At 36.6% G+C, this 425,653-nt stretch overlaps 1 protein-coding gene and 7 long non-coding RNA genes across 14 annotated transcripts; 1 reads left to right on the forward strand and 7 right to left on the reverse strand.

Annotated features, from left to right (window-relative positions):
- Positions 1-60,216: 60,216 nt before the first annotated feature.
- On the reverse strand, positions 60,217-62,265 carry LOC149918073 (uncharacterized). The gene is made up of 3 exons (XR_016466365.1): positions 62,213-62,265; positions 61,906-61,967; positions 60,217-60,487 (listed from the first exon to the last, which is right to left on the reverse strand). It is a non-coding gene; the product is annotated as an uncharacterized LOC149918073 (long non-coding RNA).
- Positions 62,266-67,476: 5,211 nt separating this feature from the next.
- Positions 67,477-74,686, forward strand: LOC116226158 (uncharacterized). Its single transcript, XR_004166257.2, has 3 exons — positions 67,477-67,606; positions 73,537-73,629; positions 74,465-74,686. It is a non-coding gene; the product is annotated as an uncharacterized LOC116226158 (long non-coding RNA).
- A 12,041-nt stretch (positions 74,687-86,727) lies between these two features.
- On the reverse strand, positions 86,728-194,791 carry LOC149918074 (uncharacterized). 3 transcript variants are annotated; one of them, XR_016466368.1, is made up of 7 exons: positions 194,739-194,763; positions 194,455-194,485; positions 114,224-114,465; positions 113,134-113,297; positions 111,425-111,477; positions 90,660-90,748; positions 86,728-87,392 (listed from the first exon to the last, which is right to left on the reverse strand). It is a non-coding gene; the product is annotated as an uncharacterized LOC149918074 (long non-coding RNA). The 3 variants fall into 3 exon arrangements; XR_016466366.1 differs by lacking the exon at positions 194,455-194,485 and having other exon boundaries at positions 194,739-194,791; XR_016466367.1 differs by lacking the exon at positions 194,739-194,763 and having other exon boundaries at positions 194,455-194,600.
- A 5,994-nt stretch (positions 194,792-200,785) lies between these two features.
- LOC149918075 (uncharacterized) lies at positions 200,786-220,288 on the reverse strand. Its single transcript, XR_016466369.1, has 3 exons — positions 218,986-220,288; positions 218,418-218,581; positions 200,786-202,088 (listed from the first exon to the last, which is right to left on the reverse strand). It is a non-coding gene; the product is annotated as an uncharacterized LOC149918075 (long non-coding RNA).
- A 9,206-nt stretch (positions 220,289-229,494) lies between these two features.
- LOC116226157 (uncharacterized) lies at positions 229,495-329,551 on the reverse strand. 2 transcript variants are annotated; one of them, XR_016465831.1, is made up of 16 exons: positions 328,846-329,551; positions 321,456-322,806; positions 320,812-320,872; positions 318,474-318,677; positions 316,919-317,052; positions 315,987-316,101; positions 313,576-313,681; positions 311,696-311,768; positions 305,987-306,069; positions 276,512-276,630; positions 255,580-255,657; positions 245,902-246,014; positions 238,266-238,397; positions 236,864-237,070; positions 236,336-236,392; positions 229,495-235,791 (listed from the first exon to the last, which is right to left on the reverse strand). It is a non-coding gene; the product is annotated as an uncharacterized LOC116226157 (long non-coding RNA). The 2 variants fall into 2 exon arrangements; XR_016465832.1 differs by lacking the exons at positions 238,266-238,397; positions 313,576-313,681.
- Positions 329,552-346,034: 16,483 nt separating this feature from the next.
- Positions 346,035-349,217, reverse strand: LOC149918076 (uncharacterized). Its single transcript, XR_016466370.1, has 4 exons — positions 349,062-349,217; positions 348,683-348,744; positions 348,367-348,485; positions 346,035-348,149 (listed from the first exon to the last, which is right to left on the reverse strand). It is a non-coding gene; the product is annotated as an uncharacterized LOC149918076 (long non-coding RNA).
- A 48,296-nt stretch (positions 349,218-397,513) lies between these two features.
- Positions 397,514-402,034, reverse strand: LOC149918077 (uncharacterized). The gene is made up of 3 exons (XR_016465842.1): positions 401,164-402,034; positions 400,542-400,611; positions 397,514-398,288 (listed from the first exon to the last, which is right to left on the reverse strand). It is a non-coding gene; the product is annotated as an uncharacterized LOC149918077 (long non-coding RNA).
- Positions 402,035-405,020: 2,986 nt separating this feature from the next.
- Positions 405,021-417,908, reverse strand: CBR4 (carbonyl reductase 4). Of its 4 annotated transcripts, XR_016465836.1 has the most exons (7): positions 415,301-415,606; positions 413,005-413,147; positions 412,361-412,481; positions 412,111-412,247; positions 411,497-411,631; positions 408,536-410,029; positions 405,022-408,313 (listed from the first exon to the last, which is right to left on the reverse strand). XR_016465836.1 is itself a non-coding variant. In XM_090138732.1 (6 exons), exons 2-6 carry the CDS (start codon positions 413,144-413,146, stop codon positions 409,851-409,853), a joined length of 714 nt encoding a protein of 237 aa, XP_089994858.1. In that variant the 5' UTR covers position 413,147; positions 417,821-417,908; the 3' UTR covers positions 405,021-409,850. The 4 variants fall into 4 exon arrangements, 3 of the variants coding, with proteins under 3 accessions (XP_089994858.1, XP_031444650.1, XP_031444649.1); XM_090138732.1 differs by lacking the exon at positions 415,301-415,606 and adding an exon at positions 417,821-417,908 and having other exon boundaries at positions 405,021-410,029; XM_031588790.2 differs by lacking the exon at positions 415,301-415,606 and adding an exon at positions 414,808-415,274 and having other exon boundaries at positions 405,021-410,029.
- Positions 417,909-425,653: the final 7,745 nt, after the last annotated feature.

Below are 425,653 nucleotides of genomic sequence, written 5' to 3' on the forward strand. Positions count from 1 at the left end.
GGAAAGCTTTCTGCTTAGAACGCAAAAGGAAATTATTCTTTTCAGAATAAGTGATATAAAATAGAAATTCCCAGGGCTGGTTAATTTTTCAATTACATTATTTTATGTGTGGTAGTTCTTATATTACAAATCCACTTACCTCCTATATTTTGAGTGGCCATTTAAGGCCTCTCTTACAAGGAACCCGAATTAAGAGTCTGCTGCACAAGATGTTCATTCAGTTATATATCCTCTTGTTTTCTACATACTCCACTGAAATCTGAAACATTCATAAGTTACTTACAATTTTGAGATATCTCCATCTGCAGGTAAAAACTTGCCATAATTTTAAGATTTCATGCATAGCTGGGCATATTCCCATCGAAAGAAAACCATCAAGGATTATTCACTTATTGTTTTTAGGAGCCAAATTTGCTGCTAAATTACAATCAAATCATTTTTGCAAAAGAAAAAAGAACCCTTCTTTTGGCATTTTTGAAATACTCAATTTTACAGCGATACTTTATATTCGTTTATGTATCCATGCAAACAATATCATAATTGTTTTTCTTCAAGGATGCTACTAAATTATTTCATTTTTTATTTGTCTTGTAGAGAACCACCAGTAATTAATCCTAAAAGAATTCCAGTAACACAATTGGGGAAAAAAAAGAAAAAAAGGGAGAGAGGGAGATCCAGCTTAAGTCTTGTTAGATGACTGTTTAAACTTTATAAATATCTAAAGGGAAGAGGAAGGCAGATGGGTGAGTCCAGGCACTTCTCATTAGTATGCAGTAATAGAACAAGGAGGAATGGCCTAAAACTTTAACATAGGAAGTTCTGTACTAACAAGCAGAACTTCTTTATGATAAGGGTGATGGAGCACTGGAACAGGTTGCCTAGAGAGGCTGTGCAGTCTCTTTCTACGGAGATATTCAAGACCCATCAGGATGTCTACCTATGAGATCTATCGAAGGGCACCTGCTTTAGCAGGGGGGTTGAACTCGATCTTTTGAGGTTCTTTTCCAACCCATGCAATTCTGTGTGACTAGACAAACAGTCTGAAATTATGAGATAAACTTATTTTCTGCAGGAATATTAGCAATTCTTTGCTGATTCACAGGAGTACTTTGTGGTGGGGCTGACCATTCATCCTAACTTCGTTCTCCAACTAGCCCTTCTAGGCCTTTCTGGGAAAGTTAGTGATACACTTGTATTCACCCCAGGCAACAGACTAAAAACACAGGATAACATTTGTCAGTGTTTAAACATCTGTTATTTTACTTGTGAAGAAGAACAGCCACAGGGAAAGACAGAATAACCTCAACACATTGAAACATTTCATTCTACCAGACTTCTTTCACTTAACTGCTTCTACTTGAAATATAATGTCTGGGCAAACCCCTGTTTTTCATTTATTTACTTACTAATAATTTGGAATTCTTGGCATTTTTCCAAGATCTTAACAGCATATCACATGTTAGCTCTTTAAGTTTATTTCTGATCTGCTCATCTGCTTGGTGATTAGGATTTGAGTATGAGTGAGGGAAGGGGGAAGAGGAGGAGGGAGAAATAACAAAAAAAATAAAAGGAAAGAACAAATGTAATGAAATCAATTCACATTTTTAATGCAATGGCTCAAATTTGGACAGCAGTGTGTCCTTTTACTACCACACTAAAGAGAACATAGAAGAATGTCTTTTAAAGGAATTGCTTTCACGTGCAAATAAAATCATTTCTGCAAAAACACACACTGGGTTTTCACACAGCAACCTGGATTCTTTTCCATGTGGTAACTGAGATATGAAAACCTTCTTAGTCTATTCTTAGATATAGGGTGCTTCCTTTTTAAAAAAGTAACATTGTAATGTTTGATAAAGCAAAATAAATATATTTTCAACAGCCATTTCATAGTGAGAATATGCAGAAAAGCATGAGAGAAAAGTAAAGCACAAACTAAAAGTAATACCATATATTACCCACTCTCACAAATTTTTGTTCATTAGAAAAGTAGAGCATTTACCTCTATTTTAAACTCATGTGCTCCCAGAAGTCAGTCCTAAAATACGGAAAATACTTGATTGATCTAAAGTTGTATGCGATAAAAGAATAGAGTTACGCAGACAAGACATTTTATACCTTCAAAGATCAACTGAAGCTCATGAGACTGCATTCAGTGACATTCTTCATCGCATCCGAGACAATCTTTTTTTTGCGAGCGATTAGGACAGAATAATACATACTAAGTTGGTGATTCCTTTTTCTGGTATATTCTTTGACATTTTTGATTGATTCTCTGTCATGGTTTGCACATCTGATTACTCAGTTCAGTCTGATTACTGAATTAAGAAAATTTCATAGATATTACTAGCAGTAACTTCCCATTTCCTCTCTAGGATAATTCCTTACATACAGCATAAATTTAGCATTTAGCACAGTGTAAGGCATTAGCCTTAATTTAAATAATTTAAGAAACCTACACTCCATCAACTTCCTCAAACATTTCAAGATCTGATCACAAAACTCTAAATGCATCATTGAATAAACACGTTCCAATGTTCTTATCCTAAGGCAAACAGCCAAAGCATATCTTTTTCATAAATCACTTGATTACAAAATATAACTTCTTCACTAAATTTTTTTCTGGATGGTAGAAAAAAAAAGTCTTGTTCTGACTAGCGAAGACAAATCAGTTAATGATTTTCTTTATAAATAAAGCTAATGCATTAATTTAAGAGTCCAGACAATACTAGGAACAGTTGATAGCTTGAACATATTTATAGCACCTAATCTTCCAGTAAAAAAAAATTGAAAGAAAAAAAGCATTTTGATTGATACCTTTTCATGGCCTACAAAAATATACATATATAAATATACACACACACACTATTTTAGCATTACTTATATTACTACAGAGAAAAAGGAAAAAAAAATTCCTTTTGCTGTATTTTATACGTATATGGATGCATATTCACATACTGGCGCATGTTGCTATGCTGTTCACATCTTTTCAGTCTACACTATTGCCTCTGTCAGAACAAGCCACAGGACTCTAACTATGAACGATAAGATCCAGTATAGTAAATTCCATTTTCTCATTCTCTTCAGAAAAAAATTATTATACACACTTTTTCTTCACTTACAGAGTTATTTCTTCTATTGAAAGTTGATGGCCTGCTCAACCTGACACAATGCATGAAAGGAGACAGTCCTCATGAGGATAATTTCTCAGCATAGCAATTGAAAACTACTAAAAAAAACCCAGAAAGCTAATTTTTTTTTTTTCATTTGTATATATCTATATATCTATTTATTTATAGATACATACACATGTTCACAAGTATCATTTAAAGTCAATTTTATTCAAATATTAGGTGCATACTATTCCAAGAGGCATTATGGGAGAAAGAGACATGAAGTTAAGAAACACAGGAGTAAGATGAAGTGTAAATATCTAATATATGAGCATTCTTTTACTAGAGATTATGAGCATCTTGCTATAGGGAAACTTTGTATTCTGAGCCCTCTCTAATATGTGTTTACCTTCTGTTCTTCCCCCACAAAATAGCTATAATACAATAAAATTTGGATACAGGAGGTTCATTTGCCTTTTTTTTTTTTTTTTTTTTCTGGAAAGCATCACCAGTGAGTTCCGTTTTGTTTGGGTAGATTTATCCTATGTTGTATTGAGCAGGATGTTATTTATTACTGTTATGTAACAAGTTGAGCTTTGGAAATTAGTTGGCACTGGGCATGATGTTTTAAGTGATGGTTCAAATAAAGCAGAATTAGCTTTTCTGCTAGGATATGACCATACATTACTTATAATAGGTCTGACAAACAGAGAAAACCTGCTCTCATGAGGAAAGGGGAAAACATTCCACCAGCCCAAGCAATTTAAATTCTAAACATTTATCAGAAGACATAAAGGTCAGATATGTACCAGTATCTCCAGACACACAGATATGTTATCTCCTTCTCTGAAGGAAAAGAATTATCAGAGAGAGATGGTAGATGAGAATGAGAAATTAGATGTTAGAAGCCATATCAGGTGAAATCCTACCCTTTGGAAGATATCCTCTCAAAATCATGTCCTAAAAAAATCTTCTCTGCAAAGACAAATGCTCAAAATAAGACCCAAAGCATCCTTTTATTTTTAAGATGTCATTTATGAGACCTATTCACACAAATATTTTGGGTTATCATTAAGTATGAGTAATAGCAAATACACAAGCAGTAGATGCTAGAAGTTAATCAGAAAACGTGACCCTAACTGGATGTTTGGATAAGCGGGATTTGACTGCTTTTCCTTTTAAAACACATCCAGAATGCTGTCTTACCTTGGAATAATGAAAAACAAACGATAGATGCACAGTTAATTTAATTTATTTAAGCCTCTCGCCAAAGCTTCGCATCTCCAATCTGTTTAGTTCATCCTGTAGGTTAGAGTCGATCTCCCTTCTAAACGAACCTTTTTGAAAGGTTCTAAATCTACTTATAAATGGGGAAAAAAATCAAGCAGGCAAGCAGAGCAATGTCTCTGTAACTTCTGAGCTGTGACAGAGTATTTTTTTACCTAGGGAAAAGAATGCCAATAAATTCATTTAAAAATGCCTGGAGTTCTTGGTGCAGTCACCAAAGATGATACGGTGACCTACTGTCACCACTGCTGAAAAGCACCACCCACCGCTTTACTGTGGTCACATCCACTCTTTTATCTCCAGAAGCATTCAGCAAGCTTTGATGAATGTCAATGGCTGCAATTTTTTCCTCATGGAGGAATTCAACAACACACCTTTTCTTCATATATACTTCCATGTCAAATGCCATTCTGTCAGACTGCCCTTCTGCTGTCATCTGCTGCACAGCAAAAAAAAATGTAACAGAATATTGGTGGGAAGCTCTACTACCATAGCACCAACAATCACCTCTGAGACTGTGAACCAACATAATATAATATGAGGCATTATTTCTGGTGCAGACCTCCTAGCTTGACTATGACTGATAACTGCACAGGAGAGAATGACATATCACATAACAACCTATATTTAATAGCAAAACCATTTGTGAAGAAGCAAAACAAAGAAAAATAACCCAGGGTTCTTGAGCTCCATCAGAATGTGCTAGATTTAGCCACGCAAGTAGGAAGAGAATGAAAATGACGTTAAGGCTAAAAAAAAAAATGTGGATAGAGAAGGAAACATAAATAGGAGATAAAACTATATCTTTTTTCTATCTCATGACTCATTTGCTTCAGGTCTAGATCAATTGTGTCTGAAAAAAACAGGAAGAGATGATAAAAAGATGCTGCATTTTAGCAATTAGCACAAAAGGAATGAATGGACAGATTTTCTGTTGCAACCACTTCATCAGAACTTTACAAGACGTCATCTTTAAAGTAATTTGAAATGAGATTATCCTGCACTGGTTCAAAGTTTGAAAATCCAAACAACTAATCCCATAATTTTTTCTCACTTTATTGGAACAAGGCCAGTAATTAATGCCTTACCTTGTAAAGGTAAAATCTAGTTCCAGGGTTCTGATGCTTAACTTAGATAATAACAACTGTATCCTAATCTTCTCATAACCCTCATGGATTCACTAACCAAAAAAACTATGAATTATTCTAAAATACATCTCCTTCCTGAGATGTTCCACCTCACAAATATTATCTAGTAAATCCAAATAATGCTCTCACTTCAGAGAAGCCAGTACTGCAATCCTTGCCCAGTGAAAAAATGGACTAGGAAGAAACATGAGGGGCAAGGATTTCTTGGATTCTTTGTACTACAAAGAACAGAGTACTGAACATCCTTAGTGAAAACAGAATCTTTGGGTCTGCATAATGTTCTTGTTCAGACAGACTTCACAAATCCTCTAATCAGTTGATGAAATTTTGACAAATCTTAACATTATTTCTGATCTTTGCCTTAAGATCTAAAAAGCTTTCTGAAGTTTTTAAATGGAAAAATGATCCAGATATTTTAATTTTATTTTGTTTCTGGGAAAAATAAAGAAAAGCATATTTGAAAAGAAATTATAGCATTCTGACAGATCCATCTGTCATTTGGAAAATTTAATTTTAAATGAGTAAAGTGACAAAACTGTAGAGAACTTAACATTTCCTGGTCAATATTTAAACCTAATTTGAATGATATATATTTTGAATTAAATATCATAGAGCTGTTTTCTCACATACAGATATTTTCAGGGGGCTAGTATATCAAAATGCAGAAAAATAAAGCAAGCATTAGAATACTTCTGAGTGTGATTACTTATGGCATATCTATAGCTATACTGTGATTTTTAAACTGATTAAGAGCTCTCAGTATTAGAGAAACAATGCTACTTTTCAGAGAGCTAGACTTCTGAGGATTTGATCATATTTCAGACAGAAAATGCTTTTTACAGTTAAATGCTCACTTTCCATTTCTCTTCTACATTAGAAAAAAAAAAGTTCAAAGAAAATATTTGAGCTACTCCTTCATAATCTCTGTTAGTACATAAGTTCCTTGAACCTGAGCTATTATGTCTGCGTCTTACCCAGTGGAGCTTTTAAGTTATTTGATCTGGAGCTATTTGGTTTTCTGCCTCATGGACCAAGCCCTCTGGACCCATCTGACCTTAAAAGAATTGCTGTTGACTCAGACATCCTTAATTCATCCATCAACTTTAGCAGAAGTTTGACTGCAGCTAAAGTTAAATCATCCTCTACCTAAGCAAGCTTGCTGGAATCCGCTCAGGCTAATTGAAGCATCCTTTTAATAAAGAAGCTCTTTCATTAAGCTATCCTTTATAAAGTTAAGAAAAAACAAAACCATTAAAATTCTTATGCCTTGTAACACAAATTTATACACACATTTTAAAAACCATGAGGCAATTATATCATACTTAACTTAATTATTAACACTTAGTACAATTCAGATTTGTCAATTCCAAGTAGCTATTACTGAGTTATTTCATGGGAAAATGGGAAAAATCTAACTGCAACGTGTATTAGAAGATGTATTCTTGCCACATTCATAGAAAACAAAAGCAACTAAATAGATATGCTCAATTATTTAAGTTCTATGGAACTGGAAGCAATTTGCCTGGGGACTGAGGATATATGTTCTTCTATCCATAGAAATACTGGCTACTATAAGGCAAACCACTAAGATATGTGGGACTGCAGAAGTTTATGCAAATTGAACTTGCAATCATTCCAAATGAGTTTGAATATGCAAGAAATTTATTTCAAATTAAAAGCTGTGATGAAACGCTTGTTTACAAATACTGTAAGGTGTATGGATATGAGCAAGGTTCTCATTCTATTTAAAAGATGTGGTCATAAATCTTGAAATAGGCTGTGAAGATTTTTACAGCAAACAGTGATCAGGTACTGCATAATGGTTACATCCAAACAGCACTCTCTTTTCTGCCAGACATATCTGGCCTCTCTGCCAATCACCTTTGAAATGTATGAACCACTGCTAATTTTTTTCAGATTAAAGGTGTCATCTTAAATGATACTTTAAAAAAAAATTGAAATTATCTCCATTATGTGGTTCAGTAAGGCAGTGAACTCCCATCTTACTGGGGTACTTAAGCACCACACACTCAAATTTCATCTGAATTTCACACAACATCCCTAAAAGAAAGATCAGAGGTCGTGATTACAGTATTGTACTAGGAAAAATTCTGGAGAAAAAGAAAAAGGAAGGAAGGAAAAAAAAGAATAGTAATCTTTCTAAATACCCATTTGAAACTGATTCCTTAGAAGCTTGTGTAGCTCTAAGAGTTAACGTGATCTTCACAGGTGACAACAGGTGGACATACGGAAAAAAACAGAATGCTGTTATCATTCAAGATGTTTACTGAAATAATACGATGAAATCTATCCTCCAAATATTGAAAATGATGTTGCAAAATTTGAGAGAGGAGTCACAAGCTGCAAGAATGAGTTAAAGGCTGGAAAATCTGCCTTACAGAAAGATTTAAAAAGTTCAATCTATTTAACTCATCAAAGTCAAGCTTAAGGGATCTGTAAGCACAGACATGGAAAGAGGATATCATACACCAGAGGGCTTTTCCACATAGCAGGCTAAGATACAGCATTATGATTTGGCTCGAAGTCAAAGCTCAACAAATGCAAATCAGAAAAGAAGGTAATACAAGCAGTATTAACCAGTGAAGAAATTTAATAGGTGGTTGTCTTGCTTCCCTCATATTTGAAATGTTTAAAAGAAACAGATTTCTCCTTTTGTTTCCTAAAATAAATGAATAAATAAATAAATAAATTATCTCGTATGTCTTGATGTTGAGATAGAAAAATATGAGACGTAGTCTTCTGAACGTGGCTCCAAATTTGCCTTGTTCCTTCTGGAATGCCTAGGGACACTGCTTGTATCCAGACCAGTCAGCAAAGGCAGAGAAAGCTTTGGCCCACCTGCCAAATTCCACTATAGTCATACCCATTAAATGTCCACGTGGGATCAACCAATTAGGCAATTCCCTTTCCAGCCAAGAGCACGTGTTCATGCATAACTTATCTTCTGAACGAGGTGAATCTCCAGAATAAGCCTCCAAAAAAATACCTGTTTTTCACTGTTGATTATGGCTATGCTCATAATCTCATTACGAAAAAAAAGGGAAAACATGCACATGAAGGCTAAAAATCCACATTAACTAATCAATTTAAGAAAGCTATATAGTTGAAATTGCCATGCACTTAACATATTCCCTTTCCAATGCTCCTCTAAATCCTAGGACTGATATTTCAGACCTTCTCAACAAGCACTGGGGAAGGTGACAAATCATCCTGGGAGAACATGATGCCCCTGGTAGGGCATTCTTCCTTCTAGGTAATGGGTTCACTTAGGTTTATCTGCATACGTTTTCCTTGTCAATTTTTTTCCGTCGTCACAATAACCTGCTAAACCTAGAAAGCTGCAGAAGATTTTTCACCAGCCCAGTGAACACAAAGGACTGCTGCCTGTTATGCAGTGATTACCAAGGGATGTCAGGCCATTCCCAGTGCCAGAAACAACCAGGATAGCAATGAATGGTCACTTTGTCCCCTTGATAACTGTTATCTCAGACAAAACCCAATTAAGACCAATGGGGCTAGACAGACCTGAGAAGTGGTACTGTCAGGTTGGGTCAATGATTTTCTCTACATTCTAGAAAGTGGCAAAAGAAATGTATTCTTTGGACTACATTTGGAAAGATTATAGTGACCGTCTTAGCTGCAGACATCAGCATTTCATCAGATTGCATGACCGATGCAGGAAAATACAGCATCTGCAATTTAGGAGTAGAGCACATCAAGCACTGTGTAGAAGAAACAGATCTTAAAACTGAGCTGAGCCTTTTAGGACTTCTGATAGTCCTGGCTTTTAATGACTTGGTGAAGACAAACAACAGTTATTACATTCTCTTGCGTAACCTTATTAACAGTCTTGGTTGTTAAGATTAGTTCAATACAGAAATACCTTGGTGGTTTTTTTTTTTTTTTTTTCCTTTTTCCTTTCCTTACATTCTTTTTTACTATAAAGGCACATATACCATCTAGCAATAACTACGTAATCTTCCATCTAATTTCCACTAATAACTACTTTGAGTTCATGCAGCAGAAGGCATAAACCTCTTATCCAGCAAATTGCTTGCAACTCAATGCTACAGCTTCAGTTTAAATTTATTCTTGATCAAAATCAGTACTCGGTATGTGTCCTGAACCCCAAGGATTCATAAGCTTCATACTTTTCATCACTGTTGGTATGCTGTAAATGCTATTATTCATAGAGAAAACTTAGCCTTTAAAGGGTCACAGCTATATTATTACTTTTTGAAGTTTAATCAGCACTTCAATGCAAAACCAGTATTCATACTCTGAATGGGAACTTCCCATGTTGATAGGGAATCTGAATGGAAAGTAGCTGCACAGGACTTCTGTCAAAAGAAAATCTTAATTTGCACTTAGACATACTTTTAGTATATCCCACATATTAACAAAAGAACCAAGGGGATGGTCTCATTAACTGTTCAGCTGTTGCAACTTCAATCATTCTGATCTGCTTATTCTTATAAACTGTATATTTAATTGCACATTTAATCTTACATTTCTAAAACTATAGGTACTAAAATATAGTTAAATTGAAGTTCCAGGTGAAGCGCAGGAAAGGATTTTCTTGACAATGTCTACTATACTGAAAATGCTACAGACACATTTTCAAATGTGCCTTATTACCATTACGCATTTCAGGCAATATTTAGATAGTTAACCTGATAGCAACTGAAGGCCATCAAAATCCCTTTGAATTTAACCCCATGAAAAAACAATATTCTAAATATTAAATGAATACTATGAGCATTAGAATTATTTCTAATGCTCCAGTTAAAGGTTTGTGAATTTCAAGGCAGTCTGGCACAAAAGTTTCAGTTCAAGTTCACAGTCTTCATAAGAAAAATACAAGAAAGAAGTTAACATAGGTAGAAACTCATAACCACAAGGGATAGGTAAGCCTCAGAGGAAAATCTTTCACCAGCACTATGGTTGGAAAGCAACTGTGTGGACAGGACAGACAGGACAACAGTTTGTGGGTAGTGATAAAAACATTACTTTCAAAACAAAGAAAGAAAGCATCATGTTTTGTAGCTGCTCAACTACCAGTGGCATTTGTGTTTTAATTAAAAAAAAATACACAAAACCTTCCATTTGCATATTTCAGAAAGTTGAGTTCTTCTCTTATTTCATTGTGTAGTTCAATGGTAAAGAATGGCTTCAACTTTTACCTTCCAGGACAGAACATGCAAGTAGCGTGTTCTAATCCCTCTGCTGGCAACCTACTTACATTTTTCAACACAGAGTTTATAAAGTGGTGTCCTCTGAGGATAGATTTTACTCTCAGCAAGTAGAAAAGATCTACGCACAAACATCATAGCAGTGGACCATACGTAGATAAGCATGAAAATATATTTTATAGTATTGAGTACTGATGACCATCACAGAGCTGCAATTCATCAAAACACCTCTACACGTGGAATTATCTTCAATCTCAATTATACAAATTATGGAGCAAAAGTTGAATGTACACACTGAGTCAGCTATTGCTTTGCTTTCTTTTGTACTGTTTTCTAGTACCTGATATTGGTTCTGAACATGCAGAGTCTGACAGTTTAGTTTTTATAAGTTTTTCTTACTTAATCTTGACATCAATGCGCTTGTGTACATTTTTGAGCATTCCTCAGGAAAACTCAGTAGTCAGGCTTTTTTTTCTGAAAAGCTTAGTTCAAAAAGTGAAAAAGAGATGTGGGCAGAACATTTTCCATTTCTTTATTTCCTTATCCGATTTATTTATTTATTTTTACAGAGTTGGGAATGTGTCCTTTTGTGAAACATATCTACTTAAAAAAAATTATCAGATATTGCTGAGAAATCAAGCAGTAACAATAACAAAGAATAATCAGTACTTCATAGGATCCAGCTTGCTCTCTTTAGGCCTTTTAAATCTGAAAATAAGAAGCAGAGCAAGTCACAAGTCAGCCTCCAATGAACCAAGTGCCCAAATCCTCCTTGATTCCAGAGGATTAAATTTGTCCTTTTTAAAGACAATAGAATGGCGGGTGCCTTGCAGAATTAAATACTCCCTAATGAGATACTTAACAATAAAACTTTACTCAATGAAGTAAACACACAGAAAATACCATAAGGAATGAACTTTCAAAAACTATAACAGAAAAGGATTAATTTCTTTCAGTAGTTTTCAGTGGGAATTTTTTTCTCTTTTTTGTCAGTGCCAGGTCCATTATTTAAGAATTGCTACATTGAAAGCATATTATTAAAACCTCCATTATGCACCAGAAATGGTTTGTGCTTTACTTCCAAGTTTGGGGATTATCATCATTTTTTTCTCTTAATTAAGCATTATATGTTAATTCTAGTTTCTTCCTTTAAAACCATTAGCATGTAAATTCAGGCGGTAACTCTATCTACAATATTCCATAGAAGATTAAGTTTTTAAATTCCAGAGGACTAATGATTTATTAAAAAATAAACAGGCTTCAAGAAATTACTCTTGCTCTAATATTTGCATTAATAAATGTACATCTAGAATAGAAATGATTCTAAAACTAATTTGAAAAAGATGGGCAAATAACATTTTAAATAATTAAATGTGTATATCGTATTTTAAATGTTTTTCTTTGTTTAAAATCTAAGACTTTGGTTTGGAAGCTAAATTCTTTCCCGTTTCAAATCATTCAAGAAAAGTATGGTTAAATATTTCTTGGTAGACATTTCTTCTCTTTTGTAATAAATCAAAATGTGAGACAATACAGTATTAGTTATCAAATATTGTGGCTATACTCTAAAGAAGAATGCCTAATTTGAGTCTCATAAATATGGTTCTCTAAAAATAGAATATTCAATTGTTTAAAAAAAAAAAAAAAAAAAAATCCAGGATTCAGTGTCCTTCTTTCCTTCTTCATATCAATATTGTTCTGTATGCAGTCATCACCTGCAAATCTAGTTTCCAAATCACAAAATGAGCTAAGGCCACAAGAAATAAATATAACACTCACGACATCACTAGAGAAAACCAAAAGCTGCTATGTTGATGCTGATAGTATGTTTGTTTTCAGTTCTATACCATATGCCTCTCACAGGGATGAGAGAGCCCTCCAGATGAACAGAAAGTTTGTTTCTACCTGTGGAGTCCAAGAGCAAGTGGAAAAGCTTCCAGAGCATGGCAGAAAAAGCTGTAGCAGTGTCACAGCAAAGAGCTGTAGTCATACCAAACGATGTTGCATTGTTGTTGAAAATCAAGGAGCAGACTGGGAAGAGTTCCACAAACTGGGGACTTCAATTCCAAACAACATCTTTGGAAAAACAGGACTGATTTGAAAGAGAAGTCAGCTTTAGCTTATGTAATACTCCTCTGGCAGCAGGTCAAAAGTCAGGGCCCCCCTTATGAATTTTGACAGCCTTTGCAAATCTGACTAATATTTGCTAACCTGGGGGAATCTCCACAACTTCTCACACTCCGGGACCAAATCGTGAACTAGTGGCAGCTGACAAGAGCAACAAGAGCAACAGAACTTTTTTTTTCCTATTGCGTTAAAAAAGTTTGTTACATTTCTCTGCTGCAGACAATCTTCTTCATGATATACTATCTTAAGTAGACCTACTGTAGTGAATTTAACATTAAAGTCATTTGTCCAGATTGCATAAAATTCTTTAATACTACAAAGACACAGTTGCATAAGCTATTTGTATCTTTGCGGGACTTAAAAGTAGTTTTCTCTATAGTCTTTGTAGTACTTAATAAATCTTCTTTAACTGCTTCTCTGGCAAGTTTCTTACTGTACTGTCCTATATGTTCTATAAACCATGAAAACAACAATTAAATATCCAAACACCATAGAAAGATGGCTGAGATTAAATTAAAGTGACTCAGTGCTGAAATCAAATTCTTCTAAAGATCTGGCCTCAGAGAGGTAAGATTTAGACCACAGCAAATGAAGGCCAAATTTCAGCTGTAAATTAACTCAGAATTTACCTACGTTAACATTTCAAAGTATTTAACTCCAGTAAAGTAGTGTTGACAGTTGTAAAGAAGCTGATACTAAAGCACTGTCTTATCCTATTAGATACTGTACTCTATTTCCATATAATACATATCCATTTTAACAAGAAATTGATTATTTTCAATGAAAAATGAGAATTTCTCCAGCCAATATTCCATCATTTTTCAGTGAAAAGAAAGTCAAAAATGCTACTAAGAAAAGAGCATTGTATAGAACATTGTATTGTTTGTCCAAGTATTCTGCAGGTCACATCTGCGTATATATACATTGAGCCAGCCAAAACCTACCACTTAATAATGGTGATTTGGAGCAGAAAACATCTGGTTCTGGCTAATGAGCTGATATTTTTCAGCCTCCTTCAATGTTAAAAACATTGAGCAAAGGTTATGAGGGAAAGCTGCCTGCTTTACTTCATAATGTGTTATTGGGTATTCTCTTTTATACTGCAATACCATCGATGTTCCAATTTGCAGGGTAGTTATTTACATTCTCATGTATAGCTCTCTTGAGCAGCACCTATTAATGTCTTGTTCTACCATTTTATTTTACTTATTTTAAATATATCACTAAAACTTCAAATTTACCAGTTATCAAAAACAGTTACAGAAGTGCAATATATGAAAATCCAGAAATTCACAATCATCAATAATCCTGAAGAGACACATTGGCTTCCATAAATATGCTAATTTATGTCATTATGATGTCTAATATGCACATTCTAAGACTACTAACAATGAGAAGGCTGCTCATAAAATGACAAGGAAAAAGCCTTGTGTTTGTCTGCCTTTTTCAAACAAAATTTTACAGGATGTATAAAATAATACTATGGTATTTTTATTTTTTAGCAGTGCAGTATTTCAATATCCGCTATATACAGTGAAAACAAGAAGCACAGAAAGTATTTAAATGAGGAGGCGATGAATAGTGTGCATTTTAGTGTCAAAGAATTTTGCCAAATCAGATGGAATTTAACTTGAGGAGTTAAGCAACAAGTGAGAAACAACACAATATTAGTTTTCAAAACTAAGTCTTAGATAAGAAAATACATCCTTATTTCTCAGCTTTCATTTCATTAATTCTAGAAAGACAGAATGAAACAGATCTGATGAAGAATAATAATTAACAGTTCCTAAAACTCTTGACATTGAAAAAAGAAACAGGAAAAAAGAAACAAACAAAAGAAACACTAAACTACTCCATCTGGAAAAAAAAAAAAAAAAAATTAAAGGTATCTCTTATTCATGAAAGGACAGACTTCTGCCCACAAATAACTGATCTTGATGAAACTGAAGCTTCCCACCATACAAATGGTAAGCACTCATCTCAGGATAAGTACTTGTTTCTGAATATAAAACACAGTTTTCAAAGATAACTGCTGAAGGTAACAAATCAACCTGGGGCACTGTCTGCCAGAAGCAGATGAACACTTGTTCATCTTGAAAGAAAATGTTCATTTTGTGGTTTTGTTTCCCCCTTGTTCTACTTCAACTGAACTGTACCAATAACAGAACTACAGCCTCAAGTGAGAAACCTGCTTAAAATAACTTCTGACAGCTTCAGCTGACCAACAATTTATCTTTGTTTTTAGAGGGACACTCATCACCAAAGTATCTAACAGTCTCCTCAAAGTAGCATTTCTCTTCCTGTGTCATTTCATTTAAAACTCTGGTGAGATTAGTGCTCAAAAGCATTTGTGGCATAAAAGATGGATTTCACATTTTCTTAGAAATGAGAAGCACAGAAGTCATCTCATATTTATCTACCTTGCTGAAAATTCTAGGGACAAAATTAAGATTTCAACTACCTGATCCTAATTACAATGTTGCAGCAGTAAATAGCTGTTGAAAAAATTTTATGCATGAAAACTGGACACTTCCAAGGATTAGCATCAATTATGGTTTATGCCAATTAGATCATCTAGAAGAAAATATACATAATCTTCATTGCATATATTGCCTGACCAATCTTAGCAGGCCAGAATTTCAATTTACAGCACATACAGCCTATTTGCTGAGAAAAAAAAGAATAGAAAAAGACAAAAGAAGATAAATGACCCAAACTAAATCCTTTTTTCCCCAGCTGTTAACTGCAGCTTGCCAGCAAATTAATTTTTGAGTACCAAACCTCTGGTTTCTCAGTCAGATTCAGGCAGAGCTACAGCTCTGTCATTGCTCTCTATAGCTGGGTCAAGTAGTTCATACCTCTCCATTCCAGGGTCACTGGAAAACATTAATTCTGTTTAAAATGTTCAGAAGCAAAAATTAACCTATCCATGCTCAAGATACTGTAAAAATCTGATTCCACGTATTCAGTTTTAAATGAATACATGAACTGGAAAGGTAATTAACTTATTACAAAGGGCTATTTTTATAGACCACATCATAATGTTGAAAGTGTAAAGGTTTTTTTCTGGTTTAAAGTTTGGGGCTTTTTTTTTTTTTTTTTTTTTTTTTTAAGATCAAAAGGAGATTGGAAAAAGTGATTTCTGTAAGAAGTAGTAGTCTTCTGAGGCAATGTCATTTACTTTTAGCCATGATGTGATTTCCTTTGGATATAAATGTGCTGATCCTCAATCAGGATGCAGAGCAGCCAGTTATAAAGGGGAACTTCAAAAAGCCATGAAAAAGAGAAACCTACGTAAAGGTTCACAGTAATTTCTGCATACACTTCTGAAAAGGAAATGGCTTTGTAACACAAGTTCTCAATTTGCAATTTAAGGTGCACTGTTCATCTAAGATGCCTTTCTTAAGGCTGCTTTTTGCTTTAAGACTCAGACAGACAAAAATTAGCCTTTAGATGTTTTCTCTTTTTAAAATTCTGTTTCTTCTTACATTTCAGAAGCCTGAAAGACTTTTAAAATAGGGCCTTCTTCATGTAGCTTTTTGGACAAGAAGAATAGCATCTAGCTCTATCATTTTCCACACTTTTAATACAAAATGTTAGAAAAGTAACTCACCTTAGTGGATAAGAAAGACTAATCCTTCAAGAATATTGATAAAGAAAATTGAAAAAAGAGTGAAGCCACAGAATAAATCATATATTACCTTACTTAATGCAATTTAAATAATTTAATATCTTTCCAATTATGAAAAAAATGACGTGCATGATTTTAATAAAGTTCTGAGAAAGCCTCCAGGAGGCATTGAAAGCTTAATATAAGCCGCATGCAAATGCAGCCCTGTGATTTTGTTAGAAGTACACGGCATATGTACAAACATATCGATTTTTAAATTGTTTTTTAATAACTGTAATTTTCATTTCAGCTATATTTTGAAACAAACAAAACAACTTGCAGAACTGAGTAAAATTTGAATAGGCAGTTCCCATAGCAATGTCACAAAACCACAAGGGAAAAAGCAAAAATGATAAAACTTAGGTGGGAAGGAGAAGTGCCTAAGAGTAAGGCCCTTTGGCAAAATACTGACAGATGTAACCAAGAAGTACCAGTAGAGGATGTATACAGTAGCTCATACTCTCACTTAATGCCAGAAGAATGGGCTTCATAACATGAATTAATATAAGAAAAGACAGTCATAGACCCTGGGAATGACAAGTTGTCAGAGCCCTCTCAGAGCGGGATCACATGTCTGTAAAAGCTATAACTCAATTCAAAGTGCTGGAAACCATCAAGAATCAACAATGTAATTTATATGCTAGCAGGATCTAAGACCACATCAGATAACACTGATAGAGAAAAGATGAGACAGTATTGATAGAAGCAGTAGCCCCAGGCAGCTATAACCCAGGAAACTAAACTGTCTTTGTAACACAAGAGAACAGACTGTGGAAAATGTAGCAGAGCATCAAGCCAAAGGGGGAAACAAATGTCCAACAGGAGATGGGGATGTAGCAGGTGTTACAAAAATAATATTTTCCAGCAGCACTCAGGTCACTGAGAACAATCCATGATGGGATGCAATCATCAGATAATGATCTCCTGGGAGATAATGTCATTAGTGCAGACCACAGGGATGACTGTAAGTAGAAAAAAATATTACACTTCAGGCTAATTCAGTGCAGAAGGGGATTTCCACATTGGCAGTCTTTTTTTGTGTCCCATTTCCCATCACTGTTACTATCCCGCTGCGTGCTGATCATGAGGTAACAATCCCATGTAGAATCACTTTCTTTTGCTGGGAAACTGCAGTTTTCACAGCAGTTACCATAAATATCTGTTTCGTCATTACCACCCTAACAGTGCTCATGCACGTTCCCACAAACTTGGCACCCACATTACGACACAACTAATCAAAAGACTGATCTAATATAGACTTTACCATCATAGTCTGGTGAAGATCAAGTAATTCAGGAATCATGTTAAAACCAACTTTGTGTTTTAAGAATAGAAATAAAGCGGGATTGACAAAATTCTACTGTGAGACAGACATGAGTCAAACATTCCATGGTTGCTTACATAAAGGTGGGGGACTATTTTTCAAGTTTCTCATGCTTTTGGTGGCATCGCACAGATTCTGTTTCCCAAACACTCTAGGGAATGAGAGTGCTTTACAATGCAGTAAGCAGCATTTAAACAAATCATCTGACACCAGGATTCTAACTGATATAGAAGTATGGGAAATAATTTTTCCATAACCACTCAAAATACTTCAGCACAATTCTCAGCAAAAGAGACTAAGTTCAAAAAGTGTTTTCAGGAATGAGCACCTCTCCTCCTTGATACTCTCCTCATTCTAGCTGCTGGATTTCTTTCCATGTATTTATATTATTTTGCACTTGAAAAAAACACCATGAAGAGTAAATGAAGATATCACACACGATTGCTTTGTTGATTTAAATATACAAAAACTGCTAACTAATAATCTGCTTCCAGTTTTGAGAAGAGAGAACAGACAAAGACAATTGTTATATCCCTGTTTAATCTACAGAGCAATTCTAGCTATACCATTACTGAAATTCATTAACAATGCTTTAAAACATCTAAAGATGATTGTTGTTTTCCCCTGCCGTATTGTAGTACTTGATATTTTGATTTGCACACACACACAAATGTCATTTTCTTAATTGTATAGGCAGGCTTGAAGATGACAAAGTATGGATGGATCTGATCATCTTTTTAGCTACGTGGTAACTATTCAAATTATGTTTTTATAGAGGAATGTGCAAATGACTAAAGATTAACAATTTAGAAGATGAATATTTTTATTACACTGAAATAATAACTACCAATGTTAACAGAAAAAAATAGAATACGTATAAGCCAAAATTTCACACCAAGAAATAACTGCTTAAAACTTCAGCAACGCACAAGATAGGAATTATTTCTAACTGTCTGAGTGTGCATTCTTTACATCTGAAACAACTTAAAGTCAGTATATCCACCGTGGCCTCTCATAATCTTTCCCACTCTGTTTTCCACATGCTTCCCATGGCAAGTGCTGCCAAGACTCTATTATTCCTTTATATTGACTTTTACTTCCCTGTTCACTTACGTGCAGATTTCAAGTTCCTTTGCTGCATAGTTCAGAAATACAGTAGTGGGGGAGGACAAAGGGAAAAAAAATGAAAAAAATTAAATCTGAATGAAATCATGAAGAAAACCCTTAAGATATAGTACTATGCAAAAACTAGTACATTCCTAAGATTCTCTTCTGTGAGCAGGAAATAGAATAGTCTATGTCATACTCATTTTTGAGTTAAACACAGAGATTAAACAGAGTCTGCTCACACTCCTTGCATTTAAACCTGGATAAGTACTAATAACTGATTTGTCTATTCTCCCACATGAAAAACAAACATTTATATCTGTTTTCCTTAACCTGCATTATTTGTTTATGACCATTTGGATTGAGCTAGAAAGCAACAAAGCAGATCCATAGAATGCAGTAATGAGAAACAATAGTGATATGCAACGTCAAAACAGAGAGCAAAAGCTGCCTGGGCTTACAGAAGAAGGTAACACTGAAATCTCTGTAAAAGTAGATTCCACCAACATTTCCCCCCCCATCCTCCATCCCCCCAGCAAAGTTGGCTGTTAGCAGCAAGGCAGAGGGGGGAGCACCTCAGTACTGTGGTTCAGGAAAGGGAATCTCCACGCAAATAATGGATTAATTCTGACAGTTTTCCATGAGATCCAGTACTGCCTGAACACCTGCATATGCTCTTTTCATCTGACTATGTCAAACAACTAATCTCAGACTTAGACCAAATAAAAGGTAATTCAAGCTGTTAAACTAAGTCCAGTTTAACATTACTCCAGTGGATCTGAAACACAGCATTCCTGCAGGAAAAATCTCATTCTGTTCTTGTTTATGGGCCTAAGAGAGAAAAGTTGAAAAGCCCCTACATTATTCTTTTTTTTTATTAAGGTTTCAAACAGTTTTTTTGTTTTTGTTTTTTAAACACAGAGAACACTCAGTAGTTATGAGTGCCCTCTGATCCAGTTAAATCAAAATCTCCTAAGCTCCAAGGAATTTCTGCAAAAGATCACTGCTTTAGAAAGAAGTCTGAAACGGAGAAGTATTTAGATGCGCTTCAACTCTAAAAATGAAGAAAACTCTCTCACCACATTCACATTTCTAACATCCTTTTACATATCAACCTAGATCTGTGATGACTGCAGATCTAGTGATAAGAACCAGACTGACAACTGAATAGCTTAATAAGGAAAGGCAATTTTGCATTGCCATCGAACCTTGCTTCTCTTATTTAAAAGATAAATTATAAATTTAGAATTACAATAATATTTTCAGGAGTGTGGACATTCAGTGGAAATGTTAATAAAAAATATAATGTTTGGTTTTGCATCTGTACAAAAGAGAAACGAAAATAGGGCATAAAATTGGACTAGCTTTTCTGACAGAAAAGAAAGAGTAGCAGCTGCAACAAATCAGTACTATGTAATGCTATCATCTATATACAGTTTTCTGGGACACTGAGGCAGAGAAAGAGAAGTGCTAATTTATTCTTTTTCTTTTTGTTCATCATATTCATTGCCATTTGTCAGTGTATGGCATGCATTTCCTTCTATTTATGTTTTGCACTTTGTTGCTAGTTACACTGTTGATTCAGGTCTGCAGTTTACAGCTCTCTAGCTTAGTTTGCTATTAGGTAAAAAATGCTCACATGTAAAATATGTTCCAAACAGTTTCAAGGTAGCAATATGCAGCAATGTAATAATTACTCCAGCGTTTGGTAAGACAACAGGTAGCAATCAACCATTTTTGCACTGCTGGAGTGTTGTACAAAGCATTGGGGATATCACTGTAATTTGGCATGTACTAGCATATTACACAAAACTGTGGTTCTAATGTGCATCTGCTTCCATTGAAAATAAACAAATGGGGAATGGGCATAGAAAGAGAGCATACATTTGACTTGCTAAAACGTATAAGGAAATTATTGAGCATAAAAAATCTGGTGAGGCTAAAGCAAAGGACAGTAGCTGCTTCAGTTAAATTGATGCATTCTGTGCTTCGGGATCAAAAACACAGCTGTTGAAAGGAGCAACTCTGAAAATAAAATTCTTTGGACTACACCAGATTTGAATTTGGTTTCTGCTGGCATTGAATACGCAAAAGACTGATAGTCTGCAAGAGTGTTTTTCAAAATGAAGTACCCCTCCCTCTTCTCCCCAGAGGTCAAGGCGATTCTATATCCATCCTTTAGCCTTTTCTATTATTTTCTTTCCAAATACCTTAAAGACCTGCAGATTTTCACATTTTTACAGATGCACATTTATGACTGTCCCAGCAGTCAGCTAGAGAAATCCTAGTTTGAAAGAAATTTGCATTCCATAGCGCTACGCTACACACCTTACACAATGACCTAGGAAGGAGAAGTGTACATTCACATGAATAGGAGGCCTCTATCACTAATTCAGATGTGTAAGACCTCACAGCCTTTAACTGAGTCCTGTGACTGCAAGGGTATCTTTATCTTTATAACCTACACCTGGAAAACTGCCAGGACAAACTTGGGGAAGAATAATGAATTATATTAAAAGCATTAAAAAAAAAAAAAAGAATCTCCCTTCTATTCCACCCTTCATCAGTCATTCATAACTACTGCAGCCATTCCGATGTCTCAGCTTTCCAGCTACACTTCACAGAAAAAAAATGATTCTGCAGAAAAAAAAAAAAAATCGAAGAGAGCAGTAGTTTGTAGTGTCTTCTATATAAAAAAAAAAAAAAAAAATTCTTTCTTTCCTGACATTTGAATTCATTCATAATACAAAACATAACTTACCCCTTTCTGAAAATTAATTTTTTTTGCTAAATAATTTCCTTCCCATTTTAAGCCTTGGGCTCTTTCCTGCATCAGACAAGCTATAAGATGCCTTCTTATCTCCATTTTACTACTCTGTTCCTTGTTAACATGCTAAAACAGAGAAACATTTGCCTCCAGCTTTCATTAAGCAGCCATTTTCTCACTTCCTGTAATTTCTCTTTGCATTTTTCACTTGTTTCCCCTTTTATTGATTTTTTTGCATTCTTATTTCTGTTTCACTCTATCTTCAAATCTTTCAATTTCTCTTCAAACTTATTCTTCTGTAGTGCTTATCTCGTCATTTCTTTCTATAGAATCCACTTCTATCTTCTTACCAATTCCTGCAAGCTTTCCTTCGCTTTCTTCTCTGCTCCTCTCAGCTTTTCACATCAATCACCTTCCCTCTTCTGTATTTCTGTCAATTTCTGTCTGGACCCTGTAGACTTCAGCACACAACTTCTTTGCATCCTCCATCCACAGTTAACCTTTTAGGCTCATACACACATGTTCCTTTGAAGCTGAATGACATAGTCACCATTTACATCTCCAAAACAACTTACCCTCACCACAGATTCTCCCTCCGGGGTTTATTTCCTTTGCAAAAGTACAAAAATGTCATCTAGGGAGGAAAATAAGAGATTTTTACTTTTTTCTCTGGAAAGGCAAAATCATCAACTCTGCTTTTCAGTTTCATTTGCTGGTTGGTGATGAACCAGGATCATACATGTTAGTTACAATAAGATAATTAAGAAAAAGAGGTACATTATCAGAGTATATATAATTGTCTGTTCACAAGGAAAGAGTAAAGTGAAGATGTTTTAGAGAATACTAGAACAAACAACGGAAACCATAGTGATTGCTTCTTCAAGAAAAGGTTTCATATCTTCCTGAGTTCACGCACACTCGCACTCCAGTATCCTGTAAACACATGCCCCACACATAATTAAGATCAGCACTTCCATATCCAGTTACAGACAGACTGCCATCCAGTGATCAAGGCTGTTGCCCAGAAGAGCAGTAATTGCATTCCTGGAGGCGACTGCTACTTTTCATTCTGGAATTGCCAGAAGCGCTATCATTTTTAGAAAGAATTCTATGAAAGGAAGACATTTGTTTGGCCAAAAAAGCTTCTTCTCTTTTATATAATCCATTCGTCTTTTTAATTTGAGGTAAATAGGCACTTGAGTATTTCTCTACACTGAGATTTCCAGGCTTGCAGTAAGTTGAGATACATGCCTGCAACCACCTTAATAGCGTCATTTATTTTGACAAAGTGTAATAGAAGTTATTTCCATGAAAGAGTGTGAACCAAATTAAAACTGGACAATCTAGTCTTAGCTGTGACAGGTTTCAGCATGCCATGGAGAATAAAAATAATTGGAAGTAGAAACAGGTCTATTTTTCCTTTCCAAACTTTGGAGATGTGCAATTGATCTCCTAGCTTAAAAAACATATATAGAAGAAAAGTAAGCTGTCAATTATGGTGTCATCTGTCTCTGTCAATTGTAAACATATTTGCCATGCATTGCTACAAACAGCTGTGCAATATCAATCACTTCATCCAGGATTCCTAGGCCAATTAAGGAATCTTGGGGGTGGATGAAGGGTTTTTCTTTTTTCTTACAGTAGAATGTAGTGAAATTATATCAGGGGTTCAAATATTTGTGTGTATGTTCTAGGAGAATAAAGAGAAGTAGCATATATCTATAGCATTTCTACAAGAAAAAAAAATAGTTGCTTCTGTGTCTTTACCTACAATTTAGTCTGTTCTTGACAGTAAGTTTTCAACAAATAGGTCTCAAACAGCAGGTCACCTGCACCACAGAAAAGTTGTGGCATATTAGAGAAAATATAGTTTCAGATGTTATATGAGAATAAAGGAATGTATCTGTTTCTACTCTAATTAAAATCATCTCCCCTGTCCCTGTGATTAAATATTTGAGTCAGTCTGCCTCCTACCCCACATTTTGAAAGGTGATGGGAATTCATATGCCTGAATATTAGAACTTAACTGAAAGGGTCTTATTTTTAGAAACTGCTCTAAATCTTTTCAGTGAACAGCAGTTTTGTAGCAACAAAAAAAGAAGAAATTTCTCAGGTTTCTATAGATCAACTGACGCAGCTGCTAGAATGTTTGAAGAAAGAATATGCTCAACATATACTTCTACTCTACAACTAGAATGACAGAAAGTGAATCTCCATCCAGGTGATTCTGAAGAAAAGGGAAGGATAATCTAGTAGCTGTCAATAAGTGACTACCTTCAAATGAATTGAAAAAGTTTTAGCCAAGATTCTTAAATGAAGTAATTTAATAAATCATTAATGTTATTCTCTTGAAAAACCTTGGAATATTAAAAAATATTTAGAAGACAGCCTTATCCTGTCAACATCATCTTAATATATTCACCTTACGAAATTCCTTATGAACGGAATCACCCTATGGCATTAGAAATAGATCATCCTGATGCACATCTAGTATAAAATAGTGGATTTGGTATATAGTAAAATATTAGAGGCTAAATTCAACATGAATTAATTAATCATGAGACTGAACGGAATTTAAGGTCTATAAAAGGAAGGAAAAGAGAAAGTGAAGACCAACTATTGACTACGTCTTTCAAGTCAAGAACTTGACGAATCATATAAAGCTAGCAAGAAGCAGAGTTGCAAAAGAAAGGATCAAAAAACATCAGTAAGCAAATTCAGAGAAGAAAAAAAAGAAACAATCATAATTCTGTAGCAACCAATCACCTCGTGAAATGGTTTTAATACAACAGTAGCCTGAAAAATACAGATTGAACATAATACTTCAGAAATGAGAGAGTATACAGAAGGCAGCGGAAGACTATTCAGAATTTTTCATAAATAAATATTTTGCACAAGTGAAAAATGGAAAAGTCTTTTTTCCTGTGTATAAGGAGAAAAAGACAAAAAATAATATAACATGGAGTTTTGAAAGACAATTGTGTTTAGCGAGTACAATTTCTACGTTCATACTTCCATAAGGCTGTGAAAATATTAATGAAGGTACCTAATTTGGTTTTTTCATAAGGTTACTTACTGCCACTTTGGCTAAACTTGCTGTACGAAAAGAAGTTGCAATCATCTAAGTATCTCTCATCTAACTAACTTTCTGCCAATATAAATGTCTTGATGGTACCAAAATCATTGTGTTCTCCATTTAGTGTCCGGAGGATTTAGTGTTTTAGTCTAATTAGGATTTTTTGGCTTCATATACTGTGAATCATTGTCACCTGTGATACAAAAAGGTGAGAACAGATGAAATACTCTTTTCTGGCCTTAAACTCAATGAAATTATGAAAGCTTTACAAAGTCCAGTTAACACTGATTTGCATCTATAGCCTATGTTCTGAGACAGTCTCCCCACCTTTATCTTAACTCTGCAGTATTAGTTTCACTGAGTTCAAATCATAAGAATTTGCCTTTGATAGGATCATAGAATAGCCTGAGTTGAAAAGGACCACAATGATCATCTAGTTTAAACCCCCCTGCTATGTGCAGGGTCACCAACGACCAGACCAGGCTGCCCAGAGCCACGTCCAGCCTGCCCTTGAATGCCTCCAGGGATGGGGCATCCACAACCTCCTTGGGCAACCTGTTCCTGTATGACACCACCCTTTGTGTAAAAAACTTTGTCTTAGTACCTAACCCAAACCTCCCCATCACAGTTTAAAACCATTCCTCCTTGTCCTATCACTATCCACCCTCATTAACAGCAGATATTCCAGCAGATATCCCGGCGGTTGAAACTCCCACCAGGACAAGAGCCCGCAAGCACAACACCTCCTGTAGCTGAAGCAAGAAAGCCTTGTCAACAGGCTCCTCCTGATCAGGTGGCCTGCAGCAGACCCAAACCACTAGATACAATGACCTTGTTTGAAATAGCTTCACAGAAAATTTGGAAAACATGATAAAAGTATTTGCATGAAAACAACTAAGATTCAATTATAAAAAGAAAAAAGAAAAACTAGCAAAAATCTTTATTCTTTTAGAGGACTAATCCTAGCAAAGTATCCTTCAACTTTATGCAGTAGCTTCAGGCCTTCTAGATAGCTATAGATATTTTTTTTTGTTCAGTTGTTCTTTATTCTTTTGTTTGTTTTGCTTTGGGTTTTTATTTACTTTTCTACAGCTCCCGCTATGAAAAAAAAAAAAACAGGAAGCTGGAAGTGGGCATTATCTGCTTTATTCAGAAACATACTCAAAGAAATGCAAAGTATTAGCTAGCATTTACAGAGACACATAGCAAAGCCTTTGGAGCTGAATGATTCTTAAATGCATGTCACATGAATATTCAGATATTTAAAATTAGGATATCTTCTACTTTTAGTAGATTGATCTGTTATTGGAGATCAAAGCACACATCACAAGAAAGGCCTATCAAAATATCAGACCTTTTATATTATTCTCGTACACAATATACTGCAGGTAGTCACGTTTGTTTTTATTCCTCTTGGCAGTTTGCTTTCTCACTATGGGGAGAAGTAAAATTTTAAGTCCTCTTACTTTTGTCACTTCACATGCTTTGATAAAGTGTTTCATCATCCAGGCTTCACAAATAACCCTTTGCAGTTCAAAAGGGGTTTCTGATAGCATACTGTCAAAATCCCAAATCCATACAGCAGTGAAAAGGTTTGAGGAATCACACATTTCATAATTACCTAACCAATTTTACAATATATCCAGGTCAGTGAGAAAATAGGAAAAAATGCTGTGTATTTTCTCACAGAATGAGAGAGTGGTCTGGGCTGGAAGAAAACTTAAAGGTCACCTAGTTCCAATCCCCCTGCCATGGGGATGGACACTTTCCACCTAGTTGCCCAGGGCCCCATTCAATCTTCAGTATCTCCAGAGATGGGGAATCTGCCCCAGCTCTGGGCAGCCTGTGCCAGTGCCTCACCACACTGAGTGAAAGATTTCCTCCTAATATCTAATCTAAATATTCCCCTTTATAGTTTAAAAACCACTACTTCTTGTGCTATCGCTATACACCCTGGTAAACAATCTTTTCACACCTTCCTTGGAGGCTGTTTACACATGGAAAGGCTTTAATAAGGTGTTCCTGGAAACCTCTAAGCTGAACAACCCTAAGGCATACATATACATTATATTTCAGGCATTATAGCAATGCAGGTGATTCACAAGTTTCTTTGGCTGTATTTTTAGAAGAAAAAAATAAATTTTATAAAGCTATGTTGGAGGAAAAAAAAATGCTATGTGCCCAGGTGAGGAGATTAACATAAGTCATAGAGAAAATAACTACTGACCATCACTGAAAGGAGACTAATGTAAGCACAGAGGATTGTTGTGTAAAGAGTCATAGGACTTTTAGGAAGAGAAGTTTCAAGAGAAGTTGAGTTCAGGCTACTTGACAAATTAGATCTACCAGTCTGAGTTGTTAATGTTCTGAAATGTTTAACAGGAAATTATTGCAAACCCTCTGTGCTAATATATATATATATATATATATATATTTTAACATGTGTGAGAACATCCTTCTTTTCCAAAACTACATATAGGGTCAGTCTTCTCAGGCAAATTCTCTGGGAAAAGCCAGTTCATTCAATATTCCCCCATCTGTTTAGCCTTCATACCATCCCATTTGACAAAAAGAAATATAAGACTTCCCTCACCATCATACTCCAGAAAAGAGAAGCTCAGAGCATTTTTTGCCATGCTTTACCATTCTTTGTTCTTCTGTAACTGAAAAGGATTATAAGCCTCTGTAGCACTGCCTTCTACTCAGCTGTATCGCTTGGCAGAGTGAAATGCAAACAGCCCTCCCTACAAGCTCTGCCTTATCTATGCTAAACCAGCACAGCTGAATGCTACTGTTGAAAGTGTAAGACGCAATATAGAAAGGCAGGTTACCCAGAGCAGTATTTGGGTTTTGAAGACAGGCTTGGCTAAATAAATGATCTAAAGGTCCCATAGGTAGTGAACAAGTTTATCTTGTGTTTCCCAAAGCAGTAAAGATCCTAATTAAGCTCAACACCAAAATACATAACATGCAAGCAAACTTCAGTTCAAGACACAAGATGCTCCCAAAACCCTAAAGTTAAGACAAGTATTATATGTATTCATCTTGTTCTGAGTCACTTGTGGCTTCTCAACAGGATCTTGTGCAAATGAATGGTGTTGTTGAAATTTTCTACTTCAATTAAGAAATCCTCTTTAATTCTTTTGCATGCTAAGAGGCATGTACTCCAAAAAGAACAAACTACAGAAGAGTTGTGATAGCAACTAATCTGTCAGTCAGGCAACAAGCTCATCAATGATAATAAGTAAGAACAAAAGAATGAAAAACGTGAGAAGCAAGGAGACGAGTAACTTCTTGAAGAGCAGTAAAATAACTCCTGAAAAGTTTCTAAATAGCTAGCAGACCGTAGAGAGTTCTTAGAAAACAGAGGAATAGGAAAGATGTTAATAAAATATGTATTATTCTATACATTGTATAGAATCTATACAATTCTATACATTGCTCTTAAAGGATAAATCTAATACACTTGTTTCTCATGAATGTTTTACACAATTCTATTTTCTGATAAAATTATAAAATTAATGTATTCTACAAATTAAAATCCTTAAAATTGGCTGAAATTACAATGACTTGAAATATTTTTACCTGTTATATTTTTAAAGTAGAAATCATTAAGATTACATCAGACACATTCCCTTTCCTTTAGTTCAACCTTCTACGTATAACCATAGCACAACATTAATGAAGAATGTATAGTTTTATCAGACAAGTTAATTAAAACTAAACTGAGATGATAGCTAACAAATGAAAAATACCTGTAAAAATATGATAGACCTTCTTCAGTATTTGAAGAATCTGCTGAAACTTGTTTCTCAAGTATGGAGGCAAAAATGATAAGGCAAAACAAAAACAAAACCGCAAATTTTCTGGATCTACATCAAGTCATGCTTGGGAAGTCATTTTTAAAGCACTCTTCTTTGACTACCTGCAGACAACAACGTTAGCATCTCCTGACTCCAAGCAATGGCGTTAGTACTTACGTTGCTGTCACGGAATTAACTAGATCAGTTTATGCCCGTGACAGGGGGCAGTAGGCCCCTGCCCTCCCCACCCCCCGCCTGGGCCCACAAAATGGGAAGGTAGGGGGAAAAGGAAAAAAACAGCGGCAACAATCTATGGAGGTAAACTTATTTTACTAACTATGATATCGGAATGCAAAATAATACAATATAATACAATCTAATTGAAATTGAGACTAATAAATCAAATAAGATATGAGAGAGAGTTCCCGAGACCGAGTCAAACCTGAAAAAGCTTGGAACAGCTAGGAAAGCACCCTCCAGCACCCACTGCCAGGCAGTAAGAGACCGCGCCCCCCGGAAGGGTCAGATCCCGTGACTTCCGCAATGTATAGGGATAGGTACGTAGAATTAGAGTATTAACACTTCCAGTACATGATGTTTTGATGTGGAATATTGAAAATCAAATAAGCAAAAACCAAAACCATGACAGTTGCTTTTAAGTGATCCATCTAAACTGAATAGCATTTAATAAAAACAGATTTGAGTTGCCAAAATGAAAAACATAATCACTTAAATGTAGTAGTAACATCTTACCTCATAAGAACTCATCAGTACTTAGCAAAATTATCCTTCTTATTGTATCAAAAAAATTTCTGTTATGGAAGGCGAAAAATGAGTGGAGACTATGTATGTGTCAAAAGTGCCTACAAAACATTTAACAACTGTAATGACAAAGAAAGAACTCTGTTAAGCTAAATATTATTCTCATAATTCATATTTCCATAGTTAATTTCCTGGAAAAATTCATATTCCAAATTATTCAGGACAAAATATTATTCCTGAAATCAGCAGAAAGTTTAGCTAGCCTTCTAGAGTGAGAAGATATCTCTCCCTTGAGACAGAGAATATCAGTGAGTGTTGAGTACAAAAGTGACCAAAAGCCAAAAAGTAATCCTTAGCATGGAAGAGTCTCTGAGAAGCATCAAGATTTCTGTGTTTTTTTTTTTTTTTTTTTTTTTTTTTTTTTTTTTTTTTTTTTTTTGGCTAATGCTAAGATCTCTAATCATCAGATCCCACGTTCAGGAGCAGCAGAGAGGCATCCTGCTCTACATCCAATGTCGCCAGGAACTCCCCTCCCAAGCAGGTTAACATCTGTTGGGCATTAAGGTGATGTTCCTCCTCTGTCAGGCTGAGAGGACAATCAAGTAGAGCAATACAGCAAAAATTCTAGTTGACATACAACAAGACATGATTTTCCCTATAAAATAGTCACATAGTAGGGCACAAGTTCAAGAACTTTTGTCTCTTGCAAAGGCATTTCATGGGAATTGAAAGTTTTCTCTCCTCATAATTTGTTATTTGCTTTGTTCAGTTATTCCTTTTAATCACTTGCTGGTGATTCTGGTCCTCGTTGGGTAATTTCTAACTCAGAACAGATGATTATGCAAAGAAATTTTAAGGATACATGGGAAATATTGGCATAGGCATTTGCAATAATTCAACCTTCTTGAAATTTAGGGTGGAGGCTGTTTGTTTGCATTAGGGCATTAGTGCTTTTTTGTTTTGTTTTTTCATAATTAAGCATAGTATATTGAAATTTAAACCCCTTTCCATTCTACTGTTACGACAAGGAATCATATAAAGTAGAAAATAAATGCAATTAAGAGATGTCTTTTACCACTGCAAAATGAAAGATGTTAAGCACTAAGTATTCTGAATGAATAAAACTGCACGCTTTGAAAGCTTCTACTCAACAAGTATATACAGAGAATTGATTCATTTCATGTTTTACATAGATAAAGTCTACAGTTTGAATAAAAAATGTTTACATATTATTGCTTGCTGGCTTTTTGTTCTTGCTAAAATTATTTTCAGTTGTAGTACATGGGAGGGAAAAAATCCAATTATGTTAGTACTTGTAACTACAAAACTTTACTACTCATTTATTTTTTTTAATACTAGAGGAAAAAAATGAGGTCAGTTTTGCAGAAGTTACAAATAGTTGCAGGCAATCTTCCTGTCTGTAATCCGTCTGATTTCAAGGGGTTTCTTCACAGTTTTAATTGTGTTAAAACAATTTCAATTCAGTGGAAATACTGCTACATATAAATTAATGTTAATTTGCAAATTGCATTTTCACTATCATTGAGAGGTATCTTTGTTACAACTTGGCAGTATTCATGTAAAGAAGAGCTTACCATGATTTTAGAGGAAATACATACTTCACATCCACAGCATTTGGCTTCTGGATATTTTAAAATGATACCCTCTTTGAATAGAGTCACAGGCAAGAATTAGGTCTTTTTGTAAAATAGTTTAATACCTGCTTTTAGTACAGGATTTGCTAATTCGTCCTTTGTTTTTGGGACAACTTAAACATATCTTTCTGGATTACCTACCATCCGATATCTGAAGGATTTAAATCCACAATGCAAAATCAACACAGTACAAAGTAACAAATGGTTGAATTAAGGCACCCAGGGGAAGAAAAATAAAAAAATGTACATTTACCAAGAAAGATGGGTAAAAGAAGCATGACTATCAAAAGTTCGGTTGTTTTTTTTCCCCCCTCATACTGTGTGATTGAATCCCTGTGGGAAGCAAGAGAATCTTGAGTTTTCTCTAATTCTGCTCCAAGTTTCCTAGCTTTATTATTAGAATTCCATCATGAATTTTCAGCAATCCAAGTATAGTGTCAGCAGTCTTATAATCCACATGCTTTCCTAAATCAAGTGGAATTAAGTACACATAAAACTTGAAGAATATTTTTAAGGGAAATTTTGTTTTACCACATGAGCGCTCAGAGGCTCCTAGTATTCAAGTAAAAATGCTGATTAAAACTCTTTTTGAGCTGTAGTTGTGGAAAAAATTTACAGTTTTATCTGCAAATACAATCTGAATTGAGTCAATTTTAGAGCACTGTGAAAACATTATCAAATTCTCAGAACACTCCTATCAGGTCATCAGCTATTCAGTTTACCTGATTTCACAGATGTGCTACTGAGAAGTTACAGAATTTGCTTGAAGTCACAGAGTAAGATTGAGAGAAAGAATTAGACGGATTCTCCTGCTTTCAAAGCTAAGGTTTTCTCATTCTCACCCATCAGAAAACTACTAATCAATGAAGGAAGGAAAATCACCTCAATTCAGGTCAGAATACAGGAACTGGCGTGGTACAGCAATTAGTGACTGCACAGCTGAAACCTTCAAAGAGGAATGGATATTTTTGATCACAGGAAGAAAATGGATCTTTCTGAATCTCACACTTCCAGATATCTTTATTTTGATGAATAGCAATCCTCATCAAAAGGAAGCTACTTGTAGCAATCATCGTCTGAAAAAATGATGATCCAAAACAATGCTTTTCTAGTACAGATAGAGATTTGATCACATGCATGAACCACTGGCCTTCTCAATCTTCCTAAAACCTACACATCATGAATTCCCATTTTATCTACCAGCTATCATAGTTTCTGCTTAATATGGCACGGTATGTAGCACATAAATAGAAATTTTTAAGAGGCACTACAGAACTGCATGGTATTGGCCCACCTGGGGATTCAAAGAAAGGCAAGCCTTCAGGAAGTACTGTTAGTGCCACTGCTTGGGCAAGACAGGAAGCCCATTTAAAACAGCAGTTAAGGGACTCTCTTTGGCACATCAGATGCACCCAAGAGCACTTTACAGAATTTGTCATTCTTTATTCTTCCCACCTTGTTTTAGTTCTCCCCTTCAACAGCTGAAGGGCAATTGTGTCTTAACTGAACCCTGCAGCTGTCAGACACAGCTTCACATCCAGTTCTGAGTTGCTGAACATTACTAGTTCATGAAACCCCAGATTAACAGTACACTTCTAGCATCAAAAAAAGCAAGACACAGGATGTCATTGCAACTGTAACTTCAGAACTCCATGGAAAACAATTACTGGCTAACCACGTTGAAACAAAGCCTTCTTTGCCTTGTTTGGCTTCTCTTTGTCCAGTGTGTTTCAGTGGATAGTCAACCGAATTTGTTGTGCATCTCACAGTCAAAATCTGAATTAAGTATTTTCACAGCTAAAAGGAGTTTGAAGAAAGATTAACAAAAGGTACTAGAAAAGGTCCTGTGAGAATTTAAACAGCCTATAAACAGTGAAATGCTATAAAGCTCTCTCCAGAAATATGAATCAAAAGTAATTAAGATTTTGAGTATACCATATCAACAGGGAACCAAGTGACATAACACTGTCTTCACTTGTCTGATCTTGGATTAGTGAGGGGGGAGATTTCAGGAAGGAATTTACATGGAAGAAATGATTAAAATGGTGAAAAAGGAAGAGTTACAATTCTTGACAAAATAGATTTGGGTAAGGTATAACATGCATACCAGCTACAGTAGAATAATGAAAACATTCAAATGAATGGTCACATACAGAGATGGAAAACACTGAAGTATACAAAGTAAAAGCTATACGTTTTTACACTAAAAAAAAAAAAAAGGGGGGGGGGCTAATTTTGGTTTTCTGAGCAATGAGTTTTTCAGAGCAAAGAAAGGAGTAGGATGGTTGGAATAGCTTTTAGCCAGAACTATTTGCAGTTTAACCTATCATATAGCATATGCAGGATATATTGATATATTAAAGTAATTCATATTTTACACAGAGCATTTGTATATTTATATTTTTTTAGTTATTTAATTTTAAAAATCATCAGGGTTATAATGCATTATAATCCATAAAGGATATCTAGGGAGTAGGAAGTAGTTATCTTTGAGGTTTTTAAAACCCAAATCATTCTACAATTCTATTATCTGTCAGCCAAAGGATTCTAAGGACTCTGAGATTCTAGATGTTAAAACACTGCTAACTAAGCAGCTCAGAGGCTAATTCTTTTTACTTGAGTAATAAGAAACATTGTGAACCACACAAAACATCTCTGACAGGAACAGTTTCTCTCTAGGAATTAGGAATTTTATTGACCATGTCATGCATAACCATGACATTGATGAAAGGATGCTCTTCATACTGATGAAACTAGTATATAGCACTGGAAAAATGTAATGGTAATTTTTGCCTTATGCAGCTATCACACATTACACATGTAATTTTTATTATGACCAATAAAATCTATTTCCAGAGCCATGCAGATGGGCTCTACTTAACAGTCAGTTTCCTAATGTAATAATCTTTGCTACTACTACATAAAACGTAGTGATATTTCTGTTGCAAAGAGCACAGTGTTATTGCATGTAGATCAGATTACCTGGGTCGGTTTAAATGTTATTACTGGGTCAATTAAATTGGCTTAAGGCAATACCGATTTAAAATAAATTTCTATATTGCTTTATTATACTGTAGAATATATATCAATTTCATTAAGACTAGAAAGCTCTGAATAAACCATATGTAGGGAATTAATTATAGGTTTATGGAGTTGACATGGACAAAAATATGCCTGAAAACAAAATAAGAGAACAATACGTATAAATGAAATCCAGAGGATTTCATGTTGTATAACACAATCAATGACTGATGTGGATTTCAGTGGCAATGTTACAGTACAGAAAGAACAATAAGGTTGCTCATCTTGCTTAATTGACAGATTATTGTGAAGTTTAAGGGAATTACTGCAACTTCTTTTTCCTTTCTTTTTTCTTATTTTTACTACATCGAGAAATATATCTTTCAATTATACATGAGAACAGCATTTGCAACTGAAAATACTGAGATCATAGAGCACAGTTACAGAAATTCATTCAATCAGAAAGTGTTGTTTCCTAGAAGAGGTAAATTTAAAGTTACATTTGGTGTTGAACACAATTCATAGATTAAAAATTTAGAAACTCAATAAGCTGGCAATGAATAAGTTGCTTTCTTCCAAGTGGTGCTATTAAACTGCTTTCTTTCTCTACACCACCTTTGGAAATACATTTCTAATTCATTGATTCCAAAGTAAGCAAGAAAAATAAAATATTTTGTAGATTGTATTTATGGACTATCCAGTTCTATACTAGTATACATAAGACCCTTAAAAAAAAAATACATATATACATACGTACACACACCCTCTAAGTAGCCAAAGTCCCTGCAACATTATTCAACAGATCATTTAGTTTTTCCTTCATTTTCCTTCATTAACTTCTCTGTACTACAGCAATAATGCTATGACGTCAAGTTACGCCCATACACTACCCAAAACAAAGTAACATTCATTGGTCTAAAAATATCGTACCTAATACGTATGGAATAAAGAACATATAGCTCATGAGTCTTAAATACACACTGATCACTATTTTTTAAAGATGTTTTACTTCATCACCTCTATTTCCCTAGAAATGACATATTTTACCACTGCCATACCAATCATGAAAACTTAAACCATATCCTAGATTATCATCAATTAAAAATTTACACCTAGAAGTAAAATGTTGTCATCTATCATTAACAATTTGCTAGTGACTTAGACACAAGAACAAAAGAATAATATGAACAGCTGTGTCTATACAGCTAACAAAAGTACAGTTATAAGAATAGCATGGTTAGGATGGTATTTTATAGGTTTATAGTTATTAAGATTGTCATGATGGAAAGAGACGATCAAAAATGAAATGCTCACCCATGCCCTAGGCTCACAGTAGAAAACTCCAAAAGGAGGGATCTCTAGAAAGAAACTCTTCCTCAGTGGCAGTCAGCCCTTAAATGGGGTCTAGGACTGCTGCAGCCAGGCTCCACCTGTGACTTCTGGTCACACAGCTGAATTGCCTTCACCTGTGCTCCCAGGGCTGACTCAGTGCTTGCCTCAAGTGATCAATTAGTGGTTCAGACTGGGGCTCATCAGTTCCTATACACGTCTTAAAGGGTTTTTTTCTTACCACAACAGAAACAGAAGCCTTCTAAGTTGTTCAGAAATTTTCTATTATATCTTCTATAAAATCTTTCTACCCTTCCCATTATATCACTGTATCTGTTACAGAATACAGTTGTGCTGATACTTGCTAAGTCAACCAAGGATCTTTTTGAAGTGTTACAAATTCTAGAGTTGCCAGAATTATATCTGTAGCTTATAGAACATAAGGACATTTCTCAAGACATCAAGCACAACTATAATTGATCTCTGAACTAAACCATTTGCAGATAAAAATGACATTAAAGTATTTATTTACACTGCTGTGTTTATATCTTGGCAATTAGGAAAGGACTGAATCACAGTTTAAGACACAACTGATTAACTGAAGATCACGTTTTTCATAACCCAAATCAGCCACTTCCAAAGCTTATATCTGGAAATATACTCTGATCAGACACTGCTACTACCTACTGATTACACAATAAATATTCAGGATTCATTTATTTCCTTTGGTCTTTTGAAATCTTCACTCTTTTTAACTGTGTGCATTTTGTTTATTTGCTCTCTCATACACCTCATATCATATGCTCTTTGTATTTTGGCAGTATTGAGTCATGGTGTTAGAATTGCTTGGACTTGCTGTTATTTTTTTTTTCCTGTTGTTGTTCATTGTTGTTCTACATCAGATATGTCTAAAAATAATGAAATGCTTAGGGACTTCATCTTCGGGTTTATTGTTCCCTTTTGTAACCTTCTTATAATGGTAAACAAGCATTACTAATTATTTAGTAATAATTTACAGAGTTGTCTAAACTTTTGTTCAGCAAAAAGCACTTGCTTGTCTGACTCCTAACAGGGACAGTATATATATTTGTGATACCTGGATAAGTACTTCAATTAATTTTTAAAACCTACTCACATTTAAAAGATGTATGCTAAAAGTAAGACTTCAGTCCTATTTTGATTCCACTACCTGTTTCATTGATACATATTGGTTAAGCCTTAAAGTACATACCTCACAACTAAAATTTTGAATGTTCTCTCAATCAGAAATATTATCAATAATATAGACCTCTCCGGTGTGCATTTATTAGGCATCAGAATACATTGTGACAAATCACTCTTAAACTTCAGTGGTTTAACCGAGAAAAATGTACCCTGACAAAGTTTCTGCTATTAAGTTATGTACTTGTATGTTTAGACTTAAAGATACAAGAATGCAAAATGCATCACGTGTATTAAGGGTCACATACAAAGTCAACAAATCACGTGTGGAACAATCATTAATAGCAGCTCCAGTCAATTGTAAATTTTAACCTGACCGTTTGGTTGGAGTATATTCACATAAAATAACATTCTTCTTCATTGATCAACCACTACAAAAAAATAAAAATAAAAATAAAAAATAAAAAATAAAAATTCAGATAAATATACCAATCAGTACTTATAAAACAGGGAATCATTTTGCCTACAACATGTTGACATAGTACCAATCTGGTCCATTTGAAACAAGGAAAAAAATCTTTAGAAGACTTCCCAGTAAACGGCTATTTGAAGGTATAATTTTAATTTTACTGCATAGCTCAATTGAGACATAGTAACTCTTTCACATCTATAAACCAAGATAAATCTATCTAGGATAACTGTGCATAAGCTGACCTTGTGCATTAGGGTGTGTTTCTGTTTTACAAGATGATCATACAGGAGTAGTAATGTGTTTCAAAGTTCTGTATAGATCTTTTGAATGGTCCACTAGCTACAGCTGGGTATCCAAAATCTAGCATAAGGCTTTATCTCATATTTTTATTCTCCTTAGGCAGTAGGTATTATTTCCTGTGGTAATATGCTGAGATTCTACCATTAGTGAAAGGATAGTAAATCCCCTAAAGGAAATCACTGTTAATCATTTTTGTGGTATGGGCCCTTGGAAGCACAAGTATAGGATGACTGCAGAAGCCCCAGGGGAATAAGCATAAATGAGAAATGGTCAATTATGGATTAATAAGGAAACGCAGCCTTGAAATCTGGATAGAAATGTTATTAGGGCATAATAAAGAGAACAAAGAACGTGAGGCCAACACATGTATAACAACCCATATATATTAAAGATGCAAGGATGTAACAAGAGGGGATAAAAGACACTCACAGCCCCTACAAAGAACAGAGAGAGGATTGCTCTAGCATTGTCATCCTCAGTTAAGGCCTCTGCACCTGATCAATACAGCAACCTGTCTGCAGGAGGTCTTCACTCCAAAGAGGAAAGAAAGAGGACTGCCCTTTGATTTGCCATTCATGACACTGCGGTTGCAGACTCAGCAGTCCTATTTAAATTATTATATTTAATATATTCTTGTAAAGTAAATTTCTACAGAGCAGCACGTGTGTTTTCTACCCCCTTTCCACATACTGAGATAACTGATGCTGCAGAATCAAGTGAGAGTAAGCTTGAACACAGTAAACCAGAAAATATCAAGATGATAAAAAATGAGAGCTTTTGAGCTCTCTTTGGTGTGCAATGATCCTGGATCTGTTATGTTTCTCTGCATGTTCTGCAAAACAAATTTTCTTTTGGGTGAAAAATAATTCAAAGTACATCCATACATGCCTGAACATTCTTACAAAAATCAAGATTGCAATTTACCAATTACTATCTACATCATTCTCTACAACTGTGCAAGAAGCCTGCTTAGAACAATTTGGCTAAAATAAATCAGTAAGGGTACTTACACTGATTTTAATGGAATCATGACAGTTAACATGACAACAAATCTTCTTGCTTTGTAACACTGTCCAATTTTTTTATATATATTTGTAACCTATGACTATGCAATTACATCACAAATAGCAGAAAGTACTAGAATGAGTGAAGCTGTATATTCTGGAATTTTACAGTCTTGTAACTTTTTAAATAAAACATTCTTTTTCTCTCTGTGTGCATGTGTTAAACTAATGTGCTGGTGTGATACAGCTCTGGGTACTAATATTGTTGATTCACAAAGCCAGGGGAGGAGGCAGGGGATTTTCACTGTGCCACCAAAGCAACGCCAGCTTTGTCTTGTTACACCCAATGCCCTTCACCTTCTTTGCTCATAAAACCATCACATAAATTAATTAGCAGTTTTATTTTTTTTTACTTTTCAACATTTTCTGTAACGCCAACTCGCCTAAGGAAGGTTTATCTTATTAACACCTGCATATTTTCTCCTAGTCCATTCCTCCTATATAAGGGAAATCTTTATTAAAGTTGTCAGAACAATACCATTATACTCCTACAAATTAAGTTGAAATTCTTTGTCTGGCAAATAATCTTTAAGATTTTCCAGGTGATAAGAAACATATGTAAAGCTACCATCAAAACTAAACCACTCCATTATTTCTTATAAACTCATCTTCTGCCTACTCAGTCACTCTGTCACAACATTTTGTTTATAAATTCACTGGAGTGGAAACTACAATTTACTTTATCTCTGTAACATAATCTTGATTAGCTTGAAGGTCTCCAGATAACTTATGTAACTAATAAATATTGTAGTAGAAATAAGATGTACCTGGGAGCACAGAAACAGGCCATGTAAAATCCTTCTTACTGATGTCAGTCAGTGGTGTATAGTTTCTCCGAAATGTAAAAATGTGGAGTGAAATCATGGCTCTGCTGAAGTTCATGCTTTTTATGTCTGTACTATTATAGTAATACAGTCTAAGTATCAAATTAACTTAAGAAAATGCCATATATTTTGTTTTTCTCTATTCTGCAAGGGATCTATTACTGTGTTTACAATAAGTTCACTATGACACACTGTTCCAGTTTTCATCCTCACTTTCATGAGAGCTATTTCCCTTTTTTTCAAGCTTATGAATCTGGTAGCTGTATGTCAGTCTTCTAAACTTGTTAGATGACTTCAGTTAGAGGAAATCTAAGGAAAAGCAGCTGCTGGGCCCACGACAGGGCAAACTCACCACGCAGGACAGTGCTGAAAAGCACTGAGGTCAAGGCACATTGAGGGCTGGCTGCTTCCCTAGGGATAAGGAACTGGGAGTCAAATAAGTAAAAAGTTTTTTTTATCCTTTTTCTACCAACTGCAGACCTGCCACGCTGAAGACAGGTTGCTTTAATTTGTCCTGTGAAAGACATCATTTGCATTTATCTACAGATAAAATTTAAAGGGATAAAGTGCTGAAACTGTTCTTCAAACTTAAAGGAAATAGAATTAAATACTATATTGGATATGCTGAGTTCTAAAGTGGCCTTTTAAAAACTTTTTCTTAAATAGAGCTCCATCTGCCTGAACCTACAAATCAGTACATACAAGACCCTTCTTGCATTCATAGCATTGCCATTCACATTTACAATTCTGAAATCAAAATGTAAATTTGCTTGCACAGCTGCACATCACAGAGAAAAAATCTGGGTACTGCTGAAATTGTTCAGTGGAGCTGGGATTTCATCCCCGCTTTTTCTCTATTCTTATGGGTTTATCAATGAATATCGAGGATGTACTCAGAAAGCCTGATCAACACCTCTCCAGTGAGCTGAATTGAAAACAAAACGGTAGCAGAAAAGTCAGCATTTCAAAGGAGCTTCTTGAAGGCAAGTAGTTTGCAGGGAAGCCTAACGGTGAAAGAGTCACTGTTCTTGTTCTTTTACCTACCTTAATACAATGGTTTTTGGGATTCATTTCTCTTTTATTCATGCTCCATGTGTTTGTCAGTCAAATTTTCTTAGTCATTAACCATTCATTTGCTATTCTGTAATTTATTATGTTATTCATTTTACAAGGCAGCTTGCAAGGTTTCTTGCTTGTCTGTTCAAGTCAAGCATAATGCTTTATGCTAACCTTCACAAGTCATACTGAACTTGTCAGGAATATTTATTATCTGAGCTTAGGAGGTTACCTACACATTTTACAGTTTTTGATATTGTTCATTACTTTTCCTTTTCTATTTTTTTTAACTGATTTTCCCTGTGTAGCAAATATGGGTTTTGTGATCCATACAGTTTACATTTCAGACTTGAACAGATCAAAATAAGATCAGTAAAAGCTGTTGATTTGCTTTCATTGATTTATCAGTTCTAATGAAATCACACTGAATGAAAAGTTTCCAAGAACATGTAATGATACAATCTTGGCTCAACACTTTATAGTTTTAATAAATTGGAAAGTGACACACAGTAAAATGTTTGACAACATTTAATTTTATCATCACGTTATTCAGAATGTTTCTTAAAGCAGATACTTATTCAGGTTATAGTTTGGAAATTATAAATAACACAACATTCATTAGCCTACGAATTTGAAAAGAAGTGTATTTTTTTCCTGTTTTAATAAAACTGAAATATACCAGCGAAGTTGGATTAAAACCAAAATGTGATATAATGTTTTTTAGAGAAATTAGGAGCTTCTAGGCAAAACAAAAAGAAAAACTGGATAGTTTTGTGAAGACATTCATTTAACTTTCAATAGGCATTTAGGAAAATTAGATCACTAACATCATTTTTATAAGTAGTATTAATACAGTACTTTCCAGCATTTCTAGATAACCTCAAGCCCAAAACACAAATGCCTGAAGGCATGATCATAAATTTTCAGTGCTGAAGTTGATTTTTTGTTCTGCTGTTTAATTGCAACTCAGATTGACCTCACACCTACAGTGCAGCCTATTTTCTGTAAAAACTCTCTATCTCAAGAAGAAGCTTAAAAATAAACATCCTAACTAGACAACACTGGTTTTACTTACATAACTTAATTCTCGTCATCCAATAGTGTAATTGTTTTCATTGGTCTTGTCCCTGACACAAACAGAAAGTTGACACTATTGAATAAAGTATAGGGAAACAGAATGAGTAGGATACATCAGATTCAGTAGCATTTTGGATCTCAGTAGATTTGGGGTCAAATGGAGAATACAAGAATTACTGAAAATAAAAGCTTTTCATTTCCTTCCCTCCACCTGCATGCTTGGGTGACTTACCGTTACTTGTAAAAGTCTTCTGATACATAAAGATTGGTGAAAAAGTACTCATTGTGAAATAATAAAATAAAAAAATAAATAAAATACATCTTTTTCCAAACAAGAAAGCCAGTTACCAATAGTCATGAATATAATCAAAATATTGTGATACACATAGAAAAGAAAAATTCTCGTTATATAATAAAGGCTTTGACAGAAATAGTGGAAATCCATAGATGCTGTTTTGTGGAAGAAACAGGCTAACACTAGTTTCCACTAAAAATTCGAACCATGGGAGATAAGAGGTTCACTGAAAATCATACTGGATAAATCTACTGAAAATTACAGAACCCTTCTTGGTAAGCATTAGAGCAAAGACGTTTCCACACAGTATTGACAGATACAAATTAATACTTGTGTCTATGATTGTGCTTTTTGAAAAAGAACTTCTAATCAATAAGTATACGTTTAATTACAGAATGGCTAAGGTTGGAAAGGGCCTGTACCTGGGAAGATAACGGAGCAGAACCTCCTGGAAGCTATGTTAAGGCACGTATGAGATAAAGAGGTGATTCGAGACAGCCAGCATGGCTTCACCATGGGCAGATCTTGCCTGACCAATCTGGTGGCCTTCTACGATGAAGTGACGGATTCTGTGGACTGGGAAAGGCAATGGATGTCATCTTCCTGGACTTCTACAAGACCTCTGACATGGTCCCTCACCACATCCTTCTCTCTAAATTGGAGAGGCATGGATTTGAAGAATGGACAGTTCAGTGGATTAAGAACTGGTTAGCTGGACACAGCGAAAGCACTGTGATTAACACTTCTGTGTCAGGGTGGAGTCTGGTCACAAGCAGTGTCCCTAAGGAGATGGTCTAGGGACAGGTGCTCTTCAACATCTTCATCAATGGCACAGATGATGGTGCACCCTCAGCAAGTCTGGATGACACCAAGCTGAGTGGTGTAGTCAATACACTGGAGGGAAGGGAGCCATCGAGAAGGACCTGGAAAGGCTGGAGAAGTGGGCCCATGAAAACCTAATGAGGTTCAGTAAGGCCAAGTGCTGAACTTGGGTCAGGGCAATGCCAGGTATTTATAAAAACTGGGGGAAGATCTCTGCAGGTCTGCTCACAAGGAGAAGAACTTGGGGGTCCTGATGGACGAGAAGCTGGACATGAGCCAGAAGTGTGCACTTGCAATCCAGAAGGCCAACTGAGTTCTGGGCTGCATTAAAAAGGGGTGGCCAGCAGGGAGAGGGAGGTGATTGTCCCCCTCTACTCGGCTCTTGTGAGCCCCATCTGGAGTACTGTGTCCAGGCCTGGAGTGCCCAGCACAGGAAGGTCGTGGAGCTCTTGGAATGGGTCCAGAGGAGGGCCACTAAGATGATCAGAGGGCTGGAGCACCTCTCCTATGGGGAAAAGTTGAGGGAACTGGGCTTGTTTAACTTAGAGAAGAGAAGGCTCCGGGGAGACCTTATTGTGGCCTTTCCGTACTTGAAGGGAGTGTATAAACAGGAGGGGGAACAGCTATTTATGAGGGTGCATAGTGATAGGACAAGGGGGAATGGTTTTAAGCTGTGATGGGGAGGTTTAGGTTAGATAGTAGGAGAAAGTTTTTCACTCAGAGGGTGGTGTCACACCGGAACAGGTTGCCCAAGGAGGTTGTGGATGCCCCATCTGCACTGAAATTAGATGATCATTATGGTCCTTTTCAACCCAGGCTATACTATGATTTTATGATTCTATGACCTCTGGAGGTGACAGAATCATATCATAGAATCCTAGAATGGCTTAGGTTGAAGGGGACCTTTAAGATCATTAAGCTTCAACCCCCTGCTATGAGCAAGGTTACCACATCCAATCTGGCCTTGAATGCCTCCAGGAATGGGGCATCCATGTCTCTGGGCAACCTGCACCAGTGCCTCACCACCTTCTGAGTAAAAAAAAGTCTATATATCATCTAACCTAAATTTATCTTCTTTTAGATTAAAGCCATTCCCCCTTATCATATCCCTTTCAGACTGAGTAAAAAGTTGGTCTCCCTCCTGCTTGTTAGCTCCCTTCAATCACCTGAAGGCTGCAATGAACTCTTTGTGGAGTCTTCTCTTCTCCAAGCTAAACAAGCCCAACTCCCTCAACCTTTCTTCATAGGAGAGGTACTCCAGCCTTTTGATCATCTTCATGGCCCTCCTCTGGACCCACTTTGACAGTTCTACATCCCTTCTATACTGGAGCCAGATTTGAACACAGTACTCCAGATGGGGCCTCACAAGAACCAAGGAGAGAGGGATAATCACCTCCCTCTCTCTGCTGGCCACCCCTCTTTTGATGCAGCCCAGTATAGTGTTAGCCTTCCAGGCTTCAAGAGCACACTGCTGGTTCATGTCCAGCTTTCACCAGAAATCCCAAGTCCTCCACAGGGCTGTTTTCAAGGAGTTCTTCTCCCAGTCTTTACTCATATCTGGAATTGTCTCAAGTCAAGTGCAACACCTTGCACTTGGTCTTGTGCAACCTCATTAGGCTCTCATGTGCCCACTTTCTGATCCTCTCCAGGTCCCTCTAGATGGTGTCCTTTCTGTTGTGTCAACTGCACAATTCAGCTTGGTGTCATCTACACCCACTGCCCTGCTAAAGAAACAGGAAAACCTAGAACAAATTGTCCAGGACAAATTAATAAATAAGGATACTTTTAGAAATTAGTATTAAAGAAATAGAAGCAAAACCAGCTTTTTTATATTAGCAAGTATGACATGGAGTTGTTATCAGAGGCACTCACAGTAACTTGGAGAAGAGATCAGGGATCCCTCTGGGTCATCACTTTTAACAAAGTCATTCAGACCAAGAAAATTTTGAATGCATTAGATTCCTATGCCTAAAGTGGCATTTCTATCTCCCCTCTTTAATGTGTTAAAACATACTTGAGCTAATTTCACTTTTGCTTGCTGAGCAGTTCTTAAACGATTTATGGATGCTGACTGCCACAGTTCTGAAATCTAAATGTACTGCCAAAAGAATAACTGATCCTGATCCCATTCTTCATTTCAATAGTTTATTTGTTACAGATACTACATAGAGCATCAGTAAAAGCTCCATTGCAGATATAGTAAAATCTCAGTCTTTTATGTATGGTATTCTGTCTGGGGATGACTTGAGAAAGGGTCTTCAGTATATAACAAAGAAATGATTACGATGATCAGATACCTCTCTCTCTTCAAAAAGTAACAAGGTGATACATAATTCACAAGGAAGTAAATAATAGCAATAATGAACACAAAGAATTAGAAAACGTGCAGGACAACCAGTAAGAACAGTATTTTTCTCTCAAAACTGTTGTAAGAAATCCTAGTCACTCTCAGAAGTATCTTGAAGGATACTCTAAGTCATCACAGAATGTTGGGAAGCTGATGGAAGCTTGCCTCAGGGAGCAAGTCTAACGTGAAGGGGTGCTAAGCAGGGGAGAGATGTTGCAGGTCTGAAAGGCTATGAATAAAAATATATTAGACCTCACACGGCATAGCAAAGAAATTAGCCCACTATATTTAAATGTATATCTGATTTTAAAATTACTGCTTTCTGAGCCTCATTGTTAAGGGTTCAGTGATTAAAGTTCTGGCTCAGTTAACTGAGCTTCTGTATTCGGAGCCAAGTACATTACCTGAGTGACAGCAGATGCAGCCTGCATAAATAAGAGAGGAGTTATCAATGCAAAGAGTGTAACAGCTACTAGTTCCGGTCTTTACTTTTAAATTAAATGTAATAGGCACTCTCCTCCAGAATCACCAAACCAGACTCAAAAATGCAACTTAAATGCACTCAAAAATACCATTGTTAAACTACTCATTATAAATCCGAATTTGGGAATCTAGACAAGAAGCACTACATTTTTTCCTGCATGGGACCACTTGAGATATTGTATACTGCACCTAGCAGTACAGGTATCCATATCATATCTAGTATGAAACAAAGGACTTCATCTATACTGAAGCTTCAGTACACCAACTGCAGTTTAAACTGCAGTTCTATTACAACATATGGAACAGCCACACACTATGCAAGACCTCTGCAGAGAGAATTTAAGTCCATTTATAAAAGCATTACTTTATAAAAATTATTCCACTATTAGTGGAAGGCTTGATTCAATTCTTCACTGTAGGTCCTAATGCACAACATTTGTAACTGTTCATATTTTTGGTGTATTCAATTACCAGTTTTATTATATCAGTGTCCAGAAAACCCCAGTCATTACTTTGAATAAGCAGTCACGTAACTGACTTCAGATAGTCTAGATAAGAAATTAAAAATAATGATGACTGGATTTAAATAAGTAATGTCTAGGCTGGACCTAATTTTGATTTCAATTTCATTGACTATATACTAATTTAACTACATAGACTTAATGAAGTTATTATGATTTACGCCACTGTCAGTAGCCTGTATTTTAAACACAGATCTCAATTCCATACTGCACTGCTACCTATTCTCTAAGTACAACAATGAAATTCATGTATATAATTTGTAATAAAAAATATATAGATAAAAATTTTTACCATCTGCTCAAGTATCATGTAGTTTGTCTATAAAAAGCAAACAATTGGGATTATAACTTTCCTTGTTAGCATGTTAATTTACTTATCATACGTAACAAGAAGAAAAAATAGTCAATCTTAAAACAAATCAGAAGAAAGCAAGCCATTTATGGCTACGCTTTAAGTAAGAACAATTTAAATCCTACTGCTTCAGAGAACCAAATAATTCAGTAATATTAAAAATAATGGTTTTACATGAGAAGACATTGGCTTGTTTCTTATATTCCTCATATAAACATTATGCTACAATGATTCCATTAAAGATGCATACATTTCCTCCGTAATGTCCAATTTTTAGACAGAACTACCATTTCTTGGATAATTCCAAGGAAAATAAATCAGCTACCTCTACTCTTAGGTCACTAATAATAATGAAATAGAAAACAATAAGAAGAAAAAACTGTATTTCACTTCTAAGAATGAATTACATTTTTAAATAAAATGTACTTTTCTGTTTTAAATGTGATTTCAACATTTTTTCTTGGATAATACTGCACCAAGATATGCTTTCCAGCATAACTTTTTTTTTCTTATTTTTGCATATACTAAATAGCTACAAAAGCAGAAGCAATAATATGGCAAAGTAACTAAAATATCTTAATTTCTGTTATTTACTACTGACTCGCTATTTAAACATCATAACTCAGGTTACCCACTTTTAATTTCTTTTCACTGCAAAGATCTTCAGACAGTGCTAAAGAGGCATATGATATCACGAAGAGAGGAATGGAAAAATAGGAACTCAGAACTCTGCTACAGCCAGTGCAGCAGCTCAGTCTCATTATTTTAATCTTTGTGCAACATTTACAGTTGTCAGGAAGAGGGTTGTTTCCATTTGCTCCATCTGGCAAGCTGTTTGTGAGTTTAATGGACACGCATTTCAAATCTTCTTATGCCTGAGGCCATGTTTGAATTCATGTGCCTCAATGGAATACCTAACAAGAGCAATTTAAAAAAAAATACATAATTTAATGAACTATGAAGCTCGATCTTCAGGGTTAATAGACTATTTACCTAATAAGAATGCTTAGAAAATATTTTTTCCAGGTTTTCTATGGCTATTAGGTTTCTGTTTTGATTTCTTTGTCCTCTTTTTTTTTTTTTTTTTTTTTTTCTCTATTAGCTATCTGTATATCATCAAGAATAATTTTTGTTTTACAGTAAAGGCTGTAGAAAAGTGTGGTCTAGACCAGATTATCATTCTCTCAGGATTTATGAATGGACATAACCATAGAATGGGGGTGTCCCACATAAAGCTAGAGGTGTATCTCCCATGAGCTCTGTATTGCACAGCCATTTGGGAACCTGCATCACCCCTAACACCCCAAAACTTGTTGAATAAAATGACAAGATTCCAGTCATATCCACCTGACATTATGTTTTCCTATATTTAGAAGCCTGATGGAAGAGGGATTTTATGTCTAAAACGTTTTTATAACCTCAAACAAGATATGTGGCACTTGTTGCAATGGAAATTATGTTAGCAGTGTACAGTGTAGCAAACTAAACGTATTTCATACCACCATATGCCTAAAAATGTGGAGAGATACATACATTATGATAAACGTATGTTTAAAAGGAAAGTAGTCTAAGTATAAAATGATTTAAATAAATTGTTTTAAAAGAAAAAAAAATAGAAAAAGACAAAAAAAGTATGTTGTAATGGCCTATTTTCATAGAGAATGTAATTTACAGAAGAAACAGTGATACTGAACAGTAATTATTTTTATCATTACTAACCTTCAATTGTAGATAGGCAATCTATACAACTGCAAATAAGACTTCTCTGTCAAATCAAGTTCCAGCTGTGAGTGAATCAGATATATTTCTACATATTAAAAATATTTAAGGACCTTAGTTTTGATTTTACACAGGCATATGCCAGCATACCAGTTTAAACTTCAGCACATTACTTGCAAATCAATTTCAGGGTGAAAACGGAGCTTCCTAAAACAAATGGTTTAACTGATTTGAATTATGCATTATTGTATTTCTATTGATCCTCTTTGTCATTGCTTGTGTTTTAGAATATTTCTCTGTGTATTAACATATCTAACATTAGTAAAATTACTATAGTTAGAAAACTGTGGTATCCTTCCAGTTACCTCTGGTAAAAATTATGGCGTTATATCACCTTCATTAAGTATACTGCTACATGTTGACCAGAGGATCAGCAATAAGGCAGCTTATGGGTAGCTTACTACACTTCTCTAGTGTGGTTTTGAAAATTTTTATGCCATCCCCTCGTATCTTCATGGAACAGCTGTATCCTTTGCACGCTGACAAAACCCTTCCTCCCCGGCTGAAGGAATGAGCCACACAAAGTATTAAAGAAACACCCAAGATTCAACAAACTTTTGAGTATATCAGTCACTGCGAAAAAGGGACGTCACATATTCGCAGGAAGCCAGAAACAGGCAAGAAGGAAAATAGTGACTTCCACCTGCACTCTTCCTCAGACCAAGGAGCAGTAATGTGCCTCAGCTTCTGCTTTCCATCATTGCTTGTTGATGCATCATTGCTTTACTTATGCAGGATAGCCAGCTGTAAAGCACATGACAATGTTCCCTTGCTCAGAAAAATGACAGCAGCTCCATGGAGGTTTTTTGTCATTATTTAACAGCACCACCTCTCCTGCTGTGGTCTGAAGTATGATCCACAGTGCTAGTAATAAGGGATATTTTATATCTTTAGTATCCTAATCAGACAAAAAAACACTTTCTTGGCATTGGAATGCAACTTCAAACGTATACCTCAGTCCTTGTTTAAATTTGCTTATAAACTACCCAAGTCTTTTATGGGGAACACACTAAAATTAAATATTGCACTAGTAGATCATATGGCATAATAAGATTTGGAGAGACGGCAGGATTCTACTTCACACTTCGATGACAAAATTCAAACCATGTTCAAAGCTTCTTCTAAAAACAATTAAAACTGGAATTTATTGCAAAACACAAAGAAGGTAAAAAAACTCTCAAGAGCTCTGGAAGACAAAATAGATACTGGTTTACTTATGGGAGTATGTTTCCTTATCCATGAAATAGCAAAATTTCAAGCATAAAAAACTCAGAACAAAATACTATCTACTGTATGCTAATGCAGAAAGTATGGTATCTCACTACATTTCATTGAAGAACCTTATATACATCTTTAGAAATCCATGCATAAAAGTCACTGCAAATGGCCTTAAAAAGTCCATTAGGTATCCACATATGCAATTTATTATACAAAATTAGATTATCCATATATGCAATTTTAATCTGGTGTACATGAAAAACAGAACTCATTTAGAATGGTTGCCCTGTTAGAACGCTGAAACATTTGCTTTTCTTAGAGCAAGCTCCAGCTTGTTGCTTGCAACCATTCATTCAGGAAGTCTACTCTTTAAATATGATGCCAATGAACTTTTGAACCAAGAAACTAGCTGCCACAGAGCAGAACGCTGATGAAGTTAGAAGGGACCTTTTAACTCTTAAAAGTGTTAGAGTCAAAAGCAGTAGGCTAAAACCAGGCCAAAGATGAAGCAGTCATATGCTATAGTAACCATTCTGCAGCGGTTTTGGTCCCTTGGACACATCCGAGTTCAGCCACCAGTCTAAAGATTCCTACAGAGCAAAGTCAGCACCAGTAAAACATATTGCTATCTTAAGCTGCATTCCCAGCAAATATCTTACACCTTAACCTACTGTGCCTGTCCTAGGGGTTTATCTCCTACTAGCCTGAAATCAAAGGACACGAAGAAATGCAAGAAGTGCGTCCTCATTTTATCTGTCTTGGACTTGCACAATCAAAAGCAGGGACTGGGTCAGACAGGCCTGAAGGCTGTCACCCCACTGGTTTTGAGTGTAAATAAGAGAAGGTGAGAATGAGGCAGGCACCGGACAGGTGTTCTTTCTCACAAACAATTATTAGATAACATATAACATCATCAATCCTCTCTATTTCTCCTCTGAGAATAATCAGGTGCATAAAACATTTCAAGTGATTGCAAATAATCTGTGCAGTCATATTCTTTTGATCTCTCCTTAGCTATCAGTTAGGTGTTCTCTGCTTACGGTGATGAAAGATCAATAAAGAATGCAAAGAACTAAGCTTTTTTGAAAGGTGCAAGGTTTTGTTTTTGCTTTTGCAGTCAGGATCTGAAATAGCTAAAGCCAGAAGCTCTTTAGAATTTCATCAAATGCAAATCATCAGCCTTGGTACACAGAAGGTTAATACTGTATTTCTTAGCCCCAGAGTGATGTATGAAAATTTACAATCACTGACTTCAGGAAACCCATCTAAGCTCTGCATGTACATTTTTCACTTCACCAGCTACTCTGGTGAAGCCAGTAGATCTAATTTCAGCAAGTCTGTGTTCCTGACAGCAGTCACATCAAATTACAGGATCTTCCAGACTTAGCTGGCACCTTCATCTCAGCCCTTTTATCAAATAATATGCCTGTTGCCTTCATCATGCAATCCTTAATTATCTGAAAAATCAGCAGACTGCCACTTGTGCCAGCAAAGGAAATGAGGAAAGAATAGCATTCTTTCCAAAGCACATGGCTGGACACCCTTCAGAGACGTTTGATTTGATTCCCAGCAACAATATTCCATTTATGTTCTTTTTAACAGCTATAGCTTAAGGCCCTCTTCCTAAAGAGTTATTTTATAAATGTACATATTTAAACCTGCACATTGATTTATTAGACAGAGACTGTTTGAATTTTAGTTCTGATATTTCCAATCGATGCTACTTGTTGGGTAAATACGATGTGTTCCTAGGATCAAGTGCATTGTATTGAAAGAAAGACTACAAAGATGGGTGAAGACGTTTACCAAAGGAGAATTCCAGCAATAAATCTAAGGAGGGACTCACAAAATGTCTTATTCTAGTCCCAGAGAAAGATGCTCTAATTTCCTGGAATCAGATATAAACCCCAAAGAGTATCAAGGTAAACATGGAAAACAAGGCAGTCCATCAACAGTGTACATAGGTCACTGAAAGTAATGCCTCCAATTTATTTCAAAGGAAACTACAACAAAGAACACAGGAATAACTGTTCAACAGGGACAGTTCTCAGCTACAGAACACCATTTTTCAGCAGTTACCACCATTATCTTATACATTTTTGTTAGTAAGGAACAAGAATCTGCATACTGAACTCATAAAAATCTGCGTATCTGGAACATAAATGTCTTGCACACTGCTGTTGCCACTGCTGAAACACACCACCCACTGCTTCACTGTGCTCACATCCACTCTTTGGTCTCCAGAAACGTTCAGTAAGTGTCAATGAATGACAACAGATGCCATTTTTTCCATGTGGAGGAATTCAGTGACACACCACTGCTTCATATGCACTTCCATGTCAGATGCCATTTTGTCAGACTGCCCCTCTGCTGCCATCTGTCACACAGCAGCAGGATGTGATAGAATATTGGTGGGAAGGTTGAACTTCTACTGCCATACCAACATCTGCCTTTAACGTCATGGACTTATGTAATAAAATAGGAGGCATTACTTTCAGAGCAGACCTCTTATGTTCTATTGATGCAGAAGAAATTCAAGAATCAACACAGATGTTGGAACAAATTCTATCAATTTCTGGTCTCTGTGTCATATCGTTACCTGTCATCTACATTTCTAATTTTACTCATCAGGAATCTACTCCTCATTTCTGTAGAATGATTATTTAGAACTGAATGCCAGTACCTAACATAATCTGCTCTGTGCTAAATTCTTGCAGGCTGCCTCATGCAAGGGATTTTATTCCTTGTACCCTGTCTCTCATTATCAATGCAAAACATTTTAAAATAAGTTTTCATTGAAACCATACTCTGATATTTGCCTATGCATTTACACGCACTTCAACAAAATCCAGCCAAAAGGAAAAATGCTTAGCTGCAAGAGAACCAAAGTTCACCAACTCGACAAATAAGGAAGGATAAATAGTAATAACAACAAAATACCACTGTGCGCAGACAAACTGACCACTCTGTATCAAATAGATAACAGATCTCTCCTTTTTTTTTTTTTTTTTTTAAGCTGGTATGTTAACTGTCTACATTCTAACCTCTTTTAGACAGGTATTTAATCTGTGTACCTGTTCATCCACTCAGAACTAACCCAACTTTTTATATGATTAATTATTTATATTCATTAAAAAGTAATGAAACACATGCCCGAGTATTCTTTACAAATTATTTTTGCTGGTGGCTCTTTTCAAAGATGTCCACTTGTACATTGAGGACAGCTGAAGAAAGAAAACCAGAAAACTACACTGGAAAAATAAAAAGAAATCAAGTATAAGAATTGTCTTTCTCACAGTCTGGTGACTTTCCAGGGTGAGGGAAGTAGAAAGCACTATTGGCAAGAAATGAATATTAATATATAAAATAAAAGATATGGTAGGTCAGGTCCCAGATCTGTGAAGCTCTGTGTGTGTGAACTTTAAAGAGCACTCAATTGTTACAACTGTATTCAACTGTACATTATGCATTTCTTTTTGTTTATTGCCTCATGCCACAAATATTCCCTAATTCCAAATCTCAGCCACACACAGGGAAATATATTTGTGCTGCAATCTAAATGGACTAATAAAAACAACATTCAACCATTTGGAACTGAAATATTCATGAGATACTCAGGGAACGATGAAACTCAATTGCTTCAGCTATCCTAAAGGAAAAAGAGTGAAGGAGTAACTAGAAACTGTTCTACTGTGCCTTCAAACTTTGTTCTTTATTTTTGCCTTTTGCTCCTCTTACTTTAAATCAAGCAGCTTCATTCTCATTTAGTGGATTCTACACCTGGCTACCCATCTGGCTCACATCCATTTATTTAAATTTTGGCCTGTACAGTGAAATTACTGTGAAATCAAAATAGGAAACTACTCTGCTTAGTTGGGTGAACTTTCTTTGCCACAGAATAGTCATACAGTCAGATGATGAATATACACGTGTGCATCTGCAGGAGTCTAAAAGATGTTGATGTTTCCTAAAATCCAGTGTTTGGAGTTAACCTCAGGCAAAACTGTGTATCTATTGCTTGTTATAATTAAAATATAATCACTGTGTTGAGAACTAGGCTCAAGCTACTTGTGAACTAACTGACCAAATCATTCCTTAAAGAAACATAACATCAATTTAAGAAAACCAGTATTTTCATTCAAATCACAAACAGTTTAACTAAGATATATCACCATTCACATATCTGAGCCAGTGCTATTCTTGCCAGGAAATATATGGTACTGGAAACACTGCCCATTAGGGCTGCTCTAGCTCTGTCCCTTAGACCTTCATGACTCCTGCAGCTGAAGAGGATGTTACCTATTTCTCTTCAGTATTTGTCAGCCTGGGAGAGCATGAAGTAATTTCACACAATCCTGAAACTGTTTATCATCCTTTATTTTTAGTTCTATCTAGCTATCTGTAACAGCAAATATAACTGTCACCTATCCTTCACAATGGATGTCCTTTTTCACGAGGGAGGATGGAGCACACAGGCAAGAGGACACTGGAGCTCCCTGTGTCTTCAGCTTCCCAGCCATATCCTGTTATCTCATACATTCCCTTTCAAAATTATACTGAAGATAGGAAGATAACTAAGATATACAAATATTTGTAAATAGAATTGTGAACAGAAAATAGAAAACACAGCAGAGATATGGCCCAGCAACTCCGTGATGCACAGAAGCAGAAGACATTTTACAGACTGCCAACTTTTCTAGTAAGCCCTTTGTTCCACCTGCTAGGGCTACACTTGATTTCTGCACTGAAGTATTCCCTTCTCCAGGCCGTTCTGGTGCCCCAGCCAGCACAGTTTACCCACAGCCTCTACAAACATGTCAGGACAAGGTCTGTTCTGGCTGCGCACAGACAACTCTCCTCCAACCCCCTCCTGCTCCCCAGAGATCTTGTCTGACCCCATCTAGTCTATATCCAGTTCTCTGATGACCTACCTAGGGCTTCTGCACCAGCCAACCTCCTGAAGGTGTTTTAAGTCAGGAATTATTAAAATCATTCAATGGCACATCTATAAATCCAAGATCTTCTTCAAACTAATAAAATTCTTGTCCACTACAGGATGCTGCAACAGTGAAAAAAAGATTCCCTGTGAATGACAGTATACTCAGCCTTTCTTTCGAAGTAAAGAATTGCCTAGGAGGATAAAAAAAAACTCCACATTTTTACTCTCAAAAACTAATCTTTTCCTATTGATTTTTTAAGTGACAAGTTTTCACAAAGTCTTTAATTTCAATGACCATTTTTCTGCCAGTGTAAAACATCTCCTGCCAATTCCTTACAGATTTTAAACCATAAATAGTCATCAGATAATGTGTCCTGACCATAGAAGTCACGTGGATGAAAGATACAAATATTAACAAAGGATTTGGAAACTGAAGAACAAAACACTAGCTTACCTAGATTTATGTGCTGATGAATTTTGTATTAAACACATTTGCAGCAGTATGCTTAAAAAAGGATCTGTGTTTTTTTGCATCAGCAAATCTTAGTAAGTTCATCTGGTTTAATCCAACTTGCTCACCCTCTCTTCACACAACCTTAATTAAGTGCTCCTATGTGCCCTAAATTATCAACACCAAAGGATTTTTTTGGTTCATAATCTGTTCAACACCAGTTGTTTTGCTGAATTTATATTTAATGTTTTCTAAACAGTTTAGAAGTCAATCTGGGTTTTCAAACACATTTGAAAGACACAAGAATGTATAGCCTCTTTCGAATGTTGTCTCCAAAATAAAGCTAAACAAAATTCTTATTCCCAGTTTCACAAATATTTGAGGAATATTATGAAAGAAAGCATGACTACCTTTTCACTGTGTGGATAGTCAAAATAGCTGCACAAAGGCTCTTCTCTACTGTCATAGATGACAAGAGTTTTCTTTTTCATAAGAAAAGCATTCGTTGGAAAACAAATAGAGCTGAAAAACAAAGAGGACTTCAGGTTAACATATTGCCAATAGAATTTAAAAAGAACAATTCAAATCTTGTGTTTTCATTTTCTGAAGATATTCTCGATAATCAGAAAGAAACATATTATTTAATATTTTTAATTAACCATTAATTTTATCTAATAAAATAACCTACAGTCCATATTTCATGGAAAATTCTTTTTAGTTCATTATTTTGGTTGGAGAACTGCTCAGACCCCAGAATTTCTAAAGGATCTTGAGTCACTTGCTGTCTCATAAGCCAGACAGGTTCAATGAATAAACCCCCTAATGCAAAGAAATTCATAAGAAATTAAGTTTGCATTACGGCTTTCTCCTTTGCTGCTTACTGCTGCTCAGAAGTTGCTAGATCCCAGTGGTTGTATCAAGACCTTATCTACTGAATTATGGGAGCTCTAAATTAGAATCTATATTAGAGATGGTGCTTTTGTCTATTACAGTATCTATCACTATTTTCCTAAAAAGTGAAAGTCATTTTTTCTTTGCAACACATCTGGAATTGCAAGATACTTGTGCTAAAGGACACTCTATTTCTGCCTCATATCAGTAAATCAACTCAATTAAACTGCAATTAATGCTTAGCTCAGTGTCACAAATTTTTCTAATAGCTGATACTACATAAATCAAGATGGTTGAGTGCTAGCTCTCCTAAAACACTACACTTGGTGCACACCACATATTCTATTCCAAGTCCAGGTTTGCTTCCTATCAGTGCAGAAAGTTACAAACATAGAGGATCAAGTCCCAGAAACGTCCTTTCAGGCTCTTCGTATTTGCTATCAAACATAGTGAAATATGCAAGCATAAATATGGTTACAGTACTGATTACAACTTACATTTGAGCGTTTACACTATTTGCAGTTTACTTGCATGATAAACACACTGAACAAACTGGAAAAATGATAAAGTTGCTTTTTTGAAATACAAATTATAAAGGCTTCTCAGGAGCTTTTATTAACAAAAAGGGTTGCTAAGCACTGGAATAGGCTCCCCAGGGAGGTGTTGAATCACCATCCCTGGATGTGTTTAAAAACCAGATGTGGTGCTCAGGGACATGATTTAGCAGAGGGTTGTTAGAGTTAGGGTAGGATGGTTAGGTTGTGGTTGGACTCCATGATCTTTAAGGTCTTTCCCAACCTGAGCAATTCTATGATTAAAATTTCCCTAAATTTGAGTCATTCAGATATTGTGTTTGACTTAATACATTTCTACAAGTAACCAAGCGTACTCTGGCAACACATAGCAAGTGTTTGGTGAGCAGACTTAAACTGACTTCTGAGTATTTGTCAATGCCAATTAGGAATGATGCGACCATGTCAATTGGCTCTTCTAAATTAATTTGTATATGAGGCAGATATGCATGTGGTGCGTCAGCGTGCTCAGAATTCACCAAAATACAGAATTGCCACAATTTACATTAAGAATTCATTTTTTCCCCTTCCTAACATTGTTCTACTTTGCCAAGTAAGCTGTTTTAACATATGAAGAATAGGCAAGATATATACTACATATTTAAGTGTACAGATTTAATTTTCTGATCACGGCAATTTGCGAGTACCATATCATAGATTTAACAATGGTTTTATTATTAAAAGCAAAAATCCATTGACCCAGAAAAAGCATTTCTGCAATTCTAAAGTCACTATACAGCGAGTAAAAATAACAAGCAACAAATACATAAGCAATTAACGGTATTAAAAATATTGACTGATTGGTAGGGAGTATCTAGTATCACTGTGTATTTAATCAATTCTGACTGCACAGTTTAAAAATGTGTACTGTTATGATCTTTACTCTATGGGAACAGTTCTGCTCTATTTGAGCACAGTACTTAACATAATGCTGAGTGTTTAGTACTGATGGCAAAACCTGTGTAATTTCTGTCATCTACCACTGGACAAGGTACAGTTATAGACAAACACAAACTACGTTTAGAATGATAAATCAACGATACACTTGTACAATAGCAGTGACAGACATCTAAAACTGGTGAGACCACTCAATTATTTCAGAAGTATTTTCTCAAAAAGTCTAAGGATGGTTACCAATGTCCACATTTATGTTTGAATTAAATATACATTAGGTAATTAGATATTTGAAATAGCTGCTAGAATCAGAAGCTGGCTCTGTATTCTCAGAAGGCCAAAGTAGCTGGCAATGGCTAATAAGTAAATATTTCTTATGTAAAAGGATATGTAGATATAATTACTGCTGCAACCTCATCAGAGCAGCCAAACCTAATTAAGTGCCAAGTTGTTACAACAGGTTTATGAGGTTTCCCTTAAAAAAAAAACAAAACTACTGAACTACAGTACTACAAAGATAATAAAACCACGGCACCTCATTAGCAACAGGAATGTGAATTTTATGTAGGTTTGTGAGTGACATTATGCCCAAGGCATAGTTCATTCACATTATTTAGAGTATGTTGAATATTGAAGTTAAAGCATAATTGAAATAGTTAACCTAATCTTTAAGGAATGTTTTTTCCTTCCTTCATCAACACATCCTTACAGAACTTAATAACACTTTTAACTGTTTTTCCCACCTCTAAATGAAGAACTGGAGGCTCTAATAAGGCTTAGCTTTTTCCATTTGTAATTATTTATATTTTAAAACTACTAATATTTCTTATTACTGAGTATCTTTATTATCAAGTTAGTCATTGAAATGCCAATATTCTGTTTATAGGGACAAGCAAGCTATGGAGGTAAGTGAAAAAACAGCAATGTGTTAGATATTCAGAAATAATAGTGGGTAGAAATAATGGTGCTGTCCCATTAACTTCCTGGATTTCAAACATTTCCTCATTCCACATAACAACAAGACAGCTCTTTCAAGGATTTGTAAAATAGTCACCAGAGTAAACAAAAAATCCTGCATTTTATCTTGCTTTAGTATGTCCTACATAAACTAAATATTTCAGAGATGATGTCAGACTCTCAGATATCAGCATCTATTAAAGAAAAAGTTGGATATTTAAGAACAAGAAATGTAAGGATGAGACAAGCATATTTTGTATTCTGTTGATCATCCTGCACGTACACACTAATGTTCTTCATAATTTCTTCTTTAATTCAGCAATGACTTTTTCTCATTTGAGAAACATCTCTCAAATGCTATCAATGCAGCATTATCACATCTCATTATTTCTAGAAGTGGCTGCCCATCTTAAGTTCAAACAAGGATTCTTTGTTCACTTATTCCACAGAGCTCTGTCATTTTTGATATATTTGTGTTGAATAGTATTGATTCTCTTTTAATCCAAAAATGTAATGGCATTTCAACTCAATTCCTGGCACATTACTTACCATGTAGAGCAACAGAGCTATGTTAATCCTTGCTATGGTAACAATGAAGAATTTTCTCAGATATTACTATTAGGAGACACTAAACTCTTCAAGTGTGGCATGCTAATCATGTTCTAATTCTTCATCTTTCTCTTTCGAACTTTCTTCCATTCCTCCCCCTGAATTTGCTGACAATCCCCTGCCACTGAATACGATTACAGTTCCTAGAACTGTTCAGGATATATTTTATCTTTCTCAGGGAGTCCTCATAACAATATGAAAATGTACATGGAATATCTTAAAGTGATTGGCAGCCAGTCACCTTTTCCTCAGCCAAGAGAGCTATTTAATGTCTTCTCTTAAAAATGCAAGAAAACGCAGAAGTGTAACACTGCTTTCAAGATCACAGTTCTGATCTTCCTTCCTACTATCTCTGCTATTTGCTCGAACACCCTTATAACGAAGGCATGAAAGCCCAGACTCACCCAAACAAATGATAAATGAAGTTTCAGTTTGTTTCTTTTTTGTTGTTGTTGTTATTTCATATTATTTTTCTGATTTTATGCCTTTACGTGCCATCAGTTAGAAAGGGAAGACATGACTGAATCACTGGCATAATATAGCTTTGAATAAAGGTATTCAGATTTGCACTTCCACACAGAAATAACTTCACTGCCTTGGCAGCATATCTTTTACCTTCAAAAGCAGATAGATTGTTAAGCTCTTGATTACTTTTCCTTAAAAAGAAAACATGAAAAAGAGTTTATTTAGCTTTTTAATATTGCACTTGTGTTGAAGGTACAGTTACTGCTGAACAGTATTGAAAACAATTTTTCATCTTGAAGTCTGAACTGAGGAATCAATGCATCCTACAACATCCGATTATCTGTTGAGATAAGGGCATGCATCACCGTATCCCTCTCTTACTGAAAAGGGCATCGGATGCTCTAGGCTGGACTGCTAAGCAGGGCAGTTGGAGACATGAGTCAAATACCACCCCACAGTCTAGCGTCACCCAACAGAGGGACTGAGTGAAAGATTTCAAAACAGGGGAGTGCAAAGGGAGGTAATATACAGTGTTTATGTTTGAGCTCAAAGACTTATATTGGCTTTCCTAAAACATTATTATTTCCAAAAAGAGAAGCGATCTGATTTTGGGAATCCTTCTGAAGAGGGTAGGCAATATTGTAAACTATGGAGTCTGTAAGCTACATAATTTCACAGAAACTGACATGTTAATTACCACTGAATTAAATAATATTAAAAACTAAGCCACAGAAAACTTCATGTGTAGGCTCTGGGATTGAAACTGACAAGATTCATTTATGTGCTGAATTACGTGGGTTTTTTTTTTTCCTACATGCAAGTTTCATTTTACTGTCGATGCCATTTGCTTCCTTTTTTGGGTCTTGCACACATTACTGTATGAAATTATGGGAGCTCTGAAGAATAATAACACCCACTGAGAAAGAACAGAACTTGTCTGTAAAACCAGAATCCTGCAATAAAAAAAAATTATTGGAGACTAAACGGCTTTTCAGGATTTTGTTTCAATAGAACATCGACCATTCTACAGCACAGTGATACAATCATGGCCCAATTAAAAAAAAATAAAAAAAAACATCATTCATCTTGTCACTCAATCTGGCCATACACTGAGATTGCATCAAAAGTAACGCCTCCTATTTATTTCCACAGAAACTACAATAGATATAAAGAGCACAAGGGCACTATTTGATAAATCAAATTGTCAGCTACAGAGCAATATTTTTTTCAATATAGTTACCACCATTGTAATTGCATGCATTTTCACCAGGGATGAACACAAGCCTGCACACTGCTCAGCGAAATTGGCCCCAGTGGAGGTAATCCAATGGTAATCCAATCACCACTGCTGAAACACACCACCCGCTGCCTCACTGTGCTCACATTCACTCTTTGGTCTCCAGAAGCATTCAGCAAGTGTTGATGAATATCTGTGGGTGCCATCTTTCCCACATGGAGAAATTTCATGACACACCTTTGCTTCATACACACTTCCATGTCAGGTGCCATTTTGTCAGACTGCCCCTCTGCTGCCATCTGTCACATGGCAACAAAACATAAAGGAACGTTGGTGGGAAGGTTCAAGCTCTACTGCCATACCAACAAGACCTGCCTCTGACATTGTGGGATAATATAATACTTTTGGAGCCGTCCTCATACATACATTTATCAAAAAGTGAAGAAATTAAGCTGACATTACTGTCCATAGGATTACAGATAGCCTGGTGAAACAGAAATCAGAAAGACAGTAATATACTGAAGTGACACTCATATTTCTGTGGCATTGCTTTTGATAAGGAAAAAGAAATTTTGAAGAATTTCCAGTAATTTTAAAAACTCTTTTGATTACAGATAATTATTTCTCTTATGTATGTATCATAAAAACAAAATGATAAATTTCTTGTAATTTTTTCAGAAGCACAGTCGACAACACTTCAGATATTTAACATTTGAAGTTCATTTACAGAAGGTGCTTCTAAATGATTTATTCACATAACGAACCACTGAAAACCTATACATTCAAAACAAACAAATAAAAACAAAAAAATAAAACAAGAACAGAAAAAAACCTATCAGAAACATATAGAAATAATATATTACACCTTGAACTAGAAGTATAATAATCATATTCTAGTGAGCAAGTCATATATATTTGGAGAAGAACACATGCAGGAATTGCTTTAAATATTAGTCTCCTAGAATCAAAATAAACATCGTTACAATTTTTAAGCAATATGAGCATTTGAATCCTGTGTTAAGTCTCTGAAGTCTGCTCGACTAAATTTCAGCAAAAAATGTGGCCCTTTCAAATATTTTCTTTAAAGCATGCATAGAAATACTACAATGTCAAAAAGATATACTGAATGTCACCATTCTTTATTACATACTCAGCAGATATTCACTGCTTCTGAAAATATACCTAACGTTTACTACACTACAGGAAGCAGGGAGCTTTGAAGCATTCTCCTTCTTCTAACATGCCACATTATTTTTTATCTTCATTTTTTAACATGCAGGAATTACTATAGATCTAACCCCTCATTTCAGAAATCCCATGGGATCTGCTTTTTAGGGAAAAGGAAAAAAAAAGCATTTTTTATACATTCAAGCAATGATTATGGATGTCAAATGCTAACAGCCAAATATAGTTTATAAAGTGCTAAACATGTGTGCTACTAATTACACAACCCAAAAGAGATTAATAATTTTGAGTGTAAGCAAGGGAGACCACGTATCATACTATAGATACAGTATTTTTGTAAACAACTGAAAAAATATTTACAAGCTCAGCAATAGCATTTATTGTTTTACTCCATAAATATACATTAGAAGATCAAGTTTCCATCTTTCTTCACTGTGAATCTTACATGTGTTGAGAAACTTCTCTGAGGAGGTAACCAATTAACAAAAACTAACTTAAATAAACTTATCCTTAAGGGTACTGTGATACCTACCCCTATCTGATTTACAGCATCTCTTCTCAGAGTCTTTGTTCATTTTTATCTCACCTGAATACCTGATATAAAGGAAGAGCAGGTGTTTGTAAGGGAGGAAATATCAATGTTATTCTTGTTATAAAGAAAATAAAATCAGATTAAATGTTACATCAGCAGTGAAAAAAATATTTGCTACATGTACTTTAACAAAAGTTCCACATCTTTTAAATAGATAGGAGGTTGCCAGCTGTTACAGTTGGTGTTACAGCTGGAAAGATTATTGTGGTGGAAATGGGAAAAGATACAACTGGGAAGGAATGCTCACCTGTATCCAAAGATCTAGGCTCACAGGAAAGACTCCACCAAGGCGAGATCTCCAGAAAGAGATCCTTCCTAGTGGCAGTCAGCCCTTAAGTGGGGTTTACAGCCTTCACCTGTGCTCCCAGGGCTGACTCAGTCCTGTCCTCAGGTGATCAATCAGTGGTTCAGGCCCTGACTCAACAGTTCCCATACAACAGTGTATTGAAATCATGCCCAAGAAAGTGTATAAATCCAACGCATAAAAAAAAAAAAAAGAACACACAAAAGAAAAAGCTGAAGTTTGCTTGTTTGGTAGTATCTTCCCACATAACAGTTCAGTAAGGAATTTTTAGTTATGAGAGGTTTGGGGGTGAGTGAAATGTAGGAGTTTTTGAGTGAATTATTTAAATTTGCAACATTTTTTTACTGTGAAGAAATTTAATTCAATTTTTGCGAGCATTCCTATACTCAGTCAAAACCAGTCTCTCAAACAGAACAACGAATTCTGTACTGTTGTTCACTGCCTCTCCAATTACCAAGCTTCAATCCACTTCTCAAAGGAGTAAGAAACATGAAAGACTTTTCTGTGAATGACTGATTAACATGGAAAAGATCATTTAATGAAGATTATATTGTATTCCTAACAAGATCAAAAGCATGCAACGAATTATTGTTATGATAATTACCTTTGGCAGATTTCGTCTTATTGTTAAAAAGCAATAATAAGGTACACCTTAAGAGGCAGAATAATTACACTTAACTGCTGTAATTAATAAGTTAATTCTCAAGCAAAAATTATTCATATGGTAGGAATTATGTAACTGCTGTCATTTAAATTCGTACTGTAATACCTTAATATATCTTGAATCAAGCATTGTTAATCTTTCTAAACCTTAACTTCCAAAACGTAAAAGAACAAAATCAGTTCAGGAAGAAGAGCATTTAATTTCTCCTTCAAAGCCTTGGGTTGTCTACAACTGAGTATGAAAATACGTGTATGCTATGCAGTAAAACTGAGGAAAGGAGAACAGAGGTTAATATTTGTACACTCAGCTTTTGTGACTTAAATTTGTAGGTGTCATTCTGCAATCTTCATTCACCATCAAAGGTGTTTTGCCATCAAACTGGAATGATTTTTTTTAATTTCACTACGTGATCAAAAGAGATTTCATAGTGAGATTTAGTCCTCCATTTTGTCCTTAAAGAATTTAAGCCAGAATTTGCAATTTGATAACTGATAGTGCAATTTGATAGTTGATAGTGTATTTCATTAATTGCCTTAAAGTCTGCTGGGTTTTTTGTTTGCTTGTTTTTAGAAATTTTGGTAATTTGGTAATTTGGTATAATTTGGTAATTTTCAATGATCTTCAGAAAGGCAAAAACTGTCAATAATGTTTTTAATAAGTTTTTCTGTTTTAGAGTTTAAATCAACTCCCAGGCTACCTGCTTCTTACCACCAGTTGTAGATGCTGTCTAAATGACACTATATAGCTCCTTATTACACAAGAAGACATTTAGGTTGATATAGTTCTAAAGATGATACACACAGCTTTTACAATGTTACAAACAAAATAAAACCTCGGTTTACTAGCATCCCTAATGTTTCATGATTTTAGGATTAATTGACTTTGGAAATGGTTTCCTCAAAAGTTGAATACAGGAACACTTGTACTTAGCCCTTCAGTAAGAGGAGTCTCATTCTTTCAATGAGACAAAAAGTATAATATCTACTGTTCTTAATACTTAAGCAAATGTTTTCCAAAAGATTCTGCATTAACATTTCAACAGAATATACGATTAAAAAAAAAAATACTTTTTTTGGCTATGGAAATCAATACTATAAGAATACAACAGTTCATCAATATGTGTAGCCTTTATTTCATGCTACACACTGAAATGATTCCACATTTAGAATTGCACACAGGCCATAGCTCTAGACTCCATTTAACTCCATTTAAGAACTCAGAATTTTCTTGTGAGGGCTATACTTCCTACAAACACTTGAAAATGTGCTGGAAGTTTAAATAACAGTTGGAGACAAACACAACATAAATGCTTGCAGTTTAATTTTTTTTTTTTTTAATTAATTGAATATAAAACTGTCTGCATACTTAGAAGACTAATTCAAATAAACTGATGTTCCAAAATTTATTTTCTATGTATTCCCTGCATTATGCTAAGGACAATTTGAAACTTTTAAAGCTAAAAAGATGTTGATTGATAACTGCACACTATAGTACATGTATATAATAGGGAATAGAAAGTAATTTGATAATAGTCTATGCATTTAACTGGCAAAAGTAACACAAGTACTGGCTGCTCTGTTACTTTTCAAGGAAAACAGAGCCAGATGCAGAGGAAAGTAAAGAGATGGATAATTCCTCAAATGCATTTTAAAGAGTTTAGATACTATCTTTTTGTTGACAAGGAAGTTGTTATCAATTGTGTTTTGCAGAATTATGTGAGTATCTGTTCCATACACCACCACAGAGCTTCAACAGCATTCCATGAAAACAAATCCTAGAGGAACTTTAGGACAAGATATTTTCACCTAGCATCCCCTGCAAGGAAGGTCTCTTCAAGCCAGCTGTCAGGTCAAGTCCATTGGAAGACACAACCTAAATATTCAGAGAATCTAATGGGCCATAGTGAGAGGGTGAATTCTGCCTGCTTTCTCAAAAACACAACAAGGGCATACAAAGATACGCTTACAAAATGTCATCTCCTTTGAAGAGATGCTCCTATAACCTTGACAAAGATGACCAGCAAGTGTATGATGGCATCAATATACTGAACAACGGGAAAAGAGTATACACCTGTGAGATTCATGAGAATTCAAAAATAGCAAGTGAGGCAGAGGCATAACTGAAAGCCAGTGGCCAAAGAAACCAATATTTGAGTTCTGTGATATAGCACTCAGACAGTGATGAATTTGTCTCATTCTTTCTACGTGCTAGCAAATGCTCTAGAAGATAGCTAGTCCAATGGAACAGGATTTGGGGCAGTTGTTAAAGATGTGCTCTTTTTTTTTCTTTTTTTTGCTGTGAGCAACCTGGACTAGTGGGAGGCGTCCCTGACTACACCAGGGGGGTTAGAACTAGATGATCTTAAAGTCCTTTCCAACCCAAACCTTCTATGATTCTATTTTAGCAATGAAATTAAATATTCCATTAAAAAATAAGTATCTTTATAAAATCAGAATGCCCGTGTAAAAACACCAAACTTAATCTGCTTACCTTTACAGAAGACAACAGTGGTACTTTGTGCATAAAGCAAACATATACAGTCACATTAGAAATAGAAAAGATTTTGGAAATATGTGGAATACATTTCTCCTTCCTAAGTTTAAAAGGCCTGCTTCTTTGAACAGTGTTACCTTCTACAATAAAGTAATCACGTTAATCAATGTATTTTCTTGTTAATTTAGGTGATGATATTAACAGATAAAAAGTTCAACCATACAAATTGTTCCCAACTTGGCTTTTTTGCAGGCAGTTACAAAAACCTATAGCTCATTATGCTTTACAGATTGATTTGAAACTGAAGCAGCAATTACTCCAATATTAACAGAAAAGAGTATTAATTATCTGCAAAGTCTAAACTCTGCTAAATGATTATTTTCACCATAATTATCAGGGTATACAGGCCAACAATTATCATCAAAAGCAATTAAGAGCATCCCAAGACACCATAGAATCAAGGCATCACAATAAAGCTTTCAAATTATTTCTACTGGGCTCTGACCTACCTACAGACCTATGAGAGTTGCAGGGAAGACAAAGGTAGGCTGCCATACATGGTCTTAAATCCATTTGTGTTTGAGAACATCGGAAAGCTCGTGATCTAAAACCAAAATACTCTGGGCTCATATAGTGAGATTGAATTTTATATTCAGAAATGTGGAGGAAAATAAAAAATGTTTTAACATTTCAGGAAAAAAAAAAACAACAGTTCTCTTACTTGAGAGAAACAGCATTGCTTGAATCTTTTGCAGTATTTACCACATAATTTAACACATGCAGCTTACTTAGGCATTAAACAAATTGAGGATTACTCTGCTCTTGTGAGGCCCCATCTGGAATACTGCGTCCAGGTCTGGAGCCCCCAGTACAAGAAAGACAGGGAGCTGTTGGAGAGGGTGCAGAGGAGGGCCACGAAGATGATCAGGGGACTGGAGCACCTCCCCTATGAGGACAGGCTGAAAGAGCTGGGCTTGTTCAGCCTGGAGAAAAGAAGGCTGCGGGGTGACCTCATTGCAGCCTTTCAGTACCTAAAGGGAGCCTACAAAGAGGAGGGGAATCAACTCTTTGAAAGGGTGAGTGACAGCAGGACAAGGGGAAATAGTTTTAAGTTGAGGGAAGGGAGATTTAGGTTGGACGTCAGGGGGAAGTTCTTTACAGAGAGAGTGGTGAGGTGCTGGAACAGGCTGCCCAGGGACGTTGTGGATGCCCCGTCCCTGGAGGTGTTCAAGGCCAGATTGGATGGGGCCCTGGGCAGTCTGGTCTAGCATTAAGTGGAATGGTTGGTGGCCCTGCGTGTGGCAGGGGGGTTGGAGATTCATGATCCTTGAGGTCCCTTCCAACCCTGGCCATTCTGTGATTCTGTGATTCTGTGATTTTGGAAACAGCTTTTAGATTTAGGTGCACCACTCAGGTGGGTAAAGACAATCTCAACCTATTTTATCTGATAGATAAATATTTTAAAAAATCAAAACCACAAGTCTTAGAAACACTTCTTTCTGTGGTATGCGCTCAGAAAGGAATCGTTTAAAAGTCAAGTAAATTATATAAATGTCAAAATTATACCAATCACTGTCATGCTTACTACAAGGATCCCTGTTGCTTTTACAGCACTGAATTTCTGTGCCAGCCTGCACAGCTATCCAACCAAGTGTCCCTGTGGTTCAGACACAAATCCCATCTTCACTTTACCCTACTTCAGAGCATGTAGTCTGACCCTGCTGCTGCAGATGCCACTGGTTAACCTCCCAGATGGGATAACCAAATATAGCTTTTTCCTTTCAGGCTGTGCAAGTGAAACAACACAGAATATCATTAAAAGAGAAGAAAAAAAAGAAAAAGAAGTTTCTTAAAATACTAGGGTTAATCTAAAAGTAATGTTTCCTTTTATATTACATTGGCCCCCAATGTCAGATGTTGGTGGTATGGCAGTAGAGCTTGAACCTTCTAATCAATATTCCATTACATGTCATTGCCATGCGACAGATGGCAGCAGAGGGGGCATTCTGTCACAATGGCATCTGACATGGACAGGTTTATGAAGCAAAGATGTGTCATCGTTCCTCCATGTGGATGAAATGGCATCCACTGACATTCATCAGTTCTTTCTGAACATTCCTGGAGACCAAAGAGTGGATGTTAGCATAGTGAGATGATAGGTCGTTTCAGCGACTCTACTGGTATGAATTTTGACAAGCACAGTATGCAGGCTCTTGTTCATCACTGGTGAATATGTGTTGCTAGCACGTTTAAAAATAGTATTTTGTAGCTGACAATTTGCTTTATCAACTAGTGCTATTGTGCCTTTTGTATCTGTTGTAGTTTCCATGGAAATAAATAGGAGGCATTAGTTTTGAAGCAATCTAACAAGTAACACAATATGTTCCAACGACAACAACAAAAAAACCTATGATCAATTATGTATAATAGTCTTACTATCCTCTTCATAACATTAGGACTTACCTTAAATTATCTCATCTAATGTTATGTATATACAGGTTTGCTGATTATTTGCATTACTGAGAATCAGCCATACAAAAAAATAAAATAAAATATACGTGTAGATAAATGTCAGAAGCCTGTCAAACATTTTTATAATCCATTCTCACCATAAAAGACTTTGAGACATGGCTTATATTCCTCTTTGCCTCAGCTAGAAGGACAATTTTGTCAGTATCTTGAAGTTCTCCCTCCTAAGCCTCATTATTAACCTTTAACAATCTACAATCCATTTATGTTATTTCTGCATCTGAATCCACCATTCAGAAATCTGGCTTTCCAATAAAAAAATCTCTACCCATACAGTAATAAGTGAATACTTCATTTAATTTCTACTGACACGAGCAGACATGGGGGTTCCATACAAATGTCTCAGCTCTCCTTCCAACTGTGAAAGAACTCAACTCAAAATAATCTATCATCAATAACCAGCCCTGCTGATATAATAATTTAAAAGAAAAAGGAAAAAAAAAAAAAAAAAAAAAAGGAGGGTTGGAAGGGTTTCTTCTTAAAAACCTTGAGAATCAATAAATAGATTCAGAGGTAAAATAAACCAGCTATTATACAATGAATGGAGTAGGTTATTAGAAATATGATAAAAGTTTAAAAATCATGAAGGGCTCTCTACAGGTGTTAATTTTGCTACTTGAATGAAATTAATAAGACTCTCCATAAAACAGCAGGAGATTCTTAGATTACGAGTAATCAGCAAGAAAATTTACTGTGGAATCATGAAGCATGAAATGTTTGTGTAATGTATGCAAAAGTGGTACTTTATTCTCTGCAATGAACAATTCTGAGTCCTTATAATAGAAAAATATTTAATAGATTGAAAACTCTTGAGGGATAGTTTTTTAAAAGTTGTTGGAGTGTGATTAATTTGATTCATGACAAACTAACAGTGAAAGAAGGACCATCTTATTTAAACATTCAATAGGAACTATTGCCAAAATAACCATTTAATATTATACAAAGTGTATAGAGACAATTGAAAATCCAACTTGATGTCCAGAGAAGTGTGTTTTAGGAGAGTAAGTTTCACAAATTGCCTAGCACATTAAACTGAGTAGCTAAACTACTTTTTCATTCTGATATTCCTGAAAAAACATATGGATAAGAGCCAAGTTTAACATTTGAATGTGAAAAATATCAAAAGACTTTAACCACTTTATGCAATTTATCCAATCTTTAAGGAATGCTTTCTTTCAAGCTACTTCACAAGCAGAATATGCTGTTTGCATAGTGTGTTGAGTTCAGTAGGTATCGATAGACTTACACAATTTCTTGCCTGCTGTACGTATAATATATTTACTTAAATGACTACTTATCATTGTGAAATTCATGTATGTTTTATGAACCGTTTCAGATGAAGAAGATCTAAGATTAGTTCCAGATAGGAAATCCTCTCTCCTTTGTGCTATTAAGTTCTCAGAAAATTATGCCCACCAAGAAACAGTGTATGGCCCAGATTTGGTCTTTTTACAAAAATTTGTTTTGCTACAATGCCCCTCGGAATCATGATTTTGTGCTCAGTACTTCACATTTATTATATATTGATTGCTGTAATTAATTGCTTTTGCTTTGTACTTTTGGGTTTAATTAAGTGGACTAAAAGTGTCAATACACAGCGACCGTTCAACCAGCTCACGAATGAAATTAAATAATACTTTATTGTGACTAGTTATTAATGTTCTGTAAATGAAACAAGCAAGGGGACTGCATGGGTGAAGGAACTGGTAATAACAACATAATATAGAGACTTTTATTCTTAGAGTAACTGCTCAGTGCAGATTAACAGTAGCTAAAACTATATATCTAAGGATGCTGAATTACTTATGTTGCGTGTGTTATGAGAAATAAGATGACTGCTAGCAGTTCAGTTTCTGGGGTCTACAGCACAAAAGCCATCATCAAGTAACATATTTTGCTATGGATATTTCCATATTACAGTGCACAAAGATATCATCTGTTTCTGTTCATGCACTGAGCAGAGGTGAGAAAAAATAAACAACCCCATAGCATGCTCACGTGGCATTTAAGTTGCATCTGTGTCATGTTCTGCAGGTCTATTGTGTGGGCAACAGCAATACAATAAGTATCCACTGACAGTTCAGTAAAGCGTTTTTGGTGGGTGACCTGTACTGTGATCACTGTAAATGTTCTTCCCATTACAGAGCTATGACTTTGTTAAGAAACTCATTGCTACAGAACATGCTGCACTCGTCAAGTTCAAACAAGGTAGACTTGTGTTTTCAGAGTTTGGCACTGCTTAAGAATGTTAGATTAAAGCATATGCAAAGAAAGAGGCTATCTTGGGTAAGCTAAATTGGTACATCTTCTTTGATAGTAACACAAAAAACCATAAAAACCTGGCTCAGAATATGAATTAAAACCCATTTTCCCCTACATATAAAATATGAGTTGCGCATTAACAGATGCTACCAATTCTAATATATTAGTTTTCAATCTTTCTAAACCTTTCTATACAGGTTCTTCTAGAGTCACCAGTGAAAAATATCATTTTGTTTCTAATATCTGGTTTATTAACTCACCGTCAACTGTGGATACTCACAAAAAGACGATCAGTTGTCAGTACTGCAGGTTTTCTGTGAAGCTACTGGCATCTTTTTGAGTATCAGTAAGACAGCAGATAATTCTTTCCCATTGTTTGTCCTTTCCTATATGCAAGGCAATTAGTCATTTACTAGCTTCCTTTCAAACTTTTGAACCTTTTCCCTTATCTAAAGACAGCATTCAACTATAAAGATCTCCAAGCCACTTAATTTTGAAAAAGCTGTCCGACATATATATATGTCTGGACATATTTATTTTTGCCAGGGATTAGTATTTTCACACTTATTTTCTTCAAATATCACACTTAATATCCTTTTAAAATTACTTCACCTTCATATCCTGCTTCCTCCACACATACATGCACTTGTACACGTACACATATAACATATATAAATTTATTCAGACTTATATGATGCAAATTTATGGTAAAACTTCAAGCATTTTCTCCCTTACTGGAGGCAAATGTCTCACTAATATTTTATTTAATTGTTTAGGCATATATGCTAATCTTGCGTTCTTGGCAAATGAAATTAGACCACCTTCAATTATAAATGACGGTTTTTGATTTACATTTATGAAAAGATAAATAACATTGAAAGATAATGCCAATGATTTGTAAACTATATATTTTGGAATCATATTTATGTATCTCCTATTCTTTGTACAAATGCAAGACATGAATCATACCCTTTAACTTATTTCCCTGGGTTTTCTGAAGCTAGATCAGATGGACCACTTTATCAGAATCCTTGAAATCATGTAAACAACAAACATGAGCATCTGAATTTTAAGTATTAAGTGCTTAAGTACCATGAAAACCTCAGCTCTGACAGATTTGCTCCAACTCTCTGCTAAAGGGTGGGCTTCATATTCTTTACCCTGAAAGCATTCCACACAAGAGATTAATGTAAAGTTTAGCTTTCATGGCTGAAGCACCTATCCCAAAATGCATTACTGTTGTTTAATTAATTCCTGAAAAAGACCACAGCAATTTCTATGCTACATTATTTATATATTAGTTAAAGAGAATATTCAGTAGCACATACTAAACGAGGGGAGATTTATACTGGATATCAGAAAATAAGTTCTTTACAGAAAGGGATTTAAAGCACTGGAACAGGTTGCCCTGGTAAATGCCCCATCCCTTGTGACAATCCTGGTCAGGCTGGACAGGGCTCTGAGCAAGCTAATCTAGCTGTAGGCATCCCTGATTATTGCAGGGGAGTTGGACTAGATGGCCTCTAAAGGTCCCTTCCAAATAAAACAGTCCTATGATTCTATGAAAATGTAAATAATTATATCCATTCTTGCAAAGCCATCTCTTTGAATCCCTTTAATGATATTTCAGTATCTGCGGAAGTTATACGGCTTACAAACATAAAGACAAAACTTGATGTGTCAGCTTTATCTTCTCACGGCCCATTGCTCTGGGACTGTTCTTTACCATTTGGCTTTTTTTTTTTTTTTTTGCCACATCTTACCAGAGGAAAAAAAAAAAAAAGAAAAAAAAAATTATCCAAATAATAAACCCAATTAATCCCAAACTGTAAAATATTCATGTTAAATGTATGGCTGGTTGTCTATACAGTTTGCACTGTCTATACAGTCACAGTTTTTCAAGTGTTTCTGTATTGGGCAATGCAAGTGCAAGGATTCCTATGTTTGATTTTAGCCATACTGGGAAATATGGAAAAGATACTCGCAACACTGTTGTACCCCAAGCTCTCTCCAGGAAAAAAAAAAAAAAAAAAGAGAGAGAGAAAAAAAAAAACCTGGGTAAAGTGACTAAAAGGCAGCCAAATAGAGTTCACAGTGCCCCTGAGAAATATCAAGACTTTAAAAGCAACAGCAGCTAGAAGAGTATGTAGACAAAATCAGAACTGCACATATAAGGTAAGAATCAGAAAACAGTTTTTATGTTGGCAGATCTAACATCAATTTATCCCTCTCCTGCCCCACTCTACCAGATACCCATGCTTTTGTGTGTATGATGTGATCAAATTAAAAACAGTACGAGCACTATAAAGAGAAGAAAATAGTCCTGAGGGCTGAGGATTTTACAGGCAGATTGAGATTCCAGTCTCTAAAATCCCCGGGGCCAGTTTGAAAATCTCAGCCTAAATGTTTAGCTGCGTTACTATCTGCTTTTCTTTCAAACTGCAAATCCCAGTTGTTCTCAGAATTTCCCAATGAATAACACACTTATCCATGAAACATAAGCTGTGGTTAGGATGAAACCTTTGCCCTGCAATCTCTCTACAGATATAATCTGTTTACCAATATACCATAGCCCTGGTACCACTCAACTTACATCGCACACAGGAACCTCTCTACTTCAGCATCTGGGAGGCTTCAGAAACCAGCTTTGCAAATCACCTTCAACAAAATATAATGGAAAAGGCGCTGTTGGCCTATTGCAAGTTTTTTTGTTGTTGTTGTTGTTTTTTTAATGTGATGTGAAAGAACGTGAGGTGATTTAAAATACAGAGCACCACGGAAAGGAAGCAGGCATTCTAGATAAAAGTACTTAAGATTAATTTAACATGCACAGGATTTCCCAATTAAAACTTTCACATTAGCACTGCATTTCAAACAGTTAATCTCCTAATGAGACATCCCAGCAATGAGAAGTGAATTGCAGGACTGAATACAGCCCTGAGGCCTGCATCTGGAAAAGGCTGTGCTCTGTAAAGGCTGGATTTATGCTGCTGGATCCAACGCTGGAAAGAAAGGGCTGCACTGCCACCTACTGTCAAGATGTCTTTTCCCACCAGGAGCTGCCACTAACCGTGAGAAATCCTTCGTGCTGTCACACAAAAAGGTTGAGCACTGTTGACCAAAGCACGCACAAAAGAATATGGTGTAATTTAATTATTAATGTATACAAATTTTAGATTATTTTTAACTCTGGTCGAGGTTTTTTTTTTTTTTTTTTTTTCCTCTCTCTCTTCATTATACAATAAAACCAAAAGAATACTGTGATGAACAGCGTGGGAGAGCCTATGCAGAAGTCTCTCCTTTTCTCTCTCGTACTCAGATTTCCAGTGTCACACTTTTGAATCCTGGCCGAGGAAGAGAAGACCTGCAGCCATTTCAGCTAATGATACACTTACTGACTCATCCAAGGAAGGTACGTTGTGGTTGACTTCTTCCCTTCCCCTGGGAGCCAAAGGCATTACCTCTGTGACGTGCCTGATCAGCGAGAAGCTGGATGCAAAGAAGCCTTGCATAGCAGCCCAGGGCACTGCTGTGCAGACATGAGCTTAATTGAGAACCAAGTTTTACTGCGTGTTCCTCTCAGGGTCTTTTTTTGACAGCTGAATTTGCAAATCAATTAACATGTTGAGAACAGCGAACTCCTTTCCTTAGTATGACATCTTCACTACCAATTGCTCACGAAATAAATTGTCAGAAGTAGCAGGGGAAAAAAAAAAAAAAAAAAAAAAGAATTAATATCTCAGAATGCAAAGAAAGAAACTTACCTAATGCTGAAAGGGAGAAGACAGAACATCAGGGTAAATGAATGTCAGCCATTCCATCTGTAAATTACAGCAAACTTGAACAATATTTTATCTAGGATTTAAGATATGACAGCAGGTAACTGCGTGTTTTCTCTGCTCTTCTCCTTAATTTTATATGCAAAGAGCATTATAGATACACAGGCAAGAGAATCTCCATCCTCATATCTATAGTTGTTTGATAACTTAAAGCCACAGACCAGTTGGAGCTGCTGCTGTGAAAATCACAGAGTTGCATGTCATCTGCAAGCACCCTGTGGGGAAAAGAATCTCCAATTCAGTGTGTGTGTCAAAAGATGTCTCAGAAGACTGAAGTTGGAAGTACAAGCTCAGAGAAACATATGCCCTTCCTATATTACCATCAAAATAAGTTGAAAGCAAACAAGAGAGCTTAAATGCACTGTCTAAAGAGTGGATTTCTTTCCTTTTATTTTTTTTTTTTTTCAGTCAGCAATGGATAAGACCTGCTACAACCACAGAAGAAGTGATATTCACTTGTTTAATAACTGGGAAAAAAAAGAAAAAAAAAACAGATATCCTTACACTATTGCTTCTCTGCCTTCAGGCCCTGCAGTACTCCATATTTCAAGTACAATACAAGACAGCTACTAAATTTGTGTGTCTCTATTCTGTGTCTTTTTAGAGACATAATCTGGTCATGGCACCAAAGTGTTCATATGTTTGGACCCTAGAAGAAAGTTGTTTCTTTTAAAAGGCATAAATATAGTACAACAATTCTTGAAAAAACATTCTCACAAGAAATGCCTCCCTTCACTTGTCATTTATCGCAATAATAGTTCTGAAAAATTAATGCTTTTAAAAATTCTATTCAATTTTGTTTCATTAATTTTATTTTTTTTAATCTGTGAATCAACTTACTTTCTGTAGGGCTTTTACTTAAAATATATTCAGAAGTTTTTCTCCATTAGAGAGCAGCAGCAACAGAGCTTATAAAAAACAGCTTTCTTTTTTTTTTAAATAGAAATGCAATATTTGCTTCCCAATGGAAATCCTTAAAACATCTTCCTTCCAGCAACAAGCCCAAGTGAGAAGTTTTATACGGTATCTTATGTAACACTGACAAAAGAAAATCGTACTTCACCAATTTCTCACATCCATTGTGTTTAAATTCATACTAATGGAGTTATTTCCATCAGGAATTGTAGATATTTGAGGCATCTCTACAAAAGCCCTTCAGGCAAGAAAGTGAGACTAACTAATTATACGTTTTCATCTCTTCTTCACAAAAAAATAATCTGACAAGACAAATACACACCAAAAGAAGGACAGAAACAAGTTTTAGCAAGACTAATCTTCCTTTCCACAATTTCTACAGCAGTGGCTGTGTTGTATTTGGTCCTCAGTTTGCCATACTGTACTTGCACAGTACTTGGCCAAAGACAATTGTGATGTGTTCCTGTATTAATGAAAGGTTTTCTCAGGAGTGAAGCAGAACTGTAAAGGCCTGTTTTACAACAACACAACTACATGAGCACTGGTAATCCAAAAGCATATTTCATTACTACTGTAAATAAGTAATATTGAAAGATCTATCTGTTTTTAGTTTCAATGCACTGTATGCTTACTCTTCTTAATATCTTTCGCTCCAAACTGACTCTCTCGATATCCTTTATATAAAAAAACATTCAACAGTATTTGAACCGAACTTCAATTTTACAATATTCAACTAAGCCTATGAAAGGAAAAATAAATTATCCCTTTTTCATTATCTCTTTTTTAAAGAAACAACAGTGAACGCTAGAATCAATGAACCACCCCCACGCCAGAAAAAAAAAAAAAAAAAAAAAAAAGAAAATCCCAAAGATTCTTTTGGCAGATGAACAGCTTTTAACTGAAATAATATATATATTCATTTTTATTGTTGCTGTGTCTGGAGGTTGCACTCTGTTTACTGAGCTAAACACTAAATTTTTAACACTGAAAAAATAAAGACCATAAGCCAAAATGTCAGGTGCTGCAAATGTGACTGGTACATCATATAATTAGCAAGTAAGAATAAGCAAAATGCTAGTGTGTTGCAACATAAAGCCAAGACTTACACTGTTTGCAGTGAACTAGAGAATTTGCTTGATGAGTGAGACTCATTAAAGTATAGCAGGTACAATGATATACAGGCCAACAGAGTAAACCTCTTGCTTTCATGCACAGTTGGAACCTTTCAGAGCTCCAGTGCCACTTTATGGCAGAGACTGAGTGAAGGACTACCCAGCTTCCTGGTGATGAATCATAGGGTATCCAAATGATAACATGGCAACTTCATGAGCAAAGTAAAGACAGCTGTCCAAGTAACAAAGTTCATTTTGGGTAGATAGCAGCTTTACATCCTTTTGGTGCAGATGTAGGTGAGTGCAGGACATCCGTTCCCAGGACTCCTACTTTCCTGGAAGGTCAGTCTGTTAACATGCTTATACCCATCCAAGTTTGTTTGTTTTGATGGCTACACCTCATCAAGAAGGTTACACTGAGTGTATTAGCAAAAACTGGGTCTCCAGGCTAAAAAGGTGTCTGCTTGCTTCAGCTCAGACGAAATAAAAATAGATTTTCCAAAGCAATGTCTTTAAGTAAAGGTAGCTAAGCCAAAATAATTACAGTTTAAGGAAATATGCTTCGAGGCTTTTTGCTGTTGTTTTTTTTTCCCCTCTTTTCTCCAGGCAGAATGAAATCAGGTACCAGTGAAAGGTACCAATTGATTTTACCAGTTAAATGATCTTTGTGTTTTCCAGTTGATAGTGCAAAGCAATTCCTTGTACTTCTTAGTACTGCTTTTTTTGAGCACTTCAATTGGCTTGAGCAGCCTAAAGAAGAAACTGAGGGGAGACCTCATGGCAGCCTAAAGCTCCTCAGGGGGGGAGCAGAGGGATAGCAGTGATCTCTGCTCATGGTTGACAACAACAGGACTTGAGAGAACAGCACCAAGCTGTATCAGGGAAGGGTCACGTTGGATGTTAGAGAAAGGCTCTTCACCAGAGCGCCCTGGAACAAGCTGTTTAGGGCAGTGGTCATGGTACCAAGCCTGCAGAAGTTCAAGAAGCATTTGGACAACACTCTCAGAAATGGGGCTTGAATTTTTGTTGGAATTGTACAGAGCCAGGGTTTGGCTCAATGATCCTTGTGGGACCTTTTCAACTCTGGATGTATTCTTTGGTTCTGTGACTATACCTGACAAGTATGGAGCCTACTCTAGGTGGAGAAAGTCCCTGCCCTGGAATTTTTCCAATCACAAAGAAAATAGAAAGAAGCTGAAACACATAGGGATGAAAACTCAAACTGAAACACAGTAGTTTAGAGAAATAGGATACTGTTGAGCCAAGTAAAACCTTAGAAGTGAGACAAAGTTATATGAGTATTACAAATCCACACACAAGGATTTTATATACTAATTATGCCTTCAGATTACTTGTGTTTGTTTTACAAAAGTAATCTATGGAGCATTACTGCTGAAACTAAGTGATCTTCAGTCATCAGTCAAATCCTCCAATTCAGTGAATGAATACAGACTAGAATTTAACAAAGTCTGATTGTTATATATAGTCAATAAACAGACTTGCTTTTATGACGTACAGCTATGTTCTTCTGTAACAGTTTATTTGCTTCTTCTTTGGATAAGCGTTGGTGCAAGTATGCTGGTTAGACACAGAACGGTCATATGTTTCTGCCTGAGGTAAATAATTTCAGATTTGATATTGAGTGAGCCAGTTCATTTCTGAATTGCTTTCTCCCACAGCTTTATGAAGCTGAACATGATCCATTAGTTAGACATTCTGCTAAGGCTTTGCAGTTCACAGTCTCCTTAGTCATTGCAGAGCTATAGCTGCTGAATGCTGCACTAAATGAAGGGAAGCCATGACTGCCACATGAATTACTAAAGATCTACCCAGTGAAGAGGAAGCTTAATAAGTTGCAAAGTGAAATATCTCTCAGATTTAAAAAATAAAAATACTACAGTATTTACGAAAAAGAAGGGAGTCATATGCTCTTAAAATATCTTTCTCACCTTATGAAACAAAGCTAAACATTTCAGAATCCATGCTATGCTGTTGAATAAGGTTTTCTTAATTCGCTCAGGAGACATGCATGTTGTTTTATTCTTTTATGATGGCCCATAAAATCCCCAAGGATGACTCAATTGCCATTTTCATTGCATCAACATAACTCTACGAACTTTGCATGGGTTACAAAGTATGAATACCTTTTGGAAAAACACAGACCTACAGAGTACCAAAGACTAGGATAAGCTCTTTATGTCTCATTCCTCAACCTTAAAACTGTTCTATTATCTTTGAAAGAATCAGATGAATATCAAGAAAGCTTGTCAGAATTTTCTTTAGATAGGTTGACCCCTTTCTTTAACAACAATCCATATGTATGAATAAAGCTTAAGTATGTTCAGCCACATTCTCAGATTACCAAAAGCAGATGCTTTGTGAGAGCTCCAAGTGTTGTGCTAAAGCTGTAATACACAGCATAAAGCAAAAATAACAATTATAAGACGGTGACAAGAAATCTATTGTTGTGAGACAAAAACACTGAAACATGAATCTGCCATTTTACACCTTACATGAAAAGCCTTATATTGAAAAAAATATATATCTATTTCAGCCTTTGCATTAAAATGCTCTTTGACTTAGTTACTGAGCTAAACAAAACCGAGAAAACTTCATGTTATTTCTGTAGCATCACTCTTTGGGGAAGCTTCTGCAGTGGGATAACAGAACATTAAAGATTCTTATGTCAGCCAGAAGAATTCAATGGGGCAGAAAAGGATAGATATATTATAGAACACATGGACAAGGCCCAACTCTAAAGATACACGTGGAAATGAGACTGGTTCTGCTGGCAGTAACACGTGGAACAGGTAGCAAGAGTAACATATAGCACTCTGCCAGGATGAGCCCTTCATCCCACATCATGGACCTCAACCAGGAACCCACACTAGCTCTTGTACCTCACTTCTTTAATTTAACATTAGAGTAAGCACAGTTAAGGATTAATTTATTTATTCATTTTATGAAGATCTAAATTGCAGCATTTTTCAAAAATGGGATAATAAAGGATGTTCAAATGCATGAACTGATAAATCACGGATATTACCATCACTGCCAAGGTACTTTTAAGCAAAACTCATTGCAATTCTAAACCAGAACTAGATCTCAGGAAAGAAAGTTCAGTGTTACTAAATGCCTCATCTAAATTTGGGGGCAGTGTTCCTCCTTTCTCTCCATGTACACACATAAGTATTTGCCTTGCAAAATCATGAAAACAAATACACCTTAAAATAAATTAGATTACATTTAAGAAGTGGTAGAAGAAAAACTGTCCCAAATCTGCACTCAGAAAGTTCAGTAAGAGTTTGGACTTCTAAATTCTATCTTTATTATTATCTTTGTTCCTAGTGTTTTGTCTTGATTTGTAATTAATTAATGTGATATTTCTATATCATATACAGGAGTGGACATTATAGCTCTGACTTCTACCTTAGCTTGTGACCTTCTTCACACAAGAGATTGTTCCATAGAGATACATTATTTACCATCAAAATAGTCTCTCTGCTAGTACAGCTTATAAAGGTCCTCATAGAGATATGGTATTTACTATCAGACCAGTTACTTCATTAGTACAGTTTAAAAAATAACTATTTATTATAAACATAGCTGCATCAGATGACAGAAATATGATCTCTGTATAACAGTGTGAAGGGAAGTAGCTTGTGCATAAATAGTTGCATTACATATCTGCATCAACAGCATGGCCTTTTCTGGTCTCACACAAGTCTAAAGAACATAGGAAGTGAGAGGAGATCAGAATCAATCTGTGCTTAGGATATGGTAAGAGCATGTAAGCTCTTAGTGGGAAGCAGCTGACAAAGTGAATTTGATGCCTTGTCTCACTGAATTATATAAATAGTGAATTGGTTTTGCATCCTGGTTCTTTGTCTTCTTTTGGATGGGACAAAATCTTTTCTTATAATACTGCATGCGCATAGCAATATGAAAAAGTAAAACCACAATTCTCTGCATCTAATATAATTAGTGCACATTTAATATCAGTGTTACTAAGTGGTGACAATCATTTATTGAAAACACATTAATTTCTGTCCCTTTCCACATGCTAATTAAATACTGTCCTTTCAGAATGTGTATTAATGCTTCTCAGTTTGAAAATTGGAGCCACCCTTGCCACCACATTAACCTCTGCAACTGTTTTCAGATGGTCATCTCCTGAGAGGGATGAAATAACTGATGCTTATGCTCAGTGCTTTTCTGTTGCCTCTTTTCTTTATTTCTTCACTTGCATGCATTTATGTAGCAGCATTAGAATTAAGATCACCAACTTTTTGCTGAAATTAAGACTGGCCTTAACTAGTTTCCTTTTTTTTCTTAATGATTTCCACATTAACTTTGCATCCTAAAACATGATAGTTTGAAAAAAAATCCAGAGCACTCTATTATTTTCATGTTCTTTTTGGCAATATCAAAGACTGAAGGGGTACACAGAAACTATTTCTTAATATAGCACAACGAATTTAACTTGTGCCACTAAACAAAAGCAAAAATATCATGATGTATTTGGGACTTATTTACATCACTCTGATCACAGTAGGAATAAAATGTTGTTCAAACTGCTATTCAATAGATTACTGAAATTTAAACAGCCTTAAGGTAATTTATTAGGTTTAAAGCCAATAGGACACAAAAATGAAGCTAAGTAGGAGAAGACAGGATTATAGTGTACTAGGTGTCTTAGTTACTGCTGGAACTGAATTATTCTCTTCAGTGTGTGGTATGATGCTATGTTTTGGTTCTAGGAGAAAAATAATGTAAATAACACAATGATTTTTACAGATGCCGTTAAGCAGTGTTGTACAGAGCCAAAGTCGTTCTCAGTGAAGGGCATTTCCATCAGTTCCTCAGCCTCCCTTTCTCTTTCACATTTACGTATTTCCCTAGACTAGTTAAAACAGCTCAAGAACATTGAATATCCTTGGGATGCTCAAACCAGTGTGCTCCTATTGCTATGTGTCATGAATGTGTTCCATATTATGCTTAAACACTTAGGTATACTGTCACAAGGCAGGATAGTTATGAGTGGTAGAGGACGTGGGATCATATAAGCAGGTGCCTAGAGTGTCGGGCACATCCAGTGGTTTGGAATTTCACCACTGAACAGCTGCAGAATCCAGAAGAACTAGTACATGATTTGGAAAAGGTCTGCTATTGCGCTGGCAGTTCTAGAGAGGCACAAATCACTGCAGTGTGCTGGGGCCTGACTTATGTCTACTGAACATGATTCAACACTATTCATCATCCTCAAGGGGAAGACAATACCTCTGGATCTGATGACAATGCAACGGACCTTCCAATTCCTGTGGCAGACCCTGCAGCAGCTCCAATTCCTGCAACAAGCCAGCCCTACAGTTGCTCTAACTCATTACACAGGTTGTCTGGCTGCACCAAGTATTGCAAGGAGAAAAAGAAAAGAATTCCTCCCATGGGAGGAGCCATATCCCAAGGTACTGTCCTTGCAATGACCCTGTGGTTGTTTTGACTTCTGCAATGGGTCCTGCAGCAGCTCCAGCCCTTGCGACAGATCCTGTGTCTGTCGCACAAAGCTTGCACAAAGCTCTGCAGCAGCTCCAGTCCCTGTGATGGGTCCTGTGGTTGCTCTGACATTTCTGAAAAACCCTGTAGTTACTCTAAACATTCTGAAAGGTGCCACGACCCTCACAATCAGCCCTGTGATAAGCCCACAGTTCAACCAGAGAACCGACCAATGCCAGAATCGGTTGCCCCTATACAGAAGATGCAAAAATGTCTACAAAAGTCAGAAAGAAAGAGAGAAGCCTATAAGCTTGGAGAAGAAGATGGATCAGATTTGCATAGATTGCAAATATATGCAATTCCTAACATTTAATGAGCTATAGGATTTGTGAAAATATTATGGCCATTGTCCAGAAGAGCACTTTGTCATTTGTCTGCTTCAGTGCTGGGACAGTGGGGCCAGTAGCCTGGACAGTAGCCTTAACAGGCAACTAAGCCAAACAGCTGGGATCTTTTTCTAGGGAAAGTGGCATTGACAGAGCAATTAGAAAAGGACACAATCACTCTATGGCAGGAACTCCTGTCAGCCATGAGGGAAAGATATCTTTTCAAGGAAGATCTGATATACAACTCAGGCAAAAGGACCACCACAGACAAAGGTATCCAGCACATGAGGGAAATCACTATGGTAGAGGTAGAGATGAACAATAATATCAATTCCCAAGACCCAGATGACATAATATGAGTTGTACAGAATGCATCATATGCCAGCATCCTGGCTGGGTGGACGACAAAAGACCAGTGGTCTTTTTGACTATCTTTCTTCAGCAACAAGAAGATAGTCTCCCTTCTGCCTTACAGGCCTGTATCTCTGCTGCTGACAGACCGTCCCAGGAGTTCCAGCAATTCAAAGACGATATACCTTGCTCCCCACCTACACAAATCAGTATCTTACCTATTAGAAGTAAGCATCTTTCTGCTTGAGAGAGAGGATATAGTGGGTACACACCATGTACCATCCTGTGGTTTTACCTGCATGACCATGGAGTGGGATAGAAAACTTGCCTCGACCCTACAGGCATGTGTAGATGAGTTATAAGGGAAAACAGTCACAAGAGAGGATCCTTCCAGGAAAATGATGCCTCCAGTTTCCAGAGAGCAGTTCTCCAGAGAAAATGGTCCAATCTTATCTCTAAGGTTGACAATGAGTCTTCTGGTTCTCACATACAAGTGATAAGTAATGAATACAATAACCAGAGCCAGAGAGACACTGCCTCCTGTCAGGTGGAAAAAAAGGGCAATCAAGTTTATCACACTGTATGAATTCAATGGCTTGGCACATCAGAACCACAGAAATATGAGGGTGTAGTGGACACTGGTGCATGATGTACTCCATTGTCATCACATTATAAAGGGGTATTTCTATTTCTGGAGTGACAAGGGGCATCCCAAGAGTTAACTGTACTGACGCCAAAGTGAGCCTAGCCAGAAATGCGTGGCAAGAGCACCCTACTGTGACTGGCCCCGAGGTTCCATGCATCCTGGTATAGATTACCTCAGAAAAGGGTACCTCAAGGACCCAAAGGGGTATTGGTGGGCTTTTAGTATAGCTGCCTTAGAAATAGAGGATGTTAAGCTACTGTCTACCTTGCCTGGTCTCTCAGAGACAACATTCTGTAGTGGGATTGCTAAGAGTAAAAGAACAGCAGGTGCCTATCACTACTACAAAAGTGGACCTGCAACAATATCACACCAACCTGGGATTCCCAATCCCCATTCATCAACTGATTTTCCAACTGGAGAACCAAAGAGTAATCAGCAAGACTTTCTCGCCCTTTAATAATCCCTTCTAGCCAGTACAAAATCCAATGGAGAGTGAAAGCTAACAGTGGACCATCATGGATTTAGGAGAATGATCAAAGATGATTAACGGGAATCAATCTGCACACAATATATGCACCATAATCAGATAACACAAAGTACTCCATATTAGCAAATGAATATTTGCATTCATCATGAGCTCTAAGTATGATTGTCCACTGCATCTCTGAAAAGGCTATAGAACATTTTTATGCATTACTAATTCATATAACGATAAAGGCCTTCTCTAGGTATATAAATCAAAATAGATACTTACAAATATACCTTTGATTAATATAAAAACTAAACTAGATAGCATTAGATAACATGTTTTTCTAACAGCCAAAGAAAAATATCAGCACTGTATTTGTGGAAAATTTTCTTTTACTGAGCAGTGTGTTTACATTTTCTCACTGCAATCCAATCCAATCCAATTGTATACAGTGATTGACATAAATAGATCAGATGAGCAATATTTATTAGGAAATAACAACATGATCTACATAAATATTTTAAATTAAGAAGACCAACTTTTTAGGAAACTATCTAGTTGGAAGAAACTAACAACAATATCCATCTGAATGGGGACATAATAGACTGAGGTGTTAGCTAGATTGAGAATCGGGAAATATAGGTTCTTAACTGGGTGCTGCCAGTGTGAATATATCCATTTATAGTAGGTAGATGGAAACTCATTTTGTTTGCTAGTGGAATTGTCCTCAGCTGAAACCTATGTGATCATACTACCAGAGAGCTGAGCTTACAAGCCAACTGAGAGCTGAAAGCAAATTCTTGCAACTTCAAGTCTCTGCTTCTGTGATTATTCAGCTTTCAGACTGGACTCCTCTCATCTCTCACCTCCTAAGTGAATTGGGCAATTCATTTCCTCTTTTTGTTTCCCCTCCCAATTTTCATATCTTACCCACTCTGAGTAAAAGCTCTGCAGCACAATGCAGACATGATCTCAGCTGGGACTTCCAGATTCTTCTGTAATATGAACAGTAGCAATAAATCATGAGAGGATAATGGAAGTGTCAACTGAGTCCTAAGTGTAGCAGCAGAGCTGTAATGTACTGTACTATGCTCGTAACACTATTCTTCAAGGAGGTCTTTGCAGATTGTGGCATATTCAGCTACAAATGTATTCATGATCATCTCCACATATTACCCAGACTATAAACGAATCACAGTAATGCTACCTTCACTTCTCTCCAACAAGAAGATAATACTTTTTGTATATGATGCCATTCTGCATAGTTTTCAACAAACTGGAAATGCTTTAATGAAGTATTAAGATTGTACCAGCAGCACAAGATTCATATTGAGGCAGCAGCGTATAAAAAGAGAAAGCTGGAATAAGCAAGGCAATTCAATCTATACCTGCTTAGCTTTTTAGTTATTCCTAAACTGTTCTAGATTCCATTAGATACTTTGTTTACTGCTTCTCCCATTCACCACAATCAGCACTTTCTAAGAGGTTTATGAGAAGCTGCAAGATGTAGGAAAAATCAGCAAGTATATGCATCACTAGCACACAGAAGAATCATATTGCAAATGACATGTAATGACATGTAAGGAAATGCTTGTTTTTTAAAATCTGAGATAGGCTGTTACTGATGATCACATGAATATAAGTGTAAAGAGCTTACACAAATCGTTAACATCTTCTATATCGCGCTGCTCTTCGTTAATGAATGCTTGTTCTGTCCATGCTATTCTTCTTTCTGTTTTGACAGGTTTGACTGATATGATGCCACATGACTTTGTTAATTTGTCTAAATATCAAATGTTTTCCTAATACCTCAATAAACTCTTCCATGTAGCTCTTTCACTGTTGTCCACTAATTTAGTAATGTTTGAACTAAACACATTTATCAGTCTTGGTGTCCTCTTTATAAATTAATGACAAGAGATATCTCACTACATATCAAGTTTTATGCATGAAAATCCTGAAATTTGGCCAATAATTTTTTATGTATGTCTTCACAAGGAAATTCAGCACATTCTCTTAGCTCCCACTACTCTACAAAAACACCTTTCTCTCCCCTTCTACTGATTACATCTATTAGCCCTCTTGGCAGAAGACCTTCCATTTTCTATTGCTAATAACTTTTGAATTCTGATCTGTGATTCTTCTAAGCCTGCTTCTTTGTCAGCTTTTGATCGTTCTAATTGCCTTATTATCATCTGCTTTCATACAGTGATAAAGACTTTTAATGTTTCATGTGCTACGAAAGAAGAAAAAAAAAACGTGAAGAAAATCACTCTCTGTTCCTGGAATACTACCATCTCCGCAGTCCATAATCATTAGGGTGAAGAATTCATTTTGGCCCTCTGTTATGTCAAAGTTCTATCCTTTCAGTGGCCCTGCTGTCTCTTTGCTATTTTGTTCGCTTCAGTGGCAAAATGAATTGATCATCGCTGTTCCTTTTGCCACCTACTATTTCATATCCTACTTTAACATCCCAGAATAATGATTTGTACTCACTTCTTTAATTTTTTTCTACGAACTGTATGTCACATATATTTTTCTTAATATAGCTTCTTATATCTATGCAAAGAATTGAATGATAACCAAAAAAAAAAAGCTTACCACCATTATATTTTACTATATTAACATTCCTTTTTTTCTTCACAAGAATACATTTCACAAAGCAGATTTAAAAACATGAATGAGCTGCTGCAGATTTGCCCACCATTTTGAGTTCTGTCTTTTGAGAAGTTAGCAGTGGCCACAAATAATGCAGTCTCCATCAGCCTCTCAGATATGCTGCCTTTGAATGCAGAAGTACTTACCAGAACCTTACACCAAAATCCTAATTTAAAAAAAAAAAAAATCAACAGCCTTTTCTGATCATCCTCCAATTATTGTATAGCTCATTTAATTAAAAACAAAATAAACAACAATGGAAAAGGAGATTTTTTTCCCCTTCTACATTCACAAACACCAAAACCACTCATCCCCAAACTTTTTCTTCAGAACTCCCCAGATCCACAGTGTAACTTGTGCTCATAACAAAAGGCAAAAAAAAAAAGATCAGCAAGAAAGATATATTTCTGCCCAGGTACTGTCCAAAATCCATCCATCCCCAAGAAATTATCCTAATTTATGAGAATAATCTGTTTATTGTCTAGTGAATGTTTGTTTATAAGAACTCCAACACTAGGATGAAGAACAAGATAACTGCGTGGCTCTATGGTCCTGCAAGCAGAAGCGTTCACTGCTTGGCAGGAAAGCTGGATACCAATGTTATGCAGAATCAAACACTATAACCCATGTAAGGTTGTAAAGCAGGTATATTTATTATGGAGCCGGGTGCAGGGGCGTAGCTCCTCCTCAGTCGCACACCAAGGAAAGTGGCAACTACACATTTATAGGCATAGCATATACATATTCATCATATTTCCAAGAAAATGGTTACATATGCATTGGATGTCTCCCCCTCTCCTGAGCATGCATACTAGAATGTGGGAAGGGCCTCTGGGCCAATCTGATGGTCACTGGATGAAGGCCATTGTGAAATCTTTAGGGGGTTGCATTGTGTCACAGCAGCAACTGTACCTCCTTATCTTCACAGGACCCCCCGATGAGTTGCAAACTATGGCTCTACTTATCTTTACTTGTCTTCAAAGACCTCACGTTGCTATGGTTTGTGTTACTCCCTAAAGTTTGCGCAAGCTATGAGGACTAGTTTAACAAAGTTATAGTTTCCTTGATTCAGCAATTACCTTTCATGCGTACAGTCTGGAGCATTCTTTAGAAAACCAGGATAGTTCTTGCTCACTGTCAGCTCTCGAGGTTTTACAAGTCTGAATAAGTGACATGACTCTTCCATATCCAAAGTCATTCTTCTGGGTATTAGTCTCTTTTTTCAGTCTCTCATTTTGGATCATTTTCTGCTTTAGAGAAGTAAACACGCAACTCGGATGAGACATGAATATTACATGCCATATACCTAGAAAACAAGGAGAAATAGAACATTTACAGTTCTTTCTGTTAAAGGTGGTATGTTTTCTATCCACTCTTTAGCTATTTATAATAACCATACAAAAAAATGTATATTTCCAATGCATGTAAGTAGTGCATATTTTCCTGTAAAATAAAACTGTACACACTTAAAGCTAAGACGACTTTTTTGTAGTTTTTTTTTTAATAATTTCTACCAATTGCTCAGTCTAAGTATACTCAACCTAAAAATTACAGTGCTCTTCTTGCTATTTGCTTCAGAATAAGAACAGAGAACTCCTTCACTGAAAAATTAACTGAGAAATAACAATTATGCCACCCAAAACTCCAACAGTACCCTCTGAAATATCATTTCCATACAACTTCATGTGAATGAATTGGGTAATCTCTCTTGATCCAATGTGAATGTTCTGTCCATTCTGAAAATCAGCCAGAAAACAGATGATTCATATAGCCTGAATACTCTTTCTTTGCATTTTTCTACCCCCAAAAAAATCTTACAGTTGTCAGTCTTGATTTTCAAAAGATACCTACAGCACACTTTCAAAGAGAAGCCTCAAACCTAAAATTTACAATCCTACAGGACATTTACCAAGAAGGCGAGACACAGAATTCCTTCCTTCTTTTTCATCTGCCAGCACGTCCCCTTCAGTGACAACTTCCCCATATTTGGGGGAGTAAACTCTGGGACAGATGGCTAGAAAGATGAGTTTTAAGGAGAGAATATGCACGCAGCACAGCCTTTTATGGCAGCCTCTCTACCTGACCTTATTCAGTGAACCACTGCCCTAAAATTAACCCAACACATGGAATTCCAAGCAAGTATTTTCCAAGGTGGTAAATTATCTAGTCAGAAGCACTAATTCTTGTGGACGTCCTGATAAAGAATACAAGTTTAGAAGACACAACTTTGAACAATGAAGAAGGAAAAAGGAAGAAGATCTTACTATGGCTAGAGTGATCTACCATCTAACTGATAGAAGCATGATGTTCTCCTGGTGCCAAACATTCTGGCCCACAGTCATAATCATGTCTAATTTTTTCTTGCTGAATTGTTCCCTAGCTGAGTGCTTGTCAACACAAAAGAAAATCATTCCTTTGTGACTGGAAGGTACCACGCTATATTTTTAAAAACTAGTAACCTCTGTAAAGAAAGCCTAGCTTCTACTGCATTCCCTGCAAGAAATGAGAGCCTCATTTCTCATGAATACGTGGAGGGCTTTATGATTAAACACAATACAAAGTCTGAATGACTTGAAAACTGTCCTGTGCTTTACTTTATCCCTTGAAAAAAGCAGACTTTAATCAAGAAGAAAAAGCCATATAGGTCCAACTCAGTAATGTTTTTGTCACTCTCTTTTTCATGTTTAATAAAAAATATATTTAGAAATAATATCTTTTTTAAAAATATCTATTTTATATGTGGCCCAGGACAACTCCTCTTCACTCAGTGTGGCCTAGGAAAGCCAAAAGGTTGGACATCATTGCACTAGACTTTGAATCTGTAGAACAATCTTTAACAAACTGGGACTGAATTGAACAGCTACCACGTACATTTACTTGAAATTAAATGACAACATATTACCATTCAAGCAAATTTATTAAAAGAGTTCTGTTCCAATTCCAGGTACAACATCATTATTATTGCATTATTCTATGCAATGGCATAAGGAATAAACATTCTTCAAACTCTAGGTTAAATTCAGAAAATAAATACAAGGATATATTTCTACTGAGACAGCTGTGGTTTTCTAAGAAAATTAAAATGTTCCTCTCTTACATCTTTAATAATAGATAGTCATGGGATCAGTTATGCAGCCAGTGAGAGTGGGGGAAGGAGTTTAAGGTAGAATAATTAATTCACAACTATGCCATATATTGTAAATTAACAAGCATCACCATATTTTAAGGAATATATTTTAAGTAATAGCCATTTGCATAGTACCACAAATGTATGCCATACATTACAAAAATCTAGAGACACATTCCTTTGTCTAGATTGATTACAAGCTACCAGTTATAAATATTCTAATCAGGCTTTTATACCTCTTCTGTAAGTGTTGCACTGGAGTGCTACATCAAGCTACATGACTAGCATTTATCTGTCTTCCCGTTCTCAGGTGGAAAATTGCATGTGTTTAAAAATAATTAATATTTTATTTTTTATCTATGATGTGCCTGCACTTTTACTTGCATATGCAGGCAGAAAAATATATATCCCATTTTACTGTGTTGAATCTAAAGTACTTGAAGAGGCTTTTGTATTAAAATCAGTGTATTTATATGCTGAACTGGTGAAGAGTAACAACTTGAAATGTCTTGAGAAATATGTTTTATACCTTAGCAGAAAATATTTTTCATTATTCACATTCCAGAATAACCACTGATGTACACTTAGAATGGATTTTATTTTTTTTTATGTGTTCACTATTAGTATAACTTTGCTTCAACTGGAAATTTCATCACGTAATGCAGTGGGAGCAGAGTTGGGCCACTGCTTAGCGCATCTGCAGACTCCAGACTCAGAAGGAACACAGTGTGAAAGCACACCAGAGAGCTCAAAAGTCCCTGACTGGCTGCAGAGGGACCTAATTAATCTGCCCCAGTTCACTTCCAATCTGATATAGTTCTTTGTTTGCCTCCATATGTATGAGTTGCAGAATTTCTTCCTGCTGTATCAACTGCGGTCACCAATATCATGCTTGCTATTTCTCATAGACAGTTCAGTTAACTTTACCACAGTAATTCTTACCACTTTTTTATGTAAAATAGACTTGGAATGCAGAAATTTTCAAATATTAGAGTATTACACTGGTAGTGTCAGTTTTAGTAGAGAAAAAACTTACATCACCTCTTTACACAATGTTACGCTAGAATGTTTGAGTGACCCAAATTCTGGATCCATATTGTATCATGCAAACTCGTATAATTTTGACTTCTGAAATGCTGCTGATTTTTCATTGAAAACCCCTACTTCTCCTTTCCATTCCTAGATATAACCATTCCGAATTTTTGAACTCCAGTTATTTATGAGTACGTAATTTAATCAGTTTTATTAGGAAAATGATGATACATCAGAATGCTTTTTATACCAGAGACATGATCTAAAGATTGCTTTATAAAAGATGCTACTAACTTCAGTAAAATCAGAACTGTATAACTGATTTAGCACTGAAAGACGAACATGGAAATTAACATCAAATTTTGAAAAATTTAGATGTCAGTTTAGTTATAAAAAACAGGTCCTTTCACTTACACAGTATTCTCCTGGCATTTGTTCATGAAACAGTCTTCCAAGGACAGATATCTTCTAACCTCAGGCACCAAGGAGACGTTATGTCATCACTGAGGAAAAAAATATATACTCAGTTATCATACCAGATTTCAATAAATGATAAATACAACATTTATTTTTCCTTAATATTTTATGTAGAAATATCCCTACTTTCTTTTCAAAAATAGAGAAGAAATGATTTATAGAAAAGTATCACAAACCCTGCAGCAGAAAGATGTGAAGATCTCCATTAACAAGAATGAGTTTTAAAAGAGAGGCCTGAATTATGCATCAACAAAGTTCAGAGTGAATTATTGTATTTGGTGCATACCTTCTCACCATTCCTGTCCCCAAAATCCATCAGTCACTTCAAAATACTCTCTCTTGAAGACAATTTCACTAAATTTTATATCTACTGCCTTTAAAATGACAAAGTTTTGAACCATATTCCTCCTTTACATATCATGTCCTGCTCAAGGAATTATCTTCACAGAGAACTTATTCTGAGCTTGGAAAGATAAAATAAGCAGATTTTCTTACACACGGATTTGTATGGTGTTGGTTTTTTTCCCACCTCTTACAATTTCACTGCCTCCTATCCTTATACTCATTCTTAAGTTCATTTCCTGATTCATCTCTTCCCTTACCACACAACTTCCCTTACCCTACATCTCATCTTATCTTCTAAGAATCTCTGTGAGTTTTCACTACCCAACAGATAGGAAAATGAAGTGACTGGAAAGATGTCAACATGCTGATCAGCCAGCTGTCAGCAACCAAACAAAATACATAACAGTTGAGTTACACTATTCCCTAAGAGCTCAGGAGGTGCAAACGCTTTAAGCTTTTACTCCTCTGTCCAGCTTTGGGTTTTCATAAAACTACTTGTAACTTCAAAGCTATTACCTTCCTTCAAATCCAGATGAAGCTGAACAGTTGGTTTAAAAGCTACTGAGAAGAGATTAGGAGAGAAGTAGGTAAACAATCAGCTTGCTTCACGCCTGCCCTCAAAAGAGAATAAAAATGAGAAGTGTTCAAAAAATTCACCAGCAAGTAAAGGCAGAAATTACACAGCTTCTGTCTAGCTGAGGAAACCAGAAGAACAGCACTGTTGTTTTTTTAAGACAACCTTTTATCAAAATGAGTTTGCCAAGAGTTATCTATTTCAAAGACCAGAAATCACCAAGTTCTGTGATTTTCCCAATGCTTAATTTTGCAAATATATATTAGCAGAAAACTAGTGCAACAAACTCCTCCATTTTAAAACATTATCTTTTCAAATGAGTTACCTTTGTAAGTTTTAAAACTTCAAATATTTAATATGGATCTCATCCTGTTAGGACATCTATTTCTGATCACAAAATAATCAAGAAATGAAAGGCTATATCTGAATGCATCCAAACACAGATTTCCTTAGCACAAGCTGTAGGGTCTTTTCAATTGGATGCATAAGGCAGTGCCCTGCAAGTCCATGCTGCTCACTTTAGCCAGTATTCATGAGCTGCCTGGAAAATACTATTAATTATCTTATTTTGACATTTTATTGTCAAAAGATGTTATAGAAAAAAAAAAAAAGCAAGCTGACAAAATCTGCAGTAGAGGGAAAAATTAAATATTTTACAGATAAACATAAAACAACTTAAAATAATCCATGCTTTTTGATCATCTTCTAATTGAGTTAAATTTTTGTTGTTGATGTTCATATTATAATCTTATTCAATTAAAGGACAAATCTCTGTAAATACTTCCATTATTCAACATGAGTACATCACACAGATATTTGGTTAAAAATATGCTTTAGTTTCAAAGTTTTATTTGATCTGGAGATAAATTAAGATAATATTCTAGAAAATAGATACAAAGAAATACATTTGATCATACTTCAAAGAAAATGTTTCATATGTAACTGCAGGTTTGTAATCATATTCACTAACCAACAAAATCAAGATAATGTGAGTAAAAATAAATCATAAAAACAGATTACTATCTGGTTTTGTTTTACATCTTTGATGATCAGCTTAGTGATCAAATAAGTAAGTACAATACTCAGCAAGCTTCAATTTTTTTTTTATTTTTTGCCAACGTGATCTACATACAAATAAAAGGAGTCATAGGAAAAAGAAACAACTATATATTAATAAGAGGGATTCAAATTCTTATTCAATAAACAGTTACTATTACATTTTAAACATTGTAGATTCTTAAAAGTATGTTTGGACTAGAATGATTTTATTTTAAAAGATAAAGGAGATTTTTCCACCTCAGTTCAATTCATTAGTGATCTTTTTTATTTTTTTTTATTTTTACTTTTTTGGAATTATACTCTAAAAGCTACAATAATTAAAACCATATGTAGAACATAAATATTTCATTTTTTATGTTATATTACTTCTTCAACATTATTATAAGCTCAGCCTGCCTGATGTGAGTCTAATTTTCTACTCAGTCTTAGACTGAATCCCACTGGGAAAGTGAGATATTGTGATTATTAGGAAAAGCCAAGAAAGAAGAGATTAAAGACTCCCTGCTAACGAGTAGAAGAGAAAAGAAAGAGATGTGCCAATCTAAATTGTATTACCTCTAAACTGAACAACAGCACAACAATAAAAAACAATAGGAAATAATTCTATATCACAGAAAAATTTTTAGATGTTCATAGGCAAGGGAAGATTGCAAGAAAATATTGTTAAAAAGAGGAAAGACCAAAACAGTCACATACAAATTGAAATGTATAAAGTTTGACTACTTTCCTTAAATCCTTTGATGGAATGAGTATAATACAGACATATGGTGTATCCATTAAATATTAGAAAAGGCAGATGAGTAATGAAGGTTCAGTAAGATAGTGCTAGTTTTATTAATTTTTTACCTGCTTTGGTTATTAAAATAAGGAACAGAATTGAGTTTCACTGAGAAGAATGCAATTACACTGTGGAGTAATACCCATGCACAAAACTACTGAACTAATCAAAAGATGTTTGATGCAATTGCTGGAGCTCTCAGCCATCAGAAGTGTTTATTTACACTCCCTTCACTCCTAACTCTACCTAATCTAAGAAGAAGCACTATTACTGCAAAGAAAAAAAATGTCACTGAAGACATAACACATATCATTAAAGAGTGATAGTACTGTATCACGTAAAATATTATTATTTCATTAACATCAGGTAAAGTATTTCTATTTCATCAGAAGATCTCAAAACACTTCACAAAGGAGGAACTTTTCCACTTTAGATGAACAAAACGAGAGAGAAAAATAGATCAGGTTGCATCAAATTATCTAGAATATTAATGCTGCAGAAGTATTAGTTGTAAATTTAAATTAATTTCTTTACAAAGTAGTATTTGTAAATTAACCAGATGAGCTTGATGCTACTTAACAGAATTATCACAAAGATTGATGGAACTGTAGATCAACCTACATCTATTCAATGACTGCAAAATATCATTAAATGATCTTGAAAACTTGATAAACAAACAAGTGCATCACCATATTCCACTGTCATTTATAGTAGTCTTGAGACATGTTCTATCAAGAAAAAGCACAATTAGCCCAGCAAAGCTTGACTATTAGAGCTAAAAGAATAGAAACAACAACCTCAATGATTATAATGTAACACCAGATTGTAAGGAACCTTTCTGGTTATTGGAAATTAGTATGCCAAAAATTAAAAAAACCTATAGACACATGATGAAATAAAAAAAAAAATTGGTGCTCCACTTCCCTTCAGAGCTCACAAAGTCTTTTATGCTGTAGGTTCTTACTATGTCTTGGCTTCATATTCAAATGCAGTTGTCTCAATTTTACCCTGTTTACAAATAATCTCTGTTCCTCTGATTATCTGTGACCTGTGCTCTTTACATTCACCTCTGTCAGTATTTACACCAACTGCACACTAACAGCTAATGATGATGTTTATTCCAGGCCACCGAGAAGATCTTCAACACTGTACCACCATCCCTGATCAAGACCACCAGACCCGTGCCTGCTTGATGATTACTCATCACTTATGCAGTCACTCTTCATTCAAACAGCACGTACTATCATGACTTCACATTGTTCTAAGGGTGTAATAAAAATTCTTGGCCACCCCCAGTTCCCCCTTTCCCATAAAAAACCTCCCTACATCAATAGCTCTCTTACATCCATCAACTCAAACTGTAATCTCATCTAAAGGGTGTCATGTCAGTTTTACAATATCTATTCTGTAAGTCTTACTATTATCATTACCCTTATTTTATTACTCATAATCAAGTCCTATATCAGCCATGCTATTATTTTAGCCAAGATGGATGTCAAAGTGACAAGCCTGTAATTACCATAGTAACCTCTTTCACCCTTTCAAAATATTGGCTCAACAACAGATTAATTCTCATCTTCTGGAATTTTCCAGTTCCAGTTTTATTGAAAAGAAGTGATAATAGTCCACTGAGCTCCTCATAGTTTTTCTATAATGTGTAGGCACTTATCACATAGAAATATTTTGAAAATATCAAGGTTTAGCAGCCCATATTAATTATCTTCATTAATTTTTGAAGTAACGTATTTCAACTTCAGCAGCATATTGTTTATACTTTCTCACAGTTCCAACTTTTATTTTTACACATTGACCCGTAACATGTCCCACCTGCGGAAGGAGGAAGGTGAGATGATAATAGAGAAATGAATGGAAAACAACTGCCACTCATGCAATAAAAGGAGCTAAAAGGAGAGAATAATACTGGTATTAGAGAACTTAGGGAAGGCAAAAGAATTTGCTTCCCAGAGAGAGGACTACTGAGGAATCCTAGAGTCTGAAAGGACGGCAGCGATTTGGTAGCTTAAGGAGAAAAGTGTACAGGCACAAACAAAAATCATAATGCAGTTCCACGATGAATCCTTGGAAATTCAGAATCTTCATTTAGTCTATTTATTTGTTTCTTGTCTCGTCTCTAATTATTGCCCATCTTACAACTCCTTTGCTACTGTTAACATCCACCTATTTCTGCTTAATCAGCAATTGCACCAGCGGTACTCCTTTTATGTCTCTCAAAATCCACCTGGATCACTGAATATCATTTAACTTGGAAATTAGTCATGACAGCTAAGCTTTCTTAGCATAGAATTCAGACTAGTAGTTGGCTAAATATGTAACAGAAATGTTTATCAAATACCTCTATTTTTCCTGCATTGTTACACACTTTTCCATCTTTTCCACCTATTAACAAATGAATATCATTACTAGAACTTTTTCTCCTCAAAAAACTTTTTGAAGTTCTTAATTCCAATGGCCACAGTTTTCTCCCCATGACCTTCTGATTCCTTTACAAACATTTTCAATTCCTAAATTCTCATTTATATTCATTTATTCATTGCTATCAGCTTTTTTTTTTCCCCATTTGTTTCATTATATGTGTTTCACTTTCTCTGTAAGCCAGGCTAGATTTTAGCTGTTGGAAAATTTTCATTAAAAAATACCAATGAACTGACCCTGAAACATTTTGCTCAAGACAAGATTTTTTTCCCCATTTCTTTTCACCTGTTCCCACCCCTCCACCTTGTCTCCTTTTGGCATTGAGAGACAGTGTCTTTCTAATCATCTTCAAGGCATTCTTAAGCACTTCAGTATTCTTCACATTATTTACCTTCTGAATCCTAACTGATCCAGTTTTTTATCCTTATAAAGCTTCAAGCAAAAAAAGGACTTACTAATGGTTTTTACTACAGCCTACTTACCTACAGTAAAATAATAGTCATTCTGCACCTGACTTGCACCCAAGTATCCAGAAAGATTTTAAACCTGTTTTTAAACTCATTCTTCTTTCCTCTCAGAACAAAATCTAATGTGTAACTCACTAGAGACTGCTATTCCACCACTGTTAAAGCTGATACAAATTTACCTCGCCATGGTCCTCTTGCTCTCCAAACACTACCCATCCTGCTACCAGTCCTTCCTCATTCCAAAAGTCTCTCCAATTTCTGCACGAGATGGAAGCCAAAGAAGCTACAACCATTATCTCTTTTTGCATGATGGTTTATGACAGACAGATGGCAAGAATCCAGATAGCAGACCACCGGGATTGGAGGGGAATGGACATCCAAATGAGAACCACAAAATTACAATTATTAGTACATTCTTGTCTACGTTACCATAACTTTCTTAGCTCACTCAATTTCAACATTTTGTATTTTTAAATTTGTTCATCTAACTTAACCAATATCCCAGGCACCGATGGGTGCCTCTGGGTGAGAGTGAGTGACAGGTGCTGTGCAGTCACATGTGTAATGAATGTCATAGACAACACCAAGGCCTCCTCAGAGAATGCCATCAGGAGAGACAGCTTGTCTTCCAGCAGTTTGTAAATAGAAACCCAGTGGGAGTTGCATGGATGTGAGTTACCAGTCACTTTATTCCTGACTGCTCTCCGCAGGAATCAAGAGAATAAACAAGTACTTCTCATCGTTGCGCTTTCCATCCACAGCAGAAGACACTGTGTATGCAAAACAGACCATTACAAAGGATATTCCTGCTCTCATTTAGCTTTATCAACATCACAGTCATATTGTTATGACGGCAGTTATGGCCAAGTAGGTATTGCAGTCCTAGATTTCCACAAAATACATTTTTATGACTTGTCTATTCTCTCTTCTTTTAAACAGAACATGCATGCCATACAGAAATGGTGCATAGATTTCTAAAGGCAGTGCTCTTTAGGGAAGCAATAATATGAACATAGTTTCTTCTGCTTACATTACTTAGTGTCACCTAGACACGAAGCAGATAGTTTGCCAAGAGTATGCTCTCACATCAATGCTGGGAGCACGCTTTCGATATAAACTTTTCCTATAAGGAATAATGCACTCCATTGTGTATTTGTCATGATCCTTTTTTTTTTTTTTTCCTGCTTTTCCTTTTTTTTTTTTTTTTTCCCTCTAGTGCACCTTTCTAACAAGACAATAGAAGAGTATACATAAACAGCAATACCCAGAGTTTTTTTTCAGTGAAATATGGATACCAGGAAAGGCTTGAAATGCATATTCAGTTGCTGTCTTTCAGTCTTCATTGCCCTAGGACAGCTGACAGGCATGAGAGAATTGTATTCTCTAAGGCTATACTCAGGAACTGGCACCTGACACAACCGTACACCTTCAGAAAAATGTTTGCAGATCTGTAAATGGTTAAGAGATAAAAAGCCAGCAGGTGGCACTCAAAAACATACAGCAGTGCCTGGATGAGAGCACAATCAATAGATTTTGTCCACTAGACGTGGCAGCATGCTTCCTCTTAACAGTATCTCAACTAGAAAATGTGACATAAATGAACAAGACAAATTCCTATTGGTCAAAGAATGGTTTTTGATCAAATTTCAAAGAAACATGTATGAACACACAATTCCAGATTATAATGGCACCATACGTGGCATCTCAGAAGTCAAGCTTACACAGCTAAACAAGGAAAGATTATGTACTTCCTCTGTATTTGTTGCACTTTCTTATTCTGTTTCCACTAGCAGGATTTGCCTGCACACTTAAGATTTTCATGCATGAAAGCATTTCTCAAAACTCACAAGGGAACAAACTGTATCAGTCTTTAGTGACAGGTATGTGCTTGCATGGGATTGGTTATATTTTTCCAGTACTTCTTGTGAAGTACTCTATCTGTAGGCAAATGTCTGTACATATATTCAATGAAGATAATATTTTGGTACTTTTTTCCTATCATTTTCCCATTTTCTCAATTAACGTGTCCAAGCTCAAAACTGAAGCCATCATCTTTCACTGGTAGTCCTGCTTTATTAATGATTAAACCAAGATGACTTAAATTTGTGAAATGGCATGACTGATGGTCACTAGCCTTCTCTGTCAATAAATAACAAGAAGTCAGTGCTGCTTGTCATTCCTTGAAAGACACTGAACCCAAGTCTGCCACTTGAAGCACTACTCTTATTATTTATTCTCTTTCTTCTACACAGCCTGTTATCAAAATAGATTCCCTTTCATATTTCAGTTTTTAAAAGTTTAAAACTCGACATTTACAGCCTTTTTCCCCCCTCTAATTAGACTTACAAGAGAGAAAGAAAAAAGGCTCAAAAATTGCAAGGCTCAATCTTACTGCTAAAATTTTAGTTCCTACATTTTTATGATACCTTCCCAAGGCTATACATTACTGAGGACCCTATATATGTGTCATTAAGAACAAAGACCTTAATACCTTTTCTAAAAGGCTGGCCATATGATTGATTCCTAGATCAATCAGACACTCTAAAGTGACAAAACAGGAAAGATATTCAGAGTAGCCACAAGAAGAATAAAGTAAAAAATGCTTACAGCTCTTTTTTTTTTTTTTTTTTTTTTTTTTTTTTAAACAAGCCTTACTGTTCCCCTTATTTTCAGGAGTCAGCACAAAAGAAACACAAAATAAGCATATCCCTTTCTAACACCAAAAAAATCCAGTAACAACAGAACTCTTCATTCAGATATGTATGTGATAAAACTATAAATCCCAAAATACTTGAAGAAGTAATAAAAATCCATGCAGTTCTTCAAGATCCTTCAAACCACTAAGTCAGTCTTGCCAGTTATTTCTTCTGCTAGGGGAAAACACGTTAAATGCTGATTTAATTTTTAAGGGATACAAACCCACATTTCATTCCCCCTAAATAACCAGATGGGATATTACCAGATGGGATATTTCCATATATATGCATCCAGATAGGCCAGGTTTTTATTATTATTATTAATGTTCCATACACAAATGAATAAATGAACATAATTCTAGATAAGGAAGTTGTCAGCTGTCTTTACAAAGTGCTGATCTCTTTAGGTTAAGTCAAACCTAAATTTTTACAGTCTTGATTAAATTATTGTCAATCATGAGGAGATCATTTTCTTCATCATTGAATCAGGGTTTTGGTATTACTGTTATATACTCCGATTTCAAAGGTAAGGCTCAGAAATTGTCACCCTGCATGAAATTCCCACATATTTCAGACTTCATGTTTTGCAAGTTTTGATTTAAAAAAAAAACATTACTGCCTAAATTATTCCGCTGCTTTCATTCCCTATAAAACTTTAATTTAGCTAAAGGTGGAACAGAAATATTTCTTTGTATTAAAAAAAGAACAAAGAAACCTTTATGTTTGTATTTCCTTTCTCCTGTAGTTTCCAAGAGGCAGATTCTTTCATGGAGAAATCATTCATATTACTATTAGATTATATGCTCTGCTTATAAGTATAAATTAAATAGCAAGTACAAGTGAACTGCGTTTTAAACATTAATTAGAAATTACATACCTATTGTAGAATGGATGGCAGAAAGCGCTCTATGTTGATCTGAATGTTTTAATTCACTCTGGCTGACTTAATTACATGATTTAAAATAATTTTTTTTAAAAGCCTTTGAACAGCCACCTATTTGGGCATGTGGATATTTTCAGGCTTTGATAAGCCACAAGTTTTCACTCTGACCATGAAAGTAGCTCAAAGATTAGCTCCTTCTTTACCTTGATCATCATTGCTTGATATAACTGAACGTACTCCAATTCTCTCTTGAACTGAGGAAAAGAAAACCAGGTTGACTGAAATTCTGACACAGCAAATTTATGTGGATGCTTAGTGAGACAGATTTATTTTCTCTCACCTGGAATGGTTGCAAGTGCAACCATTATAGAATTTCAAAACGGAAAGCATCTTTAAAAGTTATAGAATGGATAATTTTTGTCCAAGTTTTCTTTTTTTTTTTTTAAGGGAAGTTTTTTAGCCACAAATAGACTCAGTAAGTGACATGGCATCAGAATATTCTTGCAAAGGCTGCAGACCATCTATAAGATGTTAACATTTGGAAAAACATTTTTTCTTTCATCATGTTTTTATCAGAGATGTAGAGTTCTTCATTCTAAGATGAGTGACTATAATTAGACATTTCACTAACCAATCCCTCCTACTCTCCCAGTTTTTGTTGCAACAGTACTTTATTTACACATAGAATAAGCCCTGCCACCAAGTCAATGAGATGCACAGCGATTCATCATTAATTTATGCTAGGTACTATTCTGTTCCCTTCACATCTATTGCTGTTATCCTCCCACAGCCCTCAAGCTAATTCTAATTGATGGTTTCCATCAGCAAATTAAAAAACAATATACTCCAGACTATAGCGATGAAAAACAGAGAGTAAAACAACATGTTCTAAGAGTATACCATACTTTGTTATCTTTATGGTGCAGAATGAAAGACAAAATAGGGAAAGAATGCCATGCAAGTCTTTTTATTGCTTTTATGGTAATAAGAAAATAGTCCTTATTTGTTTGATTGGATGGTACAAATTACGGTCCTGTTACAAATTATTGATTTGGTTGAAAATCAGCAGTTGCCTGATTTAACGCTTACGGGTGTTTCCTTCTGATAGTTTACATTTGCAATTTAAATTGTGTTAAGACAGCTTAAATAACTAATCCTCAACTTGTAGACACACGTCTCTTCAGAAAATATTATTCCAGTGTCAAACAACTTTTTTTGTTGTTAAACACATTATTGATGATTTTTTTCTTATCCTGCTAAATTAGAGAGCATCACAAAGTTTAGCAAGGGCAGTGGAAGTATGTGTGTGTTAGGGGGGAAGTATTGAAAAATTGCTTTAGTAGGTGTTTCATAGTAAGTCTAAATTAATGGCATTAATGGTAAACTTCTGCACTTATAAGCAGAGGAGGAAAGGAGCTACATTTCATTTTAAGCCCATCTACACCACACTTGATCTATCCTGGTCAGTAAATAATTGAGATACTGTTACAGAAAGCAGAACTGCAAGCCAGCATGGAACTCACACCAACATTGATATTTAGTGTTAGGAAGTAATTATGTTCTTATGAATATAGAGAACGGTTTCTTGTCAATAAGAGTGGAGGGGAGTGGGCCTCCACAGAGCATGGGGCTACAGAGCAGCAAACACAGTTCCCGGGCTTGGAACTCAATTTTCTGCCTCCTTGCTCTTATGCCATCCCACACAGTTGCCAGCCCCCATCTGTACTGCTTTGTGGTCCGCCACAGCCTATAAAGACTAAAGCAGAGGAATCTGCACCCCTATTGCCATCAAGGTCCCCAGGGCCCTGCTTAACCTCACATGGCATCTCCTCTCTACATCCAAGTGCCATTTTAGCTCAGCCTGATCCCCCCTGCAGGAGTGCTCATCATGAGATCAGCCACAGACAAGCCCTACACAGCCACAGAACTGGCCTGCATGCTTCCACCCCAAATGGTCTCCAATCCAGTGATCACTGCCTGTGGCCACCACCTAGGACAGGTGACATCCTGAGGACAGGGGCTGGGGCTGTCCATTCAACATGTCCCTGCCTTCCCACCCTGCAAGCAGATGTCCCTTTCTGTGGCCCTTTCAAGTTCACAGAGAGACTCACTAGTGCCAATGACTAATTGCTTTCTAAAGCTACTGACATCAAGTTAACGTCAAATTGTCTGAAAGAGTTTATTGCAGTTGGAGTTAATCCATAAATTGCTGGTTGTAAAGCATGGCCAGAAGCAGCAATAAGCCGAGGAGAGGAGCTGCAGGCCTGCATGCAGGCAGTGGAACCCTACTGAGAGAGCACCACTACTAAGCATAAGATGCTCAGGCCAGCCTTTAGCAGTAGCTTTATCATTCTCTTTCCTCACTCCCCTACACTAAATAATTTTTGCATTTAAGTGTGCTAACTTCACTATCTTACAGTATTTCAAAAAGGTTGGTGAGTGGGCCAAGTGCTTTTTGCACAACAAATGTTCAGATGTGTTGCCACATGCACTATAACTGAACTTTTATGCCAAATCCTCACTGAATAAAATAACATTTTTCTTCTAATTACTCAAGAGATTTTGGTTTTGGTTTGACCTCTATTGAAAAAGCAGTTATATTTTAGATGAAGCAGCTTACCACTTCACTATGTAAAAGCTACAACTGCAGCAGATGATGCCCAGCTCTAGGGAAAAGTTTAGAAAAGTTAAAGTATGACTGATTTCTCCCTCCCAGATCTGATCACCTACTCTCTGTCACTCCAAAACAAGGCTACAGCACAATTAGTCTTCCATTTTTTTTGAAAAACACTTATCAGATACCTTCTTCAAATGACAGTCCTTCCCGTGGTGAAAATTCTTTCACTCCATGCAAAACCTCTTCTAAAACACAAAATCAAGCAGCATGGATAGATTTCTCCAACCAGGCATGGAATGTATGTAATGCTATGTTCACTAGCCTTAGGTAAGTATTTGTCTTCTCTATAACTCAATTTCATCTTAAAACTAGAAAAGTGGCATGACTTCTGAACTGTGATTTGGGTTAATGCTTGCAATCAAGTTACAGATAAACCAATTTCCTCTTCCTTATTTCACTGCTGTTTCTCAGTTGACAATGCCAAGACCAACTATATTAAATACACATATAAACACACACACTTTTTTCCTTGTGTAACCTCTCACATTTCTCCAGAGGCAGATACCATTTTCTAGTAAGACTCTTAACAGTGGCAACCCTATTTATAGGTATTTTGCCTGGGTCTTTTATTTCATTTTTTCCTATGGACCATACATTTACAAGACAACTTTAAGGTTGTTCTTGCTGTTATGTTGCATCTTGGTAGTAGTAATCAGTCTTCTTACTAAGCTTTCCATTCCACATCTATAATTTTGAAAGCTCCCTAGCGTCAGTCACAAAAGTAAAAGATGAACACTGTAGCTTTATGATTAAGATGATAATTTAAAAATAAAAAAAAAAAGTCTACAAAAATATAAGCATAAATTCAATACTCACAGCCTGCATCTGATATTTTATCATAACTGTTCTTCATTTATTATAATTATATATCCTGTCTGTCATCAACAGAATAAGCTACACTGCCATATGAACTTTTGCAACTTTAGTAGACTTACTGCACAAGTAAACATATCTCCTGTGGGAATAACACTGACAATGTAATCCTTTTGTGTTGTGAAAAAGACTATTTTACAAGTTCCTTTCCACTTACTGTCAATTGAGTTCTGCAGATTTTGCAAATATATATATATATACATATATATATTCTTCTCTGAATGCTTCATAATTTGCAAAAATCTCCCAAACATCTTGGTTTGAGGTGTGTGTATTACATTCCATTCAAATAGTATTTATTTTCCTTCAGCTAGTTTTTACTAAATTTTCTGTAAACACAATTCTCTGTACAAGATGCAAGCAAGTCCTGCAAGAAGAATGATTTAAGGATTTGACCTATATACTGCAAAGTGTATTAAAATCAGTGTTCAGTTTTCACCACAAACAGTACTTATATACCTTCTCTCAAATTAAACCATATCTTCAGAAAAGAAATGTCCTGCTTTCTAACTCCTTGATCTGACAGCTATGCCTTCTGTAGTCCCAAACAATTGGAGCAGGACTTCCTGCACACAGAAAAGCAGCAGATGCTTTACTCTATTTCTTCTCTACTGTGTGTCCACACTCTCTGCTCCTTATTTTTGCAACTTTATTTTAAGCACAGTTTGTCCTATGCCTTATACACTCAGAATATTATGTGAGAGCAAAACAGTGCTACTTTACCTGATGGATCTATACCACAGAGCAAAGCATGGACAACGGAGCACTCAGCCTGAAGTAGCCAATAATCAGATGCAGGCAGTCATTAGTGAAATCAACATACAATATCATGTTACCTACAAGCTCAATCTCCTGACCTTTCTTGAAATATGAATTCAGTGCCACGAGAGACAACCTGCTGAGCAACACTGCAACCAGGCTCCATTGCTCAATTCAAGCAAGTGTATGATACTAAGATCTGCAGGTGAATGAAAATGATGTAAAAGCACAGCTGTTACCAATCTGAATCTCCACCTGACCTACAGGAGAGCTCCAGATTGACAGAGTAAGCACCAGCAAGCCAAGAGGTTTGAGTAAACGCCAGCAGGATGCCATTCAGAAGAACTAATACTGTTTCTTAAAAAATAGATCAGAGTCTGATGGGGATTCTACAGCCACACCACAAGTAGCCACAGGCATTTGTTCTTCTGTCAAAGCACATCAAATGAAAGAAGGGACAAAAAGGAAGAACACTCTAAAGGCTTCCAGAGATTGAAATGGTCATTTCAGGCTACTGCTATTGATAGGAAGTATTGTGTATGTGCCATTCACATTTAGTACCCAATTAATATTTTAAAGACATTCTCAATCGCTTCTTATAATTTTTTTTTTTATTATTATTATTTCTACTGCTTAAATGTTCTCTAAGAAGCTTGAATATCCAATGTCTTTCCCCATTAATTTTGCCCTTTTCTGACTAACACACTTATTCACCTGAATTTCTTGGTAAGATTCAAATTAATATCTTCTCCTTTTCCTCTCCTTTCCTTGTTTGGAAAGTCTGGTTTGCTTCATACGCAGAAGATGAAATATATTAAACAGCACATTACACCCATATGAACTTTGGCTTTTAACTTCCCAGGGCATCATCGAGAGCCATGATGAAGTACATATCTAACAGAAGCCATGAAACAGTATCAGGAAATAAAAAGATACTGGTTTAGATTAACTTGGGTCTAACCATTTTGACATTAAAATATAGATTGTAAGCCTGAACCATCAAAGAATCTAGTTCCAGTAACCCAGAGCATAACCCACTTGAAAATTATGATGGAAATAAGAAATCCAAAGCTGCAGTCTGAAAGTTGTAGCACAGCACCTGCCTAATTTGAAGGCACCTGAAGTCTGGATATATTTGTTCTTTTCCAAATTCATACTGTTTTCTAATCTGATATATACTTTGTATGCACAGAATTCCCTCACTTAGAAGGAAGTGACAAAGCAGTATGCAGTGTGTATCTCCGTCTGTGCCTACAAATTGACTAAATCCAACACAGTCTTTCACTATATAGTCAAAATACACTATAATGGATACTTGCTGAGGCATACTGTAGGTACCTACTTTGGCCAACAAACTACATAGCAATGTTCCACTAGTATTCAATGAAAAGTGCAATTCAAAGCACCAGATAGACTGAACTGCATTCATGAAGATACTGTGTTTCTGCTGACAACAGGAGAAGCCTAGCAGAAGAACTTTGCTAGCTAAATGCCTAAAGAGAAGTGCTAACGTCAAGTGATGTAAAATGTAAATAAAGAGTGAAAATAGCATTTAGTAGCCTTGCATTCAGTAATTCAGACTTACTCCTGAAGATGTGTGTGTTGTACTCCTGTACAAGATGTGTGTTTACATCTTGTAGATGCTGGATGCCTAATGTGAGTTACACAAATACTGCTGTAAGCACTATATAATAACATTCCTCTTTCTTCAAACAAGCTATATGAGTCATGGTCTCAATTGTCCTCCACTTTCTCTTAACTATGGAGATGGCAGCCCCACTTAGATTACTTTTTGATTCATATCACTTTCCTGGTGCTAAAAAGACTATGTATGAAGAAAAACATTCACTCAGTGACTAGCATCCCTGCCCAGCTCTGCTTTTAGAAATAAACAGACACATGGTCACTTAAAGAAGTTGATTAGAAGCACTTACCACTGGGTTATATTTTTTTAGTGGAGCTGCTGCAAACAGAGATTGCACCTACCTACTTACAGGTCTGAATCAAAGAATCATTTGGGTTGGAAGGATCCAACCCCTCTGCTAGAGGCAGAGACACCTCTCTCTAGATCAGGCTGCTTAAAGCCCCATCCAACCTGGCCTTGAATGCTTCCAGGGAATAAGCACCCACAGCCTCTCTGGGCAGCCTGTTCCAATGTGTTACCACCTTAACAGTAGAGAATTCCTTCCTAATATCCAGTCTAAATCTACCCTTTTCCAGTTTAAAACTATTTCTTCTCATCTGTCACTATATGCCCTTATAAAAAGTTCCTCTCCATCTTTCCTGTAGGCCCTCTTCAAGTATTTCAAGGCTGCCATAAGGTCCCCCCAGACCCTTCTCTTCTCCAGGCTGAAAAGCCCCAACAATCTCAGCCTGTCCTTGTAGGCGAAATGCTCCAGCCTTCTAATCATCTCTGTGGCCCGCCTTTGGACCTTCTCCAATAGCATGGTGAAGAGTAAAAGGGTACGATTTCAGGCACATAATATATGTATTTTCTTCTGAGTAGTTAAGCAGTTTGCACTACTCATTGTTTGGCTCTCCACATACAACACTCAGGATCATAGGTTAGTTACCTAGGGATCTGTTTGCAGTAAGAACCTTCCAGATATTTGTATTCTGTATCAGAACTACCCACATTGGAAGTAGTCACAGCAAGTAAACAAGTTGTCAGAAGCAGATTACTCTAAGATGGCTAAAACGGTGGTAAAATTGAGAAAGCTGGTTTAACACAACAAGAAAGGTAAGGAAAGGTCAAGGATTGCTGAGCTATCCTAAAGCAGATATTTTGCTCTGAAGAAGGTATGGATTTTTTAATCCCAGGCGCTCAAGAGAAGAACCAGAAAAATTTTCATTCATCCTACAGTAGTAAAAGTATGTATTCTCTAAGCTAGTAAATGATAAAGTAACAAAATGCTGAGAGAGAAACACCGAGGGAGAGATCCACAATATGATTAAACTGAAAAGTTCACCCTCTTCCTTGCATCGCAAGGTCTATGTAAACTATAAAACTTCAAACTCCATAAACACTTGAAAAAGTGTGGCCTTCCAAGATGCTGATCAAGATCATATTCCATGCAATTTGCTTTACATTTTTACACACCTCAAAGGAGGCTCAGGAGAGACTTTATCACTTTCTAAAACAGTCTGAAAGGAGAAAGGAGATTGTAGCAAGGTGGGTGTCACCTTCTTCAAAATAACTCAGGGATAGGTCAAGAAGCAATGTTCTTAAGTTGCACCAGGGGAGGTTCAGATTGGATATGAGGAAAACACTCTTCTCTGAAAGGGTCATAAGGTATTGGAACTGGCTGAAAGCATCCCTGGAAGTTTTCAAGAAAAGGATAGACGTGGCACTGAGGGATGTGATTTAGTGGACATGGTAGAAATGGGCTGATGGTTGGACTAGATGATCTTGGAGGTATTTTCCAACCTTAATGACTCTATGATTTAATATTATTTTCCTGGTGCCTAGAGTTTAAAGATGTGCCATCACCTTATATGTAACACAACAATAAGGATTGTAAATGTCATTTTATAATAGGCGGTGGTCCTAAAAATTAACCTTCTAGAAATAAAATGCTCACAAAAGCCTACTATTAGTTTGTGGGGTTCTTTTTAAAGGTATTTTTGAGTAGCTACTGTTTCTCTATATTCCCTATTTTAATTCCTACGTCTAAAAGCCATTGTAAATTTTTAAATGTTTTCAAAATAGTTCTCATTTTTTTCATAAATTTTCCTTATGTATTATGTTCTCTTCATACGAAGAAAATGAAATTGAATCTGTACCAGCTACTATTGCTAGCATGGATCAATGAACAGTGCATTATATAGGACTTTCATGGTATCCTATTTCATGTCATAAAATCACAGAATGGCCTGGGTTGAAAAGGACCATACTGATCATCTAATATCACCCCCCCAGCTATGTGCAGGGTCACCAACCAGCAGACCAGGCTGCCCAGAGCCACATCCAGCCTGGCCTTGAATGCCTCCAGGGGATGGGGCATCCACAGCCTCTGTGGGCAACCTGTTCCAGTGCATCACCTCCCTCTGAGTGAAAAACTTCCTCCTAATATCTAACCTAAACCTCCCCTGTCTTCATTTAAAACCATTCCGTCTTGGCCTATCATTTTCCAACAGGAGCCGTTCCCCCTCCTGTTTATACACTCCCTTTAAGTACTGGAAGGCCACAATGAGGTCTCCCTGGATCCTTCTCTTCTCCAAGCTAAACAAGCCCAGTTCCCTTAATCTTTCCTCACAGGAGAGGTGCTCCAGCCCTCTGATCATCTTAGTGCCCTCCTCTGGACCAGTTCCAAGAGCTCCACGACCTTCCTGTGCTGGGGGCCCCAGGCGTGGACACAATGCTGCAGATGGGGCTCACAAGAGCCGAGTAGAGGGGGACAATCACCTCCCTCTCCCTGCTGGCCACCCCTTTTTTAATGCAGCCCAGAATTCAGTTGGCCTTCCAGGCTGCAAGTGCATACTGCTGGCTCATGTCCAGCTTCCCGTCCATCAGGACCCCCAAGTTCTTCTCCTTGTGAGCAGACCTGCAGAGATCTTCCCCCAGTTTTTATAAATACCTGGCATTGCCCTGACCCAAGTTCAGCACTTGGCCTTACTAAACCTCATTAGGTTTTCATGGGCCCACTTCTCCAGCCTGTCCAGGTCCTTCTCGATGGCTCCCTTCCCTCCAGTGTATTGACTACACCACTCAGCTTGGTGTCATCCAGATTTGCTGAGGGTGCACTCGATGCCATCATCTGTGCCATTGATGAAGATGTTGAAGAGCACCTGTCCCTAGATCGACTCCTTAGGGACACTGTTTGTGACCAGGCTCCATCCTGACACAGAACCATTGATCACAATGCTTTGGATGTGTCCAGCCAGCCAGTTCCTAATCCATTGAACAGTCCATTCTTCAAATCCATGCCTCTCCAATTTAGAGAGAAGGATGTGGTGAGGGACCACATCAAAGGCTTTGCAGATGTCTGGGACGATGACATCCATCACCCTTCCCCTGTCCACTGATGCCATCACACCATCGTAAAAGGCCACCAGATTGGTCAGGCAAAATCTGCCCTCGGTAGAGCCACGCTGGCTGCCCCGAATCACCTCTGCCTCTGACGTGCCTTAACAAAGCTTCTAGGAGGTTCAGCTCCGTGATCTTCCCAGGCACAGAGGTGAGGCTCACCAGCCTGTAATTCCCTGGGTCTTCCTATCCTTCCTTTACCTCTCTTTCTTCCTACAAAGACTCATTGCTTTTATTTCCTATCTTTTCTATTGCCTGCCTTCCCTTCCCCATCTCCCTAAATGACTGGGATTTGTAATACACTGACTGGGCAAACATTTGACTCATTGTGTTTTAATCTCGTCATTGGGTATACATATATTAAAAGAATCTCCTCTCCCTTCTATAAATTGGAGTGATACAATTGTTCTTTGGGAACAAACAGTCCTCCCTCACAGTGAAAAGCAGATTGACACTTTCAGACAAATCTAAGCTTTCAGAATTCAAATGAAGAGGTAAGGGAAGGGAAGTCAGAAGTGTGTGTTTCACAAATGCACAAACTGAATTTCATTGCCTGGCCTTCACTCTTCACTGATCTATCTCTGCATGAGATTCATATTATTCAAATGATTATTATCCAATCTTAAATATATGATTTTTAAAAATCTGTTTGCTGTGACAGATTCTTAAATAGAAAGTCATTTTCTGAACCTCATCAGTTATTTTCTGTTACAGTGAGAAGGTATAGGTTCCCCTGGAAATATCCCATTATGTGAGGAGTAAAGGTGAGTATCAGAAGGGAGAATATATCTAGATATCTAGGTGCTATATCCCAAATCTCCTGCACTGCTTTTGGCCTCTTGAATCACATTACACAAGTCAACATATTTATCTCGCTCATCTTGCTTGAAGTTACAGTTGGGATAAGAGCAATATTAGTAGGAATTAGTTTTCTATCACGAAAAGCACAATGGAATAAGATTTTTCCTTGTTTCTGTATTGAAATGGACCTTAGAGACTATTGACTTTCATTTAAAAGCAAAACAAAATAAAACCTCTGTTGAAGAAATTAATAAGACTGAGTCTTATAAAGCTCAATACTCTCAGGTTCTTCTCAAAATCCAATAAATGCTTATTCTTACAATTGTTACACACAAAACCACACATAACATAGCATGCTGACTGCTGCCACACATGAGATACAACATATTCTACTACAGCCTTTCCTTTGCTAAAGATGCTAAAATTTCTTCTCTTTGCATTCTTTTTACCAACCCTGGAAAAAAAAGAGCTGAGACTTTGACAGTTCTCTCTAATCTGAATGAAATTGCCTGCTGAGTTCAAAAGTTATTAGAGAGACTGATGCACTGAAAGAGAGGTCTTAAAACATCATTTCTTTAAGAAATCTAGCAAAAAATATACATATATATAGAGAGAGAGAGAGAGAACTGAAGATGACAGTTCAAAATGTGACAACATTTGAACACTAAGACCATAAAAAGAGAGAGACAATTCCAGGCTTTTGAAGCTGTTTTATATATTTGAATTCTATATTTAGGTAAAGGACTTCTCAGAGGAAGTTTTAGAATGGCAATACTAAATATAAGAATAAACTAGTTAAATGTGACTGACCGTTTTGCCTTACAAGCACCTTTCCAATACTCAAAAAAGAAGGATACTAAAGATTTTGGTTATAGGAGTTAGGCACTGTGAATGCTGCTCATCAATCTTTAATTTCTAGTACTGGTAAATATTCTGTTGTATATGGTGCTCTTTTAATATAAAAGACAAGAGACTGTAAAGGTTTTAACACGCTTACATTTTTTTGTTTCTTTTCCACCTAACCTAACACGTATCCTGTTTATGAAGACTGAATTAGTTCTGTGGTCTTCTTTGCAGACATTAGGTAAAGAAATAACAGTATACATAGGATTTCGTGAGAACTCTGTAACAAACATGACTCTCGCTTTCTGCAAATTGTATTCACGTGAATACATGCAAAATTCTACAAGCTTAATTTGATTGTAAGATTATTTGATGAACCACATAACATACAAGCGTTCACTTAAAAAATCATTATCAGGTTGTGGATAATTCACAGGTAGAAAAAATGACAAAACCCCTTGGCAGTTATATACAGTGAATGGTTTTACCTGCTATATTCAGTACACGCATACCGGAGAAGTATATTGGCTCTTTCCTGACACTTCATAGATTTTTGCATATATTATTCCAAGTATTCCATAGATTAGAGTGAGGAAAAAAAAACAGTTAGCAAGCTGCTGCTGAAAAATCCAGCACTTACAGTGATACATAAGCCACACACTGAAAAATCCTTCACAGGTTCCATTAAAATTTACTTAAAACCTTCTTTTGAATAAGCCATGAAATACAGAACTAGCAGTGTTCTATGTTTTTTGGGGGGAAAAAAAGCCTTTGTTCTTTCAGAATAGTAGTTTACAGGTGCTCATTTGAATCACTAGCCAAATAAATTATTATTGGGTTATGAAGAGTCTTATTTCAGTAGTTATTCCATGTGAGAATGCCTATTGATTTCAGTGGAGCTATTACACTGTCTGCTATGAAGTCTTATTTCTTGCTCATTTAAAATCCTCACTTGCTCATTTCATTTTATTATTGGTTCAAGTCTTTATGATATTCAAGTAAAATGTCCAGAGTAAATCTTTGAAATGACAGACTACAAATCAGAAAGCTAATGATAAAGATGGTCACTTATTTAAAAAAAAAAGGCTGACCTGTTTTCTTTGAAGACTGTTAGGCCTAAAGAAACCCAACCAGTGAATGACACAATCTTTCTTAACTCTAGTATGCCATATAATCTTATTTGTAGCTATTGTTTTTATAGAAACCTCTGTGATGTAAGCTTAGCGCTACTTAATAATTAAAATTACTTAACTGCAAAATTGACTACTTACAGGGACTAGCACTGATTATGTTAATTTAAATTATAAATGCTTTTTCTTTGGAGTGATCATGTATTTTTAAGTCTTTTAGACAATCATGCTTCAAGCACATTTGGCACAGAGTATATGAACTGATAAATCTCATACGTTAATACGTTTCCAATTTCATGTAAATCTTTTTTTTTTTTTTTACTGAAAGCATTTATCTTTTATTCATTACATAATCTTCTTTATGCACAATGACTATGAAAAATATCAATATTAATGTTTCACTTCTTCAATTGTTTTAGAATTTTCTCCAGGCCAAAATTTGACTTTCATGTTTTGTGGCTGCAGGGCTGTCTACATTTGCTTGGCTCATTTGTTGCTCACACCCAAATTGTGAAGCTCTGATATGAACACATGCAGGCCTTAGCTCATTGGAAGTACTTAAAACACCTGCATTTGAGGCATCTGTGACATAAATGTATCTACTGGAATGCTTAAAGCTAGCCAAGTACTTGCGTGCTTTGCTGCATCTTGAAGAAACTTGATTTTATATTCAAGGTATTATTGCCACCTATATGAATACACTGTGAGAAATCACCACATTAATAATCCAACATATTATAAGTTCATTGAAGAATCAAAACTTTTTATATTATCTGCAAGCAATTTACAATCCAATCTGCAATATTTTTCCAGCCCTTCTTAAGGGTTTATAGAAACATAAGATTATGAGTAGTTACTGTTTAATACGTTCAGAATAACTAATTGCTAAGTGCTGGACTCTGTGATGTTCTAACGGTTCAAAAGGGTGCTTGTCTCTCTGTAGAGCCTCAGTAAATACAGCAGAGATGGAATTTAACTCCATTCACTGTAAATACGCTTCTCTAAGCCAATTATTACTACTTTATAGCTACTGGAGAAGTATGTGTTTCCACAGAATAATTTATAACCTCATAACGTAGAAATGTACCACTTATCTTCTGAACCATGTTTCTCTATTGACCACATCAAGTGTCTCCAGGACCACAGTAGGCACGGCCATGATACTGCAGATGTCTGATAAAAGGTGAGATTACTCCAACTTTGGTGCACCTCTCAAGGTTGGTTTTTCTTTCTGAAAGGATAAGAGATCTTTAGCACTGAGGGAAAAAGCATTATCTGTAGTCTTGACAAAATGCTCAAACTGTTATCATGAATCCAAACATTGTAACCCCATCTGATTCATCAACCTATTATCAGCAGATGCTACATTGGCATGCAAACACATCAGAGGTTCCCTCACCATTTGATAGAGTGATGGTGGTTTGTCCAATGCTCAACTCTAATTGTGTGACCAGTTTTGTCACTTTATTTTTTTTTTCCAGGCAGAAACAGTTCACAAAAATAAGGCTAGTCTTTTAGAACTGAAATGTCAGATACATTTCCATCCACCTCACAAACTGTGCTTCTGAAGGAGTCTGGCATAATTTGTGACTTGAGAACTTGTTTTTTAGTATTCATATTCCCAAGAAAAACACATGGCTAACTGTTCACCATCAGCAATATCTCTTCGGTAGTTCACTGTATAGTCCTGATTTTCATGAAAAGGAGAACACAGTTGTTTTTGTAAATAACTGGACAATCGTGTACAGTGCCTTGCCCTATGAATGGTTGCAACCTTAATTTCCATTGAGGGATTTGGATATAACTAAATATTCCTGTGTAAGATATTCTATTTCAGGTATCAGTAATAAAAATCTACTTTGATGAAAGCTGAGAGCACCTTGCTTAAAATCCTACCTGTGCATCTTTGTCCAAAATGGGCCTCCAGCCAGGTCATTTGCAGTGAAATTCCATCAGTACACCTGGCTGAGAAGCATTCCCACATGCAAAATAGTAAGGCTCAGCAGCTGCTGAGCAGGGGCCAAGTACCTGGCAGAGGCATTTATTTCATGCTCTCAGGTATATTCACGGTCTGTGTTTGTGTGACTGAAAAATCATTCTCATTCTTCCTTTAAAATAAAGTATATAGAATAAGAATAAGTAAGAAATATTTCTTACCTGACTATGGCCTAGTTCTGTCTATTCAATAGACAGATTAGAAAAGGCTAGTCGTGCCTTTAAAGTTGGTACCAACGATACTGTCCAACATTCACTTAATCGAGTCTCACACAACCATACCATCTGACAAGGATAATTTGGTTACACAAAGACTGTTATAAATTGCCCCTTCTGTACTTGAAGCAGATGTTCCTGTAAAGGTCGCCAGTTCATTGTGTGATGGTTAGGTGCATCAGTTCCTCCTGTAAGAGATAGGGCTAATGTTCTCTGGCAGATATTCTCCCAAACTGCCTGACTTTAATGTCTCTCTATGGAGACAGAAGCCAGCCACTTTACCACAGTTCTTGCATCTGTCACAACTACGAACACTTCTTTAGACTTGTAAAGCTCTCGGAGGGAAATATCTTTACATTACAGATGGAGAACTGGGGCACAGGGAAATGGAGATGACCCAGACTATGGCACAAATGATGAGCTCTGCATTTTATTTTTCTTTTATTTTACTTTTCTGAGTCTACGTCAAGTACCTTAGCCACTAGACAATCCTCCCAAACACAAAGATAACTGCATATTAATTAAACAAAAGCCATTAGATGTGCAAGTCTTCCTTATGCACCCATCAGTGAGATTAGAAGATTTAAAATACTGCATGTCACTAATCTTCTGAGAAGAGTGATTTAAATATATTACCTCATCACATATACAGACATCTTTTCCATTATCATTTTAGCACGACTTTAATAAATATAGACAGGAGAAAATGTGTGTTCACATTAAAACTGCTTTTTTGAAAGTCTAGAAAAGCATTGACCGAGGATTTGTTTTTCAATAAATCTGCTTTCAATGTACTATTAAAGGTTTTTCCCCTTCCTTAAATTAGCAGGTTTCTATCTTACGAAACCTGAATTACTTCCAGTATGAGGTAAATAGTCATCTATGAATGCAGCTTCTTACCAAAGTGTGCATTTTTTCAATTTCACCCTGGCAAAATCAAGCAGGAAATCGTATCTTGAATCTGAATAACATTTTGAAGACATCTGAATCTATGAAATATACACAAGTCCAAAATAAAGCCAGTGTGAAGCCTAATAAGATAAATCTAAATGATGATCTAAATGTCTTTTGAAATATTTCACTGACAAAAATCAGTATTTCTGTTCATGAACACCACATAATAAAAAGTGTTAAGGATGGAATTTTCAGCAAAATTCTGTTTTGAACGTTTAAGTATGAGAAAATCACCTAAAGGTTAAATCTTTGACACATAGATTTTCCTTGTAAACCATATTAAAATCCAAATCTATATAAAGTAAAAATCAGGACTCAAGTAAAAGGCACTTGACCAGAGGAGAAAAAGAACTGTCCTTTATAGATGGCTTAACACTTCATCTATAATTCCTTGATTGTCCAATTACCAGCATCACAATTTGGAACGGCTTGAGAACAATCCAGAAAAGCAGGTCTAGTTTCAGGAGACTGATGGAATGCAAAAATCCTTTATGATGAATCTTTTGTTTGACAACTTCCTGTATGCAGATAAAAACCTTGCCTCAGAGGTTAAACCAGTTTTTAAGCACTCCTATGAAGCTAAGTTAGTGAAAGAGAGACAGTGAAAGTCAGTGCCCTCTGTACAGTCAGATATGACAAGGGCAACGACTTCTCATTCACAATGAATGCAGGAATTTTTAACAAAACAGTTCCACTTTTTCCCTTTTTCCTTTTTTTCCTGAATCAATTTATTGCTTTTGTGTGTGTGTCAATCAATAGGTCAGTTCCCAAACACAGACTGAACTTTCTGGGAGGAAGTAATTCAGCTTACCAGGGCTGTGTACATATATGTATGCATATACATATATATTATTTTTCTCTTAATTTCTGATGTTTTTCAGAGTTAGCACTGTAATAACAATTAAGTATATATATATTTAGATACTAGCCATGCTGTGCAAAAATATTGGTTGCCTTGAAAAAGACAAACTGCAAGAAAATATCAAATAGCAGGGGGGGTACCACTTCTTTTTTATCCATGGAAAAAGCAGAAATGTTTTCTTTTTTTGCTCTTTTTAAAAACATTCAGTTTTTAATCCATCTGTAAAATACTGTAACATAATTGGAGAGAAAGTAAATACCCTTGTCTAACCAAAAATCAAACTAACTTAGAATAGTTGAATTGAATTTCCATCCAAACTCACTAATAAGTATCCTCAGCATAATTTACGAACATTTCATTTTGAAATATTTACTGCAGTTTTTAAAGGTGGATTGGTAAAGATCATTTCAGCTCACCACATTATTTCCCTAATGCTCAAGCTTTAATTGAGTTTATCCATCAATGCCGTATGCTGTTTGCAGAAAGGATGCAGGGCTAGAACTGCTAGCACTATATATGGGAAGGCCTTTCATTTAATTAACAATAGTATCTCTGTAGAGAAGTTTAAGGTTATATTTATTCTGTTCTTATAAATCGGATCCTGGCTTACAGTTGGGATATAGAGTGGTGAATGATGTTTGTATTTATTTCTTAGAGGTAGCAGAACATGAAACAGCGATAGGTTGCAGCAGGGCAGTTATTCCAAACCATTTGAAAACATGTATTACCTCACCTTATTAGAAATGTACCACCAGTGCTATGCTAGATATTTGTCAATACAGCACTACTGTTCTGTTTTCTTGTCTGCTTTCACCTGCCAGGATGAAAATATAGTTTCAAAAGCAATACTGCAAATACAGGTATGGACTTCTGCCTTGAGTACATGAGATGCTCTTTGTTGGTTTTGCCTTGACAGTCAACTCACTGGAAAGGCTGAGTTAAGGTAATCACTCACATGAAGTATGAAGTGAAAGGAAACAAGATATTTTGAACATGTGTTTATATTGCCAAATAAGTCTCATCCAACTCCAAGGTTTTCAATACATCTTAATTTGTTTTCCATTTTTGTATACTCCAAAATTATCATTTTAATAAAAGAAAGAACATCATAAAACCCAAGATTCTGATTAATGCATGAAGCATAAAGTTGAATAATAACAAATAATGCCGACTAAAGTTCTCCCTAAATTCAGTTAAAACCCAGAATGAGATGATGTTAACTGATCAAGGTAGAGAATACAACACTAAAGGGGCATGTGATGGAATAAATCCTCTTCTTTCACAGTAACTTCTTACCTAGTGTCAGGGAACATTTTATGTGACTGAAATACTGTCATAACATACTTCCTGCATGTTAGGCAGCAGCTAAGCATTTTGTCATTCAAATATATCTATATATATAATATAGAAAGAGAGAGAAAGAGAGAAAAAAATATGTGGGAAACTCAGTGCTCTAGAGTAAGAATGCAGAAAAGAGATAGCATCTAAATAAGGCCTTGCTCTCAGTTGAATTATGCTCACCTTGAGACTAGTACTTCAGTAACCAACAAGAGTTCAGATTGTATGTATAACCACAGAGTTAAATCCTTGCAGATGCCTTAACTTTATTTGCCATTAAATCTACAAACTTATCATTTGAGGCTAATAAGGAATTTCCACCATGGACTACTTCTTCAAACAGTCAGTCATGAAATAGCCGATTACAGAAGGGAGCAGGCAGTACCTTTGTGTGACAGAAGTAATAGCACTAGCTAATCCAGAGATGTTATGTTTTAATGTCAGGCATCAAATAGTAAGAACCTTGCACAAATATAAATACAACACACTATTTCTGAAGTAGAAGTACCCAGTTCAGTGCCAAAAGAGAGGACTGGTGATATTGAGCAGAACATGTCAACTGAGAAAAAGAGTAAGAAACACTGATAAATGCTTCAGCAAAAGCTGGTAGGTGATTTAGAACTTCTGATTTTATCTTTTATCATACTAGACCATGTGAGCTAGCAAATAAACAGCAGGACATCAAAATCAAACAAAACTATTCAGTAGGGAGGATAAAGATCAAAGTAGTCTTGAATCTATCATTTTTTCCTACTGGCAAGTGAGTGCATGAAAGCATTTTGTACTGAAAGATCATCACATAACATTTAATTATAGCATCTAACAATAAAATACCATAAGTTTAAAGAACAACCAAAAAAAAAAAAAAAAACTGTATTCCCTGTGGATGGTTTGCTTTGTTTCGTTTTTTATTTTAAAATAAAAATAACAGGCTGTAAAATGTCAGCACCAATAAACGTAGATGACTAGCTGCCTCTTATTTCACAAACAATAGGAACACTTTGAATTCAATAGTCAAATGGATAATCCTCAAGTCAGATTATAGCACTGCTCAATTCAATGTAGCTACAATTTTCCACATAAGAATTCTCCCCTGATGGCAAGGCAAGGCCAGTTGTAATTTCCAGGAAAAAAATAATAATAATAAGGTAACCTCTATTCTGCATTTAACTAGCATTGGATCTGAAACTGGGAAAAATAAACATTACTTTACACGATACTCCAGAGACTCGCTTTTCCATGGGAAAGGCATATGTTATAAATCTGTTTAACTGTAAGAAACCAAGAAATGTTTAATATCTGAAGAAGCGTATAATAGAGCAGTATTAATATCTACATATACAAATTGATTCATAGAATGTTGGTAAAAAAAAAAGATGTTGAAAAAAAATCTGCCTAACATCTAACCAAAATCTCCCCTCTTTTACTTTACAGACATTCCCTCTTGTCTTATCATTATCAGACTGCAAAACATCAGTCCCCCTCCTGCTTGTAAGCTGTACTGGAAGGCTGCAACAAGTTCTCTTAGGAGCATTCTCTTCTCCATGGTAAATACGACCAATTCCCTCAACCTTTCTTTGTAGAAGAGGTGATCAACCCTTTGATCATCCTTGCGCGTCACCAGCCTTCCCCCCACCCCGCAATTCATAGAATCACAGAATCATCAAGATTGGAAAAGACCTCTAAGATCATCCAGTCCAACTGTCCACCTATCACCAATAGTTCCCACAAAACCACATCCCTCAGTACAACATCTAAACATTTCTCATACACCTCCAGGTTTGACAACACCACCTTCCTGGGCAGCCCATTCCAGCGCCTGGCCGCTGTCTCAGAGAAGTATTTATTATAAAACACCCAACCTGAATCTCCCCTGAAGGTGGCCCGTAGTAGACCCCGACCACCATATGTACTTTATTGGTCAGGTGCCTAATTTTCACCTACAGGCTCTCAACCTGATTGTGCTTGTTTCTCAGAGGCAGCTGTTCGCATTCTGTCTGCCTCAACATAGAGGGCAAATCTCCCTCCCCTCTCTCATCTGAAAAGCTTGTTGACATGATCGTCATGCTCCAGTCATGTGGATCATCACTTCTGTCATCATAATTAGGTCATAGTTTACTAACTGCACCATGGCTTCCAACTCTTCCTGCTTATTACCTAGGCTGCATGCATTGTTGTAGAGGCATTTCGGCCAGTCCAATGAGGACTCCTCAAAGAAGATAACATTGCCAGTAGCCTTGTCGAAGTGCCTCTGCCCACAAATGGAGGTCTGGGCAGCTCTTTCACTCCTCTGGAGGTCCATCTGGATGGACACATCAGCCCAGAAATGTTGTGGTTCTTTTATCTGGGTTGCTGCTTCAGCCCAGCTGTTGTGGCAGGTGGTCACCATGTTAGTTTCAATAGAGTACTGCACCCTCGCAGCCAGAGATGAGAAGAATAGCCTGCTTAATGCCCTCCATGCTCACCCTGTCTGCACCAACTGCCACAAACTGCCACACGCTGCCCTATTTGCACATCCTGATCATTGCACTCCTTGGGAACAGTCTCTGTACATGCAGGGGGTTGGCTCACACAGACTTCTACAAAATAGGAAATAAGGCTAATGAAGGTCAATGAAGCTAATAAATGCTGTATGTGGGAGCCCCAAACAGCACAAATCTAATGCTCATTCTGCACAAGACTTACCTATACTAATATGATCTTGCCTAGAGCCTGAGTACTTTTAAGACCTAAAAGCCACAAGTTGGCACCTGCCTGACTTTATACATTAGTTTTCTTTTTTATTATTATTTTTATTTTCATTTAATTGCATGGTAATGAAGCAAGTGATTTTGCCGCTAAAGAAACAGAATGATTTAGTGCTGACTTGATGTTGAGCAGTGAACACACAACCAGACAATCTGTGGTTACTTTCCAATCAGGGAAAAAAAAATGCCATGAATGAATCATGGCATTCTTTTTGTTTTATTGTCCTACAGAAAATAGGAATAGTAGTACCAAAACCAATCCTTCTACCCTTGTACCAGTACTGATCAACAGCTGATGGTTTCAGTCAGGGTATAAAAATAGAGCAAATATATGGAGAGGAAAAGAAAAAATGCCAGAGTGCAGTGACTTCCAGCTTAAGGGTTTCTAAAATCAGAAACGCTGACTGATGCATTCAAATCATTAGGAATTGAGCTGGTACCAAGACCAGTGGAAAACTAGACCAAGTTCACACACAAATTAGTGAATACTCTCTATTTTAAATCTGTGCTTCTGTTCTGCAGTAAAAATGGGTAAGAAATAGGCAATAAGGAAACACTTAAGATCCCTGTGAAGATAAATTCCTTAGGGTTTGTGAAGCAGTTTACTACTACCACTAAAGAATATAACAAAGGAGAACATAAGGAAATTAGGAATGTTGTAGCCTTTGTGGTTCAATTGGCAAAGTAAATAAGGCATAGGGCCATGTACCATAAGATCCAGTGTAAAAAAAAAAAGTTGAATTATTAACCCCATGATAAACACATCCATGTGTAAATGCATATAAGCCAAATACGTATATTCACTATGCTTTTATACTATGTATATATAAATATACATGAATATACCTATCCATATACTTATATACATATATAATACAAAAGACAGGGATCCTGCAGGAGGTAAAAACCTGCACAAGATCTGGTAACTAAAACCTTTCCAACTGTACAGTCAAAAAAGCTATATAAAGTTTCTACAGATATCATTCTGCATTCTGGCATTTCAAAACTTGATATTCTGTTTTTCTGCTTTTTTTGGATTGTGTTCCTACGGAGGTAAGGTTCATATATTATAATACGTGCATTTCAAAGCCATTTCTAAAGGTACAATCGACTCAGATGATCTTTTCCATGTTACTGTGAATACAGATATTCTAATCTACTAATTTAGGATGCTACTGCATGTGTCACATCATACTGCTACCTGCTTTAACTTTTGAGTGCAGATATGCTTAAAAGCACCAAAACGTCAGTATCAAAAAATAAACACACCAAAAAACTTTGGCTATAATGAAATCCAAAAGATTTTTCATTAGCTTTCATCTGAAGAGCCTCGGTTACAAGATTGAGCCTCAGATCTTTGGTAAGCCTTGTGTAAAGGGCAGTATGTCATGCAGTGGCCAAAAATAACCTTACAAAATAAGCTCGTACATATTTTCAGCAGATATTTTTGCCAGAGAAGGCAGAGCAGTTTACAGATGATACCAAAACTAACTTTAAATGATCCAACTTGAGCTTCCAAGTCTCAGTAGCGTGAAATACTCTGAGGTTAATTTATCTTGCTGAAATGTAATTTACCTTGACTTAGTGAATTCCCAATAAGCTAAATGCTGCATCTTGTCAAGCAAAATAGCGTTCATTGTGCAGGGGGCATTAGAGACTTCCCCTCTGTTCATGTACTGCCATGTACTGTACTACAAATTGGATTTCAACCAAGATATCACCTCTCCATCTTGCCCTATTTGTCCTCAAAACTAGCCTATCACGTCCTGAAAACAGCAGGACTGGTTTTAAGATATGAAAGTCCCATTCTATCTATAACACGCTTGCTGTTACACCTTGTATTCAGAGCTTAAGAACATGAATGTTTCAAAAAAGATGACTACTGAAATGTTATCAATCCACCAAAACACTTCTGTAGATGGCCGTGGGAATGATCTGCTTTGCTTGTAGGAAATAAATTTTTGTGTAAATGAATTGCTTCCTCTTGAACTGCCAAATGTATAAAGCTTATAAAGCAGCTAGCAACCATTCAATAATAGCATATTATCTCATAAACCCAACCTTCATTAGAAACAATTCAGGAGAGCATTATACTGTGTGTAGAGTAATTTAAATTGTTACTTTCTTGATAGAATAATAGGGGTTTTTCATATTCATAACACGTAGGTAACAAAAAAGCTTTCAACCCTAGTGTCCCATAGATAATTTAAATGCATACAATTTCGCAGTAACAAATTAAAGCTTAGAGACTTTGAAATCCTGCCTGGTGGCCAAGCTTAATATTTTGTGTGCAGGGAGAGAGGTTTTGTGCCAAGGCAGGAAAGGAGATGTTGATAACTTTAACCCACCTTCATGTTCACAATATTTATAGCTGGTCCTGAGCTAATTCAGGCTTTTCACATATGCTATTTTCTATTGCCAATAACCACAACAGGTTAGAAGGCAAGATGATGGCTGGATTTTTAACAAAAAACTAATGTCTAATAAATGAGGTATTTTCAAGTGAGATTTTTACTTTCTTTCCTGCACTGAAAAAGTAGAGAAAATGCAGGATCAAGTATGAAATCAAGCACCTGCTGTTTTATCGGTGCCTTGGAAATCAGAAAAAGTTCCTCCACTTTATCCATAGCTTTTTAACTGAACCACCACATGATTCAGTGAAAAAAAATTAATTTAGGAGTTCAACCCTGCTTTTACAGAATTTAGCAACATTATTTTTCTCCTATATGAGAAGAGCAATCACATTTGTAGGTACTACTCTCCACCAATTATTCACCTCCTAAAAGATGTTCAAAAAGAAGGAAATTCCAGGTGGTCATCTCTGAGTATTTAAGTGATTCGCGTAAATTTTCTTCTATAGGCTTAGTTTTCCAGCTTCAAAAGCCTGCAGCTGTATTTTCCTTTCTCAGTAGCACAGTACCAATCCCAAGCACACATGCATATATTGGACATGAGTAAGAAAACTAAACTTTGACATGTACTATTCACTCACTGGCACTGAGTGCAGAAGGGAAATGCTGATTTCACTAAGCCATTACCATATGTTTATTTCTAGTAGGTACTTAATCAGAACGGGCAAATGTTGCCCAGTGAAATCTTAGACTGATACATGAAGATATTCAAAAGGCAAGCACTTCAAAAACTCTGAATGGCAAGACTAAATCTTCCTCAAAGCTGAAATTCCATTCTGAAAAACAAACTGGATTATTCTTCTCCATGCGTGTGATATGATCATTCTGCTGTAGGCAGTACATCTTCAAATGTAAGAAAACCAGCTCTTTGCTAAAAAAAAAAAACAAGGATGAAAAAGGTTTCAAGATGAAGAATCTCAGGAAAATCAGACTGCTCTCTGAAATAGTCAGCAGCTGCTGGGCTCATCCCAAGCTCAGTTCCAGGATGGTTGCAAAACTGCAGGTCAGACTTTGCTAAATGCTAACCTGGAGTGACAGCCAAGCTCTCATAGCCCACAGTCAAGTCTCTGCTGGAGCTCAGACTTTCTAATCCACGTTATCTTTCTTTCTTTTTTTTTTTTTTCTTAAATCTGAAACAAAAACTACAAAGCATCCTTACTTTCCAAAATGACAAGCACAACAGTCAGATGAAATAACGTTCCTGGGCAAAGCATGAACATGCAGTACAATGCTTGTAAAGCAGGAGTTGGTTTATTCATTCGAGAGAGCAGTATGGGCTTTAGGGACACTCAGTGGGGCACAAAACATCAATGTCCAACACAGCCCCAAGATATCAGATCCTATTAACTGTTATACTCTAGTTCATAAAATAAAAATAATAAAAATAATAAAAAAGTTTTCTTAGAATATTTAAAAGGGTCTCTTGAGTTCAGCAAATTAAATTTGTTTTCATCCTTTGAGACTGGAACAAGTATATTCATGTTACTAAGGAAACCTGTCTGTGCAAGTGCCTAGATAATAAAATAGCAAGAAAAAAAAAATCCCTAAATCCATTGTTAATAAGATTATTTTCTCATATTTTTGGCACACACCAAAAGCATGACTGTATTGTTACAAACTCAGTCACTTTCATGACCTACGTAACTCATTCATGGCTTTGCTGCTTGTCAGTCTTCGAAGTGTGTATCCAAAAGAGAGGTCAGTAAAGCATTTGTACTGCACCTTACTATCCAAGGCTCTGTAACTATGATAAATGCAAGTTGTACATTACAGTAGCCAAATTTTCCATCCACGTGCTTTTCAATAGCAAATAAAATTGCTGCTGCTTTCTTCTTATAAAAGCAAACTCCAAGATCCCAAAATAGAGACAGACTATATTAAATGTCAAACATTCCTTAGGCAAATATATAACTTTGTAATGGGGATCAAAGGTGAATATATAAGTCCAAGACATGGAAAAGAACAGACTATACTCACAGTGCTTAAAACCACTGTTGAACACACTGTTGAACAATCTATCACTGTCAGACTACCAACTAAAAGATAAAAAAGGAAAAAAAAAAAAAAAGCAGGGGATATCTTTTTATATTACAGGGGAAAAAAAAGACAAAAACAAAAGTACTAAAAACAGATGCACAATTCTCTTAATATATCAGAGCATATCCGTGTGCTCATCAAGAGCACTTTTAAGACAAAGTTTTCATGAATGATAGGGAAAGACATTTCAAACACTGCAGGTAACAGAACACGACCTAAGAAGCAGTGATTACCAGGAGGTCTCAAGCATGCTGTGATGAGGAAGATGAAGACAAAAAGAAGCACTCCTCATTCCCCAGCTGTACAGATGAGGAAGAGAAGAAATGAGCAGTTTAGAAGAGGACGCAGACATGGCAGGTGAAATGATATGAAAATAAATGTCCTTGGTTTAAAATGAAAGTAAATCCTACAAAAGATGACTAGTAAGAAGACAGCCTCAGCAGATAAGCTGGAAGCTGAATTCAGCACAGAAGAGATAGCGCAGAAGAGAACTTAGGATTTGGTGCTATTTGGACTTTTAGAGAGGAAGGGAAGAGAGAGTTGGAGACAAAACAAAGCTCTGAGCTGCATTATCTGGGTCTATGGTCAACGGTATGTAACTTCTTTTCTCTAAGCTATCTTTTCTAACATGACAGTGATACTTTTAAATTAAATCAGATGCAAGATGAACAAACTAGGCTGCTGTGTGTTATATGCATCATATTGTACAATATATCCACAAAGTTGTAAGTAAAACTGGTGCAACAAACTTCAAATGTTTTTTATTTTATGAGATTGGAATAATGTTTAATCTCTGAAGATAGGATTAATAATAGCAAATTAATTTATGGTTCTTCTAGACTAGTAGATAGAGATGCTAGCAGCCATCATAGTCTCAAACATGTCTGACTTGCTTGTCTCAAGTGCATTAAGTTTAGATGAGGTATCCTCTATGAAAATAAAACAGGTATCTGTTCCAAAAGAAAGCAATACAGTATGATACAATTTGCAGGGATGTATCAGGCCCTTTAAATTAATGTAATATCAAATCCACCAAAATCAAAAACATTCTCATTTTTGACCTACATTGAGAGATACAAGATTATCTAAGTGTCAGGACTGGTAATAAGAGCTGTAATGGTCCATGCTTATTTTGGATTAAAATTCCGGTCAGTGGCAAGGTCAAAACAGCATATTCAGTGAAGGATTTTATACAAACAGGAATGAATCTTTATAAAAAGAGCATACAAGCCCTAGAAAGCTCAGAGGTATGCCAAATATAGTGAAAATATTGCATAAATATTATGCATATATGCATATAAGCACTTGTGACAGTTTCTGTAAATTCTGTTTTCAACATAACCCAAAAATTCTGCAAGATGGGCACCTGTCACCCCTTCTGTCCCTCTTAAAAACTCCTTCCGTTTTCAAGGGGAAAAAAATAAAGACTGAGGGTTTCAGCTCCACAGAGCTTATCATGGCAGAGTAAATGCTAAGCAGAAAGTCAAAGCACCATGGCCATTCCCTGATTCTGCACCATTCTGAGTCATGACATTATTTAGATGAAACTGAAGGACACTAACGTGCATCAGCTGGTTACGGTCTCTAGAAGACTGAATATCAAATAAATACATTCAGAGCACACTGTCATGCCCCTCTTCTTGCCTCCTGCACTGTGGATGAGCATAAGAAATAGAACAGCACATGAGAGGTCACCTTTCCAACACTTTCATGAATTCTAGGCATGATCTGCACATTGATTAAAGTCCTGCTGCATTACCTGAGTGCTTTTCCTTCCTAAATTTAATTTGCATTGCATGAAGTGATCAAAGCCAGCATTCACCCCAATAAGGTTGAATGCAAGCAAGTGTATGATGTACAGAAAGCAGGTGTGTCTACCACAAGAGCAATAATGGAGGATCTCATTTTTCATACATTTTAAAAATAAAAGAATCCTTCAAAAGTCTGATTTTATATGCATTGAGCATTTCCTTGTACTGACTGACACCTTATTCACAAAATATTCTAATTCTGCTGGTCTCTCGAGTACTTAAGCCACCACCATTTACCACAGTGAGTACAGCATTCTGATCCAAGGTGGAAAAGTTAGACTGCAGTTTTCCAGCACTTAGCCTTGAAAATCTAGACAAGTGAACAATGTGATTCTATGACAAAGCAAACTTTAAAGTTGACTTTCAGAGAAACAAGGTGAGAAGCAGCTGTGCATTTGAAAACCAAGACAACTGTTTGATCACAATAGCATAGCCTAAGTCACATTTGAAGAAAATATTCCCAGTTCTTCTGCTACACCCCACCTCAACAGTAAGTTTATCAGAGCTTGTGCCTCTGGACTTGCATCCTGCAAAATATGTACTAATAAAACCCTTAAAAAAGAACCCAAATCAAATGTAGAAGTGGACATTTAATTATCTTTATATATTTGATATTTATTTTTAACACTACAAATGGATATTTTTTTTTTTAAATGAATGGATATCTCTAGTTCTGTTATGGAAACTTTGCAACATCATAATGGATGAGAAACCTAAACTTAAATTTACTATTCACTCACCATAAATGACAGTGACTGCCTTTGCACTAACTGAAGTAAACTGTACAAACAATGAATAGGGTTTTGATGAAATCCTAATCAATATCTCTTACATATGACCCGCTTTTAATCTAAAAATGTCTTTTAAAGTATCATATGAAAAATTAAATGCTTTAATAAAAAAAATACAGCTTCTAACTATAAACTGAATTATAATAACAAGCACATGGTTTTAATGTAGAGCTTTTAGCATATACTTTGATGTTCTTACATCTCAGACACTGCAACATGCAAAATGAAAATAAGTTCACGGTACATGATACTATTATCATCCATTCTGTATTAAAGGAATTGTTGTGTTCCTGGGCTTACATCAGTAGAATCAGAGTAAAGTATTGGAATTTAAAGTAATTTGGAAAAATTATAACATACATTGGAAAGAGACACCACTAACTGAATAGCACGCAAACAGGTCCAGTGGCTTGAAAATTTAAAACATTCATATGGTGTTTTTCCTTCATACCCTTTTCCTGTGAAAAAGTACTGAAAATTCACCAGTGTTTTACATTCAATGTCAGATGCCCAATCATAGCCAAATCAGATACTACAGCTGTGTGTTAGGGTATAACATACTCAAGTCTAACTTGCATTAGACTGTCAAGTGCATCTTTAAAGTGTTTTTCAGTTGCATGGCAGTAATGTTCTATCACGATGTTTACAAGCATTGAGTAAATTCATATTCGTATCACTGGAATTCTGGATTTAGGTTGGTGTCATGTACAATTTATCCATTCATAGTAAATGTGAACAGTTTGACTGGATGGGGTACAGCTGTACAATCACTTTTTTTTTTTTCTTTTTTTAAACCACTGATGACAACATATGCCTCATTCTGCTGACAAGGAGAGGAGTTTACTCCTCTGCTTCCTCCCAGGACACTCAACTCTTTACAGTTTCTTTCATTTGCATTTAGTACTTCTTGAATGTGGGTACTATATAGAAATATTCACCTTGCTTACTTTAAAAATAAGCAAAAATCCAATTCCAACATAAAGGTTAGGAAATTCAGGCAATATCGTGTCCATAGTGCCTTAGTGTTTCTGGCAGCAGAGTATAGGACACAGTTTGCTTTTACTTGGAGGGGCATCCAGTACACATGGAATTGACTGCCCAGGGGTGGAAATACAGCTTTACTATTTTTCATGAGCTGATCTAAACTGCACTAGATCAGGGGGAAGCTCCTAAACACCTGCAGTACATTAACAACAACATCAAGTAGGGAAACACAGGAGAAGTTTTTGAGAAAGTGAAGTAAATAATCCAAATCCTTCTAAAAGCTGTTTTTGCCATGAAGCAAAGTAAGATAAAGGGACCTGCACAAGAGATCCAGTACTTAGGAATCAAATGGCAAGATCGACATTGTCAGATGCCCATGGATGTGATCAATAAAATAACTGTTATGTTTCCACCAACTAAGTAAAAGGAAGCTTTCTTAGGTTTTGTCAGTTTCTGAAATTCTGGATTACAGTCTGATTGCAAACCTGCTCTATCAGGTGACCCAGAAAATGATTTCACATAGGGCCCTAAGCAACAATAAGCCTTTGAACAGATTAAACAGGAGATACTTCTTGGTCCAGTCCAGAAAGGACAAGAAAGTGAAAAGATGTGAAAGCTGGAGAGAATGGTCCCACTTGGAGCCTCTGGCAGAAAGCCCCAGGGGAGACTCAAATGTTTTGGAGTTGAGGATACAGAGGATTCGAGGCCCACTATATTCCAACTGAAAAAGAAATATTGGCAGCATATGAAAGGGTCTGAGCTGCTTCAGAAGTGGTTGGTAGTGAAGCACAGCTCCTTCTGGCACCGCAACTGCCTGTGCAGGGCTGGATGTTCAAAGGGAGAGTTTCCTCCACACATCATGCAATTGTTGTTATCTGGATTAACTGGGTCACACTGATCACCCAAGGGGCTCAAACTGGAAATCCCAATTGTCCAGGAATCTTAGAATTGATTATAGACCCACCTGATGGTAAAGATTTTGGAACAGCTCCAGAAGAGAGGCAAACCTATCTGGGCTGCTGCACTGTGAAAAGATATTGCCACCTGGGTAGAGAACATTATTGTAAATGTACATCATGTAGATGGCTCACATATCCAAAAGTCGTGCCACTGAAAATCACCAAAACAATCAGCAGATGGATCAGGCTGCTAGGATTTATGTGGGTCGGCTGGATCTGAACTGGCAACCTAAGAGTTAATTATTTCTAGCTCACTGGGCCTGTGACACTTCAGGACTCTTCAAGGAAGAGATACAACATATATATGAGCTCAAAATCAAGGGGTGGACCTGACTATGACGCTATTGCACCAGTTATCCATGAATGTGAAACCTGTGCTGCAATTAAACACGGCAAGCAGGTAAAACCTCCTTGGTATGGATAATGGCTGAAATATGAATATGGGGTGAATTATATCACACTCCCACAAAGTTGCCATATACTTAAAATCACAGAATCATAAAAACACCAAGGTTGAAAAAGACCTACAAGATCATCCAGTCCAATCATCCACTTATCACCAATAGTTCTCACTAAACCATGTCCCTCGACACAACATAATGTGAACAAAATAGTGAAAGCAGCCACCATGTGCTTGGAAAAATATTTCCACGCCCCACGTCACCACTCAAAATGGTATCCTGAGTCTTGAAAAGCAAGTACTGTGTTAACATGGCACCCCCAAAAGAGCTAATTCAGACAAAAAGGACTCACCTCCAAAACAACCTCATAAACACCTAGGCCAAAGAGCATGGCATTGAGTGGATATATTACATCTGCTGTCATGCATCAGCCTCTGGAAAAACTGAATGGTACAATGAACAGTTAAAGACTACATTGAGAGCAATAGGTGTTGGGACATTCAAACACTGGGACACATTTTTGCAAAAGCCACCTGGTTAGTCAACACTTGGTCATCTGCCATTTGAGTTGGTGGTGGTCAGTTAGACCTCCTGCATATTGTAGGAAGGGATAAAGTCCCAGCAGCGTGCATAAAGCTCATGCTGGGCAAGACAATCTGGATTTGTCCTGCTTTGGGTAAAAGCAAGCCTTTTTTTGTGGGATTGCTTTCACTCAACAACCTGCTCGCACATGGTGAGTAACTCAGAAGGATGGGGATGTCCATTGTGTACCTCAAAGCCACTTGATGCTGGGTGAGGAAAGCCAGTCATTTAAATTTTATTACATTAAAATTACTACATAATACTGCATATAATCATTATGATGGTCATTATATGTCTTTTTAACAGTAGTACAGTTGGAACTGCACAGGTTAAAGAAGAATGAACTCTGAAGGATCAGAACTACTTTCTCCTGGTAGTAACCCAACACTGTGAATCATTCCTCCTCACTGAAGAGCTGTTATGACAGATGGAGCCCAAAGTTATGAATTAAATGAATACCATGGAAAATTTATGATTGGCTCATAGACTATAGGAATAAAATGTGTGTATGTACGCACATCAAAAAGCAAGATAGGTGATGGTAATTAGTTGGGATGTGTAGAAATTGTGAGACCTGAGCATGATGTAAATGACATGGAATAAGAGGCGGATATTGTCTCGGTTTCAGCTGGGACAAAATTGTTTTTTGCAGTGTCTGATATGATGCTATGTTTTGTTCTAGGAAAAAACAATGTTGATAACACTGTTCAGAGCCATGATCATTCCAATTTCTCAGCTCATACTACAAAGGGTTAGGAGGGGACAGAATCAGGATCCCTGACTTAAACTGAACAAAGTGATATTTCATACCATATGGTATCGTATGGAAGGAGAACTTTGAAGAAGGTGGAAGTTCATCTCACTCTGTTCCACTACACAGGGAACTACCTGGACATCGTTCAGCAGGTGGTAATTGCTTGGGCATCACTTGTTATGTACATTATTTTATTTATATATACGTATTTCTCATAATTGTTATCTTTTTCCTTTTCTCTATCTTAGTAAATAGATTTATCTCAATCCACAAGTACTACTTTGTTTCTTTTTCTCCATCCATTCTGTTTCCCATCCCATGGGAAGTGGGGAGAGTGAGCAAACAAATGTATGGTGCTGCCTGTCAGGTTAAACCACAAAACCAAATAAATAGGAAACCTTGATTTTGCACTTGTACAAATAGCATTAGCTCAGTCAGGCAAACACAACACCATTACAGCATCTCCTATCAAGTAGTCAGATACCATTATAAACCTGCTGCTTAATATTACTGTTTAAAAAAAAAAAACCTCATCTCTTTCAAAAGAACTTTGTACATCTGTCACAACTCACTTGCTGAAATGATTGAAATTGCATCTTATTATTTGAGAAATCAGAAAAGCTACAGGTACACTGCAAGCCTAGATCTGTCCGTTCAGAATTATCATTTTTGACTTATTCAATGCAAGATGAAAGCTGTATCTTTTTTTTTTGTCTCTATAACATTTTAAGTAACAACATACACCTGAGGACAGTGGCAGCACAAAGCATCACCCTTCACTATTCAACCAATTGCTTACTGTTCTCACATTGGGAAAATTCCTGATTAGACATACTTCCCAAAATAACTGTATTTATAAACTGAAAATTGATCTACTTGTTTTTAGTGTACTTATGTTTCCAGTAATCTTGACCCCAAAGTAACAATAAACTGACATAATACCATTGATGACATCAGCATTGTTTAAATCTCAAAGTTTTCCAAAAAAATGCATCTGGGAGCACCATAACATATGTTTACCTCAAGTGCACAACTCATTTGAATCCACATTGTAATTCCAATAAATCCTATATTGCCTTTTGGTGAATTTAATTTTCCAGAAATACACACAAAAAAAAATCATGTTAGTGACATAAAATCACAAGCATCCAAGTTAATCTGTAGGTATCTAGAGAAGAATAAAAAATATCAAGAAAGCCTCAGCTGTGTTTCAGTATTTTCTACAGAAAATTTGTAGGAATTTGTTATTTGTTATTTCATATAATATTTTCATATCTACCACTGTGTTTGAAAGTATCTGAGACAGTTGCTAATCTCAACTGAATATCTGACAGAAGCTAAAAATCAAAGCATAGTATCAAAGAAGTTGGAGTAATGCTCTCACTCATATATGTCTACTAGAAGGAAAGGCCATTGTTTCTCCAAAACTCAAAAAAATATGTGCCAATACGCAATCAGATGGGTGGCCTTCTATATGGAGTGACTGCATCAGTTAACAAGGGAAGAGTAACAGATATCATCTACCTGGACTTCTGTAAGGCCTTTGACAGACCTTCCAGACAGTGAGCACGTGGATAAAAAAAACCACTTATATTAGAATAAAAAATCATGTTTGTGAAGTTTTCTGTTTCAAATGTCAGCTGTGCACAGTGGTTTCCCACAGTTACTTCCATCTCAAATTCCATCATTTTAAAATCTCCATGTCATATCAGCCCATTTTTCCAAACTTCCTTTTTCAAAGTATTTTGTCATATTCAGTATTCTGTCATATTCAAATGAAGATATATAGAAATGAGTATGAATTTCCATTTCTCAGATGACCCAACAATGACCAGCATTTCTCAAAACTGTCAGTAAACAACTAAAGTCAGTTACCATCAAAATATCCTTTGGAAAGACCGTACTACATTTTCATGAGACCTTCAATTAGGATACTTTAAGACACATAAACAACCAATTTGTTAAGGCTCTGTGTTTTTCCTCATCAGTATTTAGTGATCCCCCCTAGAACTTTATACAGCCCTACTTAGGGGACCTACTTAGGGGATTGGAAGGCACCACTGACCACTTCCAACTCTGCATTAGCATGAAAAATGAAAACCAAAGCAATTTATACAGTATTGTTTAATTCTGCATCAGGATTTCCTAATATTTAAGAGAGGGGTTTGAAATCCAAAGAAGCTTTAAATAACTAGGGAGTAATGTAATGCCAAAAATGAAAATATTTAAGAGAAATAAAGAGGATTTAAAATATATTTCACACAGCTGATTTTGCTGTAACTGTTTATTAAGTGGCAAGACAAGGGGTTTTACTTTTTTTTTCTTACTGAAATATTTACCATAAGCTAAATAGAGCTGTTGGTGTCTCAAGTCACTGCCACAGAGAGCTCAGCATCAGTATTTCAGAGCAATACAATTGCTTTATTGATTCATTGAGTGAAAGGCTGAAAAAAAATCAGATCCAAATGGAAGCCAACATACAACACTAGTATCTGTGGAGAGAACTGAAAAAGAAAATGAAAAATGAGAGGAGGGAGCTGAAGTTATGGTTTTGCATGTTGGCAGGCTGAAAATAACTGAGAATTTGCCATTTTAAACAGCTTTGAGACATACCTTTGGGTGCATACTTTTGGATCTTCCATTTTTTCCAGAGAAGTTGCAGAATTTCCTCAGGACTTGAAAAGGTATGTGCTTTGATTGAAAAGAGCAATATGGAACAATAACGACCTGAGGTTATGCTCTTTCTGATCCAATAACATCAGGTAAGATCCCTTCAGTTGTGCCATTCACAACTGATGTATTACTGGATTTGGAAGAAACATGGGAACGCAGCCCTTCATTTCCCATCTAGGCACCCACTTAAAAAAAATTCTCTATCAAAACTACCTTCCAACTGCACCAAATTACATTCACTATACCAAGATTTTTCTTTTAATTAAATTCTTCCCCACTAAATCTTGATTAAATTTTTAACTGTAGAATGAAAAAATAATTGCTCTAATTAATACCATCAAAATAGTTTAGTCATTCAAACTATAACTTTACTTCACTGGGTTGATTCCAACATTAAATTATTGCCATGCCACTGCTCATTGTTATTTCACATTTGTAAACAGGGCAGTTCTGCAAAGCAGAGAGGAAAAGAGGCTGAGAGAGAAAGATACAGAAGCGAGAGGCAAAGTCCGTTTGCCTGATTCATACAAACACTTCTGCAGAAGTCAATAGAACTACACTTGTGAATCAAGAAAGCAGTATATGACTCTGTGCTTTTCCCCTTGATATTTAGAGAGAAATCATTGCACTGCATATGCCACACAGCTAGACCCCAGAATAAAAGACAGTGACCTTTAAGAGATTGTTTCTAATTAAAGTTACCCATTTGAAATCACACAAATAGTTTTGACACCTTTGGCCATTCATGGATACTAGCTGTTATCTGAAAAAGTACCAAAATATGAGCTGAAATTAGAAGTTCTTTGAAGTTCTGTTCTATTTAAATTTAGAAAAAATAAATGTTCACAATACTGCTAAATTTTCTTTCAAGTCCTCTGAAAATATTTTGAATACTGTGGAAGTCTTTCTTTTGCAATCTGTCTACACAAAAATTGAGAGAATAACCCATTATAGAGTTGCTAGGAAAATTTAAACAATAATTACGTGGTGTGTCTTTTTTCCCCAAAATAGTTAACTGCAAGATAAGATGCTATATCTCTAAGAAGCTATTTCTGACAGTCCAGGAAATTAACAAGTAAACTATGTCACAACAGCCTTCCTGTAGCACTTTTTTTTTTTTATCACACATTCTCTTTCTACAAAATAAGATGCTCAGGAAACAAATCAAGCATAAGTTGTTAGTACAAGAACATAAATGCAAATCCTTACAGAATTTTCATGATCTGCGTCATCACAGGACCTTCAGTTCTTAATAAAGGGAGAGGTGAGCCCTAAAAATTGTACTTTTTTCACATGACTTTCATTTAGGAATAATCTGTACCCCATTTTTCCATCCGTTATCAGTGGAAAATTTCTTCACAGACCTGCTAAGTTTATCATGAAACCTATGGATTTAGTATCTCTGACTACTGTCAAGAGCTGTACAACCAAAGGAAAGTTCAGCAGTAACAGAGTTTGGTCATGCTAGGCTTCAGAATATATTTGGAAATCAAAGCTAAATTAATACAGTGAAAGAGGAGAATCATAGAGTCACCAAAGTTGAAAAAGACCTCCCAGAGTGTCTAGTCCAACCAATTACCTACCAGAAATATTCCCCCACTAAACCATCTGTTTAGTGGGGAACAACATCTGTTTCTTGAACACTTCCAGGACTGTTACTCAACCACCTCCCTGGGCAGCCCATTCTAATGCCTGACCACTCTTTTGGAGATGTTTACCTAACATGCAACCTGAACCTCCCATGGTGCAACTTGAGGTCTATCATTAGTCCTATTGTTACTTACTCAGAAGAAGAGGCTGACCTCCACCTTGCCACTACCTCCTTTCAGGGAGTTCTAGAGAGCAATAATGTCTCCCCTGAGCCTCCTCTTCTCCAGACTGAACAATCGCAGTTCCCTCATAAGACTTGTGCTCCAGATCCTTTCACCAGTTCCAATGCCCTTCTCTGAACATGCTTGAGGGCTTCAATGCCTTTCTTCTAGTGAGGATCCCAAAACTGAACACACTACTCAAGGTGAAGTTGAAATGAGGAAAATAAGTTAAAAGTTATATGCCTTCATGGGATGCTGAACTGGCATCTACAGATCTGGCCTTGCTAAGTCAGGTTTTCACCTGCTTGTAACAGATGCTTTTCTACAGACTTACTACAGACAGTGGGTCTCCTGTGTCTCTAAATGATGTTGTTAGCTATCTCTGGAATGCAAGGCAGCAGGCTAGGACAGTAAAGCACAAATTAATGAAGAAGCAGTGGATTGGTGGATGGAGATGTAGCCGATAAGATGGCATCCAGTGCCAGCCAATCCTCCTCCAACATGGTCCAGGTTACACACATACCTGCTTTATGACTACTTTGTGGTTATAGAGTTTGATTCCTCACATCAGCCTCACCAAAGCTGAGTATGGGAGAGCAATCACCTCCCTGCTCCTGCTGGCAACACCATTTCTGATACAAGCCAGGATGCCATTGACCTTCTCGGCCACCTGGGCACACTGCTGGCTCATGTTTAGCCAAGTGTCAACCAATACCCCCAAGTCTGTTTCTTCCACACAAATCTTCCAGCTACTCTGCCCCAAGCCTATAATGTTGCCTGGGGTTCTTGTGGCCAAAGTGCAGGACCTGGCATTTGCTTTTGTTGAACTTCATTGGCTTCAGCCCAGCTACCCAGATCCTCTGTAGGGCCTTCCAACCCCCAGGCAGATCAATACTTCCTCCCAACCTGGTGTCATCTGCAAATTTACTGAGGGTGCACTCAATGCCCTCATCCAGATCATCAGTGAAGATATTAAACAGAACAGACCCCAGTACCAACCCTTGGGGAACATCACTCATAACCCATTACCAGCTCGATTTAATTCCATTCACCATCACTCTCTGGGCCATGCCATCCAGCCAGTTCTTTACCCAGCAATAACTGTACCTGTCCAAGCCATGGGCTGCTACTTTCTCCAGGAGAATACTGTGGGAGACGGTGTCAAAGACTTTTCTGAAGTCTAGGTAGACTATGTCAGCCTTCCCCTCATCTACTAGGCAGGTCACTTGATCATAGAAAGAGATCAGGTTGGTCAAGCAGGACCTTTCATGAACCCGTGCTGGCTAGGCCTGATCCCCTGGTTGTCCTATACACGCCAAATGACCTCACTCAAGATTATCAGATCCATAACCTTCCCTGGTACTAATTTCAGGCTGACAGACCTTAGTTCCCCACACTGTCCTTACAGCCCTTCTTGTAGATGTGAGTCACTTTGGCAAGCCTCCAATCCTCTGGGATCTGTCTGGTTGACTAGGAACACTGACACATAATGGAAAGCAGCTTGGAAATCCCCCGCCAGCTCCCTCAGCACCATTAGATGGATAAGAAAATGAGATTGTCAAGATTTGGTCTCAGAAACAATAGAGTAGCATAAGGCTGACATGTAAAAAGAAAGGTCTCTCCCATCTGAAACCAAATGGTGGGGATACCATAGGCATCATTTTTTTTTACCATTTCATTGATTTTGTTATATTCACATAGTAATGGAAAGAAGATTCACTGGTCACAAGAGGAATAACTAAGAAATCAGATTCAGTGACATAGGGTAGAATGATTACCTAATTAAGTCATAACTGCAGGAAATTAGGCAAATTCATGAAATATGCATAGGTAGTGGATCAGTATATTTTCCAGGCTCCTACTCTGATGTTTTCATCTGCAATATGCATGCTGAAATGGTAAGAGAGGGGGGAGGAAAAAGAAGTGTGGGAGAACAACAGTAAGGAAGGGTTGTATCTTGCATCTACTTTGCAACTTGCAACTGAAAGTTAAAATGGATTTTTAAAACAAGTTTCAGGTGGTTAATGTCACATGAGAGATATTATCATTCTATATTTCTGATATTTAAAATTAATATTTGACACAGATACCTATAAACATCTATATACTTATAAGCATAAACAGATCTTGTTACTTGGTAGTACAACCTTCCTTGTTACTGTTCTTCATGGTGCACTCTGGGAGGCATGTATTTCAGTTCACTGCACCTCACTAAGGAATAAATAACCAAATGAATGCCTGAACATCATCTCTAAACCTACTAGAGAAGTTTTTAACTATTTATCTCTTTCTTAAAGGTCTTTTGCATTGCCAAAAATAAGCCAGATTAAAGGAAAGCAAAATACAGGTCTTATCTTGAAGCGACCAAGGTACGCTCTATGAGTATAGAAAGCAAGTTTGCTTACAGTATATTTTCTGTAGTTTGTCATATCTACAGTATATCCCAATTTTATTTCTTCCTTTTTTTTTTTTTAAATAACCAAGCTATCTGTATTTTAAATATGCTCTCCATAAAGATGCTCTGTCAATTCGAAATAGAATTATATTAACTCAGACTATTTTTTCAAAACTGCTTCAAGTAAGCTTAAAAGTTAGGAGGGACATTTGATGAAGCCTTCAGGTTAATTACAAAGGCCCTTCAAAATGAAGATCATTACAAATGCGTTTCTTAAATTTTCAGTGCATGCATTTAAACAAGTACATCTCTAGACAGTAAAGAATCATGCAAACTTAGGACTTCAGGAATGTATACTTCATTTAAGAGGGTGTTGCTACTGCTAGGAGCACAGAAAAGCAGTACAATGGCAGGTTCCAAAGAAGAACTCTAACATCTTTTTCATTTCCTTCTCTTCATGTCTGTGACTACTCATAATTTTAACTCTTCTTCCATGTCACAATCAATCCCTGAGTTGCAATTAAAGTAAAGGACACAATTGTGTGAAAGGGTGCTATGCTAAGCATACTAGTGAGTTCCACTTTGATGGCTTTATTTTACAGGTGTAGAAGCGCTGAAGTTGTTATTTAATTTTTCTCCTGTTGTTATTTGCACTTATGCATTAAATCACGGTAAATACATATTTTTAGAATTTTGAAGTGTTTTCCTCCCTCTCTGTTAATTATCAAGTACCTGGCTGATTGCTTATGATTGATGACTGTTGGGGAGAAGGTTCAGCAGGTGTTAATGGTTTGGTAAATGCAAGTGGCACAGAGGAAGCAAGTGGCCATAATTCCATCAGACTGTGGTGCTGTTGCCCGTGAAAGGACTCCTCCATGGCGGTGTGTATGCTGATTACTATTATAAACTGAATACTGAAATTTCTATGATATTTTGTTACTAAAAAGAGTACAACTATTTGTGATCTCTGCTTATGGAAATTGTTTATTTAAACTTTCATGTAGCAGAATATATAGTAAGGTGAAAAGAACTTGAAGTGGAATAATCAAACAAAATGCTACAAACTGAATTCAGCTTCAGGGAAAAATATCTTGCAATGCAATCAAAAAACTATCCAAATAACTTCATCTAATTATAAAGATATATTAATTTACATGAAATACTTCAATCTGATTTTTGAAGTCAGCAATCAAAGTCATCTTAAGAACACAGTGACTTCCTTCAAGACAGAAAATGCAGCCAAGTCATTTAAATACATAATTTGAAACAGATTCCTATTTACTAGATATAGATCACTTATATATATTTGTAGTTCAGTGCTGTCATGGTTATTATTATAAAATGTTTATAAGAATTAGTCCCTAGCCTACATTTAACTCACTCATCTTAGAATCAGCTCCTGGATAGGCTGGCACTTCTGCTTACATGTCACTCCAGTGAAAGAAATGAGAGTGTATAAAGAATCTTCTGATAAGATTTGGTTTTATGTAATCTCATGTAATCCACTAAGTGGTTGGAATGAAAAAATTGAAGTGACAAACCCATTTAATAAAAATACTTATGCATAAGTGCATGTGAAGTTTGGATATGAAAGAGGTTACAATTTTTTTTTTTCCTATTTGTTTGTTTTTTCCTAATTTCATGCACAGTATTTTACCATAATTATAATTTTCTGTTTCCAAATAGATGGAAATTCCTACAACCAATAAGAAATCTCTGCCAAACAATTCATAGGAAGTTTTTAGATTTTATCTTTTATGAAAAATCTTAATAAATTAAATGAAATAAAGGTAAGTGCACTGAAACAATTATAGACTCACAGAATGGCTTGGGTTGGAAAGAACCTTAATGATCATCTAGTTCCAGCCACACTGCTATGATGGCAGAGTTGCCAAACTATAAATGAGTTGAAAATTAAATCTTTGCTTCACATGATTCAGTGAGGAAGATGTTCACACATTTTGAAAACCACGGTTTTAAAGTGAAAAATTAGAAGTATATATACCATCTATACAATTATGCAAAGATATATAGTTCAACAGACTTAGCAGTCAATGCTTTTACACGGAAATAAAAGCATTTCTTTCCATAAGGTATTTTCCAGGTAAGTACAAAGATATGCATATTAATCCAAAATTATGAAAGAGGTCAGAAAATCAAAATACTTGTGTGACTCCATGTTAAAACGTAGATTCATATTAATTTTGAAATACATACGAATACGCATTTCTATATCATGATAAGAATTTGATCTAATCATCTTCTATAAATCAGCAAATGAACAGACAACTTCTGACAACTGTCATCAATTTCTCACTCTCAAGTCACTGAAATTCATGAAAATTTTGCTTCAGAATCGCTTGAAGCTTTAGCAAAACATCACTCTATGCAAATTTTCTACTCAGATGTAAAAAAGAAATTATTTCCAAACTCAAGCTTTGAATCCTGTTACTTTGAGAGTAGGAAAAAGTTTCCAAAATTAAGCACAAAACTGTTGAATTTACTTACCTAGAGTAATTCCATGCATAACAGTTCTAATATAATCTCATTCAGGTTCTAGAAATATAAAACTCAACATGCAGAAGCATGAGACCACAACCTACTTGTACCAAGAGTTGGTTAGAAAATTGCTTTTTATTAAAAAGCAGCTCTTGGTTTTAAAATTACCTACAAATTTTAGGTATAAAATTCCCTTCAAGGTCTGAGAGAATTTGTACTTCTAAATCAAATAATTTTTTAAAATCCCATCTTCTTACTATCACACTGACAAGTATCTTCTGAAAATGTTCGGTAAAACTGATTCTTTTTGTTCTTCAAATAGAACAATAAAAAATACGTTCTTCTTCAAATAGAACAATAAAAAAAATGTTCTTCAAATAGAACAATAAGGAGAACTCTTATTCCTTTTCAGGAGATTCTGAACTGTTCTGTGGGAACAGAACTATCTTAGCAAAGTAAAATCTGTGAAAGCTTTTAATCTGATTAGTAATAGCAGTTTAGATATCTTTTGCTGGTCTTCTGTATAAAAGTTGAAAATCTGTCAGTGATTTCAGTGAAACTGGTTGGCAAAATGAGAAATTTGAGACACATGCAAGAGTTTTTCAGCAAAACAAAGGATAAAAAGAATGGATTTAACTCCCCTCCAACTCAACTAAACAAACATAGTTTTGTAGTATTTAGAGTAGAGAGCAAGTCTCTGATCTGATGGCCAGTGAAGTATCTAGAAATAATCTCATTGCTTTCAGTAACAAATGAGTATGGTTTCAATACATGAAAGCAAACCCAACAAGGAATTCATTGGAAATATGAACACTTCCACAAGCACAGCAACTTCATTGCCAAGACCTCAAATATACCTGAGGTCAGGCATCCAGAAATACAGGAATGTATGCAGAAAGTGCCTTGTTGCTTGTGCTGCATCCCAAACAGATCAGGTTATGCATTGCTGGATTACATTTTTCTCCAAAGAGAAATTTTATGACCACTTCCTAAAGCAGCAATCAGAAATAATGATTTCATGACAGTGAGTGAAATGTGGCTGTCTCAAATAGTGCTGAAGGCAGCACTTCTAGTTACAATGCACCACTCCAAAGATGGCATATTTATAGAGGAAAGCATTGCCAACTGCTATACTTAAATATTGTGATACACACCACAGTTTCTCCCGTTCCATTTTGAACAGATGTTCTTCTCACATATTACAAAGACACAAAATCTGCAATGGCCATACATACCCATTTTATATATCTGTGTGCATATCTATATATCATTTCTCCTGATTTTCACCCAGTATAATGTTTCATTTATGTGGAAAAGGAGAAGAACCAATCGATACAACGCTAGTAGTCCAAACCAAACTCCACCTTACGCTCTTATAATGATGAGCAGTAGCCTACAACTCCAGTTGATCAAACCCCTTCCTCTCTCCTTACAGTATTACATACACATCTGGCCTTTCTGCCTTCCAAAAAACTTCATTTGTTTCCCCGTTTGCAACTTCACCTTTCAAGTCATCAGCCATATGGTCAGGTTTGATGGGGCCCTCAGCAGTCTGATCTAGTCTGATCAGTAATTTAACACTTGATCTAGTGTCTGGCAACCCTGCCTGGGGCATGGGGGTTGGAACTTGATGATCCTTGAGGTCCCTCCCAGCCCATGCCATTCTATGAGTCAATGATTCTATGACAATTAAAACTGAACTATATATAAAGCACACATTACTGGAAAAGAGTATGGTTATGGTAAGAAATGAGATCAAGAAGCCATAAGGTCAAGCATGATGATAATGAAGGTGACAAAGGGGTTCCAAGAACAGCAAAGCAGATGACATTCTGTCATCCAAGGAAGCAAATCACAACCGACAACTTTAAACAAACAGAGAGCAGCACAAATTAACCACATCTTATTCTCTAAAATTCAATTCATGTAAATTAAATAGAGCAAGCAAAAGCTAACTATAGAAGTGTTTACTGATATTCATACACAATAAATTTGTTTTCTACTTCCACTAGGATTTATTTTTAGGATTTGTTACTTACAATATTTATTAAAAAAGGAGACTCTCATAAATTGCAGATTATGAATAAAAAGCTGAGATTACATTCTGTGATGCTGAAGTGCTAATTTAAAGAAGAAACCTTATTTCTTTTGTTGAATCTCTTTAGATGACAAATTTAGTAATTTTTAAATTAATTATACAGTTGAAATATCATATTATAAGCATGTTTCAATTAAATAATTTACGTGTAAATGGGGCCTATACAAGTGGACCAAAAGTCATTTTAGAGACATGCTTACTGACATTTTATTTTCAGGTTAAATTAAAAAAACACTAACAGAATTAACCCATCTAATTTTAAAGATTCTGTTTTGTCTTTAGAACATACGAGCAAATAAGAAACGTATTTAATAAATAAAGAGTATAATTTACTTTAGTTAATTTAGCACAATCTTGAAGGGCTTTGATGTTCCATATTACTAGCTGGTAAACCTGTGAGCCACTATAAAACACATTGCATCAACAAATCTAAACTCCATAATCAAATAATGAATCAACTTAGATAGCTAAAACTTTATGTGCACAGTATTACTAGCTATAGATGGTCTTTGCAGAGATATGTAGGCTTTGACACTGACTAAAATATAATTCTATATCTTGTTACAATTAGCTAGGTATGTGTCATTTACATCCAGGATTTAATTACATCCAAATAATATCAAAATAAGGTTTTGTTTTTGTTTTAATGTGTTAAAGTGCCTTTTTTTCTTTATTTTTAAGCAGAATTTATACTTTGGACCTGAAGTAAGAGTTCATTTTTGTACAAGAGTACATCAAATCTAGCTTACAGATAATTTGATGTTATCATGACAATTATTATGCATCTTGTATAATGCTGTACCTTGAACTATCACAAGTGACATGATGGGTACTAAGTTGTACACTGTGATTGTTATCAGAATAACATTAAAAGGCCAAAGTAGAGAACTACTCAGCATTGCTGATCCTTGTACAAGATATTGATTTATTTATTCTTAAAGCTTACATTCAACACTGAAAGTTCAGCCACAACAAATTCACTATTCATCACAATTCAGCTGATCTTTAAGAAAACCATTCATGATAGAAGAAAATAAATTCTGTCATCCATGAACCCGGAAAATTGAGCTGAAGTGTTCAAGAAATAGTAGGTGTGGAGCTCAGGGACATAGTTCAGTGGGGAAATGTTAATGGTAGGTGAACAGTTGGACCAGATGATCTTAGAGGTCTTTTCCAACCTTAATGAATCTATGATTTTTATTTATTTTTAAATCAGATTTCTCATAAGGTCTGAACTAAAACTGCACTATTCAGCATTCAGTCACTGATCTACTGCTCAGTAATAAAATACTACTTATGATGAAGTCTTTTAAAAATATCTGGAGTGTTAGCATTATGGAGCCTAGAATAAACAGCTATTGACTACTTGGATCTCCTTATTTTCCAGTTGATTAACAGCAAGTAAACCATCTCAAAAATATTTCAGGTATCTAAAAGACTTAAATTATGGACAATCATTCTGATTTTGCTTTTTGTTGAGCTACTGCTAATAATTCAATGCAAAGATCAAAACAATAAAGTATACTGCCTGCTAAAGGACCAATTTTAGTATTTTAGTTTCTCTGTGTAGGCCTATCAACATTTACAGCATTAATCATGGTAGAGAATACTGACAAATTAAATAACGGCAGGAGCAGATTATGTTATATATAGCACTTCTAAATTTTTAATGGACTAAACCAATTTTATCCCAATTAAAAAATATTAAATACTGTATATTTTAAAGTGCTGCCAGTCATCTGAAATAAATATAAGTATCACTACTGTAACAGACTAACATGTCCATTCTTTAAAAAGTGTTAATGCAGTTAAGTCATAGCAGTCTATAGTAGTTCAGTTTCAAAACAATAAACCATTTCATCTCATTAAATCATCAAAAGCATTTTCTTTCCTTCCTCTCAGTTAAACCTGTTCTTCTGCAAACTGTCCCTTCAAGAGCTATTCCTCCTCTCTATAGCTTAGCATCAGCTGACTCACTCAGTTAACTATCACCCTTCTCTTCTAGCCAACATAGGAAATTTCTTTATTGCCTTCATACTCCGGAAGGTGAATATCATCTATATGTGTAGCAAGGGAAGAGGCAGATACTGTAAATTGCCCCTCCTACTTGCCCTCGTCAAAAAACACGTCAACATAAGAAATACTGCCAATGATTCTTTGTCTGATGGAGACTAGAGAGTATCTCCCCTCATGAGAAATCTTTCCAGTGAGGTTACTCAGAACATTACAAGTATTCCCCTATGAAAACTCTAGCAAATACATACAAATATGACCTTATATAAAGCAATCTTTATTTTTTGCTAACCAGGAACAGACCTGCCACAATCATCACCTCACTGCAAAATGAAAAGGCAGACCAGACAAGTATTTGATATTTGCAAGAATAACTCAGAAGGTATCTGATTACTTTCTACAATAGATTGAGATTATTACATCAGAGCACATAAACTACACTAAGAGTCAAACAAGTCCCATAGTGGTAAATCCTACTTGGGAGCTGTGAATAGAAAAGCAAATATGTAGTTCAGAATATTTTTTTCAATACTATCAGAATAATAGAAACAACAATAATTACTAGTGGCATTAGAACAAAAGCATGACATTTACTAGAGGGAGTAAGAAAAGGTCTAGAAAGGAGTTCTGGAAGCTAAAATTCAGCAGAAAGCCTTTGGATTTTGTTGAAAAGAATCTAACTTCATAGAAATCCCATAGAACACACGTGGAAAAAGCTACAGGAGTCACAGAGTCTCCTGAGGGGAGACAAATTTCCTTGCATGTTTTAGACAGATGCTTGTACAAAAGCTATTTTAAAATTTCCAGATTCAGGCAGTGATTCCATCTCACTGGACAATCTACACTGTTACATAGTTGTTTTTACCAGTAGAAAGATTAGATTTGTGTTTAGAAGTGTGCATAAATGCTTAGAAGTGGACAGAACACATAGATGATGATTTTTCCAGCAGTGAGTAAAATAAATTATTCTGGATATTTTGTTTTGTACATTTAAGTATGTTTTCTTCTACCAAAACATAGTTTTGGTAATGCAAAATTAGTCTGTAATTCACTGTGAACTCTATGTTCTGAGGAATTGTTGCCTGCTTATTCCTATCTAAGCACAACATTCATCAATGGGACACAATTCCATAAGGAAAATCAAACAAATGAAAAACTGTTGAGTCAGTAATAAGAATCAAAGACTGGTAGACCTCAGAAGCAATTGCAGTCATACCAGATTTCATGCATAGGAAGAAGAATGATTTCAGTGCAACACAGAAGCCATTAATAAAATACTTCATTGAATTGGATGCGGGACAGATTCTTCCCCACACAATGCACCACTCATTAAATTCTAGAAATATTATTTCCAAACTAGTCATAAACTAGCTTTAGAGAATTTTCACTTTCGTTAGTGAGAAAAATGATGTGTAAGCATTTATTCTAGCTCTGAGAAATCAGTTTTCTCTGAGAGATTAATCAAAATGGATGGGGAATTCAGCTCTTCCTTAATACTTCATACTGCAGAAGCGATGTTAGAAATTCTCATCAGTTATAAAGACAGAGATCATTGCAATTGACTTGGAGTTCTTTGTATCATTATTCCCATTTTTTTTTTTAATCCCAAATATTGCTGTTTTAATCAAAAAGTTTACTGAGCTATTTTATACCAAATACTGTTCATCCTGCTTGGCATGCTTCCTTCCTTCCCTCTCCTCATTTGTAATAACTATTGTGCCATTTAGTAACACAGCAGTCTTTGCTTCTAGATCAGCGATAGGTACATCTGATAAGTTTTAGAACAGTAAACTTGCTAACATCATCTACTTTCAACTCAATTTATAATCTGTTTCTACATTGACTCTTTTGCTCCAGTTAACTATATATATGTCTGAGCTCATATCAATTTTAATATTTACAACCTGTCAAAATAATTCACATTGCTCACTGTAGTTTTAACTCAGGTGTTTCACTGATCAGGCCCCAATTCCTTTCTTTATATGAGTCTTAAGTCAATTTCTCAGAGCTGGCAACATCCCTCACAGAAGATAACAAAGGTAATTTTAGTACAGATAAAAGCAAAAGATCTAATTCCTATTTAACTAAGCATTGATCAAGGATGACACTTTTCTGAAGTTTCAAGAGACTTCATGTAAACAATCAGCTTGCAGCAAGAGGCAACACCATGGCAGAAAAGTATTTGTTGTTTGGCATCAGTGGCAGATCAGATCACTCCTCATGAGCTGCAGGGACTGCCTGCAGACACCATGAGGATGTGAGCAGCCCCTTCCCACCTCTGTGGTACCAGTTTGCTGTGCTGACAGAACAGGCAAAGCCAGATACAGGTCACAGATAGCTGGCATGGGAAGACTTTAAATTAAGCAAATGGGATCGTTCACTGTACGAAATAGAACATTCCTCCCAACATCAAAAAACATGCTTGGCTTGAGGAAAAAAAAGTAGAAAATTTAATACAAACCACTTTTATTTTTTTCTGCCAGCTGGATGTAGTAGTGCATCATCTTGATAGGTCTTTAAAATTCACCATTTTAAAATTTCAATTTTAAAGTTTAATAGGCCCAAACTGAAGACTGAAAACACCAAAATTTCTAATCCTGAGATAAGCAGCTGTGTAGGACAAGTGCTAAATGTTACATGCAGCTGTGAACTGACTGTCAATGAGAAATACAAGAAAAAAATTGAAGTGATTTTATGACTCTTTTAATAAACTTGCTCCTCACAATCAGCCTTGTTTCGTTAACATAGACAAACACACAAACACACACATGGAACATTCAGTTCAGAAAGAAAGCCAGGCAGCATAATCTTGCAGTTCATTAGGTAAGATCTTCCATGTTCAAATGACCTCTGAGGTTTTATAGGGCCTTGAGTATTACAGCTGCATTAAATATCCTCAAACTCTTAAATCTTATCCTTCAGACAATATAGTTAGGGCAATTTCACATTTAATCTCTCACTCTTATGAAGTTTGACTTTTCCACCTCAGCGTACCTTAAAAATTGAATACATTATTTGCAATAATAAAATAACTTCTTTCAAGGATATGAGAGATAATTTGATGATCATTCTTTAAAGCAGTAGGTTAAACCTTTTTATTGTGAAGTTGATGGCAGAAATTATATCAATATATAAATGCTCTACAGCAGCTCTAATATCATTTTGTAACACTGACTTCTCCCAGTTGGTCTGCAAATATGATGAGGTAAATCTCAAGGTCAGAAATCAATAGTAACACGTGTCTCTTCTTCCTGTCATTACCGAAGATGATCCTTCAGAGGATTTTTACAGCAGTAACTTAAGGGCTAGGCTTAGTTTGAGGTTCTAACAATTTATTTTAGTAAAATGCATTTTTGTGGTGTTAAGAATAATTACTCCTATTTCCAGAGGCTGGTGGACAAGGGTTCATTTGAGTTTCAGATTCAAATGTTATGTATTATGTGGTTACACAGCTGGTTTTGGATTTTCTATTTTTTTCCCCAATTAAATACAAACATTTTTTTCTTAGTAGTCATAAAACAAGAGTGATAAGACTGTTTTGCAAACATTTTTGGGTAAGCATGCTTTTTCTGCCCTGGGTAATTCTTCAGACATCAAGAGAGCTACTCATGTGAAAAAGCTATTCATGTGGGTAAGCAGTGAATTACTGTCAATACAAGACTTCAAGATCTAGCAATGGAAGGAGTTGACACCAAGTAGCCTGAGACTTGTCAGGAAATGGTGGATGTTGGTGATACAAAGGCAAAGCAAAGGCAATCTGGATTGATTAATAAATTCCTGAAATTGCAGCTGTTATAGCAGACACATTTCTTCTGGCATCCTGCAGTTCTTAATCAAGCTAAGCATCAGCAAGAGGCACATTTGCAAAAGCATTTTAAAACTGTGAATAAATAACATGGTGCACTTGTGTTTTTATACATGCACTGATAACTATCTTTCAGTAATGAGGGAACTGCATACTCACTCCCTGTATGATTGCATAGATATTGTCTAAAAATCTCCTGTGGAGATTTGTTGTCTGGCAATAAAGATTTCTACCCATTTCCCAGGAGTCTTACTGAAAATCTTCATGAAGTTGTTGCTCTATACTCTTTCGCTGTCACTCTTTCCTTACATTCTCCCCACTGCCTGATCTGTTCAACACTGTGAAAGAGAGATTTATAAGCTTTGGACTTGTATAAAAATGGTTGAAAGCTAAAAACTTCCTTTTCTTACCTTCCTTCAGGTGAAAAATGCTTGGGTTTGTGTTTCTAAACTAAAAATCAAAACAGCTCCCTTGATGTCCTTTATGACATGCTTCACCCATGAGCAAATACATTACTAGGAACTTGCAATTGTAATGGAAATAGTAACAAACTCCTAAACTGCTCCAATGATATCAGATATGATCAAGTTAGAAATGGGAGATTCCACAATCAATCCATGTATGTGATATGTGTATGATTCTGTGATTCTGTATAAATTTTAAAGGCAGCGTCAAGATTACAAAGATGTTGGAAACACAAATTCAAGCAGCAACACAAGATACCACACAACAGTATAGCTATAGTCTCAAAAAAAAAAAAAAAAAAAGGAAAGAAAACAAAACAAAAAGCCTGATTGAATATAAAAACCCAGTGTAAAAAATAAAAAATTATGAAGTTACAGTGAAGTAGCTGTGCTAGCAGCAGCCTTCTCACAGGTACAAACTCATGGAGCAAGAAGTACTTATCATGAGACATTAAAACAAAGAAGATTTTAGTGGGATAAAAGGAAGGGGTCAGGGAAGAATAAAAGGGGATGATTTGTATGTACCTTTTAGGCGTCACAAGTCTTCAAAAACACTGCAGAATTTTTAAGTTTATAGCTTTAACAGAAGGAAGCTTCACTTATGTCCCCTCAGAAAAATGGGGATGTATGAGTTTTTAACATTTTTTCATACTCAAGTATGAAGATTGACAACTGAGAAATTTACATTAAGTAAACTAATTTATTCCTTATTACAACATTAATGATTATTTCAATATTGCAGTTATTACAGAAGGACAGTTCATTCTCAGACCTAAGCTGTCCACCAGGAAGGTAAACTGTTTTGATGCACCAATCTTCAAATGAATCCTCTCAATACAATGCTTGCAGCTGTGAAATTTTGGGAAGGGCAGGGAGACCACACAGAAGATATTTTTCCTAAACAGCTAAAAATACACAGCATTAGATGTTGGCACTTGAAATGAGACCACCTTACTTCGGCTTCACTAAAGCCAGAAAGAGTATTCAGAGCATTTGGCAGCCTGCTCAGCACTCAAATATTAAAAAGATCCTTACATCTCATAAATGTTGAATCCATCCCAAAACATAACGCATCTCTCCAGTTGGATTAATGTATGTATAAAAGTATTGTAATAATTTTAAAATGTATTTGTCAGAAATAAAATATTAACATCCATAATAGTGCTTCATGCTACCAGCTTCCACTGAAACTTCACCAGCTAAAATATAGATGGAACAGTGAAATACGATCCTTTGTTCATTCAAGATGCCATTTGAATTCACCTGTTCTGTAAAGCTCATGTTTTCTCACTCTCACCAGGAAGAATTCACAGCAAACTTAGTCTAATAATTCACACTGCAAGTACAGTAGTTGGGGGAAGAGAGGAATAAAAAGATCTGCTCTCACCACTAGCGTAGCCATCAGTGAGCTCCTTTTCTACAACATTTAGAAGATTCAATATACAAGAGGAATGACACTAACAGGCATCTAGATAGCATCTAAACTAAAGATCTCTTCGCACAAATTTCATTTTAGTCTCAGAGATATCCTGTACTGTTTTGATGATGATTAGCTACTACTGACATAGAGCCAAGCACATTAGTTGTTCCACCAGTAATCATTAACTGCCAATTTAGATAATGCCATTAACTAATAAAAGCACAACTGCCTTATAATGCTAGAAGATGCGTACTTACTGTCTCATAACTTCATATGTATGTGCACGCGGTGTGCACAGGTAACACTGTCTAATTCTCTTCCTTTAATCCTATCATACTAATAGCATTTAACACTGTTTCTAGTCAAATTCAAATCACAAGTACCTTAGCACGACAAATTTACAGTTTCAAGTGTTCTCTGAAATCCTCCAGTGGATAATCTTTTTGTTCTGGGTAGAGAAAAGTAGAAGACAGACTTTACTTATATACAGAAACCGTGAAATTATTTCATTTTTCCACTAGGAAAACATCTTCTATTAGAGTTTCTGTCATTGGACTTTCAATTGTTTTGTCTTGAAAGAATTACTTTTTTTTTTTCCCTTTTTTTTCATGCACTGCTAAAGGATATTTCCATATTTCTCTAGAAGAAATAAATTATGTACCTGGATACAACACAATATGCTCAGGTTCCAAACCCATTTGCACGAAAGCTGTAATTTCTAATTTGTGTCAACCAATCATAGTGACAACTGGAGAGATTTCACAGCAACCATCTGAGAAATCACCTTCTCATTGTCTCCAAAAATGGCAGGGAAACGTATAGAACTGTTTATGAGCAGTGGTTATTTTTGATTTTAGCATACACAGTTTTGCAGCAGGTGTCAAGTCTCTCATGATACTGTGGAAGAAATATATCTTCAAGCAATTTGCAAAAGTGCTCAAATCTCTAAGTTCTAATTCAAATAATGCAAATTAGGGTTGCATTATACAATTTTCAACAGTATAATTTTCAAAGAGTGAAAAGTACAAATATGTTATATCATTTATGAAAATCTCAATATTAATTATATCTTTACCAAAAGTCATCTCCTTGGATTTAGGAGGAAAAGGCTGCATTTCAATGACAAAATCTCAAGTAAGTGGATTTCCTAAGAACATCTTATACTTTCCCTTGAGCTGGTAGCATGTCTGACTAGTACAAAGAGAACCACAGAACTTCTGATAGATGCTCACCATTTCACTGTGGTTACATCTACAGATATTCTCAGGAGCCATCACCACCTCTTTCATAGGTAGAACGCAAGTCAAAGAGAGAAAGTGGTTAGAAATTCATAGAAGGACTTGTGGGACCTCATATTCGAGTCCCATCTCTCAGCCTAAAGTAAAATGAAATTCATGCTTATTGTTGCTGTTATAAAAACTGATTCCTCTCTCATTACTGGCTCTCATAGAATCCCATTTTGGGGCACAGTATTCTGAAGTTCACTTTTAATAAGATTTAGACTGTCCCGCTGCAATAGGGAAGCCACTCCCCAGTGTGCCCATTCAAGGTTAGAATTTCAAAATCTTCCTTAAAAAATTTACTGCTTTGCCATATTGATGCATGGTACACTGCCTTTGCTAATTAAATTAATAGCTACATTTGCTTACTAAAGAGATTAACTTCTGCATTGCCCTCACTGGATGAGTTAGTTGCTAGGCAGCTCTCACTGGAGGTTTGGCACTATGTTCTTATCTCCGAGGACAAAAGCAGCTATGCATCTTTCACTAGGAGAATGAATGCTACACTGCTCTCAGTAAGTGCATTCATCTCCGTCTTTATATCTCAATTGCTTTCTTTTAATTATTTTAATCACTTGGTGCATTCTGATGTTGCAAGCCTGTTTAATCTGGAGTATATTTTGATTTATAAGCTATGGAGTTGTTTCCATTTTCTCACCCTTGTCAGTTTACAACCTCAAAATTTATTTTAAGTCACACGTGAGGGTCTTGCACACCAGAGCATGCTATGTCTATTGCTCTAGTATTATTTAGTCTGATATTTAAGCTCTTCTCAACATTTTTCTATCCACTGAACTGCTCACTGTCAAATATTTGTTTACTTCATTCCTTTTATTCTACACTCCAGTTCATATCTAGGAAGTCACACCTTTTATTAATAGCCTCAGCATGTCAAATCCCTAATCAATATAAGCAGTGCTAATGCAATGACTTTGCTGCGGATACAACTTTCTCCAACAGTTTGGTCTCCTCTGTCAAGCAGATGGACCTTCACACATCCAGATAGGGTTGTCTTAACTCCCTTCTTTCTCATCATGAATAGATCTACATACAGTCCACATCCCAAAAGCTGGGGAAAATAAGCTTAGTTCCCCAGATCTCAGCAAAGCTGAGACATGGCTCCTAATCTCCAAAGCAAGCCAAACAAAACAAAGAATGAGTGAAATCTTCAGCTTTCAGCCGCAACTAGATTTAATTCCTAGACTAACTCCATCACTTATTCTAAATGAAACAAGCACAGACTTAAAAGTCACAAGACAGTATTACTCCAAACACACAGAAGAAGCAAATAATAGCTGAAGAATATATCATTAATATTGTCCTTTTCCCCCCATTTTTGTGTTGCTTTTATGTTACTCAGTTTTACTTTTAAAATTATTCCTTAATTGATTTGCAATTTGTATATAATCATGACATGCATGCTTATGCTAGCCTGCGTTTAGCTATTTTTCTTTTTGCCACACAGCTAACTTTGCCTACCTATTTGAGGACTCACTATCCAGCAGATTTAACTAATGTAATATAATCATTGCAGAAAGAACCACAATATTTAACTGGATGGCAAAAGCTCTAGAGATTGAGATAGAAAATCCTTTAATTATTAATAAAGTCTCCATACAAATTCAAATTCTATTCTCCAAAGAAATAACACAATTCACTTTCCACATAGTAAGTATGTGAACATATTCAAGTTGAAATATTTTTATAAATAATCTGCCTACCCTTTGGCCTTTTATGTTTTGAGAAGTAGCTGAGTTTCTCGTGATTATAAATGCAGTTGATATCTGTCAGGATAAAATGAATTTTATCCTACATATGGATCATAGAAGAAACAAGATAGAAAGTTGGTCAAATTATTGTCTCTGGAAAGAAATAAAAACATGAAGATTTTAAAGCTAGAAAGAGATGGAAAAAAATGAAGACAGTGATGATAGCTTTACAAGTTGAAAAGAAAAATATTTGGTAAGGAAGATAATGTTAACACTGGTTTCAAAAGAAAGATATATCATGCTTTTGTTTTCAAATAAAATTGACGTTGGTATTAAATGTCATCAGAGATTTTAATCTTTTTTCACTTTTCAAGAAATTCAGAGGCAAAAAAATGAAGCTGTCACTTTTTTATGTAAATATCAACCTGATGACTCTTCAGAGAAAAATATGAGGTAACCACCCTGCTTGAAGGCACCTTTTTTTTCTTAGAAAATATCATCATCTTTTGACATTTCAAGGAATATTTAAAAAATAGTGAATATTCAATACTTTGTCTTAAAATTTACCTCTTCTGGGACAAGTTTGAAAAATATTCTCTTAACGATACATTAGTGGCTCTGAAATCTTGGAGACTGACATACATAATTCATAATGTAAAGTCATATATGGAAAAAAGGTGGGTTCTGTTCTGTAATTAACACATTAAAATGTATTTCAGATCTGCAAATGGGTAGAGACTAGACTCTACATATTTAAGACTTAAGGAAAAGTATTGCAACTTCTATGAATCTAAGGCAGCAAAGACAGAAATCCTCTGAGTCATATACAAAATAAAAGTATGTTCTCCTTGAGATAATTAAACATCAGCTAACTTTATGATCTCTTTACCATAAAGATATAGCTATTGTAATGATGATGATTGTGATGATAATCCAATAATAAGCAGATTCTGGATAAAGTGGTATGCATTTTAAATTCTCCCTTTTGACCAATTTTTGTTTGTTCTTACATAGGCAAATAAGCCCATATCTTTAGGCTTTGCTATTTAAAAGTTGCAGCTATGACTGCAAAAAAAAAAAAGACAACCCAAACCAAAGCAAATTTTAAAAAATAATAATGAAACAATAACCAAACAAAACCAGAATTGTTGTCTTTCACTTTGGCTATACAATATAAGGAGTTTAGAGCCATCCAGATGCTTCAAATTAATAGAAAGTTTTGTCTTTCACATAAAACACTCAGAAAAGAGGCAAGTATCACACTGTGTTGTTTTTATAAGACTTTAAGTAACACTTTTGATTGCTTATTTCTCCCCAAAAGACTTGCCCAGCACAATGACAAAGCTTGGAAGCAAAAGCAGCTAAAGCAATAGTTCTCCAGAGACCAGTGAAAGATTCCTCAACGTCTGATCAGGTGAATTCACTTGACGACCTGACGCACTGCTTACTGAGTAACTATAAAGTGTCTTTGGTTCAGAAAGAATTAAAAGCTTTCATAGATGAGGAAAGATGATGATTAAAAGCTTTCCTCATAGATGAGGAAAGCCCAAACATTAAAAGATACGCACTGCAGTGCTGGGAAATTGATGCATGCTAATAGTAACTCTCAATACTAAGTGTTCATTATCTTCCAATTTTTGCTTGTTTTTATTCTTTTTGTTTTCTAATTTCCCTCTCTGAAAATGAGAAAAATAAATACTTAAATCAGGCGTGATGCTAGTGAAGTATCACTCCCTTTTGTACAGATAGATTTAATTATCATCCAAGCAGATGCAAAGAAACCATAAAAGAGCATGCACCAAAGAAGAAAACCTCCAGGTAATCTCTTCTCAAACCAAAGCTGTTCAGCAGTATCACTCTAAAAATAGGCCTGACTTCAAAATCCAGAGTATCTGCTTTAGCAATGAGGTTGGATTAGATGGTCTCCAGAGGTCCCTTCAGACACCTACGGGGTTGTGAAATAACTGCTAGAATGTTTTCTGTAGCACTTCCATGGAGGATGGTAGGAGAATGTCCTGTAAGTTTGCCTTCTAAGAGGAAAAGTAAGAATGAAAACATCTATTGAGGAGATATGGCATGCAAGCAAGAATGTCAAGTATGGGTCAACATAATACATGAGATCAAATCAATGATTAGATGAATACTTACTGAGGTTCTATGATAAAGAATCAACCAAGATGAAAGTGTTAGAATGATTCAGAAGATTAGACTTAAGAAAAAGAAAAAAGGAGAAGAATGAACTAGCATTCATCAGGAAAATTAAGACAGTAAAAAACAACATATACGAATATTCAAGCCAAGACTTCCTATCTGTTTTCTCCTTATTTCATATTTTCATTCCAAATCACTACTTATGTCATTCAGATGTTTCAGTGGCTATAGACTTTGGAATAGATATATCAGACCTTTAAAATTCACTGAAATCACATGATTATATACTTTTGAGTTCATTATGAGGAAAAAAACTACATCTATCATGTGGGAACTGAATTCTATGACACCACCTGAAAGATCAGGCACATGCTATCTTTTTAAGATTATCTATAGAACTTCATAAATCAAATGTCAGAGTAGAACTTTGTTTATTCTCAGTAGTATACAAGCAGATATTTTTGTAATGATATTTTACCAAATATATCCGAATATCATGCTGACACAATATTTCAAGGGAGTCCAGTGAGGCAAACAATGTGACAGTAAAAAGAATGTAGAATATATGTCAGAGCAAATAATTGAAGTAGCAGATGATAAAATCTAATGCAAATATAGCTTTTACCAGGGGGAAAATGGCATGAGAATGTTAGTCTCTGAAAATTAGTATTATTCAAAAAGTATATATAGCAACTGCTCTATGCCATTCATAGCATGTAATGAGCCATGATAATGTACTGCAATATAGAGATATTTAGAAGACTCATTAGCATTGTTTGGAGCAAGACTAGCTTTATGAACGGGTTTATATTGTCAGCTGAAAAGTTCCCAAATTTGAAACTTCTTTGGCATTATTATAGTTGCAAGAATATTAGAAGAAACTATCTTCATTAGATGTCCTTGTTGAAATCTTAATCATGCAAGTTTGAACAAATAAAGCTTTTGTTATAGGCACTCCTGATGCAACTGAACTTAGACTGAAGATTATATTAGAAAAGCTTACTCTATTTTTATTGTTGATGTTCAGAGTGACGGTCAAATTTGGATCCATTATTTTCTTTTTTTTTGTCACAATGATTTATCACAAGAAGTCCAGCTTGCTCTAAAACTGTCAAAGCCTTCCCAGAATTATAGTAAGTAGAACAATCCTAAAAAAAAAAAAAAAAAAAAAAACACACAACCCACATCCTTTTCCCAGAACAGATGCTACCAATACCATTTGAATCCTAGTCTCTACCACTTACAAATAATGTAGCCAGGTATCCTAATGTAAGCAAGATAAATCACTGGAATACTACTGAATACCATTATTTTTTGGTAACAGCCTGGATTTATAAAACGACAAGTCACAAGCTTAGCCATTTAACTAGTAGAAAAGTTACAGAATATACAGTAGTATTGACATATAGAATATTATAAGATTTTCTATATTGGAAAGTAGTAAAAATAGATATCTGACATTAGGTTGGCTTTTTCCTGCCATTTTAACTTTGGCAAATTAAAAGAATGTCAAAGTAAAATGAAATACTTCTGAAAAACAAACTATCTTTGCTGAATGAACAAGAAAATTCATACTCTCATTCATACTATCTTTACAGAAGAGAAGTTATCTGTCTACCTACACTAACAAATAAATTGACAGCTTTATGCATAATCCACACAGAACCTGTACAAAGAATTCTCTCTCCAGTTACTAGGCTTTTCTTTTTAGTATGGACTTTGTGATACTATGAATCACTTAGCTGATGATGAATTAAACAAAATTCTCCAAATTGGGATTTTGACCAAAATATTCTTGAAAAGCTCTGTTTATTGAAAAAAAATATATATTTATGCAAACAAAACAGCCTCCACCTCTCACTGTGTATCTTTGCCTGATGTTTTCTTACCTTCCCCATCTAAAATGGCACTGTACTGTGTACTGGCAGCAGTAACTCACACATCATACCCACATCTTGTTATTTCATACAGTATTCATGAAAATCCATTATTGCATAACAATATCTTAAAGATATCTCAGAAAAACTCTTCATTGAATGTTTTAGGCAAAAACTGTTAGCAGCAGAATCTGTGATTTTCCTTACATAGAAGTGAGATCAGAAAACACTCTAACGTTCAATCCTTTCTGATTTCAAGACAGTATCAAATCTAAGTGTGTGTTTATGAGAGAAAAGCACGGTTGGACTTCTTGCCTGGGGACAACACTTGCTTCATTTTAATTAAGGAATACTTTGCCCAAGTTCCTTAGCAGAAGTCAACACTAAGTCCAATATGTTGCCACATGCGCAATTTAAATTCACATCCTAAATTCCCCTCAAGTAGATAATACTGTAACTAGACATACTAGAGCTTGCAAAGGGTCACGAGCACTTCACAACTCTTGAGATACCTAACCAGCACCAGCAAAGTGTGCTGGAAACTCAAAACAGAAAAGATAGAGAATCACAGGAAGCCAGCTACAGCCAGTGAGTTCAATACACGCTCTTCTGGAAGCCACATGTTCACTCAAAGCATCTGCCTGTGCCTGCAGCAATGCGTCTGGGGTAAGCCTTTGTACCATCCTTCCCCAACAAAAAGCATCCAAGAAGTGGATTGACAACACTGAGTGTTGAGACCACCTATTTCTGGCATTGGGCTTCTGGGCTGGAGGAGGGTAATTCCTTCTAACATGCATTTAATTTTAAAAAATAATAGAGAATTCCCAAAGTCTTCACTTTTTAAAACAAAAGTACACAAGGAAAGGGAGAAATTGGAGGTTAGTAATAGAAAGCACAGTCATTGTAGGTTTAACTCCTCTGTGATTATAAGCGCTTACTGAAGGAAGGCTTTATTGTGCTTTGAGTTGGTAGCTTGGAGAACATGAAGATACAAACCTGTGTCAGCTTCAACCTATCAACTCTAGAATTTAATTCAAATAGTAGTTTAAAGATTAGAAGAGATTCCATCATCAATAGCTTTAACCTCTGGAGTTTTCAAAAAAAAAAAAACAAACAGTGAATCAAAATAATTATTAGCATGTCACCTTAGAGACCTGGTTACAAAAGCGTGAGTCAATAGTTCAGAAGATAGCTAATGAAACTGGCAGCCTATTTTCAGTCTCCGTTGTGCTGTAATTCCCCTCACTCACCACCATCTGCCACCACTCCCATCTCAACCTTCCCTACTTTTTTCTTGGTGCTTTCATTTTGTTTTTCTTTCCACAATCAAAATGAAAATCCAAGTGGTCAGGAGCATTTGACATCTAATCATAGAATCCTTGGAGTTAGAAAGGACATTTAAAGACCATCTAGTCCAACTTCCCTGCAATGAACAGGGACATCCACAGCTAAATCAGGATGTCCAGGGTCTGATGCAGCCTCACTTTGAAAGCCTCCAGGGCTGGGGCATCAACCACATCTCTAGGCAATCTGTTCCAGTGCCTCACCATCCCCATTGTAAAATCCTTTTCCTTACATCTAACCTTAATCTATCCTCTTAAAGTTTGAAGCCATTTCCCCTCGTTTTATCAATACAGACCCTGCTTAAAGGGTCTGCCCCCTTCTTTCCTGTAGCTCCCCTCTAGCTATTGAAAGCCTGCTATCAGGTCACCTCATAACCTTCTCTTCTTCAGGTTAAACAGCCCCAGCTCTTTCAGCCAGTCAGATGATCCTGGTATTATATGTTCACAGCTATAAACAGCATCAGAGCAATATCAGATGTCGCAAACAGATGAGATGTCTTTAAGCCCATACCAGATTTGAACAGTCTTGAACACAGAGGCTGAAATCTAAAGCATGACCTGGATGAGAAACTTACAGAAGGCCATTATTTTACTAGATGTATCAAACATCAAAAGTTCAACCCAAGGATTTTGAGAGGAGGAGCAGAGAGAGATGATTTTCTAAGGGTAAAATTCGGGTGGTTTTTTTTTTTTCCTTACTGATAGACCTCTTTCAGAGCACTTTTTACCATACTGCTGGTCAAAGGCCAGATGAAGTAGCACATGAATTATCTGCAGTCATTTATTTAGCAATTCTGTATTAGGGCTAAGTACAGGCATCTTATTCATGCCTCTCCAAATGAGAGTGTAAGACCTAAGACAACATTGATAATTAAGTCATTTGTTACTTTGAGTCAATAACAATTTGTCCAAAAATTATACATGCTTCCTTATTTGCAACCCATCTGTAGCTAAAACGCGTTTGCCTATTTAAAATCAGTTAAGGAAACAGAAATGAAATGAGCTGGCTGATGTTGTATGACACAGTGTGAATGTCTAGAGAGCATGTGAAATTAAGAAGTTAAAGCTAGTGTGCATACACTGTTCAACAGACAAATTTTAGTGAATTCCTTCACAGAAACTGTGGTCAGCTGGCAAATAAAGTCAATGAAACAAATATAGGATAAACCCAGTGATAACTATACCCAACAAATTCCAGGCTGGATGGTCAAATATGTTTGGTTTTACTTATATATTAATAATATTTCCAAGAGCAAGCATAAAAAAGAAATCCTTTATTTAATACTTTATCTGCTGTTCTATTCACTTTGACTTTTTAAAAATCCAAGGAAATTATTAAAAATTGATTTGCAATGATTATTTTTGCCTGGAGTGAAATAAACTATTCCATAATGGTATCATTTTCTATTCTAAACAGAATGATTTTCTGCTTTAAATATTGTAAAAATTGAGAAGATGGTGCTTTTAAGCATTCTTTAGCTTTTATGAAGTATTTCTTAAGTGGCAGTAGTTGTACATGGATCTCTTCTTTCCAGAGCATGTTGTTCAAGGTGAAAAATAATTGTGATAGAAGGTACAGGGAATTTATAACTCTGAAGATATATACTCCACAGAACATCAAAATGACTAACCCAGATACTAACTTATCATCTGTGTAATACTGACAATAAAATCATGTACTGTAATGAATATTTGCAACTCTTATTGTTTTGCATGCTGTTTTAAACTAAAAATCTATATACTTAATTACTTCACCTATATTTCAGTTCTTAATGCACATAAAAAAAATACATATTTAATGATAGTTCCAAAAGCTTGCATGATTTTTTCATAAATGCAAATCTAGCCTTATACATACACACACACACACACACACACACACACACACAAAGAAAGCTGCCCAGTATAGTCTCTACATGTTAGTCAGCTTGCATGAGAAAATCTAGTCATCATTTAGTAGAAAACCTAGCCATTAAATACAAAAAGGTTTGTAGGAACTGAGAATTCCTTGCTGTAGTATGAAGGACTATATTTAAACAAGTGTATGCCACCTACAGACTTAGAGCTCTTGGCAAAATAGCAGAGGGCTTCGTGGTTATAACAGAGGCTTTCATCTGGTTATCAAATGTGGAGTACGTATGCTGGGCTCGTATCACACTGTGAGTGTGGAATCTACAAGGAGAGCCTAAAGAATACAAGAGCCTACGAGAATACAAGATTAACACCTCACATGGATGATATGAATGCAATCCTAACTATGCTGCCAAACAAAATCTACATCAATCCTTCATGTAGCTTTTCACACGTGAAGGAGAAAGCCATGACTATAAACCTCATCTGGCATCTATGAGGAAAAAGGCAAAAAAGGAAAAGGCATAAGAGCAAATACCAGCTCTACAGTTACCACAAATAGTTTTAGAAAAGAGCTGTGTCAGTGGTTCAGTTCTCAGAGACTTCAGTAGGGGACAGGACCTCCTTACCCTTCTAAATTCAGATCTCAAACTTGCATAACACCGTAGCCTATTAGTAAGCCAAATATACCTAGGAAACCAATATATTTAATATATCAATCTTTTTCTAAGATAATAGCCTGCACTACTTTGATATGAACCTCACAGAGATTAGCTGTGAAGAACATAAACAAGTTGAACAGCATTCTTTATTAGGGTATTTTTATGATTATTAATTTTATTCCAAGTAGCACCTCAAGTTAATGAAAGGAGTAACAGCAGATAAGAACTAATTGAAAGGGAAACAAACATTTCCTATTGCAAATTTGTATGTTAAAAATGCATTGGACAACAATTCAATAGAAAATCTAGAATAAATAGAATTACTATTACTATAGATCTTAGATAGTTTTGATTAAGAAAACATCTGAACCACCAAAATTCATTTAAGTTTAAGTACTGGTCATTTAGTAAGAAGAAAAAAAATGGCAAAAAAACAATCATTCCAAACTCCATAGGTTTTTTCCCCCCCATGTACATTTGTTTTACTCTTGCTTCCTATAATTATATCACAGTATTAACAGCTGCATTCTCAATAATAACTCCATAGGAAGGAGGAAAAGAAAGGAAGAATTTTGTCTGTAGTTACTCTGCTCTTTTTTTTTTTTTTTTTTTTAAAGTTATATCTCAGACATATGTAAAAATGCAGTCAAACTAAATGACCACCTCATGATCTACTGGGAGCAAGACTCTTTCAAATCCTTATAACATATTGACAAAAGCAATTGCTGGATAGGTCATTCAATTCACAGGACCTTTCAACCTCATTGAAAATTTCAGAGGGAAAGAAAACAAAAACCATCAAAGTCTTTGTATTTAGTATATAGACCTTTTCGCTAGTTCAAGTTTTTAAAGACCTTTTTAAAAATGCACTGTCAGCAGCATAGCTTTTAAAGGGAAAATGAGTCCTTTAAAGCAGGTATCCCACTGCGCATTCTACCACTGTGCTGCCTGTGGAGTGTAAAAAACAAGGACAAAGACGGAACTGAAAGTCTCAAAACACTCTCTTACAATAGCTTTCATCTTCTTTTCCAAATCTGTAACCTTTGAAGACAGAAGGAAATGCAGTTAATGCGTTTACAAATAGGCTGTAACCTGCTATGTTTTTAAAGGAAACTCACAAAGGGCACAAATGGCCAGTGGAATCTCATTACATTATTTAAAGGCACATTTTCAGAGTAGGCACTAATTTCATCTGTTTGAAAAGTTCGTGCAATTTCTCAGATTCTTTTAACGACTTAAAAATGACTCCTCACTTCTCTAAAAATGAAGACAAAAATGTGACTAATGCAGTATCAAAAGCAGCCTGAGACAAGTCACAAATCTATTCTCACCATTCATGCTTTGCAGGGAAAATACATATTTTGTCAACTGAATTTTTGGTATCACTTTGAACATCAATAATTTGGTATTTTATAAACACTAAGTAGTCAACAAGGAACAAAAGCCAGCCAGAATGAATGAATAAACGTGAAATAAAGCAATATGCATCACCCATGTAAGAAAATATACTTAGTGAATCTAATGACTGTATAGACCAGGCATATCCAACTTCTGACCCACAGGCTGAATGCAGCCTGGACCAGGCTGTCCTGCAGCCACTCCTTCCTGCATGCCATCACAGTGACAAGCTCTGCCCTATCCAGCAATCTGGCCTGGCCCCAAAAATGAACACATTGCTCAGCAACAACATAACATCAGTGCTCAAATTGCACTGCATGGGCTGAAAACAGGGCACAAGGAGGGCAGAGTGCAGTGCAAGCTCAATTTATTGCAAATAAATGTTTGCATTCCAATACACTGACTAAACACAGTCCTATGAACAGTGAAAAATATGCAGCCTTGCTTCCCATTTTGATAAAGGAATTTGAGAATAGGTTACAAGAGTACCCAAGTCATCGATTTCATGGCATATCTGTGAACCATTTTTCAATCACCATAAACACCCAACCTGTGAATTTTCAACTGGAACATATAAAGTCGCAATCAGATATTCAACTCAAGAAAATCCAATCATGTCTCTTCACCAGATTTTTATAAGACCTGTGTTACCAGAGAGAAATATCCCTCTCTTCATAATAACACCTTATTTATATCAGTGCTTCTTGGCAGAACGTACATTTGTGAACAAGTGTTTTCAAGGACATTTTTAAGATATATCCACACCACAGTTTGAACCAGAAGATCAACCACGCCATACAAGCAAGGCAAGGATCTCCAGACCCGTTCTTCTCAGAAACAGTGGAAGTGCATTAGAATTTCTGCCTATTCAAAATGACATTCCACCTGATTTTTGTTTAGGATTTTCTCCAGTACAGATGGTTTGGGACAGTATTAAATTGATTGTCTTTAAGAATCAGTATCAAATTTCAATTTAGTAGCATGGATTGGTTGTTAATTCATATAGCTTTACTTTCCGCGTGATGTGTAGATTAATCTAAAGTTAAAATGCAATACAATATGATCTGAGAGGACCAAAATCTCTATTACCATTAGAAGTATTCTGAATAAACAGCCTAAAGATAAGATCTTTATTTATTTTATATGTTTTATTCATGAACTTGAGTTTACAAAATCTTTGCTATGGGGAACATACAACATCATAACTGAAGTGCACTTTGATAGGAATAACCCTGGGAAAGGGGTTTGACATATGCAGCCTATGAGAGTCCACTAGAAACTGACAAAGGATAGTCATTCCATTTCCAGAGTCTACAGAAGCTGTGATTTCTCTTGGGTGTTCTCACTGATCGTCAAAAGAAAACATAAAGAATACAAATAATGACTGCAGGTTTTCAGACATTTTGAAGCTTCAATTGTTTTAACTCCTCTGGGCTCTCAACATTACTTCTCAAGTAGAGCCACACAATATTGTTTTCCACCCCATAGAAGGCATCTCAACCAGTAAAACATTGTCCCACTATAGTAACAGCAAGAATTAAAAAATAAAAATAAAAAAAAACCCTCAACACCAAGCCCTCCATATCCAATACACTATTACATCATCAAGCACTTCATCCAGTTCAGTTGCAAGAGGAACAAATTCAGGTTTTTGTTCTGCCTATTTGGATTAACAAGTAAGAGTTCCCAAGTACCAAAGCCATCAGGGCTAATGAGAACTGCATCAGTTTTAGATGTTTTTTAAGGACTGATTGCTTTGAATACATAAGGATAATTGCTGACAGACATTAAGAACCAATCACTGGCAACATATATTGTCAATCTTGTAAAGTATCAGGCTCAAGCTTGAAACTGCACTGATCTGCCTCTTTCAAATATTCCTGTTTCCACATCCCCTCATTCTCAAACTGACAGATGGATTTACAGATAGCCAGCTGCAACAGGTTCTGTGTGTCAGTAAACTTCTATCTGATTATCCTTATAGGATACAATCCCCTCAGGAGGCCAAACACTCGATGGCATGCAGTACCACAGCTTCCCTCTCGTTTGTTCTGTCTGCACAAAGCAGCACAGAAACAGCTACAAATCAGTAAGATGACTCCACAGCTAGAAAGAAGGTGGCTAACACAGAACTATTAGACTGACAGCATGAGACTTGACAACCCTGCTTTTACCTATCACAAAGTTCTCTGCAAGTATATATAAAAGCTCTAGCAGTCTCCACTCCAACAGCTAGTTGCTCTACTGAGGAAGTTGAGAAAACACTTCTGCACTACTCTTGTAAAAGAAAATGGCAGGAATAGTACTATATTTGCATGTCTTTACCTTTGAGAACTTGTGATAACTGCAAATGTGTATTTTAACTTATTATTAAACAGGATTGCTTCACGCAGCAATAATTACAGTATTTGGATTGAAAATGGTCATTCAACTGATGCAAGTTTCAAATGAAACTCCTATGATTTCACCATTGGGTCTTCTTAAAATGCATTTTGGTGTTGGTAGATATCATTAAATCTGCTATGTATGTATATTGCCTAATTATTTGGTCTCCATGTTCTGCCATACATTATAAAGCCCGCAGTATTAGTCAGAAATGGTTACAGAATAAAAATGGCAATATAGAAATAAAATATGAAAGAAAAAAGATTTTTCTTTTCATTTTTAAATTAAAACCGAATTCATTTAAATAGTATTCTGGTTTATAGGTTAATAGAATACAATATAAATCAGTGACTAGCAGAAATAAATACTTATAATGCAAAGACCACCATAATGACAACAAATAAAAAAGCTCCCCAGTGGAAGTGCTTGCCCTTAAGGGCAAGAGATATGCCAACCTAATAACCTCACCAGGGGTTATGAAAAATTTGCACATCGCCTGACAGCCTAAGGTAAAGTCTTATGGTAGCTCTTCAAGTGGATAAAAGAGAAAATGGAATGCATTGCAAAGAGGTACCGTTTATCTAAATCAATGGAGACATTTCCTACTGCATTGACCTTCACTGCATCTTGAGGAGTATAAAAAGCACTAAGGAACATTTTTAAAACACCCAGGGGTTTTCTTTATCTACGTTCTCTCCCTGATCAAATAAACTGGAATTCTTTATTATAGATATTTCCCATATTTCAAGTTAATGTACACTTATCTGCAGCATAGCCACCTAAATAATCTTAACAATTCGTGAAAGCCCTGACAGCCTCCCAGAAATGTCATATTCCTCCAGCAGTGAACATCCCTCAGAATGATAGCTTTCCAGTGTCTCTTTGTGCTGACACTAACTGAAATGATTATCCTGAAGATGACCAGAATCAAGCAACAAAACAGAAGGACCAGCATTAAACATCAGCACAAGTATTTACAGGTGGACTTCTAACAGACTGTCTATGTTGATATTGTATATATGATAACATTACTGGCAGAAGGGCCAGCTCTGTCACCTATGACAGCAGAATAAGTTATCCACTTTTACACAGCTTTCCTCTATCAACTGTTTAATGCCGTTCTTCATTAAGTTGGTTTTTACACCAGAAGAAAGTGGTAAAGTAAGTTCTGCTCAATAATCTTCATAGTATTTCTCTCATAGTGCTTTTTTTGACCCATAATACTATACCAAGTAGCAAGGTTTAATTAAGAAAAAGAATCCAAAATCCTCTGCTCCTTATTGGTACTTATGGCAAGATACATTACTGTGATAAGCAGGAGTTCCTCACTAGATGAAGAATATTCATTTTTAAAAAATTAGTTTTCATCTCTGTTCTGTCCAGTAACATAGAGTAGTTTTCTCGAGAAATATTTGATAAGTGAAACAGAGAATAAATGCAGGGGCAAGGGGTGGAGGGAAGTTTCAATTTCTGCAATTTCCCAACCCATTTTCTCTCATTTTTGCAGCTACAATATTCTGTTCACACATTAATTTGATTGCATCTTTTTGTACACTTTCTGCTCTCTGCATAAGAGTCAGTTCTTTACTTTTTCAACCTGGCTGAACACCTAGTTCCATTTCCTGTTTGTTTCTCCAAACCTCTCAGCAGATGTTTATTTGAATTTAAGCAGAAATCACCAAAGACTAAAATCTCATTTACACCTTTCGTATAAATAATGCAGCGTGTAAAATATTTCCTGATCATTTTAGCAACATGGGAGTGATATTATATCAAAGGTAAATTGAATCAGATATGGATACAAAAAAAAATACAAGCCCTTTATTTTCTATTTATATGTAAGTTTTCAAACTGACATAGATGCTTTACGGTTTCAGGCTCAATACATGTAGTTTTATTAGGTTCTGCATACTGTTAGTGTCTTCTGCACAGATACAGAACATTGCAATACTTTTTAGCTCCATATAGCTTTTCTTTACTAGCCAGTCATTTCTCTTTATTGCACTTTGAAAGCAGCAGACTTATTTCTAAAAAGTATAAAAGATGCATGGTTTTCTGTTTAATAAGTAAACTGCAAAGAGCAATTATAATAATCACTCAAATCACAAGATTACTCTATGGAGCTTGACAACAGCACAGAAAAACTGCAGAATAAACGCAGTTATCAATAACATTTTTTAAAAGTTATTGATCAGAATATTGGATATACATGGCCTTAAAATTTGTCACGAGAATTCAAGTTTTTCATCATTAAGAAACAAAACAGCTCCTTTTAAAATTCAAGGTAAGGAACTGTGCATTTTGCCTGCTTATTTTATTGAGTTCCCTGCATCTATCTTTGAACCAAATGCACCGAGGAGTTCTTGGATTTTATCCTCTCCTCAAAATTAATGTGAGACATAAAAAGTACCTGACACCAGTAATCATTCCTTTATATTTAAAATCTATGTTGCTAGAATAAATGTATGACTCACTTGGCCATGTTCCATAGCTGTGCTACTGTACCTGAGCTCTCCAGTACTCCACCTTTTGTACATATTGCATGCTTTAAAGCTGTCTGGTATAACAGATAAATCTGGGCAATCGTGCATTTTGTAATGATTTCTCCTGACACTCTCAATTACATTTTGGAGAGCCCTGAGTACAAGATTTCCAGCAGTTCCCTCAACCAATAGCATAAATTTTGTTAAACTGCAACAGAGTGCTGCGCAAGATTTATTTGCTGAGCAGTTAACTCTGGTTCCACCATCAAAAGCATGAAGTGAAATTGCAACAGATTTCACTAGTAGTAATTAATTTGTTACTTTGAAGGGAAATGGTAAGAGCTAAGGCACAAAGATTAAATTCATACATTCACAGTGCAGAAGTATTTCTTTAAATCTCCTACACATTAATGTGACAAGAAAACAGTGTAAGAAGATCAGTGTATGCATGTATGTATGTATATATATATATTTATATTTATATATAAAAATATATATATTTTTTTTTTCTTCATATATTATGAGAGGCACCTGATGATGTTTCTGGCAACAAGACAGACGTCAAAAGGTATGAAGCCAGAGCTCTGAAACACCAATTGACAGCTAGTAAATTCTTATGTACATAGATACTCCTTACATACTATATGAGAAGCTGAATTGGAAGGGAAATCAGTGGATTTTAACCTTTGCATGTAAAAATCTGTATTTTGAAAACTCAGAAACAGTATCCTTTCTTGGGTTTTTTTTTGTTTTTTTGTTTGTTTTTTTTTCCCCTCCTTATGCTGTATCAATGAGAAAGTTCTTAGGAATAAAATAAGAAAGCACAGATCTTTTACCACCCAACTGAAAAAAAAAAAAAAAACAGCCAAAAACTACTTATGAATACTTACATGAGTGGCTCTATGTGATAACTTGCAACACTGAGTTTCTCCTATTAGTAACTCACCCCATATCTTAGTTATTCTGAAGAGACATAAATCAGAGCTGTATTTCTGGAAATGAAATACCTATCCAATTCTCTTCCAACAAGACTGAGAGTATAATTAATGGAAGGAATTATGTAGGTTTTTTTTTTTTAAAAAAAAAAAAGGATCAAAGTACTAATTGGACTGCAGACTAAAAAGACACTATACTGAATAAATAACTGGCATCCTGGTTTACTCAAAACAATAGTTTGGAGAGAAATTGCAGATATGTAAACTGACTTTTACAGAGAAAACAAAGCACAAAAGCACAATTTGTAACAAGAAAATACTTAACTAAAAGAAGTAAAAAGTAATATTTTGTGAAGAAAAGAACGTCTACCCTAAACATACTAATTATTGAACAGGTCCTTAAAACTAACAAGGAGAGACAAAAGAGGAGAAAAGACTGCTTATTGGTTGATCTTATAAAATATTATCTACAACATTCATTTTTCACTGCTTTCACAGTTCTTGGGTCTCCTTCAGATAACCACCTGCAGTTCCATGCAAAACCAATCTAAGTTAGACATCCAGTAGAAAATTTCAAGAGAATCTATACCCACACTAACAATCTCATGGTGCCAACTTCATTTTAAGTCAGTACCTGAACATTTGCTGTGAAATATTAGAAGTAGGCTGGAATGTCTTGTGACAGAAGTAGTTCTGAATATGTAGCCTGAAATTCTTTTGCTTTGGTTTTCCCCAGCTACGAAGAAGGATATGCATGTTTCCCAAAAATAAGCTCCAGAGTGAGAGAGGCATCCACTACTTGCAGATACTTGCATAACACAGTGATAAGTACTCAATTTTTAATTATACTGAAGTAAAGCTTTCTTTTTTTTTCCCCATGAAATAAGCAGATTGAGTTCAACGTTTCCACTGAAGCTATTTTTGGACAATCTCCCACACTGGTCCCACTCTTGCAGTTAACTTTAAAACAACGTACATGAAAGCAGCCACAAAGAAAGGCAGATCTGTAATAGACCCTTTCTAATGGAATCAGTATGTAGGTGCATTAAGTACTACCTCAATTTGACTGCCATGAGAGAAGGCTGATAAAAGAGTTACTAAAGAGAAGATTATCAAGTCTTTTAGCACGTAGGTGTAATTGAACTAACATGGAGAACAGAGTAAGCTTGCTGTTTATGGACTGTCTACTATATAAAGTGTCCAAGTAGCACTCATGACCAGATCTCTCCAGTTCTTTCCTTTTACACGACTTGCATAGTTTTCCCTTTGCTGTACTTAAATTTTCATTTCTCGTCTTCCACAGCTTATCCTCACTTTTCACTTATTAAACTCATCTTCTCTCTTCTTCCTACTTCTTCTACTAACTGCTGTCATAAGCCCTAAACTACCTACAGCTTTGTAATCTGCCTCTCCCTTAAACACTTTTCATCTTTTTCTTTAGAAATGTAAACTCATATCTAAATTCACTTGCAGGATGTCAACAGCTTCTTAAGGTTACCTCTAATTTTTCTCCAGCACATTTCAGTGTATGTAATATCTCACGCAGCAAGAGTCTGTTTGTTTACATGATAGAGAGTACTTGCCAATCTAGTAGGGAGATACATATTATCTGTAGGAGATGTAATTACCTCTTCACTGTAAACAGCTCAGTTTTTTTTAATATGAAACCATCAAAAATTCTTGTTTTAGCATACAACATGGATGATCTTATATATTAAGCTATTAAACATGGTGACAAACTGTCCACAAAGCACACACTGGGCTGCAGGAACAGAACACTTTCTGCATTCTGCTGTGTTGTTCCTTCCAGAAGCAGGAGCTCCTGTCAGTGATAAACAAGAAGCTGGTGCAGATTCAGCACAGTTGGAAGCTAGCAAACTGCAAGCTGCAGTGGCAACTACAGTAAATGAATTCAAAATTAAATACAGAACAGTTTAAAGGAATGGAAGATAAGAGAAAAGAAGAGGACAATCCTTCAGTACTGTAACTGAATTTAAGTTATTAACCTTATTCTACCATCCATATTTGAAGGGATTTCTCCAGCAAGCTTCATTCACTCTCTAGTAATGTACAAAATAAAAGCCATAACCTCTACCTTTATTGGCAGCAAATTATGCCCGTTTCATTTCTTATTTTTTCTTTAAACAGCACTTAGACAAAAATAATTATAGCACTTTTTCTTGAGGAGTTTATGTATAGTGACTAGCTATACATAGTACATACATAGTATTCACTGTGATAATACTATTTTAAATGCATATCCAAGAATATAAGCATGACTGCTGTTTGAACAGTGATATCTGTTGTGGCCATTCTTCTTCAGTTTTAGGAAAGAAAAATTAAACAGCCACTGAGAAAAAAGTTCTGGGACCGTTGATTTTCAGATTCATTGGTTTAAGTTTCAGTAAGTGATATAATTTCAGCTATACTTTTCTATTGTCCTGTATTTCACAATATCTACAAATAGCTTCATTACTTGTATTTTCCCAAATAAACGAAATCAAACGAAAGACAACTCCATAACAACCCCTCCAGCCCAGATTGCATTCCTATAGAATGACATCCCAGGAATCTGTGTTGTATTTTGCATGAATACACATATGGAACTTAAGATCATATTCATTGGTATGTAATAATAGTTTATGCATGGGACGTTCATGACAAAAAAAATCATGCATTTACAATTTCTTTACCACATAGAGTGCATACAGAATATATACTTTCTTGTTTACTGAGAAAAACACTGTCTACTGTGCATCTCCAATACTCCTTGCTTTCTTTTTCTTTTATCACTGAGGAAAAACTCAAGTTTTTAGCCAAGTAGCTTAACAGAAGTAGATTAAAAAAAATGACTACGTCATATTGATTATACTTCTGTATCACTTCATTGTGAAGAGAACACAAACAGCTATCATATAGAAATTATTTCAAAAGGAAGAGCTGGCATTATCATGTATATTGAAACCGTAAAGTAGTTATTCCAACAAAAAAAAAAAAAATGAAATAAGAGACATTCTGCCCCAACACAATACCATAGCCAAGACATTCACTGAATGCATAAGGGACTATGTGGAACAAAAGAGACAGCATTGTCTCTGCAGCTAGTACACATGCTGCAATACCAGTGACAGCAACAAATACTGGGCTGAGTTCAAAAACCCACCATTCAGAAAGAGTGTTGAAAATCTGAGTTAAGATGTAGAGAGGAACCAGAAGAACAGCTTTCAGAAAGATCTGCTTTCATTGATGCATAATCTTTGTCCATAAACACTTCTTACAGAAGGTCTATGGTATAACTCCATAACGTGCAAATGAAGATTCCTGATAGCCTTATAGAAGGCACTTGTTTCTACCAGGCATTTATTGTAAAACTTAATGGCCAGAGACAGACAGTTAAATAAGTTCAGAAAAGCAGACATTTTTGATGGTGAGAAGAAATACTGGCACATATTCTTAGGAATGTATCTAATCCTCTGCATTTCATAGAGTTGGTTTTGAACATCACAAATTCACACCATGAGGTATAAATTTGCAACAGAAACAATTGTTTAAATAGCAACAGAAAGCAATTATGGTGAGATGGGACTATGACGAAAGTCAAATAACGTAGAACGTCATAATAGATTCCTCCTTTTAAATCTGCTAGTTAGTTTGTGTATTATCTATAAAATGTAAATATTCAATATTGTTCTTTGATTCTGAAGAATTTAATGTCTACTTGCAGAGCAAAATTAGGAAGGTGTAGAATATTACATCCATCTTTATTCAGCTAGAATTTGCCTTGTAGTACAATAGAGTAAACATAACAATTACTTATGAACATGAGACTGAAAACTGCTGTAAAGCCTACACTGCACTGTTTTCTTCTTCTTCTGCAATTTTTTTGAAGCAATGCATCTGTGGTAATGCTTTCAAATTTTGTTTCTATTACCTTAAGATAATCTTCCAAAAACCAAATTTACATCTACTCTAAATCAAAACAAACAAACAAAAAAAAAAACAAAAGGAAAAAAAAGGAATAAAACAAAGAGGAAGAGATATAAATATATGCATCTGTTAGCAGGCCACTAGTTTTCCATGTCCAGCCCAGAATCAAGTTTTGATGACAAATTCAGAATTATTGAAAAATTAAGGTGTAGATTAAAATGTAAACTGCCCATGGTTGTGGATGGCAAAACAGGCACCACTTCAATGATAGCCTGGGATCAGCTCAGTGAACTCATTACTTTCTACATTTTTGTGTCACCTTCTCATCTTCCTAAACCATAGAAGGAACTACAGCTCGAACACTGCACCCAGAAGAACACAGCAGTTCTGATCTCCTTGGCCATGCTGGAGCTGTTCCAAGAACCAGAGAGGGAGAGACATATATCTAAGAAGTACGGCAGTCATCTTTTACAGCTTGGGCTTATGCACATCACTGCCAGACACAATAAATCCAGACAAAAGAGAAAATGAGATAACCCACATAAAGAACCCTTCATTGAACTCATATAATCTATATTGCACCCAATGAGCACAGAAGCAGGCTATTAGGCGCGAACGCGACAACTGCTTTAAGTGCCTGCAAGCTCTTGGATGATCGGAAGCAGGGTTCAGTTTTTTGGGCACAACTTCAGCATCATACCGCCTGGTATTGGATTTTGAAGGCTTCAGACTTTATGCACTTACTGTGAATGTTACTTAATATGCAAGTGGTGTGAGATTGTACACTAACTGGAAAAACAATGTGATTTATGTGAGATGTAAGCAATTTTCCTATACTCAGCTAGACTGAAATAGCAAGTTAGCCTTTCACCATATGGCTTATTTTTAGCCATCACATAACACAGATCTTTTTGCCTGACATTACACGCTTTTGAAATCAGCACCCTGTCCGTGCCTGACAGTCTTCTTGGTTCCCTAAATACTTTTTTTTCCTCTCTGTCAAACTCTGTCACAATAAAAGCAAGGGAATACTCTTCAAACTTGTATTTTCTGATAAATTAATATGAATCAGTACCAAAAGTCACTATCATCTTCTATTAGATATTCCTGTATCATTCGGGCTCTTAAGAAAGAATATTGGTGGTAGTCTTGCCATATGCTAATATGAAAAAAAAATAGCATCAAAATGTATTGAAGAACAGGAAAATGAAAACAAGTTGCAGCAAGACTATGAGCTACATTCTGCAGGCAATAGCAGTTTTCATTAGCAGGACCTTCTGAAGTACTTTCTTCTGCACATCCAGTTTTTCAAAAAGGCTTGTCAGCACTAGCAGGTTGGTCATCTCTGTTGATTATGAAAGTGCAAGAAAGCTTATTATGACTGACGCACCTCTTGACACCGCCACTCTGAACCTAATCATTCTTAGTTTTGAGATCTTGAAGCACTATCTGAACTTCCTATAAATTCAATTTCAAAAGTGATGAAGCCCATTGTGTTTAGCTTCTCATTAGCGCTAGAGATGCAAGCAGCTTCTTAAAGGCAAGAAAACATAGCTATGTGACGTGAAGTATTCCTCAGATAGGTCATTCTCTTTGATCTCCACTGCTTGAACTTGAATAAAGACTTAGGTCTAAAATGTAAAACACAAAGAGAATATTAACTTCTGAAGTATTAAGAAACTCAAAAAAGATGCAATTATTACTACAAAACTTCTCAGCTAATATGCTCAAAAGGTATAAAAGTCATTTAACAGCCAAGATATGTTCTAAACAATTACCTTGCTTTTCAATTTGTTTCAGAACTAGCGAAAAATATCTGATGCTAATCTCAGCTAGCTCCAATACTGAATCTTCTTTCTTCTGCTCTTCAGCTACCTGACAAAAATCTGTGTGTTGATACTTATATGCTTAATAGCAGCAAAGAGATTTCCCTATAATTGTTCTGTTGCAATTCCCACCTAGTTCTCACATTATTCCTATACAATTGCTGTTTTTCTTCCCAGAAAAGCCCAAGCTGTGTTCTCCAGCACAATTCATTATCTGCTCATCTCCCAAATTAAAATTGTAAAATAAATAAATAAATAAACAAATATCCACACATTTTTAACTATTTCAGATTTGCAAATCTCCACTCATATACATGCCTAATTTCCCTGCTTTCAATAAGATCTAATAGAATTTTATCTATCAAATCAGGTTTGGGCACCTCAGTACAGAAGGGACATGGAGGTGATGGAGCAGTTCCAAAGAAGGGCAACAAGGCTGGGGAAGGGCTTGGAGAATATGGCCTACGAGGAGAGACTGAAGGAACTGGGGCTGTTTAGTCTAGGGAAAAGGAGGCTGAGGGGCGACTTCATTGCTCTCTTCCAGTACCTGAAAGGTGCTTAAAGTGACAGTGGGGTTGGTCTCTTCTCACTGGTGACAGCTGACAGGACAAGATGAAATGGCCTCAAGTTATTCCAAGGGAGGTTTAGGTTGGATATCAGGAAACACTTCTTTGCAGAAAGGGTTGTTAAGCACTGGAATAGGCTCCCCAGGGAGGTGGCTGAGTCACCATCCCTGGATGTGTTTAAAAACTGTTTGGATGTGGTGCTCAGGGACAGGATTTAGCAGAGGGTTGTTAGAGTTAGGGTAGGATGGTTAGGTTGTGGTTGGACTCCATGATCTGTACGGTCTTTTCCAATCTGAGCTATGACTCTCTGATATTGTAATTGTACAGCATTTTTTATTCCCTTCGTTGAAAGAACTTGAGAATTTAACAGGTTTTTTTCTTTTTAATTATGTCTAAAGTTTCATCCATCATTCATCACAATCTCAGTCTGCTTTTCTTTTATCAAAAGCAATTGTATAAAAGAAGACTTGCAACAATACATTTCCGGAGGCTTCAATTTTACTCACATAGAATTATTAAGAACTGTGCAAGTTGTCCTTCTGAAGAAATGTGGGTGTATGTTTTTTTTTCCAGAAAGTGTGCTTATTCATTTATTAATAATGATAAAAACTGCCAGGAGCTGTATTTCTTGTGCCTCTGTGTAAAGATTGAACTGCCTCAAGGCTAAACAAAATGCCTTTCACTCTGGAAAGTGGCAATATCTTTATGCTAATGATAAAAATATTCTGTGGATCTATTCTTATATGTCTCAGAAAAAGAAGTTTTTTTAAAAAAATTCTTTGCACATTATCATACTTCACTCATAAAGACCTCAGTAATGAATCAAACCATGTTATAAATACCACCAAAATAATAATTCAGAATAATTCCTAGACAGTGCAATACTGCACTGTATAACAACGAAAATTGTCAAAATGCCCTCCATTATGGCAAAAGCTGAAGCCAATATCAAACCAAAGAATCACTGTTTTTCAACCATCTCTTTCTGCTTTCAAGAGATCTAAGATAGCAGAAAAGCTGACCCCTTGGCAAATGTGCAATATGAATTTACATCCAAGTTATAGATGTTACTGTTCACATGAAATTTCTGAGTAACAGCCTAGGAGAAATCAAGTATTAGCTGTTTTTATTTTTTACCTTTTTTTTTTTTTTTTTTTTTAAACCTTAAGCACCTCCTATTTTGGAATCATAATTCAGGTAAATATTTCTTCTGTATTTCTAATGAAGACTTTATTAGGTTTGTATGCATTGCTGTTACATCCCAATGGATGCCTTCCATGGAATTGTACAGATTTTCATTTATCCTAAGATATTTTCTCATCTGAAAATGACAGCAGAAGAGCTAAATGTAATTATCATCACTATACTGAGATCAAATCAAATATTCTGTTTTGCTCATATCAAAGTTAATATTATTTCATTTCTAAAATAAGAGCTCTCATGACAAGTTCTCCTATTAAATTCACCACATAATCTATGCGCTCAGAGGGAAACATGTTACCTACTAAATGCCACTTTCTATACCACCACTTGATAGCAACATTGATAGTTCTAGATACAATAGATTTAAAGTCTGCAAAACAGAGCCAAGGGAATCAGCACACCTGCTTGCAGTTTTTGTCACTCTGGTTAACCGTTACATGCAAGCATTACATAAAACATACAAAAATACATATTAAATACAAATTCTTCATGCAGCTGTCAAACAATCCTCAAGCACAAGACTTAACCTATGTTAAGGGCTTCTCTCAGCCATCACGTACATTGACAAAAATATTTCCCTGAAGAACAAACTCATTTATAGAACTAGTATTGCGTATTTCAGAATAATAAATGTCTTCTGCTGCTATCAAAACTCATTAGATGACAAAAAACAGAGCCAAACTAGTTGGTCCTATTGAATCAGTGCTCTCCAACAGATCTTTATCCCATCTGAAATTTCCTGACCATCCCTAATTATACTCATCTTCTTTGCAAAGTTCTTTTCAGAGGACAAAGACAACATGAGAACTGCCTACAGTTGTTATTCATTACTAAAAACCTTTTCTCCAAGCGCTGTGAGAAAAGAAAGGACAGTTTAGCTATTAAGAAGGAAGTATATTTATATGTCTAGGGAAGAACTGAATTTAGCTACAGCTCAAACTGCAACCAAATAAAAAACTGAGCTCAAAATTGAGGGGAAGGATGATTCAGTGGTTAGACAGTGGCCAAGATGAACTATTTCCCCTCATTCATGAGCTTATGTAACCACAGCAGCATATATCACACAACACAGCCTGCAATGAGACATAACAGTTGGTTCATTCTCACAGCTATGGCACTTTATTTTGTAAGTAGCTCCAATGGCCATGCTTCACTGCCAGTAAGCATCTTCCTTCTCTGCAACCCCAGAATGAACAGGCAGTCACTGTTTATCTCCCAGAAACATTGACACTAGCACCTACCTGTTTTCCTGGTATTATGGTAATAACTGCATTAGAAAAGCTCTATGGTAAAACTGTATTCTATTACAGTCTTTAAGATAAGGAGACAACAGTAGTGGAAGCAACCAGTTTCTTATCATTTGTTGATACACAACAGAAACCTATCCTATTTCTTAGCTCTTCTCCTTGAATCTCTCAAGAGCTGTGCTTCTGTCACCACTATCTTCTCTTAATAGGATGCTCTTATAGCAAAGGTGGAGTTCTCTTCTTAACTGACAGCATTTAGTCGTCGCTTTGAAGATTTGAGGGCAAAGATGCTGTTAGCAGACCTGATCCAGCAAACACAGAACAGTCACTAAACTGCAGTATTTGTTTTAAATACTAACAAAACAAGAATGCATCTCCCAGCGTGATGTGTTTAAGCACCTATTTATAACATAGCATGCATGTTCCTTCTACAACGTACATCCTTTGTGTACAATCAAATTTTTGTAATCTATGTAATTAAAACATTTTAAAAAAATGATTTACACTTATTGGTTATTTACAAAGTTTTTCTTTATGTGACAAACTTTCATCTTTTGCTATCTGAATAAAATATACCTACTAAAACCACTGTGTAGCTTATAGCCAACAAACCAAAAACCAGGTCATGGTAATCATCTTAAATAGATTCAATTTACTTTTGTTTCTTATGTTCTATTATGCACTGGCAGCATAAAATACCTTCTAAGAATATACTTCTCATGGACTTCAACAGAATATTTGTGGTATTTATTCCCCCTCTGGTACACTGAACATATGCTTACAAATCAGCATTAGCTGCTGAAATGAAATACTACCTGTAGTACTATAATGCATAAAGTTTGTCAGAAGCAATCATTTGGAGGGTTTTGAGTTTGATATCCTGGCCAAAATTCAGTACGATCAGTGATGACAAGACCTTTAAAAACCTGCTTATAACAATGCAAAAACAACACAGAAATATGAATGTCTCAGGGAAGGTTGGGACCAAATATCTCCATTTCCTCAGCAGACCTACTTTTCTTATATCAACTTCAGCTCCACATCAAACCTCCACACTGTACAAGAAGTATCTACACCAGTATCTCCAGAGTTTGCCTTTGAAACAAGGAACACAGATATTTCAATCCTTCATAATAAGCACAGAGGAAGGCCTACCAGACCACATAATCCAGTGATATATTTAGCTAAAAGTTGAATTTCTTGGAGAGTTATGCATGAATTTCCCTGCACATAGCAGGGGGGTTGAAATGAGATGATCATTGTGGTTCAACACAGGGCGTTCTATGATTCTATGAAGTCCAGCTCAAGTGGAAGAGAAAAAATAAAAGAGAGAAAGGAAAAAAACCATAGACTGTGAAGCTTATTCAATTTACTACTTTTCTCTACCAGTGGGGACTGGAAAATTTAAAGATAACAGAAGACTTGCCAACCAGCAAGTGCAAAGTTTTTGCCTGGGCTACACAATCAGACTACCACAAAACTATAAACCTGGGCAACACCCATATCCCTACGGCAGGACAGAGGAACATCACTACAGCTCCACTTGCAGCCGCTTGCTTTCCAGTCACCTGGAGCAAAATTAGAATCTTCGGAGCAGAGGTCACAATGTGAAGAATATTAAAAATGTGCTGGGAGTAAATGAAGACACATTTTATTACAGGGCATTTTAAAACTGAAATATCCACTTCGTAACATGAAGTCTATGAGACTGCACACTTAAATATTGATTTTGTATTCACTGGCATTGACAGAAGCAATTCTGTTTTAGCTGAATGTAATAAATATGGCTTTAAAAAGAATAAGGCCCTTTCAGCAAGAAATTTTACATCTATCTGTTTATAAGCCTAAAATTAAAACTGCTAGAATTTAAAAAAGAAAAAAAAATAACCAAAGGGGTTTTCAAAAATTTAAAACTCTATCATGCATAAATGGAGCTCATCAGATAAAGTAATTTCCCTGCAGAAAACACTCCATCTTTTGTTTTATGTAAGTTAGCAACATGAATATTTTATTCATAGTGAAACTGCCATTATCCGCTTTGCATTTCATAGCTTTGCTTGGTGCCTCAGATAAGTAGTGTTTTTTCCATCTTCCTCTTGCTGTTCGAGCCCATTCCAATTACAAATTTTGCCATAGCTCACTAGATATGAGAGTCTGGGATTCAGCATTAGCAGCTATATAACCATTGTCCCTGTCTAATGTCCATTCTGAAAAGTGGAAGTTAAGAAATGCTCACTAAGGAAAAACCACTACAGAGGATGTAATTATTCTCAGGATATCAATCATCATTTGGAAGGCACATTGGCTGCCATTGTCTTCAGGTGATTTAGATTTTTCTCAGAACTGTCTATATTCAAGCTGAGCAAAATTTCACAGAGTAGGAAGTAAAATCATCTTCAGTGCATATCTACATTAAAAGAATGGCCTAACCAAATATCAAACTGAATTTACCAGAGAGAAACATTTCAACTCCAGAAAGACAAACAATGATAAAATGAATCAGTACAATGGATAATGTATTCTATTGCTGAGAGCTGTAGCACAAACCTGGACAAAATGAGCTGCACAAGAACAGAAACTATACAGAATTATACTCTAAATGAGTTTCATCTTGAGGATTTTAGAAGTAACTTTTTCAATCAGGCTGAGAATTTGGGAAAGATAGACTATGATCTACGTACAATTGCATTATCATTGTAAATTCTCTTCTTTGAGAGCAATTTCACTTTTAATTTTGTTACTTGGAATGCAATAGTATGAGCAACTGGCATTCTCACTTCGGTCTCGGTGCTTTTTCAGTCATTTTTTGCATGATTTTTTGTTTGCTTAGATTTAACACTTCCAAAAAATGGCTACATCATATATCAGATCTTCCACCTAAACAGCCATACATCTTCTTCAGATGTGATCTTCTGTATAGGTTGTTTGTTTGTTTACTGCAGCAAGTAAGCAGGGGACATAACAGCTGGTTGTGTTTAACACAAAGCCAGCATGCACTGAACTACATGGTTACCTGAGTGGCATGGGCAACGCTGATTGAAGGCAGTATTAAGGCATTATTAATACAAAACTATCCCTGGCTAATTAGCTCCACTGTTCTAGACTAAACTGCTCAGGCTTCAAGTCATTCTGATAGAATCATATTGTTTCCACTGCTAAAGTTAAAATGCTAACTCACGGACTTGCATACAGTGTTTACAGTGCACAGGATAAGCAAGTCATGCATTTCGGCCTCTGTTGTACATAGAAGGATGATTAATGACATATAACATTGAAATATATTCTGGCCACAAATGACAACACCTGCATCATGCTGCAAGAGCAAACCTTTGGCATATTATGTCAAAAGAGGAAGAATCTACAAAATAAAATCAAAATAAATTCCTTTTACAATAACTTAGGACAAAACCAAAAAGATTTGCTTTCTTGGCCAAAAGTCACTGGGGGAACATCACCACCATCTGGATTTAACTCCATTCACCACCACTCTCTGGTCCCAGCCATCCAGCCAGTTCTTTAGTCAGCAATGACTGTACCTGTCCAACCCATGAGCTGCCAGTTTCTCCAGGAGAATACAGTGGGAGACAGTGTCAAGGGCTTTGCTAAAGCTTTTTACGATAGAAGACTTCACACTAGTTTATACACTAATCATTACTCATACTCAGTGATTCCTTTATGGGATTAAGTGAATAGTTGATTATGTAAATGTAATACAATCTTTGGTGTTGTGCTCAATGGATTTTAAGCACTTAGTTAATCATTGGTATTTTTTTATTGTAATTTTTTAGTGAAATTAATAGCATGTTTATTTATCTTACTTTCTGAGGTCCTGTTGCCTATTTTCTGTTTTATTTTCTGGGTGACTAATCAAATACATACAAAAACATGCCAAGTTATATTTCAAATGATATTCCAAATGGATCTATAATAATTTCCAATATTGACAGGTATTTGCTAGTAAACCTCATTTCTCTAGCTTTTCCTCTCTCCATCTACTTTGTCTTTGATTTTCTCAATGCCTTTAAATGTCTTGAAATACATTTCAGAAGAAAGTTGTCAGCAAAATACACCAGAAAATAGTTGTTTCATTCATATCAAAGCTATAAAAAAAAAAAAAGTGGCATAAACTAGGGTAGATCACGCCTCTGAAAAACGCTTAGGAAATTCCAGAATCCAAATCCTCAATGATGATAACAAAAGTTACAGTTGATGACATTTATAAGTTAATTAATAAATATTACATAAAAGAAGAAGTTTGAATTCCTTTTTGATAGTCTGTCAGCTCTACAGCTTTCCCCTTGCTCTTTCATATTTTAAAAACCACAAATGTTTTTAGATCAATGGTTTTCCCCACCTGCAGCAGATGTTGAGATAGGACCTTAAATCTAATTCGATAATTGCAGGCAGAATAAAAAAAAAAAAGTAGTGCATTCTGTTTTGTAGTTTGGATGCTGGTTTTTGTTTTGTTTTTTTTCCCCAAATACTGGAAGAAAAAACATCTTTTCAACTTAATATCCAAGACTGAAAAAAAAACAAATAACCAAAAATTCTTGGTTGAAGTTCCTGTATTATACTGCTTTTGAAAACAACCAAAAGAGCACACTATCAGTGACCCTAAGTCAGAATTTTGTGCCAGTGCTCAAATATCTCACTGGAAGTAACAGAGTTTAACTTTGTTTAAAAGTGGTTATTTATCTTGTCCATTAAACCATACTCCAAAAAAAAAAAAAAAAAGTTTATTATCAACCTCACATTTCTTAATTCTCAAAGCCTTCTAAGACATAACCTTTCACACAACTTTTTATCTGCGTTATTCTGAATGTAAATATTGGGCAGACAGAAGCTAAAGCAAGGAAATAATTTTCCTAAGGAGTTGGACTACCTCCCAATTGCTTATTATTTATGTATTCTCTTTCCAGAAATCAAGAAAGAAAATTATACCTTCTTGAAAGCTTTCATGTTCTTTGGATCTCTTAAGCATTTATATTTAATTTCACAGCAGTGTCACAATTCAAGTTGTACTTTTAATGTCTGCAACAGCCAATTGTTGATTTATTTTCTTTCAGGCAAAATGCAAATAATCTCTTAAAAGGTTTGCTTGCAACATTTTGTTTGTGTTAATATATTTTCAGTGAATAAACTAAAAGACAACCAAATATGACTTTTTTTTTTTTTTAAGGCCCTCCTGAATCTAGAAAGTCTATTCATTTTCTGAAAATTACTTGGAAGTTTTCCTACAAGAACTAACTTGAAAGAAACTCATTAGAGATGTCGGGCTGCTCCATTTTAGAAGTATGCTAACCATGACCTTCAAGGGTGGAAAAATTAGCAGCTCTAGAGACCTAGCACCTATTTTGAGCTCTCCACCAAAAACCCATTCACAGCCCATTCAGCAATGTCCTGTAAGCCACTACTCCCAAATTACCTGGAGGCTATCAACCCCAAGGAGCAGTCTAGAAAGAACTGAGATGTAAGACGCTGTCTGTCAGAGCATGTACCTCCCCACTCTGCACCATTAAAGCATCTTGTAAAATCTGTTTTTTCCTCTTCTCCAACTAGTATAGTCACAGGTTGTTACAACCAATGCATGAAAGCTTCAGAGACACCTGACTTAGTTCATCGCATTGCAAACAGAAGGAGAAAACATATCCAGTCCTCACAGGCTCAGGTGAGCACATTTCTTTATTGGGATGCTAACTCTAAATTCAAGGTTTCCAGGTCTGACAGCCCCTAGAAGGAAATAATGTCTCCTGCATGGCCTGTAATTTCTCATTTCTATATAAAGAAAAGCCATGCACATGAAGAGAAAAAGCTGATCTCTGGTTTGGCTTCATTACACACTCAGAACGTTGTAAAATTACACAGAAAAAAATATTTTGCCAAATCATCACTGAACATTCAGGAGCCATTAGAATAATCTTCATGTTTCAAGTTAAGCAAAAGTACTAGGAGGAACTTTTGGATTATCTGTCATGTCTGAGCACATTCAAGAAATATATCTTATCTTAAAGTAGTTTCAATATTTATTTCAGTGGTGCATTGTGAGATGAACTATAATTTTTTAAGACTCCATAATACCTGATAACATTGTGTTTCACAGGAGGATGGCTACATGGCTTAAACACTTAGTCTTCACATCTGAAAATCATCATCCCCATGATGATATTTCAAATTCTTTTTGCACTAAGTTAAAAAAAAAAGGAAGAGAGGAAAAGGAGGAGAAGGGAGAAAAAGGAGGAGAAGGGAGAAAAAGGAGGAGAAGGGAGAAAAAGGAGGAGAAGGGAGAAAAAGGAGGAGAAGGGAGAAAAAGGAGGAGAAGGGAGAAAAAGGAGGAGAAGGGAGAAAAAGGAGGAGAAGGGAGAAAAAGGAGGAGAAGGGAGAAAAAGGAGGAGAAGGGAGAAAAAGGAGGAGAAGGGAGAAAAAGGAGGAGAAGGGAGAAAAAGGAGGAGAAGGGAGAAAAAGGAGGAGAAGGGAGAAAAAGGAGGAGAAGGGAGAAAAAGGAGGAGAAGGGAGAAAAAGGAGGAGAAGGGAGAAAAAGGAGGAGAAGGGAGAAAAAGGAGGAGAAGGGAGAAAAAGGAGGAGAAGGGAGAAAAAGGAGGAGAAGGGAGAAAAAGGAGGAGAAGGGAGAAAAAGGAGGAGAAGGGAGAAAAAGGAGGAGAAGGGAGAAAAAGGAGGAGAAGGGAGAAAAAGGAGGAGAAGGGAGAAAAAGGAGGAGAAGGGAGAAAAAGGAGGAGAAGGGAGAAAAAGGAGGAGAAGGGAGAAAAAGGAGGAGAAGGGAGAAAAAGGAGGAGAAGGGAGAAAAAGGAGGAGAAGGGAGAAAAAGGAGGAGAAGGGAGAAAAAGGAGGAGAAGGGAGAAAAAGGAGGAGAAGGGAGAAAAAGGAGGAGAAGGGAGAAAAAGGAGGAGAAGGGAGAAAAAGGAGGAGAAGGGAGAAAAAGGAGGAGAAGGGAGAAAAAGGAGGAGAAGGGAGAAAAAGGAGGAGAAGGGAGAAAAAGGAGGAGAAGGGAGAAAAAGGAGGAGAAGGGAGAAAAAGGAGGAGAAGGGAGAAAAAGGAGGAGAAGGGAGAAAAAGGAGGAGAAGGGAGAAAAAGGAGGAGAAGGGAGAAAAAGGAGGAGAAGGGAGAAAAAGGAGGAGAAGGGAGAAAAAGGAGGAGAAGGGAGAAAAAGGAGGAGAAGGGAGAAAAAGGAGGAGAAGGGAGAAAAAGGAGGAGAAGGGAGAAAAAGGAGGAGAAGGGAGAAAAAGGAGGAGAAGGGAGAAAAAGGAGGAGAAGGGAGAAAAAGGAGGAGAAGGGAGAAAAAGGAGGAGAAGGGAGAAAAAGGAGGAGAAGGGAGAAAAAGGAGGAGAAGGGAGAAAAAGGAGGAGAAGGGAGAAAAAGGAGGAGAAGGGAGAAAAAGGAGGAGAAGGGAGAAAAAGGAGGAGAAGGGAGAAAAAGGAGGAGAAGGGAGAAAAAGGAGGAGAAGGGAGAAAAAGGAGGAGAAGGGAGAAAAAGGAGGAGAAGGGAGAAAAAGGAGGAGAAGGGAGAAAAAGGAGGAGAAGGGAGAAAAAGGAGGAGAAGGGAGAAAAAGGAGGAGAAGGGAGAAAAAGGAGGAGAAGGGAGAAAAAGGAGGAGAAGGGAGAAAAAGGAGGAGAAGGGAGAAAAAGGAGGAGAAGGGAGAAAAAGGAGGAGAAGGGAGAAAAAGGAGGAGAAGGGAGAAAAAGGAGGAGAAGGGAGAAAAAGGAGGAGAAGGGAGAAAAAGGAGGAGAAGGGAGAAAAAGGAGGAGAAGGGAGAAAAAGGAGGAGAAGGGAGAAAAAGGAGGAGAAGGGAGAAAAAGGAGGAGAAGGGAGAAAAAGGAGGAGAAGGGAGAAAAAGGAGGAGAAGGGAGAAAAAGGAGGAGAAGGGAGAAAAAGGAGGAGAAGGGAGAAAAAGGAGGAGAAGGGAGAAAAAGGAGGAGAAGGGAGAAAAAGGAGGAGAAGGGAGAAAAAGGAGGAGAAGGGAGAAAAAGGAGGAGAAGGGAGAAAAAGGAGGAGAAGGGAGAAAAAGGAGGAGAAGGGAGAAAAAGGAGGAGAAGGGAGAAAAAGGAGGAGAAGGGAGAAAAAGGAGGAGAAGGGAGAAAAAGGAGGAGAAGGGAGAAAAAGGAGGAGAAGGGAGAAAAAGGAGGAGAAGGGAGAAAAAGGAGGAGAAGGGAGAAAAAGGAGGAGAAGGGAGAAAAAGGAGGAGAAGGGAGAAAAAGGAGGAGAAGGGAGAAAAAGGAGGAGAAGGGAGAAAAAGGAGGAGAAGGGAGAAAAAGGAGGAGAAGGGAGAAAAAGGAGGAGAAGGGAAAAAAAGGAGGAGAAGGGAAAAAAAGGAGGAGAAGGGAAAAAAAGGAGGAGAAGGGAAAAAAAGGAGGAGAAGGGAAAAAAAGGAGGAGAAGGGAAAAAAAGGAGGAGAAGGGAAAAAAAGGAGGAGAAGGGAAAAAAAGGAGGAGAAGGGAAAAAAAGGAGGAGAAGGGAAAAAAAGGAGGAGAAGGGAAAAAAAGGAGGAGAAGGGAAAAAAAGGAGGAGAAGGGAAAAAAAGGAGGAGAAGGGAAAAAAAGGAGGAGAAGGGAAAAAAAGGAGGAGAAGGGAAAAAAAGGAGGAGAAGGGAAAAAAAGGAGGAGAAGGGAAAAAAAGGAGGAGAAGGGAAAAAAAGGAGGAGAAGGGAAAAAAAGGAGGAGAAGGGAAAAAAAGGAGGAGAAGGGAAAAAAAGGAGGAGAAGGGAAAAAAAGGAGGAGAAGGGAAAAAAAGGAGGAGAAGGGAAAAAAAGGAGGAGAAGGGAAAAAAAGGAGGAGAAGGGAAAAAAAGGAGGAGAAGGGAAAAAAAGGAGGAGAAGGGAAAAAAAGGAGGAGAAGGGAAAAAAAGGAGGAGAAGGGAAAAAAAGGAGGAGAAGGGAAAAAAAGGAGGAGAAGAGAAAAAAAGGAGGAGAAGAGAAAAAAAGGAGGAGAAGAGAAAAAAAGGAGGAGAAGAGAAAAAAAGGAGGAGAAGAGAAAAAAAGGAGGAGAAGATTAATTGTTACTGCTTAGAGGAAGGAGGAAAGATTATTACAGAAGTTATGCAAACAATTTGTTAGATTTTTTTTTTCCAATGAAATACACTATTATTTCATATAATGTATTTACTAATGAAGTCAAGATTTAGCTTCGCTGCAATTTATTCCAGATTATTAACTTTACAACTTTGACCTTCTGTTTCTGTGAACACTGAAATTGTACACTGAAAATCAAGTTATAATTTGGAGTTAACTCACCAGGAAGATTGCATTAGGAAAACTGAGTCTCTTACAATTTTCTGGAAAAGACTTAACACAAGTTTGTGCCTGAGCAATGATAATTCATCTACTAATTAATAATCACAGATGAATGACCATGTTTATTTATTTATTGTATTGCTTGCTCAACTCTTAGCTTGATCATTACAATAAGCAAGAAATTATATTCATGATTCTTTAAGAATCACACAAATGCAAAACTATTATTTACTATTCTTCAGTGCGTAATTACACTGTCAAACAGACTGATTTCCTTATTTTTCTTACTATTTTTCTTCATTTTCTTTCAAATAAGAAAAAAATCTGACTTTTTTGAAAAATTTCACTATCTTAGTTTCTAGATAATAACGACTACATGCATTTGGTATACACAAACTCAAAATTATGCATGTCAGTTATCACCTCTAGTGCTCTACTCAGTTCTTTTAGATGGGCAGATGCACATGTCTTTATACAAGTTTCAGTTGAACTTACATCTAGATCTAACCAGGTAAAACAACCTCTCCTCCTTTTCTTTCTACATTCTTCCCTTCCACAGAAGACTTTCTGACAAGGAACGTCGCTTCCCTGGCCTGTACTGTAGTAATCATACTAAGAATTAAATCCTAATTGGAAACCTCATGCACACTCAGCCTTTAGGTTTCTAGCTTTCACTTTCCAAACTTCTTTCCAGCTGCCATTTTCCAGCTTCCACAGTTGCTGCCTCTGCCTAGTCCAAGATGCTTAACACAAAATAGAATTGTCCTGGTAAATTTGCTCCCAAAACCCCCGAGGCTTTACCTTCTGCCAATTGAAGAACAGAGCACTAATTGGGCAGCAGAGAGTGGCTGAATCATATTTTCCTCCCTTCACATGGCAATCACAATCATTCAAAATAAAATTAAACAATTCCTAGCAGATAATTTTAATTAGCCTCTTTGCCAATTAGAGAGCATCATATTGTTCCTTGGTCGCTAAAGACATGGTAGATGTGACATTTCAGTCAAATGGGTGCATTTACTCTATTTTTAAAGGCTAACATTTGGAAGATTAAGCCATTCATCAGAAGACAGGTTATCTGGTAACATGGACCAAGTTACAAGTGCTTTCAATGCATCTTTGATAATCACCTTGATAATCAAATGGCTCTGGTTTTGAAGTTGCTCTATTGACATCATTTCACTACTGTACTGTGATATGCACTCCATAGATTCCCAGTGACATTATTTGCCAACATCTTGACACGATGTAACTGCAATAGATTTGCATCAGTAAGTGGTCTGAAGGCTTGGAAGAACATTTCAGCTGATGTAACAGCATGTCTGTGGATTCACAATGACATGCTCAGGAGGTTAAGATCACAAAAAACCTACCGGAGCAATTAGGAAATCTGCAGCACTATGAAGTGCTAGCCATGATCTTAGCAAGGGTTTTAACTTCCTTCTGAGGGTCATCATTCCAGATACAGGAGACAAAAGCATATGTGAAGCAGGACTTGAGCCCTTAAGTCATTTCAGTGGCACAAGCTCTAATTGCCTGTAAATCATTCTGTGTTACCTGCTTGGCACGTAAAGCTTGCCTATAAATACATAAGTGTTTTAAAATCCGTATTTCTGCCTGGAACTAAGTCAAACTAATGGCATACTTTTCTATGTTTCTTTGTATGGTTCAGATTCAGAAGAAAACACTTTAAAGTGGGGTTTTTATGTTTGTTGAAAAATCAGTCTGCTCCTAAGCAGAGAAGACTAGTTTATGGTCTTAGCAGTCACACAAACTCCAACACTTTTAAATTGTATTAAGAAAAGGTAATCTCAGCTAGATGAAGCACTAATAGCACTGGTTTAAATTGTATTCATTTGCTCTCACCAAAAAAAAAAAAAAAAAAAAAAAAAAAAAAACACAAACACCATGATCTGAAGTTATGTTCAGCTAATTTATACAGCCCTCAGAATTGAGTCTCTTATATGCTGCTTGCCACTTTGCTGGTACAACCAACAGGACTTAACAAATACTGGTTTGTGAGAGCATGCAAAATATTCCAGAAGAAAGGTGTTTCATGCAGAAGAGAAGTATATTGATAGTTGCCAAGCTTCCTTCCCCCTGCCTTAGAATTTATGGAAGATCACAGTAATTATTTATCATACTGTGACTAGAAGCCCATCATGTATTAGAGCTTCTCTCTCCTGTGATTTAAAACCACCTACACAAGTACTTTAGAGCTATTTCTGAGATTCCCTGAGCTGTTTTAGTCTGTGTGAATCACGAAACCAGTGAAAGTTTCATCAAGTTTCACTGTTCTTTTTTTTTTTTTTCCTCTTCATCCCCCTGTCTAGAGTAAGAGAGAGCTCCACCCTGTTTTTTTGGGAGGTACACAGAGAGAAGCAAAGCTGAATCATCTGCGTCACCGTCCTTTCTCCTGACATTTACTTCAGTGCAACATAGGGCTGGGAACACAACCCCTGTGCTTGCGCACATATGGGATCAATCCAAGGCTATGACATAAGCATGATACTTAGAGAAGGAGTATGATAAGACAGATTTTAGACATATTCATACACCATGGGACAAAAATTAGCAATATTCAATCACAAAAATCATTCTCAGAAGGAAAACAAGCCACCTCAAAAGAAAAGTCTTCTCCCAGGTGCATTATAATACCCAGCACAACTGGACCATCTTGGCTGGTAGGAATGCAGCATGAATAATTAAATCCTCTCATTTAATGCAGGAAAAAGTCTCCAGCATAGACATATGTCCCAAGAAGTGTCTTGACATCACTACATGCTACTTAGAAAAACTGACCGCAGCCAATGCCTGACATACTTTGCTGGTCCCAAATAATAAACACCATGTAAACATGCAGTGACATGCTGTATTTTCTTAACAACCAAAGGGGAACAAACTTCACTCTAGAAACAGCAGTGTCTTCCAGTAGGTTAAAGAGTGAAGTCTAACCTGCCTAAGCACATCCACAAGCATTTTCTCCCTCTATAAAGCATTTCAGTAGTGCCAAGTTAATGAACTAGGTTTTCTTTTTGTAAAATCAAAATGGTCCTCCAAAGCTTCGACAGCAGAGTAGTGGGATTAGCTTTCTGCCAAAAAAAGAAAAAGCTAGAGTACTAATCATGATTCAAATATCAGCCAAAGTAGCCAGTGCATTGTTGTGTTGGCGTCAGACAATAGAAAAGTCACTCACCAAAAAACCCTCATTATACCAGAAGCGTTTCCAATAACATCCCCAACCTTCTCCACCGCCCCTTCAAATCTGCAGTATTTTTGTTCTGTTTTTTAAAGTCTGCAGGATTGCTTTGCCTTTACTCTGTGCCTAACAGCACTCAAGGCATAGGTAGAAACCACCTAAAGACCATCTCACAATATTCTGCTTGTTCACATCTCTCTCATGCTCTCATTGCACAAAGAAAAGCAAACAGACGAGAATTCAGAATCTTCCTTATAAAAGGCTGTTGGTGTGAGTGCGTGGCAGGAATAGTTCTTTAAAATAGACACATCCACTGTGATAGACTCCACTGTTACGGAGCAGCAAGAAGCTAAAATCAAAAGAAAATAAATGTATTTCAGTCATGTGAGCTAACAGAGCCATCAATGAAACAGAATAGCTTTTTTCCAAAGGAGGAACTGAGGCCACCTAGGAACAGTGTGCCTGGACTTGAATAAGCACACTACCCAGCAAAAAACACAGCCACGGGATGCTTCGTTTGTTGTTGGTTATCTATGTTTTGTTGTTTTTAAAACCAATGAAAATACAACAAAGCCCGAATAGCTAAAGGCAAACTGTAATGTTCAATAGTGCTTTGTATTTTTTTCATAAGAAAATATTATAAATGCGCTTCAACTGAATATACAAGCTAGCATTCTGCAATACAAAGACACTCTGCTACTGCAATAGCCACAATGAGAAAAAGCACTAAGTAGAATTCCAGGTTCTGCAGTGCTTCTAATACATCTTAACTTCTCCTTCTAATGCATTAGAAAAAGGTAACTCATTCCAATTTTAAAAACAACATACTTGGGATAATACTAAAAATAGGATTCAGTGATTTTCATAATATCAATCAAGATATTTTAACTGCCAGAACTATGCCTTATTACAGTCACTGCCATTAACAAGATCCATTGTCTCAAATTCGGAAATCCCCAACCTAGGTAATCAGAAAGTGCATAAGACAAAATACCATGACCAAACAACCAGGGACACTTGAACACTGGGTGCTTCCAGGGAATGCTAATAGTAAGCAGTTTACAAGCTGAACAACTGGAATTCCTTCATGAAAAAGTTTAGGGACATTTTCAAATACCAATTAAAAAAATGCAAACAGAATTTTCACATGGATTATTCACAACTAGGAAAGAGGCCTTCATTAGTCAAATTAATTATTCTTTCATACTGCTCACATGAAACTTGCAGAGTGTTTCTTTCTGCCATCAGCCACTCAGAGCGCACCTATGGGAACCCATCCTGGCAGAACTTTGTTGCTGTTCTGCTATGAAGATGATTGCTGCATTTCTTCTTGCAAAAATAACCAGTAACACAAAAAATAAATTAGTCTAAGAAAAAATTGCATGATAAAAACCTTTTTTTTGAACTTCTTTTTCCGTAGTACAAATTAGCATTGCTGTAACATACCTGCGTTGTTTCAAGTAACAAACAAGCAACAAATCTTCATTATGAGCTCTGTTAGATTTGCATATTTGTACTTCTTTAAAGATCTGGACAAAATATTAACGTGACAACATAAAATAAGAAGTGGCCAAGCATGTTAATGCATTAATTAATGCACTCATCCTATTTCAGGATGAGACATTTGGATAGTTCAGGTGGGTGCCTACATTCAAAGAATAAAGCCTTCACTCTGCTAGTTTAAGTCAGAGGAATCTTAGCAAATATTAAGTCAAGAATCATACTTATACATTTGTCTTATTCTCTGCAACAAAATTTCAGCAATGAGGGAATGGGATACACAATTTAAGCAGAGAATAAGAGAAATACCAAAGTAGCTGACTATAAATTTATCCTATCTTTGTTATTCCTTTGTTGCCTGAGAAACTGAGTCACACTTATGGCCTGTAAAGTATAATAATGCCAGAAATCCTCACCAAAACATACATGTTAGCTCAGCTCTACTACAGATGTGCTATGTTTACATGAAGGAGTAGATCTGAGAATAAACACACATTCACTGCAATTAATCTTAGATTCTCTATTCCACTGTTCGTAACCAACCTGTACTCCTATAGAATCCCAGGTGTTCCCTGTTAGCAGTTTAGGCACAGCCATGAGGTCTCGTAACGCTTTGGTACCTTGTAATGAGATACCAAATACATTCTATCTAAAAATAAATTTTCAGAAGCAGTGTGTATGCTAAATTTCCACCTACTAGTAGGTTACCCAAAAGCACTGGAGTTGAGACATGTAAGAGCAACGTGCAATCTGACACAAGATTGAAATGTTGAAACAATTTTTTTTAAGCCTTCCCTTAAAATAAAGCTCCCTTCCTAGCTCAAGAAAATTGAGTAATATTTCATGTCTACAGTTATTTGTGATGATGAAAAGGAGTTCATCTGATGACAACCTGTCCCTTATACATCAAGGGCTGATCTACCAGTATGAGAGGAAGAAGACAGTTAAGTATAATTCAAGTGAAAAGATTCAGGTCTCTGTACATTCTAAAATAAGAGTTGATTATACTGTGTATGCATATGTGTGCCCATAAATTACTGTACTATAATTAAAAGATGCCAAAATATGAGTCTTACTCCCTGTCTGTCCCACAAAATTTCAGTATGTTTCAACGTACTGAAATAGCAGAATTAACAATCCCCCAGACAGGTTATAAATTCAGCCTCATGAGAGCTAGAATTCAATTACATTTGCTTCTGAGAACCAGACACGTTAGTAGAGCACAACACTTGTGAGCCAGCACAGCAGCATTTTCAAATCAAAGGTTTCTAGCTTTTTGCTGAAAGCTGAAAGTTTCTGTTTTCATGTATCACTTTTTGCTAGAAGTCAGAACTGTCTATGAAGAGCACACAGAAAATAATTTTAATAAAGAAAATACTTTCAACAGAATATTTTGGGCCACTTCCACAATGAATTCATGCTGGTTCGCCTTTTACAAAGCAGCAGCATGAAACCTCGAGGTTCAGAGCTAATCCAGTAGAGCAGCCTCAACCCCAGTGAATTTTAATCACAGAAGGTGCCCAGCACACCCAACACAGCTAACCTCACATTATTAATTTAAATCGAGTCGAAAGAAAGAAAAGGAAAAATCCTCACTCTTTTCCTCTTGGTGGAGCGTTCTTATATTTGAATTACACTGTTTTATCTCTAGTGACAAATCAGTTATACTTTGGCTGCACCAACATCTTAGAGTCATGCTATTTCTTTCATTCCTTTCCCCTGTGCTTTTACCTCAGAACCTAATGCGCTGTCAGAATCTGAGAATCCATCCATAAGTATTATGCGATGAGCAACTGCTGTATTTGCAAGTACACGGGAGAAGTGAGCTTTCATTTTTTTCTCACTGCAATCATTTACATAGTGAATATGATCCCGTATAAATTACTTCTTGTCATCTCTTTACATTTGATCAGCTGAAGGATCCTTCTATCAAAACTGGGGAAACGAAAGAAAAACTATCAGCTATTTGACACTCCTTTATGCTTAGAGTTTGAGGGTTTGTACCGCTTTATATTCAAACTGCTATACTTTCCGATGGCTTCTCCTCTTAGAAGAGGATTCCTTTGATAGTAAGACAAATTCTATCCTATTCCTCCAGGCTAAAAATCTCTATTTTTGTGACTTTCTTCAGAAAATTAGAATCTCTGTATACCACAGTATTAAGCAGAAAGGTGTTTTTATGTGGTTACAACTTGTCAGTTCTCCCCCAGCTAAGGAGTTACTGTCAAGTGCACTTCTGGAGGCTGCAAGAACCCATGAAGTCTTCCTCGCTGACATAAAGCTTCCTACTCTAGACATTTTTCACATTAACATTGGTCTTCAGTCTGGTTCTCCAAGAATTTAATATGGAGCTACATCTTGACAAGACTCATCCTAAATCACATCTCGGTCTACATTCTTTAATACAAAAAAATCCACTTTGCATTAAAGTGACAAAAGGGTATGATTTAAACTCTTAGCACAATGCAATTCAGAGCTGAAATAACTGAGCAGTGTGTCTTTTTTCTGTGTGGGTTGCACAAGGCATTTGAAATTGATGACTAATACTGAATACACACTCTATTCCATTAAAAAAAAAAAATCATATTGCTAATGAATATTTTACAATGTCTTTCAGATGAAAATGCCAAGGGTGGTGTGGAGGTATTTTTCTTAGTGCCATTAACACATCTAGCACACATCTAGGGCTTTCTCAGACAAATCTGTCCTGAGGAACGATGAGACTGGTTTTGTTTCATGATATATATTCAAGAATCTCACAAATACTAGTGAAAAAACAATGGGCTAAATTCTGCTTTTTGCTTTCAGTGCCATTAACAACACGGTAAACAGGATTTGGCCACCACCACTTCTCATTTTCATGCACGTGGGCAATCAAGATAAGCAGCTCTTAGCACATCATCAATTAAAAAAGAAGCAACTAAACTCAAGATGTGTTCTTCTCCTTGAAGAAACAATTCTTCAACTACAATCCAGAACTTCTCTTAAAAATAAAAATAAAACTAGCCAAACTACAATGCCAACAGGTTAAAATTTATTCACGTAACTACATGAGTGTCCTGAGAACACAAAACTCAGATCAACAGCACCACCAGTAGCCCTGTCTTTTTGCTCACTCCACGAGCAAAGGAAAAATAAAACCATTAATCATTAGAAAAGATTATTCTTGCTTCAGCCATTAAAATTAAATCTGAAACTCCACCTGTTCTTTACATAAACATCAACCAGTACCCACAGAAACATGAGCAGGATTGCTCTCTCACATATCTGAGAGATATCATGTTTTAAAAATTCAAAAACCCAAGTACACATGCACAAATTCAGATCTCAAGCACATATCTTAGTAGGAAAGTGCAGCCGTCAGTGTTATATATTACTTTGGAGTAGGAATCAGAACTTGTAATGAACCAGCAACTCAAATGTCAAGTTTAATGCAACTAGGCTTGGAAGACAGAATGCATGCCTGATGTTTGAAAGGACCATTTTGAGAAAGGAAAAGTGAGTTTCAAATAAATGAACTGAACAACTCATAGTTATTATTTTCATATTAAAAAAAAAACAAAAACAAAACAAAACAAACCATACCTTTGCAATTCTCTGCAATTCACCCAGTCACCTGTTAAAGCAGCACACAGACTTAGATAAGAAATAAAATAAACACAGAGTAGCAATGAAAAGTTCTAAAGTCAAAGGATGTAAGAATTGTTCATTCGAATTTACCCTAAAATGCTCGTAATAAAAAACCTCCAAGGAACATAATTACTGGTGATTTGTTATAGTTTTCTCCTCATTGAAGGGCCTCCTGTTACAGCTGGAAAGATTATCATGATGGAAATAGGAAAAGAAGCAAACTGGGAAGGAATGCTCACCTGTATCCAAAGGTCTAGGTTCACAGGAAAGACTCCACAGAGGAGGGATCTCCAGAAAGAGATCCTTCCTAGTGGCAGTCAGCCTTTAAATGGGGTCTAAAGCCTTCACCTGTGCTCCCAGGGCTGACTCAGTCCTTTCCTCAGGTGATCACACTAAAGCAAGATTGACTCAACAGTTCCCATACACCTCCATTTGTTCAGAAAAAGCAAACGGCTAGACTTCAGGGGAGTATGGTAAGATAGAAGGTCAACTGACTGCAGTAGTCTAAAAAGAAGTGACAGTAGAATTTTTCTATTTTGCAACTGTTTATTCTTGCATGTTCTGTTCTGAAGTGCAATAGTAAGGGGATTTATTAATACCACTCAATTTTATTTTTTTGAATAAATAATTTGCAATTAGAAACAGATCCAGCCATGGCCTCCATTAAGTTTTTAAACATAATAGCCTTATTTAAATACATATATTTCCAAAGTGTACTTTCAGGTTGAAAACTGCCACATACCTGCCAAAGTCCTACACCATCTTCACAAAAAGGATTCCTATAGTCTTAACTGAGGTAATGTAGAATCAGAAAAGAGAACCCTTTCCAGGGAATTCTGGAAGATAAACTGCCTTCTTGAAAAACAAAATCCCCACAAATATGTGGCCACTAATCATTTTTTACCTCTTTAAATCAGTGTTACTAGGAGATTAAAGAGATTAAACCCTTTGAGTTTGGGCATCAAGGCTTCTTTTCAACTACACGCAGCATGGTATTCCCTTTTATAGGGATGCTACAACACAGCTCTTCCATAGAGAAAATACACATATTCCTTTAAAATGTGCTACAAATAAGTCATCAGATCATTTATCTATGTAACACATCATAGAAAGATCTTCATGAGAACACCAATTTTTGTTTTTTTTTCTCAGCTCTGCCCAACTGATATAAAGTGTTTTGACAGGAAAACTAATACAGAAAGCTTTATAGCAGGCCTCTCCTATATTTTTGTCTATTCCAGACAGAATGGTACTGATGTTTCCCTGTTTGCTCTGTTGTAGCAGTTGGGAACCAAACACAGCAAAAGCTAGATTTTTTCTTCTTTGAATTTTAAGACTGATAAATTTACAGCTGTTGCTGAGAACAACATAACAAATTTTGTAACAGAAACTTTATTGCTTAGTATTGCTACTGCATTTGTGCTACCACCTTTGTTGTCCTCCTTATCATCCCAATTACTTGCTATTAAAATTCATGCCCTCTCCTACATCAGGTTACATATGAGCTGAACTGAAAGTAGGTTGCTGTGATGCTCACGGACTTTTGAAGAGCAATGGCATGTACTTGAGCACAAAAAAAAAGCCTGTAAAAGAAAGTATGCATCAGTAGCACAGAAGAAGACCAGCTCACACACTGAATAAATTTGTGATGAATATCACACAGACTCTTGTACAGGCAGTCATGCATCCACCACATTCTGCTTGCTGCTTCCCACAAACCCCGTCAGCCTCGTTTAGGAGAGACATCTTAGATGATAACATTGCTTTAGATAACTGGTTCACATAACACACTTTTTTAAAAGCATTTTTTCTTGCTTTACTGTGAGCAAAGCTGCAGATTTCTGACAGAAATGGACAAATCAGGCACATCAGGAAGATTATTTAAAACTGTGTTTTTCCCCCTGTTGTCAAGGTCTTCAGGGTACAAATAGGCCCTAACAATCCAACCCAGGATGCCCCTCAATCCTCTCCCATATCTACACTCCAAAAGTTCATTTCATCTTCTGCAAGGGAACCCAGTTCTTTTCCCAGCACAGCACCTGTGCTCACACCTGTCTGCTCACAAACCTGGCTGCACTTTTCACTGTGATGAGACCCAACACATCACCTTACCACAATAGGTGGCCCCTGAGCGTCTGGGAAACCTGTCCTGGCCATCAGCCCCATTAGAATGCCAAGTGACCTGTTGTCATTACCATGCTTTCATGGGAGGCACTGCAACTCAGCTTCCATCAGGGTTGTTCTGCTGCTCCCTGACAGCGCTCACATACTTGTAATATTTTATAACACTGAGAATTTTTTAATGATAGATTTTATCCTAGAAATCACAATTTTGAAAAACCACAGTAATTGCAGAAAAATATCACTTGACCTACAAAAGCATCGCTGATAAATGAGACGAGGTGAAAGTTCTGGTCAAAATCAACAGTTCCTATACTACTCCAACCCTGCATTAAGCACAAGCAGAATTTGAAGTTAAGAATTTTGTATCTCTGACATGTGACCAAGTCACTAACACATTGCACAGTACATGCATGCCTATTCTCTCACACTCGCATGCATTCTGGTTCAGGTTTATTTAAGTGTGAAGACATGAATCGTAGAATGGTTTGGGTTGGAAGGAACCTTTAAAATCATCTAGATCCAAACCCTCTGCTATACGCAAGGTCACCTCCCACTGGATCAGGTTGCTTAAAGCCCTGTCCAGCCTGGCCTTGAATGCCTCCAGGGAGAAGGCACCCACAGCCTCTCTGGGCAATCTGTTCCAATGTTTCACCACCTTCACAGTAGAGAATTCCATCCTAATATCCAGTCTTAGTCTACCCTTTTCCAATTTAAATCCATTTCCCCTCATCCTGTTGCTACCTGCCCTTCTAAAAAGTCACTCTCCAGATTTCCTGTAGGCCCCTTTCAGGAACTGGCAGGCTGATATAAGGTCCTTCTGGAGCCTTCTCCAGGCTGAAGAGCTTTGTCTCCTTGTTTTGGGGTCCCGAGAACTGGGCTCAACACTCCAGGTGAGGTCTCGTGAGAGCACAGTAGAGGGGCAGAATCACCTCCCTCAAACTGCTGCTCATGCTTCTCTTGATGCAAGCCAGGATACAGCTAGCCTTCTGGGCTGCAAGCACACATTGCTGGCTCATGTTGAGTCTTTCAACTGACACCCCCAAATCCTTTTCCTCAGGGTCACACTCAAGCCCTTCTCCACTCAGCCTTTATCTGTGCTTGGGATTGCCCTGACCCAAATGCAAGACCTTGCACTTGGCCTTGTTCAACTTCATGAGGTTAGCATGGGCCCACCTCTCAAGCCTGACCAGGTCTTTTTAGATGGCATCCCTTCCTTGTAGCATGCCAGCTGCAGCACTCAGTTTGGTGTCATCTACAAACTTGCTGAAGGTGCACTCAGTCCCACTGTCCTTGTCTCCTACCAGTCCCAGCATGGATCCCGAAGGAATATCACTTATCACTGGTCTCCATTTGAACATTGAGCCATTGACTGCAACCCTGAGTGCAACCCTCCAGCCAATCCCTTATCCAGTGAATGGTCCATTCTTCAAATCAATTTTTAATCTAGTTTGGCAACCCAGATATCGTGCCAGTGTCAAATATTTTGCACAAATACAGGTAGATGACATCAGTTACTTTTCCTTTATTCACTGATGCTGTAACTCCATCATAAAAGGCAACCAAGTCTGTGAGATAAAGTTTGCCCTTGGTGAAGCCAAAGTATTTATCACCAACGTGGAAAGAATTGAATGCTGATTCAATAGCACAGAAATAGTACTTCAGGGATAGTGGAGTTTGGGTTGTTCGTTTTGGGGTAGAGAGAGTAGTCTGGTTCTGACATACTTCAGAATTCTCAAAAGAGGGAACGGGGCTGAAAAACACCCATGGTTAGATGTTAGTAATCCAAGGAGCAGAAATCAGTGCTCAAGACTCTGAGAGATCAGCTACTGATTAACCAGTGAACTAAGAACAAGGTAGAATGAAAAATCAGCAGGATATCAGTCATATTTTCAGTATGGAATCTTGAAGTTATGTGATCCAGCAGGGTATTTCTGTTGAAATTAAGCCTTTTTTCTGCATATATTATAATTTTCACATGTTGGAGAATCCCAATTAAGGAATTTTTTCTTAAAATCTTAGACCACTTCCTTTGAGAGACAGTAACACTTTATGATAAGTTTGTTTGTTTTTTTTAATTCACTGACTCACATTCCATTCCCACTCCTTGGCATAAAACATCTGCAAGTATTACTTCTTGGGAGAGTAGAATGGGGAGAATCTGTCAGCTACATGTAATACTTTAAAAAGCAGGATAAAAGGGGAGCCAGAAAAATATCAAGAGGATCCCAGTGGGAAGAGACAGCAATCCTCAGATTGCAGTTTGAGAGTTGCCGCTTAGGAGTACATCCAAATTTCATCCTTTGAAATATACCTGTATGGAAAGTATTCCAGACTCCTCTAAGACTACAGCAATAACAAGAGGTCTACATGATCTATTTACTCTTTGGTCTGATTTACAGAAATATCTCTTGGCAGGAGGCAAGTTGATAATAAAAAGTGAAGCTTTCCCATTCCTCTTCTAAACACACCTTTAGATGCTGTCTCTCTGTTCTCCACCCATTAAATGATGGATCTAAAGACTAAAAAGAAACTGAAGAAGTGGCAAGATCTAACGCCTGTTGAACTAAATGTGTAAATTATGAAATCAAGTCTCAGAACTGGAAGACCTTAAGTCAGAATACTGGTAAGTCAAGAAAGTGATGAAAGCCATGTTCACCATTATAAAGGATGCTGATTTTATCTGTGACATTTCTAGCCCTTAGAAGTCTACAATATTTTTCATACAAGATCAAAGAAAATGCATTAATATTTGCATATGGTTTTGGAGTATATTTCCCCCCTTCCACTTGCATCTCTCTCGCTCCCTAACTTCAAACACTGGATAATACTGAAATCTCTAGTTTAAAAGCAACAAAAACCCCTCCACTTCAGATAACTAAAATGCATATTGAAATTAATGGGAAGCATTTGATTTCTTCCCATGAAAAATAAAAATTCGACATCTTCTGGAAAAAGCCCATCTTTAATCTCCAGGTGAAATACGAAAGCAGAGAAGTGTGATTACCTAATGAAAGATTTTTTGTTATTCTCACATTTTTCTGCATAAAATTATTGCAATGTTTATTTGTATAACTATGAGTTCACTTATGTTGTTTGAATTTTTTAAGCAAGCATTTTGCTTTTATTGTAATACAATTTTATGATAATTAAGAAGAACTAGACATATTTTAATAAGTTCTGCATGATTGGCATTAAAACATTCAGTGAAAGGAATTAATGAGAATATTGAATTAGATATGTCAAAGGCATCCAATTTTTATAACCTCTACACAACACACATAAAGCACAGGAGCTATTTTGTCAGCATAAATGATACTTTATAATGAGACAACTGTATGATTTTGAATATCCAAAATGAGTTTCCAGGGGGATTTCTTTGTAGTTTGTTTTAATATTTTAAGTTTTCCTTACTGAGAAAAGAATACTCCTAAAGTAAGGAGTTAATAATGCGGGGCAATCTTCCCCCAGAAGAGTGAGAGTCAATATTTATTAGTTCAAAACCAATAGGCAAAGAGCTACATTAAGACATTTCCCACTTTTGAATTTTGGTGAGCATACCACGGCCATGGTTGTAGTATATTGAGCCTAAGAAGGTGACTGATCGTGGAAACAGCCATTCTCAGCCTAAATGTATTGACAGAACTTCTGTAAGAATAAGAACAAAAATATGTTTTACCAAACTCTGGCAGAAGATCAGTGGAAGTTCTAGGTAAGAGTTTTTCTTTTAACACTGTGTATATATATATTTAAAATATCTTTCTTTTCCAAAGAATGGATAATAATTAATGCTTCATGACATTAAGCATATAAGTTAAATCGAAAATCCTATTACACAGCTAGGAAAAATTAGTAGTGGGATGACATAAGACACAGTTTTCAGCTCCTAATAATATAGGAGGAGTTCGTGTTCAACCATTCAGGAAGTCCAAATTATATATAATTCTGCTAAACGTCACCCTTCTCATGAATTTCTTAAGGATTGCTCCCAGGAGCCTGGTAAGGAGAAGGGTCATTGGGTCCTTTTTTTATTTTTAATATTACAGTATGGATATTCATAGTAAAAAAAAAAAAAAAATAGCTGGCATAATCAGATATTATGAAATACAATGTGGAATAACAAAATGTTTTATTTTAACATTCTTTTTGTTAAGCACAGAGGGAAGCAGGCATTTTCTTTCCATAGACATGTATAAAAACACTGGCAAAACACTGGAATATTTCCTGTTATTTAATCATTGTTTACCCTGTGAAGATTGGTCATCTATGGCTCTTTCCAAAATCTACATTTAAGAATAGTCAGAAATATATCATTTGGTAGACAGAATATCCTGTTCTAAGTGACTTAGGCAGATAATTGCTCTTCAGGCACGGACTTCAGGACACTGGTGGGGTTTTGGGGTTAAAAGACTGTGATTTTCTATTTTCAAATCTATTTACAGAAAAGTACACTATGGGCATTTGGGCAAACTAAGGATCAAATGTAATCATTTAGGAATGTTATTTACCTAATAGGCAGCATGAAACAGAAGTCCTGATCAAACCCTTTAACCTCTCAGAGGTCCTTTAAGGATGCCCCTTCCACAGGCAGCTAGCAGAGAGAGGCCAGGCAGGCATCCTGGCAGATGCATTCACCATGGAAGGATTTTAAATCCAAGCAGTGGGTTTTCAAGCCTCAGGCTGCTGAAGAACATTGTGCTGGAAGGTGTTAATGGCTGCCAGCAAGTGTGCCTCTGATCCATGGGAAATCAGACTTTGTGCATGCCAGCAGCCCTTTGTTCAGAGGAATTAAGATCTTTAATAGAGTAAAGCAGCTGAAACAACAGAAAACCATGCGGGAAGGCCCAGGGGATTGATTGAAAATGTAGGGTCCTGTATTGACAGAAAGTAGATGTGGTGGTACACGTAGGCAGAAAACCACCAGGAAGCCAGAAAAACAGCTGCAGGCCTGGCCTTGAGAACAGAAATAGACTTCCTTGGGTGCAGGATTGAATAGAAACTACAAGTTGGGAGAAAACTACCTGTTATTATTCACTCCTGCTGCATTTAGGAAAAGAAGATACATTCACTGTGAACAACTAAGAAATACCTGACAAATGTAAGCAACTTCTCCTCCCCCACAAGCAAGCTAGTAAAGCCAGCTAATAGAAGCAAGGAGCCAAAAACAACGGTTTAGTGTTCAAGCTACAATGAAAGGATTTACTCCTTTAAGAGATTGAAGAATAATTCAACTTCCAGTTGTGAGCAGCTGTCGTAATTGCTTCAATGCCCCAAAACACTTCATGCTCGGTAGCTGCTCCCTGCAGCAACTTGTTCCGGGCAAACTTCCCTGTGGAACAGCCAGCCTGCTTCCAGAGTTCCAGGAGCCAAGCGAGGAGCTCCTTAAGCCTCGTCCTCTTCCCATAGCAGGCCTGGCATGGTATGGTGACCTCAGAATCAGCATCTTCACTCGCCAGCAGCCATGCAAGCTATGAGAGAGCGTGAACAATATTTAGGGCAGCTCTAGGACAGTACTGTAAAAATAGAGGTTTTTCTTTTATGTATGAATGACCTAACAGAAAAGGAAGAGGTGAGTAGCTAGGTTTGTATCTTCCTGAGGGACCTCAGCATTCCCCGGAGCCTTTACAGAAATCTACTGAATGTGAAAGGCATAGTAGGCACAGCTAGTGCTGCATCGTCCTAAACCTCCAACAAAAGCTTGTGAATACAGACATAGTGGTGGAGACCCATTACAGGCTGATTAAATGCAACAAACAGCCTTTTGACTCAGGGATAAGAGTGCTATGAACAGGGATAGGTGTCCCCCCATCGCAGTATGATTTTTAAACAGGGACGTGGTAATGAAATGGATTGTTCCTAAATTGAGTCCTACTGGAGGCAGTGACCAGAGGCAAAGTTTGTAAACAGATTTGTAAGTTTTTGAGCTTCTGAAACATTTTATTATATTTATTTTATAAAAACAAGCATGGGTCTGTCACTTCAGAACATAAAAAAACAATGGCAACTTGGGCTTTTCAATCCATGTCACTGTTAAAAATCAACAGATCCCGAAGAAGACTATTACTACATTTTTTCCAAGTCATTTGCCACGCATCTAACACGTTATGTTTCTCTGCAGTGCTGTGGCATAAAATATTAACAGCAACAGCAGCAACTAACAACTAAACACATACATTTTTATTGTAGTCACTCATGTTTTATACGACAGTAATATCTAATGTAATGCCATTTGATGAACTTCATGTCCCAAACCTTTATTTCTCCCTAGCTGGAGTCACTACGAAGAGGGAAGAGAAGAAAGAAGAAACACCAGTAATCCTTACACTGTACTGTTGACAGCACAAGAACATGTTTATTTTTGTTATTCCTTCTGGTGCTCATTATAAGCACCATACTTTTGGATGAGTTATGGCTAAAGTGTCTGACTATCAATAAAACATGGGTTTACTGAGTCTATAGCAACGTGAGGCATTAGAGCAGTAATCTGTTTACTGATAGCACATTATGTGGCATGATTTTTATTCAACCCTGACCATTAGAAAATTCAATCAACTTCGATCACATTTGGAGATTTTAGGCCACGGTTTCCATTTGTAACTATCAATTATTTAAAGTATAGTTTTAAAGGATCCTGAGCTTTAATATATATATATATATATATATATATATAGTAATTTAAGCAGCAAATGAAGACGATGACAAGTCTTAAGCTTCATATGAAATAAAAAGTCTGTATAAAATAGTCACATTGCCATCTACTGACAACTCCTTATAAAAAGGCTTGCTCTTTTCATTAAGTGCCTGACTATATTCTAAACGTTTTTTCTCCTGACATACAATAGTATGAAAAATTAGGGACGTACAATATATGTTGTTCAATACATCCCACTGCAATAATCCCACTTCTCTTCAAATCCATTTCAAGCTATCCAGGCTTTCAGTTATATGCTGCAATTAGATACGTTTATTAATGGCATTATTGAACAATATTTCATAGGAGGTAAAACAGTCTTCATGAAAGGAACTACAGAAGGGTATGTTAATAAATCTGTGCTACAGGCACAGTACACAGGGACTCGCTAATAGGATTTCCATAATAACAGCATTTATCTCACTGCACATTTTACGGGGGCTGCTCCTAAAGTAATGCCTCTTGTTTTCTTATGTTGGTCCATGATATCAGAAGCAGATGCTGATGGTATGGAAGTAGATGTTGAATCTTCCTGCCAATATCTATTACGTTTTGTTGCCTTGAGACAGGTGACAGCACAGTGGCAGTCTGACAAAATGGCACCTGACATAGAAGTGTGTATGAAGCAAAGGTGTGTCATTAAATTCCACCATGCAGAACAGTGGCATCTATCAGCTCCTGCTCAATATTGATGGAGACCAAACAGTGGATGCGAGCACAGTGAGTGGTATGTTTTAGCAGTGGTAACTACAATATGAAAGACAAGCCACGTTCCATATGGCCATGCAGCTTTTTTTACATGGCAGGCAGGCTCTTGCTCGTCACCAGCAAAAATGCATAGCTAATGGTGGTGACTACACTGCAAAATACTGTTTTGTAGCTGAAAATTTGATTTCTTAAATAGTATTCTTGTTTTCTTTGTATCTTTTGTAGTTTCCATTGAAATAAATAGGAGTTACTCTCAGAGTAACCTCCATATAATACCAATCACTGGCAATCACAATATTATTATCTGAAAAGTAGGAGTTCATGTTAAGGACACATCATACAGACTAAAACAACAGCATCACTGATTCATCCGTATATTCACAAAAACTTTTATCTCATCCTGGCATCAAAATATATTTTGGCCTTGGCCTTAATGCCTTAGTTATTAAAATAACTACATGTAATTGCACTTCGAAACTGAATCTAGCCCTCATATCAGTTCTACCTTACAGTGACATGGGTCAGTGGATTCTCAAGATGTCCTCTAAACTGATGAAAAATACTCTCATGAAAGCAAATATATCAAGTTCAGAATCTCCTCACTGTTACTCAACAAGTAGCTGAAGGCCATCCTTACCTCCCCATTTCTTAATTCCCTACAAAAAATTTCTGCATGCAAAAAATGTCTCTCAGTTAACCTAGCAAAATCAAAACTGGCTGCTTTTTTTTTTTCCCCCCCAGAATAAGGTACCCATTACCCAGAAAGGCCAGCATATGATCCTAATAGGGAGACTGGAATCATTTATTTTATTGAAATTATGGCTGAGAAACACGAGAACAGTATATGCAGAGTATCTCTTCTCTTGAAGAGCTCAAATTTGAACCTCACAAGAGATGATGAAGGGATTTTTTCTATTTTGGTTTGGGTTACTCTTGTCATTTTGTTTTTTGTTTTGTTTTGTAGCTGTTGTTTTTTAAACAGTATATAGTAATAGCTCTTACAGTGGTGGAAGCCAAGACAATGCTATTTATGTATTCCCTACGAAGAATAATCTTAAGTTTAGCTGTTCATTGTGCTTAGGGCTCTGCTCTTAATATGATAAGCTGAAATGGCTAAGAAGCATGCAAAGAATGCAAACAATCAATTAACACAGTTCTGAACTGAAATCACTTTGTTTCTACAACAAAGAGCACACAACAGTGATAAATTATTGCTTTAACACTGTAACAGCATCTGTTGCACGCAGCCTGAAGGGCTAAGATCTGGCCTTTGATCTGCATCAGTCACACTGAAAATAACACAGTAATTGGGATACCTGTAGGACTGTGGAGGATACCTATGGAGAAGCTATTTAAAAAAAAAAAAAAACCTCTAATAATCACTGCCCACATGGTCATTTTGTGTGTGTGAGTGTGAGTGTATTTTGTTGGTTTTGCTGTTTTGGCTTTTTTAAAGTTCAACAAGAGCATAAGCGTGAAAAAATGTCCAGTTCAGAAGGCTAGCTGGATTTGTTTTTCCACTGGTTTTATTTGCAATAAATGAATATATGCAAATTCACTTTTACACAAAGCATGACTGAATTAGGGAATGAAACAGTTAATGATGGTGGACACATGCTTCTTTAACTCACTTGTGAAAACCTTTTTCAGTTATTTAGTTTTTAAACAAACTCCATATACTTGAAGAAAAAAAAAAAAGAAAAAAGCATAGCAAATTCCATGGTGTCAGAATTGTTGCTTCTGCAGTGCAGAAGGTCATGTCATTCAGTACAGTGTCCTGTGAGAGCCTCTGAATTAAGAGTTTGGTCTTCTAGTACCTATAGCTCATTAAAAACTAATTTGAAAGTCTCAAGGTTTCAAAGCCACCAACAGCAGAAAATAGAAGTTTGGAAAGCATATAGGAATCTAACAGCCCCAAGGGGCTTGTGCTCGTGCTTTTGAAGACATCACTTAATCATCTCCTGTGCTTAAATTTATAAATATGAAAAAACATTGCAAAGCTAAGCCGTAAGGAACATTTCTCCAAAGATGTTATGAAACTTTTCAAACCGAGTAAAAGTTTTATGGTGTCCCCTTCTCACCTGGATCTGCATATTCAGAATAAACAATCCAAAAAGAGAGTCAAATAACTTTTAAGATGTTCACAGATAAAAATGCAACTCAGCTTTCAGACTCACACATTCTGCAGCATGAAACGCCTTTGGCAGTGAACTGAAGGAACAAGTGACAGGACGTAGGAGTGCAGCTGTCATCCTCAATGTCTTATAACACCAGTGGTCAGTGCAAAATATTTCTGAAGGCTGCAGTGGGTGACAAGACACTTCATGAGGAGACAGGAAAAATCAAAGGACATTGGCTGTTTTATATAGTCACTGAGTAAATCAAATAACATTTTGTTTGTAAGATCAGGATACCTGCATATTTTTTATTAAGAATTCATTAGCACAAACAAATGTTTCTTATTGAAGGGTGGCTTTTCTTTTTGAAGATCTAGGAAAAAATAAAGCTCTGTAGAAAAGAAGGATGCTGGACTGTCAAAAGTACACAGCACAGAATACATTCTGATATCCTTGTTACGATGAAAACATTTCATATTGAGTGACTAAAGAAATGTATTTCTAGTTTTAGAACACTTTCTAAACAAACTTTCTAGTTCAGTAATATTTATATAAATAGAATATAAACATATGTGTGTGTATTTCACATATTTGTAATTATTTCAACACTAATTAGTGGGAAATTGTCTTATTCTTCCCTAATTATCTTGATCCATCAAATATCTAATTTTAAGTTTGTGCTCAAGTGCTTAGAAAGTAATCCCATGCTGAAATGATGAATTAAATTATTGCAGATGCACTCAGAAACTCAATTTTAACCATTTCAAATTACATAAAGATACTCCTAAAGCCTGTAAGGAGGCTAAATGTTTAAAATTTGCAATAATACTTTTTAGTAACCATCTCATGCACGTTGCACACTGGGCATGACTTTCCGTATTCAGAGAGCATTAAACATTCTGCAACCAAGACATATATATCGCCCCTTGTTTCAAGGGCATCTCTCATACTAACAAACCTGAAAGCACATGTATTGACCAGATCCATTTTTGCCCAGGAATTTAAAAAAAAAAATGATAGTGTGTGGATAAGTTCAGTGAAAAGCTAAAAAATGATCACCCAATAAATATATACCTTGAAAATAAAGTGTTTGCTCCTTATTTTTTATAGAAAAAGAAAAAAAAAAACAAACACAAAGAGCTTTGATTTATACTGCATTCCAAATCATGCCAAGAAACACGACACAAAAAATATGAACATCAAACATGCTTACCCTCTGCCTCTCCTGCTTTCAAACATCTGTTTTGCATGCCATACCACTTTGCCCTCTTTTAAAACCCTAGTTCTAAATGTTAAAAAAGTTCCTTTCTTCACACCTCCATAAAACATAGTGTACAAGCAACACTTCATGTTTGGAAGGCATGTTTCAGAAGTACTTACAGGTTATTTCCAATTCAAAATGCAATCACATTGATACAAATAAAAAAGTTTAAGTGTTTGTGTGTAAAGTGAACCCAGATGACAATAGCAAACTGTTTAAATATGCTAGTAATATTATGTTTAATTGTAATTCATAACAGAAATGTGTTCAATAAATATTTCTGCTTTGTAATTCCAAGAAGAGTGATCTGTCTTAGGAAGTGAGGAAATACTTTTCTCTCATGTATTGACTCAGGAAGGTGTTAGCCAGCACGTTCTGAAGTCTGACCTTTTAGAAACTGGCAGACCAGATAACAGTAGAGCTTTAGGAGAACCAGCCACGCATCTTTCTAGGCTGTCAGTGACTTTTGTCACACTGGCAAAGCTCCAGAAAACTGGAGAGTTGTATGTAGAGTTATAGCAGTCTGATGACAAGACTTCCTAAGATCCGACAGTAATTGTCATAGAGAAAAATACTGAGAAGAGCAAGCAATTCACCTCTTCAATTTAATCCCATGTAAATACATTCTCCTATGGATTCAAATATAAAATCACAAGATTCTGAATTTTGTATCAATCAGAAGCAGAGACTAACACTTGAATGAGAGTTCTGGTACATAAAAACTTCTTTAGAAGAACGTATCAAATGCTTCTTTGAAGAAGGATAGATGAAGCGAACTGAGTAGATTACAAGACATCCCTTCTCTATTTACAAGTTGCCTTACTGTTCTCTACGTGAGATATTTCAACCACACAAACACAGTCCTTCACATATCAGTAGTCAGACAAACGTTCTTCGTACAGAACATCTGGATTTCTAACTTGCAGTCTTCATTTTAGATGAAAAAGCACTTAGCTCTCTCATAGCTATCATGAAATAAAGGACAGTAATTAACTGCCAGCTTCTACTACATTAACTGAACTTATACTACTGTACTCAGCTAAAGAGGATAGTGGTTAAATTAATGTTTATTGTTTTCAGTACATTTAATATTAGGCCTAACTGACAAATGTTCTTTTCCCTACAGCAAAAAAAAAAAAAAAAAAAAAAAAAAAGTAAAAATAAAAAATGCAGCTTTCTGTGCAGTGACAACATGTATAAAAGTTTATTCATTTGAATTAAATAGATATATTAAAAGCAATCGGCAACTGGCAAAAGACCCCAAGGCTATTTGCATACAACAGGCAATACAAAATGTCTAATGGTCTGAGCTGATACTTTCCAAAAGAAACCAAGCTAGAAGAGAAGCTGAAGCTTAGTGTTTCAGGTCTTGTACTTCAACTGGACTTAACTTAAATGCACCTCATTTGGGAGCAAGAATTAACTGCAGTAGTCTTTAACAGGCCTAAGTTAAACATCTAGAGAAATGGCAGAGGAAGTGATCCATTTCTACTTTCTGCTATATGTTTAGTTTTTAACTTGGTCTCCTTTCCATCAATCCAGAGGAAATTATGCTCTCACAGGGCTTGTTCCAAACCTTGTGCTGGTGACAGCTCTAAACCCTAAGAATTGTAAATGTGAGATTTAAGAGTATTGCATTTCAATTAGAAATGTACTTACAACCACTGTTTGATTACTGCTATTTTTCCTCCCTTGCCTCTAGCACCATATCCATACTCTTCAAACAGAGCATTTGTCAAGCTCCACTCTCTCCCTTCATAATAGGGTTCTACATTATAATATAAGGATTCGGTTCATACTCCATTATATTGGGGACTCAACCATTAATACGTAAAACTATCCAGTGAGTAGGATACATCACAACTTACAGTAGGTTCAGAAATGAGTGCTAAGAATGGAATTTAACTAATAAATCTATGTGAACACAAGAAAACACTGAGTTGATCAATGTTCTATGAAAGCTTCAGCATTTGAAAGTGAGAATGCTATTTCTTACACGCATCAGGGACAAATATCTAGATAGACCATGCTGGTGAGTCTCTTGCCTTTTTGTCTTATTCTTCTCTGAACTCTTTTAAAAATTCTTCTTAAAAATGAAAAAAAAAAAAAAAAAAAAAAGAACAAATTCTGTCTTTATAGCCTATTAACTTTCTGGAGTATTTAATATTCAAAATGTTTTCAAAACTAGAGCCAAATATAATAAAATCTGTGTATAGGAAGATCATTAAATCTTAATGAGCTACTTGCTATTTGGTATGGCCTATCCAGGGCTACCAGGCTTTTCCCATCCATGATGCCACCAGCACAATGTTGATGCAATAGCTACTTGCTTATGTGGGCAATTCTTAAAATAAGTTAAAAGTTGCTCAGGACAGGAAAGGCCCAAGCATGTCCTGACTTTCAACATTTGTCAGCTCAGTACAAAGTACATGGTCTCTTACTAGCAATGGCAGAAGTCCCAAGTGTAATATGTATAAAGCAAGTATGAAACACAAAATGGAAAAAGTTTGAGGACAATACAATCACACAATCAGACAGAATATCGGTGGTTTACAAACTGACAGCTTGCTAATTAGTTAAAAATATATACATATTTAGAAATAAGTTTGATCACTTACCACTCTGATACTTTTCTAGATAGGGTTTGAAGCTGCAAAAAACATTAGTGTATGGACTTCAAATAAGGATTTCACAGTATTTTATACACAGGGAAAAAAAAACATATAGGGGAGAAAAGATCAAAGGAGAGTTCAAGCATGGAATCTTATAAAGAGTGAATAAAAGACAGAAATATGCAATTTTGAAATAAATTCTACATTACAAGGGTTCTCTTTCTAGTAAGTGTTTGGAATTTTAACCTCGTGTATTTTAGCTTTTCATAAATTGTGTTTGTTTCCTCCAATCTCTGTATAAAAAGGGGCTTGTTTTACTCTCTTGGAAAGCACAGTGGAAAGAGTAATGCCTACAGACATCTTTCAAGTTCACCCATAGCCTCTGTGACTCTACAGCTCAGGGTGTTTCTCTCCTAATGAGTTTCTTGTGGCTGTTATAGTACAAAACCTTTACAGCCTTCTAATACTAAATGCTTTAAAACTGGCACCCTTCTGAGAGCATCTTCAGCTGTCTACAGAACCTTTCAAACTTCCTTTAAATAAAGAAGATGGTTATCTGCAAGCATTTACTGAGAGACCAAGTTCAAGCATACATTATATAACGAAGGAAATGCAAAATAAAACCAAATTACTAACATCAAAGATCCCAGTTTCCCTCTTCTGACAATAGCTACCAGTGAGACATAACCTTCACTGCCAGGCTAGAGCTGTAAAGTGGCAGCAAAGAGGGGAGGGATGCACATCAAAGCTAGCGGTGGGCAGGGCATCTGCATTCCCCTTGAAGTCCTCTATCATTCTTTTGCAGCTATCAATAAGAGCAGCTGCCAGATAGGACAAGGTGGGTGGCATTGTGCCCAGGATGCTAACTTTTGATATAAAGGAAGAAATCTTTCAGTGGCAAGCATAACTGGGACTTCCTGGCAACACCTCTCTGGGAAGTCTGTGCCAAAGCATAGAACCATTCTTGTACATCAGTGTAAAGCTTGAACAAAGCCAAGAGACCTTGGCCATTCTGCCACCACACTAACAGGTTATAAATATCTACAGAGTCTTCTAGATGGGCATTTACACTTTAAATGCGTGATTCACCAATTATGACAACAGAAGGGCAAAGCAGAGAGAAAATACTGGATGCAGAAAGCCATCTGAATCTGAAGAAACTTTGAAGAAAAAGAACCAGCATACAGGAAGAAAGCTACTTATAAACATATTTTACACCTAAATCCTCTTCCCCATTGCTCCAAGATTAATCTGTTTAAAGAGTTAATTACTCTACCTTATATTCTACTAAAACATGGCTTTCAGCTTAAGAGCTTTATTACCTTCTTTAGTTGCCCATGATATAGGAAGGGAAGAAGTAGGTATAACTCAAAGCTCTGGCTGCCAGGGGTCCTGTCACAAATATATTAAAATTATTTAGTTAAATTGCTCTCAGAATGTTTTTATTTCCACATAAGAGCATAAACAAGAGCATTTCATGCCAACTCTTCTTTTCTTAAACAGAAAAAGCTATTACAAAAAAAGTCAATTTCACTGTAACTGGATTCAGTACTTGCTTTTTAAATATTATATATGAGCTTTTCCACTGGAAGTAGGGACAGAGAGAAAAGTAACTAGACTCTACTGACACACTAAAAAAGAAACTTGTCACATCAAGGAAATTTAAGATGCCAAAGCAGCACCAGCAGAGAAAGACTGTGGGAAACAGCATTTTGTACATTTGAGTTTTTTTTGGAAATCATTGAAACCCAAACCATGCTGAATGCAAAGAATTTAATGAACTTTTGTGAGGTAGAGTCTGACAGGTTACTTATTATAGTGTAATTATTAACAAATTTTTCTAAATGCTACTCAGCTAAGGAAATACAGAATTAGAAAAACTAGAACTTACAAACAACCCTGAATGTACATACCCAGTGGATAATGAAACATAGATAAGATTTCATATCACAGAATAATAAAACCAAATATTTTTGATGACCAAACAAATACACTGATTGTAAAAAGCAGTAGCCACTAAATGACAAGGTTCAATTCAGATCCTCAGCTTCTGGTAAAGAAATTTAGCATATAATAATGTACACATGAAGTATTTGGAATGGAAAAGGGTTCATTTCATGAATGATGGACCCTTCAGAATATTTTCCCCCCACACTACACGTTGTATCACTAGGCTTATATGTCTGATGTGTCTGGCAGATATGTGACACCATTTCCTTTTGAAATAAGTATTTTTGTTTTGTTGTTGTTGTTGTTTTCCCCACCAGAAAGTGATATTTTAAAGAGGAATCCAGCTTACTGGCATGTTATTCAGCTTCTGAGATGACCAAAGACATCTATTCTGAGCCCCACAAAAAAATTTGTTATAGTACTCAGTTAGAAAACATCAGATGACAAAGTCAAAATACATCAAGAATGCTTCATGAGACACTGAGGTTGGTCTACAAATATGAACCATTATCAAGGGCCATGATTGGCAAGCAGCACTGTGCCCAACCTCCAAAATGAAACCAAAGTTCAAAAAAAGTTGGCTATTTTACTGACATCTTTCCTTCACATCATTCTGACACATGGTGAAGATTAATATTTGGACTTGTAGTCTCTGTGTATTGGCTGCCTCACTCCTTAAAACTTGGGTTTGTCAAGACAACTGCTCTTGCACTTGTCTACTCCTATTTGCAGCCTCATGCACCTACCCATACTGTTAGATTCATGGGCAGCATCCATTTTGCTTTTATTTTTTGATATTTAATATTATCTTACTGCCTGACCAAATATTTTCATCTGAATTTCAAAGACAGGAAGGAATCTCTTTCTGTGAAGATATTCAGGGGCCATCTGGACACCTACCTGTACAACCTACTGTAGGGTACCTGCTTCACCATGTGAGTAGAACTCTGTGATTTCTTGAGATCACTTCCAACCCCTGTGATTCTCTGATTGTGCAAGTGACCTCTGAGAATACAGGCTGCTCCTATACCCTTCAGTCCCCTCTTCTTCCCAACAGCTTAATTTGCAACAGTATCAGCACTCATTAGATTCCTCCCTGACACAACAAGACAAAAAGAAAGATCACAGTACAGTTCACAAAATGATCCATTTGATCAATACACATGTTAACAAACAATTGGAAGAAGGATCAAGTAACTAGCTTATCAAGCAGTCTAAAATTCACTACTGTCTTATTCTCATGCTCCATACTAACAAGCTTGGGATTTACTTTCATCTCTCTTCTGTGTATATTATGCAGAAAGTTTTGCTCTCTTGAATCATTGCCAACTAAAAGCATCCTTTGTCATATAACATAACAGCATGTTTGATAGCAAGGAAGCAGAGCAGGGAGATGCTCTTCTCTATTCCGCCACTACTTAGCATTAAGATGTCAAGATACCTGTGACCATCTTCAATAATTTTCTGTTGCTCCAGCTCCCAGAACCCAAACCTGGCAAATTTGATTTTCTTAAGCTCAGTTGACAGTTATTTTCATGTTAACAGCTAAGCATTAGCATGCAACGATCACTTTAATGGTCACCTTTGCTGCTGAGAATGTTTTTGGGGTGGTTGTTGTAAATCAAACATACATTGACAGACATTTATATCGGAGTGATTTTTATTTTTTTTTTTAATAATACCTGCAAAACAATTTCAGAGTTTGTCTAGTCAAGATTCCCCAAACTCTTGATCATTTCACATGAAGACAAACAGGAAATATTTCTTCATTGTAAATGAAGAGTATGATGAAAACTATTCCTATTCCAATTATGTTGAAATTCAGACTTAGATTAGATACACTATTACATTAAGTAGGGCAAGCAATGAAGTATATATAAACAAACATTGTGTTAGAAACCAACAAAAATTGCAAGAATTAATATTGTGAAAGTCATTAATAGAAGAGTAAGCAATACAAATGTATGCTATTATTAACCGCTTTTGCTAATTAAGCTATCAATAAAATTTAGAGACTGTTATAATAACATATTTTGTAAAAATTAGAAAACAAAAATCTCAGAACAAGTCGATTTTCTAATTTACAGCCATTTATCTGAATAAGCATAGTTTTTATTTGTATCCTGCTAGTCCGGATAGAAACTTCAGAGAAAGTGGTTGAGATTTATCATTCAAGCCTGAACTTCCATGCATTTTTTTTTTTTTTTAAACTGTCCATAATGAATTAGGTACATAAACTTAGAAAGAAATACAAACAGCAACACGAATATGAACTCCTGTGCAAATATTGAAAGCAAATCAGTGATATGAACTGATTATACATGGAAACATTGGAAGCTTTCTGGTATATCATATTCAGACACCCACAACACAAGTTTGTAAATACCTCCACAGCAGGCATGGCATGAATGACCAGTAGACTCTAGTACCTACCAATTTTCACATATCCTCTCTTCATAATGGAAAAATACTGCAAAAATCCCATTTAGAAAAACAAGTCTATAACGTGCATGCTCTGGAAAACTTCATGGAAATGAAGCCCTTCTGTGTGATCTATTTTATTTTCAACATCACAGTTTTTACACAGGATAAGAAAAAATACCAATGCAGGAAATATAATTTCAGATGCAATGGCAATTCTTCCAGTCAACAGACTTAGTAATAATTCCATATTTAGAGCATTTCCAATTAGAGTTATTTTAGTATTTTCAGCCTTCTAGGGAGTGGGGTTATTATTTCAACGATGCAAAGCATCTGTCAGTTCTTAGTCAACTATCCTTATCATCATGACACTTGAACACTGATTTAAAATGTTTGCTTTCTCAGTAATGAAATAAGGAGGATGCTGTTTCTAATCTTTCTTTGAACTCTTGATTAAAATACACAAATATATAGGTATATCTACGTATGTACGTGGTTTTGTAATGGTTTTGATCTACATTCTTGACACTTTACTTTGAAGTTGATTCAAAAAAAGAAATTTCTAGCATATGCCAGTACCATTACAAGCATAGGAAATACAGAAAGACTGTAAAAAGATATGTCAAATAAAAAAAAGTGGACAATTGTTTTTAAGTTTATTCACTTCCACAAAAAGTGATACTATTCAAATATTTTAGAGTCCTTTGGGATGTACTAAGTATTTCATTTTATATAATTCATTACTTCTGATAGTTTATTACGTTTTTAAAAAATATTCTTAAGAGGTGACCCAAATGGGAACAGTGATACAGGAGCAAATACTTAAAGTATTTTATACTGGTAGCTAAATTTTGAATTAGTTTCATGTATCAAACATACAAACTTACGCATCAGTTCATTATTTCCTCTAGCGCTCAATTCCCACTGGAAGATCACTTCCATCTTTGCATTTGCTTCTTCAAAAGTTTACTTACTGAAGCTGGGTCCCTAGAATTGCAACCATTGTTTCTGGAAAGTCAACAAAGTGTTGCTTCCAACCATGATTATAACCTTTCAGAAAGGTGACACTCGCATTACACAGACAAATATCTTCAGAAGGAAAAGGACCTTGCTTACCACTGCTCTGCACTGTATTCAGTACTAAATACATGATAACTGATCAGTATGAAAAGTAAATGCAGCCTCATACAAATGAAAACAATTATCCTTCATAAAAACAGCTAGCAAATTACTGTCTTTTATATTGCACATTTATTCTACACGATGACAATTTGGAAAATGAATTTACATGAGACTATCAGCTTTACCTGAAGGTTTCCAGGACTATCTTGTAGGGAAAAACCTATGATGCATCCCCTGCCGTGAGCTGAAGTACAGCATTTACCACATCACAGAATCATTAAGGTTGGAAAGGACCACTAAGATCACCTAGTCCAACTGCAGACCATTATTCCCACTAACCCCCTAAATGACATACCTACACATTTCTTGAAAACTTCCAGGGACAATGAACTCATGGGTAGCCTGTTCTAATGCCTCATCACTCTAAGAGATTTTTTTCTTGTATATCCAACCTGAGTCTCCTCTGATGCAACTGAGGACCATTATCTCTCTGTATTCCTGAAGCTTAGACTGAAAGCAGGGCAAAATGAATTAGTGAATGACAGTTTATCACTTTGTTCTGGTAAAATTTCTGTACAAACTTTGCACGAAGACTGTAGAAATGAAAATTAAATTCTTCCTTTAATGTTTCACAATAATGTATTTGGTAGGCATTATCTCCATCTTAAATGCTTCTATCCCATTTTTCATCACATTTCTCTCCAAGTAAATCAAATTCCCAATTTAGGCATAAACACGTAGAGGTTTTCCAGTCATTGGGTCTTCTTTTTTTTTTTTTCTTCTTTCTTTTGTTGTTTTTGGTTGTTTTTTTTTTTCCCTCCAGAACTATACATGGAAAAGCCTTTTATTATTATTATTATTATTACACATCATGATAAAACCAAATGTGAAGCAAGCCTCTTTTCTCACAGCATGTGCCTGAGCTGTCTGAGGGCAGCAGCATTAGATCCTTTACAGCCACTGAGAACCACAAGGCAGTTGTGAATCAGTAAATGTACAGAATCCCTAAGCACAGATCAACTAAATCTATTTCATTTCAGGCTAAACTACACTATGGAACATGTAATTGGTTATGCCTTTTGCATTATTTCCAATCTAGCTCAGATTTGCATTGTAAACAAATCAATTTGCCACTTTAATTGTTTAGCTCTGAGTCAGCTTACAGGGCTGAGAGGGTAGACAAAACATAATAAATGGCTTCGTGTCCAGATTTTATCACAAGGAGCAGAACTAAATAACTTATGGGCCCAGTCAGTTCTATTGAGTTATGAACTAGTTCTTCCTCCAGAGTAAATTAAAATTCTCACTGCATACAAATGCCTTGTGAATACATTTCACTGCTCTTGCATGGAAGTGCAGAAAAAAGAGGTAGAGCTAAGGAAAATACATAACCCAATGCCTCTCCAGTGGATTGTTTTCTACACCTGCTAATTTTATGCACTGGTATTTAAATATATTTTCTGTCTGTCTATTCAGAGGGATCAATAAAAAACCTAAGCTGCTGGGACACAACAAAGTGAGAGCACCACAATGACAGAAGTTGCTACCATAAATAAATATGTCCTAAGAGCAATGACAATTTTCTGCTATGCTTTCCAACAAGCAATCTCATTCCAATTCAGGAACAATTGGTATTTTAGTTAGCATTTGGGAAAAAAGCTTCTCTGCAAAAAGAATAGAAACAAAGTAAATAGAAAAATTACGGACTTCAGATGGTGTGAAAGCTGGCATTTACTCTACAGTAAGGATCCCTAGTTTTAGAAATATACAACTATCATTGTGTATATGCTCAACAAAGAGGAACGCACAAACTTATTATCAAAGAGCAAGGCCAAAGTTCCTTAGTAGGATAGTCACACATAGAGAGGAATGCTTGTCAGATGTGATATGAAAGTGAACTAAGAAAAAAAACAACTGCATCATTCTGCAAAAAGTTACAGGAAGGCAACAGGCTAAATTCACCACTTAACAGCAAAATTTTCATCAACTTTAGTAAGTCTAGGATTTTGTGCATGGAAGAAAATTGCAATGAATGAAATACATAGACTCAGTGAAACAGGGGAAAGAGGGAACAAGCTTAAACCTTATCAACAACCTTATCAACAAAAAATACCTGGCATTTGAACTAAAAGCAATCTATTTCAACTTTTTTGCTTCTGCAGTGATTAAATGAACCTACAGGCACCTCATGCAGGAATTATAAAACACATTTCAAGATATTTTTTTTTTTCCATAAATGACAACCCAAATCTCCAGTTTGATTCTACAAATGGGCAGGACTCATGTAAATCACATACGTAAAACATTCAACACAATAAGATTTTGGAAGTCACTGCACAGTTTCAGGGTGTCACTGCACTAGTCTCTGAGGTTAGCTCATGAGAAATACATCATACTAGTGCAACTAGTTGTGCTCTGAAATAAAGGAAGATCATCTGTTCAGATCCAAACTGAGCAGCAGGTGACAAGCTAATTTGTAGATGGATGAAAACCGATCAAGAAAAACGCATATTAAATGAAAAGATCAAAGTTATGTAACAAATCAAGATCTGTTACATAGGTTACAGAGCATTCTTAAATATTTTTTTCTTTTTTGATAAATGGAATAAATTTAAACTAAATAATAAGGACTAAAACTCAAGTAAACCTCAGTAGTAAACAATGCTATAGAGACCATCATAGAGCAAGTGTTATCACGTATGGAATTGAAAGCCTGCTCAACATGAAAGCCTATAAAACAGACTGGGAAGTAAGAGAACTAAAAAGAGATTTGAAGAGCAGCTTGCAAAGAATTTTCAGAGCAAAAAGTCTGAGACTGCATCAAAGGAAGAAGTCAACAAGGAACTGAGAGGGACATTTTGACAATAAAAGCGTGAAAGAAGCACCTGAGATTACTAAGACAGTTGCTCACTTACTGTTTTGGTGATCTACAGCAAAACTGTAGGAGAGATTCTTGCAATTAGATAATTTCCCATAGTAGAAAGCTCAGAGGAACTATATCAGCTTGGAGAAGGTAAGGTAATAAACCAGATGGAATGATCAGATGTCAGGAGGGTCCAATAGAATTCACCTGAGAGCACTGTAGAGATTAACAGTAATAAAGTCTATTGAAGTAACTGCCACTGAATTGGAGATAATCTTATATTATGAACTAAAATAAAGGTCAAATAGCAAAGGATGGGTCTAAGTGGTCATTTTTCACGATGGACAATTAGGGTTAAGGATCCCCAAGGATCACTTTTAGGACCATTTCTTTCAACTACAGTCAATAAATTCAACATTAAGTAAGCAATCAGTTCAAATTAATTAACAACCAGTGAAAGGATACTAACAGTGCAACTAAGCTCTTTCAGCTGGTCAGCCTGCCAATGGCATGGAATGCCAGCAGGACATTGCAATCATAAGTAAGCAGACAAAAATGTTTGAAATCTAACTTCCAATCCAGAACAGTTATTTACAAAAAATAGTATAAGCCATACTTACATGATGATTACTTCAGAATAAAAATCAACACTCTGAGAAGATTATGGAGCCATTCTTGTCAAATTGTTCTTTCTGGTCAAGCTGGCCCAATTCACTTTAACAGCCAAAAATGCCAAAAAAGAACAAAAAGAAAGAAAAAAGAAAAAGGAGCACAGGTTATTTGGCCCTAGGAACATTGCTAAGAACAATACAAAAGGGTTCATATATTCCCACATCTTCAATACTGTGTGCAATGATGGCCAAGGTCATTCCAGCATGTAATGAAGCTGGAAAAAGTATAATGGAGGCAACTGTAATGTTTAAAGGCTTGGAGCAGCTGCCCTAAGAAGCCAGAATAAAAAGAGAGGAGAGAAGAAAGTCTAAGGGAAAGAGAATAAAGATTTCTGAGATCATGCAAACAACATGAAGAACTTTATCTTCTCACCTTCTAACACACCACAAGTAGGGGGCACATGGTGAAACACAAAGGGAATTAATTTTATGGAAAAAAAGAAAACCACCAAGAAAGTACATCTTTACACAGTGGATATTAAAGTTCTAGGACTTGCTGCTGGAGGAAGAAGGCTGGAGGAAGACACCATCAGAAAGTTCACAAAGGAATGAGATGTTCATAGACAGCAGGTGCAAAGATCAAGACTCACAGCACTAAAAGGATAAAAATGAATTCTAACAGGTAGGGATGTAGCCTCTGATGTCCCTGATATAACTCCAACTGCTGAGGACTGATCTGCAGAAAGTAGGCTCACATGCTTCCCTTAGGTAGCATCTCTTTCTACCACTGCAAGAGAGAATTCAGGCAAGAAAAAAATGTGCCCCATAAGTAAATGTGTTTAGAGAAACACAAAACAATTTACAAACTAATTTAACTTAAGTTCTGCCTGCATTTTAGTAAAAAGGAGAAAGGATTTTGCAATCGTTTTAAGGAACTGGGGCATATACTCTTATACAAAGACTGATTTATGTTTGGATTTTGTGGTGGGTATTTTATAACAAGGCTTTGCTGGCTTTGGCATATCCCGTTTCCAAGGTCAGATTAAAAAGAGCAACCATACCAGGATCTAGCACCTCTCTGATTGGTGCTTGAATAATCCTTTGCCGAGAGAGGAAACATATCAACTGGCAAAATGGTAATACATGAGAGATGCTGTAAAAAAAAAAAAAAAGTAAAATAAAAGAAACAAACACAAAATACACATTTAGAAGGGGATTCAGATATAAATTATGGTGCACCTCAACCATAATGGCAGAAGTGAGATCTTGACTCGCAAAAGCTCACTGCTGTGTAGAACTTGCTTTTAAAAATTGTATGATGAAGGAAATTTGTAAATAAAACCTGAGAGTAAGTCCTTACTACCCAGGAACTACAGATTTTTAATCAGACTCTGGCCTTGCTTCTTCCATAAAATCAGAAAGAGGCTACAGTTTATACATCAGGAAAATAACTGAGGAGTTCGGAAAAACAGACAGTATACAACTTTCTTGTCTGCTCACCCAGGAAATATACTGCCATTTTCAATGCCACAAGTAATCTAGTACTGCAAACCCCACACTTCACCAATCATTTCTATCTTCCTTCTTTGGCTCCAAAATTCTTTGTAGACCTACCACCCATGCAGAATAGTTTAGTCTGTTTTTACCTCGTACGCAGTCATGTCAGCCATGTCTAGACTACTTCAGTGTTTCCTAAGATCTGAAGTAAAGGAAGCTGAAACACTCTTTCAAAAATCCCAAATGCAGTATCCATGGAGGAAGAAAAGATCTCAACAACAAAAAATCTGACTTCAATCAGTTTCTATTCAGGCCCTGCTCAGAAAAAAAAAATAAAAATAAAAAGTCTTATGCAGCAAGCTAGCCCTAGGAAATGACAAGAAGTTCTGTCCACTGCTGTAAAGGGTGATTGCAAAAAGTTCTCAGGTGGACCATTAGTCATTTTTCCCAGGTCAAGATTTCCTATTTAATCTTTCCGAAAAGACAAAAGAAGACATTTTTTTTTACTCATATTCATCTTGATTGTATTTTGCTTATACAAGAGCTAAAGTGCTTGAAAAATAATTTCAGACCCGCATAAAATTTACTTAAAGTTAATTCACTTCTCATCCCTAATTTCTATTCAACATCAGTATTATTCTTTTTTCTTCTTAAAGCCACAATTAGGACGAGGGATCAAAAGTGACACAAAGTGCTTCTTCAACCATTATGTGGCTATTATCACCATGCATTGTTTTATCAACAAAGGGGGCTAGCAATAACTGTTATTTCTGAAGGAGAGTCAAATAAGCTCTGTTTATAGTACAGCCAAGAGCAAGATGACTTTACTAATGAGTAACAAATTGCCACTCTGATCGGTGCCAGCTGTCTAGCAAAAAAAACTGGAATCATGCATGGATGTTTTGGAATGCTTTCTTTTGTAAAATATGGGCTGGATGCAGCACTATTTATATTCAGCTCTTCTGCACACTGCATCTGAGATGAAGTGATGGCTACCGTGTTAAAACAGATATAAAGTCATCTCTGTCATATAATTATATCAACAGGGATGTATTTTAATGTATATTATTTTGGTTTTAATTATGATAGTAAAAACTTAGGTCCAAAATGAGCATGTATGGCAGTCCATGATTTAAAACAGTAGTCTTCAGAAATCTCTTGCATCTATTCTATTCTACTTCAGCTGGCTTAGAAATTTGCAATTACACAAACATGAACATTTTCCCTTTCTGAGGCTGTCCCATCTTTATGTCCTTACAGCCTGACAAGGAGGGGTGGAAGGAAAGTGGGACAGAAATGGCACTTGTTCACTCATTCCTCACTACTCTCCAGCATATCATGCTGACTGCATGCTGGCAGACTTTCATTTTCCAGGTCTGTCATTGCTTGTCCCAGTTACATCTCCTTCTGAGGCCACCTCCCTCCCTGTAGATGCCTAAGCAGAGTTACCATGTTTTAAAGGCAAGTGAAAGGAACAAAAACTACTGAGAAGTTTGATTAACCCTCCTCATCATCAACCTAAATGCAGGTTTTAGTCTCTTATCTACCTAAGACTTGTAGGTGCACAGCTGCTCCTCTCATGGGAACTTCTTCATCTATTCCCCCACAATGAGATAACAGTTTTTTTCCATTCATATGCAACCCCTGCAATTGGCAGTTTGATTAAAGGATGAGCTGTTCTGCTGGAACCTCTCATGTAAGCAAGCTAGAATTTATGTGGATACACTTCCACCTAGCAGGAGACAGTAGCTTTTTCACCAAGGATACGACAAAAAAGGAGCAATATGCGGCAACCTGTTAGTCTCCGTCGAACGCTAATTCAGGCTCATTTCCCATCCCTAGTCTATGCTTTTGGATGTTTGGTTTGTGAAGTATTGACTTTCCATCACTTTCAGAACAATTAAATAAAAAAGGCTTTGGGGTGTTTTTTTTCAGGGGGGTGGAAGTAGTCGTGTGCTGAGGAGAGGTAAAGCATCTGAGGACCAATCCAAGATTATCATTATTGTTCAAATGAAATGCATAAGCTAGATAGAAATAAACATTATAGTGAAACATGAACACAGTCCCTTAACATCTTTTCTTCTAAAATATTTTCCTTTATACAAGATGATATGTAGACATATGTCAGTGACATTACAGGCTTAAATCAAAATGAAAGGGTAAGATAGCCTGAAGAAGCTACACTGGTTTAGTAACTGGTAAGGGTCAAAGATGTTACAGATGTGCTCCTGGCTTTCCATGTGTATGGCTTGAGATTGCCAGAGCAAGACAACTCCTGGCAAGCCACTCACTTTTAATGAACTTCATTTAAGAAAACAACTGTTCTCCAAAAACGTGCCCAAAAATGGGTTGTCTGCTCACATTATTATTGTAGTGTTCACAAAAAAGTCACATGAATTTATGGCTTCAGAGAAAGACAGATTACAAAAAAAAAATAAAAAGAAAAAAGACAAGGACAGTGCCCTTCATGTGTGGGCCAGATTTTGTGTTCCTGCTTATCTAAATGTCCTGCTAGAGCCCACAGATATTTACTGTAGCATTTTCAGAATAAAAGGAGAGTGCTTTTGGAGTCTGGCAGCCTGGATTCTCACCTATTTTCTTTCTATTTTCCCCTCATTATTACAGTGTCACAGCCTTTAGCATAATAACTCTTTCCAGCACTAATAGAGGCCGAGAGCAGAGAGTTTGAAGACATTTATTATTCTGCTTTAACAAGAAAAAAAAAGATGAAAAATCGGAAACTAAGAGTGGCCCAAGGCTAACCACAATCTAATGGAGGTAAGTTAATGCAAAAGGTCCCATGAGAGGCCAGATTTAAGCACTACATTTTGTATGCGTGTTTAAAAGACAAAAGGCCTCGCTATAGACCCACGAACTATATTGACAGTACAGCTTCAAGCAGTTTTACACATTCCTTAAAAGAACAGAAGTACCTGTTTTTTCAGAAAATATCCAGCTTTGGAAACGAACTGGCTTATCTTCACAAAAACTGAGAAAAGCCCCAGTTCCTCCTATTGTGCCTCTTACCATTGCTGGGGACAGAGACAAAAGCAAACAGAAGTAAAATTCCAGTATAATTCAGACTCCTTTTGTTTCATGGACAAGATGACTAGGAAAGAGGGTTTGGATGTCCAAGTCACCACTAACAATCAATAACAAAACGGAAACATGTTTTTATTAGAGGTCTATAAAGGATGTGGATGTGCAGCCTGACAGCACTCAATCTGTGTGACTTGAATCATTCATTGCAAATCCTCAACAATTCCACCAGCCTCCCGCCCCCAAAATTTTCGCATATTCACACTAATAAGAAAGCCAAATATGATCTAGTTTAGGCACTTGGGGAAATTTCTCACAGTAGCAGAAGTCAGTATTTAGAGAAGGAAATGCTACATTGTTAAAAAATAATGACCTTTGTGATTTACAACAGATGAAAGTGCTTGGGTATTTAAAATGAATAAAATTATAAAGGACACGAAGGACTGAGGTTACTGAAGTTTATTCACCACAGAAAAATTCTGAGTAAGAAGTAAACTTTCAGCTGTGATTTTGCAGTCACTGGTTAACATTTGAAAATTTTACCACTTTCCTAAGCTTATGAGAGAGCCAAACACATGCAAATATATTTGCCTTGAACACGAGAAGTGAACATGGAAATAAGATGTTTACAATAGATGAGCTACTAGAAACATTTCAGTGAAAGAAGACTCTCAGAAGCAGCAGAGTAATGTTTCAGCCCTCTCTCTCATCAGGTCCTCCTTTCTTCCCACACCTCCATACTGCACAAACTTCTTCCATCCCTCTACCTGACCCTTAAATGGGACATTTTAAGGAGCTTGAAACGAAACTTTTTACTCCTCCTGCTCCTAAATCTGGTGATCTAATGTTTATGGAAGATTTTACTCATTAACAGAAACCAATATCTTATAATATATATAACTTAACATGCAGCCACCTACTGATAGCTCCTCCTTGGACTCTTTCATCACCTATTTGCTGCTAGGAGACAGGCTGCTCTTTAAGATTCATTCACCCTGCAGTCACCTGACAAACATGCTTAAACCAGCTATTCACAAGCCAGCTGAGGTTCTGCTAGCAGTGGCTGTGCTAGTAGTGCAAAGCTCAGCACAGGAGGCAATGCTCAGTGCACAGGTCAGACTGGTAGTTTTCTACTGTGGCAAGAAGCCCTAAGTTACCTCTTTTTTCCAAGGCAAGTCCGTCTACGTGAGAATCTGTCACCATAGGAACCGTAAATGTAGATATGTTCCAAGAATTCATACCTGCAGAAACCTCCCCTCAGAGAAAACAGCCAATTACTTCCCTAAGCCAGAACAGATCCCCGAAAATCTGTGCAAAGATCAAGATGTTTTTGTTAGTCTTATGATGTCCACAGCCTGTAAACATTGATAAATGCTCAACAGTTGCCACAGTTTCAGAATGGGTTTGTGTGACACAGAAATGAAGAGTTTGTAAAACCCTTATAAAAATATGATTAGCAAATTAGCAACACTTCTGCAGATTTTGACAGGGTGATGTAGAGAGCCACTGCTCTTCTTACTTGGTGTGGGCACTCACAGTAGTGAGTCTCTGAAAAGGAGACAGGGTAGAGATAACAGACACATTAACCCTTATCAGTGGACACCCATCTACATGGCATGTTTGATAAATTCTGCTGAGAGGAGCAGAAGGGTAAGAGATTTCACTTGACTTGCAGAATCAAATTCTATAACCATGAAGTAGTTATAAAGCATGTATGTTTATTCAGTGCTGTGCACATACACTGGATGCAGGGGGAGTAGCCCCACTTAGCCTACATAATGGACACAGGTAAGCACCTTTATTTATAGACAAATACATGCATATTCATAATATCTCTAAGAAAAGGAGTTGTTATCACAATTACTTCTAGGAATTTATTACTTTTATTATTATTTCACACCCATCCTGCGCCCAAAAGCATAACCATTCCCAACTCACAGCTCTGAAAAAAAAAAAAAAAAAAAAAAAAAAAGTCCTCTTTCTATACCAAAAGCAATGACTATCCAGTAATACAAAAATCTACACAGAGTTTAATGATTCTGTGTGTTGCTGGAGCCTAATACTTGATACCTTGCCACAATATAAAGATACTTCAAGTATTTTGTACATTCAAAATGCATGTAATAAAACTGGAAAAGATCGTCTCGATGCAGTTCAATATACACAAATAACTGGAGTTTTTCTGCCTCCTGGGTAGTTAACGCTGCTTTTAATTTCATCTCTGTCTTTTCACATTATCATCTGCAGAAGCTCATGACCAAAAGTTTGCCCTGGTAATAGCTGACTGTTCTCTTTGATATTATCACTCCTTGCTCTTTATGGACAGGCCAATATTCATTGTGATTAGCAAGGGACAGCCCTGTCTATCCAGATTAGTCATGAATACTTAGCAGTTCACTCCCTGCATCATCACTAATTGCTGTAAAAGAAAATGTCTGCTGTTTGTGGTATTTTTTTAAACAAAAAAGACCATAATTTTCTCTCTCCAGGGAAGAGAAGAATGCTTCACTTGTATTCATCACATTTGGTCAAAATTTGTTCCAATCAGCAATTCTGGAAGATACTACCTTATTGGTCAGCTTTTGTATTTCCTGCCTAAGATTTAGTGTTACATTAGCCTGTACTAAAATATTACATTCTAAAAATAGATTTCAAAAGGCATTCAGGTGACTCAGCTATTCCAGTACTTAAGCTATGTAACCTTTCATTCCTAAAAGATTATACTCCTCGTGACAGTTTAGTGACAAGTCCTTCTGACATGTGAATGAGTGTGGTTAATAATGTCTCTCATCCTACAAAGATACAAAGGTTCTATTTCTACTCCCAATTGAGTTCATGTTCCTGAAATATTAATAAAAGTGTTTTGTTTTTTAAAGCCAAAACAAAGAAACAAACAAAAGCCCCCCACTTTAAATGTTACACAGCTCATGGTTTCAGCTTTCCCCTTACTTGGATGGTTTTTCTGACAGAAATTTGGTCTTTCCTTAAATATTTCGTTTATAAAGTTATCAGTTATTTTTCTTGTCTTCAGAGACATTTTTTTTAAATGTCCTCTTTAACTGATCTATTGTTGAAATGCCTTTCAGGTGAGATTTATCTAAAAGAATGCCAGTTCTCACACCCTGAGGCATAACACAAGCCATAGCACAACTGAGGCATTCCCTTCACAAACATGTTCCATACCTGCACTACTGCACTTAAATAGATACACATAAGATGAGCTAACAAAATGAGCGTTGCTTCCATGAAAATAACATATATTTATACACAAAATAATTCAATTAAGGGAATTGTCTTGCACTGGATATGAACAACTACTGTGTTGGTAAGGAGCTCGTAAGAAATTTTCTGTCAAGATGTAGTTTTTTGTTGAACATCTGGCAGATGCAGCAGAGGAGGAGCACTTCTGAAATGTCCTCAGTCAATCAATAAATAAGCATCTGGAGAGAAGGATTTGTGTGTCCTACTGAGAGTCTTGAGCTGGAGCTGTCACCATTTAACATTCACAATAACCTCTCCCTGATTAATATTGTTACACGTGTAAGATAGAGGCTATGCAAGTGGAATATTTAAGATATCTCTGCAGCTCTTCTACAAACCTGGTAATTAAATCAATCTGCTAATTATCTAGTATTATTTATTTCCCTACAGTCCGTTAGTATGCTGTCACTCAAGCACCTATATATCATTTCGTCAGCCTGTTTGTTACTTTGCTCTACATTCTTAGGAGACCCACTGTGCACATTACCAATAGAAGTAATCTATTAAGCAACTAAAAAACTTATTGGAAATCCAAGGTTCTGAGAGTTTTGGAAGTCTTTCCACATTGTTTATGATCACATTTTTTCATACGTTTATTCAGAAATCATTTTTATTTCTCATACCATGTCTAATGCTGAAATATGAGCTACTCTGTATTACTGATTTAAATTATTTACTGATTATTACTGATTTAAATTATGTACTTTCTTCCAAAATTATATACACAGAACCTGAAATCTGAGCATAGCTGCTATTAACCTTAACAGGACATAAAAGTCCAAATACACAGATCAGTTTGAGGAACTGGGGCCTTAGATTTATTAAGTAAAATATACCATTTTATTATTATTAACACTGAAAGAATCCCTTAAAAACACATTTCCTGTAAGATCTTTTTTAATACCTGAAAAGAAACATCAGTAAATATAGGCCCTGAATGTCACTTCTGCATTGACTCATTGTTCATAGCTTATACTGTACTTCCTGCAGGCAAGAGAACTGGAATAATGTGAGACATATGCACACTCCTACTTGTCTATCACTGCTCATCAGGATTAGAAAAATAACAGGTGAAATCTTCTGCTGGTTGTTAATGACATGTATGGCAAAGCTTAGAACAATTAATGAACACAGAAATGCAAAAATTCAACCAAAGATGTCCCTTTAACAGACCAGATGATTTTTACACCTATTATACCTCTACTTATGGATGGAGGAGGCTCAGTAAGATCATGTGGATAGCCAGAACTGATACTATTTTAGTTTATCACTATTCTATCTGCAAAAAATTAAGCTGTGTCTTATTTTTTGTGGATCATGCAGACAATCAAAAGCAGAGCTGAGAGTGTTTGAGTCTCAAAAGCACATTTGCTCTTATGTCATCTTTTCAGATACAAGTCTACCTGAAATGAGTATGTATTCATATATATGTATGAATTTCCTCTGTGGTTAGTTCACTAGCTGTGATGCAAACGTGATGGTTTGGAACTACAGAGGCAACAGCAGAGCCACAAAGATCTCTTAGTGAGGATAAGGGAATGCTCAGTATGACAAACTCTTTCCCTTCTTTCCCCTCCATGCCTTTTCCTCCTACATCTGAATGGAGAAGGTCATCTCCTTTCCACAGCCTGAGCACACAACACATATTTATTATGTTCAAGACTTCAGAGTAGGGAGTACAAATCTGTCTCACCAGCTGACTCTCATGCTGAGAGGCACAGCTTTTTCTGACAACTCTGGAATCTAAAGGTGATTTATTTTTTTTCCTCATGTAATAACATTGGCAAAATGCCACCTGGCATCCAGAGCTATGGTATGGGATTTAGGTTCCAATTCTTGCACAGTGGGAGAGTTCCAATAAGTCTGGTAGGTTAGAGTCAAACAGAAACACTTGTAAGTCAATAGACTATCTGGTCATGACCTGAAGTAGGAAGGAATATATCTTATGCAGCTAGTCATTCTTCCTATCTCTGATCTCTACCTCCTGATCTTGGGGCTTCTAGACAAGTTCTCCAGAAAGAAATATGGATGTAGATTTGGGTCTGGCCTTCACACTGACCAAAACTTCCTAATAAATCAAAAACCATTACAACATCTGCACTGCAATCCCTCTGGTGCATACATCCAAGTTGGGTACAAAGGTATTAAAAAAAAGCTACAGCCTTCTTACATAACTCTTATTATCTAAACCATATCGTGTTCTGATACCTGTCAGTGACAAGAATCAGGTCATTTTTCTATAGCTTACTAAAATGTCTTAGAACTGAAAATAGATTATTTCTGTATGCATTTTCTTTCCACATGTACTGAAAGATTTCAAATGACATTTAAATAAACACATAAAAATAATCATCTCAATTGTCTTCGGTGTCTCTTGGAGATGTTTCATGACTTATCCTTAGTGCCAAAGAAATGCTATCTGGCCCATTATAAAAACCCAAAGGATACATCATCCTTTTCACAAGGAAAACTAGACAAGGTCACATATGGAGGGAACGAGGACTAAAAGGAGTGAAATATGTGGCTACAGCTGACTACTAGAAGAAACTACCAACTCTTACCTATGCTGTGACCTGGCAGCACTGGAATATGTTACTCATCTTGCTGCAAAAGATAAAATATAAATCATCTTAATAATGAATACAGTCAAAAGTTCACTGGAAATATGGAACTGTATAGTAAATTGCACTACTCTCAATGGCTCAAAATATCTTTCTCCAGCTTAGGCTTACATAATGCACAGCAAATTCACATTCACTTAGAAGTGAATGTGTGACTTGAATGTAGTCTGAATTCATTTCTGAGACAAATAATCCAATTGAGTATAATGGGTCTGTGAAACTGCCTATAGTAAAACATGTGAGTAAGTGATTGCATGATTGAGGCCTGAGACATTAAGAAACATACTGCTACTACTCAGTAATAGCACCATTAATGCACTCATGTATTGGTTTATTTTTACTTAGAACAGGAGAAAATGTATTGCCCTACTGAGACCACAAGAAATCAATACATTTTCAGCTTTTAATAACATGATCTAAAACACTTGCTATAGTCCGCAATGAAATCTGTTGTGGGTATATGATGCCATTCATTCTCTCCATAATATTATTTGCATTTTAAGAGACACAAGCAAAGACTTCAGCAAAGCAATAATTAAACTTACGCTACACTGCCTAAGATGAAAATGATGTGCACTTAAAAATTCTAAAAAGTAATCTAAGCATCTTTATTTTCATAACGAAGACAAATAGTCATCAAAATGTACACATAATACAATCACCAATTCACAACATCACCAAACTGTTTTAACTTGGTGTCATTGAATACTGTTATACTGTAAAAATGCAAAACATCACATACACAAAAATCTATGCTGAATCAAATACCATTTTTTGGAGCTTTTAACACCTTACTTTGAGAAGATCTGCCATTATATATTAAAAATTTTTACATGTTCTTTCTCCCAGAATGTAAAAAGTCTGCAAATGTGGCATAGCAAGACTTAAAATGCTGATTACATTAAGCTGTATGTCTCCTGATCAAAACAGAAAAGGTATTATCTTAGGAGACACTTTATGGAGGATCCAGCAAATGAAAGAGGCACCAATGACTCAGTAGGCAGATCCTTTAGAAGTATCATGTCACCCACAGGGAATGCAGAAACCCCTAATGTCAAAAAGCAGGGCTTAGTCAGTTCAATGATCATCACCATTGCTGGTCAGTAATACCAAATTCTTTTACAAGTCATTCACATTTAATCTTCTTCAAGAGTCTCATCATTGATTATTATTATAACAGCTGGGCTGGATCTCACAGAAACATCTTGGATGGATCCTTAGGAGTTCATATACAAAGCTATCTTTTGGGGTATTCTGTTTTAAAAGCCAAAAAATCAGTAGTTACCATGCTTGCCTGCTTAGAAAAGAAAATTCATTTGCAATGTATGTAATTCAAAATAAATCAAAACCAACCATAATTTGAACATAACATTACAACCTTCCGCTCCATTCTGCAAGCATTTATAGTTGGCAGTTTAATCTCATTCAAAACTTTTATTTTTCATTTCTACTATAAGAAAACACTTCTTTGCTTATGTCCAGTATGTTCGTTTTGCAGGCACATCAAATCACGTCTACAGATGTTTTACATGTAATACCTAATATTTACTGACCATTTCTAGGTTTCTTTCATTAGTATTTGAAGCGTCTGAAGGAGTTGTGTCTTAGTGCTTCTAAGTTTTTAGCATGCAGTTGCAATTTCCCTTTTGTCTTATAATTAATCCCTGGGCATATTCATTTTGGCCACTATATCCAGTTATGAAGGCTCCGGTGCTGTAAGCTTCACCAACCATAAGGAAGTCTGTGGGACTTCACATGGGCACAGATAATGTGCTATAAGATTATATTAAAAATATATTTACTTTTATGAAGCACTAAACAATGTTAGGAATGACATATTTCTTCCCAAACAAAATGGTAGCGCTCTGTCCAAACATATATGCTTTTATTCACACCTTCCCTCCAAATAAAAAACTACCCCACACCATCAGTTTGCAATTGAACGTTAATCAATCAGCTTAGGCAGGGATTTGCTCAGCATATTGGTTCCTGCAAATCCTAAAACCTTGATGCCCATGAGTTAGGGGGATTACAGTTTAACCACAGATGGTCAAGTAAAACGTAGACACTGAAATATTTACCAATACAAATCTTAACAGGGCTGGTGGACTTGAGAAAACCAAGGAAACATGGCCACCTGGTGTTTCTCATTTACTGATTATACACTGTTCTATAAAGATAGTTATTTTTTTTCCACCTGCTTTTGTAACTTGACAGTAACAGTAGTTCTCCAGTGTGGTACTGAATTAGGAGGCATTTTGTTTGTATTGTTAGAGACTTAATTGAAACAGTCAGAGAGAAAATGTTTTATTACAGAGAGAGAAAGGACTTTTTTTTTTTTAATAAGGCTCTAAGGGGACTCAGTTTTAATGATGCTTAACACAGTGTTTTAAACCACACGGTACATTTACACACTATTCCTTGTTAAATGTTGGTTATTTAACAGCAAGCTGGCACCAGATTGCCTGCTGTGGATAGTTAGGTCTGCCTTGTACAAGTTCTGACAGTCTCAACATTGATGAAAGACAGTGTCAATTTTAATTCTCACAGTATTTCACTTCTTGACATTTTCTTTGTCAAACTATTTATAACAGATGTTCTTAGCATGGCAGAGAGAGTAAACAAAAATATAATCAACTACTAAGCTATACGTCCTGACATCACTTGAAATAGTAGGTATGAGACCAGTATTCTAAAAAGGAGGTACAGCTGTTCTTTGTAGGTGCTTACCACTCAGCGATTTGTTATGAATAATAAAGTATGCACATGATAATAATCATAAAAACATACATATCAAGATTCAACTGAAAAGAGCAAGCTTAACATAGAACCTCAGAAAATAAGAAATATATTAGTTTGTTTATTTTTGTATGGATAAGAATAATCAACACTGATTAGATAAGATTTTGAAAAAACGATATCAAAGCATGAATTTTCAGCTAGGTTGTTTAGACACAGTCCAGTTATCTTTCAAAGCTGTTGATTAAATTTCTTTTTCAGTATTTTTTTTGTCTTCTCTCCTACTTGGGAAATGACAATATTTCTAGTTACTTATTGTAATGCAAAGGGAGGTTGATTATTGGAGACTTTTCCCTCCTTCAAAGGGCATAGGTAAACTTCTACAAATTTAACAGCTGTTTCTAAAACCATTGTAAAAGATGATGTAACTAAAGTAGCATACACAGTACACACTGAGTTCATGTGAAGAAAAGATAGATCTGTAGAAGGTGCAAAGTGAAATGAAATGAAATACAACTCCCCCAAAATGACAGCATTAAAACTGAGTTCTTCATAGGCTAGGGCAAACAAGCTTTAAAGCAAGCTGTTTTTAAACATCAAAACTAAGTCTTGATTCCAAAATATAATTTCTTGTCTAGCATGTGACAAATTTATGGAAGTGGCCAACTTTTGACATTAAGACAAGAAAATGTGAGAGTTCAAATAGCAATAGACAAGTTACTGGCTGAAAATCTGCACTAGAGATACTCACAAAAATAATATTGTTACTCATAGAAGCAATAAAGACAAAACACAAATAGGGCATTTTTAACCAGTCTCAAACAGGAAGTTAAACATAGAGTTTTGCTTTATTTCTTCTGATATTTCCCCATAACTTATTTCTAAAAGGCAGCTATTCCCTAAAGAAAAAGCAAATCAAATGTTGATAAGGTGACTCAATCAATCATGGGACATATTATCAGTAGTAAACAAGGTTTTCTAACCAGAGCGTTAACCTTCAGGAAGAAGGAGGAGGAAGTAACAAAATAATAAATCCCCCAAACACATCAGTTGATATGCAAATCTAATAACCAGTTACTTCATTGTTGGTGCTAACATTCCTTTAGTAGTCCCAAAAGGGGAATTTGCACTCTGCAGCAGAGCTTTCTAATGCAGTACATAAAAGGAAGGGTAATGTCCAAGAAGTCCTAGCAGTTGTCAAAGGTTTATATAATGAACTAAATACAATGTAGAGTAATGAAAGTAAACATCTCGTCTTTCATAACCAAGTCATAAAGTATACTTTTTGTAATGGTTTGGGGTGAATGGTAAAAATGAAATCAATGATACATTAAAACAAAGGGAAAAACCACACCACAGGAAAAATAATATCCAAACTTCTCACTTGAAATATTTCAAGTTTGGATCACTTGTAATTCTTAGTAGGGAAGAGAAAGTAATCTTGATCTAAAAGTTCACTAGGCCACGTAGTATGGTAATAAATAAACATGCTGTTTCCAGTGGCTTGGTACATTTTTTCAGTACAGGTTAAGTCCTCAGCCTTTGCTAAGTGTACAAGAGTGATGGCAAGGGATTTTGAACCAACTGTGAAAGATGATAAAGTATATTTGTTAGTTTACTTCGTCTGTACATCAAAGGTAACTGCTTGAGGAATGAGACATGCATTTGTCATGTCGTTAGGGATGCTTGTCAAAAAGGCATATAAACAGCAAGAACACTTGAAACATTCTCTGCTTGCACAGGAACCGTAATGTCAGTAGGTTCCCAACCAAAATCAACTTCCAAATTTAAGCCATAGGATTTGCACTCAACAAAATTAATTTTGTACAAAACAGGTTTGAGTACTTCACTGTTGGTACCCTAGTACTTAGCAAGGAAAGACTGTAAGTGTCTGGGACCATGAGTTTGTAGAAGTGTTCCCAAATGGAACATACATTCTTACTGAAAAGTACACTGAAAATCTGTCTCGAATTGCATTAAGCACCTTAAATGTGAACAAAAGCAAACAAACAAACAAACAAAAAAAGAAGTAGCAGAATTAGGATGAGAATAAAGTCTTAAGTTTCAACTTAAGTTTTGAAGTCAAACGTATCATTTTCCAGGCAACAACTCCATGAGCATGACATATCTTTTTCAAGTGTCACCTTAATCATACGTGCACACATAGATCAGAGATAAGAACATCCATGGTTCATTACTCCATTCTTTCAAATGCTTGCCTTTCCTCTGCTTCACATTGTTTAATAATTGGTACAGTTACACTTTTAATTATCGAGCAATGGATTCTCTGTAGCTTTTTTAGGGCTGCCATTCCATTCCACATTCTAATTAATTTTATTGTCATGGAAATTTTTTCTCTCTCTTTTTTTTTTTTTCTATTCATCTAATTTTTATACTTAGTTTTTCTGTAGTGAATTTAACCTTTTACTTTAATTACGTTGCTCTGAACCACATTTTAAATTTTTTCTGTATTCAAGCATATGAGACATTTATCATATCCCTTCAGTAACTTTTTCCCTGACTGCTGCATCTCCTTTCTTGGCTGTTGTCCCTCACTCCTCCAAAATCAAATAAATAATCTTCTGTTCAATTTTGCCTGCATGAGAAGGGTACAACCAGACCATTTATTCCTTTTCCATTAATTGTTCCCATCAATCTCCAGTCTCTTTAGTAGCTTTTTTTTCTGAATTATTTCCAGGAAGTTCACTTTTTCGTTGTGCCAGCTTCAACTCTGCTAGAACATATAAGCTAATGCGTGAGTGCTTACTCTTTAAAAAAATATATATGCCAATGTTAAGTACAACATATTACAAATGTAGAGCACAGTTTAGACAAAATTACACACTAGTACACATCCTTTGGATATCAACCAAGTGTCTTGGAATCAAGCTTTACCATAGAAAAGCTGGGAGTGAGTAAGTGGTAGTATATATCTACCTTAATCAATAGTAGCAATAGAAGAATAATGCTAATTTATATCATATGAATATCCAATCTGAACATTTCCAGCTTTTTACAATTATCATACATTTATATACTCGATTAATTTAACAAATACACTTTCAGTTACAACAAATACTATAGAGCCTACTATATTTGGATGCTTGAATTAGACAGTAAGTGCATGTCATGTTGATACAAAAACATCCTGCATTTACACGACACAGACAGAAATACTCCATTTTGAAGGGTTAAAAGAGTTTATACTGTTAGGTAAGGAAACAAGAAATAACTGTCTTTAGAATCACTATGATTAATCCACTGAACCTGGTACAAAGAAGACATTTATTGGCACTTTTGAAATCACAACCTTAAGTGTTTTGAGTTTGGATACACCAATGAAATATACCTTGGTGTTTGCCAGGTGAAATCCAGAGCCTAAAACAGCCTCTGCTCATCACAGACAGCCTTCATTTCTGCATGTCTGACCTTCTCATCCTGGAAAATTAATTCTGCTAGTCATAAACAACCTTTTTACCACACATATGCTCCACCTTAACCTTGTGGTGCCTCCAGGTAATTCTCCATGCTGATTTGTTCTAGTCTGACAACTGTGTGCTGGGATTTAAGTTAACCTTTTATACTTCCTTAACAGATGCTTCATAGACTCAAGTCAGGGATTTTGTTAATTGCTTCTCCAATGATGAGGACATCTCAGCTGCAAGGGATTAGGAAAGATTCAGGAAATTAACAACAGGTAAATTAGAAGTGGATCAGACACTTTCCAATTGCAAAAAAAATGTAAATGTTAAAATCTAGGTTTGATCCTCATGTTCATGCATGCTTTCAAAATAGGATTTGTCAATTTCAGATGCAAAGCAGCTCCTATTTGGTATTACTGACTTTGTCTAGTTTATATTCTGAAATATTAAAATTGCAGAAATGACCTGCCAAGTATTGATGTAAGCTTATTGACAAAACAGAATGCTTCACAGTAAGGGCATCATATCACAAGGCTCCGCACAGTGACTCTGTAATTACTGTTTCAGTCTCTGCATATCAGATCTCTAGCATACTGTGCTCAATTCACCAAAAATAAAAAGAATTAGCTTGTGTAAGTAGGAATAAATTATCTGAAACAAATAATCTTTGAGAACTCACAAAACCAGAATTATTCTAAAACAATGTTACACTTCTTTCTCTAAGGTTTAGAAATAATGGGTTGACTCAGGAATTTCATCAAAAATTCACAAAATCCTTACCCAGTAGCACATAGATCTCTAGCACATCTTCTAGAAGGGCAGTACAATCAAATAGCCCTAAAAAAAGAGCATAAGAGAAGTCTTCACACTAATACTCTGTGTAAAATGAGAACAGTTTCATATTTTGCAGAACATGCACGCAAACCAAGGAGAAGGTCAAAATATCTAGACAAAGCTTGGACAGGCAGGATGGCACAACCTCAGAAGGGAAAGAATAGCAAGAGTAGGAGAAATGATTAGCAGGCCCAACTATACTTGCATTTCTCAAGTCCATTAATTACTTCTGTATTCTCTCTCACTTTGCACTGACCTTATTTAAGAGTTTGCATATTAATTCCATTGGCAATATTTACATTTTGCTATTCCTTAGAAATGAAAAATTTTAAAAATGTTTTAAAACTTGAAAAAAAATTATCATCTGTAAAATGTAAACAAGTTTACACAATCTTTTGAGAGTGGACATTACACTGATCTCTTCTACTGGACATAACAGCTCTAACAACTGAGTTGCCAACAATCCATGCTTACCTGGTTTTGGTTATTTCTAGGCCATCCCTGTTCAAGGGCATCTCTCTCTCTTACATAGATCTGCCTCAGACCAAGATTAAAGCAAACAATCTAAGTTAATGGTGCAAAGGTTTCACTCAAGTTGCTTGCGTAGAAATCACTACTTGGAAAATGAACTCTGAAGACTCACTGAACAGTCAAGGAGTTGTGCTATGAGGATCCATTTCTCTGTATAAATAACAGGCAGGATATCAGGATATGGCCCATATCTGTGTATACATCATTAATCCACCATTTCAGTATCAGTAGCATTATTTATTGAATCATGCAAACTTTGTTTAGTTGGCCTATTTCAAAAAGGTTTTGTTTGGAATTCCTTCAGGTTTTTACACCTATTAATATTCATCTTCAAGAATTGTCTTTAAATACTAATAACTGTCCCACTTCATCCATAATTTATGAACAACTTCTTAACATGAAATCCATAGGTATCACTTGCTGCCCCTTGACTCCAAAACTTAAAGCCAGACGAAGCTGTAGTGAACAGCACAGGAATATAACAGTCATTTTGTGTAGCCTGAGAAAAATCTACAGTTTAGGTAAAGTTTAGGAAAAATTCATATTTGTTTCACATCTAAGACAACAAGCCATTACTGGTACCCAGTAGCTTCAAATCCATTTTGTTTATTTTATTTATATTTTAACAATGTTTGACAAGGTAAACCTCTTAAGAAATATTGTATCACTTGTGGGAAATGGTGCTGAATCATAAGAAAGCAAATATTCCAAGCCATTACAAACAATTCCCTGAAAGAGAGGTGTTTTTTTTTTTTAAATTACAGCTGTCAATCAAAAACATTATTTTGTTCATTGGTATTCAAAGACTACATTTCAAAGGGAAGAGTGATGTTAAAAAAAATAGAGCTTTTCTGAAATAAGGACACACAGGAGGATGGATAATCTGAAATATTTCAGAGATGAAGATGCAAGTCAACATCAGACAGAAGTTTTTAAAAGCTTTTCCTAGCACACTGTAAATTACAATTTAAGAGACATCATTTGTGTTGGTTCTTCCAGTCTAAACAGCAACTATATAACGCAGAAAACAATGTTAATCACAAGTTAACAGTAATTTTGAAAGACAAGGAAGAACATAAAGCATGAGCAAATGAGCCTTCTCAGTTCTAGTCAGAGTCAAGTGTAAGACTGCATATATGTCATCACATTTATAAAATATTAGCAAAAAAATTGTAAAAATACTTGTGCCTGGATGAACTGAAAAAACTCACTCCAGACTGGACTTTGCACCATTGCCATGTTCTCACAGTACTGAATACATCCTGCTTCAGTGCTATCAAGCACAGAGATTCCCAACCTGAACTGGAACATAATCAACCTAGCCAAAATTTTCCCACATGCAAACCTCAGTCTTCTCGTTTCAAAGTCTGCACGGGCAGAAGTGACAGCACCCACACTGCGAGGTAGATATATTCTCAGGGAAGGAGATCCTTCAAGTCTGACAGTGATGCTGGGAAACAATGCACTGTGTGATTCCCTGGCCAGAAGAGAGAGGAATGATCCATAAAGATGCATCTACCCTAAGTGACACTAGTAGACAATTCTCATTAATGGAAGCACAAGTGCAGAAACAAGTTTACAGACACAATACTGTTATATACCCACCTAATTTACCCTTTTAATGTTACCAACAGCTGTGTCCATGAAATTACTATTGTCTTAAGAAAAATACTACAGATAAAGAATAGATTTGTTCAATAACAATTGAAATGTTCATTTCAGCAAGTTCTATTACCTTTTTAATAGTAATTAAAAAAAAACACAGCATCAGGTAGTCATATTTTTCTACAATTCTGCCATTGTTATATCATATGAATTTAAGTCCTCTATAGGTTTGTATGGGCTTCACTTTCAGCAAGAGAACTTAAATTAGAAATCAATACATAAATTCAGATTTTATACAGGTTTAAAATAAGTGCAGTCAATGAAACAGGCAGGGAAAAAAAAATGGAATACAATATTAAAAGGGTAAAGTTTAAGCAAAACAGATATCTCATACCAGTACAGTGAAACTCCTGATCTTTTGATATTCCAGTGGCAGTAACTTGTTCAGCCTAGTGATTGTGTTTTTGCACATCCATACATGTATAAAAATAATATCCACATACAACCTGCTTCTCAGTGTAAAAACTCTAAGATAAGATATAAGATAAGAAATCTTGTTGCAGTGAGACCTGATAACTGTAACCAGCAAAGCACTGACCAAAAAGATATTTCATTCTGTAACCCCACTGCTATGAATTAGGTTTTTTTTTTGTAATATCTAAATAGTCATGGTGAAAAGATAGGTTTAAATTTTATGTGAAGGCTTTCATTTGTAAAAAAGAGTAGCTGAATGATGTAGCTACAGATTACTTATCAGCCTTCAATCCTCTTAGAAGATATTGTTTTTGTAGATCAGGTAACAATGAAGGTAGTTTCATCGCTATAATGGCCTATTTTCTCTGCTCTTGTATTTAAGCTATGAAATGTAAATCATCTTCTGTTACTCTGAAGTTTTCTCAGTGTCTCCCCAAAGGCAATGGATTGATGGCTTCTTGTTGAAAAGATTAAATGCAACATTTTTCAATCTCTCTCAAAACATTTTTTCTTCTACCTCAGAGATGTAGCAGTTCACCTGACTGAGCTGTCAGAAAGGCATACTTTGGCTTTCACTGAACCAGCACAGATTGTAACCTGGGAAGCTGTCTATACACACAGACAGAAAACCACCCAAATTACTCCAACAAAACTTACATGAAGTCAATTTGTATGATGAGCAGTGATATCATATCCTATGATATGATTAGGGTTGATCTGATGGCTTTCCTGAATATGAAGAGCCACGTGTAAGGAAGCAAAAATTCTGATGGGAGCTGGAGCAGTTCTTAGTACACAACGCAGAATGAATTCTTAGTACATGCAGAGGAATGAATGTCAGCGTGCCAGTATCTCTTCCAGCAACTTTCTTCTTTATTCAGTAGATTCTATACAGATTTTAGAGTGCATAGTAGGGTACAGACATATCCATTTTCCTCTTTTTTTCCTCTTTTTCCTCAGCATTTTCTTTTCTCATCCTTTTTATTTCTAATTCAAAATATAATTATTTTTCTTTTCCTATTATTTTTTGCTGTACATTTTCCACTTTTTTTTTTAAATTTATTTTATTTTATTTTAATGCTTAAAATCGAGGTGGAACAAAGACTTTCCTCTACAAATTTAGAATTAAACTTACTGCAGTCAGTACAAAGTGCTATCTCCAGAACTGCTTTGTTTCCACTCTGTTTCACAGTCTAGAATACACTTCTGCTTTGGTAAATTGATTTTTGTACAGCATGAGGAGATGCATTCTGTTTCCTACTACAGATTTAAAGAAATACTACACATCACCTTTCACATTAAGTAAAAATCAATTTTCTACCTGGATGTAATGAAAATATTTCTCACTCCTGTTGTGAAGTCATATATCTCATCAGGCTTAAATTCAAAAATTGGTTCATTTCACTAACATCAAATATAAAAGGTAATCTGTTTAAATATAATATTTTAGGTGTTACACAGTTCTTCCTTTTCAAAGGTTATGTGTAGTTTTATCTACTGTATTTAATATCAAGCTTTCTCCTCCCTCCCTCCTGCTTTACGTAAGCTTGGCAGTTATCAAGAGACTTTAGTCTCGGTAAAAGTCCACAACATATTTCATCTAAAAAATGCAAAGCAGTCATCTCTCCCTTTCTCCTCGTGATAAAGGACATTCTAGAAAATGAGCTGCATTAAAAGCTCGGATCTGAATCAGAACACAACGGAAAGCCAGCTGTAAAGATCTGCCTGTAGACTGCTGCAGAAATATCTTATTTGCAAAGCATGCTACGTGGTGAGGCAGATAAACGATAACACCGTGAACTAGCAACAGGCAGAAGGCTTTATTCTGCATATATCTGGGTTTGACTTGCAATTTGTTATCAAATACATGGTGTTGAACATATATTCATAAACATTCAGTTCAAGCACTTCTGCGCATGCAGCATTTTAACACAGGAAAAGCAGTAGTAAGCTATTACCTCGCATAGCTGTACAAAAACAAATCTCTTAACATTTGAGCGATTCGAGTGGAATAAAATGTTAGTGAAAGAAATGGCTGGCAAAAATAAAAATAAAAAATAAATAAAAATAAAGCTCACTTCTGGCAAACGATGCATTTCCAGTCAGATGAGAAAAATTTTTCCCTGCCACTCTATCAATCAGCATGTAGTTTATTTTAAGCTGGTGATAATATAGCTTTGGAGATTAGAAAGCTAGTGAGCTACAAAGATCAAATTAATTTTACTTAAGCGAAAAAAAAAAAAAAAAAAAAGAAAACAACAAAAACTTCCAACAAGAAAGCACAAAACTTAACCCTCTCTGTCAAGTTGAGAATGCAAAAACTCCTCAGAAATATTATCTAATGTGAATTTTGTCAATATTCTGAAGAGGAAATACATGAGCCAGACAACAAGCATGAATACCACATGTCTGAGATGGAGAAATTGATTATCAGTATTTCTTTTTTTAATTGATTAATTAAAAGAGCTGTGTGAACACAGAATGAGGAACAGAAAGATTACTGTTTAGAGAGCCAGTATTTTTTCACATTTTGGTCTGTAAGATTAACTGCTGCAGTGCACGTTTAGCACTTTAATAACAGTGGCTCCACTTCTTGGTAAGGGGGGCACCCACAGCTGCAGCAGAAGGTGTGAGCCCAGCCTCATTGAGAAAATAAAAGCCATTTTGATTTACATTCCTAAATTTGAGTCTCATGTCCGATATCTGTTTGACAAATTTGATCCTCATTCACCTCCCAGAAAAAAGCAATGCTTTAGAACCAGTTAATTACATCCTCTGCAGTCTGTAAAGGACAGTTTTTGCTGGTGATTCAGGAGCTGGCAAACATCAAGGCATCCAAACTTGATGATAACATGAAGTCCAGAAGAGGAAAGGAAAAGCTGGAGTCCTACCTCCTCTTCCTCTTCTTCTTGAGTGGACTTGTCATACTCTTCCTATGGAGATGTGACTGAAGCTACCTGTCCCTGTGACCCTGCCTCCATCTGATGTCTGGCAGCTCCCCAGGGCACACACACAAGAGGATATTAGACTGCAGAGACCAGTCCCAACCCCATCATCCTTTGTCTGTGGGTGAAACTGTCACTTGGCCTAGTAAGCTCTAACAGGCAAACCAGCCCAGCATGATGCTGTGACACGTGCTACTCCTGTCTTCTATACTAAAATTTAATTGGAAGTTAAAATACACTACTACACTTTTGATCAGCTATATCTTCATCAGTAATGCTATAAGAAGCAATCCTACTCGATTCCCCAAGAGAGGATCATAGCTAAAATGAGACAAAGATTATTCTAAATGGTGGCACAAACCTCAAAAGAAAACATGCCTTTCAAATAAGTGCAGCAGCTTTTAATTTCTGGATTGTTCAGTCAAGCATACACATTCTTGTCTGATGAAGAAGAATATAATTACCTAAGGGCATGTCAAAAATAACTGTTGCTTTTCCCTTCCTGTCCTTTCTTGAAAGAGGAGAGATTGGTGAGCCAATCAAGAAATTAAAACTGACATTTCACAAACTGATAGTCATGTTACTATTTATTTTTTCTTTGCCTATTTAGACTGAGTGCAGCTATCAGACATATACATAAAGAATGTGACACAGCCTTCAGCAATCTGAAGTAATCCTTAAGAAAATTAATTCCTTAAAAAAAAAAAAAACAACAAACGCTCAGGAGGTCACTATGCTGGCCTACCTCACTTGTAGTAAACTGAATGTTTTCAGTTCATTTTAACCACTTAACTTTCATTTTAGGAAATCTCATGTTCACTAGCTAAGACAGAAATACCACGTTCAACATTTTGAAATATCAGACTGGTTAAGGAAATAAAGAAGGCATTTTGTTTTGCTTTTTTTTTTTTTTTATCTTACTTAATGTGCACCCATTATCAGCAAAATTACTTTGCACTCCTTCCTCACTGCAGAAAAGGATGTTCAGACAACTTTTTAACACGAAATGCTAGCAAAAGATTAGTATTTCTTTTATTGATCCAAGATGGCATACCACAATAAAATAGTTTTGGGGGTCTTAAATATTCTCCCCAAACTCAACATTACATTCTCTTGTTTTACTCGTACAGACACTTTGTTTTACAGATAGGGACCTAGATTCAGTGGTCAGTTCCATTAGCTTTGACCACTCTATGCTTTAGATTTAAATAAATTACTTCATATACTTGGTTATAAATTAATTTTGTTGAATTTCTAGAACAGTTCGTGTAGAGAGCAAATCTGTAAGCAAAAGAATCTTGTCCTACAAATCCCTGAAATATGAGAAAGAATCTGTTTGTACAACTAAATTTTAATCCTTGACACTAAGCCGTGTCTGCACATATTTAATACTTACATTATAAAGACTATCTATAAAGACAACAAGGATCTGAGGTAAATATTACTGGATTTTCTGATACAGATTACATCTTCCCCAGGGATACTGAGAGATTTTCAAAGAATTATAAAGAACCGTTTCAGTATTTGAGATATATGATTATTAGCAGTCACACTCCATTATATTTTAGAAAGGATGGTTTATGGGTTTTGCTCTGATGTATTCTACCACAGAGAGAGTCAGGGGGAAGGGCAAGCCACTGAATATTTAGAAAATTGTTCCCTTTGATATTGATAAAAATCCAAGTAGAAAATCAATTTCTTTTTAAAAGTTACCATGAAACAAAACACTATTTATGAGCCATTCAAGAGAAATTCACAAGTTCTGAAAACATGGACTGCAGCCTGTCCTGTTGTCTGAGGCCAAGAGAGAGTTGCTTGATCTGCTTGAGCTTATACACTGGTTCTTTTCCAAACTTGTATTTGGATCACCCAAATGAGCAGATCCTCAGTGACTTTCTGACTCTTGTAGAGCTTTCAAAACCTTTCTAAAAAACATACTAAAGATAATAGTTCTGTTTTCTGAAATATTTTTATGGTCCATTTGAAATTCAATAGAAAAGGAGCACATCTTTCTATTAGATATATTGAGGACTTCATTATGCAAGAACCAACAAATCTTCCTAACAATGGCCTTCAAGGTAATAATTCTCAAAAGACAATCTCTAGATTTCCTTAATTAATGAAAAGAAGACAAAAAAAAAAAAAAAAAAAACAGGACTTCTGTCATAACTTCTACAAAAGGTTCTTGTCTCTTTCCAAAAAGGAAATAATTTTTTTTTCTAATTTTTTTACAGTTATCAATATTTTCTACACCTTAGAATAATTCTTTAAATTAGTAAATCCTTGTGACATTAGCAGACCTGCTACACCATAGAAAAGCTGCATTGCTACTTCCCAAATTAGCAAACAGAAGAGAGAAGTGATTGAAGGTAGTAGATACCATGATGCACAGAACAAATGCACCTATTAAGACAGCTGAGATCATGTCAGGTTCTAAAGGAACAACCAAGATCTACTTCATTTAGAAGCAATGCTACAGCAAGTTACTAAAATCTTCAACAAAACTTTTCCAGGCAACAAAGTTTTCCGAAAGCCTGAAGAGTTTTAGGAGCTTAAAGAAAAAAGCTTCTAAAATCAAAATCTTAAGCAGTTTCAGAAACCCCACTTATGACCCAAAATATTCTTAAGTAGACATGTAATGTGGGAATATCCTAGTATGGTTCAAACAATTACTTTGACATTGGACAGGTGAAGGCTTTCTGGAAAGAACAGAACATTGCTTCTCACTGCCCACCCACTACTAAAGAAAGCAGGATTTCCTTCATTAGCAAGCTGCAGACCAATGCACACAGGAGCCTGAACAGCACAGAACTATACACATTTAGAACCATTTAGATTAGCTGAGTTGGTGTTGCTGTCAGCACACTAGTCATGGCAATGGAAAATTTACCTTGCACTAATTTACCTTGAGAAGGACTTACTTCAACAAATGCTGAATCTATAGTTCATTGGCATATTTATATTCTTGCTCTTTTATTAAGCTCACGAGTGAAAGGGGTTTGTATTCTTCATAGTTTCCAATTATGTTCTCAAAAACAGAGAGATAAAGTACTTTTACTGTAATTTCTCCAGAAAACATTTCTAACTTTTTTCCTTTTTTACCAACTTTTAGCAATTCATAGAATATCTGCAATATCACTAACCATAGCTGAATAGATTACATATCAACAAAATCCCTGTAGCCCATATTCATGTATTTCCTAAATATATACATGCTCTCACACAAAGTGATATTAATACATTAAAATTACTCTTCATGAAAGAGTTCACTGTAGATACCTCATTAACTTTGGTCAGACTAAAGCATGGTAGTGATGGCCTCTTATATATGAACAGAATGTAACAAATTTCTCAGTTATAACACTATCAGTAAAAAACAGCAATTAAGTGCAATAAACTTTCATTCAGGTTTCTCCACTCTGCTCATAACAAGCAGGAAATTTTATTCTGATTTTAAGAAATACACAGCCACTAGTACACAACAGTATAGAATCAGCTACTCATTTCTCTTGCTAATGCAGTATTACTGTGATGTTCCAGATACTTAAAACTCACAAAAAATAGATCAAGTTATTTGGTTTCTACTGGTAGAACTGGAAAAGTAGTTTGCTTCACTGTTTTGTAAAACCCACAAATCACACAGAATTTATATCGTTCCTCCAACACAAACTCAAAATGCTCATGTAACTCAGCAGTTAATATTTGCTTTGTGTCTCAAAAAACCTGATTTACTGAGATGCTTCTAAACATAGTAAATAATTGAAGAAACTGCAAAGTATGCATGTGGAAAGGTTCACATGAACCTTGAAAAGTCTTTTGTTGCATTATTTAGTACAGTTATAAATGTCAGGCTACTGTTCATAGAGGTATGTCTGTTTAGAATGGCATTTGCAGAATAATCTTTGCTAAAGTTCATATGAGTTTTCCTGTCAACACTGCTGGCAATTTTTTTCTTACCTTTCCCACACACATCCCCCACTCCAAATATGTTCAGCATCACTGGTCCATTTGAAGGAGATATTTCACCTTTGCTGTTTTCAGCTGTGGGTCTCTTGTGGCAAGTTAAAACACTGTAGGGCATAAATTGTTATTACTGTTGTCATTATTTACTTGAACATTGAAGGTCTAATCAAGTAACAGGATTCTCCATTCTGCCCTTTATGTTGTGCAATTACAATTAGAAAAAGAAGCTTCTATTTTAAGAAGTTTCCATTCAAAATGTAAGAAAAGAGGAAAGTAGTGCAATACAAGAAAACAAAGAAAAGAATTTGTCAGGAAATATCTAAAAACCCTGGTGAAGATTTTATTTTAATTAAAGCAAAGAGTATATTGAGTATAATAAGTCATAACGATGACTCAGGGCATTAAGTTCAAAGCATCCATCTTCTGTTTTTGTGAACTCTTTGACAGAAATTATTACTGCATGTCTGACTTTCACCTACTATTTATGATCATACAACTAAACCTGAGACAGTGGAAGTGCCATCTCAACCTTCATTACTTTGAAGTTTAAGTTAAAAAGCAGGAACTGCAGGAGTTGAACACTTAACAAAACTATCTGCTCTTTTTGGAGATGCTTTACATATTGTTCAAAGCATTTGAACTTTTTAGGACACGTATTTGTTGTCCAAGGGCAATTACATGGAACATGGTAAAACATGCTTCCATACAACAACTGATCAGATCAAATTAAGGGAAGAAACTTGACTCTCAGGCTTATGTCAAGCCAGCCAAAATCATGCCTTGAAGAAATTCATTAAGGAACAAGATATTGAAAAAATAAGCAGCTATAAATGCATTATGCACTGCTTTCCCATCTTCCTCTGATGCAGCCTGCAAGGACCATGCCCTGCCATCCTCCCAAGACCACCTTTTCTCAGCAATGACAATTTACCTCCAAGCTTTGGCATTTAGCCTACCTGTTTCAAGAGGCGGATAGACAACACTGAAGTCATTTATCGATCTAATGATGTCAAGAGTGATGCTCTAGATATCCAACAATGAAAACACTGCAAGTTCTTAAGTCCTGCAATATACCTTCCTTTTTCTGCTAGAAAAACATATGTTTTTCCTATGCATAATATATACCTGTTTTATACATATAAGATAAAAGAAGAAATTATTACTATAACATTTTAAGTCATTTTGAAAGTTTGCAGATAAAACACCAATCAGGCTTAAACTTAAGATCCAAGCTTAAACGCTATATTGTATTAAAATATTCTTAATTCATGGATGAAATAAAGATGACTGGAAACATTTTTAATTCTGTTTTCATTCCAAAGCAAAAATAAATAAATAAATAAAAATAGATACTATGAAACTGTTTTTTTTTTTTTTTTTTTTTTTTTTTTTTTTTTTTTTTTTTGCAATACAGACACTTGTGAAAATGTGAATAGGCTTCAGTTTCAAGATTTATTGTAGTTTTTACTATATTTCTTCCAGATCTTTCATGTAGAGTATAATCATTTAATAAATTCCATTCCCTTCACTTTGTTTCTTCTATTTCAGTCAGATCAGTTGTCACATAAAAAGTTACTTCCAGTAGTTGGCTTTTTGTTATATCTTTTTTTTTTTCTTGTCAAAATGTTTTCTGTTCATATTTCCTTGCTGCAACAAAGCAGTAACAGTTTTAATATCATTTTGCTTTATGTGATCTCTTAAAAAAAAAAAAACCCTTCTCCTGATGGCAGCTTTTCCATAGGAAAAATTCACAATTCTGAATTTCTGAATTCATACACCACAGTTCTGCTTGTTTTAGTAAGTAAAATAAGGATTGATCTTAATAACAAAGCAAACTATCAATTTTTGAGAAGGTTAACCATCCTTTACCCTAGCTTAATCCATGACTAAAAAGCCAAAGTCTGAAGGTGTGATTTATCCATGTAAAGTACATTGCACTGTAAAACATGAATTGCCATCTACTGAAAGCCACTGAAATAGCAGTGCAAAATTATTACCAGTAGTAAATGTGAGACATTCAGTATGGCAAATAGAATCATAGAATATCCTGAGCTGAAAGGGACCCATAGGGACTGTTCAGTCCAGCTCCTGGCTATCTTCTAAAAGATCCAACTTCAGTTGGAAATGAAATAAAACAGGAAAGCATCTTTCACTTCAGACTTATTGTAAAATCTTTCTTTAAATGCTTTTTACTGTGTCATCAAAACACAAAATCTTCCTTTTTGAATTGGTCTCAGTAACAAACATCGTGTCTGTCAGAATGCTTCACAAGCACTCCTTGGATCTTGAATTTCTGTTCTTGAACCTATCTAAACATTAAACAACAGGAATTTAACTCCCAGTATGTAATACTTCATAAGATCATCTTAAGCCAATGTATTTCAGATTTTTTTTCACTCAATCTGTTATTTTTTTAGAGGATATATACATTTTCCCTTCTAACTTACATCTTTTTCCTTCATAAATGATAAAAATCTCATGTTTTTCCTCGGAATGAAAGCATTTGATACTACAAATTTACAATAAAGTACAACAAGAAAAACAGCAAGTTACTGTGAAACTTATTAGTGGACCTGGAAATATAAGACCACAGTACCTACATCAAATACTGAAAATAACATTTACTGTGTTTTCTTAGCTTCATATCTCTGTGTTTAATCTACTCTGTGCTAAAACTGGGGAACACAGAGAAGTAGTCCCAGCGGATCTCCAAAAGGCCTAGAAAACAGAAATTTTAGCTGAGCACTTTAGAGGTAACTTGCTATGAGCTAAAAAGTGGTTTGCGTTGCTCTCTGGTTTCACTCTCCCCAGTGCTTTGGATTTTAAATGGGAGAGAAAAGATAAATCTTTGCTGTCCTCATTTCACCCACTCTCTTCAATTTCTTCCATGACTTTAATTATATTTCTTCTCCATAAGCTTGTCTTGCCTTTATTTTAAAGAGATGAGAGCTTGCAGCAAGGCTCCCTAACAAAACTTTCAGTTGTATTTTTAATGCACAAAGTCAGAAGCATATATTAAAAGATACAAAAAGCAGCTGATTATTAATTCCAGTTAAACTATTACTGAGAGAGAATCGCTGATCAAAATTATACTAATTAATTTTACATATTCAGTGATTTTCTACAAGAGCAGCTTTGTGAGTACTTACAGTCTATCAAGCTTTGCTTAATGTTAAACCTTCACCTTTTGTGCCAGCACACTTTACAACATTGTTGGAGAATTGTTGACAAAAGTAACATTTAAATTTTTTGCAGGAGAGCTAAAACTGGAATTACTTACTTTTGATATTAATTACTGCTTTGTATTGCTATTTATTAATCTACAAAGTCCTCCTTAAGGGTAATCATTTTATCAAATTACAGTGTGATAGAAAAACACAATTCAGCACTTGACAGTTTTTGTTAAGCTTGTTTTTGATAATTGGATACAGAAGTTGCTTGTGGCCATTTGGATGCATCTATTCTACTTTCATGGAGCTTTCGAATAACGATCAGACTTAAACACATCACTCATTCTGCTGAGCCAGCTTGACAGTTTTGATAGCCCATTACAGTAGTTTATATTTCATTTCTGGAAGATTTCAGTGGACATTTCAGAACTAGGCTACCTTGGAAGCTCAAACTCCAATGGGCTCTGACTTTGATCTCAGGTCATCTTTAGTTAATGCAAATAACTCATAGAGAGTTCTTTCATATTAACGTTAACATGGAACTTTTGAAGTACCACTTTCTCACATCCTTCTTTATTTATAACTTTGTTGGGCAGCTCAAGAGGCATCTTTGTGAACCACCAAAAACTGTTTCTCAATCATTCAATTAATAATTAAATCAAACAATAATTAATGGGTATGATATTTGTTTGATTAAAAGCAAACCAGCAATAGCCCTGTGGAAAATAAAGTTGTTTGCATTTTATTACAGAGAAAGTGAAAAAGAAATGCATATTGTAAATTCTCTCTGTTCTTTTCTCCTTTGAAATGATAATAGCAATGCAGTGGGGAGAAAAGCTGGATGAGGACTGAGCAAATAGGGGAAATGTTATCTGTGAATACTCTGATATACAAACCAACTTTTGACTCTGTATTATTTGTGCCCTTATGTTTTACTTCTTAAAAATTCATGAGTCCAGTAGTGGCAATAGTCAAACAGTAACAGTACATTTCAATCAGTCTGCCCACAAAAGGAAGAAATACATTTTTTACTTTAACAAGAAAACTCAGAAGGAAAAGTAATAGTATAATAAAGCTGGAAAAGCAGCAGAAATTATTCCATTCCTCTAACCAGATGTTCCAAGTGGGCCTGCTTTACAAATCTGCTTCGTTACCAGCAGTAATCTGACCTGGCTTGCTAAACTAAAGACCTCTGACAGTACTTTCCCACATGAAGAAGAATGAAAACGTGCAAGGAAAAATGAACAGCTTTCTATATATCAAAGATAAAATATGCTTTTTGAACTGCAACTTAACTAAAAACAATCCCATGTAGATTTACATGCAAGAATCTGCTCAAACAATCCAATGTTTGATGGAAACTATTCTATGTCATGTTAGGTATATAACATGATTTTGAAGTCTTTCTGTCAAAAACTATACTCAAATTATCACCCAATATAGAGCAACACTAATTAAAACAATGCATATTAACCCATTAGCATTACAGGTTGGAACTCACAGAATCACAATGTGGTTGGGGTTGAAAAAATGACCTAGTTCATTGCCTGCTCAAACAGGGTCAGCTACAGCAAGGTTGCTCAGGATCATACTCAGTCAAGTTTGAGTATCTCCAAAGATTGACATCCCACAGAACTGCTGTGAAACTTGCTCCATTGCTTGACCACTTTTCAGCAAAAAAAGGTCAAACAAAATTTTCTGTTCTTCATTCTGCACCCACTGCCCCTTCTAACATCACTGGATACATTGACACAAATCTCACTCCATCTGCATTACTCCCACTGATGGAGTAATCTTGATGAGATTCTCTTCCCCAGGCTAGTAGTCCAAATTCTCAGCCTCTATTCAAATGCCCAGTGCTCCAATCCTCTGAACATCTTCACTGCCCTTCACTGGACTTTCTCCATTATGTCTTCATCTCTCTGGCACTGGGGAGGCCCAGCACTGGTGCCAGCACTCAAAATGTGTCTCACTTGTGCTGAATAAAGGAGAAGGATCGTCTCCCTCAGCCTGACAGCAATGCTCTTCCTAATGCAGTCCAAGAGACTGCTGCTTTTCTTTGTTGCAAGTACACATTGCTGGCCAACGTTCAATTTTTCAAACATGTGGAAGCCCAGGACCTTTTCTTGAAAACTGCATTCCAGTCAGCCACTGCTGCAAAGGTCATTCTTCCCCTGCTTTAGGACTCTGCATTTCCCTTTGCTGAACCTCACAATGTTCCTATTGGACCATTTCTCCAGACTGCTGAAGCCCCTGTGCTGAATTCATACTGCCTTCAAGTCATTTCACCAACATTTTCACTGAGTAGCATCTGCATAGATCAGTAGGTGAAGTTTTCCTTATGTTAACAGTACTGTATTGCTGTCTACTATTTCAAGTATGCAGATCACTCTATACTTCTCTGAAACTTCTGAAAACTGCAACTTTCTACATCTTAGCAATAGGTCATTAAATCCTTCACCATCTTTTTAATGTTAATAACTACAATACAATACTGTACAAATACAGTGGAATGTACTCACTTTCTTATTTCAAGAACTTCTGTAGAACCGTGTAGTCTTTTCCATGTTCATATTCCAAGCCTTTACTTATCAGTCTCTCTTGGTGATTAACTCTGCCAACCTGGATGACAAGTTTTCTACAAATAAATGGAGTATTTTCTATTTCTCTCAGCCTTACGCAGAGAGTTATTCTGGCAGTGTGAGATCACTGAATCACTCTGAATACATACAGTAAATATTTAACAAAGCACTGTTTTGGACTCTGGCATTTTAAAGCTGTTGAATAATCACATCAGCAGCATTAGTTAGAAATAACTCTTTTTGAAAAGGAAATTTGAAAATTGCTTAAAAAGTTGTGCTTGGACATATAAAAATCACAAAAGTGGATTTTCATCCAATGTAGATTATATGCATGGGCAGCACTTTTTTCTACACTGGCTCTAAAGACATCAGTGAAGCACAAATTCTGGAAGATGCAACACTTTTATGAGCAGAAGACTAGAAATAAGTGTGTCAGAAATTACAAAATGTACCTAAGAATTTTTGTACTCCTATGATAAAATTCTTACAGTGTGTTTAAGTGGAATCAAAATAAAAACAGAAATGTATATACACAACAGCATTCTAGTTACTTAATTTCTTCTTCCTGTAGCACTCATCATCACAGCAGATGTGCAATGTAGGAGTGCTTTATACAAACATAGCATTTATCTCTTTGATAGAGTCCTAGATCCAAATTTAGCAGAAAACTCACACAAACTATTTTTAAAAATCCTAGCAGTTTTCTGCCTACTTGAATTTCTTACCTTTGAACTCTAAATCATAAATATAGAAATACGATGGTGGCATTTTAAAAAGTGCCATAATACACAAATAATCAAACTAATCTGCTTCATAAGAAAGAGTATCCAACATATTAATCTTTTCTGACTGGACCTCATGTCATGGCTGGACCCTTTCCTGCCACTAAGATATTCCAGGCAGCCTGTCTTGTCCTTACATATCTTAGCTCCACACTTCTTGGGTTCAGCATCAACTCTTTCTCTTCAGCAACCTAGCAATGAATTTCTCAGCTAATATTTCTTTAGAAATTGAATCTTGTAGTTCGGATTTGTCACTACCTCTACCCACACTCACAAGTAGTAGGTAGAGATGACAATGGTGAGTTGGCTACAGCCTGATTACTTTTAGCTGCTGGGTATAAATTGGAGGTATATCATAGTTGCTGTGAAAGACAGCAGTGACGAATCAGAAGCAAGAAAGTTCTGTTCAGCCACTTTCTCCCTCTTCCTTGTTCCTTTCCCCTCAAGAGACACTGACTATTTCCTGCAAAAGTACTTAAAAGTCATGTCAGATTCCTCAAGTCAAAACACTAGCATAGCAATTAATTACTGTCTTCTGAAAGTGCATTTTCCATGTGTTTACATCATCAGTTTTTTCATAAATAGGAAAGCCTATGCCTTTTTAAAGGACAAAATATTCCTAAATAAGCAAATAAACACAACAGCTGAAGCTTTCAGAAAAAAAGCAGTTGGAAAACTCATATAAACCCTAGAGAGAACAGAAGAGTTGGCAAAACTTCCAGCTGCCCTCTTTGAAGTCTGGGATATCATCTTCTCAGGAATTGTGCCAATGCAATTTTGCTACACACCTTATGGCTCAATGCACAAAGTGGCAGCAGAGATGGCAGTCCCAAAGGAGAGCTTTCCATCAATCAAAGCACATTCAGAGGTCTGAGTGCTGGTCTGAGACCCAGATAAAGCAGGGTGCTGACATTCATGGACAATTTTTTTTTTTTTTTTTTTTGTGGTTCCTAATTAGATTTGAATTACAAAAATTACCTTACTATAATTATTTTTATTATTTTAACAGGAGTTTGGGCTAGAATTTTTAGCTTGTGGGCATTTCCACCACTGGTCTGTATTTCTGCTCCAAGATGATGCTTGCTCTTTGCAAAGTGCAAGCCACACTTAGTGTGGAAGGGAAATAAATCCAAAGATTCATCCATGACAGACTAATATCCCAAAATTAAAACTGTCCTTGCATTCACTCCAAGAGTTAATAGTACTATCCAAAACTTCAGGCCTGCAGGATTAGCAAAAAAAAAAAACCTGTTATTATAGGGAAGTACAAATGTCATTTTTTTAATATTTTAAGAAGTGTACACAATGGTGAAGAAATTTTACAGTAGTGTTACCTGGCTATACATAATCAAAATAGAAGATAAAAAAATGAAGCAAACTTAGATGCAAGATTTTGAGATAAAATTGTCCTATTTATTAGTACAATCCATTTAATTTGATGGCATTTATAGCATACTAGTTGTCAAAAGTCTTATTAAAATAATAAAGAATCATAATCTGTAACATCAGGATACTAAATCAATGCTTTTGCATTTAAGATTTACATTGATGAATACATGTTTAAAAGGTTAAATGAATTACATTATTGTTGGCTTTATTGTCTTGTTGGATGCAAAATTTCCTCAGAAAGGCCTGTTGAAGGGCAAAAAACTGATATAAACTATGAGGGGAAAAATAAATTATGAATATCATGGGACACCTTACATAACAGATCTTAACACAAGCTGCAGATTAAATATTCCCATGGGAACAAACAGAATGTGAGTGGAAAATGTTTCTTCTTCTGGGGGAATGCTGAGCTGAGAACAGCATCTTGAGTAGTAGCAACATTTCCTAAGTTTTATCTTGCACTAACCACAGAGAAAACTCATTTTTTGTGGGTTTTGGAAACATATTTCATTCATAAAGAATATGTAAGATTTTCTTACATCAGCTTTTCTGAAAACTTCACATGGCTTTTCAACTGGAAGTCCCACAAACATATGGCATCGAAGAGATGCATTAAACAGCAATGTACAAAGGTTGTAGGGTCTCTTACACAGCATGCATTGCCCAATTGTAATCTGATGATTGCAATAAAAAAGTTACAATAAAAATTAAAATGTTTATTCAAATTGGCTTTGTAAGGTGTTATCTGAGAGACCTAATGACTCATCATATCCAACAACAGTCTTAGTAGCTCATCCTCAGGAAGTTATCAGAATGAACTTCCCATTTAAGAAAATAATAATTAAAAAAAAAAAAAAAAAAAAAAAGGACTCTAAAGCTAGGTCTTTAACTTGGGGAAGTTAGGAGAGGATCTTATTACTGGTCTGTATATATATGGTCTCATATATTTATCTCTATGCATTTCAGAGGCCCATAGCAATGCAAAGAATCTTTTTTTTTTTTTTTTTTTTAATGGAAGAAGCATTTTATCTGCAGAAAGAAATGAGCTGGAAACGATACAAGAACCTTTGAATTCTAACCTGATTTTCACTTTAACATACTTGTTGCAGAGGCACCTACACTCAAAAGCACAAGATCTACTGAAATTCATTTCTATACAGGCTTTCAACTAGTCCTTTCCTTAGGCTTGCAAGTAGTATGCTAACCCGGGTGTTTGCTGACTGATCTGTTAGGATGATGTTAAACTCACTGTACATTTTTTTACTGACTGTCTACAACAGTGGCATATTGATTTTGCCTTTCCTTGGTTCATTTCTAAAGCCTACACGCTCAAAACTGTTAGTTACTTGAAGCTTTCTGCTTCTTCAGTTCTGTTCTGTCAGATATCTGTGTTCTGACACCATCTGCTATCTTCATATTCCATCACCAAACCACAGGCTAGCACTTCTGCTGTGACAGCTTTTGAGGTGTAAAATACATTTATCTTGACATCTGCCTCAGCTCATCCTTTCTCCAACTGAAAATATTCTTTAGTGGTGCTTTACATTTTAATTTCTCTACAGGATCCGTCTTCACTCAAAGGATGCCAACTTTCTGTGGTTTATTGTCTTGCTATTTTGAAGAGAACTCATAATTTTTGTATACGAGCTCACAGTGTTGTATGCAAGCAGGGAACCCCAGATGCACCAAATGAGTGCAGCTCATTGCCGTCTGCTGCTTGTGAAAGTGTATGAAAACTTCTGTACATACCTTTCAAGCGTAAGGTGGGGCTAGAGATTCCAACTCTTTCAACTTTGAGGACACACTGATTTAAAAAAATCTGTAAACCTAAAATGAAAATACAAAGATGAGATATGGTCTACTGGACCATAAATATTATTAAAGCATATTAAAATTAGCTTGTGGAACTCGTGTAATAATAATGAGTAAGAACACATACAAAGGAAAAATTATCTCAGTTGCTAAAAAAATTGGGGGAAAAAACAGACAATCATCTAATAAAAGTATAAAAATTATAAGCAAGAAACCATAGCTAGAAACAAGCAGACTTGCATCTTCTCCAGATGCAGAAGAAAAGACAAGTTGAAGAAAAAACAAATTACTGAAAATGTATTCCTTTTCTTATTTTCAAGCATTCTGAATAATGAGGTTCTGCATCAAGAAAAGACAAAATAACCATGTTTTAAGCTTTTTACACAGCAGGTCCAGGGCTCTCACAATAGTATTTGCAAATAGACTGCCTATAAAAATTCCCAATTGATCTAAGTGCATATATCTAACTAAAGCACTTCCTAATATACCTGCCAACATACTGACAAAAATCTCACCACCAGCATTTATTAATGAAATAGATCTATGCTATAAGCATTTTGTTGAGCTCTCTCCTTTTTGTATATTACAAAATCCTTACTTCATTCCAGAAAAGGCTTCCTACTTGAATGATTGCAACTAAATCTATCAGTGCAGTAGTTTTAATTTTTTTTCTTTTACATAGTGCAGTATAGAAATGGATATCTATGTTTGCTATCTTATTTAAGATCCTTTCACAAACATCTACAGATTACTTTTCTACATTTCTAAATGAAGGCAAATATATTTTAGATAGTAGATAATTGCTGGGGGGGAGGGTTATTACTTTTCCAGCGCATAATTCATAATAAAAATGTGCAAAATCATCTGTTACATTTAAGGAAATAATCATCATCTTTCAAATAATTCTATATCATTTTTTCTTAAAATCTATTTCTATAACCCTGTCCTCACATTTTTCCTTTGCTTACATTCTGTTTACTCCTTTCTGTTTGTTCAGAATGTGTCCTTCCTTCCAACTTCATGGAAAATATTATCTTTCTCCCTTTATAATTCACTTTTTCTTCCTTGCATATTTTCTGCCTTGCATGTATATAGAATAACACAGGTCATCTTATAGAAACTTTAACCTCTTTCTTTTCTTAACTTTTTTCCCTATCTTTTCTTTGGAATCATTTTCTTTTGGGTTTAGCAGGCTGGCAATCCATACTTTGGTATAGTCTCACTATCTGTGTTGAAGGAAAACTGAATTTTTCAGGTTCTCTTCCACTAAATTCAGTTTCAAGGATTTAATCCTTCCTTTTTTCTTCTTTATGATGTACTGCTGATCTCAATGTGTTCAAAAGAAGAAAAAAAGATCTCAATATTTTTCATTTCAAGACAGACTGTAATCTTTTTTACGTCTTTCTTCCTTATGACAAGTCCTGAAACACTGGTACCATATGTTCTCCCTCAGTAAGATCAGAAAGCTCTCTTCCTTATTTACTTTTTTTTCCCCTCTCTTACCTTCTCTCTCAAGGACTTTTTCCAATTTAAAAGTTGCAGTTTTAAAGTTGTATTTCCATGTTTACCTGAACTTGGAATAAGGAAGATGATAAAGATAGAGAACCATGTCCTTCATGATGCAATAGTTTTCCACTCTAGAAATGTGCAAGTTTTCCTTCAATATTTAACATCCTCTTGAAAAAAATCCTCAAGTCCTTTGTGGTATTTTCTTTTATAATTTTCTAAAGTGCTTGCAAAATCTTTTTCTTTGTAGTCATATCAATTTTATTTCCTAAAACTATTATATTTAGACAGTTTTATTCATATTTATCTGTAAGCTAAATATTTTATTTTCACCTTCAACTTTTAACTTCCTATTCAATACACAAGCCATATCTTCCACAGATTTCAGAGACTTGACAGAAGTGGACTCCTCAAATCCTTACCCAGCAGTAGGTACTCTTCTATACTCTAAGCATACACTGCTTCCTCATATAATGGACTTTTTTTTTAGTTTGAAACCATTTTTCCTTGTCCTATCACAATAAAACCTGCTAAGGAGTCTGTCCCCTTCTTCCTTACAGCCCCCTCTCCCTTTATATACTAAAATATTGCATTCAGGTCTCCCCAGAGACTTCTGTGCTCCAGGCTGAACCATTCTAGCTCTCTCATCCTCTCCTCCTAGAGAAGGTGTTCCACCTCTTGGACTTCTTACAGGGAATAGCATACCTGTATATCAGAGTGGGCAAACCCCAGCTGGAAGTCAAACTTGCAAAGACTTCTGTAGTTACATTCACCTGCCTTTCATCATTATCAGGCTTTGCACAGGTCACATTGTGCACAATCCACTGAAGAATCAGTCTGTGTCTAAGGTGAGCATCACCACATCTAACTCAGGCAAGGAAGGATGGCACAAAAACACTTAGACATGGCAGAAAAATGTGTCAGGAGCAGGTGACCTGCTGAAGCCTTTGCAAGTGCGAGGCTGTGCTGGACCTGCTGATTTGGGTCTAGAAAACATGCCTGAGGATACAGACACAACCAGCACTGCACAGAGTAGCACATCTCACCATGGGACAGCCAGAATCAGCCAGCATCCAGTATCAAGACTGAAAATAATCTGACATAAAACAAAACTGCAGTTAAAGCACCTGGTGCTTATGTTATCTTGGTAAAAGTTGGGAGGGAAAGACAGATTAACCTTTACCAGTTCTAGGTTCAACATGAACATCATTTTTGGCAAGGCAGCATCTTCATTTCCTTTTGGAATAAATCACTCCAGCTTTATACTGTGTCTTTGATAATATGGAATCTGTTATCTAAGCATTATAACACATTTTCAGGCTCTGGCAAGAGAACTGTATATTTTCAGCCTTAAAACAGACAGCATTTTGGTGACATTTATTAACACCAAAATGAAAAACAATTTCTCACCACTGTCTACAAATTAAGCACGTTTATTTTGCACGGGCAACATTTACTAGAAATTGTAAATAACGTAAGCAAGCAGAAATCATGTAAATCACAACCCTAGCTAATTCAATTCCGCATCTGATAGAGTGAAATTTATTGACAGCTCACTAAGATGAATTAAGAGCAACTTAAGTAACTTAAGTAACTGCATTTCTTGAAAGTAATAGAGTGTTGGGGTGGCTGTGTATGCATTTTGTTTGATGGGCTTTGGGGGTTTGTTTTATTAATTATGTTCTGGGGTTGGTTTTATTGTTTGTTTGCTGTTTGGGTTGTTGTTTTTTTTTTTACAAGCATTTAAAAGGTTATTATAAAATTGCTCTGGGCCACACCATTAACATACAAAAGCCAATTACTACCCTTTAATCAGAGAAGACATTCTTATTTACTGGAAAACAACTTACTTGGACTACTGTACTGTAGAGAGATGTCAAATTAATGATATACGTGTACTAATTTGCATTGCATTAACTTTCTTCAGTCATTTCAGTATTCCCATCCTCTAATTTGGAGTGAACTAATGTATTTGTTATTTAAATAATAGTCTTCACAGTGGAAGAACATGTGCTCAGACATGTCCTGAGATTTACTATGCAGTTGCCAGATCAGATTTTATCTTTACTTGCAACACACACTAACTTTAGACCAACCCATCCATTGAACATTTAAGTGTTAAGACCCAGAGCAGAAATCATAGAAAACAGATATTCTGACGAGAAAATAATACAAAAGAAAAGCCTGAAGGAAGAGACATATTAAAGAAATCAAAAGTTCACTGCTCTGACGTGAAGGATAAGTATATTAGGATGGATTAAATAGTAAATGAAAAATAAATAAATACAAAGAGTGTTAAAGGAAGAAAAAATGTACAATTTGACCCCATGGATCAACATTTTTGATGGCTAGGCAGGATAAAAATAGATGATTTATGGCACACAAAGCACTCTAGGAAAGCAACTACAAAAATACTAATTGCAATTAGGAATTTAGAAAAAACTAGGTGAAAATACCCAAGCAAACAAAGAGATTCTTCCAGGGTCAACAATAGGAGAAGAAAAAGCAGAGATGTCATTACTATCTATGCTAATTAGTAAGTTTGATAATTTGTATACAATTTCAATAGATGGCCTCTGCACAGGAGCAAACACATTCACAGCTAATTATTTCCTGAATAACCTTTTATATGAGCACTGATGGCCAGCACAGAAATCACATACCTTTAAAAAAGCTACACAGTGAACAGCAATGAACAATGAAATGTGCCCTTCATTTCCACATACATCTTGCGCAGAGATGGTAAATTATTTGGGAATATTTTCTGTCTATGTCCGCACAGTGCTGAGCATGACAAATTTCTTCATTCAATTGTTTTAGGAGTCAGGGTTGTTTTTTTCTGGGGTTGAGGGGGAAAGGGGAGCTGAAGGCAGAAACTCTTATTTGTGTCATACTAAAGATCTTCCCCAGGAGCCTCTTACAGAGCAGTCAGCAAGGAGAAGGGCTGAGAGTGAGATATGAAGCTAAAAGGTTTTCAAACTCCATACACCAGCAGCAGAGGCTCCTCAGCCTAGAGTTCCATGACAGCAAGCATCTCTGTAGATGCTTAACCACAGTCACCAGCCACTTCTGCTTATAGACTCAGAGAGCAACCAAAATAAATAAATAAGTAAATGGATTATAAAGCATTTATGAATCATAAAAGAACTAGTTTGTGCTCAGTTGTAGCGCATATTTATAGCATACAGCCAAATATACTTCACTTCAGGTCCCCAGAGCCATAGCTCTCTTTATATTGTATTATCCCAGCGAACAGCAGCAGAACATGCATTCAGTTGACAAAAAAATGCCCAACTACTACCTTAAATCTGTCATAGGGTTCTTTTGACTAAACAAATGAGAATCCTAAGGAAATCTACTGGTTAAGCAATGAAACCATTCCCTTCAGACCCACAATAAGTGAAAAAATCAATTAAAGTACCTGAAACACCGCAAGTCTGGCATTAAGTCACCATTGATCAAATCAGATAAGCTGAGAGTGAACTCATTTTAAGCTGTATTCAAGTAAACTTTCTTTTGTTTCTTCCCTTGATAGGAAAAAGCAAAAAATGTATAAGAGATGACAAGAAAGCGAAATCTTTAAAGTTCTTCTTGCCGTTTCCAATGAAACAATTATAAATACAAAAGAGAAGTATTAAGAGGGAGTAATTAACATGTATGTTGATTGGTAACTAACAGAAATATGAATAGAATAGTACTGGAATGAAAAAACAAATAAATGCAATAAGCATTCATTTTACTTCTTTATGTCATAAATTATCACACAGTATTTCATTTATAAGAAATATATGTCCAGCTATAGCTCCTAGGTGAATACATACTGCATGAAAAACCAGGAGCATGAGCTATTCTATACAGGCATATACTGTGTAGAAGCCAAGAAAAATGCATGTATTGAAAACTCCATTATCTACTCCTTAGTTTAGGGAAGTTGTGACATTTTTCATCAAATGTTACGTATAGAATCATAGAATTCTAGAATGGCTTAGGCTGAAAGAGACCTTAAAGATCATCTAACCCATTGCCATGGGCAGGGTTGCCAACCACTAGATCAGGCTGCCCAGGGTCCCATTCAACCTGGCCTTGAATGCCCCCAGAGACAGGGCATCTGGGTAACATGTTCCAGTGCCTCATCACCCTCTGAGTGAAAAATTTCTGCCTAATATCTAACCTAAATCTTCCCTCTTTTGGTTTAAAGCCATTCCCCCATGATCACTATCAGACCATGTAAAGACCATGTAAAACGTTAGTCCCCCTTCTGCTATTTATATGCTACCTTCAGGAACTAGAAGGCCTTAATGAGGTCTCTCTACAGCCTTCTCTTCTCCAAGCTAAATAAGCTCAGCTCCCTCAACCTTTCTTCAGAGGAGACCCAGGGACACAAGCATGAGAAGCCTAACTGGCCATGAAAACTAAGTCAAAAACTTGTTAAGTATCTCAGCCTTCTCCACATCTGAAGAGGCCAGGTCTCCCTTTTCACTTATCAGAGGGGATCCACTCTTCTTTGCCTGTCTAGTCTGCCCAATGTATCTACAGAATTTCTTCTTGTTTTTCACCTCCCTTAGCAAGTTCAATTCCATCTGCACCATGGCTTTCCTGACACCATCTCTTCACATCCAGACAGTATCCCTATATTCTTCCCAAGCCACCCATCCCCACTTCCACTGTTTATACTTTTCTTTTTTTCACCTCAGCCTGCTCAGCAGATCCTCGCTCAGCCAGGCTGGTTTCCTGCCTCATCTGCCTAATTTCTTATGCTAGGGGGGATAGAGTGCTGTTGTGATCTCAGTAAAGGCATCTAAAGTGCTGCCAGCTCTGCTCTGTTCCTTTGTCCCTAAGGATGTTTTCCCAGGGGATCTCTTCCAACAATTGCTTTAACAGCCTAAAATTCACTCTTCCAAAGTTCAAGGTTCTGACTCCACTCTTTTCCAGGCCCACATTCCTTGAGATCATGAATTTGACCAGAGCATGGTTGCTGCAGCCCAGGCTGTCTCCAATCTTAACCTCTTTAACAATCTCTTCTGCATTGGTGAGCAGCAGGTCGAGCAATGCTTCACCTCTGGTGGGTCTGTCCAATACCTGAACAGAAAGTTATTGCCAATGGACTCCAGGAATCTCCTGAATTGTTTGCAGCTTGCCATGTTCTTTTCCCATCAGATATACGAGTGGCTGAATTTCCCAACCAATGTGAGAGCCTGCAAGCCTAACACTTCCTGCAACTGAAGCAAGAAGGCCAAAGGATCGCTTTATATTTAAGGTGCCATCTTCACTTCAAGATACAGGTCAAGACGCATCTGCCCCAGATTCTTCTTCACCCTGCTGCAGCAGCATGACAAAGCATTTGGCAAGCAGAGGAGAGCAGCAGCCACATGCAAGTGGCCAAGGGCTACAAAATCTGACTGACATTATGTCATGCCTGTAATGACAGAAACAGATAAACAAAGTCATCTAGAAAAGAGTTATAAATGTTCATAAGTAAGAACTAGCCATATGCACTACCAAGATATTCAAGCAAGACTTTGGCAATAAAGACACAGAAACTCAGTGTGATGCTTTTTTGATAGAAAATCATTACTTCTAAACCTTAGATCCCAGAGTATTACACACAGCACTGGATTGTTTTCAGCTCCCTCATCATCTCTGAAAGACAACCTTAAGTTCAATGGGGGCAGGTGCAAGTTAAAGAACATTTTTTAATTGCTGCTATCACAAGTAAAAATATAAGCCATACGTGGCCAAATGAATCTGCTTAAATTTCCATTTCATTCTAATTCCTCCGCCCAGAGAAGAATTCACTTGGAGAAAAATTAGAAGTAATAAATGAGATTAAGTTTTCATGTTCTTCAAATGCATTAATTTTCTTTACCAACTTAACTCCAAAAAAGCACCCCTTGAGCAAGATCTTGCAATATTTTACAAACAGAAAGGAATTAAATTTAGATGAGTTCGTCTCCACAAACAGTTCTACCTCTTTCACTCAACTCTGCACTCTCTATCAATGAAAGACAAGATCAGACTTTTCAAATTGCTTAGTGCTCGGTATACAGAGAACTTTTCCTTTTGACAAATCAAAGAGATGAATTTTTCTAAGCCCTTATATCTTTGCTGCATAGCATAGTCACTTCAGTTACAGAAACTTCTGTCACTGAGTTTTCTATTATTAACATATTTATTAAGGTACATTTTCTCCTACATATTAAAGCTGTTACAAATGATTATAATTGAATTTCATGTTTGAAAATTATTAAAAAAGTATTAATTAAGGTAACACTAGGTGAATTTGGTTAAGTCCTGAACTTTGCCTCTGAAGAGATGCTTTTTAAAATGTGCAATTGAAGAGCTTCATTTCCAGTCCCCACATAACTAAGAATTCTTAGTGGAACTTTCAAGTTACTTTTTATGTCAGGCTATTTATTTTTAATGTCTAAATATAAAAATTGAATTCATTTGTTAATAACAACCAATTTAAATACTCTGACGTATAGAATTGCTTCTTTGGATTTTGTTTGTGGAATTCTTTCAGCAATAAGCACAAAAATATTGCAACAACGAGATGTGGCACTTATAGAGACATTAACAAACATTTGTAATGACAGAAGTTTAGTTCCTGTTGCTGTCTAAGACAGAAGGTGGTCAGATTCTTTGTTAAGTAAATTAAACTCTACAGGAAGTTTCCTTGCAAGAAGGCTGCATGCCTTTGCCTACAACAAAATCACAGAAGAAGAATATTCTGGTCCTGCAGACTGCTCCCCTAAAGGCACTCAAAAAACCCTGCAGACAACTCAATTGCTTCGAAGAAAGTGGGGAAAGGAATGCTCCCTATGGACCCCCAGCAACCAAGAGAAATAAGCAGTGCTCTGCAGTTACTGGGCTGTGTCAGGGACCTCATTCTCAGCTCCTGTCTATTACTTCTACCTATGCAAGAATAGTCTAAAATAAAAATCAATAGATTTCAATGGTGCTTAGAAAACTATGTTTTGCATGTGTGACTGTCACACAGCAGAAAGACCAGGAGGAATCAGACAATAATACAAAGCCTCTTATGTATTCCAAAGCAGTCTTATGATGGGAATTATATAAAACTTCCTTTTTTCTCTTTTTTTTTTTTTTTTTTTTTTTTGATTGAAGAAGTTAGTTATCTATTATCATCTGAAAACAAACACTGAAAACACAAAAGAGGAAAGGATACGGGAAAGCTTTTGCTCAGCAAGTACAACAGTCACCATTCAGGGTTTTTAAGTATTAGATTTCATGCCTCCGTCTTGCATAAAGGTTTTGACATTTTCTATTTCTACTCAGATGTTCCTTGCTGCCATGAATGACCATTGGCAGGCAACAGCTATGATCAACTCAATAGACAAGCAAAGCCTCCAGCAGAAGCCTCAGCCCCAAGAGCTGCCCTCTCTGATCACAAAGGCTTCTTAAAGGCTGCTGGTCCACAAGTGCATCAGTGGGATGAGCAGCAGGAACCCACTTGTACTGCTCTTAGAAAACCCAGTAATGTTTTTGTATCACCACTTTGAGTTAGCTTAACAAAGAAAACTGCAAGCCTCTCAAGTAGGGTGCATTTCTTTTAAATAAAACATATCTAATTGTATCTAATATTACCTACTGCATACTTGTAACTACCCACCTGACAATGGTAGACAAATATTGTGGTGATCGTTATACCTCTATACACTGAGTTATTAAACATTTCCCATCCGTATGTTGGGAAAAGCACCTTCACTGTTCCATGCTCCTCTACCTTGCTTCACATTGTCAACTTTCAGCAGCCCTGGGGCAGACAACAGGTCTTCCTCAGAAGGAAGCAACAAGCCTTCTGCAGCCTCATCAGCCTCCTCAAGTTGCAGTGGGCCTTCACATTTCAGTGCTGTGGTAGCCATCTCGCAATGCAGTACCAATAATCTACCCCCATAAATCAAGCTCCAGTGGTACATGCAGAATTTAGGAACTCAGCCAATTGATGAATGAAACAGTGTCCCCAGGCGAAAAGACCTCCTCAGCAGTCCATCAGCAAAAAGTAATTTATTGCAGTGATAAGCTTTTTGTCCCCTGTGTAATGCAGCTCACACAAACGAGTTTGCAAAGAACAGCAGCAGCTGAAGGACAGTGAAAGGTATGTGAGGTTTTACATTTTACTGCAAACCCTCCAAACCAGTCTTGTGTGTCCAGAAACAGTGAGGGATGGCAATGCTTTTTCAAACTGTGCTGTATTGCTAACATATGCATCTTCAGCCTGCTTCCTAATGCATTCATCAATAGCATATTATTCTATGTTATATATTATTATGCAGAGGGAGAAGTATTATTTACTTGGAACACAAATATTCCACCTTATCTCAAATAACTAACAGTTTTCCCCTGAAAGAAGAATCATCTTCCTTAGATCCCATCAAATGAAGGTTTAGATCTCAGATTCATATTCTGTTTGGATTTTGAGCTGCACAGTTCCTTCTTAGCTCAATAAAAACTGCTGGAAAGAAAGTGAAAAGAATAATATCTATGCCAGCTCTAAAATTAAGAAAAATCTCAGGCATCCTCTGTTTCCGCAAGGTTGGTTAGAGGATGCAGCAGAAATTTAGAATTCCCAACCATTCAGGGATTTCTGAGAAAACTCCATGTTCGTTCCACATGCCATTCTGCTCAATGAATTTAAGCAGGCATGCCTGAGATCATTGTCAGTTTGGAGGTAATACAGTACTGTCTGGTCAAAACCACATTCCCCAGAGCTGGTTTTCAAATTCTTTACATTTTTGTTTGCAAAATCCCATGCTGTCAAAGCTACTAGGCATGCAGCAATCACTATGTACAGTTTTCCCTTCTCTTTTCCTAAATACAGAAACTTCTCCTCTCAGAATGAGATTCCCAAGCATCAATACAGCAAAATGGCCAGGATCCCCCTTTTTTTTTTCCTTTTCTCCCCAAGAAAAGCAGTGTGGTTCAGACTTCAGAAGGCAGAACAGCTGCTCATGTCTGAGAGACCACCACGTGGGCTATTTGTTCTCTGAGATCAGAGAACAAGCACTCTTTAAACTTCAACCAATGTTTTCTCTAGAGAGAACAGACATCTTTCTGAAGAATAAATTAAGCATTCAATTAAACTCTACAACAGGTAAGTACTGTTCTTATCCTTTCGGGGAAATATGTTCAATACTGCTATTGCAATCCCCTATAATTAACTCTAATAAGACACACCACACTGTGAAACTCAGTCCTCTGCTCAATGTTCAATATTAACAATACAGATTTTGAAAGTGAGGCATTTCAGTTATTTCTGCAAAATACTAAAAGATTAATGCAGAGTATTGGCACAATACCAGACCCTGTTTTATATCTGCAGGGCTAGGTCTGTCGACACCTCTGTTTTTGTAAAGATCCATGTGCATCAGGGCTTCCCATACAATTTTCAATTCTTTCCTTCCTACATGCTGTCATGTACATACGAATCCTGTAGTATTTCTAAATACAGAACATGCTATTGAAATTCACAATAATATGGCCTTTAGGAATTGATTTTTCTCCATTGATGGAGAATCTAAGTTAAATGACTATGCTTATGAAATAGCCTCAGGATTTATTGTTTTTAGCATTACCTCTCATCAACTACAATTTTGCTTGTAGGAACTTAAGCAGAGAAGTTAATTAACAATTATGTTCAAACTGCCAAAAACTACTGTGTAAGTTCAGTATGTATTCTATATACATATGAGCACGAACTAAAAATAAATAAAAAACATTGCTTCCAGACCACTGAACGTATTAAAATGAACTAAGCAATACTAACTTATATATTTTAATCATTCAAAATGGTTAAAGGCAACAATAGTCCCTGAAGATACAAATATTCCTTTTACTTTCCATTAAAATTTTGACCATGGTGATTTAATGAAGCAGCGTGAGCATCTCTAACCTCGATGTGCTTCAAGTAAGTGCTATGCTAGACAGTAGCTAATGCATTGAAAGGAGCTCTCCAAGTGATTAGCTTGACAATATAAAACAAAGAATGAACCAAGGGAGTGAACATACTTTCAGCTGATCAGGTTTTTACATGACTTATTGAAGTTATTTATTTGGACAACCTGGCGAGATTACAATTAGAAGCAGCAAGATTTGTGCCTGACTGTAATTCAGAAAAAAATGTATTTCATATGTTAATAGAAAAAAAAAGTTGTATTACAATACCAAGGGGTGGGGGGAAGCACTTAATTTGAGCAGCAGTAGCTGAAAGTTTCAATTCAACATCTACTTTTTATTGCTGCATATTTCAGAGAACTCTTATTTGTTTCTAAATCTAATGATGCTGTGGCCTACAAGAGCCACTCACTGGGTCCCAGCCCTCTTGAACTGTAACAATTTTTTGATAGACTTTACACAGATTTATTTGAAAACAAGTCATTATTACAGCCCTGGTCCTTTTACCTTCTAAGATCCATTTTACTGCAAAGAAGGCAGTAAATAAATAACTGATTTAAGAGTAAATAATGAATAATTTGTAGTAAGTTACTCTGAACTAAAGCAAGCGGTTCAGAAGACCGTGCAAGCAAACAAGATGTAGCCACTTGGGGAGGATTATGAAGACAAGTAAACAATAATTCTGCATTACAGGACTGTCTCCATAAAGCACGTTTATCAGCAGGCTAAACTTAACAAGGCAGACACGATGGAGATAAAAAGTACACACATATATGCTGGATACAGACCCTGCTTACTTGACCTACAATTGTGCTCTGATCACTGTAACAAAAGATGATAACGCATTGCTGAAACAGCATTTTAAATCACCATCACAGCATTATTTTCCTAGATACGGTTTCTGGTGTCACTGAAATGCATACAAACCCGTGAAACAGAGGCATGCAGTGAGAACGGCTTCCAGCTTTGCACAGCTCGAGCACTGCTACCAGCCTTGCCGATGGGATGTTGGTAATTGGTTCATCCTGCAGAAACCTCTCCGAGTTGTTCTCTGTTGGAAATCACTTACATCCATAAGCAGGATGGGAAACACCACTAATTGGTTGTGTCTATTTAGAGAACCTGAGCTGGTGCTGGCAGCCAAAAACCACTGGCAACAAGATTACTGTTAACTTCAACACTACCCAAGCTTTCCATCCAGGAAGCATTAGAGAGCAGTGTGCATGAGGATCACTTTACGATTGTTCAAACACTTTTTATATCTCTGGTCAGTGAAAAAAAAAATGAAAAACCGGCATAGCAATTTTCCACAGTTCATTTGGCATCACCAGAGTTCTCCAGTCCAATTCCAGCACTCAGACACTTTTTCTTTGCTAAAATAGTGCAAAAAATAAGGTGCAGTACAAGATATAACATTCCTCAGTTAATGTTTTTGGCTCCTGGTGAACAAGCATTTATTGCCTGACTGGTGCAAGTGAAACCTGTACAGGTGTCTGGGGCACTGCAGTCTAAGGCTCACCTGGTCCAAAAACCATATCACTACAAATTTTGGAGCTCCAAAGCAGAGCACCCTGCCCCAGTACCACAAGTATAGAACCGCTGAACCAAAACTTGCCTCACAAGTTTTTCCCCTTTTTTTTTTTTTTTTTTTTTTTTTGGAGGAAATAGATCTGTGCAAACCTGCCTGCATAAGTATAGCCTGGAGATTGAAAAAAATGCAACAGGCAGTTACAAAATGAGAATAATTAGATCAAGAATAAAGTTCTTTCTTGAGATGCAGGTTCTCAGACAGAACTGCTAAGGCAGAATACAAGATATGAATAATTTTAAGTTATCTTTGCCTCTCAGTTGGCTGATCTTAAGTGACAGACTATGCCTGCAGTAGTAGAGTGTGACACCCACGGCTGAAGGGCTACATTTAACATACAAGCTCTGCTCCAAAAATAATTCTTTCTGTTTGATCACGTTGGCCCACAACATCAGAGGTAGAAGTTGGTGATATGGCAGTAGACATTGAACCTTCCTGCCAGTATCCCCTTATATTTTGTTGCCACGTGCCAAACAGCGGCAGAGGGGCTGTCTGACAAAAAGGCATCTGATATGGAAACACGGATGAAGCAAAGGTCTGTCATTGAATTCCTCCATGTGGAAACAATAGCACCCTCTGACATTCGTCGACACTTGCTGAAAGTTCATGGAGATCAAACAGCAGATGTGAGGACGGTGAGGCAGTGGATGCTGTGTTTCAGCAGTGGTGACTGTGGGACACCTCCACTGCTTCAGATTTTTACAAGCACAGCATGCAGAGTCTTGTTCATGGCCAATGAATATAAACAGCTAATGCTGCTGACTGTTGAAAAATAAAGTTCTGTAGCTGAGAATTTGCTCTATCAAATAGTGTTACTATACTCTTTGTAGTTTCCACGGAAATAAATAGGAGGCATTACTTTCAGAGCAACCTACATCAAACACCTCATGGTTATGAGGAATTAGTAGAGCTGTGCAGATCATTGTACTGATGCTGCCCTGGGAGGCCTGACCTAGTGCTGGTTTGCCAAACTGCACTGGGAACTGCAAAACAAACACGAATTAAGAATAAAACTGAAATCTGATGATTTGCTTCAAATTATTCCCAGTCACAAGATCGGCCTCACCTGAGCCACATGCATCACCATACCAATGGTGAATTCTCCATTTGCCACCACTGAAAGCTGTGGTTAGCAGACTGAACTTTGCCTCAGCACCTGCATTTAGGATGTCAAGATAAAGGTGATTTCAATGGGAGTCAACTGAAATTCTGAACTTAAACAAATCCATTCAGCCAGTAAAATTACATGCTGACAGGTGTGATAACTGTGAGATGGAGGGTAGGAAAGAAGAAAAAAGGAAAAAGGAGAAATAGCATAGATAAAATTGCAGGTAGGGTGTTCTGCTAAAATGATAAAAACATGTGGGAAGGAATTAGAAACGAGCTCTGAAAATGACCTAGGTGAAAAGAAATACATGATGAATATAATTCTGCATGATTTGATGGCTTGACAGCAAATTTTTGAGATTGGATAAGTTGTCTTTGAGCAATTAATCTTTTATTATTATTATTATTATTATTTGTGAATTGTCATTGCAGCTGTGGTTTAGCACCTTAAGATATACATCACACATTTGCCTGGAAAGTGCTCTAAATATTATACTTCAGCTTTTTATCATACAGCTTTTAAGGTAGTTATGTACAGTCAGATTAAGAGGCTGTGGTAATCCATACAGATCGGACACATGATGCTACAATATATGCTAGTTTAGAAAGTGTCCTTCATCTGGCACCAGACAAAACAAAGCACATAGACACAAAGAAAGCTATTTTAAAACTTTTTGTGCAGTCACATAGGTTTAGGAAGGGATAAACGTTTAGAAATATAAATTCACATCTCAGATTCATAGACTGCAGAATAGCCTGTTTGGATCAGAAGACTTCATCAGAATATCAGCATTGGTAATAGCACTGCAACTCCTTTCATTCTGTGCAAGACTTCAAAGATCCTGTATACTCACATCTTCTGAAACAGTTTCACAAACCTCTGAACATTAGGGCATAACAAGAAAGCTATATACAGTGAAGCCTTTGTATAAGTGTGGAAATTACATAAAGATAATAAAAATAAGTTAGAGGGAAAGAAGATTGCTAAGGTGAAAAGCGGGCATAGAAAATGAAAGAGATAATCCACTTCATCTTGGGTGTTTGCTGTATTCATGAATTTCAAGCCCGTTTAGAAAATAATGGACTGTGTTTGCACTCACAGCTGAGAAACATGTGCTTGCCCAATCCAAGCATAGAAAAGCTCTTACATTAAACACTTTGCTGAATCTATTTATGCACAGGGCCTGTTAGGACAAATGTAGGTGCTGCAAACTGAAAATTCTGTTTTTTATGCCTACATCACTTAATCTGCGAAAACAAGAACAAATTAGATACTCAGCCTATTTGTTGTTTTGGGTTTTTTTTTTCCAGATGCCTCACTCCTTTCTGCTTGCTCACTGTCTGAGCCTGTGACTCCTGCTGCAGCGATCCTCTGAGCTAACCCTGGATGAAGAAACCTGTAACTCTCATACAGGAAGCATAACTATCTTTCTGAATAGCCTAACTGCCAGCTTCTATAGTGGGTGGGGATAATGCTATGCCCTTCCAAACAAAATGTTAATAGATTAAAAGACTACTCAGGAAGAAAAATTTAATTCAAATATCCAAGCTCCCAAAGGGCACAGGATTTAAGACCACACAGTTTGACAGCACACAAATTTTGTTTTACCACGCAGTTGTCACCGATGAAGTGATTGTGTTCTGCATGTGGAAACACCATCAAAACCAAGACACCTTCCAGAACCTGAGATCAACCACACAGGTATTGGCATACTACTTTATAAAACAGTAAACAAGAGACCCAGAAGATTTCTACTACCAATTATTTGTATCACAAAAATATAGACGTACAAGTAAAAAAGAGCATCATTTTTTTTACTTCACAAGTTTGATATCTGATCTTTTTTACTTGTTGAGAAGATTAAAAATTTAATATATATACATATAAACACTATATTTCTGCCAGTTATGTTTGGGCCTCATATTGAAGGTTCTGTAGTGGTAGGTGGCTTCATCCTACATGTACTCAAGGAAAGGGAACCACAGTTATCCCATCAGCCATCTTGTTATGTGCTGATGTTGTTGGCCTGAGTGCACTACCTCTACAAGGACAGACAAATTCATTGCAATATCTCTGGCTTTCATTCCCATTTGAAACACAAAGCTTCCAGTGGGCAACTGTTCTGCTCTTTCTGGTCCAGAGGTAGAAAAAGTTTAATCTTCTCTTTCATTTCATTCACAAGCTTATTTCAGACTTGCTATCAACAGGCCTTGTTCAAGCAACAGAAAAATCCCAGATAACTCAGTTCTCTGTTTTCTACATGTTAAGCAACAGTACACTTCGCTCAAATCTCAGACAAATTAAAATTTTGATGCAGAACTGTCTGTAAATAAATGGAGGGAAAAAAAATAGCCCATTACCTCTTCCCTCTATGCATTCCTTACTGCTAAGCTTGTTCAGTATCTCTGAAATTCTGTGAACTGTAGGACTTGAAAATATTCATTCCTCTCATCCATTTCTGCTTAATCCATTCAAAACTTCCAAGAATGCGTCACTTTCTGAAGACTTGGAGAACACCATAAAGACAAGCATTAACATAGTACAGTTTCAGGAGGAAGTCCCTGAATAATCACATTGATGCTCTGAAGCTGGGAAGGGACTAAATGTTCCCACAAATTCCCAACTTGAATCCTTTTGAATTCCAGAGAACAAAAACTACAGCTAACACCAAGCCTTGTAGACAGAGCTAGCATATATTAATAAGTGTTAGTACTTGTCCTGATTACCAAACAGATGTATCTTGATTAGAAGGTCCAGACTACATGGAGAAGCTTCTACCATGAAAAAGAGAAGATAAAGAAAGGAAGAGAGGAAACAAGGATAATATAGTTCAGTAGGAGAAATAAAAAATGGAGAAACAGTAAGCAGAAGAAAACTGCTGCCAGGAGCAGATGCATTATTGGAGGAGGAAAGACAAGAAAGATATGCATTTAGTAAGAGGACTGTAAAGTACACATTTTGGGGCAACTGGACAAGTATGCCAGTCTAGTGATAATTAGTTTTGTTTGTTATCAACACTAGCAAAATGTTTGTATTAATGTAAGAGTTTCTTTCAGCTCCTAGCCATTTTCCCTAAAGTCCAAATATGTATCTAAGGCTAAGCCTTCTGCAGAAAATTTCAGTTCTGAAATGTCATCTTTTCCCCTGTAGGAATTAGACTTCATTAGTTGACCTGTGTCACAGCCTGAACCACTGATTGAGCACCTGGGAAAGGACTGAGTCAGCCCTGGGAGCACAGGTGAAGGCAATTCAGCTGTGTGACCAGAAGGGGTGGAGCTTGGCTGCACCTCTCTTAGACCTCATTTAATAGTTTCTTTTCAGTTGTTCACTGTGGTCGTTCAGGACTGCATTAGCTGTTGATCATAGCTATTAGCATGATTTTTTTTCTATTTTTAGTAAATTATTAATGCTCAGCAAAGCTTTGTACTCAAAGGAACTCAGAAGAGCAGATGTTATTGTGCTGCTACATTCAAATTGGGATATAGAAATAGAAGAGTCATCTCTGTCATGTGCTCTTCACTGATCGCTTGCATCCAACTTCACGTTCCGAAACGTAAATGAAATTAAAAGAGTTTGCAAAGCAAACAACTGATTTATCACACCAGTATGGAAAGAGGTACGCATGCAATGATCAAGCACTAACTCAAGTATGCAAGCGCACTCAGTTTAGGTTTGGAAATGGAAGGCAGCAGCTTTCACTTAGAGGAAGGCTTTTGAACATGCTGGTCTCATTTGCTAGATTTAAAAATGACTGTTTCATTTACACAGGACCACTTCACCCCAGGCTTAGGACCTATCAATTACATATTTATACCTTGCCAAAAAAAAAAAAAAAAGGAAAACAGAAAGATAGGCCCAATTCTTACACACTTATAATTCTGGATATCTAAACATTGTTTTTCTTTTTTCTGGGAAATTCCCATTTCACTATTCCTTTACAAATAGATCTATGTTCAGTAAACTAAATTGGTCTTCCAAAGAAAGAGATGTGGTTAAGAATAACAGTATAATGATTTGAAATTCTCTCCACATTCTGCTAATATAATTCTGCTAATATATTTTCAGCCTATTTTCATTCCAACTATAATGCTTGATACGAATCTGCAACTCATTCTTCCAACTGGATCATCTTTAATTTCAAAGGAATATGTACATAATTATGTGACTTATGAGGCTTATATCCAAAACTGATATTGATCAGTATTCCCCAACTGCTGTCCAATTGCAAAGGCACCTACGTTTCTCAAATCTTAAGAAGTATCCCAGTATCTAAGACTACATTCCTTCAAGTGGCCAGAGTTCTATAATACTGGGCAGTACAATACAGCCTAACATTTATTTTGATGTTACTTTTAAATATTTAGACACTGGATTTCAAAAAAAGCATTAATAGTACATTTCTGACTTAACCAGACTTACTAGATCCCTATTCACTGGTCAGAACACGTACAATGTTTAAAATGGATTTGACAGAGACCAACTAATTGACAATTGTTGCTAACCATGTGTTTTAAACATTTTACTCATTTTTCATTTAATTTGTGCCTACTCAAAAGATTTAATCAGTTGAAGGGACTTAATGAGGCAAAATGTAAATCTAAGATTCATGTTTGAGCTTCAATTTATAAAGGAAAAGATAAGTATGTTTTCAGCAGCTTCTATCATTTAGAGGGAAAACTGTGCAAGCAGTCCAGATGAGTAAAAACAAGTTCTGTCCCGAAAAAAAGAAATTAATCACACTGAACACTGCTTTATGAAAAAGTGATTACTTCCCTGAGAGCGAGCATAAGAATGACACTGTGATATCCATTACTTATTGTGTCTAATAAAAAAAAGCTTGAAGTTTAAGAAAAATGCAACCAGACAGAGAATACAGGGGTATTTTGTGGGACTAACATATACCATCTGTTACTTATTTTTTGCTTCATCATCAGTAAATAGAAAACCATTCAATATTATGCCTATATTTGCTCTCCGGGTCTTCTGGGGTTTTATGTTGTTTGTTAATACTGGACATCCTACTAAGTCATCTAGTAAAGAGTTAGTCAAAGACAATTTGAAGAAAAATGGAGAAATAGGCTCTTTAATATACATGTCAGAGCATCAGGTAGCCATATTATGGCTCCTGGGACATTGCCAAAACTTTGACAAATTTAATTATCATTCCTAAGTCTAGATTCACATGTTTCTCTAGTATTGCGATCATTCAGAGGTCACCTGTGAAATCATTATGGAGCATATAACTCATTACAACCTGTGAAATGAGTTATGCTTTCCCAGGAAACTGAAAAATATGTACATATATATACCCCAAAGAGCAGTAAGGTAATAAAATCGGACAATCTGAAAATAAGAGAAAATTTATCATTAAAAAAACTAATAATGTCTCCTAGCACTTTTTAATCACAGCTACTGAACTGTTGCATCCTGAGGAACGTGGTTTGTTTTAATTATTTACTGGGAGTTGATAGTTTATTTGGAAGAAAATGCAATTATATCCTGACACTTTAATCACTATCAGTTTGGTTTTTTCCCCCGATACTGTTAAGAGGAAGGTTATCTTCCTATGGAAATTCTGACATTTCTGTAATTGGTTTTGCAACACTTCCAAGAGACTGTAAAATATTAATATTATTAAATTTTCACCAAAAAAAATGGGGTTAAGATATTATTAAGATTGATGGCTAATAACACCAATAAACTGAACTTCAAATAGATTAAATTTCTTTCCTCCGTTCCTGTTAGATACACGCTATGTAGTCTCTGGGAAGTAAAATCTCCACTGCTGTCAAAGATGAAAATCAAATACAGTTCCTTTACAGAGCCACACAAATAGCTCCACTATCCAGAAAATAGTAATAATCATAAAAAACAAAAATAATCAGAGACTAGCAAATCAAAGGGTCCTTGGACAGATAAGAACTCAATTCCACTGAAATTAAAGGGAGCTGTGATAGTGTAGCCTTTGGGTTAAGGTCCTGCTCTCATCAGTTGATCAAAACTAGGAAAAATAAATGATAGTCTCAAAAATGTTGTGGAAAGCATTGGCTACTTGCAGTATTTAGAATATTTCAGAATGTCCAGTAGAATATTCCCATGAATTAAATATTTAACTTCAAGATCATTTTATTTCATTCATCAGACTCTGACGTTGTTTATACATAGCAACATTATGAACCTGCTAGCTATCCTTCAAGAACTGCTACGTGTACAGCCATAAAAATAGAAGGGGAGAGGAAAGGAAAATGCTATAAGTGGCAAGACCAGATCACAACAACTTTGTTTAGACTGAATTCAACTCTCACACAAGGATTTTTTCATCATTCAGTTATATCATCTAAAAACCTTAATTCTTAAGTTGCTCTGCAGCAGTGGTTATCAGGTCACTCCTAAGTGTCCTGAACATTATATGCCTGTCCCTGAGCCTGAGCTAATAGACCACAAATTTCAGCAGGGCTGATGCTCTGGCTTAGTGCTGAACAGGTAGTTACACTGTTCCTGGCCAGCACTACACAAGCTCAGTGGTCTCTGAGGAATACTCTGGAGAGGGTCTCTTTCAGTCTCTCTGAAGAGGGCAGAGTGTAAGGCAAGCAGGTATCAAGTGCCAGATATTTAGACACCACACCTAACAGTAGGGACAAATGCATCTTTTCACCCCAGAATCTCACCAACACTGTGTAGTTCAAGTAAATATTAAAACACCTATATGCTTATCTCTAACAGACTCACGTTACGTAGCTTTAAAGGCTTACCTCTCAGTTAGCAAGTTAAGAAGTAACCTGAGGTTGCAGGAAATTGAATAGCCCAGATGGTCAAACAAATCCTACTTTTCTAGAATCAGGCAGTGTTTGGACAGTCAGTAGTTTTTTTCCTGTAGAGGAAAATGAAGAGTGATTTTAAGTTCTCTATATATAGAGATAACAGTGGGAAACACACATTGTTGAATCTGTCAACAACAGAAATACATGCCAACCCAAACAGCATGTACCATTCAAAGACAGTTGATTTAAAATATACTTAGGTGATGTTAAAGTGGCAGTAGGCAATTTGAAGAGAAAGATATAGTTGACTAAATTATCTCCCACAGCTCATAACCACCACTCTTGATGCCCTTTGGAGTTCATCAGAGCTGTGGAAGACATTTATTGACTTTTATTTTCCCTCCCATTGCCAAAGCTCACCAAGGTTAATGCAGTTACTCAGCACCTCTGATGCAGCCAGACTGGAAAATACATGCATTTTAACAAAGCAAGAACCAAACAGCTTAAGAAAATAGTGGCAAGAATTGCTTTCATGGCATCCCAATGAGTAAACCCACAACAACAACTCTACTCTTCCCATAAGGGCAAAAGCTGACCAAGTGCTGAGCAGCTGCAGAATCCAAGTAAATTCAGTCATGGAATCAGACAGCATCCTGGTTTTTTGTTTTTTTAAAAAGCCATGAGTGACTTTGTGAAGCATGATCTCACAGAAGTGATAAATACTGATACATATATAAGCTCTTTTTTTTTTTTTTTTTTTAAGTTCATTTCCAGATTTCTATGTGAATTTCTTAAACTACTTTTCTGTTTTCTCTAGGTCTCATTTGAGATATGAACTGCAGGATTATCTGCATTCAATCCCTACACCCCATGAATATTTGGGGAACAAAAAGAAACACATGAAAACAAACACACACATCCTCACACACACTGAAGGAAAGAAACTCCTTTACACAAACCTGACATATTCAGTAATGTGTACTGTATGGCTAATTTAGGAAATAAATCTCCCTCACAGTCAAGAGAGCAGACTTGACTGCTTTCAAGAATGAACTTTCCAATAAGGAGACCTAATGTACTGATCTTCACTTTATCTGTCCACCTGCCTACGTCTGCATTCACTTGCATGCAGCCCATTCAGGTAAATTACAAAAGATAAAATCCCAGCTTGCTAATTTTCTAGCCTTCATGCAAGTTAAATTCATCAGATATTCTTAATACGTGCACTAGAAACATTGTCTACATCCACAACTGATCAACTTTTCTTTTAAAAAAAATAATAATCACTGACATCATTTGCCTAGGGATAGATGGCTCTCCTCTGAAGATTAGGAAATTCTTTCTATTGAAAATACAACAACAACAACGAAGTTTATTTCAGCACAAGCATAGCCATTCCCTGCATCTGAAGACAAATATACAACAGGCTCTTACGAAAATTGCAAGAAAAAATCTAACTTCCTTCCGATTTTTTCATCCTGCTTATTTAGTTACATAAGTCTTGTACTGGACTTATCTAAATGCATTATAAGACTTAGGCTCTGTCTTTTAGTTTCATTTTTCATTCTGACCTTCATTTTCAAAGATTACTTCATCATCTACTTTATTACTGCTCTTATTAGACAAGACAGTTATTTTGGCTGGTGCAGGTAACTTCTTACAACTTATTTTTTCTATTCCCAGGACACCAGATCCTGATGCAATACACTGGGCTCAAAAAGTAGACAAAATGTAGTAAAATAAAATATCTTGATTTTATGAAAATAGATACTTATAAAATACTTATAAGATACTTATAAGATAGATATTTTAAAAGATGGATAGTGCAAACCACTACACCTAATTCCAGAATGTATACATATCCATTTACCTAATTCAGATGAAAGGCTCTCAAATTTATTTTTTGTTTGCAAATGTACTAAAACATTACAAACATTTAAGCTTATTCCCAGTTGAATAGTATGAAATTTCTATGTCATTCACATGCAAGCTATTCTTAATTACACAGCTCTTGGTACTACCAGTGAAAGAATACATAAACCTATCAGTCAAAAGCTGAAATAGCATGCACTAATGAGCTCTAATTAAAAGGTTTTCCAATTAGTTTACAGCTTTCATTTAGAACTCTGAGATCAGAATAGCAGGAATAGACACAGGGATACACACTAAAAGAGGAAAAGCCAAATCTCTTTCCTACAATATGGATCTTTCTACAGATGTAAACAAGTCTAAATACTCTCACACTATAAAACTGAGTATGCTATTAAGATACAAATATATTTGGTGCCTAACTCCTAAACAACATAGATTTACATAACAATTACAACATGAAATCATCAAATAGTTTATCAAATGCAAAGTGTAAGGGTAGAAAATATATGAATTATCTGTAAAAAGTAAGCTGACAAGAAGGTGCTTATTTGTACAGTTTATATTTTAGATGAAGACACCACCACTGATAAGCTGATATGAACAATCCATTTCAAAAATGCCACAAAGTGTCTCACTCAACCCATCTTTCAACTCTCTTTAGTTTTGTATGTTTTAAATACAGTACTCACATCTCTACAGTTATACTACCATATTAGAAGAAAAAAATAAAATCCAAATAGTGAACACAAGCAATTCCTCAATCCAGCCATTAATCCCTCAAAATTTCTAGTTTTCTACTGAGCCCTTTGATCCAAAGTTATTCTCGTAACATTTTCAGCACAGTTCAAAGTCAAAGAAGGGTAAGACCTATTTTCTATATCTACTTCAAAAGTTAGCCCAAGCTTGTTGAAGTCTCAAGAGATCAGTGCTTTCCCTTTTCACTGTTTAATCAGTACGGAGATCATTTCAGTTCCTCATGTTTAAAAAGATTTCACTGCAGTCATCAGACACTTTTTATACACATATTAATGTATTTTTAATATATTATATAGATTATATATTTTTTATTTTTATTTGAAGCTACATTCCTTCTACCTTCCCTGAATTCAACAGATAAAGACCATTTAAAGAACACATATTTTCACTCTAAATTTGCCTTTATATTAATATATCTGTATTTTGCTGGGGGAATACATCTGGGATGACTACAGGTGACATTTCAAAAATAAGGTATTCCGTATGGTAGAACAAATTCCAATAGAGGAAAATAAATTTTCGTTATTGCCATTTAGTTTCACTTGTAGTTATAAGGGAAAACAACAAAAGGTGTTTCCATAGCCAGCAATCTGATTTGCTAGCACTGTGCACTTCCAAGCAAGAAAACAAGAGTAATTTTTGACCTAATCATCTACACTGATGAAGAACTATGAAAAATATTGCTCTCATGTGAAACAGGATGCACAACCAAGTCTAGCATTTACAATTGCGGGGCACATTCCCTAAAATAAGCTAAAATCTAAAGTATGTTACAAACTATAAAAGACAGCTACCATTAGACATCTATTCCATAAGGACAAGAATACATCTGGAGCATAACATTTGAATTTTGCAATGAATACGTTATTTAGAATTCCTATAGCATAACTTGATATGGAGTCCGCACATGTCTTCCCAACTAGTCACAACCAGCCTCTTGGGTTAGAGCATTCTTTACTTTGAAAAACTAATTCTGGTCTGAATATACACTTCAACTTGTTCAAATTCTACCCACATTACACAAGTATCACAGATGTTTTAACTGAGGCACTAAGTCAACTTTAGTTTACTCAGTTTAATCCCTGTACTATCACTATGATAACAGCTCAGTAAATAGTAACTTTCGTTAAAGAATATACAACACAAATTTTTTATTGTAATGACATTTAATTACATTTAAACCAAATGGACACAAAACAAAAATCACATTTTGTTCACAATTGTAAGTTACAGTATCATAGTATATTATGTCACTTTACAATCCTGAAGACATACCACGGAAAAATATTTTACTGAGAGTGGCAATCCTGAGAAGGATAAGCAGGTTCAGACAATAGATTTCATCACTAGAAGAATTTCCATGCAGAAGTTATGGTTATAACAGATGTAGCTAATTTCTCTGAGGAAGGACACAGCGAGAACCTAACAGACAGCCTTCAACAACTACATAACACTGTAGGAACTCCCATGCTCAAAAACATCCCTGAGGCAGAATTAATCCCTTTAAGAGAGAGTTAAATGTATCTCTCTTGCTCATTGTAACTAAAGATGATTATCTTTTCTGAACTAGTCTCTTAATGGCGCTTGGAATTTTAGCAGGGGAAAATGAAGTAGTTGCATGAGCTCAGGTGCTTCCTATGTTTTTCCAGGCAGGAAAAAGATACAAATTTTTGTGGATTTATTAAAGTATTCTTCTTCCCAGGCTTTAACTACAGACTGAACAATATGGGACTGTAATTGAAATTTTGGTATGCAACCTCCTCCTAGCCCACTGTACAGATGTTTGTTTTTTGATTAGTTGGTTTCGTCAGTCCCACCCTCCAGCTGAATGCAAACAAACCCACCCACTCAAGATTGCCTACAGGACAAAGAAAATCAAAGCATCAGATCACAAATAAATCCTCTTCCTTCTAATAAGTCTTCAAAGAAAAACAATCTGAACTGTGACACAGTATCAGGCCTGCTCTTCTTCAAGAATACAGCAGCTGATCTAGAGGAACTTTTCCTCAGCAGAAACTACAGAGCTATTCCCAGATGAAAAAGGAATAGCAAAATCCAAATTCTATCTCCATATCTTACATCTCCCTCAGGCTTACCAAGACACAGGTGACCAAGCTCACCCTTTCTATTAACCCCATTAGAGACCCACAGATGCCTCAGATTCACCTGGACAAAACAGAAAGATAACATAAAGCAAATTCAAACCCACAAGTAACAGGAAGGTCCTGCCCCTTCACTACAGGCTGCACCGCACTGCCATCCATGAGAAATGCAGAGTCCAGAGTGGCAGTCAGCATGGGGCAGCTGAAAATCAACTCAGTTTCTTCACAATTTAAGTAGAGGTCATTCTAAAGCAACCAGCCTTAAAGTCGTGGTAGGTAGCTAATCAAAATCAGAAATAGCTTCCCTGGTGTCAGCCAAGATGGAAAAAAGAACCTGCATGTCATCGTCCCAGATAGCGAGTTGGAGCTTTATTTCTGCACAAAGGCAACTTCAAGTAATACATACACTAAACAGCTAGGGTCCAAAATTTTTGCTCTGTAGGATTTCTCAAAGGACACTGGACTGCACTAGAAGAAAATCCCATCCATAAAACTGTTTACTGCATGAAATAAAGTTTGCATGAGATACATGCATCTTCCAGATACCAAAGTTGGTATTGAGAGAATAGCTGAAGAATTAAAACAAATTGCAGTGAAGCAGATATGTTAGTTTATTAACATTTACACATGAATCACTAACATATTAAAGACATACTGAGCTCTAAAAATGAATCCCAAATTAATGAATTTTGAGTCTATGTTAATACTGTTCAATACACTGTAACAGCCAAAAAGGGTTATACATTGCTATTTTACATTTAAAAAAGTAGAAGATGAGGTGAAAAGCTATAAAGTCATCATATAAATCAACATTACACTCAAGTGGTATACTGTGTTAGCATGAAGATTGATTTCATAAGCACAGATGATACTTGATGAATTCAGAGACAGGTGATAGATGTGATCGAAAGTGCTCCACACCCAAATGATAGGTCAAGGAAGACATTCTCAAAGAAATATAATCAAGTGCACAGAAAATATAATTTATTAATTTCTATTCAACTTTTCTTGCAAAGCAAGACCGCTTATAAGAGAAAAAAGGAAAAAATTCAAAGGAACTCCCATTAATCATTCTCTCTTCCTAACATAAGGCAATTAGTCTGAAATTCATTGCTACAAGGTTATGACCTAAATGACAGCAGCAGAATAAATAAGTGGTCAAAGTAAATTTTTATAATCAGTCAGGATTAATGACAAATAGAAACCACTTTCTGGATAACAAGGTCAGCCTTGTCCAGACTCTGAATTTAAGGAAGAAAGTTGCTTCTGTTTTCAAGCAGTGTTTTCAAATAATCCTTTTGTTTCATTTTTGTTTGCTTTTCTTCTTTCTCATCTCTTTTTTAAGTCAGTATTTGAAGATGACAAACTCAAACACTTGAGTTTCAATTAAGAAGCTCAAACATAATGAATATTCTTGTTTATTGCCTTCCCAAGCATTTTTTTCATACTTATTTTAAATACTGGATTTAGTGATTAGAGACCTACCCCTTCTACTAGTATTAAGTTTGCACTACATTTTATCTTCCTACGGAGATCATTTGATTTACTATATAAATATTTCAACAGTGCACACTGCTTGTAAAGGAAAAAATCTATTTCATGATGGAGAATACTTCCACGAGCACATTCTTCTTAATATGTCCATTTTTTTCCCAAGGATAATAGTGGGTATTTTTAATACCAGTAAGGTAGAAGACTATCATTGTACAGAAAGCATTTTCTTACAAAATGGAATCTAGAAATCAGAGCAATTAAGTTGAATGTTATTAAAACAAGGGAAACTAGATTGCACTTTTACCAAAGAAATGATTTCATTTACACCTATTCAGACAATTAAGCTTGTATCCATCCTGCTTTCTCTTCAACAGTGCGTGCTCCAACTCAACATCTCACTGTGATGCATTATCAAATTATTCATTTTTTCCCCAGTTGAACTGGGAAAAAACCTTATCATTATCCCTCTAGTTTGCTGTCTTCCTTTAAAACTGGGAATTATCTCTACTTCCCAGAGAGGACAGGCTGCTCAGCCTGTGATGAACTTCATATAAACTGCATAGAAAAAGAACACTATTTGACTTTTAAATGCCTTGAATACCTAAAAATTGCATCTCCAGGCATGCCATAAAACACCAAGAACCAACCAGCTTGTTTAAAACGCAAATAAAAACATAAGGAAAAGGCAGAGGGAATTCAGCACCTGCCCTTTGGGTACATGAGAGATATTCCAAATGAACAGTATTTCTCACATGGCAGCAAGGCTATTCTCAACAACTGCAGGAGCCAGACCTGAGTTGAGGCACTGATGATGGCCTGCTGCTCCGTAAGGGATGGGTGGCCAGGCACGATGCCACAGCCAGCAGGGCAGGGTCTCACTAGCCAGGGCCCTGTCCCACAGCCCCAGCATGGGCCTGGCTGAGGCAGTAGTGAGGTTCAGCCAAGAGTCTCTATCATAAGACAAGCTCATGGTGGCAAGGCAGGTCATCCAAGATGAAAACAGCAAGTCCACAGATTGGGATCAAGGAGGGTAAGCAAGGTCAGATAGCTCAGCAATTGAGAAAGTGTGAAATTGCAGAAAGCTGGGCTTCAAGAAACCTCACTAAAACACAATCTAAGATGATTCCTAATTTAGAATTTAAGTCCTTCCCATACACTTAATATGTCCTAGATGGCAGTATATTTGCTTGCTTTCTTAGCTGAAAAGCCAGATATTAGCAAGTCAGATGCTATGAATACTTCCACTGCATCAATAATGCTACAGTTGCAAACCAAATGTGTTATCTCATCGGAAGAAATAAAGTTAGTTTAAGAAAAATCTATCATCTATAAATGTATATCAATGGGCATTAATTATCTTACAATTTCTTCTAATTGTGTCAAATGAATCTTGTATTGGGCTTTCCATTATCTTTACTGGATTTAATATAGGTCTGACAATTCTATAATTATCCTGGTCATTGAATTTACCCCTTTTAAATACAGCACAGCATTATCTTATTTGCAATTCTCTGAAACATACCTAATAGTCTGAGATATTTTGAAAATCAAAATTCTATTAATTTCTTCCTACTGTATGCTAAAATGCCAGGTAAATATTCACAAAGCAACTTGCAAGTCCTTCTTTGTGTTTTATAGATGAAGTAATATATTACCCAACATACATTTTAATTATTCCTTTTCGTGAGACACTTGCCCCTATTTTAATGGTTAGCTGATTGCATTTCTTCTTTACTGTTCATATTATTGCATAAATTTAGAAGTAACTTTTAATCTACTTCTTTTCAGTGAGAATCACAAGCTGCTGTCTTCATCTGTTTTGACCGTAAGTTAGAAAAACAGCTGAGCAGATGCACTGTTTCAAGCCCATGAAACAAGAAATCGAACACATGAATTTTCAAGAACTTTAGATATATTTAAAAGCAGAGAAATAAATCTGTACTTCAGTTATAAACTACTTTTCTTGAAAATAAGCATATGTAATAGGGTTTTGATATACCACGGAGTCACAACTTGCACTTACTTAAGTCTTCTCTGACATTTGTACAAAAGAATCTATAACATCAAAACAAAAACAGAAAAAAGCACTATACAACATTTCCCTCCAAGTTCTCAAAGAAATTCTTTTTTCCACCCCTTTTCAACTGGAAGTAAAGACTTTTTATTAACCAGATGAGATCAGGAACAAAATCAGGAATATGTATTCTAATTACTGTAAATGTAAATGTTAAGAAAATAGTCACATTCCATTCTTAAACAGAAAAAAAAAATTAAAAATGAATATATATATTAACTTATAAGGGCCCAACTTATATATATATATATTAATATATAAATTGGGCCCTTATCCTAGCTGTTCTCAAGCTACCTACAACTACATTAAAAAAAATCATGATTTAGATTTAGATGAATTAAATTCCTGATTACTATCCTAATAGGATATCCTGAGATTTCCTCTCTAAGGATATCAAAATAGCAATTGAAATGCACCAGCAAATCTTTGTTAAGAGATCTTTCTGTATCTGTAAGTGGAGTTAAAAAGAAAAAAAAAAGAAAAAAAGAGAGAGAGAATTTGATTTGCTAGGAAAAAAAAACGAAACAGCAAAAAGCTTTTGGATTTTTTTCAAATTAAAAATTGAATTTTACTGTCAATGGAATCAACTTGACGGACTTGAGACCAAAGTCTTGTATGTATTTGAACAGTTTCCCATCAACATCGTATGGACAATTCTACACATCACAGCATACACTTTTGGTAGCTGCTCTGTATCACTTTGTCTCACAACATTTATTTAACGTATATATAGGAAGAAGTTCACATTTGTTATATTTTTGTTATAACCTCTTAATAGGTTGGCTTACAGCCAGCATACTGTCTATTGTTAAGCCATCTCATTATCCCAGAAGCCCAGGCTCTGCACTGAAAATAACATTGTTTACAAAATATTTTTGGCACTCTGAAAGAATTAGACGTTCTCATTTAAATTTTATGACACAGAAGCCAGAAGCAGCTTTAGAAGTTTTAGCTCTAGAAGGGACATCGAAATGCCATCACAAATTCTAATCATATGCTGCTGGGACATCTAGTCTTGTAAGCACAAGTCTTTTGGCAAGGAGAAAATCCTTTGAGTAAACAACACAGCCTTGTTTTCACATGCAGCATTTGCAATTGGAGGCTTACATTTCAGATCTGCTCACTTTCTTGCTTACCTTTACTTAAGTCATGTGAAAAATGCTGACACATGTCTTTGACTCCTTGCCAAGAAGAGAACAGAATAAAATCAGTGATTTTATTCACAAAGCCATGCCGATTGGAGACTACACCCAACTTTTCAACCAGCTAGGAAGACTATTTTAATATTAAGTACACACCAGCTAGAATGAAGAGTTGCCTCTAGGTTTTGGTTCATAAAAGCAGGTAAGTGCTTAACAGCAGCCTCACTTCAGAACAGTTTGATTTCAACATGTTCGTAAAACACCTTTCAAAGCAAAAGCAGCACACACACAGCCCTACATCATCACCCAATATCTAGCAAAACACGTCCTACTCTCAACATTCAATACATTCAATAACATTAGATATGTGCAAACAACCAAGAGGTGTCTGCATCCCTAGGACATCTCAGCACAGATGCCAGTTGGGCCGTTTCCCTGCACAGTGGGACTGAAGGGCCAGGAGATGATACTGGGAGCAGCAGTGCATGTTGGCACCACCTCAAGGATCAGCTCTGTGCACTACAACAACTGCTGATGAATTTCCTTCCCTTCCAGAGTGGTTTTCACTGCTCATGAACGAGTCACCATATGCAACAAATATTTCTATTTTACTTCTAAACTACTTTTAACCGAAATGAGACCAGTCTCAACCTCTCAACCTCTTCATCTTCAATTTAGCTGGACAACATGAAATGGTTTTGTTCTGCAATATGAGTTGTCTAAACTGATGTTAACAACTCATATTTTCCTCCTGCATCCTGAACTCAATTCTTCCCTGGATTTTAACTTAATATTCCCATGAAAAACTTCTGACGGTGTTCTACTTAGAAGTATTAAGTGTCAGTAGTACTCATCTCAAGTATGGCAAGAATTAATGCATTTTGCTTACTTATACACTAATTTCATGGAAATAACTATTACACAAAATAATCTAAATGCAATGTTGTTAACATAGTGTTGGTTTTGTTGTTTGTTGTTTTTTTTTTTTTTTTAAATAGATTAGAAAGAATCTCAGCCTGCTTTGTTTTTTTTTTAAATTCCTCAACCCTTAACTGCATGTAATTACATAAGTTCAGGCTGGCTGATTTACCTTTTTTTTTTTTTTTTTTTTTTTTGCCTTTTTTTAAAGGTATTTCCAGGTCTGTAGTTGCTGAAGGTTTCTTTAAAATCTCAGCTCAGGTGCCTTATCTTTATACATACAAAATTTGAAATCGTCTTATAAATCATCTGAAAAAACATCAGAGTGAATTTCATAGCTGGATTAAAAAAAGACAGACAGAGGTTGGTTGCATTGTTAGGGCTTAAACAAAGCAACCAGCCTTGGCATTTTTCTCCTCAGTGAGATGAAATCAGGGCATATATGCACAGTTACTCAGTTTTTGAGAGAAACAAACAGCTGAGCACCTTGTACATGCTGATCTTTAAGGTTTGTTTTCACATACTGGAAATAGGATGTACTCTTGTCACACTTGCTGCAGAACAGAAGCTAGAATACAGTATCATTTAGCCACATACACGGCACAGATATCTTCATTAGCAATGTACTATGAAAATTTGAAAGGATTTCACTTTCTCCCCACCCAACTCCCCTTCCCCTCACCTCCCCAGAAAAGACATCTCATGGTCTCTCGAAGTAAAAAAAAAAAAAAAAAAAAAAAATTATCACATTTGTACAAAGAAAATAATCAGATGTGTGAAGATTTCTTGTGCATCTGATTTCTATAAATCTTGATTAATATGCATTATGGTTACATTTTACAATACAATTCCAATACGTGTTATGGTCAGTTCTTCCTACGCAAAAAATGTTTTTTTCCTTGCAGTTGATCTCAAATCCAATGCATCTCATTTTGTTACACATTCTAGTGATTAAAGCAAGAGCCACGAGGTGCTTCTTCAATTTCATTAATACCAAATTACCTCAGGGTTTTGTTCAGTACCAGTAATACTGGATTTGCCAAGAGCTTAATAGTCAAAAAATTTTCCACAGCAGTTCAGGGACTTTGCATCAAGAACATCCATGAGGTGAACTCTTCTTGGTCCTCATTTAGGTCTAGTAGCAATTATAAAGCTATAAAATTAGAATGTCCTTTTTAACCTAATCGTAATATTTAAAAGAATGGAAGTAAGAAGAGCGTAAGGTCACGAAGAAAAGCAAAACTGCAGTTGATTTTTTTTGTATTACCTGTTAAGGTATGCAGGCAAGTCCCTTAAGACTTCTCTCCAAGGAAAATAAATAACTAACTTCAAAAAAAATACACTTTTGATAAATCAAATTTTGAAGGAAGAAAAGGAAGGTTAAGTGCCTTAACATCCACTTAACTTAGGTTGAACTCTCAGTAGAGCAAGCATTCCACCTTTAAAATAGCAATCCGGGGAGAGAAATAAAACAGCATGACTAAATGGGCACATTTTGTTGCTTGAATAATGGCAGGGATCCTCATTATTAAAAAAAAAAAAAAATAGAAAGTGCATACAAGAATATGCAATTAAAAAGATACTAACATTGCTCCTAGGTTAAGTAAGACTGCCAAAAGACATTCTGAAATACATTTTGAAGTCTTCACTAGGTGAAGGCAGTTCCCCTTTTTTGGCTGAAATGTGAATCTGTTCAGAAAGGAAATTGAAGATATCTATTCAAAATATGCTTGGAGAAAACTCAGAGAAATGAATAGTTGCACATCCAGTGCTATAAAGTCATTTTTAATCAATTGCTACGTTTACTTGATCCCATTTTGAAACCTCACATAAAGCTATTGTGTTGAAAACCTTGATTTCTGTAGTAAGCATGGAGTCAGCATGCAAACAGAATATAAAGCATGGATCCATTTGATAATCTGACCACCCTGATGGGATGACAGCACTTCCATCTCCACTCTAAGCACACATTATCTTGACACTTAAGATAGAGCCAGTGCATTTTCTCACATGCACAAAGATAAGCAGCGACTTAAAAGCTGCTGTGCATGATCAGTGACACGATGAGTGATCTGCATGGGCAGATATGAAGGGCATGACTGCACCTCAAAGCCAGCTCCCCAACTGGTTTATGAGTGCAGCTCTAAAGTAAACAGAGCACTGCCAACTGAGAAAAAGCTGGGAAATGAGTCCCAAACCTGTATGATCTGCCTTGCCAATTTACAGCAATCTGCAGCCCTTATTTCTGTGACAACCAGAGCCATTCAATCCTATGTCATCCTGAGACAATTTACTCCAGACTACTACCATACAGCATTTGCCAAATCAGAATTGAAATGAGTTCAAAAAATTTGTCTGTAGTTTAATGCACAGTTACAAAAACCATATGAAAGAAAATTCAAGTCTCTTAAGATAATTTTAAGTTATCTTTGCCTCTCAGTTGGCTGATTTTAAGTGACAGACTTTGCCTGCAGTATGGGGGTTTGGCTATGCATGAACAAAGCCTACCTACAGAGATACAGACATCACTGCCTTGACTATTGGCTTCAGTAACACATTTCAATCATTTGTTTTCTGCAGTACACAGAAGATACAGTTAGCATCTACGTGAGCGCAAGAGAAAAGGGACATTCTTCAGAATCATTACATGTTGATTTACTGTCAAATTTAACAGTACAAGAGAATGACGCACTGAGTTTTCATCTTTTGATAATAACTTGCTATCCTTTACTGATTATTTTCCTGGTACTAAAATAATTGCAAGGAGAAATAAAAGAGAAGCGAATGGAGAAATGAAGTTTGTAAATTATGTATCTTCTTGACATTTCCTATGATCTCTTTTCTTTTTTCTGAAGGAAAAGAACTTCTTTCATACTGAATCAGAAAGAAATAGACACTAAAAATCCTTGTCTAGCTCATTAGGTCCTCATACTCCAAACCTTCTTCATGTTACAGTGGGTTGATTAACAGCATTCATTCAATGTTTCTACCAATAGCACCAACTAAATGCAAAGCACAGTCTCCTGCTGCCATACATTTATTACTATTAAAGAACTGTCCACAGAGATACGTTAATTTCAACATTTTGGACTTTGAGAGCACTCAGTAAAAGGCTTGCAGGAATATATTAGAACGATGGGTTGTTCCACAGAGAAACTAATTGGGCATGTACTGTTCAAATTGGGCAACAAATACTAGGTGATTTACATTCATCTTGAAAGAAGGGTGCATTGGTACCAGTGTTGTAAATTTTCACTGAAACAGGTATTTACCAGCTGTATCCTGAAGCTCAAAAAAAAAAAAAAAAAAAAAAAGCAAATATTTTAATGTACAAAACTTCGATTAGATATAGCTGTTTGAGAATGAGAATGAGTACATGCCAAGATAGGGAGATAAATTTTCTGTTTATAACAACAGAAGAGAAGCCAACAATAGAAGACATAGGAGATCCACCAACAAAGTCTTAGCGTTGTTACCTACTTACTTCCACTGCCTTGAAAGTGAACAGTGGGATGAGAGGTCGTTGATATTATTCCACGTAGAGAAGCAGCTCCAGATTTAGGCTGATTTCAAGGTTTACAATCTTCTCTGCAGATTGCACCTGGGAAACTGACACAGACCAAGTGATTTGCCAAAGTCTTGAAAGGAAAAAGAATCCCCATCTGAGCCAGGCAGCCGTGCCAAGCCTCTCCAGACCTACTTCTATGCCCAGCTTGCCAGGTACGATTTTCCACCTAATCAATAAAACCAGTCATAAAATCCATAGAGGGAAAACATTTACTGAAAAGGAGAGTGCTGACCTGAGGGAGACATGTAGTGCCTTTATTGAAGTCTGTATGGATCAGAGCCTCTGGCACAGACCACTCAGAACAGAGACCTGGTTAGGGCTCTGATGGATTGGCTCCAGCACAGCTCTGACAGGATTTTTGCACCCCTGCAGACTGTGTTTGCTGCAGTGTCACAGCCCAAAAACAAACCTTTCTTTGACAGAATGCTGGTGGTAAACCTCACTTACTCTTCCGTATTCTTCACTTTACAAGATCTCCTAAATTCCTCTCTCTAAAAACATATTTTAAGTAGTCTAAACATATTTGTACTAGAGATCAGTTAGACTTCTCCTTCTCAGCTCTATTGAAGAGTTAACCACTTCCCAACTTTGCAGTTTTCTAGGTCGTTTAAACCTGAAATTAATAAGAAACACATAATATTAATCTGTATGTTTTGTAAATGACCTGCCATTTATACCCGCTAAGAACAGTAACTTTTATCCTTTTGCTTTCTGTCCTTAGAGAAGCTATTTCAACATTTTTTTGTGTGTGTATCAAATGCCAACATGACCAATAATTTAGTTCAAATTTTTCTCCAACATTACAGTCTCCCTGTTCATTGTGACACTTGCTACTTTTTCATCCCATACAGGGCAGAATCTGTGTGAAGAATTTCTCCACCATTCTCTCTGTGAAGATATACCACCCTCCCTCAGCATGCCAATTCTTTATATAGATTTTGATTTTTTTAACATATAAAATACGTATGCATATGAATGGGCTTTTCTGAAAAGGATTTGAAGTTATATCTGTAATAACAATTTATATGTTTATACAAATGTTATATGTATTTTATAGTCGATACATCCTTTCTTAAAAAGACAGGATGATGGAACTGAGCTTGTTCAGTCTGGAGAAGAGAAGGCTACAGGGAGACCACGTTATGGCCTTCCAGCACTTAATGGGAGCTTATAAATAGGAGGGAAATGAACTTTTTAGACAGGTAGGTAGTGATAGGACAAGGGGGAACAGTTTTAAACTAAAAGAGGGGAGATTCAGATTAGACATCAAGGAAATTTTTCACTGAGAGGAAGCCGAGGTGCTAGCCCAGGCTGCTCAGAGAGGCTGTGGTTGCCCCAACCATGTGTTCAGTCTAGGTTGAAAGAGGCCATGGGTCACCGAGGGAGCTTGCGGGAGGATGGAATTAGATAATATTTGAGGTCCCTTCCAGCCCAAGCCATTCTGTGATTTAGAACTTACTTTACACTTCTTTCTTAAGGCAGTGCAAATGCTTTTCGGTATCTGGTGCCCCAAAATCTCACCAGATCTGTAGCAAACTGCCACCATGCTCCAAAAATGTATTTTTAGTTCCTACAGTCCCTGTCTATTTCAGGGATACATACAACTTCAAGTATATGGGTTTACCTCACCACTGAACAGCACATGTAACAGAATATCAAAAGAAGAACAAAAATCATTGCTTGCCTATATCAGCTGTTTCTGTCCTCAGAAGGATAAATTACAATCTTAAATTCCATGCTGAGTCAGAGAATGCACTTTGATCTCCAGCAGCACTGATTTTTCTGACCTTCCTCAATGAACTTCTTCAGCATGGCTTGCTCATTTGTGTTTACAACCAAAATATTGGGGAAAATTACAGATTAGCTACATCCTAGTTCAGTGCGACTCAAAAGATTTAATTTGTTTGTATTTGTATTACATTGTTAGATTTAGAGTGACACTTGGTGAGCACACTTCTGATTTACAAGCAGACATGGGCCTCAAACACTGATGTACATAGCTAATGTACTACCCGAATTCCATCTCTGTACTTCCAAAGTAATTAGAATCCTACAGTGGCTTGAGTTGGAAGGAAATCATCTTGTGCCAATTAGTTGAAAGGAGCTGGAAAGGCCTCCACCACACAAATGCCCCCAGAGTAGCACTTGAAACGTAGCTGTGAGAAAGCCAAGAGAGACTCCTGTGAGGGAAGTGGGAGCTTTTTAAAAAACAGATGATGGTTGCAAGTTCAATTAAAATTATGACATGCTTACATTATTTGGTTAAAGAACACTAAAATGCACCAATCATTTCATTAAATTCTCTTCATAACAGAAACAACCTTCAACGAACACCAATAGCAAATATTTCTCAGGCTGCTTAATGTTACAGTACCTAAGACAGCTAAAGAAAATATTTGCTTTCAAATCCATTCCTCATCCACGTTTTCACAAAAACTATGAAACAGAATTTATGTTTCTAAGACCAAGTCTAACTGGCACACTGCATTATTTTGATAACATGACTCACTAGAATTAGACAACCAACCCTTATGATCTGAGAACTGCTTGCAGTATGAAGGCATAAAGCCAAAGTTAGGTCCTTCACCTAATGTATCACAAGGGGAAAAAAAAGGAAAGACTCAGAGTTGTTTCTGAACAAAAATAAAATAAAATAAAGTTTATTCCAAGATGAAGTTACTCAAAAAAGCAATGTAGGAAAACTTAAAAACAGCTTTAAGAGAAGGTTTATAATTGCACAGCTTTCTCAGTAAATTCAATTTCCTAAACAAATAAGTATTTGTTTTAGCATATAGCAGTAAACATATAATGGTAAACCTACAAGTTACTAATTAATTTACAAATGACACATCAAACTATGGAAGCTTAGTGGGTCCTGAAAGATAAAATCCGTGGAACACCATTCATTTCAAATCATTTAATTTGCTTTGATTCAGGTTAAGATTATTTGGCTCCTACTGATGGCATGAAATTTTCTCACATGAGAAACTTTCAGATATTAAGATTTACTACTTAATAAGGAGTTTTTCAGACACATGGGCAAAGCTTATGGATTAAAAATTGATGTGTATTACATATTACCATAATGTATACTATACGTGGGCATATACCATACAAGCAGTCTTTTTGAAGCATTTCTTGCTAGCAGAAAAATCCATTGAAGACCAAGAATTTATACAAACCAAAATAATTCACATAAAGAATTAACCTTAGGCACTGAAGTGCAACTAATTAATGCATTGCTAGAATAGTGCTTATTGGTGATGGTTAATTATTCATTTTTCTATGCAATTAACACTCTCTCTGCCGTAAACTTTAAAAAAGTTAAAAGGAGGGGGAAAAAATGAAAAAACACTTGTAGACCATTACAAGTTATCCCTCATGTTTTCTGTCTTAGTGGATGGTAACCATTCTTCTTTCCATTCTCATAACAGATCCTGTGATGAGACCCTGCAAGTGAAAAGACAGCTCAGCTTGTTTTGTACTATAGGAGCATTCAAGTTTTCAGAGTAGTGAGCAAACTATGAATACAATACCTTGATTTTATTTACAACGCTATGCAACCCTCTGATTATTTGGATATACCCACTTTACGAAGAGAAAAGTTTTCCTTTCCACAGGAATTGGCACTAGCATGCCAGTCTGCAAAATAAGAGTGGGAGGCCTTGTGCAACTACAAATAATTTGGCAAAAATAGCAATCAATATTTCTACAGTCCCAAGGACAAAGTGAAGGGAGAGAAAGAGACACTGAGCTTTTCAAAATGATTTACATTAAACTATGGTAATCGACCCCACAGGCAGCTTTGCAAAGTGAAGCCTAAAAATTCTTTTTATCTTAATCTTTTTTTTTTTTTTTTTTTAATTCTAGCCAGAGGAAGAAATTCAAGGGTACCTTTTCTGCAGAGTAATGCCATCATTTATCATCCAGGCTGATATGCAAAGTGACAAAGGATATGGAAAATCTCTTCAAAAATATAAAGTAAAATCCTGGAGTCATTGACATTTCTAACAGAATTTGCATGATGGTTCATTGGACAATGAATTATTTCCTAAGAATGTGATTGCAACCTTCCACTTTGCAAGGAAATCCTGAATTATAAATGTTCAATTCTTGCAGCTATTTTTACATGTTTTACTTCTAAGATTCACTCACCAGAGCTGCTTTTTCCACCCACAGGAAAAATTCAAGATTTATGTTCTCCAGTGTGCACACCTTCTAATGTTAGTTTAAAGACTGAAGATCATGGCAGCTGTAAAGTTCGATCACACTAAAGTGAATCACCATTATAATTTTTACAGTAGAACATGTCATTGATTTAACTCATATATTTCTCCAAGCCACTTGCGTGTATCTACCATGCACATATTTCAAACACTATTGCAGTTATTGTTTTTAAGAAGAAGGATGTGATCCAAATCTTGCTAGACACTAGAAGTAACTTAGCAGTTTATCTTCTGTCTTGACTACCTACTTACTTGAGGAATCTATTGAATGATTAAATACAGACTGTTTTACTACAGTTCAAAAGACTTGTATATGAAACTGAATGGAAGGAGGAGAAAGCACTGGAAAAGAGTATGGATGGATATCACACTGAATGGAAAAATGAAGAGGGCAGACGGCTAGCAAGAGCACAATGGAAGATGCAATAATAAACTGCAAGAAAAATGATAAACCAAATAGATCTTCAATCAAATTCAAAAGCAAATGCTCCTAGCACAGGCAAGTCACAAGATAAATATGCCTTAGGAGCAACTTGGGAGGAGGACAATGAATTTTACAAAAATTCTCAAAAAAAAAAAAAAAAAAAGATAAGTGGCTTGTCAGAAGAAGATTAAAAGGAGAAACTGAGAACTTAATTGTTACCTCATAGGAATAGGCTGTTAATGCAAGATAAGTAGAGGTAAGATCGATGATAGGAAGGTATAAACTATTTGATGCACAGCCAAGACTCAGAGACCATTAGTTATAAAGTGGATGTACCAAGTTGGCCAGAGAGAATTGTGAAGTAAAGCATGATGATGTTGGCAGAGCTGCGCACTGCTTGCTCTGTAAAGAATGATCTACAAGCAGTATTACCATCTGCCAGATAACACTGGAGACCATAAGAGGAAAAATTCATAATATTTTAACACTCTTGTTATTCTTTATGACTCATAGCCTATAAGCATGGTTAGAGTATGACAAAATATTTCACTGGAAATACAAGCAATGATTCTGTTAGGAAGTGAGAACATCTGTGTCTCAAAAATACAAAATACTTTTTTTCTTTCCTAGTGCTTGAAGACAGTTCTCTCATTACAAATTATGAAGAACAGAAGTTGGCCAAGATTGAGAATACAGTTTTGTCCCAAAAAGTCTGATAGGCATCTCTGGTATTCATGTGCCAGTATTCCATCAGCTGCACTACTGATGAGACATATCTCAGACTACTGAGTGTCACATAAAGAAAGAAAAAGTGAGCTCTAAAGCTACTTATCAAAACTGTCCATCAGTTTATTTTACTAAATAATACTTGCAAATGTTAGAATTCTGGCTATCTTGCATACTTGCCTCAGGCTTAATAAAAAAATCAGAAAAACTTCATCCATTTCTGAAAGAGAAATCAAAGAAAAATATTTTGCTCCAAGTCTAAAGTAAACGGATGGTTTCAAAAGGCCTTAATGATCCTGTGCTTGGATCAGAATGTCTTAAACAGCATCCCTAGGAAAATTTGGCCAAGTTAAAGGACATCAGAAAAATTACTTGAAACACTATAGAATAGATAGAAATTACATTTCCTGAATAATGCAGTCAATCTAGGCATGCTCCTACAGCTGCAGGATCTGAGCAAAATTTCCCTTCATTTTGCACCTCTGTGTTGCCGTGGACCACAAGGGTTATGTGATGGCTATGTGATGGCTCTTCTACTGAACCAAGTCAGTAGAACAGAGGAATCAGTTCAGATCTAAGAATAAATGAGACAAGAACAAAATATTAAATATACCAATAGAAAGAAATAAGAAAACAAAATGCAGCAAATGGAAGTTAAAGAAAATAAATAAAACAAGGACCAATCCAGCAAGCAGGCTGTAGCTCAAAGCTGTTGGACGTAACCGTGGGAAACAGAGCAGCTGGTTGAGAACAACGTCAGTAGCCAAAAATGGAGACAGGATAGAACACCAGCATCTAAATAATGATAAAATTAACAAACTCTATTTTGGAGAGCATGCACACTTCCTGAGACATGTGATAGTATTTATTAGCAAACATTTACGATGACAATGAATATAGTGAAAATAAACTATCGTTTTCTGGCTGATCTGTCAGATGGGGGAAGAAAGCCCTTCAAATTAAGCAGTAAACAGTGCTACAAATATATACACACACCTTTGGATATTCCTATGTAACAGGTGTTGCTAGAATTGGTAGCTCTATTTTGAATAAAGACTTCCATTTTACTAAAAGTGTTTACTTTTACTAAAATGTTTACACCGAGCAGATAGATGCATATGACCATTTACAGCACACTCTCAGCCCAACTCAGCATTTAGACAGCCATCAAAACAGCTCAAGTTTGCAATCAAATCATTGCAGGGAATGCTGGAAGCTGCTAGCTGGGAATAACACCACAAACTCTTCCTTCTTTCACTCTTCTCTTTAGCACTTGCAGCACTGGCAAAGCTGCCATTTGCTCCATTAGGATTTGTTATTATGTACACAGAGCCTCCCACGTAACAATATTGCTATTTGCCACTTCAAAGTAAACTAATAGCATTTTCAAAATGCAATTAGAACCTTTCATGAGAAAGCTCACGCTGTGTTTGGATAATATGAAGTTAACTCTCTACTACATAACACAGACAGACACACCAAAGCTAATAAATTCTTCTCATGTCTTCAGATTATTAACACACCTACTGGCAATGTCAAGATGTTAGTTTAAAGAATTTCAAATATGAAACAGTTCAATAATCTGGTTTACGACAGCTGACTGACAAAGCTAATTAACTGCCTGGAGAAGATTCTTTATAAATGAAGCAACTGCTGTCTGAACACATTTCCAAGAAGAACAAAATGTTCGTTTTGTCTTTCTCCTGCACGTTCTCTCCCTTCTAGCTTTCTACATCTCATCTAATCTTTCATACAAGGTCTCTTGATGGCGTTTATACAATGCTCTTCTGTGGCCTTGTGGGTATCTTTCTTTTCTGTGCCCTTCACAGCTTCCTGCTGGACATTTTCACCATGCTCCTTCAGACCTTTTTGTTAGAAACTGCATTTCCAGGCACGCTGCACAGAGCACATTCACATTTCTCCTGTCCTGGGAGAGCTTGATGTCTGAGCATTTGTAAGCCTTCCTTCCACAGATGAAAGGCTGCCACTTCACAATATCCACCTGCTTCAGACATCTTTCTCATGCCTTCCACCACACACTTCCAAAAAGAAGTAAAGTTTGATCAAACCCTAGTTGCACAGAAGTTAAACAGCACTTTGGGTTTGTTTTTTTTCCCTACTTGCATCACAGAACATTTTAATCTGGGAGGAATTTTTATGCAGGAATTTTAATGCTGACAACAACTCCATTAATTTGGAGTGTTGTAAGACAGTAATGTGCAAGGACTGTATGTTGCTCTGCCAACACTTCAAGGTCTTGGCCTAAAAGACATCACTATTGCTATTAGATGATCTCTCCTTAGTGACAGCAACCTGTTAGACCAGATTGCATGCCAGTTTTACAAAATGATCATAAAACAAAGTCCACGAAATTACTTGTTGCACAATATGTTACAAATTAAGAGTGCTTACACCTGAATAATTTCTTATCCCAATTTTCCAGGCATCTGCCAGCAATACTTTGGCTTGTACATTGTCTGTGAAATATCAACTTGAGCAACTATCATTCAGTTTATCACAAACTTAAATGCAAGTCAATGGATAATAAACCAGAACCTTAATGCACATCACTATTTGCAAAGTATAAACTCACCAGTGAGTTAAACCAGCCACCTTTTCTAGAGCTTCCTCCAGTTTTGCAGCAAATTAAATAGACAAACCAGGGAGTTTGAAAGGGAGGGCAGGCAGGTGTGTCTTCCCCTCTCCCCTCTGCTAAATATATACAGTATGACATTCAGATAGCACATGGATGTTGCCACACTAATATCCACCACCCCATTTCCAGTTTCAAAGTTTATATTTAATTTTTGCTACAATACATTGCACCTTATTGAAATGTCCCATCTCTAATTTTGTACTTGATAGCACAGAAGTACATAAAGGACATTTAAATGTTGTTTGACAAATGCCTAAATCCTTCCAGTTTTGCTTTTGGAAATTCATTACTAATTAAGAGGGCTGGAGGGGCAGATGTACTGGAATCCACACAAAAAGCAAATTCAGAAGTACAGACAAGTTGAGGCAGGAAAATACCTGCAAACACCAAATAAAAACATCTGCAAAATGTGGGGAACTGTTCTTTTTATGAAGATGAAGGCAGAACAATAAGAGCAGGTCTGGAAATGTTTATTTTTAGTCTGAAGCTAAATAGCACTTATGACGCAAACCATCAGCAGCAGATGAATTTTATCCAGAATATTCATTTTTCTTTTGTACATCATGTGTCCCTGTAAAAACAATAGTCTTCATGCAAAGCAGTTTATTGCCTAGATCTTTTTCTAACGACATCAGAACACGCTATCTTACACTGCTGCAAAACAGATCTCAATTATTACTGTTCTCCCTACACTGCCCTCCATAGAAATTGGAGTTGTTCACATCTGAAGCTCTACTCCACCTTAAGTATTTGGATTTTTTTAGTTATAGAAACTAATATTTTGAGAGTTTCAAGGAAAAATTAGACTGGAATTACAATCTCTATGTCTGTTTTCATGGAAACCAGTTTTGAAGATGATTCTTCAACAGACCACCTGGGCATTAAGTTTTGGGGGGAAACAAAAAACTCATGAACATGTATACATATACACATACGTTATGGAAGGATAACTGGCAAATAATCCTTATTAATGAGTACATCATGCTTGAGTTAAAGAGTCCAACCACAAATGAGTCATTTTTTGCCATCTTCCCTTAAAGCTCTGATTGTGCTTTGCTTTTAAGGTCTACACTAGCTAATTAGGGAATTTCAGTAATCTATTTTTAATATGTACCATCTTCTGTTCTTTTTAGTACAGCCTTAAGATAGACTTTTATCTTCACTGCTGTGCACAGATCATCTGAAAATATAAGTTCTCCACTACATGACAACTCATAATGAGCCTTAATGAAGCTTGGGAGCAGCTGTTAAAAACTCCAGTTGAATAGGTTTGCCCAAGCAGCAGTAGCTTAGGATGCTTTTTCTCTTAAAGCACTACTGAGTTATCTGCTCACCATACACATAATGAGAAAAATCAAAAATGAAACACAAAAGAAGCTTAATCCTTTTTCCTTAGACATTTTATTCTAATCAGAGTTTTAATAAGTACATTATGAACCATCATCTCTTAAGCCTTTCACCTTTTTAATTATATTCCTGCTTGGAACATCGACAAAAGCAAATGTTATTATGCAAATTTTGCTCCAAATTCATGTCTTTAGGAAGAGCATAAGAAACAGAGTTCAAATTCCATTTTTAATTATACTACAGATAGATGAGCTGCAAATTATTAGAAATTACAATAAACTCTCATAATTTTACATGTTACCTAAACTGAAAGACTATGTATTTTAGATAGCATAAGGTATTTTGGAAAGGGTGATGGAAATAAATGAAGTTTAAAAACAAGTTCTGTAATTTAATGGTGTTTGTCTGCTCCTCCTGACCTTTCATTCCTTATGCTTATGGAATTTTGGACACTCCAATTTTTTTTGTGGATTACCACAATGCATAGGTTCCCTCCACCCCTCCTTCATTTTATTTTAACATAATTTACTGATCATTTAATGGAAACAGAGAGGCTGTACACTTTCACACATCAACTGAAAAATACTACTTTAATAATAATCAAAAAAAAAATTTTCTCCTTCATTCTCATTATCTGTTTTTGTTCCAGTAACATCTATAGGCCTGATTCCCACTCTACTAGACATGGTACAGGTGCAGAAAAGAGATAATACAGTTCAAAAGCACGTAGCTTAGAAGTGTAGAGCAAATGGATGAATAAGAACTCAGATGACAGGAGATAGGAAAAGAAGGACACAGATAGATGATTGCATTGGACCTGATAAGCAGAATCCACAGAACACCTGATAAACTTTTTCTCTTCCCCTTCCTTCATTCTTTTTATCTAATCTTTCAATCAATGTTTCCCAATAAAAGTTTTGAAAAGCCAATGCAGCTTGTAACTGCCAACATTTTGGATGATTTCTGTCAACCTGATGCAACCAAAAGCTAGCCATAGGCATTAGGCTTCAGATCTTCAGCAAATGTAACATTTCTCAGCTGTGAATGCTTCCTTGTTTGTTTTTTTTCTGTTGTTCTGCATGGAACAGTCAAGAAAAGGAAGACTCCCTGTAAATCTGTATTTGTAGGGCAAAAATAAGTCTGCCTATACTCTTGTCCAGGGAAGTTTCACTACCAACCACAACAGAACTATATTTCATCCTTTCCTTCTCTGATTGTGAACTGTAATTTGACTGTCTTGTGTCAAGACTGGAATTATTTGTGGAAAGAGTATTATTTGCAAAGTTTTTCTAAAGTATCAGTCTAAAGATTTGTTACCCCAGTGACACTGCAATTTTATTTTCATGATTAACATTTGCCTTGGAAGGAACTACAGAATTACAACTCCCCTGACAGCTAACAAATATGTCACAAAACAAACAAACAAAGGTATGTACACAACTTAGACCTGAAGTCAGCAGCTAATACACTGGTGTTCAATCCAAAGTCTGACCATAACTACTGCTACTGCTATTCTGAACTCACTGTAAACAACATTAATGCACTTTATCTAATGCTCCCAGAAACAGAAAAGTAAAAACACACACTGTAATTCTCAGCTATGTGGACATAGTCTGAAATACGTGAACTGCAAAGAATCCTAGTAAGGATCTGATGCTAGGTAATTGTTGGGTTTGCAAGCTCCTTTCATGCATAATGCCTATGGCAAGGGAGTTGGAACAAGATGATCTTTAAGATCACTTCCAAACTAAGCCATTCTATGGTCCTTTGATAACGTCATGCACCAGTGACAGCAACAGTGGGTTACCTCCACTGGTGCAGATTTTTATGAGCATGGCATGCTCATCACTGGTGAAAATGCATAGCTAATAGTGGTGACTGTGTTGAAAAATGCTGTTTTGTAGCTGGGAGTTTGCTCCATCAAATAGCATTATTGTTCTCTTTCTATCTGTTGTAGTTTCCATGGAAACAGATAGGAGACATTGCTTTTGGAGTGACCTACTTAATTTACATGCAGCCCAGGACAGCTCCTGTTCACTCAGTGCGGCCCAGGCAAGCCAAAAGGTTGGACATTCATGCAGCAGATGCACTAACAAAATTGCATCTTAGTTGATCCCTATTCCCAGAATCTTGCCTATGTGTAGTGCCTGGTCAAGGTGCCGGTTATGCTAAGAAAACTGGAGTAATAACCAGCTGCAGAAACACAGGATTTTTCTCCACAAACACGTAGCTCTTCAGCTTCTCTATCAAGGGATTTAAGTTCTCAGCTACTGTACAGAGAAAATGCCATGAAACATGAAGTCAAACAGGAGAAAAGAGATCTAGTCCCAGTAATTGAGTCTCCCTAATGAGATTACTATATAAAACTCCAAGGGATGCACCTTCTGTTTTTATTCCTCTAAATGTGAATAGTCAAGTTCAGCCCTTGGAGTAAACAAAGTGTGGCTTCTTTCAGAAAAAAAAAAAAAGACCAAAAAAAAAAAGAAAGTTGACTTGGACTGTTGGGACAGAAAAGATCATAAAAAATCAGTGGTAGAAAATTTTTTGCGGAAAGAGATCTATTTTCTCTTGCAAGCAAATTTTTATGCTAGCAAAAGTACCGTGCCCATCCTGATTGTCAACAAGTTCAGAATCTACTTGTACAATGAGATTGACATACCGTTATTACCTCTACTAAGGGTGCCTCTTTCCATAGACAGCAGCCAACTGGCCAGTGAAAGTAGCAGGCTGAAAACACAGCACACAGGGAACCAGCCACCATATGCAACACCCCACAGCACAAACACAGTGGTAACGGACACTGAAGGTAGAGATGGTGTAGGTAAACTGACATAACGTTCAAGAAAGTGAAGGTAGTCATCTAGGGCTTTGAATGCAAACTAGGATCTACAGAAGACTTCATCTCTATTAGCGTTTGTCAAAGACATTCACCAGCCTTCACGTTTGTGTAATCACCTGTTTCAGTCATCCAGAATGATTTCAAATGAACAACTTAATGTTATTCAGATAAACAGATAAAACGCAAAAAACATCTCAATTTTCAGAGCACTCAAAAGTTGTTATCTATCCTGTTCCCACAAATAGGTCACTAAGGTTGATAGACTTGCTTTAAAACCTACCTGCAAGACTGTACTTGCTTAGATGACTTTGGACATCTATAAACAGAGTTAAGATAGCTACATGGTTAGTGCTTGGATTTAGATCCCCTGACAGTCTGTGTGATGTGTATTAATTACTTTAGACTTGGGCTCCCTGAGGTGGTGTGAACTACTTCTCTAAATTAAAACAAAAAAACATCAATATCTCACTCCTTGTAAAGCCCACCTCCCAAACCTCCAAAACAAGCAAGCAGAAAAAAATTACAGCACATCAACACACACACCACACTTGACTATGTGGTGCAATTCCACTAGGAATGGCTCCTGTAACTCAGCACAGGTAAAATTTCATTAGCCTTAATATGCTACACAGGCCTCTAAAACAATGCCAGCTGGTATTGCGCTTCCCCTTGAACATTCATGTTACACAGCACTACTCTGGTAATCTGTAACATATTGCTTCATATACAGGAAGCAATAAAAAGACACCAAAATATTATTTTGTCATGTCTTATACCAGAACAGACCAACAAAACTTGTTGATGGATCCAGTTCACCACCAGTCCCGAAGAGCTTGAATATAAATCACTCTGCACCACTTAACTGCAGGATCAGATACTGCTCCTGGGGTAACAACATTCAAACTACACAAATAGCCAACTTTGCCACACAAAAAAAAAAAACACAAAAATCCTGTCCTTTCTCAATATGTACTGAAGATTTCAAAATGGCAGAGCACAACCATGCCTCAAACAAAGAGAAAATAATGCTATAAATCAAAGTTTTGCATTTCCGCACTAGATCTCAATGGATGAATTTTGAAACTATCTCAAGTAACGTTGCGCCCCAGGAAGCACACTGGAGCTTTGCCATTAAATTCCTATTAGGGAATGGGGCTTGTCTCAGTCTTTCATGCAGATTTCTGTTGCTGAAGATTTACTGTGCAGTTATTCCAGAGAAATCAGAAAATTACTTCTTGCTTTTCCAAGACCGGCTACTAAGTCAGGCTTTAAAACTGATTGTTACAAAAAGGAGGGCAAAGCTCATTTGCATAATAGGTAATATAAAAATAATCAGATAATTATCTGCGCATCACCTGATCCAACCCATCAAACCATGAACAGCATTACAGCTTGTGTCAGGTTACACTGAATTGGAGTTACCCTTCTTCAAAAATACAACGATCACTGCCAAATGAAAATAGGCCAAATGTGTCAGTGATCTCATCTGGTACGGGAGAGTATCTTCCAACCCCTAAAATACAATGTTCTTGCTTGAAAAACTGTGCACTTTGAGTCATTGCACCGAGCAGTAATACAATCTTCCTTTTAAATTATATATTTCTATCGCCATACCGAGGAGAGTGGAAGCTCACATTAAGGCAAGAACTTGGCCTCCTCAGCTTCTCATTTCACCATACCTAATGAAATCTAGCTGGTCTCAAGCTTTAGCACAGTTTCCATTAGTTTGAGAAAAAACACAGTTATTGCCCTTTGAGCAATCACATAAAAACAGAAATCACTTGAATCTTAAAGAAGGTATGAAAGGCTACAAAAAAAAAAAAAAAAGAAATTAAATATCTTGGTAAGAATATGAATTCAAGCCTTGATTAAGCACTGTAATTACAAATTAGGCAAAGACCAAAGCATTAAAACTAAACAGTGCCAGTTTGTATACCAGCAGTATGCTTTAATGATTCCCTGAAGCTAATGTTCTAACTATCAGTAGTATAGATACTTTTTTTTTTCCTTCAGTGTAACTACTCAACTGGTGCTGCATTTCCAGAAAGACTGAAAAAAATATGTGCAAGTTGTTGCTGAATAATTGACTGCAGCATTCCATGGATCTATTTAAATGATTTGTTAGCTGCTGATGATATATGAAAATCAGTACAGAAAACAACTATAAGCTTTTCCTCTTACTCACATTTTCTTCATTTCTATAAATGCCCAAGATTTGCACATTTCTACTTCTTGTATCTCCCTGTGTCTAAAATGGCAGACAAATATTTGCAACATTTTCAAAACTACCATCTTTATCTCATTCCTTTGCCCTCCTACCTTGTCCTCTAATGAATGTCCTTCCAAGTCAAAGCATTCAGAAATAAATATTAACAAACTTTCTGATAAAACAGGGGCATTGTTTTAACATCAGGCTTTTTTTATTGTTCACTGAGTCCTCACTTAGCTCTTTTAAAGCTTTCTCTTTCTCCAACTTCCCACATACTAAAGGATATACCATTATTTTATTTAACTGGATGCATAAATGCTATCTAATACCTCTTTTTCTTGTCCTTGCATAATTTTGACAGCTTGCTTTATCAACAGGTTTAGCTGACTGCATAAAAGGCTACAGCAAGAGATCAGTGCTTATAGTGACATTCTTCACAATACCTACTTATAAACAACTTCATAAGGCCTGTTCTGTTAATAAGTCTGACTAACAAATTTTATGATCACACTGAGTATTTCTCACATCCAAACTCTACTTTTTACAGTAACTGAATATTTCAATCTGCTGCTAATGCTCACAAGGACAACATAGCTACAGCACCAAATCCTGCATGCTATACCTGTGGTAGAAGTAGGGGTGTGCACTGGATACATTTAATAGCAAAAATGAAATACTCCAGCAGCACTGCCCTCATTTGTGAGCCACTGTAATTGTGTGCACACGCAACCCACTGCAAAAGGCCACAGCCAGCATAGCGTGCACCACTTCCAGTCTGCAGCAGAAAGGTCTCTATAGTGACAGCAAGTACCAGGGAACACTGCTAACAAGTTGAAACCATGGTTAACTTTGCAGAGAGAGAGCAAATGCAGAAGACAGAAGACACGTTACTTTCACTTCTTTGCTGTCACTGCTTTCATCAGCATTAGAGAAGCTAGCACACAGCTCCAGTATAAAACCTGCTTCACAAGCGGTGTTCTGAAACAGTAAGATCCCACAGCATCATCAGAAAAGTCAAGCAGTACTAAGCTCTCTCGTATACCAGACCAACTGAGGGAAAGGCATCTGAAATGAGTGTGTGCACAAACTCTCATGCTATGACCCACGACTTACCTAGAGATTGTCAGAAAACATGCATCCTGCTAGTTGACATTCAGAGTCCTTTGCCACATCTGAATTTTCAGTTGACAGTCGCACTGGCAACAGGAAAAACAAAAATATATTTTTAGGATCTCCTGACAATTCTTCCTAGTGAGATGTAAGTTGTATTGCAAGTTTTCATGGCTTTCAGCTTTGCCCAATGCACTGTGGTTACCACTTAGCAAAATTTAACCTGAATAAATCTGTTGGAAAATAAAAGGTATCTGGCGTTTTTGTCATTGTTCTGGTGAAAGGCTGGCGAATAGAATAGAAGAGTCAAATAATTTTTCTACAGCTTTTTTGTTGTTCTTTTGCTAGTTTTATTCACATGGTTTGGTGTTTGGGGCCTGGGGGGTGGTTGTTCTGTTCTGTTTTAAAAGGAAACTACTGCTAGCATTTTTCTGGGCTGACTATCTTACTTCCTATATCACTTAGTAAAGAACATTATTATTAGAACTACCACTGTCATTCAAAACTGTGTGGAAACATATCGCCTTGCAAAATAAATGGTATCATTATAAACACTGTAGAAACATTTTCCCTTAGTGAATAAAATAACAATGAACAGCTTCATGTTTCTCCCTTAGCTCAGAGGGCATCAACACAGAAAAAAAAATAATCAGAGCTAGCCCCTTGCAAGTCCCTTTTATTAGGGGATCACCAGAAAATGACACACATTGCAAAAGACAGAAGGCCAGGATAGGCTTCATGTCATCAAATCACGTAATTAAGGAAAAACTGATGAGAAATCTATGATTAAACATGTACTTCTATTACTCCCAAGACTTCAGTGCACTGTATCTAGGCATCCCTATCTTCCTATAAGCATCTAATTGGGGTGCACACTTACAATGGCTTCAGACCATTGCAGTGTCATTAAGTACCATTGCATCATCATTGTTTATTTGTCAGTTCTGTTATCATAAGACAAGGACAATTAGCCATAGACAGAAAATGTTTCAATAGAGGGAGCAATATACAAAATGGCCCAGCAAACTGCTTGCAAAGTAACAAGCAGACATCACCCATCACCACAGAGATACACTAAACAATTACCATTATGCAGTTATTGATGAAATTTTAACCCATATCAAAATAATTAAGACAATAATAATAAAATCTTTAAAATAGAGTTCTGTCTTAAATTCTCTCTGACAGTATCATGACTTGAAAATGACGACTAAAACCATGGCAATACTGTTCTTAATGTTTTTCAATGAACATATTATTTAAAATTACTAAAATAATTATATTGTCATTTAATACAAAACCATTGTTTATTACCTAATCATACTGGTAATTAGAAATTAATGTATATAAAAACCTAATCCTTCACAGGTTTCTCATTTTATATGGCAGTCACACTTTTAAACTTAAGCATGTTTCAATTACACTGATAACAACAGTCATATAGTAGCTCAAGTCTTTTATCCCTCTGCTCTTAGTCACATTTCAATAAAATATAGACCACGGGCTATTGCTCTCCAAACATATCCCTCCATATCTTTTCCCACAAAGAACACAGTTTAATTTAGGGGACTGCATATAAGGACGAGATTCTTTCTCAAACTGAACAGATCAATTACATGGAATCTGAATGCTGTTGAGATGCACACAATTTCCTTAAATGCAACAGCTGGACTTTAAAAATCAACCACATTTAGTGAATTTCTCCTAGGGGAAAAAAAATGTCTGGATGGTTCAGTCCAGTGGGATGCCATTCACTAGCTGTGCTTCCATGGTTACATGCTACAAAGCCCTCCCTGCAATTCTCTCTTAGAATAATGAGCCAGCATAAATCTGGGTGCACTTCCAATGAGTAAATTATTGCTAAGCCAATGCTGAATAAGACTCACTGTACAGCACTGACTTAAAACAGGCTACTTTATATGCAATAGCTGCTGATATTATACTGATGCTTTGCCAAGCAACCAGCTTGGAAAAACTGAAATGGGCTTTAATCACAGTTTTAGTTAAGCTAAAATCATGTTCAGAACAAACTATCAGACACTAGCCTGAAAAATTCAAGGCACAGCTACAAAAACACAGCCATTGCCTGAATAAGTAAATTCATTTGAATTTATACACACAGCCCTCCACGTATAACTCAGTAACAAATCTTTCCCTTGCATGGAGGCATGATGCCATATGCAGACAAAAGACTGAGTGATGAAGCTTTTCCAGAACGGGTTTCCTTTCAAATATAAATGTCAATAATTTGAATTTAGCAAAATGCTTTTCTATGAGAGCTTCATAAATTCATATAGAGATATAAAAGATTCAAAAATACCCAAATAATTATCTTTGCAAGCTGTAAAGTCTTAAGGCACTACTGAAAGCAACAGTAATAGAAGATCAAACAGATCAAAACTTTCATCCTTACTTTATTATTTTAGGAAAAGCGGATCCTAAAAGGAACAAAGAAATGGCAGATAGTTTTGGCCTTTGTCATAAAGGACACTAAAAGGCTTTTGCTTAAGTCTATCACTAACTTAATAGAGTTCAATGGGATTGAACAAGTGCTTACAGCTAACATCTGCTGAGCTGCTTTGCAGTTCCAGATGTTGATTTGCACGTTCCTAAGGTTTTTTTTATGTTAATTTTTGCTTCTAAGTGAAACAAGTCAGGTGGATATATCAAACATAGAAAATCAATCACTTCACTTTTTTTTCTCTGACTCTTCCACTTCTTTTAGAGTTCAGAACTTTTTAAAGCCTTTTATTTAATTCCTACCTGTAAACCAGCATACCAAGTCTCTGAAATGGAATTAAAATTTAATTTCTCTGTGTAGCACACACCCTATTAAAAAAAGAATCCACTCAAATCAATCCTATTCAAGGGACAGATTCCTGTGCTTGAGCAGCCACACACAATAGCCATTTTATTTAGAGAAAGCTGTCTTGCAGCTGGACGCTTGGTTTTGTTAGTTCTCATTTCTCAGGTTATGGTTACCAGACATCCTTCTGTTCCTCAAATGCTTGAGGCGCTATGGGGTGAAATTGCCAAACTAATGGGTACAGAATAATGCCTGAAATTCTGGGAGCAGTAATGGAACTAATGCAAGACATTCTCCACTGTACTGCTGTGAAAGCATGCTTCAGTAAGTTGCCACATGTTGTTACTGAAGCTTTCTTAATAAATGCCATCGGTAGAAATACAGAAATAGTAAGTTATTTGATTTAAAATTCAATTTCAGGTAATTTATTTTATTTGTTGTTATTGGCTTTTATCTATAACAGTGACAGGCAAAACAGTCATTTATGTGATTTAGACACCTAGCCATCTCATTTTTGCACTACCTGCTCCTAGAATAGGCAGAGAATTACATGCAGCGTTGTCATACAGTGGCTCTGCTGAATGTAAATTGTCATCTCAATCTGTTATGATGTATCATACAGTTAGCACTGTAGGACACTTGAAAATTATCCTACTTTTCTTCATAACATCACGTGGGGAAGGAGACATGCTGGCTTCTTTTTAAGTTCTTGTGCCTTCTCGCTCTAAAACCCTCTGCTGAGTAAAAATATCTGTCAGTTTACACATTTCATTGTCATCTACTTTCCACACATCGATTTCCCCAGAGACATAAGTTGATTGATTTTTATTTTTTTTTTTTAAGCTGTGTTATACTTCAAGCGAGATGCTAAAGGAACAAAACTAGATACTTTGAAGCTACTATCTTGTGTTATATTTTCTACAGCATTCTGTTTCTTTTATGCTGATTAAATAGGCTCCTGTCTTTTCCAAAGCAATCTTAACACATCAGAATAGACCATTTTCTGGATATGTTTATAGTAAGTCAAAAGAAAGCAGAGAATTATCTTAGAGAAACACATCTGCTAACCAGATTCACAGTAGGTGTAACTGATGTGTTCTAATACAAGTAACTAGCTCTGAATATTCTTCACAAGCTTTAATTAAAATTTTCTTTTTTTTTAATTTAACACCACACACTCAGCTAGGCAAAAATCAAGGTGATTTACTTGAATACATGGCATTCACACAGAAACTGAGTGACATTTCTCATTCCACCCTGCTCAGTATATGTCCTTTTATCACACTTGGAATTCAATTAAGACTTCAACGTGCAGGTTTGAAGTGGAAAAAATAGCAATAAAGAAAGGTAACTTTATGAAAATTCTATAGAACAACGTAGCAGACCATTTCTCTCAAGCAAATAGTGTGAAGTTTTGAAGTTCAATTAGCAATCAGCAGAACCATAAGGAGCTGGAAGGGAGACCTCTCTGTTTTCAGCATCCTTTCTGTATGTTTTAATAAATGCTTTGAGTTCAACAAATATAAATGAACTGGAATTACAATTTTTAAGGTATGGTCATATATATTGGATATATATATATATATATATATATATATATATATATATATATACACACACACTGCAATTCACAAAGTCTTTCAATACTGTTTAAGTAGTCAGGTACTCAAGCTATCACAAACTGTCAGAAATGTCATTTTCAGCAGCAGCTGTGCATGCTGTCACCAGCTACTTTCACGCAACATAATAAACCAATGGCAAGCATACTTTCTGACTTCTCTATTAACAGAGCACTGCAGGCGATGGATAAATGGGAGCCTATTCTTCTATAGCAACTGGAGAGCTGCATGAGAATTTAAGAAATAAAATAAATGAAGATAATCCACTCCCTGATACAAAAGAATCACTACTCTTCAAAATCTGGTCTCTGTATTGCTTAGGGGAAACAAGTTATTGCTGCGGTTTATTGCCTGTTTTACAGTTGTAAGTTATTAAGAGATCAATAAAGTACAGGACAATTTACTATTGACAAAATTGTTTATCTTTTCAGTCACAAAATACTCTGAGGTAGTATTGAAGTAAACGTGTCATTTATAATCCAGCAAACATCTAGGGCAATATAATTCCTCTATAACAGATTCAGATACCAAGAACTCACTGCCTACTACCAACACTCATTTACTGCATGTATGATTTGGAATTCAAGAAGTCTTAAAAGACTTAATTAACGATCACCATCTTTTATTTCCAGAAAATTATTATTTCTTATGAAATGAGATTCATAAGAATCCTTATGCTCTTGAGAACTAAGTCAATTGTTTATGTGGCATTAAAAAAAAGAAAAGAAGCATAGTTAATGCATTGATCCAAGTAAGAATCATCCGCAAAAGTATTGTGAATGCATTTGCAGCCTGTCATATGTATTCATTTCAGCACATTACATCATTAATTACTCTCTACCAGAGATCATTTGTTGCTCACTTTGGTCTCAAATATTCTGAAAGTGGCAAACCTTTTCCTCCGTGTTTGCAAGTTCTTTTGAAGGTATTTTTTTTAATGTGTAGCGGTACTTTTTAAAGTTGTACTATAGATACAGTGCAACAAAAATCGCTCTACTGAGTATACTTGATAAATTTGAGTTCATGCTTAAAGTATTTCCCAATCTTGGGAAATACTGAAAGTCCTTATCTTCACTCAAGACTTCATTAGCTGTTAGCATTATGCTTTGAATCAATCTTCTGTACCATCTTAAAACAACACAGAAGTGATATCCTGAAGCAATTAGAAATATATATCTAAGTTCACAGGATCAGCTCACTCTCCAGTGCAAACATTGAAAATGTTAGTGACTTAGCTAAAAGTTTTGTATTATAGAATAATTCCCTTGCCCAAAAGTTTTCACTTACTTGATTTCTCTACACAGTAAAATGACTAGCTCTTGATTTCACTTCAGATCTGCATAGGTAATAGGTGGCTTTCCTGAAACAAGAAGAGGCAGAGAGCCTGCATACCTGAGAGAGTATAAAGATAAATAGCAGGAAGCTAAAATCCTAATTAACTCCATAACAAACTTCTTCAGTGAGTTTTACCTAAATAAGACCACTTTACATACTCTACCAAAGAGATTAGACTCTTGTTCTGCGGGTAATTTTATTATTTCTATAAAACTGATGTTGTTCTATTATGTGGGAAACCTATTGTAAGGGAAACCTTACAGCCACCACCACTAAAATCTCCTTAGAGAAAGGAGAAGCAGGAAAGAGGATTTGCTCTGTGAAGTAACATGGACTGTTACTGTTTTACCTGGAATAACAATTAATACTTATTACTAGCAAACTTATAGATAACTGTCTGCTGCATTACAACAACTGAAATTCTCCAAACATTAAGGAAAGAAAGTTAACCAAAGTTCTACATTAAAATTTTATTGTTAAAGACATAAAGTTGGAGCGTTTCCAGAGATACACAAAAATTATCCAAGGGAGGAAACAGCTCCACAGGGAGGACAGGCTGAGAAAGCTGGGGCTGTTCAGCATGGAGAAGAGAAGGCTCCGAGGAGACCTGAGAGCAGCTCTTGAATGAACATGTTTAATACACATACCTGAGGACTTCAGCATATCTTCCTTAAGGGTTTCTAGAGCCCAGCCAACGCAGACAAGGGAAGACTCACTCTTCTAAGGAAATAGCATCTCAAAAGTATGAAGGCAGCTCTCATGCCTGACCCATAAGCACACAATGCCTGGAGCATTGTTACATTCTGAACACTTTTTTTAATTGAACCCAACAGCAGAAACACTAGTACAGACCCTCCTGGTAAAGTAAGGAGGCATCCTGCAACTGTTTTGCTATTACCTTAGGAATAACTCCGAAATAAAGCCATTAAAACAATCCAGTTGGCAAACAGTAAATTGATACAGAAGAGTTCAAAGAAATCTATATTTTTTCTCACATTTTGTTTACTCGTGCTCTTCACCAGCATTTTATAACACTTTTTAAAAGGTCCCTAGAAGCCTTCTCAACAGAGCTCACCAGATTTAATCTATTCCATATTACTCAGGTCTTCTTTCACAGAAGCGAAGCCTAAAAATTGAGGTACTTACAGCTAGCTTTACACAGAGCTCCCCGCAGAGTTACTCCTACCATCACCCTAGAGCCCATATAGAAGAGAACTCTAATTAAGAGCCTAACAATGCAGCCAGACATTTAACCTGAGATATCCTCTTCAAAAAATACCATCTCCCTAAGAGCCCGATTTGGAAACCTGCTCAGAGAAATTTGCTTTAAATCCATCCTTAAAAAATACACCTAACCTCCTCTGCAGTGAAAAGAGTTCACTAAGAAAGATTGTTGTTCCATTAAACACTGCCAACATCACTAATCTTACTCGTTTGCTCACAAATTTCATAGTCATTATAGAACTTGTGGATTTTTATTCTTCAGTGCAACTAGGGAACGGATTATTCTGCTTGACATCAGTGTAATTACATAGAACTTGGCAGAAAACTTTGGTATCCTTTTCTTTCTTGTTAATTCAGTCTTTAGCCTGAAGTTGGACAACCACTATTTGGCAATAGAATACCAGCAAAACCCAATTTATCGCAGGTCTGGTAGAGCTCTTGTAGCTGGGCAAACATATGAGATTGCTGTATCTGTGAACCCAAACAGTTAGTTTAATTCCTGTAAGCTATAGTGCCAGCTCTTTCTTTGGCTTGCCCACTACTCTTGTGCACAAGCCATTTCTACATGCCATCTGTTTGTGAAAATGAAATTTTGCAGAACAACTCACCAACTCTGTGTGTTCAGACATGATCTTCCAGACTCATCAACAAGGATATTCGCTTCTGGTGCTGTGCTTTGGGTTACCAATTAATCATTTAAAAGACATATGACAGCTGAATCAAATAGTACAGAAACCATGTAAAGATTTTTTTAAAAAGGAAAAACCTCTATGCTTTGACCAGTTCAAGAAAAAAAATATATAATTATCCAATTCAACAAAACAAACAGAACACTTGCATGCATCTTTATTATATTCAATACATGTTTTTAACTCTTTAATGAGAAAAAAAAGTAAAATTTGATGTAATCAGATGACATTCAGCTAGCTGACTTCCAGTAGATTGAAGACCATTTAGGTATACATGTGATCTTGAGAAACCGTACTATAGAGCGTCTAAATACTAAGAGGCACTTATTAAGACAGAAAATAGAGAGTATCAATACTATAATTCTATAAGCAGTGAAACCTGCAAATCCAAACCTACAGAGGCATTTTAGACATCTGATTCTAACCTAATCATGAAAGTTAGGAGCCTATATGATTTTGTGCATACCTATCTAGACTACAGCCCTTGGGCCACATGCATCCCTGGACAACTCATACTGCAGCCATCCCCTGCTCTGCACCACTGTGGTAGTGGCTCTCTCCTGGTGCACACCCATTGCACAGGAACAATCAAATCACCAATATATGATTGACACCATCTGGGCTGAAGCCAAAGGACACGAAGGGCACGACTGTGCTGGCTGCTTCTCGCACCCATCATGTACATGTGGCCACTTGGTGAGAAAAGACGCAGTGACCGCCAATACTAACATTTCAATCTACATCATGGCATCTCAGAAGAAAACAGAACCCAAAAAAATTGTGGATTAAGGAAGAGTGTTCAAAGAAAAATGGGCAGATGAATAATTTTTTGTCAACACAAATAACATGCGCTTAATTTGTAAGGAAACAGTGTTGGTTTTCAAAGATCACAATTGGAAAAGACATTATCTGCAGAAACATTGCCAAATTCGATGCATATCAAGGAATGCTCCTTAAAAACAAAATAGCAAAACTGAAAACAAATCTGTCATCTCAACAAAATATTTCCAAAAAGTTAAAACTCAAACAGACTCTGTTATGTGATTGCTAAAAGAATCAAAGCCATTTCCCGATGGTGAATTTATTAAGCAGTGTATGGAAAGCATGACAGATATAATGTGCCCTGATAAAAATGAAGACTTTTCTAAAATCAATTTGTTTTACCAGACTGTAGCTGGGCAAACTCAAGAAACAGGAAAATCTAACAAAATAAATTTGGAGAATAAAGCTGCTTATTTCAGATTTTATGCTTGGGAAACAGGTGAAAGTACAGATGCCACAGATACAGCTCAACTTGCCATTTTCATTAAAGGTATTGATAACAAATATAACATCACTAAAGAAATTAGTGCTTCCTTGGTGCTATTGAAAGATACAACCGAATCTCTTGATTTGTATAAGACAGTAAATGTTATGTTAAAGCAATTTTTTTAATATCTTGTCAACATATCTGGTATAGCTACTGATTGTGCCTCAGCAATGGTGAGTGAAAAAGAGAAACTTATTGATAGAATTGCTACCAGCAACTCATGTTCAACGAAATACCACTGCATTGTACATCAAGAAAATTTATGGGAGAAAGCTTTAAAGCAGATAATGTCATGCAAATCATCAAACTACAAATTTCATAAAGTCCAATGGATTGAACCGTGTTGTTTATGGGGTCATCATTTATTTTTCTAAAGGAAGGTGGCTAAGTTGGTGTAAAATGCTAATAAGATTTTATGATTTGTGAATTGAAATCAAGTCATTTATGGAACCCAAAGGAAAATCTTTACCAGAACCTGAAGATGAAAAATGGCTCACAGATTTTGCATTTTCAGTGGATTTAACCACTCATTTAAAGGAATTGCATATGCACCTTCAAAGTGAAAAATCAACTTATCTGTGCTGGTTTCAAGCCATAACGGCATTTAAAATTAAATTTAAATTATGACAAACTCCAGTTATACAAATAATAACTACAGGAACTTTGATGTGTTGGCAAAACACAGTCCTGTGAACAGCCTCGCTTTCAGTTTTGATAAAGGAAATGTTGACAGGATTCAAGATTTTCAAAAAATGTCCTCAATTTTTTTTTTTTTTTTTTTTTTTTTGCATATTCACAACTCCTTTTTCAGTTGACATGAATATGACTATTCCTTTTCACTCATTATGGCCCAAGCAAACCAAAAGGTTGGTTATCCATGATTTAGTAGGTGATATAATATGTACACTTTAAGTACGCTTTACAGAAGTAATTGTTACAAAATTTGCCATTTATAAATATACATTACACTAGAATAAATTAAGGAAATATCTCAGTTTATTCCGTGGCAGCACAGACTCACCTTTGGATATTACAAAAAGAAGGAAGCAAGACTTCAGTTCATCATCATGATATATTTTTTGACTGTGTGTTTTGCCTGGGTTTTTCGTAGCTGAAGCCACTATTATATTGACAGCCTAAGTAAGATATGTAAAACATACCTGTTAGACTGATCTTCAGGAAAACTGTTTTAAATGCTTAAAAACTCACTTTCACGATTTTACAGTAGTCAAAAGTCATTGTACTACTGCAGTCTAGGAAGTGTTTCCATAATGCTTAAGATTACTGGAGATTAGAATTTGAAAGTTATAAAATAAGATCTATTCATCATTCTAAAGAATACATGAAGATGAGAATTGTTGCAGCACAGGACAGCATTTTCATCAAAAAGTTGTATTTTATGAACTCAGGTTTGAAATATTGAAATCATATGAGATACCCTACTTTCACATTATTTCGTGGCGTCACATATAATCACCTTCCTTGACTTGATGAATCTTATAGAATTACTGTCAAGCTATATTTGGCTGAGAGATCTGTTTATGTGAAGCTCATTCATAGTTTTGCTTCTAAGTGAAAAGATAAATCCATCTGCTGTCTTTCATGTCACCTTTTCATAAAAGCCTGCAAGATAAAGCCTGTAGTATTTTTTTTTTTAAAAAAAGATCTTTCTTCAGCTGTTCCATTTTCAACTATCAAATGAAGGCTTTTCAGTACAGCACACTGAAGCTCCTCTCCACTGAGGTTATGAAGCATCATTAATTCTTAGCTTTAATATCTACACATGCAAGATGGTCACATATTCTAATCTCATCAAACGTCTACTTCAAACACAGGTTGTGGTGCAAAAAATGTCATGAGCAGGTTCTTACCTTACTGAGTTACTTACTCCAACTTCATTCCAAATAAACTATTACTTAGAGCCAAAGAATTAAGGCAAGATATTTTACTTACGTTCTTACCACTCGACATTTTGAGACTATTTGCTGTCTGGGGACTTTGATTCCTAAGTTAGAATTTCTTAATTCCAAACTAGCCAAGCTTTTAAACTAAGGTTAAACACATTCATCTTGGTTTAGTACAGCCACCTATGGGAAAATGGAAAGAAGTTTTAGTGAGACACCTAAACCCATCCTTATCTACAGTAATTCATGACTTCTTAAACGTAGCCTCAGATTAAGAACTAGAATAAAACTAAACCTGAAATGGTCAGCTGATTAGAGGGCAAGATGTTTGCTTAGCACAACAGCAGGCATGCTGAGTCTGATTAGAAGTGGGCAAAGCAGCCACCTGATTCTGCTAACTCTACCTGGTTACTCAATCTAACAAGAGTCCTACCGGAATTTATGGATCACAAAATGACACTTCACTGCTCCTGGGTTCACCATATTTCCTATGCCAACACCCTAGTGCAAACTACGCCAAGTAGAAATTCCACATTTGCCATTCAAAGAGATGATACTAACACAGATACAGTCAGAATTTTTTGTGAAGTTTGCATCTGTGGTGTAAAACTAGACATCTGGCAACAGGCTTCAGCTTACAGGGCAAGAGTTTAAGCGGTGTTTGTTCTGGGTGGTTTCTTTTCAGAGAAGTAGAGAAGGATTGGGCACATAGCCTTGAACTCTTTGAAATCTTAAGCAGTGTCACTACATATCAAAGTACTACAGAAAAGAATGGTGTAGTCAAAAACGTATATTTCGTATGATAAAGTGAAAGATGGTACCAGTGAGGCATGAGTCATCACCTCTTGACATTTAATTTAACAGAACATTGAGAACAAGAGTGCTGATAATGCTGGAAGCTGATATATCAAAGCAACAGAAAATTCGAAAATTTAAAACGACAAAAGATACAGTCAACTAGAAAAGAGACCACAGTGATTCCCATTCAAAACAATACTATGTTCAGCCACCAGGGCACTACATATTAGAAGGAATGCATCAACAGGGCAACTGCACTAATCCACAGCTTTGTGACAATAGCTACACGTTCTTGGGGAGGTACAGGCAGCTCCTTCAGCTTCCAGTTAGCTCTTCCACCCAAAAAGGCTTTGCACAGGGAGCATTTCAAGCTGGTTCAGGATAGAATGGCTGGCCTACTTCCTTAACTTTTGTAGGTAGTTTGTTAAGATGTAATACTATTGCAATAAAGACTAGTGCTCTCTGACAGCAGCAGTGCAGATAGATGTCCAGTGTATGTATAAAACTTGGAAATCCCAGTGACCTTACAAAGAATTTAAAAATGAATTGACTTTCTCAGTGAATTTACTTCAGTCTGGTTAAGAAGTACACACAATACTATGCCATTTATTCATGGACTGCTTTTTGTTGGTTTTATTGTTTTTGTTGATGTTGTTTTAAGATTAATGACATTAGCTTGGAAGGCAGATGTACAAAAAGCATCAGGAAGAACCATTCACCTTGTGATACTGAAAACCATCTTATTAAAATGCATAAGTAACTAGAACACAGATAATGAAGGAAACATAACTTCGCCAGCAACTCACCTCAGGGAGATTTGTTAATATGACAGAGCAACAATTCACAATTCATTCTTTCACTCTTCTGAGCAGACAGAGGTTGACTCACGTTGAATATTACCAGTGTATTTCTTTTCCTATTTATCGCTCATAAAATTTTCACTGAGAGTAGTTTCAACTGAAGGGAAGGAAGACAGTTCTTTTGCATCTTCCTAATTCAAGGAGTAGCAACTATTAAACAGAGAATAGGGTACAAGGGGAGTCTTTTGTTATGATCCTAAAATACTGTAGAAATAAGGAGTGGAACAGAGGATACAGCATATGTGCCAAACACTTCAAAATGCAGACAGTCAACTGCTGACATGGGGGATGCTAATCCACCATTTCTGTGTACTTACTGGTAAGCAGACTTCCAGATAAGTAAGACGATTTAAAATCTAGGTCTTGAGCTTTGCTGTTCTCAAGAACTTGCAGCTCTGACTAATTTCAGCTTTCCCTCCCATCACAAAGTTTCATCTGAGATTTCTGTAATTTGTAAGAATGGATCTGTCATTGCAGAAGTTAATATCCCTAGCCTGATACCTCAGTTTAGGAAGTAACATTTTCCTCAAGCTCATGTTTTAGAACCAAAAAAAAAAACCTGAAAATAATTTCTCCCAAATTCTCATCTCCCCATCTTTCACAGAACAGAACTTGGTGGTGAAAATGATCAATTATTAGCAAAGATCATTGAAGATACAGATTACAGCGTTCAGAAAGTTTGTCAAGAATGCAACATCATAACTTAAATACATACTCAACAAAAACATCCATCTAAATCCTATAATCTTTATATTTCTGCATGAGGACAGCCATCTAGGGGAATACTTTAAGGACTGAAAATACACCTCCTGTGCATCTAGAACTGTGCCATAACATACATTTGTCCAAGAGCTGCAAGAAAACTGATAGCCATTTGTTGGCCTCCAGGATACTGAAAGTTGTATTTGCTGTTTCAGTTTCTTTCTAACCGAAAAAAAAAAAAAAAAAAACCACACACAGGACCTCTGATGCCTTCTATGCAGTACATCTGCTGGATTTTGTTGTCTGCTTTTTTTTTTTTTTTAAGCTTACTAGCTCAATAGATTGGTCTTTTCACATGACGCTCTCATCTGATCCTTCTCTTGTCTGTATGCCATGATTCATAGAGAATCACATTTACTTGTGTTCATTCCTTGGTTTGCCAAGTGACAAGTTTATTGGCCACATTAATGATGTCACAGATTTTCTTCATACATCAGTCATCTCAAGTGGCATTTAGAAAGGGCATTTTCTGCCTACAATCAATAGCTTCTGTAGCTGCTGTAATATTTGTTCTTACTTAGGGATATTACTCAGAATATAAAAGCAATTGATTGTAGGCAGAAAATACACTTGCCAATTACAGATGGAAAGGGGAAGAATCTAAAGCGCCCTCCAGCTTAAGTACTTCCAGCTGGTGATACACCAGTACTAATCAACATACGTGTTTGAGAGTCACCAGAGCCTTCTCAAGCAAACGCCTGATTGTCCTCACAAGCTGAAACCCAAAGTATGATTTATTCCAGTGAAAACATGAATCCAAATTTCTAATGCTGAGTTTCTCAGAGATCTACTTTCACAGTGAAAGAACAGGAATACCCTGTCAATGAATTAAAGTGGTAAAAATGCAAGTTAATAATGCTTCTTACTATACAAACTGGAACAGATTTAAAGTATTGTTCTTTCTTCTTTGGAATGAAGTTTAAGTAGGTGATAACCTGCATATTTGATTTTAACAGGTTGTGATTAATAAAGAGTGGCATTACTAATTACAACAAAATGTCAGCGTATCTTTGGTTTGGTGCACGGCCAGAACATTTTCCAGTTCTGAAGTCTGGCCTGATAGCCACAGCCTGGAAAGTGGAACAGGCACATACATACTTGCCTCATTTCATACATAATGTTAGACAATTACACGCAGAAAATTGCTCCAAACAACCCTATTTCAGACTACTTTGTCTTCTTATCCCCAAACTTGCAACCACATAAGCATTCATTTCTGTACTCCATTGCAGATGGCTGAAAGGAATTATCCCAGATTTCAGTAGTACCTCTGGTCATAAACTATTCATTCTCACGTTCCCCATCCATGCATAGGGTAGACCATATGATAACAGTAAAGTTGGAAGAAAAAGAGAATTCAAAGGCAACTTTCAACAAGCTTAACATAAGCAACAACAAAACGGCCAGATCCCAGGAGCTGCCAGTTTGAAAAACAGCTTTCACAAATTGTGATATCTCACTTGTTTATACAAATATCAGAGAATTCTTGTACAGGCTGCTTTAAGGCTCAATTTTAACGTACCTCGGTGAGATAAAGGTATAAGTTCCAGTGACACTGGATTGGAGTACATAATTCCATCTTTCTGAAAGAATAGAAATGAGCTGCAGTTAGCACAAAATCAGTTTTGCTTGTTGTTTTCCATGCAGCTCTTAGAGATTAAGGAATTCTTCTGAACAGATGCAGTCATTAGACCCTGCTGTAGATGGAATTCTAGATTCATGATTCAGAAACAATACTTTCAGCACATTTCTTCCATAAATGAAATTCAGATGCCAGTGCAAAAACTATATAAAATGTGAACCTTTTGCCACTTACTTATGCCAAATAAATCTTTTCATTATAAAGAAGCTCTTACTTTCATAGGTATTTCAACAGAATATGTATGTTAAATAACCTGTGTAGAATAATAAATATCATAATATCATAAATTAGATTTTTCTGCACTTACAAATTCTAGTTACTTGAGGATTTAAAGTTAATCACTTGATAAGTTTGAGTACTCTTCGCAGTATTTTGGGACCCATAATCTAATTTCCAATCTTTCTATATGCACAATTTCCTTATGAATTCCTATATATTATCAGTCTACACATATTGAGTCTGAAAAACTGCTTTAGATTGTTTTAATACCAGCAAAAACAATGTGAAATATAGGGTTTTGTTACTCAGAGACTTTATTCAGAGTCATCAAAACAGGCAAAGCTTTCAGTCAATGCTTCAATCAGCATCTTTGCACTTGATCCAGTCTGAAGTTTTCAAATTTAACAGTCACCATCCTTTCTGCTCATCCCAGTATAAAATATTGAATTAAATATTTGTTGTGGGTTTTATTCTGATGTGCTTTTGTTCTTCAGACTCCCAGCCAGACCTAAAAGCATAAGCAGAAATAGTATTAATCAGCAGTTACTTGGAAATAGGAATTATAAAAAAAATCCTTAAAGAACGCTCCCCTCCAAAATTTCACCTTTACTTGGGATATTCACCTAAACTCAAACAATTTGCACCAAATCATCACATTCAAAATGTAAAGATCATTCTCAGGAACTGCACTTGCGTTGCTAGTCAGGATTTCTTCTGATACACCATTTACTCAAAGGAATTTTCCGTGCTGTCATTGCCCTAAAGATTCCTTTCACGGTCTCAGTAACAGTGGCATCTGCAGAGGGGAGCTCCAGCCACTTGAAACTCATTAAAACATACTTGAGATTGACAATGAGTTGAAAACATCTGTCAGACTTGGCCAAGATTTCAATCAAGTGTGATGTTGCTCTGTTACTGTGGTACATTGACTTAATAAATGACTCAACTGCTGTCAATGCAAGGAAAGTTAGGTTCTAATTACTAGCCTGTTCTTTTGGCTATTTTTTTTTTTCTGAATCTGAAATTCACTTTCACTTAAAGGTTCAATGTGCACGTGACATGCATTATAACTAATTTGCTGAATCTACAAGCTAGGGTAAGATGGTATAGACTGGCTTTATAACTTGCTGTATTAGGCATCAGCTAATGTCTAACGTGGTATACATATAAAGATCCTCCTATGCACTACTACAAACAGCCTAAGAATGATGAAAAAATGACTGATACTTTTCAGCTTCATTTTTTTTAACGTCAACAAGTCCCAAACAATTCTGAGCAAAAAGCTTCTAAGAACCTACTGTCACTTTTGAAAAATAACATCCAGACAAACCTCTTAGTTAAACAAGCTATTTTTCAAAGAAGCTGAAGAAGTGTATACCTAACTGAAGGTCTGCCGCAGTCAGAAATGAAAGGGCTGTTCTACTGTTTCAAATGGAATGGGAAAGAAGTAGCATATGATTAATTCTTACCTCCAAAAAGCCAGTTTTCTCTCAGATGTAAGTAAAGCAAATCCTATCTGGTGACAGATGGGCTTCTTTCTTCCTCTTCTCATAACAATTTTGTCCTGCTTTGTTTTCAGAGTCTATTTCATCCAAAGGTGTTACAGGGACTTCTTGAGCTGTCCTTTCTTGGAAAGGGTCATATTAACATGATAGTCTAGAGGAAGTAATGATTTTACACCATAGGGCCGTAGCCTAGAAAGCTGTTACAATTATTATTTACTTGGTAGAAGTCACTCATATTTGATGAGTATGCCACATAGTAAATCTATAGCTGCACAAAAACCTTGTCAATTGAACAGTAAGTCCTATCATTCTCACGTGTGAAGGATGTCAATAGAAATTATTTTATGAAATCTTACTTACAATAAACAGATTTACTTCATTTTGAGAGTTTGAGTTTTTAGTTTTTGGTTTGTTTCAGTTTTTTTTAGTTTTTTTTATTATTATTTTTGTTTGTTATTGTACAAAGTAGCCAGGCTTACCAACCGCTCTCAGAGGCTTCTTCTTCAACTAAATCTAGTAAAGATTGACCTTAAACCAGCACAGCAGATGAAGGCAAATGAGAAGGGCTTTAAACATCCTACCCAGGCTGCACACAGATTTACGGGAGATCAAATTCAAGGCTGTATCTCTGGGTAGGAGCAATGAAGAGTAAACACATGGTTCTTGTTCTTTACAAGTCAGTCATCCCCACTTGCAAACACTGACAAGTTCAGATCCTGTGTGCAACAGAACTGTAGCTCCAAATTATGTTTCCTTCATTTTTTAGGTTATTTTTTCTTTGAAAATACCACTGCCATTTTCTGAATGGATTAATATTACTTGAGGAAAAAGAAAGAATAGGAAAGGAAAATAAAGAAAGAGTTAATTATCTATTACTTAAAACTATTCCCCACTTAAATAAACACCATCTAGATTAATACAATGAAAATGTTAAATTTTCCTTGTTAAACGTATATAGTCACAGAAAATCAGTTTTTTTTATTTTACAGTAAGCAGCCCAATTACATGCATGGTTCCTCAGTGAGAGGGTGGAATACCATTTGCTGCTGCATTCTTACTTTATAAAATAAAGTTCTTCATGCAGCCAGCAGCTGTCTCTCCTAGCAACCTTTCAATTCAGAGGAGAGCATCTCTACTTCTGCTAAGATATTGCAATATGAATCTATGTAATACACTGACATATACATTGCAAGGCTATTCAATATTTTTAATAGTCTTCTGAAATACACAATATTATTGCAGTGACTTCTCTTTTTACTTCAGCTTAATGAACACAAAAATATGTTCATAAGACCAACAAAGTAAGGTTCTTTGCACTAGAAATTTGCACTTTTTTCTTTCCTAAGCTGGACAAAAAAGAAAAAAGCAGCAGCATTTTGGGCAGGCATCAAGGGTCAAGTTCAGACTACAATAATAATATCATATGCTTAGGGCTACTCACACTTCAGATAATCTTACTCTGAGCAAACTAAGAAACCGGGGGATAACAAAGAGTATGGTGCAAGCCAGTTCAGGTAAAGAAGACAAATCTAATCTTAGAAAACTGAAACAATCTTCTCTGAAGCTTTTTAGTCTCCAGGATTTAATGATAACATCCATTGACAGCTTAGTCACTGAAGTCCTTGGTGGTGTACCAGGCACTTTAACAGTGATCCAGAGAATAAGTCCGCTCCTGCCTTAATCCTGACACAATTCATACATGCAAATTTATTTAAGAGGAGGCATGAATGAAGCTCATTCATTCATAAGTACAATTGGACTGAAACGCTTGTGATGAGCAAACAGTCAGATGTTATTATTCCTTATGAACCTGCTGTATATGCATCAGTTTCTGTCCCTTTTTAAAAGCGGACAAGACAAGACGATTAAAAAGGCAATGTACATCTCAAGATTATGGTGAGGAAACATTGCACAGTGTACTCTAGAAGTCCTTAGAAATCTGTATTGTTTTATGGTCTCTAACAACATCTCATTCACTTCTCAAAAAATGCCACTTGAAAATATAGGTGAGGTCATAAATCCCAGCTGATCTCCTGCCTTTCTCAAACAAACAGAGGAGAACTGAGTCAGCTCTTTAGAAGAGAGTATTAATGGCTTCTAACGTGTTTGCTCTATTCTTCATGTTCTGTATGCAGCAGCCCTGCTGTAAATCTCTATACCCACCAAAAAAAAAAAAGTGCTAAAAGAAAAATAATAGTTACTGTAATCTAGTTGTGCTTTTCGCATCATTTTGATGAAAGCTAGCAACACTACATAATTTCACATTATTTTTATTAAGCATCTATGGCAAATACATTAATCTAATGTTCACCTAGCAGCAACATATGTACCAAAGCATAGTTGCAATAGAGTACCCTTCACCATTAGCTAAAGATAAAAAGCAAGCAAATTTTGCCTCACCTTAAGAATTGATATAAGAGATTCCTCAGTTGCATCCATACAGGATGAAATTCTCCTATATGCATACAGGCTTCCTAGTCTAATGAGTATCAAGTTTTAAATAATAGTATCTATGGAACATTTGCGTCTGCTCTAGGATAAATTTTAATCAAGAAAAATTTCAGACACTGTCATTTAAAAATTACCCTTTGTACTTGCTTTAGTCTCCAAAATAAAAGATTTTTCTTTTAGAAATCAAAGTCTTTCTGCATTTCTGCTTCAACACCTCTTACAACTGCCACTGTGTAACTGGCATCTGTACAGACAAAAGTACATTTAGCAACCTGTGGAATTCCTAGGAATAATAGGAATATCACAGTATGAGCTAGTTAATCACTTTCAAGGCCAACCTGAGCCCATTTTCTTGGCTGTGTATTCCACTCAAGTTTGTCAATGTCAAGTCAACTCTTCCCACAGATAACACATCTTCAATTAGAGTGGAAAAAAACAGTTTGCATGCAGTCCAAATCCTGCAAACTGGCAATCTTCTCATGAAAACTGCAAACAATTACTTCCATTCTCATGCAACAGTACTTCTGATTCCCCATCATTTCTCAGTTACATGAACTGATCGTTAATTTCCAAGACCAGGAAAAAAAAAACAGGGTTTTTGACAGGGGTTAGTGATTTGCCTTTTAGTCTCTGCACACAGACAACATACCCAAATAATACTCTTCTCTGCTAAATTATTAACGTAACTCACAGATTCCCACTCTAACCTCATCAAGAAACACTTATCTTTTTTCATTTCCCCCCTAAAACAACATAGGCCAGGCTTCTGAGCATTTGGAGATGGCAAGCTTTCTTACACTGAATCCAAATGAAATACAAGCTCATACAACAAACCCAGAAACTCTGGAAAAGTCAGGAAGATGATATTGAAGGTATTCTCTGGCTTGTGGATTGTGTCATGACTGATTGGCAGAAAAGAGAGCAGATAAGAAGTAGATAAAGTGCAATACTGCCTGCAGCACACCAGCTGACCACAGTCCTGCATGCTCCTACCCAGGTGGTATTAAGCATTTTCTAACACATGCTGCACTGATTTCTATTACCAAACATCTAAATAAACGTATAATTGAGTGTTTGCTGTTAGAACTTTTCATTATTCAAAATGGCAAGTTTCTGTGAAACTTTGATTTAAGTGAAGTTGTACTTTTCAGGAAAAAGCAGCGTCACAGAGAACATTATTGGTCAAGTCTGCTCTAGAACAAAAATAAAGGAATTCTTTATCATTGAAATGGATCTTGCTTTTAAACAGAAATATCAACTTGCTTCGGAATGAGCAGAATTTCTTCAAGAGGGAACACTTACAAAGAGCCCATTTTCAAACATCCTTCCCATGGGACATTTCCAGGTTACAAAGCAGGTCAGGGACTACTGGAAAAGACAATAGTTCAGCTGGGCACACACAGGTAAATCTAATATTTTTAAGTCAGTGGATAGATCTATTACTCAAAATTACAGTCATGTTCTTTACATTCCTTATATTCAAGTAACTTACTCAAAAGGGACTTCTCTAAAGAAAATTAATTGAAAATTTAACCCCAACAGACCTGCAGTAATTGTTAAGGGATTGATTCTTGTTTAAGGAACAATTTGGAAACAGGGGCTAATATACAGTCTAAATATGTTAGTGATCTAATGATTTTTCTCTGAAAGTAGAGCATCCCTAAAACCATTGCTCAAGTACTATGATCAGCACATTTGTCACAGGGGGGGGAGGCAGTGAATGGCTGCAGGTGTGGCCTAAGGGAGAAGAGACAAGGAGTTAAGCTGTGTTGGGTACAGTTAGCTCCATTAGAACCACTGTAGGACACAGCTGAGCCCATTGCCCAAGCTGCTGACACCCATGAGTGTTTAGGAAAAAGTAAAAAGAAGGCTGGGAAAGTAAGGAATAAAGAGTGAGAAACTGCATTGGAAACTGTAAGGTCAGTGAGGAAGGAGTGGGAGGTGCTGTACCAGGCACTGAAACAGAGATTGTCTTGTAGCCCATGGAGAGGACGATGATAGAGCAGGGAAGAGATGTGAGAGGGAAGAAGCTGCAGAGAAACTACTGTGTACTGATGGTATCCTCTCATTCACCTGAGCTGCTCAGTGCTAAATAGAGGGATTGGGAGTAAAGAAATGAAGTTGAGTTGGGGGGGAAAGTAAGGAGAACATTGTTTTAGAGTTTGTATTTTGCTACCGTAATTTATTTTAATTTGCAATACACTAATTTTCCTCTAAATGAGTATGTTTTTCCCATAACCCACATTGTCAAGCAAATTCCCTGTCTTTATCTCAACCCATATCTTTCTCATCCTTCTTTCTCTTCATTCTACTGCGGAGGTGGGTTGAGCGACTGGCAGGATGATTTTTGCCCTTAGAAAAGCTTTACTCACAAGCCTCAGTGCACAAGATTTTTCATAGACGACTAGGAACTTGCAACCACATTGAACTTACAAAATCCCACTAATAGCTCTAATTCTGCAGCTCTTTATAGGCAAGAAAAGACAAGGGTTCATGCAAACTCTTATTGATTTTAATGTATCTGCCTGCAAAAGTATTTTCCATACACAGAAAGCTGTGTGTCTTCTGTGAAGACTCCGTGAAGCTCTACCACAGAACAAGGTTCCACCAGCCTCAAGGAAACTGCAGGATGGGGATCATGAATTGCTCAAATGAATGTAAGCCAATATAACTGTCAAAGGCCTATGAACCAAAACAAGAAAATCTCTTAGCAATTAGCCCACAACTATTTAGCTCTATGGTCATCAAAATACTAAAGAAAAAAATTGTTGCCAATATAGTCAGGGTTCTCTTAATTTCATGCACTGTGACTTCAACAATTTCTTCATTTCTCATTTTATTTCTCTAAAAGTGGCTTCATTTAAAATCAGGGAAACCACATTTCATGCTCTTCAATTTCATTAAAAGTATACAAAAGCCCTTACTAAAAGAATACGCCTCTAATTAAACCATTGTTGCAGAAGGAATTATTGAAATGATGAATCTGAAAGCATTCTGACACACTCTACATTCCTTTGCATGTCATCCCTATAGTACACAAATAAGAAAAAGAAACAAACTCCTCCCTTAAAATAAAGCAGGTTTAGAACCTCATGATAAAGTATGAAACTCAAGAGTAACACAAATGAGTTATCTCACAGATTTTTTCAAGTGTTTCAAGAAATAAGGCCACTGATCACTGCTTCATCAGTGCAAGAACATAATATCACTTCCCCAGAAAATCTGTGTGTATCTTCTTAACAAGAAAGATACGATTATTACCCTCACTTAAAATTCTTTTCATATGGGATGTGATATACATACCCCAGGAATTGCATAAGACAAATTCAGCATCAATCAATATATGCTGCTTAATTAGCATTTGAATTGAAGCCTTGCTGAAAATAAGAGAAAGTTAAAGTGTAGTATGACTCCTCTCAGGAGGGAGCAGGAAAATAAGGTTTTTTTAAAGTACATTCTTTCCAATAGCAAAATTAACAGCAACTACTGTTCTGAGTCTGACACTGGGAAACAGAATGAGGTGGGGTTTTATTTCACTTCTGAGGAACATGAAATTAGCACTATGTCAAAACGTTGACTCGTAGCAAACCCAATTTTGTGATCAATTAAATAACTGCTCTGAATTCCAACAGTATTTTAGGAATTTCTTGGTTACAGGACTGTTACAGTTGGTGTTACAGCTGGAAAGATGATCACGGTGAAAATGGAAGAAAGAAACAAGCAGAGAAGGAATGCTCACCTGTATCCAAAGATCTAGGTTCACAAGAAAGACTCCACAGAGGAGGGATCTCCAGAAAGAGATCCTTCCTAGTGGCAGTCAGCCCTTAAATGGGGTTTACAGCCTTCACCTGTGCTCCCAGGGCTGACTCAGCCCTGTCTCAGGTGATCAATCAGTGGTTCAGGCCCTGACTCAACATTTTCCATACACAGGACAAATACATGATATATCAAGACTCTGTTTCTACATAGGTGAGAAAATATTCTTGGGAACAGCTCGAACCAAAGAAGCTTATATTTATTCAAAAAGTATTTAATAGTGTATAAGGATCTTTAGTGCCCCTCTAGCATTCAAATGTTGTACAGATAATCACAATCTGTTGGCAGTTGCATCAAATGAGACTGACAAAATATTTCAGCTAAATTCCTCATTGGTGAAGATCTCTATCACAGTCTCTTCCTTTTCAGGTTAGAATACAAAAGAGATTGAAAAGAAGAAATGTTGAAAGTTTTCTGCTTTCTTGTAGATCTGTCCAAGCAATGGAGATTGTCATAAGCTTTCTAACACTGATGCTTCACAAATGCTCCTGCCATCATTGGTCTTCTACGTTCTCTGACTACTCCCTCAAAGATGTGTTACCTCACCATCCTATAGGTACACCTACAACTTCAGAGTGTGAAAAAGAAAGAGACACTGGGAAAGCAAGTGAATATTCTGAGTCTTGTTCAGTCCTTAACATATTATGTTTCCATGTGATGTGTAACACCCTAAGACTTCCTCCTAGCTCCAAGTTGACAGAGAGATGATATCAATGCTCAGTGCCATAGGTTTGCTATTTTTCATTCCAGAAGCTACTTCAAAATTGAGCTATTCCCTTACCTATACAAAGGATGAATGAAAGAGATACTAATTCTCTGCATTTTTTTAATTCCTATTGACCTTGTCACATCAGCCTGGTGCCTAACAAAAGACTCAGAAAATCATTTCCAGTAAGACAAACCCTATTTTTACTAAGCAAGAGGCATAAGTGAACAGATTCCAAGAAAGTCAAGAAAGAAAAGTTAAATTTATTTTATAGCATGAATGAAAATAAAAACAGTATCTACCACCCAGAAGAACAGATGAATTAGTAAGCCTTGTCTCACCAACACCTCTCTAACAAGAGCCATTAAATGTCAATTTACTTGTTTTAAATTCACTTTTGTTACTCTCCTTACAATCCACAAGAAATGCTGGAATACTGGGAATATCCACAGCAAACATATGTTAGTGTCTCTGACAGTACTACCAACAGCAATCAAAGCAGTGAAGAGTGCAAATGCATTACTGAATGATTACTGGGAGACTTTAATCTTTTCTCATAAATGACTTCTCTCCAGCTACCTGATCATTTGGTTTTCAGAACAAAATGCGTGCTTTTTAAAGCTTCTGACTGATCTGAGTGGTTCACAAGTAGGACCACGAGGAATCTCATATGGCAGTGGGCACATGCTGTCCTGTTTTATATTCAGGAGAATTAGATTGCTTCAAACGAACCATGACATCAGCTCATGAAAAAAGATTTCATATTTTTTAAAGAATCTTACTATTGCAGAAAAGAACTATAATTAATCTATATTTTTTCTTTGTAACATTTAGATAAAGATGTAGTGAAAGTATATTTTTAAAATATTTGCTGAACTCATACATTAAAAACTAACAATTGAAAATCTTGCAATATATACTTTTCTCACGTGCTTACTCCATTGTAAAACAGTGGAGTGCACAGTATATAAAGTGGTGGGAGAGTAGGTTCCCTAAAACATAACACACTGGGAAACTAATCTAACATACTTTGGCAATTCTGCTTGAAGCTGCTTCTATCAACAACAAAGAAAAGAAGGTATCATTGATTTCTATGGATGCTGGCTCAGATGCAAAGACAGTATACACAAACAAAGCTTTAGGGACTGTTTTTGATCACTCCATTTTTTTTTATTCTTTTTTTTTTCCTTTTTTTTTTTTTTACTGTTGCGCATTTCTGCATATTTTGCTGAAACACAGAACAGCTGTTCTCACCAGCTTATCAATTCAATGCTGTGAAGAAAAACATCACATCTAAATTTCCTCTATTGTATTTTATTTTAAGTAGAATAGCAAAGATCACATTCAAAAGAGAACAAAATAAATGTCCAAAAAAGGCAGGGAGGGGAGAAAATCTACTATGCTGATTGTGTGGGAATGTTTCTCCCAGGATGTGTTACTACAGACATGTAGTCTGCTGGAACATCTTGCTCTCCAATATGTGGCTAATAAAGCAGATACCATAGCAAAATAGCTCTCATTCTAAGGAGTGATCCCCAAAATTCTTTTAGTGTCATTACAGCAACAAACATGAAATAGCCTTAGTAGAGCAGTTGTTTATTGTATACAAAGAAATGCACATGCCACATGTGAACAGAGGCTGACCCTTGCAATAAGCTACACAACACAGTAAGATCAGCTGTACACACAGCACGGCTGATGTGGACGTGTTCACTGAACATGCTAAGTCGTTCTGGACATTCCAAATATTCTGAATGCTTGCTTTGTAATTCAACAAAATCTGTGGGAAAATAAGTGGATACAGGCAGAGAAACATGAACATCAGAGTAAAAGGCAAGCAGAGCACAACCCTACACATTACAGAGCTCTGCATGTGCTCTAAAATCTGTCCAAAATGTTGGGCAAGAGCTTTGCTACCACAGACACACTACCAATGTAGTGCTATATGCTACAGGTCCCTGGATGAGTACCTGAGAGACCCTTCAGCAAGGATCAGTCTGCAGAAAACTCTATGCTGACACAGTTACCATGTTTTTAAGAGAAGAGGTTCGTTTTTGAGCAAATTGTGCAATGCAAATACACCCACAGCATCTGAGCTTTCTAGTTACCTTAAGTGTCACCACACTATGGTTGTTGCTATTGCAAAAGCCTACATATATCCTCCAAAAGCAGGATATGCCCTGTAGCTTCACAACTGATCCTCGCTCACTTTGTAACTCAAGGAAACAAAATAAGCACTGTGCCTGGGTGCATATTGCTCCTGAGCCTAACTACTGTGCTTTTCAAGCCAAAAGGACAGATTGCTGGCTGTGCATAGGTGGGGGCAGACAATTAGTGCACTACACACACACCTATGGCTAGAAAAAGCTTTGTCTCTCTAATACAGCAGCATATAACGGAGCATGACTTCTATGCCCAGCACTTTTTTTCCTCCTTTCCCTGCTGTCACAGACAGTGAAATGAGGCAAGGGATGACAGCTATCTGATAAGTCACTACTTAGCTGAAAGTCAAGTGCCACACACAGCTAGTTGGCGGTACAGTTTCCCCCACACGTTAAGGACCCATTCAAAATCCCAAATAATAATTTACCTCACAAGAGTTTGCTCATTATGTGCTTTCCCTGGCCCTTGTGCTCTTGTAAAACCCTCTTTGAGTAGGTAGGCATGAAATAATCTCCTGCTGCCTGTAGCACTGCCCTTTTTTTCTTTTCATGTGACTGCAAACAGAAACTCCTTATTCAAAAAGGAAAAGGTTATTAAACTCAGCAGAGTTATTTTTAAAAAGATAGAAATGAACTGTGACTGCAATCTTAAGTGTGAGTCTTGCCTGGAAAGCTGTTCGACTTACAAAAGGCAAGCGGAAAGCACAGATTCAAGTCAAGTCTGGCCATTTTCACGTCTGCTCACCATTAAACTTACCAGACAGTAATCTGCTACTCCATTTTGTTATAGATGGTCCTTGAATTTTGTCTTTCTAATAGTTTTATTAGAGCTACCTTCGAGCTTTATGCTCTCTTGACATGAATCTGCCTTTTCCAAACAAGGCACACATCTCAAAAGAATTCAGATATCGCTTGTACTTCAGTGCATCGCACTGATGTCAGTGACTGACATGAGGAACATGATGGCACTGGAGCTGTGACTGATTAAATCTTTATAACCGTACCAGGTCACCTGCAGACCAGCACCACAGTCATGACATAAAAAGCCAGCAGTAGATAAGCCAGTGAGTCAACACCACACTCCTCCAAAGGCTAAGCATCGGCTTACCTGCTTGTTTTAACCTGGATGATGAATGACAGTAAGAATGGCACTTGTTCTTAGTCTCTCTTGTTTGTTTAATGGCTGGACAGCACAGCTACAATATTTCTTTTACATAAAGCTCATTGAGAGCATTCCCGACCTGAAATTTTAATGCTAATATCTCTCTGGTGCATTAATTGCCACAACAGTTTCCCAGTGACTGCGATGACTGCATAGTGTCTTGAAAGAGCACAGACTTAGGCTGGTCAAAACAACTATTAGCACCAGTCACACTTGATTGAAAATAAAACAGATAAACTGTATTAAAGCATCTTATTGGTAACCATCAAGAAATGAAATGAGCTAATTACTATTTCCTTTCTTTTCCCAGTGATCTGCAATCCCTGGATGAACGCTGTATAAACCAGAAAGGTTTTTGTGGCCATCCTTTAGTAATTGACCTTTAGCTCTCCCCATTTCATTTGCCCTAAGTGTTAATTGACTTTGAAAAAGCAGTATATTATCCTTTTAGGGAAAAAAAAAAAAAAAAATCTGATTTGTGCCCGCCAACATCTTACAGCATCAAAGCCTTGTTAAATCATAGCGCAGTATGGCTGAAAATGAGTGTCCAGAAGAAATGGAAAGAAGGTGGGGGAAGGAAGCAGCTCTGTCATTGAAAGAACTTCACTGCCATCTAGAGAGAAACTGTGATAGTTTTGTGAAGGGAGGATCAGGTTGTTAGTCAAAATATTTCCATTCTGCTGCTGTTTATGGGGAAAGTGGAGGCTTAGTTCAGGTTCACTGCATCTGTATATGTTTTAAATCAACTTTGTTACAATTTGCACTAAAAAATAATATGTCCTGGAATATATAATGTGCCATGAATTCTAAAGAAACCCTGGGAGAAGCTTTAAAGGTCCACTCATAGGCTTTTCCACAATGAGGTATGATACGTGTACGGTTTTGTTTCTCAGAAGGTCTTTGAAGAGGTAGGTGCTGTATCTTTGCAGAGGGAGCTTCAGTCACAAACAATTTACATTTTGACAGATATACTCCGCTCCCAGCAGCAGCCTTTATGATATTGCTTGTCAGTTCAAACAACCCATGTGCTATTTCAGGCTGTGATTTTTTATTTCTTTCAAATATATAAAATTGTCTTTTCTGAGCATTCGATATGCAGCAGGCTCATGGAGACCAAATCGGACAGGGAGCAGGAGGCACCCACTCAAGCCATGAGCAGTCTACTTTAATCTGGCCCATTTCATTTATTCTGTCCAAAAAGCAACTGAGCTCCATTTAGCAAACACGTTGGGTCAGCTGCTATGAAAGCCAGAGCAGTGTTCCTCACCACCAGCACCTAACCCGCTTACATTCTCAAGACAGCTGTCACATGGGCGTACAGCTAACTGCATTTGGAACAAAACAAATTAATTTCTAGCTCAGGGTACAGTCAGCACACATTGAAAACGTGTCATTAATGTACCTTAAATGAGAGAGTTCGTTACTGCTGTCTCACAAAAACACTCACTCTGAATTGTGGTCCTCTTGGTCACCACCACCGTTACCTACATGCTAAATAACATGTATTGTGGGACTTGCAACAGATGACAGTAGTCCACAGGTTCCCTGTCTATTGACTCACTGAAAATTTCAATGCCAAAACCCATTTGAGGATTGTTAGTTGGTGTGAATCCAGCAGCAACTACTAAATGCTCTCTGGGTGTTTTCTATATTGTTTTTTCACTGCAGCACAACATTCATTTACTTCCTTAGTGTAATCCTATCAGGCTTGAGTATCTTGAGATCTGAAAAGACAGTATTTTATGACTACCTTCTTAGCTAGCTACTGCGGTGCTCTATGATAGTGCAAGGTATTTGCCCACTGTGGCAGAAGTAATGAAATAATACTGCACAGAAAAAGATGACAGTGATTATATTGTAACTAGGAATATGTAAAACATGCTGCATTATAAAATTATGAAAGGCAGTGCCTGAATTATTCACGCTCTTCATTCCTGACTAAGAATAGGACCTCAAAACAGGAAATTAAACCTACAAAAAGCATTCTGAATTTGAAATAATACTGAAATCAGAGACTTTTAATTCCATACTACTCTGCACTCCTTGACATTTGCCCTGTCTGGATACTAAATGAGACCGTTCTGAACACTCATTTTATATGGGCATGGGTGGCTACTCAAGGTGAAAGCAATGAAGAATCAAGCCCACAGAACCTATTACACAAACCGTAAGGTTCACTAAGCCAAGAACTGGTCTCACAGAGGTGACTGGCTGTCTTCTCATTCCTATTACTGGCAACACTGGCAAGTTCCTGGATGGAAGAACATAGTAATTTTGAGTGATGGGTTTATGAGGACACAGCAGTGACCACCTTAATGGGGTATTAGGAAACACTGAATACAGAAGAATGAAGTGGGTGACTGACTAGATAGATCTTCTAGTCCAAACGCCTTGTAAAATGCAGAAGGCAATTCTTCCATTCATTACAACCAACAGATTTGTCAGGAGGGAAAGCCCCAGTGCACCTTTAAAACCCAATTTGTCCTTTTTGCTGACAAACACAATTAAGCTGTGCAATTCAGGGAAGAGAACAGTAGACATAACAATAGTTATTGTGAAAGGATAAAGATTCGAACATGGTAGACTGTGCTCTGTGCTGTTACCCTGCTTCTTACCCTGCCAAAAGACCTTGAAAACAGTCCTGAAACAATGACAAAGAAGGAGAGCTCACCTTGCAACACTTGAGCATTAAAGCTGAATTAGATAACTGTCAAAATCCAGACAGTTGTAGATACAGTAGTGCTTTTCTGGTGAAGTAGAACTATAGACTTTTTTTCTTTCTTTCTTTTTTTTTTTTTTTTTTTTAAGGCAAATAAATACAGTTTATAATACTTGCAGCATGCAGACCAGCCCTTCGTCCACTATATTTTAAGAAGTTGTTGTAGGCACTGTTGCCAACAGACAGTACTGTTAGCGTCAGGCACAAGTACATGAACTTGAAATAGGAAGCAAAGATAACATTCATATTGTAGAAATGAAAGGATAGCATCTCTTTTCTGTCTGGAATTTATTGTGGAGTCAAAGGGCACTGAAGAAATTCTGTTTTATTTGTACATGCCACTGGAGATAATAGCATGGGCCTCATGAAGATGTGAATCTCTCAGCTTTTTTTGAAGGCTCGCTTACAATGTATTATTTTTCAAGGGATATAAATAAAACTCCTTTGAAGGTACTTACTTGCAGTATAACTGTAATCAATTTACTTCGCATCTTGATGCTTCCATCCCTTTCCAGTCTTTCTCTTGCTTATCGAGACTCTGTATTTCTAAGGGTAGACAGTTCCTAGCTACATTTTTGGTGAAATGACTTGCACAATGAAACCTAGTGTCCACTTCAAAGGTAACTGTCATGTCACTGTCCAGACCTTGTTCGAAATGAAATCCCCTAGAATATTTTCATTCCCTCCTCTTCTCACGAGCTCTTTCCTCACAGGTACATTGACTGATGAATATCATTCCAGATGTCTGTTGCTGCATAAGCACCTCCTTAAATGCCACCTAAAGCATATTACAGCTGGGACTGATGCAGAGTAAATGGCAGTTTACGGCTTTGTATTGTAAGACATGTTTATTTTTATATTGATTGTAAACATTTTGGAGAATAGCCTAGGTCTGCTCTGAAGAAAGCAAAAGCAAAAGTTTAATGTTGTCTGGTTTGTTTCAGCAGCCAACATTAGAACAGCCTGTAACTTATTAGCTGACAAGTTACCCTTCTAGCACAAATGTCAGGGACTCATCCTCTCCGTTTGGGATATATTGAGGCTCATCATGATGGAAGATCATGTGTGCATGTAATCATGATATCTGATATCAAAGTCACAAAAAATGTATTCAGGGATAGTAAATATCATCATGGCAAGGCATTAATGTCATTCATCACTTAAGCAGCCTGATCCAGGTGCTAGTCAGGCATAAATCACTGTAACACCACTGAGACCAGTCAAGCTTCACCAATTTTCACCAGCTAAAAAGCTGTCCTGTGATATTATGATCCACAGAAGAGCTTTACAACGCAGAAAAGAAATGAGCAAACAGGCAGCAGATTTGAATGTTTCAGAGCTCTTCTGCTGTTTGTACATAACCTCCTCCTCCCTAATTTTGTTCACTTTTTAAAGAGGTTACACAACTTTGTGGTTCAGATTGTTTCAAACCAGACTGGAACCAGTGTTCCACTTCTAATGAGGAACTCTGTAAGGCGCCTTGCAAACTGTCTCATACTCACTTTACGTGTGAGCTATAGGAGGTGAGCTGCTTGAATGGGTAACAAACTATCTCACACACCAGAGCCTGAAGGTACTTAACGACGAGAAGCAGTTCTGAATGAAGGGAGTTGACTTGCGGAATATCCTGACGTTTGTATTGATTTTGTTTACTTTACAAACCTGAAAGGAGGGAAATGCAGTAAAGTGATGAAATGTGCTGATGATACAAAATGGGTGAATCAACAAACGTACAATAGAAAAGCAATAAAATTCACAACTTGGACTAGACTGGAATCATGGGCAGATAAGTGCCTTATGCAATTCAATTTGAAAAAAAGGTAAGATAATGAATCTTTAGACAAAATGGCAAGAAAAGAGAGCGCTATCTTCAATGGACAGGGGCAACTGCTGAAAAGGTTTGCATTTTAACATTTCAATGGAGGAGGAAATGGCATGCAGTAAACACAGGTTTCTCTAGAAAAGTTCATTCTGCAGGCTTCCCCTTTCCCCCACCACCCACCAGTTGCTGCTGTATGGTGTGGGGGGGAAAAAAAAAAAAGTCACTAACCAGAAGACAGTTAAAGAGACTACATCTTCAACTTTTGGTCAATTTACTTCTTTTTGAATTAAAAAAAAAAAAAAAAAAAAACACAAAATTAAAAGAGATCATTCTGATACTGGTTTAGATTAGGTATTATGAAAGTGACATTTATAATATGAATATCACTCTTGTTAAGAAAATGAAATAAGAAGTAGGATGTGAAGAAGAAGACAAGGAGAAATACAAATAGGCTAAGACAAAACATGTACTTATGAAGTCAGAAACAGAGCATACATTTGGAAAGCAGTGAGGAAGATTAGCCACATTGCTCTTAGGGGCTTTACAGAAGTAAAAATCCCAGCATACTACTGTGAAACATCTAAGAATACTGTTAAAGGAAAAAAGAAGGAGGGAGGGGCTGCATGGGAACACAAAATACCCTGACATTTGAGACAAGATGTAGAATATCAGAGCTGCCAGGCTTATCCCATTAACTTAAGTACTACTGAGGGTTCCCAAATCATTGGTAAGGCCACAAATTCCAAACCTTCAGCAACATGCCAATAACCATAAGAAGCCATTATTTTCAGTAGCATCATCCAGGTGCCAATAGATTGGCTTCTGGCTTCTGCTTAACTGTTCTCTGGCTCTGGATAAAAACCTGTTCTAAGGATAGGATAGGAAGTATTAAGAAGCATCACTAAGTGAAAGAAAAGTAGTGAGAGTTTAAAAGTCTCTTCGCTTCACCATATCTCCCCAGGTAGAATATTTACCTGCACTGTGCAATTCAAACCTGGATCCCACTGCAGGCTTGACAGAGAGGGGAGATTTGAATTCACCTCTCCCATGCTACAGGTGGATATGAACTCTTCCATTAAAATCAGTAATGGAAAAAAGGAAAACCAACTGTAACCAACCGAATTCCCCAAGACCAAGAGAGTCCACACTTCCATGGTCAACAAACCAGTTCTCCACTTCACTCACAAGATATCCACAAAATATAAATGCTTTTTCTCCCTCATACATGTCTTTGTCACTGGAAGAGGAAGGACACAAGACCAGATCCTGCAAGCTCAACAAATGAGCAGCAAAAACTTTTTCTAATAAGGAACAAATAACAGAGTCCAGTATTGCTCCAAACAGAGAAACATCTAGGGAAGAAAGATCTAATGAAAGCTTAGGTCTGCTCTGGTTAGATTCTGGACAAAGGAACAACATTTTGTCCTTCATTTGGTTATGATGAGGTCAAATGCACATAATTTGCATGCAAACAAGAGCTCTGTTTTACCTCCAACCGTGCTAAGTCCATCTGAAGCAATGGGACAGTCTGAGATCTTTCTATTTAATATCTAAGCAATATCAGTAGTTCATGTCTTTTTCCAAGCCATTACAGTCAGACTGATCCTACAGCCCACAGTCCTGTTGTCCAGTATCACCTGGACATGAACCTGGCCACTCCAACCAGTGGAACGTGACCAGCCACGATAGTAGAACAAAAGCCTGTTAATTGGTAAGTGCTACATTTGCAACTGAATCTGTTAAATTTGAATCATTGCTACTAAAAAAATAAAGGTAATAAGAGAAACTATGAACAGATGTGACAATAGAGAGAGAAAATCATATCATAGTAAAAAAGTTTTTCCTCGAGTCCATATGAGTTTCCTGCATTCCTGTTCTTGTGCCTTTTGCCCCTTGTCCTGTTGCTGGGCATCGCTGAAAAGAGTTTGGCCCTACTTGACACCAGCCCTTTAGATATTTATAAGCTTTGAGAAATCCCTTCTTTCAGTCTTTCATCATAAGAGGGGTGCTTCAGGCCCTTTATCATTTTTGCGGCCCTGCTGAATTCTTTCTAGGATATCCCTGTCTTTTTTGAATTGAGGAGCCCAGAACTGGACACAGTATTCCAGATGTGACCTCACCAGGACAGACTAGAGGGGAAGGCCACACTCTTTTTAACGTACCCAAGATAACTGTGGTCTTCTTGGCCACAAGGGCACACAGTATGAGAGGACAGACTACATTCTCTTGCAGGCAGGACACAGAATCAAATCAAGTACTGATCTGCTTGTCCTCACAGTAATCACCCAATTGTCCATTAATATCTAACAAGAAAAGCATTGTTTATGTATCTTCAAATTATAAATGGGGTTTTTTTTGGCATAGAAAAGTCATAGCAGCCAACAGAAGAAAAACCATCATCCAGTCAAATGTGATTTTCAATACCATTATTATGTTACCACTTTTTTTTTTTTTTAACTATATGCACCTTCTGCATGTTCCTAGCACATACAGAATACCCCAGCCTCTCATCTGATCAATTGTCACAGCATTAGAAATTGTAATATGTATTACACTCCTATACTACTGTGGGCCAATAGTCATAAATGTGGCAAGAAACACCTTTTAGAAAGCAGGTAGGCACTTCAGACCTTTGTGAAATCTCTCACCTTACAGATTACTAAAATAATTACATCTCATATTTGTTTCGAACAAAACATAAAGGTAAAGGAAGGCACTACACAAATAAGCACACAGAATGTCTATTTTATTTTTTTTTTAAATATTTTCTGACTAATTACACTATTGCTAGAGGCTGAATACTAATCACCTGAAATCAAAGTAAAATAAGAAGTTGTTAGTTTGACAGCTGGTCATTTCTTCATATCTATCTGATAAAGGATCCCTGGGAGAAGATAGCTTTTAGAACTATGTAAAGTATATTCCTGTAGGAGGCAAAATTGCAGCAGGGCTTCAAGAAGGGAACCTGATCCTTTTTTTAATAGACTGGCAGCTAAAAGAAAGAACTCCAGCACACTTGCAAATATGCCTGTAGCCAACGAGTGCATGTGCAGCTCTGAAGGGTTACAGATCCCTGCATAAAACTCTGACCTAAAGCTAACACTCAATTTAGAATCAAATTATAGGGGTGACACAAATGTGTAAATAATTCATAAGAATTTTAATTGACATTTCTTTTCTGTGGCAACAGGCCCATTAGCATTATGGGCGATTACCTGTTTTTTAATCACTCTGTGTTATAGTTGCACATTATATAAACTACCCAATCCCTTAGAACAGTTTAATTCTGCAGTAGTACTCACAGTCACACAAGCAGTACTATTTTTTTGGTGGAATTGTGCCAGTAAAGGGAACTTATCAGTGAGAATGTGTTACACCACACCTTAATCCTGAGTTCAAATTAAGCCAACATTTTATGCTCTCTGAAGCTCAGCTGGTTTCTGCACCACTAATTACAGGGTTAGATGTTGTTTAATTCAGGGGCAGCCGACCCTAGTGCTGTTTCAGGTAGGACTGGTGTCACAGCAAGAGTGAAGGAACAGTACAGAACAGTACATTTATACATATTCTCACCCACTCCCAGACTTTTTATAACAGCACTTTACTAGTGTTATTAAGCCTACTCTAAGATTCATCCTGTGGAGATATTATAACCTCTCAATCTCTTTCTCTTAGCCCGTATTCAGTTGGTTTTTTTGTTTGTTTGGTTTTGGTTGTTTTTTTTTTTTTTTTTTTAACTTCAAGCAAACCCAGTGCTGGTAGATTAATGCTATCTGAAGGTTCAAAGTTAAAGCAGTCTGGAGAGAAGAAAAGCCATATGAGCTATAAAACCTTGGCCTTGGGATCAGATTGTAAGTAAGTCACTGAGGTTAGCCATCTCATTTCATGAGTAGCATACTTGTGTACATTAATTTACCCTCAAAGTGTATAAGTGCCTTTCACCAACTTTGTGATGTCACAGTCAGAGAGAACGGGAAGTGATATTAGACAAAGGTTAAAGGTATTTTTTTTTATATTTTTTTATTTTTTTCCCCAAATGCAATCATGTGTGTTGATGGATTTCAAGTTCCTTTTGAAAACCTTTGTCAAATCTTTATTTCTTTCCACTGTTCTGCACAAGTCTGCCCTGGGAAAAGCTGGTGAAGATGACAGCCCAAGAGATTCTGGATAATTATTCTGCTCAGCCATAGCTTTCAGCATCCCCAGAGTTCCCAAACGTTCTCTTGTCAGGAAAAGTCATATCCCTAACAAGACAAGGTCTATACTGCTGTATTAGAAGATGTTCTTAAGGTGAGTATTATGTATGCACCAACAGAAGTAGCATGAGAAGCTTTTATGGGAACACATAAATAATAAACAAGAGCAAAAATAAAATGAACAGTAAGCTTAGAGATAAGAATCATCTTTATGACAACTCTAATTATGCTGGCTGCAATGAGAAAGAAAAGATATTTTTCTGTAAAATAACACCAACTATCATGAATAAATTTTTCCCATATCCAATGTGATTGAAGTATCCAGACCAGTTCTACATGTTGATTTACAAGCAATGCCCCAGTCCTGCAATCACGCATAAGAATACAGGTAACTAAATCCCCAAGTAGCTCTAACTGCTAGAAAACAATTCACATGCCTACAGTTGTGCGTGTGCGTAAGCATTTGCAAGAGTGGGACCTAAATTGCAAATCACATTCCTCATGCCTCCGTGACCAAGCATGGCAGCTGTTTTACCTTCATACATCAACACAACACAGCCACTGAGACAAGGGAATGTCTGACCTTACGATACCACCAGGAGAATTGCAGGTAGGCTGATTAAAACTACTCAGATGGAAGGAGTCTTAAAATATGAAGCATATAAATTATATAGTTCTGCCAATGCCACGGGGACAAACTACACAGCAACTTCCATAGACCTACACTCATCCTGCATAACCATGTATCAGGGATAAAGTTTGGACGGTGGTATTGCACAGAAGAAAAGGCAAAGGGCAAAACTTCTCTCGGTAAAGAAAGGAGAGCAAAATCATCAGAATAATCAAGCTAAAAGCGTTTCTCTGAGTTGCAGTATTAATTGCATTAATTTTAAAACCGGAGCACTAGTAGACTAGAAGTACTGGACTGCCATCTGCTGGCACTGCCTAATGATAAAAGTGCTGCAACAAAATTAGTTTTAGGAAGTTCCTGCAGGACTTGGCTCTTGGCATATTTGCTGGTGATACAGTACCAAAAGAACTGCAAAAAATAACTGCACCACCAAGATACGTGCTGCCTGCAGCAACTGTTAAATGCAACAAGAAACAAGAGATTTGGATGATTTCTGACATGGACTGCAAATGGACCAGTAGAAGTCTACGGAGGAAACCAAAAGAAAAGGGAAAACACAGAAACTAGACAAAAGTTTGCTCGTAGCAGCAAAGTTGGATGCAGGTTCTACCCCAGCTAGCATGCATTGAAACTAAGGCAAATTAAGTTAAAGGAGAACTGTGGAAACTAAATGAATCTGAGGCAAGACAGAAATTTATCAGCCTGAAGAATATTCTTTACTGAGGAAAATGAGTATATTTTCATACACATTTATGCTAAGTATTTCCACACCATACAACTCCATATAAGAAATTGGGTAGGGCCTTCAACTCACTGCCTATTCTGAAACTTAGCATAACATTCAGTATACACTAGCAAACTAACAGCACTGTAAATTCATAAGCTATTTTGATTCCAAAAAACTTCAAACAAAAAAAAAAAAAATAAAAGAAATCAACAGTGTTTACATTTCCTCCTAATGTTCCCCCGGGTCACTCCTTAACTATAAAACCACTTATGGCCAAAATTAAGCTGCCCAATTGTTCCATTACTTCCCAGTTCTCATTATGCACTAAAACATCCATTCAGCATTTTTTTCCCCTCTACTAATGTAACAGAAACTCATCTGCTCAACAAGATTTATTGCCAGCTTTTTTTCTTGTGTTCACAAGAGATTGTTGTACATTTTGCAGTAGGTCTTTATTATCTAGTAATGATGGCTTGCAAATTAAATTAGTTTTTAATGGCACAGTTAAATTCTAATTTATGTTTTGGAGCTTTGTTTAATTCATTTAGTTGTAATGTAATTGCCTTCTCACTATTATCTCGCATTAGATAGGAAGAACAAAAGAATAGTGACTCTGCTCCTCATATTCGGTTATTTTGCTTTTATTAAATCTTGTTACTAATTGCATTTCCCTGAGAAACTTTCTGAAAACTACTGTAGGCTTATCTGAGTGGGCAGAGCATATGGTTGCTTGGCTTTCAGAGGCCTGAAGGAGTTGAACAACAGTTACTGTAACTCACAGGGGTCCAACTGTACTCATGGCTTGTTCATACTCTTTAGATCCAAGACTCATTACTGCCCTGCAGATTTTTGCCAGTAGCAATGCATGAAAACAGGACAGCAAAGGGAAGGTAACAGCTCCTCATCTCTCAGCTGGGAAGGTCTGGCCCCAAACCAGTCAGTTACTTGTAGCTTCATAAGAGCTATTTTGGATGACCGAAATCAGACTTCAGGGACGACTGCACCTGCAGGTTTGCCTCAGAGTGATTTTTGTCCTGTATTCCCATCAGGTTGTGTTCTGCCCTCTAAATCTTTGCTTTTGTGATAAAGGTTTCTTACAGACATCCCTCCAGCTCAGCAGGAGGTTAAAAGGAAGGTATTTGCTCAGTATCTCTTACAAGATATAGCTAGTCTATGAGTTAAGAGTTTGGAGGGCACCGTGCACTGCAGATGATTCCAACTACAAGTTAACGTAGCCCTGCAGTGGAACTTGAGAAAGATATTTCTTTGAGTGGAAAAACTAAAGAACCAAGGCTAAAACATTATGAAATCTTATGCACTAAATAGTTGGTAAGAAATAGATATTACACTTTTAATACATTAATTGAGTCAGTAAGACTTACTATGCCCAAAAAAAGTTCAAGAACAGGTTAACCTTGCAGTCACATAAGTTTTTAAAGGTCTTCATCTCTGCCTTTCTAAAAACATACGTTTTCAACTTTTAAAGAAAAAGAAACAATCAACGTGAATTAGTTTTAGCTTAGTAATTTAATATAAAGCAGGCAAGTATATGTAAAATAAAAATTCTGTCTCCTGTAATCTCTGTGAACCATGGCTCTGTCAGCCATGCAGGTGCAAAGAACAAGTATGTTCCAGATGCTCAAAGGGGAGACCATGAGCAAGGGCTTCAGAGGTCAGCTTCCAGTACAGGTGACAACTCTTAGAATAACCCAGAAGAGACAGATCCCTCCCCAGTGCCCCAATTTCTAGTCTGAAGCCTGTCTATAATAGCTTTTAGTTGGTTTTCTATTTTTTGTCAGAAAGATGGTTCGCTTCTAACAAATGAAGGACTAAATCATCTGAATGAAATAAAAAGAGCTAGAAACTCTTAAACTATTGCTACTATAAAACTGGAACTGGTTGCATATAAATGGTACTGCTTAAATACAGAAAGAGAGATAGATAGTGTTCTGAACTGACATATTTGGGTATAGCTTCATTTCAGCTTTACTGTCTTCTGACATGCCATTCTAGAAGTGACCCTAGATGGCCTAACAAAACGTATTCACCTCCACAGTCTGCTGCTCCTCATAAACCAATAAAGGCTGTTTCGGAATAATTGTGGCATAAGAAAAGACCCTGAAAAAGATGACAGGCCTACATTCAGTTTCAGAACACTTGCATTATACATTTACAATACGCTCTTATGTCACAGACCTTCAGAGAACAGCTTATTTGGTTTATGACCTTTAGACATAAATTCACTTTTATGCACCTCTGCATGATAAATGTCATTAATGTGATGCTGTAAAAAAGAAAAATTACAATTTTTAGTACTGAAATGTAATAAACATAGAGGTTTTTATCCTACCTTTGAACAAATACGAACCAAGACTGTTCACATGGGAAGAATTTGCCATTCTTTTTAAACTTACCAAAATTCATCTCTAAAACTATGTAGATCCCTGTCTGGCCTTTAATTATACTATCAATATAACCCTTATCATCAATAGTCATCTGTTGAGATTATTTTAAAAGTCAAATTTCTCTCAAAGTTGAGACACACTGAAGTGCTGCTGTAAATATATTAATGTTTCATAAGGGCAAGACACCTTTTTACTCAACATATTTTTTTTTAAGATCTAGGAGACAACATCCTTTCGCCTATTGTTGACAGCTTTAACCACCAATAGGCAAAATCATCTTCTAGTCCTACACGGTGCTTAAAGTTTATCAAAATTAACAAACCTACCCAAGAGGAATTTTCTGAAAAAAGAGTATCTTTTTGGCACAAAAATTGTTACTGAAGTATTTGGCCCAAAATATTTCACATGGGTTTGCTGCTGAACACAACAGGCAGAGGCTGCCTTCTTCAAGGCAGTCATCTAATTAGTATGACAGACCAACACAGATTTCAATTACTGTATTATGATCAGAGTATAAAATAAAGAGGGAAATTTTGTAGAAGAAATCCACAGGAAATAAACCAGACTGACAACTGCCTAGAATTCAATTTTCCTGAAGTGATATTGAAATACAGAGAAGTAGCAGAACATTGATTAAGTTTCAAACTGCCACATTACTGATGCCACCTCAGGAACCTGTATGCTCTGTTATCACCATGGCAACGCAATCATCAGTGCAATCCAGAGTACGTGGCACTGCCACTGCTCATTTACATCTCTGATAGATGCTGCAGAGGCTTGGGATTCAATAAGCCCAAATTTTGTCAAGTGTATGGTGGAAAATGAAGCCCAGAACCCTGACCGAAGTTCACAAACAAATGTTATGTAAAAGGAAAGGGAGAAATGTTCAGTATTTCCAACATGCACATTTATTCCAGACTTTATAATATGAATTTCCACCCTCCAAAATTCTCACAGCTCATTATGCTACTGGAAACACTCTACTGTTAATGTCTTGTGCTGCATCCAAATAGAAATGCCATTATATTCATCTTTCTTATTTCTACTCAGCAGCTGAAGTGGTCTTCAGATGCTTACCTTTCATCTTCACTTCAAAATCTTCATAAAACTCAATATCATCCCCAATTTTTGAATATTTATATCTGAGATATCATCAAAGACATCAAGATTTATGTCTCCAGGCTCATAATTCTAAGCCAAATGGATGGCAGCTCTGGACCTGTCCCTTGTGTACTGCATGCAGCCTCTCTCAGCACAAGCAGAGCTGCAGCCAACATCACACTTTGGTGAGAGATGGTGATCCATGTTACACAAGTCACAGGGCTGCAAATTAAGTTCAGTTAGGGATAAACTAGGAAAAGGTACACTGAAATTATACCCTACATCAAGAGGAGTATATACACTATTAGACTATTGTACAGTATTATAGTATGCAAAAGGCTGCAATGCTGGAGACATCTTTAAATATAAGTTTATGAATAAACAAAATATTACCACAAATGGTGGGAAAGGCATCCAGGTTAACAACTAAACTTATTTTCAGAACGTTTTTTTGACCAAAAATAAATCAAAATATATTTACAAATATCACAGGAAAAAAAAGAACAGTGATGTTTTCTAAGCCAAAGCCCTTCAGCATGGTGTAGTGGCCTGAGCTGCAATTTTTGTCTGAGTGATATCACTTCAAATGACTGTATGTGGAAACCTAAACTTTCCAAGCTCTTCCTGTAAACTCTTTCTTTTGGGAGAGAATGTTTACAGCCATGTACTAAAAAAAACTAATTTTGTGAAGAAAACTTGAGAAACAGAACAAACAGCTCTTTAAAACTTCAGAAAAAAGAAAAACTGCTTTAATAGCAAATTATACATATTAATCTGCATTCTCCACTCGCACTCCCTATAGTTGTGCACTGACTTTACAAACTGAAAGTTACACAGGTTTATAGGAGAATGCGTTTTCCTCTGGAGTTTTGTTGGGCATTTTATTTCTGTTAATGGTAACCCCTGAAATGCCACTGTAAATCCTGGAGAGAAAGATTGAAATTGAAGTGGTGATAAGATAAAGATTCACATAAATCCACTTTGTCTCCACATACATGGTATGGTGTTAATGTAGGCAGAGATGGGTTTATATGGCATGTGTACATACACAATATCTTTGGTAACTCAGCAGTCAGTACATTAACTGGAATTGGAAGCCAGAACAATCAGACACTCCAGTGGCTTAAGAAAAAAGAAAAAAAAAGACAAAAAAAACCCTCGACTAAATACTTAAAAATAGTAAAAGTAATAACACAGGATTAAGTATCATTGAACAGCAAATACTTAAGTGTAATTCAGAGCCTTTGCAAGGTACTTCTTGCCCACAGTCATCTGTTCTTTGAACAATGAGGAAAAGTAAAATGCTGTCATTTTCCAAGTGCGTAATTACAGCAGTTCACAAAGGTAATTGCAAATGAGTATCACCGTCTCCAGTTCCCTGTAAAGCAGAAACTTCATGAACAGGAACGTAATTATTATAATTTGTCAAGTTCCCATGTAATCAGTGACGCAACCAACACTGCACGTGTTCCAGAACTTCTGTGTGAACAGACCTTGTGCTTGGAGACTACCAGAAGGGACACTTTCTAGTGTAAGCTGATAGGATGTGTGACAGGAGAACACGTAATAGAGGAAAGCCACCTTTAAATGTCCAATCTGTAGCAGAAAAATAAAAAGAGAAAATTATGATGGAATCAGCCACAGACTGTACTTGCAATTTTTTGTTGTTGTTGTTCAAGGACACGTTTGTTGGATTACATTAAAAGACTTTGAACTACTCTTGTGCTACTTCAAACAAACAGAAAACATTGTGGGAATCTGTGAATAGCAAATGATGTCATAAAGAAATCAAACGCGGGCATGGCTTCCTCACCTGATTTTGAGGCTGGCCTGGAATATGGATCCAAACACCAAGCTCTGAATTTTGCCTTCTTGAATCCTTTTTACAGAAAATCCTGTTTTCCCTTCTCTCTTTTGTTCTTTCCACAGATGCTAAAATAAAGAGAAAACTTGCCTCCTTATTGAGCCCTTGTAAACGCTTGATGATAAACACATATTATTATATAGTTTTAAATAGTATTGAGGATTGCTTCTAAGCATCCGCATGTAATATAAAAAGAGATAAGTCATTACCTTTTCATTCAATCACACTTACTGCTATAGCAGTAACAAGAAGAATTCTCACTTACGGAAAAGAGCCTAAACCAGATGTCAGCCAACACTCAAGGACTTTTCAAAAACTGAATTACACCTAGTAAAAATAAAAACAAGGAAGCACTTCGCAAACGTGTGCCACTACATTTCTGAAACACATTAACAGCATTTAAGCATCAAGGGCCTGCTGTAACTTAGCCCCAAAAAGTATTAAATGTAATTGCCTTTGACTAATAGGCATTTTATGTTAAAGGATAACCTCTAATTCTGTTCCAAGAAGTATATGCTTGCCATTCAACGCAGACATTAGGAATTGTGATGAAGAAGTATAAACAGTGTTACAGTCAGCGTTACAGCTGGAAAGATCATCGTGGTGGAAATGGGAAAAGAAACAAACAAGGAAAGAATGCTCACCTGTATCCAAAGATCTAGGTTCACAGAAAAGACTTCACAGAAGAGGAATCTCCAGTAAGAGATCCTTCCTAGTGGCAGTCAGCCCTTAAATGGGGTCTACAGCCTTCATCTGTGTTCCCAGGGCTGATTCAGTCCTGTCCTCAGGTGATCAATCAGTGGTTCAGGCTGTGACTCAACAGTTCCCATAGAAATGGAAATTATTATGGGGAAAAAAAGAAAAAATCTGTTTAAATTTAGGTGAATCAAGTCATCGGAATTAAAATTATGAAGTTTAAAAAATAATCTGTAGAACTCAAAGGGTGAGAAAGAAAAGAAGGAAAGAGAAGGAAAGAAGGAAGAATTTGAAGAACTATGAGATTATTTGTAACTCAGTAAGATAAAGAAGATAAAGTAGTTATACAGACATATAAATGCCACATATCACTGTGTAGAAGGAACCCTAGGAGAGAGACAGGGAGAATTCTCTCAAAATAACATCCTAGTTTATTACTTGCAATGCAGTATGACCCCATTTTCATGCAACGTGGTGTAAAATGGATTTCAGTAGCAGTGGGAACTACATTTATCTCTATGAGATGCCCAGCTTCCCTATGAGACTGGATATTATGAAAGACTGGCATTGTACAAACTTTAAAAGGGTGAAGCCCAGCTCCTTTATTTCAGCATTTCTCCCATCTCTGCAGTTCTTTCAAGTCTTATAAAAGAATCACAGAAAAGACAGCATTTCCCCAGTGCACACAGACAATCATTCTTCAGCCCAAGTGTGGTTACTAAGATTAAACAGAAGCCCAGCTCTTGGGAACAGAGCTTTGGGAAAAAAAAAATTAAATAAATAAACATAAATATAGGAGCATATAGATGCTGCATCCATAAAGAGTATATACTAAAGCTCCATTCGAGCTGTACCCCAGGACAAAACCTGTCTGTGTCCACTCTTCACTCCCTGTCCTCACCTTAGGACATACCTAAGCTCTGACCTGAAGACCTGAAGGGATGCAGGCAGGCAGGGCACCACAGTGATCCAGCTGCAGTGCCAGCAACACAGTTGGGGAAAAAAAAAAAAAAGCATCCAGGGCAGTGTTATTTCCTCCACGAGCATTCCCTCTTTCCATACCAGCTGTGGTCATTCCCCACCATTTTTAATTTACACATTAGTTCCCAAATGCATACCTGAGGGTGGTAGGAAACAGCCTTGTTAGAGACAGACAGGTTCTGCTGAAGGGAAACCCTATGACTTAGACTAGCATTCCTCTGAGACTAGATGTGCCAAGAACTCTGAACATGGAAGGTGAGCGTTATTCAAATCAAAATTACACTGGGAGGCTTTTAAATAGCACAGGGCCTGCTCTGCCCCTCCAACATCTGAACACGGGGCTGATGAGTAGGTCCTAGGGAAATGGTTTGAAGTTGAGGAAGGGAAGATTTAGGTTGGATGTCAGGGGGAAGTTCTTTACTATGAGAGAGGTGAGGTGCTGGAACAGCTGCCTAGAGAGGTTGTGGATGCCCTGTGCATCCCTAGAGGTGTTCAAGGCCAGCTTGGATGGGGCCCTGGGCAGGCTGGTCTAATATTAAACGTGGAGGTTGGTGGCCCTGGTTGTGTCTGAGGGGTTTGGAGATTCATGATCCTTGCGGTTCCTTCCAACCCTGGCCATTCTGTGATTCTGTAATTCCTTTCCACATTCCCTCCCTGGCTCTGCCATCTGGAGTTCCTAGTGTCACTGCATACCTCCAGCCAGCCCTCCAGGACCCAAGGAAATCTCTCTCTTCACTTGCCTTCATCCTACGCATTGGCCCCTGGGTCAGCATGGTGGCTGCTGGTTGCCCCTTGTGGCTGATTGTGGCTGGCTACCATTAGCCCCTAGTAGAACACCAGATTGAAACGCAGTCATGTAAAGGAATGACATTTTAAAAGCAATTTCTTGGCAGCTGTACACCAAATCCATGTGGAGGCAAACTCTACGTATGGGAATAGTTATTCCATTGGAAGCAAGCGATCACTCAAAAGGATTTCTTGTAATGTTTCTTCACGTTAACAGAGCTTAATGAAAAAAATTTAATGTACACATTCTGATCTTGAAATACACACTATTAAATGCAAAAATCACTGCATTTTCTAAGCAAAGAACAGGGAAAAAATTGAATCTTCATCTTGAACTGCTCATTACTAGAGCAATGATAAACTCTTTGGCAAAGAAATTGGGGAGTGTAAGGCACAGGTGTAGTTTTCTGTATGTCTGTGTACACATGCTTGGGGATAATATGAAGCCTGATCAGCCTGTAAATAACTAAGCAACAGGTCTCTCCAGTGTTTATATTTCCAGATAGCATCAAAAAGGGCAAGCAGTCTTCTTATTTGCTCTAAATACAGCAGGCAGTAATTGTACATTTAAGCCATTTATGCTGTACCCTGTAATTTCATACATAGCAATTTTTTTTTTTTTTAGAGCTGTACCATACATTCATTATGCTACATGCATAATGGATAAAATGCAAGGTGAATCCATATCTTTGTTTTTAGGGAAAGGTTTCAGATAAGCACGTTATATATATTTATATATGTATATATGTATATATATGTTATATGTATATATATATGTATATATAACCACTGTTATAAGATTTCTATTTGTTCCGATGCTTGCAAAGCAACAGAAATCTGTATGTTTGCCATTTCCTATGTAATTTAAAAAATAAATAAGTAAATGAATAAAATTAGGTTTGGTCTTCGTTCTCAATTTAGAATCATGGATTTGCATCTGTTTCATTAATTTAAATGAGAGCTGTACACGTGCAGGATCATGCACAGTAATGTCCTTTTGACTTTGTCCTGAGATGTCAATTAATTTCTGGGGGAAATCTAACAGTGTACAAAGGAAATATCTGTTAACAATAAATAAAAATAAATAAACAGAAGAACTCTGTATATGAAACCTCAGAATGGATTGCAGCAAAAACTGACAAAATAACTTTTCAAGGCAAAATTATATGTATACTACACACATCTTTTATTTCAAAAAATAAGATCACTGAAAAATAATTCAGCACCTAAATAGAGGAAAGCATTTTTCCCACAAAGGCCCCCTAAAGAAATCTACACCCTTTTCCAAAGCTTCAAGAGTACTGTAAGATTCATTTTAGCAGAAAGGCAAAAAATTATAGCAATTTGAGAGTAAAATATGGACAAGAACAAGGAGAAAAGTAGTCAATCTATTCTCCTTTCAGCTTTCAATACAATAGTTAGCACACAGTTTGGAGCAGTAAAGGGGACTCAAAGCAGGGAACATTTATTCTGAGCGCTCACCTCAGGGCAAAAAGACTTCCAGCTGAACTGTCTACCATGCAATTACTACCAGAAACAATACTTACAACTTCTACCCCTTCAGCCAACCAGACTGCAGTGCAAAAAGTACCAACTCTAAGATCTGTGTACTCACACTCGTGTTCTATCATCGCTGTTTCTGCTGCTTGCACGTGTCCCAAAATGCACGGCTCTCCATTTACTTGCATATTTCTGGGTGTTACAGATGGTACATTTTGCCCTACTCCTTGTATGGAGTACAATGTCTCCCCAGCCATTTCGCCTTCAGTTCCGTATGTTTAGTTAAGCATCAGGAAGATTTGTGAACCTGAAGTACTCAGCCATTGAGTAGGCTCCTTGTGTGGAGGCCCTGGCTTCTTTGATTCTTGTTGTGTGTTTTTTCTTTTTCTGTGGGTCTCTTATCCAAAAAGAATAGCCTTACAACATGCTTTCTGGTCCATAATACTATACACATACTATTCACAACATTTAAAAGCTATTGCAGTTTTGCAAGTGAGAATTAATCACGTAATCCAGCAACTATATTTCTAAAATATACTACTAACATACATGGTATTTCTACTTTTTCACATCAGCTATTTCTAAGGACAAGTTACAAAATACAAATACTTTGTAACCTACTTCTTCAGATCGATTCCCCCGTTTCAACATCTAATGCAGAAACAACATTCCATTCCTACAGAGCTGTTCTGTAATATCTCCAAGTTTTGATTTGCACTGTACAAAATGTTTCACTACTGAATTGGGTTTGTTTATGAGTTTTCAAATGTTTAAGCAGTCCTTTCCTGATATACTGAAGTTTCTCTCACAACATTACATTATCCATTAATGGCATGATTCAGATTTCAGCAAAGTCAGCAGGAAGGGTCTTGCTGATGTCAGTGGTCGTCTGTAGAACAGAACAAAACCCAATTAGCAGCACTTAGAACCTGAAACAGATGTCGTGCTTTGACTGAGGGCAATTACATGCAGGATGGTGCATCTGAATAGAAAGTGTTCAAAGGTAGCTGGATGAGCTTCAGCAACTTATCTAGCAAAACAGGTCCCTGCAATGACAGGGAGGCAGGAGTAGATGATCTTTAAAAGTCTATTCAAACCCAAACCATTCTATCAATCTGTGACTCTAAATAACTACTAGGAAAGGCTGCTGACATTTGGTACTAGCTTACAGTGAGTTAAATGGACAGCCCTAGAAATGCTAAACCTGTCAGATGCAGTTTGGTACCCAGCGGACTACAATAAATATTGACACATAACAGCTTGCCTTTTCACTTTTTGTTTACTGTGGTCTTCACCTCCAAGAACTACTGCAATACAATACAATATAATACAATACAATACAAAAAAATCAAACACCTGTTTTCAAAGTGTGTAAGATTAGATATCAGCACACTTACCATGTATGCAGGTTGTTCCAAAAGTAAAGCTTCCTATTTATTTCCATGGAAGCTACAACAGGTAATCAGAGAACAATAGCACTGTTTGGTAGAGGACATTCTCAGCTACAAAACACTATTTTTTCAGCATAGGCACCATGATTAGCTGTGCATTCTTGCCAGCAATGAACAAGAGCCTGACTCACTGTGGCCACCACTGAAATGCACCACTTGCTGCTTCACTGTGCTCACATCCACTGCTTGGTCTCCATAAACATTCAGCAAACATCAGTGAATGTCAGCGGGTGCCATTTTTTTCTGCATGGAGGAATTCAGTGACACACTTTTGCTTTATCTGCACTTCTGTGTTAGATGCCATTTTATCAGACTGCCCCTCTGCTGTTATCCGTCACGCAGCAGCAAAATGGAATGGAATATTGGAAAGAAGGTTCAGTCCCTACTGCCGTACCACCAGCATCTGCCTCTGACACTGTGGGCCAGCATAATAAAATACGAGGCATTTCTTTCATAGCAGTCATCGTACTTCATCTCTCATTGTCTGTGTGCTTGCACAAATTCATCACGTGATCCCTGAATTGACGATTTATGTATCTCCTGATTCTGTTTTAATGGAGTTGCACTGGTATAAATCTTGTGGAAAACATTTTCAAACATGCTTTTTTCTTCAACATTTTTCCAACTGGTTCTGAATTATTCTGCCTGTTGCCAAGATCTGGCCTTAAACCCTGACAAATGAGAGGGACAAGCTAATGGTCTTCTTTGTCTTTCATCAGAACTCATCGGATTTTCATAATCGGCATAACCTTAAGAAAGGTGCATGTTTAAGGTTTGCTTGTTAGTACACAATAATCAAAGTGATTTAATGGAGGATTTCTTTTCCCATCCAAAATCATAAGTACACCTAGTTCACTGCCTTACTTCAAACAAGGAAACAGCAGCACACATTACATGCCCCCCACAACACAAAATTTGCATCAACATTTGCTTCAAGGATAACTTGACCAATGATGCTGGTGCCAATACTCCAGAATAAATACACATTATTAATTGTCCTACTTCAGCCTGATACTAACAGCTTATATACAGAAGCTTTGTGTTGAGAAGAAGGAAGCTATATAAAACTGGAGTCCCATCTTAGCAATTATTTTTAACAAAATAGGTATCACATCACCAGACCAGTCTTCAGTATCTCATCCCCTTTCCAGCAATTTTTTTTTTTCTCCAGCAGTTTCAAATTCCTCAATAATCAAGAATTTAAGGTAGCACCATTACCCTTTTTTCCTCTTTTGACTACGAAGGACAATTCTTGATGTTACCAATCACTTGACTGCATCAGTCTGTTACTATTTGCCTAGAATACAAGAATTGCCTTTAGCAATGTGTTATTTTTGGAGGTTTGAAGGAAATATTAACCATACTTGATATTGGACTGCATGCCCCAAAACATAAAACTTGGGAGTAAATTTGTACTTAGGCTAAACTGCCTCACTTGAAGTTTTCCTTTTACAATTCAAATTTCCTTGGTTTTCAGACTTACAAAAATTCTTCCACATAAAATGTACAGCAGTCGGTGCTCTCTTGCTGGCTGTTCTCCCATTTTTCCTTATGATTGACAAGAATTATTTCTATCCAAGTTATTGCTCGTGCTTCACACCAACCACTACTCACCGGTTTTGAAAAGTAAAGGTTTCCATTCTATAAATTTGATTAACAAATTCTGGCCCTGTAATGCTTCATCCAATTGAACGTTCAATCAATCAAATACTGAGCTATACAATTTTAAAAATATTTTTTTTCATTATTTAAGACACAGAAAAATGGTGTTTCCTAGAAGTCTCATATCTGCTTCCAGCACAATAATAATCCTAAGCAACAATTCCAGCTGGGAGCACGTGGTTATCGCTTGGCCAGATAGAAGATATCAATGGCTTCTTTTGTATTTCTTGACTAATTGAGAGGAATCCACCAGTTCTCTCAGCAAAATTTATACAAGTTACCTTGTATATCAGTTTGAAAAAAAGGGTTACCCAAATTTGTACTTTTGTACACCAATAATTCTAGAGAAAACTTCTTCTAATGCGTGGATCATTGACTGATGGCTCATTTTCCCCAGGATCCAGCAAAGAACGTATGGTGAGAGCTGCACAGAGCAGTAATAGCTTATCTATCTGTAACACAGAAAGTCTCTGCTTATTCCAGCTGTGCAACAGTGAAACCACTGAAATCAAGAGCTTTCTACCAGTGCATAATAACACTGTTATAATACAAGCAGAAATCTTGAAAATCTGAGGGTTTGAGTTTCTCTCTTCTTTCTTCCTTATTTCCAATCCCTCTGAAGTGTTGAATTCAATTTGAGAAAACGTAAGGATAGAGAAGTTCTTAACAGACCACAATGTATCAGTAGCAGCTTAAGATCTGTCACTTTTCACTTCTAAAGTCTACAACAAGAAAATTATCCCGGAGACTGTGGAAAATATATATATGTATGTATGTATGTAAGTATGTACAATACTGAGGAGAGAAGCAACTCCACTGCATACTCATGATGATAAACCTCGTGGTAAAGCATATTAAAGCAACTTGTAACGTTCCATGCAATAGCAGTAGCTGCAGTAATACTCAGAAAAAATAATGTGTTTAGTGTGAATATCAGCTTTTAATGTGAATACACTTTAACCTTACAATTAGCCCAGATAGAAAGTTGCTGGCTCTGAGCTATGTGACAACTTGCTTGGTGTAGAGTGACAGTTTTCAGACTGGAGATCTTGGATTTGGTCACATATAACATGATGGTCTTCACCATAAGCCTACCACTGCAATGGTAATTTAAAAAAAAAAAAAAAAACAGGTGTCAGAATGCTTATTCAAAGATTCTGATGAGCCACCCATTCTCATCTCCATCACAGATGGAAGCCATATGCTGCAAAGTTAAAAAACATCTTACTGCTTCCCCTGCTGAATTTTGCATTTGCTAATGACTACTATGGAAACAGGTGCTGCTGCGAAGTCATGGGGAAGCACTGTGCTGCCTGTGTGACTGTGGCAGTAATGCAAAGTCGCCCATAAGAGGGGAAGGCTTCAAATTAAAACATGAGTAATTCATTTCCCTCTCAGAATATTCTCTGGTGACATTTGTACAGATCCCTGTGTGGTAGCAATCTATTTGTAATGCTTTGCAATTGGTTTGAAAGTGGTTTCTGTTCTGTGGAGTGACAGCAGTGGCAGTGATTAAATGAAACTGGAATGTAAGGTCCTGCTGAGCTTCCCCTGCCAGGGAGCAGCCAAACCACTGTGCTTTGGAACTTCAGGGAGATATTTGGTATTTTTCTTGTTTTCCTTGCCAACTTGATTTGTTCTGTTTGACTTACTTCCCTTTTCCATAAGACTGTCACTATCTTTGACAAGCTAATTATGATAATAATTCATTTCTGAATACTTTTAGAGAGATGTCTCAATGTCAAATAATGTTGTAATAAAGATGAGGAGAAAACAGCAGGTACTTGACATCTAATTTAGTTAGAGCTGCTAGCCTGAAACAACAGAAGAAATGAAAGTACAACACATATCATGCATAGATTTATTAAATCTCTCAGTATCAAAAAAAGAACTTGAACTAACAACCTGGCCAATGAGTTTCACTGTTCTGTGAGTCTTATCTATTACACATTTATGGAAGAGAAGAAACACACTTTCCATCCTCTCTGCAGTTATTAGAATGCAGACTCTCCAGTGCTCAGAAGACAAGGATAGAGGACTGTGTAGCTTCATAGACCTCCTGAGGGAGCTGCAAGGAAGCTGTCCACGCAGCCAGCAGCTTTGCATTAAGTGAGCAAATCTTTAAAGCCTACTACTGTTTAAAGGACTACTGCAGAAAATAGTGAATGTCACCATTCTTGAGTCATAACTGGCAACAGGAACCAGTGTAATTTCATTCTGAAGCCTTCCTTCATCCCATCATTGCTCCAAGACAAAACTAAAACCATACTCTCATGAGCCGTAATATGGAGACTGAGGATGGGACTGAGCAGATCTGTTTAGTTGGAAATTCACTTAAATCCTCCTGTGAAATAATACTTCAGTCATTCAGGCCATCTAATGTTTGGCAAGGACAATATGATGACTAACAAGCAAGGATGAAGTAACACACTCCCCATATATTAAGTGAAAAGAGGCTTTAGCTTTATTCTGTGCTAGCTTACAAGATCCAATGAAAGCAATAATAAGCTTTACCTTTAAAAATACCACGGCCAGTTTTACTAATATACATACATGATACATAGTTTTATTAATAAAATCGAAGCTTTCTGCAGTGCTCTGCCATCTCTGAAGTATGCAGGAATACAAGGAAGAAAATACATTAATTACTGAACTGAGAATGGAAGAACACAGTCCCCACTGTATACAAAAGACCCCTGGAAAAGTGGCCTTTCTCGTGAAGTACTTCTGAGACTGATGTGCTAAGGGGTCTTTCTTTTGCTTTCTTTAAAGTTGCTGAATACATCCCAACCAAAGATATAACAGTACTCCCTGCAAGACCTCAAAAATTACAACTCTATTCACTACCTCAAGTTGCTAACTCAGTAACCCTCAGCCTCAGGTCTAGTTGCTTCCACTTGCCTCCAGTACAAAAATCACAGCTATCACAGTATTTGTGAAACTGGATCCATCAATTTATCTCTCATATATGTGTCCTGCACTGCCCTTCAGCAGAGCTGCATCAGTTTTGTACTTTCATTATTGAGTAATTTAAGCCTGGAAAGAGTTGGCTATACTTCTCGGTCTCAGAGAGTGCTGTGTGCCATTAAAAAATAAAATTCTAGCAACAAAGAACCTAGTAAAATACAACTATTAAGCATTTCCAACAGTAAATATGAGACAACTGAGGGTCAGGCAAAGTCTAACAAGTTGCTTAATACAGTACAAAACCATAACCTTGGTACCAACCACCTCTCATGAGAGAACCTAAGAGTGTAGAACTATTTCAGACAGAACAAATTTTTACACGTATCCTGCCAGCCATCATCCTTATTTTCTGATAAGCTTTAAAGCTTTCTTAAATACACCCGTGGGAATATAAATAGCTATTTGAGTAGTTAGGTAAAATAAGGTGCAACATTTTTAAGAAATTATGGAATCTTTTGCTGAGAGGCTCTCAAATTAAAAATTGTAAATTCCTCCAGTCCCTGATGCTGCAGAGTGTTTTCTTACAGGTATTTAGCAGAGACATTGAAAAATCCTCTCATGTTGCCTCAGCAAAAGTTCAAGAACAGTCCTTATAACATTTATGAAATTACATGCAAGGAAAATCTCAAGTAAAAATTCATATATGATCAGACTTCCAGAGATGCCTTAAAACATGCACATGAGTAATCTTCTAGCCTCCTTCAAATTTACCCCAGCAACTGGCACAAACAATCAGCTATGATCAATTAACTGATCTACTCGTGGCAAATATTCTTTCAGACTACATTTAACTTTGGATCCAGTGCCCCCCAAAATTCAAAGAAACAGTCACATAATTGAAGTCCTTATTCACAGAGTGATGAATGGAAAATGTCAGCAAACACAATGTTTTTTCTGACGGCTCATATCACTGCAAGAACATCCCCCAAATTTGGATGAGAAAACAAATTTAAAAGACAGTAATCAAAGGAGACTAGGGTGGCTTGCTCTCATTTTAATAAACATTGCACTGTGCTGATCCTGAGCCAGAAGTGTGCCTTCATGGCTGACATGGCCAATGGTATTCTGGAGTACATTAGGAAGAGCACTGCCAGCAAAAAAAAGGGGAGGTTTTCACCTCTTCTCTGTCGTGGTGAGGCCACATCTGGAACACTGTGTCCAGTTCTGGGCTCCACGGTACAAGAAAGACATGGAGATCCTAAAGCAAGTCCAGCAAAGGTGTATAGGGATGGTTAAGGAGATGAAGCAACTCTTTTATAAGGAAAGTCTGAGAGAGTTGGGCTTGTTTAGCCTGGAGAAGAATGAGAGGGGATCTTATTAATGTTTACAAATATCTTAAGAGAGGATATCAACAGAGTGGGGCCAACCTGTTTTCTGTGGTGCCTGGCAACAGAACAAGAGGCAAAAGGTTCAAACTGGAGTACAGGAAGTTCTGTCTGCACATGAGAAAAAACCTTTTCCCTGTGAGGGTGACTGAACAAGGGCTGCCCAGAGAGGTTGTTGTGGAGTCTCCCTCTCTGAAGATATTCAAAACCCTCCTGGTTGTGATCCCGGACCAATGTGCCCCAAGTGATCCTGTTTGAAGTAGAGGATTTGGACTAGATGGTCCCAAACAGTCCCTTCCCACCTCAAACATTCTATGATCCTATGCATTTCAGTAGCTTCAGCAGTGTCTGCCATCCCCTTCCTTAAGCTTATACCTTTGCTCATACAACCTAACATGAAATTTGCCTATTTTACTGAAACTGTTCAGCAGAATCGTGGTTTCAACAATTTCTTCCAGATTAATCCCCAAATCTTTTTCTTGATCACTGTGCTGGATGATTGCTCCACTTAGCAGGTATCCCCCAGATTAGTTCCTATCTTCAACTTTAATCATCTTACATTTCTCTACGTTGAACTGTATTTGCCATCTGCTGGCCTAGTCTCAGGTGAAAATCCCTTCTAATTTTGATTACATTGCACTGCATTATTTGTTCTGCCTCTAATCCCAGTATATGAAATCACAGAGGTTTTATTTTCAATGTTCTTTTTCAATCAGCTTGATACATGTCAAGAGAAACTGTTCAGCCAGTTCAGAAAATAAATAAACGCTCTGGGAAAGAATCTTTGTTTCCATATGAATTTAAATGATGTTCAATAATTCAAAATAATAAAGTAGCTCGTGTTTCATATACCATAGAAAACATAAAATATATTACCATAAAGAACCTATTTGCTGTATCCTTTTCTCCGGAAAATCAGAGCTCAGAATAAATTGTTCACTATTCTGGAGACATCTCTGAGTCTGTGGATCCTATTTACCCTTAAAATTGGTCTTAAAGCAACCTGCGAATTAGCTGATGATTTTAACTCCCTATTGCAAGTTCTATTTCCATTTACTGACAACTAAAAGCTGTGTTTTGCACTTGGAGGAACAAATCCAAAGCCTGCTGCACCTACTTATTGCATCTAGTTTTCCCATTGGCTCACACAAGCCTGTCTTGTGTTTTCCAACCACAGAACTCCAGTTAGCTCAATTACAAAAGGATATTTTCCTAATACTTATCTTTTACAGAAGACAAAAAAAAAAAAAAATCCCAGAGGATGCAACTTGATTTTCTAAGATCAGTAACAGGTTTTGATCATAGATTTTTAAGTATTTACTGAAAAGTTAACAGTCATGTAGGGCAAGAATCTGCATCACAAATCATTATTCTAACAAGATTACACTATTACACACAGTTTTAAGTATTTCCCAGCTTACTTTTGTAGGCAGACTATCTGTAGATTCTTTCTGAAGACTGTGAAGTTAACTCACATTCAGACTTTAAAAATCATTAAAATTTCCATGTTTGGATTTAGGTATTGACTGATTTTTTCCTCTACCACCAGAAGCAGAGAATCAAAGTAAACAAATACAAATTTTCCACACCTGCTGAGCAGCAGACTTTGATTTCCACTGCAAACGTGATGGCATCCTTTAAGAAGGGTAAAGAATCAGGTTTCCTGGAGGTCAGAGTTTCTTATTTCAACAACGCCAGGAAGAAGAAAAGGTATCTTGAGTTCAGGTCACATTAAAGAATTATTTGTTTCTTGCCCTAGTATTTCTAAATGGTTTGTATCCTTTAAGTATATACGCATATGCAGTTCCGACTGGAGCAATCTGCTTTGTTGGACCAGCTTTGGGTCCATTCTATTTGGGTTCTGTCATTCTAAATCCCTTGAAACTGATGGGCTAGTTAGTCCTCCTCAAGACAAATGGAACAAGTCCTGGGATGACTGACACAAGAGGCATTTTTACAACTGAATTCTAGCTGTTTTGCCTCTTATGAAGATCTCTCCTTAACATCAATTTAGAAAGCTACCAAAGTATTAAAGTAGTAGGAATTTCCAACATTTGTAAAATATGTATATTATATTGAATAACAAATCCTTAATTTAAACAAAGCAGTTTGCTTTCAAAACCAAGTTTTTGGTGTGCTCACACCCGCCTCACTTCTGAGGTGGACTGTTTTAGCCAAATGTTTAGATTGAGAATTCATCTCTATATGCAGTCTTCTAAAAGATCAAGCTATTTATTTGAAATCAAAATCAGTTCTATCAATCATACTTCCACAACTCAAATCTTAGGTTACCCTTAGGAGCTGAACCTATCTTGTTCAATCTTCTACTGTGATGAAACAGTTGCTTCTATTTAATTCCTGACAGGCTTTGTTCAATTTTCGTATAGCTCTGTCAGAGCATTGGCTATGTATAAAACTATCAATTATCCAGTATAATTGTTTATAATGTGGCATCATCTTAGCACATATTTACAGAAAACTCTCTCTCAGTGGATGTTCTGTTTGTTTCCATAAAAGGAATGTCTTCACCTGAAAAGGTACTTTTGAAAAACATCGGAGAAATCGGTTATATGCAAACATGATTTTACCAGGCTTTGTTGAAACTACAGATGAGTTCACGCTCTACCAGCCCTTTTAGCAGGGCCTTAAATTATGAACAGGAACCTCTGCCCTAGTGGCACAAAGGGTTTGGCACAGAAGTATGTCAGTCTCTTACTGCTCTCCCTCATCCCTTAGCCACCACTGGCAGAGTTCTCCCACGGAGGAGAGCAAGCGAGGGCAGTCAGTGCTATTTTTAAAGCAGCTTTAATTCTCCATCAGCTTCCTGCCAAGAAATCTGCAGGGCCAACAGGGAATGTTGTTAGGGAGTCACAAATCTTGTTGCTTACATTTTAAGATTTATTGCAGCTTGAGCTTCCGTTAAAAATTTATACCTTGAGAAATACACTGTAAGCACTGATAAGGGACATCTGTACCATACAGAACATTGTTCTCACTCCTCTAATAATGGATCCAACAATACCTTCGGCAGACATCTTGTGCTTTCTAAGAGTTATCCAAGCCTCAGTACTTTGTGTTTTCCTCAAATAATTCCATATCTTTCTACTTCCAGATTTCTATTTGTTTCCACTCTGGGGAAATGATATTTCACCATTTCTTTCCTCTAATAGAATGGTCCTAGCCCACCACTCTTTGAGTCGTATAAAATAAATTAGGAAGTTCTTCACCTTTCAGTGCATTGTACATGAATTAAAAATTTAAAAGCAGTAGAAATAAAAGAGGCCCAATCCCCATTCACAGTCAGAGACCTTGAAGCCAATTTCTTTAATATCTTCCTCAGTACCACTTAATATGTTTTTAGTTAGAATTATAGAATCCCCAGGGTTGGAAAACACCTCCAGTATCATCCAGTCCAACCGTACACCTACCACCAATGTTTCCCCACTAAACCATTTCCCTCAGTGCAACATCTAAACACTTCTTGAACACTTGCTGTTGAGTTTATAGCTGTGTTGTGATGTCTTGGCCATCACAGAATCCATAGTCTCTGTTGATGTCAAACAGCTAGGCACTCAATCTTCCATCTTACTATTAGTTTCCCTAGACAATTCATTTCAAACTTACCCATATCAGCATTTTACTCTCAGAGGTAGACACGTACACACACTCAGCTACAAGATGCATAATGGTTTCTTGGAAATGTTCTTCACGGCACAGAATTTTCACTACACTGGTATACAATCCTTACTTGATTTTCTGCAGAATTAAACCACATCTCAAAATTACTCCACAAAAATCTCCCAGCTTCTCCATCAATTTCTGGTAAATACTGTGGATTTTCATTGATTTTCAGATTGCATTTAGATGAGAGACTATCATTCAGCATCAGCTTTACTGAGTCGAGGTTCAGAATCAGCACATTTAACTGAGGTACCAGGGGTAGGTGTGTAATTACCTTACACGCCCTCTATAATCATTAAAGAAGAACACTTTCAGAAAGCAGTTCAGATCTTCAACAGCATGACTGAATTTTGGAGTGTGCTCATCTCCTTTCAGTGGCTGCTGAGGCAGCCTGAGGCAACAAAGTTCTTATTTTAGGCGTATATCAGTATGGCACTAAAAGCTGAGTGGTTGAAAGGTCCAAGCTGTTTTCAACTGCACTGTTACACTAGATGAAAGTAACTTGGTACACATGCTTCTCTTCTCAAATCAAATACTGGTTAGAATGAAGGGACTAAAAATAAGGATCCTACCCCTTTGAACAATATCTCTTCTGTGTAATTGAGCTATAGACAGTACAGCAGACAGCAAGTGTCCAGACTAACCTCATTTAGAGCTCACATATCCCCTGTAGGGCTTCTCATAACAGTTCTCATATTATGCATTCATTGCTAACCCCACTTTAACACCTACATCTGGATTTAATTGTCCAACAGTAATACATCTTATTCACAACATATAGGACTTGCAAATAAAAATAGTGATGCCCTGCCCAAGCTTTTTTTCAGGAACATGCTGAACGAGATCAAATGTAGTTAACTGTAATGAAATCGTCACAGGTTACACTGTCACCTGATGTTTACAGTAAAGTGAACTCACTGAGAAGAAAAAGTGGTGATGTGCCTAATCTCTTGTTAAGAAATACAGTCATTATTTTAAGTCAGCGAAGCTTCATTAGCACAACAGCAGCATTTGTGAGTCACAGAGGCACTAGCAGGCAGCAGACCGGCTTATTTGATCCATTTTAAAATCCATTTCTATTAGCCTTCAACTACTTTCAAAAACACAATGTTTAAACTACTTACCATAACACAAAACCACCTTCCTCGATGTACAATTGAAGCATTCAATAAACAAGATACTCTGGCAAGTAATGGAAAACAGGACGCTATATACAGCAGTAAATATTTGACTGGCTCTTCTAAAGAAAATTGCAGCATTTCAATATTTACTTTTACACAGAAGTGTTGATGATTTCCCTGCTGAGAAATAAAAGAGGAAAATTAGAAGAGCTTTCATAATCACTTCGTGTTCCTTTTAAAAAATAATATTTGCCAAAACGTTCCCTGTCTTTCTATTATTTGTGCATCAGAAAAAGTAAACTTGCACATACATTTGCAAGTGTTACTGTTCCAAAATAGCATCCCAAACTTTGTTTTTTTCTGTCTGCTTTCCGCCCTTAAGCAAATAGCAATTTCTCACTGTGACAAGATGAATCTGGCATCCTTAAGCTATACCAGCATGAACTATCATCAGTACTTGCTGAGCATCCATCTCACATTGTATACAGTTTCTTAAGTGTTTATGCTACAATGGCAATTACAAAAGTAACACTGGCTGCCTGCAGATGGTTATTTGATCCATAACAAAATTGAGTCCTCTCATTGTTTATTGTCACTGGTGTAAAATCTGTCCTGAGTAGGAGACAAATAACAGATACCTTATCTAACTGTAGAGACTCCTGAGAGTAAATCATCAGTTATAAATGGTGATAAGGATGCCCAAAAATGTCATTTCAATTTTGATCATTCAAAACATTCAGAATAAATCTTGCCTAAAGTAGAAACAGCAGCTGCCTGCCCACGCCTTTCTTCAAAATTAAACGTGTATTTAGTGAAACAAGATGGAATTCTCAAGATAGCAAGTCACCTCATTTGCTGTATCCCATCTAACAGACACGCATCCAGTACAGATTTATGACTGCCTTCTTCATGCAACAATTACTTCGTGACCTTCTCTGAGAATTGGCAGCATAATTATTTTTTTTAAGATTCAATCTGACGCTTTAGAAATACTTACTCCACAAATAAAGGGCCAACCCCCTAGTTTGTCTTGAGAATTAGTAACCAGAGAGCTTTGATATGTCTTTCTTTGAGTATATTTTATATATATATATATATATATATATATATATATATATACACACATATATATAGTCTATCTGTTACACTGATAGGTTAAGCAAGCCCTGTAGGCTCTACTTAGCATCATTAGATAAAAGCAGGTACCTCCAGATGGCTATTCTTCCCATCCCAAAACAAATGTTTTGATGCAGCTAAATCACTGACACCTCTCTGATAAGTGCTCAATAAATGAGATTCTTGCTTTTTATAGATATCTCACACTGGATGAGTAACTCCTCTTTGGGAGCAGTATGTCCAAGGTGGCACACAACTCAGCAAGAGCAAACCAGAAATGACATTCATTACCATAGTGGGCTATAACCAGCCAGGGATTCTTGGACTGTAACTGTAGGACACCAGCAAAAGTTTAATAGAATAAAGAACGTTATCATTAGTTAAAGGTATGTTAAAGATAATAAAATTATTGTTTAGATAGCAACTATATAAACTATACAAACTGAATATTGTTTTCTCTGTTATCAGAGACTCCCTTAAAGAGTAAAGTAGAAAAAAAACTATATTTTCCAATGAACACATGGCTCACAAATATTAGCCCATTGCTCACATGAGAAGGCTGGATTTTTATGGATAACTATGAAATGAGAAAAATGCTGTCAGGCTTAATTTTATATTTTCCACTTTTATCATCTTGCATGAGTAGCTTCCATCCCACTTTGCACAGCTCTCAATGTATTAAAAATAATGAATAAAGGAGGCTCAAACAGGAAAAGTCAAATATGACAATATAATTAAATTACTCAGCAGCCAGAAATCTCTTGCTTTTCAGACCTGTGAGTTAAATATATGCCAATTCAATTTCCTTAAACACTCGACAGGACCTATTTTCTATGAGATTTCTTGCTAACAGGCTTTCAGTCACATTAAGTGCTCACAAAGTGCACAGAAGTTGCATTTTACTGCACAACCCTAATTGAGCTGTCTGGGCTAAAATAGCTGTATGTTACAGAAATGTTTATTATAGAAGCCCACTTACTCTCAAACTAGAAAAGAACATTTCTGTAGATTTCAGTGTAATTTATCCTAGGGGGGGAAAAAAAGAATGAAAAGTTCTTTTATCACCCTCTCATTTCAGTGAGTTATGTTTATGGAGCTCCTTTACAACTAAGAATTTGCTTCCACTCCAAATTGCAAAGGAGCAAAGTCTCAAAAAGCTTTCAAGTTGGCTCTCATTACATTTGCTACCTTTCTGGCCAAGTTGCATAACTTAGCTCCTTGTAGCACACAGTAGTAACCTTCTATTTATAACTTCTAAGTGATGGTACATCAGCAGCACTCTAGGAATCAGGTGATCAATTAATATCTTACTCTGCATTTTGCTTTTTCCCTACAACCTCATTTAGTTTTTATTTTTCCATTCCTTTTGGGCATCTACTGATGCAATCTGAGATAAAAAACACATTTAAAGACATGGGAAACACAAAGAAGAAATAAAGTTCAAAAATCTAATTTCTGTATGTGAAATACAACTCACTGAATTGATACATTCCCTGGAGAATAAACTACGGTCTAAATGAGAATCTCAAATACCAGGCTTCAGGTATTTTCTGATCATCTCTGTAGTTTTTTTAGAATAAATAAATAAGTTATTAAAAAAAAAAAAGAAAGAAAGAAAAAAAAAAGAAGGAAGAAATGCAACCAACTTAGGCTTATTACCAAAACAATCCAGCCTAACATGCTTCAATCTAAGAAGAAAAAGGAGGAAAGAGCAGTAATGAAAATCAAAGATAAAAAGCCATATCCATTTGTTTGTAACCAAAAAGCCCCAAAGTAAAGTAAACCAAAACATCCTCTCTTTGTAACCTCCCTTCCTCAGATGCAAACAGTGTAATTTACAGGCTGGGACACTAGATCACAAGATGGAAAGGAACAAAAAAATTAAGTTTTTACTCTTCAGTCAAACGCTTCCTCCTGTGAATTACTTCTGCTTTTCCAATTCATTTATTTTATTTGCTTCTCTCAAATGTCCTCTCATTATAATTCACTGCCTACACCAAACTTGCCCATTGATTGACAGATTTTTTTCCCCTTATGTCCACTCTTGGCAAGTGTTTAATAGTAATTAAAGATTTCTCTAGTCTATTCAAAGGGTACACAGATAATCAAGAGGAAGTGACTTTGATTGATAGTTGCTGTCATGAAGACTGGAAGATAAAACCTTTAAGTAAATTTCATTGAAGAAAATCTCTAGATGATGTTCCAGACTATGACAGAGACGTTTTTAGCACGTCAGTGTTGCTGAAAGATGGTACAGACCAACAGAGACAAGTACCATTGCTGCAACCACCTCAGTTTCTTAGTGATCTTACCTTCCCTAGGGTGTCTCACATTGTCAGTATTACTATAGACTCCTTAGTACTATGATGCATCAGCTGAAAATCCATAGCAATAATACTAGTGGTGAAGCAAACTTCACAGCTAAGAAATTAAGATAGAAAGTGAATCCCATGTTTTCAATATGATGACAAGATGATGACAAAAGCAACAGTGATGGTGAAAGGGCAAAAACAGCTGAAGAGTCTCTATGGGTCATCACTGGAAAACATTATTTCCCATATATGCATACATAAGGTAACACTGGTTATGTGAGGTCTATGGTACCATAAAAGATAAATATGTAATTGCCTTGGATGACAGCCTCAACACTTGTGCTTTATCAAACAAGAGAGAGACTCTTAAATAACCTGGAGAAACAACTGGAGACCACACAGTATGTCTGGAACTCTTCTAAATCTCATATCAGCACACTGGTTAGGTTCATTTCATTTTCAAATATTATTAGAGCTCACAAACACTTTATAGTAATATTTATCCTTCTGCCTTGATTACTGATTCTAGGATACTATCACTTTTGCTTCATGCACTAACAGTTGTGTTATTTCTGATTTTTGAAGTAATGTCAGCATGTCTTCGAGAACAGCCTGGTACACCTACTGATATAAAAGGAAAAGCAACAGCTACAGAATGATCTTATAAAAGCCCTTAGGCACTTGTACTTGAGGAGAGATTGATCGTTTATTTATATGAGAAGGGAGTGATAGGAAAAGCATTGTAAGTGTTTGACTTTGTTCTCAAAGTATTTTCTTTCTCTGAAGTAAAATTGCACCAAATGTTTTTCCATGTCAGTGAAACATATTTAAAGTTGAATAGAAATATTTGATTATGTTAGCATCAAGTAGAGAAATTCCACTGAAGTGACAACCTCTATTTATATCAGCAGGAAACAATGTCATAAGGTTTTACTCTATGCAGATGAACATGAAACTTAAAGCAACTTCACTGGTTGTATCTCACATTCCAGCCTGGATATCTCTGAGATTTATTGTTCATGGGAAATGAAGCAACTTTATAGCAACTTTATTTTGATTTAGAATAGTTTAAAAACAGCAAGCAAACAAACAAACAAACAAACAAAAACAATCCACTTCAAAACTAGAAATGCAATTTACCTCAATGGGTTCATGGGTTCATCTCAAGTTGAAATCCACCATTAATTCCACCTATATACAAACATAAATTCACACAGTCAAAGCATCAATAGCTACTTGCAATAACACCCCACCCAATTTCCTAATGTGGTGAAAATTTATTTCTGATTTCCTTTTATTAATACATTACGTGTCATGACTTTACATCTGAGACACATTTTCTCCTTCCTTCTTTTAAAGGATAGACAAGAAATGCATTACAAATATGTGTTAAATCTTGCACTAAATGGGATCTGTAAGAACTCAAAAAAAAAAAAAAAAAAAAAAGGAAGTTCAAAGAAATGTGACCATCCATGGAGAAAGGTAGAAGTCACATTCAATTCATTTCACAGTCCATAGTCACTACTGCAGAAATTGTCTCTCTTAAAGACAGTCCTTACCTTTACATAAATACTGGCAGAGTTCTAGAGGTTTAAGAAATCTCTCAGGTACCCTGAATTCATGCATGGTATCCACTAAAGATAAGAAAGAAGTCTTTTAACTCAAAAACTGCAGAAAGTCATAAGTTCAATGCTCTGTACAGCTGAGATCCATTGCAATTATTTTTTTGCTGCTGTTTTTAGACAGGGTAGGATATCTTCAGTACTGAAGATGCCATACAAAAATAGAAAACTGTAGACAAGGAGTAATGGAAACAGGAACAGCAGAGTCAAGCTGTGGTCCACCAAGAACGTGGTTGAAATCTGATGTTACAGCAGCAAGCTACAGACCAGATTTATTAACCATTGATACCGATGGCACACAAGTTCTTCATGTTTAATTCACCAATGTCATCAGAATCTAGATTGTGAAATAGATTAGCAATCCATGAGACAGGTTTAATCCTGGCTAAGTAACAGACTCTATCATCACAGGGCTCTAACATCAGCCACCTCTCTGGGTGGCTGGGGACTTAATAAGCTGCAAGCTATGAACTTGTTGAGTGGTAATGATTACACTCCTAATACAAGCCTTCCTTCTTAAAGCGTACCTCTTTTTTTTGCCTTCTTGATGATACAGATTTCTTCAGATTCTTCCCAGTCACAGAAATTGTTGACAGCAACAATCAGTAGGGATTTAATAAAAGTGTGGGAAAGTCAACTGCATGACTTACAAAAAAAAAAAAAAAAAAAAAGTACATGGATTTAAACAAGAGTACAACAGCAACAATTCATTCATTACCCAAGGAACGTCACAACAGTATTATCATCATAATGCTATAAAAAGACGGCAGTGAGATCAACTTGTAAAAAATGGTGTGAAGATTGTGTTATTGCCCACTGCTATTGTGGTATCTATTATTAAAAATATTTTCATTAAATTAGTAAGTTTATTTTCTTTAAGACGGCCCTACCTGTCAGAGGATTGAGGTTCAGAAAATTAATGCTTCGAAGTTTCTGAAAGCTGCAAATGAGTTGCAAAGAATTTGCAGTCCTCATTTCAGCCTGTATCAGTGGTCTGCCATTCTACCTGTTTAATTGACAGGTCATTCTATTTGCTTCTCAACTTACTGCTTTCTTCTAGCTTCACTAAATCGTCATTCACAAGTGAAATAGTTACCCATACAAAACAGTCTGTTAGGAAGACCATAACTGGTACAGCTTGACATTATCTCAGCTCATTGTATTAACTCTAACCGTCCTGCTAACCTCTAACAATCATTCCTGCTGTCACGTCTGATTCATCACTCCTAGTGAGAAAAACAGATGCAGAAGAAATAGAAAAGGGAATCTTTAGATTGATCTTTAGAATGAAAAAAAAGAGGAGAGGAGAGGAGAGGAGAGGAGAGGAGAGGAGAGGAGAGGAGAGGAGAGGAGAGGAGAGGAGAGGAGAGGAGAGGAGAGGAGAGGAGAGGAGAGGAGAGGAGAGGAGAGGAGAGGAGAGGAGAGGAGAGGAGAGGAGAGGAGAGGAGAGGAGAGGAGAGGAGAGGAGAGGAGAGGAGAGGAGAGAAACCCTGCACTTATTCATATTTAGGAGTACGAGCAGCTCAGTGCAGAAAGAAGGCCCAAAGCAGAGCAAAAAGAGATACAGATATCAGTCTTGAATTCAAAGATAAAAGACAGATATGTTCCTGGCACTTAATGAATTACTAATCTACAGATCTACAGCCACAATGCACACGCATGATTTTGGCCATCTGCATATGAAAACCATTAGTTCAAAGACATCTTCAGAACAATACAGACACAAACTTCAGTGCACAGAGAGCCCATTGCTGCGCTTGGGAAGACACATGCAAAGTTATCAAACTAAATATCCGAGCTCTTAAGGGAAAAGACAACAACTGGGTTCAAAAGGATGAGAGCAAAATGCATTAGAGCAGAAAAAAAAATCGGAGACTGCATGATTAGCAGTGGATAATCTTATTTTTATTTTTGTGGGACACAAAACATGTTTTTAAAATTCGACCAAAGAATTAGCATGCTGCAAGGCAGACTGTCAGTATTCAGATCAAATACTTTGTACTGTAGCTAGAGCCACAACAGCCTCAACTCAATCTAACAGACTAATGCACAAATTCAGGGATTGAAGACAAAGTTGAAAAATGCTATTAAAAATGCCTTTTTTCTTTTTATTTTTTCCCCCCTTCAACAGTAATCATTGTTAGCTCTTGGGACAACATGCAGTTGATTTGATAAACATTTTAAAAGATGGAAAAGTGTAGATGTCTTCCTAAAATAAACATTTAAACTCAACTAGAAATCTGTTGGAATATAAAACTTGGGATCAAAATACTGTTATTTATGGCCATTTACTTAGCAAAATATTGCCTAGCATTAAACTGAATTCTATTTTGAAGCAGTTTAAGTAGAAGTGCTGCAAAACTGACAGAGTACACAAGTCCAGGTTAAGCTTCACATAAGCTAAACTAAATGTTTATTAATTAAAAATGGAGTTCACAAGATTGTCAGGCCTCCCTGAAGTGAATGATCTTGTTGAAATACCTATCTCAGAATAAATCCATGTAACGTTTCTTACACAGATTAACATTTTACTTTGTGAAGGAAAGTGAACAACAAAGACACTCCTCTATAGACTTAAGAGTTATCAGAATGTTGTAGCTCACTCCTGTCCTAGGAACAAATACCTGGTCAAACGAATGTGCCAGTGGAAGCTTTTCAGCTCTTCACTGCCTGAACAATAACAATGACCATCTCCTAAAGAAAGCTATTTTATTTTATTATTATTTAATGGCTTAAAATGTACAGGTTCCTTACTGCTCTTGCTCATTAGCCATAACAAAAGTACCTGTTACACCACGATAATTATGCTGCTGTAACTACATTAGAAACAGTCCTGATAATATTCATTGATACATTTATTTGGCAAAAAGACATGGATAAAAAGTGCTCAGATAAAGCATGCAAAAACTCAAATGGAGGAGTAACAGAGTCTGGAAAGGAACTTCCACTGCCTGACCACTTCAGGGCTAACCAAAAGTTAGAACAGATTACCAAGGGCACTACCCTATGCCCTTGAACACTGACAGGCACTGTCCTCAGCCTCTCCTTGCAGGACATGCCCTCCAGCCCTGTTACTAGCTCTGTTACCTTCTTCTGGATGTGTTCAAGCACTTTAATGCACCTTTTATATAGTGAAGCCCAGAACTGCACACAATATTCAGTGTCCAGTATTGCTCCATCCCAGTGCAGATCCTGGCATTTTCCTTTACTGACCTTCATCCCTTTGCTGACCACCCGTTGCTCCAATCTAGCTGGATCCTTCTGCAAAGCCTCTCGTCACCACCACAAGGCCCACAGTTGGCCATCGATTACCACATCATCAATATCCCTGCCAAACAGAAGCTCAGACAGAAGAGAAATGGCTGAGCTGTACAGCACGTTCTTTAACTCAGTCAGAAAGCAACACTGCCAAGCAATATCTCCTACAAACCCTCAGTCTTACACATTCCTACTAACATCAGAAAGATGTCAAGCCTTCTGCTTTCTATGCCCTCAAATCAGTGCTAGGAATGTGTGTGCATATTAAAATGACGTGCATTTCAAGCTTGCATTGAAACTTATGTCCAGCTCCTGCAGACATCACGTCTGGCAGGAGCAGACCCCACACCTGTGCTGGCCCCATTAGCACTACTTTCATGTAGCTGAATGGTATGGCTGCCCACCACTCCCACTACTAAAGCCAGAGGATGGAAGCAAGATCTTCAAGCTTGTTATTTTCACTTTCCAGCCAGATTTATCCCTTCTCCCAGTAAACACTTCATGCAAAATCTTAGGCTGCATTTTGTTTCAGAGAGGCTAAACATGAAGTTTCCCTTGAACGTGAAATCTTCCTTGATTCCCTGAAGCCTTCACACAAGCTGGGATTTAAGCATACAGGTAAGTGGGAATGGAGAAATTGTTCCATTACCGCCTACACAGAGTGTCTGCAAATAAATGGCTCCATGCTCAAGGCCTTCTCTTTTAATCAACAAAGCCAGCTATACATTTCCAAAAGGTTACATTATATTCTTTACAAAAACATCCCCATTTAGATCGATCTGAAGTGAACTTTCCTGCATTAGACTGCTAACCTGCAGCACATTCTGACTGCAGCATTTTATTGATTCTACCCAACAGTATTTTGACAAACAAGTTCAACATTGAAACCAACAGTTGCAATTTGGCAGCCAGGAGTTTTCTCCCTTTCATTTTAATAATGTTTCTGCCAGCGCTCATTGTTCTTGCTATTCAAGGTACAGCAGCTATAACTCATGTCTGCTGGGTCATTATTGTATGTATACTTTGGAGTGAAGAGGGCTCTTAGGATGTCTAATATGGTGTCCTTTGTAATCAGTTATTAAAGTATGAATCACCTTGCCAGTTAATCATATCATTAAGAATGCTGAAGACATGAAAACCAAGTGGGATTGAAAAGTGCTTGTTCCCAAATGATGAAAAGCTATCTGAAAATACAGGGAGATGAGCAAAGACAGGTTTTGAACTTTGTTACATAGGGGTACAACGTTAAAAGAGAAAAAAAAAGAAAAAAAGGGCTATTTCTGTTTGTTTCTTTTTCATATAATACTGGGAGAGAAAAAGGAAAGAAAACCCCCATCTGCTGCCAAGGAATTCAGTGCATTGAGATCAAACCCAGTATAATTAAAAAACAACAGACAAACACATTACCCCTCTATTTACCTACACTGTCATTTCAAGCTAGAAAAGGCTGATGCATTCAGTCAGTCATCAGTACTGCATAGCATCATTAATCTCTTGCTAGTTTATGCATTAATGTTCATTTTACTCCGTTTTACTTTCCTTGTGTGTACTTTGCTGCCACCTCCAGGATTCTGTGGTTATAACGAAAAGCTTAAAAAAAAACCTGTAACCCACAAAAAGTTACTTTGCTCTGAGGTACAATATTTCAGATGGTGAGCATGGCTTTAGCTTCATTAATAAATTCACCAGAAGTCTGTTTGCAAACAACATTGGCAGCATGGGTGTCAAGATGGCTTACAGATGCAGAAGCTGCAGGCTACTTGTTAGGAAAGTAAAGTGGTGCTTTAAAATAATAGCCTAATTAGCATAATGCTAAATTACAGAGGCAAGGCTTTAAAAAGATATTTATGGCATACATTTATTCCAGTGGATTCTTTTGTGATTGTTATTCTGCATCATTTGAGGAAAACAGAGTAAACTGTTCTTAAAAGGAACTATTGCACAGGTTTGAGATTTAACTATGTAGGGAACTCAAGGCAGATTGTGGACCCCTTAGAGGCAGGTAATGCATGCAACTGAAGCAAAGGTTCAAAATCCTCTGGAATGAGTAGAAATGGCAACCTTTGTCCTCTTTAATTCATGACAGAATCAAGTTAAAGTAGATGGAATAACAAATATCATTAAGGAATTCATTTAAAAAAAAAAAAACATGAAGTGTTAAATCTCACAGTGCGTAGTTGTGCACATCAGACTAGAGAAAATCCTGCCATAAAATTAAGACTAAAACCCAATGTGCTCAATATTTTTTAAGATACCATATAGTTAGTAATACCTACTTAATATAAGTCAACAACAGTATCGATATCAACAACAGTAATTTTTTTCCCTATGCAAATCTTTCCATTCTTCTAATCTTTTCTTCCACCTTCCTTTGGATATTTCCTGATGTTTTAAGAATTCTGCATTGTACTCTGCTCCTTTACTCTCCTGACTGCACATTGCCCATCTTCACTTGGTCACAATAGCAAACTACACCTACGTTAACAACACACTGGTAAGAATTCACTGCATTTCCATCTATACATAAAATCACTTCTGAGCACATCACTTGCCTTTTCTACACTCAGTTTCAACTGTCCCTTGCTTGCCTAACCAGTTTTTCAGTCATTCATACAACACTGCAGCCTTCATTAGCTAATGATTTTGGGCTGGGCCAAGTCAGTTTCCTAACTATCTATGATACAGCACTTAACAAATCCTGATATACCTCATTACCACACTTTTTAAAAATTTGGTGCTTGCTGAAAAAAAATACTGAAGGTACAGCCTGGTTGTAGACATACTATGCACTTTTTTTTTTTTAATCTCTAAAAACAATTGATCTTGAAGTCATAATTTACAGCAACGAAGGAAAGAGATGCAACTGGAATTAGCTTTTAATAAAAAAAGGATTCAATGAAAACTAGTTCTTACCCTGCTAGAATTTCATTTTTATTGCAAGGCTTCCCATCTTGCAGTACAGTATGCAGCCTAGTTCCTTTGTCATGAATGTACACTACAGATTTTTCAGTCCCTGATAGCAGACAAATGAAGATACTACATCTATGGTAGAAGTGGTCTGCACTGCTGCATTAGGCACTGCTACATTCTTTCCCCATTAAGATCAGAATAAGTACTGCGCATATACACAGAAGCCACAAAATAAGTTTAGTGAAGTGCAAACAAGATGTGCAATTTCAGACAGTATGCAAGGTTTATCATGTCCAGCAAATGCTTCTGCATGAATACTATTCCCCTTGCAATTTTTTTGAGACAAAGAACTTGCAAGTGAGAAGCAAACATAACAACATCTTTCCACATTAAAGATGAAGTAACTTGCCCCAAAAAATTCAAGATATTCACATATATAGGATAAGCTGTCTGACTCTATCTTTACTAAATAAATAGCTGGAAGAATATTAATGTTATAAATGTGTTTGGCTTTAAGATGTACATCAATCCAATCTCTTACACTGAATGTTTCATCTTAACTAAGGCTGGACAGGATGAAGCACGTACACACTGAGTTCTTCTAAAGCACTTGGTTATAATCTTGCTAGAAAAAGTGGATAGCAGAGCAATATGACTTTCATTGATTTCCTGCAGTAAGATTATTACAAGCACACCAGAGCTACAAAAATGCATAGAATAAGATAGGTGTTGACTGTGTTTACAATAATATTGAACTCAACTTTTGGAACCCAAAAGGTATGATTACTTCTCCTCTATTTTAGAGGGAATTCACTTGCTTTTCAACCTGAACAGAGTTTGAAGTAGATATTTATTTGTACACAGTAGAAGTAATTTATTCCTATATGAATCCTTATGAATTTTTTCATGTATGAAATTAAAGAAGCTTCATTAGCTTTAGTGCAATGCATTTAGATAGATCGACAAGATTCGACCCAAAATTCAGAAAACAGTATAGAATGTGTCAGTATTTCAGAACAGATCAATAAATTTTACCATAAATAAAAAGCTCTCAGTAAAGACTCAGCTGCCAGGAACATACTTCCACAGTAGCCTCAACAGAAATAGTCAGCTACTCTGGGACCTTGGACAAATTTCCTGAAAATACCATCAAAAAGGCATGCTGTAATAAACCCTGTTCAGGTAGTAAGAAAGTTTTCTTGATCATTTTTCTTTGTTCTGCTGTTTTCTCTCTACAAGTTTATGTAAATGTTAATATTTATGCACCAAAAATAATCAGGGGAAACCTAAAATTAAGATGAAAAGAGATTAAACTGGCCAAATTAGAGACAAAGCTGAAAATTCCCTAGATAATTTTCTATAATTTACATCACCTTTCCGTAGGGAATTGGCAAATAAAATGCCCATATTGCCTATATTTCTGAAATTAAGTTTTATATCATCTTTCTAGAGCACATTATCAACTCCATTGTGGTTAAAATACAGTAGATAAAATTTTTCATAATGGGAGGCTGGATCATATTTTTCTCACCGTTTGTAACCAGCTACAGTCCCATGTAAACATAATCCCAATTAGATGTTCATCACACACAGACTTCTGCTGTCAATAATCAGTGCAGTTCTACACCAGAAGACATCAATATGACCTTACACGTGGTATTTTCTAACTGACAGGCCATGCATCAGCCACATACTGTTTATTTGTTAGCTTCATTGATTTAAATGCTTTCTTATGCTTCCACTTCCATATCCACGAGGGGAATAATATTAGCAAAGGCCCCACAACACTGATGCGGTGAACTACTCAAAGTGAACACACCATGAGATGTGTATTCCGTGTCCCCAAGGGTAACAAAAAATGAAATGCTAACTATATCAAGCTGGTTTTGTCATCTTGATTAAAGGGTAACAAGGACCTCTCAAGCTTTCAGACATACGTGTCCATAACATCGCTTATACACTCCATTGGCCACATAGTATTGTCAACACGACTTTTTTTCCAACTAAGCTTTGTCTTAATTTTTTTTAAATCCTGAAGTGCAGCAGCAGTTGTGCTATAGTTTATACCATTGCTGTAACAGATAATATACAAGGAACAGAAGAGTTCAGATCATCAATGTGGATACCGAATCACAATTTCTGACACCTTTAAACCAGACAGCCTGTTCCATGTCAACATGAAGTTGAGTGGAAACAATCCTGGAGAACTTAATACTCCCATAACCTTGCTTTATAAAACCCCACGTGAGATTGCAGGAACCAAAAAGGTGTCATTATAATTTTCACCCAATAACAGCAAAGGGGTCAGATTCCCTGAAGAAAGGCAGAAAATCCACAACACCAAAGAATAAAAGATGTCCCAGTCAGGGCAAATCACAAAAGTAAAAAAGGAAAACAGCAGCCACGTGTGGGTATAGTGCAACCCCCTTCACATGCCAAAACACATTGAGATAAGCATCCCAAGACAGCCTCATTTAAATTAATATAGCACAAAATGCCACCCAATATAATGGTAACATCTAGTCTCAACTGTTCTCCTGCAATTTACTTTTAATCCATAATGATCACTGCCTTCTGCACAATTTTATGGCAGAAAAAAATGCTTATAGAGGCTACTTTAAAATATTGTTTCTGGTTACAGACTATCAGGTGTACAAACACTCGTGCTCCTTTTCAAATGTAAATATTTTCTTCCATTAGTACCAGCTATAACCATTGTCTTTCAAATGTTGCACAGATGTTGTTGTTGCTACTGCTACTAAATACCATGACACCATTTTCAGAACTTATAAAAATCCAGGAAAAATACTATATTTACAAAAGTGCAGTACAAGTTCAATGGAGAGTTCATGAATTTTCTGCCTCAGGAGGTGATGGAAGAAGCTTGGAAATATTTAATAGCTTTTTCCTTGCAATATTTGGTTTGTTCTTCACAGCTCCCATCCACTCCCCATGCTCCAATATAAAGCCAATACAGCAGAGTCAAAAACCTAAGTGTTGCCCTATTTCTCATTTTTCTCAACTCACCTCTTCCAGTAAAAGAGACACGCACAGAATGGAGCAGGAATGGGGAAGAGACAAAATCTACTATGTGAAAGAGTGCACTGAAGATCACACAACTCCTTTACCCCCAGGTGTTCTGGCCACTGGAATCATAGAAGCTAGTGCTGAATATTCTGGCAAGTTCATCCTGTTTGAGTAAACAATCCTGTATCATCTTTGCTTTAGCTGATTGAAAATGATGCCATATTCTATCACCTACACTGACAAGTGATTTTTTTTGGAATATTTTCTATTCCTCCAAGCTGTTTTAATTACTAAACTTTTCTGTAACTGTACCAAATTTCTAATTCTATTTGAAATTCTATTTGAACAGTAGTACTAGAAATATTTAATTGCTAACAACCTACTACAGTAGTCCATTTTTTTCCCCAGATCTTTTTACAGTTGCTTTACTACAACGTGTGAAGGCTGATTGCAAAATCTTGAAGTTGGCCCTTTTCATAACAGATGTTTTACCAGTGCTCTGCGTCTCTAAATATTACACAGGATATAATGAGAAAGGAATACTCCTCTATCAAAATTTTTGTTAGCATACAGCTTAGCATAACTTAGCATAACCATAACACTGGGCCATTTCAGATGGCCTCTGGGTCACTAGCTAGGTGAATACAAATAACCAACTTTAGATATTATATAAAAATACTGCCAAGCTAGTTCAGTTTCAAGATCACCTTGAACCATTTTCCATTTTTGAAAGAATCAAAGTTGTTTGGTTTTTTTTTCCCCAAAATTTCTTTGGAATTCTCCTTTCAAGCATTCCAGAAAAAAATCAATGATTTGAAAAGGAATAGTTAGTGAAAGAGCAAAGGTATTTGAAATCCAAGTATGGTTAACACACTGGACAAGCTGCACTGCCCAGAGTCATTCTGTTCTGATACTGTTAAGGCTTTTTTTTCTACTTCAGCTAAAATTAATTATCTGATAGTTAAGTAACAAACCAATGCTTATTGCAAAAAAAATTCAAAAACTGAACTACCTTCATTGGAAGTTTCACTGCTAACAGGTGGAAAAAATGAAAGTGCAAGACCTTTTCCCTCAAATATTATTTAGAGTATGTAGAGAATATCTTCCTATTAGCATTTATGTAGGCATAAATGAAATAAATAAGTTTGGCCTGAGCCCAGCCTCTCAGTAAATCAGCAAGTACTAAGCTGACGTAGAAATCTTAAAATTCTGTTGTAACAGTAGGGTTAAAATGCTCAAGCTTCCAGCAGAAACCTGGAGTCACTTCTGTAGCATTTAACAATCTCCTCCTTTCTTTAATTCTACTTTTACAATTCTACTTTTTACAATTCTAATTCTAACTGACTACCAGCACAATTGCCCCTTCAGAAGAGACATATTTAAGTAATGTTGATCATTGCAAGCTGTTTAAAAGAGCAATCCTAAATACAATTGCTACATTAATGTAGTATCTCTTTCACTACGTCTAGTTGGTGTATTTGCCTGCACTCATTCAATCACACCACTTCTCTCTTTATCCTGTAAGATCTTCTGTAACAATTCCAATTTTCTTTCCATTTCCTTAATACACAGCATGGTCTCATTTCTTTGATCTACACTTATTAGAGGATAAATCTGGGGAAAAAAATATATATATATATTGCAAATAAACCTTGTAGAGACCAAAATGGGAAGAAAAGAAGTAATTATGTTCCAAAAAGTCTTTTAATTATTTAGTATTATTCCTTACATCTCTGTTCTTTTCTTAACTTCTCTCTTACTACAAAGAGAAGAAATAAACTTTGTCCACACCCTCTTGCAGCACAGCCTCCTGTGTACCAGCCATTAAGGTCAGGTTTCATCCAGAAACTGAAACACACATTTTCAAAGTCATTACTTTCTCCTCCACTCTAGAGCAGGCTTCCTGCCCATTGCTTCTTACACCTATGGCATCCAAGAAGTAGCATTAAAGCTGGAGATAGGGGTGAAAAATACATAGACTTTCTATTAGAAGAGATAGATATTACCAACAATTAAATAAATATCAAGGATAATTCACTTTACAAAGTATAATTATATAAGTTATACCTAAAAAAGTTAGTGCCCAATGGAGCTTCTAAAGGTTTATTTAGATATTTTAGAATATTTCCATTCTTAAAGGATCCTACTGAAGGAAGCTGAAGTTTCATTTCACTCAAATAAGCTTTCAAGCATTTTTGAGAAACGCATCCACTTGTAAAAAAAGCTATTTTTTCAAATCTGCATATGACAAGTCATTTCTTTAATATATAAATTGACCTTTTTTTTAGGAAGGAATAATCTAATCAAAAAGATTTGTTCTCATTTTCTGAAGACTTATTTTAAGCAAAACCTTTATTCATTGTGGATTTAGTTACTGCTACAGTGATATTCATGTATGTCAATGGTTTACTGGTTGGTTCAGCCCTGCTCCATGACTAATGTGGTGGGGGGACCCACAGACCCACACAAAGGGGAAAGGGTGGGGAGATGGGCCTAAAAACAAAACAGCAGCAACGACCTGAGGAGGAAAGCCAATTTACTAAATATAATATTGGATTGCAAGATATCACAATACAATACAATACAATTAGAATTGAAACTGATAAATAAAATGAGAGAGAGTGTGTCCAAAAATCAAAGGCTTTACTGCTGAAGCTGAGCCATCCAGGGAGAACACATGCTGCTGAGATGAGCAGAAAGGGAAAAGGGGCATCTCATGACCTGCAGACAGGTTTTATCTTTCTCTCTGAGGGGAAAATGGAAACGCAAGATCCTACAGGATATGCAGTTCCTCTTCCCTTCTGAGACAGCTATACCTGGAACTATTGACGATCCATAGAACTGGAGCATTAACTCTTTAACTCCCAGTGCACTACATGATGTTATGATGTGGAATACTGATAATCAAACATCATAAAACCATGACAATGTATAAACCAGTCTAGCAAATTGTTATAAACACATTTATACTTAAAAGCTGTGTCACACATTCATTTTTTGTAACCCTTCTGAGAGGTTTCACATAACTACCTCACATATTGCTTCAAACAGTGGGAAGTTCACGACATCAACTTTCAGGTGTTCTAATCTAGTAAGAGGCCAATATATGAAATAGCTTGATAATAACCAGACAGCCTCTCAGAAAAAGAAGTTATTTTGTTGCATAGGTAGACAGCAGCACCACAAACACAGCTTAGGAACTTGGATATCATGCTTAAAATTGTGGTTTTGTAGTTAATGAGCCATCAATATAAGTACTTCAGAGATGCATAATATTAGGACTGATGGAAGGCTGCTAACCTAATAAATTTTTCAGCGGTTCTTTCAGATACCATTTTTACTTAGGGAAGGCCTGTTGATTTCAAGGGACAGTCACACTCCTTTCCAAAGTGACCCCACTGAATTCAGGAGCACAAACTCCACACCTGAGAACTGACCAAGGAGGCAGCGGCAAAGAATCACTGTTTCAACCTCTGTAGCTGTAGGGTTACAGCACGTTCCTGAAGAGCACAAGAGAATTGGCAATAAAGCTGCTCTTTGCACAAAAGAGGTGCAATAAATGCTGACCTTGGGTTGCCAGATATTTTCAAGGGTGTCCTGTTGGCAATTTCCAAGAGCACTGGATTTGGTGAAACGGAATGTGTCCTACCATGTTAACAAATTATTAAATTGCCAGTGAGGATAAACACTGAGAGACTTGCCTTCAAGACCTCACCTAAGCAGCAATATAGTTTAACTAGAATCCCATATAGTGTGAACTTGCAAACAAAACCAGTTTATTGGTAATAAAAACAAGTCCAAAGAATTATTTTCTGATTAAACACACATGCAGGAATTCCTAAGAATGGGCAACTTTTTCCACAGTACTTTCAATTGCTTGTACTTTCAAAAGCTTTCCAACTAATTCCTTTGAACTATTTCACCAGTGCTTTTTTTTTTTCTTTGACAAAAACCCAACAAAGGCTTGTGTAGTTAGTCTAGGGAGTATAAGACTCATCAGAAGTTATTTTCCCATTTGAGGGAGTGACCAGGAATAAATCAAAATTCCTTAACGTTGAGTCATCCTCAATATTTTACATTCCATTATAAAGGAGCCATTATTTTTACCATGACTCAGCAAACATGATAAATCAAGAATAATTTTTCTGTAAAAAAAAAAAAGAAAGAGTAGCACTGCACATTTCTCTCTCTCTAAGGGAAATGTCTCATATCAAAGTATATATACTCATATCAAATAGAAAAGCTCTGCATGTGAAAATTCACAAGAGGGAAAATGAATTCAAAATGATAATCTGGGAAACCTATAAAATCTGATTTTATTTTAGTATCATCTGTGCAACTCAGGCTCAACTCATTTAATAAACTCACCAGCTTAAAGCTTAAATGATTAAAGAAAGGACATGCAGTGAGAAAAGACATATTAAAAGTAAAAGCCCAGCTCAGATGTAGCCATGTTAAAGAAACAGAAAAACTGTAATGAGTCCAATGCTTGGGAGAGAGCATTGTGCACTTAATGTAAGTAATGAAGCTTTCATGTGAAATGATGTAGTGTCACAACTCATTTGCATCCCACTTAAAGTGTAATTAAGTTTCCCTGACAGCACAGCTTATGGCTGAAAGAACAAACCTGGCTGCTAAATTAATCCAGAATCCCTCTTGTTAATAACACTCTGCTAAGAAAGCACTTTCTCAATTAAAGTTCCTAAACTTAAATTTAATAAATGGCACTATAAGGAATTTCATAGAGTCTTTCTAAAAGACTTCAAGGTACATTCAGTCGTAGATCTGACTTGAAGATGGGTGTACAAGGCAAGGCTTGACACAAACTGCAGTACCTGTAGATCATGTAACCTGTCTCAACACTTTCATTTTTTGTCACTCAGGGAAAACTGACCTATGCATTGCAGTATCTCTATCACCTGGGGGACATTCTCTGCTGCACCAAGAAATATAAGTTTACAAGGTGAAAAAGTGCTCCTGTATAGAGCAAAACAAATTATCTTCAATCATTAATTACAGGATATAAGGATATCAATATCAGATTGTTCAGAAAGGGTAATCAGTAATGCTCATTACTGTTACGGGGAGATTTTTGGCTTTTAATTGCAAGAAGCCTATTACTAACAATTATTTTCAGCCATCTATAAGACTCATTCAAAACAGGATTAACTAAGAAATATATAGAAATATTGTCTCCATAAGGCTGTCACAACTAAAGGGGATAATGCCTTACACTTTACGAATCAATTTTGAGTTTCATCTTGAAGGATCCATTTACAGAAGGATGAAACATTCTGGAACCCACAAATCGTATAAAATCCACACCATCAAAGGCAAGTTAACCCATTACCAGGACTAATCAGATCACAGAGCCATAGTTCGTTTAGAATAAATAGTTCATAAACATCATCATCTTATTTACCAGCATACTTCTTCATGCAAAATACTTGCAGTGGGGAACCTATGCAGCCTCTCCATCATTCTGAAGAAATTTAGGAAAAAAATGTCATTTTTGCCATTGGAAAGAATCCAACTTTAACAGCTCCACAAAATCATTTTTAAGAATCACTCTGAAATACACTACTTGTGAAAATCTGCAAAGTCAGAAACTGGATCCAAGAGGTCCACAGTGGCTACAGTAAAACAAGCTGTAAATGTAAAAAGCAGCTTATTTTTTTTTCTACAAGATTAGTTAGCAACTTTTGTGATGACCAAGTACGAAAAACTTATTTCCAGCTTTCAATACCCTTAAAGTCTCACTTTATTGACAAAAAGAAACCTTTCACACTCACAAATCAGAGTCCTGGTTCAGTTCAGCCTCCTCAAGTACAGCCTAAAGTGCTCACAAATTGTTCCAAACCTATATCTGTGGATAACTTGATATTCATTTTTCTCAGGTGGCAAATAACTTCAAAAATAAATGTATCACTGCAATTACTTCAGCTTATATCCACTGCATAAAGGAGATCAATCCATCTGCAGGGCATTTAAAAATCTTTGAAATTTTATCCTCATTTGTAATGTCAAATTGCCATAGTATTTTTAAACAAAACATTTTCAAATATTTCTCCAAATATTTTCACTAGCTGCATTACTTAGACAAGCATCAGCAAATTTCTCTACTATTTCACAACTACTTAGGGATTACTCCACCCATTCCCCAGTAAAAGTTCCAACATTTATTTAAGCAATGTAAAAGACTACTGATTGACAAAGAATGACTAAATGCTGCCTTTGGAATTATTAAAGTCTGTATTGAAATATGGATAGTGATTTCGATTACTTCATTGTTTTTAATAGCCTTATTTTACAGATTGCAATATCAGTAGCATATTAAAAGAGAAGTAAAGTTTTTCTTTAAGAATCAAAGTGCAGTATATTGAGGGATAATTCCTGCTGAATAGAACACACAGCTCAATGTCTTCCAAACCAGTGCCATTCCTACACTGCCCCTCTCACATTTGAGACTGGATCAATTGCTGTGCACAAGATGTTTCCTCATGGTTGTTGTTAAAACAATTGTGATAACTTAATAATAATTCCTTAAATGAAAAAAGTATCTAAGTCATTTTAGCTGGTTTAATACATGTGGGTAATGGAAAACCAAACAGCAAATGGCATCACAGCTCTACTTCACAGATTCACAGAATTGCAGGGGTTGGAAGGAACCTCAAGAGATCATCAAGTTCAACCCCTCTGATAAAGCAAGTATCCTACAATAGTTCACACAGGTAGGCATCTGAATGGGTCTTGAATATCTCCATACAAGAAGACTCCACAACTTCTCTGGGCAACTGTTCCAGTGCTCCATCAACCATATTGTGAATATGTTCTTCTGCATCTTAGTACAGAACTTCCTATGTTCAAGTTTTAGGCCATTAGTCCTTTTCCTATCACTACATACCACCAAGAAGAGCCTGGCCTCGTCCGTTTGCCTCCCTCCTCCCTTTAGATATTCATAAACATTTATCAGTTCTGCCCTTCAGTCCTCTCCTCCCCAGGCTGAACAGACCCAGGTCACCCAGCCTTTCCTCTTATGGGAGATGCTCCAGGCCCTTAATCATCTTTGTGGCCCTCTGCTGGACTCCTTCTAGGAGATCACTGTTGTTTTTGAACTGAGGAGCCCAGAACTGAACACAGTATTCTAAATGTGGTCTCACCAGGGTAGAGTACAGTGGGGGATCACCATTGGCACAAGGGCACACTGCTGACTGATGGCCAACCTGTCGTCCATCAGGAACCCCCCAAGTCCTTCTCTCCAGAGCTCATCTCCACCAGGTCATCCCCTATCCTGTACTGGTGCATGTGATTGAAAGATTGAATGAACTAAGGATCACACCTTCACAAAAAATTAAAAAAAAAAATCAAAACATTTACAGATGCTATTAAATGGATCTCTATTATCTTGCAATGCAATGCAATATACTGCATTGATAGTATCCAAAACATTCCCATTCCTTTTATATGCCAGTCTTACATCCTTTATAAATTTATATGTGCACAGAAGAGTGCAGGCCTATCAAAGTACTTAGTGGTTCTTTCAGCTTTAACAAATAAGCTGAATATGAAAACATAAGCTGAATTTCATTTCAGCATTGTTGTAACAGTATAAATTAGTTCCTATATATTAATTTTAATTATAATGCAGGGTGTATGGCAATTTTGAATTAGGACAAAAATGTTTAACGCTACCGTGGTAATAGGATTGTTCTTTGGAGTGTTGCTTGAGTCACTCTATCAAAATGGTATCGGTAAAGTTTCAAGATGACATCTTTTAAACCCAGCCAACATTAACAAGTGACATTGACAGGAATCTAAAACAACCTCGTAAAAAAGGCAGCAACTTTTACATGCCTAATTACAATCGTATGCACGTTGTTCTTTTCTGCAGACCAGCAGTCTGTTTACTTTTAAATGCAGGAGTATTTCAGTTTCTTACAAAGTTTCTCCTGCTATTGCACATTATATGCATCAGCAGTATTATCACTTGCCCCCTCCATGCGTTCTACTTATGTTTAAAAATACAGCATTTTTTATTCGTCTGAGAGATTTAACAGTAAGTTGCCATTCTTTATAAGATTAGAAAGTCTATCAATTATCTCATTCTACAGCTTTTATCTCAGATTTCCATACAGTCTGTCGTACTTCTACTAAGCACTGATCTCAACAAGACCCTTCATTTCTCATCATTCCCAGAACCTGTAACAAGTCAACTTGTTTCATCTTCATAATTAAGGTGCAGTGAGGTTAGAATTAGCTCACCCACTCACTTGTTGATTTGTCCTATACACTACAGCAGCCTAGTTTTCTTCCAAACCGGAATATCTGCTCTATAACAAAGTTTATATTTCTCAGTTTTTGGCAAAGAACAATAACGCCAGTACTGAAATCATTTAAGACAGCACACAAGATTTCAATTTCGATGTCACAAGCAAAAGGATTTCATCAGATTAAAAATAAGTTCAATGTGATTTCATGTGCATCTGCCTAGCACCTGCAGTTAAGTGCTCCTGCTTTTATGAGACACTAGTCATTTCCTCTGTAGCTTTGTCAGAGACTCATTAAAAATAAAAGGATAATTTTGAAGTTGTCCAACCCCTTTATCTAATTGCAGGTCAATATACAAAATCAAGTCATGCCAGAAAAAATTACTCTTCAGCCTTGGTTATAGCATGATTAGGCGTTAAAATACCTGTAGCAACACAAGCACTATTGATTGGGACAGAAAGTGATAGATGACAAAACACATTTACATGCATCTCAGAACAGCAAAGTCCAATTTTATTTACGTTGTATTCCTAAAGGTGTTCGTGATGCTGTAGATAGACAGAAAAGTAGCACCTTCTTCAGACAGTAACTTGACTTTCCTATTCCAGTTTTCCATCAGTATTGAAGAGCATTTATAAGTATGCAGTCACACATTTTCAAGACAATGGGCTTTTATCTTCATGCAAACAGTTTACAATAGTTACAAATGAAAACAGAATCCACATTTAAGTTATGCAGAGACACACAAAGCATAAATCAAAACCTCATCAGCCAACATTTTTGTTTTCTCTGAATTTAATTACTAGGCATGGAAACAATTTGAAGAACCAGATGTTTGCATTCCTTTCATTAATTTCTCACTCCGTATATAACTAGCAAAGAATCCTATAAATAGGTTTAAAGTCAGCTAAAGTTTGAGCAAACAACAACCTCATAATCAGTGCTATGTCTTTTCCAAAAAAGAATAAGCTATGACTTTACATACTCAGAACAAACTATAGTTTAGATAAACTCCTATCAACTAGTTTCTTAATTCTGGATTTTTTTTTTTTATGTCCCCATCTTCTGGCAGCTACGCAACCTTTTGTCTGGTTTTCCATGAAAGTAAAGCGTATGTGGCTGCACTACTTTCCTATCCTCCCTGTTCTGATTACTTTTAAATCACAGAATCATTTCTGAGTTGGATTGGATGACCTTTAAGGTCCCTCCCAACCCCCTGAAATGATCAGGGACTCCTGTAGCTAGGTCAGGTTGCTCAGAGCCCCATCCAGCCCGACCTTGAGTGCATACAAGGATGAGGCACCCACCACCTCTCTGGGCAACCTGTTCCAGTGCCTCACCGTAATTATTCTAAAAAAAACTTTTTCCTTGTATCCAATCTAAATCTCCCTTCTTTTAGTTTGAAACCATTTCCCTTCATCCTGCCACAAATCCACAGAGAAATCTCATCTAAGCAGGAGGGAAAGTATGAACACATTAACAAACTTTTACCATTTTCACACAGAAGACTAAGTAGACAGAAGGTTCAGTTACTGTTCATCTGAAGTAAAGAGGGGTACAATCTCCAGTCATTTGTATTTTGCTTAATAAGCACTAGCTAATCAGTCAGCTGATGCAGGCACCCAGCATATCAGCCAGACTATTGTGCATACACAGTTCAGATAGAAGCTATATTTTGATTTGGATAAGCATCAGAGGACAAAAAGAGCACAAAAAAAAGTAAAGTATAAAAAACTAGGCACTACCAAACTAAGTGTTTTGTGCCATGGGTTTCTTTTGGGGTCAGCAGGGTGTAAGATTTTGTTCCAAATGGCACAGCTCTGATATTGACTCTAATTCTGCCAGAAAGGAAGCATCCACACCTGGAATACTACACTGGACTTCCTGCTAATGCCAATCTTACAAATGCTGCTCAGCAAATCTCAGAATTGAACACAAATTTGATAAGTCAGACTATGAATGCTTAAATACTTTATATCCAGTCAAGGAGAAAATAATTTTGTAAGGAAATTCCAACAAGTTTTCTGAGAGCAACAGTGCTGATTTAATATAGTTGGAAAGGACATCTGAAATTGCAAATAAATCTGATTTTTTTTCCATAGTATTGCTTGCTGTATGACTTTTCTATGTCATGTTCTCCAACATGCTTGCACTTTAGAGTACTTAATTCCAAATAGGCATTCTGGGGCTGTATAATCACTCATTACAATTTATAGCTCAACTTATCTAGTCAAACAAGAATGGGTAATGAATGCCAACAGATTATTTCTTCATTCAATACAGCTCTTCCAATGCGTAATGTTTCCCAACACCCAGCCTTCTGGACCCACACCTCACATCAGGTTTTGCCAGCTTTTAACCATTAGATTTTAAAATAATCATTATCAGTGCTAATGGAGTATAAACAAAGAGTAAAGCTTCGCACTATCTTCTGCTTTCAAAGTACTCCTAAAATGTCAAAAGCAAAATTGTAGACTTTGCTGAAAGCTGACGATACACAAGGAAAGAACAAGTTAACTTTTCATCAAAAATAAACATAGATATTCCTGTTGTCTGCATTTGTGCAAAACAGATGACATACTCAGCTCAGAGTGCAACAGCAATTACATGCTCTGGGACTGTCACTGTTCTAACAAGGCATAAGAACAAGGCATAAGATCTTCAAGTGATCTCTAGTGCAGATAGAAGGGCTCGTGTGGATGTGCATCATGTGAATGTGGAATATCCATACACTGCAAACTAGGTTTTACAGAACAGCTTGCAATTAGTATGCTCTTAGATTAGATGCTGAAAGACAACAGACCACAGTTACGTAGGTCACTCTGAAAGTAATGCCTCCTATTTATTTCCACAGAACCTACAACAGATACAAAGAGAACAAAAACACTATTTGGTAAAGCACATTCTCAGCTACAAAATACTGTTTTTTAACATAGTCACCACCACTAGCGTTACATTTTCACCAGCAATGAACAAGAGTCTGCGTACTGCTCTCTTAAAAATCTGCACCAAAGGAGGTGACCCACTGTTGTTGCCAACGCTGCTGAAAAACACCACTCAACAACACTGTGCTCACATTCACTGCATGGTCTCCATAAATATTCAGCAAGTGTTGATGAATGTCAATGGGTGCCATTTTTTCTTGCATGGAGGACTTCAGGTACACACCTTTGCTTCACCTGTACTTCCATGTCAGACGCCACTTTGTCAGACTGCCCCTCTGCTGCCAGCTGTCACACAGCAACAACATGTAATGGAGTATTGGTGGGAAGTGTCAGTCTTGACTGCCATACCACCAACATCTGCCTCTAATGTCATGGGCCAGAATAATAAAATAGAAGGCATTACTTCTGGAGCAGCCCCTGTATTCCATTCTCAAGTGTTTTAAGGAACATTATAACTAAGAAAGAAGTTACAAAAGACCACAACTGCCAAAAATCAATCAATCAATCAATCAAAAGATGTGGCCTACCTTCATATCAAAATCTGAAAAAATGCATTTTATATAATCCTTGGAACTTATTAAATAAATAAAAAAAATGAAGGCCTTATGATCAGAATTGGTTACAATATAGCTGTAGGCAAAAATCATACCATTAGGAGGAGTTCTAATAAGCTAGCTATTAACTTGTCCATGTAAATGCCAAATTTCAAGAGCAGTATATATAATAAAGAATCACGACATTTTTGAATTAGCACTACCTTTTCTTTAAAAACTCATCATTCAATGAGAAATAATACAGTGCAGGTTTTATGAAGTTTAAAAACCACTGTAGATAACTTTTCTGGACTATACCCAATTGTTATGATTAAACCAATGTTTTGAGCTAGTAATGCTGATACACAAGCTAAACAAGAGTGAGAAGTCACACGGAGCTTAAGTGTGTTACTCTAGTCTTGCTGATCTGGAAAAAAATGATCTCAGTAGAAAAATAGATATTGTTGGAAACCATACAGGTCTTTCAGAATGCATTCAAGAACCATGGAGTGGGAAGACAATTTTTAAAAAATGAAGAAGATGAAAAAGAAGAATAAAACAAAGAGGAATTCAGTATTTTACATTACTGTGAACATCGCATTGGAAGAAATAGTCAACAGGACAATCTGTGCAACCATCTCCATTTTAAAAGACAAATTACACATCTTAAAAGCAACCCTACCGTGATTCTAAGCACTTCAGGTACAGTGGACTCGTGAGGCTGAAAAAGAAGTCTTGGCACTGTGACACCAACACATGCAGAATGTGATTACCGTCTCATTTACTAAAGCTGCTAATCAATCTGGAGAGCCTCACCCAAGCAACAAATCCACAGATTAACTGAGATGGAAAGCAGTCTATTTCCTTCCCTATTAAAATCAACTAAGCATGTACAAAAATTTAAGAAATGGGTTTCCACTTCTCATTATCTTACTCTGTTCAGTCCTGAGGGCTAAATCTCACTAAGTTTGACGACACAGAGACACAACACAGCAACAGACTTATCTAAAGGAACCTCCACCACAAAATAAAAAAGCTTTCTCCAAAGAAGGAAATGCTTGCAGTGTTCTCCTTCTTCAGCCTGATGTCCATGTCCCTTTTATTTCACTCATTCAGCTTGCAAATTTATTTGTTAGGCATTTCGTTGGTGGGTTTCTGGGGGACTGGCATCATGGGCCCAACAGAATAAAATAGGAGGCATTATTTTCAGAGCAGCACTCATATTTAATAGATTTTAGTTTCAGGTGTGTGACCATATGATCATGTGTCACGTTGAACAGCACATGTATCACATGAAGTACAGTTATTTAGTCCACCTTTCACATGATGAACAGCACGATGGGCATGAGCCTGTTACCAGCCAGACATCTGCATTCACTGCAGCAGCTGGGAAGAATATCCAGAATGACAGAAAGATGAAAAATGTAATAAATGGATGGAACTGCAATTCAGTAGCTCAGGTGCAGAAGAGCTCTCCATCTTGAAACAGAAACCATCCTCACTAACAGCTGAGTTATAAGTAACTAAAGGGTGAAGTACTGATGCACTATATGACATACCAAAATATCCACATCTCCAGGTAGATGCTATTAACAAATACCATTAACACAAATCCATGATCACCTTTTGATAATTCACAAAATAATGCCACGTAAGAAAGAATAATAGCAAGATGAATTAAATGAAACCTGTAAAGGTATGAGATAAGTGATTCGTGGTTTGGAAATCGTACAAAAACAAGTTTGCATCACAGAACATTCTGCAATGAATCAGGTGACACGCTATAAAGCTATTCAAATTAAATACTTTCCATCTTGAAGCAGCTTGTGACAAGAAACATGTAAAAATTAAACAAACCATTTGGCGTGGAGAAGAATGAACATAAATCCTTTCATGGTGTTCCATAGATGTAAGTCTACCACAAGCCACATTCCACCTCTACTGCTTCAGTGCTCTTTTCATTTCTTGTTCACTTGGTTCAGCAGGAGGTTTTCTGAGAACATCAACAAGAGCAGAGGCTTTGTCCCTTGGTTGTAATGTGCACTTCTGGTATAATTTGTAAATAATGAGAAACAACTGCAGGGAATTAAATAACAACTCCTTCAGCCTTTTTTTTATTTTCCCCAGAGATAACAGCTACTGTGTTTCAGACCAATGATCCACCTAGCACAGTGGTTTTTATCCATAAGTAGATGTCAGACTTTCTATTCTGAGGAAGAGCGAGAATAGAAAGTAAAAAAAGGATATGCTTGCTCTACTACGCTCCTTACTCCCAATTATTTTCAGCTGAGAGAATTCCTGGAACCTGAATTTGATTTATTTACTTATTTATTTTAAAGATTCAGTGCACTTTTCATGTCCCACTGAAACAACAGAAAATTCTCACGTGCTATTTCTGGCCATTTGTTAAGAAAAGTACTACATTTCTCTCCTTTGAGTGTGACACTCACTCACTAGCTTCATAGAACCTTCTGCAAAGCTTTTCCTATGCTAACACTTCCTTTTCACACAGAGGAGCCAGAAGTGCCTATAAGTACACAATGCTACACCTCCTGAACTTAAACACTTTACCCTATTGCCGCCCTACACTGGCCCTATTTTGCACTCCTCCAGTGACAGCCCTGGAAGCTTTCTGCTGCAAGGGAAGAGAGGGCAGTAAAGCTTGGTAATTCTACTCAGCAATGGTATGGTCCCACTCCTAGCATGATCTGAGAGAAATCATGCTGCAAAAAATACTTCTTAGAACATGCAGAACAGCTTCTATACAGCTGTTTCACAGGGATTACAAAAGACTCCTCCTCTTGCCAAGCCTCAAGATTCTGTGCTGTCACAAAAACCTCATTCAGGTAAAAGACAACGTGTTCTTTCCTTCTGATATTATGAAATGCCCCTCTTACACAATCAAAAATAATACCCAGGACTTGCAGAAACTATAAGACACTGAGAAAAAAGCACCAGTTTCCAAAATGTATCATTTGCTGACAAAATCAAAGTTAGAATTAAGAAGGAAGTAAACCAATTACATTGCCTAGAATTACAGGAGTGAATAATTTTATGACAGCTTCCAAAAAATAAACTTCATTGCCTGCTATGAATGGAGTTGAAGAAGGAGTTGTGAAATAAAAGATAAGATTAAATTGGATAAAAATGTTTTTCTGCGGAGGGCAGTTCTGTATTTTGAAATGGTTATATCAGAAAACTCCTTTTTCCCTGAAGATTATGTTGTGTATTCCATGAAAGCTATTAGACATTGGTCTAGCCAGGGTGGTTTTAAAGCAGCAGTGAAGACACAATAATTCAGTACTATTTTAACACAACTTATTTTGATTTTGTTTACCAAATGTGCAATTATATATTTATAGTTGTGAATACACTAGGTGAGTGGCAGAGAATATTTCTGTACTTTGTGGTATTCCGTAACATGTCTGAAAATAAATCATGAGCACATTTTGAATAGTGAATAGGATAGTGAATGCAGATGCAATCAGCCTTCTGCATCACCACTTAAAACCCTCCCATGGACACTGCAGCCAAAGCTTTTTCCTTGCTCTAAGCCCGAGGAAAGAAAAAAAAGCAGTGCCCAGCATTATGCTAATATACAACTAGCTTCTAGAACTGTATTCCCTGATTTCAACGGGTAGAAAAGTAAGGGGAAAAGAGACATGATTGTGATTTACTTTCTCGTGTTAACAGTTGCATTGGTCTCACTGGGACTATTTGTGGGTGTACCAGTGTAGCTGTTTATACAAGCAGTGTAAATAAGGGCTCTGTAATTAGGCTTAAAGCACTTCCTAGGGCTTTTGCTGAAGCACTGTTCAGAGACAAGATAGTAAACCAAAGCACACTGACAGCAGGATGAAGGAACCACCAGTACAAGAACTACAGGTGAACGATCCAATTTCAATAGTATCATTATAAACGCACTGTAATCGCTCGCAACGAAGTCCACTTTAGGAAAGGCTTGGACAGCGTGAAAGAACAATATTAAATGTTATTTGTGGCAAATTAGGCACTACGCCGTTCGGGAGAACAAGGAGCGAGTCCGATTACGGATAACTGGTCTCTTAGTGCCAGGACTCAGCTTTGCTAACCGTCTTCCTCCACCTAGTGGCAAAAAGCGTTCAAAACAAGGCCTTTGGGAGCGCAGCCTGAAGTTTCCAGATGATAACTCTGGAAATTGTTCACTAACAACGACGTGACAAGAAGGGCTAAGTAGAATCTTGACCTTCATGTTTAAATTCACAGGTGTTAGACATGCTATCACAAATGCACGTGAGATAAAATTACTGAAACAAGCTCAAGTTCTCCTTGCAGGTGTATTTTTCATTCATCGGGCTCAGGACTTCTGTTTCCTGTGTCATTCAGTCTGTTCAGTTCCCAAATAAGAGGTTTTAGCTATTCAACTCTGCATTTGGACTCAACTGCTCAACTATTTACTAAGATGTAGGGAAAAAAAGAAGAAGCAGCTTGACAGCAAGACAGCTTGGAATTTAGAATTTCATTAAATTCTGCAGATCTAATACCACAGATAGTATGAACTACATAAAACAGCTTATTTCTACTGTCCTACAGCAGCACTGGAGTAAAATATAAGAGCTTATTAAAAGTTTCTTCTGAATTATCTTACCATTGTGAGTAGGAAAAAACAAACAAACAAAGCCTATTAGTAATAAACACTATGTATGCAACAGAAATCTATCCTTTACATCAACTATAATTTCAAATCACAGCACTTTCAAGCTCATATTCTCCTTCAGGATCAGCATTCTCACAACAGAACATAGTGAATGGGAAAACAGAATAGATAGAAAAGCAGTTTCAGAAGCAGTGACAGACCTCTGTCTCTGGGCTTTTAGTTAACCCTAGCATTGAACTCGGGGAAACTCAATCCACTATCTCTTATGCAAGAGCTTCTGCACAGAAGATCAGGAAATCATTTCCCCAAGTTTAGGAACATGAACCTCTGAAAACATACCCTGAAGTTTCTTTTTTTTTTTTCTTTTTTTTTTTTACTTTTTATTGTATCTGCTAGTAAAATGTAATAGGTCATTAAAACTAAACTAATTGAAACTGTAATACAAAACTACTATGCGTGTAAGTAGTAAAGCAATTGTTTTCACTGCTGTGGTGATGAAAAGTAGAAAAGTATCCAGCATCTTTTAAGCCTGAGTTGACCAGCACTCTCATCAGGATGCAGACATTATTTGTTTTCTCAAGATTCCTACCGTTTTGCTAGTTTTCACACTACACTTAGGTTACCACAGCCATTGGTACACTTGCCAATACTTCAATAGCTGAGTTATTGTTACTGATCAGTGCTGCACGGTAGTATGCCATAAGCAGCAATCCTTTGCCATGCTTTTAACAGTTTCCTTAACCACAGTGACAGTGCTGTAAAACACGCAGGACAGTGTTAGTCACTGAACAATACTGGTCATACATAAACAAAAGCTGTTGCTCAAGAAAATAAAACAAACCAGAAAAAATACTTGTTCCTATTTTGAATATTAAGTTTAGAAGTACAGGCTGATTAAGTTCTGCATCCTAAACACTGCAAAGAAAGCATTATTTCACTTTAGTAAGATGTTTTGTATCAGCAAAGTACTGTTATGTAGTGCAGAAGCAGCATCAGTGATGTCCTAGAGACAATTTTACTTAGCTTTCAAAGCATTACAAACTAAAAATTAACTACAATTACTAATATAATGCTTAATACATAATAACTTCAAAGGAATTGCTCCAAAAGAACGTGCAAGTAGAAAAATACAAGTTGTTTTAGATGATAGCAGGCAAGTTGCAGACAAACAACTCTCCAACCACTCCACCTCTGTTCCTGTCAACGGTTTACGGGCTGGTTCGGCTCGGTTCCATGACAAGTGGGGCAGAGGGATTTTGCAAAATCTGCACCTCCAGAAACAGGGGACCCCAAAATAATTAAAAACAGCGGCAACGATCTGAGGAGAAACAAATTAATTTACTAAACATATTATCAGAATGCAAGATAACACACTATAATACAATATAATTAAAATTGAAGCTAATACATCAAATATAATGAGAGAGAGAACGGCCGAAAGGTGGATAGGCCTCACCACAGCGCTGAGGCGAGATGCGCAGTCCAGTTGAGCAGCAGGGAGAAAAGGGAGGAGAGCCGACGAAGAGCAGGCAAAGAAGAGCGCATCAGGTGACCTTGCCAGGAGTTGTATCTTGAGACTCTCTGTGACCGCAAAGTCCCCTGGGGAACGTAGTTCTTCTCTTCCAGGCAGGTACCCAGAGCTTGAGCATTAACAGTTAAACTCCCACTGCCCTACATGATGTTATGATGTGGAATACCGAAAACCAAAAATCACAAAACCATGACAGTTCCTGAGAAAAGAATTACAGTCAGAAATATGACAAAATGTTTTGAGAACTGGGAACACTTCCTACCTCCAGTTCCTCAGCTTGCCTACAGGCTGTTTCCTTCCCTACTCTTATCAAAATGCTCTCCATGGGCTCTTTTAACTCTGCCACGTATTAAATAACCCATTTCCCAGGCATTAGCAACTGCCAGCATTTTTCCCCACAGAGTTTTCTGATAGGTCCCCCATGAAAATGACTTTCAGGAGCTGGACTATTCCTTCAGAACCTGCAGACTGCTCAGGATGTCCTAGTAGTTCTGAATTGTGTGACTTCATTGGCCTTAAGGGAGCCATAATGTAAAAAATATATATATATAATTAGCACATAAGGTAAGCAAAGCATATATTGTATATACCAACAGCATTATAGTGTGTAGTATTTTCATGGGTAATTTGTTCTCCAGAACAGTTCAACTAATAGCATTCTTAATCAGTGAATAACACACACACACAAAAAGAAAAACTTATATACTACCAAGTGGGAAAAAAAAAAAAAAAAAAGATTTGGCAATTCCCAGAAACATAATCCATCAAAAATTAAAAACAAACAAACAAACCAAAAAGATTTGTGGTTTCAAAGAAGCAGAAGAGGCTTTGAACAGATTATAGGGTACAGCACTTATGTCCAGCTGCTTGTCAGGCTTGCCTTTGACGCTTTCAGAACTGAAGCAAGAGAGGCCTGTAGCAGACAAAGAACTTAAGCATTGGTGCTCTTCAACAACAGCACTGAGCTTCAGACTTTGACTTGCATCTTAGAAGTGTTTCTCATTCCAAGGATATCTTGAAGCGTTTTAAGAAAAAGGCAGGGAAAGAATGAGCTACAGGCACTGACAAACACAGATAACAATAAAAATACAGTAAGATAAGAATCAATTCTGAGTAAATACCCTCATTGACTGAGGCCAGAAAAGATGTACAGTAGGGTCATCCAACATGTTTTTAACAGATTTTAATTGTAAATGATGCTCTCAGATATCACAAGAAAGATACAGAATAAATTAAACAGATTACACCGATCTTTGCTAACCCTTTTAAACCCATGCATGTCTATATAGTAATAAAATGGCTTGCCTACTCTGACCAGGAATGTTTTATCAGAACTTGAAGTCTCATGATCTAGAGAAGGGCCAGAAAGATGCTCTCCTATGAAGAATGGTTGAAAGAGCTGGGCTTGTGCATCTTGGAGAAGGAAAGGCTCAAGGAAGTTCTCATTGCAGCCTTCCACTGCTTGATGGGAGCTTTAAAAACAGGAAGGGGACAGACTTCTTTCCCCCACACAGGCAGACGGTGACAGAACAAAGGAAAATGGCTGTAAATGAAAAGAGAGAATGTGTAAGTTAGATATTAGGAGGAAATTCTTTACTCGGTGTGGTGAGGCATTGCAACAGGTTGCCCAGAGAAGCTGCGGATTCAAAGAATCATTGAATGGCTTTGGTTGGAAGGGACCTCAAGGATCATCAAGTTCCAAACATTTTAACATCCAAAGCTAGACATAAGATTTTTTAAACCATTTATGATCTAACTACAAAAGGCTTGGGAACATTACTGCCTCTTGATTACATCCCAAGTTACACTTTTGTTTCTCAGTATTATCTCAGAGGAAGATGCTTACTAACAAAATGCATAAAAAGAAGGGGAGCTTTTATCTTCAGTTACATAACCATTTGTTATAGAGAAGAAAGTACAACTCTTCTTGGAGATGCACAGGAAATCAAAGGCAATGAGCACAAGTTGCAAAATGGAAAACATGCAAAAGTTGTCATTATATAACTGAGTATTGAAAAAGCTATCCACATCCTGTTGGCAGAATCTTCATCTACAGAGTTATTCAAAACTCAGCCCTGTGCAAACTGGTCTAGCTTCAGTGACAGCCCTGCTTTGGGCAAGATGTTAGATTACATGACCACTAGTTTCTTCCAGGAAACTGCAGGACTGTAAACAGTTCAAAAGAAAAATCCCCACCAATGGATGAGACAACACTACATCTTAAGGGGTAACTTCTCAAACATAATCTTTCACTTGACTCAACCATACGCCCTCAGACTCCCAGAACAATCCTTCTTGCCCGTAATATGACCAATTTCCACTCTGTGATGATGACACTTCAACAGGATGCAGGGAACCCTCTTAGCAATAATAGACTGAGAACCATGTCTTGATTCAAATACTTCTCATTCTGAACTAAACCAAAGAATTTTGATTTTCATCCACTATTCAGACATAGGATCAGGTCAGTGGGAAAGCTTCCTATTTTCTAAACAACGCCTTAGAAAGGACAAGAAAGGAACAACTAAATTCTGTGAAAGTTCACAGATTAGATCTTAAAATCCAGCAGTACTCAGTGGTGTTAAAATACTCCTACTGTTAAGGAGGAAAGTAGGTACCTACAACACATTTGCATACTTTTGGGGTTAAGTGGCAAGCAAACAATATTTGTTAGTCTGCACTGAATCCCAGAGGTGACATGAAAAAGCCAAGCTTTTGTAGGCATGCAACAGCATTCAGGTCTTACTAAACATGACTTTCCTCTGAAACTTTGCCTGGATTGCATGAAACCTTTTTTAGGACTACTCTCTGTGCACAATTATTGCTAGAAATTCCACACAGAATTAGAACCAAAGTAATAGAAAGAAGTTCCCCTTCAGCAACATGCAAGTGAAAAGTGTAGGAAATGGGGCTGGCTAATGTTGTACTTGCACAGCATCTTGCAGTGTGAGGACTGGATTACAAAAAGCCATGACAATTATGAAGGAGGCATTCTCACTTCTGGTTGCAAAAAAGGATGTGGGCATGCAAGTTCACATTCAGCAATCAAGAGAAACAAAACATAGCGAAAATACAGCAGAAATGCAGCAACTGCAAGAAATAGATTCCAAGCCAGATACTTGTCTTATCAGTCTTAGAGCTCTCATAGAAACTCAACTGTAATTTAAGCACAATTTTCCCTTCATTGAAGGAGTCAGTTCAACTGTGCTGCATAGATCAAAAGCTCCAGGCCCAGATGAACTGACAGACTGGCAGTTGCACACTTCACAATTTGAAAGTAACTGGCCCAGATATTTTACTGTTGATTTTATGATTGATTAATGCTTTTGATGTCAATAAAAGCTTTTATTTATGAACTCTGCACCAAATAATTTGTTCTTATACAGCTTCATCCAAACTTAACGCTATCAAAAACGAAGTTTCAATCCATTTCGCTAATTAGAGTAAGAATTCCATATATCAGATTCAAGTTGCTTCCAGTCTTATCCCATTTGTACTTTCAGGCTCAATTATTGGAAAAATTCCAGGTGATGACAATAGATAAAAAAAAAAACCATGTAAGTGTCATAGTACTGTCTTACAATGTTCTCAGTAGGTTTAGCTGATGTTTTTTTCCATGCTTTCTGGGAATGTAAACACTGTTTCTGAAAATCTTGTACTGGAAAGACGCAAAATCCTTAGCTACTAACAAGTAACACAGTATGAAGTGAAGTTAAAGAGATGACCTCTAAACTGTCAATTTACATTGACTGAGAATACAGTAAGAATGAAAAGGATACCCTGCTTTAAAACATACCTGCACTCCAGCCAAATACTGTTTACAACTATTGACCAGCTGAAAAGTCATATCACAGGGATATCCTCTCCTTACAGAAAACAGAAAGACAGAACAGGAGAATGAAACTATGAAGCTAATAAGCATTCTTGTTTCCCCTAAGATTGCATCTCATTTGCTTTTAAACATTATGGACTGGATCTTGTTAAGAATTTATCATTTACATTACCAAACAGAAACAATCGAGAGAAGACTGAGGCTGAGTTTTTAATTAACACTTAAACAGCTGCCAAACAGTAAACAGAACATCCAATACGATTAATCACTTAAATAAGTAAATGGAATTTTCTGAATAGGTAGTGTCCATCTACCATGAAGACAAACCAAGAGCAAATAAAGCAGCAAGGAGCGATCTCTTCACCTAAATACATCTACTATCAATCTCTGAAAAAGTCAGGATTTTCATGAAGCAGCACTCTAAAAAAGAATCCCTTCTTGAAAGATATTACAGGCACTCTGCAGTTTACCTAACTGTCACTTTATGTTTAGTAACAAGTTTTCATGAGATAATACACAGGAAGTGCTTCATATTTTCTCTGTTCTCCTGAGCTGTGAATTGCAAACGCGTTGGACATGTTAGTACCTGGTGGAAAATAATTCCAAGGAAGATGAGCTCTACTCTTCCATTTGGTTTCCATTCTGGTCACATCGAATTCTAAGGGAAGTTCTTCCTATTAAACATGAGGAGGGAAAAAAAAAGCCTGTTTCCATGACTAATGGAGCAGGGAGATCCATGCCCTGGGAAAAGGGGGAAAAGGGAAAGGGCGGGGAGGTGAGCCTAAAAACAACACTGCAGCAAAGACCTGAGGAGGAAAGCCAATTTACTAAATATAATATCAGAATGCAAGATAGCACAATATAATAAAATATAATTACAACTGAAACTAATAAATCATAATAAACATCACTAATAAGTAAAATGAGAGAGAGTGTGTCCAAAAACCAAAGGCCTTACTCTAATGCTGAAGGTGAGCCATGCAGGGAGAACACACACTACTGAGATGAGCAGAAAAGGAAAAGGGGCATCTCATGACCTGCAGACAGGTTTTATCTTTCTCTCTGAGGGGAAAATGGAAACGCAAGATCCTACAGGATATGCAGTTCCTCTTCCCTTCTGAGACAGCTATACCCAGAACTATCAATGATCCACGGAACTGGAACATTAACTCTTTAACTCCCAGTGCACTACATAATGTTATGATGTGGAATACCGATAACAAAAAATCATAAAACCATGACAGCCTTTTAATCAAGGAGCACTGTTGTCCATTAATGCCTTTCTGAAGTACTGTCCAGATTCCACCTGGTGGCTTATATGATGTCTCTTCCAGGTGGCATAATCATGTAGGCTTTTTCAACAACACCAGAAGAACACTGCACACCTATGCAGGTTATTGCTATGAGGATAATCAGTGCAACTACTGCTAGAAATAGCTGCTTTAGCCTCCTATATGAGCCATTATTGTATCTAAAGCCATTCTACTTTGAAAGACCACTCCTTTCAATGAGTTTACCTTCCGGTTCAAGAGATAAAGAGCTCCAACTGCTGAATTTGCTATTGCCTAAATTTCTGCTGAAATATTCACTCTAGCCCATTCCAGCTGTGCTACACCTAAGGAGGTAATCAAAGCTCTAGCAGAACTATGGTATCAGTCTTATATCTAATCAGGGAATTAGAGACAGAACATTTATAAAACTTCCTCCAAACACCTCATGCAATGCCAGTCATGCTGTTGGTAAGAAACGTTTGTAACGGAGGAGCCAGATAACCCATAGCACAATCCCCTGTCCAATTGCATTGGTCACTGTTTCCAGGCTCTTGAATCTTTACACAACCATCAATACCCATCTGGTAAGTCATGTTTATTGCTTGTGTCACCTGGGTAGTGCTCCTGCTGTACAGGTAGTCTGCCCATCTTCATTCCTTTTGTATAATTTGTTGGCTGATTTCCCTCGGCCACTCTACCTTCAACCACAGTTACCTCAGTCCAGTTTTGTTAAGCTGTCCTAACCATGTTCCTGAGGTATTACAGCGTTGAAGAGTTTACCAAAATCATCCTAAAAGATATTAGTTCTAGGGAGGAATTTCCTGTTTTACACTGGTACAAGGTATCGAGCATCTCAGATGGATTCACCTCCATCCAGTTATTCACAGGGACTCCAAGGAGTGGAGAATTGAAATTGCTGACTTGACCACATACCCAACAATTACTGATATTGGTATTCTTTGCAATGTTTTAACAAGAGACACATAAACTTTTGTGTAAAAAGCCACACTTCTCAAATTTACATTTCCAACAAATGCAAGAGCCCATATTGCTGCCTTTGGATCTGCAGTTTTAAAGGCCCAGTTGTTTTTCCCCTAGCCTTATTCTAACCAGTGGATCCGCGAGGGTAGACTCCCCAGGCCCGCATCACTCCTCGTTATCAGGGGCTTGCAGTTGAGCCCGTCCTCCCTTCCTTCCCTGCCTGGTTCTTCCAGTGTCCTCGCTGTCGATAGATGGCGCTCTGGTCCTTCTCTAGAAGCCTCCTCTGTCCAAGCCCTCATTTCCCTTGTTTTTTGCAAAGCCACCACCAGCATCCTTTTCTCTTTTCTCCTTTCTTTCTCCTCCCTATTACTATACATCCTCCACGCTTCATCTAGCAAATTTTTCAAATTCCTGCTCTCTAATAATTTCAATTTCTGCAGCTTTCATCAGATGTCATTTGCAGCCTGGCTGATGAACAAGGAAATTAGTTGTTGTATCCCTATTTCTGACTCTGGGTCTGAAGGATAATGCCTTCTCATGGTATCTCGCAATTTGTCCAAAAACTCAGATGGGGATTCCTGTGGACCTCATCTTATTGCATACAGGGCTGACCAGTTGATCATTTTCAGCATGGTCCTTTCCATTCCCTTCACAATCTATTCCTTATAAGCTACCAAAAGATCTCATCCAGCAGCTTGATTAAGATCCCAATGTGGGTCCTGCAAGGGGAAAAATGACCCTTAATATCCTGCCCTTTTTTCCTTCACTGTCACTGGTCAAATCCTGTGCTGGAAAAATTAACTGTTTCTCTGTTTCTGCCATATCATCTAATAACAATTGGATGTCAGCCCAGTTGGGATTATGTTGCTTAATCAAAAACTGAAAGCAGTGGGTTACGTTAACGGTATCATCTTGGTATGTTTTTGCCACTCCTTTCCATGTTTCCAGGTCAAAGGAGGAAAACGGTACTTTGGTTACAATGGGGGTTCCCCTCTGCTCCCACTGCTTCCCACAATGGAGCCTGAGTTATCTTTCAATGACCCCTAGTTCATGCAGACATTGGACTTCAGGAGGGGTACCCATCTCTTGGCCACTCTCCTCATCCTTCTGTTTAACTCTCACTGGAGGTTTATAATGTCCTGGCGATTCCTCAGGGATCCTCATTTTCTCTAATTTTGTACACCTTTGTCCTATACTGCACACAGAGCAATATCACTTGAGCTGGTCAAACCCTTCTCTTTCATGTTCCTTTTCCAGGGCTAATATTATAGGGCCCTGGGGAGGTCCCAGCTCACAGTCCTGTTGCCATTCGGGGTGGTTTTTAAGGGTAAAGAACATATCTGCATACTGCATTTCATCCCACTTACCTTCCCTTCTCAGGAGTAACATTAATTGCAAAAGGGTGCTATAATTCAGAGTGCCATTAACAGGCCATTTCTCCCTGTTCTCTAATTTCTACAGGGACACTGATTACAGTATTTAATGAGTGTCTTTTTCTCACTGTGCCCCCCTGTTTCCCCAGCTGTGTCTCAGCAAACATCCCAAAGGGGTTTTATCACACTGAAAACACTGAAGTATGCCTAAGGTTTCCCCAGCTGTAGAGACCACTCCTTACAGTTTGTGCACACACACACAAAAAAAAAAGTCTGAGGAGTCCAAAGTCCCCAGCTGCTGACAATTTAAACACTTAACTAACATATTTCAGTTTCACCTCCCCCCAAGGCTTTCAGTGCTAACACTGGGATATTTGGCTTCCTAGAACTCTGTGGGGGGTGTTCTCGTGCCAGCATCCATCTGTCTCAGCAGATCACAAGCTCTAACATCTCAAACTCACTTTTTGTTCTTAACCCTTTCTGGTCCTGTTACTTCACTTATGTTCCTGGTTTCTTCCTCAGTGTTCCCCCTGGTTCACCAGCAACATCTTTCCAGTGAGCCAAAATACAATCCAGAGGATGTTTTCAGGACCTTTGTCCTATAATATATATAGGACCCTTGTCCTATAATAACTTTTAATATTCCAGCCAACCTTAAATATTGGACAAGAGAGAACTGCAGTAGGAATAGGTTCAGATTCACTTTCCACTAGGAAAAAAAAAAAAAAAAAAAAGTAATTTCACAATCTAAATTTCAAATTTATAAATGATATTTTAGTATTAAATAGGTTCTTTTAGTTGTTTCCCTCAGAAATAGTTAAGAAGTCTAATAGAAGAATAAAGCAATTATGAACTTATCAAACGCTTGCAAAATACAACAGGTACAAGGAAAGGAAGTTATCTTCATTCTGTAACAATGAATTTCAGGTCAGCCTATGCATCCTAAGAATGGAGATGTGTTGTTACAGTGTTTCTCATCACTAATTCCAAGGACAAACACATCAGTTACCTAATTTTGTGCAGGGCAAGCAGCATTCAAATCTAAGATGAAACAAGAATGCAGAACCACAAATGAAAAAAAATAAACTGATGAGTGCACTTCCAGGGCTCTTGCTTCAGAGTTCAGATGATGTCAAGTCAGAATTCAGAACCAAACTCCTGTAGGTGGCGTTAAGGTCGATTTGTTAGTCGAGAAAGCTGACATAGCAGAGCATTGCTCAGCAGTTACTACAGCAGAAATGCAGCTCCTGCTTACAAAAGATAACGCGATAAGGGGAGCTCAAATGCAACGTCCTTTTAAGGTGAAAACTAAGCTTATTATTTCTGCAATGCAAACAGTTCTTCCTGGACAGCTTCAGCTAAATACTACTGAATAAAACACTTCTTACAAATAAAACTCACTGCATGTTAATCATCTAGAACATGTGGTCATGCTCACCTAAAGATGTCACTCAAAGCACAGGTAACCTCTGTTATTCAGTTACCATTTACAGCAAAAAGGAACCTTCAATAAAACCTACAGTCAGAAGCTGAGCATAATGTGATGAAAATACAACATACTCTGGGACTTTAGCAGAGTTCTGACTTCAAGCAATACGCACAGCCAAAGACTTCTATCCACCACTAATCTGCCCCATCTTTTCAAGCACTGATTCATTATCTGTGGTGCAGCTGGTATTGAAAAGTTCTGTTTTCATCAGCTTTACTTAAATGAACTGCATTATACCTAAAAAAAAAAAAAAAGAAAGAAAGAAAAAAGCCACATAACTGCAACAGGCAAAATCCCGCTCAGTTTTATGCAATACAAGCTCTCAAACTATGCAACACATCAAAAGAGGAAAACAGATCAACAGCGAGAGAGGATCACTGCAATGTGTTTTAACTGTGGATAATAATGTAGTCAAGACACTTAGAAAGTGGGGATTTAGATATCCACTTCTTATTCAAATTCCACTGTGCTCAACGCTGAAATAATTCAATTTCAATAAACTGAAATTTATTTTTCAAAATCACGCCTTACATCCCTGAACAGTTCAGGACATGGATTTTGCAAAATTGGTAACAGTGACACCAGTATCAACTTTGTATCTACGCAGGCCTTTGTATCTATACTTCCCTAGAACTATACAGATACATTAACCAAATTCCAACCTAATAATACCTTGGGATAGACTGCCCTCAAGAGGCTGAAATGAGATATCTTCATGGGATGTCATACGTGGACAATATACTCAGCAAAAGCTGTTCCTCCCTACATCTCCTATTTACAAGCTGCAATAGCTAAAAAAAAAACCACCATCACCAACATTACATGTCCTGTTAGAAGCTTTTGCTGATGATAATCCATTGCAATATATGCCTATAAATCAGGAAACGCCAGACACAGACAGACACAGTTACAAACACATTTCTGAAGAGAGAAGTGGAAATAAGAATTCACTGATTGAGCTAGGGGAAAAAAAAAAAAAAAACCACAACTAGTCCATTATCTTCCCTAAAGCAGAGAAGAAATACAGAGTAATTAACATGCTAGGCCTGCAATGCCCTCCAGAGCTCAACTAAAAGAGAGAACATGCAAATCACACACAAAACGTAAACTTAATCAAGTGTAAAGTCAATAGAAGAGCAGTTTTATAAAGGAATAAATACTGCAATGCACAACCCTCCTTCAGCAAGGATATCTATCCTTTCTGAAACAGTAACCTAGCTCAAAGGAAAATCACAGAGCAGGAATTATGGGTGAGTCAGAAAGGAGGTTGCAGTTAAAGAGGACTTCATGGCAACTTAAATGACAGCTACAAAAGCAGCCACCCTCAAAACATGTCTCAGAGGTCTCTTTAGAAATTCTGGGAGGTGGTGACAGGCCATGCAGGTATCAGTGACACAAAGGTGTCACTGGGACAGAAGAAAAGACCTGGAATAAAACACAGGATAAGTTGAATGCGAGCTCTGGATAGCAGCCTGCTTTAAAACACTCTCAAAAATCAGATGCTGAGGCAAAGTTTCAATACATGCCTGAAAAAAGAAATCTGGAGGAATACTGCAGAAACTGTTGGAACAGTGGGAATTTCTATAAGAGTTCATTCTAAACCAACAAGGAAGCAGAATACTGGTACTTAAGTAATAAATGGGGTCAATTTTGGTGGTAGGTGGACAGTTGGACTAGATGATGTTAGAGATCTTTTCCAACCTTAGTGATTCCATGAAAAGATTATAAAGAGTTTTAAGAAATATAGCAGGTGAAAAAATTCCACATGAATCAGAGTACAAATCATTCAATTCCACTAGGAATGGAATCAGAGAAACTTTGTATTACTAGTAGGAGAGCAAGCTGAAGTTTTCCAAATTCAAATGAGAAATCATGCTAAGTCAGTCAAGCACACTGTCCTATTTAAGAACTGCTCACACAAAAGAAAAGCCAAAATATTTTTATACAATTTGGCATAAATGCTAGATGCCCAAAATGGGAAATTTGAATGTCTATTCTAGACATTCAATGGACAGTTCTTACCTACCCTACACAATCACTAGTTCCACTGTCTGAAACAGCACACCAGGCCAGACAGAAACTTAGCCTGACCAATACAAGTACTGCTTTTCAGAGTAGCCGTACACAGTAAACTATGAAATGGATTCTTGTTTTCATATGGTCTTCAGTTCTGATTTCCAGGTTTGAAGAGAAAAAACGTATTTTAAAAAGGCTACCAACACTTCAGTCAAATACTGTATTTAAAAACAACAGAACAATTGGGATGCTTTTAGAAAATTATTAAGCAGCACACTGAGATTCTTCTAGAGCTATTAATCCAGATTTTAATCACACACTGAAAATGCTATTGTTATTAACTTATTTAACATTTCCTTTATTAAACAAAACAACAGATAGTAATAATAATTAGGGCCAAAACTCACTAACAGGAAATTAATTTAAGTCTCTTATGTTTGTTTTCTAGTCAAGATCCATCACTGGTAAAAAATGAAGGGCAGGTATGGGCAGCAGTCAAGTTACCAACATATGACTGATGGCTTGACTAGTAAAAATAGGAATACCAGCTGCCCTTCACCTTCAGTGCTGTCTGAAGAAATTCAACTATTCTCTGGCCAGTCTCTCCTATCAAAGAGAAAAACAATTAGCAGTTAGATTTTTGGAACAGACACATACAAAACACAGCTTTTCACAGCAAGTAACACCACCTCTCATCAGAGGTATCAGTAAGATAAGGCCTGCAAAAAGGTCAACGTTTACTGATATTTTGCATTCCAAAAGCAACACAAACAATTGCAAAACTCCCTGAAAACACAACCATTCCTTCTATTATTTCTTAGCACATACCTGTGAGAAGCTTGAAAATGCACTACCTTCTGGCACAAAGACAAAACTTTCCAGCCACACAAAAGAAGAAAATCTCAGACTTTGAAGACTCAAAGTTATCATCAGTGAGATCTCTTCTTTCTGTACTTCAGTTTGTGCCAAGATGGAAAGAAATTCCAAAAGCTGAATCAACATCTGGATCATGATGCAAAGAACACTGGAGCTAAGAGAAAATCCTAAACCACATTTGCAGTTTTCTTCAGAGAAGATAAAAACATCAAATACCAAAAATTACTTGATCTCAATAGAAAAGCCTGAGGTCAACCTCTTGGTAATTTTTCAGTAAGAGAAGAACATCCAAGATCATTTACAGTTGAATAATTACCTTGCTTCAAAAGCTGCTCTGAGTAAAATAAATGACTATTTTATTGACTATATATACATATTAAAGAGCGTCAACATAACACAGTTGGACTGAGCTGAAGAAGACACACAACAGCACTTTGCACTTCAAAAGGAATACTTGTCTTCTCAGCATGCACTGAATCTGTGAAAAGACTTCCATGCAGCAAGGCCTGCAACCATACCATTCAACAGTGACCAGTGTCTGTGCAGCTGGAACTCAGAAAATTACAGAATTAGCAACTCTACTGACCAATAAATGGTCCTTCAATCTAATCAAGTGCTAATGAATTAAATAATCACTGTACATACATTTAAGGATGGAACTGCACAGTTTTTGTTTTCATAAAAATATACTGCATATAATTACACCTTGTAAAGTCAATTCAGGAATGCTGGAGACCAAGAAGCTTCTACCTTCGTAGTTCCTGCTATAAACAAAAAAACAAAGGAAACTCTTTGCCACTTTGTAGGGACTGACTGATAAGAATTACAAAATCATATGGTTCACAATCTTCAACATACATGAAAAATTAGATGCAATCATAACTGACAGCAAATAAACATTTTATTCACCTTTGTGTAACACAATAATTCAGATTAAAATCTCTACTCCGTTTCCAAGCTGGAAAACGTGACTTGATAAAAACAGTGCTTTAAAAATCCATCAGGAAGTTATTTATAATTATCACCATACCAAAGGCAGACCTTTTTGGTTTTTAGAATTGTTAAATATGGAGTTTGCATACCAACCAAATGGACTCTTTCAGGTAGCTAAACAAACTTGTTGGACCTTACTGCAACAAATTAGTCATCTGATTAAAGAATATCAAGTCAATTACATACATGAATGTTAGACTAATTTCCCCCTCCTTAATTAGCATGTATATATTACCATCTTGACATTTAAGCAGGTATTTATTCAAGGTAATATCTAAATCAAAAGCTGCAAGCCACCATCTACAATTAGAGTACTCCCTGTAACATATGGGGACTCTAGAAGAAATAAAACAGCTTGTGCAACTTCATGAGGGTCTCCAAATCTTCCTAGGGGAATTGCTTTCTTCAGCTCGTCTTCTTTCAAATGAGCAGTCATCTCTGTGTGAATAAAGCCTAAGAAAGGAAAAACATGAAGAGTAACCTAATTTCCAATTAAATTTTCCCAGTGGAGTTTCCCTTGAAACCTCCAACATGACCATCCTCAGCAACCATTCTCCAAAGTCTTAGAAGTCAGTCTGCATCATTTTGTAGCCAAGAACAAATTTTTTACCTAACCAACAACACAGTTCTGGAGGCACTGATGTAATAGAGATCTGTGTTAAAAAAAGGTAACTCTTTTGCACTCAAAAAACATATTATGACTTTTCTGAAAGACAAAAAATCAACATGCCATCAAAACATATACAATAAAAAAACCATGAGTGTGAAATCCCTAACAAGAAACACCCACTGCTTGCAAGTGCTTCCACTGAATTTTAGAGCTTATTCCAGAACTTTCAGAATTTCTATTATAACTCTTACCTGAGTAATATTTCTTTACAATTTTGAAGGACAACACTTCACAACTTCAATTTTCTGAGATTTAATTTTCCCACTGTTGCACTTCCCTTCACAAAAGCTGCAGCTTCAGAAAGATCTGATCTACTGTCCATCTGCCACTAAGAAGTCGTCTCAGCTTTACTTTCTGCTGTATAAATCTCCCCTATCAGCTATTCAACTCACTGACCAAGGAAATGTATTTTTCCTGCCTGGTTCATGAGCTGAATTGGGGAAGACACAGCAGCAAAAGGCGAGCAGCAGAGCACACAGGTAACTCAGAGCACAGAATGTCAGAAAAGACATACGAGATTTTTTCTTAAGGGTGGTGGTTTGCCTGGAACAGACTGTCTTGTGAAACCATCCTTATAAACCTTCTTTCCAGACCATCTTTGTTTACTAAAAGGAAAGAAAGGGATGTTTTCAAGACAGCTTCTCGTGGTCTTTAATGTTTCTTTAATAACAAATAAACTATTCTTTACACAAAGCTATCTGCATATAGCTATTTCTAGACCAGGCTGCTCAGAGAGGTTGTGGATGCTCCGTCCCTGGAAGTGTTCAAGGCTAGATTGGATGGGCCCTGGGCAGCCTGGTCTAACATTAAATGAGGAGGTTGGTGGCCCTGCATGTGACAGGGGGGTTGGAGATTCATGATCCTTGAGGTCCCTTCCAACCCTGGCCATTCTGTGATTCTGTGATCTCTAATTATTCCATCTGTAAGGATGGCAGGTTTTGAAGGAGGAATGAAGAAAAAAAGCCATTTTTTATGTAAGTGTGGATAGAAGAACAGGTAGATGCATGCTCCTGAATTTCTCAGCATTCCCATGGAAAAACTACAGTGTTTTGTAAAAGAATATATAATATCTTAAACTATGGAGAAAATAAAACAGAAAGAAACCAAAACCAAACACTTACTTAAAAAGGTTGAAGAAAAAAATAGTAATTTATTTTAAGTACATTCAGAGTACACCAAATATCTAGCAGGCTTGAAGACCACTTACTTATTGCAGTAGTCAGGGATATACAAACTTCCCAAAAACTAACCTGGAGCAACCACGTTGACTCGAATTTGCTTTCTTGCTACTTCTTTAGCAAGAGAACGTGAAAATCCAACTATTCCTGCTTTGCTAGCACTGTATGTGCTTTGACCAGAGTTGCCTTTAAGTCCTACAACACTTCCTAAAATAAAGCAATATTGGAAGAGGTTAGATGCTAATAGCTTTGTTGTCTCAGCTTTAAATGTTTAATAGAAAATGAGATTAAAGGAGTTAAAAGTATATTACTCAATGCACATTACATTTATTGCATTAAGCAAATCCCTCAATTATCTGTGATTTTTATAAGTGCATATCTATGTTGAGGAACATGTATCAGGAAAGTAAAATGGAAAAATACCACTGAAAAAAAAAGGAACTACCACACCAATTTAGTTCTTATAACCAGAAGTTGGTAGATTTAGCTACTGAAAGTCGCTAAGCAACATTCAGAAGTTGCTGAAATTCAATAAAGGAATGAGCACTCAATAAGAAATGCTAAACATAGAAAGAAATATAAAGAAAACAGTCAATAGCAAAAAGCAACATTTCAACACTGCATATGTCAGACCATTCTAGAAAAGTACTTTCATATAATTCCATGGGATTAGACAAGCAATTTACCTATATTAACAATAGCACCTCCTTGATGATGAATCATACTTTTTACAGCAGCTTTGCAAGTCAACATTGTTCCCAAAAGGTTTGTGTGAATCTGGGATACCATATCTTCAGTCTTGGTTCTCAGTAACAAGCCATCCCTGACAAACAGACCAAAAAACACACATGAGCTCACTGCACAACCTCAATGATCACATTTACTCCTAGTTAAACATGATCAATGAGCAGAACATTACACTAACTAATAACTTACCTGTTGATCCCAGCTGCATTAACCAAGTAGTTTATAGGACCTAAATTCCTCTGTATCTCTTCAAAAGCACGTTGGACTTCTTGTTCTCTGGATATATCACAGCTGAGTGCCAAATGGCCAGCTGCATTGAAATAAAGGCACATGATGATAACAGTAGAAAGAAGTCTGTAATTCATAAATCTCAAGAATTTATAGACTCAACTGAAAAATAGAGATGTTGAACTAGTTATAACTTGAGGAATCCATTTCATCTCCAGAGAATTAAATCAGTACAATATTCAAGAACTGTATTAATTCGTTACATGACAACTCTCATCATACTTCTGGCCTTTTGAAGTCAGAACTTCAGCATGATCTGACTGGTCTCTGTTTTAGCTTGGTCAGGAGCCATGGATGACTCAATTCCTACCAACTCCCTGCTGCAACCTTGAACAACTCCTTGAATCTATTCTACCTGCATGATATGAATTGCAACATATTCACTTCTCCCATAGAGTACTGTGAAAACAAAGGTGTAATGAAATAACTTCCCCTCTGCTCCCAATTTCCTCATCTATTTAAACAATACGCTTCATTTAATGACTTACAACTTTCACAAGGCATTTGGCAGTGAAGAAATCATTGCAAGCCAGCAGTATACATACCACCAAGACCGCACGCAGTATTTTGGGCTACTTCAAGATTTCTACCAATAATTGCCAGGTGGCAGCCTTTCCGTGCCAATAATTCTGCAACAGCTTTTCCTATTCCTCGGGATCCTCCAAAAATGGCACAAACCTTGCCCATCCTAAAAAATAATTCACATATTTCAAATAAAGCATGAATTTCAGGCCCAACATTGCAGAGAACAACCACTGTTCTTGTCAATATCACGATCCTTACTTGTCTGCAGTATTTTGTAATACAAGATTACAAGAGTTGTGATTTTTTTTTTTTTAATTTTATTCATGGAAAAATAAATAGCTGAAGTAAATTAGACATCACTTTAACTATGTCTGAAAAAAAATTATGCATGTAGTCTAGAATTTGATGAAATATGTGCTTTACATATCTCAAAACCATAAGGTATCACTCAGCTGTTTATTCAAAACCAACACAGTAGATGTAATTATATTGTTTCTGCACTATTCTAATACTAAATTTAGCCTCGAGGTCTCTCTCCATCCTATGTATCTGTGCTGGACACCCAAACTGCAAACACTTCTGGAGCATGACTTGATAACACCATATTTACAGCTGGTTAAAACTAAGTTTCATCACATACTACTATGTTTTACCACTAGCCTTAGAGTTTGTTTGTTTGATTTTCTACATTTGAAGATGGAAAATGCTGTTTGAAATCTGAAATGTCTCAGAAATAGCTAGCTTAGATGTATAGGCAGGTCTGTTAAAACATGCTCCTGCAGAATGAGATTTTAATTTGTAATCTCTACAAATCAATCATCAGTTGCTTAGGGACTTCTTGAGCCAAAGGAAGGATGCAAGGAATAGTAATGAATTTCTTTTCCATACATTTAAATAAATCCTTTTTAACCCAATTATACTTTGCCTTTATAATATCTTGAGGCAATGAGTTTCATTATTTGTGGAAAAGTACTTCCTTTTGTGTTTGAATTGCTTTCTGATTAGAGAACGCTCCTTGTGTCTTCCCCTTTCTGCCCATAACTTCAGAGACTACACTTCAGGATTTTACCATATCCCCTGTATCTTCTTCCAGGTCTACTTAGTGACTCTCAAACATGTGGAAGCCACCCCATATTTTACCAAGGACTGTAGAAATCCTGTCACCCTACCCTTTTCCTTATTTAGTTCTATTATGTCCTTTTTGATGTGTTTTACCTAAAACTGCACATGCACATACACAGAATCAATTCCTATAATTGCGTCATGATTTTAGTCACAGAAGACCAGAAAATGACTGGGTGCTCTGACAGATTTTGGTTACAGAAGACTGAAATCTGCCAGAAGGAGCAGCCCATCCGTTTACAGACCAGAAAGTGATCAAGAAAAGTGCCTGAAATCAATCCATGTGCCCGCTTCCCAGCTGGCACGTTGGATTCCTAGGAGCAGGAAGAAGATAGATGCTTCTATCTCAAGAACACATACAAAAAGATGTGCTGTGCAAAGACAACTTCTTAGTGAGAAAAACAGGTACTACGGTCTCACTAGGAAGGCTAACCTTTCAAATACTCACATTAGGTAACTAGTCTGCAACAAACTAATCGAGAGGTTTTGCACCCAAGAACTGTAGCTCTTACTGACTCAGCAGAGACACAGCCAAGCTGTATTTTGTTGACATATTTTGTTACAAGTGACGTCTCAGTCTGCATTTTCCACCACGAGGGATCTATTATGCTCATGGACATGATTTAGCAGAGGGTTGTTAAAGTTAGGGTAGTATTGTTAGGTTGTGGTTGGACTTGTTGATTTATAAGGTCTTTTCTAACCTGAGCGATTCTTTCACAGAATCAACCACACAGACTCTGGGAAGTTCTTGTCTTTTTGTTGCAACAACGTTCTCTTTTCCTCCATGTTCTACCTACTCTCTTATATACACATGAAAACTGGAAATAACACAGGTGGAGAAGAACCTCTGGAAGCCATCTCATCTCATTCCCCAGCCCAAAGCAACACCAGTTTGTGTCTCATCACTCAGAGCCTTGTCCAGGTCAGTCTCTGAAGACGTCTGAAGGACGTAGAAAAGGCTTTCAGAAGGAACGCTTCACATCCTCGTGCATTCACCAACTATTTACAGGAGGCGTGTTTTGACACACACACACACAAAAAAAACCAACACCATATCCTTCGGAGTTGCGACTTGATCCCCAAAGACCAAACTTCCTCCGAGAAACAGGTTCTCCTCGAGGCCAGCACGCAGCCCGCCCCAGCGCCCGCTCCCCCCCCTCACGCCCCCGTGACCCCGCGCAGCTCCGCGCTCACCTCGCGGGGCGGGGCTCCGCACCACGGTTCCGGCGGTCGGGCTCAAGATGGCGCCCACGCTCGAGCGCAGCCCGCCCAGGAGCCGCGGGGGACGCCGGGACGTAGAGCGTCCCACACGCCGCGGGGGCGGCGGCGTGAGAGGCTAAAGGCTGAGGGAGCGCGCTGCTGTCAGCGCTGGTCGCTGCTTATATTCATGAATTATTATATATTCACGTTATAATCGCTTGTACAGCTGCCCTTCCCACACCCCTGCAGAGCCCGAAAGGAGCTTTGCAGAAAAGATCAAATGACGTAGCAGAGAAACGCTCCTCACAGCGTTTCTGCCAGCCTCAGCATTGAGCTGTTTGGGTGACCAAACTACCGTGCTTTTGTTCCTAAGTCATCTTTACTATTGAAGACTGCTTTGCTTTTTTTTTTTTTTATTTTCAGACCATCCAAAAGTGGATGGTTTTGCACAATTAGGTGCACTTTTTCAATATACACACGAGTATACGTTCCCCCTTATTTGCCGTGCTTCTGTGAAGCCTTACATCTCAAGCAAAACACGCTCAGAACAAAGTTGTGAGAGGCTCTGGCAAGTCACTGCTGTTTTCAGGCTCTCCTGCCCAAACAGGTTTCCCCACAGCAACCCGATGATTTCACACCTAAGCTGATTTCACACCTGAGCGTGAGGACTGTGCCGAAGTTCCACCCAGGCATGGAGGAGCTGCATCCCGCCCTTCTGCCCCTCCCAGGGCTGTCATGCAGCACGTTACACATTAAATAAAAACAATCCTCCCCTACCACACCCGGTCTTAAAAGTAGGTATTCAGGAAGCATTGCAGAGATGACATCTCACAGTGCCTCCAGAAATGTCTTGCCTCCCTCGATATATCATCTCCTCAACGAGGAGTGCAGTGCCAGGGAGCACATCAGTCTCCTTCACTTCTCCTTCATAGTCTCAACTTTCTCGTTCTGCCTCATTCCTACTCACGTTTGCTACATATTTATATTTGCTGCAAGATAACATCTATGGCAGTCATGCCAAAAATATATCCTGCAACAACCTCTTTGGGTATCATTCCAATTGCTGATGAAACGAGTCTTTTTGATAAGTATTTCTCGGCAAACACAACTGGGTTTCAGTTCATATGCTTACAGAAAATTGCTGTCAGCATTAGGACTAAAAGCAAAACGTTCTGAACAGCCAACATTTTCATCACGCTGTGATGCTGAGTTATTCCTACCCTGGCATATCACATTAATCACAACTTTAAGCATCAAATCTCCACTCAGGGTATGAATAACTTGGCATTGTTGCCCACTCTGGTCCTGTAATGCAGCAAAATTCGTTTCTGCATCTATTCATATTTCCATTTAGTGCATTGTATTTACTGTGTCTTCAAGTTTGATTTGTTGGGAAAAGGGAAGAAACTGTGATGCTAGAAGATGACAACAAGGAGAAAGGAGCAAAAAGAAGAGGTTAATAAACATGGAAAAAATTTAACTGATGGTTTAGATTGAACTCAGTAAGTGAAATACTTTCATGATTTCTCCTACTATCTACTTAGAAATCTGTAGCATGCATGAATAGGAAGAGACCACAGGCTGTTTGAAGCTGGAAACTGAAGGCATAATGGCATTAAGCTACTTCTTTTATAGCGTCACCTATTTTTCAGGATTGTTCAGTGTAGGATCATGAAAACTTTTGCAAGATTAGCACTAATGAGGCACAGATCTATTGAGCAGAGGAATACCTGGTTTAAGGTGGCACATCTACTTACTGACAGAAAGCAGCAAGTCAGGGGACTATGCAGCCATTTCCCCCATAACTGCAAATAGCTGTGATCCTAACCAGGACTTACACTGGCAGAACTTCAGCTGATGATTTGCCAGCAGTGAGTGTTGAACATGGTCCATAATAAACAGCAACTGTGATAGTGATAGCAACAATCACTCATATCTCACAGACTGCTCACCTCCTTTATCTTCACCAGCATTACAGGAAATGTCAAAGACAATATTCTTTACAGCTGTTACCCATTTTACAGCTTGAAACACATATAGTAATACATGGAAAGCTTTCAAGGAACTCAATTCCTAACATTCAATTTTCTCTATCAGATTGTCCTAAATAAATCTAGTTTCATATCTCATCTCCTCACAGAAATACGTTGTTGTCATTTCATCCTGATCATGCATTTCACTAAGCAGCTGAAGACTTCATCTCCTTGTGAGAGATACAGAAGCCTTTGCCTTTGTAGTTCCTTCCAATGATTGAGCGTTAGAGTAGTAAAGCATAATAATACCCAATCAGCTGGCTTAATGAGGTAGAAAGTAGGTTATTAAAGATGAGAAGAGCTATTTTTAGGTGACTGCTGGCACCATTTTTAAATTTATCTATTATAGTGAGTATTTTCCCTTAAAAAAAAAAAAACAAAACAAAACATAAGCAATTAGCATCCTTAGCAAGAATTAATCTATTCCTCACTTTAGACCATAGCAGATGAAGTGACGGCTGTTTATATAAAAAACACATACCTTATTTCAACAGTTTTAATCACTTCTCATAGGTATGGATTTTCATGAGCACAGTTCATTACAAAATTCTCCTAGAAGTCCAACATGTTCTTCTAGCTTCCAGTGACCACCCCTGCCCATCCACAGAATCGACGTGTGGCTTACAGAAACCTGTAGATGGCACAAACTACTGTCATGAAATCCCAGAAGGAAATGTTATGAACTACATACACGTAAAGTTAATCATTTTATAGAAAATATTAACTGCAAAGGGAAAAAAAAAAAAGCAACTTAGAAGATGAGTCTAGAAGATACGTCTTTACCACACTATGATTATTGCTGGCTGTGAAAACGTGATGCAAGTTGATGCACCTGCAGGGTGCTACAGAAATCTGAATTATTTTTCCAGAAGAGAACAATTTCAGTTATGTATTTTAAGTACTTTTTAGTTTTTATCCTTGCTTGCCTAAACTTTCTCCATAAGGTTTTGTACTGGTTTTATTATACTGAGCATGCAGAATATAGTGTATTCCACAAATTACAGCGATAAGATTTGTGGATAAGCTCTCTGCCAGAGCTCAACTCTCCTCATCATCCAGTTTCTCAACATCATTTTCTTTATTACTGAACACAGGAAATGTTTCCCCCTGCCCATCCTATTTCTTTCAACAGACACAACATTGAAATACCACTGCATGAACAGAGTAAATTTTTTTTTTTTTAAAGAACTACATGTTAGCAAAAAGAAGAGTTCTGAAGAGCACTGAAAATTACACAGAAAAAAAAAAATCATGAATAACGTGCATCTTCAGGAAAAAAGGGGAAAAAAGAAAAAGAGTACATTTGTCTGTGTTTATTTTCTTAAGAAAACTTAGAAGTTTACCTTTCACATAATTACTTAGCTGAAATAATGCGTATTCTGAGAAAAATCAAGCTAGTGTTTCTCTAACTGTCTCAGTTTAGCTGCTATGTCAGAGAAGATGCATAAGCAATGACCAGATATTTATGAGAGAACCCTGCTATCTCCCAGAACCAGATAGCTGGCTTCCCCTCCCGGCTTACTCTCTGCAACAAGACTTTTTATGATGTGTCTACAGCTCCAACCGACCTTAACTGGAACAGTGAAAGTCCATTGCTTTTCTGTCTTTACTTCCCTCTTCCTACTAGGCAGAAGGAAAAAGAACGTTTCCCTTTTTCTTTTTTACAGGAAAATGAAGCAGTTATCTTTATCATCCACAATCTTTTTTTTTTCTTTTTACCCCATAATGTTGCCTACAGATTGAAGATTTTCAAGCAAAATTGCCTAAATCGGGATTGACTACCGCTGCACCATACAACTCTGCATCATCCATTTCCACTCAGATCACAATTATTTTAGGCATTCTGTATACAAGCGGGTAACATTTCTCCAGTGTGCAATGTTTACATAGCAGAAGTCATTCCTGTTTACTTTATCAAATCATTATTCAATTTGAGGATGCCTTTCACAAACAATTATTCTGCTCTAATAGCAACAAGTCATACATTTGCTTTGCAGACACCTCACTGAAGTACTCCTGTCAACATCAGTTGTCTGTCATGTGCTCTCAAATGTTTTCAAAAAAATATGGTATGCCATCTGGCTCCTATACGCTCATTAAATCCATTGGAATATGAAGGTTTAAGAAAGCTAACATCACATGATAATCACCACTTACAAATACGATAAAAGCAAGAAAACAAGAAAATAGGTTGGTTTTTTTGTTGTTTTTTTTTTGTTGTTGTTGTTTTTTTTTTAATATTTCAATTTCTTAGAACTCTGAATATAAAAACTATTTTAGAGAACAAAGCAGGATAGCAGCTCTGATTCCCAAAGCTTGCGGTCCAATTTTATTTTCCAAGTGAAATGAAGAAGGAAGAATAACTAGCAGAGGAATGAGAAGCAAAAGCTCTTCAGGTTGCTAAGGGGAGGGGTACAATCCAGAGGACATGCTACAAGTTTTGTTTCCTTAAGACCTGACAAACCACTTAATGTTTTTCCCCCTCTGAGTGTTCTCCCATCTTTAATTGAGGCAAATGGTTGTCAGCTCCCTTACTGTCACAGCCCTGGGTAAAGATCTCAATGTCCAGGGTTGGTTTTTTTTTGTTTGTGTGTTTTGAAGAAGCACTTTTAGGATTTATTGTAGGAATAGAAATGCACTGGAAAAAAACCTGCATCACCAGATATAGGCCTTAAGCCTAAGAGATGAAAAGGCATTTATCTTTGATAAAGAAAGTAACTGATTTTTTTTTTTTTTTATAGGAAACAAAAATAAATTCATTAGGGAAGAGTAAAAGAATTTCCAAAAAAATAACTTTGTGTTTTCTGTGATTTTTGAAGTAAGATTTATCCTAAACACTTCTAGACTTCCATTTTCTGGAAGAAACATGTTCTTTAAAAAAAAATAAAAAGCTTTTCTGGTAATGTGCATCTAGATTGAACTGCTGTTAAATATGTATAAATAAATGATCTGCTAAATATGCGTTAGACAATTCTATTTGTGACATTTTGGTACAATGCCTGATAAGAATGATGCAAGAAAAAAGAACAAGCTGAGAATCTGCCAGAAACAGCCTGGGGAGTACAGGGAAGCACAGCAGAAAACCAAATGGGCCAAGAAGGGAAAAATCAGAAAAGCTTCACCCAATACACAGCAGGACTCCACTCTTGAAAAACATGTGGGCACAGTGTGTAGATTTTCCCTGTTTTGAGAGCTGGGTAAGGTTGTGATGACTGACCTTATACAGCCTCTCTGCATTTTCCCCAACTCAATGCATGCTTATTTTTAGCAGCAGAACTCTGCACAGTGTTTTTATAACCCATTTTGGCTGCAGCGCTACATCCAGTTGCAACATCCTTCGTATCTCTAACCAACCTAAGCTGCCTATTTTGTTAAGCAGTTGGAGGAGAAAAGACAGACTGAGAAATAAATAAGGCAGTGATCGCCATTATTCAGCTGTAAAAGGAAGCCTTTTGCTGCAAAGCTTCTGTACCTGGACACTCAGAAATTATAACAAAGACAAGTCAGTTAATGGCTGTGGGGGGAGCTCACAGGCAAATGCAATTGCTTCCATGCTCTTGTGCTTTGCCATCTGGAACTTCACAACACAGCAGGAGGTTCCAAAACAAGATTCTTGGAAGTTAATAAATCTGTTATGCTGACAGGAAGGTCATTCTGTTTCTGATAAGACAGTCTGCTCCCTGAGGGATGAGAAAACTCATGTATGTGGAATTAGCATGCGATGTCTGTGCTAGCAAATTTATGTTAAAGAGACACAAAGCATTGCTGGGTTCCTGATGAACATCTCCGGGCAAGGCAGCCATGCAGAGATTCATTTTATGATGAAATGGATATGCTGGGGAGAGCAGGACATAGTTAGGTATTCCACCTGCGGAAATTCATAAAGCAGCATAAATTTGAAGATCTTTACACCAGCTGAGAAATCACAACTGTCACTGATACTAACCATTTCTGTGTATTTTATCATTTCTTCTGTCAAAAATAAAAAACACACAGGATACTATTCTCCCTAACAGTATCTGCATCCCAACTGTTTCCAAACTCGGGAATATTACATTCATGGGACTGAAAAACAGAAAACACCAAGCCCAGTTCAGCCATCTAACTAAAGCTCTCTTACTGCAACATTACTTTTGTACTTCCTATGTCTCTAAATATAATCATTTTGTAAATAAGATATTTTTTCCCCCAGCAGATATATGCATTACACAAAGTATAAACAAGTAGACAAAATAATACCTAAGCAGAACTCTGCATGGATCACAGCTTTACTCTATAGCCCTGTTTCCTGTAATTATTACAATTTATTCTGCTACAGCATAATTCAGTTCTTTCAGAAAAGCACTCACATTAGCACAGAAACATTGAGGTAAAATAACTAGAGCCATACAAACACTAAAGGCATAGTATGCATCCATGTAGCTTCCTTTTGAGAACAAAGTGTTGCAATGCTACAGGTCCTAATTTCATTTTATAGCATCATTTGAAAGGCAGCTCTTTCTTGCAGATACAGGCTACACGTTTGCAGTAATTTTCATACCTTTAGTGCATTATGTAAGCATAAATCTTTTCGTTAGTAAGGTGTGCAGTCATTCAATTTCTAGGTACAGCAATTTTGTCAGATTATTTCCAACCCTTCCTGCAGCTGATACCAAGCACCGGTACCAGCAGCAGACCCAGAATTACTCTCCCCCTCGCTGACACAATTCCAGTTCTTTGTTAGGTCTTCTTCCCTCTGTGCCCCCTCACTTGTAAGGTGAGGAATCATTTGTCTCAATCTTTCCTTTCCCCAAACCCAATGATCTCCTTTCTAAAAAGTCCAAAAAAAAAAAAAAAAAAGGACTAAAGAAAAGCACATACATCCAGCCCAATGGACATATTGAATGTGACAAGCCATAAACTGCTCCTAAAACACAGAAGCTAAAAGCTGTTATGAAATAAGCCAGATTTTGGTTAACCTGAAATTAAGGAGCTTCCCACATTCACTCTAGAAAAAGGCCTTCCTCTCCCACTTCTACACGTTCAAATAATCAGCATACACAATATTCAAATTCTCCACAGTAAGCAGTTCCCTCAGGTACCACAGGCATTCTTCCTGCCACCAGAACCAAAGCTGTACACCTATACTATAAATGCCTGAGCCAATGTCTAGCTGAAATCTAGCAATTCATCGTCTTTCCTCCCTAAGAAAGCGTTTGCATTCTTAATTTCTAACTCTGCGCCTACAGGACTTCTCATCACATGCTTCAGCAGTTTTCCAGCACTAGTGATAGAGAAGACTTCACATGACTAACATGGGACATGTATAAACAGATCAAATTTATCATCAGCATTGCTAAGCTTTCTTGAAACAAGTCTCAATCCATGTGCTGAGCCGCTTGATTACAGCACTGAAGGCCTTTGCTCCAAACTTGCTTCCTGTGGAGACACTCTACACTTAATGTTACATAGCAGATGCAGTTGGAAAAATCTCTGGGTCTGAAAACACCCAGCTGGAGAAGCCTCTGGGATTATTTGCTTAAGTGCAGTCCAATACATCATTCAGGTCTCTGAGCAGAGCTCACAAGTACCCAAAATTGCCAATGGAATCAGTGCAGCTTTAGTGTGTACACCAAAGGATTACACCAAACGCAGTCATGGTGACTAATGCATAATGTGGGAGGAAGGGAGAAAGTATTCCGGGCCAATTCAGTGAACCACGACCATTACATCTCAAACAGGAAAACAGAAAAAATTCCCTGAGTTATCCAAAGTGCTGTACTTTCCCAAGGAATCGATTACAGGTTTGAAATATCCATTATATTTATTTTTGCACGGGTGTATAAATAACATCCATTTGTACATAATGTTGCTAATTTTTTTTTTTTTTTTTTTTAATTATTCCCTAGAATCAGATGCTTCACACACAACACTATTTCTGGGATGGTCCAAACAGAAAAAAAAAATTGATTCAGCAAAACACCTCTACATATATTTAACTTCTAAAAATCATGCTAAATCCATTCCTGTTCTATAAAGTGCTTAATATTTTTGTTTGCTTTTTTGTTCCAATGAATCCAAAGCACTTAATCTTTTATGACAAAAAGACCTAGGAAGTTAAGAAAAAAAGCACGTGTGAGAGAGGTGGCGGGGCACAACATCAGGCTACTTTGCAATTAGCCATTAGACATACCAGCTCTAATTACAAAAAAGTAATTTGAAGTTAGAAGCAAGAAATTGCATTTGTGCCTTAGGGACCTCTTTCATATTTGGAATCACTATTTCTGCATACAATATCTGTTCCCCAAACATTATACTGTGTTACTAAACACAGCACAAAAGATAGCATAAGCCAGCTATAAGCTATTGTAAATTCATCAATAGAGCTTTTAGTTGCAAGAACACTGTTAGTTATTTATTTATTTTACAATGGCTACACACTGGCAATTTTTTATGAAGAAACATCAACCAGAAGTGAACTAGAATCCAGTATTTGCCCTTGCAAAAATTACTTCAATTTTCAACTATTTCCTTGAAAACGTTGCTTTTGATTTTAAAACAAAAAAAACATGCAGATAAAATGCAGACTGACCTTCAGAACTTGCACACAGCTAGGAGGAGGATCCAGCTTCTGCCAGTGTTACCTGATGTTAAAGTTCAAAAAACTCAGTACAAGTTCACTAATTTTTCTCTAAATTAATTCTTGTACTTGGCAGAAGATAGCTTTGTTCTGGTGGATTTAGCTATTACTCAAAAACAGGGCTGTAGTGTAATCAACTCACAGCTGTGTGAGCATGCTCTATTACTATCAGCCAAGAGAGTGCAATACTTCACAGTTAAAAGCAAACTTGTTACATAGATCAGCAAAAGTAGGAAGACAGCAGATGGAAAAATTCCCACATCATCCCGTTCATCAGTAATGAGCTCTGGCTGAGTGTACACAACAAATGTTTGCCAACATAAATACACTATGGTGTGAGGACAGACACAACAGACTGATCTTTTTTCACCAGCACAACCTCTGAAAAGATGCAACTGCTCTGGAAGCAGAGAGTTTTCATGGCTTGGTTTAGCCATCCGAGGATGCTATGCAGCTCCACCACCAATTCAACCTAGCCAGTACCAGCACTTGGGGGATGAAGGCAGGGGCCTCACTAAGAGGAAGCCTCACAGATATGACAGTAATCAAGCTGTGTTGTGGCCCTTATATCCCAGACATCCATACATATGGTCATATCCAGTAAGGAACCACACTGCCCTGTGGTGGGAGTACTTGAATCACTTACGAAGAGATAGCTTAGTGACAAAAAAAGAAACAGCTGTGGTTAAACCAGACAATGTTTCACTGATCTCTTTAATTTCAGGGCTGTTCTCCTCCCACTCATCCCCCACTCACACACTGCTGACGTGCCCATCTTGCCATGCCAAGAGAACTGCAGCAACTTTCCCAAACTCAAAACTGATCTTTAAGCCCAGCCGGATCCTGTGCTGCAGGAACATTTGAGGAATGCTACCTACAGAAATTTATATTTTAGTATTTAAATTTTCTTGGACTCAATGATCCCTCCAGGTCCCGTTCAAGTATTTTACACATACATTAATACTACATCAAATGAGAGAAAACAAATTACAAGAGCAACATTGTTTTTTTCTGGATATTGCCAAATCTTATTAGCATTTGATACGAAGTCAACGTTGACTTCCTTATCAAGGAATATTCTGCATCTGAACAGTAGAAATCAGTATTTTCTGGCATTTTCTTAAGCAAAGCCATAACAGGCGTCCACATGGAAACGTGGTTGTGACATAAACAACTGGCTCAGTAAGAGACAGAAAACAGACACCACATGAGTCTTGCTCTCCTCTTGCTTACTGGACACGTTCTCAAAAGAAGCACTCCAGCTTTCTAAGAGTTATGCCTAGCAGTCTTTGGCAAAGAGCACCTACTCAGCATTAAGGAATATGCCCTTGGTGTGAGAATACTTGAACGCACAGGCATAGTGAGGACCCTCTTTTAAAATTATTTTTACCAAGAGTTTTAAAACATTCATCTATTTCCATGTTTTCTCATCCTGCCTGAAAAGTTCGACCTTCACACAGATGACCATTATTACATTTCATTATGTAGGGAAAAAAAAAAAATCGTATATCAGATCTAAATTGTATATGCAAATAATTTCAGTGATATGCAGGACAATAGTTATTTGTGTACTACTAACTTAGAAGTTGGACAGATGAAAGCTTTTATAATGGAGCAGAAAACCAGCAGATTTTCCTGATCTGCATGCATTCAGAAGTCACACTGAGATTGACTACCAGAGTGGGGAAAACTTCT

The sequence above is a fragment of the Phasianus colchicus genome, chromosome 4 (assembly GCF_987193195.1).
Source record: "Phasianus colchicus chromosome 4, bPhaCol1.hap1.1, whole genome shotgun sequence".
NCBI lineage: Eukaryota > Metazoa > Chordata > Aves > Galliformes > Phasianidae > Phasianus > Phasianus colchicus.

Excerpts from the sequence above, each read along its gene's own strand:
- CBR4 (XM_090138732.1), bottom strand. The coding sequence starts at position 413,146 with ATGGGCAAGGTTTGTGCCATTTTTGGAGGATCCCGAGGAATAGGAAAA. Across the intron at positions 412,248-412,360 it reads AATGCAGCTGGGATCAACAG|GGATGGCTTGTTACTGAGAA; the intron begins GTAAGTTATTAG and ends TCTGTTTGTCAG. Across the intron at positions 410,030-411,496 it reads AGTCAACGTGGTTGCTCCAG|GCTTTATTCACACAGAGATG; the intron begins GTTAGTTTTTGG and ends TTCCTTTCTTAG.